Source organism: Chiloscyllium punctatum, chromosome 10 (assembly GCF_047496795.1).
Source record: "Chiloscyllium punctatum isolate Juve2018m chromosome 10, sChiPun1.3, whole genome shotgun sequence".
In the NCBI taxonomy this organism is placed as follows: Eukaryota; Metazoa; Chordata; class Chondrichthyes; order Orectolobiformes; family Hemiscylliidae; genus Chiloscyllium; species Chiloscyllium punctatum.
Window position 1 is genome coordinate 31,216,403 of NC_092748.1, and position 576,716 is coordinate 31,793,118.

The 576,716-nt window shown below is 40.8% G+C and overlaps 4 protein-coding genes across 31 annotated transcripts in view; 2 read left to right on the forward strand and 2 right to left on the reverse strand.

Moving 5' to 3' along the window:
* Window positions 1–16,030: 16,030 nt before the first annotated feature.
* Window positions 16,031–69,380, forward strand: LOC140481982 (calcium-responsive transcription factor-like). The gene is made up of 16 exons (XM_072578768.1): window positions 16,031–16,123; window positions 22,260–22,345; window positions 23,476–23,600; window positions 24,078–24,308; window positions 31,209–31,329; window positions 33,041–33,167; window positions 34,826–34,910; window positions 41,301–41,490; window positions 43,246–43,363; window positions 44,117–44,260; window positions 48,325–48,564; window positions 49,684–49,846; window positions 58,249–58,324; window positions 60,293–60,423; window positions 63,036–63,414; window positions 67,791–69,380. Exons 3-16 carry the CDS (start codon window positions 23,490–23,492, stop codon window positions 67,889–67,891), a joined length of 2,217 nt encoding a protein of 738 aa, XP_072434869.1. The 5' UTR covers window positions 16,031–16,123; window positions 22,260–22,345; window positions 23,476–23,489; the 3' UTR covers window positions 67,892–69,380.
* Window positions 69,381–72,296: 2,916 nt separating this feature from the next.
* Window positions 72,297–105,223, forward strand: wdr12 (WD repeat domain 12). The gene is made up of 13 exons (XM_072578777.1): window positions 72,297–72,409; window positions 78,917–79,011; window positions 79,622–79,716; window positions 79,893–79,999; window positions 81,063–81,178; window positions 82,516–82,670; window positions 89,861–89,906; window positions 90,617–90,702; window positions 94,388–94,528; window positions 95,420–95,525; window positions 98,681–98,813; window positions 99,993–100,065; window positions 103,807–105,223. The coding sequence occupies exons 1-13, from the start codon at window positions 72,369–72,371 to the stop codon at window positions 103,882–103,884; spliced, it is 1,272 nt and encodes a 423-aa protein (XP_072434878.1). The 5' UTR covers window positions 72,297–72,368; the 3' UTR covers window positions 103,885–105,223.
* Window positions 105,224–108,110: 2,887 nt separating this feature from the next.
* On the reverse strand, window positions 108,111–385,767 carry unc80 (unc-80 homolog (C. elegans)). Of its 7 annotated transcripts, XM_072578769.1 has the most exons (65): window positions 385,397–385,766; window positions 371,172–371,220; window positions 367,991–368,147; window positions 351,583–351,896; window positions 347,311–347,434; window positions 345,548–345,612; window positions 340,494–340,624; window positions 329,844–330,105; window positions 326,439–326,573; window positions 325,446–325,662; window positions 320,186–320,326; window positions 317,415–317,683; window positions 310,000–310,335; window positions 308,192–308,323; window positions 306,515–306,662; window positions 305,628–305,735; window positions 303,723–303,871; window positions 289,946–290,109; window positions 288,407–288,505; window positions 279,648–279,856; window positions 259,360–259,466; window positions 257,056–257,203; window positions 248,264–248,436; window positions 240,857–241,069; window positions 235,380–235,515; window positions 231,367–231,500; window positions 230,951–231,116; window positions 227,966–228,169; window positions 227,767–227,864; window positions 221,725–221,925; window positions 218,654–218,761; window positions 213,076–213,214; window positions 208,970–209,151; window positions 206,794–206,925; window positions 204,871–205,057; window positions 202,816–202,947; window positions 202,555–202,698; window positions 196,802–196,902; window positions 194,341–194,427; window positions 193,157–193,340; window positions 189,549–189,643; window positions 184,325–184,414; window positions 183,192–183,293; window positions 181,984–182,164; window positions 179,922–180,187; window positions 172,820–172,954; window positions 171,790–171,928; window positions 167,725–167,821; window positions 161,578–161,748; window positions 160,939–161,031; window positions 159,665–159,883; window positions 158,836–159,036; window positions 151,066–151,189; window positions 147,427–147,552; window positions 145,788–145,911; window positions 144,017–144,223; window positions 141,068–141,252; window positions 139,294–139,459; window positions 136,747–136,926; window positions 129,158–129,305; window positions 122,644–122,700; window positions 117,015–117,096; window positions 115,546–115,657; window positions 113,273–113,496; window positions 108,111–111,179 (listed from the first exon to the last, which is right to left on the reverse strand). In XM_072578769.1, the coding sequence occupies exons 1-65, from the start codon at window positions 385,486–385,488 to the stop codon at window positions 110,910–110,912; spliced, it is 10,071 nt and encodes a 3,356-aa protein (XP_072434870.1). In that variant the 5' UTR covers window positions 385,489–385,766; the 3' UTR covers window positions 108,111–110,909. The 7 variants fall into 7 exon arrangements, with proteins under 7 accessions (XP_072434870.1, XP_072434872.1, XP_072434873.1 ...); XM_072578771.1 differs by lacking the exon at window positions 305,628–305,735 and having other exon boundaries at window positions 385,397–385,767; XM_072578772.1 differs by lacking the exon at window positions 227,966–228,169 and having other exon boundaries at window positions 385,397–385,767.
* A 17,442-nt stretch (window positions 385,768–403,209) lies between these two features.
* map2 (microtubule-associated protein 2) overlaps window positions 403,210–576,716 on the reverse strand; it is a 258,873-nt gene continuing 85,366 nt past the window's right edge. For 6 of the 22 annotated variants that reach the window (XM_072578778.1, XM_072578780.1, XM_072578782.1 and 3 more), the window contains 19 exons: window positions 547,070–547,118; window positions 497,237–497,513; window positions 477,215–477,259; window positions 467,623–467,727; window positions 456,333–456,407; window positions 453,673–453,915; window positions 450,428–450,676; window positions 444,550–448,962; window positions 444,161–444,364; window positions 443,764–443,895; window positions 443,097–443,173; window positions 431,662–431,832; window positions 428,103–428,250; window positions 424,639–424,710; window positions 423,856–424,184; window positions 417,456–417,548; window positions 407,584–407,665; window positions 407,367–407,479; window positions 403,210–405,491 (listed from right to left, as the gene is read on the reverse strand). In XM_072578778.1, the coding sequence (XP_072434879.1) occupies window positions 405,276–405,491; window positions 407,367–407,479; window positions 407,584–407,665; window positions 417,456–417,548; window positions 423,856–424,184; window positions 424,639–424,710; window positions 428,103–428,250; window positions 431,662–431,832; window positions 443,097–443,173; window positions 443,764–443,895; window positions 444,161–444,364; window positions 444,550–448,962; window positions 450,428–450,676; window positions 453,673–453,915; window positions 456,333–456,407; window positions 467,623–467,727; window positions 477,215–477,259; window positions 497,237–497,492 (7,023 nt within the window). In that variant the 5' untranslated portion in view covers window positions 497,493–497,513; window positions 547,070–547,118 and the 3' untranslated portion in view covers window positions 403,210–405,275. Of the gene's footprint in view, window positions 405,492–407,366; window positions 407,480–407,583; window positions 407,666–417,455; window positions 417,549–423,855; window positions 424,185–424,638; window positions 424,711–428,102; window positions 428,251–431,661; window positions 431,833–443,096; window positions 443,174–443,763; window positions 443,896–444,160; window positions 444,365–444,549; window positions 448,963–450,427; window positions 450,677–453,672; window positions 453,916–456,332; window positions 456,408–467,622; window positions 467,728–477,214; window positions 477,260–492,643; window positions 492,772–497,236; window positions 497,514–547,036; window positions 547,119–552,258; window positions 552,362–576,716 lie in introns of those variants that run through there. The other 16 variants (XM_072578786.1, XM_072578785.1, XM_072578783.1 and 13 more) reach the window with 15 other exon arrangements.

Genomic DNA, 576,716 nt, shown 5'->3' on the forward strand with positions numbered 1-576,716 from the left:
GAATTGGCTCCTTCCTTTTCAAGCGCTTATTATCTCCCTATTTTTAAAAACAAAGGTGAGGAAATATCCTACCCCACCCCTGCTCCCACTCATCCTTGCAAACTGACACATTGTCTCTAGGTTCTGTTTCTTCAATGATCTTTTCACTTCCTAAATCTCTGAACATTTCTCTGACAACTCTGGATTGTTCCAATGAGATTTCCATATTTCTACTACTTCTCACTATAATCATAATTTTTTGTATTTGTAACTGGTATGTTAAAACCTTCTTTATCCTCTGCGGACTTTAACATGATTGGCCAAAACCAGGCAAAACTTTTCCAATCAAATAGATATCCCTCATTTTGTCTGCTGTTATCTGATAAATATCTGGTCATAACCACAGCATCTCTAGTAGTATCTTCTCTTTTGAATATCAAACTGTTACCTTTAGAGTTCACTAAGTATCCAACCTTGACTTCTCACTTACCTCTCTGCGTGCTGTCACTTTACACCGCTGTACCTTGTCATTTCTATATACAGACTCACACAATTAGCACTCTTCTTCTGTCTTATTTAACCACTTTGTTATTTCTATGCATTCTGACTGCCTGTCTGAGTTTGAGTCATAGATGAGCCCTTTTCCTCCAGTTAAATATTGATAAGATTAAGATCGTTGTATTTGGATTGTACTTCATACTCTCCTCAGTGAGTCAACTTTTGAACAATACATCTTATAAAAGGCATATCAGGTTCAGAGGGTGTAGATTTTTTTTCTTTCATGAGATGTGGGTATAGTTTACAAGTACAACATTTGTTGCTCATTCCTAATTGGCTTTTAGAAGGTGATGGTGAGCCAGCTTTTTGAATTGATGCACCCACAGTATGCTTCGGAAGGAAGTTCCAGAATTCTGATGCAGTGACAGTGAAGGAACCATAGTATGGCTCCAAGTCAAGTGGGGGCATGGCTTGGGAGGGCACTTGCAGGTGATAGAATGAGGAGATATGTTACTCTGTGCAGCATTCCCAGCCTCTGACCACAGTGTTTATATGGCTACTGCAGTTCAGTTTCATATGAATGGTAACCCCAAGAAACTTGCTGGTGGGGGATTCAGCAATAGTTATGCCTTTGAATGTCAATGGGCAATGGTTAGATTCTATTTCGTTGCAGATGGACATTGCTTGGCATTTCTGCAGAACAAATGACACTGGTTACTTATCAGACCAATTTACAATATAGTCCAGATCTTCCTGCACGTGGACAGTTTCAGTATCTGAGGAGATGTGAAAGATATTGAACAAAGTGAAAGGTACACAATCATTGGTGAACATCCCCACGTCTGATGGAGGAAAGGTGATTGATGAAGTAGTTGAAGATGGTTAGGCCCAGGACATTACCCTGAGGAATTTGTGAAGCAATGTTGTAGGACTGAGAAGATTGGCTTCCAGTAACTACAACCATTTTCCTTTGTGCCAAGTATGACTTCCAACAGCAGAAGTTTCTCCCAATTTCCATTAACCTCAGTTTTGCTCGGGCTCCTTGCAATCACATTTTGTCAAGTGCTGCTTTGATGTCAAGGACAGTTACTCTCACCTCTGGAGTTCAGGTCTTTTGTTTATGTTTGGATCAAGACTGTCATAAGCTCAGATGACGAGTGACCCTGTTAGATAAATTGAACAAATGTAAGTTTACCATTGATTTGGAGATGCTGGTGTTGGACTGGGGTGTACAAAGTTAAAAATCACACAACACCAGGTTATGGCCGAACAACATTATTTGGAAGCACTAGCTTTCAGGGTGCTGCTCCTTCATCAGGTTGGTCCACAGCCACCTGATTAAGGAGCAGCACTCAGAAAGCTAGTGCTTCCAAATAATCCTGTTGGACTATAACCTGGTGTTGTGTGATTTTAATCAAGATCACAATTGCAATGTAGATGCCATTTGATAGCACTATCAATGACATTTTCCATCATATTGCTGAAAATTGAGTGTGAACTGGATTTGCCATGCATTTTGTTAACATAGAGTTTTGCTGCACAAAAGGAGACCCTTTGCTCCATTATACCTATGCGTGTAATCAATCTTCTACCTATTCCATTACAATTTTCCAGCGCTTGGCCTATAGCCTTGTATACTATGCTGTTTCAAGTGCCCATCTAATAAGTCTTGAAGTCTTGAGGGTTTACAGCTCTACCACCATTTCAGGCAGTGATTTCCAGATACAAACTTCTGAGCGAAAAATACTCTTTTTAAATCCTCTCCAAACCACCTGCTCCTTACCTGAAAACTGTGCCCTTTGTTTATTGATTCCTGTACTAAGGGGAAAAACTGTGTGCTATCTACCATAACTATGTCCCTCAAACCTTTATACACCTCAATCAGATCCTCCTCAGCCTTCTTTGCTCCAAGGAAAACAGCCCCAGTATCTCTTCATGGCTGAATCACTCAAGTCCATGCAACCTCCTAGCAAATTCCTCTGCATCCTCTCTGGTGCAATCACGTCCTTCCTATACTGCACACAGCAGTGGACTAACATTATGTGCTGCTCCATCATAACATCCCTGCTATTGTATTCAATGCCTTGACATATGTCTCTAAACCACCTTATCTACTTGTCCTTTTACCTTCAAGTATCTATGGACAAGCACCTCAAGTTCACTCTGATCGTCTGTACGTTTCAGGGTTATATTATTCAACATGGACTCTTTCGTCTAGTTACTCCTCCCAACATGTATCATAATGGGGAGGTGATGGCCTAGTAGTATTATCACTCGCCTATTAATCCAGAAACCCTGAATAATGTTCTGGAGACCTGGGCTTGAATCCCGCCACAGCAGATGGTGGAATTTGAATTCAGTAAGAAATGTCTGGAATTAAGAGTCTTCTGACGACCGTGAAACTATTGCTAATTGTTAGAAAAACCCATCTGGTTCACTAAAGTCTTTTAGGGAAGGAAATCTGCCATCCTTACCTGGTCTGGCGTACATGTGACTCCAGAGCCACGGCAATGTCGTTGACTCTCAACTGCCCTCTGAAATGGCCTAGCAAGTCGCTCAGTTATATCAATCACGAGAAAGTCATGACAAAGAAACAAAGCTGGATGGATTACCTGGCATCGAAATTGGAATGGGAAAAAAGAATGGCAAAAACACATTCAGCCCTATCGACCATGCAAAGCTTCCTTCCCACCATCTGAAAGTGGGAGGGCTGTCTCACAGATTAGGCAAGCAACAGCGTAACCTAGTCATTCTTATGGAATGATACCTTACAGATAACACCCTAGACATCATCATCCCCAGATATGTCCTGTCCGACCAGCAGGGCAGACCCAGCAGAGGTGGCGGCACGGTGGTGTACAGTCAGAAGGGAGTTGCCCTGGGAGTCCTTGACATTGACTCCAGATCCCATGAAGTCTCATGGCTTCAGGTTAAACATGGGCAAGGAAACCTCTTACTGGTTACCACATACCGTCCACCTTCAGCTGATGAATCAGTACTCTTCATGTTGAACAACAGTTGGAGGAAGCACCGAGGGTGGCCAGGGCACAAAATGTACTCTGGGTAGGGATTTCAACGTCCATCACCAAGAGTGGCTCAGCAGCAGCATTACTGATTGAGCTAGGTGAGTCCTGAAGGATATAACTGCTAGACTGGATCTGCAGCAGGTGGTGAAGGAAGCAGCAAGAGGAAAAACATACTTCACCTCATTCTTACTAATTTGCCAGTTGCAGAAGCATCTGTCCATGACAGTATTGGTAAAAGTGACCATCGCACAGTCCTTGTAGAGATGAAGTTCTGCCTTCACATTGAGAATAACCTCCATCATGCTGTGTGGCGCTATCACTGTGCTAAATGGGACAGACTTTGAACCAAGCTAGCAGCTCAAGACTGGGTGCTGTGGGCCATCAACAGCAGCAGAATTGTACCCCAGCACAATCTGGAACCTCAAGGTGTGGCATATCCCCCACTCGACTATTACCATCAAGCCAGGGGATCAACCCTAGTTCAATGGAGAGTGCAGGAGGACATGCCAGGAGCAGCATCAGGTATACCCAAAAACCAGGTGTTAACCTGGTGAAGCTACCAAACAGGACTACTTGCATGCCGAACAATATAAACAACAAGTGATAGACAGAGCTAAGCAATTCCACAACAATCGGATCAGATCTGAGCTCTGCAGTCCTTCCACATCCAGTTGTGAATGGTGGTGGACCATTAAACAACTCACTGGAGGAGGAGGAGGCACCACAAATATCCCCATCATCAATGACGGAGGAGCCCACACATCAGTACAAAAGATAAGGTTGCTGCATTTGCAACAATCTTCCATCAGAAATGCCAAGTGGATGACCCTTCTTGGCTCCTCCAGTGGTCCCTAGCATCATAGATACCAGTCTCCAATTTGATTCACTCCATGATATATCAAGAAATGGCTAGAGACACCTGATACTGCAAAGGCAATGTGCCCTGATAACATTCCGGCAATAGTACGGAAGATGTGTGCTCCAGAACTTGCCATTCCCCTAGCCAATCTCTTCCAGTACAGATATAACATTGGTTCTGGATTAGTGGTGCTGGAAGAGCACAGCAGTTCAGGCAGCATCCAAGTAGCTTCAAAATCGACGTTTCGGGCAAAAGCCCTTCGTCAGGAATAAAGCCTGATGAAGGGCTTTTGCCCGAAATGTTGATTTCGAAGCTCCTTGGATGCTGCCTGAACTGCTGTGCTCTTCCAGCACCACTAATCCAGAATCTGGTTTCCAGCATCTGCAGTCATTGTTTTTACCTAGTTATAACATTGGTGTCTACCCGACAATGTGGAGAAGTGCCCAGGTATGTCCTGTACACAAAAAAAAGACAAATCCAACCCGGCCAATTACTACCCAATCAGTCTACTCTCCATCATCAGTAAAGTGATAGAAGGTATCATCGACAGTGCTATCAAGCAGCACCTGCTCAGCAACAACCTGCTTAGTGACACCCAGTTTGGGTTCCGCCAGGGTCACTCAGTTCCTGACCACATTACAGCCTTGGTTCAAACATGGGCAAAAGAGCTGAATTCCAGAGGTGAAGTGATAGTGACAGCCCTTGACATCAAGGCCACATTTGACCGAATATGGCATCAAGGAGTCCTGGTAAAACTGGAATCAATGGATATTAGGAGGCAAACACTCCGCTGGTTAGAGTCATACCTGCCACAAAGGAAGATTTTTGTGGTTGTGGAGGGTCAGTCATCTCAGGTTCAGTACATTTCTGCAGGAGTCCCTCAGGATAGTGTCCTAGACCCAAAAATCTTCAGCTGCTTCTTCAAAAGATCTTCCTTCTGTCATAAGGTCAGAAGTGGGGATGTTCACCAATGATTGCACAGTATTCATCATCATCCACAAGTTCTCAGATAATGAAGCAGTCCATGCTCAAATGCAACAGATCTGGACAATATCGAGGCTCGGGCCGACAAGTGGCAAGTAACATTCGCGCCACACAAGTGCCAGACAATGACCATCACCAATAAGAGACACTCTAATCACCACCCCTTGACATTCAACAATATTACCATCACTCAATCCCCCGCTGTCAACATCCTTGGGGTTACCAGAAACTTAACTGGACTCACTACATAAACACAGTGGCTACAAGTGCAGGTTAGAGACTAGGGATACTGCAGCAAGTAACTTACCTCCTGACACCCCAAAGTCTACCCACCATCTACAAGGCACAAGTCAGGAATGTGATGGAATACTCCCCACTTGCCTAGGTGGGTGCAGCTCCTACAACACTCAAGAAGCTGGACATGATCCAGGACAAAGCAACCGTCTTGATTGGCACCACATCTACAAACATTCAATCCTTTCACCACCAGCTCTCAGTAGCAGCAGTGTGTGCTATCCACAAGATGTACTGCAGAAATTCACCAAAGATTCTCAGACAGCATCTTCCAAACCCACAACCACTTCCATCTTGAAGGGACCAGGGTAGAAGGTACTTGGGAACACCACCATCTGCAAGTTCCCCTCTAAGCCACTCACCATCCTGACTTGGAAATATATCGCCGTTCCTTCACAGTGGTTTGGTCAAAAACCTGGAATTCCCTCCCTCCCGGCATTGTGGATCAGGCCACAGCAAGTGAACTGAGCGATTCAAGAAAGCAGCTCACCACCACCTTCTCAAGGGCAAATAGGGATGGGCTATCAATGTTGGCCAGCCAGCAATGCCTAAGTCCCACAAATGAATTTAAAAAAACATACTTTTCAGGATTAAATTCCATTTGTCCTTGTTCAGCCTAACTAACCAGGCTCTTTGTATTATCCTGCTGTCCAAGGCTGTCCTCCTTACTATTTACTGCATCCCTAATTTTCACATCATCTGTGAACTTACTGATCACACCACTGTTTTCTGTGCTTTCTACACTTCACCAATTAATGTATTAAAAACACTTTACCCGGCATTTGTTGATGAAGTCAGAGTCATAAAGTCTTAGAGATGTATGGCATGGAAACAAACCCTTCAGTCCAACTTGTCCATGTCAACCAGGTATCCAAAATAAAACTAGTCCCATTTGCCAGCATTTGGTCTATATCCCTCTCAACCCTTCCTAAGCATATACCCATTCAGGTGCCTTTTAAATGTTGTAATTCCTTTAGCAGCTCATTCCATACGTGCACCATGCCCCTCATGATCTTATAAAACTCTATAAGGTCACCCATCAGCCTTCGATGCTCCAGGAATAATAGCCCCAGTCTGTTCAACCTCTCCCTATAGCTCAAACCCTCCAACCCTGGCAACATTCTTGTAATTTTTTTTCTAAACCCTTTCAAGTTTCACAACATCCTTCCTATAGCAGGGAAACCAGAATTGTGTGCAGTATTCCAATAGTGGTCTAATCAATATCCTGTACAGCCGCAACATGACCTCCCAAAACCTATACTCAATGCACTGACAATAAAGGTAAGCATACCAAATGCCTTCTTCACTATCATATCTACCTGCAGCTCCATTTTCAAGGAACAATGAACCTGCACTCCAAGGTCTCTTTGTTCAGCAACACCCCCCAGAATCTTACTATTAAGTACATAAATCCTCCCCTGATTTGCCTTTCCAAAATGCAGCACCTCATATTTATCTAAAATAAACTCCATCTGTCACTCCTTGATCAATCTGATCAAGATCACATTATCGTCTGAGGTAATCTTCTTCACTGTCCATTGCACCTCCAATTTTGGTGTCATCTGCAAACTGACTAACAATAACCTAACCACATAAATAATTAAAAGCAGTGGACCCAGCACCTATCCTTGTGGCACACCACTGGTCACAGGCCTTCAGTCTGAAAAGCAACACTGCACCACCACCCTCTGTCTTCTACCTTCAAGCCAGTTCTATATCCAAGTAGCTAGTATTCCTTATATTCCATGTGATCTAACTCTGTTAACCAGTCTACTATGAGGAACCTTGTCAAAAGCATTACTAAAAATCCACATAAATCACATTCACTACTCTGCCCTCATCAATCATTTTTGTTCCTTCTTCAAAAACCTTAATTAAGTGAATGAAGGGACACAGAATTTGGTTTGTGGTTCAACTCAATTTTATTAACAAAATATTCTTAATTCAAACACTGTGTGAGCATTTTCCAAATTCCCATAATACTTACTCTGTATGTAAACTAACAGAGCATACCAGACGATTCCCAAATGATTGGCTAAATTTCAATTTCGTAGTAGTACTGGAATAATTTGTGCCGGAGCTAATTCTCAAGCCTGTGTTCAATACTTCAATGTAGGTAACTGTCAGATGAAGAGTTAAATTATGAGAACAGGTTGAATAGGTCTGCAATAACTGCAATATATTGGAAATTAAAAATTAAATTGTTGCCTGATGCAGATGTTTACATATAAACTTAGGATTGATAGATATTATTTTTAAGAACAAGGAAGCACAATTTTAAAATTGGTCTAAAGTCATTCCGGAGTAAAATTAGTCAGCACTTTTCCGAAATGGCAGTGAGTAAAAGGCTGTGTCACACTCGCCCATGTATTGGGTGACCTCCACTGGTACTCTTTACTTACCAAATTATAATGATTAGTCCTTGTGTTCAGTCTCATCCCTCCTTTCACTGAATTAGAAGCTGTCCTTAGGCCATCAAAATCCATTGCTACGAAATTCCTTCTACATCACTCTGTTTTGTCCATCTCCATAAAACAGACCTTTGACAGATCTTAAAGCCACCCCAATAGTTTCTTTGTGAAGTAACTTGAGATTTAATTATACATTAAAGCAATTTATGTGCAAGTTGTTGTTATTGTAAATGTGGTGATTTGTTTTGTCTTTAATCAGTGCTGCATGAATGTTTCTTTTCAATTGAGTCTGAAGCCTTGTTGGCTGGATTGTGTCTCAAAATGGATTAGCAGTTGTTTAAATGATTGGCTGATGTACTTCTTCTGATCTTCATTTGTACTAGCAATTGATTATTAAATTGTACAGCTATTGTAATGACATACACACTTATGATAATCTATTTACTTACTCTGACTTAAGTTCACTTACAACATTGACTGCAGTGAATTCTCAGTCAGCACAAGGGAAAGTTTAGTGATGGAAATGCAACTTTTGGAATCAAGTGGCATCCATATACTTCTCCCAATAGGAATGATGTATTTTGTTTTGCTTATTAAGTTATTCTACATTGTCACATTGTTAAGCTGAGTCAACGTGGGAAGCAATCTACTATTAATGACTGTCCATTTGTCAAGTTGGAACTCAACCATTCTATCAATTATGTTATCAATGTTAAGTTTGAATGATACTTGCCACAAAGCCATAAAAATGGGAAAAATGTTGTTTTGTTTTTTTCAAATGTGCCAGTAACATGATGGTTTTGAAAGGAAGTGTTTCTGGGTTAGTTTATTTTCAATTTGGGCAAAGCATCTCCATTCTCATAATAAGTTAAAAATCACACAACACCAGGTTATAGTCCAACAGGTTTAATTGGAAGCACACTAGCTTTCGGAGCACCGCTCCTTCATCAGGTGATAATGGAGGGCTCAATCCTAACACAGAATTTATAGCAAGAAATTACAGTGTGATGTAACTGAAATTATACACTGAAAAATTGATTGCCTGTTTTTCAATGTATAATTTCAGTTACATCACACTGTAAATTCTTGCTATAAATTCTGTGTTAGGATTGAGCCCTCCATTATCACCTGATGAAGGAGCAGTGCTCCGAAAGCTAGTGTGCTTCCAATTAAACCTGTTGGACTATAACCTGGTGTTGTGTGATTTTTAACTTTGTACACCATAGTCCAACACCGGCATCTCCAAATCGTTCTCATAATAGTGTGCATTTGAAAGTGGAGATAACCTTAGTTCTATTGCACACCTGTTTTTTTTCTCTCTTGATCACGTAAGTCACATATCGCTCAAATGGTTATGTTCAAGCTTCTATGTACCAAAATCCAATTCAGAATGCAGTTGTGTCGCCTTGGAGACAGGGCTATAAATCTAGCTCAGGCTGTCATGGAGGACTACTGTACCCTTTCTAACATCTAGTGTCTTAATTGAATGTGTTTACAACACAACAGCTAGACAGGCAAGGAAAGGCACGAAAGAACAGGAATTATCTATTCAACTATACAAAATAAAATGTTCTTTTCAGATTCTCCAGAGAATGTTACCAAATTGTAATGTGACATTGAAATTCGCTGCTCAAAGTGATTTGATAAGATCACAAGTGGCAATTTAGCATTATAAATTGAAAAGTAAAAATAAGCACTACCGCACTTAGGAGGTAGTGTGGGGGTTAAAAAAAAAGAAAGAGAGAGAAAAAAAAAATAAAAGAAAAAAAGAGAAGAAAAAAAAGAAAAAAAATTGAAAAGTTTCCACAGGACCAAGTATGCAGAACATTTTCCTGGTAAAATGCTGAGTGCTTTGACTGAAAGGATCAATATCGGGGTTGCAAACTCAGGGAAGATGCCATGACCTCCCTGGGCAGGTTGTCAGGCTGTAAATTCTCAGTGCTAAGTCATGTTCTCCCAGTGTTCTGAACCAACCTTCCTCTTTCAATCAGCAACACCACTACAGATTAATTGATCATTTATCCAGGATATTTTTAAAATTTTTCTCACTCTTCCACACAGTAACCCTAATATCACTCTTGCTTTTCCCAGTGTTTTCCTCTCGCAATTTCTTTCTCCTTTGCCAATTTCTCTGTTTTTCTACTTCCTCAATCATTTCACTCTACTCATTGGAACTCCTACAAAAACAAAGCCCAATTTTTTTTTTACCCACACGATTCTCTTGTAAACATTTCAAATTAAAGCTGGCTTTCTATTCAGAGCAACTTTAGCTCTAAATTTGAAATATTTTCACAACTCAATCAGGAAGAGTGCATCAATAATCATGTTCCACTCTTCCACCAGTGAGGACAAATGGCTTAAAGTCCAAATTTGATCACCATAGTGACCAAATTATCTGACTGAATGCTAATCAGGCCAAAAATAATTCACATCAGATTTCATTATTAACAGAAAATAACTATTTATTGTAGCACACCTAATTTTAACAAATGATAGAGAAAAGACTAACGGCTATTATGTGACTTAAACTTTACTCCTTTTAAAATCCGAAATATACACATATTCACAATTAAAACAGATTTAAGACAGACAGTTTGATAGAGATTGAGGGTGCAAATTTTTAAAAAGATTTTAAAGTTTGCTTTCACCGTTGGGGCAAATTATCTCTCATGATTCCTTTTCATTTTAGCATTGATGACCTATTATGGTCTGTAAAGCGCTGGTTGTTCTTCAATTCAAGAGTTACCCTTTCATAGTTTTCCTGTCTTTTATCCCGTTAGGAGGCTGTACATTTCTCTGGCTGCCTTGTACTTACAGCTTTGTAACAAACTGCACCTCAGCCAATCAAAGGGCTACTGTAAGGTAGATTTTTCTTAACTCAGTGCCACTTGCCTCCAAGTTTCCCCATTAAGTTAGTCTGTCCAAGCAACATTGTCTTACACTGATAAAAATGTGCAAGATTTAATTTATCCACGTTGATAAATTTCCTGATATTTCAACTATATAGCAGTCTGACTTCCATTTCATTTTATGGTTCTACAAAGGAAAATGTGTTATATCATTTATTGTATCCGTTGCTCCCAATGTGGTCTCCTCTACATTGGGGAGACTGGGCGCCTCCTAGCAGAGCGCTTTAGGGAATATCTCCAGGACACCAGCACCAATCCACCACACTGCCCCGTGGCCCAATATTTCAACTCCCCCTCCCACTCTGCCAAGGACATGGAGGTCCTGGGCCTCCTTCACCGCCACTCCCTCACCACCAGACGCCTGGAGGAAGAACGCCTCATCTTCTGCCTCGGAACACTTCAACCCCAGGGCATCAATGTGGACTTCACCAGTTTCCTCATTTCCCCTTCCCCCACCTCACCCTAGTTCTAAACTTCCAGCTCAGTAACTGTCCCCATAACTTGTCCGGACTTGTCCTACCTGCCTATCTTCTTTTCCACCTATCCACTCCACCCTCTCCTCCTTGACCTATCACCTTCATCCCCTCCCCCACTCACCCATTGTACTCTATGCTACTTTCTCCCCACCCCCACCCTCCTCTAGCTTATCTCTCCACGCTTCAGGCTCACTGCCTTTATTCCTGATGAAGGGCTTTTGCCCGAAACGTCGATTTCAAAGCTACTTGGATGCTGCCTGAACTGCTGTGCTCTCCCAGCACCACTAATCCAGAATATGTTATAATTTAGTTCAGTGAAAGGCGATATCTCTTTAATCAAATGAATGCATCAATACAAAACTCAGTACAGTGATGGCATTTAAACTGAGGGCCTCTCTGACCAATTGGAAGCTTTCTGATCAAATGACCAGTTTGGACACTAGAAAGCAAACTAATCAGAGTAGCAAAGGAGCTACTCATTGCCAAAGTGACCATCACTAAATACTACACATGCATACGCAAAATTGGAGCACCACTTACCAATGACCTGAAAACATTATTAATGTCTTCATATTATTTCCGCATAGTAATAGTACACATGCATCATCCAATTACCTCAGTCCTTTTCCCCTTGAACAACACTGATGAGGAAGAGAAAAACGGATGTGTCAATATCAGTCTAGCCCTTGGGTGTTCAGCAGTCACTAGCTGTTCATAGTTTGGTCGTTCAGAGTATGAGATAACTGATGGTACCAAATTGGCTGCTAGATTTTAATTTTCCATTTAGAAATTAGATTACTTACAGTGTAGAAACAGTCCCTTCGGCCCAACAAGTCCACACCGACCCGCCGAAACGCAACCCACCCAGACCCATTTTTCCCTTCACCTAACACTATGGGCAATTTAGCATGGCCAATTCACCTGACCTGCACATTTTTGGACTGTGGGAGGAAACCGGAGCACCCGGTAGAAAACCCACGCAGACACGGGGAGAATGTGCAAACTCCGCACAGACAGTCGGCTGAGGCAGGGAATGAACCCGGATCTCTGGCGCTGTGAGGCAGCAGTGCTAACCACTGCCACCGTGCCGCGCGTGTACTTTAAAGCTTCACTAAATGTATTTTTTGAGCAATAAGAACCGCCTCTCTTCACAACACTCAAGACCTTGTATAATAAAAGTATTGCCAGTGCTGGAAATCTAAAATACAAGCATAATGTGCTGGTGAAACATAGCAGACGTGACAGCATCCATAGCGAGAGGAACTGAGTCCAATAAGATCCTTCTTCATGACTGAATAGGGCTGGAATAGTGTTAGTTTTAAGCTTTTGAAAAAGGGGGATGAGGAGCAAATTGACAGTAAAGGTGCCCATAGCAAAAGTGAGTGCTAAAATAATGAATTAATAGATGATTTATTGTCACATATGTTTAGGGAGTTAAAAACACCAGGTTATAGTCCAACAGGTTTAATTGGAAGCACACTAGCTTTCGAAGCGACGCTCCTTCATCAGGTGATAGTGGAGGGCTCGATCGTAACGCAGAATTTATAGCAAAAATTTGCAGTGTGATGTAACTGAAATTATACATTGAAAAATTGATTGTCTGTTAAGCCTTTCATCTGTTAGAATACAGTGATAGTTTCACTTCTTTCATGTGTAAATCACAAAACCCTTTTTTTTTAAAGTTGCATTCTCGGGTTAGCTGTTAACAACGGTGATAGCTAGACAATATGTTGAAGGTGTTAGCCCCCTGTGTTCTCTGTCTATGACCTGATGTTTAGATTGATTCTAATCTAAAAAGTGAGATAACAGAGTTTTACATAAATTCGTGCAGTTTTTGAGCTCAGAGTTCTACATGAATGTATCCAGTTATCAATGAGGACAAGCACCTCACCAAGACCTTCCCCACACCTCCGCCTTTAAACAACCGCCAAACCTCAAACAGATCATTGTTTGTAGCAAACTGCCTGGCTTTCAGGACAACTCCATACAACCCTGTCACGGTGGATGCTGCAAGACATGTCAGATTGTGGACATAAATACCACTATTACACTGGGAACACCTCCCACCTTGTATATGGCAGGTACTCATGTGACTCAGCCAATGTTGTCTATCTTATACGTTGCAGGCAAGGATGCCTAGAGGCATGGTACATTGGGGAAACCGAGCAAAGGCTACGACAATGGATGAATGGGCACCATACAACAATCAACAGACGGGAGGGTTTCCTCCCAGTTGGGGAACACTTCAGTGGTCCAGGACATTAAGCCTCGGACCTTCGGGTGACCATCCTCCAAGGTGGACTTCGGGACAGGTAGCAGAGGAAAATGGCCGAACAGAGGCTGATAGCTAAGTTCGGTACCCATAGGGAGGGCCTCAACCGGGACCTTGGGTTCATATCACATTACAGGTGATCACCATTGCACTACACACACAGATATTCCTACGCACGCACACTCTCACATACACATGGACACAGGTACACACACACACTCCCACACTCCCACATGCACACCCTCACAGACTTAAGACACTCTGCACTCACTACACACACACACTTTCTCACACTCACAACCCCCACCCCAGACAGACACACACACACAAAGACTCACATGCACACATATTTTGTGTGGTGAATTTGTACTTGCAGAGTTACATTGCACTTTGCTCAAAAACTGCATACAATCATGTAGAACTCTGAGCTCAAAAACTGCATGAATTTATGTAAAACTCTGTTATCTCACTTTTTAGATTAGAATCAATCTAAACATCAGGTCATAGACAGAGAACACAGGGGCTAACACCTTCAACATATTGTCTAGCTATCATCATTGTTAACAGCTAACCCGAGAATGCAACTTTTAAAAAAAGGTTTTGTGATTTACACATGAAAGAAGTGAAACTATCACTGTATTCTAACAGATGAAAGGCTTAACAGACAATCATTTTTTCACTGTATAATTTCAGTTACATCACACTGCAAATTTTTGCTATAAATTCTGTGTTACAATCGAGCCCTCCACTATCACCTGATGAAGGAGCGTCACTCCGAAAGCTAGTGTGTCTCCAATTAAACCTGTTGGACTATAACCTGGTGTTGTGTGATTTTTAACTTTGTACACCCCAGTCCAACACCGGCATCTCCAAATTATGTTTAGGGAGATACAGCAAAAAGTGTTCTGTTGCTACAATCTGGTGCCATTTAGAGGTACAAGAGAATAAAAAGAAAGCAGTTAAATAGGGTTAGATTAGATTAGATTAGATTAGATTAGATTAGATTAGATTACTTACAGTGTGGAAACAGGCCCTTTGGCCCAACAAGTCCACACCGCCCCGCCGAAGCGTAACCCACCCATACCCCTACATCTACATCTACCCCTTACCTAACACTACGGGCAATTTAGCATGGCCAATTCACCTAACCTGCACATCTTTGGACTGTGGGAGGAAACCAGAGCACCCGGAGGAAACCCACGCAGACACGGGGAGAACGTGCAAACTCCACACAGTCAGTCGCCTGAGGCGGGAATTGAACCCGGGTCTTTGGCGCTGTGAGGCAGCAGTGCTAACCACTGTGCCACCGTGCTGCCCAGGATTGGCCAGGATCTTCATTGGCCAGGATCCCAAACATGGCTTCAGGACTTCTGCAAGGTCCCCCGTTCCAGGTCTACCACAGCTGGTCCTCCTCGCTCTGTCATCCCTCTAGCCGATGTCCAACTGTAACCACCAAGAAAGAACCCACGCAGCATGCCTACACGCCTGGAATCATTGCCAACATTGCTCTGACTTTCTGCAGGAATTGTGAGCTTGAATACTTTGCTGAAGTAGACTTGATTTCCCCTCCAAAGGCTGAGGACCATGGAAATAGAACCAGTATGACTCAGGATTGGGATACAAACACACTCTGATCTCACACCTTTATGGAGTCATAGAGATGTACAGTATGGAAACAAATGCATTGTCTGAGCTGAGCTGTCACCTTTTGCTATAAAACCTTAAGTTATCTCGAGGAGGTGACTTAAAAGAAGTTCTGGGATTTACATTTTAATGAACCGAAACCTGCAACCCATTCTAAAGGATGAAAGACTTTACAATCCAGGTTTGTTCATTATATCATTTCAGTTGCATGACACTGTAACCTTTTGCTATAAATTATGTCTAATGCTCTTATACTCCACAGCCACCTGATGAAAGAGCAGCACTTCAGAAACTAGTGCTTCTAAATAAACCTGGTGCTATGTGAAATGTACACCCCAATCCAACACTACCACTTCCACATCAGTGCTGGGGTAGCCAGCAGAGCTGCGCACGCGCAGTAACGTCAGGCGCTTTTCTCTCTCTCACACGCACTCACTCACTCACTCACTCTCTCGCTGTCTCCTCGCACGCACTTGCGCAGAGCAGGCAGCCTTTTCAACCCCACCTCCCCACACGAGCGCTGGCGGTATCCGTCGGAGCTGCGCACGCGCACTGCCCTCTGGTGGTATCCATCGGAGCTGCGCACGCGCACTGCCCTTTGGCGCTTCTCCCTACACACTCCTTCCGCACGCACCTGCGCAGAGCCGGCAGCTTTTTCTCCCCACCCCCCCCCGCCCTCCGCAATCCGAGGATCTGAGCATGCGCGGTGACGACGGTCCGGCCTCTTCCCCCCCTCCCCCTCTATGGCGGATGTGTTGGAGTGAAGACGAGGTTGAGTAGTCTCGTTCCGGTGTTTTCGCCGCTGTCTGTCTGTCCGTCCGGCTGTGGCCTCGGTCCCGCGCACTCGCTGCCTCTCAGCTTCTGGGAGCTGCTGCCGCCACCGCTGGCCGCGCCCGGGATGAATGATTGTGGGGGTGGGCAGGAGTTGGAAAGAGGGGGCGGGGGGGAAAGAGAGAGACAGGATGGGAAGGCGAGCGCAGCCCCCACCAGGCGCTTTTTAAGTGAAAGTTGCAGCGCAACAAAATGGCGAGAGTTTCCTGCACACTGTCATTAGGGGGTGGGGGCTGTACGGCTGGGCCTCTACCAACCCACCCCTTCCCCAGTGCGCACAATATCATCGTTGCATGTTAAAAGAAAGAGGCATTTTAAGAATATCGATGACAATAAATTAATATTTAAATCAGTGACCGTGCAAAGCAAAATGTTGCCACCTCCCTTTCTCCAGCAGGTGGTGTGGATTTTCACTGCGGGATGGTGCAGTTCGGTTGATCCTTCTGAAAGGCTTAGGCCACGTTTCATCTTTATGAATGTCAGCAGTCGAATGCTGCAGAATAGGGTGCTGAAGTTGTAAATCCTAAAATTTACCAGATGACTTATTTCAGTCCCTCTGAAGCAAAACTTTGACACGCAAATATTCCTTTGACACAAACACATGCAGAGTTGGTAAAATGCAAATCTTGAAACATTGGTTAAAAGTTTAACTCCCATGATTAAAAGCATTAAAATTGGAATTATTTCCACACTCAACCAGTTGCGTTGCCTGTTCTTAAAACCTACTGGAAGTCTTCCAGTAATGATATTTTATTAAAATGTTTCAATCATTTAGCCAAATAACTTAGATGAAAGAATTTAATATGATAGGGATTAACAGAAGAGAAACCTCTCAAATGATTACAGATATGAGGAGGAGGGGTTTGTAAAAATCTACCAAACTATATCGTAGGCAGGTTTTTTCTGATAAATACCTTATTTACCAAAAATATTTAATGCATTGCTAATTGTATGGCTGTTATAGTTGTGTGATTATGCATTTGTGCAGCTGTTTGTTTATACATGTGCAAATCGTTTAGTTTTTTCCATAAAATTTAATGGTGCTGTAAGTAAGTGACATTGCACAAATGCTTTCAAGCTGAAATGTTTAGTTGTTGAGTAGGGTCATTTTAGGTTTACTTGATTTACTCTTTGGTGAGATGTAATTAAACAGGGCAACTCTCTTGATTTGCTCTTTGTAGAAATGCCTAGTTTTCACTAACCACAACGTCGTGGCTGAACTTAGAGACTCGCCATTTGAAGAATCATACGTCTGTATCAGGTCGTGTATTTGTGCATGTGTCCTAACCACTCAGTGGCACAGCTGGCTGAGAATTTCTCTAGGATTTTTGGTGTTGGGCTGCTAAAAGTGACAGTCAAAAATAAACTTAAGTGAGATCAAGTTATGCCTGTCTACTTGGGATCAAATGTCTTTGCTCTGGAAATGGCTTTGTGAAATTCTGATGTACTTGAGATTCTGGTATGGAAAGCAACACTGAAATCAAGATAAATTTTTTAAAAAGGTGATAATGAGCCCAAATTACTGTATCAAACTTTTGTTTCTGGGTGTTATGTTCCTACAATCTTTTCACTGTTAATTTTATTCCAAAGAGGAGCCAGCAGCCTCTTTTGGATATATATAGCTTGATAGTTAATTCATATTTCTCACATCTTCAACTCCCATGTGGGGAAGAGGGTGTTCCAAAAGGATGTGGCTGAGTTTTGGACCTCTTGGTGAAATTGTGACCTGATCTTGAGTAAGCTTGGCAGTTTTTGTAGCTATTCCATTTAGCGTTTGTCCCACCAAATAACCCAGTTGTTCAGACCACAGTATTTTAAATGCCAGTGGAGTGTCCCTGAAACATTTTGGAATGGAAATGTATGAAATGTTATCACCTTGATTAAATGTTCTTGTTTATAAACTATTAAACTGTAATAAAAGTTTATTTAAAAAACAAATTAAGAGTAAGCTATCGTGAACATGGTTCTTGACTTTTTTTTGTGATATACATTTTTATTTGGAACTGGGAGTATTGTTAACAATATGAGAACTGGTTGATGCAAGTTACTTGGGTGCTACCAGGGAACTGAACTAATATGAGTAGAGATGCAGTATGTTGTCTAGGAGAAGATGTAAAGCCATAAGGGTAGGGGCTAATGTGACATTAAGAAATAGTTATTAACCTTGGACATTCACTTCCAACTGTGTGTTAACTTATTTTACAACATGAAACTTTGTAACAGTAAACTAGTTACCATGATGCTCACTTGGAAATCTTTGCTTTACCAAATCCTTGGTAATCACTCTGAAAAAATTCTTGTGTATGGTGCTATAATATTTATTTAAGTCATTTCAGAACTTTCAAATTACAAGTTTTTTGCTTGAAGGAATTGCTGCGTATGGGAATATATCTCTTTAGTTGTATTTATGTTATACTATCAGAAGTTCCAATTAATGCAAAGGTTTCCTTATAGCTGAAAATCCAAAAGAATGTGTTTTGTGTAACTCATGGAACATATTTGAACATAAAATATTTGTGCCTCCCGTCATTGTTCTTGATAAGGTTTTGCTTGAGGGTATGATAGTTTATCATGACTCTCTAAAGCAAAACTTTGATGCACAATTATTCCTTTGACACAAAAAAAGCATAGTTGGTAGAATGTAAATCTTGAAACGCTGGTTAAAAATGTATCGTGTCTATCTTTGTTTCCTAAGATTCCTAGGGAGTGAGTTCAGAGGCAGCATGCTATCCTTATGCATTTGTTAGTGTAGATAAAGAGACAGTGTATAAAGAAAAAGACTGATTGTTCTTATCCACTTTTCAGTGACTAGTGTCAGTGCGTTATTTGGTATTACCTAGGATTATGTTGGCTACAATCTGTCCCCACCAACCCCCGCCCCAGAGCGCCAGGCGCAAGGACCGTTCCCTTCGCCAATCCTTGGTTCGTGCCACTCTCTCCACCAAACCCCCAGATACCTTCCCCTGCAACCTGAAAAGATGCAAAGCCAGCTGGCACACCACATCTCTCACCTCCATCTGGGTTCCCAAATAGTCCTTCCAGGACTGCACAACCTGCCTCTCCTAGTTTACGGTATCTGGTGCTCCCAGTGTGGTCTTCTCTACATCGGGGAGACCTAAAGTAAACTAAGGGAAAGTTTCACCAAGCATCTCAGCCTGGCACAGCTACCGTCCATTTTAATTCCCCTTCCCACTCCCTTTCTGACATGACCATCTTTGGCCTTCTCTATTGCCACAACGAAATCAAACCCCAAACTAGAGGAATAAAACCTCATCTTCTGCTTGGGCAACATACAGCCCAGAGAACTCAATGTTGAGTTCTCCAATTTCATATAACCTCCCTCCCCTGACTCCCTTCCTAGCCCCTCCCCATCCCTTCCACTTCTCCCAGCCACGACCCAGATTAATTCCTCCTATTGACCAACCACGTCGCACCCTCTACCTGTCTTCACCTATCCCCATTTCACCACCCTGTCCCCACACCCCCCCTTTGTCTGCAGCTCCTCTTACACCCACCCCCACTCCTGAAGAATGGTCATACCCAAAATATTGACTTCTCCACCTGATGCTGCCTGGCTTGCTGTGTTCTTCCAGCCTGCTGCAAGTTTTTTGTCTCCATAATGGGACACAACGACCAAAAAATGAAGAAGATGAATTACTAAAACTCCTGTTGTAATTTTTGCTTCTGGTTGCAAAATAATTTCCTCAGCTTAACCAGAGCAAGTTCTGCTGAGATCCAACATGACAGACTTGTATTAAAAGAGTACGTACTGGAGTAGCTAATGATGCTATACTTGAATTGTATGTTTTTAGAGGAACTGAAATTAAAACTGTACGTGACAAGTTGAGCATTAGAGTTGAGGAATTTTTAAGAATAACCTCCCGCAGTAACTTTAATGAAAAATTGGCAGTTCTTTTTATTATAATGTTCTTCAGTCCATTATTGGCAATATGATATAATTGAGAACAGAATGATAGCTTAATACTGTATAATAATTTTTTCAACCAGCCCCATGTTTGCTCCTGTTGGCTGCTTCTGTCCTTTTGAATATTGTCATTCATGCTAATGATCATTTCATTTGGAATAAAACAGTAAGCAATCAGGTTTGTGAGCATCAATTGAGAGAGAAATAAAGTTAATGTTTCAGGTTATTGGCTTTCACCACAGATGCCAGCTGTTTCCTTGTAATCTTTCCACATGGCAATTCTTCATGAATAAATCAGAGCATTAAAGCTATACAACTAAAATATCACAGTTAATGTTGGCCCTGTTTTCATCTAGAAAGCACTCGTGAATTTTCTGGGATATTCTTCAGAAAGGAAGTTTGAGCATTTTGAACACCATCTCCTTTCCTCCACCTCCACCCCCACTACCACCCAGAAAAAGCATTGCATCAAGCACTACACTATCATGGTACTTTGCTGGTGGTAAATGCTTTGAGACATCTGGTTGCGAAAAGCATAATACCCCTTTTACTGATGTAAACAATTCAAAAGGTCATGCTTTGCATCCAGGACCACATTCTCAAGTTAGAGGTGCTGTTTTTAAAATAAACTGAGGAAAGATAACAGAATATTTTTTTCTAAAACACAAACAAATTCAATTTCAGCCAGAGTAAAACATCTTGTGGCTATTTAATGTAAGCAGAAAATAGTGTATAATATTGCATTTAGAATTTTTACTTGACAAAGACACAAATCATGAATACATTTTTAAAAAACTGTTCAGTGAGATTTCACTGTGTTGTATTAATTCCAAATAGTGTGTGTAATTTTTATTTAATAAATAACTGAATGGATTTGTCTTGATGTTAAAACTTGGGCTGCTTTGGGGGAGTTGACATGTTGGTCATTAATTAGTTGGCATTTGGATGCCAAGGATGAAGTGGCTTCATCCATTAATGAGCAAATTATTAGGAAGGGAATGCTGTGATGGAAGGTGGATACTAATTATAGGAAGAGAATGTAGTACAGTTGTATTGGTATTTTCTACTTAGTAGTCCACTGGTGGAAGGGCCTAGTTGTTTTGTATTGTTTAGGCTCTGTCTGTGAGTTTGAAGTGGATGTCTACATTTTCTTAACCTTTTTTTTGTGTTGATATTCCAAACTGCAATTGCAATAGAAATCAGAATGAGTATGAGTTTAAAATTTTAAGCGAACTTATCAGAAATGCTTCTTGTTAGTTTCCTCCAAATTCTGTCCAATGTGCAGTAAATAAATTTGTATCATGCTCTAGTTTTGAGTTACACTTTGTCAGTTATATTTGAAAGAGAGCATATAAATATAGGGTAGTATAAATAATTGGTCTGGCTTGTTGCACTGTACTTTCTAATACAAGTGTGATCTGCAATGTGCTTCTTGGAAGAAAGCTCTGTATATTGACCTTGTATGCAATCTCCAAACTCACCAGAGGTTTAGCTTTGCACCATCTAAAGTTCATTAATCCAATAAAATTTCTGAGACCTTTTCGAACCAGTTTGGTACAGCAATTGTTGTTTTTGCTATTAGCAAAGTTAAACCCAAATGGTATAAAATTGTCTCCCTGGAAAATGATTTACTCCATTGCATGAGTAATCCAGAGATCTAGGCTAATGCTGTGGGGACAGGAGTTCAAATTTCACTATGGCAGCAGATAGAAGTTGTATTCTATTAATAAATCTTGAATATAAAACTAATTTATGAGTAATGGTGATCATAAAGCTACCATCTGGTCTGGCCAATGGATGACTCTTACCAGTCCTTTGAAATGCCCAGGCAAGCTGCTTTTAGGGCAGCAAATGTTGCCCTTGCCATTGATGCCCACATATCAGGAAAATAAATTTTAAAAATTGTTTAGTAATGACACAAAGATAATTGGTCCAAATGTGCAATCAATGAATGTAACTGAACAGCAAGTCTTCATAGGGAGCATTATCTTGTAAACTTCCAAGTTTTTGAGTCCTTCACTGTTTGAATGAGGTAACTGAATTGAATATTAGACAAATAGAGAGCAAAATCTGACAAATGCCTGCATTTTAATCATGTTATTGAGAGAGATGATATTTCTTTATACAATATAATTTTTTTTGTAATGTCAGGTAACCAGTACAGAGAAGATTCAAGAGATTGCGAGGGATTTGGACAATTAAGTGGATCAGCTAACGAATAGTGAATGGATTTTAGCGTAAGTGAATGATAAGAAAATGAATAAGTACAGGAAGCATGAAACTCTTTCAAGTGTTCTTGATGACACACAGACATGAACAAATGATTTTCAGTTAATCACATTCATTCCCTTCAAGCATTGTGTATCTTCAATTCAATCTGTTGGGAAGTGTCCTGTAAACTTGTCTGTTCTTATTACGGTTTACTTAGCACTCAGAAGACCAATTCTCTTTCTCTCTCACCTTCATTTATACTGATTTTACATTTCTTCAGCATTAACAACCCTTAATCATTTGCACTAGGCCAGCTCCTCCGGCAAAAGCCTATAATAATGAATATTTCCCTACACCTTTTCAGTCTGAAGAAGTCACACCAGACTGTCTTTCTCTCTGCAGATGCTGCCTGGCCCGCTGAGTTTTTCTAGCTGTCTGTGTTCAATATTCAGTGATCCAGTTTAGATTTTTTAAAATCTTGTATTCTTACCGTAATTGTTCTGGTCTGTGGCAACTCTGTTTAAACTAATACATTGAGCCATTTGGATTAAATAATTTTGAATGCAGATGACAGAGCAGACTTGAAACAATCTCTGAATTGAATAGAAAAGACCCAGAAAAAAAGCTCTAAATAAGAATTTTTCCAATTTGATTATTATCATATAATTTTAAAAGATACATTTCTTGTCCACATAACCATTGATATGTGAACCTTAATGGATGTCAAAAATCGATTCCAGTGAGGGGACCTTGCAGCTAATTCCAAACCAAACTTCATCCAACTTTTTACCTTGCATCTTTAATCCACTGGCTTTCAAGAGGGAGCTCTTTTCAATCAAGGGAAGGCTCATCAACTGTTGTGTATATTGAGATTTTGCTGGCTTTCTGTTTGCCAGAAAGTCAAGCTAGACAATTCCTAATCTGTGCTTTGTTCCGGAGTGAATGTAAACTGAAGTTAACTTCCCTATTATCTGTATCTAAAAAGCTAAAAATGCTTTCAATTTTTATTACCTTTAACAGCATATTTTGTGTTTTGAGATTATCTGCCTCTGACTTCTGAATGCATTCCAGTGTACATTCAAACATTTCCACTTAGCTATGATCATGTTGATTTCCTTATTCAGCCAGTTAGTGTCATTTTATCTTTTTATTTCAGTGGTTACTTCTGAGATGGCAGAAGATGTCAGTGAGGATGAGATTGGCATTGAGAGAAATACTACATTATTGGGACCAAATGCTGATATAACTGAGGATTCTGAAGCAGAACATCAAGTTTTCCAGGTATGGTTATGAACTAGACAAGAAAAAAGTTTGGTCAAAGTAGATGCTGATGGAAACAAGCAGAGGTGAATCAACCTATGCAGAGGGAACAGACTTTAATATTTTGGGGGCAGACCTTTCTTTGCAAAATTTGAATACTCAGTTTCAGTAATACAAACATGATTGTATATTTCAATACTGTTGTACAAATGATTACTTTGATATTTGTGTGCATGGTTAGTCCTTATATTTTCTGTCAAACCCCCTGGGAAGTTCCTCAGATCTCCACTTAATAGCTACCACCCCATGATTCAGCTGAGATTGAGGTCTCATCATGTAGGTACTGTGTCCTCAGTTAAGTTAACTATCCAGCCAGATTACAAGTTTTTAATCAGACTTCGAGATTATCATCCTGATGTTGTTGAACTACCTCTGCTTGCTGTTGCTTAAATACTAAGCCAATTAAACTCCGCTTTTGTATTTTCTTAACCTTCAAAGCAATTAGCCTGGATAGATGATGGAGAATCTGCGTTTGGAAGAAATGATCCAATCACTGTCATTCCTATCACAGTTCACATTACCGATGATTCTACTACTACCCAGAATCCGACAGTACAGGTGTCTCAGCAAGCACCGACTCTGTCTTCTGCGCCTTTCCAGCTGATGGATCAGAATGGACAGCCGATCCAGTATGAACTTCAATCACTGGGGGATACAAATGCACGTATGGTTAGTAACAGCACTATATACAAATTATAGAAATTGTGTATGTTTCTCCTTACCTTGTGCAATAATCCTGTTTATTGCTGGAGTCAAACAATGTTGTGGCTGCCATACGGTGATGATATAAGCACAGAATGTGATATCATTATTCTCAGTTTAAAATCTACAAAGAAATTTAACTGGTAGCAAATTGAAGAACTGACAATTCAGTACACTAAACTCTTAAGTTTTCAGAAGGATCAAGTAATCCTTACAGAGCTGGTGGATGAAGGTTCATCCTCTGAGTTGATTCTTTGAGTTGCGTTCTCCTCAGTTAGAGACTTATCCTCATCATTAGATGGAGGAAGTAAAACAATCTGGTTACCCAAGCCAAACCTTCTCACAACTTTCTGTCCAAAAGTTTGATCATAGATTTGAATAAGAGGATTGTAGTGAATGTGACTGTTTAGACTTGTACATACTAATGCTCTGGGAAGTAAATGCATAAATAATTTAGTTGACAACAGGAATTTGTCTTAAATTGTCTTAAATATGCAAGATACAGTTTAGACCATATGCTGTCAACAATAATTGAATTTGCAGTTATGTGTAAATTGTAGATTTGCACACTTGTAAATTTTCGAGCCACTGTTTAAAAATACTTGTTTATTTTAATCAGTCTTCACAATTAAGAGATTTAAACCTTGAGGAGAACTTAAAAGCATAGTTTCTTTAACAAAACTGATGCATTGCAAAGTCATCAGTTCACCTTCAAAGTGATCACCTTCCTTTCTACTATATTCCACCAATGTGAGGTAAACCTTGCTGATTTTAATCAGTGTTTGATGTGTTTTTTTAAATTCCTTCAGGAGTTGCTTGGCATGACTGGCCAGGCCCAGCATTTATTTTCCATCCCTAATCGCCCAAAGGGCAGTTATGTGTCAACCACATTGTTGTTCCTCTGGAATCACATGTAGAATGGCAGTTTCCATCCCTAAAGGCTGTTTGTGAACCAGATGGGTTTTTCACTGATAGTCTGCAACAGTTTCATGGTCATCATTAATTCCAGATATTTATTGAATTCAACTTCCACCACATGTGGTGGCAGGATTTAAACCTGGGTCCCCAGAACATCAGCTAAGTTTCTAGATTGGTAGTCTAGCAATGATACCTGTAGACCATCACCTTCCTGTTGATTTACCAAACATACTTTAATTGTCTCCTTTTCATTTTGGTTTTAGGACTTTAAGTTCTCCTTTCTAGAATTATTGTGGTGTATTTTTTTAAAAAAGATTTCCACAAGTTTTTAAAATTCTTTTAAATCTTCAGTTTTGGCTGGCACATTTGTAGCCATTTAATTTATACTGTCTTGCATTATGGCTTGTGCAGACATGCCTTCATCAGGTTAGTTTTAATCATCATCTCATGCAGAAGGTGCAACATCTGCCAATTTACCTCTTCCCATACTATCTAGAGTCCCAAACACCGATTTTTGGTGGATAAAGGGATTTGCCTGAACTGCTTTCAAAACAGCACATTGTTCTTTTTCTGCTCATGCTGTCCATTTTGTATTGGCATAGCCGAACATAGATTGAATGACTACTTTTGGAGAACGCCTTTAGTCTGCAAGCATGTCATCTATCATTGGATGGGGTTGGTTATCGCAGTTAGTTGGATGGCTGGTTTGTGAAGTAGAGTGGTGCCGGTAGCATTGCTTCAATTCCTGCAGTGGCTGAGGGTTATCATGAAGGACTGTGGTTCTCAACCTCTCCATTTGACTGAGATACAGTGACCCTCAGGTTAAACCATCACTTGTCATCTCCCTCTGACTGGTAAGAGGGAAGTGACTAGTGGTGGTTTAACCTGATCTATGGTCTGGTAAGAGTATGGTGACCTTTACCTTTTTGGTTTACATATACCTTCTGTTGTTTTAATTTTCTGCCCCACACTGACACATCTGTCCGTGGCCACTGTCCCAATGAACCTTTATGTAAGCTTAAGGAGGACCACCGCCTATTTCAGTTAGACGCTTCACAATGTCCAAACTCTTGAGCTCACAATTTTCTATCAAAACCTTTTGTCTTTTTTTTGGTTTACAACTATTGTTAATAGTTGTTTTTCCATTTTGAATTCTTCTAGATCTATCTTTTTTTACCTTGTCCAATCATCCTTTTGTGCTTTCCTGCCTTTAACCCAATCTCAGATCTTCCCTTTTCTTCTTCCATGGTCAAGTTTTATAGTCTCTCTACTAGAACCAATTAACCTAAAACTTTTTGAAATTTGATATATTGTCAACAACTCTTTCTACAAATGCTGCCAGAAGGCTGAGTATTTCTATTCTTAAGACTTCCAGCAGTATTTTGCTTTTATGTCAGAGTAATTGACTTAAATGTTTTTTGGAACTTTGATCTTAAAAGTAATGAATTCATCTCTAAGCAATGAGATCTTGGGATTCATCTTGGTAAAATATACCTAAAGACCCAGAATGGGCAAAAATTGAGTGTGGTTGGAATTATGTATAGGATGCACTGGCAAAATTTATAATTTGCCTTACTTACCTGGTAAGGTCAGATAGAAAGGAGGAGGATGCCACCTAATGGTGGTCGTGCATAAGACCTGTGTTTTTTTTTAAAAAGAGTTATGCATATAAAATAGTACTGATCCTTTTTCTGTGAACATTTATGCCAGATCATATTACTGTCATTTGACTTCCAAAAGGTCCTGGGCTGGTGGTCACCCCATTTTTTTCCCTTAACCCTCCTCGTTTTATAAGGCCCAGCTCTTTATTTTTGCTTAAACTTGTATTTCTGTCAATTTAGGTAATTTTTACATATTTGCACGTTATTGACCACTTAAACTGGATGAAAGAATAATATTCTTAATTGTTTGCAGCCTTTGGACAAATAATTAAAGGATAGCAAAGATCTTCTAATAAATCAGGCGCATTGATTTACTTAAGAAGTTATGCAGGCCTCTCCAATGTATTTCTGGCTACTGAACTGAATATAATTCATCGTTTTGAAACTTACGACTTGTTTGTAATCATTTTAAATGGTTAAAAAGCGCACAACACCAGGTTATAGTCCAACAGGTTTTTTTGGAAGCACTAGCTTTCAGAGGGCTGCTCCTTCATCAGGCAACCACCTGATGAAGGAGCAGCGCTCCGAAAGCTAGTGCTTCCAAATAAACCTGTTGGACTATAACCTGGTGTTGTGTAGTTTTTATTTTGTACACCTTAGTCCAACACCGGCATCTCCAAATCATTTTAAATGGTCGCCTTTAAGTTCTACTCTGCTGTTCCTAATGAACAGTAAATTATCACCATTCTGGTTTCTGCCAATTTCTCCCATATGGATTATGAGCAGAAATAGGCCATTCGGCCCTTTAATCTGCTTTGCCATTCAATAAGATCGTAGCTGATCTGTTTGTGTTTTGAATTCCGCGTTCCTCTCTCCATCAATAAATTTGATTTCCTTTTCAATCAAGAATATGTCTGCCCCAGCCTTGGGAATATTCAATGACCCTGTCCTACCTCACTTCTGAGGCAGAGTTCCAAATTCATATAATCTTTTTCGATGTAAAATTATTTCTTATCCCTCATAAAAGGGAACCCCTAATTTTCAAAAGAGTATCCGTAAGTTTTGATTCACCTACACGGAATCCACCTTTTTAAGATCTAGCCATTTGGATACAGAACTGACTCTGAGGTAGAAGGCAGCGGGTGATGGTGGAGGGTTGTTTTTCAGAGTGGAGGCCTGTGACCAGTGGAATGCCACAAGGGTCAGTGCTGGGTCCACTACGTTTCGTCATTTATATAAATGATTTGGATGTAAGCATAGGTATAGTTACTAAGTTTGCAGATGACACCAAAATTGGAGGTGTAGTGGACAGCGAAGAGGGTTACCTCAGATTACAGTAGGATCTTGACCAGATGGACCAATGGGCTGAGGAGTGGCAGATGGAGTTTAATTTAGACAAATGTGAGGTGCTGCATTTTGGGAAGGCAAATCTTATCTGGACTTACACACTTAACGGTAAGGTCTGGAGCTTTACTAAACAAAGAGACCGTGGAGTGCAGGTTCATAGCTCCTTGAAAGTAGAGTCACAGGTAGATAGGATAGTGAAGAAGGCATTTGGTATGCTTTCCTTTATTGGTCATAGCATTGAATACGGGAGTTGGGAGGTCATGTTGCGGCTGTACAGGACGTTGGTTAGGCCACTTTTGGAATATTGCGTGCAATTCTGGTCTCCTTCCTATCAGAAGGATGTTGTGAAAGGGTTCAGCAAAGGTTTACAAGAATGTTGCCAGGTTTGGAGGATTTGAGCTATAGGGAGAGGCTGAATAGGTTGGGGCTATTTTCCCTGGAGCCTCCAAGGCTGAGGGCTGACCTTATAGAGGTTTATAAAATCATGAGTGGTATGGATAGGATAAATAGACAAGGTCTTTTCCCTGGAGTGGTGGAGTCCAGAGCTAGGGTGAGAGGAGAAAGATATAAAAGAGATCTAAGGGGCAGCGTTTTCCACGCAGAGGGTGTTGTGTGTATGGAATAAGCTGCCAGAGGAAGTAGTGGAGGCTGGTACGATTACAGCATTTAAAATGCATCTGGATGGGTATATGAATAGGAAGGGTTTGGAAGGATATGGGCTGGGTGGTGGCAAATGGGACTAGATTAGGTTGGGATATCTGGTCGGCGTGGGCAATTTGGACCAAAGGGTCTGTTTCCGCACTGAAAATCTGTCTGACTAGATCAAATCAGTGTGTCATGTCCTCTACTTTCAGCTCCTATTTTACACAATTTTTGTAACACCTTGTCAAATGCCTTCTGGAAATTCAAGTACGGTACTTGAATAGGCACCCATTATCCACAGTACAAGTATACGTTGCAGTTACTCCTTTGACAAGTTTCAACAAATTAGTTAGACCCAATTTCTCTTTCACAAAAGGGTGGCTGACTCCTGATTACCTTGAGCTTCTCTAACTACTCGGTTGCAGTGTCAATTATTCTAATCCCCACCCCCCCCATCACCAAGCTTATGTCAGATGTCATGCAATAATTGGCATAAGGTCTCCTGTATTCTGCCTCTCTGCCTTCTTGAATGAAAGAACTGTATTTGCCGACTTTCTGGTCTGGCAGAACCTTTGTAGAATCTAGGAAATTTTGAAAGATAAACAACTAATGCAGTATCTACCTGACGAGCCGTCTCTTTTTAAAAAAAACTGAAATTCATCAGAGACTTGTCAACCTATCAGTTTGCTCAGTGTTTTTCGAAGAATTATAATTTCACCAAGTTCCCCTCTTCCTTTAAATGCCTGACAAACTTCTATTATTGGGATGTTTTTGTGTCCTTTGTATGAAGATGCACAAAATATTTAATCAATATATCTGCTTTTCTTAAAAATCTACAGTTGACTTCTCCTTCTCTGAAGGACCAACATTTGCTCCTGTTTTTCTTTTTCGATACCTATAGAAACTTTTGCTATCTTTGTATGCATTTTTGGCTAGCTTGCTTTCATGCTTTAACCTCTTAATCAGCCTGCCATTTTTTGTATTCTGGCTATTCATTAGATTTGATACTTAACTTGGCACAGTTGTATTATTTTTCCTTACATTTGCTGCTTTTCCTCTGTGGTTAACTGTGCATGGTGGGCCTCCCTTTGGAATTTTTCTTTATAGTAGGAAAGTACTTACTATGAAAGATCCCTTTAAATATTGGCCACAGAATTCCTGCTAATGTATCGCCTCGTCTGATATCCTAGTTCACTTCAGTTTGCTCAACGTTCATGCCTACATAAGTTGCCCTTAATTAAGTTTAAAATACTAGTCCTGAACCCAATCTTCTCATGTTACATTGGATGTAAAATTCAAACATGTTGTGATTGGTGCTTATAAAGGTGTCATTACTCGGAGGTCATTAATCTGGTCACATAACACAATACCAAGTCTAGTATGGCCTGCTTTGTGATTAGTCTCAGAACATACTGCTTTAAGAAACTATCTCAAAAGAATTCCGTGAACTTCTCATCAAGACCAATTTATGTGTAGATTGAAATCACCTGTGATTATTGCCATTCTTTTATCTCTTGCACCCAATATTTCTTGTATACACTTACCTATATTATGGTTCCTGTTTGGAGGCCTGTATAGCACTCCCATTAGTGACTACTTTCCACTACCAATTCTAAATTTTATCAAAATTCTACATCCTTATCTCCTGGCATCAGATCATTTGTAACTATTGCACCAATTCAGTTTTTGATTAGGATTGCTACTCCTCTGCTATTACTGAGCTTTCTAATATTCTCAAATGTCATGCACCACTCAATATTCAGAGCTACTCATTGTCATCCTGCAGCCATGTCTCCTTAATGGTTATCAGACCATATTTAGTTACTTCAGTGTGTGCTATCAAATCATTTATTTTATTAATGCTGCACATTTAGATAGAGCTTTTATCTTAATAGCATACTGTCTTGATTGCTGCTATAAGTTTTTTTTTCTCTCTGCTTTTCTGCCATTCTCTGACCTGATGCTGGTATTTTGTTTTCCTGCCTTTTCTATATCCCTTGTCTCAGCTTGATCCCTTGTTTAGTTTATGGGCTCTCTATTTCCCTAGTTATGCTGGGTTGTGAGAACACCAATCCCAACATGGTTGTGGCTGTCCAAATAGTGCCTAGCCAACTTTCTCCAGCATTGGTATCAATGCTCTACTAACCGGAACCCACTTCTCCCACACTAGTTATTCACTTCTCTAAGTTTATGCCGGTTTACATGTGACTCGGGTAATAATGTAGTTCTTCTCTTGCTATTTTCTAAAGATGATCAAGAAATAGTATAAATTGACTCATCATCTGCTTTTTCATTGTCATGACATCTCGCCAACATGCTAATCTCATGAGATCTGTCCCATGTTAATGATTCCTTCCAGATGATTGTTACCAGTCAGTCAGAGAATGGCCAGGTGCTGCATGTGATTCCTTCCAACCCACCTGGCGTTACGCAGGTGCTGATACCACAGGGACAGATTCTGGATGTTACAGATTCACATGGTAAGAAAGCTTGCTACATATACTCTCTATCATCACATTATCACTGTGCCAGTTATGTACGTAAAAACAATGGACCACTGGAACCTAGGCACTCCATTCTCCATCCTTTGGGTAGGTAATTGTCCACCAAATTGTACCATATGGTGAAAAGAATTGGAAAAAGAATGGAATTAACGTGCAACCCAACTAATTTCATAAACAGTTGCAGGTTCACACAGTGAAATTATTTTTAATTTTAATGTAAATGATATCATTATTGTCACAATAAAGCAGGAGGAAAAAAAGTGCAGCATGAATTTAGATCGCTTCAACTAATGTTTGGTCCAAAAGTTATCGTGTTGGTGAATAACTATCAAGCAAAAGTTCTTTGATGACAAGTCATCTTTGAAGCAAAGAAGGAGAGCACTGTTATTGTAGTTGAGAAAAAAACATATCACAGCTTTTGGAATGAAGCTGTGCTAAATGGGGACTAAAGGCCAAATTTAAAAGGATAAGAAGGTTTATTAATCGTACTTCAATTTTCCTCAGCACTGTTTGATCTTTTAATAAAAATGGAAATAACTATAATGTCATATCAACCAAATGCTGAAATAGCACACCCGATTTTTGTGATGCCAATGTAACTTGTTTTAGCAGTATGAAGTAGGGGAATTGAATTGATAGAATCCCTACAGTGGAGAAAAAGGCCCTTCGAGCCTGCACCGACTCTCCAAAGGATATCCCACATAGGGTCTTCATCATTGCTAATCCACCTAACCTGCACACATTTGGACTGTGGGAAGAAACTGGAGCACCTAGACGAAACCCATGCAGACACAGGGAGAATGTGTAAGCTCTACATAGACAGTTGCCCAAAGCTGGAATTGAAGACCAGTCCCTGATGCTGTGAGGCAGCAGTGCTAAGTTGTTATATTTTTAAAAACAATCCCTCAATTTTAAGGATGGGTATTCCACTGTGTTTTGATGTATTTGAATATAGAAATAGGTGTAGGCCATTCAGTTCTCATCCTATTCATCCGTTTTAATGAGGTCATGGGTGATCTGTAGCCATCTCCATATATCTCCCTTTGGCCCATATCCCTAATACCTTCACTTCACAAAAATCTATCTAACTCAGATTTAAAACTAACAACAGATCTAGCATCATCTGCCATTTGCGGAAGAGAGTTCCTAACCTCTACCACCTGTAGTGTGTAGAAGTGCTTGCTAACATCGCTTCTGAATGATCTGGCCCTAATTTTTAGACAATGCCTCCTAGTTCTAGAGTCTCCAACCCAAAGGACATAATTTATCTTTGTCTAGCCTCTTTTTTTCCTGTTAATATCTTGAAGACTTCGATCAGATCATCCTTTTAACTTTCTAAATGCAAGAGAAAACAGGCCGAATTTGTATAATCTCTTCTCATAACTTTAACCCCTGAAATTCAAGTATTATTCTTGTAAACATACATTGTACTCCTTCCAAGGCCAAAATATCTGCCGTAAGGTGTGGCGCCCAGGTTTACTTAGTACTCCCAAGTCTAAACAGGGTTCTGTACAGCTGCAGCAGAACTTCTGCATCCTTATATTTCTGCTCTCTCGAATATCAAGGCCAGAATTCCATTAGTCATCTTGATTACTTTCTGCACTTGTTCACAACATTTTAAAGGTTGATTCACCTAAGGATGTGCTGTTTGATTTAATTTTTGAAAAGTAAACATATTTTTTGCCAGATGCAGCTGATGATAAACCGATAAGTGATGAACTTCAGACAGTGACTGTAGCGGCAATAGCAGACAACAGTGGCTATGTTTTGCACCCCACCTCTTCGTTAACTTTGCCCAAAAAGACCTCACTCAGGTATGTATGAACCAAAATTTGACTGGAAAAGTTAACAGAAAGTTGGATAGCCCTTAAGACCGTGATGTTTTAGTTAGAGGTTAGATATGGTTCAACAAAAGGGAAACGCAGAAAAACAAAAGCCCTTTGAATAATGAGTGTGTTGGAGAGCTTAATGGCGCAGAAAGAGGCTTTTTGATGATTGTTAGATGGATTCTTCAAATAAGAATCAAGTCAAATTCAGCAAGTTCTAAAAGGATGAGAACAATAACGCAGTCAAATGGAATACAAGGAATACAAATGGAATATCATAAAAGGAAATCCTGTAAAAAGTCTGAAAGTTACGCGTACTTAGCAAGTGCAAAGAGGATAGTGACAGAGAAGTGGTCGATATGAAGTGGTGGGAAAAATGGATGGAATAAAAATGATGGGCAAAGATGTCTGCATTGAGACTGGAAAAAGTTGCCTGCTTCAAATTCTTTTTGTCTGAGGTCATTAAAGAAGTGAGAATGGAGACAATAGAAGTTCTTGTCATAATCTTCCAATTCTTCCTCGATGGGGACAGTGGCAGAGAATTGGAAAGTTATAAATGTGACATCCATATTCAAGAAAAGCTGTGAAGAAATACCTTTTTTTTTTGGCCAATCAATTTAACATCACACGTGACTAAGTTTTAAAAATCAGTGGTCAGAAAAAAGATATTTGGACTTGATGTTAATTGTCTCAATACCAGAACGTCAAAGAAAACTTTAAAAAGGAAGCTAAGGCCAAATCCTTTTTTTTTCAGACTGATGAAATAACCTTTAAGATTGAGAGTTTATCATAACCTTAGACTATTAACTACTCTAGTTGAAACCATAGATGGTTAATCCTGGCGATCTTGATTCTAATTTTACTATTTTAAAAGAAAACTTCAGCAATTTTACTCTGAAGCATTATCTCAGAAGTTAAAAATATAATGCTGGATGTGCTAATAAGCTGAATAACCACCTGCCAGGAATTGTGGTGGAGGCACATGTATTGATGATTTGAATATTGACAATGTTCATTGTTACAGAGAGCAAAGGCAGGAAAACTAAGTTATAATGCTCTTTTGGGGAAATGGTACAGACGTGATGAGCCAAATGGCCATCACCTGCCATGTAACAACAGTCTTCCTTTATTCTTCCATGGGATGTTGCTGTCATTCGCATGCATTTGTTTTCCATCTCGACATGCCCTTGAATTGATTGGCTTAGAGAGGGTAGTTAAGGTTCTAGTTCATGCAGGTATAATTACATTTTTGTGAAACTTGAGCAATGGAAGTATTAACAGTGGTGAATAAAGCATCTTTATTTTTTACAACCAAAGAAAGGTTACAACAGCTCTAAATCAGGTGTAAAGATTCGGTAAGTGTATACCTTTCTTAAAGGTTATATATACACACAAAAGGTTTAAGAGCATTTCATTGATTGATTGAGCCTACTCTTCCATTTAATTTGATCACAGCTAATCTGTTGGTAAACTCATCTACCCCTCCCTATCTTCACTCCTTTCTTACCAACAAATGATCAACAATATTCAAGGGCTCTGCTTTCTCAGAGGAACATTTGAGGAAGTACTCCAAAGACTACTCCAGTGCTACTCAAAGCATTCATGTAGCTAAGTGCTTGAAATGTAATCCTTTTTTTGTGTTTCAGAATGGTTGAAGATAATTTTCCTGTCCCACTACAACCACTGCCACACAACACCCCTGCCTGGGCTCGACGACTCCGAAGCTGTGAGGTTGATTAGTACTTGTATATTTGTATCATTAATGGATATTGCTATAAATTGATTTTTATTTCAGTAATATTTACTTTCAAGTCCTTTTTGTTATGGTCAATATATACTCTTGAGGGGATTAAATCTACATTTCATTACAAGATCAAACCTGGAATTGCATTTAAAAATATAAGTACTACTCAGGAGAGCACAGATTTGTATTAACAGCTCTGAACCACAAGTAAAGCAAACTGCAATATTAATGTAAGAGCATGAGTCTGTGAAGTACATAGAATACACATTTATGCTCCAAAAATAAATTTAAAAAGTGGAAAAATTCTGAGAAAAGCTAGTGTTTTAGGAGAGACATATCATTATTTTTCCTTTCTAGAATTTTGTGTTTTTAATAAAGATTGACAAGAATCGTTTAACGTTTCTACACTTCCTATCCCAAGGGAGAAGAGTACTCTCTGCTGTTCTTTCTTCAAAATTTGTAATGATTGTTGATGGATTTGGATGCCCTGCACTATCTGTATTTGGCCTAAAGTGCAGTTCAGAACCCCTGTTGTGAGATGAGCAGCAATGAGGCAATGTTATCATTTTCCCTATCCCTCATTCAAAAGCAATCTGACACTTTCTGCTATTATATATAGGTGCTACACAACTAGTAGTGAATAATTAAATATGTGCTGTACAGTGGTTTCACCACAAGTAGACATTTCAATGCAAACCAGAAACATAGTATCTTATAAAATTGATGCTCGCTGGGTTGTCAACATGATTGCAGTAATCTGTAGTTTTTGGTTTTGTAGCTTATCTTTCCAAACAATCCCCGCAAGAGCATAGGGGTTAAACTACTGTCACTCAAGCCAGGCAAATGGAGTATTTCATGGCAGGCACAAGAATACGATCTCCCCCGCACAAAACCATATTGCCTATCACTGATAAGCCCATTCTTTTCTAAATATAAATAGATCCTATCCCTCAGTACCTTTTCCAGCAACTTTGCCATCACCAACGTCAGACTCACTGATCTGTAGTTACCCGGAATATCCCTACTACCCTTTTTGTACAGGGGGGACAACATGAGCAACATTCCAGTCCTCCAGCACCTCACCTGTATTTAAGGATGCCACAAACATACCTGCCAGTGCCCCAGCTATTTCCTCTCTCTCCTCCCTCAGCACCCTGGGATAGATCCCATCCGGTCCTAGGGATTTGTCCACCTTAATAATCTCTAGCCTACTTAACCCATCTTCCCTACTTAAGCCAACGTGATCCAGACTAATCAAACTTCTATCTCTGATCTCAAAATTCATTATGCTCCTCTCCTCAATGAACCCTGATGCAAAGTAATCATTCAGGATCTCCCCCATTCTCTCAGGTTCAACATTATCCTTCCTTCCTTCATTATCCTTTATTGGACCAATCCTTTCTCTAGTTACCTGCTTGTTTCTTATATAAGAACAAAATGCTTTGGGATTCTGCTTGCTAAAGCTATTTCATGACCCCTTTTAGCCCGCTTGATTCCTCGTTTAAGATTTGTCCTACTCTTCCGACATTTCTTCCAGGGACTGTTCTGTTCTTAGCTGCCTAGACCTTATGTACGTTTCCCTTTTCCTCTTTGCTGGGCGTACAAGTTTTTCCTGTCATCCATGGTTCACGAATCTTGCCCGTCCTATCCTTTGCCTTCAATGGGACATGCCTATCCTGCACTATCTTTTAACCTATCTTTGAAAGCCTGCCACATCTCAAATGTGGACTTCCCTTCAAATAACTGTGTCCAATCCACATTTCTGAGCTCTTGCCTAATTTTGATATAATTGGCCTTGGCCCAGTTTAGTACTCTTCCCTTAGTACAACACTCATCTTTATCTACGAGTATTCTAAAACTTATAGAATTGTGGTCACTGTTCCCAAAGAAATCCCCCACTGCAACTTCTACCACCTGTCCTGGCTCATTCCCCAACACCAGGTCCAATATGGCCCCTTCCCTCGTTGGACTATTGACATACTGCTCTGGAAACCTTTCCTGGATGCTTCTTACAAATTCTATCCCACCCAGACCTTTGACGCTAAGTGTATCCCAGTCAATGTTGGGAAAAAATTAAAATCTCCCATCACCACTATTCTATTGCCTCTACATCTTTCCATAGTCTGTTTACTATTTGTTCTTCTACCTCACGCTCACTGTTGGGAGGCCTATAATACAGTCCCAACAATGTGACTGCACCCTTCTTATTTCTCAGCTCCACCCATAATGCCTCACTATCCACGACCTCCATAATGTCCTCCTTTAGCACAGCCATGATATCATCCCTGACCAGCAATGCAACTCCACCCCCCCCTTTACTTCCCTCCCTGTCCTGTATGAAGCATCTATATCCTGGAATGTTTAGTTGCCAATCATCATGCCCTTCCTTCAACCAAGTCTCTATGATTGCTATAACGTCATACTCCCAGGCACCAATTCAAGCCCTAAGTTCATCTGCCTTACCCACTATCTTCCTTGCATTAAAGTAGATGCATTTCAGGCCACCAGTTCTTTTGCGCTTATCCACTTTCTGCCTACTCTTCTCTTTATTAATGTTATCTTCATGATTCTTACAGTCTCCACCTTGCTGCCTAATTGTTTTCTCTTCTGGTTCCCAGTCCCTGGCACGTTAGTTTAAAACCTCCCCAACAGCAGTAGCAAAAAACTCCCCCATGGACATTGGTTCTGGTCTGGTTCAGATGTAGATCATCCATTTTATAATAGTCCCACCTTCCCCAGAACCGGTCCCAATGTCCAACAAATCTGAACCCCTCCATCCTACACCATTTCTTAAGCCACGTGTTCATCCTGGCAAAAGTGAGGACTGCAGATGCTTAAACCAGAGTATAGATCAGAGTGGTGCTGGAAAAGCACAGCAGGTCAGGCAGCATCCAAGGAGCAGGAAAAATTGACGTTTCTAGCAAAAGCCCTTCATCAGGAATAGAGGCAGGGAGCTTCCAGGGTGGAGAGATCAAATGTATCCTGCCTATTTTTTCATTTCTACACTGGCTAGCATGTGGCACTGGTAGTAATCCCGAGATCACTACCTTTGACGTCCTCCTCTTTAACTTCTCTCCTAGCTCCCTGAATTCTTCTTTCAGGACATCATCTCGTTTTCTACATTTATTGTTGGTGCCTATATGCAGCAAGACAACTGGCTGTTCACCCTCCCTTTTTAGAATGCTCTGAAGCCGATCGGTGACATCCCTGACCCGAGCACCTGGGAGGCAACATACCACCTGGAACTCCCGTTTTCAGCCACAGAACTACCTATCTACTCCCCTCACAATAGAATCCCCATGAGTCTTTTTCCTGCCCTTCTGAACAGCAGTGCCCACCATGGTGCCATGATCATGACAACTGCTGCCCTGTCCTGGTGAGCCATTTCCCCCAACAGTATCCAAAATGGTATACCTGTTTTGGAGGGAGTTGACCGCAGAGGACACCTGCACTGCCTTCCTACTCTTTTCTGTCTTTTGGTCACCATTCTCTGTCTCCCTCAGCAATTCTAACCTGCGGTGTGACCAGTTCACTAAACATGCTATCCACGACCTCCTCAGCTTCGCAGATGCTCCACAGTGAGTCCATCGCAGCTCCAGAGCCGTCATGCGGTCAAACAAGAGCTGCAGCTGGACACACTTCTTGCAGGTGTAGAGTCAAGAACGTCAGACATGTTTCTAAGCTCCCACATCAAGCAACAGGCACATGCCACGGGTCTGAGGTCCCCTGTTATTGTAAGCCTAGCTTTATATGAATTAATTAAAATCAAACAATGCACTTAAATATATGAAAAATAACGATAAGAAAGAAATAAAAGCCTTACCTTACAGAATCTTTTTCTTCCGGTTGGGGGGTGAGGGGAGATACTACAGGTGTACTACAGGTCTGCCGGCAAGGTAAGGGCTTAATTTATATTTGGCCAGTGGCTAAACCAGAGATACTACAGGTGTAGTATCTCTGGTTTAGCCACTGGCCAAATATAAATTAAGCCCTTACCTTGCCGGCAGACCTCACTTCGCCTCACCTTCTCTTCTCGTCGCTCTGTCAAAATGGAGAGAAAGACTACAGACCAGTAAACCTGATGTCGGTAGTGGGAAAGTTGCTGGAGAGGGTATGAGGGATAGGATCTATTTATATTTAGAATATCATTGATAGGCAATATCATAAATAGAATATCATATTTATATCATTGATAGGCAACGTGGTTTTTGGGGGAGATCATGCCTTACCAACTTAATAGAGTTCTTCGAGGAAGTGACCACGTTGATAGATGAAGGAAGGACTGTTGATGTCATATACATGGACTTTAGTAAGGCATTTGATAAGGTTCCCCATGGTAGACTAATGGAGAAAGTGAAGTCACATGGTGTGCAGGGTGTTCTAGCTAGGTGGATAAAGAACAGGAGACAGAGAGTAGTAGTTGAAGGGAGTTTCTCGAAATAGAGAAAGGTGATCAGTGATGTTCCACAGGGGTCAGTGTTGAGGCCACTGTTGTTTGTAATATATATAAATGATCTGGAAGAGGGCACTGTTGGTATGATCAGCAAGTTTGCAGATGACACAAAGATTGGTGGAGTAGCAGAAAGTATAAGGAACTGTCAAAGAATACAGGAGGATATAGACTGGAGAGTTGGGCAGAAAAGTGGCAGATGGATTTCAATCCAGACAAATGTGAGGTGGTGCATTTACGCAAGACTAATTCTAGAGCGAATTATACAATGAACGGAAGAGCCTTGGGGAAAAATTGATGGGCAGAGAGATCTGGGAGTGCAGGTCCATTGTACCCTGAAGGTTGCTGCACAAGTGGATAGAGTGGTCAAGAAGGCATGTAGTATGCTTGCCTTCATTGGACGGGGTATTGAGTGTAAGAGCTGGCAAGTCACGTTAAAATCGTACAGGATGTTGGTTCGGCCACATTTGGAATGCTGTCTACAGTTCTGGGCACCCCATTACCAAAAGGATGTGGACGCTTTGGAGAGGGTGCAGAGAAGGTTTACGAAGATGTTGCCTGGTATGGAAGGTGCTAGCTATGAAGTGAGGTTGAGTAGGTTAGGTTTATTTTTATTAGAAAAAAGGAGATTGAGGGGGGACCTGATTGAGGTTTACAAAATTATGAAGGGTATAGACGGGATGAATAGAGACAAGCCTTTTCTCAGGGTGAACGATTCTAAAACAAGAGGTCACGTTTTCAAGGTGAGAGGTGGAAAGTATAAGGGGGAAACACGTGGCAAGTACTTCACACAGAGGGGTGGTGGGCGTCTGGAACGTGTTGCCAGCAGACGTGGTCAAGGCAGGCACGGTAGATTCATTTATGATGCTTCTGGACAGATGTATGAGTAGGTGGGGAGCAGAGGGATACAGATGCTTAGGAATTGACCAACCGGTTTAGACAGTACATTTGGATCGGTTCAGGCTTCGAGGGCCAAAGGGCCTGTTCCTGGGCTGTAAGTTTTCTTTGTTCTTTGTAATACAGTTGAGGCTGGATATTTTGTCCGTCTGTGTTATTTGTTCATAATATCTGCTCTCTTTTGTGATGGCATTTTCCCATTTCATGAGACTCGAGATTGGTTGCCTCCCCACAATTATGTATTATGTTGTTTGAGAAGAGCTTTTTTTTTAATACCAGTCCTTAACTTGCCTTTACCTGTTTGGACTAGAATTATTCTGTCCTGTGGGTTCAGTTTAAATCAAAGTAATGCTAAATGTTAATCTTGTCTACTCTATTTAGCATTGTGTATAACTGTAAGGAGCTGTCCCATCATTTAATTACAGAACAGTGTTTACATTATTCTACCAGGCAAAATTTCAAAATTTGCAGATCACATAACACGTGAAGATTGTTGGCAAAAGAATTGAAGATGAGATGGGGAAACAATTTTTTATTCAGCAAATGATTAAGACCTGGATTGTACTGCTTGAGAGTTTAGGGGAGGCAGATTCAGTCATGGTCTTTGAAAGCCAATTTGCTGAATATATGAAGACAAAAAGAAAATTGTAGGGCAATGGGAGAACAAGGACAGGATAGTGGGCCAGCAAAGTTGATGTTGCAAGATCAGGTCTCCACACAGGATGCAAAATTGTTTCCTCCTCTGTCTTCTGTGGTTATTGTGACTCAGTGCTTAGAACAGAATACAGAATGTGGAAGTGTAAGTTGGGTAAAACATCTCACTGCCTAATATCATCAAGCTGCAGTTAGTGATGATGAAAAGAGCAGAGGCCAACAAGAAGAAAGCATAAAGCATACATAGACTCAAAATTTTAACACTCTCTCTCTCTCTTTCTGTAGATGCTGCCAGACTTGCTGAGATTCTCCAGCATTCTCTACATTTGTTTTATGGAATTGTCTTAATTGCTGACTAATGTGTTTATTATTACAGAAAATTGGAGACTCCTATCGTGGGTATTGTGAGAGTGAAACTGAATTGGAAAATGTATTAACAGTTCACAAGCAGCAAACACAAAGTGTCTGGGGAACACGACAGTCTCCAAGCCCTGCTAAACCTGCCACTCGGCTGATGTGGAAGTCTCAATATGTACCATATGATGGAATTCCATTTGTTAATGCAGGTCAGGGTTGGCTGCTTGTTTGGAACATAGTTGCTTTCCACTGGAGATTTTGTTGACAGCTATTACCAAACTGAATATACGTAGAATTTATTTTAATCCTCCTGGCACATTTCATATATTTTTGCTCTATATATTGGAGTTCTTCCTGTTCCGAAACACAATCTAAATTTCTTTTAGTTTTAGCATTGCTCTTTGCATTTGCACATAAGTACCTATTTTTCAAATGTGTATTTTAAAAAAATATCTTTGCTACTGTCCATTAAAAATGTCTGTCTGGGTCCCTGAATGTCTTTGCTACTTTATCCTGTAGAAGTTGCCATTTTATTGAATTTCTTATAATTTTACTGAATTCCAAAACACATCATCGTACTTTTCTCAAAATTAAATATCATCTGACGTTTGACTGCTCAGTTTACTGTACTCGCTATGTCCTCTTTTGAGTTGCTCAGAGATAACCTCACTCCTTAGTTAAACCACATATATGGGAGCTTGAGACTTCCAGAAAATCAAACGTGCATGGTTTATTGCTGTTTGGTCACATATATCTTGACTTTTGTAAACAACTGTCCTTACTTAACATAATGTCTTTCCAAGTAAGTATTTCATTTACATTATGGCTGATATTAGACTGACTAATCTGCATTTCTTCTTGAATGCAATTGTTAAGTTCTAGTCTTCCAGCAGAATTCCTATATTAGTTAATGTTTTAAAAAAAAATTGATGCCAGAGCCACTGTTGCTTTCATTCTGATTTTTTTCATTCTAAGATGTGAGACAGTTTTTTTTAAATGTCATGTTCCCACTTGAAATCTGGACATGCTTTTGAATTTTGGTTGCTGATACTATTGTTCCTTGGCCTACAGATGAGACTGACGCTGCAATAACTTGCAAAATTTGAAGTGTTTTCTTCTGGAACAGCATTTGAAAACTTTCTTCATTCAATCTGTCTAGAATTTAATAAAACTGAATTTGTAAAATATTAGTGTGCAATTTTTTGTGACTGTATTTTGCACTTTGCTAAATGTCTACAGTTAATGCTAAAGGCAGCATGTATTATTAGAATTAGAGCACAATTGTTGTAGTTATGATTTTTAGCTGTAGCCCAATGGTTCAAATCTCAACAAGACGAGTTGTAAAATTAAATTTAGCAAACTAGAAAAAATGATCATAGAATTTACTGGAGTTTGATTAAAGACCGGAATGCTTTTTAAGGAGAAGCTGGATAAGTACTTGTGGGGGGAAAAAGGAATAGAAGGAATGAAAAAGGAAAATGTTGGAAATGTTCAGGTCTGGCAGATTCTGTGTAGAGGACAGCAGTTAATGTTCTAGGTCTGTGATATTTCATATGAGCACCTAGACTTAAACACACACTCTATAGGTGTTTCTGAAACTTTTGTTTTTATTTCAGGTTTCCAGCCTTTGTAATCCTTTGAAGGATTAGAAGGATATATTAATGCAATCAAATGTAGTGTGACTGGTTAGGAATCTCCTATGGAGTGTCAACATTGGCATAGATAAGTTGATCCAAAATGACCTGTGTCCGTGCTTAGTCTTATTCTTCCCTAAGGCTTTAAACGTGCAGTCAGTCCTTTCTGTAACCATTGGGGGCAGTATTTTTTATGATAAAGCTTTGACAGCTATTGCACCTTCATGTTTGTGTTTTCTGACAGCACTAATTTTAAGTCAGCTATTGTTTAGAGTTTACAGATTTCAAGAGAGTGTAACTTGGCTCATCATGTACATATGCTCCTTACAGGAAGTAGGGCTATTGTCATGGAGTGCCAATTTGGACCAAGGCGCAAAGGAGTTCAACCTAAGAAAATAGAACAAGAGAGCATCTCAAATCAGTATTATAAGGCAACTTGTGCTGCACGGTAAGAATCCCATTTGAATGATAGAAACAATTTTTTTAATGCTGTCTGAAACAGTAACTTTTGTGGACTTCTGAAATCCACTTAAATGCAATGTAGCACAAAGACTGGAAGCAACTCGCTACACTCTCTGCTCTTTTTGAGTATGTCAAATTGAACACGACTCCAATGTCGCTAAATTATCGCTTCTGATCTAATGTCCAGTGCTGGTTGAGCAGAAATTTTCTCCAATTAAATCTTGGAAGACTAAAGATATTGCCTGCAGTCCTAGCTCCCAACTCTATTGCCTAGGTAGCAGCTCCATTCTTCTCCCCTCTCTCTCTCACTTGTGCTGTCCGTCCATATCTAAAATCTAAAAATTGAAACTTAATCTAATGCAGCAATAAGACTGTCCTTCCACTGAAGCCACAATTTACAGCACAAGATGAAAACTCATATGTCACTTGAACCTTTGCACAGCACCAGAAGGATGCATGTATGCTTTCTTGATTTCAAAAATATTTGACAGACTTTGTCCTCCATTAATTTTGTTCATAACCCAAGCTAACTGTATTGTGCAATGGTAGTATCCCTATCCTGGACCAGGAGGCTCAAGTGCAAGTCATATCTGCTCCAGAGCAGTCTAACAACATGTCTAAAGAGGTTCATTAGAAAAATAGGTTAGTTTTTCTTTTAGAAGTTAAAAATTCAAGTTTTGAAGAACTTTGTTACTATTTCAGAATGCAACTTGTCTGAAATATGTTTATTCTGCTCCAGAATCTACATTAAAAAAGTGCGGAAGTTTCCAGAATACAGGGTTCCCACAGATCCTAAGATCGATAAGAAGATTATTCGACAAGAACAGGAAAAGGCCTTCAACATGTTGAAGAAAAATGGATTTGATGTAGGAGGAGTTGTTAGGTAGGAATTTTACATGTGGTCCATGATTAGGTTGCTGGAACTTTCTTTCATAGCAATCTGTGACTCCATTTGGCTCATCATTTCTACTGTTAAACTCATGATTCTTATTTAAAATCTTCTCCTATCATTGAATAATTTGTATGTGTATGTGGGCTTTAGGTACTAAAAAAAAAATGTGTTTAAGGGAAGATGGATTTAATTTTCAATTGCAATTTTCTAATATGATGGGCAGGATTTTACTGTGGACTTCTGAACCATGCTGTCAGGCTCAAATGAGGGACAAAAGCCTGTGCGTTATGCTTTTCTCTGATATAACCATCAAGTGACCAGAAAGCAGGCTTGCTGTTCAATTAAAGATGGCTGGAGGGTCCTTTAAGCTGGGGGACTAAACTGGAGCCTTCCAACTTGAAAGCAGAAACAGGATGCTATGGTGAATACGTGAGCGAGAGTATGCCACAAAATGCAGCTGCCCTTTCTGCAACTTTTCCCACATTTAAAATAAATAGCCTTTGCTACTCGGCCAGCACTATGGTAGTTAGTCTGTCCTCGGTGTGGCCATGGCTGCTGTTGCACCTAAGCAGACAAACCACCTCTAGGCCTGTCTGATGCACCAGCTTGAAAATCCTGGTCAGTCTCAATTTGTAGGTCTCTGTCAACCTTCAGTGGCTTAATAGACTACAAGCTGCTTGCTGGCAAGTAGCTCTGTTGCCTGCAAGAGAGTGGCCTGCGGTGCTGTGGGTCCCAAGAGCTAATGGTGCAAAGTTCTTCATACTGTTTTTCTCCTTCAGTACTGCCCACACCACCACCATTAACAATTTGGGCCAAAAGTAAAGTTTTTATCCCGCGTGTATTTTTCATTGGGAACTGTATTTAAGGAGTTATGTCACTGGATTATTAATCTGTAGGTGCAGGTCAATGTTCTGGGGACAAGTGTTCAAATCACACCATTGTCATGAGCTTCAATTCAATTAACAAACTTGAGTTGAAAGCTAGACTCAGTTTCGTGATCTCGAAACTATCAGTTTGTCCAAAACTACCCTTTAGATTTGTTAATGTCCTTTAGGAAATGTAATATGTCCCTTTTGGCCTTAATGTGACTCCAGGAATATGTTTGATTAACTGGCCTCTGAATTAGGCCAGTAAATTACACTGTTCAGGAGCAATTGGGAATAGACAATGACTGTTGGCTTTGCTTGTGCTGCCCATGTCCCATCAATTTCTTTTTAAAATGACTTTGATTAATGACTGAGATGTGCCATGATGTGGAACATTTACCATTAAAACCATACAAGAGCTCCAATCCTACTGTTGTGACGTGGAAATTTAAATTCATACTAATTATATCAAATGAAATAATGGTTACCTGTAAAATACTGGAAACTGACAAACTGTTGTGAAAACCCTTCAAATTGCTAATGTCCTTTAATGAAAGAAAGCAGCCTTCCAAATGCAATCTGACTGCAAAGGCAAAGCAAAATGATTTGACTTCAACAATAATGATCCAGGGAAAAATAAATTATTATTCCAGTATTTGAACCTAAGGTTCTTTAGATTTGGCCATATAAGGTCCTAGATGCAATGAAACAAAAAATCCCTTTTCAGTAACTTATCAGACAACTTCTAGATCAAGTTTTTATGCCCCTGGGCATTTTTTGTTCGGTTGGCTTATAAAACTTTTTTTACATTTTTGCCTAATTGTCTGGAGTTTTTAAACGCATTTAACTGTCCTCTGATCTTGACCAGTTATATTAATCTATTTTGATTGCTGGTGCTGCATCTGTTGAAAACTGTCTCCAATCTGATTAGTCACGTATCTTTCCTTGTGTGTTCTAATGGTATATGTTCCACATTATGGGAATTCTAGTGACATTTTATATTTTCCATTTTTAAATCGATGAGTGTAAATCTACTCTTAGTGATATTGAAGAAAGTGTACGTATGCATTTGAGCATTTGTTAGCATATTTGAAAAAGATACAGATAGAAAACAATATTCTATATCACCAGTTACAGCTGATCATTTATTTTTATCATACTTACAATTTTTTCACCTTCTTTGCTGTACACATTCCTCTAACCTCAAGTCCTAATTTTTTTCAACAATTTGACTGTACTTTATGAATTGCTGCTGTGCTTCACTTGTCAAAGCCAAAACCGCACGGGTTATCCTGGCAGGCACAGACAGTTTAATCTCTCTCTTTCCACTCTCTCATTCATTCCCTCTAATTTCCTCAAGCAGACATGGCAAATGGTTCAGATCAGATACTAAAACCAGTTCTGTAGCTGTCTTTATTGGCTCATCCTCTTTTTTTTTCTAGCTCCTGTTGTACACCTTCGGCGTTTTATTCTTGAACTGCTTCAAATTTTTAAAACTCCTTAGAACATTTTTTTTCTGTTCAGGGTCTGTTCTGCCATCCCTAATTTCTCTTCTGACTGGGGCTACCTTTTTCTTACATTTATTTCCACTTGTCTTGATTGCCTTTATTATCTTTATGTAAACATTTGTGTAAGTAATTTGCTCAAAATAATGCTTTATTGTCAGAAACCTTTCTGACAAGTCTCATCGAAAGATAGATTTTGTTGTTGATTTGTATTTACGTCCAGCCTCTTTAATTTTTGTTTCTTCCAAAAAGTTTGACTTGTTTATCATCTAGGGATCTCTGGCTTCAGTTGCCCTCCCTTCTCACCTAGACTGGTTGAACAAGCTGTTTTAAAAGCACATGTTGCATTTCTGTCTACCTGTTTGTTATTTAGATTTACTTAGGCTAGTTTTCTCTTTTTTCTGGAATTAGGTTTCCTCAATTTAGAGATTTATATTCTAGATTTCTCATTGTTCTCCTTCATCCTTAAACCTTATGATCATTATTTTCAAGATCCTTTCTGGTGATGATGTGCTCCACTTGATTCCCAAGGCCTAGTCCCAGCGTAGCCTCCTTCCTCATTGAACAAGAACATACTGATCCAAGATAATTCTCCTGAATACACTTCAGAGGTTCGTCTCCCTTTTTGCCCTCAAACATACACTATGCCATTCAATAACAGTTGGTTAAAGTCATGCATTAACACTTTTTATTGAAAAGTGCATGATCTACGCAGATGTTTTTGCAAATGTGCTCCTCCAACTCATTTGTCCCAGTTTGATGAGCTGTGAAATACACCAAGTAATATTGTAATTCTCACACTGTTTATTAATTTCAGCCAGCAAGATCCTGCATTTGATGCCACAAGAGGGTTTCTTTCTAGCACTGTAATACAATTTAACAGACTTTCCTAATCCCTTCTTTCCTATATCCCTTGTGCCAAGGACTACTGAACATCCAATTCTCCCTCTTGAGTCAGGTCTCATTTATCATCAGTCCATTATATTTCCAAATGGCGGTTTGTACCTGCAGCTCATTGAGCCATATTTGTGCATTTACCCAAATGCATACTAATGTCACCTTGAAGTTCTTCATAGTTACTATGATCTCTCCTGAATGTTCTTTTTTTTTAACTATTTACTATTATACTTGGTTTCTACTTGTTATACTACATGATGATGTCCAATTCCTGATTGAACTAGTTTAAATTTTCCACAGTAGTACTAATTAACTTGTCCAAAAAGATATCGACCCCAGTTCTGTATTTGTGCAACCAGTCATTCTTGAACACACACTCATTCCAATATTTCAGGAATCTGAATCCCACCTGCCTGTGCTATGGCTATAACAACACGTTGACATTTTCTGATGCATATTCTGCATGGAATGTTTTTTCCAGTGTAATCCAATAACTGTTACTTTTTAAATATGTTCAGAATTGCTTCCTGGAGTTTTAGAAATCTTTGTATAGGTTAGGGATGGGAACGATTACATTTGAAACATATCTGAGTCCACATCTTTATCACAAGGTTCATATTCTGTTTAGAATTTGAGAATGTCATAATTGTTGATATCTTTCAGTATGTAGGTGACCTGATAGACTCTAACATGGGACCATTCACACTGACTGGTGTTTCCAGAATTCGGTTCTGACCACTGACAGGTTTTACCCACAGTGTTATTGAGCATGTTCATGTTGCCACAGGTGGTATGTGCAGTTACCCACACCACAGGCTCATCAGTACCATGATCAAGACGGCTCCTATTTACCATCACCTCCACCACCACCTCCGCCATCATTTGTTTCTGTTGAAGAGGACGATGTTGGAATGATGGATGAAAATGGGATATTACCTTCTCGTCTGCACCCGCGTGTCACTGAGAAGATTAGAGAACTGGTTGCTCAGGGAATTGACCAGGTGTACATGGTCCGGAAGCAGTTAAGGTTTGTTTTTGGTACACACAGTTTGCTTCATATAGAAAATATCTTTGTAGAGTAATGCAGTAATGCAAAGTTTTATGTCACCATGTTACATTAAGAATTCCACGGTAGTAACTATTCTGATTTATATAGAAGACTTGTATTAGTAAATGGAAGTTGCAGCTTATTTTTCATAGTCTCAATACAAAAGGTTTCTGAACTAGTTTTAAAAGTTTTAGATAAATGATTTGTGAATTTTCTTTTGCTTTTTTTAAATCATTTTTTTATATTTTATCTTCAGTAGAAATCTGGAATTCCTATACATGCTTAGCAATTGAATTTATATTTTATGTTGTTCAGATTTTATTGTCAGCAAGATTTAATTTTAAAGGCATGGAATTGTGATTCAAAATGTCTACTTTTTTACCTGATGATTTTTCAGTTACATAGAGTTCTGATACCATTTGAATGGTAGATGAAGTGATTAAAAGGAAATACTGTTCCTTGCATTGTGAGAAATATAGAGAAAAGTCATGCACTTGATTTTTTTTTATTTATCCATGGGATGTTAGCATCTCTGCAAGACCAATGTTTATTGCCCATTTCTAATTGTTCTCAGAAGTGGTGCTGAGCCATCACCATTAAATCTCTGGTGTCCATGTATTATATGCAATTCAGGAGGGAATTCTAGGAATATGACTCTGACAAGTAACTTCAGGAGAAGCAAAATCAGAGTTAATGATTATTGGTTACTCTGAAATGAACTGTTTCCTTACAATAGTTTTTGGCTTCCATTAACGGTACTAAAATCAAAATGGGAGAATTTGCAATCAGTCAAGTGCATGCACGTCTAACAAGTTATTCTATTTGTTGGTTGTTTCCACTTTAAATGTTGTTCATTTTTAGTTAGCCATAGGCAGCCTGTTGAACCTTAGTGTTCTATTTGATCATAAGAATACGTGTTGGGTTAAGATGAGCTGTGTCTTTCACTTTAGGCCTTGTCGATTTGTTATTTGTTATTTGTTACTACTGTGGCACAGACTGTGTAATGTTGTTTCATTATCTGATGTTAGAAGACTGCACTGTGTCCTATTGCATTCAATAATCTTCACTGTCATTGATAATTTGTTTTTCTTTGTGCAGAAAGTTTGTGGAAAGGGAATTATTTAAACCTGATGATGTTCCTGAAAGACACAATCTCTCCTTCTTTCCAACTGTCAATGATATCAAAAACCACATCCACGAAGCACAATTAGCACTACAGAGAGGCGAGCTGGAATACATATCTGGCTCAATGACTGCAGCGGTAAGATATGTTTGTTTTGGTAAGTTTATATATTTGACCTGAAGCAGGGGGCTGAGTGGGTGTGACGGACTTCGCCATCCCATATATGTCAACGACAGCAGGCTTTTACTTTTGCGTCCCAGACCAGAGAAAATTTTATCATTGGATATAGGTCTTTTTGGCGAATTAATACTTTTTATCCCTCATTTAATTTATTGACTTGTTTTGTTTGATTCTCACGTTTTTCACTTGAGCAAAATATTATTTGAAACTGTCTTATGATTGTTGTGCAGGTGTACAGTTGTAGCTATAATTTGCATTTAGATGGTTAAACCATATAATTGCTTTAGTTTCCAAGCTGTATTGCTGCAATGTTTATGAATTGGTGTTTGAGTTGTTATTACCTTCCATGGTCAGTTCTGGATGTCCACTGGAGAGTTTTGAATTTTCTATTTGAGGATAATATGTTCATGCCATTGTTTGATTTAGAGTTGCCCATGACATTCACGAGAGAGCAAAATCAGGGATCTTTGGTTTTGAGTCTTACGTAAAATGTTTGTTTGAGACTCTTCTCCAATAAGCTGTTCTTAGTGGAGGATGGCAGCATCATGGCACATAGATGAGGGAAAAAATAGCACTGGCATCCAAAGTATTGGGTTTGACTTGAGGATTCTAGTGATATTCCAAATCCATGTTCAGAGATATCAAGCAAGAATACAAGCAGTTTCTACTTATACACGTAAGTAGGAATGAAATAGCTCTTGAAGTGTCTTGTAGGAAGGACTGCCTTCAAGGAAGAAGAGAGGTGCAGTTGGAATTCCAGAGGAGAATGGCCAGTGTTAGAGTAATTAAACTTGAGAATGCCCAAGAGGTCAGAATGAGATGAGTGGCGATACTTCAAAGGATTGAGAGGCTGGAAGGGGTAGTAGAGATGGGGAGTGGCAAGACATGGAGAGACCTAAAAATAGGAAAATTTAAAATCAAGGCTTGTCAAGGTACCAGTCAGGAGCACGAGCAAAATTTTAGTGTTGTCAAGTTTATTTCAGTTGTTTGAATGTGGTAATCCAGCCCTGAGTATATTGGAACAAGTCTAGAAATAATAAAGGTAGAGTTTTTGTGGTACAATGATAGTGTCTGTATCTCTGAGCCAGGGGAACTGGGTTTGAGTACCACCTGCTCCCGAGATGTATAATTACATCTCTGAACAGGTTGATTAGAAAGTATCTAGAAGTAACAAAGGCAAGAATTAGGGTTGTAACAGAGTAAGAGTTGAGATGGAGGTGAATTGGACACTGTTACAGAAGTGTACTTATCTATTCTATAACTAGAAATTTCTATGTGGTCAGGAACTCTATCTTGGAATGAAATTATCGCCAAGGTTTCAAACAGTCTGTTTAAGCCACAGATAGTTATCAGGGAGAGGGAAAGAATTTGAATTAAGTACATAGTATTTAGAGTACATATACTGAAGTAAATGACTTTAGTCTTGTCACTATTTAATTGGATGAAATGTCTCCTTATTCAGGACTGAATGTCTGATAAGTTTTCAACAGCAGTGGAGTCATGAATGTTGAGAGACAGCTGGGTATAGTCTGTTTACTTGTAAAAGCTAAGATTATTTTTAGAGGATGTCGTTGAGATGAAAGTAAATGCGAAATAGGGGGATAAGCAGGGATTGATCTTGGGCTATCCCAGATATAATAGAATTTATGTGCTAATAGTGTTACAAATAATGCAGTGGCTGCAATTTGATGGATAAATTTTGAAGCTAATGTTTGCACATGAGTGGACATTGGAGGAGGATAGCATGGTTAGCTGTGTTAAAAGCTGCAGAGAAGCCAGAAAGGTTGAGGATGGTTAGTTTGGTTGAGAATGGTGCAGCGGCAGGTCTAGGAAAGGTGATTGTGGAGGATTAGCATATTCAATGTTTTTGGAGAAGGCAAGCAACTTGGTAATTCCAATGATCATGTTTTTTATTTAATTTGGAAGGAGTAGTTACAGATTTAAAGACTAGGGTGACAGCACTTGAGAACTGTTAACAGTATTGGCCAGGCAGCAAAGTTGGGTGGTTACATTACAGGGGTAGTATTGAGGGAGGAGGTGCACCTCATGGACAAAATGACGACAGAAGGTCATGAGAAATTGTAATGAAAGATGAAAGTTCAGGGCTAACTGAGAGAGTTTTAGAGGATATTTAGATTAACTTCTCTAGCAAGTCCACACCGACCCTCTCTCGGGTAACCCATCCAGTCCCATTTCCCTCTGACTATTGCGCCTAACACTATGGACAATTTAGCATGGCCAATTCACCTGACCTGCACATCTTTGGGCTGTGGGAGGAAACCGGAGCACCTGGAGAAAACCCACCCAGACATGGGGAGAATGTGCAAACTCCACACAGACAGTCACCCGAGGCTGGAATCGAACCTGGGACCTTGGTGCTGTGAGGCAGCAGTGCTAACCACTGAGCCACCGTGCTGCCCATATGCTAACTACTGAGCTGGTCTAGTAGACTAGTGGAAGGGGAGGAACTAGCAATGCCAAATTATTGTATTGTCTCTATTTCAGTGACAGTTAACTGTGGCCTGTTCATGCAGATTGTTGGAGGCTGAGGAGAAGGCAGAAGGGATTTAAAGAAGCTTGTTTTCAGTGGGGGGATACAAGAAGCCAAAAATTATCTTTACTTTCATTTATTTCATAATCATCCTGAAAAGTAATGTTAGCCAATGAAAGCCATACCTGCTAATGTTTCAACTGATTCAGCCAAATCTAAGAGTGAATGGTGAACCAAGTTGTCACTCATCAAATCAAGGGAATGGTTTACCTCAGTTGGCTGGATCATTGGTTTACAGAGCAGTGTGTTGGCAACAGCATGGGTTCAATTCCCATCACCATGAAGGATTCTTCTTAACCTTTTCCCTCGCCTGAGGTTTGGTGGCCCTCAGGTTAAGTCACCACCAGTCGCTTCTCTCTAATGAGAGAGCAGCCCCTATGGTCTGGTTAGACTATGGCGACATAACAACATCAAATCAAGCTTTCTACCTCGTGCCAATTCCAATCTAATGGAGTACTTAGGGATATTGCTGATATCCAAAGCACAGGTGATGATACTTGCCAGCTTGTGCTGGTCAGTTTCTGGACCTGGTTGACCTTCATTGGAGTGGCTCGCTTTTTCACATGGTTCAAGAATGTTATTGGTGTTGTCCATAATCTGAAATAGTTCTGAATGGGGATGCTGTACACTATTGCAATTGAAGGTCAGTTTCATTATGTACTTAGTGCTCCTCCTATCAAGGTGGAATGCAATACTGTGTTTTTGAGGGCATTGAAATGTCCAGGATAGAGTTATTTATCTGTGCAAATTTCTGCGAAGTTCTTCCTATTATAGCTCTCAAAGGTACTGAAGATCATCTGTGCAGTTACTGAAGATCATCTGTGCAATTACTGAGCCTTATGGCAGTTTGGTCTTCAGGAACCATGGTGACCTGATTTTCAAATGACCACAACCACCTATCCAGTGTTGTCTGTAGCTGGCATAGTATTTTGAGGTAGAATCCCAATGAGCTTGAGTTTTTAAGCAAGATAAGTTGTAGCCTGATGGTTGGTTTATAGGTGCTACAATCTTTTTCTGGAATCTGGCTTCAGTACCAAAGTTTCAGAGCAGAACCTTGAGTGATGTCCACATAGATCATCAAAACTCCTCAAATCAATCTCACCATGAATAGTTTCAATCTGTGTTACAAGTAGTTGGCTGAACAATCTGCAGTAATTGCTCAGGTGATTCTGAATTTAAGAAAACCACAATATTTGTCTGTCCTTGTCATTTTCCAAACTTGCTACCTTACACTCTAAATGATCTCAATAATAAAAAGGGAATGATGTCCTCTAGAATATTATCAAGGTGTAGATCCTTGGTAAGATTACATTTTCGAGTGCTATGTACTATGCTGATTACCTGGCAATGGACAGGGTACAAGAGAGATTTGAAATGATAATGAGAGAAATATAGGTTACCTCTATAAACAGAGGATAAACATTTGTGACCTCTTTTCTAGTGAGGGGTGACCTGTTAGAGATATTCAAAATTCTGAAAAGTTCCACTCTTTTCAACAGTTTCCATCTATGACAGGAACAAAATTAGGAGCTACCAATTACAAAATAACTGTTAAGAGTCAATTAGGAAATTCAGGATAATTTCTCTCCAAAGTGTGGTAGGAATTGTTTCTCCTGGGAATGGTTGAATAGAATATTATAGACAAGATTGAGGGAAGGGAGGATTATGCTGAAACAGTCAGTTCAGGATAAATAGGTGGAGGCTCAACTGGATCATAATTGCAAATCTGAACTAGGCCAATGTGCTATATATGCTATATATTGCCATGAATACATTTTGCACAAAGACTTCAGGATCTGGTTTAGTGAAGCACCTCTGTACTGTTAAGCAAGATAGAGAATCAGACACAAGTAGGAAACATTTTCAAGGTTTTGTCCTCTTGCAGATTAATCCAGTAGTTGCTGGTATAATGCTCGCTGTTTTTCAATTCTTGTTTGTCTGATTCTCTAAAAATAAAAATCAGACTGCATCATATCAATCTACAGCTGAGAGTTGCTGAAACCCTGATGGTGACCAGGAAACAATGTTTAATTTTTAACCATTGGAAATATCCAAAGCACTCTGGAAGATGTCAGTATGACTTTCTATCCATACTGTCTTCGATGAACTCTGGAGTAGGGTAATGCAATTGATTTCAGTGATATTGAGCTTGGGAGGATGAAACTAAGTAGAGTTCCTGTCTAATAATTAGTTTATTAATCTGTGTTGAAAATACATGTAAAGACTTGGGTGAGCACATAATCATCTGCATTTCTCTTAGTAGTCAAATTGCCATAGAGCCGTAGAGATGTACAGCACAGAAATAGACCTTTTGGTCCAACTTGTCCATGTCATCCAGATATCCTAACCCAATCTAGTCCCACCTGCCAGCACCCAGCCCGTATCCCTCCAAACCTTTCCTATTTGTATCCCCAAACAGATGCCTTTTAAATGTTGCAATTGTACCAGCCTCCACCACTTCCACTGACAGCTCATTCCATACACGCACCACCCTCCGTGTGAAAAAGTTGCCCCTTAGGTATATTTTATATCTTTCCTCTCTCACCCTAAACCTATGCCCTCTAGTTCTGGACTCCCCGACCCCAGGGAAAAGACTTTGTCTATTAATCCTATCCATGCCTCTTGTGATTTTGTAAATCTCTATAAGGTCACCCCTTAGCCTCTGACACTCCAAGGAAAACAACCTGTTCAGCCTATCCCTTTAGCTCAAACCCTGGAGACATCCTTGTAAATATTTTCTGAACCCTTTCAAGTTTCACAACATCTTTCCAATAGGAAGAAGAGCAGAATTGCACACAACGTTCCAACAGTGGCCTACCCAATGTCCTGTACAGCCACAACGTGACCACCCAACTCTTGTACTCAATACTCTGACCAATAAAGGAAAACATACCAAACGCTGCCTTCACAATCCTATCTACCTGCGAATGCACTTTCAAGGAACTATGAACCTGCACTCCAAGGTCTCTTTGTTAAGCAACACTCCCCAGGACCTTACCATTAAGTGTATAAGTCCTGCTAAGATTTGCTTTCCCAAAATGCAGCACCTCGCATTTCTCTAAATTAAACTCCATTTTCCACTCCTCAGCCCATTGGCCCATCTGGTCTACTGCAAACTAATGCAGTGTTTCTCACATGCAGGATGTCAATTTGACCAACATATTGCTGGTCTGTAGCCACCATGGAAATATATACTAGCAATGAGTTTAGTATTTTTAGAAGGAGGGAGAAATTTAGGAAAAACAAATGAGCATCTGAGGAATGCATTTTAACAAGGTCCATTAAGTATTCTTTCAACTTTATATTCTCAACTATCAAGGCTTTATTTGTGTACATGGTTACAACTGGTAATCTGTTTGATGAAATCTTTGTCAGTTTTAGTAGCAGTCAGCATTAATCATTGGAAGTCACGAAGGGCAGCTGCCTTTTTACCCAAATAAGTAAGATAACATTCTCTTCTGTTATAGGCAAGAGGCAGAGAAGTAGGATATGAAAATGGGGAGCAGTTGCCATTCCAGTAAATTCCTCAGGCCTCGATGTGAGGGTTCAGATCGACTGCTGACTTGATTATATACATTTTGATGAGCAGAGTACAAGGGTTACAGCTAGGGATCCAGCCTGTAACACGGATGAGCAAGGATCCCATATTGGACCTAGTGGATATGTCTACCAAAACTTTGTCCATCCCACATAAGATGCAACAATGATAACCTAGGAGAGCATGATTCAGGTAATGGCTTATAGCATTACACATAGCCATATCTTGTTCTCCAGATTTTCAAAAATGTCTTGTTACTCTTCGTAGGCAACCAACCTGATAGTCACCCAGCAGATGAAATAGTAACTTACATTTATAAAACACCTTTAACATAGTGAAACACCCAGTGAGATTCACAGGCATTATCGGACTAAACATGACATTGAGCGATATTTTTAAAAATGGCCAAAGCTTGGTCGAAGAAGTACATTTTGTAAATTTCGAGTACTTTTAAAGGATTTTTGAGAAGTGGGGAAGTTAGGGGACTAATTCCAAAGTTTAGGTGGAAGCTGCAGGTAGTATCTTGCCTTCCTGAATGCCACTAGTTTAGTAAGAGGAGACTTAAGAGTCATTGATAATGCTATGCATTTGAGGTCTCATATATTGCCAAAGCAACTGAGACTTCTTTTTTCTTGAAAGGACTCTGACAATCTGATCGAATTATGGCCACTATTTCTGATGTATTATATTCCAGGTTCTGTTTGTTTAATTGAATATGAATTCTTCAGGCACTGTCGTGAAATTTGAACTCAAATGTCCCTATCATTAGTCCAGGCCTCAAGGTTAGATAGTTCAATAATAACCACTGTGCTATCCCACGATTTGAACAGAGATGAGATTTTAAAATTGATGCATTACTCGATCCAAGTGTGTTTGGTGTGAATTTGAGTATGGGTCTCAAAAGAGCTAAACTTTGTAGTCGATGTTACTTGAGAAGTTGCCTCGGAGTGTATTTGAGGTGCAGGCAAAAATATATATAGTTCCTTTGTTTAGCTTTCTTTGGGAGCATTAGATGCAGATTTATCGAATTTAAAAAAAAATCATTCATAGGCTGTGAGCATCTCTTGTATGCCCAGCATTTCTTGCCTATTCCTAACTGCCATTCAGTAGGTGTGATTCATGTGGTAGAGGTACTCCCCCAGTACTGTTGAAAAGGAGTTCTAGTAGTTTGGCCAACTGATATTGGCCAATTAGTAATGTTACAGTCTGAGGCCTTGACTTTTTGCACTTTGTCTCGCTAACAGTTTCCTACTTTCTGGCTAATTTCTAGAAGTGATTCCCTTTCTTAGACATGAACTTTCAAGCATATGAAAAGAGTAATGATCAATGCCCATAGAATATCCCAAATAGTTTTGTTGCAGTTGAAAACAAGAAGCACTTATGTTTCTTACTAATATCCAAGTAATCTCCTAGGACAGGTACATGGGAGATGCTTCTCTAATCCCCAAAAACAAACATAACAAGTTTCATGAGGCACAGAATCCAATACTCTTAATAGCATTGAGAATATGCTGACAGTTTGCTACTAGAAGCAACCTGGATAAGAACAACACCCAATCAGATCACCTTATTGTAAAGAGTACATTTGTGAATATACATTATTTTTACTAGTATAATACCAAGTTATTTACCAAGCTATTGAATAGCTGCATGAGGAAAAGAAGGCAAGGAAACAGAATTGTGGTGACCACTGATATTTTTAAAACCTTACTGCACAGAAGTGCATGAGATTTACATAACTTCATTCATTCTTGGATCTTTTGTGTGCTTTTCCCTCCTCCTTTCTTCATTGAAATGATGCTTGATGTAATGCCTTTGGATTACTGTTTGGCTTAACAAAATAACAGGATTAACAGTAGTATCGATAATAATTGTTGGCACTCCAAGTTTTGAGAAGATCTTCTTTAACAAATTCTGGTGAATCATACAGCTATGATCTGATGGTTTTGGTGGTTCAGATGGATTGTAAATATCCGCCATTATTTGAACATTCTTGCACACAAACAAATAGCCTGCCAATTTATGTTTGTAGAGTCTTTCTATGTGTGACTATCACATTTGACTTTAACTATTTGATCATTCTAATTAATTGCAAAGTAATTGCATGTCACAGACAAACCTCTTTGTCTCTAGAAGCAAAATTAAGATATAAGACAGTTAGCCAACTTGCGCACTCATGGTGACCTGTGCAGGTGCAGCAATGGCTGAGTCAGTAACTTCTGTTCTGCTTCCTATCTACTTCTGTTTAACTTGCAAAGATTATTTTTCCAGCTGCAATGGACAGCTTCCAATGGGGGTCTTCAGACGGAGACAGTCACAGTCACACTTGCATCCACACAAGGAGATGGTAAGTGGTGGGACAAATTTTATATCGCATTATAGTCTCAGACTTTTTGTTGAATAAAACTTAACCATGACCACCATGACCTTGATTTAAAATGCTAGAAGGAAAGAGCTTTTATCATTGAGATTACTTTCAATGTCTCCATTGAGATTAGTAGCACACTTTCTCTTAAGTAAAAATGTTGAAATTTAAATGAAAAGAAATCCCACTCTAGAAGTTTGAACACCTAATCCTTAGTCCTAATTTCATGCAGTACTGTTTTGAGATTCCCTTCTGCCCTTTGTAAATTTCAAAGTACTGTTCAAAGACTAGTAAGGAAATTTTCCCTAATATCCTGTCTAATAGTCATTCTCTTCACTACTACCAATAAATAATATTTATTATTCATATTATTCATATAATATTCATTATCTCTTTGTTTTGGAACCTCATTACATACAATTGACTGTTGCAATCCTGACATTAGAATAATAATCACAAAGTGCTTTGTGTATTGAAATCACAAGGACAATATATAAAGCACTTTTTTCTTTTTCCAAATTATTATGGTGCTGCAAATTCTCTGACAAAGTGGATAGATGGAAAAGTATAACTCTGAATACTGTAAAAATTAATTGTATGTTTAAAGAAACTATAAGTTGGTTTACAATGCAAGTTGATGTCGTGCAGAATCCTGTGAAGTCCTGAAGTAACATTTCAATTAGGAAGTGATTTGAATTATTCTGATGTCATCTTTAAAAGCGTGAATAAATTTCTGATGCAATTAACTTGCACATCCATTTAATTATTTTTAACTAAGAAAATAATATTTACCTTACAAATGTAGTCTAAACTGTCCTCTTATATGGTCGTTCTATCCTAATACAAATGAACTCTTCAAACTTTGGTGGAAAAGTTGATATCTGAAATCAAATTTTATACATAACCTATATCCTCCACAAAAACAAAGGAACTTTAAAAACTAACTGAGCTGAAACTTAAATTCACAATGTTGTTTGCACAGATCAGATGGAAAATAAATGTATTTGCTCTTAATTGAGTAGTTGTGCAGGACATTGGTTAGGCCACTGTTGGAATATTGCGTGCAATTCTTATCTCTTTCCTATCGGAAAGATGTTGTGAAACTTGAAAGGGTTCAGAAAAGATTTACAAGGATGTTGCCAGGGTTGGAGGATTTGAGCTTTAGGGAGAGGCTGAACAGGCGGGGGCTGTTTTCCCTCGAGTGTCAGAGGCTGAGGGGTGACCTTATAGAGGTTTACAAAATTATGAGGGGCGTGAATAGAGTAAATAGGCAAAGTCTTTTCCCTGGGGTTGTGGAGTCCAGAACTAGAGGGCATAGGTTTAGGGTAAGAGGGGAAAGATATAAAAGAGACCAACGGGGCAACATTTTCACACAGGGTGGTACGAGTATGGAATGAGCTGCCAGAGGAAGTGGTGGAGGCTGGTACAATTGCAACATTTAAGAGGCATTTGGATGTGTGTATGAATAGGAAGGGTTTGGAGGGATATGGGCCGGGTGCTGGCAGGTGGGACTAATCTAGTTGGGTTATAGGGTTGGGCTATCTAGTCGACACGGACGAGTTGGACTGAAGGGTCTGTTTCCATGCTGTACATCTCTATGACTCTATGACAGTATGTGCAAAATGTATTTCCTTCCATCTCATTTTTATTAGAGCTTATTGAGATTTTACGCAGCGATGTTACTGCAGAAAGCTCACCAGAGAATGCAAACCATTTTAATCAGCTATCCTAAAGTACTACTTGGACTTGAATAGCTATGTCACAGATTGTTTCACTGTATCTTGTGGATGATGAGAGGCAGTTGCTCTCATGGACTTTCGGTGTGCATTTGGTGAGACCTTTATAGCGATAGTTGCAGACTAGAAGCCAGCCAGTTTGGGAAAAAAAAACATTTTTATATTTGAATTGTTAAAAGGAGTATGCATTTTCTCATGTGTTGTCAATCCACAGATAATACTACAGCTGATTCAATCATCACAAAGGTGGACGCAACCCAGATGGTGAATACACTATCTCCAGAGACAACCCAACTTTCATCTTCACTTTCTTCATTGCAACCAAAGCTTTTTGCACAATTACAGGTCAGACCAATTGATTGTTCTTCTAAAATAAACATAGGTTTCCACTTTTCCTGGCCTGATTTTCATTTCTTCAATAACCTTCCTTTTTCACAAGTTCAACCTTTCAAGCTTATTTTGAGAACCATTGCTTGCATTCTAATTCTTGAAACTATTTATTGCTGAAATCTTCCATTATTGCTTTGGTTACATTCAAATTGTACTATTTCATTGTTCTCCTGGTTTACAATTCCATCTGCCTTTAGCATGAAGTTATCCAGAACTCTACTGCCCATGTATCTTGCCCAAGTCATGGTCGTCCATCACACTGCACTCGGTGACCTGTATTGGTTCCAAGTCCACTGAAGCCTCAAACTTCAAATACTGAACCTTGTATTCAGAAGTCTCTGAGACATTGCTCCTTCCATTTAATTTCCATTTTTTAAAATTTCTTCTATCTTTAGAACCTTTTGATAACTCTGTTCTTTCATCTCCAAATTCTTATGCATTCTCCTCTTCCTTTAACACACCATTGAAGAACTTTTTAACTTTATGGACCTTAAGTTCAGGAATTCCCACCCTAAATAGCTGTTTTTCTCTCTTATCCTTAAAGACACTACTGAAAATACAAATTTAGTCATTTATAACTTTTCCTCCTTTGACTCAGTGTTTGTTTTTTTCAGAACCACTGAGGGTGTTTGGCTTTGTTGAATACACTACATAAGTGCAAATTGTTGTTTTTGTATGGGTACTTAAAAATGTCAGTAGTTTTATATATATTATTGTTCGACATCTGTACAGTTACCATTTTTCCTCTTCATCATTAAACCTTCATCTTGGGGTTGCCATCATCCTAGGAAAGAAAATTAAAGATGAGTCACTTATCATGGTTATGTATTGCAAATCAACAACAATACATCATATAAATATTAAAATGTGTTTATTAAAAATATTATTAAATGTATTTGTAGCTTTCAATCAAACTTTCCATATCCCTTGGTGACAGAGCCTTTGAAGCCTTTCTCCAACCACCATTCAACTTTCAAAACAATACTGTCTGTAACTAGTTCCTCTCCACAATTTTCCTTTCCCCTTCCACCATATGCACCCATCATTCGCACTAATCAGCCCCTTTTCTACCACTACTGCCCCCCTGCTCCTACTCACAGCCTTTTCTTCACCTCTACCTTACCCTCCACGCCATAATCTGCCCGTTTGTTGCCTCTCCCAAACAAAACAGCCACAAACAGTGATTAGTGCCTTGTTCATTACTTTATACCCATGATTTTGCCACTGCTGCAAACTCCAATTTTGGAATTTACGTGCCAGTGCCTGTGAAGCAGAGTTGCCAGCCCAAGGTAAGGGGCCTGCACACAGAAAAATTTGAAGCTGCCATTCACTTTCATGGCTCAGCTACATAAACCCAGATTTTTCTGCACTCAATCAGTAATTGAATTGCTCTTACCAACCTTTGTCTGTGCCATGCTGGTGCTCAGACATCCAAGGTCTGCTCAGCACTTGCTGCTCGAAATTCTTCGTAAGGTAATGGGTACTTTAGAATTGTAAAATCCACCCCTTTGTTGTTTGGTGGCATCATTGCAGTGGGTTTGGAGCTGTCTCTCCAGAGTCTGTTATCTACCATCACTGTAGATACCTTGCAGGGAGGGGAACCTGCAACCCCAAGTATTGTTTCTGCAGGTTGCTTCTGAAGTTTGGACTCAACTGCTCTAAGCTATTGAAGCAACTTGCATCCCGGTAATAGCATTTATAGTATATTTTTGTTCAGGTGATTTTCCTCTGTTCTACTAAATATTATCCTTGATATTCTTTTCTCCTATTATAAAGAAGATTTCTAACCAATTTGGATCTGTACAGGAAAAGTTCTGTTTTACTTTAAGTTAACAGGTATTGGCTCACCATTTCAGTCACTGTTCATATAAAAAGGAATATTTTTCAAAGCTTTTGAATTTTGATATTTCTGCTTCAGGTTAATTTGAAAGCATAGCACAAGGAATAGGAGAAGGAGTAGACTGTTCAATCCACGAGCCTGCTCCGCCATTCTATACAATCATGATTGATCTGCCTCAACTCCACCTGCCTGTTCACTGCCTGTACCCAATGAGCAACCAGAGGTCCAGCCACCCTAACTATACTGGACAATGGAGCATCCATAACCAATTGTGGTACAGAGTTCGGAAAATTCACAACCGAAAAAAATGGTTCTCCACATCTCAGTCTGAAATGATTGACCCCTTATTCCTGGTACTCTGTCCCTATATCCTAGGTTTCCTGGCAGGAAAACAGCCATTATGTCTCCTGTGTCATATCCCTTCAGAATCTTGTATGTTTCAGTGAGATTGTTTCTCATTCACCTAAATTCCAGAGATTATAAGCCCAATTCGTTAGCCCTGTCATTATAGGGTGAAACTCTTATACCATGAATCTAATGAATCTTAATTGTGTCTCAGCCAACCCTAGCCAGAGTAAGAATCTTTCTAACTGTGAATGTGATTATGTCCTGGTAACCTCCTTTCTCTTTTTTGATTTCTTTATTACAGTCTTGATTTTCTTCCATAGCATTGGTTATTTTCTGTGATTCATGCTGTTTGCAAATTGTTTTCTTTCTTTCTCTCAAGGGATTACAATTACAGCCAGCCTTTGCTTCTTCTGATGCAGCCCAAGCAGTTGTTACGTTGAATTCCCATCAACCAGGCATCAGCAGTCCTTCTGCAGTGCCAGAAACAAGCAGCCCTACTGCACAGCAGCAGCAGGTTTTCAGTCAAGCACACTTTCTGCAACTCAGCAGCTCACTGTCGGAATGTGACTCTGCAGCTTCCACCTTGGTTGGTGTGTCAGTATCTGAACAGAATATGGTCAGTATGGGACAGCTGGTAACAGTAGGAACATCTGTTGGTGGAGACACAGGCCTTGATGGAGGAGTTCATCAGATATTGCTTGGATCAGGACAAACCATCCCTGTACAGATCATGGAAGCTTCATCACCTTCCACAGTTGGTAAGTTCATTTGTTTTGCTTGTTAGTGAAATTTGGTGTTCAAATTTTAATACAAAAACAAAACTCTGGATCTTAACTGAAAATAGAAAATAAAGTCAGTTCTGCTATGACACTTGATTCTTCAACGGATATTGACTTTAACATGATTGAAGAATTTAGACAGTTATTTGTAGAATGCGAATTTTTCTTACATGTATTGGCTATAATGTGATTCCAGCCCCGTTAGTTTAAATGGTGCAGCTATTGCAGGATTTTCCTATAAAGCAAGAATGTACGGGAATTGAACTATTGCATTATATCAGAACTGACTGTAATGGAAATACACAGCAGGTCAGACACTTCTGTGGACAGAACAGCAAGGTTTTGTTTAAACTTGATAACCTTTCGCAGCAACTAGGAAAAATGAAGAATCTGTGATTTTAACGAGCAGCTGCCATAATGCCATTCCCCCTCTCTCTACCCTCACTCCCCATACCCCATGCAATAGTTTTGCCAAACTCTGACTTCTGGATTTGGTGTGGTCAGTGTGATTGTTTAGATTATTGAGTGCTGTGAGCAGATGAAGCAAAGCCAATCAGAACAGCAATTGCAGATGAGATAAGGTCAGAGATGCTTTAACATTTCAGATTTGCTTGGATGATCCAGTGGAGAAAATATACCAGGACTGAGCCAATACGGAGTACATGAGGTTATCATCAGCATCCAAAAGAACGCAGACTTGATAAATTAATCTTATAAAGAATAATGTTCAGTCAATAATAAAAACTTAACAGTTACAATATAGTTGCCAAAAGAGAGTTTTCTATTTTCATCTATTCATTTCTGTGACAGCCAGTAATTGCTGTGGTACAGTTCACATTTTCAATGCTTTTGTTTATGACTTGATAGCATTGGAAATGTAAAATCAACTAATTTTCAATTCTTAATTAAATAGTTTCAATTAATATGTTTGGGTTTTAAAACATCTCTGTAATGCATAAAGTTAGTGACAATGCATATTGCAGGCAAGTTTACTCTCTCAAGTATATAATCCTAAACATCACAATACTGAATTGCCTGCTACCTTATGTTAATATGCTCTCAACTGCAGTCCTTTGAAATCCACCATACTAAGTATCTGAACTGAAGAATGTCTTATAATTCCACAACACCAATGTGTGCAACAATACGTTACGGGAGTTTTCTTGAGACAGAGAAAGAACAAATGGTTACTTAAATCCTCGCCATTCAAAGATTTTCTTTTGAGGTGTTCAGATTTTATGTAAATTTTTTATTATTAATCTCAGTTTGTTGAACTTTCTGCGACTATGTCAACCTTCAATAATATAACAATACCAGTACATTTTAAAAATTCATTAATGGAATATGGGCATTGTTGGCTAGTCCATCGCTAATTTCCCTTGAGGTGATGGAAAACTACCTTCTTGAAACAATACTGAGGGGTAAATACGTTCATTATGCTAATAGGAGGGAAGTTCCAGGGTCTTAACTCAGTGACAGTGAAGGAATGCTGCGATAATTCCAATTCAGGATGGTGTATGATTTGAAGGGGAACTTGTAGGCAGGTGAAGTTCCATCTTCTGTTTTGACAGCTTTAGTGCTGCAAAATTGAAAATTCAGCTGACCATCTCTTCACTAAAAAAGCAAGAGTGAAAAAGTAAACCAGGACAAGCTACCCTCCTGACTCCTTCCTTAGTTAACTCAGACTTTGGCTCAACTATGCTTCAAAGCTCCAGCTCATTGCAACCTTCCTTTAATTGTGTTATCTAATGAGTATATTCATAACTGCCATAATTAGGCACAAATTGGAATGAATTAAAATGTTTGACACAGTCTTGTATATATGGTGGAGTATATTTGGGGGATTTAGCTGCCACCCCAAGACTCTCTGAAACCAATATGAAGAATCTGTGAATACCTGCTCTCAGCAACTCTAGCTGAATCAAGTATGCTGTACCAGATCCTCCTGATATTTGAACAATCATAGAATCACCACAGTGTGGAAGCAGGCATTTGGCCTATCAGGTTTACATTGACCACCGAAAAGCATGCCACCGCCACCGCACTCCAACCCTGTATTCCCCATGGCTGATCCACCTCGCCTACACATCCTTGGAAACTATGGGTAATTTAGCATTGTCAGTCCACCTAACCTGCACATCTTTTGATTGTGAAAGAAAACCAGAGCACCCAGAGGAAACCCATGCAGACACTGAGAGAATGTACAAACTCCACATAGACAGTTGCTCGAGGCTGGAATTGAACTCCCATACTTGGTGCTGTGAAGCAGCAGTGCTAACCACTGAGCCACCATGCCAATCCTAATCAACCTACCAGTTCATCTGAGGGAGAGGGAGTGCAGTCTGGTAACTGGCTGGCAATTTGTCCTAAATCCATGTAAATAAAAACAAAATGCTGAGCATATCTAGCAGCTTGTATGGAGCCAGAAACAGTTAAGTCTTGAGTCATGACCTTTCATTGAAACTGGGAAAGGCTCTTCAGGGATGAGAAATAGAGGAGAGTGGAACAAAATGGAAGATCCGGATTAAGGCAGACGACTGGAGACATTAAATGATAAACATGGTGGTGGAGCAGAACTAATGGTGATGATGGGACAAGTACAGAGACAAACAATGGCATCAGCGGAGGTTGAAATGGAAGAAAAATGAGCAACCACCATCTGAAAGCAAATACAAAATAGAATAAATTAAGACTGACATGCAAAAAAAAGGGAAAAAAAAAACAGTTGAGGCAGATTACGTCTTAAAATGACTGAAGTCGTTGAGTCAAGCAGCTGTAAAATGCCTAATCGAAAGCCGAAGTGCTGTTCCTCAAGCTGACTGGAGCATTGCTGTATGCTGAGGACAGGGATATGTCAGCATGAGTGCAAGGTGTAAAATAAAAATTACAGCACATGTCATACTTGTGGACCGGAGGTGTTCTGTAAAGTGGTCTCAATGACTGGAGGCAACATTGTGCAGTGAATACAGTCTACTAAATTAAAGAAATAGTTGTAAATTACTGCTTTACCTAGAAAGAGTATTTTGGGTATTTGGATGATGAGACTGGGTAAATGAGTAGAAACTATGTGCTTGCATGGAGAGGTGCTGTGGGAAGAGGTTGAGATGATAGAGAATTAGGCGAGGGTGTTGCAGAGGAAACAGTACTTCAGACTGCTGAAAGGAAATATGATGGTGTGTTTGGTGATGGCAGAGGATGAGGGAGGGGAAGGAATGGAGAACAGAAGTACAAAAAGTGAGTCAGATGTGATAGGAGGCCCAGTCAACAACGGTGGCGAGGGATCCTTCATTGAGGATAAAAGAAGACAAATCAGGCTTTGTTTAAAAAAGAAAGGCTGCATCATTTGGACAAATGAAATGGGGAAACTGAGGAAAATGGATTAAATCTTTACAGGGTACAGTGTCAAGCAGTATATACTTTTACTATTGGGACTGGAGGGTTTCATGTAATACCTCAGGATTAAAACTGATGGTGCTCAGTACCAGTACAGAGTGCCTCTGTTCAAGTTTGCATTAAACACTTTGTTTTGACGAAGTGACTGGCAGCAATATCAATCCTGCTAACCCAAATAAGTTTTCACAGTAGTCAATCACTGCATTTGGGATATAGCATCACATTCTGCATTCTTAAGTTGATTGGAAGTATAGAGGTTTAGAGTTTTGATGAAAAGAAAGGCATTCTGTCAAAGTTTGTGTGTTCCAACCAATCAGAGAGCACTTGCCAATCAATCAACAGCCTGTTTCTGATGTAGTATTAAATTGTTGTTCCTTTTGATTCTGTCCTGTGGGTATAAGATGAAGAACTTCAACAACTTGTTTTGATTTTTTTCAACAATTTTCTGCATTCTTCATTGCTACTGCTTGTTTCAAAAATGTGTTCTGCTTTTTCTGGGCAAACTATACTAAATTGCCTCCACCCCAAAAAAAACAGGACCAGTAAACCGTATAACAGGTGAGAATTACTCCAGGTCTACATTTTATAAAGGAATGATAGGATAGTCCGATTCAGACATTGTCTGAATTGTCCATGTAGAAATTAAGCATCATTGAAAGAATTTCAAAAACCATGTCTTTGGCAATATGGATTGATATGACCTTGTTTGAATTTGAATTCAAACGCAAGATTGGAAAAGTGAAAAGAAGCTGTTTTAATTGCATTGTCAAGCATTCCTAGCAATGTTAGGCAGAAGGTTATTCTCCTTTTTTTGACTGAATTCAAACAATTTCCTCATATAGCACTCTAGAAAGTTCCCCTTCTATTGATATTTATTTTGAGGATATTAATGAGCATCTTCTGTTATTTGAATCCATGTTAATTCTTTTTGCTTTACTTTTTTCCCCACAATGTTATTGTAGTCCAGGAGAGTTGTATCAGCCAAATCAAAGAGGAATCTGAAGATGGGAGTCTAGCTGCAGCTAGGACCTGCATGTCTGAGATAGCTGGACCAGGAGATTGAAGATCTTCAAACACTTCATGTATGCAACCGAAAGAAACTGGTGGTTCCCAGTGATTAAGCATCCTGGTGTGGGGAGATTCCTGAGCTATCATGGAACATATGGGAGGTCCTAGTAGCAGACAATGACCAGGTTGAAGTTTACACTCCCATAATGGAAATACGTTTGTCCATTTGTAAAGGAGAGAACCTTTTTATTCTTGCCAGATGCATGAACCTTCTGCTCAGCCTGCTTTGTAAGAATGAACATTGAGGGCATTTGAACGTATTAACAATTAACTGCCCAGAGCTGCTTAATGAAATATTCTCAGTTTTGATGGTCTACCTTGTATGTATCCTTGAAAAACACATTGCCAGCTGGTATTGGAGCCACGCCAGCAACATCAGGATCATCATAAGTATACATTTTGCTACAAGGCTGCTGCCCCTTCGTATTATCTATAGATTTTTCTGGTGCTGGTACCAGATCTGATGAAAATACATGAATTAAAAGCATGCTGGATCTGATCAGACTAAATATTTATTCACAAACATATGGAAACACAGTGGAAACATGTGGACTGATTTGTACTGGTTTTGGTGCCAGAAATGAAGCCAGGTTTGAGGTCTCATGTTAGCTTCAAAACTGCAAAGAAGCCACTCAGGATTTTCCAGACATATAGCATGCAGACCTTGAAAATGCAATTAGGTTTGAATTCTGAGCCGATAGCCTTTGGAAGTTCAGTACCACAAAGTATTCTTCTGAAACCTGACGTATAAGTGGACATTTGTCACTGATGTTTTTGCTGGGTTCCGAGCAGCAGCAGTCACTACTATGTATTGGAATGTTTGCTCATTACTTAAAGTAGCAAGAACCCAGAGATGCAAAATTCCAATTAAAAATGATATTTGTTTCTTTTAATTCTTACTCAAAAGGATTTACATTGTATTTGAAGATTAACTCTCACTCTTGGACTGCTGGGAGAGGAAAGACAGTTCTGGGAGAATTGTACTGCTCTTACCAAGTAAGCCAGTGGAATTGAGATTTGTGATTTTTTTTTAATGGACACTGAGATATGGAGTTTATCTGTAACCAGACCTTATGATTGTGAGGGCATTATTCCATGTCTTATACACAAGCCTTTAATTAGCGATGAACAATGCAAGTGCAACCATGGCAGAACTATCATTAAACTTCTTCAATATTTATGGGGGTGTGGGTCTCTTTAATGGTAATGGGGAGGGAATTAGTATTCCAATACTATTCACATTTTGACTTTGAAACTTTTACCTTTATCTGATTAACTACGAAATTAAGCAGATATCTGAATGTAAAGATACATTGTGTATTTTATCTTTAAATATGATTGCCTGTGGCATCTTAAATTTAGTTTAAAACAAGAAGTTTTCCTTTTCTTTGGGAAGCTTTAAAGACGGGGAGAAAGTGAGGACTGCAGATGCTGGAGATCAGAGCTGAAAATGTGTTGCTGGAAAAGCGCAGCAGGTCAGGCAGCATCCAAGGAACAGGAGAATCAACGTTTCGGGCATAAGCCCTTCTTCAGCAAAACCCTTTCCTGAAGAAGGGCTTATGCCCGAAACGTTGATTCTCCTGTTCCTTGGATGCTACCTGACCTGCGCTTTTCCAGCAACACATTTTCAGCTCTGAAGCTTTAAAGACCTCCAGAACCCATGTAGTTTAGAAAAATCTTAAAGGAAATGCACCTCATGAGGAATTGTTAAACCAGCAGAGCATCTTTAGTACTGAAATTGTTTACTTCAGTAATGTGAAACAAATGAGTGAACGTATTTCAACAATAAGTTTAAACTCCTTGGTTATTCTGTCTGTTCTGAAAGCAAGCTAACAGAACTGCCAGTACGTTTGACCCCGATTCTATATCCAGTGCATATGTTGTGCTTTTCTGATTACACAGGTCTACCTGACATGAGCCTTTAAACAGAGTACATTTGCTTCAGTGAAGTTTCATTACAGATGATGTCTAATACATCAGTGTTTGCAAAAGATTGCATTGTTTTATGCAAGTTACCAACAAAAGTGAAATCATTCAAATAAAGCCACTTTGAATCGTAAGTTGCCTCTGGTTCAATATTTTCATTCAGAGACATTGAAAAAAAGTTGCTGTGCTTTGAGTACATTTGATACGATTGTTCTTTATCTTAACATCGTGATTGTAATTTCAACAATTAAGAACTTTGTCAGCTTAGTTTTTCTGATTTGAGAACAACACGCTGGGTCCAAATCTACCTTCAGTGATATGCTTGTAGACATGTGGCAGTTGTTTTTGTTTCAGCTGGGAATTTAAGATAAGACAATTGATTACTATCAGCCATTTAAGGTTTTATTGGTATATGCAGGGGCACTGATAGAAACACGAAATAAATTGTCTAAGCATGCCTCAGTCACAAATCTTATTTTGATATTGCAGATACATTTGACATGAATTGATGTTCATTAATGAAAGTATGTGTTCAGAACAGCAGTTTATCAGAATTGTCATGAGCAACTAACTTCTCCTTAAGCAAAATCTTTCGAAAATTCTTAACACTGTCAAAGGTGACGTTATAATATTCTTAACTAAGAATGATGAGTGAAAATCTGAAATAGAAATAAAACTCTGGAATTACATAGTACTTGGTGGCCTCATTCAGATCCTAACTCATGTGCATTTTGTAGTTTGAATTAGACTTTCAAGATTGTCCCATTCTAGAATGGTTGGGGTTATTGAAAATAAACTAGCTTACTTCAAAGTTACATTTTGTAATCATATTATTTTGATCCACAAATAGGGTTTTCCTGATCTCAGATGAGAGATTTTCTCATTGTGTTAACATGCCATTTTTCAGATTAATCATTCAGTTGAGGCCCTATCTGTATGAGAGCATACAACAAACTTTGCCTCTTTTTGGAGATAAACGGGGTGATTTTCCTCAGAAACCTGGCCAAATATTTGTTTGGTTAATCCCAACAAAACTAACTAGTCAGAAGCAAAGGTATTTTGGTGCTATTAGGAACAGGAGTAGGCAATTCAGCCCTTCAAACCCGCTCTATCATTTAACATGATCGTGGCTGATCTTATCCTGGTCTCAACACCAGTTTCCTGCCTGCTGTCCATAGGTTCTTTATCCTGCTTTTCATCGGAAACATGCCTATTTCTTTCTTGAAGTTGTTGATTGATTCTGCCTTCATTGCACTCTGGGACAGTGAGTTCCACAAGGTTTCAGGTTCAAATCCAATTCAGGGACTTGAGTATAGAAATCAAAGTTGACCCTTAAGTGCGGGCAAAAGAGAAAATGCTGGAAAATCTCAGCAGGTCTGGCAGCATCTGTAAGGAGAGAAAAGAGCTAACGTTTCAAGTCCAACTGACCCTTTGTCAAAGCTAGATCCAGCATGCCTTTAATTCATGTATTTCCATCAGCTAGGGTCCTAGCTTTGACAAAGGGTCAGTTAGACTCGAAACGTCAGCTCTTTTCTCTCCTTACAGATGCTGCTAGATCTGCTGAGATTTTCCAGCATTTTCTCTTTTGGTTTCAAATTCCAGCATCCGCAGTAATTTGCTTTTATCCCTTGAGTGTAGTACAATTCCAATGCGCTGTTGACTCTGCTGGCTCTTGGGTAAGACACTAAATTGAAGTGCTGGCTGTTTGGATGGTCTCATGGCAGTATTTAAAAGAACAACAGTGCAGTTATTCCTGGTATCCTGCCCAATGTTTGTACCCCAGTCAGGAAGGCAATACGGATTGCCTGGTCATTGTACTCTGCTGACGCAGGAAAACAAAACTTCCTCAACTGCCATCGCCAAGTTTTGACATGGTGATAAATGGGGTCTGAAAGGGATACAATTGTATGTTGGCGTATGTTTCCAGTAACGAAAGCAGATCTTTGCTTTTGAAAAAGCTTACAGCTTGAAAATTGGAGGCTGTGTTTCCCTACGTTTTAACAGTGTTTGAAACTTTTAATTCCTTTGGGGCATCCTGACGCTAGTTAAGGCGCTGCAGGGTTCTCTTTGTTCTTGGGTGGTGAATCCTCCTTTTTGAGAAGTTTCAATATAAAACAGATGATGTTGGAAGCACTGGAGATTTAAAAAAAACTTGCTGGTTGTAAATTTTGATTAACTCCTGTTTTTAAAAAAAAAAATCCATCAAGCAATGACAAATTCACGGCAGGGGCCACATTACGTTTTTTTGTTGATTAACTTTTGAAGTAGCGGGAACCGTCCTCTGACTTTTGGGAAGGAAAGCTGTGTTACATGTAGAAATGTTCAAAGTGAAAGAGCAGTGTCCGTGAGGTGGAGTGCGCCTTTAACAGCCCCGGCCAATAGATAGCAGAAGGCGTGATCAGGGTGTTTGGGGGGTGGAGGGGGTCTATCGGCGATCGGCCGTCGCGCCTGCGGTGGTCACGTGGTGTGGGAGCACTGTGACAGCGCGGAGGGCGGCAGGCGGTGCGCAGGCGCAGTGACGGCTCCTCCCTCCCCACCTTCCCAAGATGGCGCAGGTGCAGGCACGCTTTTACACCGAGGACAGGAGGTAAGATCCGATCCGATCCCGGCCTCCCTGGGGACCGAGTCCAATTCACGGTGCGGCCCGCACGGGAGTGGGAAACACCCCTCGGTCTCTCAGTTTAGTAAAAATCTCCTCTTCCGCATGTTGTTGGGGAGGGGGAGGTGGGCTGAGGTGGTGAATGGGGGCGCTCAGCCGGACTGGCCGCATCTGGTGGGGAGAGAAAGCAGGGTTCACGGGACCAGCGACCCAACGCTCAGCCCGGTCTCAGTCCCAGCTGTGAGACAAGGTTGGCTGACCTCCGCACGGGAAGGACTCAAGTTCTTTTGGAATAACTCTGTTTTTAATGAGCAAACGCCATATATGCTCAGGCCCCCGTTCGGGTCTTTCTCCCCATCGATGCTGCCAGAACAGACCCATGTCTCTTTTTATCAAGAGCAAGAGTCCCCATATGGTGGAGAAGAGCAGTTCTTGTCTCTCCTCTTTGTCTGTATTGTACTGAACATCTGTCCCTGTGGAAATCACAGAGCAATGCAATCCCAGCGTATTTTGTACTGAACAGCATTCTCCGTGTACCCGTATATGAAATAGACAGTAGTCCCTATGTAGACTATGGATAATAGCAGTTCCTGTGCATTGTACAGACAACAGCTGTCCCCTCCACATTTCATTTACTTAATTAGGGTCTCCCCTGCTAGACAACACGCTATCATCTGTGATTCATTCCTGGGTCCCCCCACCAAAAAACCCAAGTATTTGGTAATCTCTTGAGGGCACGTCATTTCATCATAGATCATAGAATCCCTACAGTGTGGAAACAGGCCATTAGGCCTAACAGTTACCTCAGATTACAACAGGATCTGGGCCATTGGGCTGAGAAGTGGCAGATAGAGTTTAATTCAGAGAAATGCGAGCTGCTGCATTTTGGGAAAGCAAATCTTAGCAGGACTTATACATTTAATGGTAAGGTCCTAGAGAGTGTTGCTGAACAAAGAGACCTTGGAGTGCAGGTTCATAGCTCCTTGAAAGTGGAGTCGCAGGTAGATAGGATAGTGAAGAAGGCATTTGGTATGCTTTCCTTTATTGGTCAGAGTATTAAGTACAGGAGTTGGGAGGTCATGTTGTGGCTGTACAGGACATTGGTTAGGCCACTGTTGGAATATTGCGTGCATTTCTGGTCTCCTTCCTATCGGAAAGATGTTGTGAAACTTGAAAGGATTCAGAAAAGATTTACAAGGATGTTACCGGGGTTGGAGGATCTGAGCTACAGGGAGAGACTGAACAGGCTGGGGCTGTTAACCCTGGAGTGTCGGAGGCTGAGGGGTGACCTTATAGAGGTTTACAAAATTGAGGGGCATAGATAGGATAAATAGACAAAGTCTTTTGCCTGGCGTCAGGGAGTCCAGAACTAGAGGGCTTAGGTTTAGGGTAAGAGGGGAAAGATATAAAAGAGACCTAAGGGGCAACTTTTTTATGCAGAGGGTGGTACATATATGGAATGAGTTGCCAGACAATGTGGTGGAGTCTGGTAAAATTGCAATATTTAAGAGGCATTTGGATGGGTATATGAATAGGAAGGGTTTGGAAGGATATGGGCTGGGTGCTGGCAGGTGGGACTAGATTGGGATATCTGGACGGGTTGGACCGAAGGGTCTGTTTCCATGCTGTACATCCAACTCGACCCATCCCTCTACCCTATTACTCTACACTTATCCCTGACTAATGTGTCTAATTCACACATCACTGACCACTATGAGCAATTTAGCACAGCCAGTTCACCGAACCTGCACGTCTTCGGATTGTGGGAGGAAACTGGAGCACCTGGTGGAAACCCCCGCAGACACCGGGAGAGCATGCAAACTGCACGCAGACAGTCGCCCGAATCAAACCTGGATCCCTGGCACTCTGAGGCAATGGTGCTAATCACTGAGCATCTGTGCCACCCATTTATATTGGGTTTACTCTCTACGTGATGTCTGTAATCCATGTAGTCTTTTACTACCGAATAAAAGTTATTACCCACATTCCTCTTGATGAACTCTGCCTTAAAATTCTGGGAAGGTATCAGTTGGAAGTTGAGCACTATGATGTGGGGTAGGATGAAGTGGCAATTAAAGTGCTAGAGAGAAAAGAACAGAACTAATTAGTTGTGTGTCAATATTAATTTAACTGCTCTTCCGTTACTAACATTTTCATGTTAACTTTATTATTTTAATAGCCACGAACATATTTTCTCCCTACAGCCTCTTCTCTCATTTTTGGTGTTTGCTGTCCACAGCTTCACCTTTAAGTATCTTCTAAGTTCATTAGATTGTTGAAAATTGCTGCTGTTCAATTCAAGGATTATTTCTGATGTGCATTAGTGGAAGTAAAGGCTGTTGAGAGTTAAGGCAATTCCTGCCTCCCCAGCGCCAGAATAAATAGAATAATTTCAGTGCTGCCGTGTGAAAATTCCATAGTGGGGAGCACTGAGACGTTGTGAACAAGTCAGAATCCCTACAGTGTGGAAGCAGGCCATTCAACCCTTTGAGTCCTCACTGACCCGCCGAAGAGCATCCTACCAGACCATTCATTAACCTTGTAATTCCCCTGGCTAATCCACCAAGCCTACACATTGCTGGACACTATGGGGCAATTTAGCAGAGCCAATGCACCCAACCCGTACATCTTTGGACTGTCGGAGGAAACCCATACAGACCTGGGGAGATGGTGCAAACTCCACATAGACAGATTCTAGAGATTGGAATCAAACCTCTGGCACTGTGAAGCAGAAATGCTAACCACAGAGCCACCATGCAGCCCCTAAGTCCATGTTCTAATCTAAAGTACTTCACAATACATGGTATTACTGGACAGTGTGATCAGCATCATGGATTCTGCCCAGTTTCATCACCTCTGTCCATGGCCCTTATGAGCTGAGATCATTTATCAATTAACGCATTTATAATGCAGTCACAAAACTAAGAGGGTTTATAGTGTGATTGCTTCATTCTATGTCACCATACCAGAAATCTTTCTGCAGTAATGATCTTGGAAGTGTGACGATTGAAACTTTTGAGAAAATAAGAACTAGGAGCAGGAGTAGACCATATGCATCACCCAGCCTGCTTGATCATTCAGTACAATTATAGCTGACCTAACGCTTCAATGCCACTCCACCCACTGCACTGCATATCTAGACTTGGTTCCTAAAACTGGGAATCTGTCACCATCTCAAGCTAAACCGTATACAACAACGGAGCATTCACAACCTTTTGAATAAAGACTTTCAATGATTTATAACCTTTTGAGTGAAGGACCTTCTCCTTATCTCAGATCTCAATGATTGACCTGTATGCTAACACTGTGCTCCCATGTTCTAAATTCCCCAGCCACAGGAAACAGCCTCTGTCTAACATATTGTTTAGGAGCTGTAGTAGTTCACATGAGCCTCCTCCACTAATCACTAAGGCCATGGTTAATCGGATTATCCCACAATCCTGCCTTTTCCGATAACCTGTCAGTCTTGCTTAACAGAACCTATCTTTGATCATTGACCTGAGTGTTTCCAGAAACCCCTTCAGAATCTTGCATGTCTCAATGTGATCACCTCACATTCTCCTAAACTCCAGAGATTATCGACCCGATTTAGTGCCTGTATTCGCAGAAACCAATCAAGTGAAGCTTTGCTCTAGTTTCCTTCAGCATGAACTACAAAACTTTACAGTGCTTCATGTGTGAACCTCAAACGCATTATACAATGCAGCAATATACCTTTGTTCTTCTTCTCCTATCCCCTTGCAATAAAAGCCTTTTAAAGTGTCTTTGGGTTTTTTTTGTTTTCACAACCCAAGTGAACAAACTCAAGCATTCCCACTTTATACTTCATTTGGCATCTGGTTTCCCATTAACTTAATCTGACCATATCTCTTTGCAACCTGTTACTACTTTTCAAGGGTTACAATTCCACTCAGCTCTGTATTGAAAGCACTGTTACTTTTAGTCTCTTTGTTTCATATTACAAATATAGGTTGTAATTGGTTGATGCCCCAGCACTGATCTATGCTACATTTGACTGGTCACCACTGGCAAACTGAATGTGTCCCATTTATCTTTACACTTTGTATTCTGAATGTTATCCAAATTCTATACATTCTAATATCTCCCCAAACCCATAAACTCTCTTTTTGCAGATTAACCTGTTGTGTAGCACCATTTCAGACTGGAGGCCTGTGACCAGTGCAATGCCACAGGGATCAGTGCTGGGTCCACTTCTTTTCATCATGTATATAAATGATTTGGATGTGAGCATAAGAGGTACAGTTAGTAAGTTTTCAGATGACACCAAAATTGGAGGTGTAGTAGACAGCGAAGAAGGTTACCTCAGATTACAACGGGATCTTGATCAGATGGGCCAATGGGCCGAGAAGTGGCAAATGGAGTTTAATTCACATAAATGCGAGGTGCTGCATTTTGGGAAAGCAAATCTTAGCAGGACTTATACACTTAATGGTAAGGTCCTAGGGAGTGTTGTTAAACAAAGAGACCTTGGAGTGCAGGTTCATAGCTCCTTGAAAGTGGAGTCGCAGGTAGATAGGATAGTGAAGAAGGCGTTTGGTGTGCTTTCCTTTATTGGTTAGATATTGAGTACAGGAGTTGGGAGGTCATGTTGTGGCTGTACAGGACATTGATTAGGTCACTGTTGGAATATTGTGAGCAATTCTGGTCTCCTTCTTGTTGAAAGATGTGAAACTTGAAAGGGTTCAGAAAAGATTTACAAGGATGTTGCCAGGGTTGGAGGATTTGAACAATAGGGAGAGGCTGAATAGGCTGGGACTGTTTTCCCTGGTGCGTCAGAGGCTGAGGGGTAAACCTTATAGAGGTTTACAAAATCATGACGGGCACGGATAGGATAAATAGACAAAGTCTTTTCCCTGGGGTCAGGGAGTCCAGAACTAGAGGGCATAGGTTTAAGATGAGATGGGAAAGATATAACAGAGACCTAAGGGGCAAACTTTTCATGCAGAGGGTGGTACATGTATGGAATGAGCTGCCAGAGGAAGTGGTGGAGGCTGGTACAATTGCAATATTTAAAAGACATTTGGATGGGTGTATGAATAGGAAGGGTTGTGTGGGATATGGGCTGGGTGCTGGCAGGTGGGAGTAGATTGAGTTTGGATATCTGGTCGGCATGGAGGGGTTGGACCGAAGGGTCTGTTTCCATGCTGTACACCTTTATGACTCTGAATATATCAGATGTTCATTAGAATTTCAAATATAGAACATAGAACAGTACTGCACAGAAATGGGCCTTTTAGCCCATCATGTCTCTGCCATCCATTCTAAACTAAACCCATCTGCCTGCTTATGGTTCATCTGCGTATTTACTGTCTGTTCGTGCCTCTCTCTAAATGTCTCTTAAATGTTGCTATCATATCTGCTTCTACCACCTACCCAGGCACATTCCAGACACTTTCCCCGAGGACCAGTTTCATATCTTAACAGTCTTAAAACTTACATAATTATGATCACTATTCTCAAAATACTTAACCATCGAAACTTCAATCACCTGGGCAGACTGATTTCCCAATACAAGGTCTAGTATGGCCTCTTCCCTAGTCGAACTGTCTGTGTATTGTTACAAGAAAGCCTCCTGGATATATCTAACACATTCTGCTTATCTCAGCTCCTGGTACTAAGGTAGTCCCAGTGAATATTGACAAATTTAAAATCACCCACTATAGTAACCCTGTTCTTAAATCTTTCCATGATCTGCTTACATATCTGTTTCCTCTATTTCCCTAATGTTCTGCTTGATCCTGTTCTGAAGAAGGGTCAGTGCACATGCTGACCTATTGCTCAGGTTCCCAACCCTCCCGCCGCAATAGTTTAATCTCTCCCAAGTGACAACAGCAAACCTCTCTGCAAGAATATTGATGTTCAGCTGATGTCCAGTTTGGGTGCAACCTGTCCTCCTCATAGAGGTCCTTCTACCTCGAGAGAGATATGAATGATCCACATAGATGAAGAACGCTCACTCCACTCCCTACCCCAGCTCTTTAGCCATACATTCAACTGGTCTCACTTACATGACTGAAATGATTCTTAAGGCTAAAATTGAAAGCCAAATATTTGGTTTTAGACTGTTTAAAAGTCACTACTGACTGTAACCAAAGATATCATTTTGCATTGATGCTAGAGTGTGTCTTTTAAGTTCAATGGAGTGAAAAGGATCCAAGGTTTTGATTGTAGAGTCAGAGGAATGTATCAAAGTGGATGCTGTTTGCAATTGTCAGTGTAGACCAAATGGCCTCCTGTACTGTGCTGTTTAATATTCTGTAAAATGGCTTCTTATGGAGAAAGAGGAAGGCAACGTAGACAATGACGTATTCCTTCTGCTTCTAGTTTCTGATTCATAAAAGACATGTTTACAAACAGACATTTTGTCTTGGCTGCGGTTTGTATGTGATACTGGGGCATGAAATAACACAAAGCTTTCAATAATATTGAAACAAGTTGTCTTTATAATATCAAAAAATGTATTTCTATATATAGGTATGAAGTAGATGATACATCATTCTCTGTTCCTGCTGCAGCCGAAGTTAATGACCTCAGTAAAGTCATCAATAAACTACTAGAAGCAAAACATGGTGAGTTAATGCCATTGTGAGTTTGAGACTACCAGACAGTTGATCCAGTGGATATTTGCCAACTGGTACTTGTTGCAATCAGCCGGGTTGTGATACAAAATCTTTCTGTTTCATGAAATAAATCTTTTGGAGCTCGGTTCTTTACAGGTTCAAGCCTAACCCAAGTCTGTCATTTATGGATTCTCATGATGAAATTCTTGGACCTGGGTCCACAGCCCTATCGGTATAATGGCAGTCTCTGCAGTGCTGAAACCTGAAAGATTGACATTGATTCAGTAGCTAGTCTCTAATGTTAGCACTGTGTGCAGGAAACTTGATGCTGTATTTTGCATCATCAGAACTAACTGATTTGCTGATTTTTCAAGAGCAGTATGTAGAAACTGTTCATATTTCCATCACATTGTGTCTGGTCTTCAGTCCTCAAGCATCAATACAGTGTGCTTGACCCCAGTTTCAGAGCTAGGAAGCAAATGTAATTTATGAGCAGTAATCTGAATGTTCCGTGATTTATTTAGGCTAGGGGAGGAGGGTGCACAGTCTATGTCTTTTTTAGTGTGCTCTATACAGCGAAATGATTGAGAGATTGACATGTTCTTTTTTGTTCTTGTAGCTAATCACAAACATGCAGACTTTGACTTCCTCATTAAGGGCCAGTTTTTACGACTGGCACTGGGTAAACATATGGAACTGGAAAACATTTCAACGGTAAGCCACCTTTGTTGGAAATGTAAGCATCACACACAATCTCTTGGGCTGGGAGAATACAATGTTGTTTTAAGTTCACGAGTGAGGTTTTTTTAATGAAAAAAGCAGAAAAACTGTAGTTGGTTAGTGTCCAATTTGAAGAAAACCGTTGATGTTTTTGTTTTGTCCCACATTAGGAAGAAGTGGTTGAGATTGAATATATAGAACGGTACAATGCCCCTCAACCAGAAGAGTGCTTGTTTCATGATGATTGGGTCAGTGCAGTAGAGGCACAGGGAGAATGGTAAGAAGAGTATTGATCATTTTACATTAAGACCCTTGAAAATTGAAACTTGGGCTGGGAAATGTGCTGCTGAATATTTAAATAGCATTGTTGTAAACGTTGAGATCCCATGATTGCTCATTTGTCACCGGGGTTTAAAACTTTGTGGAACAGCTTGGTTAATAGTCATTCTATTTTTCAAACCTTTTAATGTTTCTACTGAGGTTCAGTGTGGTTCGAACAATGGTCTTTGATATAATTGATTCATCAGTCCTAAGACAATAGACTTATGAATCAGCTACAATAGAGAAACTCACCTTTTATAATAGTACCAGAAGACTGTACCATTTAGTTTAAATCCTATTGGTTGGAAGTTATCCAGAATTGAAATAATGTCCTTTGTTAATGATTCCCCACCTTTTGCTTGCCCCTTTTTCCATTGCTGCATTCTAGAAACTCCTAGACTCTGTTCCTTAAAAGGATGCCATGTATGTGAGTGTTTGAGATGAGGGGCGTAACCTGTTTTGTTTGTTTTTAGCATGACCAACTATAATGCCATGATGCATGTCAACACTATTCAATATTTCATTATATGCTTACAGGCCACTGCATTTATCAGGCCAGAAAAAAACAGAAAATGTTGTAAATACTGGCAGGTTTGACAGCATGTGTGGAGAGAGAAGCTGAGATATTAACTCTTTTTCTCTTTCCATAGATACTGTCAGATCTGGGCATTTTCAACATTTTCTGTTTTATTTCAGATGTCAGAATCTGCAGTACTTTACTGTTATACATTTGTCAGGCACACCTGCTTGAAAATAGTGTCCTTTAGAATACTGTCAAAGTCTATGGGGGCCAAGTCACAGAATATGTTCAAGAAAGAGAGAAATTTTAAAGGCGTTAAGGAGTATGGGGAGAAAACACAAATATGGCACTGAGATAGAGTATCAGCCTTGATCATATAGAATAGCGGAGCAGACTTGGGGCTAAATAGTTTACTGTTCTTAGCTTCTTTCATCAGCTCTGTTCAGTTTTGAGTTATATAGTAACACTCAAAAATTGATGTTTATTTTATACTTTTTAGGATTCTCACAGGATCATATGATAAAGTTGCTCACATTTGGACCTTAGATGGTCAACCACTCGTGGCCCTTCCTGGACACACAGAAGTAGTCAAAGATGTAGCATGGATCAAGAAAGGTGAGTGCTTAGACCTCAGTCAAAATAGCCACAGCCACACTTTGGCCACAAGGTGTATTTTTAAGGATTCCAGATCTGCAACTTGTGAAGTTTACTGTATTTTCTGAAATTCTGCAGTCTTATGTTTGTGTGCTGAGAGTCTTGTGTGGCAGTAATGAATATTGAGACGCAGATGAAAAGGTGTTTTTGTTTGACTGGACTACAGGTTGTTGGCTAATGATCATTTTGTCAATTCTGCCTGATTTGGCAATTTTTTTTTGTTTAACAGACTATAATCTTGCAGTTAAACACTTGATTGTATTTATCTGTCATTCATGCATAATCTTGGGTGATATTTGATATAATTTATCAAATGTATTATCACCTTTGTATTGGAATTTGATTTGTGCTTATAATTATACTAAAATAGCTACTTTAACTGCCTTGTAAAATTGACAACAATCTCTGCATCCACTTGAGATTAAATGTGTGAATTCAGAAGTTGCTGTCAGTGATTCCTGGCTGTACTTGGTGTGTTGTGAAAGGAAATTGGTTAGAAACCATTGAATTGATGTGATCTTTAATTTTAATTCTGCTATTTTTGTTGAATAAACACAAAGTTACGTCTTGTTAAGTCATATGTAACTCTACTTCACAGCACGCTAAGTAATTACATGGAATAATGACTTGTATTTAAACTAATTTTGTATTTGTTCAAAGTAACATTTCTCAATTCAGTGATAAAAATTCCATACCTTTTTCCAATTTTAAATTGATATTTCAGGTTTCAACATAATCTCCATTAATGTATCAATCTTTATTTTTAAATTCCTGTAAAGTTATAAAACAGGAATGATAGAATGTACTTATTACTTTCTGATTTGTCGTCTGTGAGTATGCTTCATATTAATCGATTATTTAGCTTGCTTAATGGCAGTTAATGATTAAAGTTTTAACTTCCTTTGAGGTCAGCAGCGAGCTTTGTTGAAGACCATAAATAAGCAATTATGAAGCACATAACTGTATATCAAGAAATGGTCATGTTAGAGTAAAAAAGATCAACAGGAATCTTTGTTTTAATTGTTTAAGTTTGAATGTAATTTAAAATACAGTTAAAGCAAAGCATTCTGAGGTTAGGAAAAAATATAAATTATCTATTTCCTCTCCACATTAGTGTGTGGCTGATAATTTAGTTGAATTACATTATTTTTAGGCACAGTAATATTCTTTCTCTCGTTGCTTAGTTTTACCTTCATGTTCACTCAAGCCTTGATAAAATATGTTTGTGCTTTCATAATCAGTGTATTTGGTCAATAAATGTAATGTCTGGCTTAACTAAATTCTGTTTTTTTTATTAGTTGTTCCCTGCAACTTGCTGCTTAGTGCCTCTCAAGACCAGACTATTATCTTGTGGGAATGGAACTCAGAAAAGAATAAAGTCAGAGCGTTACACTCCTGTCGAGGACATGCTGCAAGTGTAGAGTCAATTGCTGTGGACAATACGAAAACTAAAGTGAGTTCCATAATTGTGAGATCTTAGTTGTTTGCATAAATGACTTTAGTACTTTATCTCAATTTGTGAGCAGCATTTTTATCTGACAGTAGTTTATATAATTCTACTCAGTTACCATCAAAACCCAGCAGATAGGAAGCAGCAAATAAGTCAGAAAAGGATGTGTACATTGTAAATTTTGAAGCTGCAAATCTGACATATAGGAGAAAAGAAATTTAGCTGTTCCTGCTGTGGTGAGTGCTTGCTCCTGTGACTGGATATTAGGTGCACCACTACTAAAATCCTTCCCATAACGAGCACAATATCACCAACAAAAAAGCAGAAGCATAATTGGAAAAAGTAATCATACTCTGATGAACAAGTAAAGCATCAGTTTTCTATATTTAAGTTAAAACAAGGGAATTTCCTGTGAATGTTCATTGATGAATAATATAATTGGAATTGCAATATTATATAATTCCTGACTACTAAAGGACGAGATCATCCTTGGGCCACCATTACTGTGCAGTAATTTGATTATGCTAACTGGATAACTATCACTGTATATCTGACTTAGCATTATCAAAAGTGCTTTAATAGGTAGTAGTAGAGAACACATTATCACTTCCCAAACACTCATCTGTCTTTTCTACCTTACTTGAATCGTTCCAAGGAGTTTGCAGTCCTGAAACAGCTTTTTTTTAAAAAAGTCAAAAATGATGCCTTCTGTGACAATGGTTTGGACATGCCGGTGTTAGACTGGGGTGTACAAAGTTATAAATCACACAGCACCAGGTTATAGTCCAGGTTTATGTGGAAGCACTAGCTTTTGGAGAACTGCTCCTTCATCAGACAGCCACCTGATGAAGGAGCAGCACACTGAAAGCTAATCCTTCCATATAAACCTGTTGGACTATAACCTGGTGTTGTGTGATTGTTAATTCTGTGATGATGACAGTATGTCCTTACTCCTACTCCTTCACCAGTCTGTAACCCTTGATAATCGGGATAGTTCAGCACAGAGGGGACCTGCATGGCCTTTTCATGTCTGCTCTTCCTGAAAACAATCCATCTTCCTCACTCACCACTTTTGTTCTTATCTCCCGGTAATTATGTTTTATTATCTATTTATCCAACTTCCTTTTGAGTATGCATCGATCAGTTTATCAAGGTAGTGCATTAAAAATCCTCTCCACTTATTGTGTGAGTCATTTTTTTAAATGTCGTATCTGTTTCTTTTACCAGTTATCTTAAATCTATAATCTCTTGTTAGCACACTTTTAAACCACTGAAAATCATTTATTATTATTTACACTCTTTAGATCCTTAAGACTGAAATGAGAAATTTCATCATTGTGAAATACTGATAATACCCAGAGCACTGTGGATACTTTGTCTTCGCTTATTTTCAAGACTTGAATTTGATCGTAAGAGGTCCTATGATGCAGTGAGATCCCTGCCTTTAGCTAGAAGCTTCAAATTTGAGTTCCACTCTAGCACTTGATAGCCAGATAGATTGAGTGTAAGATTGTAGATCCTTCCAACGTAGATCAATGGCTCTTCATCAGCCATCTGCAGAAGGCAATAAAACCATTGCAGCGCCTTGCAGATGAAGATTGGACAAACACAGAAATTCATGTTGCCAACTCGCTTTCAGGACATGGTACCTGAAGAGAGAGAAGGGTGGGCCTTTAGAAAGTAGAGGAATAGGTGGAAATGTGAAGATAAGACAGAGATCAGATGTGATTTTTTTTAAATGAGGGAACAGTCTCAAGTGGTATTATGACTTCCTTCTGTTTCCATTTTCTTTATTTTTGTTAAAATATCTGGTACAGGGCAATCAACTCAGTTTAACAAGTAATGAAAATTTGCCAATGGCAACATGGATTTAATCTTGAAAAGATGGACATACTAACAGTCACTATAATAAACACAATTAAAGAATACAAGAAAACTGAGACCAAACACTTTTTTTGTAAATTGTTACAAGCTATACCATGGTAATAGTACAGCTAATTACATAGATGATTGATTATTACATACAGTCAGAGCTGGGGAAAAAAGAAGAGGAAGAAATTTGTACACCGGTGAGGTTTGTTTAGTGGGAATAGCGATTTTGATTGTAAAGCATTGATGCCAACAGTTAATAGTGTTAAACAAAAGCAGTCTATTGTCAGATCTTTAACCATTTTCAAACAAGTTCCAAGGAAATACTTTAATATAGAAATGAAATTTATTTCTGTATCCAATATATATTAGCACTTAAACATCTTTTATAGATTAAAAGTGCTGAAGTACTTCTCCCCATAAAGCAGCCCTAATGTACGTAAATTGACAACTTGGTACCATTAAAAGATGCGAGGAGCGCATGTTGTAAGATTCACAATTTTTACAACATTTTTACATCAGATAATTAGACAAAGTCATGAAAAGGTTTATATTACATATCTGCTTATACCTTTTGTTGAGCTTGTCAAACTTTGCCTTGGTTTTAACCAGCTTGATAGGCTTTTACCCAGTCTCTGGGCCTGGCATCCAGTAGCTCTTGAGGGTCTACCATCTGGTAGATGGACAACTCATGGTTATCAGTCCTTTCTGTATAACTGATCTTGAGCTGCCATCCCCTATCCTCACATTCCAGACAGCACACCTTGCTGATGTAGACAGACAAGATATTCTTTTGTTTATTCTTGAATCTGTGTGATCTGGGTGTGGTTCAGAGGTGCTTGGGTAACAAGAACTGAAACAGTTCACATGCTGTGACAATACTTAGGTCCCTTGCTTTTCTTGATATGTCTGTTAAAGATTTAGGCTTGGGTGTATAGGGCACAATTATTTTTTAAAAAAATTGTAAATAACTTATAAGTATTCTAAGTTGTGAGTTAGTGATTGACTTCATGAGAAGTATGAAATGATACATTTTGTGAGGGAGGAGAGGCAATAAAATCTAAAGAGAATGAAAGAACAGGGGACTTGGTCTTGGTATAATAGATTTGCACAGAGATATTTGAGAATGGTTGCGTGGGCAGCACGGTGGGACAGTGGTTAGCACTGCTGCCTCACAGCGCCAGAGACCCAGGTTCATTTCTCACCTCAGGCAACTCTCTGTGGAGTTTGCACATTCTCCCCGTGACTGCATGGGTTTCCTCCGGGTGCTCTGGTTTCCTCCCACAATCCAAAAATGTGCAGGTTGGGTGGATTGGCCATGCTTAATTGCCCCTAGTGTTAGGTGAAGGGGTAAATGTCAGGGAATAGGTCTGGGTGGGTTGCGCTTCGGTGGGTCGGTGTGGACTTGTTGGACCAAAGGGCCTGTTGGGGATTAATGTTTGTAATATCCTAGTTAAGCTTAATTCTTGGCGCCACAATTTAAAAAAGGATGTGAAAGCATAACCAAGAAGGTGAAGAAAAGGTTGAGTGTTGTTTCAGAGATGATGGATTTCAGTCAAGTGGATAGTTTGGAGAAGCTGGGATTTTTGTCTTCACCTAAAGGAAGGTTGAATGAAGATTTGATAGTGGTGTTCAAAATCATTAGTTGGCTTGTGAGAGCAAATGGAAGATATCTCTTTCCATTGGTGGGAGGATTGAGAACCTGAGAGAACAGTTTTAAGGAAATGCGGTATGTGATCAGTTTTAGGAGTTGAAATGCATTGTCTGGTAAAAGCAAATTCAGTTATGCTTTTTAAAAGGGAATTAGATAAGAAGGATAGGTGGAAATGCTGAGTTAGAGTAAGAGCCATTGTAGAAACAGTGGCTTCCTTCTGTAACCATTCTAGGCTTTCCCCTTCAAATAGTTGGTAATTACCTTGTTAATTAATCCATCCCTTTTTCCAACATTGATCACACCATACTTTTCTACTGCTGGTGCCCTTCAGATTGACCTGATGTTCTTAGAATTTCCATTGCTTCATGTCCTGTACTGTCACCTCCAGGTGTAACTTCTCTTCCTCATCTGCATCTATGCGATAATGAAACCCAACTTTACGTCTCCCATGTCTGTTGAATCCTCTATTGCTTATTTGCAAATCTTTGAAAGATAATATGAATTAATTCACGTACCTTTCCATGTTATCACTATCCAGTCAATCAAGTCATATTCGAATACAGCCAATGTGGTAGGAGGTTCAGTTTTTAAATAGAATTTAATGTCATGTCATGTCCTAATAATTCAGCCAAAACTCCAAACCTGGTAAGAAGTGAATACCTGTCCAATTTGAGCAGAGTGATGACTTGTATAAAAGCTCTGACTTCTCAGTGCTCAGGTATCCTGGGCAGTTTGAATTCCCAAAGGAGAGTTTGACTGGAGCTTTGCCTTCAAGTTCTAGTCCACTGTCTTCTGTTCTGAGCTTCCAGCTCTTTCTTACAGCTTACAAGCCAGTGCTTCCCAAACCAGATGAAAGGTTATGACCTGAAATGTCGACTTCCTGATGGTCTGGGCCGCTTGACCTGCTGGATTTCTTCCAGCTCCACTCTTTATCCACTCTGACTCTCCGGCATTTGCAGTCTTCACTATCTCCAACTTCCCAAACCCTTTGCCTAGCATGACTTGTGTAACCCCACAGTGAGAATTATGGAGGTTCAGTGCTGAATGTAAAATAACTTATCAGAATTCATTTCTTATATTTTTGTGGAAACACTGTTTATTAAAATAATTTTCCTGCTACATATCGAGCAGTATTTCACATACTTTATTTTAGTTTACTTCAAAAACTATTGCCCCATTTAACTGAATAATGACACCTGTTTATGTTCTGTTCCTCTCATAATAAAGGCTAGCGTTCCATTAACTGCTTTAATTAGTTGCTGTACCTGCAAGCTAATACTCTCAGATTTACATGCTAGATCATCCAGATTTTATTGCATTGCATTTATTAATTTGAACAAAGTTGTTTGGATCAATAAATCATGAGGCTCTATGGATTCTGCTTCAGAGATTTAGATGTCCAAGAAATCTGATTACATTTATGCATTTGTTTCATGATAATATGACTGCAACTCTTCTGAGAGATTTGAAATAGAGGCCTTAGAAATCTGGATCCTCGTCAAGTAAAGCTGAGTATTAGCCTTTGTACTATTTACAACCTATTTATCAGTTGCTACTCACCTCACCAAGTATCAGTTGCCTTCTGGTGTCAGTATTAAGCACAGTCTAGATGGAAAACCCTGTAACCGTAATGCCAAAACTAAAATTACTATCATAGATATACATGATCAACAGTTTGGGGAGAACTGAAATGTCATTGTCCAATCTGTAGCAGGTTTGCAAACTGCTTGCAATCTTTTTAATTCAGCCCATTCTCAAAAGTTAACCAAACAAAATTCATACCTTCACACCTGAGATATTCCTGGATGCATGCTCACTCCTCATTGGGTAAACTCACTTCTGTGATCATTGTAATTAACTTAGTGTAAGTTAGTTTGCTTGCTGGGAGCTGAGATTTTAGCTTCCAAATAATTTATTTTTAAATTCACTCTGTACAGACATGTTAATCAGTAAGATCTACATTAAACAGAAGTTTCTAATTTTTTCCTCTTGGGACAACTTGTCAGAAAGTAATTTTTTTAAAATGTGTTTTTTTACAAAATTGGGACTTGTAAGGGGGGGGGAAATTAACTTTTTTTTAATAGACTGAAAGTAATAAACAGTTAATTTTCAAGTTGGCAGGTCTAAATAGGGGAGTGCCACAAGGATCAGTACTTAGACCATAGCTATTTACAGTCTAACATTAGTGACGTGGAGGAAGCATTATATGTTCAAGCTTGCTGATGATACAAGACTAAAGGGGAAAGGGAGAATTATCCTCTTAGCAAGAATAAAAATGCAGAATATAAATCACGATTTTTTTCAAAAGTTGACATTCAATCAAGATTGTCAGTCATAATGAATGTCTCAGAAGATTTGAAAGCCTTATGGCCTACTGATTTATTTCACACATTTTTCCACAGAATCAGGTTAGTGTTGGTCATTGGCAGTGATATTTCATCAGTTCCATAAATCTGAAACAAAAACAGAAATTGCTGGAGAAAGGCAGCAGATCGAGCAGCATCTGTGAAAGGAAAGCAATCTCCATGTTTTGGGTCACTGCTCAAGTTTCTCTGGCAATTTCTGTTTTTGTTTCAGATTTACAGCATCTGCAGTTATTGATTTTATTTCTGTATAAATCACTGTTTATACCTCAGCTGGAGTATTGTTGGCCATTTTGGGCAGCACATTTAGGAAGAGTCAATAAGTGTAGTACTGGAAAAGCACAGCACTTCAGACAGCATTTGAGGAGCAGGAGAGTCGATGTTTTGGGCATAAGCCCTTCATCAGGAGTGTGTGTGTTTGGTTGGGGGGGGGGGGGGGGGGGGAGGTGTGGCGGTGAGGAAAAGGGGCTAAGGGATAAATAAGATGGGTGTGAGAGATAAATAGGGTGGGGGTGGAATTGTGGGAAGGCGATAAGTGGATGTAGGATGGGGGGTAACTGTGATAGGTCGATGGTAAGGGTGGAGCGGATAGGTGGGAAGGAAGATGGACAGGTTGGCCAATTCAAGAGGGCAGTGCCAAGTTGGAGGATTGTATCTGGGATGCGGTGAAGGGAGGGGAAATTTGGGAACTAGTGAAATCGGCGTTGATGCAGTGTGGTTGGATGTTCTCAAGGCGTTCTTTCTCCAGTCGTCGGGTACTTTTGATTTGGCGGGGGAGGCAGCCCAGGACTTGGAAGTCCTTGGTGGACTTGAAGTGGTCAGGCACAGGGCCGTGGGATTGTTGGATGCATATATCCCAGAGATGTTCCCTGAAACGTTCCGAGTTGATGTTCAGAACCCTGGAGATAATGGAATGAAGGCTTATTGCAATGATAACCAAAGACGAAGGAATTCAGTTATCTGGAGAGTTGAAGAAGCTGGGATTATTTCTTTGGAGTAGAGAAACTTGAGAGGAAATTTGAAAGAGGTATTTGTATTACAAGGGTTTTTGATAGAGGAACCATTTCCTCTGAGAAATTAGTTGGTCACCAAAGATTGTAGATTTAAAATAATTGGCAAAAGAGGTAAAGAAGATATGGAAAATTTCTTCGTACACTATTCTTTTAGGGAAAAAAACACTCCTTATGGGCTGAATGGCCTCCTTGTAATATTATGGTTAGCTGAAAATGTTTGAACTTGTCATGTTTATTTTGAAAACGTAGATATTTTGAAAATCTACATGTATAACCGACATATTTTCTGCTTAGTTTTGCAGTGGTTCATGGGACAAGATGATAAAGATATGGTCAGCAGGTAATGTAAAATATTGTCACAAAATCTTATATCCAAAATCGAGCTTCTGAACTGCCATTTATTTTATTTTGTTCATTCACCCTTGATTACTTGCAAATTCCAAATTGTCATCAACAGTTTATCTTAAAACTCTCAGCTTCCATTATTAGCCAGGGTCAAATGTCAGGTTTGCTTCAATGTTTTTGTTGTGGAATTTATATTTATAATCTCATTATTTGTCTCCATAATTAATTTTAGGCACCGTAAGTGCCAGACAGTTGTGCAATTTCAATACAATTGCATCCATCTGATTCGTTAGACTCAAGATGTTCTGGCAGTATGTAGATTTACCACTTGCATGTTGCCATAATGTTGAGATGCAGTTTCATACACTCTACAATGAGTTTACTGACATCATGATCGGCGCATCTCAGAAATTAGCATCATTATTTCTAATTTTGTTTCCTACCTTCCACCTTGAGGGACCCTGTGGTAATTAATGAAGGATTTGATTGTGTATCATTGCCTGTGTCACTCAGACTTGTGATCCTAAATCCCATGGTGATTTTTTTTCATTTGGTCTCTGTTATTTTAATTTGCTTTAGCACCTAAGGTTAAGAGTTTACCATGAGGGAGAGTTGCACATATAAGTTACTATTCTGCCACTGGACTGTGCTATCCTTTATTTTCTCAGCTGCCTAGGGTTTTGAGCTACCTTTATATTTTATTAGTTCCCAATGAGGATGAAGAAATGATGGATGAGTCTGAATCCAGGCCAAGAAAGAAACAGAAGACTGAACAACTAGGATTAACAAGAGTAAGCAGCTATGTTCTTATTATAACTTCTCGAATGGGGAAGGAAAGGAAAAGGAGATTATCTAGGATTTAAAAGTATTATTTAGTCTGACACGGAAGGTGAAACATTCCAGTAAGGGCTTGTATCTGGAGTTCCTTGTTTTAGCCATGTTGCTACGAGGAATTGGCAGATATTGGACAAGGTTTCCACGGCAGTTTAAAGGCTTATATTGTCACAACTGGCAGTGGATTTTCTTATATTTTTCACAGTAGTTCCGACGTTTTCAAATTGTATGGTATAACGAATGGTTTATGTTCATTATGAAAGGGTTAAAATTTGGAAATCACTAGCAAATGAGTTGCAGTTTCTGTCCCATTTGCACAAAGCATGACTTCTTAAGTTCCATAGGTTAATCAGCTCAATGGTTATATAGCATGAGCTATAATCGTTGATTGAAAAGCAATGCAGTTGGGAAAAATTCTAATCTTTTTAAATATGTATATGGAAACGCTAATTATTTTTAAGGATTTGGTTGAGTTTTAATTTTCTTGGCTCTCATCATGTAATGACAGTTTACCTGGAAGTTGTACCAGTAGGAATTAACCGATGAAAGCAGACACGGGGAATTGCAGAGGGGGAAGCTGAGAAAACGTATTTGCAAGGAGCCTTTGTGTAAAAGAACTCTGAAGACAGAGTTTGACCACGGATTGTCAATCAGACCTGTTTACTTTTACTTCAATTATGACAGAGCTGGCCAGATCATTTGTGTTTGTTAAAGCGATAGGATAACGTATGTGAATGTAAATCAGGAGGTTGTGCAAGAGTGGAGTGTTTGCATGATGACTGCCTCCAGCCTCCTAAATTGGAGGACAGAATCTGAATTGTTACAACACGGAAGGAGGCCTTTTGATGCATCAAGCCTGCTGGTGAATGCATATTGAGGGTTGATTCAATAGGGTGGGCAGCACAGTGGCTAGCACTGCTGCCTCACAATGTCAGGGATCTGAGTTTGACTCCGCCTTTGGCAATTGTGTGGAGTTTGCACGTTGTATCCAGATCTGTGTGGGTTTCTTCCCACAGTCCAAAGATGTGCAGATAATCTGGATTAGCCATGGGGAATGCAGGATTACAGGGATAGGGTCAGGTTGGGATGGTCAGGGGTTGGAAGAGTCAGCATGCACTTGATGGGCCAAATGGCCAGCTTCCACACTGTAGAGATTTTATGATTTCCTCTGTAGCAGAGGTCAAGTTGGACAACTTTGGAACTACATATGATATTGTTACATCTGCAGAAATCTGCAGAAGATAGTGACACTTGCACCCCAAAAAAATCGTTTTCACGTTGTTCCAGGTGACTAAAAGCCAGTATTGAAGTAGATTAAGTTGGTGATTTTTAACCTGCCAATTTCAGTTTTTGTCCTAATTTTAATCATGGGGTGAAATTCCTCACTTTATATTACGCTGATAAGCACTAAGTTTAAACACAAGTCTTCAAGATTTTGTTTAATTTTATACTTCCTTGTCATTTCATCTTGATGTATTAAGAAACAATGTTTTTTCTAATTCATTGACACTTCTAATTTTAATCTTACAGTCATAGAATCATAGAGACATACAGCATGGAAACAGACCCTTCGGTCCAACTCGTCCATGCCGACCAGATATCCTAATCCAATCTAGTCCCACCTGCCAGCACCCGGCCCATATCCCTCCAAACCCTTCCTATTCATGTACCTATCCAAATGCCTTTTAAATGTTGCAATTGTACCAGCCTCCACCACTTCCTCTGGCAGCTCATTCCATACACGTACCACCCTTTGCGTGAAATGGTTGTCCCTTAGGTCTCTTTCATACCTTTCCCCTCTCCCCCTAAACCTATGCCCTCTAGTTCTGAGCTCCCCCACCCCAGGGAAAAGACTTTGTCTATTTACCCTATCCATGCCACACCACTCATAATTTTATAAACCTCCATATGGTCATCGCTCAGCCTCTGACTCTCTAGGGAAAACAGCCCCAGCCTGTTCAGCCCCTCCCTGTAGCTCAAATCCTCCAACCCTGGCAACATCCTTGTAAATGTTTCTGAACCCTTTCAAGTTTCACAACATCTTTCTGATAGAAAAGAGACAAGAATTGCATGCAGTATTCCAACAGTGGCCGAACTAATGTCCTGTACAGCCGCAACATAATCTCCCAACTCTTGTATGCAATACTCTGACCAATAGAGGAAAGCGTACCAAACGCCTTCACTATCCTATCCACCTGCAACTCCACTTTCAAGGAGCTATGAACGTGCACTCCAAGGTCTCTTTGTTCAGCAACACTCCCTAGGACCTTACCATTAAGTGTCTAGGTCCTGCTAAGATTTGCTTTCCCAAAATGCAGCACCTCACATTTATCGAAATTAAACTCCATCTGCCACTCCTCAGCCCATTGGCCCATCTGATCAAGATCCTGTTGTAATCTGAGGTAACCTTCTTTGCTGTCCACTACACCTCCAATTTTGGTGTAATCTGCAAACTTACTAACTGTACCTCTTATGCTCACATCCAAATCATTTGTATAAATGACAAAAATTAGTGGACCCTGCATCGATCCCTGTGGCACTCCACTGATCACAGGCCTCCAATCTGAAAAACAACCCTCCACCACCACTCTGTCTTCTACCTTTGAGCCAGTTCTGTGTCCAAGTGGCAAGTTCTCCCTGTATTCCATGAGATCTAACCTTGCTAACCAGTCTCCCATGGGGAACTTTGTCGATTGCCTTACTGAAGTCCATATAGATCACATCTACCACTCTGCCCTCATCAATCCTTTGTTACTTCAAAAAACTCAATAAGGTTTGTGAGACATGTTGACTGTCCCTAATCAGTCCTTGTCTTTCCAAATACATGTACATCCTGTCCCTTCAGATTTCCCTCCAACAACTTGCCCACCATCAACGTCAGGCTCACCGGTCTGTAGTTCCCTGACTTGTCCTTACCATCTTTCTTAAACAGTGGCACCACATTAGACAGCCTCCAGTCTTCCGGCACCTCACTTGTGAGTATTGATGGTACAAATATCTTAGTAAGAGGCCCAGCAATCACTTCTCTAGCTTCCCACAGTATTCTAGGGTACATCTGATCAGGTCAAGGGGATTTATCCACTTTCATGCGTTTCCACACATCCAGCACTTCCTCCACAGTAATATGGACATTTTTCAAGATGTCACCATCTATTTCCCTACAGTCTGTATCTTCCGTGTCCTTTTTGACAGTAAATACTTAATCACGCTTTCAAAGTGGAGATTTTTTGCTCATCTTACACTGAAGATAGTCATCATCTTTGGTTTACTGTCAACAAGCTTTCTTGCATCCAGTATGCACGCATGCTGTCGATTTTCTATAAAGCAGGAGAGCAGAAGCTGTGTTGACTTAAAGTAGTTACTAGATGAATCAGCTGGTAACTTTCTTTATTTTGAGGTAAATGAGAAAAGGCCGAATTGGCACTTTAAGCTCACTTCCGATTGAAATGAACTGTTAGGAACATGACCCAAGCTGGAGTGACCTTTTAGATTTCCTTAGAACATGGGGCAGTATCCTTTTTGAAGTTTGTGTTTTTGTTTGCATTTTTGTAAAAATTCAATACTTGATCATTTAAGTGGAACTGGTTACCCAGTGATATCATTAGGAGTAACCACTGTTAACTTTGCTATCCTTTCCCACAGACCCCTATAATGACACTGTCTGGGCATAATGAAGCGGTTTCCTCAGTCTTGTGGTCTGATACAGAGGAACTCTGTAGTGCTTCCTGGGATCATACCCTTAAGATTTGGGATGCTGAAACTGGAGCCCAGAAATGTACCTTGGTGAGTTGGTAGTGTTGCACAGCAGCTTACATTTAGAATCAAATTTTCACGAAATATCCTTGGAATAAACACACTCATTATTCCCACAACTAACTGTGTGAGGGACCTAGATAACTGGGTTGGATGGGCTGCAGCTGCTGGTCTTGTACATTAAAATCTGTGGATGGATTGTGTGTTATATATTTCCACCCTATCCAGATAAAAAGAATTCCACTTTCTGTTTTCGTTTGTTATTTGAAGTTTGCCTATACTGTTATCCAAAGAGCCATTCTTTTGTTGTGAATTATGATGATGTGTGTTGCTGTGAATTTTTTTTTGTATCAAAGTTTTGTTCTAAATAATGCATGGTATTGACTCTTTGTAACACCACTCTTTTTTTTGTATTTTAAGTCAGTATCTAGAATGGTGTTTATAGCTTAACTTTTAATGTTTTGGGCAGGTGTTTCACATGTATCCCTCTTTGTTCTGTGCTTTTTAAAAAAATCTCTTCCAAAAGCTGTTTTAGATTATCTCATTTGTCATAATACAGTCTCACTGCCTCAGAGCCAGGAGACCTGCGTCCATCTCTCATCTACTTTTATAGATGTGTAACAACACTGAAAAGAACAAACAAAAAAATCAAAGTTAAAACACACTTGTGTGGGTCTGTGGTGCAGCAGTAATGCCCCTATTTCTGAACTAGGAGACCCACCTACAAGTCGCACCCGGTCTAGATAATTTCTCTGAACATATTGATTAAAAAGTAAATATTTATACAGCTGTCTCATCACATTTTATATTTGAAGCTAAATGTTTCCTTGATGTGACTTGAATTGTTTCTGTGCTTTCTGAAACCAGGTTTGTATTTTTTACTTCCTAACTGTCTTTTTTTCTCACCATCTCCTCCAAAAGAATGGGAACAAGGTGTTTAATTGCATCTCTTATTCCCCATTGTGCAAAAGGCTAGCATCAGGTAGCACTGACAGACACATCAGGCTGTGGGATCCACGTTCAAAAGGTAATTTCAAAATATTTTGTGCATTTTCCTACAAGATCATGACAGTTGTGTGTTCCTTGTGTAAGGTGAAAAGTGTAATTGAGTGTGTTAAGTTGTGGCATCGTGTGTAGATATAACGCAATTTTAGGATTGATTTCTGTGTACATCCTCCAATGCCAGTATATCATTTCTTTGAGAATGGAGACTGCAAAGAATATTCCAGATGTGCTTCTGTATACTCTAATCTCCTTGCAACAAAGGCCAAATTTGCATGCTAACTTTTGTGGCCCTTTTACAAGCATACGGAGTCTTCCTGAATATCACCATTTACAAGTTGCACATCTTTTTAAAATAAAAAGCTTGTGCTTTTCTATTCTTTTGGCCAATGTGGACAAATTATTTTTCCCGCATTCTATTCTGACTCTCACTTCCTCTGTTTCATCAGCATTCATCTGAGTCGTTAATATCTGTTGTACGTATATGAGGCCCCAGCACTGATCCTTTTGATGCTCCATTAGTCACAGTCTGTCGTCTTGAAAATTGATTGTTTATACATACTGTTTCCATTTTTGTCCATTAAAACAATCACCTATCCATGCTTATCCGCACTCCTGAACCCTTTTCTTGCCTATTAACCTTTTGTATGCACCTTATTGACTGTTTTGGAAAGCTTGATATACTGGATCTGCTGTTTCCCCTTTACTCAGTAGTAGGTTCAATAACCAGAGGGCACAGTTTTAAGGTAAGGAGCAGGAGGATTCGAGGACATTTGAGGAAAACTCATTTCAACTTTGGGTAGGTTTGTTAAGAAGGCATTTTGCTTGGAGTTTTGAGTTGGGGTATTATGTTGAGGTTGTATGGAATGTTGGTGAGGCCTCTTCGGGTGTACTGTGTCCAGTTCTGGTCTCCCTGTTATAGGAACGGATTCTCAGAAGAGATTTACCAGGATGTTGCTGGGAATGGAGGGTTTGAGTTATAAGGAGAGGCTCAGACCTTTTTCACTGGAACACAGGAGGTTGAGAGATGACCTTATAAAATCATGAGGGGTATGGCTAGGGTGAATGGCATGAGTCAGATTTCAAGACGGGGGGCATGGTTTTATGGTGAGAGGAACTTTTTTTTTAACCAAGTTCTTGTGTGGAATGAGCTTCCGCAGGAAGTGACAGATGCAGGTACAGTTACAGTTACAACATTTAAAGACATTTAGGTAACTGCAGAAATGTTTAGAGGGATGTGGGTCAGGCGCAGGCAGGGGGTATAGTTTAATTTTGGATTATAGTCGGCATGGACCAATTGGACCAGAGTGTCTTGTTTCTGTGTTGTTTGACTCTACACGTGGAAGGTTTTGGGTACCTAGAACTCACTGCCTAAAGAGGTAATATAGGCAGGGACTCTCAAGATGTTGAAGAACTAATGAGATGAATGCTTGAAAAGTTGCATACAAGACTCCAGGCCAAGTGCTGGAAAATGAATTAGAAGAGATGGAAATTTGATGGCTGAGGGGGCTCTTTTTGTGCAGTAAAACTTAGACTCTAATAAATTCTAGAGTGCTTATTGGACTACATTTTGTTGAAAACTTTTAATATTTTCCACTGTTAATTTGTTGCCATATGTTTTTAGCCAATTCTCCCTCAAACCTGTGTAATTGGCTTTGAGTAAGTAACTTAAGATTCTTGATTCTGATTGGGAAAATTTAAAAGAGACATTGACCAGTGATGATTATACTGTCACCTCTGCCTCATTACACTATACTGTATCTAAAATCGCTTTCACCCTAGTTCGTTCTACAGTGTACCTGTTTTCATAATTCCTATGAAAAGCTTCTACAAACTCATCTTCCAGAATAACCATACCAATTTGTTTGTCCCAAATTGAAGATCAATGTTACCCAGGATTATTACATTGTCTTTGTTACAAGCTCCACTAACTACTTGTTTAATGCTTTATCCATCTATGTAACTACAGTTATGGACCTGTAAACTAACCCCAACAGTATTTTCTGACTCTTAGAAATCATCTGGATCCTTTTTGTCTTCCTAAAATATAGTGCATCCTAGAATATTTGTTTCTGTCATGGTACTTAAATAGAAATCATTTAATTCTCCTTGTGCCACCTAGTCATCTGTTCTACTACAAACGTTTTGTCCATTCATGTAAAGTGTCTTTGATTTTTTTTAAAGCAGTTATTCTCTGAATGAAACTTAACTTGCTGATGCCCAATAAACTATCCACTCTCATATTTATTCAGATCACTACACTGTTCCTTTACTTTGACTTAGGATTTTAAAATTTCCCTTCATCTGAATCCCTGTTGGTTTAATGTCTTGTTGCAGCCTGGTTTAAGTTAATGCCATCCAATGGAATAGGTCCTTCTGCTGCTAGTGGCCCATCATTCAAAATCTCTCTCTCTTTCACAGATCTGCTTGATGTTGTGCCAATTGACACATTATTCAGATAATAATCCAGACACGATTGCCATTTCAACGTTATATCTTCAAGCTCTCTCTGGAAAGCATCGTTCTTGATTCTAACTGTGTTGTTGATTTCTAATTGCACCCCTCGTTTCCAACCCTGAGGAGATGTCTTTCAGTGGTACTAGGCAGGAAACAGTATCTATTCCCTGACTATACGGTCCCCTATAAATACTACATTCCTTTTTTCTCCTCCCTTCCAAGGATGAAACTACACTCAAGGATGAAAGTTTGCTCAAACAAGTTACAGGGACCTGCCAGAGAATTGCAATGAGAAGTTCTTTGTTTCATTTACCACCGAATGTGGATTTGTTGCCAACCACTATGCTGTACATTTCAAACTTTGCAATATCTCGACCATTTCTGAGTTTAATGGCATCACAAAAATTATATTGGTCGAGGACAACTCTGCTGTCTTTAGGTTTCTTTTTTGTCTGGTTGCAGAAGACCTGATTCTGATAGTGTCTCTGAATATGGAGACTGACAACAAAAACAAAAGCCTAATTAAGAAATCTCTTTCTAGATCAGACAGGCTGTGGTATAAATCCAGGATTGTCAGCAGACAATCCATATTATTCTTTCCAAGCTACAGATATCAACTAATTTTCTATAGATTATACAGAAAGTGTTTTTTGTGAGTTTTGAGCAAAATAAACCAAAAGGGTTTAATGGAACCTATTTACTTTCTCCTCTTTATTTCTACAGATGGATCTCTGGTGCTGCTCTCCCTAACTTCACACACAGGCTGGGTAACTGCAGTCAAATGGTCGCCCACACATGAGAATCAGTTGATTTCAGGCTCTTTCGACAAATTGGTCAAGCTCTGGGATGTACGAAGGTATTTTGAGAATTAACTGTGTGGTCAGGTAGGGATCCACAGGAAGTGGATTCAAATCTCATAAGTTATTACTGCTAAACCAAAATGCTGTCATTTCTTTAACTACTTCCACTAGTAAAACAACGTTAAACTATATATGCTTTGTAAAAGTGAGGATTATTTTACAGTGGCAGGAAAAAAAACGTCTTCAGAAGTTCGCCTAGGTTATCATACATCTTGATTCCTTTATAGTGATTACAACAAGCTTCTTGAGTGAACATGAGTGAATGGCCTCGATTAAAAATGATTTACCAAAGTGTTTTTTGCCCAGTTAGCTATTCCCAGTTGGATGCATTTCCATCCCCATTCTTCATGTGTATGGCCTGGATGGCATGTGTTCAGCTATTGAACTGACCTTGTCCCTAATGCCCACATAAAAGCTCCTGACAGCCATCAGTCCATATCAATCCACTGTGCACTCAACCTCCCTTGCTCTATCCCGGTTGCAATGTTCCAGACTAATGAATAGCTTTAGTATAGAACAGTTAGATTGTTTGTTCCTACATCCTGTTCTAAAGGTGCCATGCTAATGTGCTAAAGCAAGAATTGACCAGTCAAATGGTCTGTGCAAAACCAAAATATGTGGACTAGTTCAGAATTTTCAAGAATGAGATATTAGTCAGGGCTTTCTTTTTAGAAAATTCTGATGCAGAAGTTTGGAGAAGGAGAGAACCATTAGAGATTTATAAGTGAACTAATGCAAAAGATAGATCTGAATTTAGAAGCATACATCTTGAGGGCAGTTAAGGCCTTTTTGGGACCAGAGAATGAAATATTCAAACTGTAACAGTTGAAAACGTGATGCTATTATAGAAAAGTGAGGAGAAATATCCAAAAAATCCTTCCTGTTAAAAGATATTTTTCCTAAACTCCAAATCAGCAGTCAATGCACTTTAGATTCTTTCTTCTTGGGAGAATACTCGGCAGACCACTTCTAGCAGCCATTAATGTTAAAGCGTCTGATTCAGTAAACACTGGGGGCAGGTTTACTTAAACCAACTTTGATATAGTCACCAAACTTAAATGAGGGAAGAAGGCTGACCTGAGTCAAATCGGTAGTGTTTTGAATCCCCACTTTGGCCTACTGTTTGCTTAGTTACTAAGATGTACAGATTGCTTCATCTAATTTTTCTGTTTTAGTTGCAAGGCTCCACTATATGATTTGAATGCCCATGAAGACAGAGTACTCTGTGTAGACTGGACAGAGAATGGGGTAAGCATCTAGTTGGTTAATATGTTATTTCTTCACTTATTGTGCAGTACAGCTGGTGAGAGGGAATCAGGGGTCAGTATAAAACTTGACTGTCTAACTTAATAAAATACCTTGCCTTAAGGTGCTAGATATGAGAATAAAAATTCAATCTATTTTGCATGTGCTGGTAAGTTATCCCTATTTCCGGAAGTGTGATTTGTACAATGTGTGTTAAAAGCAATTGTTACAAACCCATATTTTCTGTTGATTGCTTGAAAGTTTTCACAATAAGAGAGAAATTGTTGCATTCTGTCAAACTGACAGGATGACAGTTTTCAGGGAATAAAAGTAAATATTTGTTTTAGATGGGTTCGGTTTCTTGCCTAGCTGATGCACTCAGTCACCATAAGAATGACTGTGGGATCATCAAATGTGCAAAAATGTGCACAATTCTTTATTATTTCTCTCCAATAAGTCACTTAGTCTGAAAATCATAATACTATAGCAATTTATTTGTGTGTTTTTTTAAGCCATTTTAGTATTGTAGTGGAATGGAAACCTAACTAGTGTGTTAAAGAAAAAATATGGGCGTGAGATTGGTAAATAATTTGCAAGTAACTCTTTTTATAATCTTCGAGAGATTCAGGACGGCTTTGAAATTGATGTGGATGAAGAATCGTTTGATAGAGCTGATGTCATACAGCATGGAACAGATCCATCTGTCTTGCTTGTCCATGCCAACCAAGTTTACCAACCTAAATTACTCCATATACCCCTAAATCTTCCCTATTCATGTACCTGTCCAAATGTCTTTTAACCATTGTAACGATACCTGCATCTATCTCTTCCTCTGGCAGTTCATTCCACTCTGTGGAAACCACCTCTGCTATTCACCTTCACAATGCTCATCATATGGTAGTGTTCTAGACTCTGAACCAGGAGACCTGAGTTCAAGATGTGTGCAATAATATCTGGACAAGTTGATCAGAAAATATCTAGAAGCAGGAGGAAGCCATTCAGCTTACAACACATAAGGAAACTTTTTTTAACCTCAAGGATGTGTGTATTTGGATTTGAAATCCTCAGTTCATTTAAAGGGAACCTCAAACTGCACATGAAGTGCTGTAACTGGCAACAGGCTGTGGGTCAGAAATAAGAAAGTAGGAGTAGAAGGGACAGCTAGTTTATTCAACTGGTACAGACAGTATAGGCTTAATGGCTTCCTTCTGTGCTGTATTTATACTTCAGTTCTATGGATCTGGATATCTTTTCCGACCTACATCTGTGAACCAATCATGCCCACCATATCTTCAACAACTTCCAGTTCCCCAACCCACAGTGCTTTCTTTTCGCTATAGATGTGCAGTCCTTATACACATCCATATCCCACAAAGATGGCCTCCAGGCCCTCCGCTTCCTCCTCGCCAACAGACCCATCCAGTCCCCCTTCACCAATACCCTACTCCTCAATAACATTTCCTTCAAATCAAGGGGATGGCCATGGAACTCCTAGTTATATATGTTTTTTTATATAAACAGCCAGCACAGAATCAGTGCCCTAAACTGAGATGACTTCAAAACTCCCGGCTATATCGAACAAACAGGCACTGTACCCCGACACTTCCACTGTTACATTGGTGATTGCATCGGTGCAGCGTCCTGCATCCGGGCTGAACTGGAGCAGTTCATAGACTTCGCCCATGACTTCCACCTCCGGCAACAGTCTCCAGACTGACGTCTATGACAAACACACAGACTCCCATAACTACCTGGACTATACTTCCTCTCACCCATATCCTGTAAAAACTCCATCCCATTCTCCCAATTCCTCTGCATCTGCTCCAATGAGGAGACATTCCAATCCCGAGTATCCCAGACATCCATCTATTTTGAGGAACGCGCTGTCCCTCCCTCTATCATCCAGACAGCCCTCCACTGCACCAGCTCCATTCCCCCCCAGTGCAATGAGGACAGAGTCTCCCTTGTCTTCACCAGCCACCCCACCAGTTTCCGCATCCAATGCATCATCCTCGAACACTTCTGCCAACTCAAAATAGATCCCACCACCAAGAACATCTTCCCCTCCCCATCCTCTCTGCCTTCCACAAGGACCGTTCCCTCTGACAGTCCTTGGTTCACACCACCCCTGCCACCGTACCCCAGGTACCTTTTCCTGCAACCAGGAGACCTGGGTTCGAGGTGTGTGATAATGTCTGGCAAAACCTGCCAGTACACCACTCTCTCTCACCTCCATCCAGGGCCATAAGCAGTCCTTCAGGTGGGACTCAGGTTCACCTGCCTCTCTTTGTGTTTACTGCATTAGGTGCTTCTGATGTAGTCTTCTCTACACTGGGGAGAAAGTACATAAAATTAGGGGCCGGGTCCGCAGAGGCCAACCGGACCACCCAACTACTGCCTTAACTGACATGACTATCCTTGGCCGCCTCCATTACCAAAACAAACCACAGCACCTTATCTTCCACCTGGATGCACTACAGCCCGGAGGACTCAACATTGAGTTCTCCAGTTTGAAATAACCTCCCTCCCACTGCTTCATGCCACCAACTGGATCCATTCCTCCCATTGACCAACCAGGTTGTATCCTCTACCTATCTTCACCTATCCCCACCTCACCACCCTCTTTTATCTGCAGCTTCTCCCTCCTCCCCCCCGCCCCCCCACCCACCTCCCAGCCCTAAAGAAGGGTTACACCCAAAATGTCAACTTCTCCACCTCCTGATGCTGCCTGGCTTGCTGTGGTCTTTCAGCCTCCTGCCTGTCTACTTTGGATTCCAGCATCTGCAGTATATTTTTCTTTCTCTTCAGTGAAGGAACCATACCATCCTTAGTGAGCTTGGCTTTTGATGTTTCCTAAGCAAAGTATGTTTCTATGAAATGGCCCAGCAAACCTTTCAGTTGACAGAATAGCCAATAAATGCCAACCTTGGTCGTGACACCCAACCCGTTGGAAAGTAATTTAAAGAAAATTGATCTAGTTTTGGACTCTGGGGAAATGAGCGACTATTCATCCTATCCATCCCCCTTATGATTTTATAAACTTCTGGCAGGTCATCCCAAGTTTCACAATATCCTTCTTATAGCAAGGAGACCAGAATTGAATGCAGAGTTCCAAAAGTGGCCGACTACTGTCCTGTGCAGCTGCAACATGACTTCCAACCCCTATACTCAATGCACTGACCAATAAAGGCAAGCCCACTACATGCTGCCTTCACTAAGCTGTCTACCTGTGGTTGCACTCCAAGGTCTTTGTTCAGAATACTTTCCAGGACCTTACCATAAGTCCTGCCCTGGTTTGCCTATCCAAATTAAACTCCATCTGCCACTCCTTGTACTCTAAGGTCACCTTCTTGGTTGTCCATTACACCACCATTTTTTGTGACAGCTGAAAACTTATAAACCATTCCTCCTATATTCACATCCAAATCATTTATATAAATGATAAAAAGCAGTAGACCCAGCACCAGTCCTTGTGGCACACTGCTGGTCACAGGCCTCCAGTCTGAAAACTTACCCTCTGTCTTCTACCTTCGAGCCAGTTCCGTATCCGAATGTGACATTTGAAGGACATAAGGAATTCCAAGGGTATTCGCACCTAAAATTGCTTGCATTAATTGAAAGAATATCTTACTAGGACACAATTTGGGTAGCTGCACAGGGACGATTTTGCAGGGTAGAAATATAACTTACATCAGGATATTTAGGGTGAGTAGATCCAGTAATCTTTCTCTTTGTTCTTTTCAGCTGCTGTTAAGCGGTGGAGCAGACAACAAATTATTCTCGTTCAGATATTTGGCTCCTACATCTGGGGATGGTGCTTGAGTGACAATACTGAATGATGAAGGGCCCACACACCATCAGATTCATTTTAAATATTTCATCTCACACTCTTGTCTTCACTGTTGTTCTTATAACACCTTGAATAAGATCTGTTTGCCTGCCCTGACTGTTAAGTTCTGATCTCATTCTGTCAACATAATAATGCCTGATGGTTCTTATATTAAGATTATTGACACTGGGATTTAAACTTGGAAAGGTGGTGCACTGATTACCTCAGCTAGGGTGACAAAGTTACTGCTGCTGTTACTATTTTCAGGCATTTGTAATAATATTGCACCTAATTTTTTTTTAAAATCCTGGGTTTTGTACTTTAAATGTCAGAAGTTCAACATGTGTGTGTATCTACAATTGACATCACAGTGCAGGCTGCTGTAACGGGATTGTCACCCTTAAGGTCCAACAACTCAATATTATTCTCTAAACTCTTGTTAAATCTCCTATTGTGATTGGTGTAAGACAGGAGCTGAGTGCAGACTTGGATTAGTTTGTATAATTTACAACTCATTGTTCATAAAGTGGTCAGGATTTTCTGACATGAATGAGTGTCCTTTTATAGTAATGTGTTTATTTTCCTAAGATTTCTTATCATTGTTAATTAAACCAACCTGATTTTTTTTCCTTTAACTGCAAACAAACAGAATCTCTAAATAGAGCAAGTTTTTTTTCTCATATTTCAAACAAAATTAATCTTTATGATTAATTTGCAGAAAATGCTGCTAAGCAAATTCAAAAGACCTGATCCTAAACCAGACTGCTTTCAAGTTTTAAACTGTTATAAAACCATAGAGATGTGCAGCACGGAAACAGACCCTTCAGTCTAACCTGTCCATGCCGACCAGATATCCCAACCCAATCTAGTCCCACCTGCGTTCACCTAATCTGTGACAAAACTTAATGTAGAATATATATCAGTTGGAATTTATGCATCATTTCAAGCTTTCTCTTCCTCATCTTTAGTTATTTCCATGATTCCATTTGAAAACAACTTCTACATTCTTACCATTTCAAGGGCAATTAAGACATGTCATAAATGCTGGCTGTGCTAAAATGCCTATATAATTGAACAAATAAAGGACATTTCTCAAGTTCCCTATGATGACTATCTTGTTATCAAAACTATTCATAATTTTAAAAGATCTATTAGGTCCTTCCTCAGTGTTTGTCTCAAGAGGAGACCCCAACCTGTTCAAAATATTCTTTGCAGGAGGAACTTCTGCATTGTAATTTTTGTAAAAACCTTGTCTGTGATCTAAAGAAACAGCCGCTCTATCAAAACTTGTAAAGAGAAAATCTTAATGAATGTGGAGATTTTGCTGATCAATTGGGATTCTGTGTGGTTTTCTTCTCGGAGCAGATTGGTGAAAATCCGAGAATGCTACTGGCATTACTGTGAGTTTGTGATGGGGGTGGGGGGGGGGGAGGGAGAAGAAGAGAGAAACATTGGTGAAAGGCTATTTACTTCCATTTTTATTCAACAACTCAGTGATCAAGTCCTGAGGTTTGGTTTAAATAGGGCTTGTTGCAAGGAGGAAGAGGAAAAAGGGCTTTTAAAGTTCCAGGCTCCCCAGAGATAAATAAAGTTTTAGTGATTGATTGTTTCTCTATCAAAATACTGATGCACCATATCCTCTACTTGAAGTACTGAAAAATCTTCAAAGCAGAGAAAAAAATAATCAAACAATACACAACCACGATTCTTCGTTTGAAAGGAATATTGAAATTTTCAGCAGGGAGGTAGAGGTTAGGGTGGCAGAACAAGAGGTTATTAAGTGATGAGGTATTAAGAATCTGTGACCATTGGTGACAGCTATAATTACAGGGTAATTCATTGTGTTATTAGAAAGTAATTAAAAATTTAATAGTGCTATATTACAGAGATTTAAACTTTAAACTCTGAAATCTTCTTAGGGAATCCCCAACCAGTGAGCAGTATAATTTCTGTCCATCTTCATTGAATGATTTTTGGATGCAGGATAGGAGGGGTTGGAAGAAGTCTAAAGTACAACAGTTGAGTTTTCTTTTCAAATTAAACATAGAAATAGTTTACAAAACATTGAACATTAGGACCCTAGTGTGAATTAGATTATTGTTGTAATCCCAACAGAAAATTTCTCCTACAAATTTGAAGAATAGCAACAAGTTGCACACTATAAAGGTTAGTTTTATCTTCATTAAGCAGCAGCAATAAGACAATACAGGCCAAAAAGACTACAACAGTAACAAATTTTCGTAAAATTAACTAGCTCTCCTGGTTATATGTCACTGTTTGGTAAGAGTATAAAATGTAACATCACCAATAAATCTGTATTGCAGAAGTACCTGTTCAGAAATTCCTTTCAGCAGACTCCACAACACACACATGCCACTGAGGGAGCTGCAACTGAATTATAAACGAGTTACAACTGATGGAAGGGGAAAAAAATACAGCGAATCAGTATAGAACATTAAAACAGTGTGGCTGCTGGAAATCTGAAGTTGCTAAAGAAACTCATTAGCTCTGGCAGCAATTGGGAGAGAAAATAAGAGTTAATGTTTTCAGTTCAATGACCCTTCTTTCAAACTCAACATTATTCTATTTTTCACAACCTGATCTGGCTGATATTTCTCATTCCATGTTTTCAACTTCTTTTCTGAAGAAGGGTCACTGCACCCAAAACATGTACTCTGCTGCTGCTGCTTCTGTGTTGTGGAGATCTACCAGCTTTGATACTGCCCATAATCGTTGTTTGAACAACAAGTCAGTTAATTCAGGGAAACTGCTAGGAAATTCATCCCAACATATTACAGGGTCGTGATGCATTGTTTCACTTTGAGGTCAATGTTTTAACCCAAAATCATGCCTACAGACCTCAGTACTTAGTCAGATTTAGGAAGACTCTTAACTGATCAGCAAGTTCTTTACGTTTAGAGTTATACTAAGTTGGAACAACTTCCTTCAGTTAATACGGAAAACAATCTGCAAATGTTCACTAAACAAACACTGCTTTATAATAATTAATTATATCTTGCTGTAACTCCAATGGCATCAGGAAATAATTATTGGTTATATTTCAAACAAAGTTTTTGGTTCATTTTTGTTTTTCTATTTATAAAGTGAAGTAATGCAAAAGTACCTTTATTATTTGGACTGACAAAGAAATGGAGATTTGAAGGAGAACATACTTTAAGAAACTGCTGGATTGATGTACATGTTTCAATAAAATTACATTACCCACATTGTTATTTCCACACTTAAAAACATGTATATCAACCTTATCCTAAATGAATCATGTAATGATGGCTGTATTATATATTTAAAATAAACTATTGAAAGGCAGATGAAGTCATCACAGCACCTAATAAATTCAAATGTTCCAACTTCTGTTTTGGAAAATTACAGACAAAATCTGTTATTTTGATTTATCTTCCTGTCTAGAATATCAACCAATTTTAGATGAAATTGCAAGTGCATCAATCACATTAAATTCAGGTACCAATCACGTAGCACTTAAGAGTGCAATGTTATGTACACCATTTTGTTTCTTCCCTTCCTACCTCCCATCCTTGAATCTCGCGTGAAGTCAGCACAGACTCCCTGCCTCGACGTGAAGATGATGTGGACTGGAGGTGAGACGAGATGGTGAAAATTTGGTTGGAAGGACTGTTATTCTGAACTTTTAATTTTTTCTTCTAATTTGTATTTAAGAATCTATACCAAGGTACCTTTGTACCTAAGATGGTGGCATAAGTGAGAACCTGTAAACTTATCACTGTACTCATGAGTACAGTAATAATTCTGATTTTCACGTGCATCTGTTCTATTTGTTCCCACCATCCTTGCATCATGACTTACAATGGATGTTCCTGAAGTTTGACATTAAGTAAAGCATGTAGCAATTGTTTCAAGATGTAAAATAACAGACACATTCATTATTCGTTACTAGGTGAAGAGACATCAACAATATCTTTGAAAAACTTAGTGATTTTTATTGCTGCAGTGTGGGGTTTTCTTGACCAGGAAAACTTGATTCTTCCAAGAACCTTGCTTAGTAAGTTAGTGCTTTCAGCTTCACCGATGTGAGCAACTACCTAGAGAAACTGAGAAGGTAAGTTTAGTCCCAACAGCTTTCAGCAGTAGTAAAATCAGATGGCAGCAAGTATATTAGGAAGAATAGCAACTAAGAGCAGAAATAAAATATCGAAAATGTAACATGTACAGCAGAAACCCTTATGTGCTGTTTTAATGTATATTAATTAAGTATAAATTCAGTGCTTAAAGTATTGCTGAACAATCCAGCTCATTCTCTGTAATTTGAAAGTTGTCATAAATTATCTTTGGGCCGACGAATCTTAATAAACGCAGTGAGCAACTGCAACTTGGCATCTCTCCATAGGCAGCGTGCTGTACGTCTAGGAACAATTTTGGTTAGCCTCTCGGCAAAGCTTAGGAGAAGAGGTGAGTAAAATAGCTCAATTGAGGAAGAAGTCTTTGTAGCAAGTGTCTACAATCTGGAGTGCACTGCCTCAGATGCAATTGAGGCATTCAAAAAGGAATTTGATTATCTTAAAAGCACCATAACAAGGGATGCACCACATGACTTTCTCATTTGGAGACTTGGTGCAGACACAATACAGTGTCTTTGCTCTGTGTTAAAACAAGCTGGTTGAGAGGGCTTTAGTAAGTCTGTGTGGAGAGTGCACTGAAATCAAGAAGCCTATATAAATGATAACAGCTTTGTAATTGCAAGCTACCTTTCAAAAAATGAGTTGTATTATAAAGAGAAAACCCACATTATGAAATCTTAATAAATCACAGCCCTGGTGTCAATCACCAGAATCTCACATGCTCTCCATTTCTCCACACAATGTCCTTTATTTTAATTCATAAGAAGTTCATCCTGCTATAAAATCAAGCTGAAATTTTCATGGAATGCTTCACACAGTTTTTTTTTAATGAGCCTTACAGATGAATTCCAAAATGACCACTAACAAAACTATTACATTTTATTTTTCAAAAGAAGAGTTAACATTGCCATGAATTGGTCACCAACCCATCAGATCAGACCTTGGTTCTGGTATATGCAATTCCTGTGTTATACTTGAAAAATAAACAGAACACTGATTTGTCCCAAGCCACAGATTATGATGCAGATTTGCCACCACAGTTAATTCAGAATGGGTGTAAAGGTTTTATCTATTTAGCATAGCACTTTCTAGTGAAACACAGTAATTTTGTCAGTACAGACATATATTACAATAGCTCACCAGCCACAAAACAGTGTGGCTCAAATTTGATAACGTACAACAATGGGTATGAAATGATCATCCTGCTGAATACTATCTTTTTGTGTGTGTAGGACTGCCCTAAATTTATGGGGCCACCACCAGAATAAATTAGGCAATTAAGGGGCATTGGGCTGTGTGGTCCAGCAACAGCCCACAACATTAATGTGGAGGTACTCCAGCTCCATCAGTATTAAGGTAAACGTTTAAAAAAATTAGCCATTGTCAGCCACCTCTAGCTTTCTTTTTAAAGACTGCTGTACATCAAGATGACTGGTCAAACCTGGCACGGCCTAAGAATACCCATATGTTTAAATCTGTTCCATTGGATCGAAGACTGCATCCTCCTCCTATTCAAATCTTTATTCAGCCACCTTAGGGTTTCCTTGTGGATTTGGGTGAAAGATTATGTTTCTATACAGGGGAGACCAAAAAAGTTTAGGAATTGTAGCCCTCATGATAAAGAGGGCCTGAGGGTGTGTACTTTTTCTCATCTCCTGGTTTTATAACTCCTGCCAGGAAGTCAAAACTGAGCCCCTACTCTCTTGTTTTGGGACTCACTTACAAAAGATGGCTCAATCAATTGGTGGATTAACTTATAAGCATCACTTAATATGACTGGTTTGGACTTTGGTGACTGTCCATTTTCCTGGCCAAAGGGAATGAGAGACCTATCAAGAGTAGGGAAAACGAATGGGAGGAAAATAGAAAAAGCATTGTCTTCAAAAATAACTTACAATGAAAAACTAACTATTGTCCCACTTTCCCCCCCCCCCCAAAAAAAATTGAAATAAACTGCACAGAGGCAGGTCCTTATAGAATCAAAAATATTTTTTTCCAACCAGCTCAGGTTATGTCTACTTCAGTTGTGTGACCTGAAGATGGCCGTCACATTAAAATACATTACAACAGAACTGGTATTATCTGCTATAATAGAGCACAACCTTTTCCTTGCCAATAATTTAAAACTTTCACATTTTGATGCTGCATACTGTAAGATGGAAAGAAAGCAAGTACTATTGAAAAAAAATCTGAAGTACAATCTTTAAGCATTGACATTACACTGACACAACATCACATTGCAAGGCTTTGCTCTGCAATAATTCTGAGAAGGAAGGCAGATAATTTAGGCTCAATTGTATGTTAAATGCATTCAATATTTTGTCATAAGCTGACTTTTGACATCAAACTGGTTCATTTGCATTTACATCAAACTATCGTATAATACATTTAAAGGCATATGTAGTTATGAAAGTTTCCACTTTAAAATGGCATAATGCTGAAACGAACATGAGACACACGTGAAATCACTGCAACATTACATTTGTGGTTTATAATTGAATAACCAGCTTTTGTGTTTCAATGACGAGTACTCAATACGATGGCACATTATTATTTGGTTACTACTGAATCAACAAATTCTTTTAACATAAGGTTTTTTCAATGCGCATATACTTTTAACAGATCATGAGAGTGAAACTTAATGGCAACTAACATTTCAGCTAAAGTGTTTACTTTATAAAAATACTGGATATCTTGAAACATCAAGAATAAATTAATATCCTTGGATCATTAGCAGATTTAGGAAATAAATGTGCTGATAAACACACAAAACTAATTAAGTAAACACAAATGACAGGCAAACAAGGTACGTTATTACTTATTAAAGAAGACAGGAATCAAAGCATTTGAACCACAGTAATAATGTAGGACAATGGATGGGCTAGTTCAAGAAAAGAATGGCCTCAGGTGTGGGAATCATCCAGACTTTTGTCAATCTTACCAGCTTCCATATGCAACAAATTGAATTGATCAGAAAGAAGAGGGTTTTCTGGAACATTCTCTTCACTGATATGCAGGACAGTGTCTGTATGTTCAAGTAAGCTGCTTGCTTCAAGCCCTGTAAGATCATCACTGGCAGAGACAGGGGCCTGATGTACAGATTCTGTTTGTATTGTCAGCATTGTATCTATCTTAAAATCTTTGTTTTCAGAGCCTGAATATGTTGATTTCATCTGAGAAAAGCAAAAGCATTTCTTTAGAACAGAACAAAGAAGGACTGACACATTTTAACTGTCTTCCAATCCTACAGTACTCTGCAGTAATTTCCAGCTCCGAGACATATTGTGCTCCAGATATGGAAATTCCTAAAAGATCCACTCGCCGTAATATTGACCCTCCCACTGTGGAATGAAAGGGCCTTCCTCAACATCACCTTGTCAGGAAAACGGGCAGCTGGGAACTGACTCTGTGATCATAAGTCATTCTCACTCCACAAATTTCCATCCTTTCATTTTAATGCACAGAAAGTCAGCAATTGGCAGTGCACAATTTTGTAAGATGCACTTGTGTGTTCCACAAACAGCTCAGCAGCTTCATGTGTTATTGAGCATTATTGATTTCAACATGTAACTTTGGGAGATGTTCTCAAAAGATATTAATGCTTTACTCCTGGGCTCTCTCAACATTTTTTCTCAATATCTTACTGGAGTTCGCTCTACTTTAACTTGGGTTTTCTCTTCATTCTCCTGGGTAACACACTAGTCTTCAGCCGAATGAGGTCAAAAAAGCTACTCCCACGGTTTTTAAAAGAGTAAACTCGAGTGAGTTGCACATTGATGTATTTTATCCTCACCTGTGGACAAACTTAAAAAGAAACTGTCGCAGCACTACAAATCATTTCATCTGCCTTTTTTTCCCAAATGTATACTTTTTCAGTTTTAGCTTCTGCCTTTTCTGTGGTTTTACCCCTATTAGTGTCTTCTCCTGGGCAGCAGAGCAGATATTCTGCTGAAATCCAACCCACCTGAATGTCAGCATAGGTGAGTACACCTTCACAACATTGTCAGGAACCACAACCACCCTATTGAGTAAAATCAAGATTACGCAGACTAATTGAACATTCAAAAGAGACTCCTTATCATGACAAGCAAATTGGACAGTATTCTAGCATTCTGGTGAAAATTTCAAAGTTTCACACCCTGACAATGGTGCTGAAGTTCCTTTTCACTCCATTTCTACTAATGTAGCTTTAGATGGTCTACGGCTGGCAGGTTGAAGTGCCTGAGTTAGGCACGAGTGACTTCTTTTTAATAAGGAAATTAAGATCCAAAGTCACACTTTGAACTCTTACTACCATTTTTGCCAGACAGAAAATATGGTATGCACACACAAAGGGTAAAGTTTCGAAAATCCTTTCTATTTGGAGAATTGTTTTGAATTTTTAGAATAATTAATTTTAAATGTTTTCTCAGATTTTGGAGGAGGATGCAAAAATAACACAAAAGTAACAGGGGAAACTTCCTCTGATGGCTCCTCACTATGCATCTTCCTGGTTCTTATGCATTTCTTTAAATTAAGACCCTAACAGCTTCCTCAGATGGATCTAGAAGATCCCAAGTCATATCTGAAGGACATTTGAGTTTTCCTGGTGTTCTGGTATCCATGAACTTAATAAACGAGAACAGGTTAACTGCTCAATTCTAAGCAGTTTTCTTTTTCAATCGCTCACTGAATGGGACGTTGATGGCTAGCCCAGCATTTATTCCCCATCCCAGAAGGCAGTTATGAGTCAACTACATTAATGTGGGTCTAGAGTCATATGTCAGCCCAGACCAGGTAAGGATGGCAGTTTCCTTCCCAAAAGGACATTAGTGAGCCAGATGTTTTTTTTTCTGTCAATTGGCGATGGATTCATGATCATTATACTCTTAATTCCAGATTTATATTTAATTTAAATTGCACCATCTGCCATGGTGGGATTCAAACTCGCATCCCCTGAACATTATCAGCGTCTCTGGATTAACAGCCCAGCAATAATACTACTATGCTATCACCTCCCTTAGTTTTATTCATGGTACCTTGCCTTGTGAATTTGGCTGCTAGTTTTCTCTACATAATAGTGAACACCTTCAAAAGGAATTCAATGAGAAATACCTTGGGACATCTTGGGGCCATGAAATATTCTATTTAAAACCGAGTCTGCTCTTTCAATGTACATGTACATCCAATGACATTTTGCAATGCAGCAACCAGCATGTGATTAGAAAGCAGATTTGTAATCATCTCTTGCAGGAGTTAACCTTGGCTGCCTGTGAAGGACATTTACCTGGCTGCGGCTGTGGTCTCGATTGCTTGGATCCTGAATTAAAGGGGATCTAGGCGGTGCTGCTGAAACTGGTGAGGTGGCAGGCGCTGATGCCCCAGCTGATTCTGATTTGCTGTCCTCGGCCTGCTCTGCAGCGTTTTCCTTCCCCTCGGCGATTGTTGCTTGTTGCTGAGGAGCCAGGGTTTCCTGTTGCATTTCAGTGAAGGTTACTGACCTCTTTTGCTCTGTCAGAATCAAAAGATCAAGTAAAAATATATCACCTCAACTTAGAATATTTCTATTATTTACATGTTAAAAGAGCATGATTAAGCCGACGGATGCAGGTTATAGTGTATATTTGAACAATACAACAAATAACTTTATAATATAACTGAAAAACCAGTTTGGTAGTTTCTCATGCCACAGTATGAATTATTATCCCTTACATTATTCTCCTTTTTTGTTGTGTTGTTTTCTTATGCACTTTATTCCACTCTCTATTTGTATCATAGAAACGTATATCACAGACAGGGACTGCAGTGACTGTGCCTACTCCATGTGGGAACAAATGTGTTAATTTCCACATTTTTGTCCCTTTAAATTCTTCATGATGGAAACGTGGCTTAACTCCCTTTAACAATCAGTGAGAGGAAAACTCTCACTCCCAAAACTCTCTGATTCTGCCATTTCAAGAAGATTTTGTTGAGTATCTCCTAACAGTCCAGACGAACATTTATTGCATTACCTTGAACAGCCTTCCTTATTACCTCTTCCCCATTAGAAGGGCTGAATTAGTTATTTGGACATCACTTTTCTTTAGTTGATCCACTGAAAAGACATAACCATTGGCAACCTGTTTCCAGGTCACAATAATAAGAGGATAAATGTAACGAATTTGAATTTGCTTTATTGTCACATTTACTCACATGAGTTTAGATCAGAGTGGTGCCGGAAAAGCACAGCAGGTCAGGCAGCATCCAAGGAGCAGGAAAATTGACATTTCGGGCAAAAGCCCTTAATCAGGAAAATGTACTCACATGAGTACAGTGAAAAGTTTACATGTCGCCACTTACGGCACCATCTTAGATACATAACTAACTAGGTATAGATTCTTGAGTACAAATTCTAAGGAAAAAGCTTTCAAAAAGTAAAGAAATAAAAAAAAGTCCAGCATTACAGACCTTCAAAAGTACAAGCTTATAATAATAAATTACATAAATGAAGAAATAATGACAGAGGAGAATAAATAAAACAGACTAGGAAAGATCTGAGGTCGACAAGCAGGAGGCTGGAAGAACACAGCAAGCCAGATAGCATCAGGAGGTGGAGAACTTGCTGTGTTCTTCCAGCCTCCTTCCAGCCTCCTGCTTGTCGACCTTGGAGTCCAGCATCTGCAGTTTTCTTTGTCTCTAGGAAAGACCTGAGGCTGTAGTGAAATGTGTACCATATGACTACTGACCTTTGTGAAGGCATCATAATAAATTCATTAAACAAACAAAAAGAAGAACTGAAGATGGTAGGAATCAGAAACAAACAGAAATTGCTGGAAAAACTCAGCAAGTCTGGCAGCATCTGTGCTGAGAAAGCACAGCTGATATTTCGGGTCCAGTGACCCTTCTTTAGAATAATAAATGCACAACTGGAATCATAAAAATAATGCGATCCTCAGTGAATTCAGTTGCAATTTTTAGATTGGCCTGGTTCAATATCCAACTTATCTGCAAATTTGAAGAAAATTAAATGAGGTAAGGACAATGTAGAAAAAGACAGCAGAATATAACATGTGCCAGGCTGAAAAGTTTACAGATCAATTCCTTTGACTGTGATCATGATTATTATTAAGAGATTGTGAAGCTCGATGCCCACAAGGCATTCAAACCAAAATCATATCACAATCTTTTGTAATACACTGAAAATATTACAAACTCTTCACTGCCAATTTTCACTGCAACGCCAGCTACGATTCTCCAAAGAATTGTAGCTAAAATGCGATCTAACATTTGTGCCTTCAGTCTGACTGTCACATATTCCCATAGAAGATCCGTTAAAGAAGGTAGACATCGTAATGGGCATGGCAGAATCATCTTTCCATTGCATAGCACGTATTATGCTGTGAAAATCCTGTGCCTTTAGGATTTAACTGGTTTGTCATTTTTAGTTGTTGCTTTTACACTTTGAAATATTGCTTTCATTACATGGTATATGAAGCAGCTAGAATGCTCTGAATAAGTCTGGTTTCCAACTCCATTCACTTCTCAGGTAACAACTGAATAAAACAAAATTATGGATCTTACCCAGTGATTTGGCTTTTGGCTGAACGCTGCGTCTTGTTGTGGACAACCGGGCACCCTGCCGTCCTCTTACTTCAGCTTGTAACTTTGGACGAGAGAGCAGAGCACGGCGTGGCTAACAAAATATCATAATAAACATGAATACTTCCCAAATTTATTCCACCGCTTTCATGAATTGTTTGGAATTAGGTTGCAAAATGAAAGAAATCAATATTGAGATAGAGGATATTTTCTATTTTTTAAATCTCAAGTTACCATCAGATGTGTCCAAATGCAATGTAAAGCTCTCTCTAACCTGTTCCAATGATGGACTGTAATCCAATTTTACATAAATAACCGTTGCCTAGATCCGCATCATCTCTCTTGAAGGCAGCATTTCAACATGATACTTGCAGTATAACTCTCAACACATGTCTCAGACATGAATCCCTCCCGGGAATACTTTTGCACTTTGCTCAGACAGCATCACACGAGATTTAATTTGAGCAAAGATAAGCATGCTTGCATCAAGCTCCCTTATGGCAAGGGCAAGAGAGTTTACTCGCAGACAGCTTAGCAAAACGTATCACCTATATTTTGCTTTACATAGTGAGTGATCTGGTTTGCAACAAATTAAGAAAGAAAATGGCATTTTAGCTACAATAGGAACAGAGTACAAGAAAAAGAAGTCTTGCCACAATCATACAGGGCTTGATGCATAAACTTGTGTGAGATTTTGGTCTCAGTACTTAAGGAAGAATTTGCTTGCATTGGATGCAATATAGTGAAGACTTGCCAGATTGATCCCCGGGATAAAGTGTTCTCTGGAATTTAGAAGAGATGATCTCATTGAAACATTTAAGATACTAAAGGGGCTGTTTCACTTATCTGAGATATCTAGAATAAAGACCACACAGTCTCAACATATGGGACCACTCAGTTAGGACTTGGATGGGAAGAAATTTGTTCACTCAAAAGGGTTGCAAATATGTGGAACTCTCTATCCCAGAGGTTTCAGATCCTGCATTGTTTAATATATTTTGGGTGAGAGGGACAGATTTTGGTCTCAGGAAACCACAAGATCTGTGCAATAGATGGGAAAGTAGTACGGAAGTTTAAGATTAGCTATGATCATATTCAAAAATGGAGCAGGCTGAATGCTATACGGTCCTCTATTTCTTAATTTCTTGTGTTTTGCTCACTGTCCTATGAATTATGCTTTGTCCACTTTACTGTGTCAGATGTTTTGAGTTGTTCTTGCACAGAAATATATTACTGTTGCCATGAGTGATTACTGTATTGTAATTCTATACAGTTCTTATTCACGGCACCGTTAGTGATTTTTATTGAAGCAAACCAGAGTTTCAGGATGTTAATAGCAACCTTTTGCAATGACTAACATCTCCCCTTCCAATCCTAAAAACAAACCATACGTTATGTTTAGTTTCTGTTTTTCTCAGCATTGCTGTAAAGATCAGAATTCAGTTTCTCACCTGCCGGAGACCTCTCTTTCTGCCCAATGGTTGTTGTATAAGCAGATTTTGCTGCCCAGGTTCACTTTGAACGCTTGCTACCCTGTTAAGCATATTCAATGTTAATCAGATTATAAATAGTTAACTAATTCTTAATTTCTTCTTTCATTGTTGTTTTTGTAGTGCTTGTTTTATGTTTCAGAAACTTGCTATTACTAACTTAATTTAAGCAAATAAATCATCTTACTTTCAATTTATTGTGTATTATTTTAAAGCACCCACCTCAAACTGCATTAACTCTCATTTCTTTGGTACATTCATAGCATCATTAACTTGGTTCAGATTAATGATTTGTCAGTTTTACTGAAACTGAAATTTGAATAAATATTCATACAAGCAAAATGCTGGTAAAATATTTGTATCGCATTTCACCCCAAATACATCTCCTTTAACGTGTGAAAACTCATGGAACACTGTCAAAAGGAAGATAATGTTGCAATAGTGCACAGATCTAAAACAAAAACAAACACTACTGTTGTTTTTTTTAAAGTGGCAATGGTGGAGGTGTAAACAACTTATTTCTTATAGTGTGTAATAGTCAAGAATGTAGGGCTGTTAAATGTCAATGATTCATCACATTGCACAACTTTCAATAAACTGTTCTACCAAAAATGATGCTACAAAATGTATCCAAGTTCAATCTATCTTATATGTAGCTGGTTCTACAGATGTAATCTTACCAGGGGACAAAACAAATCACAGACTGAGCTCTAGTACTCACCAAAATATTCACAGCAGAGAATCCCAACTACCATGTACACTGAAATTACAGTATTCAGTCCTGGTTTTCTCCTCAGGATTTCTTCTGAGCATATATTTTTTCCTCTGAAAGACAACTGGGATAGAAATTTGTTTATGTGGCAGCCTGCCACCAATTGAGGGGAGTGTGCTGTGGTGCTGGCTTCTCGTCTGTATGCTGCTGCTGATTGATCTTGGATACTTGATTCGCTGGGGGTCACACAGCTGCCCCGGTATTGTGATGCACTCATGGACGGTCTTGTGTGTCCCTCCATGTAGCTCATATAACTTCAAGATGGGATCTCAGCCTGTTCACATTACAAGTGAAAGGAGGCAATTTTCATTTAGGTTTGACTGGGCATGGTTAATGGAAACAACGTAGCTGGGTCCTTGGAGGTTTTATTTTCAGTTTCTGAACACAACCAAGGAGAGAGGAGAACCTGGCCAAGTGTGGAAGTACTCTTCCTTTGTGCTGACTTCACTGGCAAAGCCAGCATTTGTTTCCTGTCCTTAACTGCCCTCGAACGGATTGTTTTTCTAGGCCATTGGAAAGGGCAGTTAAAAATCAACCATACATTGTTGTGAGCCTGGAGTGAGATGCCGGTCAGGCCAGGTAAGGATAGCAGACATCCTTCCTTCAGGGACACGAGAGAAGGAGGTGAGTTTTTACATCAATCGATGACAGCAATAATCCAACGTCATTGATCTCCATCTCCAGGAGGCCTTTGTCTTACTCCTCTGCAAAGGAGGCAATGCCACCCTCTGGAGGTCCTAGACCTTAGCCTGACTATGGCTCACTGGTGCCCCGTGACCTCCCACATACATTCCTGACTAGCTTTTGCTGGCTTCCATGTGGCAAGTCTTAGGTATCTGAAACAACAGACGTGAGAGTTTCAAATAATGGAAGAGGTGGCAGGGAGCTTCTTAGTTACACCATCTGAAGCTTTCAGTTGATATCAAATCTCAATGTTAGGAGTGGGATGCGGGGGTGACTGGCAGGTTCGAAAGGCACAAGGCAGATTGTACCCTCCTCTCAAACAGCCTCTTGGGTACTAGGTACCATAGGCTACGTCATCTCCTGTCCCACAATCTCAATTATTTCCTCCTGGAGTTCAGCAGATGGCATCTTGGAAATCATCCATCCTCCCTGTGTTTCCTGTGTTGTGTTTGTTGTTTTTGCCTTGGGGTGGGGGGGGGTGGAATGTGTGTATGTGTGTGAGAGAAAGCAGACTGACAGTCTGATTGTGCAGAGTTGTCCTTTGCTGATGTGTATAACAGACGAAGGTATGCGCTGCAAGAGATAGGTGTGATTCTGCCAGATTTGGAAAGGCATTTGTTCATAAGGTGCATGCTAGGTGAGAGTTTGTACTGAGAAGTTGATGATGTACTGGGCATGAGACATAATGCACATCTACTTTCAGTCACCTTGATCACAGGTCCACATCATTGCATTTTTTCAGTATTACTGTCACACCCTGCGGATGAGACTCTGAGCACTAGCCCCTCTCTCTTATTAATCTGGTACAAGAGGACATCCTGCCACACGCAAAAACATGACCTCCATCCTAGAATCCACCTTGCTCACGTGAGCGTCTAAGGCAACACTGCTGAAACATGATTGGAATGAGTGTGAGCCAGATCACATGTCTCAACTCATCCACAAACAAATCTAATTTCTAGTCCCTCATGCATTCCCACCACTTACTGTTCAAAGCGCACACTACTTTCTTCACAACAGAACAGTACTTTAGCCAGAACTTTGGACAGCATGGTGGCTTAGTGATTAGCACTGCAGGTTTGATTCCAGCCTTGGGTGACTGTCTGTATGCAGTTTACACGTTCTCCTGTATCTGTGTGGGTTTCTTCCAGTGCTCTGGTTTCCTCCCACAGTCCAAAGATGTGCTGGGTAGGTGGATTGGCCTTGCAAAATTGCCCTGCAATGTCCAGGGATGTGTAGGCCAGGTGGGTTAGCCATGGGAAATACAGGGTTACAGGGATAGGATGGAGACTGTACGTCTGGGTGGAATGATCTTCGGAAGGTCAGTGCACACTTGAAAGGCTGAATGACCTCTTTTGCTCTATGATCCAATAAACCTTTCAAAGCTATTGTTTTTCTCTTGTTACTTTTCTAGATTGCTTCCTAACCAGTCTTGCAGCATCAAACATGCTACAAATCCCTTCTGCATGATGCTCTCTATTTCTTTTCAAGGTTTATCATTAGAAGCAACTCAGGCCACAGCAATCAATCTCATAACTCTGGGTACGTTATGCATTATTTGCTTTTAGATATTGGGTAAAGGTTTCCCCACTTGATCTGTGGTCCAATGGCAGGACTTGCAATAGCAGAAAAGGTTTGCAAAATCTTAGCCACAGTATTCTCATCCTACCTTTAGTTTAATTGACCAGTCATGGAGGGTTACGGGGATGAAGGAAGGATCTCTACTTAAAAGGGACCATGAAGTGCAACAGAATGGTAGCCCAACTCTTGGAGTGTTTGAGAAGGCAGGAACTGCAGGAATGGTGAGGAGTCCAGGAAATGCAGTCCCTGAATTTCTCACTCCAACTGGAGTTCTGTTGTCCACTACTAAGGATGGCAGTGAGCAGAGCTTGCCCAAACAGGCTATGGCCAGAGGAATCAGTAGTCCTTGCAACTTGGAATTGGCTGACCAAGTGGATCCAGAACTTTGGAGCATAAGATGGATAAGTAGTGTAACACCTTCAAGTGCCACATTCTAGCGTCTGACTTCCCCACTTCTGCATCATCCTCCTGAATAGCATTGCTTAGGCAAACATACTTGCAGCTCCACTTGCTTACATCTTCACGTGAGTGGCATACACTCACATTCATCCTGAACGTACTGCCATCTCATTTCCATACCCAATGCCCACCTTTCAAAGAATTTGGCCTTACCAGCCTGTAAATAATGTTCATAACTCCTGTAGAAGAAAGCACACAGTGTCAGATTAATGCAGACGCATGAGTGGTTATGGATAGCTTTCCAGTCATAGTACCTTGATAACTATTGGCATTGCCCAGTTAGACTTTTGCAAAGGAATCTAAAATATACAACATGCAACTGATGTTGTTCTTCTTGATTATCATGTCAGCTGTTAGATAGAACTGCAAAAGTACGCTTTGACCGTAGTTAAGTGCAGTTGTAGGTGAGTTATTTCCAAGAAGTTACATATCGAGAAATGTAACCTCTCCTTGAGAGAAGAAGTGCTTTGACCAGCAGCCTCTCACCCGGCCATGCCTGAAGCTCTTCAGTTGCACTGACCAAAGTTTCTCAGTTTATCAATTTCACTGAGGAAGCTCTTTGCATTGTGCACTCGCCTTGTGAATTGCTGGCAGCTAAAGAAATAGGTGCTGCCCTGGCTGATAAATTCAGAGTTAAAAGTTAAAATGGAAATTAATATCCTGTTTGAATAGTTCATACCAGTCAGCTGCATGGGGATGTTTCCCTTGCCTTCAACTCTGCCAACAGAGAAGAGGCCAGGATGACGTCAAGATCCTATCCCAATATCGTATTTAGGGATTTAACTTCTAACACGTGCACATGATGGAGCTGAAGATTCTTTGTTGCCTTTGTAATTAAAGTCATATTCAAATTAAAACTGGAGCCTAGAGGCATCCCTCCACTCAGCTGCATTTCTATTAAGTAACTTCAAAGGAAAGAAGAGATAAAAGCAAAGGCTGTTTAGTATGGTCAACAAGAGCATTCGAGGAATCAAGAGCTTCTACAATGATTATTCTGTGAAGCCCAAAATATCGATGTGGGTTAAAACAGAGTTGGGCACTGCATGTATGCACATAATTGTCTGTCCTGCATAATGCTAGCTAGCACATTATTAATGACAATATACTGAGCAGTAGAACATCAAACATGTTCATTAATTAAGAGAGATAACTGACTTTGCTCTTAACTTCTGATTGTAAGAGAGTCAACAGGAGTGAAAGTTAATTTAGAGCCCACTACCCTGGATTTTTGTTTATTTTCAATATCTCCTATTTTCTACAGCCACATTCAATTGTATATTTAGAAGCATGCATGCAAATAGGGGCTTATATTTAAGTGAAATGATAAAGTAACATTAACCCCCCTATTTTTCATTATTATAGCTTTACCATTTTCTTATCACAGTGTATAAACAAAAACAATGATTCTTGTACTCTCAAACCCGAGGGCTTCTTGAAAGTTCTAAATATGAAGTTTTACGTTATTTTGATTTCAAACATCTGATTCATTCATATTTGAAAAAGTTAAAAACAATAGAAATGTAAACAGCCTGAAACGTCAAAAGATTTCATTTATTTAAAGAACATGAATGTATGATAGCAAGTAATATATTAGCATCTTGAAATTTCAGTCAATTGCGTTGATATTCCTGGAGCATCTCAGATTTCTCTTTATCAAAAGATAGCTTTGATAAGACATGGAAAATGTATTCAGAATGAACAGAGATTGGTCTTTAAAAGGACTGACGTTTTATTGTCTCTTCCCGTTTGATACTGTTGTCTTACACATTACACCTCCACCTTTACCACCGAGTTTCCATCATAGACTCAATCATTTAAAAAGCTGGGGGATGTGTGCACGAATGAACTATATGAGAACATGGGTTGATAACATCCGTGTGATGGAACACTTTCATGACATTTCTGATTTTCAATTAAATCACAGGTTCCACAGAGAGAAAAGAAAAGTGAGATTAAAGACATGTGAATGACAATATGGTTTTTGTTTGGAAAAATCAAATGACAACTCAATAGCAAGACTTATTAAATGAGAGACAAAAGTGTTATCAGGATTCCCAGCATGTAGATTGACATAAATGCAACATTACACTGTACCTAGAAAGGTTAATCTCAGCAGCCAGCCCCTGGGATTCATCGAGGACATTAGGTTCACTGCAGGGCAGGGAGATGAGTATTTAGGGAAATGAAGCATGCCTTGTCTACAAACAGGGCAATTCACAAGGTGACATGCTGTTAAACAGCATACACTTACTATACATTGCAAAAAAACCCAATAGACTTAAACAGATTTAGGGACCAGAAATTCAAATCAAGTATAACACTTAAAATACATGAAAACCAAAACAAATTCTACATCATTTTCAACCAGGAAGAAAATCTCAGTTATTAAACAAAGAATTAATAGAAAATAGGATCAATATTAAGACTGAAACCTGTTTTGCTAAATAACAGAACTTCATTTTCCATTGGGGTTTAAGAGAGAAATTACTTGTGAATGTCTTTAAATTTAACACAAAAAATGAACATTCTTTAGTATAAATGCTGCAAAATTAAGTCAAATATTTGAATGCTACTTTTGCAAATGTACGCAATAAAATTGTATGATGTAGGTTTGCACCTACAAACAACTGAACGCAGGTAAATGTGAAAAATCAGAAGGTAAGACAACTCAGGCCAGCCTTTTAGCACTGAACCACAGAGAAATATTGGCAAAGATTGACAGTGGTCACCTGGCCAGAGAATATATGTTAGCATAGAAGTTAGCACTTTACAAAAGAAGGTAAAATGTCACTAACATTGTTCTCAGAACCTCGTTGCTTTAGTCTTCAAAGTAGAGTACATTTAGTAATTGAGATCTTTACAAGAAACAATACAACAGCTCAAGCAAAAACAGTCTTAAATACTGAACCTGCTGACAGTATATATTCTTCCTCACACATGGGATGTGGATATCACTGACTGGGCCAGCATTTATTCCCTGTTCTTTCTAATACCCCATCATCTGACAGGAAATCAAATGTATTCAATTCTAACATTAATACTACTATCAACCATTGTCACAGGAACAACTGACTTTCATTAATCTCTAAGCATTTGGACGTCATTACTGGTCATCATTTTGATTGTGAATTTGTTAACCACACTCTTTGATTAACAATTAGAAAATGAGTACAATAATTAAATTTCTCTTATGATTAAACTGACGATCTCCCATTTCAATGAGGATGAAAAGAATCGTTTTTCCTCTCAGATGGTCCTTAGCCTATTAAATTATTTTCCCCCATAGAGCAGTGGAGGATCATTATTATTATAGCTGCATTAAATTAATCACAATAATAAATCAAAAGGACAAAAAAGATTTTCACCCAAACTCTATACAAATGTTGATAGATGAGTATTTCCAAACTAATCTATGTTGGCTTTTGTTTTTGAAGTTCTCAATTGTGTTATTTCTAATGTTATTTCTTGGCCTAATGCAATACCCAACTTATCCCAAGTCATCGTCAACATCATTTCAATTCTGGACAGTTGGCTTTGTTTCTTCGAATTTGTGAATTCTTGATAGGATGTCACATTAATAGGTATACCCACTGCTGATTAAACAGAGCATGACTGTGGGACACACAAGATCCAGAAGGAGTGGGTAGATCATGTCGCAGCTGTACAGGACATTGGTTCGGCTACTTTTGGAATATTGCGTGCAATTCTGGTCCCTCCTATCAGACGGGTGTTGTGAAACTTGAAAGGGTTCAGAAAGGATTTACAAGGATGTTGCCAGGGTTGGAGGATTTGAGCTATAGGGAGAGGCTGAACAGGCTGGGGCTGTTTTCCCTGGAGCGTCAGAGGCTGAGGGGTGACCTTATAGAGGTTTATAAAATCATGAGGGGCATGGATAGGATAAATAGACAAGGTCTTTTCCCTGGGTTGGGGGAGTCAGCAATAGAGGGCATAGGTTTAGGGTGTGAGCGGAAAGATTTCAAAGGGACCTAAGGGGCAACGTTTTCACACAAAGGGAGGTGCGTGTATGGAATGAGCTGCCAGATGAAGTGGTGGAGGCTGATACAATTGCAACATTTAAAAGGCATCTGGATGGGTATATGAAGAGGAAGGATTTAGAGGGTAATAGGCCAAGTGCTGGCAAATGGAACTAGATTACTTTAGGGTATCTGATCAGCGTGGATGAGTTGGACCAATGGATTGGTTTCCGTGCTGTATGTCTCTGACTCAAGAGGATTGATACTAAAAGGATGTTTTTCTTAATGGGACAGAGTAGAATGAAGATGAGGAGGTTCCCATTTCAGATGGGGATGAAGATTTTTTTTCCTCTAAGGGCCATTTGCATGTGAAATTATTTATCTTCCATAGAGCAGTGGTGGATCACTGATTATTGTTATAGCTAAGTTAAATAGATTCTTGCTTGACAAGAAAGCCAAAGTACATTGGCATTAGATAGGAAAGCGAAAGCTGCAATCAGTTCAGATATGATCTTATCAAATGGAGAAAGCAGGTTGGAGGGACTAAATGACCTTCTTCTGCACATAATTACAGTGTTAAATGAACTGTGGGATAACATGGGAAACTTTGCATTCACATTTGCAGCCATTTGGATTCTTCATTAATATAAATAAAGATAACTACTTACCTTGAGCAATAGACAGGACTAAATTAATTAAAAAAGAAACAGTCATAACTTCAAAGCTACTTTAGTTGCTTTCCAAGTAAAAGCACATGATGCTCCAATAAAATCTATATAAAAGTGAATTCAATGATTATTTTTTAAAAAATGACAAGGTATTCTTACAATCTAAGGGAGTTGGTATAGAAAATTCCACAATCCAAATGTTTGCTTACTTTGTTGTATGGATTAAGAATTTCTAAGTCTGCCTAACCAGGATGTTGCCAGTAATAGAAGGTTTGAGTTATAGAGAGAGGCTGGATAGGCTGGGACTTTTTCAACTGGAGTGTGGGAGGTTGAGGGGTGACCTTGTAGAGGTTTTTAAAATCATCAGGGGTATAGATAAGATGAATGGCAGGCATCTTTTCCCTATGGTGGGGGATTTCATTCGAGAAGGCATATTTTTACAGAAAGAGGCGAAAGATTTAAAAAGGACAAGAGAGGCAACTTTTTTTACACAGAGAAGGATTCACATGTGGAATGAACGTCCTGAGAAAGTGGTGGATGTGAGTACAGTTACAATGTTTAAAAGATATTTGGACAGGTGTCGGAAAACTGGAGATTGGCTAACGTGGTGCTACTGTTTAAGAAGGTTGGTAAGGACAAGCCAGGGAACTATAGACCAGTGAGTCTGATGTCGGTGGGAAGTTGTTGGAGGGAATCCTGAGAGACAGGATGTACATGTATTTGGAAAGGCAAGGACTGATTCGGGATAGTCAACATGGCTTTGTGCATGGGAAAGCATGTCTCACAAACTTGATTGAGTTTTTTGACGAAGTAATGAAGAGGATTGATGAGGGCAGAGCAGTGGACATGATCTATATGAACTTCAATAAGGCATTTGACAAGGTTCCCCATGGGAGACTGATTAGCAAGGTTAGATCGCATGGAATACAGGGAGAACTAGCCATTTGGATACAGAACTGGCTCAAAGGTAGAAGACAGGGGGTGGTGATGGAGGGTTGTTTTTCAGACTGGAGGCCTGTGACCAATGGAGTGCCACAAGGATTGGTGCTCGGTCCATTACTTTTCATCATTTATATAAATGATTTGGATGCAAGCATAAGGGGCAAAGTTAGTAAGTTTGCTAATGTCACCAAAATTGGACGTGCAGTAGACAGCGAAGAAGGTTATCTCAGATTACAACGGGATCTTGATCAGGTGGGCCAATGGGCTGAGAAGTGACAGATGGAGTTTAATTTAGATAAATGCGAGGTGCTGCATTTTGGGAAAGCAAATCTTAGCAGGACTTCTACACTTAATGGTAAGGTCCGAGGGAGTGTGGCTGAACAAAGAAACCTTGGAGTGCATGTTCATAGCTCCTTGACATGGAGTCACAGGTAGATAGGATAGTGAAGAAGGACCTTCATGCTTTCCTTTATTAGTCAGACTATTGAGTACAGGAGTTGGGAGGTCATGTTGCGGCTGTACAGGACATTGATTCGGCAACTGTTGGAATATTGCATGCAATTCTGGTCTCCTTCCTATTGGAAAGATGTTGTGAAACTTGAAAGGGTTCAGAAACAATTTACAAGGATGTTACCGGGGTTGGAAGATTTGAGCTATAGGTAGAGACTGAACAGGCTGGGGCTGTTTTCCCTGGAGCATCGGAGGCTGAGGGGTGACATCACAGAGATTTATAAATACATAAGGGGTATGGATAGGATAAATAGACAATGTCTCATCCCTGGGGTGGGGAAAAGATATAAAAGAGACCTCGGGGCAACCTTTTCACGCAGAAGGTGGTATGTGTACGGAATGAGCTGCCAGAGGAAGTGGTGGAGGATAGTACAATTGCAACATTTAAAAGGCATCTGAATGGGTATATGGATAGGAAGGGTTTGGAGGGATATAGGCTGGGTACTGGCAGGTTGGACTAGATTGGGTTGGGATATTTGGTCGGCATGGACAAGTTAGACCAAAGGATCTGTTTCTGTGCTGTACATCTCTATGACTCTGAGTATATGAATGAGAAAGGTTTGGAGGGATATGGGACAGGAGCAGGCAGATGGAACTAATTTAGTTTGGCATTTTAATTGACTGGTTGGACCAAAGGGTCTGTCTCCGTGCTGATTGACTCTACGACACAAGAGAATTCCAGGTACATTTGAAATCCAGCCATCCATGAGAAACATCCAGCCATCCATGAGAAACTTGCACCACCATACTTTTCAACTTTCACGATAGTTCAAACTCTTGATGAACAGAAAGTGACCTTTAGGAATGATTTGGAGATGCCGGTGTTGGACTGGGATGCACGAAGCTAAAAATCAGACAACACCAGATTATAGTCCAATTAGTTAATTTGGAAGCACTAGCTTTCACAACCACCTGATGAAGGAGCAGCGCTCCAAAATCTAGTGCTTCCAAATAAACCTGTTAGACTATAACCTGGTATTGTGTGATTTTTAGCCTTTAGAAGTGATTTTTGCAGCAAGCAAATGTTACTCTGCTTTTGTATTCACTCGTTCTCAAAGTTTGGAATGATGCTTTTCAGAGGTCCCCTGCTTCAGTTACTCAATGAAGATCTCATTGAAAAATGTATTTTCACTATACTAAAGGATTCCCACTGGCTTATAAAGGCATTGGAATCTCTTTCGTGTGACTGTAGTGTGTTTATTAATGATCGTGGTGGAGAAATGGGTTTCAATGGGAAGCATCACAATCATGGCCACAAAACTAGGCAGTCATCTGAATGACCCCATGCCCACTTGGTAAATTAGCTTAATGGTTATGTCAATAGTCAAAAGATTCAAATATATGAGCTGAGATAATTAAATTCAATGAACAAATTAATCTGGGAACAAAAAAACCCAATATCTGTAATAATGACCACGTAACTAGCATTGGTTGTAAAAATTCAAATACGTAATGTCCTCGTCTATCCTTACCAAAATATAGAAATATGGTAGATACTTAATTGCGCTCTGAAATGGTCAAGCAAGCTACTCAAATCATTTAAAAGGCAATTAGGGATGGATTATAAATATTGACATTGCCAGTGACATCATGGTTGAATAAGTTAAGAATGTGAATAGAAATCCAAGTATAAAAGTATCTGTTATTAGTAAAAGAAACGGTGAAATAATTACAACCAAAAGCAGAGTGTGCTGAATAAACACGGCATGTCTGCCACCATCTGTAGAAGGAAAACAGAGCTAATGTCTTGAATTCAATGACCCTTCTTTAGAATGATGACAATCACTCTCCAACAATGAACACGGGAACAGGGCACCAGTTAGCCTTGACTTTGCTCCAGTATCCAATGAAATCAGCCATACTTCTATCCTTGCCCCATTTCTCCTAATACCTTTGCTTATTAAATATCTCCTTTAAAAATTATCTTTGGTCCAACATCACCTGGAACTTGCAGAAGATAATTTCAAACATCTTGCAGCTATTTTGGGTATGGAGGTACATTCTAAATTCATTCATGGAAGTCTGAGACACAGAATTTATAGCAAAAGATTATAGTGTCATGCAACTGAAACTATATCACTTCAGCTGCATGACACTAATCTTTTGCTATTAATTCTGCAGCTTATGATCCTGCTCCACAGTCACCTGAAGGAGCAGCGCTCTGAAAGATAGTGCTTCCAAATAAACTTGATGGACTACAGCCTGATGTTGTGTGATTTTTAACTTTGTCCACCCCAGTCCAACACCAGCACCTCCACATCATTTAAAAGAAGAACAGTGAAACTGGCTTTGAGCAACTCGGAGGAAAACCGATGAATCAATTGAATGAAGATGTTCCACTGTATGAACCAGTCAGATCATTGATGCAACTGGAACTTTTCAGCCTATGTTTAAACAAACTGGATCATACACTCACAGACTCTACTATTATTCTCCACATTTAACATGCTTAAATGGAAACAGTAATTTATATAACATCTAAATCAAAGTCATAGAAATTGTTGGCCTCGTTACCTGTTACTGGGCAAAATTCTGAGGCCCGAGTCTGGCTGAGGAGCAGATATGCTCGAGACATGACTTGAAAATCGACGACGCCCTCTACTACTGCTAGCCAAATATGCTTCCTGTTCACTAACAACGCTAGGCATGCTTACGGTGTCATCTGCAGGGTAGAAAGGAAAACCCATTTAGATAGCTTTCTTTTCCTAATCAAATAGCAATGCTGTGATCCACACATGAATGACAACATTAAAAAGTACTAAAGCTGGCATGAAACATGCTGGAACCCCCATTAATAGCAGGTTAAGCAATACTTCTGTGCTGAGGCTATAGAAGTTGTAAAACTAGTTTTTACAATTCTTGCATTTTAAAAGTATGAAAGCTTAAATTGCCTTTGTGTGCACTTGGCTTGTGTCAATCTGGTGACAAAATAAGTTGACAACTGTCATAAGTGGGTACTTTTGTGCAAAATATTCATTTTTCAGTTACGGACAGTGCAGATCATAAAAGTCAATGAGCTTTTAGTCCTCCAATCAAAAGGGAAGGTCACTCATTCAAGATGGGGATCAGAGAAAAAATTCTGTCCCCAGAAGCAATTTTAGCTCGGAATCTATAGGAACTTTTCAGTTGTACCCAAATAAGGAGCTCCCACTAGAAGCTTTTTCCATTCTTAAATTCAGTCCGTCCTCCCCACACAGATTACCCAGAACACACCATTTCCTGTTTAACACAAACCTTTGTTAATGCAACTCTGTATTCAGCTACAATAAGTTACGCAAACATGACATCCAATGTTGTTACCAACCTTCTTATGGAATGCAGATGCTGTTATTTCAATATTTGCACTATGTCGCAATATTGTCTCAAGACAAAATGTAATGAAAGCTGAAATGCAAATTTGGTACTTGTAGCACTGCTTTACTGAACAATAAATAAACACCATTACCACATACACCAACACCATGTATTATCTACTATAACCTTGACAAAAGAAAGAAAAACACATGTAGTTCACAGAAAAACTTCTAGCAGAAATTACTGACCAATGATCAACAGTAGATACTTCATATTCTCCCACTAACTCCAAGTTGCTAAAAATAAGTCTCACCATGGCCCCAAAGTCACATAATCTTTTAGCCATTGGGTAAAACCCCCCCCAAAAAAGCTATATCTTTAGTTATCTACTTGGTAGAATGAGATTAAAATAGAGAATGAGTAGAGAGAAAACTGGAAAAGCAGAATACTGCTCACTGCACCGTCCCATATGACTACATCAATATGGTCCAGCAGAAAGCTTACCTGCCACAAAGTTCGATGTCTTTTTGCCACGTTATCGAGTGAATCAGTGGGTAGATTTGGAAAGCAGTATTGACATAATGGCCAATATCTATTGCTGAAACCAATAGTACTAGAAAATCTTAATTATCGGTTATCTTGTTATAGAACCTATGTGTATATTGGCTGGTGTGTTTCCCACATTACAACAGTGATTACAGTTCCAATGTAATTTGTTCACTGTAAAACATGTTTGTATGTCCTGATGTCATGAACCAGACAATATCACACATATGACCTCAAGTCTTTCTTTATAGACAGTATCAGCTATGACCGAGATCTATGTATTAAGTCAATTTGTACTCTATGGTCCATGACTGGATGAATAGAAAAGAACTTGCCTCTAAATGTATTGGTGCTAAACAAATAGAAAACTGATTATACTCTTTAGTAAACAGTGCCCCCCCCTGCCCCCAATTTACCATGAGTCAGAAGTATTAAAACATTAAAGTAAGAGTCTAATGCTTGTTGTATGAGTGTTTTGTAAAAGTGGACAGGTCCAGAATCGATTTGCTCTGTGATACACTTGTAACTCACAATGATAATAGACAGAATGAACGAGTGTAAATTAAAGGATGCACTTGTATGTATTGGATTAGGTTTTGGCTGACCTTTTACACTGCTGAATAAATGCTGGAGCTTCACCTAATTTATCACTTCTGAAATTGACCTCTGACCTCTCAAAACATTTCATTGATGAACTTATCCTCACCAAATAGCATCATTAGCAGAAATCCATGCCTCGGTCATTCACTTTCCAGCTACTGGGGGAGAGAGTCACCTTGTGTAGTTGTGCAACAAATGTCACATTTCACCTGTCACTTGTTATGGCCACCATACATTCAATTCCAATACAGTCAAGGTTATAGGTTAGCTCAACAGAGTGACAGCAACACTGGGGGCTCAATTCCCACACTGGTTGAGGTTATTATTATGAAGGTCGCACCTTGTCAACCTCTCATGTCATCTGAGGGGTGGTGACCCTCAGGTTAAACCACCATTGGTTGTCTCTAATAAGAGAGCAGCCCTATGGCCCCATAGGACCAATATGATTTTACCTTCTGGTCAATACAGAGCACAATGGGAACAATTGACTCATTGAAACTACCCATTTTATGTGTCTGCTCAAGATTTACACCAAGGACTATATATATTAAGGGCAAACATGGTGGGATGATTTCCTGACTTGGCAATTCCCCCCTCAGTTTAAATCCACCACTCCTCCCTTTGGTGACATAGAGTTTTCAGTCCTCACTGTGAGGGAGGAACATTAGGAGAAATGGTATGAGGCTGTAGGCTCGAGTCAGGCCAATCTACTCTGAGAGCAAGTCACAGTGGGAGAAAAGCTGCTTGGCCCTCCGGGACGTTTTCCCAGTTGCAATATTACTAGGTATTCTTCCTCTCCCCTCACACCCTTATCTATTCATGCCCTTTCCATGCCAGTTGATGTTCCCACACAGCTACTCATACTGTCCTGTACCACTGAATGTGAACTCATTCAGCGTCTACCATGGGTAGACCTCAGTAGCCAAGGGGAGATGAAATAAACTAACAATTAAAGAAAGTTTCCACACTATACACCTGATGGGGACAAAGCTCCCATTCACAAAGCCCAATCAAACCATTTAAATCTCAGGTGATCAATTTCTCAAAATATAAACTTCCATTTCAGCCCAATTATGAATTCAGAACCTCCTGCTGAGATAATTGTCGGTTTTGAAACTTAGACAAGCTGTTTAATGACATGAGGATACAAGACTTGGTGGGGCAGTAGGCAGTGAGCAGGATACAGGTAGATTACAGGTAGATATAGACAGACTAGTCAGATAGACTGCTAAATGACAAATGGATTTCAATTCAGATAAATATGAGGAGACATATTTGGCAGGAGGGACAAGGCATGGGAGTACATTAAAAACAGTAAAACCCTGGGAACCACTGAGGATCAGAGGGACCTTGGTGTACATGTACACCAGTCCAAGAGAAAGGACTTCAGATGCTGGAGATCAGAGTCAAAGAGTGCTGGACAAGCATAGCAGGTCAGGCAGCATCCAAAGAGCAGGAGAATCGACATTCTGGACATAAGCCCTTCACCAGGAAAATCAACATTTCAGGCATAAGCCCTTCATCAGGACTGTACATCACTCTCTCAAATTAGCAGATCAGATAGATAAAGTGTTTAAGGAAACATATGGGATTATTGCCTTTACTAGCTAAGGCAGAGAATTTAAGATCAGGGAGGCAATGCAAGAACTGTGTAAAACATTCATTAGTGCGCAGGTAGAGTATTGTGTACAGTTCTGGAATCCACATTAAGGGCTGGAGAGTTTTAGGTACGAAGAGAGATGGGACAGACTGGTATTGTTTTCCATAGAGCAGAGGACATTGAGACGGGACATGATTAAGATATATAAAATTATTAGTGCAATAGACAGGCAGAAACATTTTTACTTTGACACAGGGATCAACAGTCAGGGACATGGATTTAAGTTAAGGGACTGGAGGTTTCGAGACACTGTGAGGAAAAACTTTTTCATCCAGAATGTGGTGAGAATCTGGACGGTGGTGAGAATCTAAGTGTAGTAGATGCAGAAATCCTCATAACATACAAGAAGTATTTAGATGTGCACTTGCAATGCCCAGGCATGCAAGGCTATGGGTCAAGTGCTGGAAAACAGGATTAGAATAGTTAGGGGTTGTTTTTACCTGTGACAAACTCGATGGGTCAAAGGGTCTTTTTCTGTGCTGTAGACCTTTATGACTTTATGACACAATACTAGCCTTTTGTGAAATCAAACACTGCATTAACAGATGCCTGTCAATGTAAGCAATCCAGCAGAGGATTTTTTTAAAACAATCACTGACAACATCAGCTAGTACTTTTCTACAACCTAAAAAAGAGACAAAAAGAACTTGAGATCATGATTTTAGCAGACTTTATCTCCCTTTCAAGAGTGTTTGTGTCTCCATAAATTTGTGACTTCCACACTGCATTTTAGCACCCAACACTGAGTACAACATAGTCTTGTTAAGATCAGGAATCCCCCTGTGTTATTCATGCACCATTTCATTTCTTCTACTGGCAAAAATAGGGCGTCAAAAATAGGGGCAGGACTTCCACAAACTGAGACACTTAGCATTTTTAAAAATCAGCAGATTCTTCTCAACCCTCTGAAAATCCAGTCCTAATTCTCACAACAAGCAATGAGCAACATTTTAGGTCAATTACCACAACATGTCAGACATCACACCTCAGACTAACCTGCACATTACGTCTCGAGACTTTATATGGACACGTAGAATGTTACAGCGCAGTATAGGGCCTTTGGCCCTCGATATTGCATCGGCCCTGTGAAATTAATCTGATGCCCATCTAACCTACACCATTATTATTCATATGTATGTCCAGTACCCATTTAAATGCCCTTAATGTTGGCAACTATTACTGTTGCAGGCAGGCTGTTCCATGCCCCTACTATGCTGAGTAAAGAAACTAAGCCTGATATCTGTCTGAAATCTATTACCCCTTAATTTAAAGCTAATTCCCCTCGTGTTAGACTTCACCATCTGGGGAAGAAGGCTCTCACTGTCCACCCTATCTAACCCTCTGATTATCTTATACGTCTCGATTAAGTCACCTGTCAACCTTGTCTCCAACGAAAACAGCCTCAGTCCCTCAACCTTTCCTTGTAAGATCTTCCTTCCATACGAGGCAACATCTTATTAAATCTCCTCTGAACCCTTTCCAAAGCTTCCACATCCTTCCTATAATGCGGTGACCAGAACTGCACGCAATACTCCAGGTGCGGCCTTACCAGTGTCTTGTACAGCTGAAGCATGACCTCATGGCTCCAAAACTCAATCTCCCTACCAATGAATGCCAAAACACCTTCTTACAACCCTGTCAACCTGGGTGGCAATTTTCAGGGATTTATGCACTTGGACACTGAAATCTCTGTTCATCTGCACTACCAAGAATTTTATCATTAGCCCAGTACTCTGCATTCCTGTTATTTCTTCTAAAGTGAACTACCTCACACTTTCCCGTATTAAACTCCATTTGCCACTTCTCAGCCCAGCTTTGCATCTTATCTATGTCCCTCTGTAACCCACAACATCCTTCAGCACTATCCACAACTCTGCCAAATTTACTAACACATCCTTCGACGCCCACCTCCAGATCATTTATGAAAATGACAAACAGCAGTGGCCCCAAAAGAGATCCTTGTGTCACACCACTGGTAACTCAGCTCCAGGATCAACATTTCCCATCAACCACCACCCTCTGTCTTCTTTCAGCTAGCCAATTTCTGACCCAAACCGCTAAATCACCTTCAATCCCGAAACTTCTTATTTTGTGCAATAGCCTATTGTGTAGAACCTTATCAAATGCCTTACTGAAGTCCATATACACTTTCAACCAACTGTTTTGTCACCTTCTCGAAGAACTCAATATGGATTGTGAGGCACGACCTACCCTTCACAAAACGGTGTTGACGATCCTTTATCAAATTATTCCTTTCCAGATGATTATAAATTCTATCTCTTATAACCTTTTCCAACACCTTACCCACAACCAAAGGAAGGCTCACTGGCCTATAATTACCAGGGTTGTCCCGATTCCACTTCTGAAACAGGGGAACAACATTTGCTACCCTCTAGTCTTCTGGCGCTACTCGTATCGACAATGATGACAAACATCGAAGCCAAAGGCTCTGCAATCTCCTCCCTGGCTTCCCAGAGAATCCGAGGATAAATCCCATCCAGCACCCGGGTCTTTTGTATTTTCAGATCTTCCAAAATTGCTAAACCTCCTCTTTGTCAGCCTCAATCCCATCTAATCTTGTACCTGTATCTCCGTATTCTCACTAACATTGCCCTTTTCCAGTGTGAATACTGATGAAAAATATGAATTAAGCACTTCCCCTGTGTCCACAGATTCTACACACAACTTTCCACTACTATCTTTGATTGGCCCTAATCTTATTGGCCCCTGCAACCGCAAGAAATGCAAAACTTGTACCCACACCTCCCCCCTTACATCCCTCCAAGGCCCCAAGGGATCCTTCCATATCCGCCACAAATTCAGCTGCACCTCCACACACATCATTTATTGCATCCGCTGCACCCGATGTGACCTCCTCTATATCGGGGAGACAGGCCGCCTACTTGCGGAACGTTTCAGAGAACACCTCTGGGACACCCGGCCCAATCAACCCAACCACCCCGTGGCTCAACACTTCAACTCCCCCTACCACTCCACCAAGGACATGCAGGTCCTTGGACTCCTCCATCGCCAGACCATGGCAACACGATGGTTGGAGGAAGAGCGCCTCATCTTCCAATCCTCCAACCACAAGGGATGAACTCAGATTTCTCTAGTTTCCTCATTTCCCCTCCCCCCACCTTGTCTCAGTCAAATCCTAGAACTCAGCACCGCCTTCCTAACCTGCAATCTTCTTCCTGACCTCTCCGCCCCCACCGCCACTCCAGCCTATCACCCTCACCTTGACCTCCTTCCACCTATAGCATTTCCAACGCCCCTCCCCCAAGTCCCTCCTCCCTACCTTTTATCTTAGCCTGCTGGACACACTTTCCTCATTTCTGAAGAAGGGCTCATGCCCGAAACGTCGATTCTCCTGCTCCTTGGATGCTGCCTGATCTGCTGCGCTTTTTCAGCAACACATTTTCAGCCCTAATCTTAGTCTAGTCACTCTTTAGGGTTTTTCTTGATCCTATCGGCCAACAACTTCTCATGTCTCCTACTGGCTCTTCTTCTTTATTTGCACTGGTTTAGATTTCTGATTTATATGCAAACAGGTTTTTTTTTAACAATACACATTGCTGACTGAATTTTTTGTCTAGAATTTTCAAGTAAAGAACAGCTTGCTCCAAATCAAATTTGTAGCTTTTAGTGTTAGTCGTCATGCTCCTTATGTGCAAGGTTGGACGGAAATTTTAATCAGGTTTGGTTGAAATTCTGAAAGTTGTTGAAAAGAATTACACGGGCAAAGAATTTATTGATTGGAAATATTGCAGAATACAGAGGTGCATTCAACCTTCTAACAGGCACCATTTGAAGACAATTTAACTTAGACCTCATGTTGCATTAAATACAGAAACAGCATCTCATGCTATTTTTCATAGCCGAAAGGGATCGCGATTGTTGAAATGAAAGAAGTGCAAATGATGATCAGACTGTCATGTTCAATCTAATAAAAGCAAATATCATGCAAATTGAATTGAAGCAGTTAATGACAAATGCTCACTTTCACCATCCTCCTCATCAGTCCTGCTTAGTGTGTCCTGAGAGGCCTGATGAGAAGGTTGGCTGTCCTGCTCCCACACAGTGCCTGTCCCCGTGTTTGAACGAGACATGGTGGCCAGACTCAAGCGGTAAGCTGATGTGGAGGTTCCCACAGTGCTGATGGAAGGTTTGCCTTGGTATGCTGCAAAGATATAATGAACAAGTTATGTGAGACAAATATGGCAATGCAAGATTCTGATTAGAGTCTTAGTACTTTCATCAACTGCAAGGCAGTAACAGGAGTATTGTACAAAATAAAAGATCAGAAAATAGTAGCAAATTTCATGGGAGAACTCTCGACCATTTCTATTCTCACTATATAGATGAGCGAGTTGACAATGGGAAATGTCTACAGTTTGTATCGAGGGATGATGGGGGACTTCTAGCTAGAAAGAAATCCCAGTAGCACAAAAATGATTTTAGTCTAAACATTAGCTTTTGTTGATACTTGTTTCATGTGGGCAGGTTTATTCGGTCCCGTGATAAGAAATAGATACATGCTGTGACAGCTCATCTTGCTTACTTCCTAATCAGAAAGCATTCTAATAGCAAAAGTGCAGAAATCAATGGCTTGAACTGTGCTACTCAATGGAGAGAGGAGACAATTCATAGGGTGACAAAATTTAATGACACGCTGAGGGAAAAGGACGTGTACTTAAATGCAAAACTCGATATATTGGTGATACTCCTCGGTGCCTTCACGTTAATGCTTGAAAGTTTAGAATATTCTTCTTGTCTAACCAGAAATGTATTCATTGAAATTATTTATCATTTAACAACTGTCATTTCGAAATTTAAGTTATGCTATTGTTATTTTATATTTGTGTACAGAGTATCAAACATTCATACATTGATTTTTCTATTTTTGTAAACTTTTAAGGGGTACTAATCTTTTTTAGACTTTCATTGGAAAATTCATCTACAATAACACAGATCAATGCAAACTAGACATATGGGGTCAATTCTGCAGTCTTGTTACAGTGCTGAGAACACTACTCTCTGCCTATCATGTGCTTTACATGTCCAAATTTTTAAAGTCAAGCCAAATAAATTATTGTGAAACCCTGTGCGTGTTTGTGTGTTCTATTCCTATCCTATTGACCAATGTTGGAAGTTGGATTTTTCGAATAATTGAAAGGTTGATGGGAAAAGTTAATGGGATGTAGGCACTTAAAGGCAAGTGATTGCATGGGATTGGGTGGGTTGGGTGGGTGGGTGGGGGTGGGGGGGAAGGTTGGTGGTCAGGGGGTAACAGAGCAAAAAGACATGCCAGCCAAGCTTAATGCTGTGCATGATATCTGCATGATCTAGAAACAGATGAAATAGACAATGGCTTATCTTATGGAATTAGCAAAGCATGATTCCCCGCAGAACCAGTATCACATACATGCCCCTATATTCCATGCCACAAATGTTATCCACCAACCAGTTCCACATTGAGTGCTCAGCTATGTTAAGCCTTCACTCAACCTTACAGATCTTTCATTGCATTCAGACATTCTCACACTTCAGCTCAGTATATACTCTCAAACTGAAACTTACAATTGAAAAGACTTTACAGCATACCCATCTTCCAACAACTTAGCACATTAAGCTTTGTAACATAGACATGATAATTCAGGATAGGACTTTAGTCTGTTAATACTGAATTTAGCAGTGGCTTTTGGTCTTTGAGAACTATTATAGTAGAGTGATATTAGGCAATGCTCTTACATTATGTCTGAGAGCAGGTCACAGTGACAGGCTATGGTGACTGACACATCAATCAATTGCTTGATACAGACATAAGCAGCACATTCATTAATATTATGGTGGTGGATGGACACGGGCTTTACGGTTGAGAACCAACCACTGATCTAGCTGTCCAAGTGTTATAAGCTGGTTACAGCTGGCAGAGCTCAGCAACTGGCTCTTTGCTGGTTTTCTACAATCTGAGGCAGTCATTAACAGTCACTAGCAGGTAAGTTTGCTAAGGTCTACGGATACACTGGTGTCTGCTGACCATTCTGCCATGCTTTCTACCTTTCAACCATGTTGGCGAAGCACTCTACAATGCAGTTTTATCTTATGCAACAAATAGTAATCATCAAACTGACGAGCCTTTGATGAAGCTAAGGTAAGTAAATTTCAAGACTCCAAGTTTAGCAGATCATTAAATTACAATACATTAGAACACAAATACTAGGCCAATTCATCCAATTCCAAGACCGTCCGGTGCCCATGTTGCAACTACTCTGCTAACACGTTACCGCAGAATTGGCCCCAGTGTACACATGTGGAAAAATGCATCCTTCAAAAAGGCATTCTCTGATTAATTCAACCTAAGGAGACAAACACGGTTACATTACCACAGTGTTGCTAAATATCCTCAGTCTTAGGCAGCCCAACCAGAGATTGATTTAAGTGACAAATTTAGGATGCATGTACACTGTGATTGTACTGTGAGAACATATTTTCTTTGTGTGGTAATCTACAGTGAAAGAAACTTACTTGCTTAGACTACCATTACCTGATCCACTGTGCACAGCCTCCTTCAGGATTTTTAATTCACTGTGAAACTCAGCAACTAGTGAGCTCTTGCAGAGTGGTCTCGGAATGAACCGGCGCTCGAGCTGGTCCACAATGTGATGTCTTGCAGTCATTTCTTCATGATTTTCTGCTGGTTGACTTAACAGCTGGAAGGATTCCACAGAGGAAGAAAAATATAAACATCTTTGCTGAGGAACTTCTAGGAGTCTTTCCTAGTTAAGTGTTACATTTCTAACCTTTCTGCAGCTCTTGTTGAAGAATAGCTATTCTCAATTCAGGTGCAAGCAGATGATTTTAAACTCTGACAAAGTTCCTGCAATTTGCCACAGACTTGTACAAGCTCACTGAGCTTTCAGTTATTTCTCTTTACCTCGAAAGAATGCTGTAGTTTGAATTTAAAATCCTGGATGTAAAACCCTAGAAAGAAGGGTGCATTACAGTTTCCTCAGCTGCTGATTTCATAAGAAGGGCCACAAACAAACTTATTTGACTCACTAAACATCGAAATTTAGCTCTTGGCAAAGCCAACATTTGCACCGAGAGCTTGCGATTTTGCAGGTAAAAAGGTACCGACAGCTAAAGATTTTAGCACCATCTAGCTGCATTTCTAACCTTGCAGTGGTTGAGGGAGCACATTTGTTCAATCATATGTAAAGATGTGATAACGGAAGCAGTCCAAGGAGGAGCAGAGAGCTGAGGCAAAGGATATCAGATACTAAAGGATTGAACAGATCCTGTTTGAGCAGATTCAGCTTCAAATGACTGCAATATTGGGAACACGTAGGCATCACAGAATTACAGGGCAAAATACCAGCCAACAGGTAGCAAGAGGTCAGGTCTGAAACAATCACCATACAATAATCCGGTCAAGGGTCACCTTGGTTTGACTGGAGTTTCTATTTATTTTATTCATCTTGGTACATTTTGATTGAAATCAATGCAACTGCTACTAAGGTCATAAAATTTTAAACATATTTTACATTCAGCAAAACTGAACCTTCCAGAACTACAGCAACATATTAAGAATATTGGGTTGGAAATCAGGCCCATGCACAAAATTAAGTCTCTCTTCCAGCCATGAATTAATCATAGTTGGCAGTTTTGTTAACTGCACTTATATGCAGACCTACAAGTAGCTATACAAATTAAACTGGCTCTTTAGCTTAAATTAACTTAAAAATATACATAGAAAATTTAAATTATGGCTTTTGCTTTTAGTGATAAATAAACAGACTAATGTTTCTCAATACAATTGATTAGTTTTATACATATTTACTTTACATGCAAATTTTAATAATTTAAAATCATGTTATTCAGAAGTGGAAAATCTACACTTTTTGCAAAAAGTGCATTTTTATGATAAACCAATTTTCAACAGTTTTCTTTAAATTCTAGCAATTTTTGAAGATAGATGGAAACTTCTTTCAGCAAATCTTTTAAACAATGAATCATGATTTTAAATACTGCACAATTTGCATTGGATTGTGGCAAGGTTTGTACTCACCAAAATGCAAATAAGTTTGTGATACTCAGAGGAAAAAAATACCTTTCAAAATGGATACAAATTTTGCAGCAATGTACAACTCGGTCTAAAGTTGAAATTCATTTGCCTCTGTGTATGTTTATAACAATAATGATTGAAAACTTTGCAGAACATCCACAAATTAAATGGATTCTGTAGCTAACAAGCTGAGGCAAATTTAAGACTTCTTTTTCGCAAAATGGATTTTTAAATGTTCCAAACTTTTCTTTACCTTACATTGGATAAAAGGGCGCAGAAGAATGAAGATAGGGATTCTTGTTCTCACGATAAAGTCAATGAAATCCCACATCGCCAGACCCCCAACTTTCCGCAGTGCCATTTCTTTAACTTGCAAACTAAGTTTGTACCATTGACTACCCAAATGACGCTCAAAGCAGACAAGGATCACCTTTAATGCTAAAAGGCAAAGGAAGATTGCAAGTAGAGAGAAAAATAGCAAGTAAATAATATGGTTATTACAGATTTAATTTTGTCTAACATACTTTGACACTAAATTAAATAAATAAACAGAAACAACTACTTCACTTACGAAAAGCAGCTAGAAAAGTGACAAAATTCAGAAACATCAACCTTTTTCCCTACATCAGAACTCCTGTGACAATGCTTAGACTATGTGGTAATGCACCTAACAATGGCCAAGTGAGTACTTTTATGTTGGCCTCTCTAAATTCTAAACAGATCCATTTTCTTGAATACAACTAAGTGCTTTATACACAACAACTCAGTATTATTTACACTACAGAAATGGGGGATTAAATTGGATATTTCCAAAATCTGGAGTAATAATTACTCAATGAATGACAAGACACCAGGAAATTCAGAGGAACAGAGGGATCTTGGGGTACTTGTCCATAGATCCCTGAAGTAGCAGGATAGGTTAACAGGGTAGCTGATAAGGCATATGGGAAAGTGGCTGTTATCAGTTGTGACATAGATTATACAAGTAGGGAGGTTATGTTGCAGTTATACAGAACTTTGGTTAAACCACAGTGTGCAGTTATGGTCATCACACTATAGGAAGGATGTGATTGAACTGGAGGAGGGGCAGAAGAGATTTCAGCAGGATGTTGCCTGGGATGGAGAATTTCAGCTATGAAGAGATGTTGGATAAGTTTGGGTTGTTTTCTTTGGAGCAGAAAAGGTTGGGGGTCGGGGGTGGCACGTGATAGATGTGTAAAGGATTATGAGGGAGCATAGAACAAAGAACAATACAGCACAGGAACAGGCTCTTCAGCCCACATTTTCTGTGCTGATCACGACACCATTCTAAACTAATCCCATTTACTTATACATAGTCCATTTCCCTCTATTCCCCACCTGGTTCTGGTACGTTGTCAATGTTAAATACCAACAATCTATCATATACTTCCTATTTATCAATTTGGAATCCTTATAGTAACAGAGTTACCCTCTTTGTGACCATGGTCTGTGTGTCATTCACCTTTTCGGTAAAGACAAATGTAAAAAATTTAATTTTGTACCTCAGCTATATCCCTTTGTCTCTATGACCAATTATACCTTTTGGTTCCAAATCAGCCCTATTCCTCCTTTTAGCATCTTTTTTTACTATTTATATGACAATGACTTTGGAATTCCCCATTTTGTTAGCCATCAGTCTTTTCTGACAATTCCTCTTTGCTTCTCTAATATGCTTTTCCTCCACCCTCTGAACCTTCAGCATTCTTCTTGCTTCTTTGTATCTTTGTATATTTGTGACCTAGCCTCTGGTAAAACACACATTTTCTTCTTTAATTTCTAACTTCTTGTTCTGCCAGGGATTCTATATTTGTTTGTCCTTACTTTCCCCTTTAAAGCAGTACTGTTTGACTGTGCCTGAACCATTACATTTTTAAATGTAGCACTTTACGCATCTTTGTTGCCTGCCAAGCTTTGGTCCCAGCCTCTTTGGCCCAGCTCCATCTTCCACCACTGAAGATTGCTCTTCCCCAGTTAATAATTCTTATTCTGGATTGCCTATTGCCCCTTTCCATCAGCATCTTAAATCTTCTGATACAATGATCACTGTCTCCTAAATAATCCCCCATTGTCATTTGATCTTCTTGATTCACCTCATTTTCAAAAACCAGATCCAATAATGCATTGTTTCCAGTGAGACTGGACACATCTTCCATCCTACAGTATGTTAACAGGCCTTTTGGCCCAACAAGTCCACGCCGACCCTCCAAAGAATAACCCGCCCTATATTTACCGCTAACAATGCAACTAACACTATGGGCAATTTATCACAGCCAATTCACCTGACCTGTACATCTTCTGGATTGTGGGAGGAAACTGGAGCAAATGGAGAAAACCCATGCAGACACTGGGAGAATGTGCAAACTCCACACAGACCATCACCCGAGGCTGGAATCAAACCCGGGTCCCTGCCGCTGTGAGGCAGCAGTGCTAGTCACTGAGCCACAATGCCACCACAACACTGTGCTGTTGGAACTTTTCCTGAACACATTCCAGGAACACTTGCCCCCTCTCAGCCATTGTTCAGTCCATACAAAGTCAAACAAAGTCCCCATTCTATAATATTTGCATTTCTTTACAATTTCCCTGCAGATTTGTTCTTCTACATCCTTCCCACTAATTGCCCACCTATAGTTTAGACCAAGCATTTTTGTTCCTTAGCTGTAGCCAAATTTGCATTACAGCGTCCTTTTTCACCAGCACTGTAATGGTTTCACCAATACCAATACTGGTATTCACTCTACCTTTCCAATTTTCATGAAACCTTGGACTCAGGAATTTTACCACCCAGTCTACCCTCCCTTGGATCATAACCCATCACCACAACATATTTCCACAAGGTAATTTGGGCCCTTAACTTCCCATTCAGATACTGTACAAGCAAAAACTTCATGTCTGAATTCATTCATCCTCAGCCTCTGGTATCTCCCAGTACCTTTGTATTTTATTAAATCTTCCACCAGTATTCATCTACTGAATCTCCCTTAAACTCCACATGTGCAATCCAACATGCTTTTCCTCCACAATGGATCCTCCGTGTTAAAATGGCAATCAATCCCACATTCTCCTTTTGGAATATCCTAACTTTAGTCATAAGTGTCAATCCCTTTCATTTGTTTCAAGCTTGTGCAAAAACTCACATTTTGCAACCTACTGCTAATGATAAAACGCTCTCCAACATTACCTAAGTAAGCTGCCTGACTCGTGGATTCCGCCAACCCTTCCCGGCGAAGATCCTTCCCAGCATCCCCTGGGGTGGAGCAGTGGGCTGGAGAGTTTTCCAGCATGAAGTTCTTGCTGCGGGAAGTGCTGATTATTCGTGGTGGGAGGAGGATATTGATTACAGTCTGTAATAGCAGATAAACCTCAGGCTGCTCCAAATTCGGACTGTCTGGATCACAGAGGAAGAATGTTATCATAGGAAAACAATACTTTACAGCAATCTGACGGCTTCTTGGACAGCGAGAGAAGATTAATTGACCATTCACACTACCAATATCATTCCAACTCAGAAAGCTACCAGCACGGCTTTGACTTAGCTGTCAAACTTTGAGTCGAAACATTTCATAAGAGAATGGTTCCCCATATCTTCAATATCATTTTGCTTTGTATTCAATTCTTCAGGCTGATCTCCTACAGTTTGGAGGATGGTTGACTTGAACCTCCCAACCTTGGCACAACCTCAGTTGATATCAACAAACAGGAACTATGACCTGTTGGAGTTGGAGAGACTTTGAGCAGGGGTGAAAATCGAGACCAGGGTTCAATTCACACATTCCAGTCCCCAATTGCCAGAGTTTCAGATTTTCCCCTGAACATTTTCAGGTTGTGGATTGGTTTGGGTTACTAGCCCATCCCTGCACTCCCAACATGGTCAGCTTCATTGCAGATGTTGGCATGTCCAAGTCCTCCGGAATATTCACGGAGTAGGACCAGCTTTTTAGTTATGGCACCCCAAGAGATGTCATGGACTGTAAGCTGCAGAAGACAACGTTTTGAAAGCTAGGTTCAAAAGTTTTATCCACGTCGAAGTATGGCTCCCTTACCCTTCACAGCTCCTCATTCAAACATGCCAAAATATGGCCTGCACTCATCTTCCCATGGCCTTCAGGCCCCATATCCCAAGGTGCATCATTTACCTGACCTTGGTATGTCTCCCCCCTTTGGCCTGTGCTCATTCACCCACTGCACACTGACAAAGAAGCAATGAACCCTATAGTAACAATGGGACATATTAAAAAATCTTAAAGGTAGTAATTTATTGAAAAGATTCTTAAAAATTTCTAATTTTCACTGCAGACTGATAAATGAGTCAATCGTCCAGATACCAAGTGCAAAAACTGGGATCATCTGGAAACTTCTATCCTGTGCACATAAACATTATGCAATTGACAGAGGAGATCAGGAATCTGGAGATATCAAACAAGCAATGTTTTCTCTAGGGTTCAGCTGTTTCAACAGTCTATTGAACTCTCTGCCAATCTTCATTATACATTCTTAGCTAGAAATTCAGTCATCCATTGAAGTGAAAGTTGCTAAACCTACCTACCAAAAGCAGGAAAGCCTGAAAAGGTTTAATATCCCTTAACTTGAATTCTAATGCTCTCTGTCTGCGGGGACTGGGATGGTGTTGATGTATTAAATAACACTTTCTACAATTACAAGACACCTTTTTTGAAGTGTTACTTTGGATTTTATTTTGTTTTACCTTCTGCGTATTAAAAATGTTAATATATCCAATATGTTTATGATGTTTATTGTGGAAACAGAGGATATGTTTTAAGAAAACAAAGCCAGCCAAACAGCACAACTTTGTGTTATTAGCAATTCCTGGAGGTTTGTTGATGGAAATTTGAGCAACTCCCAGCAAAATTCCTTTCTCTTTTCCATTTACAACCTGAATAGGAGCCAGACGTGCAAAAATAACTATTCTTCTTTTATATAAAGTAACAAACCTTTGCTTCCCGTTCCAACTGTTAGCACAAATGGTATCAGAAGATTCAGGAGCATGCCTTCCCTTCTTTCTTGATTAGTAAACGGGGAAATCACATGACTTAATGGGAAGTCTTCTTTCAAAGCCTTGCATGAGGAAAAAGAAAAGTTAATTTTAAAAGATCCTAAATTCAAACAGCTCTACAGCATACTGGACAGTTCTAAAGGAGTCACATTGGACTCGAAATGTTAACTGTGTTTTGCTCTCCACAGATGCTGCCAGCAATTTGTTTCTATTTCAGATTTCCACAAAACACAGCATTTTGCTTAAGAGTATAAAAAAAGGGAGCAGGATGACTCTTTTAGTGCAGTGGTAGTGATGGCACCTCTGGGTTAGGAGGCCCAGTGTAAGTCCTGCCTGCTCCATAGGTGTGTCATAACACATCTGAACAGGGTGATTAGAAAATACCTAAAAAGGGGCAGTGCCATGGTTGGAACCATTTCGTAATCTAGCAAGAAACCCAGTGTTTAGTTGAATTTAACTTAAATGCTTACCAACTAAACAGCAATATTTGAGATAGCCAGACTCTGGTTTTCTCTCACTCTTCATTGGGATCAAAGGAAGAAATAATAATGTAACTGATGCAATGTGAAATTGATAGACTGGACCATTTTACATACTATTTTTAAAAAAAGAAAGATGCTGGAAATCTGAAACAAAAACAGAGTGCTGGAAAATCTTCGCAGGTCTGGCAGCTTCTGTGGAGAGAAATCAGAGTTAACGTTTCAGGTCTATTGTCTCCCCTTCAGAAATGGGTCCAATTCTGAAGAAGGGTCACTGGACCCAAAATGTTAACTCTGACTCCTCTCTACAGATGCTGCCAGACATGCTGAGATTTTCCAGCAATTGTTTTTGCTTTCTATTGACTTCAGTGGAAAGCAAAATTAGGCAGAGTATAAAATAGGCCATTTTTTCAAGGATAAATTAATCAAGAGTTGTTTGCCCACTGAAACTTGTTTAAAAAAATAATAACTTGCATCTATGACAGAGTCTTTTAACATTTGATATCTTCCAAGATTACCAACTGGCTGAGTAAATGGTTTTATTTCTGGTTTACCACATGCATAGTACTTTTTAAAAGAATATTAGATGGATATTTGTGCTCTAGTTAATTCTCTACTTCTCAAGAGTTCTCACAGAAGTCACCATTAGCTCAATATTTTTGGACTCAAAATTAAATAAAATCTTTAATCAAAACAAACATTTCATTTGTTCAACTGATTTCTCCATTTCAAGGTGTATGGATATTTACTTCTGTTGAAAAGTCTCTAACCATTGAATTGAAATATCCAAGGAACTCTTCTGACAATGTGCGCTTGTTAAAACAACTTGTTGTTTCAACTGTCCAATAATTTTGTTCCTGTCTGTACTGAATACTACTGGGGAATTAAATTTAAATTAGGTTCTTCCAATCTCCCAAAATAAACTTGGTGGAAACTTAGGGAAAGTGACGAAATCTGCATTCATGCCATATCTCCAAAAGTTCCTGGGAAATTGAGACATTGGGAGACTTTTCTCCACTGCTTTCCTAAACCCCATCTTCCCTTCCAGCAACCAGGAAGTTTCCCCTTCATGACCTTAAGCAACAAAACAAAAAATACCTGAATCTGTAATGCGACGAGCCTAACAACAGCTGTGCTGAAAGGTAGCGGTGGAGAAAGATATGGACTCAAGTGCAGAAGAGGCAGACCATCGGCAACACTAGAAGGTCCAACCACACCCATTACCTGTAAGTAAGAAATGAAAGAACTTAGTCCTCCCTGTAATGATTCAGATAGGCTACTCTTCCTTAAGCCTCCTGCTATTTTTGTTTAATCTTTTTCTCTAAAAATCAGAGCATGTATTCTTCATTTGTTTATTTCCATCAATGTATTTGGAAAGCAAGCAAATTCTTGCTATTTCTTGTTTGGGCTTAATGCATGAAATTATTTAACTCACTTCTAAACATACTGAAATTTCCTTTTTGCAGTCTATTGTCAACATTTTTATCATAAATCAGGCTCAGCTACAGGATTAGCTGGGCCAGAAAAATCACCTAAGGCCCAGAACTAATTCCTCATGCTGAGGACACTATAATTTGTCTCAGTAATCTGATATTAAGGAGCGGGGATTTCCTGCTCTTGTTCATTAACCAGTAACTCCAGTTGTAAATGATTAGAAGTTAGATGAGTCAATGCATTGTACAAACAGGAAGCAAAATTATGGAAGTAATGGAGGGAAGAGAAATGCAAAAAAATATCAAATGTACCCAAGAGGAAATGAGGTACAACCACGGTAGTACCATCATTATGAATTTTCTCCCTTTTCCCTCATTTAGATTATGACTCTGATTGGATTTGGATTCTGTGGCAGTCAATTAGCTTACTTTTAAGATGTTCACCTACTGCTGCCTGGAAAGCTAGTGGCAATGATGCTGAGGTCCTCACTGGGAGGTGGACCAGGCTATCTGCGGCATGCCTTTGTGGCTCCTCAGTGTGGCTAAGGGTATTTCCCACTTCTGAGAGGTGATGACAAATCAGAACTGATCAACTCTTCAGAACCAGCAGTGCCACTTGGAGCAGTCCTGGCACTTCAGTAGACATTGAGAGGAGGATCATTGGAGAGCCCCGGGATGGAGCCAAGTGAGGCGGGCCCAATCATAAAGGCCCTGGCAGAGGTGAGTCAATGTAAAAATAAGGAGGGTGCCTTTACGGAGGGTCAGCCATGAGGCCAGTGGGTCCTTCAGATTGACACAGGGTGCCCAAGAAAGGGAGTCCAACCCCTTATGCCACAGTCATATCTGCCATGATGCTCCATGTGCTTGTTTGCAGGGTGCCATACCCACACGCCACTGGAGTTAAGACAGAAGCTATGACTGAAGTCCATGAGTAGCCCATATGTGGCCGTTTAAAGCCCTTAACTGGCCCTCAGGTGGGAAATTTATTCTCGATTCTAATTACCTGGAGCTTAGTGGGGAGAGGTCAGGAAAGGGATGTGCTTTCAAACCTAAGTCCTACACCTCATTATACAGTACCCCTGACGCGGAGCTGAATGTCAAATTGCACCCCTGTTTCACCTGATATCTCACCACACCTAGATTTCCAGCAAGAATTCTGCAATGACATTCAGGAGAATTGAGCATGGGTGAATTCTTCCTTCCCTTTCTAGATTGAAACCAATCATAATGTTATAGTATTGACTGGGACATGAATCTGAGACTTCAGTCTGAATTTTTGCAGTGATGGAGAGGGTCTCCAGCCTAGACAAAATGGTGCCAGGGATCTGATCTGAGAAGCCCACCTTGGAACACGATGCCCATGATTTCCAACTGGGACTGGATGGGGATTGAAGCAAAGGTGCATTATATTTGCACAACTGTATGGGTTGAGGACTGCAAACGTTAAAGTACAAACTCACTCAAAACTGATCAAAGTTTTGCAAATGGAATGTCCAAACATGGCTTGTTGGCTTTAGACCTTTCAGGAAACAGTCTAAAGATGCTGGAGTTCTTTGAAGGATATTATTTCAAAAAATTGGGAGAGATCAAGTGCCCTTTGAGATTACTAAAAATAATTAAACAATTGTGAATAAAAAGAAGGTAAATCAACTCATTATAACTATCAAGCTGATTTGCGCTGTATGAATGGTTCCTAACCCATCATTACAGTAGGGTTTCTGTCTATTTTTGGTATAAGCATCGATTTACTTATAAAGTCATCCAAGTGAGCATTTTGCATAGGATTTCTTGCATTAATTAGAAATTAAATAGTTGAAGGTAATTAAATGTAGTGGATTAGTTTTAACCAGTGGGAAGGTGTTTTCTCCCCCCCAGGTGGTTCACTGATAGATGCTTAAGAATATTACATATTCTTCTTCATCTCAGCACTGGTTCTGAGGTTCTCTGTTGTTGGATCCTGGGTTTTACTAACATGGAAGATGTATGGGCAGAGAGAATTTTGTGGGGTCAAGAATCAGTATGAGTTGGGAATAAGTTGGTTGAATGGCTATAGAGGTGGGTACAGGGGCACAATTTGACATGGGGGGAACGAGCAGTAGATGGCAGGTGACAGCATGGATGACAAGTCGAGTGTGTGGGAGTGGCACTGAGATATATTGGTAATGATATTAATGGTCTAATAATCAAGAGGCTCTAGTGAATGTTCTGGTGACATAGGTACAAAACCCAGGGCGCATTGCATTAAAGTTACATGAAACTAATAACAGATGGAATTAGTCTCATTATAGTAACCATGCCAACTATTAAATTTTTTTGTGATGACAGTATAGCTTTAAGAGGTGTATTTTGTCCCGGTTTGTTTTTCATGAAAGTTATGACAGAGGTGGTGAATGGTCTGCTCCAAAACAAATAAACAGAATGTGAGGCCTTGGGCTTTGTTTTAAAGTTAGAGGGCTTTTAAAGGGTCAAGCTCCTACAGAACCAGTTTTATTTTGTTTTAGCCTTCAGTAGCAGTTGCTGGGGTCTTGAAGCTGGATGTGGAAACTTTTATTCCTCTCCCTGTTACAGCTAAAAGCTGGGGTTCTCTTCCTGCTGCTAGGACTGCATGTGAAACAATCTATTTTACCGACTTTGCCTTTGCCATGGGTGTGTTTACGGGATGTTACTATATTGGAACATTTAATTAGTAGTAGTTAATATATATTATCTTGCTAAGCATTTCGATAGTTACAGTTCAACCAATTATTTTATTTTTATTGTGTCTGTATTTTAATTATAGTGTATGAATAAAGTGCTTTGATTTCAAGTCTGGTGGTTTGATCAATCAAATTGCATCTGGAATACAAAGCCTTACACTTCCCTTTAAAATGAGAAAAAGTTAGGGTCTAGCTGTCATCTTAACAAAGTTTGAGGTGCTTGGTCTGGTGCATAACATGTTGTTAAAAACAATGTTGGTTCAATGTTGTCTATCTGGTCCACTAACGTGGTTGCCTCTTAACAGTCCTCTGCGCTCGCTGAGCAAGTGATTCAGTTCAAGAGCGATTGTGAGATAAGTAACAAATAGTGATCTCTCCAATGATTGTTTGTCTCCTTGATATGATACTGTACGGAACCAAACTGTGTTTGCGACTAGATATCTTTTATGAATAAAGTATATTTTTGAAATAAAATTAATGCTAGCCTTTCTGGTGATTCTCATATTCCATGAAGGGGTAACGACACTTGAACAGCTCCTTTGACATTGAATGAAAATATTGAAGTTGGACAGGGATTGATTCAATTTTAATGTTTCCCAGCTACTCACCAAATTGACACAAACATTAATCAATGACCTGAGATGTGGCAGGAATGAAATGATTGGCTGCCTTTGGAGGGTGATACAAATGCCTTCAATTAAACTGCTTGCGGCTTCCCACTCCACCTGGCGCCTGTAGAAACATTAGAAATCAACCAGCATCTGACAACAATATTCCAGTGTTTATGTTAAATTATTCCATGTACAACTATAACCATAAATTTTACAAGTCTTATATCTTAACAAATCTGTCACTTTTCATAGTTACAAAATGTATGTAAATTGTTGCCTCCAACTGGCTACAATATCATTTTCTAACAAAAGCAAATCAGAATGCATTAATCAGCTGAAGAAAATATAAGAACTAGAAAGTTATTTCCTGCTGGTTTTTCCTGCCTTGACATCCCAGCCTTTCAAATTGAAAACTGATCTGCAGACAAATCTTCACTGAGCAACAGCAGTTAATAGAATGAGTGGACTTCAAACTCTTCCCACAGAAAATGCATTTTGTACTCTTGCAGACTCCTTGAAGAATTGTTCAAGATATAAGCTAACTTGTTGCTCTTTAAAACATCAGAGCACATGTTAACATAAAACCTACTTACACTCAGCAGAATTTTGTTGGGGGAAGGCATGCTGTTGAGCTGTGGGTAAAGGAGGCATGCAGAGTAAAGGGCGACCTGCCACACGTGTACATAGGACGGTATTTTACTGTCAATGGAAAAAAACCACACATGATGACAGGCATGATAATGATGAGACTCTAGTAAAGGAGCTCTAGTTTAGATCTGGTATCGCTGTTTTTAGTTAGCTTCGTGTTTATAAATAGTTGTTCAAAAATATCTAAAAATCTAGCTATATCTTTACCTTGGAATAAGATCACACACACATTGTCTAGAATCCAACCCAATGATATTAGATAATGGCACTGGGGAACAGGGTTGGAACAGCCCAATGGCCAAGTCAGCACCAAAGTTAGTGCCACAGGTAAAATCTTGTGATCTTCTAACAAACACATGGTATAGACAGATGCTCAGAAAGAGAAGCAAGTCAGCAATGAGTAGACTAAGAAATGGCAGATTTGGAGAAACAGATTGGTAAGCATGGGTTGAAAGGTTATCTGAACGTGCAGTAAATATGGATTTGAGGTTATAATCAGATCAGCTATGAACTTATTGAATGGTGGAATGAGGTTTATGAAGTCAAAGGCCTATTTGGGCTCCTAACTCATGTGTTCACATGTAGCTTAGTATTTATATGTATCTTAAATGAGGACCAATCTTAAATGAGGAATCAAGCCAGCTAAAAGGGGTCATGAAATAACTTTAGTGAGCAGAATTAAGGAGAATCCAGAGACCTTTTATTCTTACATAAGAAGCAAGAGGGTAACCAGAGAAAGGGTTGGTCCACTAAAGGATAAGGACGGAAGGTTGTGTGTCGAGCCTGAGAAAATGGGTGAGATTCTCAATGATTACTTTGCATCGGTGTTCACTGAGGAACTGGAGGTGATGAATGCTGAAAGTAGATATAAAAGTTTGTTACTCTGGATCACATTGACATAAGGAGGGAAGATGTTGGTTAGGCTAAAGGATATTAAGGTGGACAAATCCCCAGGGCTGGATGGGATCTATCCCAGGTTGCTGACGGAGGCGAGAGAGGAAATAGTTGGGGCCCTGACAGATATGTTTGTAGAATCCTTAAATACAGGTGAGGTGCCGGAGGACTGGAGAGTTGCTCATGTTGTCCCGCTGTACAAGAAGGGTAGTAGGGATATTCCAGGTAACTACAGACCAGTGAGCCTGATGTCAGTGGTGGGAAAGTTACTGGAGAAGGTACTGAGGGATAAAATCTAATTATATTTGGAAAAGAATGGGCTTATCAGTGATAGGCAAAATGGATTTTTGTGGGGTAGATCATGCCTTACCAACTTAATAGAGTTCTTTGAGAAAGTGAACAAGTTGATGGATGAAGGAAGGGCTGTAGATGTCATATACATAGACTTCAGTAAGGCATTTGATAAGGTTCACCGTGGTAAACTAATGGAGAAAGCGAAGTCAAATGGCGTGCAGGGTGTTCCAGCTAGCTGGCTAAAGAACTGGTTGAGCAACAGGAGACACAGAGTAGTAGTTGAAGGGAGTTTCTCAAAATGGAGAAAGGTGACCAGTGCTGTTCCGCTGGGGCCACTATTGTTTGTAATATACATAAGTGATCTGGAAGAGGGTATTATTGGTATGATCAGTAAGTTTGCAGATGACATGAAGATTGGTGGAGTAGCAGAAAACATAGGAGACTGTTAAAGGATACAGGAGGATATAGATGGACTGGAGAGTTGGGCGGAAAGTGGCAGATGAATTTCAATCCAGGCAAATGTGAGGTGATGCATTTTGGGAAGTCTAACTCTAGAGTGAACTATACTGTAAATGGAAGGACCTTGGGAAAAATTGATGAGCAGAGAGATGGTCAAGAAGGCATATGGTATGCTTGCCTTCATCGGACAGGGTATTGAGTATAAGAGCTGGCAGGTCATGTTAAAATTGGACAAGACTTTGGTTTGGCCGCATTTAGAACACTGTGTACAGTTCTGTTTGCCACATTAACAAAAGGATGTGGACACTTTGGAGAGGGTGAAGAAAAGGTTTACGAGGATGTTGCCTGCTATGAAGAGAGGTTAAGTAGGTTAGGATTGTTTTCATTAGCAAAAAGGAGATTGGGGCGGACCTGATTGAGGTTTACAAAATCATGAAGGGTATAGACAGGGTGGACTGAGATAAGCTTTTTCCTAGGGTGATGGATTCAATAACGAGAGGTTATGCATTCAAGGTGAGAGGTGAAAAGTTTAAGGGAGATGTACGTAGCAAGTACTTTACAAAGAGAGTGGTAGGTGCCAGGAATGGGTTATGAGCAGAGGTAATAGAGGCAGGCATGGTAGATTCATTCAAGGTGTTTCTGGGCAGATGCATGAGTAGATAGGGAGCAGAGGGATACAGATGCTTAGGAATTGGGCGATAGGTTTAGACAGCGGATTTGGATCATCTCAGAATTGGAGGGGTGAAGGGCCTGTTCCTGAGCTGTAAATTTTCTTTGTTCTTTGTTGTTTGTATGAAATGCGAAAGTACAACTCGATCAGAAGGGGAGTAGTGGTTTGGCTTGAGATGCAACTCTCTTAAGTTTCATATAATCTCAGGCTGAATTTAACATTGATTAAAACAATGCATTAGGCTAGACAGACTGAAGCTGAAAAACAGAACTAAGTCTTCATTAGAGGTGAGAGAGGAATCCCATAGAGGAAGCATTTGAATCTATGAGATGCAAGAATAAAAGCACATCATGTCAGCAGCCAGAGAAGTATGAAGAAAGAATGGCAGATCCCGTCTTATTGTTCCCACAATGGCTTAGACAGAAGGCCCACAGGCCTGACTGCATGTCTGCAGGAAAATCAGTCATTTCAAATCTGTATGTCATTTCGATAAACTTTTAATCTCAAAGTAAAAGATAAAAGTCTTTAAAGAAGAGACCGTGCAAGAAATCAAAGAATAGAAAATTAATATCATCTTTCTTGGAGAAATTGAGGAACAAAAATGTAAGTACTGGAATACTACAACAGAATTCAATTGACATTATTAATTTTGAAAAGCACTCTGTGCATGCAGGTGAGACAGATTTGGTCAAACAAGTGTCATTGTTGACCATCGTTGCAACCATCATCATTAGATCACAAGATCAATGAGTGATCAAAATGGAGATCAAAGGCTAGCTAACAATAAGGATGAAGTACAAAGATAGGAAAATGTTCGAGACACTATTATGTATATAATAGCAGAAAATGGGCAAATTGAAAACATTATACCACATCACCTTCAGAGCAGATATAAAATCCATGGTTCTGTTTACACCAAGAAAAGACATACCCCACATACTCCTGTATCAAGTCAGAAGTGAAATTGAGGCGATTCTTCAGCAAGGAGATCTTTAGTCAGTTAACAGACCTACACATTGGTGTTCTCATAATTCAAATGATTAGATTCCCTACAGTGTGGAAATAGGCCCTTCAGTCCAAACTAACCCTCCAAAGATTAACCCACTCAGACCCATTTCCCTCTGACTAATGCACCTAGCACTATGGGCAATTGATCATGGCCAATTCACCTGACTGGCACATTGTTGGACTATGGAGGAAACCAGACCAAACCCAGGGAGGATGTGCAAACTCCACACAGATAGTCACCCAAGGCTGGAATTGAACCTGGGACACCCTGGTGCTGTGAGGCAGCAGTGCTAACCACTGAGCTACCATGCCACCCCAAATGGATCTATCAGAATTTGTGTTGACATTATTCAATTGAATGTGGACATGGAACACAATTGTTTGAGAATATAAATGAAATATCAATATCTTTTAAGGTCTTAAATCATCATGATTTGAGAGCAGTGGCATCCCAGACAGAAAAATCACACCAGAAGATCAGTCATGGTCTCTGACGAAAATTACTGAAGATATACTGTGATAGAAAAATAAAGCTTTGCAGCCAGTAACATGTGAGAATTTCTTGGATTACAGTTCAAGATTGAAACTGATCGAGAGCCAATTTTACTCTGTGCATGCAGGTGAGCTAGAATTGGTCAAACAAGTAATATTGCAACCATTGTCATTAGATGACAAGGTCAATGAGGGATCAAACTGGAGATCAAAGGCTAGCCAACAGTAAAGGATGAAAGACAAAGATAGAGAAATGTTAAGGACAAAGGAAATCACTACAGTTCTGCTGATGTAGAGGGATGTAGAGGTTCAAGTCTATAGCTCCTTGAAAGTGGCTGTACAAGTAGGTAGGGTGGTAAAGAAGGCGTATGGCATGCTTGCCTTTTTTAGCTGGGGAACTGAGTACAAGAGTCAGGCTGTCATGTTGTAGCTTAATAAGACTTTAGTTAGGCCACACCTAGAGTATTGCATTCAATTCTGGTCACCACATTACAGGAAGCATGAGGGCTTTGGAGAGGGTACAGAAGAGGTTTACCATGATGCTGCCTGGACTAGAGGGTATGAGCTAAAAGGAGAAGTTGGCAAAATATAGTTGTTTTCCTTGGAGTAGTGGAGGCTGAGGGGAGACTTGATAGAACTCTATAAAATTATGAGATGCGTAGATAGGATTGACAGTCAGAATCTTTTTTTCTAGAGGTGAAAGCATCTCATAGTAGGGGGCATGCATTTAAGACGAGAGGAGGAAAGTTAAAAGGAGATGTGAGAGGCAAGTTTTTTTGGACAGATAATGGAGTCTGATGTTGAAGGCAAAATATGATAAGGATGTTTAAGCGACTTTTAAATAAGCACATGAATATGCTAGGAATGGAGGGATTTGGACCAAAGGCAGGCAGAAGGGATTAGCTTAATCTGGCACCATGGCACAGCATTGTGGGCCAAAGGACCTGTTCCTGTGCTGTACTATTCTATGTTCTATGCTTAGGAGCCAATGATTCTGCTGGACGATGTGATGATACCATCCTGAAGATATTCAGTGGAAATATCCAGCTCCTGCTGATACATTATTGACAATACTGACTGATGCCCAAGCAAGGATGGCATTCATCAAGGAAACTGAAGTTTTTAATTACCTAACCACTGAACACCTGTTCATGATAGCATGTTGATTTAATCAGAAACTCGCCATTCAGATAAACTTAAGACATTAAGTAGGGTGGCACAGTAGTTAGCACTGCTGCCTCACAGCACCAGGGTCCCAGGTTCGATTCCAGCCTTGGGCAACTGTCTGGGTGGAGTTTGCACATTGTCTGTGTGGGTTTCCTCCCACAGTCCAAAGATGTGCAGGTCAGGTGAATTGGTCATGCTAAATTGCCCATTGTGTTAGGTACAGCAGTCAGAGGGAAATGGGTTTGGGTGGGTTACTCTTTGGAGGGTCAGTGTGGACTTGTTGGGCTGAAGGGCCTGTTCCCACACTGTAGGGAATCTAATCTAATCAAGTCCTCCTTTCTCAGAAGGCGCATCAATCGTCTCACCACCAGGCGGCGACGTCCTAAAATGCATAGATTTGCATTGAGTCATTTATACAATTGGCTGGAATAACTTTGCTTTCTTACTTAACTTCTGCTCAAACTGAGACACTCGACTGTAGATGGCAAGTGCACACTTGGCAACGTGGTGCCCAGTCACCAGAATGGACAAGGTGCCTTTTCTTTTCACCTCTGGTGAAATGCTGGAAACCTTCATTATCTTTAATTTTAATGATTTGGAGATGCCGGTGTTGGACGGGGGTGTACAAAGTTAAAAATCAACAATAGCAGGTTACAGTCCAACAGATTTAATTGGAAACACTAGCACTTGCCTGACGAAGGAGCAACGCTCTGAAAGCTAGCGCTTCCAATTAAATCTGTTGGACTATAACCTGGTGTTGTGTGATATTTAACTTTAATTTTATTGTTAGCTCTGCAACTATTTTAGGGACCATGGCAGAATGTGTCCCAGTGCCACCATAAAACTCAACTGCATTGCGTAGCACTTAATTCAAAATAATTTATGTCTGTTTCAATTAAGAAAAACTGGGCTCACAGCAGAATGAATTTCTGGCCCCTTTGGGTGGAGTTTCCTATTTGAACACAATTGACAAATTGGGCATAAGTTGCAGACAAAAATTTCATTCTTGATGCTGATAAATAAAAGCAAAATTTTTCTTCAAGCCGTGCTCTTGGACATTACTGCTTTCCCTATATTAAAAATACTCTTTGAAGCATTTAAGAGTCATTAACTGGTCCAGTTTTATGAATAAAGCTGAAATATACTCTGCCTCACTAAACAAGCTTTATCCTCCATGTTGCAGCTACTACCTCTGAGTAACTATTTTTAAATTACTTTAAGTGGGACCGTACAGCACCACTTACTAGTTGAATTCGTACGCACAAGTCAGTTTCTTGGCAAGTTAAATATTTAATACTTTAAAAAATTCACTGTTGACACTCAGTACCTAAATTTGAAGTGATGTTGAGGGAGTCTCATCCTCTCACACATCCTCAGCTATGACCAAGGACAGAAGCCATAGGCCCTACTCCAGACCTAGGCTCCTGGTCTTCAACCTAGTCACTGTGGTTCCAATCCTACAACCAGAGCACCAGAGGCCTCCTCATGCCTTGGACTCGGTTATTGGGCCCTAATAAACCTCCTGTTCAAGTTTCAGGTAAAAAAGGACTCGCTTATGGAACTGATCGCCTCACTTTTCCTCTCCTCTTTTGTTTTCTCAAAGCATAAAACTCATCTCTTTTCCAGCCTCCTCTGGTTCTGAAGGGTCATACTGGACTCAAAATATTAATACTTTTCACAGTTGCAGCCAGATTTGCTTAGCTTCTCTTGCACTTTGCTTTTACTTCAGATTTCCAGTATTTGCAGTATTTTGTTTTTCTTCTATAAGATTAACATGGATCTCTGCATTAATGGCAACTTTACAGATGAAAGACAAGTGCTTTGGAAACTGCATCCAAAATCTTTCTTGCCTCTATTAACTTCACTCATCTAACACTGAATTCAACTTTGTCCTTTGCAGTTGTGCTGCTAATTTCACAATCCTATCTTCTCATTGGTTAAGGACACTTTTGCTTGTCCGATTTACTCAGATCTCAGACGCACCATTTCCCTCACTGTTGTAGCTGTCAGCTCGCACATTCAACAAGTTGTCATGAAAACAATATTAAAATCTGATGTTCCAATTAACAGATGTTATTCGATCACTTGCAACACCATAAATCTCCTCAATGTTTAGTAGATTTAACATAAATTACCTTAAGGTTGGCATCTTATGAATCTTATTAAACATCCGATCTAATCTCTTTAAGATTAGAATGAGAGCTGGCCGCACAGCTTCTGCAGTCCAGTCGGTGATTGGAAGCATTTCCATGATGTATCTCCGAAGCCCATGGCTCTCCATTGTTTGGGTGTCATATGGTGCAAGCTTTAGAAGGGAATGTGCAATTTCGGCCAACCTAAGGTACAATTAACACTCAACTTATTCCAGAAGGACAAAATACAATAACTACAAATTCTGAAAGGAACTAGCTATTTCCATAAAAAGCAACCAATTTCATTTTTAGTCCTCAAACTTCAGGGTAATCGTTCAGATCATCAAAGACATTTGTAGACACCATCAGAACCCAGAACTATTCAGTCATTTCCTATTTAATGACTGATCAAGGAATGATCTGTCTCAGAGTGTGTACTATACTGAAGGTTGTGAAACAGAAGAGATCCCTGGTGCTGCCCACCATGCCAATGTTGATGCTCCTAATTTCGCCTGTCATTGACCTACACGCCACGGAGACACTAGCCAATATTTAGTCTTACAAGTCGCATTTGCAAGCCATTATTGAAATGGAACTTTGGGCATTGTACTAGCCTTTTGGCTCCAACTACTTCATTATACATGAAATCCTTCAGTAGATATCTGTCTTCCATCATTACAGAGAATGTACTCAGACCAGTGAAGCTCCCTTTTCTTGAATCGAGAGTGTCGCCAGAATTATGATTTTGTCCTCCCATAAAATGCTCAGGACAAACAATGCGAAGAAATCCGAAGGTGACAAGCTTAGAATAGGTGGAACACACATCGTATACCTCATATGTGACTTCACATCAAGTAATTCAAGAGTGGTAACCCTTGGTTCTCCAGCCATATTCTGAAGAATTTTCAACCTAGGGCCGCAGTGCTTGAAGAATTCAGTGCAAATGTTTAGTACAGACTCCCGAGGCCTGCGAAATTCCTCTCTTGCTATACGCTCATCCAGTTCTTCAGTTGGCAGACTCTGGCCCTCTTCTAACAAATGAAGGTTATCTCTGCGGAAAGGTAAAAATATTCTTTAATTACAAAATAAAGTGAGAAATTTCAAGATTGTCTGTAATCACCAACAATTTTCACCCAACCAGCTGGCAGCTTTGAAGTCAAATTCTTGCAATTTTCCACCCAGTATCTTTATGAGAAAATAATCACAACAAGGGTATGTACCTTCAACGTAGCTTACCAACTTCTTGGGACAAGTCACGGTGGACAATGACTTGATAGGATTTGCCACCATGTTCCCAGAACCTGAGCCTGTGGGTTGCTAATCCAGTGACATGACACTCGGTCACTATTTTCTCCAAATAGGTCTAAAATTTGTGCTCACCACGTGTCAGGGTGGGTAGAAAGAGATTGGACATGAATCAGCCATGATGCCTTTGAATGGAACAGCAGGACTGAATGACCTGCTCCCATTCAAATCTTCCTACGATCCAAACATGCTCAGAATCAATGTTCCAATGACAATTAATAAACCCAAATATTCGGGTTTCTGGTGCCAGGCAGGTCAGGGTGAGGCATTTTATATTTCAGGCGATAACCAACACTGGTTTTCACTGTAATGTAAATGGATCTGCAAGATTAGAATTCACATTTTACATCTCAAGGATCACATTCTTCTGACTAATCCTTTGAAACAAGGAATTGATGGTTGTGAGCGATTGAAAATAAAAAAAGATAGACAACCTAATAGAATGATTAGATTAGATGACTTACAGTGTGGAAACAGGCCCTTCGGCCCAACAAGACCCTGTGAAGAGCAACCTACCCAGACCCATTCCCCTACATTTACCCCTTCGCCTAACACTACGGGCAATTTAGTGTGGCCAATCCACCTAACCAGAGCACCCGGAGGAAACCTACGCAGACACGGGGAGAATGTGCAAACTCCACACAGATAGTTGCCTGAGGTGGGAATTGAACCCAGGTCTCTGGCGTGTGAGGCAGCAGTGCTAACCACGGTGCCACCGTGCTGCCCATATGATTGAAATAACTATTTGGTCCATTGTGCCTGTAAAAGGAGCATGCAAGAGTTATCACGATTTTTCCTGACCTTGTATTGGCCCCTCCAGACATGGCGTGGTTGGCTGTCGGAGCTCCCCTATGGCCTTGGTCGGACCTGCTCATTTGAGGAGCTGTCATTGGTCTGCACCACAGTTCATGAAGAAATAAACATACAATTTTTAAATAAAATGTCCTGTTTAACAAATATTGCTTGATCAAAGCAACTACAAAGATTAAAACAGAGGCTCAGTTTAGACAAATTGTTGTACTAATGTCCTTCAATCAGTTTCATGCGTTACATTATACAGGCTGACCGCTGTATCCGCGGGTCCACTTTCTGCAGTTTCAGTTACCTGCCATTTACCACGGCCCAAGCATATTACAGGAACGTTCCAGAACCAGGGACCAAGGGGATGCTGGGAAGGAAAATTTCCCATTTAAATGAACAAGTTTGCGACTATCTACGGTTTCGGGCCCTAGCAGTAGGTCTTGGAACATATCCCCCGCAGGTACAGGCATGGGACTACTGTACTGAATAAGGGACAGAGCAGTCCACTAAAAACAGTGGAACAAAATGTATTGCTGAAATTTTAAGCTAAAAATCCACCTCTGTAACCATTAAAATTTACTTTGGTAGGACAGTGACATTGAATGACAAAGCAGCCCAAGAGAAGGATTAATAAATTACCTGGTGAGAGATTCAACACTATATAATAGGGCTTGTAAGGATGTGGCTAGTGAAGCAATAGCCGTGATTTCATCCCGTGCTGCGGATGATGACTCCAGTTGAATGGTTTGCTTCTTCAGTTTCTGCAAGTAGCAGGGAACCAGTGCCTCTAGCACCATCAGCATTTGAAGACTATGGCATAAATAAGAAGCATTAGAACAGACAAAGCACTACCGGGCAATAGCAAAGAAAATCCAATTCTACTGTGACAAACCATTTTTAAAAAAAATTGAACAAACATAAAAGGGCTAAACATTTGATCTTAGTCATGCAAAGTCAGGATTGCTCCTCTGGGCAACCTTAGGTGGTGAGGCCACAGCTGGTGTATTATGTGCAGTCGTGGTCACCACGTTACAGGAAGGACATAATTGCGCTGAAGTGAGTGCAGAGAAGACTTACTCGTATGTTGCCAGGGCTGGAGAACTATAACTACATGGAAAGATTGGAGAGGTCAGGGTTGTTTTCCTTTGGAACAGAGAAGACTGAGGGGTGACATGATTGAGTTCTACAAAATTGTGAGGTGGAGAAAGAGGAGGAACTTGTTTCCCTTGGCAGAAAGTTTAAAAACTAGGAGTCATAGATTCAAGCTAAGTAGCAGAAGGATTGAAAGAGACATGCCTCTTTACGCAGAGGGCAGTGGGTGCCTGGAATTCACTGCCTGAGTTGGTGGTGGGTACCGAGATCCTAAACTCATAAAAAGCATCTGAATCTGTACCTTAAGTAAGGTACAGAGTAATGCTGTAAGCTGCAGAGTTATGGGTCATGTACAAGTAGATGGGATTAGAAAGGGCTTCTTGGACAAGAGAAGCTGAGTGGTTCCCATCTGTCCTGTTTCATTTTTAATGGTTTCTAGGTCTATGTCCACAAATGAAATACCCTTACCACATAACACAAAATTAGACTGAATTAAAATTTCTCTCAAAAACGTATTGATAAAGTAGGGAATAGAGAAAAAGTGGCAAAATTCTACATGAACATGAAGTAGCACCTATTAATAATTAAAACAGATAATGATTCTACCTTAACGGCTGTGAGATATCAAAGAGCAGATTAACTGAATGAGAAACACCCCAGTGATATGAAAGACCAGCTTGATTTCAGGCCCACAAGATGAAAAAAAAAGCACCTCAAGTAGATAAGATATTTAAACAGATTTAAGATTTAAATGGATTTAAATCAGCTTCTTTCCCACTGTTATCAGAATTTTGAACAGACCTCTAATTCATTAGAGTTGATTTTTCTCTGTACATTCTGTGTAGTTGTAACACTGTATTTTGCATTCTGTTCTATTACCCTGATGTGCTTAAGTAAGGTATGATTTATATGGTTAGCATGCAAAACAATACATTTCACTGTATCTCGGTAAATGTGATACTAATAAATCAAATACTAGAAAGGCTTGGAGTAACAAGAACTACAGAATATAAAATTTATGAAATAGTGAGTCTATTAATTCTACTCATCCTTAATAGGAAAGTTGTGAGACAATATTGAAAATACAGCATAGATCAACACCAATAATTCTTGCTGGGAGAAAATAGAGGAAGTCTTGAAAAATTCAGTTCCTTTCCTTTAAAAGTACATCATGATGACTGACAGAGCTTGGACAGGATGGGATATATAGCTGACTATTTACAATCAGTAAGGGTTTAGAACAAGAGGTCATGAGCATCAGATGAATCATGAGTTTCATGTTGAGAACAGGTAAAGCATTTACATGGAGGTTTTTGGGATTAGGTAAGTGGTTGAAGGAAAGAAATATGGGAAAAGGGTTAGGACATGGGTTCAGTGAGGTTCACCTGTTGTACACACTTTTATACATTTTATGCAGAAAGCAAATGTACAAGAGAAAAAATAAATAAAAGAAACCCATCAGTTAGGTTTTAAACCTATTGTCTGGACAACGGAGCTGGGCAGATTTTACAATGGGTGGCTAATCTGTCATGCTAGTGTTATACCAAATTGAAAATCTATCAGAATCCCATTACATCCTATCTGGAAGGAAAAGGGGCAACAGTAGAGACATAAAATCAGAGTGCAAAATTGACAACAGTCATTAAAAATGGAAAAGGAGACAAGTACGGGATGGCTCCCAGCTATCCAAGAGTGATTACCACCTGATTCATACTGAATATTAATGAAAAAATCTAAGTGCTCATCACGTTATTAACATTGCATTTCCATACCCCCTACTGATAAACAGCTGCTGTTTGCTGGAATTAGCAATGGTAAATTGAACAGGCACAAAAGTGAGCAGGGGTCCAATGCAAGCAATGTTACTTCTGCAACCTTCCATAATTAGAGCTTCAAAACCAGGGAACACCTGCAAAAGTTCTCAGCAATTTAACTGGCCACTATTCTGGTTGGCTCTCTGTGTCTGTATACATTGCTCATCACTTTAAATTCTGATCACTCAGTTCTTGAAATACTGTACTTGGAAAGTCTTTTGTAATCCATTTGAACAAAACATGCTGCCCAGAAGATCTATGTTTTTATTAGCATTACTTCAATTCTCTTTGATTTAACATAATTTAATACTTTACATTTAATAACACTACACTTGTGTTGAGTATGAAATAATAAAATTAACCTGAACCTTATCAATGCCTTTGTCAGTGTGGCAATGGCATGGTCTTTCATATGAAATTTCTTTCTCATTACTAACAAAATTACATGTTTGCCAGGTTGAAATTCATTAAAGCATTCAACTTAATATTGTTGAATGACAGGAATTATTTAAGGCAAGGGTCAAGGTTTTACTGCAATCGACATCTTGTAGCCACCTTCTGTCTTATTCCAGTTTTAAGGTGTACACTTTAAGGTTTTAAGGTGGTTTGGCAAGTAAAGTGCTGAAAGTGGAAGCTGAAAGTAACAGTGAGTGTGGCAGGGTATCTGGGTGTTTGGTGAGCAATGAGATAAACAGTGAATCTCAATGAAATTCATGCATGGTGAAATAAAGACAGGAAAGCTGGAAAATCTCAAATCTTTCTGTCAGAGTGAAATTGGTGAAAATCACAAATTTGGAAGTCCCACCCCAGAAAGAGTCATTTCTGATTTTTGTGGGACAAGTTTGGTGACAGGTTAGCTTATATCACTACGTGGCTTGTGGAGACAGCTAACCATTTAAGTAATCAGCTGCCCCCCCATCTAAGTTCTGTTTTGTAATCCACACTGTCTGGAACCTAGAGAATAAGGAGCAGACCAAGTCAGAACATCTGTTATATAGTGAATTTATTTTGGATAGTCATAGTGGCCTAACCAATGACCTGTACAGCCACAACATGACCTCCCAACTCCTGTACTCAATACTCTGACCAATAAAGAAAACATACCAAACACCTTCTTCACTATCCTATCTGTACAAGATGATTAGGGGTTTAGATAGGGTTGACAGTGAGAACCTTTTTCCGCTAATGAAGTCAGCTGTTACTCGGGGACACAGCTTTAAATTAAGGGGTGGTAGGTATAGGACAGATGTTAGGGGTAGATTTTTTTACTCAGCGGGTTGTGAGTTCATGGAATGCCCTGCCAGTAGCAGTGGTGGACTCTCCCTCTTTATGGTCATTTAAGCGGGCATTGGACAAGCATATGGAGGTTATTGGGCTAGTGTAGGTTAGGTAGGCTTCGGTCGGCGCAACATCGAGGGCTGAAGGGCCTGTACTGCGCTGTATTTTTCTATGTTCTATGTTCTATATCTACCTGCGACTCCACTTTCAAGGAGCTATGAACCTGCACTCCAAAGTCTCTTTGTTCAGCAACACTCCCTAGGACCTTACCATTAAGTGTATAAGTCCTGCTACGATTTGCTTTCTCAAAATGCAACACCTCACATTTATCTGAATTAAACTCTATCTGCCAATTCTCAGCCCATTAGCCCATCTGATCAAGATCCTGTTGTAATCTGAGGTAACCTTTTTTGCTGTCCACTACACCTCCAATTTTGGTGTCAGCTGCAAACTTACTAACTATACCTCTTATGCTCACATCCAAATCATTTATATAAAATAGTGGACTGAGCACTGATCCTTGTGGCACTCCACTGGTCACAGGCCTCCAGTCTGAAAAACACCACTCCACCAACACCCTCTGTCTATCTTTGAGCCCGTTCTGTATCCAAATGGTGAGTTCTCCCTGTATTCCATGAGATCTAACCTTGCTAACCAGTCTCCCATGGGGAACTTTGACAAATGCCTTACTGAAGTCCATATAGTTCACTTCTACCACTCTGCCCTCATCAATCCTCTTTGTTACTTCATCAAAAAACTCAATCAAGATTAGTGCAAGAGGGGAAAGATATAAAAGAGACCCAAGAGGCAACTTTTTCACTCAGAGGGTGGTATGTGTATGGGATGAGCTGCCAGAGTACAATTGCAACATTTAAAAGGCATCTCAATGGGTATATGAACAGGTTTGGAGGGATATGGGCCAGGTGCTGGCAGATGGGACTAGATTGGGCTGGGATATCTGGTCGGCATGGACTGGTTGGACCTAAGTGTCTGTTTCCATGCTGTACATCTCTATGACCCTATGACCTCTGCAGAAATGGTCCTGGAACACATTGCTGACAGAATGAAGGTTCCAGTAGGTTTTGGCATTGTTAAAAGTATTCATTACTTCGTCTCAAAAAAATAGATAAATCTGTAAAGTTGTCAAGAACATAAAGCACAAAGTTTTGATTTCATTAGAGATTGATTGAAGCATTTTCAATGTATTGAATTATTTCACATCAATGAATGAATCATTTAAATAGTGACATCACTGGTAGACAAATAAACTTATTTTATATCAGCATAATTCCTGAAACACGTGCTAAGTGGATTTTAGGCGAGTTGGCAAGGAAGTGTGATGGAAGAGAGTGGCTGGGGGAAACAGCATGGGTTGCCCTGAGTTGGTAAGATGGGAGATTGGTAGAGGAGCATAGGGCTTATAAGGGACAAATTGGTTGCTGGACCGAAGTCACAGTGTGGACGAGAAGGTAGGAAGGACTGTGGATGGTTGGTTAAGGGGCGTGGAGGTCGGAGAGGACATAGGGAGATGTAAACAAGCATAGGGTGGTTTAGAGGTTATGAGGTAGCTTCGATCACCGTGGATAGGCATGAATGTGTGAAAGAGGTGAGGTGACCTCAGGAATCTTGGTTCTATTCATTTTACGCAACATAATGCCAGTACACGGGCAGGAACCAGAAGCCTCTCTGTTATTTTTCTGGGATCATCCAGCCCACCTCCTCTGGTGTCCCATCACCCCAGTATGAATATCCAAACTTTCCAGGCGAGGTTTTCCCATGCCAAGTTCACATGGCTGGACAATGTCCCGTCTCCATGGTCTTGACCTGGCACTGAAAATTATGGCGTCAGGGGGAGGATGGATTAGGGTGGGTGAATTAAACATTAAACACCATTAGTACAGAAGGAGAAATTATCTAACCCTCACTATCACTCTGTTTGACTGAGAAAGAAAAATGGGACAGGAAGGAGATTGGCAATTTTAAAAATCTCCCAGAATAAATCAGAACCTAAAGGAATGGAAGTCTTATAATTGCTCACCTTCTGGGTAAATCAGCGTATTTGGCAATGCATAGGCAGATAGTTACTAGATTCAGGTTTCTGCTGCATGTTTCAAAGGTCATTAATGTGCAGATGCAGCAACTTCAGAATGGGTCTCAGGAACGTGAAGTGAGAGTATTTAGCATATGGTTGAGCAATGCAAATTGGCCAGTTCATGAGGTGTCATGCCCTCACCATAACCGCAGGCAGATTTGTGTATGAATAATGACAGATTATCAGATATCAGGATATTTTCCCGCATAATCCATGCCACAGTTTACTGAACACTTAATTTTGTTTTGTTTTATTGCACGAAATAATGAGTTCACAATTCATCACTAATCCTACACATCTGTGTAATTTTTCCTTTTCTGCTCAGTCTGACAAGTGTATAACTTACTTGAGTGTTATATGCTTCAATTTCAATTTCATATTTCTTCAATTTTTAGGACGAGCTTTGCTTTCTGGTGATATAATTCTGCACCAAACCCAAGCACATAATGTGAAGATATTTATGAAAGAAACATTATTTCCAAAGTTATGTCTGAAGTAACATTCCTGTACCTTCTAAGTGATTCCGGTGCATATGCAACTACAGTAACGCAGAGCTTTATAGCTTCACTAATAGAGAAGGCAAGATCTTCATTTCCATAGCAGAAATCTAGAAGAACATAAAAAAAATTGTTTAAGTCAAGTTTGCTACACTGGTGCTCATTTTACATGATTTAATTGTCATTTAAGTAAGATGGAAACTTATAATTTTATTAATTTTGCTCAGCAATATTTTAATTGACTAGAGATTTGAAAATGATTTAAAAAACTCCTGTTTTATTCAGAACAATCACTAATTACCAGAAATTAAAATGAAAAAATGTCCTTATAAATGTCAAAGTAGGTCAGTAACTCTGTGGTGATTAACTCACTCCAATTGCTCAGATCCTGTCCACCATTTACAAGGCACATGTCAGAGATCTGATGGACTACTTGGCTCAACACCATCCAGGACAAAGCAGCATGCTTGATTGGCAACCCACTTACCACCCCAAAAATCTACTTCTCCACCAGCAGTACACATTGTCAACAGTGTGCACCATTGACACAATGCACTTCATCTGCTTGCAAAGAATCCTGCATCTTTGAATCACCTGACCTATACTTACAAGAACAAGGGTAGCAGACATATGGGATCGCTACATTTTGGCAGGATGTAAACGGTAATTTGTGATTGCATGCATTTCTTGACTTGAAGGTTATTAACAGTTGGACTCTGCAAGGCTCAGTACTTTGTCCCTTGCTTTTAGTAGTCTACATTAATGCTTTAGACCCTAATGTAGAACAGATGATAAAGAAGTTTGCAGATATGAAAATTGGCTGTGTGGTTGATAGTCAGAATGAAAACTTTAGATGTAAGGGTCTATGCAGTTGGCCCAGGCAATGCATTTCCGAGAGTGCAGCAGCAAAGGATAAAAAAAAGACAAAAAACAGAAGGTTGCAGAGTACTATAGAACAATATTGGGACCTTGGAACGTATGTCCATACAAAGGTAACAGGACAGGTCAATAAGGTGGTTAAGAAAGTGTACGTGTGTTTTATTAGCTGAGACATTGTCTCATTAGTTGTTTCATAAAAGCATAAAAGGCCACTGATATACACTGCAAACCCACAGAACCTCACTGTTACCTTGACCTTACATCCTCACACCTTGCTTCCTGTAAGGACTCCATCACACTCTCTCAGTTTCTCCATCTTCATCGCATCGGTTATCTCAATGCCACATTCTACAAGGGCCCTCAGAAATGTCCAGCTTTTTACCTCAACTGAGGATTCCCTGCTGCCGTGGTTAACAGGGCTCTTAGAGGTCATAGAGATGTACAGCATGGAAACAGAGCCTTCAGTCCAACCTGTCCATGTCAACCAGATGTCCCAAACCAATCTAGTCCCACCTGCCAGCACGCAGCCCATATCCCTCCAAACCCTTCCTATTCACATACCCATCCAAATGCCTTTTAAATGTTGCAACTGTACTAGCCTCCACCACTTCCTCTGGCAGCTCACTCCATACACGTATCACCCTCTGTGTCAAAAAGTTGCCCCTTAGGTCCCTTTGATATCTTTCCCCTCTCACCCTAAACCTATGCCCTTTAGTTCTGGACTCCCCCACCCCAGGCAAAAGACTTTGTCTATTTATCCGATCGATGCCCATCATAATTTAGTAAACCTTTCTAAGGTCACCCCTCAGCCTCCGACACTCCAGGGAAAACAGCCCCAGCCTGTTCAGCCTCTCCCTGTAGCTCAAATCCTCCAACCCTGGCAACACCCTTGTAAATCTTTTCTGAACCCTTTCAAGTGTCACAACATCTTTCCGATAGGAAGGAGACCAGAATTGCACACAATATTCCAACAGTGGCCTAACAAATGTCCTGTACAGCCGCAACATAACCTCTCAACTCCTGTACTCAATACTCTGACCAGTAAAGGAAAGCATACCAAACGCCTTCTTCACTATCCTATCGACCTGCGACTCCACTTTCAAGGAACTATGAACCTGCACTCCAAGGCCTCTTTGTTCAGCAACACTCTCTAGGACCTTACCATAAAGTGTATAAGTCCTGCTAAGATTTGCTTTCCAAAATGCAGCACCTCGCATTTATCTAAATTAAACTCCATCTGCCACTTCTCAGCCAATTGGCCCACCTGATCGAGATCATGTTGTAATCTGAGGTAACCTTCTTTGCTGTCCACTACACCTCCAATTTTGGTGTCATCTGCAAACTTACTAACCATACCTCTTATGCCCGCATCCAAATGAGGACCCAGCACCGATCTATTTCATTACTTTCTATATCTTCCATATCCTTTTCCACAGTAAATACTGATGCAAAATACTCATTTAGCATCGCCCCCATTTTCCGCGGCTCCACACAAAGGCCGCCTTGCTAATCTTTAGTTATCCAGCATTCCCTATACCTACCAGCCTTCCTTTCACCCTAACAGGAATATACTGTCTCTGGATTCTCATTATCTCATTTCTGAAGGCTTCCCATTTTCCAGCCGTCCCTTTATCTGTGAACATTTGCCCCCAATCAGCTTTTGAATGTTCTTGCCTTATACCATCAAAATTGGCCTTTCTCCAATTTAAACCTTCAACTTTTAGATCTGGTCTATCTTTTCCCATTACTATTTAAAATCTAATAGAATTATGGTCGCTGGCCCCAAAGTGTTACCCCACTGACACCTCAGTCACCTGCTCTGCCTTATTTCTCAAGAGTAGGTCAAGTTTTGCACCTTCTCTAGTAGTTACATCCACATACCGAATCAGAAAATTTTCTTGTACACACTTAACAAATTCCTCTACACCTAACCCCTTAACACTGTGGCAGTCCCAGTCTATGTTCGGAAAGTTAAAATCCCCTCCCATAACCACCCTATTATTCTTACAGATAGCTGAGATCTCCTTACAAGTTTGTTTCTCAATTTCCCTCTGACTATTAGGGAGTCTCTAATACAATCCCAATAAGGTGATTATCCCTTTCTTATTTCTCAGTTCCACCCAAATAACTTCCCTGGATGTAGTTCTGGGAATATCCTCCTTCAGCACAGCTGTAATGCTATCCCTTATCAAAAATGCACCCCCCTTCCTCTCTTGCCTCCCTTTCCATCCTTCCTATAGCATTTGTATCCTGGAATATTAAGCTGCCTGCCCTGCCAATCCTTGAGCCATGTTTCTGTAATTGCTATGATATCCCAGTCCCATGCCCCTAACCATGCTCTGAGTTCATCTGCCTTCCCTGTTAGGCACCTTGCATTGAAATATATGTAGTTTAATTTATTAGTCGTACCTTGTCTCTGCCTGCCCTGACTGTTTGACTCGCTTCTGTCGTCAACCCATCTCCCGTACCTTGGCCTTCATCCCTTCCCTCCCCTCCCACAAGAACAATAGGGTCCCTCTGGCCCTCACTTACCTCCCCATCAGTCTCCTCATCCAATGGATTGTAACACACCATTTCCATTACCTTCAATGGGATGCCACGACCTGACACATATTCCCCACCCCTCACTTTGTGTATGAAAAATCATTGGGTAAATAGTTTGCCAGTTTTGAAGCATCAAGCATCAAACTTTGTATCAATTTGAAGTAATAGACCTGCACAGAAACTACTTTTCAGGATATCAAGCAGGAATTGCCTGACTGCAATTAAATCTTTGCTTTTGGAGTTAAAATGTAGTAAGTACAGTTTTAGCAGCTAATGAGAAGCTAAGGAACAGAGAATCAAGAAAGTAACAATACTTAGTGAAAGGGGAATCTGAGAATAAATGCTGGCAATAAGTAAAATCAATTAAATAAAGTTAATCTAAGAGTTTGTTACACTGTAATAATCTGAATGCATTGTTAGTTTGCATGATATCACAATTAATTTTAATGCTGATGAGAAAAGTACTTGGATCAGATTTGTTTTTTGGGTATATACTTTCCCTTCAGAAAAAAGGGATTGCAATATATTAAATTCTTATAAACACCACAGTTCATTAAATGGAATTATTCTCAATACTAATCATATAAAGTCACTGTGCACTACAACATATCTCCACTACATAAAACATTATTGTAATAAATTTCAGTAAGGTTACCAAGAGATTTGAGTGGTTTCTCAGCTTTCACTAATTCTAGTACGTCCAACGTATCTTGTGTATCACCCTCCAAAGACACCAAAAGGTCAAACAGACATTGAGAAGACACACCTTTGGCCGATCCACTCGTTGTAACATCCTAAGTACAAAAACCAAATGCTAGTTTTCTTTGATACAATTTTTCCTTCCATCACTAATTCTCTTTTATTAACTTATGTTTTTAATCAACTTGTTCTTATACACTCTGGAACAAGTGGGATTTGAACCCATGCCTTCAGGTTCCCCGGTTAGGGACACTACCATTGTGCCACAAGAGGGCCCATCTCATCAGTTTTAAAAAAATGTTAACCTATTTTTCCCTAATGTACCTGTTTAGAGATGTTACAGAGGAACCTCGATTATCTTAAGGTCACGGCGGGGAGTATTTCATTCAGTTAATTGAATGCTGGTTAGCCAAGCATCGGGACCTTGCAATCTTTCTGGATAATCCGAAATTTGGATAATCGATTGCCGGATAACCGAGGTTCCTCCGCACATAGCATTAGAGCAGGTGGGACTTGAACCCAGAACTCCCATGCAGGGGTAGGGACACTACCACTGTGCCACAAGAGGTTGCCACTCCATGGAAAATCTGGCCCATTGTATTTTAGCATCAAAATTATACATTAGCTGGATAGAATACTTTGATGACAAATGATCTGGATTATATTGTTAGATATCCCTTCCTCAAAAGGCGGCAGATGCTGTATCATTAAATATTTTTAAGGCAAGAGATAGATACTTGATTACCAAGGGGATGTAAGATTGTCAGGGGTATGCAGGAATATAGAGTTGAGGTTAGAATCAGATCAGCCTTGACCTTATTGAGTGGGGGAGCAGGTTTTGAAGGGCCTGGTGGCCTACTCTTATTCCTTACTGTCATCCAAAAGCCTTGCCAACTATAACTGTGCAATACTTAAAAACAAATTTGAATTAATATCTGGAGCCAATTGGAGAGAGATGGAACACAAGGTGAATCTTATCTACTTACTGAGAACTCCAGTAAGGGTGCTGCACTCGCAAACAACTGGAGAATAAAAGGCTTTCGATGCAAAATATAAAACTGTCGACAAGAAAACTCAATTGCTTGGCGTAGCAATGGATTGCTTTCATAATCAGCATAGACCTGTGGGAGGGAATATTTTAAAACAATGTGAATACAAGCAAAAAGCACATACTTTATATAGCCCATGATGAACATATATAGTATATGTATAGTATAGTATTGTAAGATTCAATTTGCATGCATGATTTCAGCTGGGAAGTTATACTCTTGACATTGTTTCTCTCTAAGGAGAGAAATGTATTTGTGTACTGCATTGCATGACCTCAAGATACTCCAAAGAATGTTTGAGTTATGACACTCATTAAATTTGTAGTCACTCTTGCAGTAAGGAAAAGCAGCAGTCAATCTGTACACTGCAACCTTCCACAACAGCAATGAAATACTGGCAATTTAATCATTTTTAAGTGATGTTGACTGAGGGATAAATATTGACTGCAGAACTCGGATTATACCTCTGCTCCTCTTCAGGGGAGTAATAGGATCATTTATATCCAATCACCTGAGTTGAATGCCTACTGATTTTTTTTTGCCTAATATTGTTACTTGAAGCATACATTTACTGTTGTCCATTCGTGGGTTGTCTTGCTAGAATGAGAGCTTACAAAGAGAATTAATGAGTGTACAACCATTTCACTTAGAGCAATGTCAAAACAGGGGTTTGTTTGGAAACAAAATGTGGAATGTTTGACAAATGTATGCATTAACTTCACATGAAAGCACAAAAAGGGTCTTGGGTTAATATGACTTCTGAATGAGAATATCTCTAAAAGCAGCACTGGATTAACGATATAAATCCTTGTGCTCAAATCTCTGGAGTAGGACTTGAACTCATGACTATATAGTTAATGCTTCCAACTGAGCCATTGATGACATTAGAGTACCGACGTTATTGTCTTTGTAAGAAATGACCATGTCATTAATTATTAGTATCTTATGTACCTCGGACACAGCACACAGCCTGAAACCAAAGAACAAGAAGAAAATAAATTCTGTCATTATTTAGTCTTGGGAGCAAACTGATGAGTTTTTGTTGAATATACTGTGCTGATTGTGTCAAGCAAATTGAAGTGAGTACAGCTGAAAGGCAATGAAATGTTAGTGTTACTTCAGCCCACGCCTGAAAACTGGCCATATCTTGCTGCATGCTGGGGCAGGACTCCTTCATTTACTCAAGAATTGCAAATGGCACTGAACATTGTGCCATGATCAGCAATCTTATGATGAAAATAAGGATTTTGTGGTTGAAACAGCTGAAGGTGACTGGGCCTAGTTCTACAGGTATCAACAAAGAACATAAAGACCGAAGGAATAGTTTGGCAAAATGCTTTATTTGCTTATTATAATTTAGCATTAATATTGCATTCCCAATGTTATTCCCAAAGTTTGCATAGTCTTCTGTTTTATTCAATGTCTGCTACAAAGAATGGCTCAGCAGCAGCACTACTGTTCGAGCTGATTGGGTCCTGAAGGACATCGCAGCCAGACTGAGTCTTCAGCGGGTGGTGAGGGAATTAACAAGAGGGAAATGCATACATGACCTCCTCCTCAACAATCTGTTGGCTGTAGATACTTCCGTCCATGACAATATCAGTAAGAGTGACTACTGCACAGTCCTTGTGGAGACAAAATCACATTGGGAGTATCATCTATTGTGTTGTCACACTCCATAGGCCAAATGGGACAGATTCAAACAGATCTAGCAACTCAAGTCTGTCTCAAAAAAAGATTTCACAGGGTATTTTGAGTTTCATTTGAAGTACGTGTTAGCCATAAGTAGATTAGCCATTTGAGGTTCATTCTACTACAGTTGCATAATTTCTATTGTTATAATTGCCTAATTTATCTCAGTTCTTAATGTTCTGAGTTATGATTCTCCTTTTGTATTGACATCTTCAGACTATGTCTGGATGGTCTCACATTAGGAGAAAGTGAGGACTGCAGATGCTGGAGATCAGAGCTGAAAAATGTGTTGCTGGAAAAGCGCAGCAGGTCAGGCAGCATCAAAGGAGCAGGAGAATCGACGTTTCGGGCATAAGCCCTTCTTCGGGAATGAGGAGGGTGTGCCAAGCAGGCCAGGAGGGTTCCTAGGCGGAAGAGCTCTTCCTCTAGGCATCGTGTTGTCATGAGTCTGGCGATGGAGGAGGCCAAGGACCAAGGACCCCTCCCACTCCGCTAAGGACATGCATGTCCTTGGCCTCCTCCATCGCCAGACCATGGCAACACAATGCCTGGAGGAAGAGCGCCTCATCTTCCGCCTAGGAACCCTCTAACCACAAGGGATGAATGCAGATTTCTACAGCTTCCTCATTTCCCCTCCCCCCATCTTTTCTCAGTCCCAACCCTGGGACTCAGCACCGCCTTCTTGACCTGCAATCTTCTTCCTGACCTCTCCGCCCCCACCCCCTCTCCGGCCTATCACCCTCACCCTTAACCTTCTTCCACCTATCGCATTCCCAATGCCCCTCCCCCAAGTCCCTCCTCCCTACCTTTTATCTTAACCTGCTGGACACACTTTCCTCATTCCTGAAGAAGGACTTGTGCCCGAAACGTCAATTCTCCTGCTCCTTTGATGCTGCCTGACCTACTGCGCTTGTCTCACATCAGCACTGCCATTGACTCCTGCATTCTTTGTGTAACTATTGGACACACGTTTGGAGCCAAGAAATTTGCTGGGAGTGAATGTTTCGTAGACTGTTTTGTTTAGGCTTTGGGAATTTTTTTCAGAGTGTGCTACTTTCTGTCAATCTAACTCCAGCTAGATTGGAATCTTTCCATGTTCAACACTTTACATGTAATCACTGAGATCAGGATTTAAAAATAAGATTTTTTAAGATTGATTATAGTCTATTAAATTCTGTTTTATATTCTTCTATAGAATCTTTGGTAGCTTTCTAAGTTTATCAAAGTATGAGCATGCCTTGTGTGCATTTAACAGATTTTCTTAGCAACTGTGACCATGAATGTTAGTGGATTATCCAAACATTACTCCTTGTTAAATTCCTGAGCCTCCAAGCTCTGAAAATACTTTACACCTGATCTTGCTTCAGGCAGGAAGCAAAAGTGCCAAGACCATACCTTATTTCCCTTTCCTGAGGTTGTAACCCATTTTTATATATATCCTTCATTTTGCCTTTGACCAAAAGGCTCAGCTTCATAGCACATCAGTGGGAAATAACAGACTTGTTTCAATGGCTTGTTTCAGCCATTGCTCTTAAAAATAACTCAAATTCCAACATCCTATCTTAAAGAAAATCCCTTACTTTCTGAGCTTTGCCTTTGCAGTCATAGGCAATGTCAACATAGACCCAAGCTTGATGGTGAAATAGAACTTAAGACACATTTCCTTGTGGTTAGAGTTTATAAACAATTTGGTAATCCAGCTTCTACCGGCATAAGCCACCACCTGTGCCACCTTTATATTTACTCAGTCATTTAGTTAATCAATTCAACACAGTCAGCAACATTAATTCCTTTTTGTTGACACTAATCTCTATCATATAATACTGCTTGCATTCAGATGTGTATTTTGCCTATTTATTTATAGCAAATTCTTCTTAAGCCTGATTTGTTCTTATGCACAGAAACCTGGTCCACGTTTTCCATTAATTTGAGTCTGAAAAGTGGATAAACTGGGGAAAAAAATACTTAAACTTTGATAATGGGGCTTGATCTCTGGTGTGTAACGCAGTGAGGAATAACACTAGTAAATCCAACATTTGCTGCCCATCCTTAATTGCTCGAGTGGGGGGCTCACAGTGCCATTTCAAACAGAAGTCCGGGGTCAACCATGTTGTTGTGGGTCTGAAATCACATGTTGGTCAGACCAGACAGTGACCCAAAGGAAATTAATAAACCATTAGGATTTTTTTACAACAATTGATAGTTTCATGGCCACGATTCTTGAGACTCATTTCACCAGTTGCCATGGTGGGATTTTTATACATATGACTAGACCAATAGTTTGGATCTCTGGATCACTAGTCCAGTGACATTACCAGTTCCCAATTTCCCTTTTGCTTTTCTCTTGGCCCATCTCCAGCATTTTTGGGTTCAGCATTTTGAAGAATTTAAATTCAATTAGCTGAAAGCTACAATTAAAGTTAGATTTAGCAATAAAAATGACCATATTGGTCGGTCTACATGTGCCTGCAAAAAACAACATGGTTGACTCTGAAATGACTGAGCAAGCCACTGGAACAAGTTGCTGTAAGGTGAGAAAGGAATTAAACCAGACACATCACCCACTATCAGCCGAGAACTGGAAATGACAAAGGCACTTCTGACTGGCTGAACTTGCATCCTGCTAACATCGTGTGCCCGAAGCTAAAATTAGGAGAGTTATCACACAGATTAATAAGGCAACAGTCTAATACAATTGCACTCACTGAATTATACCACACAGACAATCTCCTAGACCCAGACTAGGTGTGATGCCCACATCCTGTGAGAGTATAAATCGGGCACCCATAATGACCTCAAGTTCTACTTAGTACCCAATATCCTGTCGATGACAAAAACAACTTCCTTCAGTCTTCAGAATATTGCTGCATTACTACCTTATCACTTCCCCACCAACATTCCCTGAAGCACATGCTCAATTTTTTTTAACCACCTCCAGACAGAACTATTCCAACATTTACTTGGTTAATCATTTCCAATCTGTCCTCTGAACTCTTGATCATACGAAACTCTCTGCACAGATCCTTACCCACATCAACTCCCTCTTATGCATCAGCTTTTCCTTGCGAACCAACATAAGCTCCTGTTCACAAGGATTTCACATTTAACATTCTTACCTTTGTGTTTAAATATTTTCATGCCCTTGAATTAATTTGAGATCTGTATTCATCTTTAGTGGGAAATGGAAGTGTTATGGTAATGTTGCTGGACTAGTGATCCAGAGATCCAAACTATTGGTCTAGTGATATGTACGACAATTCTACCATGGCAACTTGTGGAATTCAAATTAGATTAATAAACCTGGAATTGAAAGCTAGTCTCAAGAATGATGGCCATGAAACTATCAATTGTTATAAAAACCCATCTGGTTTATTAATGTCCTTTAGGTCACTGCCTGGTCTGGCCTACGTGTGACTTCAGACCCACAGCAACATGGTTGACTCTAAACTGCTGTTTGAAATAGCACTGTGAGCTACCCCATCAAGAGTAATTAGGGATGGCAGCAAATGTTGCACTTACTGGTGTTATTCCTCACTGCACTACACACAGATCAAACCCCATTATCAAAGTTTAAGTTTTTTTCCTCAATTTACCTGCCTCTCAGACTCAAATTAATAGAGGTTAAAAATCACACAACACCAGGTTATAGTTCAACAGATTTATTTGGAAGCACTAGCTTTTGGATCGCTATTCCTTCATCAGGTAGATGTCACAAAGTGCTCTGAAAGCTAGTGCTTCCAAATAAACCTGTTGGACTACAACTGGGTGTTGTGTGATTTTTAACTTTGTCCACCTCAGTCCAACACTGGCTCCTCCAAAACAAATTAATAGAAAGTATGGATCAAATATCTGTACTTAAAACCAAACCAAGGGACACGAAGAGCTTGTTAAAAATAAATTCTAACCACAGGTAAACAACGGAGAATGTACAACTCCACTATTAAAAGTCTCAACCCTATAAAACGTTTCTACACATACACACACACAAAAAGTATTGGTGATAATGGCAAAGGAGAAGAATAACTGGGAAAGCAGTTCAATGACCCCACTGCACACGGCTGGTTTCACTTGCCCACAGGAGGCAGTGCATGACAGGCACATTGACTGCAAAGTCTCTTGATTACTGGGCAAAAGCCACAGGTTACAGCAAGTGATGACAGTCAATAAATTAGCTTTCTTCAAGCTTTAGGTAATTTGTTGGACAGAAAGGTACACCACATTCCTATTTCCAAAGGCTACTGCCAGTATCACTTGCAATCCTAGTGGTTCCACGGTAGCTGAATAATTCAGTTAGTTGTTGTCAGGCTGATCTCATCCACAACTTGTCACAACTCCACAAACCCAACTGCCAGCTGAATCTCACTTTGGAAATAAGCCCATCTACAAACAGACTTCCTCTACTGCTTAAACAAAGCAACAGTGCAAACATAACATATAAGGAGTTTCAGATCAAAAGGATTTTTAATATCTTCATCAGTAAAATTTCTTCGCACCCTAACTTTTTATGTAAGTCACTTCCTTCTCCCTTTCACCGGCACACCTCATATCATCTAGGCCGTGTGCTCTGGAAAAACTCTGTAATCTGCTCTGCCCCTTACTCTGTACATCCTGCTTAAACCTCTCTTCTTTCACAAAGTTTTTGTTTACTTCACTCTAATCCTAAAGTCTTCTACATTGACTGGATGCTCTTTTTATTGCACTTTAAGATGTTTTTGTATGTTAAATACACTAAATAAAAGTAAGTGATTGTTGATGTCTCCAGCCTCTTGTTAAATCCACTGGAGGATCAGTGGGAGGGATGAAATAATATGGAGTGAGTATTCAGTTTGCAGCCCAAGTGTAAAACTAGCATTGTGAACCCACTGACTGTTTATAAAAAAAAATTCCAGGATATTCAATGGAAATGACAGGCAGGCAGCTTCCTCAACAGGCAGGTGTTCCACATGTGTTTTAAGCCAGCTGACAACCCTGCTGAATTGAAATATGATTAAAGTTCCACACTGCTGCAACAAATGCGAAGAGCAAAACTGATCAATCCCACATCATTTTTCCACCATGTTTAAACTGTTGGATGGCCAGAGAAAAAGTATTGGGGATCTGGATCCACAACAATACCAAATGTAAACATCTAAACTCAGAGCTTAAGTCTCATCGGGTTAGACTGGACTTGCAAATGAAATCTGGATCTCAAACCACAAGTGAAAGATTGGAAGCATTTTTAAGAAAGGAACGCGACATGGCTGTGAAGACATTTTACTTCCACGGCATATTTTCAACCACAAGTAAATTAATTGCAAATAACTATTGACTTTAGTAAGCCACTTAGTACTTGTTGAAATAAACTTACCTGAAGCATGGAAGGAAGGATCCACTGATAGCCACTCAGAGAAAAAAGATGGTTGAAGTGCACTGCAGTATTGATAGCTGTAGCAGCATATTGACGAAGCAACGCACTGTCTTCGGGATGAAGGATTAAAGCCCCATTAAAGACATTCAGGAAGAGCATAATCTCATCTCCCCAGGGAAATTCGCTGGGCATACCCAAAAACATCTCCTCCAATAGTTTGATCCACATACTCTTGTGAAGGGTATCCAGTCCAAATAGTTCTTTACCTGACAAAATGATAAAATATTTCGCCTTAATGTCTGGCACCTCATCCTGAAGATAATTTTATCTTAACCTTCTGAAATATTGATAAACAAAAGCATTGAGTGCACAAATGGCAACTAGTACAAATAGCTGTGGGCTCTTATGGTGGTGTCCCTACCTCTGAACCAAAGGTCCATATATAATTTCTCCAGAGATATATAATAACACATTTGAACAGGTTGGTTAAACATATCAGACAATACCGTAAAAAGCATTAAGCCCTACAATGAGATCAGGACCATCCCTAGCTGATGCAGGGTGACTATTTTGTGTCTTGCAATTTTGCGGGTCCCACACTGGGATTATAGACACGCGAGAGGGAGCGAAAGCCAGGGCTGGAATCACAGAGTCAGATTTGGTCCAGGGGGGTCCCACACCCTCATCCTCTGAATGAGATAAAATGAGAATGAATCTTAAACTTTAAAATAACAGGGATCTTTGAGGATGCAAGAAAGGGAGGTGCTTAAACATGGGACACCCTTTGATGAGAAAGTAAAAATCTGAAATTCACAAAGATGATAGGCTGGATCATAGAAGACAATCCCTCCATTGATGTCTATCAGCTACAGCACACAAAAGCACTGTTAGTTGTGAAGTAGAATGGAGTACTGATCTCTCACCCACTGTCTACTGCTTCCATCCCCTGGATGTGCTTTGCTCCCAGATTTGGGGATCAGCAAAATATCTGCTCAGTTCTCCTGAGTGGCGGTAATAGGCTACATAATTGGGCATTAGACCACCTACTACTCACTCCCCCTCCCATTCCGCACAGACCCAAAAACAGCTTTGTGACATGAATGTGTTGGCATCATGACTGCTACTCCCCCAATTTCCAGGCTTTCCATCTCTGCGCACCCCCCCACCTTCTGAGTGGAGTCCAAAATTCTGCCCCAACTGTGCAAAGGATTGCACTTCTTTCTTTCTAATGTAATGTTTGGGCGCTGCAAATATAAACCATCATTTCCTCTTACTTGTAAAAGCCAAACCTCTGAAGAGATGTCAATTCTTGCCTGGGAAAAAGATGATGGACTGAAAAATCAAGATATGCTCCACATTAACACAACATAATCCATATGGTACAAACATACTTTGGGAGTATGCAGCATTAACATGGGAGCCTGAGATATGCAAATATAGTGCTGTGGACTTGCATCACCCTCTGGTACAACTGTGCCAATTTTCACTTTCATCACCAGGGTAAATCACTTCAAAATGGGGGCTTAGTGCCTTCCTGCTTTAACATCAAGAGGGCAGTATATTTTGAAAGCATTTTGTTGTCTGAAGGAGTTGCCAATTTCCTTTAAAATACAAGCTGGGTCATGGGGCTCTGATTCCAATTTTAACCACATTGTGTGTTCTTACAGAAATAACCTTGGCCACTGGTATCCTTAGATTTCCACAGACTGTGATCACAACCCTCATTGGGTGGTTGATGGTATCTGCTGAAGGTCAATACTGGGTGAGCCCCACACTGAGACTGGTGACCCAAAATCATACCACAGGCATGGGTGTCTAACCAACATATTTCAACAAGCACTATCAGTTTGGGTAAACTCATTGAGATTGATGTAATTTGGTTAAGTAATAATTTCCCCAGCAACTGTTGAGTGTTTTCAGGCCAAATGTGAGAAAACTTTCAGAGGCTGGTTTAGGATAAGGCGCAGTGCCCATATCCAATCCTATACAAATTCACTCTGTTACGTGTTTGCTTGAAAGCATTCAGTTAAAAGTTTCAGCATCTCGTGAAAAGTTACGTTACCTTGAGGATCAGCGAACAGTGAAAATTCTGCATCAACTGCATTTCGAGGAAATGACGGAAGCCTGAGAAGATCCTCTTGCAACAAGGATACATGGGATTGCTTATGTACGGAAGGTATGTGCTGCGTAAGTGACATCAGAAACATTACCCGACCGAGCTCCTCCAGTTTCCGAGTAAAGACCTATATTAGAAAATAAGTTTATGATCTTGAGAGATTAATATGCACTTTCAGAATCCAGCTTGGTAAAACCATTATTCTTCGAATGTCGTGTGGATCACCGAATCACAGAAAAACTACCAAAAAGAGAACCATTAGGACCATACTGGCTCCACATTCCTTGTAAATGTGCCTGATTTGGCTTCAGTAGCCATGTGTGTGAGACATACTATGTTTTAATTTATTACAAGAACCAGTAACTGGAAAGGCCACTCGGGTGGATTTAGAGTTCTCAAAACATTGAAAGACCACGCTCAAGAGAAGCTGATAATGCTGTTTCTCTGTCAGCTAGTTTGTGAAGACACAGAGCTGCCAGAAATCTTCAGTTTCAAGTACACAGAATTGTGCAGTAAATGGCAATTAAAAGGCTTTTAAATAATTGACTGCACTGTGATGGAACAGCAGTAACAGTGCAGTGTCAGAAGATGCTTAGGCAGCAGGGATTTTAAAAGGTTCTTTCTGATTTGCCTGCATTTTCTTCTGACCTTCCTGCGGAATGATGTGCAGAGAGGGGTGCTAACAGATGTCCCAAATGAAAAATCACTTCCCTAAAAGGAGCCTTTACAGTGGCATTACCTCAAAAGTGAACCACTGACTATTAAATTCTTCAGAATTAATCAATTGCAATCTTTATTGTACTACAAGAGAGAAAGTAAACTAGAATAATCACGAAACATTAATGGCCATTTGGTTGCACAGATCAAGAGGACATTCAACCACTTCTTCCATCCAACCACTCCCTTCTCCAATAGTAATTTGTCAGTGAAGAGGAAGGTGTAAGCAGGATCATTTGCAGCAAGAAAACCTTGCTGACATGTCCTAGTTGTTTGTACTAAGGGGTATCACAGACAACAGCCCTCTTCATATGGGGCTCCTAAAAGACTTCAACAGCTGTAAATAAATAAATAGCACATTCTTTGCACAAATATACTTTAACATGACAAACTGTGCAAAGAATTGCAAGTTAAATCTCAAATGTCTTTTTCCTTACCTGTTTCTGGATCAGTTCTTGCCCTTTTGCAGGAAGCATATGGACAAGGTTTAACTGTGGTGAGACTGATCGCCGAAATGGATAAATATCTCGTACGTACGTCTGTAAAAAGAGTTGAGCCACAATGTACAGAACATCTTCATATACTGTGACTATATATACAGTGTATGTTGAAGACTTTAGCCATTTACTCAGAGAATATCCCATATTTACGCGAGTTATCTTAGCACAGCATTCTCCAAGGTAATGCCTCTACTAATCAATGTACACATTTAAATATTCATTCAGGGAATGTGAGCCTCACTGGTTCGGCCAGCAATTTTTGCCCATCTCCAATTGCCTTTCAGAAGGGCATGGTATACAAATGTTTTGAACTGCTGCAGTCCATTTCATGTACTGCACAATGCTGTTAGGGAGGGAATTCCAGGATTTTAATCCATTATCATTCAAAGAATGGTGCTATCTTTCCAAGTCAGGATGGTCAGTGACTTGGAGGGGAAAGTGGTGGTATCCCCTTATATCTGCTGCCCTTGTCCTCTAGATAGTGACAGTCATGGGTTTGGACAGTTTAAGGGTTCTTATTGAATTTCTGCGATGTATACACAGCTGCTACTGAGCACAAGTGTTGGAGGGAGTGAACAATATGGATGTGGTGCCAATCAGGTGGGTTGCTGTGTCCTGGAAGGTGTCATGTTTTGGAGTGTTGTTGCAGCTGCACTGCACCCTCTTTACTTTTTATCGCTTAGACAGGCTAAAGAGAGTCAGAAGTCACTTGTTGCAGGGTCCCTAGCTGCTGAACTGGTCCTATAGCCACAGTATTTAGCTGGTTGGTCTAGTCCAGTTTCTGACCAATGTTGATAGCCAACCAATCAGTCTTTTTTCCCTGGGCAGCATAAATATTATGTTTCCTTTATGTTGGCATTTCTTGAAAATTGTCCTGATGAGTGCAAAGCAAAAAAGCTGTGATAAAATATAGTTACTCAAATTTGTCTTTGTTATCTCAAAATCGACTTTGTATCCCATGTAGTTCGGTTTTCAGATGTAGTTTCCCATGTAGTTTCTCTTTTCAATGTCTTTCCTCAAGCAGAATTTGTTATCTAACATTTTTGATACACAATATGTCAGTGTCTTACTTTTGCATAATGTATCAGGTTCCAACGCTTATCCATCAAAAAGTAGTGGTTTGACTGAGCTTCAGGAATATTAAAAAATTCCAAGCACTCCTAAAAAGAAATAACGCAACAAATTCAGGAAGGGGAACCTATACAAACCATAGGCAAAGACAATACAGTGAATCCTTTCTAAGTTCAGAATGCGTTATCTTGTTAATTTGTCTGATTTATGTGACAAACATACAACAGCACAGAAGTGTATCGAATATACTGCAATACAAAGGCAATGGCCAAAGAATAGATTTTAGCACTAGCAATATACTACTCTTTCCAAAATAGATAACGATATAGTTTATCTGATTAAGCAATTAAGTTGCACAAAAATGGTAACAGATTCTGTTATGCCAAGGATCAGTATCAATGAAGATAACGAATGAATGCTCTGAGAAATGACAGTGAATTAACATTTCAAAAACCTTTTAAAAATTGTCATTTTTTTTAATGCCAGAATTTTTTTGATTGAATGACAAGTTGGCTAAAATGTTTTGCTGCTGTAGAATTGGGTCATTTCATGGCAAGGTAGGATCCCTGCTTATAATAATGATGTATTCTGAGCCTCAGCTGAAATTTTGGCTCAGAGTTAAATAATTTTATCAGCTGCCCTGGTCTCTCCTGGTGAAGGGGTTGCGGGGTGGGGACGGACAGAGTATGGAGGCAAGGAAGGATCTGAGACATTTCGCTTCATAGTGCGGCCACTTCAACTAAACATATTGCTTCAATGTTGTTTCAACATTGGCACTTTTGTTCACATGATTAAATGCAGAAAGATTCATTCAGGGAATCTGTTCTTCCTTCAAAATTGACTTGTTGGGACAGATTTCTAAGATTCACCAAGATTCCAGCAGCCTTTAAAAATGGGAAGTGGGACTGTGATCCTCACCCCATTTCTGATGGGTCCTAATTTTGCTGGGCATGGGGTAGAGTTTGACAGGCAAAAGAAATAGGGGCCAGAAGGGACACCCACATACGGGAAATTCAATCTCAACAAGGCTACCTGAACTCAGTGCTGAGTCTACACACAAAAGAGTGCAGCCTTATCCCAGTGGAACTTACAAATCATAGAAGGGTCTTATATGTTTTTGAAGGTAGATATGGTCAGTTAAATTGTCAAATAATTTGAATGTCTCCTCCTTGTAAAAATTCAAAATAAAAACTGGCAGCCTGTGTCTGGATAAAAAAAAATCTGATGTCAATATTTCAAAAGCTGTTTTCAGATATAACCTGAAGTTTTAGTAATATTTGGTTGTTTTCCACAACTGAACATTATCACTGATTGGTTAGGTTGTGTTGTCAATTCACAGTTTGATTGTCAGCTCAAACAGATAATTAAAGGATTACTTGTCTTTGATGTGAGGTCTTGCATCCAACTGTTTGTTTTGATAAGGGATTAAGTTAAAAATCACACAACACCAGGTTATAGTCCAACAGGTTTAATTGGAAGCACACTAGCTTTCGGAGCACCGCTCCTTCATCAGGCACTCCGAAAGCTAGTGTGCTTCCAATTAAACCTGTTGGACTATAACCCGGTGTTGTGTGATTTTTAATTTTGTACACCCCAGTCCAACCCTGGCATCTCCAAATCATGATATTTTAATGTATTGCATGGGCTTTTGTGAATGAGTGCTTTTGTATAGTGAATTGTGTATTTAGATGCTTAAAGTTTTATTTTGTTTCATCTCAGGCCATAATGAATACTGGGTGAATTAGCATGGAAAATGTCAGGGCAGGACATGATGAGTTAGGACACGTGTTGGCATTAACTTGCCATAAGTGCTGGTAGGAGAATAGCTGGTGAAGGTCATGAATTGGAATGTGTTCCCATGAGTGGGTAGAAGTGGGAGCAGGGAGCTAATGTCTGACAAAACAATTGGATGAAGTCCCAGTAAATGCAGTGTCCCAGTTAGCCTAAGGCCCTTTTAGACAGTCCCGAGTGGCACATGCCAGTCATTGCTTTTCATGAATATCATGAAATCGTGGTAATTTTTCAAACTTGAGCTACCTGCCTCAGTAGCAAAAAAAAATCAGCCTGTTCTTTGATTGGTGAAGTAAGAGTCAATGAGAGAAAATGCTTTGTGCGATGAATGGTTATGATTACGATACATTGCCTGATAAGTGTTGGATACAAAATAGACACAAATACACATAGCAACCTTCTAAAAGGAATTAGATAATATGTTTCGGGTAGCTACAAATACAGAGACATGAGGGAAACACAACGTGGGTTCTGCTGAATTTCTTTGCAAAGGGCAATATTTTCACACAGGGTGGTTTGTATGAGAAATAAATTTGCCAGAAGAAGTGTTAGATGCAGGTACAATTACAACATGTAAATAACACCTGGATAGGTTCATGAATGGGAAAGATGGATGTGGGCCAAATGCAGGCAAGTGGGATTAGTTTAGTTTGGGAAACTTGGTCAGCACGGCGTAGTTTGACTGATGGGTCTGTTTCCATGTTGTATGACTCTTAAAGAGCCAGGATAGACCAAGTAGCTTCTGCTGTTTAGATTAGATTAGATTTCCTACAGTGTGGAAACAGGCCCTTCGGCCCAACTTACCTTCCGAAGAGTAACCCACTCAGACCCATTTCCCTCTGACTAATGCACCTAACACTATGGGCAGTTTAGCATGGCCAATTCACTTGACCTGCACATCTTTGGACGATGGGAGGAAAACCAGAGCACCCGGAGGAAACCCACGCAGACATGGGGAGAAAGTACAAACTCCACACAGACAGTTATCCGAGGCTGGAATCAAACCAGAGTCCCTGGCGTTGTGAGGCAGCAGTGCTAACCACTGAGCCACCGTGCTGCTATTCAATAATTCTACAAGATGCCACAGACAATGAGTATTTCTGGCATCCAACATAGTTATGTTATGAATAACAAAAAATATATTGGAGAGGTATTCTTATCTTCTGGATACTCACTTACATGTTTTTAAACTTCAAAAGGTTAGTTAAATGGTTGAAGAAATAGCAGTAAATTTAATGAGTTTAATTATTATTGAATCTCTACAGTGTGGAAGCAGGCCATTCAACCCATCGAGTCAACATCAACCCTCCATACCCCATCTCACCTAGACCCACCTTATCCCAGCAACCCTGCATTTCTCATGGCTAATCCACCATGGCACATCCCTGGAGACTGCGCATTTCAGCATGGCTAATCCACCTCACCTGCAGGAGAAACCCAGGCAGAAATAGGGAGAATGTGCAAACTCCACACAGACACGTTGCCCGAGGATGGAATCAAGCCCATGTCCCTGGTGCTGTGAGGCAATATGCTAAGTACTGAGCCAACATACCTAGTTATTCAGTTTGATAGGAAGATCATGAGGAGCCAAAGCAAAATAAAGGATACTACTCTAAAGCAGATACAGGAGTAGAGGGGCCTGGGTGTAAATGTGCACCAATCATTAAATGCAACAGTACATGTTCAGAAAGCAGTTATTTAAAAATGCAATACCTTAAACTTTGTTAGCAAAAGCATAGCAAGGACATTATAAATAAAACACTGGTTTGGCTTAATTAGCATATTGTATCCATTTCTGGGCACTACATATCAGGAATAATACAAAGAAAGCATGCAGAAAAGATTCTGAAATTGAATTATTATCCGAAAAGGCAAAATTGCAGGGCTATAGGTAAGACAGGGAGTAATTCAAGGAGTTAGTGTGGTGGTAATATTGCCGGATTGATAATTCAGCTTTGCGAATACAGCAGCTGGGCAGATTTATATTTAATCAATGAAATGTGGAATTATATAGCAAGCTACAGTAATGTTGACCATGACAATTACTGATGTAAAGACTCATGGTTCACAATGATCCTTTTGTTAAACTGTCCTTCCTTACCTGGTCTGCCCTACATGTGATTCCCAAACCAAAGAGATATAATTGATTCTTAACTGTCTGCTGAAATAGCTCAGCAACTCTGTTCATAGGCAATTAGGGATGGGAGAAAACTGCTGGGAATGTCAGTGATGCACACATCCCATGGAAGAATAAATACAGTACTTTTGCAAAAAGGCCAGCACAGGTGTGATGGGCAAATGCCTCCTTCTGTGCTGTGATATCTTTATCATAATGGCATACTACACACAATTAAAATTTTAGCTGGCAAATGTTGTTTTAGAATGCTCAAAGCTGTTAATTAAAAACACGCATGCATTCTGTAAATTCCAGGTGACATGCAATAATTAATATTTTAGAGAGAGAATTGGATAAATTATTAGCATTTCATACTGTTGACAGAAAGCCTTGACGATTGATAGAGCAGTGGTCAATAGCCACTATTTTCCTTTATTATTGGACCTATAATCTGTTCAACATTTGTCTTGTCTTCCTTTCATTCTTATTCCAAGAACTGAACACACCATGAACAATCGTCCTTCACTGATTCTATTCTCCAATGCCTGTCTGGTAGAGAGGCCAGAGCACAATTTAACATTTCATGCCCATGTCATCTTGGATCTTTCCTGTGCGTGTTTTCCAGGTGTCATGCCAGGAATAATCTCCAAACACTCCCTTCCTGTTTGCATCAAATTATATAATTTTCCTAGTATCATTGCCATAAGAAAGTTCCTCTTAACATCACTCTCCCAAAAGCCCAATTGTTTGTCCTCTTGGTTATCTGTGACACATGTAACGTTGGACTGACTGCTTTCATTTCAAATGTGCTTGGTCAAGCCTCATTATCTCTTGGGGGCTCAGCATTCACAGCCATACATCGTATTTGGCCACACAATGGCTTTCAGAAGGGCTCTTAACATTCACAAGAGGTGGAAATTGTGATTTAAAAAAAAATATGATTATGACCGATATAAATCACAGAAACATAAATTAAAAACAGAAGATGCTCTTAAACATCTGACAGAGTAGAATTGAATGACTAATAAATTTTGGCATAAATACATGTCTGTAAGAAGTAAATGATTATAGAGTTAGAAACAACACATAAAAGACATATTATGCTGATGAAGTAAACATATTAACAAACATGCTTTCAACAATATATCATAGCAACAGGCGTGCCCTTATAAAAGTCAAACACACACAGCAGATGTTCGTTATATTGTATATACATATTAAGAACCTTACATTTATGTGATATAAACACAATAATATTAAAATATTAAGTCACCAGAAAAAAATAAATTACTCAAAAATAAGCGTGGTCTTTTTACCTTGAGAACAGCTTCAAACTGTGTATCCTCATGAACAGGAAGTTGCGTTGGAATATCACATTCATTTTGTCCATGGACAACTAAAGTCTTTGTGCCTGGAGCGACAATGAGGTCCTACATTTAAACAGTTCTCTAAACTGATTATGTCAACATTTTCTAATCAGCCACCAAATCAAAAAGACAAATCAAACTCATTAGCATTTTCGTACAGTACATTTAACTCTCATGTGACCTGATGCCCACAAACCCACAGTGATTTGTACCTTGATAAAATTTTATGTCTTGTTTTTAATTGACACAGTGCTAACTCTTTCACATCCCAGTTCTAACAGAGATGCTGCCAGTCCCCATTTAGCACAACAATCAGACTTCCAGAAAACGAATCAGGAAGTGTAGGCCATTCAGTCCATCATGCTTTCTCCACCATTTCTTAAGATCATGACAGATTCAATTGAGGTGTCAACTCTGCGTTCCTGCCTATATCCAAATATATTTGTTCACAAAGAATCTTATTCTTCCTCCACTGCTCTCTGGACAAGAGTGTTCAGCAGATTCACCATACTATACAGAAAGAACTCATCAGCATCTCATTTTCCTTATTTTTAAATTTCTTCTCCCAGGTCTAGTCTCTCCCATGAAGAGAAGTATCCTTTCAGCATCAATTCTGTCAAGCCCCTCAGGATCTTCTATGTTTCAATAAAATCAGCATGCATTCTACTGAACTCCAGTGGTTGTCAGCCCTACCTGTTCAATCTTTCCTCAAAAGGTAATCCACATCTCAGTCAGAGTATTGTGTCGAACAAATACTTTAGGAGTGACATTTCAATTCTTCTAAATCTGTCAAGGATCACCATTGATGCAGGGAAGGCCTATGCAAGAGTTTCAGTATCTGCAGATTCTCTCTGCACTCCAACATCATGACTTCAACATGAAGGAGAGCTATGTGTGGCAGACAGGGATGTTGTTGTCAGGTTAGGAAATTCAAATTACTGCAGAATTTAACTGCGGTGCTCCATTATTTTTGTCTTCTCTCTGTGATGCCCTCAGCCACAGACTGGAGACGTCTAGAGTTAAAGAAACCAGGAACAAGAGGAGGTCTTTTGGCTCTTCAATCCTGTACTGCCAATCAATGTGATCACGGCTGAGGCTCTACCTCAATGCCATATTCTTGACATACACTTGATGCCTTTAGAATCCAAAAATGCATCTATTCCACAATTTCATCTGCTTCACAATACCATAGGCTACCAGGTTAGGAAGGGAGAAGGATGGTGGTGATGAGATCCATATTGCAGTGCAGCACAATAACGATCCGATGGTGGTGGGCTGAGAGCGGAAGGTTGGTGAGGAAGGCAAATAGTAGTTTAATGTTGGGGGGAGGATTTGTGGAGGTGGGCAGTGGAGTGGGGGAGGTTTTATGGTCAGATTATTGGACTTGGAGAAAAGACTCCTGATAAATACATAATGCTATAAAAGACATTTTTCATAGGGAGTCAGTCTTACTCTTTTTTTCTTTCAGCTTTTGTGTACTCCAATATCTTGCAAATTGGCTAGCTGTAAAAAAAAAGTGACTACCAAAATGAAAACAGATGGTTTTAGTGTGTGGAATTGCCTTCCCTAAACAGCAATGGAGTTTGAGTCATTGAATTGTTACAATAATAGCAAACATGGACTATCAATATTTAATTCTCTTCTTCTTTGTTTAATACCGAAGAATTTAAAAGGGGACTAATACTGGCCTAGAATGGTTGCTGTGATCACCTGATCACAGTTTAAGTTAGCCCCAGAGAACCCAGTCAGAATACAGTGTGTTGAAATTGCCATCTCATATACAGACATTGAAACCAGACAACTAAATCAGAGTTAAGAAATTTGCACCACCTGTTTAACTCGCACTTGATTGATAAGTTTGCATATTCAGAGATGACAGATTACCTGCAGAATTTCAGCATGGAAAAACAGTGGAGCTAGACTCAGGAATATTCAAATAAACCATAGTAGTGTGCTGGGCAGAGCAGAGAAAGAAGAATGTGGATTCATAACATCAGAAATTGTAAATCTTGTTGTCTGTCTGTTTCTCTTGTTTTCTGAGGTCAGTGATCAGTGAAAAAGCAACTTAAGAAAGTAACTACATGCACAGAATTCCATGGTTTTTACAAGTTTCATTATTGCTGATGAAACAAGATAACTGCTAAACAGTTACAGAATCCGGTTGCATTCTCATAACATCTGAACTCCATGAAATTTAAACTAAATCACTACTTATCTTCCTGCTTCTATGAGATACACGATGTGCAGGTGCCGTTGTTGGCTGGGGTGGTAACAGTCAGAAGTCACACGACACCTGGTTATAGGCCAACAGGTTTATTTGAAATCACAAGCTTTCGGAGCTTCACCTGTTGAAGTAGCCATGCTCTGAAAGCTTGTGATTTTAAGTAAACCCATTGGACTATAATCTAGTGCCATGTGGCTTCTGACTCATAGGAGATACAGTCACCTCTTCTTTTTAAAATGGATTCCTCTGTTTAACTGTGCTTGATGCCATGCTTTATTATTTCTTTTTTCTCAATTAGCATGTGATAAGTTTCCTCTTTCTTTCATGTAAGACAGCCTTGGAATTGGCTCCTTCACTTTGATTTAATAAATTTTATTTGAATTGTCATAGCTGTGTGCTTAAAAAAAATTAAAACATTGTTCCAACCAACCTAGAAGCATTAAAAAGAAAGTTGATTCAAGCCAAATGAACAGGCCTACAGTTTCCTGTCCAAATTTCAACTTGAATAAAGACAAGTAAATAAACTGAAAGTTGCTTCAAGTATAATAAATCTGCTATAATACTTTATTTCTGATCAATCTTAACCATTTCATTTGCCACAAAGTTTTATGCAGTTCATTTTTTGATGTAGATATTGGTTCAGCATTTCAGAAGTGATAGTGATGTACAGACGAAATAGCAACAAGTTCAATATGTTATCAACATTTCACACTCTAGGGTTAAATCACAGCTTGCACTTAAAACAGGCACTTTCTTATAACTTCAATGGATTCACATCAAGGATGAAACATCATTGATCATAGTTGGAAATAAGTAGGAATGTGGATCCAAAATTCATCAATGCTTAGTGCAGCCCTTGGTTGCCATAAAAAATAGGAACAGAAATAGATTGTCCAGCCCCTCAAGCCTGCTCCAGCATTCAACAGGACTATGGTTCATCCGACATTCCTCACGTCCACTTTCCTGCATTTTCCCCACAACCCTCAATTCCCTAAATGATCAAGAGTCTAACTGTCTATCTATCTCAGCCTCAAACATACACAAAGACTTTGCCCCCATAGCAAGACGTTGCAAAGACTGAACACAGAGAGAAGAAATTCCTCCTCAGCTCAGTCGTAAATTGGCACCCCTTACTCAGATACACTCTCCTATGAGAGGAAATATCCCCTTAACATTTATCCTGACAAGCTACTTAAGAATCCTATATGTTTCAATCAAATCACCTCTCATTCTTCTAAATTGAGTCGCAACATGTTTAGCCTTGCTCATAAGATGATCCCTCCATATTGGGAATCATTGTAGTGAACGTTTTCTGAGCCAGTTGTGCCCTTACCTGGCATAGAGGCTGTAACCAGCAGTTTGACTTCACACTGTTCCTTTTTCATTGTCTGTTTGAGGTCTTTGAAGAAAAGTCCTTCGACATAACCAACAACCTCCCACAGGAAGGTGACAGTGGCTGAGATTGCATCCATGCCCCATTCACAAGGAGTGCGGACAAAATACATGATCAGACCAACCTGCAATGCAACAGAAAAATGCCGCAGACAAACAGTATATTTCAGTTTTGGTTTGTAATACAAATCTGCATAATCAAAATTAGAAAGTGCCCAACATATGTTCAGGCTCCTACCTAGGCCCCTTCCCACACTCAAAGCTGTGTTAGTGCTTTTTACAAGCAATGGGTAAAAACAATTTAAAGCAAATTAAAACCATGACCCATGATGGATGGTATTTCTTGTTTTGCCCCCAGGAGGTTCAGAGATGGGGAGAGAATTTATTTAGATGGGATTGTGGCAAATGGGGATCATGCAAACTTTCTATTTCCACCCAATTAATTCTGGATGGCCTTCCTACCCCATTACCAACTGATGCCCAAATAAGTACCCAAACCACGATCACTGGGATTAAGTGCAATGTACAGGCCTGTTGCTGTACAGCGAGCATGGACAAACCTGTGCACGTTGCTTGTGATGTCACAGGGAGGAAGGGTCCACTTGGGCAAGACAGATCCCACACTGGGAAGCAGGAGGAAGGTAAGATTGGAAGAGTGGTGGAAAGAATGCTGCTGAGAGTCACTCTTGCCTTTGTGGCTGAACACCATCTAACTCACCCCCACCATCTCTGCCCACTCCTTCTCTGCACAAACGTTGCCAACCCATGACCCATGGCCAGGAAAACACTAGTGACCTAGTTCCAGGGCTCCAGTGAAGATCTAGGCCTCAGCTGGATGTCTCTTTTGCAGCAACCATCCTGTCCTCAATGGAGTTGCTGTGCTAAAGTAGCCTATGGTTGGCTACTGGCTCTCAGTGTGCAATATTTCTGCCAGTCCAGGATTCTTGATCCCACTGCTGACCTCTGACCTCGTGACTGACATGTAATACGGGAAGCCTTCCAAGGGGATGTAACACTGGTCTATCGTTGTCTCTCCAGACTCCTGTTTCCATAAACCTCCCGCACCCTATCCTCCCCCACCCACACCCCAAATGTAATGTGACACGAGGCAGGAGTAATGCTCACCAGGTAGTTGAAGAGAATGTGGGAGGTTTGAGCTGGCATATCTCCAATATTTAACAACAGTTTTCGCAGCATGTAAATCAGTTCATCCTAGGAATAATAAGTAACATTTCACAAAAAGTGAAAACCTACTTAATTTCTTAACTTAATGATAATTTCAAATTACTTATTAAAATAGACAAAATAATCCAAAATTCTGTCTCGAGACTTTATTTGAATATGTGCATTATCAGCAGTAATAGAAGTCTATCCATTAGAATTAGAATGCTATCCCAATGTGTTTTATGGACTTATTAGTCACCAAATTCCATACTATTGGAACATAAAAGGCTGCCTAACAAAATTGAAGCTTATGTTATAAATGGGTCAGCATCACTTGGATAAAAATATTGGTCTTAGAGTAGAAAGCTGCCAGCTGTGATAAATTGCTATTTTTCAGACTGGGATGGTAGACAATGATATTCCCCAAAAGTTGACTTTATTTTATTTATTATTGTCACATGTACTCAGGTACAGTGATAAGTTTTGTTTTATATACAGTACAGGCAGATCATACCATACAAAGTGCGTTAGGGCAATAAAACATAGTGAGGAATACAATGTTACAGCTGCAGAGAAGGTATATAAAGAATGAGGTCAACATTAAATTTAAAATTTGAGGGGTCCATTCAGAAGTCTAGTGACAGTGGGGAAGAATCTGTCCTTGAATCTGTTGCTACGTGTATTTCAGCTTTTGCATCATCTTCCCAACAGAAGAGGCTGGAAAATATTAATCCCACGTGGGAGGGATCGTTGATTCTGTTGGCTGCCTTTCCAAGGAGCCAGAACTATAGTTAGAGTCAGTGCTTGAACTAATTATTTTAATAAAAGTACTTATTGGATATCAGATTACAAAGTGAAGTTTCAAAATTTGCTAATGATACTAACTTAGAGGTGTGGCAGACAATAAAGTGGACATCACTGGACTACATCAGGACAGAATGGGTAAACAAATCACAGGTACATCCAATACAAAGTATGAGCTTTAACTTTTGTCAGAAGGAATAGTGAGAGGCAATGAAGATATAATGGCACTCTGCTAAAGAACATGCAGGGACCCGGGATTCAAGTCAACAGACTTGAAAAGGGAAGGATATTAGTAGTTAGTAAAGCATACATTATCATCAGCTTCAGCGTTGGAGTTATTGAGCACAAAAACATTGAAGTGATGCTGAACCATAAAAAAAGCTCAGTAGTTCTATCACATTTAAAGTATTACATCCAGTTATGATGATGTGAAGATCCTTGAGAAGGTGCAGAGAAAAGTTAATGGAACTGTTCAAGGGGCAAGTAATTTGAGCTACTAAATTAATTTGGTAATCTGGGATTATTCTTCTTGAAACAAATAAAATTGAGGGGAAATCTCTTACAGATGTATGAGGTTACAATGGATTTAAATTTGGCAGACAAAGAAAAGCTTTGTTCATTAGATGATGGTAAAAAGGCTAAAGGAACACAGATTTAAAGTTCTGGAAAGGGTTACAGAGGGATTTGAGGAATCATTTTTTATGCATTTGAGTGACAAAGATTTGGACCTTGCTGTCCCTGGGCACAATGGAAGTGGAGGAGAAAGTGAGGACTGCAGATGCTGGAGATCAGAGCAGAAAATGTGTTGCTGGAAAAGTGCAGCAGGTCAGGCAGCATCCAAGGAACAGGAGAATCGACCTTACGGGCATCAGTCCTTCTTCAGGAAGTGGAGATTATCAATGATTTTAAAAGGTATTGTAATTGGCCCTTGAGAGAAATACACTTTCAGGGCTTGCAGACACGGTGGAGGAATTGAGCTGATTGGATCTATATTTATTTGAAAATGAGATCTATTGGTCTCAAGGAGAGGCAAGATATTAAAAAGTAGCAAAGTTACTATTCTCACATCGGCAAAATATGAATTGATAACATTATTCAAGTATGCAACAAGGGAGATGCAGTATTCTAAGTATTTGCTGGCAACACACAACCTTGATCAATTCAGCAAACCATGGACATGTTCTTCATAAAAATTAATGGATGAAAAATCAAGAGATATCTGCCCACCATTTTCTAATTCCTAGGTTATGTTACTTATTGCCACTGTGGGCTCAAACTTTATCTTATAGTCTAAATTCTGCACCCGTACTTTTGTACAACATAATTTTTAAACATGTTTAAAAATCAATCTATTTTAATTATTGTATATATTATTTAATATTAACATGCCATAATGTTGGTTTAGCACTTAATATTTAGTGTGGTATTTGAACTAAATTACCTGCTCCTTCCAACCCCATAGTTTTCAAACAGACTAGCCTGGGATTTAAAGCCTTGGTTCTCTGGTCTTCCAATTGGGACTGGAAATATGGTTATGGAATGAATTCTATACAGTAAACATAGAATGTAAAATAAGTGACCATGTTTGTTTTGATATTTTTGAAGTAAATCCTGTTACCTGCCGATTGCTAATAGTGAGCTTCTCCAGAAAATGGCGCAGGACGAGGGCGGGGTCTTCAATCAAACAGTTCCACAGCACTTGTTGTGCTACAGCACTCACTAGAAATGAGAATGAGACAAGGACTCAATGATGAACAGAGAGCTGTCATGTCATCCATTAATACACCACAGAAAGGAGGACATTGGCCCAGCCCAGTTGTGCAGGCTGGTGACCTCTACTGCTCATTGGGCTGGAATACAGTATATTGTCAGTATGAAGTCAAACAACTTGCCTACAGTCAGTTGGCATAGGAACCTCCAGGTCTCCACTCCTAACAGCTTCACTTGCAAGGATATTGCCAGAGTTGGAGGCTTTGAGCTTTAGGGAGAGGCTGAATAGGCTAGGGCTATTTTCTGAAGAGTGTTGGAGGCTGAGTGGTGACCTTATAGAGGTTTATAAAATCATGAGGGGCATGTTTAAGGTAAACAGACAAGGATTTTTCCCTGGAGTGGAGGAGTCCACAACTAGAGGGCATAGGCTTAGGGTGAGAGGGACAACATTTTCATGCAGAAGGTGGTACGTGTATGGAGTGAGCTGCCAGAGGAAATGGTGGAGGCTGGTACAATTTCAACATATAAAAGGCCTTTATATGGGTATATGAATAGAATAGGCTGAGGGGGATATGGGCCAAGTGCTGGCAAATGGGACTAGATTAGGATATCTGGTCGGCATGGACGAGTTGGACCAAAGCGTCTGTTTCTGTGCTGTACATCCCTAAGACTCTAAATCTTTACGACTTTTAAGAAGCAGAGGAGGTGGTGTGTCTTAGGAATTTCTAAAATAAGCCAGGCCAGTTTTCTAGTTCTTTTATTGTGCTGGTGTGATGGTGGACATGCAAAATGAAGTATTACAATCCTGGGTCAAATTGTAAACATTTCAGTCATGATTTAACTAGGGACCAATAACATTTATTTTAAGATGAGCTGGTGCAATATCCAGCAGACCTGCTAAGAGAATAAAGCCACAGTTTGAACAAACAACAATAAACCTTATTACACCAATATGAGGACAACAACCTATTACATGTACAACGTATTTCAAACACTTGACATTAACTTGGGGGATAGACTCTGCTGACATGTTGCCACCTTCAGCTTTTCCTGTTAACTTATGGTAAAGTGGTGACTATATGTCAACAATGGTGAGAAAGCACTTACATCAAATAAAGGGTCGATTTTATACACTTCACATATCATTGATACTCTCCATCTTTGACGTGAATGGAGCCCCTAGATGGAATAGTGGGAACCTCCCAGTGGCTGGCCAATGGGATCAGATGTACATGTCACATAGCATTTACTCACTGAGCTGCAAGGACTAGACACAATAAGAGGCTAGTATGTGACAATTGTAGCAGCGAAGGCTCTGGTAGCATAACTTGGACAGTTTATAAGTCTTCAAATGGTGTCTCTATCGTGAGGTGTCATCATGGTTTCCCACCTACTTTGGCAGTGCCCAGAAACTCAGTGGTCCTCCTGGCTGTAACATGCAACTGCTAATGAATTGGATGGCCTGCACAGAGACTCCTTCTTCAACTGCTGAAAATTGACTCCAAGGTCTCATTTGTCACCACTTTAGAGATCCTATCCAGAAATGAGGCTGGCCTGTGGTTTGTACACTGGAAATAAAGTTTGGCTCTCTGTTTCTGTATCAAGCCAGGATCTAGCCAATTTACTGAAACTATCTCACTGGCATGAATGGAAAGTCAGTAGAAAGTCACACTTTAAAAGGGGATGCAGTGTCAAGGCAAACATCAATGCTACTGACCAGTTTTCACCGGACTCTCCACTGTGCATTGTGTATGACAAATAACACAAACCTCCAGAAATTTCTCCCCCCATTCCAAACCACTACCACTCTCCCCATCCCTAACCATGTGCCTACAGGCATTTTTCTGTGTTAAAGTTACTGTGTTTTCATTTCTCTGATTTAACCACCCCACCACTCAATGCCCTCTTAAAGTTCAACCATCCATGACATCCACTTTCAGGTCTCATGACTTCATTCTGCTGAGTTCCCAATTTCACTTCCTATTCACTCAGGTACAAGCAGCCTCCTTTCAAAGCTATCTTCACCCCTTCCTCAAAGCAACAGCTCTTGGCCTCGTACACTTGCATTCTACTAAAATGTCTCCTGCCTTCCTTTCTTTTCAAAGTTCCTGTAGGTGTTGTTACTTTCCAAACTCACATCCATCTTTTTTGTAATTTCACATTTGAATCTTTCCAATCAACACTCTTTCATACATTGAGAATCCTAATTAAAGCAAAAAGTCCTTTATCATTGTGTACTATCCACCATTTTCTTTGTCAACTTCTCTGCAGATTTTGTTTTACAGCATTTTATACTCCATCGTCTAATTCAATGAGGCAGCCCTCACTTGATTGCACTCCTGTCTCTTCAACCAAAGCATTGCCAGCAAATTTTTATCGTCCTTTCTCACTGTAGTTCCCCAAGGATTTTCTTTCTTATCTAAGCATTGCTGTTTGGTTACATCATCAAACGTTATGTCATATTCCACACATAATGACACTCAACTCTAGCTCTCTATCACTTCCCTTGACATCTACTGTCTATGTGTTGTTCAGCAGCTGGACGCCCAGTGATGGATGTGAGACAACCTTCTCCAGTTAAAAATTGGGATGGTTGATGTCACAATTCCCAGATCATGCTATAAACCATAGCCTCAACACTCATTCAATCTTCTTTCCTGATAACTGTTGCAAAATTAACCAGGCTTGGTCTGTTAAATAGTTCTGAGCCGAGTTAACAATTTCTCCACCTTCTCTGTCAAAAAAAGGCCATTTCCATAACACTGCATATCTTCATTTTTGTTTCAGTTTATTTACTCATCAATTATGATTTTATCAGCTTCAGATTCAACTGTGGCAATCCAAATCTGCCAGACTCCTGGCCTTGAAGTAAACTTTAACATAACCAAAATGCCTTACTGTAATCCATGGTGAGTTTTATTTACCTCTCCTGTAGACCCCCAGGACCACAACAACTCCAAAGTAAAATCCCCATCCAAGAGGTCAAACGTTTCCATGGCCTTGACACTCACTACTTATAATCTTCTCTGGCTTCTCCTGGACTGGAAGGTTTGAGTTGTAAGGAGACATTGAATAGGATGGGACTTTAAGGAGATATGGAATAGGCTGAAGAGTAAAGGACTGAGGCATGACCTTTTGGAGGTCTATAAAATCATGAGAGGCATAGATAAGGTAGATAGTCGACAGCTTTTCCCCATGGTAGGGGAGTCAAAAGCTAGAAAGCATAGAGGGGTAATTTTTTCACACAGAGGGTGGTGAGTGTCTGAAATGGGCTGCCAAAGGTAGTGGTGGAAGGGAGGAAAAGTTGTCATTGAAGAAACATTTAGACAGCAACATGGATGGGTAGGTATGGAGGGATACAGACCAAATGCAGACCAAATGGAACTAGCTTAAATTGTGAAAACTGGGCAGCATGAGCAAGTTGGGCCAAAGGGCCTGTTTCAATGCTGGAAACCTCTAGGACTCTACAATACTTCAAAAATTCTATGTTCCTCCAAGTCTTGCTCTTCTGCATCCCAAAATCATTTTGTCTTATCATTGGCAGTGGTGTCATCCATGGTGTAGGTTCTAATCTCTTAATCAGCCTTTCTCTTCTCCTTAAAGCAATCATCTTCAACCCAGCTTTTAGTTGTCCTGCTAATGTCTCCTTCATTGACTCGGTATTGATTTTTGTCCAATTATGTTTCTCTGAAGAGCCTATAGACACTTTTCTATGTTAAAATTTGCAATAGAACTGCATACTGCTGTTGATTATCAGGTAGACTTGGCAGTAGATGAGACTACTAACATTTTCAATATACAAGCTGGATAATGTAACTGTTCTGAAAGGGCTAATGTTGGAGACTGCAGCAGGCTGTACACTATATAGTGATGGGATAATGTGGAGCACCTTTTAGGATTTTAAGGAAAACAGGCATGTTATCTCAGGTCCCCTCATAGTCTTTGCAATAATAGGCTAAATATTACTGAAATAATCATGATGTCAGCTCTGCTAGCTTTCAGTGCCTGTTTCTCTCCATGAGACCTAGCAAGATTTCTCATGCCAGCTTCTTAAACTCACCTCATTCCTAATGTGCCACACATCTATGATACCCTGCTCATTGTACTCTCCCTCTTGGAATAGGTGGAAGTACCTGCCTCTGTTAGGGTTAAGGATTATCAGAGTAGCCATGCCCCTATGGAATGGCAGAGAAGGCTAAATGGGCTGAATGGTCTAATTCTGCCCTATGTCTTAAGGTCCAGTCTTGTCTCACCATGTAACATTTGGTTAAAACATGTTTGTTCCTCACATTGCGAATCTACACAGGGCTGATCTCCCATAATTCATCCAAATTTCTCGCCAATGCCCACATTGTTCACAGCCTGGTAAGTTTCTGCCCAAGGTCAACCTTTCTGATGTAACTTGCAGGTGAATGTTTTCATGCAATAAACTACAATTCCTTAAAAGGACAAAGCCTATTCTCATTTAAGGTCAAGCTCTTTCCTGAAACGTCAGTTCTCCTGCTACTTGGATGCTGCCTGACCTGCTGTTCCAGCACTGCACTCTCGACTCTAATCTCCAGCATCTGCAGTCCTCAATTTCGCCTGTTTTCATTGAGACTCACTTGGAAAGAAGTAGTGGGAAAAATGTTTATTTTCCAGGGGGATTGTAGGAATCTGGAATTCACTGCCTGTAAGGGTGATAGATGCAGAAACCGTCATAACATTTAAAAAGTATTTAGACATATAATTGTTACACCAAGGCATGCAATGGGCCAAGTGCTGGAACCTGGGATCAGAATACTTAGGCGGTTGTTTTTGAACAGAGTTGACTTGATGCGTCTCAGGGCCTTTTCCTATGCTATAGACCTCTATGGCTTGTGGTTTTTTTTCTCCCACTGTGTACCAATTAGGCCCTTAGACCCAGTCAAGTTAAGGGGGAAGTGGCAGCAAACTACTTTAGCCCCATACTGGTGGTGATGATATTGCAGCAGGCTTGGTTAGCTTGGATGGTTGGCTTGTGATGCAGAGTAATGCCATGAGCATGGGTTCTATTTCTTAATGGCTGAGATCACCAGGAAGGCTCTACCTTCTTAGCCTCACACCTGACCTGAGGCACGGCAACCCTCAATTTAAACTCACCACCAGTTGTGTCCCTAATGAGAAAGCAGCCTATGGTGGTCTAGGACTATAGCAACTTTCAATGTGCAACAATAAATTGATATTTACTCTTTAATATCACACCATGAGTATTTTCTGAATCTATGTAGTCAACTGTTCCCCCATCAATATAGATTAATCAAATGATCTTATTATAGGTGAGGTAGTTGACTGTTAAAAATCAATGAATTTACTCTACCTTTTTAAGTCAAACATTTCAACCTTTTAAAACTAAAACTGAAACCTTTTAACATAACTACACTGGGAATCTTTTCTGAATTGATCTTTAGAAATGACAAAAATAAAATAAAGCAGAGATTGACATAAACTGAGTGACTATAAGATTCCTATTTTCCACTATCATGTTCTGTGGATTCTGGTGATCATCTGGAATAGTTACCATATGGTAACTATTCAATTATGTTGAATGTGCAGCTTAGCATCTAATCGTTATTTATAACCTTGTTTTCTCCAAAATTCAATGCACAGCTAATTAAGATAGAGTTTTTTAAAAACAGATACCTGCCACTCCATCTTCTCGTACCTCTCCATCCTCCATGAGATGAACAATTGGCAGCACAGTAGCACATATGCATGCAGGAAATACAGCCTGGGGAGGTTGTATTACATGATGTGTTGGAGTATTCTCTGTGGCGTCTTCTTCATCTGCTCAGAAAACATAGATATTAGTTTCATACATTATGTTTTTGAGATCCTTATATGTGAAGGAACAGAACAACCTAGCTGCCTCCCAGTCCTTTATGAATGATGGTCACTGCTTACCTTCAGCGCTGACTGCTGACCGTACTGACCATACCGAGCCTCGACGGAATGAGTAATTTCTATGGGATGTACTAGACGTGCAGGATGGACTGACAGACAGTCGGCGGGAAGCTAAATTAGCCGCATCTTCAACTGGCAAATGAGATAAAAATCAGACTGCTTGGTCAGTGAATTAAATAAACATTAATTCACAGTTTAAAGATACAATTAAATTAGATACTTCTGGTTACACTCCTTTAGTATTTATTGACCTTGGAAGAAAATTTGCGCTTTGACATGTTGTCCACCATATTAGTTGAGGATAGTTATCCTGACAAAATTCGTTCAGCAGTTTACCTCAATTCAGTTTTCTCTGATTTTGCTTAAAACTAAGTTTTGAACTGAATCCACTGACTCGCCAAAAAGGGAACGCTTTGTAAAGTCATGGAGAAAGTTATGCATGTCATTTTTTCAGATACCATCAGTATTCTGGTTTGGGTAGCTTGCGCCCCCAACCCTGTTTTTTTTTGTGTTGAGTTTAGGGCCAGTCTAATTATAACTGGCAGAGAATAAACTACTATACAGAAGACCCACCTGTCTCTTCAACAAGGTAACTTATTACATGAGAGCAATTGGTAGAATTTACATTCCTAGTCTGTCATTATTATGAAGGACTCTCAGGAGCAATGCTGATTGCTTCTGCTTCCTTCCTGTAGAACTCAACTGCTTCCACTCAGAGTCATTGTGTCATGCCGCACTGAAACAGATCCTTCAGTCCAACCAATCCCTGCCAGCCATAATTCCAAACTAATCCAGTCCCACCTTCCTGCACTTGGCCCATATCCCTCCAAATATTTCCAAGTAATGTACCTATCCAAATATATTTTAAATGTTGTAACTGTACCCATATCCACAAATTCCTCTGGCAATTCATTCCACACATCAACTACATTCTGTATTTAAAAATTTCCCCTTGTGCCTTTTAAAAATCTTTCTCTTCTCACCTTAAAAATATGTCCCCTAATCTTGTAATTTCTCCACCCTATGGAAAAGACACCTGCCATTCATCTTATCCATACTTTTCATTATTTTATCAACCTCTTCAAGGTCAATGCTCCAGCGAAAAAAAGGTCCCAGCCTATCCAGCCTCTCCTTATAGCTCAAATCTTCCATACTCGGCAATGTCTTGGTAAATCTCTTCTAAATCCTCTTCAGCTTAATAATATCCTTCCCATAACAGGGTGATCAGAACTGGACACAGTATTCCAGAAAAATCACTGAAGATAGCAGGACAAGACAGAACAATTAAAAAACATATAGTATCCTGGGCTTGAATAATAATGGCATGGAAGTCAAGAAGAAATGGGAATGTTGAACTTATATAAGACACTTCAACTGGAGTAGGGAACAGTTCTGATGTGGATGGAATGAGCTGCCAGAGGAAGTGGTGGAGGCTAGTACAATTGCAACATTTAAAAGGTATCTGGAGGAGTATATGAATAGGAAGGGTTTGGAGGGATATGGGCCGGGTGCTGGCAGGTGGGACTAGATTGGGTTGGGATATCTGGTTGGAATGGACTAGTTGGACCAAAGGGTGTTTCTGTGCTGTACATCTCTAAGACTCTATGACTTTAGAGTGCATTTATAAAAACAGCAAGTTGTGCCGTGTGTGTGTGTGTGTGTGCGCGCGCGCGCGCGCGTATGTGTTTGGAATTAAGCCATCCTGCGGAGTATCTTAGTTGATAATCAGTTTAATTACCTATTTGAAGTATGTTTCTCATAAAGGAGTTTTTAAAAAATTTATGGCAGAAACCTGATGAAAATCTCTATTGTTTTAGATAACAGTAATAAAGAGAAACAAACAGACTATTTCTGTGACTGAATAAGACATTTTCACTACAGGCACAACTTGTGGAGTTGTGGGTCTTGATTTCCATCATACTCCCCTCATCAACGTGACACCAACTCAGAATTCAAAGATGAAGGCTGATCAATATTTCTTGAGGGAAAAATGTGAAGATGTGTTTTTGAAAACATTGTTGAGGGTACCGGGCAATGCTTCGTATGAAGACCTACCTTCATCCTCTAGTTCGGGTGGTGGCGTGTTGCTCGGTTCATAGCAGGCCTCTTGTGTGACAGGAATGGCTGTGATCAGGCTGGCCTCACGACCAAGTCGCTTCTTCTCCTCTTCCTGCTGCAAGTTCTTCAAAATATGCTCAGCTCGCTGGTGGGACCGGGAAACCGCACGAGCGGAAAACGATTTCTGTAACAGGTTGTACATTGAGATCATCAAAATAGAATCTGTAACAGGTTGTACATTGAGATCATCAAAATAGAATCTTTTTGCACTTCTGCAGCAGATCAATTACATTAAATATTTTTAAAAGAGGATTGTTACTTTGTTGTCATTTCATTGCGTACGCAATGCGAAAATATGATACGATATGTGAAAACGAGAACAGTAACATGCCTTGGGCCAGAACTTTCCATGTGGGGCTTGGAACCTTGTTGCCAAATTCTAACGGGGGTCAGAAGTCAGCAGACTGTAGGAAACAGTCACTTGGCATGAAATTCATAGCCAGAGGGTGGGCTCATTGTCCAAATATGGCTTGCCGCTGGACTTTGAAAGTTGGTGGGCCAGTCGGAATACAGGTTGTACAAGCACAAGGCTGGAAGAGCACAGCAAACCAGGAGGTGGAGTAGTCCAACGTTTCGGGTATAACCAAGGAGTGGCAAAGGGAACGGTCCTTGTGGAAGGCAGAGAGGGGTGGGGAGGGGAAGATGTTCTTGGTGGTGGGTCTAGTTGGAATTGGCAGAAGTGTTTAAGAATGATGCATTGGATCCAGAGACTTTTGGGATGGCAGGTGAGGACAAGGGCGACACTTTCTTTATTGTGTTTGGGGGCAGGAGTTTTATAGCAGTGGAGGGGGGAATACGTGGTGCAGTGGAGGGTTGTATGAATGTCAGAGGGGGAAAAAGCACGTTGTTCAAAACAGGGGGACATTTGGGATGCTTGGGAGTGGAACGTCTCCTCAGCGGAGCAGATGTTCACTTATTTTAAACAACGTGCTTTTCCATGCAAAACCTGTCGGCACACCACCCTTGTCATCTCCATCCAGGGCCCCAAACAGGTGAGAGGGGAAAGATTTGTAAGGCATCTGAGGGACGATTATTTCACACAGAAAGAGAGTGAGAGGATGGCTGCTGGCATGGAGTGGGTTCAAACAATGGAAGAAAGATGAATAATGGGGAGGCTGCAGGGGTGAAGTCAGAAGAGAGAGGTAGATGGAGATTCCAGGAGGGGCTAAAGACAGGGATTGAAAGGTTTGTGGAAGGAGGAGATGGAAATGGGGGTGGGTGGAAGAGAGAAGCAGCAAAAGGCAAGAGAGAAGGTAGCTACAAGAGTGTAAAAGGCTGTGGGAGAGAGAGAGCAAGGTGGAGGGAAAAACAACTGGAGTCTGCAAGGAGTAAAGTGAGGAGCAGGAAGCTGTGAGAGGATGGAGACACGAGAGGATGCAATGGAGGGGGAAGAGAGGGAGAAGCTGAAAGAGAGTCCAGAGAAAGAGAGGATAGGCTGCAACTGAGGAACAGAGGGGGTTGCTACAATGGAGGAATAGAGATCTTGAGTCCCAATCATTCTGCATATTTCTTCTAATGAATGCTTTATTCTTAAAATATGGCATTTTAGACTTTATAGCTTCAGTTCAAGTTTAAAAATTATCGGCCGAACCTACCAGAGGCTCTGATATGCACTCTTAAAAAGCAAGACACCACCCTAAGAGAATAAACTGATAAAGTTATCCTTCCTCCCGCAAGTGATACAAGGTATTTAGAAACAAACAGTTGGTCATCACACATGTGACATTTTCAGACATGTAAGATCTTTATTGCTTCATGGAATAGGCTGATTTTACTGTTTCATAATAATGACTGGAAAGTGTAATAACAAATGAAGCGGAGACTTTACTTTCAAAAGCTGTTGGCCCAGCTAATACTTACAGACTGATCTTCACTGATTGGATCCTGCACACGGCCAGTGCTCTGGGGAACCCAAGGTGGATCAAACATCGGTACAGATGGCATACCCAAAATTGGAGAAGGTAAGGTGAAGTTTATACTTGGTGGTGGAATCTTAAAAAAGATAAACCAACAAATCATTGGGTAAAATGGATGATAGAAAGAGTACATTTAATAATGTATATATTTGCTAAGTAAAACAGTAATTTTGACTGATTTATTACATTGCATCTCTAACGATTCACAGGCATTGAAGAAGCACATCTAGAAACGTGAACATTCAAAGAAGTATGACCACTTTTCTGGAAATACACGTACCTATGTCCTTGAGGATCATCAAAGATAATAAATATCAGAAGGGGTGCAAAGATACCGTGACAAGTAAAGAAATAAAAGATGGATCAAGAGAAAATCTCAATGACAAGAGTAAAATCATACCAACAGTTAGAACATAGAATTGTACAGCATAGCAATGGACCCTTCGGCCCACGATGTTGTGCTGAACAGGATGTCAAATTAAACTAATCCATTCTGTCTGCCCTTGGTCCAGTTCCTGTCTGAAAATGTAGCAGCAATATTTATGACCTGAAATTAACAAATTCAGAACTGACTCTGGAGACTTGCAAAGAGCTTAATTTAAAGATGAGGTGATATTTCTTCAGCTGAACTTCATTGGAACAGTGAAGGTGCTGGTGTTGGACTGGTTGTTTAAAGTCAGAAGTCACATGACACCAGGTTACAGTCCAACAGGTTTATTTGAAGTCACAAGCTTTTGGAGAGCTGCTTCTTCATCAGATGAAGGAGCCTGACGAAGGGGCAGCAGTCCGAAAGCTCGTGATCTCAAATCAACCTGCTGGACTATAACCTGGTGTCATGTGACTCCTGACCTTGCACACCCCAGTCCAACACCGGCACTTCCACATCATAGGAGACTGAGGACAGAGAACTCAGAGTAGGAAGTGGTTGGGACCTCAGGGTCACACAAACAGATTGAATGCAAGCAATCTCCCCATGCAGAAGAGATATCACGGCGAGCAGTTAACACAGAATCTAAACTGAAAGGAATACAAGTAAGTTGCTGTTTCACCTGGAAAGAATGTTTGGGACTATTACTGGGGTAAAGGAGAGAGATTTAAAGGGAAGGTGTATTTTTCAATGCTTTTGTATGAAAACATCATTGGCATTTTGGATGGCAGTTGAGGGAAGTGGCCTGAAGTACCAACAAGAAAGCAGTCCCTTTGGAATTTGAAAGGAAAGATAGGGAAAATGTGTTTGTTGGTGGTATCACTTTGAAGTTGGTGCAGAGTGGAAGATGATCTTTTGAAACAAGTGGCTGGTGGTTTGGAAGCTCAGCACAAGGGAAACCTCATCATAGCTTTATGAAGAAGGATGAGTGAAAAACTATGGAAAACTGAACATAAACATTCAAGGGCATTGTCAACCACAATGGAAGGGAATAATCTGTTCAGGAAAATTGTTCAGGAATACTATAAAATTAGGTTGATTTGTAGTGGCTTAAATTTTGCTTCATTGCAGAGCACCACTTTAATCTCAGTGTCAATGTGGAACAGGCTTTCCTTTGTCTTTACAGACATAAAACCACTGAAGGCCTATACCTGGGACTGCACATCTTCCACAAAAGCTCTACTTTACAGCCTCATTTGCTGAAGTTATTCTTCTTAAGTTGTGGGTATGGAAGTGTGCACATCGGAACCGATGCAATGTAGATAGAAAAAACTGGAGAAAGAAAGAGAGTCCTTACAGCAAGTTGGGTGAGAGGAAGCAAGTTAAATGGAACTGTGGGAATCATGGGTTTACAGTAAATAATGGCAACAGCCAAATCCCATTGCAGACGATAAAGAAAGTGAGGTAGGGAAGGGAAGATTTGGTGATGGATCAAAAAGATAAAGGAAGGATAGACATTCAAAGGCAAGTTGGTGATAATTTGGGTAAAAACAGGAGATGGCACTCATCAAAATATTACAGAAAAACTGTGTGTGGATGTAGATCCCAAGTAGGACTGCAACATAAAATGCTCCACATAGCCTAAGATATGACAGGCAGAGCTAGGAATTGTATGGGTTCTCATTGCAATAGTTTCTGTTTGCAGGCAGTGAATGAAGTTAAAGGGGAAGGTACTGAAACCTGTGAAGCCTACCTTAAAGATCTGCTGAGCACCTTCTTCCATACGTGGCCAAACCTGGTACCTGAATCTCCAGAGTGTATTAAATTTCACAATGGCATTGATGCGTTGTACTGCTTCTGGGTGGTGAAATTCAGACATCATCATATCTGATACAGCATCAGGTACTTTAACTGCACACAATAGGAACATGGCCGCTGTAGGTAGAAAGAAGAAATGTTTTACATTTATTTAACATTTTTCATAACATCAGCATAGTCTAAAGTGCTTTCCAAATAATGAAATACGTTTTGAAATATAATCACTGCAAAGTGTCTACATGGCAACGAATTTATGTACAATATGATTTCATAACAATTAAAGAGATAAGTGAGATAATTTGTGAGGTGAATGCTGGTCAGCGCACCACAGAGAATCCTTCTTCAACATAATGCCTTCTGGTCGGATCTTTTAGAATACATAGTGACTTAGTTTAACAGTCCATATGAAAGACAAGATTTCCCACAATGTAATACTCCCTTACTAAATGCCGGGCTATAATATGCATCCACCTTTTTGAAGGAGGACTTGAACAAGCAGCCTTCTGACTCAGAGTGGTGAATATAAGCTGATGCTGATACCTTACATTACTTACTAATAATTAAGTCAACGTAAGTGTTCAGTGGTTAGCACTGCTGCTTCACAGCGCCAGGGACCTAGGTTCAATGCCAGCTTCGAGCGACTGTCTGTGTGGAGTTTGCACATTCTCCCTTTGTCTGCATGGGTTTCTTCCAGGTGCACTGGTTTCCTCTCACAGTCCAAAGATGGGCATGTTAGGTGGAATGGCCATGCTAAATTGCCCATACTGTCTGGGGATGTGTAGGCTAGTTGGATTAGCCATGAAGAATGCAGGACCACATGGGATAGGGTAGGGGGATGAGTCTGGTTGGGTCACTCTTCAGAGAGTCAGTGTGGACTTGTTGGGCCAAATGGCCTGTTTCCTCACTCTAGGGATTGTATGTTTCTACGATAAACAACATAGAGTGAATAAATCCTTCAGAGCTTATTCTCATGAGAGAACAAATTATGGCATGCAGACCAGAGATAAATGTTAGTACAGTCAAAAATTGAATAACTTCATTGCTGGTCCAGCTGGACTCTCAAGTAAAATCTCTCATGAATATGTCCACCTTCAGGTTCAATTTAAGAGAAAATATGTATATGGATCAATAAGATATGTTTTAGTAATGACTTTGCAATGTCGCTGTCTTTTCCTTAGCCCTCTAAAGCAGTCACTAGATGGTGCACCAACAATGCTTTCTCTCCTTCCCTTTTAGGATCATGTGATGCCTTGAAAGAATTGAAAAACTTATTCATTCTTCAAACACAACACGTCATCATCTTCCAGTCACCTGTTTCCTGAACAGATTCTTTAATGTGCTTCTTTTCCAAAAATTCAAATTATTAGTTTTATAAATAATTTATGGACATTGCTCCAATTCTGAATATCAACCCCCCCCCCCCCCCCCCCCCCCCCCCCCCCCGGCCCCCGCCACGTAAAAAATCATTTTCTAATCTCACTTTTATACTTTCCCTGATCATTGTAAAGTTACAATAAGTTCTGGTGTCAACTAACAACTACAGCAAATTTTCCGACTTGCTAGCCTTTCAGGAGCTTCACGACTCTATCAGGTCACGTTTTAATATTTCCCAGCTCCAATAGAGGGAAAAAAAATCGCCACAAATGCTGTTCTACTGGTAAGTCTTCAAGCAGTGGTTCCTCTCTCTAATCAGGAAGCCCGAATGGATTGTATGACTCAGAGAAAGTGAGGACTGCAGATGCTGGAGATCAGAGCTGAAAAATGTGTTGCTGGAAAAGCGCAGCAGGTCAGGCAGCATCCAAGGAACAGGAGAATCGACGTTTCTCAGGAAGGGTCACTGGACTTGAAATACTAACTGTATTTGTTCGCCATCCTGCCAAACCTACTGAATGTCTCCAGCTATTTCTGATTTTTGTGTATTTCCAATTGTATGACTGTTGGACTGTTAATTGGCAAAGGCAGCACTTAAGCCTGTGACTGGAAGAAAGTGTTTCCTCTGAACGCTTTTGATCAGTTTGTTCTATAAGGGCCTTTATTGATAAATATTTTTTATTAATCTCAGTTCTTCCCTGTCAATTTGAATCAACTTAATTAAAACAATTGCTGAGAAAAACAAAATGAGTCACATCTTTAGAATAATCACCACATTAATTTAAAATAAACTACCATGTAGAAAATAATGTCATAGTGACGGATTGGAACCCAAAACTATTATGGATATTTTTCATTCCAATAGGGTTTGTTTCTGAAAAGAGAATTGCTCTAGACAAAAAAAAAAGACTTTGTGCTTTTTAGGAAAATCCTGCATGGAATCAATAGAATGTCCCATCTGTAGAGTGCAGGGAAACCTCAAACAGAAAGAATGGCGTAACAAGGAGGCTGCCTATCACTCACTCCCTTCAGCAGAAAAGCATCTCTTGCAGATTTTTTTTTTGTGTTTCCATTTACAGGAATATAAATGTACGACAAAAAGATTAAAAACTAACTGCAGCCCTGTTCTGTGCGGGCCGGTGGACTAATGTTTATGTGTACAAGGCAAATTTCTTGGGAAGCTGGGTATGGCGATAGTGGAAAGACTGGCATAATCTTCTAATCTTCCCTAAGTATAGGGGATATGCTAAGTTTTGAAGAGTGGCAAATGTGACATCATTTTTTAAACAAGTGTGTAAGGATCTTCCCACTATCAACTGGCCTGTTGTTAGTGGGAATATCCTTCACCTTTGTTTTAAAAAATTGTAAAGATATTCTGACTAACAACGATTTTAGAAACAATTATCAAAGAGAAATGTAACTAACACTTGAAAAGATTTGAGTTTATTGGGGAGAACCAGCATAGATCTGTAAAATATAGATTGTGCCTGACTAATCTAATTGATTCTTTGATGAAATAACAGCGAAGTTGATGCAGGGAATGCAGTGGTGAATTTTAAGGAAATGTTTGACAAATTACCACAAAAATTGTCTGGTTAACAAAACTGAAATTATAAATAGGAGAGTTAGTGCCAACTTGGTAAGTATATAATACACTTTCTTGAATGAAGGCATCATATTTGCAACTTCCCGATTTTCTAGATCCTCCAATTTTATCGAGGGACTATATGTTGATGATGGCAATCCCTTCAACCATCTCCACCCCAATTTGGCATTTGATTACGGACAGTCTTTTGACCACATTTTCCCTTTCAATTTTCATTCCACATATTACCTCAACCATCTCCCGTGTGAGGTGATCAGTTTTGGCAAAAACAATGAAAAATATCAATTTTGGCTGAATGACCAGATCAAATGAGTGTGCGGGAACATTGGGTCCTCATGGTTTCTGTGAAATAATCGTTGAAAAAGGAAGGCACTATGGGGGGAGTAGTTACCAAATTATGAGAGATTTTGGACTTCATCAATAGAAGTATTTTGTACATAGAAAAATTATATTGAACTTTAATAATGGCTAGTTAGACCTCAAACATTGCTTCTAGCTCTGATCAATACACATTACAAAGGATATAGTGTCCTTGAGAGGATGCAGATTGGTTCTACCAAAATGAAAGAAGAATTTCAGCTACAACATTAGTTTTGAGAAGTTAAATTTGATCTCTTTGGAGCAAAGATGGTAGGAATGTTTGACTGAGATGTAGAAGATTATGATGGATTAGACAACTCAGACATAATGCTGGTACCATTAGCTGACAACACAAGAACAGATTTGGGATTCTGTATAAAAGAAGCAAGGTGGTCACTGGGAAGAATGTTTTTACACTGTGAGTGATAATGACCCGGAAAAGTGGAGACAAGAGATGATTTCAAAAGGAAAGTAGACTATCTATTGGTAGTGCTAGAGTGCAGGGATTGACCAGGATACTCTACAAATGGCAACCATTGACTCAATGGTCAATTTGACTCCTTCTGTGCCAAATGATTCTACGCTGCAATAGGATCACCAACCAAACATCTGGTTCTTTAAAATAATAGAAGGCATCTCCTTGAAGCACTTAACTAGGTGCAGGAGTAGTACAGTAATTTTCCTCACGCTTAAATGTACATTACCAGCTGCAGCAGCCATGTGTTCATCCACACTGAGGAGAAGTTCCCATGCTGCAGGCTGTACATCACTGTACATGTCTTCAGTCAGTATAGGAGCTGCTTTGATCAACAGAGACAGTGGGGCTGGAGACAGACTCATCACCTATATTAAAAAAAACACCATATTTAAATATTTTATGTCACAATTATATTGGGGGCAATTTTGACCATACAAGATAAATGGGTGGGGATCAAGGGTGATGTTGAAATGTTATAAATTTCAAACCAAATTTTAATGGTGACAGAATGTAGGTGATTTGATTTATTTATTGTCATGTGTAGCTAAGTACAGTGAAAAGCTTTGTTTATGAGCAGTACAGGCAGATCATCATAAGCAAGGACATATAGATCATAGGGTGAAAAAACTTGGACAGAGGCATACAGGGTGAGAGAACCATCATTAATTTTTATGTTGAGGACATTCCAAGTTGCAACCGGAGACATCAATATTTTCATAAATCAAAATTCAGAGAGATGCCAACAGCACAAGAACAATTCCTTCACCAGCTGAGGTTACCATGAAGGACTCTTCTTCTCAACCTTCCCCCTCACCTGAGGTATGGTAAACCATCACTAGTCATCTCTGTCCCTCTCTGATGGGAAAGCAGTTCTATGGTACAGTGGGACTATGGTAACTTTACCTTTATTTTGATCTGCTTCCACAGGTTCAACAGAGAGCACTGTTCAAGTTAACAGTAGCAGGATTTCCTACAGTCTAAGATTACATGACTGCACACCCATACCTAGTATTGTAATTAAACATAATTAGCAATCATTTGTAATAGTCAAATTTTACTAATCATTCAACCTAATGTTGAGTCTGTTTAATTTTACTCAGTGTCAGAAACTGCTCTCATGTGGCTGCATCTTTGAAGATGTAGATACATTTTTATCTGACAATTGAAGCATATTACATAACCTAGGACAATGTACAAAGCTGCAATTTGAGGGTTAATTACAGAGTTATTGCTGTGAAGACAATACATTTCAAATGGTATGTTATCTGCAGCTATCTTCAGACTCACTAACCTCCTCGGTCGTAAAAAACATATATGTGTGAAGGAAAGTTAATGATGGAAGCTTTAACCTAGAGTTGTGTGCCTTATATTAAATAGTACTTTTAATATGACATTAACTTGTTAATTGTACAATTATGCCTAAAAGGAGCCAATCTATTTCAAATTATATAACAGTCCAATGAATCAATTAGTTTTGTTGTTACATAACCTTTCTTTCTTTCTCTCTTGTTACTTATGAGCATGCGAATGGAGTGCAATTTGTTGCATTTTGTGTTATCATGCCATATTATCCTGCTGCCACACTGTGTGTTAAGTTGTGTACAGCAAGAAAAAGAGATATCTAAATCCAAATTGACAGAGAGAGAGAGGAGACCCACCCAAGATTTAATCAGGAGGCAAGACTCACACTGGTTCAATAAGTTAGTAAAACTTCCCAACTTTTGATAAGCATTACTTTTTTACTTAATTCATGTTTCACGATCTTTGTCTTGGACATATGTAATGATTAGTGGAAGAGGATACTCCATTATAGATTATCTACAGAATAGACATTGTTCTTAAATAACTAAGTTTCTTGCTTGTAAGTAATAGTTACAACTGCATTTGATCAGATATAAATACCAGGACCTTAAGGTGCTAATACAGATACATCTGTTCCTTTGGAAAGCTAGAGGAGAACTCTTTTTTTTCCACTCTCTGAGTGTGTTCAACATCAGCAGAATGAATGGAACCAATGTAACATCAACAGCAGCAGAGCCACTGCTTCATACAACAGTTATAAAACCCAGCATATTACTTAAAAAGGAGCCAATACAGAAAAGCAGAGCACCTGAGATATTGGTGAATGGCACTTGCAGAATTTTAAATGGCTTAAAATTGATGGAGAGGCAGAATCATTGAAATACAATTTCAGTGGTAGATTAGCTGATGCACAGGTCAGGTTGGGTGGTGTTACAAAGGTGGAAATAGGTAGCCTTAGAAGTCAGGTAGATATGGTTAGAAGTTCAACTTGGGATCAAGCATGACATCAAAGCGATAAGTAGTCTGGTTCTGCCTCAGTCAGTTGCAAAGGAGGGAGTTACTGTCAATGGCGAAGGAACAGAGTCTGTGGTGTGTATGGAAGCCAATCTGGCTGTGATCATTATCCCATGTATTTCTGTGCTATCGGAGCTGGCATTTGTTGAATACTAACATTGAGATGACAGAAAATTCCAAGGGTTTCTACATCTGAGTGCCACAGCTGATTGCTACATATGACTGCTCCACAAGGACAGGGTTTGCTGACACTGACAGTTGTGGGAAACTATGCATGGGTGCTCATTGCGGATTGCAGGGTTCCAAACAGTGACATCACCACATAGACTTACTTGAGACAAAATGTGCAAATGCATTACTGCGCATGCGTGGGAAGTGTGCACCATTTTAAACTGGACTTCAATGGTAGTGAGACAGTGTGAGGACAGAGGGCAACCCTGAAGGGAGAAGCGAAGACAGCCGAGGAATCATGGGGTATGGGAAGGGGCAACAATAGGAGCCCAGGAGCCAGGAGGACCTCTCCCAGTCTCTCTTCCTTCCATATCCCACTCCCACTGAGCCCCCACCCCTGCCTGGCACATTCCCCTACCCTTCCTCCCCAGATCCTGATCTCCGTCCTACATTCCCGGATCCTCAGAATCTGTCCCTCTCCATTCTGGTCCCAACCTCTCTCGCCTCTCCCCTGCTCAATCTCTTAACCCCTAATCCATTATCACCATGGTCCCTGAAATCTGCAGACACATGATTTGAAGCAGTGCATGCATCAGTTTCAGCAACATTAGTTGTGGTTGTATTGGCCTCGATACAAGGGTAGGGGCTATTGTAAGATTTTCAGTCAGCTGCTCAAACCTGCTCGGGGTCACTCGAAGAGTAGTTCTGGACAATAGTTAGTTAAAGAAGAGCATAGACTGAGTCATGAGCAAGTTGCATTCAGGAAAGCTGAAAGGTCAATTAAACTGCACTGAATCTGTGAAGTTCGCATCTCTGTGAGAAGTCAAACCGGTCTGTTTCTGGAACTTGGGGAGAGGTTCCTGGAGTTAGTCAGCAGCTAGGCAGTTACAGTCAGGGTTTCAAAGCACTCCAAGGAGCTATGGAGAGCACAGGAGAAACCGTGCGCCATTAATAGTTCAGCGCAACTATGTGGCAATCTGAAGGAAACCACACAATTACTTGTTTTGTGCAACTCCGTGAGGTTAGAACTGAGGAAGGAAAGCCCCATGGGCTTGGTGAAGCTTTCTGTGAAAAACTGGAGTTGAGCCTGTGAATTAAGTGATGGTAGTTTGACAGAGTTTGCAGTTTGCAGCCTTGGAAAAAGAAGCTGAATCACCAGAATGTGAGCAGTCATTGAGACCCTCCATAACAGAGCAGCTTCAGAGGGAGTTTCTAGACTGGGTCATCAAAAGTGAGGAATGACAATCCCTTAGATTTAGATTTTATTATCACATGCACTCAAGTACAGGAGTACAGTAAAAAGTGTACAAAGTCACCACTCTTATAACATTTTAATTAGATTTGATGAGCCACAATGTCACTAACATCTAGGAGTGATTGTTGAGAAATCCACGGTACCCACCTTAATTGTATTTGTTATTTGATATCTTCTAAGGGGTGTTCGACCACAACGTGTTTGTTGCCCATAATAGCCTCATGTTAAGTTTGATATCCAAGTTAAACCTATCTTTGCACATCTAAATGCTTTTTGTTAATATTCTTTGCATGTTGGTTAACTTCTATTTGTATTAAAATTTTATTTGAAAGAATCCCTACAGTGTAGAAACAGACCCTTCAGCCCAACAAGCCCACACCGAAGTGTGTCCCACCCAAACCCATTCCCCCACCCTGTTATTCTACATTTACCCCTGACTAATGCACCTAACCTACACATCCCTGAACACTACAATTTAGCGAGGCCAATTCACCTAACCTAAACATCTTTAGATTGTGGGAGGAAACCGGAGCACCCGGTGGAAGCTCATGCAGACATGGGGAGAATGTGCAAATTCCACATAGACAGTCACCCAAGGCTAGAGTCAAACCTAGATCCCTGGTGCTATGAGGCAGCAGTGCTAACCACTGAGCCACTGCGCTGTCCCATTTGTTTTAAATTTGTGATTCTTTAACTAAAGAAACATAGCTGAATTATTTCTAATACTGAACAAGATACAATTGAAAATGCATATAATTGTCCATATTTGAACTCTGGTTAAATTTCCAATTTATTATGAGCAGTGAGGGGTGGGATGGAAACGAATCAGTACACCACTCAAAACTCAATCACAACAGAGGGTATTCTCCAGCTGGTGATTTAAGGGAAATAAACAGGGTAGATAAGAAGAACTCTATCCACTTATGAGAAAGTCTAGGGAAAAGGTGATTGACATAATAGTTACGGCCAGGCTTTTCACAAGTGAAATGATAAAATAGTCTTACACAGTAGAGTGAGACAAATAGTGTCAGTCATAGGAGTGGGATTCTCCAAACATTAATTGCTGCGGGATAAAGAATTAACTTTAAATGTGAGATTATTAGATTTTTGTTAACCAAAAGAATTAATGGTATTTAGGGACAAAGATGTATGACTCTATGAGGTGTTCAAAGAGCAGTTATGATCATAGAATGGCAAAATAGACTTATGGGCTATGCTAGGAGGAACAACCATGGTGAAAGAGAGTGAGTAATGCTTTTAATGGGGTCTGGGCATTGAAGTTTGAGAGGGTGTGGTTGTACAGATCAAAAACAGCAGAAAGGTGAGAGGCCCTCAGGATAGACTAGGGATCTTGAATGCCTTGTTGTAAACAAATTGGGCGGGATATTTTCCAGAGGGAGACACAAAAAGGAGTGATGCGAGGGGGTAGGGGGTTATAGGTGGAGAACCATACAATAAAGTGACCAGCAATGTTCTCATATGTGATTTATATCACAGGAGTAGTAAGGTCATGCTAGGTCAAGTGTCCTGAATATAAATTAGATTAGATTCCCTACAGTGTGGAAACAAGTCCTTCGGAACAATAAGTCCACACCAACCCTCCGAAGAGAAACCCAGCCAGACCCATTCCCTGACATTCACCCTGAATGATGCACCTAACACTATGGGCAATTTAGCATGGCCAATTCACCTAACCTGTGCATCTTTGGACTGTGGGAGGAAACAGGAGCACCCGGAGGAAACGTGCAATATCCACACAGTCACCCAAGGCTGGGATTGCTTGGGAGAGAATGGGAGTGGGATACTGTGACCTGGAGGTAACAACAGAAATAGGAGTGTGGTGAAGCTAGATCCTTGAAAGCATTAAAATATGGGGAAGGAAGTATAAATTTAATGTACCAAAGGATCACAGCGATGGTTACTGTTGGGGCTTTTGTGAGAGCAATGAAAGGGGACAAATTATTACACCTTGACTGAACAACCATTGATAAAATTATAAACATGCAGATTTTAGTCCCAGAATAGCAAAGAAAAAGAGCAGCACATACATTTATAAACATACCTGAGTCCTGATATATTTCAACATTCCAGAATCCTTTTTTCCTTCCAAACTTGTAACAGGTATTCGTTTTTTTAAAGAAGGTGTACGTAAACATGATTTCTCAGAGCACTGGAGGGGAAGAGATAATCAATAAATATTTAATTGCGCTTTAAAGTTAGTTATTGAATTTGGTTGACAAAGTCACACAACACCAGGCTATAGTCCAACAGGTTTATCTGGAAGCACTAGCTTTCGGAACGCTGCTCCTTCATCAGGTAGTTATGGAGAATAAGATCATGCTCACAGAATTTATAGCCAAAGGAGTCCTGTGTCATGGAGATGTGATACAGTAAACAATCTTAGATTAAAACTTTAATCTTTTATAATGGGATATGCTGGTTTCTGTTCTTTCATATGTAAATCCCACAACTTCTTCTAAATTACATTCTCAAGTTAGCTCAGCTTTTTAAACAATTGATGTGAAGTCTGTCTGTGTCCCAATGATTAGATTAGATTAGATTACTTACAGTGTGGAAACAGGCCCTTCGGCCCAACAAGTCCACACCGCCCCACCGAAGCGTAACCCACCCATACCCCTACATCTACATCTACCCCTTACCTAACACTACAGGCAATTTAGCATGGCCAATTCACCTGACCTGCACATCTTTGGACTGTGGGAGGAAACCGGAGCACCCGGAGGAAACCCACGCAGACACGGGGAGAACGTGCAAACTCCACACAGTCAGTTGCCCGAGGCGGGAATTGAACCTGGGTCTCTGGCGCTGTGAGGCAGCAGTGCTAGCCACTGTGCCACCGTGCCGCCCAAACGTCAGACTGACAAACGCTCTGTAAATCCAGAATTTTACATGGATTCATGCAGTTTTGGAGCAAAATAAAATGTAATGTAATTCTGCAAAAACAGATTCACCCCATAAGCTTACATGTGTGCGCATGTCGGAGCAACAGATTGAGTGAGTGGTTGGGTCTGGGTGTGAGTGTATGCGATAGAGTTTGTGTGTGAGTGTAATGGGGTATGTGTGAGAGGGTGCATTGTCTGTGTAGGGGTGTGTGCAGGGGGTGTATGTGTGTGCATATGAAAAAGAGCTTGTGTATGAAGGAGGGTCTGTGTGGGTGTGTGAGTATGTAAGAGTGTGTGTGTTATTTACTGTATCACATCTCCATCACACTGGACTCCTCTGGCTGTAAATTCTATGAGCATGATCTTAACCTCAATAACCATCTGATGAAGGAGCAGTGCTCCAAAAGCTAGTGCTTCCAAATAAACCTGTTGCAGTATAACCTGGTATTGTGTGATTTTTAACCTTGTCCACCCCAGACCAACACTGGCATCTCCAAATTATTGAATTTGATGACCTTTGAGAGAAAATAAAGACAAGAACTGAGGATGCTGGAAATCTGAAACAAAAACAGAAATAGCTGCATCTGCAGAGAGAAAGCAGAATCAATGTTTCAGGTTCAGCGACCCTTCTTCAGAACTGATTGTAACTCGGAAAATGTTGGTATGGATACTGAAGATTTTGATGGTGTGGTTTGGAGGGGTGGTGGGGTGTGAGATCAGTAAATGATGGGTGGAGTTGGGAAGACAAATGAATGGATAATGGGCGTGAGCCTGGGAAAAGAAAAGGGGACCATTAGTGGATGAAAATGGGTTGGCTGTGATTAAAGCAGCCAATAGCCTTGGGGTGTCAGTATGAGGGAAGCACAGGGAAGATGGAGTTTAGGCTTTAAAATTATTGAACTCGATATTGAGTCTCGAAAGATGTAATGCCCCGAGTGGGAAACGAGCTGCTGTTCTTCCAGCTTGCACTGCAGCAAGCCTGAGGCAGAGATGTTGGCCAGGGAGCATGGTGGTGAAAGAATGTAGGCGCTCCACAAAGCAGTCACCCATTCTGCACTTCATCTCCCCAATGCAGGAGAGACCACACATCCTGAACAGAGAATACAATAAACTAGACTGAGTGAAGTGCAAGTAAATTGCTACTTCACCTGGAAGGTGTGCCTCAAGCCTTGGATAGTGGGAAGAGTCAAAGTAAGCTTCTTTTTTTACCTTCTAATTGAAAGAGACAATTTCACATTTTTTCACATTTACTCCATTTGCATTCCTTTGTCCATTAAGTTTAACTATGCATATCTCTTTGTAGCTTCCTCTGCACAGCTTACTTTCCTACTTATCCTTAGCAAATTTGGCATGACCGTAAGAAATAGGCCTGTTTGTCCCTTGAGCCGGCTGTCATTCAATAGGATTATGCCTGATCCAACATTCCTCATATTTACTTTCCTGTGTTTTCCCCACAACCCTAGATTCCTTGACTGATCAAGAATTTATCCATCTCAACAACCATACCTTTTGTCCCTTCATCTAATTCATTTATATAAATTGTAAATATTTGAGCTCCCTCCACCGATCCCTTCAGCAGCTACTTGCCAGTTTGAAAAGGAAAATGAATCCATTCTAAATCTCTGAACTTAGCATAGTAGAGAGTTTCTTCAAAGTGAAGACACACTGTGCAGCTTTGTATCCATAAGTATTGTACATTCTCATTCACAACTATACTGTCTTGGACTAATGCTTCTATGAAGTTACATTAGTAAGGATAGGGTCAAAGAAGCTTCCTTGTCCATGATTGACTTGCTACCAGATTTGAAGTCATATCTCCAGAGCTTTAGTCCAGGCCTCAGGGAACTTGTTGAGGACCACACTAAGTTTACCATTATTTTGTAGATTAAGACCACGTAAACTATATTGGGATGAGTGACCTGTTCATTTGTCTTTGATTGGATTTCTGAAGGAAAAATCTCAGCCAACGACCAAGAAAGCTCCTCATTTTTCTTCAAAAACTGCTACAGAATCAGAACAAGAAAAAAATGACACATCCAAAAATGAACCACAGCTTCAAATGACATGTAGGTTAAAAACTGAAACATTAAGCCAAGCATGATGCTTACTATTGTGTTGAGTTCAAATGTCAAACAAGCACCACTAAAAACTTAATGAAGCTAGCAGTAAGAACACAGATAAACAGAGCCTTTGCATCTAAAAGATGATAGAGTTGAAGAATTATGAATACCTCTTTTGATTTCTTGGCCCTCAAGCCTATTTTGTTTGTAGTGTCATCATCTCGGACTGAATCCACAGTGTCTCCATACAGGAGCTTGATTGCCCGCACAAGCCGAGCGCAAGATCGGCTGTGATGCTGATAACAGCGAGGGTGGCAGTAATCGATATGGCAGCAGATGAAGCTTTGTTGGCTGCACAGCAAAATCATAACCTGAAGAAAAGGACGCTAGTGTTAGTAGAAGATCCAGAAAAATAGCTTCATATGAGTAACAGTCAAAATGAAGAAGTCTGACAACACAATGCTAAACATTTTCACCACATAGTTTTGCAGCATGTTACAGCACATAAAAGCAATGATTCAGCCCATTGAGTATACTTTGAAGAACAGTCCAATTCATCCCACTCCTCAGATCTAAGCCCATTGCTAGCAATTTTCACAACTGAAAAGATTTATTCAATTCACATGTGAAAGCTACTATTGCAGGGCCCTCTTGTGATGTAGTGGTGGTATCCCTAACCCTGGACTGGGACGTGAGGTGTGTATGAACATTCCTGAACAGGTTGTTGAGAAAAATAGGTTGAAATCCACAATTGAATCTGTTTCAGAAGAGGCTGGAAATACACAGCAGGTCTAGCAGCAGCTGTGCACAAAAATAGAGAATTAATCTTTCAGGTTGATTACTGTCCATGCCAAAGTGAGAGTACTTTTCCATTTTCTGTTTCATGTCAGATTTCCAGCATTCACAATATTTAATCTTTTTATGAAACCTGCTTTTAACTTATCATGTGCTGTGAAGCTTTTCTCTACATAGCATCTCTGGTTCATAGGATCCCTGCAGTGCAGAGAGAGGTTACTTGGCCCACTGGAGAGCATCCTACCCAGACCCACTCCCCTAATTTATCCCTGTAACCCTAATCCACCTAGCCTATGCATTCCTGGACATCACGGGGTAACTTAGCATGACCAATCCATCTAACCCGCAAATCTTTCGACCGTGGGAGGAAACCAGTGCACCCAGAGAAAACCCTCAGAAGAGGCAGAAGAGCTAACCGCTGTGCCACAAGATTGCCATTGTGCTCACCTGATAATGGCACCCTGATGCCACCTTTTGCCAAACATCTTAAACTGTATCAAGTTTAACTGGTTTTCCAACCACAGAAACCATTTACTTTTATTTTTTACTCCATCAAAACGCTTCATGATTTTAAACATATCATTGATGTTAATCAGCTCCAAGCAAATTAGCAAGATGTTCTTTCTTGTTGGAGAGAGCACCTCAGAAATGTCTTAAATTACAGCTCATAGTATGCAATGATACCACTGTCACCTCCATAGTACTGCATTGTCGAAGAACCTGCTTGTGACCCTGCTCAAGCATAGAGTCATGGAGATGTATAGCATGGAAACAGACCCTTCGGTCCAACCCGTCCATGCCGACTAGATATCCCAACCCAATCTAGTCCCACCTGCCAGCACCTGGCCCATATCCCTCCAAACCCTTCCTATTCATATACCCATCCAAATGCCTTTTGAATGTTGCAATTGTACCAGCCTCCACCACTTCCTCTGGCAGCTCATTCCAAGTATGTACCACCCTCTGTGTGAAAAAATTGCCCCTTAGGTCTCTTTTATATCTTTCCCCTCTCACCCTAAACCTATGTCCTCTAGTTCTGGACTCCCCAATCCCAGGGAAAATACTTTGCCTATTTATCCTATCCATGCCGCTCATAATTTTATAAACCCCTATAAGGCCACCTCTCAGCCTCCGACGCTCCAGGGAAAACAGCCCCAGCTTGTTCAGCCTCTCCTTATAGCTCAAATCCTCCAACCCTGGTAACATCCTTGTAAATCTTTTCTGAACCCTTTCAAGTTTCACAACATCTTTCCGATAGGAAGGAGATCAGAATTGCATGCAGTATTCCAACAGTGGCCGAACCAACATCCTGTACAGCCGCAACATGACCTCCCAACTCCGTACTCAATACTCTGACCAATAAAGGAAAGCATACCAAACTCCTTCTTCACTATCTTATCTACCTGTGAGTCCACTTTCAAGGAGCTATGAACCTGTACTCCATGGTCTCTTTGTTCAGCAACACTCCCTAGGACCTTACCATTAAGTGTATAAGTCCTGCTAAGATTTGCTTTCCCAAAATGCAGCACCTCACATTTATCTGAATTAAACTCCATCTGTCACTTCTCAGCTCTTTGGCCCATCTGATCAAGATCCTGTTGTAATCTGAGGTAACCTTCTTCACTGTCCACCACACCTCCAATTTTGGTGTCATCTGCAAACTTACTAACTGTACCTCATGCTCGCATCCAAATCATTTATGTAAATGACTAAAAGTAGAGGACCCAGCACCGAGCCTTGTGGCACTCCACTGGTCACAGGCCTCCAGTCTGAAAAACAACCCTCCACACCACCCTCTCTCCTCTTCCTTTGAGCCAGTTCTGGATCCAAATGGCTAGTTCTCCCTATATTCCGTGGGATCTAACCTTGCTAATCAGTCTCCCATGAGGAACCTTGTCGACCGCCTTACTGAAGTCCATATAAATCACATCTACCACTCTGCCCTCATCAATCCTCTTTGTTACTTCTTCAAAAAACTCAATCAAGCTTGTGAGACATGATTTCCCATGCACAAAGCCTAATCAGTCCCTAATCAGTCCTTGCCTTTCCAAATACATGTGCATGAAGTCACAAAAGCCACAAAACAGCTTTCTTTGGGTAAGCTGATGGGAACTGATGATATCCCACCTGAAATTTTCATATTCAAGGGACAGTCATGGTTAAGAAACTCACTAGGCCCCAGTGTGCTGTGTCCTGACACCTCAAGAATGCATGTATTTTACAAAGAGAAATGACGCAAACCCCTACCTGGCAATCAATGTGGAATATCACTTCTTTTGATACCAGGATCTTGCAAGGGTCATGAGGTTGTCACTCACCTCATTGAGGTTCAGGATATACAGAGCCAATGCTGCTTCTGTTGACGTGGGGAAGAGTATACATAATCTTTACAGCAACTCAAATTCAGGCAAAGTCTTGTGAACAGAACAAAGATTTCCATATTTTGCGTGTTGACCTAGTCAAGGCTTTGAACACAGTAAATTGGAAAGGCTTGTTTAAGGTTCTGTATAAATATAGTTGCTCTGAATAGATGATCAATGTAATTCACTCATTTCATTGTGACATGGTGATCAGTATGATGAAACTGATTTGTTATTTGATGCCAAACAGCACCAAATGTATTTGCTCTGATTACTGTATACTTCCCAGCCATGCCCTAACACACATTTAATGTTCTTGACATAAGAGTGTACATTCATTTCAGGACAGATAGTAGCTTGACTTGCAAAGGCTCAAGGCTTGCACAAAGATTATAGAGCAGCTATTGAATAAACTCTTGATCATGAATGATTCGACTTCACCTAATCTGGAAGTCATTCAGCTTCTTTTGATCACTTTACTGTAGCCTCTGAATACAATGGCTTGTCAATAAATTTGAAAGAGACAGTGATCTTATGTCATCCTGCCTCATGCCCCATGGCACAATAGTTACTATCAGCAACACACATTTCTGTCAGGACAGAGGTCTTGTTACCTTGGGACTATCAATTCCAACAACACTATGACAAAATCAACTACTGCCTGGTGAAAGCAAGCTCAGCCTCAAGTAATTTCAGCCCCACTGTCAGACTCTGGAAAGAGCATGGAGTTTGTCTCATAAATTCAACCAAGCTGTGGGAAATCATTCTTTTTGCAAGTGTTACTTGTTCAACACACACTGGCATCACATAAGCAGAAACAGTGCAATTTAACTATGTGAAATATATTTATAAGATCAGATGACATGGCAAAACTCTCATGCTTGCTAAGTGCTACTTACACTGCATTGGGGGCATGCTTACCACAACACAGCGTCACTGTGTAGGTCATGTAGTTCACATGCAGGATTCTCACATAGTAAAAAGACAGTGCTCCACAGCCAGCAGTGTAAGGGAGCTCACTGTGCAGAACCTCCCAAGCTTAGATTATAAAGCAATCGTAAAATATTGGAACTTGCAAGTTGACTGGGTGAAAAAAAACACCTTGGTCAAGCCCAAATAGAGATTTCTCTTTCTTCAAGCAGAGAATAGTCAAGTGGCAACAGAGCAGGTAAGGACAGCACAAAATCAGTGCCTCCAAATGTAACATCAAATGCAACATTTACAACTAGGTGTGCATTTAAAACTTCATCGAACATTATAAATGCGAGTGCGGTGCTGGAAAAACACAGCAGATCAGGCAGCATCTGAGGACCTCTTTAGGAGATTCAACATTTCTGGTAGCACCCTCCCCCAAGGACATGCAAGTCCTGGGCCTCCTCCACCGCTAAATCAAAGCCACCTGACAACTGGAGGAAGAACACCTCATCTTCTGCCTTGGGTCTGTTCAACCACACAGCATCAACATCGACTTCACTAGTTTCCAAATCTCCTCTCACCTCACTTCATCCCAGATCCAATCCTCCAACTCGGCACCCCCCCTCTTGACCTGTCCTACCTGTCTTTATTTTTTTTCCCACCTATCCACTCCACCAACCCATCTGACCAATCACAATCACTCCTCACCTGCATCCACGTATTGTCTATCCAAACCTACCCCACTCCCCTATTTATCTCTCAGCCCCCTTCCCCCTCCACATTCCTGATGAAGGGCTATGACCCAAAATGTCGATTCTCCTGCTCCTCAGATGCTGCCTGACCTGTTGTGCTTTTCCAGTGCCACCCTTTTCAACTCCGACCTCCAGCACCTACAGTCCTCACTTTCTCCTATAAACCAATCTTGTTAATGCTCATGTATTGAATTGACAGAAGAATTCATTAATCTCAGTAAGAACAAGAAAAAGGCATGCAATTAATTTAGATTATAATATTGCTCAGTCATCACTCCTCTAACTTGATTCTAGATTCTGAGTTGTTTCATCATTCACCTCACAAATAAATTACAAACTTTATTATATTCTGTATTTCTCACTCTTGCTCAGTTGCATTCCAATCGCATTTCTAAACTATGACTATCAGGAACATTCATGCTATCCAAACAAAGTACATATATTTGCTTATCTCATTGCTGAATGTGAAATCTTAGCCAGAATCTTTCCCAGAATTGTGTGTTTGTATCCATATAATCAGGACTCTGCTGCTGCCAGAGTACCGACAGAACTCTCATCAAGGTTATTAATGACATCTCCACAAAGATAAATGAACCCTACCCTTTACAATTTTTGATATACTTGGTAACACGATCATCCTCCAACGCCATTCCTATTGTCCATTTGTGTGGCGCTACGTCATCCTGGATTCATTCAATATAAACTGCAGTGAGAAAAAAATGTGCAATGGTTTCCCTTCTGGCTCGTGCACAATTTTCTCTGGTGCCCTCTCCTTTCTCATCTATATGCTGCTTCTAGGAGGCATCAACCCAAGGCAGATTAGTTTCCACAGGCACGGACATCCACTTGACACTCAGCACAACTTTAGCACTACTAGGGTCTCTCAACTTCTCTATTATCTCCAAATTATGAGACTATTTGTCAGACATTCAGCAAGAGATGACCAGAAGTTTTTTCCACTTAAACCATGGGAACACTAAGACCATCCTTATCAGACCCCTCCAAAATCCTGCACCTTAATTACTGATACCGACCCGTTCCTTGGTCCAAAGCTGAAATAGGCTCCTGGTCTTCTGCACAAATATTTCTTATGAAGTGTCATATTTTGTTTTATAACGTCTCTGTAAAGCCCTTTGGAATATTTAAATGCATTCAAAGCACTGTATATACACAAATTGTTGCTTTTGTTGTAGAAAGCAATAGCCATAATGTATACTCAATGGAGCGTCAGTGCAAGCAAAATAAATAATAATTCAAACATATGAGTTAGCTATTAATGCATCACTCCTTCTTTTCACATTACTGTGATCCTTGGCTCAGTACAAGTGATGAACTTCAAGCTTGACACTCCTGAAATAGATGCAAGTAAATGAAAATCCTTTAAACATACTGGCAACCATGTCATGTTTCTATGGTAATTTTCTTCTGTTCCAACTGTGCTCAGTCCTTCTGGTTCAATACTAGGTTCACTTGTACTCCAGGGGCTGCCTGTCAAAACAGGGAGAAAAATCAAAGTACAGTACAATCTTTTTACACTAAATATAACCAGCATTTAACTGCTCAAAGATAGACATATCTTGAGAAAATACCAATGTCAGTAACTGTGTCATGGCTTTGAGATAATAGAACTTCTTCATTTTCAGACTCAGAGTCCTGCCGTGAAAGCTTTGTGCTCTTCAAGCTTCCAGCTCGGCGTATGCTTGATAAGGAACCACCCTTCTTTACTCGAAAACTTCGTGCCCCCTTTATCTGAAGTAGACGTGAGCCTCCTGGTCTTACTTTTCTGCTTGCTCCTAAGATAATGATACAACATATTGCAAATTGCAGTGCTACTGACACCATGTCTCACACAAAATGCAGGCAAACCATCAATTATTTACCAGTTTTGATAAGTGAATGAGAATGATCGGACTACACAACTGATTGGAGTGCGAAGTTATTTTGTCAGAAATTTTCTAAACTCTGCGTTAAAAACAAAAGGGACTTCAAATTCTACCACCATATCTCATTTGAAGAAGAAGCCATATTTAATACCATTCAAAATAAAATCAACCATTCAAATAACTCTGTTAATATGGTATTACATTTACTTAAATAAAGGTTTATATAAAAAGGGTCTCTTTAAATTCACTTCACATTCTATAATTGACCAGGAAGTATAAGAGTGCTCTATATTTTTCCCTTTTTACTGAGAGAACAAAATTAATGTAAAAAGACAATAGCTAAACACTTCTATTTGTGTTAGAGAAAGCACAATCAGCATATTTACAGAAAATCCTTTCACTGAACCAACATTTAGATGATACAATTAAAGTAGACATTTATCCCAAGGTGATGAACCAAAGCATAAACAGACAAAAACGTCAACCAAGTTAAAGGCAGAAGAGTAAATCAGACGAAAGTTTTTGGACCACAGGTGCTTTTTAATGGAGCAGGTGAGAATGTTGTTTAAAGGCCGATTAGCAGAGTGTAAAAAAGGGGAATGAAACACACAGCATCAACTTCCTGCTTCAGATATGCAAATCGCTTTGCAAAAGATTAGAACAGTGACACAGTTGGCATGAATCCAAACTTTGCCTTGTGTGAAAAACATACCTGTATTTGATTTCACAGATGTGCCAAACTAGTTCCTCTCTCAGTTGGTCCTAAGGAGAACCCACTGTCAGGCAATGGGTTTTCACACAGTTTCAATATTCAATGTGGAACTTTCTTGCTTTGCTCCAAGTTTTCAAAATGTTTTCAATGGCTTCTGTTTGCAAGCTCAACATTATTTTGTCCATTATCAGTACCTTACTGGATGTTTAAAGCGTTTGGATGGATGCAGTTTAACTGAACTAACTAGTATGTTGAGATAAGTAATTTACTTATTTTGATTGCATGAAACTATACAAACATCAGAAATGAAAAATAAAAAGTCTTGTCCTAGTTGCAGGTCGCTGTGAGATATTTGTATGACTTTATGGGACTTGTATGGGACAGCACAGTGGCTCAGTGGTTAGCACTGCTGTCTCACAGCACCAGGGACCCAGGTTTAATTCCAGCCCCAGGTGACTGTCTGTGTGGAGTTTGCACATTCTTTCTGTGTCTGTGTGAGTTTCCTCTCTCAATCCAAAGATGTGTAGGGCAGGTGAATTGGCCATGGTAAATTTCCCACAGTGTTAGGTGTGTTAGTCAGGTGTAAGTGTGGGGGAATGGGTCTGGGTGTGTTACTCTTCAGAGGGTCGGTGTGGACTTGTTGGGCTGAATGGCCTGTTTCCATACAGTAGGGAATCTAATCTAAACTTTATACACCATCATATGTTGCCTGAAGTTTATTTTTAATTCACTCACGGGATGAGGGCATCGCTGGCTAGGGCCAGCATTTATTGCCCATTCCTAAGTGCCCAGAGGGTGGTTAAGAGTCAACCACATTGCTATGGGACTGGAGTCACATGTAGGCCAGACCAGGTAAGGATGGCAGTTTCCTTCCCTAAGGGCATGAGTGAACCAGATGGGTGGATATTAAGTAAATATTATGAACAGTGTTTTCTAAACATTTTGGAAAAAATACATGGTCTTAACTTATCACTGTTTCCCCTGATGTTAATAAATTCATCACTGTTTCTTGCTACATTTGAGTGCTTGCCAGTTGCATTGATCTTTATGTGAATTCTGGAGCTCCTTTCTTGCTTCTCTTGAAATATATGTATCTTTTGCAGTTGATGTGCATCAAATTTACCAACTCCACTCCATATTTAGAAGGTACCTCTCTGAAGTAGAAATTTAAATCAGTGTAGCCCAAAATCAGACTTTTTATTTGTGCTATTTCAATATTTTCAGCAATTTATACTCTATGCAATAGGATTGTCTTGTTTTCCGATTCAATTCTATTCCTGCTTCTAATACCGGCATGTGGCATACATAAACTAAAATATTAAGGGGAGACTATGTAATGTTTGATTGAGTGTTTTATCTTGCCACTGGCAGTAAATTGAGCTACTGCGTTTTGAAAACTGTAGCAACTCCCAAGTAGCAGTAACTGAAGAATTAGGATTGGGCAAGAGCCTCAAGTGTCTTATACACCTTGTTTATTTGTAAGGTTTGTCAGATTCCTGAAGAAGGGCTTATGCCCGAAACGTCGATTCTCCTGTTCCTTGGATGCTGCCTGACCTGCTGCGCTTTTCCAGCAACACATTTTTCAGCAAAGTTAAAAATCACACAACCCCAGGCTATGGTCCAACAGGTTTATTTGGAAGTACAAGCTTTCGGAGCGCTGCATCTTCATCACTAGCTACCTGACGAAGGAGCGGCACTCCGAAAGCTAGTGCTTCCAAATAAACCTGTTGGACTATAAACCTGTGTGGTGGGATTTTTGACTTTGTCCACCTGAATCCATCAGCGGCACCTCCACAGCATTTGTAAGGTAGACAGTTTTAGTGGAAAGTTAAAGTAACTACAATTGCTGATGCCTTCATGAAGAGCAAGAACTTGCTTATACTTAGATCTTAATAAGACAATACTTATAATTAGGTTGTAGTTATTCTTTATTGAATGTACCATTTCCAAATCACTTGGAAAAAACCTTCCTTTCTGACCTTTTTTCTCTTCACAGGCTGTATCCGATTTGAGGGTATGACTGCTGCTATGTGGCGAATCCTTTGAATCTTGATCATCATCAATAATTCCAGCAAAACTGATTTTCCGTTCATATCTGTGCCGATCTAGTTCAGGATCCAGATGGAGTCGGCAGCTTTCCAAATCCTGTTGTATGGACATAGACTCAATTGAGATAAACATGGAAAGCACTATTTCTAATCGGCAGAACTGAGTGGAAGGTTCTCATGTTTTTGAAATGTAGTGTTTATTTTTATTGTGATTTAAGTAGAAACTACATGACATTGTGTTTGTTTTCCTGGCTTCTGGACTTTATTTTAAAGTAGGGTGGTTTGGTCATATTTTCTTTGGCATGGTGCTTTTCTGACAATACTAAACAGATACTAAAAGTACTCACAACCAGAGGCTCCGTACGTGGTCGAGGCAAACAGGGAAAGGTTTCCCGAAGGAATGTTGTTATCTCTAGAAGAAGTTGGCATGCCGCCATCTTTAATGCAAATGGACAGCCACATTTGGTGGGGTTAACAGTATCTGTCAAAACATTGAAATGATGAGAGGTCAGGAAATATTGGTTTGGAACAAAGTTGTTTAAGAGGGTTCTAATTACCACAGAATCAGTGAATGTGTTTTCACTTCCCTATCAGATATAGCATTTCAAATCCATATACTGAATGTCATAAAATTGTTTCTTATTAGCAAGTTTGGAGAAAGTTTGTAGCTCTGGTTGAGGTTCTGGAAGTAGGTTTGCTCGCTGAGCTGGAAAGTTCATTTTCAGACATTTCGTACTTCTAAAAGAAACTAAATAAGATAGGCATTTATAAAAGCAAGAGGCCAAATAGCTTTTTATATTCATAATTAAAAAATACAGCAGACCACCTATTTGAGCTAGAGGTTTCAGTCCAAATTATGCCTTTTGAAGAGTTTAACTGAAACAAGACATTGCCACAAAGTGAGTTTTGTAACATTGTGGATGTAGTGAAGAGTACCGTGCACAGGTTATTTGTAAGAAAATGCAACAATGGGTGTATTTCTGTTAGGTGCTGGGATGACAATGTACAAATGAACATGTAAGAGTTGACCCTTAGGCTTCATCTGGAGGCTCACAGATGTTACCTAGTACGGTGACGAAACATCTGAAAACAAACCTTCCAACTCACCAAGCAAACCTACATCAATTGTTCCTTGAAAGTGGAGTCGTTAGGTTGATAGGATTGTGAATGTGGTGTTTGGTATGCTTTCCTTTATTGGTCAGAGCCTTGAGTATAGCAATTGGGAGGTCATGTTGCAGCTATACAGGACATTAGTTACGCCACTGTTGGAATATTGCATGCAGTTCTGGTCTCCTTCCTTTTGGTAGGATGTTGTGAACCTTGAAAGGGTTCAGAAAGGGTTTACAAGGATGTTGCCAGGGTTGGAGGATTTGAGCTATAGGGAGAAATGAATAGACTGGGGCTTTTTGTCTGGACCGTCGGAGACTGAGGGGTGACCTTATTGAGGTTTATAAAATTATGAGAGCATGAATAGGATAAACAGAAAAGTAATTTCCCTGGGCTGGGGGAGTCCAGAAATAGATGGCATAGGTTTAGGTGAAAGGGTAAAGATTTAAAAGGAACCTAAGGGGCAACATTTTCACATAGAGTGTAGTGCATGTATGGATTGACATGCCGGAGGAAGTGGAGGAGACTGGTACAATTACAGCATTTAAAAGGCATCTGGGTGGGTCTATGAATAGAAAGGATTTACAGGAATATGGGACTAACAAGTGCTAACAAATGGGACTACATTAGGTTAGGATACCTGGTCGGCATGGAGGTGTTAGACCGAAGGGTCTGTTTCCGTGCTGTATATTTCTATGACTCGAAGTAACTTCTCATTAAAGCACAGAGTGCCTAAAGGCAGATTTCCCTTATGTCAGGTCTGTCAAATGACAATTGCTTTTCCCAGTACAACTCAGTAATTGTAAGCAATGAGTTTCAGAGCCAAGTTGAGCAGCCTGATCCCAAGAGAGAACAGAACAGTCTAGAAAATTTGCCCATGCCCAGAATCCTCTGCGCCAAAATCCAAAAATACTCATCAGTGAGCATAAGAATCATGGCACTCGATTAACCACTGTCATTTGAAAATATTGCAGGCAGTAAGTGTCACCTTCTCATTTCCATGATAGTTGGCTGTACTCTCAGGATGGGTCAAATTCATGTGAGGTGAGCATTAACTGAAGCTCATCACCAGTTCTAAAGCCAGCATATCAAAAGGGAGGAACACTCTTGCTCCTGGCGATCATTAAACTGATTGGAAAACACTGGTAGTGCATGAACAATCGGAGTAATACTGCAAAAGGTCCTTGCTCATCTGATGAATTGATGGATATCTCAAGCAAGCGATTGAAGAAAATAGATATATACTCTATTTCCAGGGGCCAAGACTCTAGAAGACGATTGAAAGTTCATAGGAGCAGATAATGCCTGAACTATAGCCTTAGGAGCTGGAGACAGTGTTGGGAGGAGTTCAACTAACTGAACTAAGTGGCTAGGGTCAGTGAACTCCTCCCTAATTTGTATAGCCCACCAGCACCAACATCATATACTGCTTAATGCCTCATGCCATCACCACTGACAATTTTTTATTTAAGCAATATAGACTCGTACCTAACTTTCATGCACTGTATTTGAATTTCACATACTGCTGCAATCCTCACCCCCAAATTTCTCAGCTTTCATTTACACCTAAATATTCAGCAATGATACCCAACACACTAACTAATATACTTCATGCTCTTTTGCTGGATGAAATGGTTCATTTTAGAAGGTAACAATACTGAAACAACAGCAGAGACCCTCACCTTCACCCATTGAAGTGCACAGTGCTGTACAATATTAGCATGGCCATCAGAGAGACTATACCACTTAATATGAGTTATTTTCCTGCCTTATGCACCTTCTGCAATCCATTTCACGTTCACTCCAGAACCTAGTATGTGATGTTGCCCATCAGCCTGCCAGTCCAGATCGCTGATGCCCATGTCAGGGTATAGCCTGAGGCTGGGCCCTTGAGTCCCAGAGCTGCTGAAGGATGCCATCTGTAGTGTCCCTGGGGAATGTGAGAAGCTGATCTGGCTTGCTGCCATGGGTTAGTATTGTGCAGAAACTCTAGGCGAGGTAAAGGGATCCACAAAGCAAGCACAAGGGTGAACAGTTGAGTATTTTATGTAATACAGTTGTGTTATTGAATAAATTTAATACAGAGCATTAGCTCTGTGGTGTCTGTTATTTCAGGACTTTGGCAATTACAAAGAGATGGTAAGGTGAAGATGTGGAACATCAGTGACCTGGTAACTTTCATGGAAATGACTTTGGTGTTAATGGACAGCCTGTCTAAAAAGATCATTGGCTGGATGCTTCCTCCCTTCATCCACTTTTTCCTCCTCCTCCTCATCCTCCTCCTCATCCTCCTGAGGTGATTGCCAAACCTCTGGTGATGAGGGCCGCACTCTCACCAAGGCCAGCTTGTGGGGGGTGCAGGAGGTGACCAAGAATTGAGAGATAAATTTCAGCAAGGTCTGGTGGGATCCGGGGATGCCAAGAGGGGTCTAGATGCAACATCTTTGTCTTCCAAATGTCTATTCTATTGACTTGTTTCAGTGAACCAGTATAGGAGGCTGAGGACAGAAAGATCAGAGTGGGAGAATTCAGATAAGAGTCAAATGGAATGCAGGAACAACACTTGACTTGCAATTAGGGACTTTACAGACTTATGGAATCACCAACACTGAATTCAACCAGTGCAGATCATAACTTCTGAGCCAATTACATTTGTTTTGGATAGAAGCTGTTGAAGATATTCTGCTTTTCCTATTTATACATATTCTGGTCCCAGCTGTTGTTTCTTTACTTGTCCATTCCCAACCCTCTTGCCTTGTATGATCATCCCTCTTGTCATTCAGTTCTTCCTGTGTACCACGTAAAATAGTCCTTCCCTTTTGAGCTCCCACCACCATTTCACACTGCTCCCCTTGACTCTGCCCTGCTTTTGTACTTGCTTAAAAACTGTCCAATCTATAGCTTTTCCAGCTCTGATGATAGGTTATCAATCTGAAACAATTACAGGAGGTTCTGATATAACTCAATAGTTCTGATCTCGCACTATACGAACATTGTGCAAGAACAGCACCATTTAAATTAATCATATTATAGCCAGTACAGGTGAGGAAAGTTTGCATTCTACAAATAATGTTCTAAATTCTTCAATTGCATTAAAGACAATTTATGTTGAAGAAACAGCCATTATTGCGACTGTAATTCTTTTCCTCTTTGCAGAGATGTTGCCTGATATGTTGAGCACTTAAAGCATTTTGCTTCCATTTCAGATTTCCAGCAATTTTGCTACTATTAAAATAAAAGAACTCAGACATACTGTCGTCAAGGTAGTCTTCTTCTTCATCTTCTTTCCTCAATCTTCGTTTAGTCTCTTCATCATAAATGAAACTCAGTATGTTTGCTGGGCTTTCACTCTCTGTATGGCACAGTTCATTCAGCCTGTTCCCAATAGCCTGTCACGAATCAAGAACCAAAAGCTTCAGAAGAGCAATTTAAAAGCAGTAAACTTAATACAGAAACTGATTTCTGTTTGAGTAGCAACATACTGTGGTACACAGTCAGATTATAAGCATTGTTAACCATTCACTTCACTGTTTATCCTCTTCCTCTCTGTGTAGTATCATGCACAATATTATCCACACTGTACAGGTAGTTCTCCTATAATGCGGTAGTTGCGTCCCCGTGCAACACTGTGTTACAGAAAATCGCACAATATAAATAATGGGGCCTATGGGAAAAATAGGGTTAGGAGCAAATCACCAAAAATATCAGTAAAAATCGAAACAAAAATAGTAGTTAGTCTAACACAAATGATAGCACAATCTAGGTAAATCTTTAAATCATACATTTTAATGAAATAATGCAGTAAATTTAACACTTTAACACTAAAATCACTGACCGCAGCACTGTACCTTTCATAAGACCCTTCAACAGAAAGCGTGCAAGCTGACTGACCACGTGATGCCAACACTGAAGTCCAGTCCTCCTCAAGATTCTCCCCAAGTTTGAAGTAAAATTCCTTCTAAATGTAGACTACAATTCCCAGTTTCAAGCTAAGCTTCAAGGCTTGTAGAGCTGACTACATTCCTGTTTTAGCTGAACACACTGAATTTGCAATTTGCAGACAGAGGATCCTGAGGCTGGGGTTTGCTCTTCTGCTCATGCCGGAGATGGACTCACCTAACAGCGGACGGGGGTTTGCTTTATAAAAAAAAGTCTGCAATTCACTAATTGCGTTACAGCCAAATCATGTTTAATAAACATACATTGTAGGAGAACCACCTGAAAAAGGTAAAGTTGCTATAGTCTCAGAGGACCACACGGCTGTTCTCTCTGTGAGAGAGTGAGAGAGAGAAAGAGAGAGAGAGACAACTGCCAGTGGTTCAACCAGAGATCACTACATGTTGGGTTAGGGGAGAAGGGCGAGGTAGAGAAGATAGGACCTGCAAGGTGGATCCACACAGTAGGATCCTGTCTTCACCTGGGAGAAACTGTGTGAAATGAAAGAAAACTGAATGACACAATTCAATGGGAAGTGGAAAAACAGAATCTGCACATCCAGAAACTAGGGGCATGTAATCTCTGATCTTCCAGTGACTCATTTTCATTCACAAAGTGTTCTCCCAATGAGTTGATGTTACCATCTACTGCTACCTTGGACAAGGTTGTAATTTTAGTCAGGTATTTTATTGTAACACCATCTTCATCCTTGAGGTCTGAACAGAACAACTACAATCTAATACATTTCGGGAACATGGAAAATTAGGTACAGCAAACATTTTATTAATGGGCACCTGTGGGACCAGGAATGTGCCAGTTGAGCAAATATTCTGGATATTCAAAAGGTAGACATAACATCAGTAAACCCTGACCAAGCAAAGTTTCAAGACATCAATATCCCTCAAAAAATCTATGTAAAACATCAACACATCTGCTAAAATCATTGTAAAAACACACAGTAAGTAATAAAAACATAATTCAGGGGATTTTTGCATCACTGTTAATCCTTATTTATAGCATAACTAATCAGACATCGCAGTAGATTACAGTATTTGAGAGATACAAAGGTATGCAGAAAGTGAGGACTGCAGATGCTGGAGACCAGAGTCAAAAATGTGGTGCTGGAAAAACACAGTCGGTCAGGCAGCATCCAAGAAGCAGGAGATCAATGTTTTGAGCAGAAACCCCTCATCAGGAATGTGACATTCCAGATGAAGAGCTTATGCTCGAAATGTTGACTCTCCTACTGTTTGGATGCTTCCTGACCAGCTTGTACTTTTCTAGATACAAAAGATGCCGGTTTATCAAGAAAGCTTATTGATAAGGTGCCAGTGAAAACAAAGTTTGCTGTAGTACCATAAAATCCCTTTAGAAATGGTCATTAAGACAAAGCAACATGTAGGAGAACATAGGATCATCTTAAAATGTTAATTGCACACCCTCCCATTTGGAAAAGCTTTTCTATTTAGTGTGTATTGGCTTAGTTAGTAAAGGCTGTTATAGTGATTTCACAGAGAACAAAATGTTTAAAGATGTATTTGTACTAGCATTGTAGTACATGGGATGGCATTTTTGTACATAGTTTAGTGGGGTTTCATTTCCATCCAAAGCTTGGACAAGGGCATCCCTCTGGAAATTACTGAAGGTAATTTCATACCATGAAAAAGAAATTCCTCTTTAACATTGGTTTCAAAGAGATGGATTACAATTGTATAACTTTAGTTACATTAAATGGCATAACATCCCCTTTGTTTGACTGTGTTGAAGATATAGATGTCTGCTTTTCCATTGCTTTTTGGAATGGTCTTGCAAACTCTGAAAATTACATGCCACCCGTCGCCCCTGTGTTAGCTGGCCTCCACTGGGCGAACATGAGGACTGCAGGTGCTGGAGATCAGAGTTGAGAGTGTGATGCTGGAAAAGCACAGCAGGTCGGGCAGCCTCTGAGAAGCAGAAGAATCAACATTTCAAGCATAAGTCCTTCATCAGGAATGAAGAATGCCTGAAACGTCGATTCTCCTGCTCCTTGGATGCTGCCTGAACCTGCTGTGCTTTTCCAGCACCACAGTCTTGACCTCCACTGGGTCCCAATTAAGCAGCACCTTGGTTTAAAAATTCTTATCATTAGTTTAGAATCCTTCCTTGACCTGACCTCTCCTGCAGCTCCACAAAACTCTGAGCTCTGTGTTCCTCCAGTTCCACATTTTAGAACTCTCAATATTAATTGTTCCATCAGTAGTGACTGTGTCTACAGTTACCAAGACCTTAAGGTCTGGAATTCAAACTTTCACATCTCTGCCTTGTTTCAAGATAACTTGTATAAACCTATATCTTTCTGACCAAGATTTTTGCTCATCTGTCTTAATATCGCTTTAGGTGATATGGTGTCAAATTTTGCTTTATAATGTTCCTGCGATTTGCCATATTGTGTTTCGTTGCATTTAGGACAATATAGAAATACAATATTGCTCTTGAAATGGCAAACCATTACATTCAAGACATAGGTTAATGAATAAAAGATAGGAATGCGTAATGTTGTGACTATAGAATCTTCAGGAATATCTTCCCAACTAACCTTGGAGCAGCATGAAGGAAGGTACACAAGTCTAAGAATCCAAGAAGAGAGGAGCAGGGAGGATGAATGTGGAAACATTTGCACGAGCACATGCTGTGTTCTGTGATTTAAAGGCCTTCAAAACATGGACAGCTACGAAGGGAAGATATGCCCATACGGTGGAGATAGAGTGCCAGGTGAATGAGGCGATAGGTTAAGAGAATAGGGTGGTAAATGGGTGTAATGGGTGTAAGGTAGCAGTTGGGTGAAGGGAATTCGGGGCATCAAGTGAAGGTTGGGTAATGTTGGATCTGGTTTGTATTGGTGAAGGGGTGACAGGTTGGTGGGGTGGGGGTTGGGGAAGAAGGAGAGAAGTGCGAAGTTGGGTCTGGGTGAGTGAGGAGATCTCAGCTTAGAAGTTGGGGAGGAATTGTACTAACTTCCAGGAATGTCAAGGCTTGGAGAGAGTGTGGTTGTGGTGGCAGGGTGGTCTCAGATTCCAACTCATTAGGGGATATTTTTAAGATTTAACAAGTTGGGCAATTGGTATCGGATAGTTTAACTTTGCAGGCAATTCCTGCAGAGTCAACTGTATCAGGACTTCTGTATTGTACAGATGTGCAACTCAAGACTATCCTGCTGCAAATGATTACTGGATTTGAATTTGAATTTGAATTTGAATTGAATTGAATTTATTGTCACGTGTACCGAGGCACAGTTAAAAGTTTGTCTTACGAGCAAAACAGGCAGATCACAGAGTTAAGTAACATAGATAGTAAATAATAGGTAACCAGCAGCAACAACAAAAACACAGGTACAAGTGAATGTTAAGAGTTTGTGAGTCCATTCAGTATTCTAACAAAAGTAGGTTAGAAACTGTTACGAAATCGGCTGGCGCATGTGTTCGGGCTTCTGTACCTTCTCCCCGATGGTAGAGGTTGTAGAAAAACATTAGGATGGAACTTTAAGAATGCTGGCGGCCTTTCCTTGACAGCGGGCCTGGTAGATGGAATCTATAGACGGGAGGTTGGCCTTTGTGATTGTCCGGGCTGAGATCACCACTCTCTGTAACCGTCTCCGATCTTGAATGGTACAGTTGCCATCCCAGCTAGTGGTACATCCAGACAGAATGCTCTTGATGGCACACCTATAAAAGTTGACAAGGGTATTCGCCGTCATGCCAAATTTCCTCAGCTGCCTGAGGAAGAAGAGACGTTGTTGGGCCTTTGTAACCAGTGCATCCAAATGAAGAGTCCAAGAAAGCTTGCTGTGGATGACCACTCCCAGGAATTTGACACTCTCCACTCATTCCACCTCTGTGCTGTTAATGTATAGGGGGGCATGAGTAACATTACCTTCCTACTGGGGGATATGGGCCTTAGAGTATAGCATTAGGAAGAGTGAGATAGTCCTTGAGAGAGCACTTACCAGAATAACTCTCGCAATGAGTGACATCACTTACAAGTTTAGGTTAGAGAAACTGCTGCTCTCCTTAGAGCAAAAGAGAATGAGGGCAGATCAAATAGAAGTGTAGAATATTACAGCATGTTTAGTTAAAGGAAAAGTTGCTCCCATTAGTTGTTGATACAAAACAAGGGATCAGACATTTACAATTTGGGGTAAGAAATACAGAGAGCGACAAAAGGAAGAGCTTTTTTTTTATGCAGTGAGTGATAATAACCTGGAACTTACTGCCTATGTGAATAGTGGAAGTGGAAATATTTGGAAGGAAGTTGAATAGAGCTTGACAGAAATGAACTTGCTTGTTAGGAGATAGATCAAGCATTAACACTAACATTAATTCAATCGAGAGTTGGTATTGACTCCAAATAGCCTCCTATGCTGCTATAATAACTTCTCAACCCTATTTTAATATATTGCATGTTTATCTTAAAATAAATTAATTGTATTTTCAATTTATTTACCAGTGCAAATAATCTATGCTTACTCTGTTTTGGTTTGGTTTAGGTCCCTCCCTTAAATTCTAATATTAAGCTTTGCAGCAGCAGACAGTACAGGATTAGTTGCTTATAACTCAAAATCTTTCCTCTTGTGGTTTTTTTTTCAGTTAGATTTGCATGGACTGTTCTTTTGGTATCATGTATTGCTGCAATAAACAAAATTTTAAAACTGCACACATTATTTGAGACTCTTTTTAGCTATGAAGACTATAATACAGACATACGTCAACACATATTTTTTAAAAATGTTATTTATTACGCTAAATCTTTGTTTCTTACCTCACCCCACTGGCAGAAGAGTTTTGCTGCTTTCCACTGTAATTTCTGATTACGCTTATTTCCAACCACAGGAGATCTTCCTCGGGATAAACCCTTTTTAGCGATATTAACATGATGTCCCTTCATCCATTCTGGCCAGTTTCCACGATTGCAACGGTGTACAAACCGAGCACACTCCAGGAATAGTGCTGCCCTTGCTACCACGGGTGCTTCCTGGAACATATTTGAGTTTGAGCTTGATTTACAGTTGTCACATGTACCGAGATACGGCGAAAAGTGTTGTCTTGCATGCTACCTGGTTCTACAAAAGTATTTACAAAAGTGTTCAAAGGAAGATGTGCAAGTCAAAAACATTAATAAAATCAGTAAAATACATTCAACCCTTCAACTGAAATGCCAAGCAGTTATTAAGAAAATGTCTGTCATGGCTTGCCATGCCCTATGGGGAAAAGCAATGATGCTTATTACCTTTTCACTGGCACTTACAACGAACTCTAGCGGCCAATACAACACGACTGTCAACTTATCAGGTTACATAGGAGAAAGTGAGGACTGCAGTTGCTGGAGACCAGAGTTGAAAAATGTGGTACTGGATAAACACAGCAGGCCAGGCAGCACCCGAGGAGCAGGAGAATTGACGTTTCGGGCATAAGCCCTTCTTCAGGAATGAGGCTGGTGTGCCAAGCGGGCTGAGATAAAAGGTAGGTGAGGGTGAGGGTGATAGGCCAGAGAGGGGGTGGGGGCAGAGAGGTCGGGAAGAAGATTGCAGGCCAAGAGGGCGGTGCTCAATCTGGGGGTTGGGACTGAGATAAGGTGGGGGGAGGGGAAATGAGGAAGCTGGAGAAATCTACATTCATCCTGTGTGGTTGGAGGGTTCCTAGGTGGAAGATGAGGTGCTCTTCCTCCAGGCATCGTGTGGTCAGGTTCTGGCGATGGAGGAGGCCAAGGACCTGCATGTCCTTGGCGGAGTGGGAGGGGGAGCTAAAGTGTTCAGCCACAGGGCGGTTGGGTTGGTTGGTGCCGGTGAATTTGCGACGGGACCTCCACACACATCATTTACTGTAACCGCTGCACCCGATGTGGTCTCCTCTACATTAGGGAGACAGGGCGCCTACTTGCGGAACGTTTCAGGGAACACCTCTGGATTTCTCCAGCACCGCCCTCTTGACCTGCAGTCTTCTTCCCGACCACTCCGCCCCACCCCCTCTCTGGCCTATCACCCTCACCTCCTTCCACCTATCGTATTCCCAGCGCCGCTCCTCCAAATTCCCTTCCCCCTACCTTTTATCTCAGTCTGCTTGGCACACCAGCCTCATTCCTGAAGAAGGGCCTATGCCTGACTCCTCGGATGCTGCCTGGCCTGCTGTGTTTTTCCAGCACCACATTTTTCAACTCTTATCGGGTTACATGTTCAAATTTTTAATGCATCAAATTGATCACGATTGCAAAGATCTTTGGACAACCAGATTGCTTTCTGAAGTACACATCGGTAATAAATAAAATTTGGAAACGCAATCCACAAATAGGTCAAGACATCTGAATGTGTCTAAACCTCCAAAATAAGTAATTGAATTATTTCCATTTTGAGGAACTTATAATGTTAAAAATTGCATTTTAAAAGACCACTCAAATTATAGTCAACATTCAAAATTTCTCACGTATCATGAATTTCCTTTCCAGTTTATAGTTATGGGCATTCAACAGGCCAAATTGAATATTTCTAGACCCTCTTTTTCAATGGCCTGAGCAGCAGAATGTTGATTACGTCATCATCTACTTGCCAGTTTCAGATGGAAGTGTAAATGAGATAGGAACAGGAAGTTGCAAAAGAACAAAAACAGATTAAGTCTGCGGGGACAAGGTGTTCAACATTTGGAAGTGGAAGGTCATCCAATTTGGGTCAGAAAAACAAAGATTGGGATAGCCTCTTGATGAGAAACTGAGAATTGAGGAGAAGCAGGGGGAGTTTAGTGTTTGTGAAGCTTAACACAAATTACCTGCCAGAATGAAGTGTCACAGGTTCAGGTGGTAGCTACCTCGAAGGGTTTATAGAAACAGGCTCACGCAGCTAGACATGAGAAAAAGAGACAATGCAGGAGCAAGCTACACCACTTCACAGAGTTTGTGCCGAAGCTGTGTATCCATCTGCATGAAGATCTGCAGCCAAAATCAATCCAAACGCATTCACAGCCAGGAGTATTGAAGCTCACCACAGCTCTTCACATCTTCATGACCTGCTCGAAGGCTCCACTAACAACATGTGAGCGAGTGGGTGGTCAGAGGGGGCCCACTGCATCTTTAGATTAGATTACTTACAGTGTGGAAACAGGGCCTTCGGCCCAACAAGTCCACATCGACCTGTCGAAGTGCAACCCACCCAGACCCATTCCCCTACATTTACTCCTTCACCTAACACTGCGGGCAATTTAGCAAGGCCAATTCACCTAACCTGCACATTTTTGGACTGTGGGAGGAAACCGGAGCACCCGGAAGAAACCCACACAGACACAGGGAGAATGTGCAAACTCCACACAATCAGTTGCCTGAGGCAGGAATTGAACCTGGGTCTCTGGCGCTGTGAGGCAGCAGTGCTAGCCACTGCTCTTATGACATTGACGTAAGCTGGTGAGCGAGACAGGGTTGGCCTCTTGCAGTTTGTTTTCCAGAGGCGCTGGGTGTGATTGACTGCACACACGTTGCAATAAGGACTGTCATGCAGTGTGGAGACCAGATGTAATCTAAAAGGGCATAATAATACGGCTGCCTAGCAACCATCATGCCTGCGCTTGTTACCTTGGTAAATGTCATGACTCATTTATTTATCATGAATCAAGGCTGCCATGAATGTTCACACAAACTCCACAGACAGATACTCAGGCATAAAGGGCATTCTTTAAAGTAGTGGCTACTCGCAGCCTGTGGCAGCTGAAAGCAAACACCCAGAGAACATATAATGAAAGGTACCTTCATATGATTTCTCTCTGAGTAGGCCCAGACCCAGTAGGCTTGGACACAAACTCTCTGAAGTGGTGTTGCCTGCTCCTGTTTCTTTTTCTCATGTCTAGGTGAGTGAGCCTGTTTCTATATGCCCTTCGAGGTAGATCCCACATGAACATGTGATACTTCATTCTGACAGGCACTTGGTGTTAAGCTTGGCCTGCTCACGTTGCTATTCAGACATCTTAACCTTTTACGTGGGGGTCTGCAATGTGGACCACTTAGGGTATGCTGCATGCTGTACAGTGTTATGACACTGAGCCAGTGGAATGTGAGGAAGAAGTGGTTTGGGTTCTAGGAAAAAGGAGGCACAAGAACACAGGAAGGGTCTGAGAGACAAAGCACATGGCACAAGGAGGCTTAGGATTCCCTGCAAGATGCCATTATGGTCTGATTATCTAACACCACTCAACAAGATGCCTGTCTTGGAAGAGTGCGAGCATTGACCAGGAAGAGGAATGAAGGGTTCTGTGATAGTGATGTCACAGCATTGTATCTGTTTGATTGCCTGTGACCCATAACTAAGGTTTACTGGACACTGTGCTCAGTTTCTACAGAGAAAATGACAACCTCTGATCAACTAATACTTACATCATCTTGTATACATTACACAATTTATATTTTTTAGACTTCTCTTTATTTTATTCATGTATAATCTAGTGCTGGATAATACCTAACGTATAGTAACATTACTGTGGCACAATTATTGTTCGAGCCAACATGGTGTCTTCCATTATTGACAATGTCATGCAGCTGACTTGCTGCCTCAGAGAAGGTGGGGGCAGGCTGTTCACTGACCTGACCACATGGGTCAGTCAGGATTGTGTCAACTGTGAGCAACTGCAACACCTTCACCTCTGTGATGACACCTGCTCTTGCTTGGTCCCAGGTATCAAATTGTGCTCCTGGGCAAAGACTGAAGAATCAAAGGAAGCTGAAATTCCCTCAAAGGAACACAAAATGTACCCTGGCCAACATCTCTGTGTTGGGCTTGCTGCAGTGCTCCAATGAAGCTCAGCATAAGCTGGAAGAATAGCGCCTCATTTCCCTCTTGGGAACATTATAGCCTTCTAGACTTGACATCAAATTCAACACTTTTAGGTCTTCAGCATTTTTCCCCATGCTTTAACCCATCCCCATCACCAGGCCTTATCATCACATGGGCTGCTGTCAATGACTAAGAGTCCCACTAGCAGCTATACATTCCCCCAGACTGACCTTTAACCACTCCTTTGTTTATCCAACTGTTCTTCTCTCTCGTTACGCTCTATCTTCACTTATCATTTACTCCTATCCTCTTCTGTACAAAAACTATCCTTTTCCTAGCTACCATCAGTTCTGAAGGTGGGACACTGGACCTAAAATGTTAACTCTGCTTTCTCTTTCCTAATGCAGCCAGACCTGCTGAGTTTTTCCAGCAATTTCTGTTTTTGTTTCAGATTTCCATATCCGGAGTTCAATTTTTTTTTGTTGTGTATGAAATTCCCTCAAAATGCCTAGCTCCTTCACCCTCCTATACAGATTGTTCATCCCTACAGGTGGTGTCCTGATAGCTGGGTCAGGTGGACTGCAGGAACACAGCTAACATCCCCGACAGCCACCGAGCTGACAGAAGTTGTAACCAAAGCAAACAAGGTGCAATTCCTTTAAATTTGCAATTATGTTTCTGCAAAGTGAAACTTTAATGGTCATGTCTTTAAGCAAATCAGGTCTTCCCATGCCAATCAATGTAAAAATTTGTAGTTAGATATTTCCTGTCAGAAAAATAAACATCATACAATGCAAGTTGAATGATTGCATATGGCTCAGTGGCTAGCACTGCTGCGTCTCAGCGCCTGGGTTTGATTCAAGCCTTGGACGACTATCTGTGTGGAGTTTGCACATTCTCCCCGTGTCTGTGTGGGTTTCCTCCAAGTGCTGTGGTTTCCTTCCAAAGTCCAAAGATGGGCAGGTCAGGTGAATTGGCCAAGCTAAATTGCCCATGGTGTTCAGGGATGAGTAGATTAGATGCATTAGTCAGAGGTAAATGTAGAGTAATGGGTAAGAGATTGGGTCTGGGTGGCTTACTCTTCAGTGGGCTTGTTAGGCGTAATGGCCTGTTTCTATACTGTAGGGATTCTATGATTCCATACATTAATTCATTCAATAACTTTTTAAAAATAATCGATTTAAACATGTCAACAAAATCAGCGAACTCTTTCCATATACATCTTGCTCGCTGACTCTACCACAGGCCATGTTAATCCTCTCTCTCTCGCCAACCCTATCTCACTTGCTACTTCCTTGCTCATCTTTCCCATTTACCATTTCATTACCCGACTCTCCTGCTCACCAATTTCTACCTGACTGCCTTACCTATCGCTTCCTTGAGTCTCCTGCTTGCTGTTTCCTCTCATTGCAGTGAACAAGAGCTCAGGAGCAGAGCAACAGGATGGAAGAAGTGAGCAATAGGAGCTGCAAATGAAAGAGTCAGGTCGGGAAGAGACAAGTGAAAGAGTCAGGGAGATAAGCGGAGAATGGCAGGGAAACAGAGAACAGGTGGGTTGGAGAGTGTAAGTGAGTCTTAGTGAGTATGAAACAGACTCAATGAGCGTGAGAGGCCGATCCAATGTAACACAAGTTGTATCAGATATACTTTGTCAGTCCTGTCACAAAACAGTAATGTGAAATGCCTGATGCTATTACACCTGTGACACTACAGCTGAATAAGATAACCGAATATGGGAGCTTACTATACTTAGCTACACTAATATTTGGCAAAGAATAAATCACACTGTCTTATTATTGTACAAAATACCAGTCAGACTCAATTTCAATTAAAAAATGTGGGTGATTTAGAAGCTTTGGAAAAATTGCCAAGCGGGCCTATGAGGACGAACTCCCTACTGAAAGTTCTATTCAGAGCCAACCACCATAGATTCATACCATGCAGAAAATTCCTTCAGCCCACTGAGTCTCCAACAATACAATTACCACCATCCTGAGTTGGAACTATGTCATTCTTTCAATGTCACTGGGTCAAAGGTCTGAACTCCCTTCCTAACAGTAATGTTTGTTTCTCTCAATACCAAAGGCTGTAATTTCAGGAAAGCACTACCTTCTTCAGAACAATTATTCATAGAGAATAGATTCATGTCTAGCCAGAAGCACTCAAATCCCATATATGAATAAAAATTTGATTATTCAGAAAGGGTTACATGACTAGTTCTTTCCCATTTGTAAATGTGTGGACTTCTGAGTGTTTTGATGAAGGATAGAGAATTTTTAAGAGTCACATTGTGTTTCCTGTATTCCCTGAAGAAGTCATTTCAAATAAAAAATTGGGGAAAAATTAGATCAGTGCCGAGATAACTAGTGGAATGGCTACATCAGATGTAAATCTAAGATCTAAAGTGGTGATCTCATTGACCTATATTGAATTTCATCTGTCACCATTTTAGTCATTGATTTAATTCATCAATGTTCCTTTGTGATGTTCTGCACCAATCCACAGAGCTCACAGTGTCATTTAAATTGGTATTAACAGGAGGCTTAGATGTCAATCTCTCTGGTCTTTCATCCAAATGATGTAAAAATACATTAAAAATTTAGTGGCATACAGGTGCTTAAAGGACACATCCTCCTGAAAACTTGAGCATATGGCCATTGGCTCTGTTTCCTACACTCAAATGAGTTCCTGAAGTCAACAGGTTACCTCCAGTGGCATGACAAACACTTTTGTTAAGATTCATACGTGAAATCTTTGTGCATACCTTTTGTGTGCCCATAAAGATAAGTTGCATAAACACCTCCCTTCTCTCCTACATTAGTTACCACCTAAAATTTAATTAAATTAGATTTGGTAACCTTTACAAATCCATGCGGAATTGGAAAGATCACATTCTACAAACAAACATGTCAATTTGGTCAAAATAGTCTCCTGGACTAATTTTAATTGGAGCAGACTTTCCCCTAACTTTGTTTCCCTGACTGTCTCCCCAAGGGGATGGTAAGACTGATGGTGAGCAGGTGGACATGTATGCTGGCCAGAATGGATAATCTAATCATGAAACTCCATGCACTGTCATTCTGTAGGGCAGGCTTGTTCATCCCCCTGGTCTTTTATTGTTTGTAAGAACTCTATGGCTCACAAGATTTAATGAGATTATAAAGTGAAATTATAAAACCAAAATACACTCACAATTATGATTTTTTAAACAGTTAACAAAGTTGTATAGAAACTACAGGACATAAAGATCATTTGACTGAGCAGATCCACATTGGTGTTTATGCTTTGCGCAAGCCTTGTCTTGCCTTACCAGTGTATCCTTTAATTCCTTTCTTCCTCATATATTTATTTAACTAATAATCTGCATTACCAGATTGCTTAACACAGAAACTGATAAACAAATTACAAAGCTTTTCATTTACCAGGTCAAGAGCTGCAGCAAGGATGGAAGCATCAGGAATTGTGCCAGGTTCACAGCAGTTTAAAAGGAACTGGAACCGTTTCATGCCCTGTCTAATCGCTCCAAGATTCACAATGTTTTTGTTTTTACTTCCTTCTTGACTGGCTGCAAGGTGTTCTTCAAAGCTACGACAGCCTGCAAAAGTATAAAATAAAGCTCAAAGTTTGTGAGAAGATTTGTAGCTCGGGTGCTCGTTGTTGTGGTTCTGTTGGCCGAGCTGGGAATTTGTGTTGCAGATGTTTCGTCCCCTGTCTAGGTGACATCCTCAGTACTTGGGAGCCTCCTGTGAAGCGCTTCTGTGCTGTTTCCTCCGGCATTTGTAGCAGTTTGAATCTGCCGCTTCCGGTTGTCAGTTCCAGCTGTGGTCGCTATATTGGGTCCAGGTCGATGTGCTTATTGATTGAATCTGTGGATGAATGCCATGCCTCTAGGAATTCCCTGGTTGTTCTCTGTTTGGCTTGTCCTATAATAGTAGTGTTCTTCCAGTCGAATTCATGTTGCTTGTCATCTGCGTGTGTGGCTACTAAGGATAGCTGGTCGTGTCGTTTCGTGGCTAGTTGGTGTTCATGGATGCGGACCATTAGCTGTCTTCCTGTTTGTCCAATGTAGTGTTTTGTGCAGTCCTTGCATGGGATTTTGTACACTACATTGGTTTTGCTCATGCTGGGTATTGGGTCCTTCGTTCTGGTGAGTTGTTGTCTGAGAGTGGCTGTTGGTTTGTGTGCTGTTATGAGTCCTAGTGGTCGCAATAGTCTGGCTGTCAGTTCGGAAATGCTCTTGATGTATGGTAGTATGGATGTATGGACAAGCCAAACAGAAAACAGCCAGGGAATTCCTAGAGGCATGGCACTCATCCACAGATTCAATCAATAAGCACATCGTCCTGGACCCAATATACCAAACACTGCAACAGACAGCTGGAACTGACAAACGGAAGCAGCAGATTCAAACCACTATAAATGCCAGAGGAAACATCACAGAAAGTGCTTCACAGGAGGCTCCCAAGCACTGAGGATGTCACCTAGACAGGGGACGAAATGTCTAAAATAAAGCATCAAATTTCATAATTAAAACACAAATATATATTTATGTACAGTGGTAAAGCTTAGAACAAAAGTTAAATTTAAAGTTAAGTGCTAATATGGAAACTTGGCAACTCTTAATGTGGAGGTGCCGGTGTTGGATTGGGGTGGACAAAGGCAGAAGTCACATGATACCAGGTTATAGTCCAACAGGTTTATTTGAAATCACGAGCTTTTAGAACGCTGACCCTTCATCAGGTGACTCTAGGTGAAGTGGAGGGAAGAACACAGCCACAGAATTATAGGTGTAGAGATCATTGCAAGATTATTCCTGGTAATTAGGAGTTTCAAAAGATAGTACAACTGGTGCGAGTAGAATGTCGACAGGCTGAATAACAGGCCTTTGCAGGTGATCAAAACTGCCAGACGGTATCAGTAAAGTGTCAACAGCTGAATAGCAAGTGAAGAGATGATCTATCATTCAATTAATTAAGGCAGAGAGATAATTACAAAAAAATCAAAAATAAGATGGTGCTGGAGATAAACCAAATGGTTGAAATAACATGATGGGTATAAGAGTTGCATGACAAGGGTCTAAATGAGTAACACGTAATCCAAAACTGTACAAACTAATTAAGGTAGAGAGATCATAACACATTTATCAAGATGATGGTGTCAAAATAGGACATTATGGAAGATGTTACAAACACAGAACACTATGGTCGGGTTACATGTAGCACGACATGAAACCAAGATCACAGTTCAGGTTGTCTTCATGGGTACGGAACTTGGCTATCAGTTTCTGCTCAGCGATTAAGCGTTGTATATCTTGAAGGCCGCCCTGTAGGATGCTTACCTGAAGATCAGAGGCTGAATGTCCTTGACCACTGAAGCCCTCCCTGACTGGCAGGGAATACACCTGCCTGGCAATTGCTGTGCAGTCTTCATTTATCCGTTGCCTTAGAGTATGCATGATATACCATGCCTTGGGATACCCTTGCCTGCAGCGTAAGAGGTAGACAATATTGGCCGAGTCACGAATACCTACCGTGTACGTGGTTGGTGGTGTTCCCCCCATGTGATGGTAGTATCCAATCGCAAGGCAGGAACATTCCCTCCCAGTCAGGGAACACTTCAGTGATCAAGGATATTCAATCTCCGATCCTCAAGTAAACGTCCTCTAAGTCGGCCTTTGAGATACACAACAATGCAGAATAATCGAGCAGAAACTGATAGCCAAGTTCCGTATTCATGAAGACAGCCTCAACCGTGATCTTGGGTTCATGTCGTGCTACATGTAAACCCATCACACTGTTCTGCATCTGTAAAATCTTCCTTACTGTCTTGTTTTGACATCATCACCTGGATAACTTGTTACAATCTCTGTACCTTCATTAGTTTGTACAGTTTGGATTACCTGTTACTTTGGTTAGCCCTTGTCAAGCAACTCTTCTACCTATCATGTTATTTCAGACATTTGGTTTGTCTCCATCAACATCTTAGTTTTGATTTTTTGTAATTATCTCTCCGTCTTAATTAATTGGATTATAGGTCAGCCCTTCACTTGTTATTTAGCTGTTGACATATTACTCACACCAGCTGACAGTTTTGATCACCTGCAAAGCCTTGTTATTCAGCAATTGACATCCCACTCACACCATTTGTGCTAGCTTTTGACAATCTTAATAACCTAGAATTGTCTTGCAATGATCTCTCTCTTATAAATTCTGTGCCTGTGCTCTTCCCTCCACTTTACCTGACAAAGGAGCAGCACTCCAAAAGCTTGTGATTTCAAATAAACCTGTTAGACTGTGACCTGGGGTCATGTGACTTCTGACTTTGATGATTCTTAGACCAATAACAGACACAGGACTATAAAAAGAGGAACCTTGATTATCTGAAGGACACAGGCAGGAAGCATTTTTTTTTGGTTATTCGAAAGCTGGATAAATTGAAGTTCCTCTGTACTTTGCTTTCTGCCATGAGTAGTAATTTGACAAATTTTTTTGACTCATCATAGCATCTAATTTTGATCAATCAACCTACAATGGAACCAGTAGCATCAGGGGATGTGATGATAGCATGTGACGATAGCATGTGGGCAGCACAGTGGCACAGTGGTTAGCACTGCTGCCTCACAGCGCCAGAGGCCAAGGTTCAATTCCCGCCTCAGACGACTGACTGTGTGGAGTTTGCACGTTCTCCCCGTGTCTGCGAGGGTTTCCTCCAGGTACTGCGGTTTCCTCCCATAGTCCAAAGATGTGCAGGTCAGGTGAATTGGCCATGCTAAATTGCCCGTAGTGTTAGGTAAGGGGTAAATGTAGGGGTATGGGTGGGTTACGCTTCGGCAGGTCGGTGTGGACTCGTTGGACCGAAGGGCCTGTTTCCACACTGTAATGTAATCTAAATCTAGATACTATGACTTTAAGAGGTGCATTTTGTTATTTTTTTGTGAAGGGAGGTTGAGATAGAAGTGACGAGTGGGCTGTTCCAGGCCAAAAAACGTAAGCATCTTGTGAGGCCTTGGTGTTTAAAAACAAAAGTTGGAACAATAGAAATAGCATGAAAGGGTGAGGTCAAACTCTCACAGAACCAGGATTTTAATTTAACTTTCAGTAGCTGTTGAGGATTTGGAAGCTGCTTTATATCTCGCCCTGCTACAGCAAAACGCCTGTGGTCTCTCTTTCTCACAGGGTGTTCTCTTGATATATATTCCTCCTGGACTGGAGAATTGCAAGTGAGACAATCTATTTTTCTGATTTTGTCATTGACAAGGGTGTGCTTATGGGATATTACTATATTGGAACAGTTGCTAGTTAACTAATCTATTATTCTGTTAATTTTTCAAAAACAGTTTAAGTTAGACCAATTCTACTTTCTTTTGTTTGTATTTTCAGAATCAATAAGCCTGGCAGTTCGACCAATCAAGTTCTATTGGAACGCAACACCTTACACTTCCCTTTAGAAATATAAGAAACAGTTGGGGTCTAGGTTATCTTCTTAATATATGTTTGAGGTAGTTTGGTCTGGTGCTTAACAAGCATGACAATTTGGCTTTGAGGTAATGATCAGTTAAGATCTGAACGACAGGTCAGGATTGAGGGGCAGAATGGCAGATTCCCTTCTCCTATGTTCCTATCACAGTAGCAATGAGTGCTGGGTAATCACACATCATAATCCTTCTGCCCATTTTTGGAGCCTGTGCAATTATGTTGTCTTTAATTCTTCTGTGAACTTGAACATTTCCTGTGGATTCTAGAAGGAAGGTTATTCAGTGTTTGTTGATAACCAATGTCTTCCCACATCTACTGGGCCTTTCCTCATCTGTTATAAAAATCTGTTCAAAAACAAGGCATTGGTGAGACCATACCTGGAGTATTGTGCACAGTTTTGGTCCCCTTATTTGAGGAAAGATATAGCGGCATTGGAGGTAGTTCAGAGGAGGTTCGCTAGATTGATCCCTGAGATGAGAGGCTTTTTGTATGAAGGGAGATTGAACAGTTTAGACCTTTACTCTCTGGCATTTAGAAGAATGGGGAGCGATCCAATTGAGGTATTAAAGATGATAAAAGGTGTGGATAAAATAGTATGGAGTGGGTGCTAGGATGAGAGGTCATAGTCTTGGGATAAGGGGCAGCAAATTTAAAACAGAGTTTGGGAGAAACTATTTCTTCCAAAGGGTTGTGAATCTGTGGAATTTACTACTCCAAAGTGCAGTTGATGCTGGGACAGTGAGTAAATTTAAGGAGGCGATAGATCAATTTTTAATTGGTAATGGGTTGAAGTGTTATGGAGAGAAGGCAGGAAAATGAGGGCGAGGAGCATATCAACCACAATTGAATGGCAGAGCAGACTCGATAGGCTGAATGGCCTACTTCCACTCCTATATGTTATGAACTTACGAACATTGGCTAACATTTTAGTCAGCCATGTCCAGGTGTAGCTGTATGACACAAGACCATGAATAGCATTCTCAATGATAGAACTATTAAAGACATTTTCTCCAATGAAGTTAGAATCATGCTTTCAAACAACGTTAGTAAGTAAAACCTAATGAGGAATAGATTTACTTCTAATTAACAATTTTAATATAATTTATTATGGATTAATTAATATTCATTAATTTATAATTTCCAAGTTTTGTACACTCATTGGAACTTATTTTTACATTTAGAACCAAGTCAATATTTCTATCCATACAAAAACACTCTTCCTAAAGACTTTCCCTTAACTGCTTCCCCTAAACATTAAGAATGTGCTCCTGGTCCTTGTGATAGCGGCTGATGTGAAAACAAGATAAACAGAGCATACAGACTTGCACTGAACCTCAGTGAGGAAAGGTTTTGGAAACAAAATCTGAGGGATAGGATACATCTTCACTTAGAAGGACACAGTTTAATCAGAGTTGAAACGTGTGGTGTTGTAAAAGCCTAGCAGGTCAGGCAGCATCCGAGGAGTAGGAGAATTGACATTTCAAGCATAAGACCTTCATCAGAACATTCCTGATGAAGGTCTTATGCTCAAAACATCAATTCTCCTGCGCTTGGATGCTGCCTGACCTGCTGTGCTTTTCCAGTGCCACACTTTTTGACTCGGATTCTCCAGCATCTGCAATCCTCACTTTCTCACAGTTTAATCAGAGATAATTATTTGTTCAGGGAAAGTTGTGGCTGACTAAAATGGTTAAACCTTTTCAGGAGGTGACAATGAAGGCAATACACTTGATATAGTCGATATGGTTTTGGAAAGGCTTTTGATAAAGCCCATGGGGCAGTGTAGGCACATGTAAAACACCATGGGATCCAAGAAAAGGGGACAAGTTGAATTCAGAATTAGCTGAGGCGGAGGAAACAAATTTTAATGGTCAAAGGGTGCTTTAGTGACTGGAATCGGGGTTCAGCTAGGTTCAGAATTGGGTACATTGCTTTTTGTGGTACATATCAATGATTTCGACTTGAATCTAAATGGTATGATAAAAAGGTTGGTTGAGAATTGGGGTGGCGCAGTGGTTAGCACTGCTGCCTCACAGCACCAGGGACTCGGGCGTGATTCCCACCTCAGGCGACTATCTGTGTGGAGTTTGCACATTCTCCCCGTGTTTGCATGGGTTTTTTTGGGTGCTCCAGTTTCCTCCCTTACCAAAGATGCGCAGGTTACGTGGACTGGCCATGCTAAAATGCCCATAGTGTCCAGGGATGCACAGGCTGACCAGATTAGCCATATGGAGGTATGGGGATAGGGTGGAACGCTCTTTGGAGGGTCGGTGTTGACTGGATGGGCCAAATAGGCTGCTTCCACACTGTAGGGATTCTATGAGAATTATGTGGATGATAATGAAGGAGGAAACCATACTCTACAGGAGGTTATCAATGGACAAGTAAGCTATGGGAAACAATGGCAAATGGATTTCTGTCTAGACAAATGTGAGGTAATGCACCCAGGGAAGGCTGACAAAGAAAACAAAATGTATGATAAGTGATGGAATACTGAGAATTGTTGAGGAACAGAGAAGCATTGGGGTTGAAACCCATTAATCCCTGATGGGGATTGGATAGCCTGTCCTTATTAACTGAGGTGAGAAATATAAGAGTGGGACGATATTCTGGAACTATATAAAACAAGCATTAGGTTATGTCTGGAGCAGCACTTACAGTCAATGCATTGTGGAAAGATATGATTGCAGTCAAGAGGGTACAGTCGAAATTGGCGAAGATATTATCTAGTCTGAATAATTTTAACTAATAGGAAAGATTTGATACTTAGGGCTGCTTTCTAACTAGTATAAATAAGATTATGAAAGTTGTAGAGAGAGTGAATTGGAAGATCCTAGTCCTAGATTGAAGGGTCTCCTTGTGTGCCTTACATTTTTATGATTTATATGATGAATTAGTAACAGGCAATGCGTGCTAGTATCACTGTCAATGAATGAAAGCAAAGGCTTCAATGTAAAGGAGCAGTTGTTACAATATTGACTCCTGATAAACCTTATTTTATATTTTCACCCAGTCTGAAAAACAACCACTTGCTGTTACTATCTACCTTCTGTTCCTTAGCTCACCTTTAATCCATGGTGTCACTGTAATCTCATGGTTTTCATCTTACAAACACATCTTTATTACGGTACTTCATCTAAAGCCAGTTGAAAGTCTGTGTACACATGAACTGCATTATACACATTGACTCTTTCTGTCTTTTTTGCAGGCTACTCAAGTACAATTTGCCAGAAAGTACATTCAGAAACACCAAATGATTTTTATCAAGGTTTTCTCACCACCAACATTTGCAAACTTCCATTGGTCTATTATCACCTCCATATCCAAGGAGGATTAGAATATGGTGGCCAGAGGCTCTGCAACCCTCAATAACTTATGATTTGGAGATGCCGGTGTTGGACCACCTGATGAAGGAGCAGCGCTCCGAAAACTAGTGTGCTTCCAATTAAACCTGTTGGACTATAACCTGGTGTTGTGTGATTTTTAACTCAATAACCTAGGATGCATCCCATCTGCACTGAATGTTTCTACTTTGTGGATTACCAACCTCGTCGACACAAATAATATGCATAAACCTCACTGGGAATGACATTGAAATGGGGAAAGGAACTCCATTTGAAGTGAACTTGGTCTGTTTAATATTTACTGGAATTTCATGTTGGTATGAAAAGGCTGATATGAAAACACTCTTGGCCTGCACAAATCAGCATTCTGACTTGCCACTGGAAGAAGTGGAATAAAGTAATATGTTACATTTCGAGCATGTAACAGGTTGGAGAGAACTGTTAGTTATTGTGGCAGAATGGCCAAGATAAAATCATTACACATCGTGCACAATAAGTTACCTAACCTAAACCATGGTTATACTTCATGTATCATTCAAAAGTAATAACAAAAACCTACAACAGCAAAAGGGTTAAAGATTGGACTATACGATCTGAGCTTTCTGTTTGAAAAATCAATTTGTTACCCTGTTATTAAACCCACTCTCAACTCCCACGTCCCAGCTGCAATTTGTGAGAATGCCAAAGAAATGGCAACTGACTCATAACCTTATGTATCATGCTGCTTATGCTGGTGATTTTCTCCTACTCAGTTCATATATATTTTTAGATGGTTTACTTTCCAAGCAAATACAATAAGCTTCCCTATGAAGGTAACTTTGAAGATGACATGCCAGTCACTACTATGACTGACGAGTGCTAAGAAGAAAAAGGAAAGCATGAAGCAAAACACATCTTAATTATGGTGTTAATGTTAATAACACTGGGTTGAAAATTAGTTATCTGATTTTTTTTTGCCCATTTGCACTTATTGCCCATCGAGCCAGTTAACAATCAACCACATTTGCTGTGGGCCTGGAGTCACATGCAGGCCCGACCAGGAAGTTTCATTCCCCAAATGACATCAGTGAACCAGATAGTTTCTTTCCTGATGATTGGCAATGGGTTCATGGTCTTCATTAAACTCTTATTTCCAGATATTTATTGAATTCAAATTCTACCATCTGCCATAGTGAGATTCAAACCCGGGTCCCCAGAGTGTTATCTAAGCATCTGGGTGAATAGTTCAGTGATAATTCCACTAGGCTATCACCTCCCCAGTGACAATGAGTTGTAACCAAGGAGGAAGAGATAAAGATCCCTAAATTGTGAAAAAAATACCGCCAATATAACCAAAAACTGAATTACACAAACAAGGTCAAACACAATTTTGGGATCAGGTGCTATGGTAAATACCATCTTTTTCTTCTGCGTGATGAAGCTTAGATGGATTCCTTCGCCCAGAGCGCCATTTACCAAGACGCTTGAAGAAGTTCTCCTCTTCATCTCGTCCATCCTCCAAGCCCTCAGCTTCTGAGAGCTTAACTGCACTGTTAAACTTAACCTGGGGACAGTTACATTATAAAGCAATTAGTACATATTTGTTTTCTTAGTAAACCAACAGGAGTCAATTTTTAACATCTATAACAGAAAGACATCCATAATTCTGTTTGCTCACAGGATTTTACCCTCCATCAGATAAATACATGCGAGTCCCATCCTCATGACATCTACAGAAACAAGTTATATTTTGGAATGGCATATGAAAGAGACAAATATTTAAAGCAAGATACATTGAAATAACTTACATTTATCTAGCATCTCGAAGCCTTAGGACGCTATTAAGCATTTCAGATCCAATTAAGTATTCTTGGAATATCATCAATTGTTGCAGCATAGAAAAGTGTTTACACATGGCAAGGCACTAAAATGAGCAATGCTACCATGATTGGATACTCTATTCTTTGAGAGAGAAATAGTGGAACAATTCTCCTGGTCTTTTCCAAAAAGCATTTTTACATCCACCCAAGAGAGAAAACAAGGGGTCAGTTTAGCAACTCTTCTGCATAAACATTCTTCTGACAATGCAGTACTCCCTCTGTACTCTTTAGATTATATGTTGAAATCTCTGAAATGGAAATTGAATCAGATTGTTCTGATTTAGAGACCAAAGCGATGCCAGAGACAAAGCTAATACCTGATATTGAAATAAAAGGGTCATTAATTCTAATAAACGTAATAATGGAACAGAAATGTGAGTGGCAAGACTTCTGCTCAACATTTCTGCACGTGCATTTTTAGCGCAACTTCCAATTCTGCCAATTTACATATTTAGAGACTTCCTAGTCATAATCTGGGTGGGGTTTAGGATTTGACATTGCAGTTATTTAAAGGTCTGCATTGTGTTTTGAAGTAGGGATGAACCCAGAGTCTATCCTTGTACCTTGTTCTCTGATTCAGCAACCCTCATTGCAATTCTGCTCCAGAGAGAAGTGTTTGTCCAGATCTTTGGCTAAGTGAAAGCTTCAATGCTGCAAACCAACCATCTTGAATTAGTTCCTTCAACCATATCCAGAGTCCAGAGTGCATTTCTTGTAGATGTTGGCAGATAGCCAAAGCAGGAATCTGTGATAATCTGTTCCTCTCCAAAGCCCAAACATTCGACATCAAGTATAGAATACATATTACTGAGTGGTTGGACTGACTTAGCACAAGCCAAACATCGACCTTCCTAACCAGTGTGTCTCAGCATTCAGTGTATTTACGTTGGAACCAAAAAGCTAGTTAAACTCAAACCATTTTAATTTACATTCAAAATGAACAAAGGGGATACAAGTTTAAACTAATTGTTTTAGTTTTATTTAATAGCTTTCTGTGGTGACATGGCAAATTTGAGAAAGATGTCACACATAACCAAGGTAATCATACTCCATGTACAGAATATACAGTGGAGCATTTGGTTGCATTTTGCATCTGCAATTCTTTAATTGCCAAATCTCTCACAATGCCCACTTTAGTCAACCATTACTGTTGCATTGAATAATAGCCACCATGGGCTAAGTTACAAAATTCTAGAGCGTTCAGAAACAACACAAGTTAAATGGATTCTAATCATACAGATATCTCCTCCTTTGTTGGATAACTCAATCCTGGTTCCTCCATAAGTCCTGCTATTCATATGCACAACTGACAAGCTCATAAATCACAGCAAGTGAAAAATGTTTATAACTTGAAAAGATCATGATAACTCCATTATGATAAGGCTATTCATCTGACAGAACACTATGGCATGTGTTTCAATGAATTTCAATTTATCTTAAGCTGGCAGCCCACGTTTAAAGGCAGTACCACTTAATTTAAATTTATTCATTATTTTTATAATACTGCAACAATAAACTGAGAAATATCTTTTTATATATGTATTCCAAAGCCATCAGTCAACTTGGATATTTTAACAGAAGCAAAACTGCAAGCACATTCTGCTGTTGGTTTATGATAGTATGAAATTAACTTCTAAGTAATCCATGGGAAATATTTAAGACATCAGTTGATATGAAATACAAATGTATGTTCCTGGATAAGCAATAATTGTAGAGCACATTGTTATGTGGTAAAGTACTATAGAAAGGCAAGCTCTTTATCTTCCTGACATGCATTAGAAATAAAGGTCAATTAAAACAACACTGGCTTCATTAGAAGTAAAAACAAAAGAGTCTGCACCTTTGAACTCTGCCGTATAAATGACAGTCTGTCTACAGAGCTTATGTCCAGGAGGTCTTCAACACCATCAGTTAACCCTGACAACGAAGAACGTTTCAGCCAGTTTCCTATAATGACAAATATAAAAGCAAAATACTATGCTTGCTAGAGATCTGAAATTAAAGGAGAAAACAGAAAGTGCTAGAGAAACTTAGTAGCTCTGGTAGCATCTGTGGAGAGAAAAACAGAATTAACACTTTGAGTCTGTTGCGACTCTTCTCCAGTTAGTGTTATATCCGACTCAAAATGTTAACCTTCTCTCTTTCCACAGAAGCTGTCAGACCTGTGGAGTTTCTCCAGCATTTCCTGTCATTTCATTTTTCCCAAAGGTCATTTCTAAAATTGGAGCCATTGAGTCTTTTCTCTTAACCTTACAGATCCAGTCAATATCATAAATTAGAATCCGTGACAGATGAACTCTCAAGACTATCCATTAAATTCCTGCCATTAAGTGTCCAGTTTTGTTAGCAGCTGCCAATTTTTCAGCTGGGGCAGCTGATGGTCACAAAGATTTCTCAGCAGAAGCCATCCATAGTGTTCTATGCATGCTGGAATCTGAAATGATAAAAGAAAACAAAAAGTGCCGGAGAAACTCAATAGCCAGCAAACAGTGGCCCAATGTGGGAACAGGGGCAGCGGCCTGGTGTTGGAACGGAGGCAGGGGCCCGGTGTGGGAATGAGAGCAGGGGCCCTGTGTGGGAACGGGGGCAGGGGCCCAGGTGTGGGAACGGGAGCAGGGGTCCGGTGTGGGAACGGGAGCAGGGGCCCAGGTGTGGGAATGGGGGCAGGGGCCCAGGTGTGGGAACGGGGGCAGGGGCCCAGGTGTGGGAACGGGGGCAGGGGCCCAGGTGTGGGAATGGGGGCAGGGGCCCGGTGTGGGAACAGGGACAGGGTCCCGTTGTGGGAACGGGGACAGGGCCCTAGTGTGGGAATGGGGGTAGTGGCCCTGTGTGGGAATGGGAGCAGGGGCCTAGTGTGGGGACATAGGCAGTGGACTGATGTGAGAATGGGGGCAGGGGCCCAGTGTGGGAATGGGGAGTTGGGCCTGGAATGGGAATAGGGGCAGGGGACCAGTGTGGGAACAGGGGCAGGAGACCAGTGTGGGAACAGGGCTAGTGGCCTGGTGTGGGAACAGGGGCAGGGTCCCGTTGTGGGAACGGGGACAGGGTCCCAGTGTGGGAATTGGGTTAGGGCCCCTGTGTGGGAATATGGGCAGCAGCCTAGTGTGGGAATGGGGGCAGGGGCCCAGGTATGGGAGTGGGCGACAAGTGCCACAATGTTGGAACAGGGGCAGGGGTACAGTTGGGAATGGGAGCAGGGGCCTAGTGTGGGGACACAGGCAGTGGACTGGTGTGAGAATGGCACCAGGGGCCCAGTTTGGGAATGGAGGCAGAGGCCCAGAATGGGAATAGGGGCAGGGGCCCAAGTGTGGGAACGGGGCTAGTGGCCTGGTGTGGGATCAAGGGCAGCAGCCCAGTGTGGGAACAGGGCCAGGGTCCCGTTGTGGGAACGGGGACAGGGTCCCAGTGTGGGAATGGGGGTAGTGGCCCTGTGTGGGAATGGGAGCAGGGGCCTAGTGTGGGAACACAGGCAGTGGACTGTTATGAGAATACCACCAGGGGCCCAGTGTGGGAATGGGGCCAGGGGCCTGGAATGGGAATAGGGGCAGGGTCCCAGTATTGGAACAGGGGCAGGGGCCCGGTGTGGGAATGGGAGCAGGGGCCCAGTGTGGGATCAGGGCTAGTGGCCTGGTGTGGGATCAAGGGCAGCAACCTGGTGTGGGAACAGGGGCAGGGTCCCGTTGTGGGAACGGGGACAGGGTCCCAATGTGGGAATGGGGGTAGGGGCCCTGTGTGGGAATATGGGCAGCAGCCTAGTGTGGGAATGCGGGGCGGGGAAACGGTGTGGGAATGGGGGACAAGTGCCATGGTGTTGGAACAGGGACAGGGGCCCGGTGTGGGAATGGGAGCAGGGGCCTAGTGTGGGAACACAGTCAGTGGACTGGTGTGGGAATGGGTGCAGGAGCCCATTGTGGGAATGGGGGCAGGGATCCGGTGTGGGAATAGGGGCAGGGGCCCGATGTGGGAATAGGGGCAGGGGCCCAGTGTGGGAATGGGGGGCAGGGGACCAGTGTGGGAACGGGGGGCAGGGGACCAGTGTGGGAACAGGGGGCAGGGGAACAGTGTGGGAACGGGGGGCAGGGGACCAGTGTGGGAACGGGGGCAGGGGACTAGTGTGGGAACGGGGGCAGGGGCCAGGTGCGGGAATAGGGGCAGGGGCCCCAGTGTGGGAACAGGGGCACGGTGTGGGAACAGGGGCAGGGGATCAGTGTGGGAACGGGACAGGCGCACGGTGTGGGAACAGGGCCACGGTGTGGGAACAGGGGCAGGGGCCAGGTGTGGGAACACGGGCAAGGGCCAGGTGTGGGAATGGGAGCAGGGCCATAGTGTGGGAACAGGGGCATGGTGTGGGAACAGAGGCAGGGGACTAATGTGGGAACAGGGGTAGGGGTCCAGTGTGGGAACAGGGGCATGGTATGGGAACAGGGGCAGGGGACCAGTGTGGGAACAGGGGCAGGAACCCAGTGTGGGAACGGGGACACGGTCTGGGAACAGGGGCAGGGGACCAGTGTGGGAACAGTGGCAGGGGCCCGGTGTGGGAACAGGGGCAGGAGCCCGGTGTGGGAACAGGGGCTGGGGACCAGTGTGGGAACAGGGGCAGGGGCCCGGTGTGCGAACAGGGGCAGGGGCCCGGTGTGCGAACAGGGGCAGGGGCCCGGTGTGCGAACAGGGGCAGGGGCCCGGTGTGGGAACAGGGGCAGATGCCCAGTGTGGGAACAGGGGCATGGGCCCAGTGTGGGAACAGAGGCAGAGGCCTGGTGTGGGAACAGGGATAGTGGTCCGTGTGGGAATGGGGAGAGGGACCCAGTGTGGGAACGGGGAGAGGGGACGGGGTATGATCGGGGACAGGGGCCCGGTGTGGGAACGGGGACAGCGGCCCGCTGTGGGAAAGGGGACAGCAGCCCGGTGTGGGAACAGGGACAGGGGCCCGGTGTGGGAACGGGGTCAGGGGCCCAGTGTGGGAACAGGGGCAGGGCCCCAGTGTGGGAACGGGGGAAGGGGACCAGTGTGGGAACAGGGACAGTGGTCTATGTGGGAATGGGGGCAGGGGCGCAGGTGTGGGAATGGGAGCAGGGACCTAGTGTGGTAAGACAGGCAGTGGACTGGGAATGGGGGCAGAGGCCCAGTGTGTGAATGGGGGCAGGGAACTGGTGTGTGAATAGGGCCAGGGTCCCGGTGTGGAAACGGGTGCAGGGGCCCAGTGTTGGAACAGGGGGCAGGGGCCCAGTGTAGGAATGGGGGCAGGGGCCCAGTGTTGAAACAGGGCAGGGGCCAGGTGTGGAACAGGGGCAGGGGCCCGGTGTAGGAACAGGGGCAGGAGATGAGAGTGGGAACTGGGGCAGGGGCCTGGTGTGGGAACGGGGGCAGGGGACCAGTGACAGGGGCCTGGTGTGGGAACGGGAACAGGGGCCTAGTGTGGGAACAGGGACAGTGGTCCGGTATGGGAATGGGGGCAGGGGCCTGAGGTGGAATAAGGGACAGGGGCCCAGAGTGGGAACGGGGGCAGGGGCCCAGTGTGGGAACAGGGGCAGGGGCCCGGAGTGAGACCAGAGGCACCGTGTGGGAACAGGGGCAGGGGACCATTGTGGGAACAGGGGCAGGGTCCCAGTGTGGAAACAGGGGCAGGGTCCAAGTGTGGGAATGGGGTCAGGGACCCGGCGTGGGAACGGGGAAAGGGGTCGGGTGTGGGAATGGGGATAGGGGCCAGGTGTGGGAACGGGTCAGGGCCTGGTGTGGGAACGGGGACAGGGGTCTGGTGTGGGAACGGGGACAGGGGTCTGGTGTGGGAACAGGGATGGGGGCCAGGTGTGGGAACGGAGGCAGGGGCCCGGTGTGGGAATGGGGGCAGGGGCCCGGTGTGGGGACGGGGGCAGGGGCCCGGTGTGGAAATGAGAGCTGGGGCCCAGTGTGGGAACGGGGATAGAGGCCCAGTGTGGGAACAGGGTCAGGGGCCCGGTGTGGGAACGGGGACAGGGGCCCAGTGTGGGAACGAGGCTAGTGGCCTGGTGTGGGATCAAGGGCAGCAGCCTGGTGTGGGAACAGGAGCAGGGTCCCATTGTGGGAACGAGGACAGGGTCCCAATGTGGGAATGGGGGTAGAGGCCCTGTGTGGGAATATGGGCAGCAGCCTAGTGTGGGAATGGGGGGGTGGGGAAACGGTGTGGGAATGGGGGACAAGTGCCACGGTGTTGGAACAGGGGCAGGGGCCCGGTGTGGGAATGGGAGCAGGGCCTAGTGTGGGAACACAGTCAGTGGACTGGTGTGGGAATGGGTGCAGGAGCCCAGTGTGGGAATGGGGGCAGGGATCCGGTGTGGGAATAGGGGCAGGGGCCCGATGTGGGAACAGGGGCAGGGACCCATTGTGGGATCGGGGGCAGGGGACCAGTGTGGGAACAAGGACAGGGACCTAGTGTGGGAACAGGGGCAGGGGCCCGGTGTGGGAACGGGGGCAGGGGCCTGGTGTGGGAACGGGGGCAGGGGCCCGGTGTGGGAACGGGGGCAGGGGCCCGGAGTTCAAATGGGAGCTGGGGCCCAGTGTGCGAACAGGTTCAGGGGCCTGGTGTGGGAACGGGGTCAGGGGCCCGGTGTGGAAACGGGGACAGGGGCCCAGTAAGGGAACGAGGCTAGTGGCCTGGTGTGGGAACAGGAGCAGGGTCCCATTGTGGGAACGGGGACAGGGTCCCAATGTGGGAATGGGAGTAGGGGCCCTGTGTGGGAATATGGGCAGCAGCCTAGTGTGGGAATGGGGGACAAGTGCCACGGGGGACAAAGTGCCTTTGTGGGATCGGGGGCAGGGGACCAGTGTGGGAACAAGGGCAGGGGCCCGGTGTGGGAATGAGAGCAGGGGCCTAGTGTGGGAACACAGGCAGTGGACTGGTGTGGGAATCGGTGTAGGAGCCCAGTGTGGGAATGGGGGCAGGGACCCAGGTTTGGGAACCGGGGGCAGGGGCCCGGTGTGGGAACAGGGACAGGGGCCCAGTGTGGGAACAGGGACAGGGGCCCAGTGTGGGAAAGGGGGCAGGGGCCCAGTGTGGGAATGGGGAGTGGGGCCCGGAATGGGAATAGGGGCAGGGGCCCCAGTGTAGGAATGGGGGCTGGGGTCCGGTGTAGGAACGGGGCAGGGGACCCGTTTGGGAACAGGGGCAGGGGCTCAGCGTGGGAACAGGGCTAGTGACCTGGTGTGGAATCAAGGGCAGCAGCCTGGTGTGGGAACAGGGGCAGGGTCCCGTTGTGGGAACGGGGACAGAGTCCCAGTGTGGGAATGGGGGGTAGGGGTCCTATGTGGGAATATGGGCAGCAGCCTAGTGTGGGAATGGGTGCGGGGGCCCGGTGTGGGAATGGGGGAGAAGTGCAGCGGTGTTGGAACAGGGGCAGGGGCCCAGTGTGGGAACGGGGGCAGGGGCACCAGTGCGGGAACTGGGCTAGTGGCCTCGTGTGGGATCAAGGGCAACAGCATGGTGTGGGAACAAGGGCAGGAGCCCAGTGTGGGAACGGGGACAAGGGCCCAGTGTGGGAACAGGGACAGGGGCTCAGCATGGGAATGAGGACAGGGGCTCAGTGTGGGAATGGGACAGAGGCCCAGTGTGGAAATGGGGGCAGGGGACTGGTGTGGGAACAGGGGCAGGGGCCCGGTGTGTGAACATGGACAGGGACCCATTGTGGGATCGGGGGCAGGGGACCAGTGTAGGAACAAGGGCAGGGGCCTGGTGTGGGAAAGGGGGCAGAGGACCGGTGTGGGAACAGGGGCAGCGGCCCAGTGTGGGAATGGAGGCAGCGGCCCAGTGTGGGAACGGGGGCAGGAGCTCAGTGTGGGAATGACGGCAGGGGCCCAGTGTGGGAACAGGGGCAGGAGCCAGGTGTGGGAACAGGGGCAGGGGCCTGGTGTGGGAAAGGGGGCAGGGGACCAGTGTGGGAACAGGGGCAGCGGCCCAGTGTGGGAACGGGGGCAGTGGGCCAGTGTGGGAACGGGGGCAGTGGGCCAGTGTGGGAACGGGGGCAGTGGGCCAGTGTGGGAATGGGGGCAGTGGGCCAGTGTGGGAACGGGGGCAGCGGGCCAGTGTGGGAACGGGGGCAGTGGGCCAGTGTGGGAATGGGAGCAGGGGCCTAGTGTGTGAACACAGGCAGTGGACTGGTGTGGGAATGGGGGCAGGGGCCAGGTATGGGAACAGGTGCAGGGACCAGGTGTGGGAATGGGAGCAGGGGCCTAGTGTGTGAACACAGGCAGTGGACTGGTGTGGGAATGGGGGCAGGGGCCCAGCGTGGGAATGGGGGCAGGGGCCAGATGTGAGAATAGGGGCACGGGCCCCAGTGTGGGAACAGGGGCACGGTGTGGGAACAGGGGCAGTAGACCAGTGTGGGAAAAGGGGTAGGGGTCCAGTGTGGGAACAGGGGCAGGGGACCGGCGTGGGGACAGGGGCGGGGGCCCGGCGTTGGAACAGGGGCAGCGGGCCAGGGTGGGAACAGGCGCAGCGGCCCGGTGTGGGGATGAGGACAGCGGACCAGTGTGGGAACAGGGTCAGGGGACAGGTGTGGGAACAGGGGGAGGGGCCAGGTGTGGGAACAGGGGCAGGGGACTGGTGTGGGAACAAGGGCACAGTGTGGGAACAGGGGCACGATGTGGGAACGGGGGCAGGGGCCGGTGTGGGAACGGGGGCAGGGGCCTGGTGTGGGAATGGGGGCAGGGGCCCGGTGTGGGAACGAGGGCAGGGGCCCGGTGTGGAAATGGGAGCTGGGGCCCAGTGTGCGAACAGGTTCAGGGGCCTGGTGTGGGAACGGGGTCAGGGGCCCGGTGTGGGAACGAAGGCAGGGGCCCGGTGTGGAAATGGGAGCTGGGGCCCAGTGTGCGAACAGGTTCAGGGGCCCGGTGTGGGAACGGGGTCAGGGGCCCGGTGTGGAAACGGGGACAGGGGCCCAGTATGGGAACGAGGCTAGTGGCCTGGTGTGGGAACAGGAGCAGGGTCCCATTGTGGGAACGGGCACAGGGTCCCAATGTGGGAATGGGGGTAGGGGCCCTGTGTGGGAATATGGGCAGCAGCCTAGTGTGGGAATGGGGGAGGGGCGGGGAAACGGTGTGGGAATGGGGGACAAGTGCCACGGGGGACAAAGTGCCATTGTGGGATCGGGGGCAGGGGACCAGTGTGGGAACAAGGGCAGGGGCCCGGTGTGGGAATGAGAGCGGGGCCTAGTGTGGGAACACAGGCAGTGGACTGGTGTGGGAATTGGTGTAGGAGCCCAGTGTGGGAATGGGGGCAGCGGCCCAGTGTGGGAACGGGGGCAGTGGGCCAGGTATGGGAACAGGTGCAGGGACCAGGTGTGGGAATGGGAGCAGGGGCCTAGTGTGTGAACACAGGCAGTGGACTGGTGTGGGAATGGGGGCAGGGGCCCAGCGTGGGAATGGGGGCAGGGGCCAGATGTGGGAACAGGGGCACGGTGTGGGAACAGGGGCAGTAGACCAGTGTGGGAAAAGGTGTAGGGGTCCAGTGTGGGAACAGGGGCAGGGGATCGGCGTGGGGACAGGGGCTGCGGGCCAGGGTGGGAACAGGCGCAGCGGCCCGGTGTGGGGATGAGGACAGCGGACCAGTGTGGGAACAGGGTCAGGGGACAGGTGTGGGAACAGGGGGAGGGGCCAGGTGTGGGAACGGTGACAGGGGCCCAGTATAGGAATGGGGACAGGGGCCCAGTGTAGGAATGGGGATAGGGGACCTGTCTGGGAACGGGGGCAGGGGACCAGTGTGGGAATGGGGGCAGGGGCGCCAGTGTGGGAACGGAGGGCAGGGGACCAGTGTGGGAACAGTGGCAGCAGCCGATTGTGGGAATGGCAGCAGGCGCCCTGTATGGAATGGGGGCAGGGGACTGGTGTGGGAACAGGGGCAGGGGCCCGGTGTGGGAACATGCGCAGGGACCCATTGTGGGATCGGGGGCAGGGGACCAGTGTGGGAACAAGGGCAGGGACCTAGTGTGGGAACGGGGGCAGGGGCCTGGTGTGGGAACGGGGGCAGTGGGCCAGGTATGGGAACAGGTGCAGGGACCAGGTGTGGGAATGGGAGCAGGGGCCTAGTGTGTGAACACAGGCAGTGGACTGGTGTGGGAATGGGGGCAGGGGCCCAGCGTGGGAATGGGGGCAGGGGCCAGATGTGAGAATAGGGGCACGGGCCCCAGTGTGGGAACAGGGGCACGGTGTGGGAACAGGGGCAGTAGACCAGTGTGGGAAAAGGTGTAGGGGTCCAGTGTGGGAACAGGGGCAGGGGATCGGCGTGGGGACAGGGGCTGCGGGCCAGGGTGGGAACAGGCGCAGCGGCCCGGTGTGGGGATGAGGACAGCGGACCAGTGTGGGAACAGGGTCAGGGGACAGGTGTGGGAACAGGGGGAGGGGCCAGGTGTGGGAACGGTGACAGGGGCCCAGTATAGGAATGGGGACAGGGGCCCAGTGTAGGAATGGGGATAGGGGACCTGTCTGGGAACGGGGGCAGGGGACCAGTGTGGGAATGGGGGCAGGGGTGCCAGTGTGGGAACGGAGGGCAGGGGACCAGTGTGGGAACAGTGGCAGCAGCCGATTGTGGGAATGGCAGCAGGCGCCCTGTATGGAATGGGGGCAGGGGACTGGTGTGGGAACAGGGGCAGGGGCCCGGTGTGGGAACATGCGCAGGGACCCATTGTGGGATCGGGGGCAGGGGACCAGTGTGGGAACAAGGGCAGGGACCTAGTGTGGGAACGGGGGCAGGGGCCTGGTGTGGGAACGGGGGCAGGGGCCTGGTGTGGGAACGGGGGCAGGGGCCCGGTGTGGGAACGGGGGCAGGGGCCCGGTGTGGGAACAGGGGCAGGGGACTGGTGTGGGAACAAGGGCACAGTGTGGGAACAGGGGCACGATGTGGGAACGGGGGCAGGGGCCGGTGTGGGAACGGGGGCAGGGGCCTGGTGTGGGAATGGGAGCAGGGGCCCGGTGTGGGAACGGGGTCAGGGGCCCGGTGTGGGAACAGGGGCAGGGGCCCGGTGTGGGAACATGCGCAGGGACCCATTGTGGGATCGGGGGCAGGGGACCAGTGTGGGAACAAGGGCAGGGACCTAGTGTGGAAACGGGGGCAGGGGCCTGGTGTGGGAACGGGGGCAGGGGCCTGGTGTGGGACCAGGGGCAGGGGACTGGTGTGGGAACAAGGGCACAGTGTGGGAACAGGGGCACGATGTGGGAACAAGGGCAGGGGACCAGTGTGGGAACAGGGGCAGGGGCCGGTGTGGGAACAGGGGCAGGGCCCCAGTGTGGGAACGGGGGAAGGGGACCAGTGTGGGAACAGGGACAGTGGTCTATGTGGGAACGGGGGCAGGGGCGCAGGTGTGGGAATGGGAGCAGGGACCTAGTGTGGTAAGACAGGCAGTGGACTGGGAATGGGGGCAGAGGCCCAGTGTGTGAATGGGGGCAGGGGACTGGTGTGTGAATAGGGCCAGGGTCCCGGTGTGGAAACGGGTGCAGGGGCCCAGTGTTGGAACAGGGGGCAGGGGCCCAGTGTAGGAATGGGGGCAGGGGCCCAGTGTTGAAACAGGGCAGGGGCCAGGTGTGGAACAGGGGCAGGGGCCCGGTGTAGGAACAGGGGCAGGAGATGAGAGTGGGAACTGGGGCAGGGGCCTGGTGTGGGAACGGGGGCAGGGGACCAGTGACAGGGGCCTGGTGTGGGAACGGGAACAGGGGCCTAGTGTGGGAACAGGGACAGTGGTCCGGTATGGGAATGGGGGCAGGGGCCTGAGGTGGAAAAAGGGACAGGGGCCCAGAGTGGGAATGGGGGCAGGGGCCCGGTGTGGGAACGGGGGCAGGGGCCCGGTGTGGGGACGGGGGCAGGGGCCCGGTGTGGAAATGAGAGCTGGGGCCCAGTGTGGGAACGGGGATAGAGGCCCAGTGTGGGAACAGGGTCAGGGGCCCGGTGTGGGAACGGGGACAGGGGCCCAGTGTGGGAACGAGGCTAGTGGCCTGGTGTGGGATCAAGGGCAGCAGCCTGGTGTGGGAACAGGAGCAGGGTCCCATTGTGGGAACGAGGACAGGGTCCCAATGTGGGAATGGGGGTAGAGGCCCTGTGTGGGAATATGGGCAGCAGCCTAGTGTGGGAATGGGGGGGGCGGGGAAACGGTGTGGGAATGGGGGACAAGTGACACGGTGTTGGAACAGGGGCAGGGCCCCGGTGTGGGAATGGGAGCAGGGCCTAGTGTGGGAACACAGTCAGTGGACTGGTGTGGGAATGGGTGCAGGAGCCCAGTGTGGGAATGGGGGCAGGGATCCGGTGTGGGAATAGGGGCAGGGGCCCGATGTGGGAACAGGGGCAGGGGCCCGGTGTGGCAACGGGGGCAGGGGCGCCAGTGCGGGAACTGGGCTAGTGGCCTGGTGTAGGATCAAGGGCAACAGCCTGGTGCAGGATCAGGGGCAGCAGCCTGGTGTAGGAATAGGGGCAGGGGCCCGATGTGGGTACGGGGGCAGGGGCCCGGTGTGGAAATGGGAGCTGGGGCCCAGTGTGGGAACGGGGATAGAGGCCTAGTGTGGGAACAGGGTCAGGGGCCCGGTGTGGGAACGGGGACAGCGGCCCAGTGTGGGAACGAGGCTAGTGGCCTGGTGTGGGATCAAGGGCAGCAGCCTGGTGTGGGAACAGGAGCAGGGTCCCATTGTGGGAACGGGGAAATGGTCCCAATGTGGGAATATGGGCAGCAGTCTAGTGTGGGAATGGGGGGGCGGGAAAACGGTGTGGGAATGGGGGACAAGTGCCATGGTGTTGGAATAGGGGCAGGGGGCCAGTGTGGAAATGGGGGCAGGGGTCTGGTGTTGGAACAGGGGCAGGGGCCCAGTGTGGGAACGGGGGCAGGGGCGCCAGTGCGGGAACTGGACTAGTGGCCTGGTGTGGGATCAAGGGCAACAGCATGGTGTGGGAACGGGGACAAGGGCCCAGCATGGGAACGGGGACAGGGGCCCAGCATGGGAATGGGGACAGGGGTCCAGTGTGGGAATGGGGGCAGGGGCCCGGTGTGGGAACGGGGACATGGGCCCGGTGTGGAAATGGGAGCTGGGGCCCAGTGTGGGAACGGGGATAGAGGCCCAGTGTGGGAACGGGGATAGAGGCCCAGTGTGGGAACAGGGTCAGGGGCCCGGTGTGGGAACGGGGACAGGGGCCCGGTGTGGGAACGAGGCTAGTGGCCTGGTTTGGGATCAAGGGCAGCAGCCTGGTGTGGGAACAGGAGCAGGGGCCCGGTGTGGGAACAGGGACAGGGGCCCAGCATGGGAATGGGGACAGGGACCCAGTGTGGGAATGGGGACAGGGGCCCGGTGTGGGATCAGGGGCAGGGACCCATTGTGGGATCGGGGGCAGGGGACCAGTGTGGGAACAAAGACAGGGACCTAGTGTGGGAACAGGGGCAGGGGCCCGGTGTGGGAACGGGGGCAGGGGCCCGGTGTGGGAACGGGGGCAGGGGCCCGGTGTGGGAACGGGGGCAGGGGCCCGGTGTGGGAACGGGGGCAGGGGCCGGTGTGGGAACGGGGGCAGGGGCCCGGTGTGGGAACGGGGGCAGGGGCCGGTGTGGGAACGGGGGCAGGGGCCCGGTGTGGGAACGAGGGCAGGGGCCTGGTGTGGAAATGGGAGCTGGGGCCCAGTGTGCGAACAGGTTCAGGGGCCCGGTGTGGGAACGGGGTCAGGGGCCCGGTGTGGAAACGGGGACAGGGGCCCAGTATGAGAACGAGGCTAGTGGCCTGGTGTGGGAACAGGAGCAGGGTCCCATTGTGGGAACGGGGACAGGGTCCCAATGTGGGAATGGGGGTAGGGGCCCTGTGTGGGAATATGGGCAGCAGCCTAGTGTGTGAATGGGGGGGGGGGGCGGGGAAACGGTGTGGGAATGGGGGACAAGTGCCACAGGGGACAAAGTGCCATTGTGGGATCGGGGGCAGGGGACCAGTGTGGGAACAAGGGCAGGGGCCCGGAGTGGGAATGAGAGCAGGGGCCTAGTGTGGGAACACAGGCAGTGGACTGGTATGGGAATCGGTGTAGGAGCCCAGTGTGGGAATGGGGGCAGGGATCCGGTGTGGGAACGGGCCAGGGGCCCGATGTGGGAACGGGGGCAGGGACCCAGGTTTGGGACCGGGGGCAGGGGCCCGGTGTGGGAACAGGGACAGGGGCCCAGTGTGGGAACAGGGACAGGGGCCCAGTGTGGGAACGGGGGCAGGGGCCCAGTGTGGGAATGGGGAGTGGGGCCCGGAATGGGAATAGGGGCAGGGGCCCCAGTGTAGGAATGGGGGCTGGGGTCCGGTGTAGGAACAGGGGCAGGGGACCCGTTTGGGAACAGGGGCAGGGGCTCAGCGTGGGAACAGGGCTAGTGACCTGGTGTGGAATCAAGGGCAGCAGCCTGGTGTGGGAACAGGGGCAGGGTCCCGTTGTGGGAACGGGGACAGAGTCCCAGTGTGGGAATGGGGGGTAGGGGTCCTATGTGGGAATATGGGCAGCAGCCTAGTGTGGGAATGGGTGCGGGGGCCCGTTGTGGGAATGGGGGAGAAGTGCCACGGTGTTGGAACAGGGGCAGGGGCCCAGTGTGGGAACGGGGGCAGGGGCACCAGTGCGGGAACTGGGCTAGTGGCCTCGTGTGGGATCAAGGGCAACAGCATGGTGTGGGAACAAGGGCAGGATCCCAGTGTGGGAACGGGGACAAGGGCCCAGTGTGGGAACAGGGACAGGGGCTCAGCACGGGAATGGGGACAGGGGCTCAGTGTGGGAATGGGACAGAGGCCCAGTGTGGAAACATGGGCAGGGGCCCGGTGTGGGAACGGGGCAGGGGCCCAGTTTGGGAACAGGGGCAGGGGCCCGGTGTGGGAACAGGGGCAGGGGACCAGTGTGGGAACAGGGGCAGGGGCCCGGCGTGGGAACAGGGGCGGGGGCCCGGCGTGAGAACAGGGGCAGTGGGCCAGTGTGGGAACAGGGGCAGCGGGCCAGTGTGGGAACAGGGGCAGCGAGCCAGTGTGGGAATGACGGCAGGGGCCCAGTGTGGGAACAGGGTCAGGGGACAGGTGTGGGAACAGGGGGAGGGGCCAGGTGTGGGAACGGTGACAGGGGCCCAGTATAGGAATGGGGACAGGGGCCCAGTGTAGGAACGGGGATAGGGGACCTGTCTGGGAACGGGGGCAGGGGACCAGTGTGGGAACAGGGGCAGGGGACCAGTGTGGGAACAGGGGCATGGGCGCCAGTGCGGGAACTGGGCTAGTGGCCTGGTGTGGGATCAAGGGCAACAGCCTGGTGTGGGAACAAGGGCAGGATCCCAGTGTTGGAACGGGGACAGGGGCCCAGTGTGGGAACAGGGATAGGGGCCCAGCATGGGAATGAGGACAACGGCCCATTGTGGGCACGATGTGCGAACAGGGGCAGTGGACCAGTGTGGGAAAAGTGGTAGGGGTACGGTGTGGGAACAGGGGCATGGTGTGGGAACAGGGGCACGGTGTGGGAACAGTGGCACGATGTGGGAACAGGGGCAAGGGACCAGTATGGGAACATGGGCAGGGACCCGGAGTGGGAACAGTGGCAGGAGCCCGGTGTGGGAATGAGGACAATGGCCCAGTGTGGGAATGACGGCAGGAGCCCAGTGTGGTAACAGTGACAGTGGCCCGGTGTGGGAACAGGGGGAGGGGCCCAGTGTGGGAACGGGACAGGGGACCAGTGTGGGAACGGGGGCAGGAGCCCGGTGTGGGAATGACGGCAGGGGCCTGGTGTGGGAACAGGGGCAGGGGACCGGTGTGGGAACAAGGGCAGGGGCCTGGTGTGGGAACGGGGGCAGGGGCCTGGTGTGGGAAAGGGGGCAGGGGACCGGTGTGGGAATGACGGCAAGGGCCCAGTGTGGGAACAGGGGCAGGGGCCAGGTGTAGGAACAGGGGCAGGGGCCAGGTGTAGTAACAGGGGCAGGGGACCAGTGTGGGAACAAGGGCAGGGGCCTGGTGTGGGAAAGGGGGCAGGGGACCGGTGTGGGAACAGGGGCAATGGGCCAGTGTGGGAATGGGGGCAGCGGCCCGGTGTGGGAATGGGGGCAGTGGCCCAGTGTGGGAATGACGGCAGGGGCCCAGTATGGGAACCGGGGCAGGGGCCAGGTTTGGGAACAGGTGCAGGGGCCAGGTGTGCGAATGGGAGCAGAGTCCGAGTGTGAGAACACAGGCAGTGGACTGGTGTGGGAATGGGGGCAGGGGCCCAGTGTGGGAATGGGGGCAGGGGTCAGGTGTGGGAATAGGGGCAGGGGCCCCAGTGTGGGAACATGGGCATGGTGTGGGAACAGGGGCAGTGGACCAGTGTGGGAAAAGGGGTAGGGGTCCGGTGTGGAAACATGGGCAGGGGCCCAGTGTGGGAACAGGGGCAGGGGCCCAGTTTGGGAACAGGGGCAGGGAACCAGTGTGGGAACAGTGGCAGTGGCGCGGTGTGGGAACAGGGGCAGGGGCCCGGTGTGGGAACAGGGGCAGGGGACCAGTGTGGGAACAGGGGCATGGGCCCAGCGTGGGAACAGGGGCGGGGGCCCGGCGTGAGAACAGGGGCAGCGGGCCAGTGTGGGAATGAGGACAGCAGCCCAGTGTGGGAATGACGGCAGGGGCCCAGTGTGGGAACAGGGTCAGGGGACAGGTGTGGGAACAGGGGGAGGGGCCAGGTGTGGGAACAGGGTCAGGGGACAGGTGTGGGAACAGGGGCAGCGGGCCAGGGTGGGAACAGGCGCAGCGGCCCGGTGTGGGGATGAGGACAGCGGACCAGTGTGGGAACAGGGTCAGGGGACAGGTGTGGGAACAGGGGGAGGGGCCAGGTGTGGGAACGGTGACAGGGGCCCAGTCTAGGAATGGGGACAGGGGCCCAGTGTAGGAATGGGGATAGGGGACCTGTCTGGGAACGGGGGCAGGGGACCAGTGTGGGAATGGGGGCAGGGGCGCCAGTGCGGGAACTGGGCTAGTGGCCTGGTGTGGGATCAAGGGCAACAGCCTGGTGTGGGAACAAGGGCAGGATCCCAGTGTTGGAACGGGGACAGGGGCCCAGTGTGGGAACAGGGATAGGGGCCCAGCATGGGAATGAGGACAACGGTCCATTGTGGGCACGATGTGGGAACAGGGGCAGTGGACCAGTGTGGGAAAAGGGGTAGGGGTACGGTGTGGGAACAGGGGCATGGTGTGGGAACAGGGGCACGATGTGGGAACAGGGGCAAGGGACCAGTATGGGAACATGGGCAGGGACCCGGAGTGGGAACAGTGGCAGGAGCCCGGTGTGGGAATGAGGACAATGGCCCAGTGTGGGAATGACGGCAGGAGCCCAGTGTGGGAACAGTGACAGGGGCTCGGTGTGGGAACAGGGGGAGGGGCCCAGTGTGGGAACGGGACAGGGGACCAGTGTGGGAACAGGGGCAGGGGACCAGTGTGGGAACGGGGGCAGTGGCCCAGTGTGGGAATGACGGCAAGGGCCCAGTGTGGGAACGGGGGCAGGGGCCAGGTGTAGGAACAGGGGCAGGGGCCAGGTGTAGTAACAGGGGCAGGGGACCAGTGTGGGAACAAGGGCAGGGGCCTGGTGTGGGAAAGGGGGCAGGGGACCGGTGTGGGAACAGGGGCAATGGGCCAGTGTGGGAATGGGGGCAGCGGCCCGGTGTGGGAACGGGGGCAGCGGCCCAGTGTGGGAATGACGGCAGGGGCCCAGTATGGGAACCGGGGCAGGGGCCAGGTATGGGAACAGGTGCAGGGGCCAGGTGTGGGAATGGGAGCAGAGTCCGAGTGTGAGAACACAGGCAGTGGACTGGTGTGGGAATGGGGGCAGGGGCCCAGTGTGGGAATGGGGGCAGGGGTCAGGTGTGGGAATAGGGGCAGGGGCCCCAGTGTGGGAACATGGGCATGGTGTGGGAACAGGGGCAGTGGACCAGTGTGGGAAAAGGGGTAGGGGTCCGGTGTGGGAATAGGGGCAGGGGACCGGCGTGGGGACAGGGGCAGGGACACGGTGTGGGAACAGGGGCAGGGGCCCAGTGTGGGAACAGGGGCAGGGGCCCAGTGTGGGAACAGGGGCAGGGGCCCAGTGTGGGAACAGGGGCAAGGGCCAGGTGTGGGAATGGGCGCAGGGGCCTAGTGTGGGAACAGGGGGACAGTGTGGGAACAGGGGCAGTGGACCAGTGTGGGAACAGAGGCAGGGGTCCGTTGTGGGAACAGGGGCATGGTGCGGGAACAGTGGCACAGTGTGGGAACAGGGGCATGGTGTGGGAACAGGGGCACGGTGTGGGAACAGGGGCACGGTGTGGGAACAGGGGCAAGGGACCAGTGTGGGAACATGGGCAGGGACCCGGAGTGGGAACAGTGGCAGGGGCCTGGTGTGGGAACAGGGGCAGGGGACCGGTGTGGGAACAGTGGCAGGGGCCCGGTGTGGAAATGAGGACAATGGCCCAGTGTGGGAATGACGGCAGGAGCCCAGTGTGGGAACAGTGGCAGGGGCCCGGTGTGGGAACAGGGGCAGGGGCCCAGTGTGGGAACAGGGGCAGGGGCCCAGTGTGGGAACAGGGGCAGGGACCAGGTGTGGGAATGGGCGCAGGGGCCTAGTGTGGGAACAGGGGCATGATGTGGGAACAGGGGCAAGGGACCAGTATGGGAACATGGGCAGGGACCCGGAGTGGGAACAGTGGCAGGAGCCCGGTGTGGGAATGAGGACAATGGCCCAGTGTGGGAATGACGGCAGGAGCCCAGTGTGGGAACAGTGACAGGGGCCCGGTGTGGGAACAGGGGCAGGGGACCAGTGTGGGAACGGGGGCAGGAGCCCGGTGTGGGAATGACGGCAGGGGCCTGGTGTGGGAACAGGGGCAGGGACCAGGTGTGGGAACAGGGGCAGCGGCCCAGTGTGGGAATGACGGCAGGGGCCTAGTGTGGGAACAGGGGCAGGGACCAGGTGTGGGAACAGGGGCAGCGGCCCAGTGTGGGAATGACGGCAGGGGCCTAGTGTGGGAACAGGGGCAGTGGACCAGTGTGGGAACAGAGGCACGGTGCGGGAACAGGGGCACGGTGTGGGAACAAGGGCAGGGGATCAGTGTGGGAACAGGGGCAGGGGCCAGTATGGGAACAGGGGCAGGGGCCCGGTGTGGGAACGGGGCAGGGGCCCGGTTTGGGAACAGGGGCAGGGAACCAGTGTGGGAATAGTGGCCGGGGCCCGGTGTGGGAACAGGGGCAGCGGGCCAGTGTGGGAACAGAGGCACGGTGCGGGAACAGGGGCACGGTGTGGGAACAAGGGCAGGGGATCAGTGTGGGAACAGGGGCAGGGGCCAGTATGGGAACAGGGGCAGGGGCCCGGTGTGGGAACATGGGCAGGGGCCCGGTGTGGGAACGGGGCAGGGGCCCGGTTTGGGAACGGGGCAGGGAACCAGTGTGGGAATAGTGGCAGGGGCCCGGTGTGGGAACAGGGGCAGGGGCTCGGTGTGGGAACGGGGGCAGGGGCTCAGTGTGGGAACAGGCGCAGGGGCCCGGTGTGCGAACGGGGGCAGGGGCCCAGTGTGGGAATGGGGGCAGGGGCCCAGTGTGGGAACGGGGGCAGGATCTCACGCGGGAACAGGGGCAGGGGCCCGGTGTGCGAATGGGGCAGTGGCTCAGTGTGGGAACAGGGGCTGGGGTCTGGTGCAGGAACAGGGGCAGTGGCCCGGTGTGTGAACGGGGCAGGGGCCTGGTGTTGGAACAGGGACAGGGGTCTGATATGCGAACAGGGGCAGTAGCCTAGTGTGGACCCTGATGGCAGCCAGTGGACAACCACATGGAGAACCCCAGCGCTAGTTTGCTGTAGATTGACTTGGAGATTGACTGCGATGTTTGTCTTTTTAACTTTGCTTCTTGCTTTTCTGACCTATGATTATACTGTGTATGGCTGTAATGCAATTTTGTTTTCCACTTCTCCACTCTGTAACTAAGAATTGCACCTAGGTACTCTGGACCTGAGATGGCGCCATGTGTTGGTAACATTGTTACACTGTAACTCATCTTATAACAAGAGAAGCTGTACCAAGGTACCTTTGTACCTAAGATGGCGCGGTTAGTGGTGACGTATAAACTTTTCACTTTACCCACTTGAGTATATGTGACAATAAAGCAAATTATATTCTATTCCACAGTTATCCTAAGCAAGATGGAGATGATGGAATATTAATAACATCACCGGACTAGTAATTCAGATTACTCTGGGAATTAGGGTTCAAATCCCACCCTGACACCCAAGGGGACTTTAATTTGATTAACAAATGTGGAGTTATACAGCTCATCTCATCTCGTAATGGCAAGCATGACAACGGTCATCAATTTTTGTAAAGATGCCTTGCATAGACAGATATCCATCAGGAGTTTGATCCATATTTGACTTGATTAAAAACAGAAATGATGTCAGCACAGAGTAATTAGCTGATTAGCAGGTAGTGGGTAATTTGTTTTGTTCGCTTTAAGGCTGTAGTAAAGATAGGTAAGAATTCCAGCTACTCCTCTTTTTTAACAAAGGAACCTTAAAAACGTAATTAATTTTCTACTCTGTGCAAGTTTAGGGTAAGACTATTTTGACTAAAGTTATGGCAGGGGAGCTCAGTCCTGTGCGTCACACAGCCTGCAGTAAGTGGGATTTCTAAGATATTTGTGCTAGTCTGGATGATCACATCAGCAAGAAATACCATCAACCTGACCAGCTTCAGTGCTGGGTTTTGGAAGTTGAGTGTTGGTTGTTGATATAGCAGTGCATCTATAAGGCTGAGAATTATGTGGGATAACACATTTCCAGATACATGTGATCACAGTGCACAGCTTAAGAAAGTGCAATCAGAGAAGAATGGGTGATGACTACAAGAAGGGTGGTAGGCAAGTCAGAAAAATAGAGGCCTATATTCTAAATGAGGAAAGAGTTTTGAAATCTGAGGCACAAGGGACTTGGGAGATTTAATTCAGGATTTTCTGAAGTTTAACATGCAGGTTCAGTAGGACATTAGGACAACAAATGCTATGTTAGCGTTCGTTTGAAGAAGGCTAGAATACAACAGCAGAGATGTATTGCTGAGGCTGTATAAGGCTCTAGTCAGACTGCACATGGAATATCGTGAGCAGTGTCTGGCCCGTATCTAAAGAAAGATATGATGGTCTTGGAGGGGGTCCAGAAGAGGTTTACAAGAATGATTCTGGAAATGAAGGGCCTGTCATGTGAGGAGCAATTGAGAACTCTGGGTCTATACTTGCTGGAATTTAGAAGGATTAGAAGGAAGCTCATTGAAACTTGCAGCATACCAAGAGGTCCGGATAGAGTAGATGTGAGGAAGATCCACTAGTAGGAGAGACTGGGAACTGAGGTTACAGCCTCAGAGGGAAAGGTTGACCCTTTAGAACTGAGATGAAGAGAAATTTCTTTAGCCAGAGGGTGAGTAAGCTGTGAAACACATTGTTACAGAAGGCTGTGGAAGCCAAGTCATTTAGTGTGTTTAAGACAGAGATAGGTTCAATCTTGAGTAGTAAGGGGATCAAAAATTACAGGGAGAAGGCAGGAGAATGGGTTTGAGAAACATGTCAGCCATGATCGAATGGTGGAACAGACTCTATCGGAGGCATGTCCTAATTCTGCTGCTATATTTTGTGGTCCCAGCACTGACCCCTGCAGAACTCCACTAATCATCAGCAGCCATCCTGAAAAAGCCTCCCTTATCACCACACTCTGCCTTTTGCCAGTCAGACAATCCTCGATCCAAGTCAGTATGCTTCCTCGAACACCATGGACTCTTATCTTATTTAGCAGCCAGGGCCTTCTGCAATTTCAAATCAATCATGTCCACTGGCTCTCCTTTGTCTAGCGGCTCATTACCTCCTCAAAGAATCAGAACAGGTGTTGTCAGGCATGACCTCCCCTTGCTGACTCTGCCTTATTTTACCATGCACTCTCAAATATTCTGCAATCTCATCCTTACCATTCTGTGATTCTGTAATACATTTAATGCACAGGAACGGTGTTTGCTTTGTTTGAAACTGGTCTTTTATTACAAACTTTCGTATGGCTGAATTTTAATATCATGAACTATTTTTCTCCCAACCAATATTGATGACTTATGCTTTATACACTTAGAGCAATATGAGCCTTGTCCCATTGTATACCTGTCACCATGTGTCTGAGAGCCACTGAGAACTTACCTAAGGGAAGTTTGAGTTTTTTTCTCAGAGAAATTCTTCTAGACCGTGACCGTGAGCGTCTGTCTGTGGTGGTTCCAGAATGAGCGGTTGTGCATTCAGAGGTGTCTTGCTCAGATTGGCTGCTTGTGTCGCTCGCAGCACTTTGAGATTTAAACATTTTGCGCCAAAAGTCTTTTCGACCCAAAAGAGCTCCTGGAATTTGTTCTTCACTGCATTAATTTTTTAAAAAAAGCATAGACAATAGTCTATTAGCAAATGATCCATCAACATCACTACATTTAATATCATGCAAGAGGTCAGTCCATTTAAATGGTAGAACCTTTTGCTTCACCAAAGTGCATTGCATGCAAACAACTCAATCATGGAAAATACTTTGATTTATGATAGCTCAAGGACTTAGTTTGATCGACCTCAGAATTGATCACAGAGATACAGGCTGAATGTGCTGCTAAGTGATTACTCTCTTCAAGAGTTAGACCAGGGTGGCATGGTGTCTCAGTGGTTAGCACTGCTGCCTCACAGCATCAGGGACCCAGGTTTGATTCCAGCCTCAGGTGACTGTGTGGAGTTTGCACATTCTCCCCATGTCTGCGTGGGTTTCTTCCGGGTGCTCCAGTTTCCTCCCACAGTCCAAAGATGTGCAGGCCAGTTGAATTGGCCATGATAAATTGCCCATGGTGTTATGTGTATTAATTAGAGGGAAATAGGTCTGGGTGGGTTACTCTTTGGAGGGTCGGTGTGGACTTGTTGGGCTGAAGGGCCTGTTTCCACACTGTAGGGAACCCAATCTCACTTAAGTTAGCTGGGACTACTTAAAAGAAGCAAATGCTTTAGCTCCTGTTGGAATGTTTTAAAGAGAACCCAAAAAGCAGGAAAAACCATGGAAAATCTGGAGTCACTACTCAGTCACATTGCCTAATATTTCTTCTCATGACTCTACCATTTCTCCAAGCACCTTAAGAGTTAGCTTTAAAACATTAGTAACATTTATTCTTAATGCTATTCTTTGAAATCTTTTATGCTCATACCAAAAGTTACAATGAACAAGATGCTGAAATATGAGATTATGATGCTACAAAGAAATGAGATATTTTAAGAACCATTGGAAGTTAGATAGTGGAAATAAATTTCAGGTGAGTGAGGGTTGGTAGACTCTGAAAAAATAACTGACCAGGAAAGACAGGAGGAAAAATAGAAAGAGCTTTATTTTCTGAAAGAGCATGTATCTGCTGCAGAAAAGGAAGATACTGGTCATCAAGATAGACAAACAATTTTCATGCAGCTTTGATCCAAAGCTGGTTCTTCACCTTTGTGTTAGGCTTCCAAAGCAGCAAGTGTAAAAGGATAATTCAAATTTGAAGAGAAATTTAACAGATCAAATGCTTTCAGCACTTTTTGTTGGTTATTGGGGGAGGCAGGGATGTGAAGTTAAGACCACAATCTGATTAGCCATGGTCTGCAGGGGCTGAATGGCCTTCTCTTGCTTATAATTCATGATTTCTGACTTAATTTTACAGAGCAACGTTGTCTGAAGTTCAGTGGGAGCCAAAAAATGAATTATTTGTTATTAACAAATGAGTTGTTATGCTTGTTTTTTTAAAAAATTCATCTGGTTGGGAGAGCATTAATGATTAGTTATTTGATGTAATACAATATATGAATTTAATTAGATATTTATTCTTCATGTGAAGGTGAACATCTAGGAAACTGTGATCATTGCATTGTTAGATTTAAGCTTGGTGTGGTAAATAATGCCACTGATCACTTAAGTTAGTATCTTATTTGTATGTATGAAAGAACATGGGGAATGCATGTTGATGTATACTATAATGCAATAGTAACAATAAAAAAGAAAGTTACATTTCTTTATATCAATAATCAAGGAGGTCTTCAATTTGTCTAAGACATAATGGAGGATTCAAACTAATAGACTAAACAAGGGGTTTGCAGAGGAATTGATCTAAAAATAAATATTTTGCTAATTATAATAGATACAAGTATAGCTGAGGAATGAGTGAGTTCAACATAAAACAATTGTAATAGTAACAGCAACATTATTGTTTAGTTATGGCAAAGATCAACAAATAAAATTTGCATTGTTTCTTTAACTTTTTAACCACGTTTTTAGGTATGAACATAAAAATATGAGCTGTATAGGTGCATTCCATCAGTTTTCTTTCCTAATGTATCTCATTCGATTCCTTAAATTACATACCAGCTGTATTCAGAGTCATAGAGTCATAGTCATAGTCATACAGCAAGGAAACAGACCTTTTAGACCAACCAGTCCATGCTGAACATAATTCCAACCTAGTCCCACCTCCTGGCCCATATCCCTCCAAAACATTCCTAATCATACACTTGTCCAAATATCTTTTAAATGTTGTAATTATACCCACATCCACCACTTCTTTGGGATGTTCATTCCACACATGAACCATCCTCAGAGTAATTTGTTCTATAACAATGTATTACAGGTAGAAGGCATGGCTTCAGACCTCCAGGTGAAGTCTACAGACTTTACAGTACCTGTCATAGACAGGTTGCTGGCAAAGTGTACTTCAACAGTTATAGTCATATTTAAATAGTTATTAGAGTCGTGGACTCATATACAACATAGAAATAGGCCTTTTGGCCCACCATATTGACACCAACCAACAAACAGCAAACACACTAATCCCATTTACCTGCACTTAGTTCATAGCCTGACATTTTAAGTGTTCATCCAGATGCTTCTTAAATGCTGTGAGGCTACCATCCTCTGCCATCCTCTCAGGCAGCACATTCCCATGTATCTACCACCCATTGGGTAAAATGATATTTTCTCAGATCTTTTCTAAACCATGGTCCCCTCACCTTAACCTTGTGCCCTCTGGTCGTAGACAAGCATGCCATGGGAAGAGATTCTCACGATCTACTCTGTCTATGCCTTTCATAACTTTGTCCACCTCAATCAGATACCCCCTCAACCTCCTCTGCCCTAAGGAAAACAAACCCAGACCATGCACTCTCTCCTAATTACGGAGACTTCTCAAGCCAGGCAACATCCTTCTGACAGTGTGGCAAACAGAACAGCACTCAGTATTTCATCAGTTGCCGAACCAGTGTTTCATAAATTTGTAACAAGATATCCTTGCTTCTGTATTCCATATACCTGCTAACGAAAACAAACATCCCAAAAGCCATCTTCACTATCCTGTCTACCTGTGCTGACACTTTCAGGGATCTACAGACTCGTACAGCAAAGTCCTTTTGTTCCTCAGTACACTGCTCACTGTGCCAATCCTTCCCTTATTAGACCTCTCAAAATGCATCATCTCACACTTATCAGGATTACGTTTCATCTGCCCTTGCTATACCAAATTTACCAGCTGATCGATATTAGGCTGTAATCTGACACCATCCTCCTCACTATCAGCAACACCCCAATTTTCACATATTATTAAGTCAAACCAAACATTATTACATGAGTGATCATTTACCTCAACAACCATGCTTTTTAAGCCAAATGCAAATATAAAAATAAAGCAAAACTTTTATTCAGATACAGTGCAGCATACATCTTGTACAAATCTCACTCCTGCAGATGTTATTGATATGGATATCACTAAACTAGAAAGAGTGGAAAAAAGATTTACTAGGATGCTACCTGGACTGAAAGGATTTTATTGAGCTATGTCTCTTGATTAAACTTAAAATATAAGCCATAAGTATTAATTTAACCTGGAGCAGTGTTTTGTAGAGGAAATTTTCTGTGTCTTAGATTGAAAGAAGCAAAAATGGCCTTTAGTGGAGTGATATGCTCTTCATGTCTGGTGCGGGGGTTCAGGGAGAGTTTACGAATTACTGAGGATTATATCTGCAATAAATGCCATTGGTTGCAAATCCTATCAGACCGAATGGATCGGTTGGAGAGGCAGTTAGAGGCAATGAAGAATTAACAAGACCAATGGGGTGTAATGGATGGCAGTTATAGGAAGGGGGAAAATCTCAGATACAGTCACATAGATGGTTTAACTCCCAGGAAAGGTAAGAGAGGCAGGCAGATAGTGCATGAGTCTTCTGTGGCTATCCCCATTTCAAATAAGTGTGCTATTTTGGAAAATGTAGGGGTTGATGGATTCTCAGGGGAATGTAGCATTAACAGTCAAGTTTCTGGTATTGAGACTGGCTCTAATGTAATGAGAGGTACATCGGGTTCCAAGCAATCAATTATGTGAGGGGACTCTCTAACCCAAGGTACAGACAGACATTTCTGTGGCCAGCAGTGAAAAATCAGAATGGTGTGTTGCTTCCCAGGTGCCAGGATAAAGGATGTCTCAGAGCGGGTGCAGAATGTTCTCAAGCGGGAGAAAGGCCAGCAGGAGGTCATTGTACACATTAAAACCAACGATATAGGAAGGGAAAAGTTTGAGATTCTGAAGGGAGATTACAGACAGTTAGGTAGGAATTTAAAAAGAAGGTCCTCAAGAATAGTAATATCTGGATTACTCCCAGTGCTACGAGCTAGTGAGGGCAGGAATAGGAGGATAGAGCAGATGAATGCATGGCTGAGGAGCTGGTGTATGGGAGAAGGATTCACATTTTTGGATCATTTGAATCTCTTTTTGGGTAGAAGTGACCTATACAAGAAGGACAGATTGTACCTAAATTGGAAGGGAAATAATATACTGGCAGGGAGATTTGCTAGAGCTGCTTGGGAAGATCTAAACCAGTAAGTTTGTGGGGAACCCATGGAGATAGTGAGGAAAGATTTCAATCTGAGACTGGTACAGTTGAGAGCAAAGGTGAGTCAAACAGTTAGGGTAGGCAGGGACAAAGCAGAGTACAAGGTCAGACTGATAAACTGCCTTTATTTCAATGCAAGAGGCCTAACAGGGAAGGCAGATGAACTCAGGGCATGGTTAGGAACATGGGACTGGGATATCATAGCAATTACAGAAACATGGCTCAGGGATGGCCAGGACTGGCAGCTTAATGTTCCAGGATACAAATGCTATAGGAAGGATAGAAAGGGAGGGAAGACAAGAGGGGGAGTGATGTTTTTGATAAGGGATAGCATTATAACTGTACTGAGGGAGGATATGTCTGGGAATATCTCTCTACCCTGAAGGCTCCCTGCCTCATTCTTTATGAAGAGCTTTTGCCCGAAATGTTGATCTTCCTGCTCCTCAGATGCTGCCTGACCTGTTGTGCTTTTCCAGCACCACTCTAACCATGCTTGGAAATATGTCCAGGGAAGTTATTTGGGTGGAACTGAGAAATAAGAAAGGGATAATCACCTTATTGGGATTGTATTATAGACCCCCTAATAGTCAGAGGGAAATTCAGAAAGAAATTTGTAAGGGGATTTCAAATATCTGTAGGAATAATAGGGTGGTTATGGTAGGGGATTTTAACTTTCCAAACATAGACTGGGACTGCCATAGTGTTAATGGTTTAGATGGAGAGGAATTTGTTAAATGTGTACAAGAAAATATTTTGATTCAATATGTGGATGTACCTACCTAGAGTAGGTGCAAAACTTGACCTATTCTTGGGAAATAAGGCAGGGCAGGTGACTGAGGTGTCAATGGGGAAGCACTTTGGGGGCAGCGACCATAATTCTATTAGGTTTAAAATAGTGATGGAAAAGGCTGGACCAGATCTAAAAGTTGAAGTTCTAAATTGGAGAAAGGCCAATTTTGACAGTATTAGGCAAGAACTTTTAGGCAGCACGGTGGCACAGTGGTTAGCACTGCTGCCTCACAGCACCAGAGACCCGGGTTCACTTCCCGCCTCAGGTGACTGACTGTGTGGAGTTTGCACCTTCTCCCCGTGTCTGCGTGGGTTTCCTCCGACAGTCCAAAGATGTGCAGGTCAGGTGAATTGGCCACGCTAAATTGCCCGTAGTGTTAGGTAAGGGGTAAATGTAGGGGTATGGGTGGGTTGCGCTTCGGCGGGTCGGTGTGGACTTGTTGGGCCAAAGGGCCTGTTTCCACACTGTAATGTAATCTAATCTAAAAAAAAGCTGATTGGATGCAGATGTTCGCAGGTAAAGGGACAGCTAGAAAATGGGAAGCCTTCAGAAATGAGATAATGAAAGTCCAGAGAAAGTATATTCCTGTTAGGGTGAAAGGAAAGGCTGGTAGGTATAGGGAATGCTGAATAACTAAAGAAATTGAGGTTTTGGTTAGAAGGAAGTATATGTCTGGTATAGACAGGATAGATCGAGTGAATCCTTAGAAGAGTATAAAGGAAGTTGGAGTATACTTAAGAAGGAAATCAGGAGGCAAAAAGGGGACATGAGATAGCTTTGGCAAATAGAGTTAAGGAGAATCCAAAGGGTTTTTACAAATACATAAGGACAAAAGGGTAACTAGGGAGAGAATAGGGCCCCTCAAAGATCAACAAGAAGGCCTGTGTGTGGAGCCGCAGGAGATGGGGGAGATACTAAATGAGTATTTTGCATCAGTATTTACTGTGGAAAACGACATGGCAGATATAGAACGTAGGGAAATAGTTGGTGACATCCTGAAAAATGTCCATATTATAGAGGAGGAAGTGCTGGATGTCTTGAAATGGCTAAAGGTGGATGAATCCCCAGGACCTGATAGGTGTACCCTAGAACTTTGTGGCAAGCTAGGGAAGTGATTGCTGGACTCCTTGCTGGGACATTTGCATTATCGATAGTCACAGGTGAGGTGCCGGAAGACTGGAGGTTGGCTAATGTGGTGCCACTATTTAAGAAAAGAGGTAAGGACAAACTAGGGAAGAATAGACGAGTGAGTTTGACATGGTGGGCAAGTTGTTGGAGGGAATCCTGAGGGTCAGGATGTACATTTATTTGGAAATGCAAGGACTGATCAGGGAGAGTCAACATGGCTTTGTGCGTGGGAAATCATGTCTCACAACATGATTGAGTTTTTTGAAGAAGTAACAAAGAGGCTTGATGAGGGCAGAGTGGTAGATGTGATCTATATGGACTTTAGTAAGGCGTTTGACAAGGTTCCCCATGGGAGACTGCTTAGCAAGGTTAGATCTCATGGAATACAGGAAGAACTAGCCATTTGGATACAGAACTGGATCAAAGGTAGAAGACAGAGGGTGGTGGTGGAGGGTTGTTTTCAGACTGGAGACCTGTGACCAGTGGAGTGCCACAAGGATCGGTGCTGGGTCCAATACTTTTCATCATTTGTATAAATGATTTGGATGTGAGCATAAGAGGTATAGTTAGTAAGTTTGCAGAGGAACACAAAATTGGAGGTGTAATGGACAGCGAGAAAGGTTAATTCAGATTACAACAGGATATTGATGAGATGGGCCAATAAACTGAGAAGTGGCAGATAGAGTTTAATTTAGATAAATGCAAGGTGCTGCATTTTGGGAAAGCAAACCAGAGCAGGACTTATACACTTAATGGTAAGGTCCTCGGGAGTGTTGCTGAACAAAGAGACCTTGGAGTAAAGGTTCATAGCTCCTTGAAAGTCGAGTCACAGGTAGATAGGATAGTGAGGAAGGCATTTTGTTTGCTTTCCTTTATCGGTCAAAGTATTGAGTACAGGAGTTGGGAGGTCATGTTGTGGCTGTACAGGACATTGGTTAGGCCACTGTTGGAGTATTGCATGCAATTCTGGTCTCCTTCCTATCGGAAAGATGTTGTGAAACTTGAAAGGGTTCAGAAAAAAATTTACAAGGATGTTGCCAGGGTTGGAGGATTTGAGCTATCAGGAGAACTTGAATAGGCTGGGGCTGTTTTCCCTGGAGCGTCGGAGGCTGAGGGATGACCTTATTGAGGTTTATAAAATCATGAGGGGCATGAATAGGATAAATAGTTAATGTTTTTTCCCTGAGGTGGGAGAGTCCAGAACGAGAGGGCATAGGTTTAGGGTGAGAGGGGAAAGATATAAAAGAAACCTAAGGGGCAACTTTTTCACTCAGAGGATGGTACGTGTATGGGATGAGCTGCCAGAGGAAGTGGTGGAGGCTAGTACAATTGCAACATTTAAAAGGTATCTGGAGGAGTATATGAATAGGAAGGGTTTGGAGGGATATGGGCCGTTTACTGGCAGGTGGGACTAGATTGTGTTGGGATATCTGGTTGGCATGGACGAGTTGGACCGAAGGGTCTGTTTCTGTGCTGTACATCTCTGTGACTTTATGACTCTGTAATTGAGTTATAAGGAGAGAGTGGATAGGCTGGGACATTTTTCTCTGGAGTGTAGGAGACTGAGGGGTGACCTTATAGAACTCTATATAATCAAGAGAGGCAAACATAAGTTAGAGAGCCAGCAGCTTTTCACCATTATAGGGAGCCTAAAACTAGAAGACATAGATTTAACGTAAGAGAGGAGAGACACAAGAGGGCCCAGAGGACCATTTTATTTCACACAGAAGGTGGTGAGTGTCTAGAATGGACTGCCAGAGGTAGTGGTGGAGGTGAGTATAATTTTGTCATGTAAGAAATATTTGGACAGGTACATGGATGGGATAAGTATGGAGCGATATGGACCAAATGCAGGCCAATGGAACTAGTTTAATTGTGAAAACTTGGTGGCATGAGCAAGTTGGGTCAAAGAGTCTGTCTCTATGCTGTTCACCTCGATGACCCGAGAGAAAATATGTGAAATAATAATGTTCTTTCACATGAAAAGAACAAAATTGGATATGAGCAAGCAATAAAGCATTAGAAATACCTGAAAGGAACATTCTACCTTTGGGATACTGCTCTGGTGTACGAAGTATAAGGAAAGAAATGTAAGCAAGTCAATATCACTCACTGCTCTGGAGTCTGAGGAGGACGACTGGAGACAAGACTTCGGCATTCATCTGGTGCCGCTGAGGCCTGAGCTTTATCAGTGCTTAATCCTCCTTCAACTCTGCAAATCGACCAAACTCAAAATTACCACACACAAATACAAACTGAGGGCATGATGTATTCGGACATTCAAAACCTATTCAGCACAATGTCACACAAAAGGTTACAACACAAAATCAGGGCCCATGGGGCTGGAAGCAATATATCAGCATGGATCACAGATCGATGGATACCTTACAGATACACGTGCCACGAGCACATTACTAGGTTGAAATCGTGGGGTACCACAAGGATCTCTGCTTGAGAAATTTATTGAGTTTTGTTTTGAGGTTGCCAGTAACAGTTCAGTAAGGAGGAACCAATGAATGTCATAGAAATAACTAATTTTGTTTGATTTATTATTTCACTGTACTTAGGTACATGTGAAAACGTTTTGTTTTGTGTGTTGTACAGGCAGATCATACCATACAAAGACACAAAGATTAAACAGAGTGAGGAACACAAAGTTACGGCTGCAAGGAAGGTGTAGAAAAAGCGAGATCAACATTAGATTTGAAATTTGAAATGTCCATTCAGAACTCTGATGGCAGTGGGGAAGAACCTGTTGATTTATGTGTTTAAGCTTTTGTATCTTCTGAGAAGGTGCTAATCAAGAGGTTAGACAAATATTAGGGGTCATGGAATTGAAGGTAATATGTTAGCACTAATTGAGGTTTGGTTAAGTTAGAACAAATCGATAATACTTGGATGGCAAGTTTTAGTTAGGACCCAGAAGAATTAGTGCTTGTGTTTCAAGCCATTGACAATCTTTGTCAATGAATTTAATAAGAAAATTGAACCAGAGTTTCTGCTGAGTTGCATAATACAACTTGTGAATGGACTCAAATGCACAATTCTGTGAGCAGCCAAGGGACACCAAGAGGAGAATAGGTAAAGGCTGCTTCTTATCTAATATCTAATATGCAATTACATTATTATGATGCCAATAATCAAGCACAAAGTAAAATTTGTAAAGTAATGGGTAATATTCTAATATTCTACTTCACTAATACTTATGATAATAAGACCAGAAGACATAGGAGCAGAAATTAGGCCATTCAGCCCATTGAGTCTCCTCCACCATTCAGGTGGCTGATGAAGGTGCAGTGCTCTGAAAGTTAGTGCTTCCAAATAAATCTGTTGGACTATAGCCTGGTGTTGTGTGATTTTTAACTTTGTACACCCCAGCCCAACACCAGCTACTCCACATGCTGATTTTAATGGGGCAGAGTAGCAGCAGAAAAAGTCTCTGGGAATTATGAAGTGCAATGATAATGTAACTCAGTTATACATGCAATGTCACTGTACTGATGCACAGCACCTCCTCTGCTTCTCTCTCACAAAAACAAGATGTTGTAAGAATTTGTTTCATTTTCCTCTTTAAAATATAATTGCATGATTAGTTAAAGAAGCACACAGTCATAAGAATATCAATCAAACTGAAGCCGTAACTATCACATACCTTTTGCTGACTGACACTTTTTTTTCTTCAGTTTCTTCAGGTTTCTTGCCTGGTGTTACCTTGTCTGCACTATCAAGGAGAGCACTTAGTGCCACCCTTCTAAAAACATTCCCATGGGCCTCTTTGATGAATTGAACAAGTTGACGAATGTCACAATATAGCCCCTGATAAACAAAAATAATCATATAACTGCTGTTTGTATCAGTGTATTAAAGATTAATAAATGCTAAGATGAGTTGATTGCACTTATTCTTTTGCCTTTTAAGTGCACTCTTGAAATTAAAGTCACTAAACCCCTGCAACGATCTCCCAAAGCTGAGCTGTTTTAACTATACTTGCATTTTGCCTCATGTTCTAATGACGATAGTTAGCAATTCCCTTCTGCAGGAAATAATTCTTCATCTAACATGCAGCATTATTGCGTTCTATGGACAACAAATAAAAAGCAAATAGTAGATGCTAAAAGTGAGGCATAAAATTGTGAGTTAAGTAGTAAGTGGCAATGACTGGACCCTAAATGATAATAGTACATGCTGCTGTTCTGATGGTAGATACAGCTGCTAAAGAGTGGCAATGGTAGAGAAAATGCATATTTGTGGTTATGATGAGAATCAAACTTTGTCTTACATGATGTCAAACTCCTCGAGATTTGTTGCAGCTGAACTAATTCTAGCAAGTGGAGAGTATTCCATCACATAGAGCATAGAACAATACAGTGCAGAACAGGCCCTTCAGTTCTCAATGTTGCACCGACCTGTGAGCTATTCTCAGCTCGTCCTCCTACGCTATCCCATCATCATCCATGTGCTTATCCAAGGATTGTTTAAATCTCCCTAATGTGGCTGAGTTAACTACATTGGCAGGCAGGGCATTCCACATCCTTACCACTCTCTGAGTAAAGAACCTGCCTCTGACATCTGTCTAAAATCTATCACCCCTCAATTTGTAGCTATGCCCCCTCGTACAAGCTGACATCATCATCCACTGTCTACCCTATCTAACCCTCTGATCATCTTGTATGTTTCTATCAAATCCCCTCTTAGCCTTCTTCTTTCCAATGAGAACAGACCCAAGTCTCTCAACTTTACCTCGTAAGACCTTCATTCCAGACCAGGCAACATCCTGGTAAATCTCCTCTGTACCTTTTCCAATGCTTCCACATCCTTCCCGAAATATGGCGACTAGAACTGAACACAATACTCCAAGTGTGGCTGCACTATGGTGTATAGTTGCACCATAATATTGTGGCTCCAGAACTCAATCCCTCTACCAATGAAACCTAACACATCGTATGCCTTCTTAACAGCATTATCAACTTAGGTGGCAACTTTCTATGAACATGGACTCCAAGACCCCTCTGCACTTCTTGAACAAGGCACAATATTGGTAATCTTCCAGTCCTCTGGTACTAAACCTGTAGACAATGATGACTCAAATATCAAAGCTAAAGGCTCTGCCATCTCCTCCTTAGCTTCCCAGAGAATCCTCAGATAAATCCCATCCAGCCCAGGGGACTTGAATTCTTTCACTCCTTCTAGAATTGATAACCCTGTTCATAACTAACCTCGATCCTTTCTAGTCTAATATCTCATAACTCATTCTTCTCCTCTAAAATATTCTCCTTTTCCTGAGTGAAAACCGATGAGAAATGCTCGTTTAGCACCTCTCCGATCTCTACAGGATCCACATTCAACTTCCCACTTCTGCCTTTTACTGGCCCAATTCCTACCCTAATCATCCTCTTATTCCTCACATACCTACAGAAAGCTTTAGGGTTCTCCTTTATTCTATTTGCTAAAGACTGCTCGTTTCCTCTCTTTGCTCTTCTTAACTCTCTCTTTAAATCCTTCCTAGCTGATCTGTAACTCTCCATCGCCTCATCTGAACCATCTTGCCTCATCAACACGTAAGCATCCTTCTTCTGCTTAACAAGAGATGCAATTTCTGTAGTAAACCATGGTTCCCTTACCTTATCACTTCCTCCCTGCCTGACAGGGACATGCCTATCAAGGACATGCAATATCTGTTCCTTAGACCAGCTCCACATTTCCATTGTCTGCATCCCCTGCATTTTGTTGCCCCATTCTATGCATCCTAATTCTTGCCGAATCGCATTATAATTGCCCTTTCCCCATTGATTACTCTTGACCTGTGGCATGTACTTATCCCTTTTCATCTGAATTTATGGTCACTCTCTCCAAAATGCTCACTCACAACTAAATCAAACACCTGGCCTGGTTCATTATGAAGCACCAGACCCAGTGTGGCCTCCCCTCTTGTTGGCTCTTCGACATACTGTGTCAGGAAGCCCTCCTGTACTCATTGGACAAAAACTCGTCCATCCGACGTACTAGAGTTATAGCATTTCCAGTCAATGTTGGGGAAGTTAAAGTCCCCCATAATGACCATCCTGTTCCTTTCGCTTCTACCCAGAATAATTTTGCCAATCCTCTCCTCCACCTCCCTAGAACTCTGCGGAGGCCTATGAAAAACTCCCAGCAGTGTGACCTCTCCTCTCCTGTTTCTAACCTCAGCCCACACTGCCTTAGTCAAAAAGTTCTCGTCAAAAGTTCTTTCAGTCACCATTATACTATCCTTGACTAACAAGGCCACGCCTCCCCCTCTTTTACCACCTTGCCTGTTCTTAATGAAAGATCTAAACCCTGGAACCTGCAACATCCATTCCTCACCCTGCTCTATCCATGTCTCTGAAATGGCCACAACATCGAAGTCCCACGTACCTACCAATGCTGCGAGCTCACCTACCTTATTTCGGATACTTCTGACATTGAAGTAGACACACTTCAAAGCAGCTTGCTGTCGGCCAGCATATTCCTGTGACCTGAATCCTGTCCCTGTCCTCCCTACTCTCATCCTCCTGTGCTCTGCAACTTTACCTCAGGTTCTCATGCCCCTGCAGAGCTAGTTTAAACCCACCCAAATAGCGCCAGCAAATTTCCCACCCAGGATATTAGTACCCCTCTGGTTAAAATGAAGACTGTCCTGTTTGTACAGGTCCCACCTTCCCAAGAATGAGCCCCAATTATCCAAGTACCTGAAACCCTCCCTCCTGCACCATCCTTGCAGCCAGGTATTCAGCTGATATCTCTCCCTATTCCTTGCCTCGCTATCACGTGGCCCGGGCAACGAACCAGAGATAACAACTCTGTTTGTTCTAGCTCTCAGCTTCCACCCTAGCTCCCTGAAATCCTGCCTTACATTCCTATCCCTTTTTCTATCTATGTTATTGGTAGCTACATGGACCACGACTTGGGGCTGGTCACCCTCTCCCTTCAGGACCTCAAAGATACGATCTGAGACACTACAGACCCTGGCACCTGGGAGGCAACACACCAACCGTGAGTCTGGTTCGTCCCCAACAAAAGTCACATTCCTGACTTTTGTCTTGCTCATTATCTGTAAAATTTAGAGAGTCAGGAAGTGCATTAAATACTGCCAGATTCCTAACCTCTGATGTGGCTAGTCTAGTTTCGTTTCTGATTAATGGTAATCCCAAAACATTGATAGTGGAGGAGTCAGTGATGGCAAGGTGTAGTGGATAAATACTTTTCTCTTGGGGATGGCCATCATGTGGCACAAATGTTGCTTGCCACTTGTCAGCTCAAATATGGATATTATCCAGGTCATACTGCATTTAAACATTGTGACTGCTTCAGTATCTGAGGAGGTGGAAATAGTATTGAACATTGTACAATCTTCAGTGAACATGCCCATTTATGAATTTGAGGTAAGTTCAGTGATGAAGCAGTTGAAGATGATTGGGCCTGGGACACTACCTTGAAGGACTGCTCCAGAGGTGTCTTAGAGTTGAAATGACTGATTTCCAACAATTATGACCATCTTTCTATGTGCCAGTTATAATCTGAGCCTACTGAGAACTTTCTATTGATTCCAATTGATACTAGTTTTTATGAGGCTCATTGAATCCGTACCTGATCAATTGTGAAACTGATGTCAAGGGTAGTCACTCTCGCCTCATCTCTGGAATTTAGCTCCTTTGTTCATTGTTGAACCAATACTCAGCAAAGATGTCAGGAGCTGAGAGTATTAACTTGCCAGGTGGATCTGTCCTGCTTTTCATGTATAGGACATATTTGGGTAATTCTCTACATAGTCTGGTAGATGCCAACTTGGCTAAAGGTGGAGTCAGGTCTGGAGTACATGCCTTCAGCACTTTTGTTACAATACTGTCAGGGCTCAGAGCCTTGGCAGTATCTAGTACTTTCAGCTGCTTCTTGGAGTGAATCAAATGGGCTGAAAATTGAAATCTGTGATGCTGAGGACATCCAGAGAGGGACCTGTTATGGATCATCTGCTTGGAACTTCTCGCTGAAGACCTATCTTTTGCACAGAAATGTTGGGAACCACGTCATTGAGGAGTGGCATAATTGTGTAGTCTCCACCTCCACTGAGTTGTTAATTGTCCATCACTATTTATGGCTGGATGTGGCCAGACTACAGAGAGCTTAGTTCTTGTGGAGTGGCATTGGCACAGTGATAATGCCCTTGTACTACTATTCCAGAATCCCAGACTAATGTGTTAGGGACATGGTTTCGAATCCCATCTTGCCAGATGGTGAAATTCATGTTCAGTGACAATCTGGTATTATGATCATGAAACCATTGTTGGACATTGTAAACAAAATACCAATGGGTTCACTAATAACCTATATGGAAGGAAATCCTTACCTGACCTAACATATATGGAAGAAAATCCTCATCTGATCTAACCTATATGTGACTCCAGGCGCACAACAAATTGGCTTATACCGAACTGCCAATTACGGTTGGACAATAAATGCTGACCTAACAATGCCTGCAATCCATGAATTTCCCAAGAATTCTGATCTGGTTGTGGAATGGCTTTATCCTGCCTTTCAGTAGCTGGACATGCTGCCTGGCACATAATAATCCTGTGCTGTAGCTTCACCATCCAGATACTTGATGTTTAGATATATCTGGTATTGTTCCTTACATGCAATCTGGCACTTTTCAAAGAACCAGAGTTAATCCAAGATTTAATGGTAATGGTAATGGATGTCCTGGGACATGATTTTGCAGTATGATACTACTGCTGTTGATGGTTTATAGCATCTCATAGATGTCTAGTTTTGAGTTGCTAGATCTTTTCTTTATTCTGTAACAGGATGAGGGTGTCTCTGGCTAGGCAGCATTTATTGCCCATTCCTAATTTGCCCAGAGGGCAGTTGAGAGTCAACCACATTGCTGTGGGTCTGGAGTCAAAATTAGGCCAGTCCAGGTAAGGATGGCAGACTTCCTTACCTAACGGACAATAGTGAACCAGATGATTTTTTTCCAACAATTGGCAATGGATTTACAGTGGCCACTTGATTCTTAATTCCAGATATTTATTGAATTCAAATTCCATCATTTGTCATGGTGGGATTTGAACCCAGGTCCTCAGAACATTACCTGGATCTCTGGATTAACGGTCCAGTGATAATACCACTAGGCCATTGCCTCCCCATGCTCAGTGATAGTGTCGTGCAACACAATGGAAGGTATGCTCAATGTGAAATAAACAGGCAGGAGGCTGGAAGAACACAGCAGGCCAGGCAGCGTCAGGAGGTGGAGAGTAGGCATTTTGTTGTAACCCTTCTTCAGGACTCCTGAAACCCTGAAGAATGGTTACATCCGAAGCGTTGACATTTCTGCCTCCTGATGCTGCCTGACCTGCTGCGTTCTTCCAGCCACCTGCCTGTCTATTTTGGATTCCAGCATCTGCAGTGTTTTTTTGTGTCTAACTATGCTCAAATTGAAGACAGGACTTTGACTTCACAGGGATTGTACAATGATTACGCATACTGTACTGTCAAGCTCAGTTTAATGCAGCTTGGTGAGAATGAGGGTAACCATGTTTTCCCTTTCATTGGTTCCCTCACCACCTTTGTTCTTCGGGACTGAACCTGCTCAAAACTTGGTCAATCATGGTGACACTTTTAGTGAAGGACTTTGAATCCTCTCACCCAAAGTATCACCCTTGATATTTCCTCCAAGTGGTGCTCAACACGGAAGAGCACGGATTCATCATTCGAGTAGGAGGCAGTATGTAGTATTCAGCCTTGGTCATGATCAACCTGATGCCATGAGGCTTCATGGCACATGTTAGCTGTTTGAAAAGGACAATAACTTTCCTTCTCTAAAGTTCTCTAGTTAACCAGATGAGTTTTTACAACAATGTATTCATTGGACTTTTAATTCCAAATTTTTATTGAATTTAAATTCCATTCAAACCCAGGTCCCCAGAACATTTCCTGGGTCTCTGGATTACAAGTCCATCACCAATGCCATTTCACCAAGGCCTCCCCCAAATTATTTATAACACCACAATGTCTGACCACACAGAAACTTACATTAGAAATGAACAGTTCTAACATATGTTAACAGTAATTTCCCAATCATAGACATTTTCAACACAAAATCAGAATTAATATTTTCATTGTTTAAGTGCTACAAGGACTTTATGGGCTAGGCTGGCATTTGCAGTGAATCTGCCCAGGTGGCATTTTGTTGGGCCCATTGGCCCGCATGCAGTAAAGGTCTGCTGCAAGTATAGAGAGATGGAGAGCAGTCATATCATAATGCCAATCAGCATTTGCCAGCAGTTTCATTTGGACCATTCGGTAACGTCTTCACAACTTTACACAGTTGAACATATGTTGAGCAGCATGATATTCCAACTCCTGCAGTGCGTTAAAAACACCAATGTTATTTACAAAAGATAACTAACTGCTTCTTGTTTAGTTGTTGGAGGCTTTCTTCTAGCTCTTGCTTTGCTTCTATAAGTGCCTGGGACTTCTTGCAGTTGCTTAAAGTTACATGTGTCAACCAGGGTGGTGCGATAAGTGTTAAAGTTTTCTTTAAATTTATTTACCAAGAGTCATTTACGTGACCTAATTGCTTCAGGACGTGGATTCCCTACCAGTGATTGTATTTGGAAAAGAGCATGCCTTAGAATGTGAATGGCAACAGATTAGGGGCAAGCCACATACTACATTTTGTGAACTGCCCTAGCATCCTATCATCTTTACATTTGCTGGAGGGTAACCAACAAATCCCATTACACATGCAAAAGAGATAGAATCTATGAAGGAAAGGTAGGATGCAATCATCCTCAATGGTTACAGTTCTGCTTCTAGCCATGGTGAAAACATACAGGCTACTACATCCTTCTTCAATTAAATCCTGTACATCAGGTTGTGTGGCGTAAAGAGTTAACTGCACTTCTACTCTAATAATTGCTCCTGAGTATGTGTACAATGACATCAATCACATGGAACTGTATCCCTAATGTGTTATACAAGTGTCAGTTCTATACAGTAATTCCCTATTAATGGTTAAAACAGTTGACTTTATCTCTATTTCATTATCATGAACAAAAAGTGACAATATACTCAGTCATCATCATGATTTTCAGTTTAAAGCTGTTTGCTACAAAAACTTGTGTATTCTACCTGAACTAAAGGACCTTTCTCCATGCTCTTCTCCCACACTCAATGCCTCAGTTTTCTGAAGTTTTGTCCCTGCCCTCAATGCATTTTCTATCTCCCATGACTCGCTTCCATATTCCTGTCCTCTGTTCTACACTTTATAGCCTCTGGTGCCCACTTCCATTCTGGCTCCCATTCTGAACCTGTACTGCAGACCTTATTGGAATTGTATTATAGACCCCCTAATAGTCAGAGGGAAATTGAGAAACAAATTTGTAAGGAGATCTCAGTCATCTGTAAGAATAATAGGGTGGTTATGGTAGGGAATTTTAACTTTTCAAACATAGACTGGGACTGCTAAAGTGTTAAGGGTTTAGATGGAGAAGAATTTGTTAAGTGTGTACAAGAAATTTTTCTGATTAAGTATGTGAATGTACCTATTAGAGAAGGCACAAAACCTGACCTACTCTTGGGAAATAAGGCAGGGCAGGTGACTGAGGTGTCAGTGAGGGAGCATTTCGGGTCCAACGACCATAATTCAATTAGTTTTAAAATAGTGATGGAAAAGGACAGATCAGATTTAAAAGTTGAAGTTCTAAACTGAAGGCTAATTTTGACAGTATTAGGCAAGAACTTTCAAAAGCTGATTGGGGGCAGATGTTCGCGGGTAAAGTATATTCCTGTTAGGGTGAAAGGAAAGGCTGGTAGGAATAGGGAATGCTGGATAACTAGAGATGTTGAGGGTTTGGTTAAGAAAAAGAAGGAAGCATATATCAGGTATTATAGACAGAATAGATCAACCGAATCCTCAGTAGGAGTATACTTAAGAGGGAAATCTGGAGGGCAAAAATGAGACATGAGATAGCTTTAGCAAATAGGGTTAAGGAGAATCCAAAGGATTTTTATAAATACATTAAGGAGAAAAGGGTAACTAGGGAGAGAATAGGGCCCCTCAAAGATCAGCAAGGCAGCCTTTGTGTGGAGCCACAGGAGATGGGGCAGATACTAAATAAGTATTTTGCATCAGTATTTACTGTGGAGAAGGACATGGCAGATATAGAATGTAGGGAAACAGATAATGACATCTTGCAAAGTGGCCATATTACAGAGGAGGAAGTGCTGGATGCCTTGAAACGCATAAAAGTGGATAAATCCCCAGAACCTGATTAGGTGTGCCGTGGAACTCTGTGGGAAGTGATTGCTGGGCTCTTTGCTGAGATATTTGTATTATCGATAGTCACAGGTGAAGTGCCGGAAGACTGGAGGTTTAAGAAAGGTGGTAAGGACAAGCCAGGGAACTATAGACTGGGGAGCCTGACATCAGTGGTGGGCAAGTTGTTCGAGGAAATCCTGAGAGACAGGGTGTAAATGTATTTGGAAAGGCAAGGACTGATTAGGGATAGTCAACATGTGGGAAATCATGTCTCACAAACCTGATTGAGTTTTTTGAAGAAGTAACAAAGAGGATTGATGAGGGATGAGCAGTAGACATGATCTATATGAACTTCAGTAAGGCGTTTGACAAAATTCCCCATGGGAGACTGGTTAGCAAGGTTAGATCTCATGGAATACAAGGAAAACTAGCTATTTGGATACAGAACTGGGTCAAAGGTAGAAGACAGAGAGTGGTGGCAGAGGGTTGTTTTTCAGACTAGAGGCCTGTGACCAGTGGAGTGCCACAAGGATCGGTGCTGGGTTCAATGCTTTTCATCATTTATAAAAATGATTTGGATGTGAGCATAAGAGATATAGTTAGTAAGTTTGCAGATGACACCAAAATTGGAGGTGTAGTGGACAGCGAAGAAGGTTACCTCAGATCTTGATCAGATGGGTCAATGGGCTGAAGAGTGGCAGGTGGAGTTTAATTTAGATAAATGTGAGGTGCTGCATTTTGGGAAAGCAAGTCTTAGCTGGACTTATACACTTAATGGCAAGGTCCTAGGGAGTGTTGCTGAACAAAGAGACCTTGGAGTACAGGTTCATAGCTCCTTGAAAGTGGAGTCACAGGTAGATAGGATAGTGAAGAAGGTGTTTGGTATGCTTTCTTTTATTGGTCAGAGTATTGAGTACAGGAGTTGGGAGGTCATATTGCGGCTGTACAGGATGTTGATTCGGTCACTTTTGGAATATTGCATGCAATTCTGGTCTCCTTCCTATCGGAAGGATATTGTGAAACTTGCAAGGGTTCAGAAAATATTTACAAGGATGTTGCTAGGCTTGGAGGATTTGAGCTATAAGGAGAAGTTAAATAGGCTGGGGCTGTTTCCCCTGGAGTGTCGGAGGCTGAGGGGTGACCTTGTAGAGGTTTATAAAATCATGAGGGACATGGATAGGATAAATAGACAAAGTATTTTCCCTAGGGTGGTGGAGTCCAGAACCAGAGGGCATAGGTTTAGGATGAAAGGGGAAACATATGAGAGAGACCTAATGGGCAAATTTTTCACGTTTAGGGTGATGCATGTATGGAATGAGCTGTCAGAGGAAGTGGTGGAGGCTGGTACAATTGCAACATTTAAAAGGAATTTGGATTGGTATATGAATAGGAAGGGTTTGGAGGGATAGGAGCTGGGTGCTCGCAAGTGGGACTAGATTGGGTTGGAATATCTGGTCAGCATGGATGAGTTGGACTGAAGGGTCTGCTTCCGTGCTGTACATCTCTATGACCTGGGCTCAACCCACTGGCAGATGTTGATTATTGCAGTCAGTTCTGACCTCACTGATCAACTTCTGCCACTAGATGGAGTCTGCTCAATTAAAATTACATGAGGTAAATTTGATATGAATGTTATTTTATCGCAGTAACATATTTATTTAATTTTTTAAATTGACTTTGCTTTAAAGGTTATTTTAGTGATAAATGTAGGCATTTAGGAATGTACAGCTTAATATTTTCATGATTTGGAGGTGCTGGTGTTGGACAGGGGCGTACACAGTTAAAAATCACACAACAGCAGGTTATAGTCCAACAGGTTTGTTTGGAAGCACTAGCTTTCGGAGCACCGCTCCTTCATCAGGTGGTTGTGGAGTATAAGATCGTAAGACAAAGAATTTATAGCAAAAGTTTGCAGTGTGATGTAACTGAAATTATATATATTGAAAAAAAACCTGGACTGTTTGTTAAGTCTCATCTTTTAGAATGACTGTTTTGGTTTCAATTCTTTCCTATGTAAATCCCAGAACATTTAAAAAATTTACATTCTGAAGTGAATTTTAACGATAGGTGCCATGTCAGCTTAGATAATGCATTGAAGGTGTGAAGTTAAAGTCTGTCTGTGCCCCAGTGTTCAGACTGATTCTATCTGTAAATCCTTTTGTTTAGAAATAGGATCAGTCTGAACATTGGGGCACAGACAGACAGACTTTAACCTCACACCTTCAATGCATTATCTGAGCTGACATGACACTTCAGAATGTAAATTTTTAAAATGTTCTGGGATTTACATAGGAAAGAATTGAAACCAAAACGGTCATTCTAAAAGATGAGACTTAACAAACAATCCAGGTTTTTTTTACACTGTATTATTTCAGTTGCATCACACTGTAAACTTTTGCTATAAATTCTTTGTCTTACGATCTTATACTCCACAACCTGATGAAGGAGCAGCGCTCCGAAAGCTAGTGTTTCCAAATAAACCTGATGGACTATAATCTGGTTTTGTGTGATTTTTAACTTAATATTTGTGCTTCTTTTATACTTAGCAATTTACCTTTCATTTTTCCCAAGCAAGAAATGTCCATGGGAACCTAGCTCTGTCATGACTTCATTTAAATTCATGATTTTCAAGAACACAACAAAACTGTTCTGATGAAGGGTCGTGGACCTGTCAAGTATTCATTCTGCTTTCTGCCATATCTGTTGGGTTTCTCCAGCAATTTCTGTTTTGTTTCAGATTTCCAGCATCCGAATTTCTGGGTTTTAATTGAGGATTTGCTGTACTTAATAAAGGCTATTGATATTCACTGGCATTTGTGTGGGCCACCTTCTGTCAACAACCCAGACAAGGTTTTACCATGGGTTGTACGCCACTTGTCATTGGAACATAGGAAGAGCTGTCGGCTGTTCAGTCCCTTGAGCCTGTTCCACCTTAAGAACTTAGAATCCCTACAGTGTGGAAATAGGCCTTCGGCTCAGCAAGTCCACACCGACCCTCCAAAGGGTTACCCAGCCAGACCCATTCCCTTATTTTTCAACATTTCCCCTGACTAGTGCACCTAACACTACGGGCAATTTAGCATGGCCAATCCACCTAACCTGCACATCTTTGGATTGTGGGAGGAAACCAGAGCACCCTGAGGAAACACACACACACACACACACACACATACGCACACGCACACGCACATGCACACACACACGTACACACGTGGAGAATGTGCAAACCCAGAGAGAGACTGGAATTGAACTAGGTCCCGAGCACTGTGAAGCTGCAGTGCTAACCACTGAGCCACCATGCCGCCTCTTTCAAAGAGATCACAGCTGACTGTGATCAGCTTACTCCATATGACTGCCTCTGGCCCATATCCTTTAATATCTTTGTTTATCTATCTCAAATTTAAAACTAACAATTGACCTAGCATCCACAACTGCTTGTGGAAGAGAGTTCCAAATGTGAACTACCCTTTCTGTGTAGTAGTGCTTCCTCTCATCTCTCCTGAATGGTTTGACCTTAATTCTCAGAAAATGGCCCCTAGTTCTAGAATCCTCAACCAGTGGAAATCGTTTAGCTTTATCCACCCTGTATTTTCTGTTAATATCTTTACGACTTTGATCAGAACTCCCTTTTACTGTCTAACTTCTAGTAAAAAACAGGTTTATTTTGAATGATCTCTCCTCATAACTTAACCCCTGATATCCAGTTATCATTCTTTTGAATGTATATTGTAATCCCTCCAAGGCCAATAGATCATTCCTAAGATGTGGTGCCCAGGTCTACTCAAAGTACTCTGAATAGGGTCTAACTAGCGTTTTGTATAGCTGTGCATCATAACTTCTGCATCCTTGTACTCCAATCTTCTAGATATAAAGGACAACATTCCATTAGCTTTCTTCATTATTTTCTGCACACATTTGTGACATTTTAAATATGCCAATGCCCTGCAAACTCGAGGGAAGAGTTAGAGTGCTGTGCAATCATTTGTGTGATGTGTCGGTCATGGTTGAATAATTCAGTTTGTATAATCTTAGAGATGTAGGTATGGAGTTAGCTGCAATGCTAACTGTCTGGGAGTAACGTGAATGTCATGCGTGAGTCCTGATTAATGGAGGGAGTGATAGGAGTGTGGTAATTTGAACAGTAGTTGAGGCAGTTGGTGAATTAAGGGATTAGAAGATGCATGCACAGATCTCTTGACTCCTGAGACCAGTGAACATCTTCCTGCCACTGCCTTCAGATCCTTGGGGTTCCACTCCTGGTGTTGATCTTCACGGAATCTGCTAGCATTGTGGCTCGATGAATGTACTAAAAAAATTCCAACACTTTTCACCTCCCTCACCTAGAACCACAGCACAAAGTCAAAAGGCCATGGAGCTCACACTCTCACATGTTGTGCCATTGTGGGGTCCTTCCCAGGTCAGACTCACTTCATTTCCAGGTCAAATTGCCTGCATCTGCTCCAGCTACACAGCACATCACCAATCTTTAGAGGGCATTGACTAACTGGGAAGAGGGGCACACCAGTTTTAAGTGACGTTTGCAGCTCTCAATATTGGCCCCCTTCTCAGGCAGTTGTAAGTGATTGGATGTGAAAATCATTTGAAGCAGTAGCCTAAATGAAGTTGATATATATCCTGCTCTGCAGTCAACAGGCATGGCTAATTGTGCCTTGTGATCCGCAAGTCTATTTTCAGGGGGTGGCTGAATTTAGACTCTTTGATTCCAGATAAACCATGGAAACGTTGAAAGTCAGTAATTTATTTAGTTTCTAACCAGACGTTTCCCATAGAAACAGATTAGCATGACTGCCTCATAGCACCAGGGTCCGGGGGCTGATTTCAAACTCAGCTGACTGTCTATGTAGAGTTGCACATTCTCCCCATGTCTACATGGGTTTCCTCTGGGTGCTCCAGTTTCCTCCTACAGTCCAAAGTTGGGCAGGTTCGGTGGGTTTGCCTTGGTAAGAGCCCCATTGGGTTTACAAGGATTGGGTGAGGTGTGGGTCTGGGTGGGATACTCTTCACAGGGCCTGTGCAGACTCAATGGGCCAAATGGCCTCTTTCTGTACTGCAGGGATTCTAGGATTATAAAAGGACATACCATGAAGACATTATTAAATTCAACTAAATGGCATCCAGAAAAGATTCTTACCAGATTCTCAGCACTGTGCAATTCATGTGTAGTGGATGCACATCGTGTGATCAGAGGCTTGAACATGCAGCTCACAATTATTGCTTCCATACTTCGTGCAGCTGATTTACTATCCCCAGTGGTAAAATTATTTCCAAATCCAGCCTTGTCTAAATATATGGAAAATATAAATCAATATTATACTTACTAAGGTGCATGTTCACATCCATGTGTTCTTTTTAACCAATTCTTTGTTCAGATACCTTTAGCCCTCATAGATTGCTCTCATTCATTTTCACTGCTCTGCAAATTGCTTATATATTTTGAGCCTACACATTAACTCATATGATATTTTGCAAGTAATAGTTGCTACTTGCATGAAGTTCCTACTATGTGTGTATAGTCAACCTTTAAATGTAATTTTTACATAACCGTTGTTGAATTGCATTTGCTACTAATTGAAACTATATCTTAACCATTGAAGTTTCACTTCCATCTTTTTAACACATACTTAATTTTTAACAAATAAAAATTAGGATGAGGAGCACAGTAGTGGTTTGGGTAATATCAAGTACAGCATTTCAGGAAGGAGCAGCAGGAAATAAAACAGTAAACAAAAAGGTAAGTTTAAAGAAATGATATCTGAATGCATTCACAACATTATTTTAGGTCAGGGACGCAGAATCAGAGTTAAAAAAAGTCATGACCTTGTACTGTGTGGCAAACAGTGAGAGAAAGGAGGGCCTTTACAAACAGAGAGAGAGAGAGAGACAGAGACAGAGACAGAGAGACAGATAGGAGGGAAGGCACTTCCAACTTGAGACACACTATAACCAACTATGGAAACTTTACAAGAATACTTTTTTAGAACAATATTTCGAGGCAGAAGGTAGGAAAAAAGCTATTTTAGAACTAGTGTTATATAATGACAGAGGTAATAATGAATCTTGAAGGAAAGAATCCTCTGTGCAAAAGTAATCATAATATTATGAATCTAATTCTAATGTGCATATGGCTCAAGTGTGAAACTACAGTCTTAAGTTTAAAAAAAATAATTTTGCAGAAAGAAATGAGCTGCCTGTGGGAGATTAGATCAGGAGCTTAGATTAAAAGATTTAAGCAGATAAGAAGTGCAAACAATTTAATGAAAGTATTTATAATTCTCAATAGACATGCTAGACATGCATTATTTCTGAAGGAATAAACCTCCACAAGAAATGTGATCCAACTGGGGCTAACCACAGTATCAGATTCCAGCATTGCCAAAACGGTTAGAAAACCCAAGGATTGGAAGGACTTTTGAAAATAGCAAGTAATGGCCAATACATTAGCAGAAAGGGAGAAAATAGAATGAGAGTAGACTAGCAAAAATATAAAAATAATATAAGATATTTTAAGAACTTCTGCAAGTCTGTAAGAAGAATTTCTTGCTCCATCATTCAATATGACCATAGCTGAGTTTTGACATCAGCACCACTTTCTTGTCCTATCCCTTAGTCCCTTAGTCTCCCGAAGTCTAATGATTTTGGTTTTAAATCCATCCAATGGCTGAATATCCACAAAATTTTTGTTCTCAATTGAAACTGGTAGCAATATCTGCAGTTCCCTGACAGATAAAGCCCCTTTTTAACAGCTTTTTAGAATAAAGTGGACACCTCGTATTTTGAATGGAAAAACGTAAACTAGGAAAATCATTTTTGAAAAACAAGACGCCTTAAATTTCAATTTTCCCAATGCAAACAGCTAAATAAACCACATTCATTGAATTCAACTTCAAGAAGTTCTTAAAGCCAAAACAACTTCGAACAACTTCAACACAGCATCTCTGAACAAGGCTTTGCAATCATCAGCCAACCCATGCAACTTTTTTTGTGTTACGTTCACCTCCTTTACGCATGAAGAAAGGAATAAGTAAGATGTACTTACCTGTGGTAGGCCTCCCGATTGGAGCCACCAATTTTCCTGTTTCAAAGAGGCTGGGGCGCCTAAAGTGGACGTTGCAACCCCCAGCTGATCGGATCTGAATACCTAGTGCTATTAAAGATAAATTTTTGGAAAATAAATGGCTGTTAAAGAAACTAAAAAATGAACATGAGGAGAGGACATCCACATCTTGGGGATTTCTCAAAAAATATTCCAGTGAGATTTTTAACAACAGACAGGAAGCTTTAGATCCTTCATGCAAACTGTTGAGTTTATGGAAGGTTAGGACCACTTGGTTTGGCATTACATGTGAGTTAACGCTCTCTTTAACAGGAAAAATGGTAGCTGCAATTTTTAGGAAGAAAACATTATTTAATCAGTCTTTCGGATATAGAGATTGATTTAAAATTCAGCGGGAAGGGGTGCAGAAAAATTGTGGTTTCAAGTGTCAATCTCCAAGTTTACAGAATCCTCACATTTCTCTTTTAGTCTTCCAAAATGCAGTGGGTTAGTGACATACTGGGTGTTTTTGTTTTGTGAATCCTCACACAATGACTTTCCCATGTCAACGATGCTAACAGGTAAAAATACATGGAAAGCTGGGTACTTTTCAATTTTCGAGGGGTGAATTAATGGACAACTCACCCTATACTACTCATATGGATGTGCTACTAATCAAGTATAGAGCATGGAGAACTTGGAGAGGAAAAAAAAACAATGAAATGGGAAAGAAGTACTGATTTTACTGTGTTGTAATACAATCCAACTGAAAGTCAGATAGATACAAGTAGCTATCTTGTAAATATTTGTATATAATCAAGATCTACTGATTATATACTTGATGACTGCCAGATAAGAAACATTCAATAGGAAAAAGTTGCTGTACTTACTGTCAGTAACTGGTTCCATGCAAAACCCTAGCAACGCATGTAAGAAGTCCACTACATTGTTCAAGGAATCCTTATTCACATACTCCCGCAGAGTTTGACGAAACTGTACTTTGCTAAGTTTGTACAATTTAGTAAGACAGTTCTGTGCCTAAAATAATCAATACATTTTAAAAATAAACAATGCTTAGTATTAACTAATAGTATTGTTGAACAAATTGTATAAAATTGTTGCTAGCATCAGTTATGTTTCAGTGAAAAATTAACAAAGCAACAATATTTCAGTCAGGTCGGTCCAAAGAGAGAAACAGAGACAATGCTTTAGGTCAATGGCCTTCCATCAGTTCTGATGAAGGGGATTGACCGGAATCATTGGGCAGAATCTCATTGGAGTGTTTGGGATCTCAGTTGCCAGCTGGAGAACCAGAGAGAGACTTGCGTTGTCACTTACAGGGAATATCAGCCAAAGCACATGCCAACCAGACACTAGTAAAACCAGAAATGGACCTTTTAGTCTTCCAAAATGCAGTGGGTTAGTGACATACTGGGTGTTTTTGTTTTGTGAATCCTCACACAATGACTTTCCCATCAAGAGCTCACTCATGGGAAATCTCACCCATCAAGAGCTGCTGGCCAATCAGAGGCTGGACATTATAGCACTAAGTGGAGCCAGCAAGGCTGCCTAGTAAAAGCCCTGTAGACCCAGGGCTGGAGAGGACACAGCACAAAGTGATGTCAGGGAGAGCTTCTCAGGTTGGAGGTTGTATGGGCCAGAGCTGTGGCTCCCAAGAGGCAACCCCTACCTGGTGTCCAGTTTCTCAATTAAGCACTAACTGTGTTTGATTGAGATTCGCACCCCCACCTCAGGGTGATAGGCTATCCGTAGAGCAGCAGGCAAGCATCCCACATGTAGCTTGTAGCTAGGTAAATCTTATGACAATGTGGTGAGGCCCTGAAGTGGATCTCAACTGGCAGCAGGACAGGACAGTTGACCATGGCACTTCATTCTGGCAGAGGGGAGACAGGTGGCGACATTCAGACATGGTTATTGCCAGTTTAATTGGTTAATCTAGGTTAATTCAATACCGTTCCTGCCTCCAGTAGTCCCATCTCCAGGAGTAGAAGATTCTGAGCATTAATTCTGTCTCTCACCGTGGATGCTACCCGACCTGCTGAGCTTTGCCAGCAATTTTTGCTCCAATTTCAAATTTTCAGCATCTGTGTCATTTTGCCCTTCTATATCATACTTTGGTTTGGTTAAGTCAACCGATTGTAAGGCAAAACACTTGGTACAGTACAGCCACCAGATTGTAATTTTATACCATTCAAGATGCATTGTCTTAATTTTCAGTTCAATCTTGGCAGTGGATCACCTTTCATTAGGATCAGTGATGCTTAAGACATGGTAGGCCCTTTAAGAAGCTAATTATTTGAACTAAAAAATCTCCAATTTAGAGAGGCCAGAATATGACTGAATTCTAACTTAGTGAGAATGGGGAAATGTAGCCTGTACCATGGGACGTTTATCCTGGGGCAAATTGAACAATTAGCAGTCATAAAAAAAGATTAAGACGTCTTTGCTCACTGAAGGTGTCTCAGCACTTCCTGCATGTCATTTCGTTTTCACCTTTACAACATTTCTAATGATCATGTCCCTCTTAATGACTGGAAGCCACTTACTTGAAGGCGGAGGCGATCTCCTGACAGCCCACGGTGGCCCTCACCACAACCATATGCGCATCCCAGTGACTTCACTATTTTGATCAGCATTGTTAAAGTAAGTTTATGAATGTTGCCTGCGGTATCTTCATCCTGTTGAATCATAAATGCATTTTAAATATAAAGACAAGAGACCGGTTGTAAAGGTTCGCAAAAAAACAAGGCGGGACAGAGGAATGGCCTTCTCCTCATTGCTACCTTTTACATCTGGGAAGGGAAAGCACAGGGGCCACACAGTAACAGAAATTTTGTAATCTCGGACAAAAATTTGCCCATCCCCAGCGGAGGCGGCTCTGGAGAGAAAATCTATCCCGTTAGCAAGCAAGTACTGGGAGAGATGGTCCACGGGTGTTATTTTCAACTGGCCATCAATTCAAGCTCCTTCGGTCGTCATTTAATAGGCTCTTAAGGGCCTCAACCCTTACAAGTTGGTCCCTGCCTCATCACTGTATGAAGATCCAAAGATTCGGGCAACTTTCTTCTGAGGTGACAGCAAGACTTCAATTCCTATGTAGGTTGTAAGAATAAGTACTACCCTTGAAAATCAAAAGTTCCTGTGAGCCATGGTTCTTGTACTGCTAGATGTGTGGACACATCATTTCTATGAAGAAGGCAACAAGTCTAAAATATTGAATGCACGGTATTTTACATAAGGGAAAAGATGAAATTTTGAGGCACTTTTTCTTGAGAAGTACAATATGGAGCAGATTGTAGATGCATTATGAAAAGAATGTATTTATGAATCACTGTGGCTCAATGGTTAGCACTGCTGCCTCACAGCACTGGGGACCCGGATTCTATTCCAGCCTTAGGCGACTGTCAGAGTGGAATTTGCCTATTCTCCCAGTATCTGTGTAGGTTTCCTCCGGGTGCTCTGGTTTCCTCCCACAGTACAAAGATGTGCAGGTCAGGTGAATTGACCATGCTAAATTGCCCATAGTGTTAGGTGCATTTGTCAGAGGGAAATGGGTCTGGGTGGGTTACTCTTCGGAGGGTTGATGAGGACTTGTTGGGCCGAAGGACCTGTTTCCACATTGCGGAGGAATCTAATCTAAACAGGTAAATGTTATTAGATGCCCTCATGTTTTTGAAGTTGCTTAGTGAGAGCAAGAAAGAGAGAGAGAGACTTGTAACATCTCCTTCAAGTTGCTTAAACTCAAATTGTTCACTCAATTGATACTTGTCATTATCAATATTCTGAATTACAAGAAGGGCAATCTTTATAGCATAGAAAAGAAGACTTGACTTTTTTCTGTGACAAGCTGACATATTTTGGTTTGCTTAATCATAGTTTTTGTTTAATTCTGGTTTTAATAAATAGTCAGTCATTTGATCCCAAATTTATAAGAAAAATTATGTAAGCGCCCTTGCATGTAAACACAGCACAGGAATTTTACCAGTGTTTGAGAAATTAACTTGATGGTGCTGCTTTAATTAACCTACACATTGAACAGTCTCATTTCTGTAAAATAAGCTCTGTAAACAGAAATAATGTTCTGAACAACATATTTTATTCTTCACTTTGCATATACCCCCTCCGTGTGCAAACATACCTGCAAACCAAACTAAGACACTCTCTAATTTTATTGCAAGTCCAAAACAATGATACTGCAATCCCCAGTTGCCATTCTTTTTTTTTAGAAAAGAAATGTAACTACAAACTTGACAATTAAAAGTACCTAATCCTGGGCTGATTTGCTGAAAAAACTGCATTATATTCCAGATATTTTGCAACCTTTGTAAGCTAATTGTGGAAAGCCACAACAAACCTCCTCCTGGTTTTTGCTCTTTTTGTCTCCATCATCTCCACCACCACCTCCCCCTCCTCCGCCACTGTCTCCGCCTCCACTTGCACTTCCATTTCCATCCTCTGGTGGCGCTCCAAATGCCCCGGATGATCCTGCTGGTGCTGCTCGCTGGCTGACTGCTTCTTTCCGCCATTTCTCATCGGCGTTATTCTCCTTATTTTCTTCAGTTTTGTAAGTTTTATCTACTGAAGGAACCACTTCCAGCTGCAGTAGGCAGTCAATGATATTCAGCCCCACATCACATATACGAGAACTGATATCGTGGTTAAGTACCACAAACAACGCTTTAAGAATGACCTGAAATGTAAAAAAAAAGGTCACTTAGCAATGCAATAATTAGCACTGTCACAATACACTGGGTTAAGCAAATTTCATTTTTCAAAAATAAAATGCTCAACAGAGCTGTTGATCATAATCCTTTGACCAAGCTAAATAAATATATTTGAACCCATCAAGGAAAACAACACAGCAAAGCAGAAATTTTATCTTTTGGATGCTTCTATTAATTGTACACCTAGATGCCCAAGGAATCAGTCCAAACCAGTGCAGAAAATCAAGAAATTTAAAACATAAGTGGCATTTAAAATCACCTGTGTTTGTGTTTTCGCTGGGTTACGTTTCAGTTTGCCTGGATCTGACAAAGCTCACAAAACTCATCACTTCTGCAATTTGGGAATTAGGAGACTATATTCAGCTCAAAATGTTCTTCAAATTATACTCATTATTTTGGGCACAGAGGCATAAGTAGACACATTTCAAAAAGCTTTGCACACCAATAATTATTATCTGGGATTTTGCAGTCAAGGTTGAAGCGAGGAAATTCATCACTGAGCTCAAACTGAGACACTAACCAATCTCTATGACGACAACTTTAACTTTTGTAATGTATAATTGCTTGAAACATAGTTTAAAAGGGTTTCTATTGTGAATCTTCAGTGGTGACATTTAAACTCTGCAAGCTGCCAATCGTATTCAGGGATGGGATCCACAGTGTAATCCATGACAGGGTAGTGAAGGACAGATTGGAAAATCCAGAATTTCTTGCACAGAATCCTGAAGAGTGGTCACATTCAGAGGGATGAAGATGGGAATGGTGACAGATTGCTACCAAATAAGGCCCTACAAATTCTAGGCCCTCACACCTACTGAGAAACTGATTACTTACCATACATCAATGCAGTAAAAGTAAGGGTTGAGAAACTTATCAACCATAATTGAATGGCAGGGAGAGATTAAAAAAAAACTGCAGATGCTGGAATCCAAGTTAGTAAAGCAGGAGGCTGGGAGAACACAGCAAGCCAGGCACTATCAGAAGGTGGAGAAATCGACACTTCCGGTGGACCCCTTCTTCAGGACTAGGTCCCAGCCTCCTGCTTTTCATGATTGAATGGTGGAGCAGACTCAATGGGCTGAATAGCCTAACTTCTGCTCCTATGTCATATGGTCTAACATTTTCATGGTCCAGAGTAGGTTTTTTTAATCTAAAAGTCATTTTCTGTGACTTCAAATCAGTTTAGTAACAAGTTAAGGAACCCACTTTCAAACCAAATTCAACCACCTTGAAGGCCTGCCTACAATCAGGCATATCTCCTGCCGGACTGTAGTCTGTTCCCTATGAGGAGTAACACTGGAGGCCATTGGAAAGCAAAGTGAGCATCTTAATTAGGATGGTCAGCTGTTAAACCCTATAAAGCACAGGGTCGGTGAGAAACTGAAGACAGGGAAAGGGAAGAGAGAAGGTGGCGAGCTCAGTCAGGAGGGTGAGGGGGTTCCACATGAGTCAAAGAAGTCACAGAATCCCTACAGTATGGAAACAGGCCATTCAGCCCAACAACTCCATAATGACCTGCTGAAGAGTGATCCACTCAGACCCATCCCCCTACCCTATATTTACCCCTAGTTAATGCACCTAACCTACACATCCTTGAATATTATGGGCAATAAAAATGGCAAATTCACCTGACCTGCACATCTTTAGATTGTGGGAGGAGACCAGAGCACCTGGAGGAAACCCACACAGACATGGGGAGAATATGCAAACTCCACACAGACGGTCACCTGAGGCTGGAATCAAACCCGGGTCCCTGGTGCTGTGAGGCAGCAGTGCTAACCACTGAGTCACTGCACCACCTCCAAGGGATTTCTATGTCCTCCCAAGGGAGAGAAGGCAGCCTGATACTTAAAATCCAGCACAATACACCTGTTTTTGATGAAGCATGTAGACCATTTTGTCAGAGTTCAAATCTGTCTGATACATATGCATTAAAGCATTTAATGATCTAAACTACAATTTTTAAAATTTTATATGTAACTACAAAGCCAGCAGTCTGGGTGCAGTGATTGTAATGAGTCCATCCAAATGGGCCTCAGAATATGGGTTCCCCGATTGGGGTTGTTAATCTGGTCCAATCATGGAGCCCTGGCTGACAGAGAAGTGTCAGACATCCTGTTCAATCTGACAGCTGGCTCTGAGGGAGCTGGATCAGTCTCAAAGACTTTCCATGTGTAACTAAAGGGTGATTTGGTAAGCTGATACTGGCCTCTGTGGAGTTATTTCAGTGGCGATGAGCATAAAGCATGCTCTTGAAGAAATTTGCTTGCAACGCTTTGAGTGGGTAAAGTTAAAAATCATACAATATCAGGTTATAGTCCAACAGGTTTATTTGGAATCACTCACTTTCGAAGCGCTGCTTCTTCATCAGGTGGCTGTGACACAAGACCAAAAGATACAGAATTTATAGCAAATGATTACAGTTATACAATGACACATTGAACAAACTTAGATTGTTAAGTCTTTCGTCTTTTAGAATGAATTTGCTAGTTTTGGGTTCTTTAATATGTAAATCCCAGAACTTTTTTTAAGTCACATTCTCAAGATAATTTAAGATTTTATAATAAAAGGTGACATCTCAGCTCAGCCAATGCCTTAAAAGTATGAATCAGACCAATCTTGAGTCAGACTGGTTCTATTTCCAATGAAATAAAATTTTCTATTTTGCTCAAAAAATGCAGAAACTGCAAGCAGTCAATACAGACAGTGAATCCATATAATATTTGTAAAATCCATTATGGAAATAGAACCAGTCTGACTAAGATTGGATTGACTCATACCTTTAAGGCATTGCCTGAGCTGAGATGTCACCTTTTATTATAAAACTTTAGATTATCTTGAGAATGTGACTTAAAAGGAGTTCTGGGATTTACATATTAAAGAACCGAAACTAGCAAATCCATTCTAAAAGATGAAAGACTTAACAATCTCGCTTTATTCAATGTATCATTGTATCACTGTAATCATTTGCTATAAATTCTGTGTCTAATGCTCTTGCTTCACAACTGCCTGATGAAGAAGCAGAGCTTTGAAAGCTAGTGCTTCCAAATAGACTTATTGGACTATAACCTGGTGTTGTGTGCTTTTTAGCTTTGACCACCCCAGTCCAACACCAGCTCCTCCATATTTTGATTAGGGTAAGCATTTCTGGCATCATGCCTTTATTTGGGAAGCTTGATTCGTTTGATCCTGCCGTCAAAGACTGGGCCCAGTATGTGGAAAGAATGCAATATTTCTTCCAGGCAAATAAATTGGGCGGCACGGTGGCACAGTGGTTAGCACTACTGCCTCACAGTGCCAGAGACCTGGGTTCAATTCCTGCCTCAGGCGACTGACTGTGTGGAGTTTGCACATTCTCTCCATGTCTGCATGGGTTTCCTCCGGGTGCTCCAGTTTCCTCCCCCAGTCCAAATATGTGCAGGTTAGGTGGATTGGCTGTGCTGAAGGGGTAAATGTAGGGGAATGGGTCTGGGTGGGTTACTCTTCGGAGGGTTGGTGTGGACTTGTTGGGCCAAAGGGCCTGTTTCCACACTGTAAGTAATCTAATCTAAAAGTTATTCAACAACCAGTGGGATTCTTATCAGGATTTTTGATTTGTTTCAGATGACTGGCAGAAGGATTTGGCTTTGGTTTAATCCTTAATGAGATGCTGACAGACTGTTTGGTACATGGTGTAACCAAGCAAAAGTGCCTCATAGCTGAGGCCCAACTGGACTTCAAACAGGCACTACAACTGACTTTTATCATTGGAAAATGCAGCAAGTGGAACATATAAGTTACAGGATATTCCGATGGAAGTGGACACTTTCGGCAGTCCAGCTGAGCTTGGGAACACCACTTGAGTTCAGGCAATTGCACAGCCTCACTCAGAACGTATCCTGAACAGAGGGACTCTCGGGAAGCTGACAACGATACCCCAAAACAAAGGCAAGCCTCGGCCAAACGGTTAACATCTCCTGCAGGATTTGGCCCAGCAAACCATCGTAGTTGTTGCCGGTAAGCAGACTTGAGACAGCAAAAGCATTCCATTAGACCTAAGTTGAGTAAGAAAAGTCATTGTTCGGCATCCAGGGCCATATGCTGGTCAGAGACTAGGGAGTGGATTTTCATGTTCGAGGTTGGGGGTTAGTAGCTGGGACTATTTCCAGCATTGCAATCCTATCTTTGCCACCAGACTCATGGGAGACAGATCTTCTAGGCTGTGAAGATGCTTGTAGCCAGGTTACGAAGAGAGGGCATTTTAATAATCTCAGTTCCCAAAAGCCTTGGCTTGGAGCTTCTAATTCACTAGCAACTTACCTACATACTTTTAAAATTCCAGATCACTTTAAACACACTTTTCAAGCAGCACTCCCATTCTCATGCCCTTCATTCTCCATTCCCTCAAACGTTCATGTTACCATCAGCCCTCTCACCTTACCCATTATCCATCTTATGAACAGAATTCACTAGCTCTATTTTAATACTTGGAAGTCATGGAATAGACCGTAAAACCCTTCAAGTAAACAACAGCCTCATCAGAGCAGCTGTGAAAAGGTAAAGGTAAAGCCACCACAGTCCTACGGGATATAACAGGACTGCTCTCTTATTAGAGGAAGGCAATGGGTGGTGGTTTAACCTGAGGGTCACCACATCACAGGTGATCGGAGAGGTTAAGAAGAACAATCCTCATGGTGGCCTTAGCCAGTGCAGGAATTGAACCCACATTGTTGGTGTCACTCTGCATTGAAAAACCAGCCGTCCACCCAACTGAACTATGTATAATCAACACATCAACACATTTGAAGGGGGAGTAATTGGATGGAGACTAGACAGTTGCAGAAAAAAATCTTCATAAACCACTCAAACTAAACCAACAGACCTCAAAACTGATATCTAAACTGAATACTTAAAAGCAATGGGAAAAGAAAGCAAAGCATTTGGCTCTCTTCCAATAGTATGAATTGTGCCATGTATCTTCTAGATACACCTTTTAACTCTCCTTTGACTTTTGCACAGAGGCTATATGGCAGATATAACAAGCCGTCAAGTAGATTGCATAAGAAATGGTTACATCTTCCAATCACAGAACACTTAGACTTGCCTTAGTGAATAGATACAACCCAGAATTTTACAGCATTTTATGTTGAAATGTGAAGGAAACTTTAAACCTTAAACGTTCTTTCCACCTCCAAACCAAGGATCAGGCCTCTGTGTAGCTGCTGTAACAGTTCTCAGGCATTTAAGTCAAGCTTGCTACATGAAAATTAAAATAATCTTACCATGGGCCAGGCTATCAATGAGCCTACAGCACTGTCAATTTCAATCTTCATAAAAACAAATTATTTCTAGGGGCCTTTATTTTTACCTGCCTTTGTGAAAATGTTCATGGATTCAGGGGGAGGAATGGAAGCAGGACCTTTTTTCATTCCACTTGACAGTCATTTTTCTTGGTGCCATTTCTATTTGGTCTAAACTGGGACCATGAAAGTCTGTCCTTGGGCATTCTACATCAAATGATTAATCTCCCAACTCCCAAGAGCCTTTGCACCATCTACAAGGCACAAGCCAGAGGTATGAGGCTCCACTTGCTTGCATGGGTGCAGCAGTACTCAAGAAACCTGATACATCCATGATAAAACATGATTAGCACCCAACTGGCTACATTAGTCATTAATTCCCTGTGCCATATGTGCTGTATGGCTGCAGTGTTTATGACTGAAGAGGGATATTGAGACATTCCTTCAACAGCATCTGCCAAGTCCTCGACCTAACCTACAGAGAAGAAAAAGTGAAGCAGATATTTGGGATACCACCAGGACTGGGCTATCTTACAAGCCATATACCATTCCTGCATTGTTGCTGGAATAAGTTCTTAGAATCTTTTACCTAATCACAATACAGGAGTACCTTTAATGCACCCACATCAACAGTTAAGTAGGGAACTCAACAGCAAATTCCTGAGGTACATTTGGAGATGGGCAACAAATAGTAGCCATTTCACTGTTGCCTATATCCTGTGGATTAATAATTACGTGAAAAAATCTGAAGCATAATTTAAATCACACCTAGTGTAACAATTGACCACATGCAGCTACATAGTAATTAAAGGAAATCTTTTGGTCTGGTTTAGTGTTAGCAGTAGGTTTTTGTGTATATTACCCAGGTCTCACTGCACTTTCACTGATTGCAATCATGATTCCACTGTAGCATGATTGATCGGTGGCTCAGTGGTTAGCATTGCTGTCTCACAGCACCAGGGTCCCAAGTTTGATTCCAGCCTTGGGCAGCTGTCTGTGTGGAGATTGCACATTCTCCCGTGTCTGTGTGGGTTTCCTCACACAGTCCAAAGATGTGCGGGTTAGGTGAATTGGTCATGCCATATTGCCCATAGTGTTAGGTGCATTTGTCAGAGGGAAATGGGTTGGTGTGGACTGGTTGGGCTGAAGGGCCTGTTTCCACACTGTAGGGAATCTAGTCACTGTTTCACCACAGAATGCTCATCTTTCTGCAAAGGTGCTGACTGGAATAGTCTAGTGAGTTAATATAACATATTCCATAATCTACAATCCATGTTTAAAATTAACCATACACATGCAACAACTTTTTGTAATGTATAAACTATTGAGAATATAATTGTATAAACAATTTTTTTTAAAAAATCTGTTAAGTACATGCATAGAAGAAACAAACATTTGCCTAGATAATAGAAGTACTTTTCGCCTCTCATATTTTCTGTTGCGTACTTTAGCTCTGGTTCTTAATTTACCTTATGTGCAATGACCACAACTGGCTGATTGTCTGTGATAAAATACAATTTAGAATGCAGTTGCAGTCTCCTTCTGTTAATTTTTAAAAATGCAATTATACAGCAGTTCACACTTTTGCTAAAAGGGCATTTCTGTGCTATAGCAATTCAAATCAATTGAGAATTTGAAGTAAGCAACTTTGAATTAGGATTGGACTACAGGTATAGATAATTAGAAACTGGATATCCATTTTTAAACATCAGTGTGGTCTTTCTGCATTAATGAAAAGTTATCTTTCATGATTAAAAAAGAATTACCCCAAGATCAAGCATTCCATTTTTCTTGACAAAATAGTTAGTGCCTTCCATGTTTTCTGTTTCCTCAAGGCTGCTGTAGTTGATACAGGAATCAGTCAGACTTCGAGGCAGGTTGGCACATGCCAGTGGCTCATGGGGCAGTTCAGGTATAGCCACTTGGTTACACAACTTTCGCATGTGTTCACTGAAGAAATCAGAATATCCCACATTGAAGGAAGCGACTGTGGTGTTGAAAGTGGCTACAGTAATTGTGGAAATTTGTGACCTCACTGCAAAATATAAAATCAGTTTAAGATTTCACTTCACAACCTTGAACTCAATTGTCAACACTCCGATCTTAAAAACAGAGGACAACAACCCAGATCTTCCTGGAACAAGCAAATAGCTAAGTAACCCGCTCCTCGTGCCAACCTGTGTCCCAGTCTTTTCATTGACATTTGATCCAAAGTTTCAGGTTCATTTTCTAGGCAGGGTTTTCAACAAGAATGGCAAATCAGAAACCACAGGAACAGAACAGCACAACCTATAGTTACCTCTTCTGCATGAACAGATCAATATTGGCATGTCGTAGAGACATAGAGATGTACAGCACAGAAATAGACCCTTCAGTCCAACTCATCCTTGCCGACCAGATATCCTAACTTAATCTAATCCCATTTGCCATCACTTGGCCTATATCTCTCTAAAAACCCTTCCTATTCATATGTCCACCCAGATGCCTTTTAAATGCTGCAATTGTACCAGCCTACACCACTTCCTCACGCATCACTATACACCTCATTCTATACACACACCACTCTCTGCATGAAAAAATTGCCCTTTAGGTCTCTTTTATATCATTCTCCTCTCAACCTAAACCTATGCTCTCTTGTTATGGTCTCCTTCACCTCAGGGAAAAGACTTTGTCTATTTATCCTATCCATGTCCCTCATGATTTTATAAACCTCTATAAGGTCACCCCTCAGCCTCTGATGCTCTCGGGAAAACAGCCCCAGCCTATTCAGCTTCTCCCTATAAGGTCTATTGAAGAGGTGTATTTTATTCTGGTTTCTTTTAAGAGAGAGATTAAATGAGAGGCACCAAGCAGTCTGTGGTAATGTAACAGCTTGAGGGGCCCTGGGAATTTTTTAAAAAGTTGGAATAATAGAAGCAGCGTGGATGGGTGTGGCCAGTTCCCACAGACCAAGGTTTCCAGTTTTTAAAAGCAAAAATAGCTTTTAGATTCAGCAGATGCTGCTGGAATTTTGAAAAATATAGAAGCTGTTTACCCCCTCTCTTGGTTACAGCTAGAAGTTGGGTTTTCTCTTCCTACTGTGAGCATTGCATGTGAGAAAATTGGATTTCTGAATTTGCCTTTTTTTTGCCAAGGTGTATGCTTATGAGATGTTACTGTATTGGAACAGTTAATAATTACTGTATCTATTATTCTGTTAAGTTTACCAACAGAGTCAAGTTATTCAAAGCACTTCTTTCTATTGTTTAATTTTAACGGTAGTTTTTGAATAAATTGTGTTTTGCTTAACATGGTATAGCTTGACTAGTTGAATTGCATCTGGAACACAGCACTTTATATTTAGCTTTAAAATAAGAAAAAGTTAGGGTCTAAAATATTTTGAGGGGATCTGATCATACACCAACAGGTGTAAGGGAGCCCTTTAACAATATTAAGAGGTGGACTGCTGTTGAAGAACTGAGGTGGGACTTCTAACCAGCCCTCCTCTATACCTACATTCCACACGCATTCTGTCACAGCTCACAAAATGCATTGAACCAAACCCTGTGACAAAGACAAAGGTCTTAGGCAAAATCACAAATCACGAGTTGGGTATGCATTTTGCAAGCCCTGAATGTACACAAGTCAGATTTTCCAAAGCCCAGATGAAAATAGGGCATGTGAATCCAAAATTCATTCTCTATCTTCGTTCTTTTTCTGAACTTAAGTTGGAGCAGAGAGACCACGTACTTTTAACAAAGAGGTAGCTTGTCATATAGGTTCATGAAATTGGACACTTTGAATCTTGTTTCATTCAATTTGACTTTTTCAATCCAATTCTTATCTTAAAAGGATGTTGTTCTAAGATGATATGTCAATATCTTTCCTTCTGGAACTATTTTGCAACTGTAATTTATAGAAAATGGGATTGGAGTTTTCACTTGGATTCATGCAAAAGATTGTAGAATGTCAAGCACAAACATCTTTAGTGTAAACAATATCTCAATTATGCTTTTCACTGGTTTAAAACATTGCATTAGGAGCCATCAGCTCATTTTGCAAAATTGTTCACAACTTCCTGATGAATTTGTGATGATTGAGAGAATCTGCAAATAACGCTGTGCAGGAGTTCCAGGGTGCAATTCAAAACAAAGAGTTGGTTCTCTTGCGCATAAAAATGCCAACAGGCAGATAGATTTAAATACATACAAAATCTTTTTAAGAAAGCAGCTATAGTACACTAATATAACTAGCAAATGGTTCTGTAAATATTCAAAAAGCTGTTTTTATATTTGTGAAGGAAAACAAAAAATGCTGGAAATACTCAGTCAATCTGGCAGCATCGGCAGGAAGGAAATGGAATTAACATTTCAGGACAATGAGCTTTTATTGAGCCATTTAAAATTGGATTACACACAACTGATGCCGTGATGAAATGTGCTTATGTTTTCTGAACTAAGTTCAGCTGTGTTAACCACAAGCTACTACTTATCATCTGCCCCCAAAATGGAAACTCCTACCAAAGGATGGCTGCAGCTTTACTGAATGTACAACTTACCTTCTTTAACTGTGTTGTCTCCATGACTGTTGGAGTGATCAGGTATATCACTCAGCAAGGTATGATGGGAATGGGAATGCTTAGCACTCATGCCTTCCATTTCTGTTGCTGTATCTGAACTCCCTCGGCGTGTGAATTTCCCTGTAAATGCAGAGTTCTTTTCTTAGAAATGCTAACAAAATATATAAAACAACAAGCAAGAGTGTTTTAGTAAAGATGAATTTTAAGGCCATCTGCCAGAATATTTGCTTTCTACACAGTTGCTCGTGTAACATATACCTCGGAGACTGGGCTATTTTTGAGTCAGATATCTTGAAACTTATTTACAACACTACAATATTACAGACTAGTAATAACTCAGTGTCTGAGTTTGTGTTTCCTGATACATTGCAGATGTATAACTGACCGGCTGCACTGATTCAATTATGCAGAAAGAGTGACTGAAGGTGAGGCAGATAACTTCATATCAGGTCTTGATATGTTGTAATGCCATGCAGCTCTCACAAAAGTGCAGACTTATCTGGTCTGGAATTTAGGCCTCAGTACAACATGAAGGAGAATCATAAAATGAAATTGATGACTTGTCAATTACCTGGGGTGCAAAGACAATATCATCAGACTAGTAATTTTGAGACCTAGGTTGATGATGTGGGGTTATGGGTTCAAATCCCACCATGGCAGATGGTGAAAATTGAATTCAATAAAAATCTGGAAATAGTGCAACCATCATCAATTGTCATAACAAAAAATAACTGGTTCACAAATGCCCTTTAGGGAAGTAAATCTGTATTCTTACCTGCTCTGGGCTACGGATGACTCCATGCCCACGGTAATATGTTTGATTCTTAGCTGCTCTCTGACATGGCCCAGGAAAGCCAATCAATTGAAGAGGCAGTAAATGTGAGGCAATATATAGGTCCACCCCGTAATGTCTACATCCCGTGAACAAATAATTAAAAAATCCCTCACCTCCTCCTGACTTGTCTCCCATCAGGCAAGACAGGAGGATGGGGAAGGCAGGTTCGCTATGTTGAACTGCTGCCAAGTAGGAAGGTTACCTCATTTGGCTAGGGAGGATCCCCTGCGTCCATTAACATCACATACCCTCTACAAAGACTATGCCATTAGCTCTTTCTCTCCCACACTTGACTCAATGAAGGTTATCCCCAGCATGTTACAATTGCATGGCAACTGGGTTCCTGGTCAATGTGGTGGTGATGTTCGTTTTGGTCAAAAGAGTAGGTAATCCATCCACCCACTATCCCCTACCCCTGTAACATCTGCCCAACTGGATTCAATATTGTAATTTGACACCTACTGCATCCCTAACAGAGTTAAGTCTTGTAAGCACCATACAAAGATCACTAGGTGGAAACAAAATTACTTTGTAATAAGTTAATCACTTTGTTATTAACTTGAAAAAAGTTAAAAGACTTGGTAGTTGACATACTATGCAATGCAACCTCTTTCACAAATAAAGGGAATTTATTTGTTAAGTAGTGCAATTTTCAAAGCGTTTGAACACCAGGGGAAGATGCCAAACTCATCAAAAGGACTTCCTTGTGGAAGGATTTGCTGAGAAACAGGAAGGAGAGACATTCGCTAATGTTTCTATGCACCACCTTATGTTGCCTGAAGACCAACAAAGAAGAAATACTTAAATGTTAATTAGTGGCAAAAAGCAAGTAAGGTAACTCAAATATCATTAAATTCTTCAACTAAGACCAAGGCTAATTACAATAAGCTGACATGGGGAGTAAAAACAAAATGAAAATGGCTCACAGAAAATAAGAATAGTTAACAGTTGATAAAACTGTTGTCAGCATGCAACTAGTAGGCAGTAAGAGAGGGAGTGGGGCGTTTTAGAGATAAGGAAGATGATACGTGCTTGGAAGAGCAGGGTAAGGTTAAAGTGAGTACTTTTTAAAAATCAGCATTTACTCAAGATGAAGGTGCTCATAAAATATTAGTAGATGTGGAGGTATAGAATAGCATGAACATTGATTTTCAGGATGTGCCGGAAAGCCTGCTTATGCTGAGAGTGGATACGGAACCTGGTCCAGATAGCTCATGTCCCCAGTTGCTAAGGGAAATGCAAATGCAGAAAGCTGAAGGGTGAGCCTTAATTGTCACTGGAGGTGCCAGAAGTCTGGGGAGTGTCAAATGTAATATTTGTTCAAGAAAGAGTGTAAAAGACAATCTGAATAACTACAGTCTGGGTCAGTTTAACGTAATGGGCTGGGTCAGGGTTCAGAAGCAATAATTAGAGAAAACATTTACAGGCATTTGAAGAGGTTTGAGTACAAAGAACAGCAAGTTTGAATAAATTAATTAAATTTTGATTTTGTAATGGAGAACATTGAAGGGAATGCACTAGACATTGTCCATTATAGGTTTTTAGAAGTCATTTGTTCAATTTTCACACAGAAGGCAAGTTAACAAAATTGAAGCTTATGAAATTGACAGTTCAAAATAGGAAGGCTTCATAAAATAAAGAATACTATGGTAAATGGTTGCTTTCAGACCAGAGGATGGTAGACCGTGGCGTTGTCCAAGGATCAGCACTGCTTTTCAATCATTTTGTCATTGGAATACAGAGAAAAATCTCCAAGTTTTCCGATGATATCAAATTGGAGCTGGCAAAAACGTTGGGCCAATATCACCTTTTACGGACTGAAGGACAATCAGAATGGAGAAAACAATGGCAGATGGAATTTGATTTGCATTTAGAAAGAAAACACGAGGAGAGAGAATGAAGCCTAAATAGCACATTCTTAAAGAGAATGGCAAGACGAGAGACCTGTGTGGCCATGTGCAAAGATCATTGAAGATGGTGGGGCACAATGAAATAGTATCTTGGACTTCACAAATGCTCACATGAGTGCAAAGTTGAATCGGCGGGGGAAGGGGTTGTGAGTTAAGATGCACTTTGTCAAAGTTTGGCACAATAAGTAAGTGTTCGTGACTTGGATTTCAACATCTATGACGTTAGTAGAAGTAAAAGTAATCAATGAGTTCAGAAGGAAATTAGATAATATTAGACTTTAGAAGAATGAAAGGCGGCCTTATTTTAATGTATAAGATTCTTAGGTGGCTTGACAGGGTAGATGCAGGAAAGTTGTTTCTTCTTGAGGGAATGTGCAGGTCCAGAGGGCATAGTCTAACAGTAATACTCAGAATAAGATCATACTAGGCTTGAAATGTTCATCCTGTTTCTCTCTCCACAGATACTTCACAGGACTCAGCAACTTCCAGGTGTCCAGAGCAGTTGAGACGGCGTTTCTTCCAGCCAGCGCAGGGAGAGCAAACACAATGTGGAGGAGATGGAGCCCAGAATGACAGCGAGAGAGGTACGCCGGTACCTGCAATGGCAGTGAAAGCAGGCAGCCTAAGGTCTCCCAGAAGGTCTGGCAGTGGTGAGTGTGGGGACAGTTGAGCCAGTGCTGGGAGAGAATGTGAGTTCCAACATGGCTAAGCACTTACGAAGGACTGTAATGTTGAACCTTTAACTTTATTTCTTTATTTTTCTACAGATTTTGTACCTGGGTTCCTTTGTACCTAAGATGACATCGGAAATGGCGACTTTGAACTCTTTTCCATATTACTCCCATATCCCTGTACTTGACTACACATGACAATAAAATCTATTTCTAAAGAATGGACAGAGATGAGGAGGAATTTCTTCTCTCACAGGGTACTGAATACTTCATTGTGCTGTCAGGGTGAGTGGTTAAATGCATCCAAGACTGAGATAGACAGGGTTTTAATTAGTGAGGGAAACAAGGATGATGGGGAAATTGGAGTTGAGGATTAACAGATCAGGCATGATCTCATTGAAAGATTGGACACACTCGATGGGCTGAATTGTTCACTTCTGCCCCTGTAGCTTATGGTCTTATAACCAACTGACAGAAATAAAGTCGCAGGGCAACAGAAACATGGGTCAGAGTATTTTTTTTTCAGAGGACTCCAGCACAGATTGGTGAAAAACATTCCTTTTCTTCCTAAATGACTCTGCTGACTGGATTGTATGGCTGGAAATCGGGTGAGCCAACCTCCACACTCATGTCAAGTATGACATCAAACTGACATTGTCCTACCTCTTTCTGTCAATACAGAAAGTGAAGTGGCTGTCGAAATTGTCCTTTGAGGAAAGAAATACAACCAACTCTTGAGCTCGTCGAAAAGCCACTCGGCTGGAATTTGTCATCGTGCACTGTATTTCTCGATAGGGTCATTGGAAAAGTATTGAATCATTTCAGGTATGAGTAGGCAGCAGCAAAAAGAGGTGGATGGAAAGGCTTCCAAATGGGACCACGGCTGCAAGAAGCAGGCTGCTGCTCTACGTGGCAGTGTGGAGGAGACTTTGCTCAGGTTTTATTGGCTGGCAAAACAATTGAGTTGAGGTGTCCAGTTCTGAGGAAGGGTCACTGGGTCTGAAAAGTTAACTCTGATTTCTCTTCACAGATGCTGCCAGACCTGCTGAGCTTTTCCAGCACCTTCTGTTTTTGTGTCTGATTTACAGCAACCACAGTTCTTTTGGTTTTTATTTTGTGTTTAACTCACTGCCACAAACTTTGAGGGCGTGCCTACTTAGAAGAAGTTCTGCTCCTCTCTCCAACAGGATTTCTATTCCAATCCTTCTGCTCGTCCACCGACATTAATTTCACTGTCGCTCCTCGTGTTTGATCAGGTATTTGCTAAAACATGTTTCCACAGCCACATTACATTGCTTGGTGATTGCCTCTGGCTCAACGGTTCTGAGGAAGGGTCACCAGACCTGAAAAGTTAACTTTGATTTCTCTTCACAGATGCTGCCAGACATGCTGAGCTTTTCCAGCAGTTTCTGGTTTTGTTTTTACATTGACAGGGTAGGGGACCTTGAAGGCACAATCCAACCTTTGAAGTGATTCAACACTTCATACCCTTCCACCAGATGTCCCATGCTGGTGTTCAGTAGGACCTGGAGGGCCGTCTTTCTAAGGCTAATTGGTCAGCAGATCCCCACCAGACTGCTGGTAATTGGCTGCCTGAAGGTTGAGTGGACAGACTGAAAAGAGGAGCTGGACATAGAGGATCACATTCCTGTTCCACCTGCCCTCATCCTGCCAGGAACCACGAAATCCAGACCTATGACCTTAGGCCCCAAAATGATCATTTAAAGAGTACTTTTTCAAAGAAACTGAAATGCACAGCAACTAGACATATGACAACAACATTAAGTAACCATAAGCATCTGGTTTTATCATTTGTGGCTCACCCAGTATTGTAGCTTGCCACCCGCCCCTTTCCAAACCACGTCTTTCTTCTCCAGCTCCAGAAAAGCTTCCAAATGAAAACGTACTTCGGGTTGGTGACACATCTAAATGATCCTCATGAAGGAGGAATGGCATCCCCATTCGTCGCTGCCGCTTTTTACCCGGGTGATGGAAGGGGATCGAGCCTTTCCGCTCACGCTCCTCTTTCCGAGTCTTGAACTTGTACACACATAAGGTAGACACATAGGGTAGACAGTGAAATACTTTTTCCTAGGATGATGACGTCAGCTTGTACAAGAGGGCATAACTACAAATTGAGGGGTGATAGATTTAAGACAGATGTCAGAGGAAAGTTCTTTACGCAGAGAGTGGTAAGGGTGTGGAATGCCCTACCTGCCAATATATAGTCAACTCAGCCACATTAGGGAGATTTAAACAATACTTAGATAAACACATGGATGATTTTGGGATAGTGCAGGGGGACGAGCTGAGAATAGTTCACAGGTCGGCGCAACATCGAGGGCCGAAGGGCCTGTTCTGCGCTGTATTGTTCTATGTTCTATGAGGTAACAGGTTTTATTGTTCAGTAATACATCTGAAGTGAGTAAAAAACTAATTTTTCACATTTAACACTTTAACTTCTGGATTACCGTCAAGATTTGCTGACTAATGTTACTCTGGCACATGCAATCCCCAATTTATTTAGTTTAGTTAAAATAGCTTTGAGAAAATCTAGGTTCACAATGTCAATACATTAAACCAATAAAAATATCTAATATGCCAATAGTTTAAATTAATGCTGATTTTATATAGCTATTAGCATTTAGCAGTACTGGCAATCATCTTTCGTATACCGACGATCTTGTTTTGAACATTGTGGGAATATTAAAAATAAATTCCAAGCGTAAGAATAGAATATTGATGAGAAGCTATAGCACTGATTTTCCAATTCATTTTTATTTGCCCCAATAAATATCTGTGCAAGATTTCTTTACCTTTTTAAAGATATTCATTCCAAGGTCACTAGAAAGGTCTGGAACAGCTTGTCGTCTCAAGTTTGTCACAGACACCTTAGAAAATGTTTCAGAACTGAGGGATTTTTCCTCTTCATTGCACTTCATAGTAAGATCCTTGAAAAAAAGTATAAACTATAAATGAGGCAAAAGCATTTTTGTGAAAATCTTCATCTTTTTACTTAGTCTCACACACACGCAGGGTAAATATAGCACAGAGTTAGTAATTGTGAATGAACAATCCAATTTAAAACTCCATTTACTTGATTTTATAAGCCACTGATTTTACCCATCATTCAACAAGCTGAAGGGCATGAAGATAATATTACAGTGCACACCAATACCACTATTTATGTCTACCTGTTGGTGTGATATTAACTCTAAAAGTCATCAGTCAGTGATCAAGTAAATAACCATACTGTGTAAACATTAATCAGATTATGCGAGTTACTCAGAAAGAAAAGTCTCCAAACTTTGAAAAATGATGTTAAATCTTCAGCCATGTATTGCAAGATAGATGAATGTGTAAAGTAGTGTTTCAGGTTTCAGAAGAAGCTAAGTTTTTTGCTGCAAGCATCGCCTAACACTGTCTGAGGAGTTTGAATTCAAGGACACAGGTCATTCAGTGGACAGGAAAGTTCTGAAAAGGCACAGTGAAGAGCACTAATCAACAAGGGACTTTGATTGCATAGCCAGAAAATAAAGTATACATAAATTATCTTTTAAAAATCATATTTTACACCCTCTACTGTTTTTTCAGTTTCATAATTCCTCCTATAACGAGCATGTAAATTGGAGGTACAAGAGTTTGGAAGAAAATTAAATTGATTTCTAGTTGAATATTTTATTCACATTTTACTTAAAGTTATAAAAAGGAAAATAGAAGTCCAAGCCAAAAATGCATGTTCTAGGTTTGGCCCAGAAGGTTGCCAAGTCAGCTTGGAAAGAAGCAGTTATATTTAAGGCATTTAGGTAGTGCCTAAGAGAAGCAGTTATATAATCAATTGTACCTTCAGGTTAGATGCAAGGTGAAAAAATTAACATCAGCCAATGCTTCCACTCCCGATTACTCTTCAGGAGCCTCTATTAATAATATCAATTATGGATCTTTCCGTGAATCCATTCAGCTGTGCTGCATCACATTCATATAGCCTTTTGGTACAATGTAGGATAGAACACTCCACTGAAGGTACATATGATCAACAATGTAACTCAAAACAAAAATAAATGGACAGTTATTCCAGATCATCGGGGTCAATACTTCTGTCCAGTACTGGAGGATTGCAACAATGTTGGAGATGCTTTCAAAAGATGGGAACCTTGTCTTTGGACACAAGAGATCCCAGGCAGTGTTCAAAGAAGAAAAGAGTACTCCTCCCTAGTTTCTGGATCATATTTTTTGCTCCCTTCCACAAACAATATCACAAAAGAAAATGGGCAATCTGAGAATGACTTCAAAAGACTATTGACGTCGAGGCACTTTGTGATCACTGTGGATTGTGAAAAGCGCAGTATAAATGCAAGTTATTTCTTTCATATTTGCACGCTAGAAATAGAAGGTATTAGGAATACCTGCACATAGAGACTCACAGGAATTTGAATTGGCTGAACACAGCTGAATTTCATGCAGAATACAACCTCTCGGTCCTGAGTTTTTAAAAAATTTTAAACAAAATTTAAAATCTCCCCTCACAGCAGCAGCTTGTCTCCTTATGCTGTGGAAAGTGCCTGGGGATGGGTCTCTCACCCACGCACTTTGTAATCAACATGGTCATTACTGTCATCCCAAATATTGGTTGCAGTCTAGGTTGGGTCACTAGGGTGACTGGAACTTCTAACTATGCAGGAAATACCAGACTTAGAATTGTAAAGTGTACTGTCTGGATAGAGGTTGGAGAAACTGTCCGGAAAGCGGATAGGGAATAATGTCCAGGTAGAGCTCAGGGCACACTGGCCGGATGGAGCTCAGGGAGAACTGACCGGATAGAGCTCGGGGGGAGTGACCGGATAGAGCTCAGGGGGGAACTGACCGGATAGAGCTCGGGGGGAATTGTCCGGATAGAGCTCGGGGGGAACTGACCGGATAGAGCTCGGGGGGAATTGTCCGGATAGAGCTCGGGGGGAACTGACCGGATAGAGCTCGGGGGGGAACTGACCGGATAGAGCTCGGGGGGAACCGTCCGGATAAAGTTCGGTCCTGTTGTCCAGAAGGAGTTCAGAGCTCTCTGTCCAGGCAGAGGTCAGGACGTACTGTCAGGTTCGCTCTCTGTGGAGCTATAATGATAGCGATCAAAGTGAGCCATTAAAACATTAAAGGTTTTTGATCCTTGAATATTTGTGAAAACTTTACTGTTAAATATGAACAGTGCCTACTATTTAACTCTGTCAGAAGCCTGATGGCCATCCTGACAAGATTACTGCTACAACACTTCATGACTACAGCAGGGTGTTCCCCAATTCAGAGACTGAATGACAGCTCCAAATGCTTTTTAATTCACGAAGTTGGGCTGTGAAATTTTGTGTTTATTTTCCTATTGGATTAAAGAAAATTATATATATTGAACACATTTTCTCGATAGTGTCTTGTTAAATAGCGATTTCATTAATAGCCTGTTGAAGGCAGGGACAGGATACTGATTGTAGGTGATCAGCCATGATCATAGCGAATGGTGGTGCTAGCTCAAAGGGCCGAATGGCCTACTCCTGCACCTGTTGTCGATTGAATGCTTTCTATAACCTCAGCAAGAATCCTGAGGTCTGTCCATGGTGGGTTCTGGATAATTTGGCATGGTTAATGCAAGAGCAAAGAGTAGTTGGCATGTGCTGACACTACTATAAGTTGGCAGAAGAGCTATAAAGAACCAAAGTTTGAGCAGAGGGCAATAGAGTTCCACAGAGAGAATAAAAAGAGAAGGATACTAAGAGAGCGACATGAGGTGAAACCCATTTGCATAGATGGAGCAGGAATGAATGCTGTTTTTTGTTTAATGCTCTTTAAATTGTCAGCAAAGTGCTCAATCACTGAGGCCACTGATGTGCCCTCATGGCTCCACACCTCGACAACCTCCAAACTCCCTCTGGGGCCATAATTCCCATTTTTATATCCCTGCCCAACCTCTAGTCAAGAATGAAAATTGGAACACCCGGAATACTTTTTTTCTCAGTCCAACTCTCAGATCCTGACTGTACGCTCCCGATTTGAAAAAAATCAGGCCCCAGGATTTCACCGAAACAGCAAGTTCTGAAAGTAATGTGTAAACTTAAACAGGAAATGAGTTGAAGAGATTGATAGGTTACTCGCACTATAAGGTTCTGAGTTGGAACATTCAAAGCAATCTCAGTGTAGAAGTGTATTATTAAAGAGCAAAAGTCTGAGTTTAATCGTACCTGTGTTTTATGGGTATTAACCAGCGAAGGAGCTGCAGCTACCATGGAACTACTGCGTGGTCTGGGTAAGTGAGTTATTTCAGGCTCAGAGGGTCTATCTGGCTTCTCCTCTAGAATCTGTCGAAGCCTTTGTAAGGAATACATCAGTGCCCAGTGAATACCTTCTTCAGACCAATGGGGCTGCAGCAGACAGCGCAATACAGCAACATCAAAATAGGTGGCATACCGAGATTTCTGACTTAGTGGTATGGTCATTGAAGTTCTGTAACAGAGATCATTTACTTTTCTTAATGAAAACAGTAAGTTGGTCAGAATCATGTGCAAAATAATTATCACATTAATACATGAATGTGTTGAATTTTTTACTTGGACTCGAACAATTATTTCATAATTCCAGCTGACTCTTCCCCCTTCATTTTACATATTGGGCACAAGGAGGGGTCAGACGTTTGTGGGTTTCAAGTCCCCCTCCTGGACCTGAGCACAAAATCTAGGCTGACATTCCCATGCAGTATTGTGGAAATTCTGCACTGTGGGAGATGCCTTCTTTCAGATGAGACATTACACCAAGATCTTGTCTGCACACTTCAGTCCATGGAAAATATCCCATGACATAACATACAGGAAAAAGAGCAGGTGGGCTATATCTGACCAATATTTATCACAAAGAGAGATCACCTTGTCATGAAGACACTGCAGCTGGGTGGGAAAAAGCTGGATGCACTTTGGCTCCTGAAGTTGATACTTTGCAACATTGGCGATATATCAAAAAAGTACTTCCATAGGCTTGAAATTAAATATTCTACATCGTGGCCAATTAATGTAATCTCAAATGCCTTGCACTATCCACACTGGTATTTTACCTACAGCAGACAGAGGTTCATGCCAAGTGAGTAGCCTGGCAGCATTAGCTACACGGTTAATGAAGGGCAAAATGGGATACCTTCTTCAGAATCCCCTGTTGCTCTTTGCCCCAGTCTCATTGCTATATTCCCCTCTAGTTCTTCTGAGCCAGGTCTCTCAAATCAAGTCCCTCAACCTCTCCAAAAGTCTCTCACCTACCTTCAGACAAACTGAGTGGCAGATCTCAAAGATGGGATTTCCACCCAAATGGGGGCAGAGGTCTGCCTTTAGCCAATTAACACCCCACCAAATGCTAGATGGTTGTGTGACAGCCAGTACTGAAGGGCTCATGTTCCCACCAATACTTCATGTTATTCATTTATGGGGATGTGGGCTTCAGGGACTATGCTAATGTTTACTGTCCATCCCTGATTGGCCTAAAAAATAAGGTGGTGAGCTGTCTTCTTAAATCTTTGTAGCCCATTTTAAGTACACTCACAATGTTGTGAAGGAGGGAGTTCCAGAATTTTGATCCTTCTCTAGTAAAGGAATAATGGCATAATTCCAAATCAGGATGTTGATAGGTTGGACAGGAAATTGCAGGTGACAGTGCTCCTGTGCACCTTCTGCCCTTGTCCTTCTGGATGGCAGTGATCATGTTTTTCAAAGGTGATGTCTATGGAGCCCTGGTGAATTTTCACAGTGCACCTTCTAGATGGCACACTCTGCTGCAACTGATCCTGAGGGATGGAGAGAGTGAATGCTGCCAATCATATGGGCAGTATTGTCCTAAATAGGGTCAAGCTTCTTGAGTGCTGTTTAGGGTACACTCATCCAGGAGAGTGGAACGTAGTTTATCAAGTGGTAACGGTTAAATTCTCTCTTGTTGGCAATGGTCATTGCCTGGCATTTTTCTGGTGTAAATATTACTTGCCACTTGCCTAGCCATGTGTGAAAGCAAACATCACAACTCACTGTTTTCTGGCCTAATGCCAATTCTTTTATCTGTGCTACTATAGACCCTGCTTTTCATTGAAAATCAATTTTGTTCACCAATCTTTTATGTGGTACTTTGTCACTAATTTTTTTGAAATCCATATTGGCAATATACATTGCATATAATTGATGGATCTTCCTGATAGTCCATCAAAAAAAATATTTAGCTCAGTCAAACTAGAACTGCCTTTGAACAAATCCATGCTGACTTTCCTTTATTAACACAAATCTCTGAAAGGGATTTCCCCTCCACCTCCCCTCCCCGCTTGTCACTTCTAAAGCCTTCCCACCAACAATGTTAAACTGAATAAAAACTGACCAGTTGGAATGGTAACATACTGTGTCTTTCCCTTTTTTGCATTTTTAATTAAGTGAAATGGGAAAAGAACTGTTTAAAAATCAAGGATACTGGAGGATTGCTGCATATTTTGAGCAAGTAAACTGCCAAATCATTGTAAACACTGTTTACACAGGTGTGGGTTCCAGTACTAGTTGGAGTGTAGTTTGCAGTTGAGTTGGGGGTCAAACAGTTGTGTATAAATGGAGTTTTGCTTAGCAGCAAGAAGCTGATTGGTCTGTGCACTAGGGTCTAGCTATCAAAGGCAAAGGCCTTCTGCCAGTCACCCACTATACAATTAGGTGTCAGGGAGCTGAACAGCTTGGGAACTTGAACTGTACTGTGAGAATCCTTTGGGTCTGCATTATTACTCAAGAGCTCTCTCTGTTCTCTGCAGTAAAAGTCACTTTAAGGCAGAATAAAACCAGTTGATGTTTATTTTAGTTTATATTTCTTACTATAAGCTGTGATTTTTAACTAACAAGTCCAAGGACTTTCTACAAGCGGTCCCATGTGCCCCCTGCAAACTAGTGAATGTCTCTGGAGATGGAAGACCAAATAGTGTTCTGACCATAGAGTCATAATGATGTACAGCACAGAAACAGAGCCTTTGGTCCAATTCGTCCATTCTGTCCAGAGATCCTAAATTAATCTGGTTAATCCATTAATCCATTAAAAATTAATAATAAGTTAATCCATTTAACCATAAGACCATGAGACATAGGAGCAGACATTAGGCCATTCAGCCCAATGAGTCTGTTCTGCCATTTAGTCAAGGCTGATAAGTTTATCAACCCCATTCACCCAGTTTCTCCCCATAACACTTGATCTCCTTGATTTTCAAGAACGTATCTATCTTAGTCTTAAATATACTCTATGACCTGGCCTCAGATGAATTCGACAGATTCATCACCCTCTGGCTGAAGATGTTTTTAATTATCTCTGCTCTAAAATATCTTCCCTTTATTTTAAGGCTGTGCCCTTGGGTTCTAATCTCTCCTACCAATGGAAACATCGTCCCAACATTTACTCTATTTAGTATTCTGTATGTTTCAATTAGACCTCTCCTCATCCTTCTAAATTCCATCATGTATAGACCCGGAGTCCTCAAATGTTTCTTATTTGCCAGTATAATTGGCCCATATCCCTCTAAACTCTTTCTATTCTTGTGCCCATCCAGATGCCTTTTAAATGTTGTAATTGTACAGCCTCCACCACTTCCTTTGGCAGCTTATTCCATACATGTGAAAATGTTGCCCCTTTGGTCCCTTTTAAATCTTTCCCCTATCACCATAACCTATGCACTCTATTTCTGGACTCCCCCACCCCAGGGAAAAGATCTCCATAAGAATCATTTCAGAAATCCAGTGAACAGAAACTACTGAACTGCTTTCCCAGGCTTTCCTTCCATCCGTAACACCTATGTTTCTTTGACTGTAGACATTTGTATGTAAGCAAAATGCTTGAAGCTCATACAATACCGTAACACTGTAAATTAAATTTGAAGTTTGCTCATAGTATGTATATCAGGGGGAGTTTATAAAGTGATTACAGATTTAATTTGTAGCTATATGATAATGGTTCGGAATTGTTTACCTGGAGCTAGATTCTAATTGTTTGTAATAAATAGTTATTAAGCTTTTGTCAACTACAGAAACCTTGCTATAGTTTCTGCCAACTGCAGTCAAAGAGATAGATAAATGGAAGAATATGCACCCTTCAAAAATGATTTCAGGAATAGTGGGGCATGATGTTTTGTTTGCTACTCCAGTGAGGCATGGCGGAGCACATTTCCTGATAGTAAGCTACAATTGAATTCAGTAATAGCATTTGGGAATTGGTTAAATACATGAAGTAAGATGGGGAAAGACCAGGGAGTTGAATATAACTTGTTTGTTCTTTGAAAGAGCCTTCGTACACACCATGGGTCAAAAAGTTTGAAATTACTTTGCTTTACCTGCAGAGAACCTGGTAGAAACATTAGTGTTTACATTTACTTATAGTTTATCTTGATAGAGTAGGTATACTTGGAAATTTATAACCATGTATCAAACTGCTGATTTGATTTTTAAAAATCTCAAAATAGCAATGACCTACTTTCATTGATGTATTTACTTCTGGTCTTGATGAAAATGCCGTCAGGACTGGTAAATATCACCAAAGATTTTATCGACTATTTTATGCAGCAAAGATCTCTCAAGCATAAGCAAAATGCTTGAAGAACATGCAATACTGTAATACTGTAAATTAAATTTGAAGTTTGCTCATAGTATCCATATTTCCACTGAATAATTAATCATAGTGAATTGTGCTGAGGTATTCTAACTTCTGAGAGTTGGCTTTGAGACAACCAAAATAATTTCTCTTGTGGGTAGCAGGAAACCTAGATTTTCTTCCCTTCTATGTGGCACTTTCTTTTAAGTCTGAAAGGTGAAGCTGTTTAATTCTGTATTTCTTACATTTTTATGTAACTTTAACTCTACTGGAAAACTTAGCAGGATAATGCATTCTTTAACTACTAAGCAGCAAATATTCCAATACAGTAACATCTCATAAACACACCCTTGGCAAAGGCAAAATTCAGTAAAATATATTTTCTGTTATGCGAGTCCTATAGCAGGGACAGAGAGATAGCTTCCACAGCCAACTTCTAAACCTTAGAATCCACTGAAATTTAACCTGAAATCCTGGTTCTTTGGGATTCTGATGCTACCCATTCATGCTGTTTCTATTCTTCAAAACAAATCCTCATATGCTGTTTACTTCATTGCCTTGGAATAAACCGCTCAGTACCTCTGTCTCAAACTCTGTTCTAACAAAAAAGGACAAAGTACACTTCCTAAATCACATTATTAACAACATATTATGACCTACGTTGCTCAATCATGAATATTTGTATTCTACAAAAACAATATTCCACTGATTCAGCAAGAATACTTCATCATTATCTCTGTATTTATATCTGTAACCTTCAATAATATGAAAATTACTCAAAAGATCAAATATCTATGTTTTAATAACATTTCATACTCTTGCATTCTGTATCAAAAGGTAAATGTTGAGAGTGTGGTGCTGGAAAAGCACAGCAGGTCAGGCAGCAACTGAGAAGCAGGAAAATCAACATTTCAGGCAAAAGCCCTTCAAATGCTACCTGACCTGCTGTGCTTTTCCAGCACCACACTCTCAACTCTAATCACCAGCATCTGCAGTCCTCACTTTCGCCTATCAAAAGCTTGGATGTCACTGTTACTGCTGCTGTAACTTTACTTTCATGACTGTTTATCAATATGATATTTTCCACGGTGGTTGACACTATAGCAGGCATTGATGGTTTTGTTCAGTTCAAGAGAAAAATGCATTTTGCATTATATTACATTTACACTATCATTCTAATAAAATAAGAGGTCTATTTTTACCTTACTTCATAAATTAGAAAAATTACTGAGTTAAAAGTTCACTGTCTGCCTTAAAATTTTATTTTGTTTCCTCTGTTATGGTTGCCAGAGAAATGAAGAATCTATTTGCTATGAAATCCCAGGCTTTGCTACTTGGTATTTTTAAAGCGAACAATCAAGGAGCAGACTGTCTAAAAACAACACAGGAACCATGGCAACTAAAGATATGGCAACAACCATGGCGAGACAGGCATGCCAATAATCACAGATCTCAGTTTCAGTTGCTGTACCTCGTTAAATATTAAACTCTCATAATTTTTACCTCTATTATTATTAAATAATAATCATTATGAACTCTCAATTATTTCGGTTATCATAATTATCAGCTCTTTATTGGAAACAATTTTCTTCCTTACACATAACATTGATTTTATGTAATCTCTAGTTTTGTGTTTTTATTTTATGCATAGATTTTTTTTTTTAATTTCAAAAATGTACTTTATTCATAGAAAATAAATCTTTGGTACATGGACAGTTAATGAACTCATTCAGAGCTATCCTCTTTTTACCTACAGACGACAAATTAAGTCTTTGATATCCACCATACCCTATATTTACAGATGGCTACAGAGGTGATAGCAGGGTCCAGTTACTGAATGCCCCCACCCCACCCCTTATTCTTTAGCAGAAGGACCTTACATGGTGGTCTTTCCCCACCGCATCTTGGCAGCAGCTGCCCCAAGCTTCAGCGCGTCCCTCAGGACATAGTCCTGAACCTTGGAATGTGCCAGTCTGCAGCCCTGTCGGGATTAACTCCTTCAACTGGAAGACCAACAAGTTTCGGGCAGACCAAAGTGCGTTTTTTATCGAGTTGATGATCCTCCAGGTGCAGTTGATGTTCATCTTGATGTGCGACCCAGTAAACAGACCTGGGCAGAGCACGGAGTCCCACATCATGGAGCTGCTCAGACAAACCTCGACAGACACCAGTGCATTCTTCGCCAGACTTCCTTTGTGTAGCCACATTCCAGGAGGTGTGTGACAGTTTTGTACCATCCACAGCCACTTCGAGGACAGTGTGTGGTGGCATAGAGAATCCAGCCCTCTTCACCAGCCAAGTGATGTCTTGGTGCTTGTTTGAAAGTTCTGGCGATGAGGATTTCAGCCAAATGACTTTGACAGTCTGCCTAGGGAACTGCTTAACAGGATCCGCCCTCTCCTTTTCCCAAAGGGTCTCAAGGACACGATGCGTTGACCACTTCCTGATGGACTTGTGGTCAAAGGCATTTGCCTTCACAAATTTCACTATGAAGGACAGGTGATACGGAACGGTCCAACTACATGGAGTGTGCAACGGCAGCGAGGCCACGCCCATCCTTCACAACACCGGGGATAGATAGAACCTCAGTATGTAATCACAGTTTGGTACTTGCGTACCAGGAATCCACTGTCAGCTTGATGCAGCCACACCTGAAGGTGGACATTAGGGTGAGGGTAGTATTGGGTGTGTTTTTCCCCTTTTCTTCTGATCTTTATACATGGTGTCTCTTTGGACATGGTCCATCTTTGATCTCCACATGAAGTGGAAGATGGCCCGGGTGAATGCAGTTGTTACTAGCTAGGCTATTAATAATTGCTCATTCCTAACTGCCGTCAAGAAAGTGGTGGTGAACTGCCTTCTTAACCCATCATAGTCCAGGTGGTCTAGGTACATTTGTTGTGGTACTATGGAGGGAATATTTGATCCAGCTAAATTATTCTAAGTATTTGCTTCATTCAGATCAATAATACCTTATGATACCATTAAAATCAAACTTAATGTGGAGTTTAATAGGCAGTTAAAGTACAGCTGAGATTATTCCCAGCCAAATTAAGTGAAAGAGGAGGACAGACTCAAATCCATATTAGAGCAGGGTGGAGTCTGAGACGGGGTTAGCTTAGTAAAACAAGAATGCAACTGGATGGATAATATAAGCACAATGAAAAGAAATGGGTTTTTTTTGCACTGTTGGGGTGAAGATGAGAACAAGTGTTTGGGGATCTAATTCATAGTGGACTGAAAAAATGCCAATGTTTCCTCTGCACTCCAGGTTGATTCAGAAGTATTGAATAGAATCAATTAGTCCCTGTAATTCTTTAGGTGATCTCATTAGGTCTGGTGATCAATGGCTAAATCAATTATACGTCAGATGCAGTCAAGTCTTTTTTCTTTGGTCTTGAGACTTAAGGGAGCAAATTAATGCAGATAATTAGTTTTCACTAGATTTGTAGCAATAGATAAATGATTGTTCATGGCCAGTGGCTGAGCTTGATAAGAAGAAAATGATGTACATGAAATAATGGGCACCAGTGGAAATGAGCAAAGGTAATCACATTGAGCTGGATTTCAGAAATGTCTGGAAGATTATAATCATCCATGGTTGCAGTCATTGTGGAAATCAATTAGAAATACTTATTTCTAATGTCTGAGGGACAAATTTTAATTTATTTCAAAAAGCCATGTTGAATGTTGACGGAACGGCCATCTTTACTCCAGATTTGGAATCATAAAAAGAAAGAAATAGAAAATTAAAATGGTAAGAAAGAAAGAGGGAAAAGTTGAAAGTGAAGGTAGAGAAAAAGTAAGTTGGCTTCACTGTATTGTTAGAAATTGGCAGTCTCAGAAGCCAGAGGCTGGAATTTCTCGATATGACTTGGGACAAAGTCAAAATGAGCAGGTTTTAAAACTGGTAGGTGGGGCCCAATTCCAAGACTTGTCCAACAATCAGCAATCTTCAATAACAGTGTAAACTGTAAAACCACATCCAACAATCCTGATGACACCAGTTCCATTGCAGGGATGTATTTCAGATCCACTACAAAGAGTCCATTTTCTGAAAGTTTTGCAATTTAAGTCAATTCTGTTGTACTGTGAAACATAAGGCAATGCTATTCTGGAATCAAGGACCTGTGCACAAGTAAGTTCAAAAGGTATGGCAAACTGGACATCTCAATGGAATGCTCTACGAGAAGATATACACATTTTTAATACAATGATTGATTTTAGGGACTGTAATCTTAAAAGCATACTGTCCATTAAATAGACCAGTTCCATTAAAGTGGAAATGTCTGCAGATACATTTCAGTGCATGATCCACAGAATAAATGGTCTTTTGCACTGAACAATAGTGAAATTCAGATTTGACTGTATCTGTGGTCCTTTGTGCTTTAATCTTTCCATTGACTGACTGTTCAGATAGCTGGTGCCTTGTTACAAAGTCTGAACATTTGTTTGAACTCTTTGGCTGACAGCTCAGCAACCTGTTTCAATGCTTTAAAGCTTGAACACTTGGCTGAGCTCTTTACCTGAGTTCAAAAGGACCTAATGTATTCAATCATGAAGGTCTTGTTGATAGTTTGAGCAATGCAAATTCGTTACAAATGTTTGGCTGAGCCACAAATCCTCAAATGGTTTAGCTCAGCAAGATCATTGGCGTTCGAGAAACAGTTTATTGTGTTGAGACTTTTATGGTCATTAAATAGGATTATTTTTTTAAATTATTTTTATAGATGGCTGGTTGTTTATTTTGACAGGCGTTTGGATATTTCAAAATCTTATAGGGATCGTGAGTTCTGTATGGCGTGGAAACTTAATGATTGTGCAAGGCAGGTGAATGGGAGAAAGTGAGGACTGCAGATAAGAGTTGAAATATGTGGTGCTGGAAAAGCACAGCCAGTCAGGCAGCATCCAAGGAGCAGGAGAGTCGATGTTGAACATAAGTCTTTATCAGGTGAATGAGATACTAGAGGTATGGAGGGGGATGGACAACGAAAGGGTGTGAAGGTATATAGCAGGGAGTGTGTCGGGGAAAGGGGAGCAATATGGATCTACGGGAAGCATATGGGTTATAGAATGGGTGAGGTGAACGTTTTATGCAATCCTACACTCATTTACCAAACTGGGGAAAAATCCCAATGAATGGACACAGGCTTTTAAACCTGCCTGCCCTGCAAACCACTCAACTCCCTTTCCATCTCTGCCCAGCATGAAGATGATGGGCAGGCCCAGAAGGTGGGGTCATGACATTAAGCAGAGATCCAACTTATAATTCCAATCGTAGAAGGGGAAAATGGAAAGAGAAATGACAAACCCACAACCAAGAAAAGAAACTATCATTCCAGCTCCAGATTTTCTAGCAGATTCTGCAGTCACCATGGATACAAGCCAGTTGAGTGACCAGAGGAGGAGGCAAGCACATCTAAGGAGTAGCTAAGTACCACTAAGTGTACATCCACCAAAAGAGCCCAGGCAGGACTTTTGGACAATCTGACAGTAACAGATCTAGAATACAGTAATGTGACATTTTTCAAAACAAAGTATGGTCCTTAACATTATAACCCAATTTTCCAATTAACATCAAATAGATACCAAAAATACCAGACCTTGTCACTTGATAGTGTGATTATGCGAAATCTTTCCAACATTGGAAATATTCTTCCACTGCAGCCAAAAACACATTCCTTCCTCAATGGTCTGTCAATCCTTCCTGAAATTGTGATCATCCCAGAAGTGACTGATTAAGAGTCCCATACAACTAAAAATGACAGGCCAGTGCATGGGGCTGTGGGAGCTAATTTGAAGCTATGCAACTTTGGAAAGATGGCAGTCCCACTGGAAGAGGTAGGTACTGGAGAGTGGCATGTTGCCTTAAAAATGGAGGCATGTTTTAAAGTTACAATCGGCGAGTGCCAAAACCAGTGGGTGTCTGGTGGCATGCATTTAGCTCCGTCTGTCTGTCACTCACTCGAGGTTGCCCAGAGACAGGAAAACACCAGCCCATTGGCTCAAAGTCCCCATGTCCAAAATTGCTCCCTGCCCTGACTTCAAACACATTTCAGCAGGACTGGAAACATTCCACCCACTGTGAGCCAATGACGGATATGAATCACCAAAAAATAAAGGCAATAAAAGCTGCTTAAAATCTCCATACTAAATTTCTACGGTTTGTTGTGGCTAGTAATGCCACAGAACATTGACTCATTTTCACAAAGAAGGATGATATAATTATTAACTAATATTAAATAGGAAAGCAGTCGTACCTGGAGTTTGAGGTTCCTTTGTCCTGAGAGGCTTCTGCTGTTTCAAATGAATTTCTTTGATGGCAGCTTTGCTTCCTGGTCTCTGGAGGTACAGAGTCAAGCTGAACAGTCTCACAAACCACTTGGAAATCCTTTGAATCATTTGAGAGCATTAATTAATTTTTGCATGATTATGTTGCCATGTTCACACCTAATACAAATTATATAGTATTCCTATTTTCAAGACACATCACAATAACACAAAGGAAGTCTTGTAGCTTAATGGGTAATATTCCTGTCTGTAAGTTCCAAGTCCTGGGTTCACGTTCCACACCAAGACTTGCTGGCCATAAAAGACACACATACTCATGATGTGGTTTAAGCAGTTGATGATCAGTCTATTAACACATCCTCATTAGAGAAGAAATAAACAACAACCATAAGCAACAATGAATCATTTACAGTTATGTCATTAGCCAGTTTACAGCATTATTAAAAGTTAGAAGTGACATTTATATAGTTTTTCATACAAATCATTGAACCAAAGAAACACACTATGGTGCATAGATTCAAAACTCCTGCACATTTAAAGGCGCAGTGTATATCAAGTTCTTGAACTGAGCTCTAATATCAAGGGTATGCTGAGGGTATTCAAAGTTAAGTATTTGAATGCATGTGGTTTTCCCTTCCATAAAGGCTTTATTTGCAGAACTACACCAATCAATAAACATTACCTCTCCTGCCACTGATTCAGCTTGCTTTTTTTTTTGCCCCTGAAGGAATCCTGTTTAATGTAACCAGTTTAATCTCTATTTTAAGCAAGTTGTTAGAATACTAATTTGGATCAAAATTACCAGTCAGTTTCAACAAAGAAAAACCAGCACGGATTTGAGTTTTTTTTGGGAAGATAACAGAAAGGTTTGGTGAGCGTAATGTGGCTGCTTTGATGTACTTGAATCACCAAAAGGCATGAGAGAAAGTAGCAAATAAAAGGCTTATCATCAAAGTTAGGGCTCATGGAATAAAATGGTACCTGAAGTATGAAGACAAAAATGACTAAAAGATAAAAGAAAAATTTACAAAAATGTCTAAAAGATTGTCATGATGGTTGTTATCTTTTTGGACTGGAGGAAGGCACACATTAGAGTCTACCAGAGTTTGGTGTTATTATCTTTGATTTTCTTCATTTATATTAATTATATAAATCCGTATATACAGAAAACAATCTCAAATTTGTGGATAAGCCAAAACTCAAAAAATGATAATGGGTTGTGAGGAGGACAGTGGCATGGAATTTATTAATTTTGGTCAATGAGGCATGTTTAATGGATAAATAGGACAAAGATTCCCGACGAAGTAGTGATCGTAACATGATAGAATTTAATATTCTGTTCAAGATTGAGAAACTTGGGTCACAAACAACTATGGTTAACTTAAATAAAGAAAATTACAATAAAATGAGGATAGAGTTATCTAAAGTGAACTGGACAGATAGATTAGCAGGAATGATAGTAAACAAGCAGTGGCAGATATTTAAGGAGGTAATTCATGACTCTTAGCAAAAAATACACTCCAACAAGAAGGGAAGACTCAAAGACAGGGATCAGCTGACAATGGCTAACCAAGGAAGTTAAGGAGGCGGAGGTGGGTATTGCAGATGCTGGAGATTAGAGTCAAATTAGAGTGGTGCTGGCAAAACGCAGCAGGTCAGGCAGCATCAAAGGGACAGGAAAATCAACATTTCGGGCAAAAACCCTTCATCAGGAATCAAAGGAAGTTAAGGAGAATATTAAGTTGAAAAAATAGGGATAGTAGGAGGCTAAAGTCAGTGGTAGCCCTGAAGACTGGGATAAATTCAGAATCCAGCAAAGGAAGACCAAAAAGATAATGAAGACAGAGAAAATAAATTATGAGGGCAAACTGGTGAGAAGCTTAGAATTCCTACAGTGCGGAAACAGGCCATTCATATAAAAACCGACATTTAAGTATTTAAATAGGAAGAGAAGTGTCTAACTAACTGTAAGTCCTTAGGATGAATCTGGGGAGATTATTATTGGGAATAAGGAATGGGAGAGAAGTTAAACAGATATTTTGCAACTCTTTATGGTAGAAGATACTTTGGACAACCCATTAATGTGGAAGAATAAGGGGAAGGAATTAAATATTAAGTAGTATTCAACAAACTAATGGGGTTTAAAAAGCAGAAGTACCCTGGCCCTGATGACTTGCACCCTAGAATCCTAAAAGAGATAGTTACAGAAATAGTGAATGCATTGGTTGTAATTTTTCAAAAATCCTTGCACTCTGGAGAAGTACCAAAGGATTGAAAACCTGTCAATGTAATACCCCTATTCAAAAAGGGAGGGAGGCAAAATGTGGGTAACTATAAGTGAATGAGTCTATTATTTATTGTTGGAAAAGTATGAGGATTGTTCATTATGGAAGTAACAGTAGAACATTTGGAAATCATAACCAGTAGATGTGTTATATTTGTACTTCCAAAAGGCATTCAACAAGGTAACTCACAAAAGGTTAAGACATAAATATGAGCCCACAGTGTTGGTGTCGTATATTAGCATGGTTAGAAAATGAGGTAATGTGCAGGAAACAGCAAGTGGGGATAAGGGATTCTTTTTCAGGTCGGTGACTGTAACTAGTGGGGTACCGCAAGGTTCAATGCTGGGACAGCAACTGTTTACAATATATGTCAATGATTTGGAGAAGGGAAGTGAATGTAAGGTAGTCACATTTGCAGGTGAGTCACAAATAGGTGGAAAAGCAGGTTGTCAGAGGAACAGAAACAGTTTACAGAAAGATATTGACAGTTTAAGTAAGTGGGTAAACAGTTGGCAAATGGAATATAATATGGGAAAATGCAAAGTTGTTCATTTTGGAAGGGAGAACAAAAGAACAGAATATTATTTAAATGGAAAAAAACTTGCAGAAAACTACAATGCAAAGGGATTGAAGATACTTTTGCATGAAGCAGAGAAGGCACCTATGCAGTAAGCAATCAGGAACCTAATGGAATGTTAGCCCATATTTCAATGTCATTAAAGTATAAAATTAGGGAAGTCTTACTGCAACTCTATAAGGTACTGATGAGACCACATCTGGTGTATTGTGTGCAGTTTTGATCTCCTTATTCAAGGAAAGATATCATTTCATTGGAGGCAGTTCAGAGACTGTTCACTAGGATGGTCCCTGGTATGGAGGGATTGTCTTATGAGCAAAGGCAAAACAGACTGGGACTCTATTCTCTGGAATTTAGAAGAACGAGGGGTGATCTCATTGAAACATATAAGATTCCTAAGGGGCTTGACAGGGCAAATGTTGACAGGACATAACCCCTCATGGGAAAGTCTAGAACCAGAAGATATAGTCTCACAATGATGGGGTGCCAATTTAAAGCTGAGATGAGGAGGAATGTCTTCTCTCAAAGTGAAAGTCTTCAGAACTCCTCACCACAGGGGGCAGAGTCCTGTGTGTAATTAAGGCTGAGATACAGATTGCTTATCAGTAGGGGAATCAAGTGAAGAAAGGGCAAGAAAGTAAATGTGAGGCGTGTTGGGTCAGCCATGATTGTATTGAATGGCAGAGATGGCTCAGAGAGCTGATGGCCTACTCTTGTTATTTCTTACGGTCTTATAGTCTAACACACTCCAACCTGTACACATTTTGAACTGTGACATTAGTGTTGCTACCATCACATTCTAACCATCTGAGTTAACCAGGTGCCTCTCAGGGCACCTTGGATAACAAGTGACAACATGAGCTTAAATCACTAAAGGTGGCAGGACAGATTGAGAAAGTGCTAACTACAGTAAATAATGAATCTGGGCTTTGTATTTAGAGGCAAAGAGTACAAAAACAAAGACGTTATGGCAAACCTCAAATAAAGCATTAATTGAACCTCAACTGGAAAACTGCACCCAATCCTGAGCACACTTTTTTCCAGAGGTGATGGCATTGGAAAGAGTGTGAAAAATATTCACATTGATTTCAAGGATGAGGAACTTCAGTTGCAAGGTTAGATTCGAGTGCTGGAATTGTTCTTCACGGAGACAACAAGACTGGCAAGAAATTTGACAGAAGGATTCAAAATAATGAAGGGGTCTAAACAGAGGTGATGGAGAAACTCTATTACTGTTGGTGGATTGAGAACCAGGGGTATAGATTTAGTGTGTTTGTAAATGACGTCATGGTGTGTCACGAAGGAAGCCTTTACAGCACAGCAAATGGTTAGGATCCAAAATGCAATGTCCTAGAGTATGTCAGAGGCAGATTCAATAAAAACTTGCAGCATAGAATTGGATAATTGCTTAGGTAGAAAAATATCCAGGGCAATGGGGAAAAAAGGCAGATAAGTGAACTTAGGTGAGTTACTCGTGTGGAAAGCAAACATAGGCATGGGCTAAATGGCTTCATCTGTTCTAATCATCCTATAATTTCCTTTATTCAAGTTGATGAGTCATCTATCAAGCCTTTATAATCTTTAAACATACCTAGTCAACTCTCAGTTCAACTGCAACACTAGGATAAATGAAAATCAGCCTGCAGTTCTTGGCACATTCTTCCTTTCCAGCATTGTGACTTGGGTAGTATGACAAAGTTACACCAGTGCCATGAAAAGAAACCCTGCAGAAATTCATCACTAACTTTTACTTTGTACTACTTATATTGTGACCAGTCTTTAAGCCTGGCGATACCTCCTCGCAAATATTAATAATGCTCAGAACGCCTATTCAAAGGTGAAATTGAGAGGTGTCAGACTTCCCAGAATGGATGCATCCATTGCTGAGAAATACCTCAGCTAATATCCTGGAGCACTCAAAGTTCAGAACATATCATCACTTCTGTTCAATTTAGCCAAGTTGTTGAATATGAAAAAAGCCACTAAGCGCTAACCGTAACCCAGGCAAATCACTTCTGCATTGTTTTGCTTTATAGCAAGTCTTATTTTAATGTGACAAATGTATAGGTAAGGAATAGACTCACGAGTGTAAATGGTTGATTCTTACTGCCATGTGATATAAACACCGTAAGCAGCAAATAATGTTAAGATAAACACTCACTGTTTTTCCAGCTTTATCAGAGTCACAAGATGTTCCTCTGTTGTTCAAGGGTGAAGTTCGTTTAGCTAGAAAAGAAAAGTCATAAATCACCAGTGGACAAGTGTTTGGATGTTCCACTATTGCCTGTCCATTTGGTCAGTGTAAATTAGGCAGATGGCACCAAATACTGGGTTGAAATTCTGACCTGTTTGAAATCTCGCTATTTTAGTCACTTGTTCGTGGGGGTGAGCATTAATCATAACTGCCACCTCAAACAGCCAAATACTATACTTAAGCAGCAATTTCAGTTCAAAAGCCTTCCTGTGCATCATTTCCAGATGTAGAAATATTCCTTTTATGTGAAGACCGAGCATTGCTGGGGAATCAGCTGCAGCAGTTATTAAGACACAGGCCACTGACGAACACATGGCACCTGCAATATTTCAGACATTTTAACCATTAGTGTGTATTGAAGAGGTTTTGCCCTTTAGTTCTGCTACCATTTAACTTTGCACTTCTGCCAGTTGCTCAGTTTTTATAAACTCCAGTTGTTCATTCTTTAAACAAAAAAAACTGAGGTTTGGCTCCACCTTTGTGCAATGTTGACAGCATTGTGCTTTATCACAAAAAGAGCGTACAGACAGTCCCCAGGCTGTGAACTTATCTATTCTGGAATCCATCTGCAAGTCAAATTGTACGCATGTTGGAACACAATGGAAAACAACTATTTGTAAGTAAAGGAAATGTTCATATGGTGGAGCTCTCAAATTATAACCATGTATGGGATCCGTTCATAAGTAGGAGCATTCATAAGCCAGAGGTTTGTAAATTGGGTACCCTCTGTAGCACCTTTCTCTCTTCATCTCTCTTCTGACAACAACTGACTTATTTTAGCAATAGCATCACCAATGGCTCCATTATCGACTCTGCAGCTGAATGCATGTTTACCTGAGCATGTTTACGATGGGGGAGTTACTGGAGCCGTGAGGTCAATATACTGATTGACATCAAATCACATTAAAAGTTGTCTGATATCCATTCTATTCACTCTCCACACTTCCATGCTGCACATGCCACACGTGCTATCAGCCTACACAAAATGGCAGTCAGTGCAGACCATGCTGCAAGTAGCTGTGAGTGGACTCCACATAAACCTTTTCAAATTAAATTCACAGCACTGAAAACACCAGCACTACAGAGTCAGGGTTTGTGGTCTAAAGCCCTTTATTAACTATTCAGTGCTGAAATATATCTGTAGCTCAAATTGATCCATTGGAGGTGTGAGAGGAATATCAAATTTTGTGACTGTATCATAAGATAGTAGATATATTCAACCTGTATTTTTAAAACACTTTGAAACTACACCATAAATATTATCACACAACTGCACTGTCCATTCCTATAAATATTAATTTTATACAAGGAATAATCCTTTTATTTTATATGGATAGCTCTAATGTCTGTGGACGAAGGTATTTTATACAATCAGTCCAAAGGTGTGGAGGCTGGGTGGATTGGCCATGCTAAATTGCTCCATAGTGTCCAGGATGTGCAGGCCAGGTTGGTTAGCCATGGCAACATGCAGAGTTACAGGAATAGGATAGGGGAGTGGATCTGGGTAGGATGCCCTTTGGAGGGTTGGTGTGGACTCGATTGCCGAATGGCCTGATTCCACACTGTAGGGATTCTATTCCATGTTCAGCCACACAGTTATATTTGAGTTATCTGTTTGTCAACATGAGCAGGTACTTTTAAACCATATCACATTGTCACCATTTTCTCACCTGTAACAATATTTCTGATTGGTTTTACCAAAGCAGTAAATGCTGGTGCTTCAGGATGCCTGTGCTCCCACATTGGCTGCCAAATCACAAGACCACTAGCCAGGCGAAAGGTAAGGTCTGATTCCTAAGAAAGAAACAATTTTAAAATAATACATCATTCATTTTGAAATGCTGAGAAAATTACTTTTATTTAATCAGAATTTTATCCAAAACATGTTAAATCACAATTATTCAAATTAATATATTCTAGTCAATTTTCTGCAATATTCGATATAAAAATAAAATAATTCCTAATGATTATTATCATTTAACTTCACTGATGAAAATCGTGAACTTGCTTGAGCATGACAAGATATATACTGAAATGCACCAGGCAACAATAATCAACAAATAACTTATGCATAGTTGATTAAAATCAACTGAGTATTGTGCCATTTACAAGATAACAATCAATGATTCCTCTTTGAGGATTACATCTGTTTCAATTTTCACATATTGGGTGGCACGGTGACTCAGTAGTTAGCACTGCTACTTCACAGCATCAGGGACCTGGGTTCAATTCGAGCCTTGGGTGACTGTCTGTGTGGAGTTTGCACATTCTCCCTGCATCTACATGGGTTTCCTCCGGGTCCTCTGATCTCTTCCAACAGTCCAAAGATATGCAGGTTAAGTGAACTGGCCACGCTAAATTGCCCATTTTGGTCAGGAACATATAAGTTAGGTGAATTGGCCCTGGGAAATGCAAGGTTACAGGGCTAGAGTAGGCAGGTGGATCTGCGGTGGGATGCCCTTTGAAGGATTGGTGCAGAGCCGATGGAATGAATCATCTTCTTTTGCACTCAGGGATTCAATGTCCTCTGTTAATTTTTCCTTTAGTTTAAGAGTAGCACTGAAGTGTGCATTCAGAGCTCAATAGTTGATTTCTAGGTTGAGTCCGTGATTAAGAAAGCAAATGTAATGTTGAGATTTATCTCAAGAGGTTTGGAATATAAAAGCAGCGATGTGCTTCTGAAACTTTATAAAACTCTAGTTAGGCCCCATTTAGAATACTTTGTCCAATTTTGGGCCCCACACCAAAGGAAGGACGTACTGGCACTGGAGCGTGTCCAGCGGAGATTCACACAGATGATCCCTGGAATGGTAAGCCTAACATATAATGATTGGCTGAAGATCCTGGGAGTGTATTCATTAGAGTTTAGAAGATTGAGGGGAAATCTAATAGAAACTTACAAAATAATGCATGGTTTAGAAAGGGGGGACGCTGGGAAGTTGCTTCCCTTGGCAGGGAGACTAGGACCTGTGGGCACAGACTTAAAAGTAGAGGGGGTCAATTTAGAACAGAAATGAGGAAACATTTCTTCAGCCAGAGAGTGGTGGGTCTGTGGAATTCATTGCCATGGACCGCAGTGGAAGCCAGGACATTGGGTGTCTTAAGGCAGAGATTCATAAATTCTTGATCCCGCAAGGGATCAAGGGCTATGGGGAGAGTGTGGGTAAGTGAAATTGAAACGCTCATCAGCCATGAATAAATGGCAGAGTGGACTCGATGGACCGAATGGCCTTGCTTCCACTCCTATGTCTTATGGTCTTATAATAGGAGAGAATGGACCTAATCGTAAAGTATTTAACCCCCTGTTCATATATTTTTTTGAAAAAACTGTTCATGCAACATCAGCGTCACTGACTAGTAAGTATTTATTGCCCAGGGGCAGTTAAGAGTTAACTACATTGTTGTGGGGCTGGAGTCACATGTCAGCCAGACCAGGTAAGAATGGCAGATTTCCTTCCCTAAATGACATTAGTGAATTAGATGAGTTTTTACGACAATTGACAAAGGTTACACGGTTACCTTTCAGTGAGCTTTTTATTCCAGATTTTTACTGAATTCAAACTTTGCTATTTTTCAACCTGCACCTCTAAGGCAGCCATGGTGGAATTTGAATGCATTTTCCTGTAAGATTAGCCTGGAGCTTTGGATTATTAACCCAGTGATATTACCACAATGCCACCACCAATAGCAACATCACACAATTCATTCTGAGTTGCTACGGCAGCACAAATTTGTTGGAAAACTGTTATAGTTTTGGAATCTCTTTATGAATTGGCTGCATAATGCTCCAGTTTTCCCAAAATTTGCTCAATGCTATTCTCAAGCCTCCTCACAAAGGTTGTGACTGTTTGTTTACATTGGAGCCCCACATCGCCAAACCAGATTAGACTGCTTACAAAAGTGAGTTTACTCCTTAATTGGCACGAATCAAATAATCCAGTTTGTTGTTTTTTACAAGATAAGCTGAATTTGTACTACCCATGTTTTTATAAAGAATCCATTCTTTCTCTGCAACTACAGGGAAAATATAATGTCCACTACAATGATTTTGAACAGCATTTAGTCAACTGCAGCTGGGCAACACAATTCATGCTAAATTTCTGCAAGTGCTGCTGGAAATTTGATGCAAAAGTCTTTATAAAGGATTTCTAAATCCAAATGATGGAGTCTAATATATGGTTCTAATACAGAGGTGGGGAACCTTTTCATGTTGGAAGGCTGCATTATGTTAGTTGTAATCTAATAAGACCGCATCCAAGAAACTTCAATTATATATTCTTCAAAATTCACATTATTTTGTAAAAATCTAACTAGAGTCGCTTTATAATTAAAACATGAGCATAGCAAGTGTCAAAATAGCCTTTATGACTTACTAATTTTTTAATTGTGGCAGTCAGTCTGTGACGATTATTTTGTTAAATTTTCTTTTATTCTCTGGTATTTTAAATACATTCATTTTAAGATTAAAATTAAAATAGCAAAGGACGCAAAAGAACATATTAATAAAAAATAAAAGATTTGTTCTGCAAAATTTGGATTCATTCAAAAGGCCACACACAATGGCCTAGAAGGCTGCATGCAGTCTTAAGGCCGCAGGTTCCCCACCCCTGGTCTAATGCAATATCTACAGGATGGCAACTGTTAAATTATAGAATCATAAAACATAGGAGAAGGGCACTTGATGAAGGGCTTTTGCCCGAAACATCGATTTTCCTGCCCCTTGGATACTGCCTGACCTGCTGTGCTTTTCTAGCACTACACTCTTGACTCTTAACTTTGCCCAGCATGTCTATGCCAACTCCTTGAAAAAACTTTGCAACTCATTCTACTCCCTTTGTTTTTTCCCATAGACTGTTGTCTATACACAAATCATTTTGAAGATTCTTATTCGATCTACTGCAAAACCCTTGTGGCAACATATTTCAGTCCTTAACTCATTGGGTCATGACACCCCAACTCTCCTCGATTTCTCTTACTAGTTGCCATATACCTGTTTCCTTTGGTCACCTTCTGATCTTTCAAATGGAAATTATTTCTCATTTTTAAATTTATCAACCCTATTCAAAACTTGGAAGTGCTATTGCATCTCCTCTTATCTTCTTCTACTTTCAGGATAGCAACATCAGTTTCTCTAGTCTCTCTACATCTGGCTTATTCTGTTGAATTTCTTCTACGCTGGCTTTGCCAATCTTGTGAGAGTGTGCTGCCCAGAATTAGGTGCAGTTCTCCAGCTGAAGCCTAACCAGTTATTTATTAAGGTTCAGCACAACAATATTGGAAGACTAAAACACAGACTGGAGTCAGATTGCACTGACACCATTAAATAAGTTATCTCAACTCAGCAATGGAGCAACACTCAGAATAATTAGCTTACTGAAATATGATTTTCAAATTGCTTTTCCAGATAAGTGCAGCTCCAACAATACTCAGGAAGCTTGACAACATCCAGAACACATAGCAGCTCACTTGATTGGCATCACATCCACAAGCATCGACTCCTTCCAACACTGATGCTTAGCAGCAACAGTGTGTACTATCCATAAGATGCACAGCAGAAATTCACCAAAGATCCTCAGAATCACCTCCCAAACCCACAACCACTTCCATCCACAAGGATAAGGGGAGCAAATACATGGGAACACCACCACCTTCAAGTTCCCCTCCAAAACACTCACCATGCGAACTTGGGAATATATCGCCATACCTTCACTGTCACTGGGTCAAAATCCTGGATTCCCTTCCTCATAGCTTTGTGGGTCAACCCACTACAGGTGGACTGCAGTGGTTCAACGAGGCAGCTTACCTTCTTAAAGGCAATGAGGGATGGGCCACAGACAGCGACACCCACATGCCACAAATGAATATTAAAAAAATGATTTTTAAATAACAAGTGGTACTGAGTTTCAATAATTTTATGAAAAGTATTTATTATCCAAACAAACCTTAATTCTATTGACAAGAGGTGCAAACAAGAAGACGAACAATTCGACAGTGGCCATCGAGTTTGTGAATAGCTTGGGTCTTGTGTGCTCCTCTTCCTCTGTGACACTTCCTTGTCCAGGCTGGCCTGGAGACCCACGATTCTCCACTTGGTGAACAAAAGCGCTGCTGCTTCCAGACCAGCTGGACCCTCCTCCTCGTGAAGTCCCAAAGGCAGTTGCAGTCTCATTGCTGCATTCAAAAGGAGCATCAAGGAGCATCCAATGCAGTGTGTGGAGAAGTTTTGTCTCTGCAACACCAAGTTTATCTTGATGGCCTGGGGTATTACACAAAACAATTTGTGTTAACAGCTCGGAATGAATATTTTAGAGCAAAGGTTCCCTGATGATCTGGGAGGACATTAAGGTTCAATAAATAGAATATCATTGTACTACAGCAGTTGAAGGGCTCACTTTCTTAAAGCAGATTTACATAATGCACATTTCCTGCAGCTAAATTGAACACAGGTGGGAAGGAACTAAAAAGAAATTACTAAAAGAAATTATTATTTCCTTGTGGCTTGTTGTTGACAATCTTGCCTTAGTTTAGCCACGTGCAATGCACCCACCAATCTCTCCTAACAAGTGTGTGTATCTTTAATTACACAATATCTGGATAGGGAAACACAGAAGTCAAAGAGGAAACCACTAATAAACATTACTCTGGGTTATTAGAACATACCCATATCTACCCATAGATCCCACCCCCTCCCCTCCCAACATGGTTTTTGGTAAGTAAACTGAATATATAATCCATGTCATCAGTGAACTCCGATGGTGTGGAAGCAAGTCATTTGGCCCATTGGGTCACACCGACCCTCCAAAGAGCATCCCACCCCATCCCTGTAACCTTGCATTTCCATGGCTAATGCACCTAACCTGCACATTTTTGGACATGTGGGAGGAAACTGGAGCATCCAGAGAAAACCCACATAAACACAGGGAGAATGTGCAAACTCCACGCAGACTGGCGCTCAAGGGTGGAATTGAACCCGGGACCCTGGTGCTGTGAGGTTGCATTCCTAACCACTGAGCCACTGTGCTGCCCCTTGGGTTGTGAATCAATTAATATTCTACAGAATATAATGGTACATTGCAAAATCTCAAGACAAGAAAGTTCCTTCTGCCTCAGTTATCCTTTTTTTAATATTCACAGGATGGGGGCATTGCTAGCTCAGCCAGCATTTATTGCCCATCCCTAATTGCCCAGAGGGCGGTTAAGAGTCAAACATGGTGGCTCAAGGGTTAGCACTGCTGCCTCACAGCACCAGGGTCCCAGGTTCGATTCCAGCCTTGGGTGACCGTCTGCGTGGAGTTTGCACATTCTCCCATGTCTGTGAGGGTTTCCTCCGGGTGCTCCGGTTTCCTCCCACAATCCAAAGATGTGCAGGTCAGGTGAATTGGCCATTCTAAATTGCCCGTAGTGTTAGGTGCATTAGTCAGAGGGAAATGGGCCTGGGTGGATTACTCTTCAGAGGGTCGGTGTGGACTTGATGGGCCGAAGGGCATGTTTCCACACTGTAGGGAATCTAATCTAATCAAACACATTGCTCTGGGCCTGGACACACACGTAGGCCACACCAGGTAAGGATGGCAGTTTCCGCCCCTAAAGGACATTAGTGAACCTATGTCTCTTAACATGTCCTGAACTAGCATTACATTTGTTGAGGCTGTGTCAGCGCAGATCAAATAGAACTGTGAGTAAAGCACAAACCAACAGTGGGCTGGTTCACTGAATTTTCCAGGATTGTTTTGACCTCTAAAAACATGCCTAAACAAAACAAAACAGAAGTTATTTGAAAAACAAAGCCATGCCAACACTCAGTATGTCAGAAAACATTGTGAAAATTTAATATTTTCATTTTGAGCCCATGTTTAGAACTGGAAGATGTTACAAAGGAAATTAAGATTAGATTACTTACAGTGTGGAAACAAGGCCCTTCGACCCAACAAGTCCACACCGACCTGCCGAAGCGCAACCCACCCAGGCTCACCTAACACGAACACTACGGGCAATTTAGCATGGCCAATTCACCTAACCTGCACATTTTTGGACTGTGGGAGGAAACCCACGCAGACACGGGGAGAATGTGCAAACTCCACACAGACAGTTGCCTGAGATGGGAATTGAACCCAGGTCTCTGGTGCTGTGAAGCAGCAGTGCTAATCACTGTGCCATAGAACATGTGGGAAGGAATGAAAAAACCACAATTCACTCTTTATATGATCCAATATTTTCCATTTGCTGCAAGTTAAGTGTGTACAGTGCATCACTTCCTGTTCATAATAAAGAGTATTATTTTAGTAAAATAGATCAGATGTCATTTTCTGTCACTTATATAAAATGTTTCAATATTGATGAGAACAATTAAACCATGTTTCCTTTTCTGACAAACTCTAAGAACTTACTTTCAGCCTGTGCCATACAGAAACTGTGAACAGAAATCAAATTTATCCAATGATAAACATTAAAGAAAGCAATTAAAAACTAAATATATGGTGCACCAAGACAATGGGCTTCATGAAGTACTTCAGAGGTTTTTGAAGCACTGTGTTAGCTCCACTAACCTGAAATTTGTACAAAGGATGCCGACAAACTTTTGAGCTGCAAGTGTAAGCTTGCAAATAGTGACACCACAACTCCTGAGCACTCCATTTGCTGTTCTTAGTCACAACATGTATTTTCGTTCTGTCTGCTTCTGAAATAAGGTCCAATTCTGCCAGGTTTCCATTATTGGATACATTACTGGAAGCACTCCTGTAGCATCTCAGGACCTTAAATAAGTTCTTTACACTGTCCCTGCTTTGGATTTGCTCCCATGTCACTATCTGATCTGATATTAGCATTTAAGGTTTTGAGTGACCAACAGACATATAGTGTATGTAAAATCAATACAGATTCTTTGTGCCTAATTGATGTCACATTTTAGGAAAATGCTCAGCTATTTAAGTTTATTGAAGACATTCTAACGTCTGTGTATAAAATTCTATTCCATTTTAATTTAGGCATTTGTCTTAATTTGTTAGTACAGCTCCATTTTTAGTTTTCAATACTACTCCCAACATTTGAATATATGACACTTTTTGACATTTTACTACTGTCTTGTGAAAAGTATCATCTTTCAGATCAAGCATTAAACTCAAGCTGTGTGTGCCTTATCATTTAGGTATAACATATCCCATGGTGCTATTTGAAGAGCAGATAAATTCTCCCTGTGCACCAGTCAATTTTATCTCCTCAAAGATAATCATCCATAAAACAGGCCATTTACTTAATACTTGCTTCTGGAAGCTGGGTACAAGCAAGTTGTCTCCAACAAATCCCTACAGCACAACACATTAAAAATAATCAATTAGCTTTAAAACACTTTGGAATGTGAGAAAGTGAATGATTGATTCTGTACAAATTGGCTCAGTGGTTAGCAGTGTTACCTCACAGCACCTGGGACCTGGGTTCGATCCCACCCTTGCGCGACTGTCTGTGTGGAGTTTGCACATTCCCCTCGTGTCTGCGAGGGTTTCTTCCGGATGCTACGGTTTCCTTCCACAATCCAAAGATGTGCAGACTAGGTAGATTGGCCATGGAAAATACAGGATAGGTGGGTGGGTCTAGGGTGGGATGCTCTTCAGAGACTCCATGTGGACTCGATGGGCCAAATGGCCTGCTTAGGGATTCCATGATATTCAATAACTTGGAGCAGGTGAACAAGATGAGCCCAGATAGTCTGGTTCAGATTTGTCCTCCCTCCCTTCCATAAAGCCCTTATTCTGTCCAAGTTCATTGCCGAACCCATTGTTACTGCAATGTTTATGAACAGAGTCAAGCTATGTTCTGAAAGCAGGTGTGCCAACAAAAGCAGAACATGATTACTATATTATTTTTGTGGAGAAACATTTAGTGAGCACTAAGAAATATAGAAAGTAACAGAGACACATGAATCACAGTAATAGAATACTGTATTTTTTGGAAATGCAGTGATTGAGGACTAAAAAAAAGAGAAAAACACTATTTCCATACTTAAGTCTGGCCTTAGGCACATCCTGTGCCTTACCTTAGAATGATATCAGCCTCTGAGTGCTGTGATCTCAATGCAGCACACTAAGAATAGAGGCAGCCATTGGATGAAATAAATTGATGCACTCTTTTTGGAAAAAAGGCACAGCATATTTATCAAAAGAATAAAAACCTCTGTAATTGGATAAAACATGTAACTACTATGAGGGAAATTGAGTAATTAATAGCAATGTTTACTCATGGATTTGGAGCTCTCTTTAACCAGTGATGTCAGCAATGAAACTGAAGAGTGGACCATTCTTTTTTTATTCACACATGGAACACAGGCATCACTTAATCCCTTACAGCATTTATTGGCCAGCCCTGTTTGTCAGAAGGCAATTGAGCATGGGTCTGGAGTCATATGTAGGCCAGACCAAGTAAGGATGGCAGTTTCCTTGTCAATCAACAATGTTTCCATGGTCATCATTAGACTTCCAATTCTGTTTTTTAAATATTGAATTCAAATTCCACCATGTATCATAGTAGGATTCAAACCCAGACCTCCAAATTTTCTGAATTTTTAGTCTAGAGATAATACCACCTGGCCATCACCGCCTGCTATATGTCCAACATAACTTATTCCAACACACTTGCAAAATTGCCACACATGCTCCCCTTTTGCTGAGTTGAGTGTTTGTATTTCTAGCGTCATAGAGTCATAGAGGTGTACAGCACAGAAACAGCCCTTCGTCCAACTTGTCCTTGCCAACCAGATATCCCAACCTAATCTAGTCCCATATGCCAGCACTTCGCCCATATCTCTCCAAACCCTTCCTATTCATATACCCATCCAGATGCCTTTTAAATAATCCAATTGTACCAGCCTCCACCATTTCCTCTGTCAGCTCATTCCATACATGCACCACCTTCTGCGTGAAAAACTTGTCCCTTAGGTTCCTTTAATATCTTTCCTCTCTCACACTAAACCTATGCCCTCTAGTGCTGGACTCTCCCACTCCAGGGAAAAGACCTTGTCTATTTATTCTATCCATGCCCCTCATGATTTTATAAACTTCTATGAGGTCACCCCTCAGCCTTCGATGCTCCAGGAAAAACAGCCCTAGCCTATTCAGCCTCTCCCTATAGCTCAAATCCTCCAACTCTAGCAAAATCCTTGTAAATCTTTTCTGAACCCTTTCAAGTTTTACAACATCCTGAGATGCTACAGGAGTGCTTCCAGTAATGTATCCAATAATGGAAACCTGGCAGAATTGGACCTTATTTCAGAAGCAGACAGAAAGAAAATACATGTTGTGACTAAGAACAGCAAATGGAGTGCAACATGATCTCCCAACTCCTATACCCAGTTCTCTGACCAATAAAGGAAAGCATACCAAACACTTTCTTCACTACCCTACCCACCTGTGACTCTACTTTCAAGAAACTATGAACCTGCACTCCAAGGTCTCTTTGTTCAATAACACTCCCTTGGACCTTACCATTAAGTGTATAACTCCTGCTAAGATTTGCTTTCCCAAAATGCAGTACCTCATATTTATCTAAATTAAACTCCAACTGCCACTCCTCAGCCCATTGGCCAATCTGATTCTCAGCATGATAACACGAATGAGCATGCTATTGTGAAGGTAAGGCATACATAAGAATGCATACATTTCCACTGGGCAGACAGTCAAAGAGTTATACAGCATAGAGACTGACCCTTTAAGCCAATCAATCCACACCGACCATGTTCCCAAACTAAATGAGTCACACATGCCTGTATTTGACCCATATCCCTTCAATTTTTTCTTATTCATGAACTTATCCAAATGTCTATTAAATATTGTAACTGTACCTGCATCCACCACCTTCTCTGGCAGTTCATTCCACACACGAACCACTCTGTATAAAAAAGTTGTCCGTCCTGTTTTTTTTAAATCAAAAATATGTCCCCTAGTTTTGAACCCCCCATCCCACCCCAGGGAAAGGAAAATAGACAATAGGTGCAGGAGTAGGCCATTCTGCCCTTCGAGCCTGCACCACCATTCATTATGATCATGACTGATCATCCTTAATCAGTATCCTGTTCCTGCCTTATCTCCATAACCCTTGATTCCACTATCCTTGAGAGCTCTATCCAATTCTTTCTTAAATGAATCCAGTGACTGGGCCTCCACTGCCCTCTGGGGCAGAGCATTCCACACACACACTACTCTCTGGGTGAAGAATTTTCTCCTCATCTCTGTCCTAAATGGCCTACCCCTTATTTTTAAGCTGTGTCCTCTGGTTCAGGACTCACCCATCAACGGAAACATGTTTCCTGCCTCCAGAGTGTCCAATCCTTTAATAATCTTATACGTCTCAATCAGATCCCCTCTCAGTCTTCTAAACTCAAGGGTGTACAAGCCAAGATAGTCCTACCATTCCAGGAATTGACCTCGTGAACCTACGCTATACTCCCTCAATAGCCAGAATGTCTTTCCTCAAATTTGGAGACCAGAACTGCACACAATATTCCAGGTGCAGTCTCACCTGTACAGCTGCAGAAAAACCTCTGCTTCTATACTCAATCCCTCTGGTTATGAAGGCCAGCTTGCTATTAGCTGTCTTCACTACCCTGCTGTATCTGCATGCTTGCCTTCATTGACTGGTGTACAAGAACACCCAGATCTCTCTGAACAGCCCCTTTACCTAACTTGACTCCATTTAGGTAGTAATCTGCCTTCCTGTTCTTACCATCAAAGTGGATAACCATACATTTATCCACATTAAACTGCATCTGCCATGCATCTGTCCACTCACCTAACCTGTCCATGTCACCCTGTAATCTCCTAACATCCTCCTCACATTTCACCCTGCCACCTAGCTTTGTATAATCAGCAAATTTGCTAATGTTGCTATTAATACCATCTTCTATATCATTAATATATATTGTAAAAAGCTGCGTTCCCAGCACGGATCCCTGCGGTACCCCACTGCCATTCCGAAAGGGAGCCATTTATCACTACTCTTTGTTTCCTGTCAGCCAACTAATTTTTAATCCAAGTCAGTACTTTGCCCCCAATACCATGCGCCCTAATTTTGCTCACTAACCTTCTATGTGGGACTTTATCAAAGGCTTTCTGAAAGTCCAGGTACACTATATCCACTGGATCTCCCTTGGCCATCTTCAGAGTTACATCCTCAAAAAATTCCAGAAGATTAGTCAAGCATGATTTCCCCTTCATAAATCCATGCTGACTCTGACCTATCCTGTTACTGCTATCTAGATGCGTCATAATTTCATCCTTTATAATAGACTCCAGCATCTTTCCCACCACTGAGGTCAGACTAACTGGTCTATAATTTCCTGCTTTCTCTCTCACTCCTTTCTTAAAAAGTGGTACAACATTAGCCACCCTCCAATCCACAGGAACTGATCCCAAATCTATTGAACTCTGGAAAATAATCACCAACACATCCACGATTTCTAGAGCCACCTCCTTCAGTACCCTGGGATGTAGACCATCAGGCCCCGGGGACTTATCAGCCTTCAGACCTAACAGTCTCTCAAACACCAATTCCTGGCAAATATAAATTCCCTTCAGTTCAGGTCCTTCAGCCACTGTTACCTCTGGGAGATTGCTTGTGTCTTCTCCAGTGAACACAGATCTGAAGTACCAATTCAACTCTTCTGCCATTTCTTTGTTCCCTGTAATATATCCCCCTGTTTCTGTCTTCAAGGGCCCAATTTTAGTCTTAACCATTTTTTTCCCTTTCACATACCTAAAAAAGCTTTTACTATCCTCCTTTATATTTTTGGCCAGTTTACCTTCGTACCTCATTTTTTCTCTGCGTATTTCCTTCTTAGTAATCCTCTGTTGTTCTTTAAAAGCTTCCCAGTCCTCCGTTTTCCCACTCATCTTTGCTATGTTATACTTTTTCTCTTGAGTTTATATGTTTCTTAACTTCCCTCATCAGCCACAGTCACCCCTGTCTCCTCATAGGATCTTTCGTCCTTTTTGGAATGAACTGATCCTGCATCTTCTGCATTATACCCAGAAATATTTGCCATTGTTCCTCCACTGTCATCCCTGCTAAGGTATTGCACCATTGAACTTTGGCCAGGTCCTCCCTCAGAGCTCCATAGTTCCCTTTATTCAACTGAAATATTGTCACTACTGATTGTACCCTTTCCCTTTCAAATTGCAGATTGAAGCTTATTGTATTATAGTCACTACCTCCTATTGGCTCCTTCACTTCGAGGTCCCTGATCAATTCTGGTTCGTTGCACAATACCAGATCCAGAATTGCCTTCTCCCTGGTTGGGTCCAGCACCAGCTGTTCTAAGAATCCATCTCTGAGGCACTCCACAAAGTCTCTTTCTTGAGGTCCAATACTATCCTGATTCTCCCAGTCTACCTGCATGTTGAAATCCCCCATAACAACTGTAGTAACATCTTTGCGACAGGTCAATTTCAGCTCCTTATTCAACTTACATCCTACATCTAGGCTGCTGTTTGGGGGCCTTTAGATAACTCCCAAGAGGGTCTTTTTACCCTTAGAAATTCTCAGCTCTATCCATACTGACTCTACATCCCCTGATTCTAGGTCCCCGCGGGCAAGGGACTGAATATCATCCTTTACCAACAGGGCCACCCCACCCCCTCTGCCCGTCAGTCTGTCCTTACGATAGCACGTATAGCCTTGAATATTCATTTCCCAGGCCCTGTCCACTTGAAGCCACATCTCAGTTATCCCCACAATATCGTAGTTGCCAATTTCCAAAAGAGCCTCTTATCCATCTTATTTCTAATACTTCGTGCATTCATATATAGTATTTTTAATTTGTTACTGCCCTCACCCTTCCTCTCAACCCCTATTTCACTCAACCTTACGGCATGATCCCTTTTTGAGTTTTTTGCTTCATTGATACCGTTGTCTTTCTTCACTTCCCTTGTTCTAACTTTCCCTTCAATTTCCTTCTTAAACTTCCTTCTTAAACTCCCCCCGGCTATTTAGTTTAAACGTAGCTGTGTTGCAGTAGCAAACCTGCCTGCCAGAATGCTGGTCCTCAACCTATTAAGGTGCAAACCGTCTCTTTTGTATAATTTATGCTTACCACAAAACATACCCCAGTGATCCAAGAATTTCAATCCTTGCTTCCTGCACCAGTTACCCAGCCACACGTTCAAGTCCATTATCTCCCTGTTCCTGGCCTCTCCAGCCCGAGGAACTGGAAGCAAACTGGAGATAACCACCCTGGACGTCCTGCTTTTCAGCCTTCTTCCTAGTTCTCCGAAGTCCCGCTGTAGTATGATCCTCCTCTTCTTCCCAACATTATTTGTGCCGACATGTACCACCACCTCTGGCTCTTCATCTTTGCCCTTGAGGATTTCCTCCACTCTGTCTGCGATGTCCTTAATCCTGGCACCAGGAAGGCAACACACCATCCTTAAATCCCGCCTGTTGCCACAGACACCCCGTTCAGCTCCTCTCACTATGGAGTCCCCTATCACCACGGCTCTGTGTGACGTCTGACTCCTTGGCTCTGCCTCCACGCTAACCTTTGATTGACAGACCTGGCCGCCTCACAGACTGGCAGTGTCATCTGTCTCAACTTGTTCCTGACAGGTACTTCCCCCACGGTCTCTTGCATCTGTCTCCTCTCTGCCTTTCTCATCATCTTCACTCTTCTGCTCTCTTCTGGTATGATCGGTGTAATAACCTCGCTCAAGGTCCTGTCCAGAAAGATTTCATTCTCTTGGATGAGCCTAAGGTCCTCGAGTTCTTTCTTCAGTGCTGCGATATGCTCTGTCAGTAGCTGAACCCTTGTCATTCACCTTAACTGTGCCCCTCATGATCTTATGAACTTCAGTAATGTCACTCCTCAACCTCCAACAGCCTTTCCAATCTACTTTTATATCTCAAAACCTCCAATCCCAGTAATATCCTGATAAATCTTTTCTGAATCCTCTCCAATTTAATAATATCCTTCCTATAACAGGATGACTAGAACTGCACACAGTACTCCAGAAGAGGCCTCATCAACATCCAGTACGACCGTAACATGACATCCTAACTCCAATACTCAAAAGTCTGAGCAATGAAGGCAAGCATGCTAAATGCATTCTTAACAACCCTGTCTACCTGAGAAGCCAATTTCAAAGAATTCCCTAGGTTTCTCTGTCCTACAAGCCATGGCCTGACCATTAATTGTATAAACCCTGTTTTTGCTTGTTTTACCAGAATGTAATACCTCACATTTATCCAAATTTAACTCCATCTGCCACTCCTCAGCCCATTACCCCAGTTGATCAAAATCTCTTTGTAATCTTAGATAACCTTCTTCACTGTCCACTATACCACCAAGTTTGGTGGTCAAGAGGACATTTGATAGGGGTTTTTGGCATTATGGATGATCTTTATAAAATGATAGTGTAAGGAAGGTCTTCAGATTAGGTGGCTGTGCCAATAAGATTTCAATTTCAAATCTTACAAAAAGATGTTAGGGAATATGCATTTCTACAATGATTTATTGGACTATGCAATACTTTTTTTATATTCCTTCATGCATTATGGGCAGCTGACATGGCCAGAATTTGTTGTCCATCCCTAATTGCCCTTGAACTGAGTGGCTTCCTTGGGCCATTACAGGGCAGCCAAGAGTCAACCATTTTGCTGTGGTCTACAGTCAGATATAAATCAGATCAGATAAGGATTGAGATTTTCTTCCCTAAAGGACATTAATGAGCTCGATGAGGTTTACTGATCTTTGATTGTTGCTGTCGTCATGGCCACCATTACTGAGACTAGCTTTTAATTCCAGATTTATTTGTTGAAATTACATTTCACTATCTGTCTGAGAGCGGAGATATTCATAAAGATGCTACTTTATTGAAAGAGATGCACAGAATTGAAAGCATTGTTTGACTGATAGCTTTACAAGGGTTTGTTTTCTGTGGTCTGTTATGTAACTGGCTCAATGTTTAAGTACATAAACTAAAGAGATGTCAATACTTAGATATTGATACTTCAAAAACTTGGTCAATTGGCATTTTCATATAGTGATGATGCATATTATGAATAATTGATTTTTTAAAAACAGTTTCACATATTATTGTTACTAAAGGAATCAGTTCTATGTAGAGTGCTTACTGAGTGAATGAACATGGAAATGGAATGAGTTAGTATCAAGGGTATGAAGGTTCATTAGAATGGGTGGATAGCATGAATAGGCATGTAGAATGATGTGGATGGGATGGTAGAGTTGGTGGGCGGCACGGTGGTACTGTGGTTAGCACTGCTGCCTCACAGCGTCAGAGACCCGGGTTCAATTCCCGCCTCAGGCGACTCTCTGTGTGGAGTTTGCACATTCTCCCCGTGTCTGCGTGGGTTTCCTCCGGGTGCTCCGGTTTCCTCCCACACTCCAAAGATGTGCAGGTCAGGTGAATTGGCCATGCTAAATTACCCATAGTGTTAGGTAAGAGGTAGATGTAGGGGTATGGGTGGGTTGCGCTTCGGCGGGGCGGTGTGGACTTGTTGGGCCGAAGGGCCTGTTTCCACACTGTAAGTAATCTAATCTAATCTAATCAAAGATACGGTCATTGTGGATTGGATGGGTTGGCACCAATGGGCCTTAAGGAGGGGAGGTGCTTTAGAGGGTTCAGGTCTCTTCAATCACATATTTAACAAAATAATAGGAAACTGTGGCAGACCTTACCAAGAGCTGCTGTACCATTTGACCAATGACCAACTCTGATCACTGTCCAGGGAAGTCAGGCTTGACGTCATCCTACACCTATTCCTTCAAAGTGAAAAGGTATACTATTTAGCACACTTCGATCTGATCAGGATGTGCCAATACAGGAATTACCCTGACTTGAGTAACCTGCCTCAGGAGCGAATAACAAATGCTATATTTAGGGGAGGGGGGGTATTCCTTCTACAAGGGGCAGTGTAGGAAATGTAAATCAGAGCCACAAGGGGAATAGTCATGACTTCATGAGGTCCCTGCATCCACCCTTTCAAAGGTCTGGAGATGAGTTGAAGGCCAGTTAGTGGTCATAGAGTAGGAATAGGGGCAGGACTGTACAAGATTTAAACAGATCATGGTGTTATTTTTCTGACTGCCATTTCAATGCATTACCCTGAGTTTATAAGGTTGAAGAATGTCTTCGAGGAGACAAGGATTTAGAACCCAGGGCAGGCAGTCCTCATTTTTGAACATAGACTTCAAAGTCATGTTCAATACCAAAAGGGAAAGGAAGGAGTTTCTCATTCCAAATGTTGACATGATGAGGAGACCTCCCTATCTAACCAGGTCTGGATGGACATAGATATCACAGTCAGCAGAAAGGGTGTGTTGTGCAGAAATTGGATCCGAAAAGGCTCAATGACAAGATTCACTCCAGCAAAGGGAATGTAGCCCCTAACCCTTCAGACATGCCTCTGGGATTTCAATTTTCAGTGGACACATTGAGGAGCTAGAGGATGCATGCTGCTCCTGAACGAAGGAGGACTGAGTGCGCATGGTATGTTCTAACCTGTTACTAAAGCTTAGATCCATTGTACTGCTGAAGTTCTGTCTGCACTGAAACACACAGCTTCTCATCAATTGTAGCAGCTTGCATTGGTGAAATAGAACAGTACTGTCTATCTCACTTTCCTTTATTCTTGGAGTGGCCCATTTATTAGAGTCAATGATAAAAAAAAGGTGAGTTCAAAGGCTTCTGGGTTCAATTTCAAGAAGACCTGACCAAAGATGAAAACGTAGTGTCTGCTAAAATGTGATCGTGTTGAGGAGTAGATGGAATTTTGTCTTGCCGTGTGTTTTCAGTCCTTTTTGTTTTTATATTTAAATAGCTCGGCTTGTTTTATTTTATGTTTACTTCTTTTGTGTAATAAGCTTTTGTTTTATTGTTAAAACCAAAGCTGCACTCTTGTATGCTTACAATTTAGTGAAAGACCATCACGTTAATAAAAAAATGTTAAAATCATATTTCATCCTGGGATCTGACTTGTACAATTGTAACATTAGCTAGGATCATATCAATGGCCAGAATAGTTTTGACCCTCTCGAACAGGTCAGTGTAAACTCTTCAGTAGCAATAGCACAGACCTCTGCAATGGCCTGCCTAGAGATTAACAGTATCCTTCAACACTAGCAGCTCCACCTTTAACGACAGAGCTCATGTAGAGGCTACAGTCTCTATATTTTTCCTAACCATGCCTTTCCTTTATTTTTCAAATGTTCCAGCCACTATCCTTCTTGTAGACAGTGTTGCTTCTCATCACCTTCAGAACCAAAATCTGACAGTCACACTCCCATTGCTAGCTATTGCCTCCCCCATGCTCAGGTGAACTTCCTCGATTGTATGTAGTAGCCTCAACTCCTGCTTCTATGGATCCCTGATAATAAGGGGATTGTGACTCCTTTGTGCTCCCTGAACCTTAATACAGGCTCCAAGTTGTGACATCTCTGATGATGCTGCTCCTATAGTAAGGTTATGCAATCCTTGGGTTTTTTCAGCGTGGTCATAAAGGCAGAGGTTCCAAGAGGTCTAACTTTGAAGGGTTTTAGGGCCAATCTGATTACAGCTAACAGATACTGTGTCAGGCAAAAGGCTTTGGTTCTCCCAGCTCAGTTTTTATCTGGTTTGGTTTGGTCTTAGCAGTCTGGCTGTTCAGGGCTGCTAGACCCAAAGAAGCAGGTCCATGCTGATCCTCCCTCTCCCTGATAGCTGTCCTGTAGGACCCTGTGTTTGATATTAACTTTTTTGCCAAGGGTGTTTACGGGGATTGTTGCAGGAATTTGGAACAGCATCATCAAGTTGGGTTAATCTATTGGGTTTTCAAATAGGTTAAGTTATTCAGTATTCTGTTCTCTTTTGTTTTTGTTTCATTCGGTAATCTTGCAAATAAATTCTGTTTTGCTTAAAACTAAATGATTGCTCCAGTTACATCTCCCCTGGAATATCCACTTTACACCTGTTTAAAACAACTAGCAAAGTTAGGGTCCGGGCTACTTTCTTGAAATGCTTTGAGGAAGTCTGGCCTTGTCCATAGCACACCATACACACTTCTGAGATCAGGGTTGCCATCGTGAAGCTGATAGGAAAATGGAACTCCCTCTCCCCACTACTGTTTTCATGCCAATTCTGGAAGGACAATAAAATCCATCTTGTTGGACAGTTCATGACCAATGGGTAGCCTGCTGAGGAGTCAGCTGCATTCTGTACAGCATTGCAGCATAGAGCTATTTTAATTACAATGAATTTTCCTAAGGATCTTTTGTAAAATAAAAAGTTGATCATTTCATCGGCCAGAATTACTTAAGTGTTAAGATGTACTGGAGTACATTTCCCAATTAAGCTATATATGTTTATACATATCCCAGTGCTATTATACATTCAATACTGAAGGAAACGCTGTTTGTGATCTCGAGTCTAATCCTACAAGATTTTAAATGCCCAGAGTTCTTTTAAATAGAAAAATATTCCTCAGCATATTTCACAGAAGAAAAGGAAGTAGCTGTCCACTCCTGCATGAGTGCTGAGTGAAATGAGAAAAAAGGTATTCTGGTTTTATTGATTCCATTCTTCATATTTCTTAGAATTTGTTCCTTCTGCTAGTTCCATTATGGTTCTGTTGCAAACACTGAACAACAAACTAACTTAGCAGGGGCATGTGTTCACCAAATGACTGGCAGTTTTATGAGTTTATTAAAGGACAGCTTGTCTTTATCTTTAGAATAGACCGACCATTTCAGAAGATGTACATTTTTAAAATGGCCTTTCCAAAAGTGTGTATTTTTTCCCAATATGAAATGTGTTTGAATAACTGATCTCAGAGATTGTTAGAAGCTTATTTCTTTAATGTCAATTTTAAAAGACATTGAGGTCCTTCATTATGGGTTTTGGATAGGTGGCTGTACAGGATACATGAGGAGCATGGAGGGCATGAGATGAATGGTGGGGGTTGAGGTTTTGGGGACATAAAAATGATGCTGGGAGCTCAACTGCTGGTCCTGAGAATAAAGGAAGGCCTCCTAAACAGCCTGGCTTCACAGTCACACCATTCCTATACTCACCACATACTTGTATCATGGCTCACAAAACCCAATCATTCTCTATCCATGTTGGTGAATCAAAACAATGATGGGAATGAGATTTAGAAGCACATTTTGCGCTTCAGCAACCAGAAAACACCACAATTCCAACTTCCCCATTCCCACATGGAAATCTGGCCATATAATCCCCATTTCAAAATGTACGTTCAACGGTTAAGAACAAATTTGAAAACTAAAATGCCATTACTTAGCGGTGACTGGATGTGACGTAATGACAGATTTTGTAGTTTAGACATGGAAACATGATCTCTGTGTATCATTCCAACAAGTTTCAGGTCAGAAAATTCCAACTGTTGAATAAGGAATTATATAAATGGGCTTATGTGGTGACAAATGTTTAATTTCTTAGCCTTGGGTACTCCTCATCTGATGACCTGAAAGCTCATTTACTCAACTGCATCATTTTTCTCAAATTATTTAAAATTTTATACTACCTCCTCAAAAGAAGTCAACAGCAACAATGAAAATAATTTTGTCAGCAATTACAACTTATAGATTATGAGCTTGGGGATAGTTAGTTTAGGATCACATTTTATTTGTTCCATCATCCTGACTATCAGTCACTAATCCCCAACAAAGCGCGTCAACATTTTCGGAAAAAAACATTATCCACCATACCTTCCTGTTTGGCTACAGAATACCTGTGTTTTCACAAACTTGAGATGTTTTTATAATTTGTTACTAATTACCACTTTTGGACTTAGTGTCATGGAATCCCTACAGCTTTGAAGCAGACCATTCGGCCCATCAAGTCCACACCAATCTTTCAAAGACCATCCCACCCAGACCCACCCCCGACCAAATCCCCTTAACCCAGAATTTCCCATGGATAATCCACCTAGCGTGCACCTCCCTGGACACTATGGGCAATTTAGCATGGCTAATTTACCCAGCCTGCATACCTGCATCTGGAGGAAACCCACACGTAAACATGGGGAGAGCATGCAAATTCCATGTAGATAGTTGCCCGTGGCTGGAATCAAACCCAGGTCTCTGGCGCTGTAAGACAGCAGTGCTAACCACTGAGCCACCTTGCCACCATTGTCTACATGGATTTATTAACAGAAAGATTCAATATTAACCAGCACCTTTTATTTCCGTCCTTGAGAAAATTACAGTTCTAGCTACTTTGCGATGCACACTTTTTAAAAAAAATCTGATTTTCTATGCAACAAATATCCAAAATGTAGCCTTATGTGGAATATACAAGCACGATCCTCCTTCCAAAAACAAAAGTAGGCATAGAGGAATGCATAAGGGCTCACCAAGTTTATTCCGGTTTGACAGTAGTGTAGCTGTACAGTGGAGTACATGTGGCAAAGCAGCCTGTATCAGTTCCCAACGTGTTATGCTCTGGATGGCCTCAGAGAGAGCAGGCGAGAGACCATGCAACTTGCTCTCCACCAAAACACGCTCAAAGGACTAGAAACCAATAAAACATAATTAAAAATTAATACTGGCTTGCAGTCGATAGAATGAATAACTTGTGAGCGCGCTGGTTTACAATTGCACATCAATAAATCATGCACTATAAAGATACATCCATCCAAGAATAGTGATTAAAAACATCAACAAGTGACCAAACAAATGCAAAACAAAGTAAAGAACTGCTGTCTAACAGCTTGAACATGTTTATACCAATCTAGAATAATACTAAGGAATTGGTATTTTTGTGAAAATTAAGTATTGAAATGCTACTAACATAGACAATTAGATGAATAATGGTGGGTATCCACCATCTTGGGATATGTTGTAGATCATTGGCTAGTTGAGCTTTGTGAAGAAATATTCTATCACAATTGTTCACTAATTATATGGATGCTTGTTGAAATGTTCTGGAATACCATAGCAACACAGGCAATGAGAGTAAGAGTAGGCCATTACACCCCTTGCATTTTTTTTCTGCCATTCAACCAGATTGTGGCTGATCACCTTATCTCAACATTATTTTCACTCTCTATTCATATAAAACCTTTAAATATTTAATATCTAGAAACCTATCAATCTCTGCCTTAAATATACTCAATGATTGCACCTCCACAGATCTCTGTGGTAGAGGTTTTAAAAGATTCATCATCCTCAGAGTGAAAAAAAATCCTCTTAGCACTTCACTGAGATGGTGACTGCTGGTTCTAGACAATCCACCCAGAGGAAACATCCTTCCTGCATCACCCTTACTGAATACTTCCCCAGTCTCTCATCATTTATGAAAATCCAAATTTCTGTTTTTACCTGCAAATACAGATAACTTCCCAATTTTCCACATCTACTGTCTTCTGGCCTAATTACAACCTATTTCAATTGCCTGAAGCCTCAACACCTTCCTCACATCTAATGATTCCAATTAGTTTTATGTCATCAGCAAACTTGAAAATATTACATTTGGTCCTCACTCCAAATCATTGATGTAATTTTTCAACGGTTAGGGCTGAAGAGCTGATCTTTGAGGTATCACACAGGGTCACAGCTTGCCAACCTGAGAACGAGACATGTAATGCTACAAGCAGGATAAAAAAAGTGTTCCAAAAAAAAATCACATCACAATTTATGTGATCTTCCAACACACAAATATTGCCACTCCAGAGGAAGGACAATAGCTACACTTTTAGCCACACACTGAAGGTTCAAGTTCCATCTAAAACAAAAAATCTGATAAATCTAACCTGGGTCAATTCAAATTAAGAATTAATTGAAGAAGATTTAATTAAGAATTGAATTCTCATCTCTTGAAGCATGCATCATAGATTTTTTTTACTATCAAAATAACAAAAATATATGGCATATTTCAGTCGTTCAATAAAGGGTGAATAATTCTCTTTCTTGATGTTAGGGAAAATGCTAATCATTAATAGCAAAGAAAAATAAACAATAAAGATTTTTAAAAATATATAAATGCAAAATGCTGCAGATGCTAGAAATCTGAAACAAACACAAAGAAATTGCTGAAGAAACTCAACAGCATTCATGGAGAGGGAAACATAGTTAACATTTCGAGTCCAGTATGACTTCATCAGGAGGATTTATTTTTGGTTCAAATCAGGATGAGTCTGATTCTGCAAGGCAACATTTATTGACTATCACTAACTATCTTAACAATGGTGATGATAGGGCCATTCTTGAAATGTTGCAGCTTGAGTGTTGATGGATATGGGCTAAGGCCTTTAGTGTGCACAGATACTGGCGGTTGGCAATTCTATAATTTTGGCTCAGACGCAATGAGGAAACAATGCTTCTTGTCCAAGTTTGGATACTACGTCTCTTCAATAGAACTTTAGATGATACAGTTTGAAAGCACTGTTGCTTTTTTGAAATTTTACACAAGGTTACAGTTCTGGGGGAATGTTATAAATGTAAGTTTGCAAAGTTTACTGCAATGCAACTTCTAAGCAGTAATAATTGAAGATACTGTGAACTGGTGGTGAAGATCATACTTTATGAGTTCAGTGGTAAGAATGCATTAAAAATAAAAGAATTAAAAGACTGTTGTGCTGTGGGCCAAAAGTGAAAGGCATCACATGATCTATTCAAAGTTGACTAACAACAGATCTCAGTAACTTGGCTTTTAATGATTAAAGGGAGGCCCAGGTTGTTTTGCTGGAACGAAAGTGTTTATGCTTGGAAACGAAGGTAGTAGAATTTGTACTTACAGTGGTTAGATTGGTATTCTTCAGTGTCCCAGGAAGGTATTGAAAAAGTTGGGTTGTAACTATCCATTTACTTCCAATCAGCATTTTCTATCAGATTTCAAGGGTCCATATTTTTCACATTGATTGGCATTGAGAAGGGATGGGTGTTGAAAGGAGATACCCTTGAAACTCAGGGACGAAGGCAGTCTGCCAGGATATGACACCATGAGAGAGCAGCTAAAGGCTAAAAATCCCTTCAATTCACAATGCAGGAAAGCTGCTGGAAGCCCATGTTTGAACTGCTAAGACCAAATTCATGAGAATTTGAAATGGGGCTGAAAGCACTTGGGGGAAGATCATTACGTGTACTCATCACCCTGGAAGACAGTGGTGGGGCTAAACATTACTCAGCTGGGCAAGAAAAGCAACAGAAGTAAGCCCAAAGGAGCGAAGAATTACTTTGGACTGGTTCTGGGAAAAAACAATGACTACTGAAGGGTCAGTGGAAAAATACGATGTGAAGTGCAAGTTCTATTTTGTAGTTTCTTGCCTACAAAAACAGCATTTAGTCAATTGTGCTTTTAATCCGTTGGTTTCATCAAAACCTTAAAACATGAAATTTTGTTGTGGTCGTTCTTACAGGTATTAACTGGAATTTTTAAAAAAGTTACGTTCGCAACAGGAATTGCAGCAGGTGCCACTCGTGAGGTAATGACAATTAATAGCACATTGTAGGTCAGATTTCTAAACTGAACAGAAATGCTATATAGTTACTTTAGCAACTGAAGTAAACATTCAATATCAAAATAAGGTAACTTACCACACAGGAAGCTTCATACTGTTTTCCCAGCTTTGGTCTTAGAAAAGCACTGCAAGACAACAAAAAAAGTACGGTTTAAACTGCAGTGCAAATGGCTTAGAACACGTTAAGGATTAAACACATTAACAGCTTAATACGAAATTCGATTTCCACTTATCACCTGTTTAGCTGCTCCAAAATTACAGTAAACATGAACAACTCAATAGGAAAAAGTGCCTTTATCAGTATGACATTAAATACAAATTCCAAAATTTAACATCCCTTTGTTTTCTTTATTTCTATTGTTCTGAAATATGCTGGTTTATGAAGAAACTCTTTTTAATTAAATGACCAAAAACACTGGTTTGCGTGAGTGATCGGATTAATGAGGAAGCTGACTTAATTAAAGCACACCTACTGAACAGTCTCAAAAGAACCACAAGCAAATGACTGCATTTCTGCAGATGGTAATTTAGTTCTCTCACAGCAACAGGATAAAGGACAGTTACTAGGCGGTTTTCTAATACTTTAAACAAAAAAATTCAACAGATCAGAAAAAAGGACAGGAAAAGAAAGACCTGAAAACATTACTCCTTACTTCTACAACTATTCAAAGACAGCGGTGCTCTTACAGAGTCACAAAAGAACAGGCCTGGTAGCAGCTGTTCCTTTTTTTAAATTAATTACTTTGCGACATGCCTTCTCTGCAGAAACACAGATGGTGAGTCAAACGAGCAAACAGATCAGCTGACAATTTCCTATGCTTATTTATCTGATTACACCCAGATTTCAACAAAGGACGAAAAATTAAGAGGGACAGAAAATAAAGAAACAGCAAAAACAAAAATAATTGGCAAAAGGAGAGAGTTGGGTGGGAGGAGGCAGTGACAGGGAGGGAAAACAGATCCTTCTTAATGGGAAGGAAAATGTTGAAAGGTTATAGCGAACATCTGATCTACAGCTTCAGTACCATCAAATCCAGCACAGGTATGGGAAATGGAACAGTGACTGTACAAAGACCAACCTTCGGGGAATGCACTCTGTCAGAGTGTTCCTTTATAGTAATAGCGCAGGCAATGCATCCAGCGAGTCACTAAGCATACTAGCAAACTTCTCCTGTATACTAACCTATCTCAGAGTTTTCATCTCAGTCTTCTGTCACAAAACTCGCCTGCAATCTCAACTAGAGATGAAGTAGAAAACAAGCCATCCTTTTCTCCTGACTTGGTTGTAGTCCACACCGTGGTGTTAAGGCCACAGTCAGCTCAACCGTGATACAATTGAACAGCAGAACAGGCTTGATGCACTGAATGCATACTTTACTCCTTTCATGTCTACATGACACACCATGTGCTGACCCCAACTCTATACTTACCTCAAAGGTCCATGCCCATCTCTGTCTGGAATTTGCCTTTTATGTCTGACAGTAGATGAGGGTGAGCCAAGAGCTGAGGAGCATAAAGCAGGAAGAACTATCATCTTCAATCTTCTCAATGACAATAGATACAATGGAACACATTGCAGCAGCCTCATGGTATAGAAAGCCAACCACCCCACCTCCTCTTTCAGGCTTAGGAGTGTAGGCATTCTTGTACTTTGTCAGTTGTAGTTTAATCCCTGCACTGCATTCTTCCAGGAGAGGGCAGGATATTAGTGATTGCGTGGCACTGTGTTTGGATGATGTTCGGGGGACAACTTGAAAGCTAGGCGCATGTGAAGGCAGCATGCGCAACAGGTTTTTAAGGCTTATGAGATTGTGGTGGAGTTTCTGGATTTTAGGCACAAGTCCTGGGTACCAGGTGAGTGCTGAGGTTGTGGTGCATTCAATAGAGCGAGGTGGTCATGTTGCAGTGAGTTGGAGATGCATTTGCTGCTTTTAAACAGCACTGAGACCATCAAACCTCTTGTGGGGCAGCTTCTGAGTCCTCGGGCATAAACACCAGGTGTTCATCTCCCTAGCCATCCATTCACACTCCTTTCTGAGGGTGGCCTCCTGACCGTATGCAAAAGCCCGTTTGTCTCCCTTTGCCCACCTCAGAGAGTGGGGTCTCCAATTCATCACACTGAAACCCTCTCTCTCTCTTTGCCCAGTGTTTGATTTAGCAAGTTTTTAATTCCATTAATTTTATTTGTGGCAGCTTCCATTAAAGGAAGACAAGCAAGTCGCTCTATCCTGAAAAAGCATAGGTTGACAGCACTATATGTAGCAGTAAATTGCTGATCAACAAAGTGTAATTTTGCCTGGTAAGAGTAGAGTCAACTAATAATATGAGGAAGCAGTCAGGGGTATTGAGGGGTTATCAGCCCCATGAGAGTGGATGATTGTCATTTTTGTCTGGGAGGGACCACCAATGAATGAATGAACAGCTCACTTGGATTCACTACATAAACACAGTGGCTACAAGAGTAGGTCAGACACTAGGAAAACTGTGGCAAGCAACTCACTTCCTAATTCCACAAAGCCTGTTGACCATCCATAAGGCACAAGTCAAGAGTGTGAAGGAATACTCCTTACTTGCTTGGATGAGTTCAACCCCTACGACACTCAAGAAGCTAAACACCATCTAGGACAAAGCAGCCTGCTTGATTGGAACTACATCCACAGGCATCCACTCCCTCCACCACTGATGTTCAGTAGTAGCAGTGCGTACTATATACAAGATGCACTGCAGAAGTTTGCCAAAGATCCTCAGACAGCACCTTCCAAACCCACAGCCACTTCCATCTAAAAGAACAAGAGCAGCAGATATATGGGAACACCACCACCTTCAAGTTCTCCTCCAAGCCACTCATTATCCTGACTTGGAAATATATCACTGTTCCTTCACTGTTGCAGGGTCAAAGTCCTGGAATTCCCTTCCTCATAGCATTGTGGGTCAACCCACAGCAGGTGGACTGCAGTAGTTCAAAGAGGCAGCTCACCATCACCTTCTCAAGGGCAACTAGGGACAGGCAATAAATGCTAGTCAGCCAGCGACGCCCACGTCCCACAAAATGGATATTTTCTTTAAAAACCTCATGTTACAATCATGGTAATAAGCTGAGAGCTCCAAATTTGTTTGCTGTCCACTTATGATCACAGTAAAAATGGAGTACTCATATTCCACTTGGTCATGTAATTTTATTGAGACCTTCATTTACTGAAGTGACTTTTAAAAAAAGGACAAATTCAGAGCGAAAATGGCTGTGATCACTGATTCTAGATTAGAGTCATGCTGGAAAAGCACAGCAATTCAGGCAGCATCCGAGGAGCAGGAAAATCGACGTTTCAGACAAAAACCCTTCATCAGGAATACCCTGTCGTGATCACTGAGCCAAAGATTGAGACAAGCTTTGTTAAACCCACCGTGAGTTTCCAAAATCCATCTGCCCTGAAATTATCATTTCAGCCAAAGTCAGTGAAACCAGGCAACTAGGTCAGGATCGATGAATTTGCATCCTGTCTAATTTGCAAGTGTATAGTAATTTCACAGATTGGGAGTCAAAAGGCCCATCTGCCCATTAACCTGATTGGAAAAGCAATGGGCAGACTCAGGAATACATAAATCGACCTATATAAATAGCTGTTTCTGGGCAACAGAAGCAGAGACAAAGAAAAATTGATTTGTAAGCAAGAACCGGAAGACATTCTCACTGCCTGCCTGTCTCACTCTCTCCCTCTTTCATAACATGCACATACACACAAATGCAACTGAATGTACAACCTGGAACAACAACCATTCGCTGAGAATTCAAGGTTACAAATCTTGCAACTGCTGAAGAGACAAGTAACAGCTAAACAGTCTGAGCTCAGGCTTAAAATTAATACACTGGATTTCGTAATTGGTCTGCTTCTGCACTGTAGAGCCTCTATGATTCCATGATGATGCTGAACTTGCACAAGATACTTTTCAGATTACTGCTTGTGTAAAGTTCCGGATGCCACGTTATAGGATGGATGTAAATGTATTGGAGTGCAGAAGCAGCTTACAAAAATGGTTCCAGTGATGAGGAACTTGGGGTGTGAGGATAGATTGAAGAACTTGGGACAGTTTATTTCGAGAGAAGAAGGAAATTTGATGGTGGCTTTCAAAATCATTTGTTGGCTGGATACAGTGCTGAGGGAGAAACTGTTCCTGCTTATAAAAGGTTCACGAAGAGGAGGGTGGAGATTAAAAGTGATTTGCAGAAGAAGCAAGAGCACAGTGAGGAACAAAAACTTCCTTCACTCAGCAAGTAGTTAGGGGATGGAATGTACTGCCTGGAGCTGTTATGGAGGCAGATTCAACTGAGGCATTCAAGAGGGCATTGAATATTTAGGTCAAAATCATGTGCAAGGGTAGGGGATAAAGCAGGAGATTGTCACTGAGTAATGATACTCCTTTAACGAGCCAGCGTAGGAAGTCTGAGTCAAATGCCCTCCTTCGGCTCTGTAACACTTCTGTGATTCTGTGACCTCAAAGACACAATCATCATTATAAAAGCCTTTTTCTACCCAATAGTCTATTTTAACATGCTTTAAATTCCATCAACTTTATTCAATGCAGATTCCCTTTAGAATGTTATACTGCAACTGGTTTTACCTTCCTGTCTGTACAGACACACCCCACTTCCTATTAAAGGTGGAGTAGCAGATAGTGAAGGGGACTGTCAGAGAATGCAGCAGAATACAGATAGATTGGAGATTTGGGCGGAGGACTGGCAGATGGAGTCCAATCCGGGCAAATGCAAAATGATGCATTTTGGAAGATCCAATTCAAGAGCGAACTATACAGTAAATGAAAAAGCCCTGGGGAAAATTGATGTACAGAGAGATCTGAGTGTTCAGGTTCATTGTACTCTGAATGTGGCAACACAGGTCGATAGAGTAGTCAAGAAGGCACATAGCATGCTTTCCTTCATCGGGCAGGATATTGAGTACAAGAGCTGGCAGGTCATGTTACTGTTATGTGGGACTCTGGTTCGGTCGCATTTGGAATACTGCATACAGTTCTGCTTGCCACATTACCAAAAGGATGTGGATGCTTTGGAAAAGGTGCAGAGGAGGTTCACCAGGATGTTGCATGGTATGAGCACTAGCTGTGAGGAGAGGTTAAGTAGATTCGGATTATTTTCATTAGAAAGACGAAGGTTGAGGGGGGACCTGGTTCAGGTCTACAAAATCATGAGAGGTATAGACAGGGTGGCTATCAAGAGATTTTTTTCCCCAGAGTAGGGGACTCAATTTCTAGGGGTCATGAATTCAAGGTGAGAGGGGTAAGTTTAAGGGAGATATGCATGAAAATTTCTTCATGCAGATGGTGGTGAGTGCCCAGAATGCGTTGCCAGCAGAGGTGGGCATGATAGCATCACTTAAGATGTACCTAGATAGATACATGAATAGGCAGATTTCACATTTTGATAAGTTTTCTCTCAGGGAAATCAAATGAGAGGAGTTTAAAGTTAACAAATGCCACCACCACCCCTGCCACCCCCACCCTCCCGCACCTAGTTGCTATGACCACCTCGAATGGAAATGGCACAGGCAAGTCATAAACACGTGGTCAAAAATGGGGCAGGTGAATTCTGAGGCAGACTGATTCTTGTCTTGTACTTTTGAGACCTAACAATGTTGTCAAAATCCAAGAGGACCATTGGGTTGTTATCTCATTCCATAGTGATGACTGGTCATCGTTTAACCTGAGGGTCAGCCTGCCTCAAGCAGGGGGAAGGTTGAGAAGGTGGGACCTTCACAGTGACTCTGCACTGTTGGCATCACTCAGGCAACTGTTGACTAACTGACTGCCCCTTCCTAGATTCATGCAAACATGTAATAGTCTAATTTTTAAATAGATCTAAATCAAAGGCAATGTCTTCTCAATTTACTTTTGACTCAACTAAAGGTTATTTTAATGCAGTGAAAGACTAAATTGGCAGGGAGAAGAGGCCAAACTAGAATTTTTTAAAAATGGGCTTCCAAAGTCTGAGAATTTACCACTATGGTTTAATCGAGTCATTGAGCTTTATAGCATGGAAACAGACCAACACATCCACGCCAACCAGATAACCTAAATTAATCTAGTCCCATTTACAGGCATTTGACCCATATTCCTTTAAACCCCTCCCAATCATATACACATTCAGTTTTCTTTTAGCTGTTATAATTGTAGTCATTTCAGCCTTTGTATCTTCAATTCAAACAGGTATGTTCCTCTGATAATGGATTGCTATCAGGAAATGTAGATAGAAAGATATAGGAAAGGGAGAAATTAACTATTGTCAAATTGATCATTCTTGCTTCCTATAATGAACCTGAGAATGGCATCAAAGAAAGCATAACAATGAACCATCCAGCAATTGCTCTGGATTCTTTAGGAAAACTAGAAAATGACAAAACATTTATTTCAATGATTTGGATGTGAACATAGGAGGCATAGTTATAAGTTGGCAGATGACAACGAATTGGAGGTGTAGTGGACAGCAAAGAAGGTAACTCAGAGTACAATGGGATCTTGATCAGATGGGCTAATGGGCTGAGGAGTGGCAGATGGAGTTTAACTTAGATATATGTGAGGTGGTGCATTTTGGGAAAGCAAATCAGAGGAGTACTTATACACTTACTGGTAAGATTCCGGGGGGTGTTGCTGAACAAAGAGACCTTGGAGTGCAGGTTCATAGCTCCTTGAAAGTTGAGTTGCAGGTAGATAGGATAGTGAAGAAGGCATTTGGTATGCTTTCCTGTATTGGTCAGTGCACTGAGTATAGGAGTTGCAAGGTCATGTTGCAGCTGTACAGGACACTGGTTAGGAACAGTGCGGAATAACACTTTTGGAATACTGTGCGCAATTCTGGTCTCCCTCCTTTAGGAAGCATGTTGTGAAATTTGAAAATATTCAGAAAACATTTACAAGGATGTTGCCAGGGTTGGAAGATTTGAGCTATCGGTAGCAGCTGAATAGGCTGGGTCTGTTTTCCCTGGAGTGTCTGAGGTTGAGGGGTAACGTTATAGAGGTTTATAAAATCATGAGGAGCATGGATAGGATAAATACACAAGGTATTTTCCCTGGAGTAGAGGAGTCAAGAACTAGACAGCATAGGTTTAGTGTGACAGGAGAAGATTTAAAAGGGACCTAAGGGGCAACTTTTTCACGCAGAGGGTGGTGCATGTATGGAATGAGCTGCCAGAGTAAGTGGTGGAGGTTGGTACAATTGCAGCATTTAAAAAGCATCTAGATGAGCATATGAATAGGAAGGGTTTAAAGGGATTTGGGACAAGTGATGGCAAATGGGTCCTAGATTAGGTTGGAATATCTGATTGGCATGGATGAGTCGGACCGAAGGCTCTGTTTTCATGCTGCACATCTCTATGTCGCTGTAAATGCCTGACTAAACCCAAACTCCCCCCAGCACAACCTAACCAACAAACAACTGGGGCAAGAACTTTTGTCGATTGGGAGAATATTTTAGCTTGAATTTAATTAGCAACTAAATATTACAAACAGTTCAAAATAAACAGAAACAGATTCAGCATCAGTAGGAATATCACATGCTGAGTAAGCATGGCAGGATTATATCCAACATGTTTTCAAGAAACACTGGCAACATAATTGCTTGTTCCTTCATAAATTTCAACACAAGTCATTCCCACTCAATAAGTAAGACTTTTTACTATCAAGAGGAAACAGAAGATACTAATCTGTTCTGGTTTTAACAACATGATTATCCAACAATCTACTTACAGTTTACCAATAATGCATCTCAATTTATAACTTAGTATCTCAGAATCTATGGCTTCATTATCATTAGACCATAAGACATAGGTGCAGAAGGAGGCAAGAGTGGAAAAATGTTGTGCTGGAAAAGCACAGCAGGTCAGGCAGCATCCAAAGAGCAGGAGAATGGACATTTCAGGCATAAGCCCTTCATCAGGAATGTCCTCATTCTCTGGCAGAAGTATGCTATTCAGCCCATCAAGTCTGCTATTCAATGATCTGATAATCCTCAATTCCATTTTCCTACTTTTCCCCCATAACCCTCAATCCCCTTACTGCTTAAAAATGTGCATATCTCAGCCTTCAATATTTTTACTGACCAAGTCTTGACAGCCCTCCGTTGTAATGAATTCCATACAAGCACTGCCATCTGAGAGAGGGATTTCCTCATCTCTCTTAAATGGCTGACATCTTGCACTCAGATTATGTCCTCTGGTCCTCGAATGTCTGACAAGGGATAACAATCTCTCCACATCCAATCTGTCAAGACCCCTAAGAATTTTTTATGCTTCCATAAGGTTGTCTCTCATTCTTCTAAACTCTGTTGTTTACAGCCCTGACATATTCAACTCCTCTTCACAAGAAAATGCTTCCATTCCCAGTGAACCTTCTCCTAGATGTCTCCAACACCAGTATTTTTCCTTAGATAGGGAGATCAAAGCTATTCACAATTTCTAGGACAAAACAGAAACTGTCAATGCAGGAAATCAGAAACAATAACAGAAATTGTTGGAGAAATATGCCAGGTCTAGTAGCATCTGTGGAGAGAAGACACAGTTCATGTTTCAGGTCCAATGACCCTTGTTCAGAACCAGAAACTAGCACCTTTATCCAAATTCTCTGTCTGGTATCAGATAGCCAATCTCCTATGCTAAAATACAAGCCTAATAGGATGGCTGTCAGTTTATTAAATCACTTTATGTACCTTTCTGAAAATCAGGTATATTATGTCTACTGGTTCCGGTTTGGGTATTCAGCTGGTCAGTTCCGCAAAAGAATTCTAATAATTTGCCAGGCATGTTTTCACTTGATGAAGCCAAGTTCACTCTGTTTGATTATGCTGTGTATTTCTAAATGCTTTGCTATTAGATCCGTTATAATACTCTAACACTTTCCAGATGACAAGCCTATAGTTATCTTTTATTTTGTCTCTTTTCCTTTTTGAACAAGATGTATTATATCAACAGTTTTTCCAAACTTCTGGGATATTTCTAAAATCTGAGATTTCTTGAAAGATTACTGCCAATACATCCACCACCCTTGTAGTCATGTCCTTTAATATGCTATGATGCTACTCATGTGACTTACCAGACTTTAGCACCATTAGTTTCTCTAGCATGTTTTTTCGTAGTGATATTTTTTGTATTTATTTCATACCTATCTCCTTTTGCCCTGATTATTTAGTACTTTTAGAATGCTATTATTGCCTTCTACCATGAAGACTGATGCAAAGTATTTATTCAATTTGCCGGCCATTTTCTGGTTCCCCATTATTACTTCCACAGTTTCATTTGCTATATTCACTTGGCCTCGTTCTTCTTTTTATATATTTGAAGAAGTTCTTACTTTCTGTTTTTATATTGCTTGCTGGTTTGCCCTGACAGTTTATTTTCACCCTCATTGGTTTTGGGTCATCTTTTGTTGGCTTTTAAATGTATATTTTTCCCAATCATCTGGTTTATCACTTTGGTCACATTGTACATTTTTTCTTTTCAATTTGATTCTATCAGTAACTCCCTTGGTTAACTACGATCAATTTTTCTCTTTTCTTGATTTTTTTTCTTTCTTACTGCTATACACTTTGTTGTGCATCATGAACTACCATTGTTCAAAGCCATCTTTTCTGCTAAATCCGTTTCATATTCAACTCTCATTCCTTTGTAATTACACTTACTTAAGTTTAGTACTGTTGCTTCTGACCCAAGCTTCCCACACTCAAACTGAGTCATGGTCACTAGGAAATGTTTTACTCCATTTATAGAAACTTTATGTAAAATAACCTGTGAATACTATGATTAAAACAACTAGCAGGCCCATTGTATTCATTAAGCATTAGGTGTGAATGCAAAAGTTGACCACATACATCTTTCAAGACTTATAAACTAATAGCAAAACATAAATTATTTTCCATCTTTTTTCATAACATTGCTCACACAATTTGTGCAACAATGTCCAAATGCCAATGGCTGTACTAGTGCATCTGTTTCCAGAAATATTTTCTTAATAGTTTGTAATTATTGTACATCAAGGATATAAGTAAATTGAAATGGTGAAGATAGTAGAATATTACAAGGAGAAATTGCTGGAAACATAATATGCAAATGAGCAAATAGCATCATTTTTAGTTATATTTTTGTGATATAAGCATGCTATATCAGAAACACAGCAAATTAATTCCAGAAAACAAATCCTTCAAAATAATTCTTTATCATTTTTTTCAATGCTTCAGGCCCAAAGTGATATGTTGCAGCAGTTTATATGTGCTTAGTTGATCATGTAAATATGTGTAAATATGTAAATATAGTTTATATGTGCCGAGTTTGCTCACATAAAATTTGCTCATTGTTTGCCAATTGTAATGCATTTACCTTAGCTGAATGTCTTAATATCGTCTGCTACTCCTGCCAACTCTGTTGTCATTGCATCTCATGCTCATCTAAATTGTGTCAAACTCAGCTATTCACTGAAGCTAGCCTGTAACCACTGTGTGATATCTGTCACGCAACCATGATCCCTTTTTCTGCTGCCTCTGGAAGAGATTTCTGTCACATTTGAGATCTAATCAAATGGTCAACATACTGATATTTTATTTTCTTGACTTTGTTTTGAAGAGTTCCTATTGTTCTTGGAATTTCAAGCAGCTTGTCACTTGCCTTCAGGTCTGTATATGGAAATTTAACCTTGTATATTTCAGAAACCCCTATTTTCTTCCACTGTTAGCACATTGTTCATCTTCACATAATTACTTCTAGCTATCTTATCCTTTTAATTTCTGTAAACATTTGTTATCTTTGCCATTTTCTGATTCTGCAACTGGTGCAATGCAGTCATCAAACCATAACTTTGCTATGTTCTTACCTCCAGTTTTTAACACCTGGATATACGTTGGATTTTCTGAATGTGATCTGTGTAAAATAACACTTAGCCAAAGTTTGGGAGAAGATTTGTAGCTCGGGTGCTCGTTGTTGTGGTTCTGTTCGCCGAGCTGGGAATTTGTGTTGCAGACATTTTGTCCCTTGTCTAGGTGACATCCTAGTGCTTGGGAGTCTCCTGTGAAGCGCTTCTGTGATGTTTCCTCCAGCATTTATAGTGATTTGTACCTGATGCTTCCGGTTGTCAGTTCCAGCTGTCCGCTGCAGTGGCTGGTATCTTGGATCCAGGTCGATGTGCTTATTGATTGAATCTGTGGATGAGTGCCATGCCTCTAGGAATTCCCTGGCTGTTCGGTCCAGGTCGATGTGCTTATTGATTGAATCTGTGGATGAGTGCCATGCCTCTAGGAATTCCCTGGCTGTTCTCAGCCAGGGAATTCCTAGAGGCATGGCACTCATCCACAGATTCAATCAATAAGCACATCGACCTGGACCCAATATACTGGCCACTGCAGCGGACTGCTGGGACTGACAACTGGAAGCGGCAGATACAAATCACTATAAATACCAGAGGAAACATCACAGAAGTGTTTCACAGGAGGCTCCCAAGCACTAGGATGTCACCTAGAGAGGGGACGAAACGTCTGCAACACAAATTCCCAGCTCGGCTAACAGAACCACAATAACACTTAGCCTTTGATGATATATTAAAAATTTTGTCTTACACTAAAAAGAAAGGATGATATGGTAGCACAGTGGTTAACACTGCAGCCTCACAGCACCAGGGACCAGAGTTCAATCCCAGCCATGATGACTGTCTTTGTGGAGTTTGCACATTCTCTCTGTGTGTGCGTGGGTTTCCTCTGGGTGCTCTGGTTTCTTCCCACAGTCCAAAGATGTGTAGGCCAGGTAAATTGGTTGTGCTAAATTGCCCATAGTGTTAGGTGCATTAGTCAAAGGGAAATGGTTCTGGGTGGGTTACTCTTCAGAGGGTCGGTGTGGACTTGTTGGACGAATCGGCCTGTTTCCACATTGTAGAGAATCGAATCAAACAAAATTCTCAAGTCAAAGAAAAAATGTAGAAGATTTACAAATAATGTTCAAGTTAGAATTCGGTCTGTAATTCTTTTACAGCATTAACTAGAATGAAAAGCAATGAGAATCTTTGATTCAACCAAAACATGTTTGTTGTAAATAACTTTGAAAGTTTTTGTGAGATTTTATGACATTTTGTAATACCAAGGAATTGATAACTACTGGTTAAACCAAAATCAAATCTAATTCAACTCTTTAACCTTTGTGCACAATTGCTGAACCAATCTTCAGGGAGCTGAGATTCAGTTTTCACATTGAAATACTTTTCTGTTCAAAAGATAATAACCCAGATTCAGTTGCAGTAATAACCAGAAGACTGGCAGTATTCTCTACTGTTGCTGAATATAACAAAGATCAACTTCTATGGTACATTAATGCACAATTAAATGTAAAAATTTGCAAGTTTCTATCAGAGGTACTCTGGTCCTGTAAAGGTTGAACTGTTGCAGTCATCATAGATGCAATCAACACCAAAATCATTGTTAAGACTTGAACTTATAATCAATAACCCTGTACATCTACATTGTCTCTCACAGAAGACCAGTGACAAACTCTTCATTCAGGAGGAGCTGAATCTTTAAACAATATCATAATTATTATTACTGTTGGAAATGCTATGTGGTTCTGAGAATTCATTTTGTATATGAGGTAGTAAGACTTGTAAATAAATATAACATTACACTTTAAGAAGTAATTAATTAATTACAAATATAAAGTTGTGTTTTGCTATTTAAATTTCACCCTTAATCCCATGCTTATTACTCAACCTTGCAATCATATGCAACCATTTAAATATAATTTGTATTTCTCACATTTTAGCCTCTTGCCTTCTGGTCTGTGAGGAATCTTCAATCTGGTTGATTGATCTGTCTTCCTATGAGTTAGCTTTTCTCAGACTGAACAGATCCACTCTAAGAAAAAGCTGAAATCAAACTGATGTTGGAGGAGAGGAAGGGTTCAATCTAGAGTCTAGTAAAGCATTATGAACAGATTTTCTTTACACGAATAGCAATTAACATCTTTTTTTGCAGATCACAATATTTGGACTATCAATACTGCGTATCCCATGCCTACATTAACTCTCTCTTACCCCAGTTTGTTACCTGCTCCACCTGCCTCAACTGCTCCAGCTTCTCTCCCTCCCTCTTTGTGTGTTGCTCTCTCATTCCGTCTTCCAATGTGAATTTCTCCCTCAGTCTCCCCGACTTTCCTTATTATTCACTTACCCACGTTATCCTGATATGTTCCACTTTCTCTCTCAGGACACGTTGTATATATCTCTCCCCAGTCTGTTTCTCCTTGTCGTTCCTCATCCCAGTGTATTTTGCGCTTTCTTTCTCCCACCCTCAGATTTCCTTACCCCGTGTGTTCCTCCCATCCCAGTATATCCTTCTCTGTCCCTGTCCATTTGTATTACTCCCCCATTTCCCTTCCTCCCCTTTTATATCTTCTACTCACCGTCCCTCCCCAGTTACTGATTCGCATTGCCTGCACCCACAAACGTGTGCATTTTCTCCCTCAGGTTGTGATGCTCTCCTTACCAGCGCTCTTTCCCGCTGTTTCTATAACTTAGTGTCTCTCACCTTCTCTCCAGTTTGTACATCTCTCTCCCATCCCCTCTGTTCCTCGCCCTTCCCCAATTTGTGTTGTCTTTTCTTTCCTTCTCTCCCTCATTTCGTTTCTCTGCCCGGACTCGGAGATTTCAGAGAGATTTTCATCTACAGAATCGATAACCAACCAACAAACTCTGAAAGTGGACGGACCAATACGGCTCAGACAACAGCGTTGCAAATATCCTAGTGAAGACGCTCGTCTATGAAAGCCTCACGATTATTCCCAATATGTACTGGGTTTGAACCTGCCACATCTAGTCAGCAAGGAAATTCATGTCAGTTAATGTTTATTCAATGATTCATCAATAGGCAAGGTTTTGACTCACTTAAAAACCATTGACATAGAGTTATAATCAGGCCCCATGATGGGTTTTTTATTTGATGCAAGGATCTGTTAGGAACCGGAATGCACTTCCTGATGAAAGAGTAGGTGCGTTTCATAATAATATTCAAAAACCATAGGTGTTTCCAGGTGCTAACCCAGATCCGATGGCCCGAACGGTCACCTTATAGCCCGTTATCACAGATGACAGGTATCAGATTGATAAAGACGTACTGTGAAATGTCTCTATTAACCATCAGCCCCTAATCCATCAAACCTGGGGGTCGCTCCGGCCTCCGCTGTTGGTTCAATCCTGGAGGTGCTGGTGGAGAATGGGCAGGCCCCAGCGGGCCACCCCGGGCTTTATTTACTCGCTAACCGCGGCTGTCCTCACCTGGTCTGCCTCCACAGGAAGGTTTGGATGGGCAGAGGGATGCCCCGGCCGCACTCTCGCTCTGCATCCTCGGAGCTCTTGCGCTTCACCATGCCGCTGTGCAGCCCGCCTTGCCTTCGCTTGAAGCTGGGCGGCTGGAGCAGGCTCGGCCCGCTCGCCTTCTGGAGCTTCAGCACCCGGGAAGGAGCGGACAGCGCCCGCCTGTCAATCAATCAGCCCGAGGGGGCTGGGCTGTTAAAGGTCACTCCAAATCCAGCAATCCACTGTGACCTGGCGAGAAAGCAAACTGCAACCTGCACAAATGCACTGAATGGTGTTCAGAGCAAACAAAAACAAACAAGAAAAAAAAAATCCGGCGCAAACTGTGGCACCATGCAATTAAAAAAAAGCCAGATACTTTACAAAATGACCATGCACGAATATCCTCCTCAAATGCGTCACTCAGTGAGATACGCAGCGCGCAGAGATAATAAATAACCATACAATGAGGTCACCACTTTGTAGACGATGACTTGATGGCAAATTATTTCTTTTGATGTTTAGTGACTTTTTTGTTGCAGTTTTTTCCCTTGAAGTTGGGGAAAGGCAGGGTTATGGGGATATGCAAGCCCAAAGAGGGAAAATAATTGAAAAGCATTGTTCTCCTCACAGGTAGTTAACCATTAAGCAGACGCCTATAAATACCACAACAATTCAAATCAGATCATTTGTTTTGTTTTTGCCCATATCTAAAATTGGTAGGGTGCTCCTACACATTTGGCTGTATTTGCGATGAAAGAGAGAACATAATGATCACTGAAGTACTTCAGGGGATAGGTCTCTCTCATTCCTTCAGAATATGATGCTACAAAATACTATAATATTAGACTGTGGTTCACATTTAGAGCAAAGATGAAATACATCACGTTAGATTTTGTGACATGGTGGTAATGTCCTTAATGGTGACCAGAAGTTCTGGATTCAAGTCTAATTTGCGCTAAAGATGTGTCATGATATGTATAAATTGTTTGCTTAAAATAACTAAAATATATCAGGTGAATCATGATGAAAATACTTTAATAGAGACTCATAAAAGACATTCAAACTTAAGTTCAAAAAAAAGTTCTGTCAGATGGTTGTTAAACTCATAATAAACAAATAGTCAGAAACTTCTTCTTTCAACCAGAGCAAATCTTTCAGTCCCCTTAACAACTATATCAACCGCCACTGTTGAGTTGATGATATTACTGGGGTTTGGAGCTCAGTTGAACATTCATAATCAAATTCCACTGCACAATTATGATAGCAATGATTCCAGAGCTAAATGCATTTGAGCCTTTGAAGCAGTGGGATAATTTACCAACTGTTGCATTTCTTCAAAGTCCAAGGAAAAACACTGACCTGCCAATCAATGTTAAGATCAAAGAAATGACACAGCAAAAGCTAAATGTTACCAATTCCCAATGCAAATGAACAACATTTTCATACTGTAACTCTTCCACTTTCACAATGTTGGTAAATATGATGGACAAAACCTTTTCTAAACAAAGTCTTATCAAAAATCATTGTATTAAGAATATATTAGATTGATTCTTCACCATTATATCATTAATATATGAATTGAGTTTGAATTTATCTATCCCTAGATTCCCAATTAGAAAGATTTTCCTTTTGGTTATTATGATAATGGTAATCAGATAGCATAATCAACAACTGTCAAAATAGTTTGACTCAATGAAAATTGTTGGGAAGTGGAGTAGGGGGACTCTAAAATGAAAGCTACTGCATTGAGATACATCTTTGCCCACATGGTTAAATCCTTCCATTCATGATGGAAATGGGACAGAAATTCAGGGATTAGTTTTCACCACCAACTTTAAAGCCTACCACCTCCTTAAACATGAAAGGCAGCATGAAAATGCAACCCAACCTTGTGTTCCAAACGTATGATTGGAAGTTAATTACATTTCGAAGTGTGCTTGAACATAACTTAAAAAAAATCCTTACACTACAGCTGCAAAGGCAGAGGGAAGAATTGATAATGACTCTTCATTGAAAATTTATCCATCATCCCTGGGGGAGAAAAGTAATTTTAAAAATACTGCAGATGCCAAAATGCTGAAATTATAAAAATACAAAAAGCTAAAATTAGTGAGCAGTTTAAGTAGCATCTCTTCAGAAATAGAAGTTGTTGTCATCTATATGGATCAGGAGGAAATCATAGATGAATAGCATTTTAAAAGGAACAGAACATGGAAAGAGAGAATGTAAGAAGCTATAATATCTTTGAATAGCAATATTGTTTACAAAGTTCTTTGAGATTTGCGAAGGCTATTCAACACAAAGGAGGGATGAAGTTAAGATAGAAGGCAAAGTGGTCTTAGCTTTAGTAAGTAGGCAGGCCTTTTAAAACATATGAATAAACAAGATCACTGAGCTGGAATAATGCCTTTGGGCCAGGGACTATTTGGCTCAGGTACCACTGAGTTCCTAAATATGCTTAAAATTAATTGTTAGCCATATTCCAAAGCTGTATTTTGCTTTGATAGAAGTTAAATACTTAGATAAATGTTATGTTTCAAGAATCTGATAAGAATTGAAAATGGACAGAGCCAATATGTCTATTCCAGGAGATTATTAAACTCTACCAGAGAGACTTATTTTACTTAATACCTGTAAAATTTCCATGGTGGCACCAACATAACACAAACTGACCTTGATTGTTGAGATGTCAGGACTTGTAGTCTTCTGATACACGATGTTGATTGGCTGGTACTTGGGCTGATTGGGAGAGGTGTCGACATGGCGAATGCGTCAATTAGACGAAGACTGACAGATAATTTCAAAATTTAATTTACATTTTAAACGGGGAAGGTCAACTCTGCTGGTCAAGGCATTGTCCTTAGAAATGAACCAGAGAATGGCAATTATCCATTTTATTAAACAGGAGCAAAATACGTTTCCCCATTCTGTCAGCAAAGCACAACAACTTCCTCAGTTTATTTGTTGTTTTCCTTTTGCATCGGTACTTCTTGTGAATTATGTTTATGAGTACAGAATGAAAACCTTCAGCACAATGTATCTTTTTCAAGCAATACTCAAGTTTTGCATCACCAAATAACTAACTATATTATAAGGCAAGAAAAATCAGCATGGAACATATCTAGAAAGGATCAATTCTATAGCTGAAACGATAGTTGAAACATTCGGAGATACGTTTGCACAATTGTAACTGAAGGCAGAGTCTGATAGGACGATATGACCTTGTCAACAAAACGTTTCCACTACCTTGGAAAGAATGGTATAACAATTGTTGTGAAGAATGCTAATAGCCTGCATTCCGGTCCGAACAGAACAGGGACCACCCAACCGTGTGAGCGCAAGTTTCACTTTTGGTAACACATTTGTGATTAATGTGTGCAGTATATTATACATGGGGGTACTTTTTAACTGGTATCAAACATACTCTACTCAAATACTTTAATGCTGTCTTATTCATTCTTATAAATCTTGTATTTGTAACTGTCAAAGTTAGAAGATTGTCTAACAGAGGGTTACTCACATGTAGACTGGGAGAGGTGCTCACGAGGCGGCTAAACAGCAAATGCTAAATTAAGAAAAAAAAAATATATGTATGAAATGCAGTGAGTGTGACTAGCTAAAGGACAATAAGTAGAAAGAGAAACACATTAAACCAGCAAGGTCGAGCACATACCAATGACCCTAGAGTCTGACGACTTAGAAAATAAAAAGCAGATTGAAACCAACTATTCCATCAAAATTGTTCTAACACCGACCTTCAATTTATCCACAGAAAAAAAGAGCGAACCTATCCATATTGCCAGCAACTCTTCCCAGAAGTGGTAGTTGATTCTGAAGTTGTGGTTAGGAACACTGGAATTTGCAAGTTACTAATCAAACTGACCTAGAGTGAGCATGACCAGTATGTAATCCCGGAGATTGGGTCTGAAATACAAAGAAAGATCAAACGTGCAAAAACAACACAGGGCTACTGTCCCAAACAAGACTAATAATTTGCACTTAATTATCATTTTTAATGCAATAAAACTCCTCAAGGTGCTTCACAAAAGCATTACCAAATAAAATTGATCAGAGTACACATAGGAATTATAAAGACAATTGATTTTCATGACCATTAAGCACAGTGAATATAGTTTGATTCACCCCTTTTTAATTTGAATTGTACAAGTAGATCAAATTCATAGTTCCATGACAGTGGGGTCATAGATAAATAGGATGGTGAAAAAGGTGTTTGGTATGCTTTCCTTAATTGGTCAGAGCACTGAGTATAGGAGTTGGGAGGTCATGTTGTGGCTGCACGGGACAATGGTTAGGTCACCTTTGGAATATTGTGGGAAATTCTGCTCTCCCTCTTATCAGAAGGAAACTTGAAGAGGTTCAGAAAATATTTACAAGAATATTGCCAGAGTTGGAGGGTTTGAGTTATAGGGAGAGGCTGAATTGACTGATGCTGTTTTCCCTAGAGCAGCAGAGGCAGAGGGGTGATCTTATAGAGGTTTATAAAATCATGAGGGGCATGGATATGCTCAATAGATGAGGTCTTTTCCCTAGGTTTAGGGAGTCCAGAATCAGGTAGTTCTGCAGAGTTTGTTACGTTTCTCCTGAACCAGTTTTATTGTACTGGCCTGCTCTATTGCCCTGTCTAACTTGATATGGCACTTTTTCCTGTCCTTTGCTTGCTTGACCAGAATTTCTGTAGTTACAGAGAAAGAAGGGGCTCCAGGACAATTTCCTGTGGCCTGATATTGCTTTCCATTAATCACCATTGAGAACTTCTTCTCATCTTGTCGGAGGCGTCTTGCTGTCTTTAGGGAGTGGGAACTCTGCTGGACTTTTGACTCTTTCAATCAATGAACAACCTAATTCAATGTCAATGAGACCAAAACACAGACATTGATTGAACTATTTAACCACACTAATGTAGGCAGAGTGGTAAAGACAGTGATATGACAATGATGTGGCTCACATGTTACCTATTTGTAGACACTTGGTTGGGGTTGGGGTTGGGGTTGGGAGTGGTTGCAGTACAAGAGTCCATTGGCCTTAACCACATACACACTGAGATATGAGACAACTTGCATCAGGCTATTACATTCAGAGCCACAACTACTGTAAATAAAACAATATTCTGAATTAAGTAACATGAAACATAGCTTCAATTTACTTGATAGCAAGTGCAATGATAAATTGCTAAGTCATATCCCAAAAGGAATTATCCTGCACTTTCATATTTCACTTATTTTGTTCAATATTTCATTGCTATCAGAGATCTTAATCAACTTAAAACATCATTTTATATTTCACTTATGTCAGGTTTTGATCACTATATTTTTTTATAATGCCACTGAATATCCTATAGAGTACTGAAATTAGTTTCTAGAATATACTGTTTGACTAATGCCTCAAAATACCAGACATCCAAATTAATCATTGCAAGTTGGAGTAATCTTTTATGCAATGATTTTACAACAAATAATGAAAAGACTCTATCCTTACGTTTCTTCTGGTATGCTCAATAATGGAAATTGTATCTATCATTTATAAAGCATCTATTTGATATTTCTCATAGAACATAGAACAGGCCCTTCGGCCCACGATGTTGTGCAAAACATTTGTCCTAGCTTAAGCACCTATCCATGTACCTATCCAATTGCCGCTTAAAGGTCACCAATGATTCTGATTCTGCCACTCCCACATGCAGTGCATTCCATGCCCCCACCTCTCTCTGGGTAAAGAACCTATACCTTCCACCCTTCACCTTAAATTTATGTCCCCTTGTAACACTCTGTTGTACCCGGGGAAAAAGTCTCTGACTGTCTACTCTATCTATTCCCCTGATCATCTTATAAACCTCTATCAAGTCACCCCTCATCCTTTGCCGTTCCAATGAGAAAAGGCCGAGAACTCTCAACCTATCCTCGTACGACCTATTCTCCATTCCAGGCAACATCCTGGTAAATCTCCTCTGCACTCTCTCCAAAGCTTCCACATCTTTCCTAAAGTGAGGCAACCAGAACTGCACACAGTACTCCAAATGTGGCCTTACCAAGGTTCTGTACAGCTGCAACATCACCTCACCACTCTTGAATTCAATCCCTCTGCTAATGAACGCTAATACACAATAGGCCTTCTTACAAGCTCTATCCACCTGAGTGGTAACTTTCAAAGAGCTATGAACATAGACTCCAAGATCCCTCTGCTCCTCCACCTTACTAAGAACCCTACCATTAACCCTGTATTCCGCATTCTTATTTGTCCTTCCAAAATGAACAACCTCACACTTGATAGGGTTGAACTCCATCTGCCACTCCTCAGCCCAGCTCTGCATCATATCTAAGTCCCTTTGCAAACGACAAATGCCCTCCTCACTGTCCACAACTCCACCTATCTTCTTATCATCTGCAAATTTACTGACTCACCCTTCAACCCCCTCTTCCAAGTCATTAATAAAAATTACAAACAGCAGAGGACCCAGAACTGATCCCTGCGGAACTCCACTTATAACTGGGCTCCAGGCTGAATATTTATCATCTACCACCACTCTCTGACTTCGACCGGTTAGCCAGTTCTCTATCCAACTGGCCAAATTTCCCACTATCCCATGCCCCCTGACTTTCCGCATAAGCCTACCATGGGGAAACTTATCAAATGCCTTGCTAAAATCCATGTACACTACATTCACTGTTCTACCCTCATCCACATGCTTGGTCACCTCCTCAAAGAATTCAATAAGACTTGTAAGGCAAGACCTACCCCTCACAAATCCGTGCTGGCTGTCCCTAATCAAGCAGTGTCTTTCCAGATACTCATAAATCCTATCCATCAGTACCCTTTCCATTACTTTGCCTACCACCGAAGTAAGACTAACTGGCCTGTAATTCCCGGGGTTATCCCTATTCCCTTTTTTGAACAGGGGCACAACATTCGCCACTCTCCAGTCCCCTGGTACTACCCCTGTTGACAGTGAAGACAAAAAGATCATTGCCAGCAGCTCTGCAATTTCCTCTCTTGCTTCCCACATAATCCTAGGATATATCCCGTCAGCCCCAGGGGACTTGTCTATCCTCAAGTTTTTCAAAATGCCCAACAGATCTTCCTTCCTAACAGGTATCTCTTCTAGCTTACCAGTCAGTTTCATACTCTCCTCTTCAACAATACGGTCCCTCTCATCTGTAAATACGGAAGAAAAGTACTCATTCAAGACCTCTCCTATCTCTTCCGACTCAATACACAGTCTCCCACCACTGTCCTTGATCGGACCTACCCTCATTCTCGTCATTCTCATGTTTCTTACATATGCATAAAAGGCCTTGGGGTTATCCTTGATCCTACCCCCAAAGATTTTTCATGCCCTTTCTTAGCTCTCCTAATCCCTTTCTTCAGCTCCCTCCAGGCTATCCTGTATCCCTCTAGCGTTCTGTCTGAACCTTGTTTCCTCAACCTTATGTAAGCCTCCTTCTTCCACTTTACTAGACATTCAACCTCCCTCGTCAACCAAGGTTCCCTCACACGACCATCTCTTTCCTGCCTGACAGGTACATACATATGAAGGACACGTCATATCTGTTCCTTGAAATGATCCCACATTTCAACGACATCCTTCCCTGACAGCCTATGCTCCCAACTTATGCTCCTCAGATCCTGTCTTGCAGCATCATATTTACCCTTCCCCCAATTGTAAAACGTACCCTGTTGCACGCACCTATCTCTCTCCATAACCAAGGTGAAAGTCACAGAATTGTGGTCACCATCACCAAAATGCTCACCCACTAACAAGCCCATCACTTGTCCTGGTTCCAATATGGCCTCCCCTCTGGTTGGACAATCTACATACTGAGTTAGAAAAACTTCCTGGACACACTGCACAAGCACCACCCCGTCCAATCTACTTGATCTAAAGAGCTTCCAATCAATATTTGGGAAGTTGAAATCGCCCATGACTACTACCCTGTGGCTTCTGCACCTTTCCAAAATCTGTTTCCAATCTGTTTCTCCACATCTCTGCTGCTATTGGGGGGCCTATAGTAAACACCCAACAAGGTGACTGCTCCTTTCCTATTTCTGACTTCAGCCCATACTACCTCCAAAGGCAGATCCCCCTCGAACTGCCTTTCTGCAGCCGTTATACCATTTCTAATTAGCAACACCACACCTCCTCCTTTTTTACCACCCTCCCTGATCTTACTGAAACATCTGTAATCAGGAACCTCCAACAACCATTCTTGTCCCTCTTCTATCCACGTTTCCATGATGGCCACAACATCGTAGTCCCAAGAACCAATCCATGCCTTAAGTTCACCCACCTTATTTCTGATACTCTTTGCGTTGAAGTATCACACTTGAGCCCATCTCTGTGTCTGCAAGTATTCCCTGTCAGTGCTACCTTCTCCACAGCCTCCCTACATTCTTGGACATCCTGAAAAACAGCTAACCTACTTGCTGGGCCCTGCCAAATTAGTTTAACCCCCCCCCAAAGAGTGCTAGCAAACCTACCTCCCAGGATATTGGTGCCCTTCTGGTTCAGGTGCAACCCATCCTGATTGTACAGGTCCCACCTTCCCCAGAATGCAGTCCAATTGTCCAAATACCTGAAGCCCTCCCTCCTACACCATCCTTGCAACCACGTGTTCAACTGCACTCTCTCCCTATTCCTTGCCTCACTGTCACATGGCATCGGCAACAACCCAGAGATGACGACTCTGTCCATCCTAGCTTTTAGCTTCCAGCCTAACTCCCTGAGCTCCTGAATGACCTCCCCTCCCCTCTTCCTACCTATGTCATTGGTGCTAAAGTGCACCCCTTAAGGATTCTGAAGACACGGTCCGAGACGTCTCGGACCCTGCCACCCGGGAGGCAGCAAACGAACCGAGAGTCTCGCACATGTCCACAGAACCGCCTGTCTGTCCCTCTAACTATAGAGTCTCCTATAACTAGCACTGTCCTCTTCTCCCCCTTTCCCTTCTGAACCTCAGAGCCGGACCTCGTGCCAGAGACCCGGTCACTGCAGCTTACCCCTGCTAGGCTGTCCCTCCCAACAGTATCCAAAGTGGTACACTTATTGTTGAGGGGAACGACCACAGGGAATCCCTGCACTGCCTGCTTCCTCCCCTTCCCACCTCTAAGGTTTACCCAGCTACCTCTGTTCTCTGGCGTAACTATGTCCCTGTAGCTTCTATCTATCACCCTCTCAGCCTCTCGAATAATTCTCAGTTCATCCAACTCCAACTCCAGCTCCAGTTCCCTAACGCGGTCTGTGAGGAGCTGGAGCTGGCTGCACTTATGCAGATGAAGTCGGCAGGAGCATCGGTGGTCACCCTTACCTCAAACATCCTGCAGGAGGAACAGTCCACTGCCTGCGCTGCCATAACTCTACACTTAGTCTACAAAACAAGAACACGAAGTAGCTTACCTGTTCAGCCGACTGAGTCCTTTTTTTTAAGTTAGAGGTCTCTTGTTCAGTGCTAGGAAAGATACTGAGGAACCCAAATAAAAAGTAAAAAGGTCACATGGCTAAGAGAGGAAGTGGTTTGAAAAGGTAAATACTTTTACATTAAGAAGATGATTTTGTGGTTCATTTGGATTTTCTATTTAAAATGATAGGAAGTTTAATCTGACTGTTCGTTCAGAATTGTTTTAAGTAATTTGCTGGTACTTTCCCATTGGCAATTGGCTCACCTAGCCTTTGATTTGTACATTCCATACTCATGCTGTTCTGAATTACTGCTGTTCTCTAAATAAGGCAACACTGTCATTGGCATCTTTTAAATGTAGAAACATTAAGAAAGACTCAAAAGCATGACATAGAATTTAAAGTTCACGGGCTGGGAATCTTTACCACTTGTGGAAGGCCTTTAACATATGATACAAACAAAATAGAAATTGCCAGAGCAACTCGACAAATCTGTCAGCACTTGTGGAGAGAAAACAGAATTTCCATTTCAAGTCCAGTGACCTTTTGCCAGAGCTTGAAGCAGCCTGGAAAAGGTGTAGTTAAGCTGATGATAGGGGTGGTGGCATTGGGTGGGGGGGTGGGGGGGGGGGGGAAGGGGAAGGGCAGCATGGGTAAATGCATAAGTAAAAGCAGAATCCAGAGAAAAGAAGAAGGGGTAGGGAGGCAAGTGGATTATTGTTAGTAACCAGCGAGGAAGCTCAACAGGTGATAATGGCAGCTGTGTTGAAAATAGGTTGGAAACCAAACCATTTTATTACAGGATCGGGGCTGTTGAGGTGGATAGCAAACATAGAGCAAAGTGTTCATGCTCTGAAATTGTCAAACTCAAAGTTGAATCCTGAAGGCTGCAAGGTGCTCAGATAGAAGGTGAAGCATTATTTGTCCAGTTTGTACTAAGCTTCACCAGAACACCGCACAAGCTTGAGACAAAAATGTGGGCCAGGGAACACAGCGGTGTATTGAAATTGAGGCGATAGGAAGCTCAGGGTCATTTTTGTGGACAGGATGTAAGTGTTCCGCAAAGTGGTCACCTAGTCTGCACTTTGTTTCCCCAATGAAGATACCGCATTGTGAGCAGCAAATACAGCAGACTAGATTGAGCAAAGTGTGGATAAAGCATTGCTTCAGCTGGAAGGTGTGTTTGGACCCTTGGATAGTGCAGTAGGAAGAAGCAAACGGACCTTCTGCAATTGCACTGGAAGGTGCTGAAAGGGCGTGGGAGGTGTTGGGAGTGGTGAGAGAGTGGACCAAAGTGTCCAAAAGGAATGGTCCCTGTGGAATGCTGACAAGGAAGCGGAGGAGAATGTGTGTCTGGTGGTGACATCCCACTGGAGGTGGCAGAAATGTCAGCTTATGATCCTTTTGATGCAGAGACTGGTAAGGGTGGAAAGTGAGGATGGGGTGTGGGGGGTGGAGGGGGGAAATTCTATTGTTTTATGGGATGGAAGGAAAGGGGTAAGGGCAGAAGTGCAGGAAATGGGTTGGACATGGATAAAGGGGAAAAAAGGTGGACATTTTGAGGTCACACTGGATTAGAACAGATGCAACAGATGGAGAAGCTGGGAAAATAGAATCAGGTTCTTACAGGAAGCAGGGTCTGAGGATATATTGTCAAGATAACTGGGAGTTGGTGGGTTTGGAATGGCTTTGGTGGCCAGCTTATCCCTAGAAATGGAAGCAGGTGAAACAGATGATCTTTCTGACTCCTCCTTGTACAGTACATTGTAAATGCAGTAGGTAGATCAAGCTGTAGGAAATGGTTACATCAATACTGTTTTTATTCCATTGCTTGCAAATCACCTGCACGTTCACAGTGACTTGCACTCTAAGGTGGGAATGGGACCCTTTGAGGCTTGTGTGAGTTCTGCATTTCAACATTGCAAGGATGCAGGAAAGAGGATATTTATTTCTTGTATGCCATCCAGGAATATGCAGATCTCGCCAGGTGTAGCAGTAGTCAGATCTTGAATAGAGTTAATAGAATTAACATTTATTCAGGAAGGCACATGTGATACAAAAGAGAAATGTGGTACCTTCAGCAAAACAGATTTGAGTGTACTTCTTGGTCTGTAAAGATAGTTAGACTGGAAGAACACAGCCATCCAGGCAGCATCAGTCCTGCAGCTTTAGTGCGACCAACCTGAGGTTCACAGGTATGAGTTGGTGCATTCTGAAAACATTTTTTTGCAGGCTGGGCCATGCTCTATTTGGTTGACCTCCCAGATCAGTCCCATTGAATATCTTGAATACTTTTTAATGGTCAGGAGGATTTTCAGGAGGTATTCCATGCAGTGCAGGGGCAAATTGGGTGGGTGCTCAAGTCTGGGGACTGTGGTTTATTACACTGTGTTGCTGGGGGGACTCAAGATGGTGAAAGAAGGAGATGGAAACTCAGAACATATAAAAGGACAAGATGCTTTAGGAGGGGGTATTCTCACAAGTCTCAATCTCCCTATTCTCAATATGAGGAGAATGAATATCCAACACGAGCTCGGCAATTTACAAAGGCATGGCCTCAGGGGTAAAGGGAGAACTTTAACCATTAAATAAAGGGGTTGAATGGAAATGGGGAGGGTGGATGGGGCTTCAAAAAGAAGTCATTGGGGATGCAGGGGCAGTCACACAAAAGGGATCATCAAAGATTGGGTGAATCATTGTTAGTCGCAGGCGTAGCCTACAACTCATCAGGAGGACACAACATTGCCATCTTCGCACCACACTCAACTGTGCAACAAGGAGACAAAGTGGCACCATATAGAGTGGATAGAGTAAATTACTGATTTTCTCTTCAAGGAAGAGTACAATTATTTGCATAATGAGGCCCAGCTAGGGGTAAATAATTAATTATGCATGCAATGATTCTGTAGTGCAGCCCACCTGCCATCAAGTTGCATTCAATTAGTTACACGTTTTGCGATCTTTTATGTTAGAAATAATGACCTCAATGACTTTACATACCTGACAGAGGAAGTTGTTTCAGAGATGCCACATTCTCACACCAAACTGTAAGAATGCAATAACGTCTGATACTTTAGGAAGGCATGCTATTATGGAGGAGAGATGGCTGCACTGTAGCCCAATGTTACATTGGCTCTGCAGTATACATCTATATAAGGTTACATAGCTCAGAGCTCCACTTCAAGGCATGATATTGATCTTCTTGTGAAGTTGAAGCCTCCATACCACACTTTTGTGAATCCATAAGTTCCTTCGTTTAGCTGGATGTAAAGAATCAGGAGTACTATTACTAAAATTCTGTATTATTTATGACACTCTCCACAGATTATCTGCTTGCTCATCTGAGATGGAACTGGCACTTGGGGAATTCTTTGAGGCCTTGGTGAACATGAGATGATAAGAATTACAATGCCATCACCAGGCCTGGCAAGAACAGAAGCATTCAGTAGCTGATACCCAGGGTCGAGAGGGGGAATCCACAGGTGAAGAGCCTCCAAGGTAGTGGACAAGGAAAATAACAAGATCTTGAATTTAATTGCCATGCTGTCATTATCTAAACTGTTAGAGAACTGGTACAGCTATAGACCAAGAGTGCCCCAAGCCATTATCAATGTGTCATCTGCTCAGAAGAAACTGGTGGCAATCCCAGTCTGAAGCTGGTCAAGAACACTTCTACCCTGAATTTTTATATCAGCAGCTCATTTCAAGGAACAACTGTGGCATCTTCCAACCCTTAGCCCACAAATGCAGCAATTTTCTGCAACGTAACACCAGTTCTCCCGCGTCCAGGCAAGTCATGCAGCTTGAACAGTGATTCGCTACCATCACTTGCTTCCTCCAGTTGCTAGCCTGTACCCACATTGCTTTGAGGGCATCTAATCACCAACCTGCAGAGGTCATTAACCAAAAAGGCTTCCACACCATCAACATCCAGCTCATCTGAGACTACTGATGCCAGATTCTGAAGGACTGCACAGTTATTTTGGGAGCTGCAATGTGTACGTATGTTGGAGAGCTCTCTCAATCCTGCATTCTTCCAAGTTTCTCTGACCAAATAGGTTGGCTTCTAGAAGACAAAGGTGAATTCCTCCAAACATGGCTGATGACACCTATGCAAAACCCTCAGACTGATGCAGAACAGAGGTAGAACACCACCCATACTTCTACCTGGACCAGAGTAGAACAAATCATAGGTCTCCTAAGCTGAGGTTTCAGTACCCAAACTGCTCTGGTAGAGTCTTGCAGTACAGTCCAAAAAAAGGTGCACACATCATTGTAGCATACTGCCCTTTTCACAGCTGGAATTGACTTTGTTGGCTGTTGTGTGCAGGGTGGGTGGCAATATTCTGGACAATCTTGAAATTAGGAAGGGCAATCCTCGAGAGACATCCCAGCGATCAAGATAGAGCAATACATTGTTGATTAGATTAGATTACTTACAGTGTGGAAACAGGCCCTTCAGCCCAACAAGTCCACACCGCCCCGCCGAAGCGTAACCCACCCATTCCCCTACATTTACCCCTTTACCTAACACTACGGACAATTTAGCATGGCCAACTCACCTGACCTACACATTTTTGGACTGTGGGAGGAAACCGGAGCACCCGGAGGAAACCCACGCAGACACAGGGAGAATGTGCAAACTCCACATAGTCAGTCACCTGAGACAGGAATCGAACCCGGGTCTCTGGCGCTGTGAGGCAGCAGTGCTAACCACTGTGCCACCGTGCCACCCCAAGAGTGCGTGTGAGAAGCCAAATTATTTCTTTAGAATACCTAATGTGGAAACAGACTCTCCAAAGAGTAGCCCACCCAGACCCATTCCTCTACATTTACCCCTGACTAATGCACCTAACATACATATCCCTGAACATAATGGACAATTTAGCATGGCCAATTCACCTGACCGGCACATGTTTGGATTGTGGGAGGAAACCAGAGCACCCAGAGGAAACCCAAGCAGACGCAGGGAGAATGTGCAAACTCCACACAGATAGTCATCCAAGGCTGGAATCAAACTCAGGTCCCTGGCGCTGTGTGCAATAGGTGGATGAAGGTGGGGGTAAAGGTGATAGGTCAGAGGTGAAGGTGGAGCAGATGGGTGGGAAGGAAGATTGACGGGTTCATGAGGGCAGTGCTGAGCTGGAAGGTTGGAACTGGGGTAAGGTGGGGGGAGGGGAAATGAAACTGGTGAAATCTACATTGATGCCATGAGGTTGGAGGGTCCTGAGGCAGAGATGTGGTGTTCTTCCTCCAGGTCTCAGGTGGCACGGTAGTGGCGATGGAGGAGGCCTAGGACTTGCATGTCCTCAGCGGAGTGGGAGGGGGAGTTGAAGTGTTTGGTCACAGGGTGGTGGGTTTGTTTATTGCAGGAGTCCCAGAGATGTTCTCTGAAGTGCTTCTCCTCCCACTCCACAGAGGACATGCAGCTCCTCGGCCTCCTCCATTCACCACTCCTTTACCACCTGACAGCTTGAGGAAGAACGCCTCATCTTCTGCCTCAGGACCCTCCAACCCCATGGCATCAATGCGGATTTCACCAGTATTTCCCCTCCCCACACCTTATCTCAATTCCAACCCAGCACTGCCCTTCTCTACAACATATTACCTTTACTCCCATCTCCATCCACCTATTGCGCTCTCAGCTGCCTTCCTCCCAACCCACCCCCCCTCCCATTTATCGCTCCACTCCCAAGGCTCCCAGCTTCATTCCTGATGAAGGGATTTTGCCCGAAACGTCAATTTCCCTGCTCCTCGGCTGCTGCCTGACTTGCCATGCTTTTCCAGCGTCACACTCTCAACTCGAACCTTCAGCATCTGCAGTCCTCACTTTTGCCTTCTGTTCTTTGTGCTGTGTAACTAGTTTGTTTTTACCCTGTGTAACTAGCCCCAATGTACACGTGAACCTGATTACTTCTACGCTCCTTGAGATATTCTGTTAATGAAAAATATGTTTTCTTCTTTGTCTATGTGGTTTCTTCAGCTGATTCCACCTTAAAGGGTCTGCACTTTACAAGTTCCCTTTACCATTTGAGAGTGAGGCAAGGTCATGTCGCGTGCAATGGTGCTGAGGTTAAGTGGCTTTTAAAGCTTCAACCAGTGTCATCACTCATGATGGACAACAGATTGGCCGGGATAGAGATGCACCTCCTTTACAGCCTTCCATTCACAGTTCACCTTCCTTCGACAGTTTGCATTTTGTTTAGATTGTTATCTTTCCCTGAGATACTTGACCATCCAGTGGGACAGCATTCAACATGACAGAGGCAGCACCTTGTGCACTCTCTCTCAGCAGGCACTAAGCTAGGAGTGCTGAAAGGATGAATTTACTGTAGCTGCAGATTCCACCCTCTCTCAGGGTAGATGTAAATGACAAGGATTTGTGCAGGGCAGGTCCTACCACAATCCCACATGTTAATGTGGAGGACACTGAGGCTGCAAGCAACGGGCAAATTCTTCTTCTGTAGAAGGATCCCTGATACCTGGATGCTATCCGCAGTCCAACAGTCAGTTGCTTGTGAGAGATGAGCAACACTCAATCTGCCTCTGCAATTCCTTTTATCCGTGATGTTGAAAAGGCTGCACATACATCAAATGTGTACAACTTCACCAGACCTGACAATTATAAAGAGACCAGATCAGACATTTTCAGGCATATAAGGGAATATAAAAATGTAGGAGTATTTACAGTGGAGTGTCACGCATGCCCCCTATGTTCTCTCAGTAGGTTTCTTCCTGCCTTTCCCTTATCTTGATGTGCAGTCCTGGTATTGGCACTAAGTTGGGGTAAAGGAGCCAACTCTGTATTTAGCCCTGTTGAGCTCGGGATGTGGAAGGCACAGGCGCATTGATTATCACTTGCCCAAACATAGGCTCACCTTTGGCAGCTTGGACTTTTGCAGGCCTTTGGGCAGGGATCAGGGCCTTTGATGCAGAATGCTGGTACAGTGATGGAGTACAGGTCTATGCACATATCTGACAGACAGTGTGAGCTGGCCCTCTGACTCCATGGCAGTCATGTGCATGTCAGAGCCAGCACAGAAAGACAATGGTGGTGGACTCCTCCATTCTGCAATCCAGTTTACTGGCTACCCCTGACCTGCCTCCTGTCCTGAAGCTTCTTTGTGCATTTTGACAAAGTCACCCATGACCAAGGCCATGCCATCACAGTCTGCAAGGGATTGAACAGGAGCCAAGTCTCCAGCAGTCCTTCAAATGCCAGCAAGCCATGGCATTTCTTCTTTGACCAGCTGCAGAAATGTGACAGTGACATGCTCACCCAGGTTATGTTCCCAAATGTAAGAGAAATTATTGAGGTTAAAATCTCAGCTGGAGGGGGTACTGAGGTAAGTCTTGCCAGTGTATCCTGAGGGATGAGTGATTTCCTCCTTATAGATGGAGATTGAATTGAGTGTGGGGAGGGTGCTGGGCTCTTCTTCATTGTAGTTCATTGGGTCTCTCCAGTACCTGCAGAGGAGAGGAAATTAATTGTGAGAAAGAGGTAAAGTTTGTTCAGAATGAGAATGAGCTCAGACTGACATCAATGCCCAAGCAGCATTGCCTAGCACAACAAAGCCAATGGAGGGCTCTCTGATTCCACAGTGAGCAGTCACCTTTTTGTCTAGCCAACTGTAGCAATTTCTCAGAAGGAATCAGATGGAATAGGTCAGGAGAGGTGGAGTAGGGTCCCCAGAAAGTGCAAAGGTCGGTAGTTTGGGAGGATGAGTGGGTGAATACCTTTGCATGCAATAGTAAGAATTGCAGTCTGTTTGCCTTGGTGAGAAGTGTTGCACTTGCAGCGTTAAGAATTAGTAATGCTGGGCTTGTGGGTGAGTTAGCAAAGAGAAAATGGTGGTGCCTACTTTTGCAGTGTACAGGTCATTAACCTTATTCCTGTACCATCCAGTATTGCATTTAACCCTGGACACCGCACAAACCCACACAGAAATCTCTGCCCAGGCTGGCTGAGTCTGGTGGTGTTGACTCCTTTGGCAGTCTGGAAGAAACAGCACTTCTCTTCTCTAGATTACCTGGTACTCCAGCACCTCCAGGTCCCTATCTGAAAAGCAAATGCCACTTTACCTTTCTAGGCTGTGCTCTATTATATATCCCATTATAATATTACCAATGTTCAAAGATAGATAAACTAAGTAATTTTGGATTATTTAATTGAACCTTTCATTCAATTATCCCTCAAAAGTAAATTTTGTGGAACATTGTGAAAGCAAACTGTAATGCCAGTCTTGTAATTTTTGTCTGGATGAGGTTTTTTTTTGAGACAGTATGAACTGCTGGATGATAGGTTTGAGCTCAATCTGCAAAGGGCTGCCTGATCTCACATAATATCTACAAATGCCCCAGTTTCAAAATAAGCCACACAGAATTTTATTTGTGTCAGATGATAAGCAATTTATTCTGGAATTACTCTACAGCAACAAACACAAGTGCAAATTTGACTGAAAACATGTACAAGCTAACACTAGCCAATCCCAAAATTTCATTCTGTTTTAACAGACTCCAGAATGACAGGACTCGAAACACCTTCTCTAAAGCACATTAAAATTCCACAGCATATACCGGGACGCAGTATCTTATTTTTGCCCCTTTTGTCCCCTCATCACTTGTAAAAAGTTGAAGTAAAATATTTTTTTCAAAACTTTGTTGGAGTATTGTGGCAGGAAATTAAAATCATTAAACCTCAGACCTTCATTTAATACCTGACTTTCACAAAGTTCCCACTAATTCCTGTTACACAGTATCCTGTATTGTTCAATAGAAGCTGTATTTTCAAAATGAAAAAATATGCATTTTTTCAACATATTCAGATAATCTTAAAATACATCATTGTTTTCTACAGCAAAAGATTAATTTACTTTCCAATGCATTTTACAGGCTCGTGAAAAAGATGGTCTAATTTGTTTAATATTTGTTAAAGACACTGTCCAGTTTGAGTACAATAATAAATATCTGCATGGACCCTTGGCAGCAGACTGCAGCATTTACAAGACATACTTTCAATTACAGTTTTATTAGCTCTGACATACCATCTATCCGGCTCTGTGAAACAAGGTACTACCTCTCAACACCATCTGAGATTGCATTCTAAGCTTTCATCAATCCTTCTTCAGTTAAAACTGACTTCTTAAGATGTTAATTTGAACTAAAAATTAAGAATAAAATCTATGGAGATGACTTATAAATTCAGGACTGTATGATTACAGTCATTCTGAATTGAAGTCAATAAATCCGAACAAAAAATACTCCAACTATATATATTATATATGTGATATAATATACATATTTTAAAAGCACCTTCTTTCATATGCCCCACTACTTAAATAGGCTTGCCAAATGAAGTAAACAAAAAACAGCGTACACCAAATGCTATTGTGACCCCTTCAGTACATCAAAACTCTACAAAGCGATTGTTTGAAATCTTTTTAACCTAGCAATACATCAACAAACTTGCATCTGGCACTAAAACAAGGTCATAGCTTTGGGTTGTTATAGTAAGCTCGTCATGCTAATTTTTATCAGAGATAAATCTAACAAGTATAACTGCTAACAGCTACCTTATTCTAAACAGTAACACCAAAAGGTGCAGAAACACAGATACTGTGAATAAAAGCATAACTTCAAGTATATAAGGGATAACACAACTCGCCACATAGGATATTATACTGTATCAAACAGCTGATCAAACAGAATATGAAAAGTAGGCATATATAGAAATCTAGCAATGAACTGACACATCCTAATCAGATACATATCCTCAGCATAGGAAATGCATCCTATTTAAAGTAGCTGCATGATAGTTTTGAGCAACTTCATTCCCATTTTTGTTACTTGTTTGTAAAAATGCCAAACACCATGACCTTGCGAACAGGCACAATAACCTGGTGTTCATGTCATGCTTTGACATTAATACTCCTGCTGCTTACCATACGAGACTGCTTTTCTTTCCTGAACTTAAAGTCCAGGGATTCTTTACATATCTTACTAGTTTCTCGACTTCAGCTCTTATTCCCAGGTAAAACACGTATGCAATAATTTATTTGTCTTGCAATAAATATTATCAATAGACATCTTCCCTTATCTATTGGAGAAAACTTGCTTAATATTGAATGAGTAACTAGGAATAAAGCATGTCAACTGCTTTCAGAATTCTGATCCATTTCAACTCTGCCTTTAGCCATTAAACATTGTAAATGCATTTCTCATCAGTCCATGCAAGTTGAGCTGAAAAATAACATTGCTATGTGTGATGTACAGCAGTTGTACCCATTTAAAGCCAGAAACCTGGCATAATGGAAACAAGATTTTGTTTTTATTCACTACAGTCTTAGGACATGATCAATATTTAATTCAAAGGAATAAACACAATCCCACTTTGAGCTTGTGAAGGCTCAAAGCACATGCTACAAACAATTTAAATTGTGGACAGCAAAATCACAATCCTTGCTTGGCTAATGCAGCAGTAACATCATCAGCAAGTGTGGCCAGTTGCGGTGATTCCATTAGATTGATGCTGCCAGAAGAGGAGACATTGCTCAGCCTATGAGGGGTTGTGGCACCAGATCGTCCTGGCGACTGAGTGATGATATCCGCTCCATGGTCCACACGTGCCTTGGCATTCTCACGAAAGCTAAGCTTATGACTTTCAATCTGTTAAGAAAATAAAGAGCACATGCAGATCACTGGTCGAAACAATAGGAGCCAGAAGGAAAGTTATAATGTGATTTTCCCTGTGATACCATATCAAGATTTCCATTTTAGTATATCACCGCAAGATAACATTGTTTTTCCACATTTCCCAGGTGTCGGGAATGCAGCCAAATTACCAATATACATGCAAAAGTGGAGGCATTAAAGAGTAAGATGGAATTTGAGTTCAAATATCAAAATACAGCATAGATTTGTTGAGGTGCTAAAAGAAATTCTAAATCAGTTAGAAACGTTAGATATTCATTTCTCAGCAGCAGCAGGAGAGGCAGAGAGGACCTGGCAGCTGCTGGGAAGTTACATTTCCCTTTTAAAGGGCTTAGCTTGAGCGTCAGTGACCTTCATTTCTTAGCAGCAATGTGAGATATATTTGGGCAATGGCTGAACCAGAGACACTACACGTGTAGTGTTTCCTACCTGCCCTCCTCCTCTACCTAAAAAAAAAGGACTCTGGTGTGTTGATAAGGTAAGACACTTCATCTCTGACCAGTTTGAGGGGGTATTGGAGAGGGAGGGGGAGGATCCAGTTGTTGTAGTCCACATTGGGATTAACAACATAGGCAAGGTGAGGAAGGAGGACCTGTTTGGAGATTATCAAGCACTAGGAACGAAATTAAGCAACAGGTCCTCAAGGGTCATAATCTCCAGTTTATTGCCTGAGCCATGTGAAAATTGACTTAGGGATAAGAAAAATAGGGAAGTAAACATGTGGCTGAGGGAATGGTGGGAAAGAGGGGCTCCATTGGCATCAGTTTTGGAACCAGGGGATCTATACCAATGGGACGGTCTCCACCTGAACCAACCTGGAACCAAAGTTCTAGTGAAAAGGATAAATAGGGTGGTCACTAGGACTTTAAACTTGAGAGTCGGAGGGAAGGGGAAGGGAAAATGACAGGAAGTATGATGGTAAATTAAAACGTAAGCAGCAAGTTAGCAGGAGGGTTTAGGTTCAAGTCAGGCTATGAAAGAAGCAAAAAGGAAGGATAACTCAGGAGATATTAGTAGAGATGCTGGAAATCATGAAGATAAGAAAGCTAACATAGGGGCATTTTACCTGAATGCTCATAGCATTCATAACAAGATTGAACAACACTTTAATGAAGCACTGAGGATGGCAAGGACACAATGTACTCTGAATGGAGGACTTCAGTGTCCACCACCAACAGTGGCTTGGCAGCACACTTTTTGACTGAGATAGCTGAGTCCTCATGGACATAGCTTCTAGACTGGGTCTGTGGTAGGTGGTGAGGGAACCAATGAGGAAAAAACATACTTGACTTCATCTTCATCCATCTGATGCCACATATGCATTGTTCACGATGGCACTGGTAAAAGTGATCACCATACAGTTTGCATTGAGACGAAGTCTCATCTGCGTATTGAAAATATCTTGTATCATGTTGTGTGGCACTATCGCTGTGCTGAATGAGACATTTCAAAAAGCTCTAGCAACTCAAGACTGGAAACCGATGGGATACGGAGGGCCATCTTCATCAGCAGAATTGTACCGCAACACAATCAGCAACCTCATGGCCTGGCATATACCTCACTATCATGACATATTATTGTGACATATCACTGATTATGTTAATGCGATTTGATGTTTTAACTTCTTTTATGAGAGACATATAGCCAGAGGTCAAACTGAGCACATCCTGATAAATATAGTTCAGAAGAATGAAACGAAAGAAAACATGAGATTGAACCTGACAGAATGAGGCTGAAGAAACTCAAGAGCGAAGAAATGTTACAAGGTATTAATTCCATCAAGTAATTATGCCATTAATCTTAACTTTTATTGCCCATTTCTGTCCCTACCTTTACATTTCCACCTCCTGGAGTATGACGCGTGTTATCAAGTGAGCCAACCTTAGATTGAGCTTTTTCCTTAAAATCAAGTTTCTGACTTTCAATTCTAACATGCCCTCCACCTACAGAAAGATAATGAATCATACTTTGAAATACATTGTAAATAAAGTGAATAGTAATGCTTGTGGCCAAGATCAGACAAAAAGTAATGAGTGACAGTCCATACCTGGCCGATAGTGAATGTTGCTGAAAGAGCCACACTTTGACGTGATGTGACTCACATCTATTTTCTTAGTAACAATTTGCACCTGAAGAACATGAGAAAAATGTTTATGTATCAATAGAAAGCTACTAATTAACCTTTGAGGACTGCAATCAAATGTTCAAGTATCAGGTTACCATCCTTTTGGTTTATTGATAAAGTAATATTTAACTATCCTGCAGTTACATGTATTCTGATTATACTTACAAACTGGTCAGTTTAACTTTGGAGTTGGGAAAACATCTAGAAACAATCTTTTGGGAAAACATCAATGGTCATGTGGAAGAGGGGTTCATTCTCCCACTCCCCAAGAGGTACAGAGAGCATTCATGAGGGCAAGGATGTTTATGTGATGGGTACCACACAAACATGTGTGGCATGTTATAAATCTTTGAATAAAAAGGATAACTAACCTGGATACAAAATTAGCTGAGTGATAGGAAACAGTGTTTGGCAAATGAGTATTTTTCAGGCTGGAAGGAGGTTTGTGGTGTTTTTCTCTAGGAGTCGGTATTGGGATCCTTTCTTTTCATGACATGTATTAATGATCTAGATGTTGCAGATGTCACAACTTCAAAAAAATGTAATGATAACAATGTAGAACTTCAAAAAGACATTGACAGGTTGAAGTAGTGGATAAGCAGGTGATAGATGAAGTTCAATGCAGAGAAATGAGATGTGATACACAAAATGAAGAGTACTAATCTGTGGTGTGCAAGAGCAGAGAGATCTGGATGTATAGATAAATAAATCATTAAAGGTGGCAGGACAGATAGAGGATGCTGTTAAAATAAAAACACAGCAATCTAGGCTTTAGTAATAGTGGTCTAAGGTACAAGAGATTGCACTATACCTATATTAAAAAATCTGGTTAGACGTCAGTTGAAGTATTGTATAGAGTTTTGCATGCCAGACTATAAAGATACTGCAAATGCATTGGAGTGCATGCAAAACAGGTTTGCAAGATTGGTTCCAGAGAAGAGAAACTTCAGGTACCGATGTTCACAAAATCATGATGGATCCAGACAGATTAGAGAATGATAAATTGCTCCTGTTGGTGGAAGGATTGACAACCAGATGGCACAATGTTGAAGTGTTTTGTGAAGAATTAAATGTGAAGCAAGAAAGAATTTTTTCACAATGTGAATGGTTTGGGTTTGGAATGAACTGCTTCAAAGTGTGATGGAGGCAAGTCTAATTGAGGTATTCAGCAGGGAATTGGATGATTATTTAAATACAAATAACATGCACAGCTGTGGGAAAAGGCAGGAGATTGGCATTAAGTCAAAATGTTCAGAGTGTCAATACAGACTAGATGGGCCATATGGCCTTCTTCGACATCTTAACAATTCCAAGATTCGACTTAGTAATTTATGTGGTTAGAAAATCTACATCATATTTTTAAAGGCACAAGGTTTTCAGCACTTAAAGGACTCATGTGTGATTAAAATATCTCTGTTGGCTTTAAGCAGCAAGCATTAAGAGAACATCTATGATATACTGTCATTTCCCAAAAATAAAAATAGTCCTAATTTGAAACTTTGTGGGAAAACACAGTTTAGGAATCCAGCACACTCCCTGGAGAGCTGCAATGCCAAACACTGAGGATGGGCAGTGTTCCGGTTTCTGGCAATGCTGGATGCAACATTGCTTTACTAAGAACATTTCTGTCATTAAGTCAAATCATACATTACACGCAGTCAACTTGCAGCTTCTCAATTCAGCTGAATTTAAGGGAATCATGTGCTAAAGTACCCAAATGTAATTATAAATATCATCTTTTTAGCAACCACTGATCAACAGTAGGGAATGGAGATTGCTATCTTCAATTAAACATTAGCTCAGCTAACCAAGTGGAAAGAACAGCAACAATCTGAGGAATTTATGTTATTTAGTCTCTATTAATACTTTAAATCAAAAATAACAATTTGTTATGATGCTACATGCAGTTAAAGGACAAGTTAAGTAGAGGTTAGAATTATATATTAGTTATGAAAATAACACAAGACAAAGCGAGTGGATTCATTATTTATCTTGTGTATGAGTGAGCAATGGTATGGTGAGAGGACGACGACAAAAAAGTGCATCTCATGTTCAAAACAGTTAAGACAGCTATAATTTAACAGTTCAAAGTAAATGTTATTTGAACCCATCTCGGAGATGAGATTCCAGAAAATTGCGATGTGTTTTTTAGTTCTTTATGGTGGAAAAAAACATTAAGATCAATATTTTTGTCAGTTGATTTAACTAAACATCAGCGTGCTTGATGCATTTCAGAAAGTTGTTTAGTATTTGACAAGTGTTCTGTCGGCTGATCCTGAGTTCTGGGAATTATTATGCAATTTTTTTCAAGACAGATAAATTATCACTGTCATAAATAAAACATAACTATTAATTGAAAGGCTTGTATTTTTGATGTATCGACTTTTTTTGTTGTTCTGACAGATATAACATTTGCAATAAAGCTTTTACATTGCTGAACAAACCCCGGATTTAGCAAAACTCATTAAATGACTACAAAATGTTTCAGTGACTAATTCAGTTAAGTAGCAAGTAAGGTCATTTGACAAGTCTTTCTAGATGGAAAATATAGCTGTGCAGTAATTTCATAAGTATGAGGATGACTGGAAGATTACTTGCTTAAACAAATAACTACCAGCATCTTCAAGAAAAAGGAGGCCTAGTGGTATTAAGGCTAGACTATTAATCCAGAGACCCGGGCAATATTCTGGGATCCAGGTTCAAATCCCATCATGGAATTCAAAACAAATAACCTGGATTTGAGAATCTAATGATATCTAATTGTTAACTGTCAGAAAAACAACCCTCTGATTCACTTATGTCCTTTCGGGAAAGAAATCTGCCACCCTTGTCTGGTCTGGAATTTATACAGTTCCAGATCCATAGCAATATGGTTGACTATTAGCCACCCACTCAATAATTAGGGGTGGACAATATATGCTGACTAGTGATGCCCACATCTCATGAATGAATTTAAAAAAGAGAGTTTGTTGCTCCTGCAAAGTATGTTTTCATTTGTCACTATGGTAAATGCAGTTAAACATGAGAAGGTAGTTCAAGATTAAACAGTAGAAACAGAAATACAGAACAGTAACACTGTAATTTAGCTGTTTAACACTGATGTATGCACTCAAAGTGCAGAAAATTAGAGACAACACATCATGCTTAAGTGGTTATTACTCCAATACAACAATTTACGTGATTGATATTCAACAATGTATTTTAGAAAGAAATTTTTTTTTGCAATATTGAAAATGAAGGGTAGATGGTGCTCTCAATGCTAGTGGTAATTAAACCATCTCTCTCACCTTGAGGATGGGAAATGCCTGAGATTAGGAATGAAGTATGTGGAAAATTGAGGCTACAAATCTTTGCCTTACCACTAGATATTACAGGATATAGCAGCAGGACTCATATTTTACTCCACTCATGAGAAAGGAGCTAGCTATTTGTTGAGTCTCTGGTAAGTGGTTAAGCTTTTTTAAAAAAATCTTAAATTTTAAGATGGTACACACATTGATCATAAAGCAAATATATAAACGTCAACACGAGAAAGGGAATAATACAAAGAAATATTTAAAATTCATTAAAGATGTCAATTCAGGTGATCTTTCAAGAGATTCAGCACATAGGAGCTGCAGACCATTGTGATCCAGAGCAAACACATCTGCAATGTCTGAAATTCAAGATGATTCCAGCATATGTGCTGACAGCTGAATGACAAATGCTGAAATGCTTCAGAGAGACAGATAAAGTTATCTGGAGTCTTTCTACTAGGAGGTAGTCGCACCACTTAGGATAGGTGTTCTGAATTATACAGGGGTCAGGGAAAGGAGGGTGTCCTGAAGAGAGTTTGGAGCATCAGCCTTTGCAATTTTCCAATGAGTTTGAGGTTCTTTCATTAAAAGCCAAAAGAACTGCGGATGCTGTAAATTAGAAACAAAAACAGAAATAAGCTGGAAGAGCTCAGCAGGTCTGGCAGCATCTGTGGAGAGAGATCAGAGTTAATGTTTCAGGTCCGGGAATGTTTTGAAATATTTTGAGGAAGCGTCACCGGACTTGAAACGTTAACGCGGATTTTTCTTCACAGATGCTGCTGCCAGATTTGCTGAGCTTTTCCAGCAATTTGTCTTTTTCTTGAGCTTCTCTTATCCGGTTTGGCGAAGAGCGGAGTTGGCAGGGTGGATTAACAAACTGACTACGGCATACCATACAGGAAGTCATTCAACAATGGAGGGGGAGGAACAAGAAAAATATTAGTAGAATTGGTAGAGGGCAAGAGATTCCATTCTCTGCAGCAAACAGCAAGAGTCCAGACAGCTCAGTGCCAGGGTTTAGGATATCTGCTCAGGAATGGAAAGCTACTTGCAGGGTGAGGAGATTCAGTGGTCAGAGTTCATACAGGGACCAATTATGTAGATGAAACTAGGAAGGTGGCAATACACGGAGTATAAGAAGATATGCACTAAACTTAAAACCAGTCCCTCATAAAATTATGATCTCTGGATTGTTGCCCGAGCCACATGCAAATCAGCATAAAAATGAGAGAGATAAATCAATGGTTCAAAGATTAGTGTGGGAGAAGTGCATTCTCATTCATGGGCCACTGGCATCACTGCTGGAAAAAGTGGGGCTTGTACCAGTGAGATAATCTACAGCTGAAGTGTGCTGGAGCCAGTGTTATTTGAAAGTAATGAAGGATCAAATGTGAAAAGATGTGATACAATAATGAATTGAAACAAGGTCAGAAGGGAAAACAGATATATAGGAAATTAAGATTAGTAAATGGTAAGAAGGGACAGAAAGAAGAAATGAAACTAGGAAGTTACCAACGACAACTGTGTAGTAATTAGAGATGACGTGTTTCAAGAGCTCAGGATTTTGGCTAGATGCAAAGAATAGTGGGGAAAGGAAGTCACTATTTGGAGATGTCTCCAGGTTCTCTAAATGGTAACCACAAGGTGGGACAAAGTATATACAAGGAAACACTAAAATGAAGCTAAGAATTGCAGATGCTGGAAATATGAAACAAAGCAGAAATTGCTGGAGAAACTCAGGAGGTCTGGCAGCATCTGTGGAGAGAAAGCAGAGTCAATATTTTGGGTGCAGTGATTGTTCTTCAGAACTGTTTGTTTTATATTTTATTCCCATCCATTTTCTCTGCTTTTTTTGTAATTTAGCTTTTCTCAGTGTTTTTCACAAAAGTTAATCTCTATTTCTGTAGCTTCTGATAGTACTAGTTTCCTTCATTCATCTGCACTTATTGTTCTTTAAAGCCAATCAGAGTCCAAGAGTGTGGTGCTGGAAAAGCACAGGTCAGGCAGCATCTGAGGAGCAGGAGAATCAATGTTTCGGGCATAAGCCCTTCATCAGGAATGAAACTTGTGGGCCAAGGGGACTGAGAGATAACTGGGAGAGGTGTGGATGGAGCTGGAGGGGTGGGGTGGAAAGAAGGTAGCTGGGAATGTGATAATTTGGTGAAGGTTGGGGTAAAGGTGAAAGGTCAGACAGGAAGGTGGAGCAGGCAGGTGGGAAGGAAGATGGACAGGTAGGACAAGTCAAGAGGGCAGTGCAGAGTTGGAAGGCTAGGACTGGGATAAGGTGGGGGGAGGGGAAATGGGAAAACTAGTGAAATCCACATTGATGCCATGTGGTTGAAGGGTCCCAAGGCAGAAGATGAGGCATTTTTCCTCCAAGTGGCGGGTGGTTCACGTTTGCTGATTGACCTTGGCAGAGTGGGGGGGAGGAGGAGTTAGAGTGTTCAGCCACAGGGTGGTGAGGTTGGTCAGTGTGAGTCTCCCAGAGATGTTCTCTGAGACAATCTGCAAGCTGACATTCTGTCTCCCCAAAGTAGAGACCACATTGGGTCCAATGGATGCAGTAGATAATGTGTGAGAAAGTACAGGTAAATTTCTGTCAGATGTGGAAGGATCATTTAGGGCCTTGGATGGAGGTGAGGGGGAGGTGTGGGCACTAGTTTTGCAATTCTTGCAATGGCCGAGAGGGGAGAGTGGGTTGGTGGGAGAGTGTGGACCTGACAAGGGAGTTGTGGAAGGAATGGTGTCTCCATTACCTGTACCTCCACACACATCATCTACTGCATCTGTTGCACCTGATGTAGTCTCCTCTACTTTGGGGAGACAGGACACAACTTCCGGATTGTTTCAGAGAACACCTCTGGGATATCTGCAATGACCAACCCCACTGTCCTGCAGCCAAACACTAACTCCTCCTCCCACTTCGCCAAGGATATGCAGATCCTGGGCCTCCTCCATTACCAAACCCTAACCGCCCAATGCCTGGAAGAAGAACGCCTAATCTTCCGCCTTGGGACCTTCCAACCAAACGGGATCAATGTGGATTTCACCAGTTTCCCCATTTCCCCTGCCCCCATCTTATCCCAGTCCCAACCTTCCAAATTGGCAATGCCCTCATGAATTGTCCTACCTGTCCATCTTCCTTCCTACCTACCTGTTCCACTACCCACCCCCCCGACCTATCACTTTCACCCCACCTTCATCTACCTATCACATTCCCAGCTAACTTCCCCCAGCCCCATCCCCTCCCATTTATCTCTCAGCCCCCTTGGCCCACAAGCCTCATTCCTGATGTAGGGCTTAAGCCTGAAACATCGATTCTCTTGCCGGATGCTGCCTGACCTGCTGTGCTTTTCCAACACCACACTCTGACTCTGATCTCCATCTGTAGCCCTCACATTGTTCTTTAAAGCTAGTCTATTTATCCTCTGTTCTTGTGTTACCCTTGAGCTGTTCTGTTTTCTGCCAGGGTCCACTACTTGGATACCAATTAGGATCAAACAGGGAAACCGCATGGGATCAACAAAGACCCAATTGCCATTTTCATCTTGCTGCTTTATCATTCAGACAGAGAACCTTTTGCACTGTGTATTTTTACATAGATTTAAATGTGGGGGTGCGTGTGCACATGTACCATAGATGGATTACAGCAATCAAACTAGCAGATTAGAAGCACTTACACTTTACCTTTGAGGGAACTGGTGTGTAAGTGGCACAATGTTACCAAACACTAGGTGACGGAAGTAGGATATCAAGTACATATATGAAGAATTATAGCGTTAGATCGGAAGGTGGTGCTGGCTCAAGTGTGCAGTTGCCTTCTTACTCCAAGCAAGGTGAATCAATTGCAAAGTCAGGGAGAGTTTATTTTCTTGTTTAATGATGGTGAAACAGTTATTGATGTCTGGGTGAAAATCTTTAGCATGGTCGAAGTTGTGATCATTTCCCTCATCTGTCTCTCAATATACCAAATGGCAAAAGTGAGACAGGTGACAACCTGTAATAAATATGGTCCTCATCATCAAGTGTAAAATTCCTTGGCAGAAAAGGAAGTAGCAGTATGTTTATATTTAAGAAGCTAATGTTAATGTGTAGGCTACACAAGGTGGTACCTTAAAGAGGATAGCAACTAAACGACAGCTCAGCAATCAGTAATGGCAGACTTCTTTACGAAAATTTTATCCCTATTGAATCTTGTATTATGAAAGGAAGTTTAAGTGATGAGTTCTCAAATTCACTTCTATTAAATAAACATTGTTGAATATGATTCAAGTGCTGATATTGGAAAATCCACATAGCACTGTTCACAAGTGTACTGGGCAAGAATAAGTTTGGAACAAAACACTTGCACCTCTTAAACTTCTGCATCGTATCCTTTTTTGGCACTAATTTGATATGGATCAGAGCTGGAACGTCATTAAACACTTATGCATGCACTCGATAAATCTGTGTGCAAATAAAACATCTCCTTTCTTACATATTTATCAGATGTCTGTGTGTGGATCATGCAGTCAATTTCTACTTGAGTTCTGAAACTTGAGCCCTTTCTTGCTCTTCCTTCAAAATTTTCTTCCATTCCCAATCCTTCTAACTCTCTAATTCAAACATTATCTTCATTTCTGCCCTCTTTACAGAGCATCATAGAGTAGTTGCAGAAAGGGAGGAGATGATTTGGCTCATTGAGTCTGCAGTTCCTCTTTTCTTGAGCTATTTCACTGTTCCCACTGGCCATTCTTTCACCCTGTAACTCTACAATTATCTTTTTGCTTAAAGGTGCTTGCATAATTCCCCTTTCAAACTTCTGATTGAATTGTCCTCCACCATCAAAGTCCCAATTATTTTATTTTCTCTTCACAGTGAATGAAATGCTGAACAAGAGTTTTAGTGATGAGTTGATTTAGTAACAATGATTTAAGAGTACAGAAGAGATTATATACTGTGACCTTGTGATTTCCATTTTTAACACTGAAGTGGATTCGGAATATATGCAATTTACTTAGAGCTGGAACTTGCAACAGATCACTGATGATTGCAAATCAGGCAATCAGGTGAATCACAAAGAATAAGATAGGGAGAGGAGGCATTAGGGTCTGCCAGAACTTAACATGCTACAAGGTGATTAAGGAAGAAAATTGAAACTACGAAAGAAAAATGTGCACAGTATCTAATAAAGTAAAATGAATTATTCTGCAAAGTGAAAGAAGACTTAATATTACAAACATGAGTGACACAAACATTAAAAGTCAGATGCAGCTAGCATTTGATTCCTTTTAGTGACTAGTAAATCTTCCACACTATTGCTCAATGGTAAATCAAAGAACATGCAGTCTAGAACAATAAGGACATCAACAAAATGTGATCGGATTTGTATGATTAAGCAAGATTTTGGGTAAATTCAGAATCCGAGTTGGTGGATATGTTTTTAAACAACCTCCGGTGTTTGTAGGGCATTGTAGGACACCACAGATTAAGAAAACTCCTTTTCAATGGATGCTTTGCAAATTAAGAGTTTTTCATAAAAAGCAGAATTGATTCATTTCTTATCAGTAAACATTCTTCCATCTGTATCTTCAATTTATTATTTTGAAAACTAACAGGAAAGATTTAAGATGAAGGCAGCAATTAATAAAAAAAATCATCCAAGAAGTATGCATACATGAAGGAGGTTTCAAATACAAGGAGGGATAAAGTATGTGTTTGGAGTTTAGCACAAAGTGGTGATCAGAGAAAACTCTAATTCATGGGAGATAGGTTTTTAAAAATACTGAATCAATTTTTTAAATGGGTTCAAGAAAAATACTTGCATTTCTATAACAAAGAGGAAGACAGTGATATAATGTGCAAATTTGTGGAAAAGAAACATTGCTTCCTATAATTCTTAAATATATTTGATTTCTACATTACCATTACTGGAAGAATTAATGAAGAAACTGGATCGAACAATATAGACAATAAAACTATATTTGACAGTGCGTAAAACATTCATTTTGTGTTCATTATACTTACTAAACTGTTCCATTGGAGATAACCAGATCATTAATATAGTTTGATGCACAATTTTAAAAATCATATGCATAAAAGCAAAATAATTCGCAATTATTCCTTATTTCATGGGTATGAGCAGACAGGTTAATAAAAAAAAATATTATTGCCAGAAGTAAATACTCATTCCCCAGTATTGGTTCTGTAAATACTGATTGCAGAATATATTGTTACTATCTCTAAACTAAAACAATCAGAACACGATTAGACATAACTCCATTTAATGTGGACAGCATAAAATGAGTGAGCACCTATCTATTGTTTTCAAAAGTCAAATAAACAGCCCACAACAACATCTCAATGTATGAAATGATGCAAAAAAAGCATTATTTTTGATCAAAAAGACAAGCAAGCAACATTGCATATGTTTTCTTGTTAAGCATTTTATACAATAGTTACAGAATTTTTTGTTTGTCAAGTAAATTGTCAGTTTTTAAAAGTAAGGAAGTGACTCACGTTTCCAACCAGGGGAGAATAACGTACGTTGTCCATCGAGCCACATTTTGGCTGAATATGGCTAAAATCAGGTTTTACATTTGCTATATGTACCTGGAAATGATAGGCACTTTACCAATCAGTATCTACACACTAGTCATTCAGTGAGAATTTGCCCACTGTATATATTAGATACATACTATTAAACATTATAAAAAATTGACTTCCAATTTTCTACTAAATGCTTTAATTTCAATTGTGCTAAGAAAATATTCGACTATATTAAAAGCCATTAACACTTGGCAAATGGCTTTGATTGATTATTCAGTCAAACAAACTTTTGTTGGAGAAAATTACCATTGCTCGAAGTGTTTTGACTTAAAATTTCCATTTAAAGATCGCTACATATAAAATTAATTTGTCACATGTATAATTCAATGAATTGTCTGACAAATAACATTCTAAACTAACAGCACAGATTAAAAAATAAATTACACCTTGCTTTAAATTACATTTTTCTGCAAATAATTGGTTTTAGCCATGAAACCTAAACAGCTTGTTTAATGATGTTGTAAAAATCAAATTAAATAAAAAGAAAATGCAGCATAAAAAGCTTCATGTGCAAATATATGACAGCAACTAAGCCATCAAATAGATATACATAAACATGCGTACACACACACACACACATACATCTATATACAGTTAATTGTGTCCTTAGACAACCAATACTTAACTGACATCAGAGCATAAGGTTTTATTTTGCACTAACAAATTAGAATCGAAGAGTTGACTGGTCTACAAATAATTCCTTTGTGCTTTGGAATTCTAATACAACAGTTGATTACATTAGGGCACAGACACTGATTCTACAATGCAATGTAATTTCCCATCTTCCCGTTCAATGTCATCCAATGATTGATCCAATATTGGACTTAGGTAAGAACACATAGCTCACCATTCTTCCCATCCTACCTCCTAGCAGCAACCTAAAATAATTGACAGATACATTTTCCGAGTGAAGCAGAAGTTATGCATTGCCAAATTTAATAATACATTGATTTTATTCACTTCATTTTTCTTTGTTTCTTTACAAATTCACAAACTGGCATAAATGAGTGAAACTGAAATGTTATTTCTCATTGCAGGAGCAATTCAGTTAACTGACAGAGAATCAACCAATAAAAGGTTTATCCCATTATGCATTATGCCATACTAACAACTATTTATATATGCAATCTTCAATACCACAAAATGTCCATTTAACGTCCTGCTTCCTTTTTTAGGATTCATTTAAGAATGAGTTACTTCAAAGATTAATTGTGACAAGCTAATTTCTTTCATAGAATGACTGATTGAAGAGTTAATTACATAATATATTGAGGAAGTTGAGGATCTACAATAAAGCAGAAAATACTGGAAACACACTGCATCGCTGGAGCACCTGCAGAGAGAGAAACTGAGTTAATGTATTAGCCTTGTAGCCTTTCAACAAGCTCAGGGGAAGTCAATTATAATAGTTTTTAAGCAAATGAAAGGTGAGGTTGAGGGTGGGGCCTTGTGAGGAATCGAAAATAAATTTGAAAAGAACAAGTAACTGGAAGTCCATGGTGACACTTGCCATTTCAATTCGCCACCGTACTTCCCATTTAACAACTCAGCCCTCAGCCTCCTGCAGTGTTCTCATTAATCTGCACTAATCTTTTGACTGGGCACTTGACAATATTTTGTAAGCAAATGTGGAGTGCAGTAATTTTAAGAGTGTAACCTCCATCCTCATCTGACTTAGTGTTTCCTTGTTCTTATGGGATATCTTTCTCTTACTTCTCATTTCTTTTCCTTTGCTTTGCCTCCACACAGCAGCTATTCAGGGTCTTGCCATTCACATCTCTTCTAAACAGACATTTTGATTCTTTACTTGCCCTATTACTACTCCCTTGGCTTTTCACTGTTAAACCAGTTGTTCAATCTCTCCTGTTCTCTACCCTATCAAAGCCTTTTCCATTGCTCCCACACTCTGTTTTCACTTGCTCAAAACCTATTACATTAGCTTTGTCATGAAATGTCCAAAGAACCTGAAAAAATGAACTCAATTTCTCTCTCCACAGATGCTGGAAAATTGACTGAATATCTGCAGCACTCAGTTTTTATTTCAAATCCCTTGCTCATAAAATAGGTTGCCGATACTTGCAAGTTTTTTTACATTTAAAATATTCAAGAAATTTCAGAACTATAACATCAAATAGACTCATTTTTATTTTTATTCAAAGGCTCAGAGTACCCTTTCTTTCCTAACAGTTAAAAGTTTGTGCTTAAGTACTTACAGGATCATTCCCAAACAGTTATACCTTTCGTGTTTATTTATTATTGTAGATTTATGGCATTAATACAACTTCCTATAGAAGTGACTAACTTGCGAGAACTATTACAATCTCACAATAATCTTCACTAAATTACACAGAAATTAAAAGACTTGGTTCCAACAGTTTTTTTAAAACAAGCTCATTTACAGATTAAACAGGTCCTCTTTGGCATGTCAGAGAAAGCAGATGTCACATTATCAATATGCTTAATAAACAAATAATTACATTGATGGCAAAACTAACAATTATTCAATTTTCCTTCCTCAGCAGTGGATATTAGGAAGAGTACAGATCAAAGTTGTAAAGGGTTTATTCCACTCATCCTGTTGAGTCTGCTTCACTAGTCCACATGATTGTGGCTGATTCTAGCTGTGTTCTTGATATCACTTTTCTGTCTGGCCCACCACTACCCATCTAGTAGCTCACTTTCTATCTATGAAAAATCTAATGTATTTTGCCTTAAATAAACAATTCCAATTATCTTCTGGGAAGGGAATTCTGCAAAGTTACAACCCATTGAAAGAAAGCAAGATTCTCCTCATCTTTATTTTCAAAGGTAATCCTCTTACAGGCAGTCACAGGGTTACGAAGGGATTCCATTCTGGAATTAGTTTACAAGTCGATTTGTATGCAAGTGGGAACAAAAACAGGACAATAAAAGCTGCTCGTTAAATGATCATGTGTCGTATCTTTAAAATTACACCAGAGATTGCGTTTATAAATATGCGCATTTGTAAGTCAGTTGTTCATAAATCAGGTACCCCTATACTCTTAAACAGAATCCTGTTGTTCAAGTTGGTTCCACAAAAGGAAACATCCTTCCCATATCCACCCTATCAAGTGTTAATAGAGTAATAATGTGTGGGTGCAAAGATTGGGGAAAGAGGAGCCAGTTTCAGGCCAGGTGGTCTGTTTTCATGCCAATTTGAGTGCCAAATAGTTTTTTATGGTGAAATAACAAGGAGGTACATTTTAGATGTTGTAGATGTGGATTTTCAAAAAGCAGTTGATTAAAATGCAAGAGCTTTATGACACAAAATTAGAGCTCATTGGATTGGGGTGCAATATATTAGCAGTTCAGGCAGCATCCAAGTAGCTTCGAAATCGACGTTTCGGGCAAAAGCCCTTCTTATTCCTGATGAAGGGCTTTTGCCCGAAACGTCGATTTCGAAGCTACTTGGATGCTGCCTGAACTGCTGTGCTCTTCCAGCACCACTAATCCAGAATCTGGTTTCCAGCATCTGCAGTCATTGTTTTTACCTCGTGCAATATATTAGCATGGGTTAAGGATTGATTAAAGGTCTCAAAAGAGATTAGGAAAAATGGTACATTTTCAAGTTGGTTGGATGCCTTCAGAATTAATGTTGCAACCTTGCTTATTCATGATTATAATCAATGATTTAAATGAGGTGATCAAGTGTCATGTATTTAAGTTTTCTGATGACACAAAGATAGTTGGAATTGCAATTTGAGAGGAGAACGCACATAAACTTCAAAAGGATACCTTGTGAGGATGAGAATTTGGCAATTAGAATATACTGTAGGAAATGTGAAATTATCTACCTTGATAGGAAAATAGAAAAGCAAACTATTTTTAAGTGGTGAGATATTGGAAAATGTTGTTACTCACAGTAGCCTGGGTGTCCTTATACTGAAAACAACAGTTATATGCAAGTACAGCAGGCATTTTGGAATGCTAACAGTATGTTAGACAATGCAAAGTAATTAGAGTACAAGAGTGGCCTTACTGTGACTGTATAGAACATCTGTGAAACATGGATTACTCTATAAAATATGTCAAAGAAAGAATAAGCTTGCTTTAGAGGGTATGTAACAGAGGTTCAGTTGACTGATTCTAGGGAGACTAGATTGCCATAAGAGTAAGGCATTTCATAGCATAGGTTTATATTCCCCAGATTTCAGAAGAATGAGGTGATTTCATCAGTTTATAGAAAATTCTCGAGGGCTTGACAAGGTAGATGATGGGATTAAGTTTCCCTATTTCAAGCTTCAAGTATTGTTAATCTTTTACAAAGCAATAGATGTTTCCCATTGAGTACATTCAAGTCATAGATTCATACCTGATGAGGTAATATGGGAATGAAATGACATGGGAAAATGTAGAGCTGAGATTGATAAAGCATAATCTTGATTATATTGAAGGGCAGAACAGGTTCTAATAGCTGGTTTGTTTACTCCTGCTCCAAACTTATGTCCTTAGGAAATCCATCTGCTACAATTTTGCCTGCTCGCTTAATCTATTAATGTCTTTGTAATTTAATGTTTACACCTACACTATGAATATTATCAACTTTGATGCCATCAGTAAATTTAGCTAAATATACTTTAATATGAGTTATCCAAGTCATCAATAAATGTAGTGAATAGTTTTGACTCCAACACAAATCCTGTGAAATGCCACCAGACACTACTTCCATTTTGACTACATATCTATCATATCTGCTCTCTTTTTCAGTCTAGCCAATCTCCTCACCAGATTCCATGAGCTTTAATTCTAGCTAACATTCTCTTATGCAAAAGTCTACTGAATACCTTCAGGAAGTTTTTATAAACTACATCCATCCATAGACCTTCTACTCTATACTACGTTAGTTACTTCTTCAATAAATCAACTATTCCTTAGCATAAGTATTCTCTCACTTTCTAAACAAATCAGCTTTGATACCATGGTTTGTAAGCTACAGTTTGAATAAGTGTTTTGAGCTACCTCAATACAGTTGTAAGGTTTGCAAGGGCTTACAGTGACCCAGTGCTTTAAAAAAAGTTAATTATCAATTAGTGTTATGTAACCTTGATACATGTTAATGTTGGTTCTTCTTAGTATTGTCTGACCTTTGGAATATGAGGAAACATTGCCCATAGGATTCTAGATCGTGCAAGATGAAGCCTGACTGGGATCTATTTCCAGAAATGGTTATCCTTTGGAGAAGGGACAACCACCTCTTTATACCCACCTCACAAACCTAGATATTCTACTCCAACAGTAAAAGAAAACTTTGGGAATTTTATACTTCTGCCACTCACCCACTGTTGTGTCTACATGTAGCTTGAATTTAAAGTTTATCCACTACTTTTTTTCATTCATAGTATCATAGAATCCCTACGGTGTGGAAACAGGCCATTTGACCCAACAAGTCCACACTGAATCTCCAGAGTATCCCACCGAGACCCATTCCCCAACCCTATTACTTTACATTTCCCTCGACGATTTCAACTAACCTACACATCCTTGAACATTATAGGCAATTTAGCACGGCCAATTCACCTGATCTACACAGCTTTGGACGGTAGGAGAAAACTGGAGCACCCGGAGAAAACCCACGCGGATACAGGGAGAATATGCAAACTCCACACAGACAGACAGTCGCCCAAGGCTGGAATTGATTTTGGGTCCCTGGCACTGTGAGACAGCATTGCTAACTACTGAGCCACTGTGCCATGCACTACTTTACTCTTTTTTTGTCCATACAGATTATAGAAAGGAAACAAATACATAGAAGCTATTTTGATTGCAGTTACTATATTTACCAGTTACAGATCTCAAAATATGTTGATGCTAATACTGATCGACTGCACAACTTCCATGTGTCACTCGTCTTCAGAAGAAGTCACAATTGTAAACCAACACATGACAACACTAGACTGAGCTACAGCAGGTTGTGAGGCCTCATTGTATTACTTATTACAAAGTTTTATAGGTACAAGTTCAACTTCAGAGCTTAAAAGTTCAATTTCAGTTAAACTACTACTTCTTGGACAAATGACAATACAACCTCAATCCCTTCAGCAAAAGACTTGTGAAAACTGGTATCACTGCCCCTTTAAATTAAACACTGCAAGTTTTTCTCTTACCAGATATATAACCTTGCACCCAGCATTAGTATTATAATGTACAATAACCTAAAATTAGGGCATAATTTTCAAGAACAAAAAGTGTTGTGTTGTCACTTTAAAGTTGAGTTTTGTTCCAAATAAATGTTCATGAGGATTTCTATCAAATCTCACAGCTCTATGGAAATAGTATTCTTATCACATACCTGCCCTCCTCTTGGTTGATGCTTTAGGTTGTCAATTGACCCAATCTTGGATTTGATATTTTTCAGATCTGGCATTGGTTGGTTGATCACTCTGAGTTGTTTTGGAGTAAGGGGAGATTTGGGAGGAGTGCGGATAATTGCCACTTTCCGTTCTGTGGGTACAAGGATAGGAGATTTGTGTGTACCAGGAGTACCAGGAGTGCGAGGGGTCCTGCTGCCAGGTGTGCGGGAGTAGCTAGGTGGTGTGCCAGGTGTGACTGCAGTTGATCCAGGAGTGGAGGGTGTGGCAGTACCACTTCTTGCTGACCTGGTGCGAGTTGGTTCAGACCCTGTTAAAAAAATATAAAAAGCATATATATTTTTACTTAAAGAAATAGCTTAGCCTTTATACATACCCCAATACATAACCATTATTCCAGAATATATAAAATATAGACAAGATACTAATGCATATTGTGCAACACAATTTATTTTGGAACACTGACCCTCATCAAGTAAGCATTTTTCAACCCCAATATATAGCCTGAAATCATTAAAATACTGGGAAATGCACACTCTCAAGACTGTCTTTGGACATTCGTTCTTGGTCTAAAAGATATTTATATGTTAAATTATGAAATGTCACCAAGTCTGTTCATGCTTGGGCAGATTTGAATTTTTATGATACATTGAGTCATGGTTCTCAATGTTACAGTTACGTTATATCAAGTGATTCATGCACAAAATAGTTGATGAGTTTTACAAAGAGTTTAGCAGGCTCAAAGCCACCACTGATTAGGCTACCTGCACTAGTATGAACTCGCGATCTGGTCACTCCTTGGCCCCTTTGATCGTTTCTCGGTTCAGTCCTTATAGCTATAATGAGGCAGAGGTGAAACACAATGGATCAGGACATTTGAGGGAGGTTAGTAAGAACAGAAAATTTACTTTAAAATTATTTCAAGAATTATTTCTATGCATGAAATATATAGATATACATGCTATTTGCCATTCATTTTTTCACATAAGGAATAAATAACCAAAAAACCTAGCGACTTGAGAAGATTTGTAGCTCAGGTTGAGGTTCTGGATGTAGGTTTGCTCACTGAGCTGGGAGGTTCATTTCCAGACGTTTCGTCACCCTGCGAGATAATATCTTCAGTGGGCCTCAGGTGAAGCAGCGCACATGATTCCTGCTTTCTATTTATATGTTTGGGTTGGTGATGTCATTTCCGGTGGTGATGTCATTTCTTGTTCTTTTTCTCAGGGGGTAGTAGATAGGGTCTAACCCGATGTGTTTGTTGATAGAGTTCCGATTGGAATGCCATGCTTCTAGGAATTCTCATGCGTGTCTCGAAATAACATCACCGACCCAAAGAAACCCTGAGGCCTAGTGAAGATGTTACCTAGCAGGGTGACGAAACATCTAGAAATGAACCTCCCAGTTCAGTGACCAAACCTACATCCAGAGCCAAAAAACCTGCAAAAATATGATTATTAATACTTTGTTAGTTATTTCAACTTAACTGTCGATGAGCTTTTGAAATTAGTACCATAGTATAAATAATAAATTTGAGGGTCAAGTTAAATCTTAATACACAGCAATAAAAATATATTGAATTAGGTCTAAAGTGTGTTATCTACTGTTTTGACCTGAATGAAATAACTAACTCTAATATCAATTAATTGTAAATTAGAGAAAATCAAAATAAGGTGCAGGAAAGACTAAATTGCCTTCAGTTTGGCATTGTTTTGCCCTTCTTTATCCTTATAATCCAAATAATTAAGCAAGATTAAGCAAACATCAATATTTTATAATTGAGTATTTGTTGCCATTGCTTGATTTGAATTAAAGATGCAGGGGCACAGCGAGCGAAACATCGTGTTTGTAATGATTCATAAATCACGTAAACAAATATCACTATTCTCAATTTCCCTTTGCACTAATTTTCTACATTAAGTTGTATTTAATATTGAGTATTTTCTTGTCCAGACTTTCAATATTGTTGAACGAGGTCTAAGCTGTGTACAGAGGAACCTCGATTATCTGAATATCAATTATCCAAACATTGGATTATCTGAAGGAGATCTCGAGGTCCCAATAGAAACATTACATCAAAGACGTGTTTCAACACTGTTCGCATTTTGTTTACAAAGATTGAACGTGAACTCAGCTTCCTGAAATGCTGCCGAGAACAGTCCTGGACATCAATGGGAACCCAGGTACCATCTCCAAATGACTGACCTCCCACACACACACACACACACACACACACACACTCACCCCACACACATACCCTGGTGTTCTACACAGGCATGTAATCCTAAACAACGCCCCCCCCCCCCCCCCACCCTTTCCCCAGATAACCTCTCCAGCATTGACCTGTATAGGGAAATGGTGGAACCTATCAAAAGGTTGCAGTAAAATTTGCGTACACGCTATTTGGAGATTCACCCCCGCACCCCCATGGCAGCAGCAGTCTTCTTCTTGGTGTCCATTCCAACTGCCACCAGATTTGGGGGGGGGGGGGGGTGCGGGGGGATGGTGTTGGACAGGATTGCGGTGGGGTGGGGGGACGGTGTTGGATGGCATTGGTAGGCAGTGTTGGACAGGGGCTCACACACTGTGTGCTGCTGAATGGGGAGCGGACTTAACAGCAAACTCCAAGCCTCACAGGAAAGACACTGAATCAACTAGCTGAACAATCAATTATCTGAATGAATACTTCAATCAACATGAACCTGGCCAAGGAAACACTGACTACACTATTAGAAGACCCAAAGACATATACACCAAACACTAACTTCATCAACAAGGAGAATATCATCAAGCAAATGGACTTATGCCTTACCACCCACTTCACCTTCAACAACAAAACCTTCAGACAAACCAATGGAACACCCATGGGATCTCCAATATCAGGGTTCTTAGCAGAGGCAGTAATGCAGAGACTTGAACAAACAGCTCTGCCAACCCAAACTCTGGGTCCACTACGTGCATGACACCTTTGTCATTAAACAAAACAAGTTAGAGGAAACCTTCAAGATCATCAATCGTAGCCTTACTGGCATAAAACTCACTAAAAAGAAAAATAAAACAACAACTAACTGCCATTCCTAGATGTCACAGTGGAGCGAACAGCCAATGGAGAAACTTCAAACCAGCATCAATAGAAAAACAACACATACAGACCAAATATTGAACTACAGAAGAAATCATCCCAACACCCACAAATGAAGCTGCATCAGAACATTATTTCAATGAGCCAACACACACTGCAGCACAGAGGAACTATGCAGAGCAGAGGAAAATCACCTATACTGTGTATTCAAAAAGAATGGATAACCAATGAACACAGTCCACAGATTTCTCAGCAACAGATCCAAACAAGCAGACAAAACACACCCAGAAACCCTAGCCACCCTCCCATACGTCAAAGACATCTCAGAAATGACTGCCAGACTACTCAGACCCCTTGGCATCATGATAGCCCACAAACCCACCAACACACTAAAACAGCAGTTAATGAACTTGAAAGACCCTGTACAAACAACAAGCAAAACTAATATCATTTACAAAATACTGTGCAAGGACTGTAACAACACTACATTGGAAAAAAACAGCCAGAAAACTAGCCACCAGGATACACAAACACCAAGTAGCCATGACATGAGCCTCTCACACTAGTATCCACACATATGGAGGAGGAAGGACACCACTTCAACTAGGTCAACACATCCATCCTAGGACAGGCCAAACAAAGACACGCACGAGAATTCCTAGAAGCATGACATTCCAACTGGAACTCTATAAGCAAACACATCGAGTTAGACCCCATCTACCACCCCCTGAGAAAAGGAACGGGAAGTGACTTCACCACAGGAAATAACATCACCAATCCAAAGAAACCCAAACATATAAATAGAAAGCAGGAATATTCAACATTGCTTCGCCTGAGGCCCACTGAAGATGTTACCTAGTAGGGTAATGAAACATTTGGAAATGAAACATCTGGAAATGAACCTTGCAGCTCATTGAGCAAGCCTACTTCAATAGCCTCAATCGGAGTTACAAATTTTCTCAAAATCCAAATTAAATAGTGCCTGCCCATCTCTTTGGATAATCAAGGTTCCTCTGTATACAGAAAAAGGAGCAACGCTTTATGGTTTTCCTTCATAATACTTACATCTCATACATTGCATATGCTATTACAGGGCACACTATAGTCTTAAATTAATTTTTAAGAAATAGACCGACGGGAACTAACTTGTTGGTCGTCTTGGTGCCGGATAAACCGGGCTTGTAGCAGGAACAAAATGTGCATCTTTTTCTTCAGGTGGAGCCCGGCGAGTGGATAGAATTGAAGAAGGTCTGGGTAAGGCAGATCGCTTCTCTGGACTCCTCATTGCAGCATCCTGCAGAGAACAAATTGCATTATTACTATCTAAGTCCTGTGTGTAATCTTCTTTCAATAGCAGTGACCTCAAACAGAGAAAAAAAATTCCATGTATTTGCAAATCAACTCTAGAACTACTCAAGTGAAGACAGATTGCTGATTCAACTTATTCTCCAAGAATAAATAATTCCTCAAATTGCAAATTCTCCTTCAAATCTTGCTTAAGATATATTGAGATTTCAATATATTCGCCCTTTCAGTTCCAGCTAGTTTCAAAACACATTAGTAATGAGGAACTAGTGAATTCAACAGTACAGTAAATTTCTGAAAGTTTACATATTTGCAAGGATCTGAAACAAAGAATTAAGAGGAACAGATTTCAGTTTAAAGTCATGCAGTGTTACCATATTTAAATAATTTTGTAGATAGTTTCCTTAGTTCAGCATAAAGTATAGATATTCGTATAAAATACATAAGACAACATTTTACTGTAGTTCTTGAAATACATTGAAAGCTTTACTTTAAAGAAAAAGCCTTCAGCAAAATTAAACAAAATTAGAACCATTATGCATATTTTAAAAAGAAAAAAGGTGCCTATTTTTGACAGAATTATTAGTTTCACGACACAATCAAAACCAATTCAGATGTCTCTGTCTTCTTCCTTGTCCAGAGATTTGCAAATAATATAGTTTCAAGCAACCGCTACAATGGCTACCAAACTATCTTTTGAAAAAATTCTCCTGCAAGGTAACCCTAGTTTCAGAATAACAGAAAACTTCATGGTGCAGAAGAGGCTATTTGGCCTGGCGTGCATAAGACAACTGAACAAGTTATTTGGCATAATCACATCTTCCAGCTTGATCTGGAGCCATTTAGGTTATACTAAACTTCATTGCATATTCAAGTTAAAAAAAATGTTATGAGGTTTTCTGCCTTTGCCACCCTTTCACGCAGTAGATTACAGATTCCTAACACTCTCTGGGATGGAATAAAGGATCAGTTCACATCTAACTCATCCACCAGTTAATTTCAAGTCTATGCCCCTCATTTATCTGTTTCTCTGCTAATTAAAATAGATAAGTCCTATCCACTTTACTTTGACCTCGCAAACATTTATTCATCAAGTGAATATCTTCTCAGCTTCCTATGTTCAAGTATAAACAGTGTATTTAAACTTTCTTCACAGCTAAAGTTCACTGTATCTGACAACACCCTTGTAAATTTTCTCTATACTTACTCTCTAATGCAACAGTACGCATTACTTTAATTGCAGTTAAACTGGTGCTCCATACTGGTTCAGCATAAATCTCATTATGCTAGACACTCCCTGCTCTTATACTTTAAAATATAAAGCTTCCTTTATTAGGCAAGATATAATTATTTCAGGCATTTAAAATCCAACACAGCTATCCCTTCATCATCATTCTACATCCACAAATATGTGCTCTTGCTATTACTAATGGCCAAACCCAAAGGAAATTAAGATATATGTTACATATATACACTTACAAACTCATACATAATGCATTGTAGAAGTCAATGCGTGTATAAATCAACCAGTTATTTTATAAATTTGTCCATCAGGTGATGACCATATTATTGGTACATGACAAAGGTGAATTTCTTTTCTGGTTTTTAGAGAAAAAAAAGTGTGGCTACTGAATGATTTTGTTTTTGGAAATCAATCATGTCAGATGGTATGTGGAAAATTAAGTGAAATGGATTCCAGGTAAATCTGCATTCCATCAGGAAATGAAATGTCTCTGCACTGCACTATACTGAAAAGCATGCTGATAAGGGAACATTTATCTAATCCAGTTATCAATTTTCCTCAAAATGTTTGTTAGAAAAGTGACATTACTGGTATCACTAAGATTATATATCATTTTGAAGGAAATTCAATGAAATTCTCTCAAAAACCTAGACCACAAAACCGTAAAATGGATTAGTTATTTTATTTGTACCTTGTATAGCACCACTAGTTACATTTCTCACAAAAATAAGTATTAAATTATCATTGCAGATATTCATGAAACAGAACTTAACAAATTCGTATTAGAGTGGTTGAAGTGGTTAAAACTCAAGAGGCCATTCAACTCATTATGTCTGAGCCAGTTCTCCATAGGTGCAGTTTATCTTAGTCCACTCCCCTTTCTTTGCCTCATACATCACTATTTAGAAACAATGAATATATAATGTCATTCCCTCGAGAATGTCTTGAATAAATCAGCCTTCACCACACTCAGGAACTGCATTCCAAATCCTAGACACTGAAAAGATTTTCTTTTCATGTTGTCATTGCTTTATTTGGCAATTACCTTGAACTTGATCTCAATTGTATCACGAACAGGAACGCTTTTTGTTTATCTATCTACATAATTCCTTGGCCTGCAGGTGATTCTCCTTGATTTTTTTGCAGGTTCTCTAATGCCTTCATATCATTTTGAAAGGATGATGCCAGAACTAGATGCAACAGTATAGACTGAATAAGTTTCTACAAAAGGTTTAGTATAATTTTCTTGGTTTTGTACTCAATGCGCCTCTTACCTAGAATGTTTGGTGCTTTACCATCTGCTCAGTCAATGTATTCTACCACCTTCAGCATATATGTGCATAAATCATTGAAGTCCCTAGCTCCTGTGCATCTTTCAAAATAGTTTATATTGGCTCTCCCATGCTCTTCCTTTCCAAATAGATCAATTCACACTTCCCTGCATTGAGTACGTTTGTTGTTTCAGATGATGTCCTTTGAAGTTCTATACTGTCTATTCACTGTTCACAATGGTTCCAAGTTTCAAATCATCCTCAAATTAAAGATCTTAACATGGGCGTTAACCATTTTTAATTAAGCTAAGTTGTATCTGCATTAAGTTAGGAACTTAATATTTCATTTGCTATCATCAATAACAAAACTTTAGATCAATTAAGATGCTTGTTAGATACCCTTTTATGACTGAATTAGAACACAGCACACATTTTTGAAGGCAGTAAAAGAATTTATTCACTGAACTTCTCCTGCCCATATTGCACCAGTTTTTTTTTAAATTATGCAATACCCGTGTACCTATCCATTGCTGTTCATTTAGTGTAAGTAACTCCCTTCATTAATTTACAAAATCTATGACAGCTAAGGAATCTGTCACATTAAATGTAAGCTTGAGTACAACTGTCACAAAAGATTCCAAAAGTATATTTGTTATACTTATGGAGTGGAAAATAGCAACATTATTTTTATTAAATGTTAAACCCATATACATAGATAAACCAGCTGGCTGAATACTGAAAATGTAACAATCTTAATACTTCAACAATTTTTACAGTGACAGGTAACAAAAATGAATTCAATTAGTATTATTGCATTTCCATTTTAAGTTGTAATACTCAAATTTTAGAAATAAGGCCACTGATATGGACCATTTCTTCATCTTACCTTTATGGGTTGTTCAGTCAATGAATCTCTAGGGCCAGCCGATGAGGGTTGTGTGGGATAATAATCTAGGTCAATAAAGGCTTTTCTAGCAGCAGAATAAGTAGAATTGGGTCTTTCAGGGAGGAGGGAAGATAATTTTGAGGTAGGAATCTTTGTTAGTGCAGATGAATTCTTTTCATGAGAAAATATAAAGTAAATTAAAAAAAAATGATAAGACAATGAACATAAAATGGAACAAAATACTACAGTACAATAAATTAAACTAACATGAAAATGCATGCCCTAAAAATTCTAATGAATTCATCTAGAAACTAAATATTACCAATGATAACCACACTAAAGTTGCTGTGATTATGTGTAATCTCAACTAATTTTTTTTATCATTGAAGAGCACAAATTGTTTTGTAGAATTTAATAAACTATACGGAAAATGAAAATTTTAATACCAATAACAGAGGTTTGAGAGATCCATTTTTATCAAGTGCTATAATAAAGATGACCATTTTTAAAGTTATCTTCAAAGCATTTTTGGGTTCTACATAATCTGCTCAAAAGATCAAAGCAACAACATTATGGCAGAGCACACACTGAGACTGTTTTATACTTTTTCATATTTATAAATTTCCTAATTTTAGGTGAATTAATAAATGTAAAGCGTTATAAAACACTTTTCTTTTGTATAATGCACTCATGCTGTTTGCAAGTTTTTGGTTTAATGCAGTAATGAATGGTGCTTTTGACTCTATTTTACAATAGCTATATATTTAGCACAACTTATTAATTTGAGATGCAAAGTGCTCCGATTTACTTTAAATGATGCACCATAATGTTGAGCTATTAATAACTATATGGTAATACCTCTATATCCTGCTACTAGCATTTTATCATGGTGAGCAAACTGTGTGAACTCAACAGATTGTTTTTATAGTGAGTCAACTTATGTTTGGAAAACATATTTTTTTGCACTAAAAATATGGATATTCAAAATCAAAATTGAAAAAGTAATACAATATAACATTAAAACTATGATGTCATTTTCTTCAGTTCCTTTACTGACAGGATAGAACTCAAGAATAAGTTCTTGAAAATCTTTCATATTTAAAATCTCAAAAAAAACCAATGCAACATCCCATCTCCAGAAGCTTACATTAAGATGACTCAAAAAGTTTTTGTTTTGCTTACTTTGTAGGTTATTATTCTGGATTTCATGAGGAATCATTTTCATGCATGATCAAATCAATTTGATCACTTGGTTTATCATGGGAGTCACAGCCAAAGGAGGTACCACTAACCTGTCTAACCTCACAGTATACAAGCTCACCAGTCTGAGTCTTCACTATTGGAAAACAAGTTCAAGAAACTTTAAATGAACAGCATGGTCAACATTATAATTCATCATCATAATATACAAGTGTACTACCATTGTTTTCCTGACCCCAGCATTCACATTTCCTTCAGATGATGATTCCATCATTTAAGGGTTTAGAAATTCAGCAGTTGATGGTTTTATATAGAACTCAAACATGACAGGCTTCAAGCCGTATATCCAGGTGAATTATCATATAAAACACAAGGTATCACCCCAAGCTCCAGAATTTGGCCATCAACAATGCAACACAATTCAGGATAGTGGATTGACAGTTATGCACGTGTCATTGTAACGTTAGAGCTTCCAGGCCCAAACTCAATTTTCAAGTATCGGTTTCATTCACCAATTCTGTCTGTACAATCCTGTGGTTAGGTCTTCAGTAGTAATGCATGTCTGCAATAGGACTAATTCTAGGCCGCGGTCCCCAGGTGACAAAACCAGCATTTCTTAAAATGTAAGAAACATAGCATTATAAAAAAAATTACGTAAGTTTCTGAAAGCCTTTTTCCATTGGTATTCAAACTGGAAACAAAAAAAAACACTGCTTAGGAACTCTAATGTAATAATTTGCAGTAATTTAAATTCCCAGATTTATTTTAACATCTTTCACTCAGTGTATACTTACTCCTGAAACAGTTTGATTGATAGGACATTTTTTTCAGTTTCAATAGTCACTATTTACATTTCTCAGGATTTGTTATTATAGCTGAATCCCTTATGAATGCTTGGCTGAGTTTCTAAAGCTCCAGAATCACTTACCTTAGAAGCAGGTCATGCATTCATTTTTGATTGATCATTTCAGAATTGATCATTAGTAAATGATTAGCTGCCATTGATGTGGCTCGTCAAACAGATCTTTAAGCAACAGGTTGATCACGAGGGAACATTTTGTTACATTTAGCCTAATGCATGTGAGGTTCTTTTCAGCACAAGATATTTCTGAGTCAGACCTCTACTAGATGTTAGAGGTTATTTACCATTAATTCAAAAACATAGCTTCTGATGTCTGCCCATAGTGAACGCTGACTGGAAAGAACACATTGGGATGAGGGCAGCAAGGGAATATGAGGCAACACTGAGGTGCTATGTGGTATATGAAAGAGATTGGTGAGGACAGCATTTCAGAGCTTGACAACCAATGTTAAAACTGTGCTAATGTCCCAGTAATTGGAGACATATTCTAGCCTTCTGGTCTAGCGATACATCAGTTTCCATTGCAACCTCAAGCCTGCCTGTGCTCCTACTTCCTCCTCTGTCATCACTAAGAATAGGGATACTCATGGACTCTCAAGTATCAAATTGGGCCATCAACCTGGACTGGAGGGGTCGTCATCATTAGGCAGAAATGCAGGGACATTTGCTCTGATCTGCTGGCTCTGGGATTGTTAAATTCTTTATACAGAATGCAGCTTCTGGTGTCTCATGCATTCAGTCCAATTTCGTGGATTCACCAGATTCAGATACACGAACTTAAGAAATGGAAGTGATAGACAATACAGGCCCTCAAAGCTGCTCCACTATTTCATATAATCATGACTGATTGCATCTCAGTTCCATTTTCACAGCTGCTCCCAACATGCCTTTGCCCTGAAAAAAATCAGTTGCCTGAACTTTAATCATATTCAATGATGGAGTTTCTACAACATTTATTGAAAATTCAATTGATACAACCCTGAGTGAAGAAATTCTTATAATCAATCCTATGTGATCACGCTCCCATCCTGAGTTTATGCCCCAGAATTCCCTGTCGGGGAAAGGACACACAAATTTCTACTTTTGTCAAGTTTCTTTAGAATCTTGCATTCTTTGCTGAAATCATCTCGCATTCTTCCAAATTCCAGAGAACATAGACACTAATTACTCAGCCTGCCATAATAGGACAATCCTTTCATTTCACTAATAAATTCATTGAACCTTCACAGTACCACCTTCAATACAAATATATCCTTCCTTAAATATGCACACTGTATTCCAGATGTGATCTCACCACATTTCTACATTATATTTGCCACATTCCTGTATAATGTGTCTGCATGCCAATTTTCTGTATTCCTTGCCAGTACACCCAAGCCTCTCTGAACATTAGCATTTAGTAGTTTTAGAAGTGTTTAGAAAGGTTATGTCTTGCAAAATGTTCTGCCTTTCTGATCTTACTGCTGAGACAAAGAACTTGATTTCCCATATCATGCCCAACATTAGTCACTGTGGCCCATTCACTACACTTCTTCATATTTCATGGCAGCTTTGTGTAGTTCTCTCAGCTTCCATACCTATTGAACTTCGCAAGGTCAGTAAACTTAGATCTGTTGTGTCAGTCTCATCTTTTAAATCATTAATATAGAATATAAGTAGCCGACGACCCAGCACTTACAAAACTCCATAGGTTGCAGCCTGTCAACCTGAAAATACTGTTTTTCCTACTCTTCATTTCCTGTCCCTTAAAGAATGCTTATTCAATGCTAAGGTGAGCAAGTGGTGAAATGGAGGAGTTTTGGGGTCATAGTTCATAGGTCAATGCATTTGAAAATATATGAGCCAAACATTTTTACAGAAGGGATGCAGAATATAAACTGAATGGCATTTTTCCAAAGTGTGTGTAAGGACAGATGGACCCTGGGATTCATCTGCATAGACCTTTGCAGATGGCGAGATCTTATGAGAAAGTAATTAATAAAGTAAATGGGGTCTTGGGCTTCACAAAGAGAGGTGTTTCATACAAGAAAATTGCATTTTCCTAAACCTGCAGCAAGCTTGGGATGGGCCACAACTCAAGTATTGCATCTGGTTCTGCTCATTACATTTTGGAAGAGTGCAAGAGCCCTCAAGAGAGATCAGAGGACATTTACTAGAATGCTTCCAGTTATGAGCAAAACTAGTTACAAAGTTAGGGTGGAGTAGTTGTGTTTGTTCTCCTTGGAGTAGTGAAGATAGAGAGGAGATTTGATTGAGGTGCACAAAACTACAGTAGGTTTAGATGAGATGGGGCACCCACTTGCACGATGAGATGATGAGTTTCGATGGATCAGAATTTTCTCAGCATTTGCAAGTTGGTGGGGTGGGACGGGGAGTGCAGGAAGCAGCAGTGCTACACCTTAAGAATTTCTCCAACGGACCTAGATAGGGCCAGTTAAGGCAGGATGCTCACCGACACTTCAGTAAACTACGCTGGTGAACCTGACGATCTGGGCATTTAGCCTGGGCCTCTCGTGCTGCCAGGTAAATGGTAGCAGTAGGATTATGTCTTTAAACTAGCAAGACATAGTGGTTACCCAAAGCTATCACCCACCACTAGTATAACTGCAGTGGAAAAATGCTGACAGGTCACCTGATAGATTAAACATGCCAACACAACTTCAAACCTTTGGTGGGCTGTACTAAACTCTGCTGAATGTGTCTGATCGATTACATCCAAATCTATGCATTCTTGTCTTGTGTATTAGCATTTTGTGCAGCTTTTTTTAAAAATACCTTTGGAAAATCCAGGTGAATTCCATTTCAGCTACCTCTTAGTTGCATACTCTCAAAACTCTAATATTTGAAACACTATTTCTCTTTCGTGAAACCATGTTGACTTTGTCTAATCAAAATATGACTTTTTATTTGTTAACAATATCTGGTTAACTAATTTGCAGTTATGGATTTTGTCTCTCCTCCATTCTTCAATAGTGGAGTTATATTTGCTAACTTTCAAATCACTGCAACCATTCTAGAATAGAAGGAACTTGGGAAATCACGACCAGTGCAACCATTATCATTGCAGCTACCTCTTTTAAAGCCTTAAGAATGAAAGCTGTCAAGTCTTGGTCATTTCGTAGCTGTTAGCTCCTTAGATTTCTTCAATGCATCTTTCTCTGTTGATGTGACTTAACTGAAGCGCTCTCTTACTAGTTCCTTTATACCCCAAGAAAACCACAAGTAAAACCAAAGGGAAAACATCATCTAAACAAGAGTAGTGCAAGAATTGAGTTGGCAAGTAGACTCTGATGTAATTAAGTGGTATATTCCCTTCAACTGCTCCCAACAAGACACTGACTATAGCTGAAAATGTGTTGCTGGAAAAGCGCAGCAGGTCAGGCAGCACCCAAGGAGCAGGAAAATCGACGTTTCGGGCATGAGCCCTTCTTCAGGAATGAGGAAAGCGTGCCAAGCAGGCTAAGATAAAAGGAAGAGAGGAGGGACTTGGGGGAGGGGCGTTGGAATTGCGATAGGTGGAAGGAGGTTAAGTGAGGGTGATAGGCCGGAGTGGGGGAGGAGAGGTCAGGAAGAAGATTGCAGGTTAGGAAGGTGGTGTTGAGTTCGAGGGTTGGGACTGAGTAAAGGTGGGGGAGGGGAAACAAGTAAACTGGAGAAATCTGAGTTCATCCCTTGTGGTTGGAGGGTTCCTAGGCGGAAGATGAGGCGCTCTTCCTCCAACCGTCGTGTTGCTATGGTCTGGCAATGGAGGAGTCCAAGGACCGGCATGTCCTTAGTGGAGTGGGAGGGGGGAGTTGAAGTGTTGAGCCACGGTGTGGTTGGATTGGTTGGTCCGGATGTCCCAGAGGTGTTCTCTGAAACATTCCGCAAGTAGGCAGCCTGTCTACCCAATATAGAGGAGGCCACATTGGGTGCAGTGGATGCAGTAAATGATGTGTGTGGAGGTGCAGGTGAATTTGTGACGGATATGGAAGGATCCCTTGGGGCCTTGGAGGGAAGTAAGGGAGAGGTGTGGGAGCAAGTTTTGCATTTCTTGCGGTTGCAGGGGAAGGTGCCAGGAGTGGAAGTTGGGTTGGTGGGGGGTGTGGACCTGACAAGGGAGTCACAGAGGGAGTGGTCTTTTCGGAACGCTGATAGGGGAGGGGAGGGAAATATATCCCTGGTGGTGGGGTCCGTTTGGCGGTGGCGGAAATGACGATGGATGTTGGTGGGGTGGTAGGTGAGGACCAGTGGTGTTCTGTCCTGGTGATGATTGGAGGAGCAGGGCTCAAGGGCAGAGGAGAGGGAAGTGGAGGAGATGCGGTGTAGAGCATCGTCGACCACGTCTGGGGGGAAATTGCGGTCTTTGAAGAAGGCCATCTGGGTTGTTCGGTATTGGAACTGGTCCTCCTAGGAGCAGATGCGGTGGAGACGAAGGAATTGGGATTATGGGATGGTGTTTTTAAAGGGGGCAGGGTGGGAGGAGGTGTAGTCTAGGTAGCTGTGGGAGTCGGTCAGTTTAAAGTAAATGTCTATGTTGATTCGGTCGCCCGAGACACAAACGGAAAGGTCTAGGAAGGGGAGGGAGGAGTCTGAGACTGTCCAGGTAAATTTGAGATCGGGGTGGAAGGTGCTGGTAAAGCGGATGAACTGTTCAACCTCCTCGTGGGAGCACGAGGTAGCGCCAATACAGTCAGCGATGTAGTGGAGGAAAAGGTGGGGGGCGGTGCCCGTGTAGCTACGGAAGATGGACTGTTCCACATATCCTACAAAGAGGCAGGCGTAGCTGGGGCCCTTGTGGGTGCCCATGGCTACTCCTTTGGTTTGGAGGAAGTGGGAGGATTGGAAAGAGAAGTTGTTCAGAGTGAGGATCAGTTCAGTCAGTCGAAGGAGGGTGTCAGTGGAAGGGTATTGGTTGTTATGGTGGGAAAGGAAGAAGCGGAGGGCTTTGAGTCCTTCGTGCTGGGGGATGGAGGTGTACAGGGACTGGATGTCCATGGTAAAGATAAGGCGTTGGGGACTGGGGAAGCAAAAACCATGGAGGAGGTGGAGGGCCTGGGTGGTGTCCCAAACGTAGGTGGGGAGTTCTTGGACTAAGGGGGACAGGACCGTGTTGAGGTATGCAGAGATGAGTTCAGTGGGGCAGGAGAAGGCTGAGACAATGGGTCGGCCGGGGCAGTCAGGTTTGTGGATTATGGGCAGAAGGTAGAAATGGGCGGTGAGGGGTTGTGGGACTATGAGGTTGGAGGTGGTGGATGGGAGATCCCCTGAGATGATGAGGTTATGGATGGTCTGGGAGATGATGGTTTGGTGGTGGGAGGTGGGGTCATGGTCAAGGGGGCAGTAGGAGGAGATGTCCGCGAGCTGGCGTTTAGCCTCAGCTGTGTAAAGGTCAGTGCGCCAAACTACTACCGCGCCTCCCTTATCTGCTGGTTTGATAGTGAGATTGGGGTTGGAATGGAAGGAGTGGAGGGCTGCACGTTCTGAGGGTGAGAGGTTGGAGTGGGTGAGAGGGGTGGAGAGGTTGAGGCGGCAGTTGGCTATGAAGAGATTGAGGGCAGGTAAGAGGCCAGCACGGGGTGTCCAGGTGGATGGGGTGCGTTGGAGGCGGGAGAAGTGGTCGTCAGAGAGTGGGCGAGAATCCTGGTTGAAGAATTTACAATTCTTCTGCCGCCTTCGCCTCTGTGCCACGAGGAGGTTGAACAGTTCATCCGCTTTGCCAACACCTTCCACCCCGACCTCAAATTTACCTGGACCGTTTCAGACTCCTCCCTCCCCTTCCTAGACCTCTCCATTTCTGTCTCGGGCGACCGAATCAACACGGACATTTACTTTAAACCGACCGACTCCCACAGCTACCTAGACTACACCTCCTCCCACCCTGCCCCCTGTAAAAACGCCATCCCATATTCCCAATTCTTTCGTCTCTGCCGGATCTGATCCCAGGAGGACCAGTCCCAAAACCGAACAACCTAGATGGCCTTCTTCAAAGACCGCAATTTCCCCCCAGACGTGATCGACGATGCCCTCCACCGCATCTCCTCCACTTCTCATCTCCTCCGCCCTTGAGCCCCGCCCCTCCAATCACCACCAGGACAGAACATCACTGGTCCTCACCTACCACCCCACCAACCTCCATATACATCGTATCTTCCGTCGTCATTTCCGCCACCGCCAAACGGACCCCACCACCAGGGATATATTTTCCTCCCCTCCACACCCCTATCAGCATTCCAAAACGACCACTCCCTCAGTGACTCCCTCGTCAGGTCCACACCCCCCACCAACTCAACCTCCACTCTGGGCACCTTCCCCTGCAACCGCAAGAAATGCAAAACTTGCTCCCACACCTCTCCCTTACTTCCCTCCAAGGCCCCAAGGGATCCTTCCATATCCGTCACAAATTCACCTGCACCTCCACACACATCATTTACTGCATCCGCTGCACCCAATGTGGCCTCCTCTATATTGGGGAGACAGGCCGCCTACTTGCGGAATGTTTCAGAGAACACCTCTGGGACACCCGGACCAACCAACCCAACCACCCCGTGGCTCAACATTTCAACTCCCCCTCCCACTCCACCAAGGACATGCAGGTCCTTGGACCCCTCCACCGCCAGACCATAGCAACACGACAGCTGGAGGAAGAGCACCTCATCTTCCGCCTAGAAACCCTCCAACCACAAGGGATGAAATCAGATTTCTCCAGTTTCCTCGTTTCCCCTCCCCCCCCCTTGTCTCAGTCCCAACCCTCGAACTCAGCACCACCTTCCTAACCTGCAATCTTCTTCCTGACCTCTCCCCCCCCACCCCAGCCTATCACCCTCACCTTGACCTCCTTCCACCTATTGCATTTCCAACACTCCTCCCCCAAGTCCCTCCTCCTTACCTTTTATCTTGCCTGCTTGACACACTTTCCTCATTCCTGAAGAAGGGCTCATGCCCAAAACGTCGATTTTCCTGCTCCTTGGATGCTGCTTGACCTGCTGCGCTTTTCCAGCAACACATTTTCAACTCTGATCTCCAGCATCTGCAGTTCTCACTTTCTCCTGCAAGACACTGACTATACCCAACGAGAAAATGCTGGAAAATCCCAGCAGGTCTGGCAGCATCTGGAAGGAGAGAAAAGAGCTGATGGTTCAAGTCTAGCTGACCCTTTGTCAAAGCTAAAAAAGAGGGAGAAATAGGAAGGTATTTTACTAGGCTGAGAGAAGGTGAGTCATGGCTCCAGAAGTAAAGTTCAAAATTGACCAACATTAGATGTGCTTTCATGATTGGCCCTTATTTGGTAAATAATCTGCATGCGCAAATAATTATCCTGACAACTTAGGATATCTACTCAAAAGTACCTTTAACGTACAGAGGGTACTGTTCTTTGCAGACAAAGAACATCTGTATTCATTGCTCTTATTTCAACTCAGCGGGACTGGTGACAGTCATTCTGTGGTCAAGACATTGCCTTGAAAAATGATCCATATCAGTCAGTCTGCATAGTTTAAATTAGACAACACAAGACAGTTAAATTCAGTCACTATCTCCCATTCTCCATGGTAACACCTTTAAAACTTGGAGTCCACTTGGCAATGAATCAGCAGTCTCCTCTTAGAGCATTTGGAAAGCTGCATTTGCAAAGCTGCTTTTTATTGGTATTTCACATGAACTACCCTAATGTGTGCAAGATAAAAGCCTCAATAAAATGTATTTTTTAAAGCAACTTTCACATTTTATACTACCAAAACTATTGTGATAGTTATTGGAAAAAGGATCCAGATGAGATTACTAACTTGACCTGCTTTATTGCACAATACCAAATCTAAGGGAGCTTTATTCCTAACTTATTTCACAAGTTGTTTTCAGAAATGATCACAAATCCATTCAAAGAATTCATCTCTCAAATTAATTTGGCACAAGTTTCTAAGTCAATATACTATTTCCCTAAAACTATTTCATTGTATTTGCTGTTATGCTCCAAATAATTCTTGCTTAATTCACTCTAACAGTATGGATATTGGTTGGGGCCTGAAGTCTACATACATAGACTTTCTGATCCTTTTTTCTCACTAATCTCCACCCATTATGTTTCTACTTCCTAAGGTTCTGATGGTACTTGTATCATCCTCTACTGTGAGGGCCATTCCTCCTCCTGTCTTTTTGCAATGTTATGCACTCTGGAATATTTATTTCCAATTATGGTACTGTTCCCAAGGGGTAGAGAGCAGAAATAAAATTCAAAGACAAAAAAAAGTCTGTGAAATGGAGACGGACACGAGTGGGAGTAATAAATTCTGAATGGCAATATAGAGAAAACAAAAATGTTTGAGGATCATATAGAAAGAAAATAAGTGATAAAAATAAGGCAACTGGTGGAAAATAAACAAAAGCAATAAATAAGCATAAGATGAAGTCAAGACAATGGACAGGCAAAGAGAGGTTTCTTTTGATTTTTGAGAAACAAATCAGGTGATTAATCAACAATGTTTTCAGATTTTCAATGCTGAAATTCTAACAATCCATATTATAATGTCACAAGTGTAAATTTGAATCTGTAATGAAATAATTGGTTTATTATGTAGTGATTGGCAGAGTATGAATAGTTTTGTAAAATTTTTATGCACAATATATTGGGATATCCAGATTTCTCAAAATCCATACTTTTTTGGAAGCAAGTTTCTTTATACTGTATCTACTCTGTAAAAGTTTAGGAAAATGACCAACATTACCTAGTTCACAGAATTGGATGCAATATTCCTGAGTTAAACATTTAATTTTTCTTTTCTCTTTTACCCACCTTGCACTTCAGATGCAAAAACAAACTGGCAGAAAAACTCAGCAGGTCTGGCAGCATCTGTGGACAGAAAGCAGAGTTAATGTGTCGGGTCCAGTGATCTTTCCTCAGTGTTCTGACGAAGGATCACTGGACCGAAGCTGCACTTTCTTTCTACAGAAGCTGCCAGGCCTGCTGAGCTTTTTCAGCGATTTGTGTGTGTTTCGGATCTTCAACATCTACTGTTCTTTGTTTTTTTTTCCTGTATTTTATAAGATCCGATTGCTGATTTAATTGATAAAGATATTGTGATGCAACCTTCAGGGTCCTTCCAGTTGAGTGTATGAGCTTGATTCGATGCACAACCCTCCACACCTTAATACTGTGAACGAGAAAACTCTGGAAGCTAGATTAAAAGGTAGAGTGCATGCAGAAAATAATGTTATTTTCTGTAGATCTATCATATTTGAAGCTAACATTGAACAGTTTAAGAATTAGTTTGGCTTTGACAATATAAATCTTTCCACAAAAGTGATTTTCATTAAAATTAAAAGAATTAAAACTTCAAACGTTGCAGAAATTAGTGCACCATCCATACCATAGGATGCAGTTATCAGTTAATTTACTTACTGTCATTCTTTCCTTGGGTTGCTTAGCAACAGAGAATTTCTGGTCTATAACATAGGCACCTTCAACACTTCCAGAAGCTGGATAAAAAGAATGCTAAGTTTAGAATACAACATTAATTGCCACAAAAATGACAGTCAGATAGAAATCAAGATGCAAATGAAAGCAGAAGACTTAAAATCAGTGTTATCATAAGGGATGGGAAGCAACGGAGTGAAGTACAAATTACCTAAACTGACAAAAAAAAGCTCAGTGGGGAGGAAATCTTTGTAAATTTTTTAAAAATAAATTATTTCTTAAAAAAATACAAATGGAAAACATAATTGCATGTCAAGCAAGTTATTCCTGAATATCTTGAAACACGAGAAATTAATATGAATGGATATCATGATGCAGGTTGCAACACTTTCCCACCAGCACACAGCAATTTATGCAAACTTTCACAATAAGAATTATGCCACCACTTCAAGGTTAAGACCACAGTACTTGCAAGCTTGTGCACGACAAGCATGTGTGATCATGACTGCTGTAGAAAGGAAAAATGAAAAGCACTGAATACAGATAAACTTGCAAAAGCCCAATGGCTGAAAAATAAAAGAGTGCAAGGAAACAGCCAGTCGAGCAATGAAGTCCATGTTTGCCAGCCACATTGCAGGGTTCACACAGTCACCTGTCTGCTTCCGTTTAGAACAAGGAACGTGAGTTGGTCTATGATATCTTACAGCTGGTTTTAAAATGATTTTCCTGGAAGGAGATCGGGTCTGAATTTCTGATTTTTTAGTAAGTTCAGACTTCTTATAGGCTGTTAGAGGAAAAACAAAAGCAAATATGAGGACAGGAACAATGTGTTAGGTCAGGTGGAATGATCAATATCCACTTTTAATTTAAGAAATTAATCAGGAAGAATTTAGAAAATTAGATATTACTACTTCTTGTTATTGTTTATTGTTATCTAAAACTTCTACAGTCAAATTTCTCAGAGAACATAATATTATTACATAGGCACAGTACAACCACCTCACGTCACAAAAATGCAACAAAACATAAAATGCTTCTTTTGTATGAACCTTTTCTCCTTTTCTTGTCTTCTTTGGAGACTGTACTGATATCTTTTTTAATTATTTTTCTCTCAGGTGTGGAAACTCTGTTTTTCCCAGTTTTTAACACCTTGCCTTTCCTAGGTTTGTCTGAAGACAGGCTGATGAATTCCTTCTCTGTCTTCTCCTGTTTAGTAACAGCAGCTGGTTGTGATAGTATGATACTCTCTTCATCTGCAGAATTAAAGTGCAAGAAATCACCAATAGCAACAGGGCTCAAATACAAATAAAAATCAAGTTTTTTTTAAAATTCAGTAATATTAAGTAATATATTATAATAAAGTACAATACTTATTTATTTTTTAATAGAGATTTTATAATTTAGTCATAGCTGATAGCTATTAAGGCTTTATAGGCACCTTGAGTATCCATCCATAGGCTGTCTGTGTCCATTACTGATTCATCAATACTTTCGTCTTCTTTCAAGTCTGTAGGAATTTCAATTTTCTCCGGGATAATTGCAATTTGGACAGCTTTTGCAGGCGATTCATAAGACTGTCCTTCGGTTGACCGGGTTTGTTCAGTAGGGGTAAAAATATCCTCAACATCATCATCAGGCATGGCAAATCTCACATTATGCCCTACATCCTTTCCTCCTTCTAGTGTAGTCTGAACAACTGTAATAATGTCATCTTCTACTGTAATGACAGACTCCACAATTCCCCTCTCCTCCTCTTCTACACGGGTATTTTCAGATGCTTCATAGTCACCCGGGTCCTCATGTAGAACAATTTCCGGCACAGGAACATCAAACAGCAAATTGGACTTAACTTCCTCTTTCATGGTTTGCTGAGCTTCAGCTGGCTCTTGCACTGAAACAACAAGGATTTGCTGATCACCAGATTCTGCTTCAGAAACTTTACCTGGTGCAGGTCCAGTTTTACATTCCATAGTTTGCTCAGTTGGGGCTATTACACATTCAGCAACATCGCTGGACAAACCGAGCATTACAACATCTTTCACTCCCTTCTCAGTTTGAATAATTTCTTGCGTGGGAGATGATTTCTCAATTACTTTGTGATCATAATGCACGATTTCTATATCATCGCTTGGTGCAATATCATTACTGGGAAGATGGGGCTTAGTGTCATCCTCCATGATATTGTTAAGCTGAATTGGTTCTGGAGCAGGGGCAACCTTTCCAGCTACCTGGTCAATTTGCTCCACTTCAAAACTTACTTCAGATACTGTAGCCTTGCCAGGCAAATTAGGCTCAGTTGAAGCTATCATCGTTTCTGAGAGTTGAGTGATTTCTTTTTCAGGAGTTTTCTTACTTAAGACTTTATCAGCAGTCTCCATTTTTATACCAGTTTCCAATATGTCAGCCTTAGTGAGTGGACTAGATTTAGCTTCCACAGTCTCTTGATGTTGTGGAAGCTCTTGAGCAGACACAGCTTTCTCAGATCCTTCCTGAGAAAGGGCTTCTGCCACAATCTCCTCAGCAGGCAATTTAGGCCTGGATTCATCTTCTGAGATATTCTTAAATTGAACTGAGTCTTGAATAGGAGGGGTCTGCTGGAAAATTGTGTGATCTATGCTATCTATTTCTATATCTACATCTAGCACATTATCCTGCCTGGGCAATGTGGGCCTTGGCTTATCTTCCAAGACTTTCTTGGGTCGAGTTTGTTCTTGAACCAAAACACTTCTCTCAGGTTGCTGACGATCGGTAGTTTTAAGTTTGAAACTTTCCACAGTAACGTCGCTGGGCAAGCTAGGCCCTGGTTTATCTACCAAGTTTGATTGAACATGTTCCTGGGGAGAAGTCTCTTTCTCAGACAGTTTGTAATCAACAAATTCAGCTTTCAAAGATGTTTGCAAAACTACGTTACTCTGTAAACCAAATAGATCATTAGATTCATTGACATTTTCAGTTTTATCATCTCGAAGCTTAATTGGAGAAACATCTTTTGGAACTTTCTGAGCATCAATGGTAATGGATTCATTTTGAGTGCTAGATTGTCTCAGGGCAGGGTCTTCAGGTAAATGGTCTGGTTCAGACTTGGCAATTTGGTTTGAAACACTTAACAAAACTGTTTCATCAGTCTTGACTTCTGACTGTGCTTCCAAAATAGTATCAATTTTTAACTCCCTGTCTTCTGATAAGGTACTAATTCTAAAATGGGAATCTTCTTTCTGCTTATTTACATCTATTTGCCGTCGAATACTTTCCTCATCTATAGGCTGAGAAGCAGCGCGAATTTGATGCAGGAAAATGCTGCCGTCCTCCAGTGGACTTTTAACTTCCTCAGGAGTTGGTAAGGGAGCAGAGTATTCAAAAACACAGTAGCCCATTTCCTCTGCTTGATTAACATTTTTAATAATCAATTTGATGCTTTCAGTTAAAGCCTCTGAGCCAGAAGCTATATTTTCGGTAGGAGATTCACAAGGCATGGATGCTCTTCGAACCACATCTGTTTCTGTACCTTCTGAGCTCAGTCTCGTTCTAGTAACTCCTAAATCCAACATTTCAGGCAAGTCAGGAACCACAACAGTGTCATTTTTGTAATCATCTTTCAAAGCATGGGGATAAGCAAACTGAGCATCTAATTTTAGGCTTTCTTCAGTTGATTTTTCTTTAGAAACAGATACAGTTTTATCTTTTTCCACTTCAACAGGAAAATAAACTTGTTTCTCCTCAGCAGGTGTAGTTACTGGAAAGAACTCTGCTGACTCCTCTAAACTCATTCCTCTGGTACAGGCAAGAATATCAGAGGCCAAGGGAGACAGAGATTCTGGGGGACCTTGGCTCTCAGTTTCCACCTCCAGTGCTATTGAATCTAAAGGTGCTGCAGGCAAATTCAGCACTAGCTTTTGCAGTTCTTTGTCAATATTTGCATCAGCACTAGAATTGGTTTGTTGAGATATTACTGTGGGGAGCTCCTCTTTGGCTAGATGGCTCCGCTGAATAGGTAAAGGAGTTTCAATTTCCACAGTGAATTTATCTTCAAGAGGCAGCGCTTTAGCCTGTACATCAGCAGGCAGCACTTTAGCCTGCACATCAACAGGAGGCACAGATGTCTGGGCAAGAGTGCTATAATGAATTCCTTCAGCTGATACATCATTTTCAACTTTGTGGGCATCCACTTCTGATTTTTCATGTAGGGTGTCAGAGAATTGTGGCACCACATGAGGAAACCTTGAATTCTTTTCATTTGTAATGGTCATTTCATAATAACCACCTTCAGGTGGTTTGGTACCATTTTCACCATCATCTTTTAGAACAAATGTTTCAAAATATTTTGATATTTCTGGTTGATTTTCCTCCACCTTCTCTTTCAAGCACACAGTAAAGGTGTCATATTGTTTGTTTTGGATTGTTGTACTAGTGAAGCTTCGGACAGTTTTATCAGAATAAACATTTGAATCTGATAATGGGCATATATTTTGAGGTTCTATTTCTTTCTCTTTAACTTTCTCTCGTTGAATATCTTTTTCTTCAGTTTTCGTAGGTGCATCATCAACTTTTTTGATAGTCGAATCCATACTACATGGCTCTTGTTTAACCCTCTCAAGCATAGATTCATGACTTAAAAGGGAATCACTTGTAATGGGATGCATACCATGTTGTACATCTAGTTTAGATTCTGCCACATATGACTGGACAGTCATAGCATCAGGCAACTGATAAACCTCTGATACTTCAACACTGGCTTTACCAATATCCTTAAAGGGAAGGTTAGTCGGTTGTTGATCAGACGCATGTTTAGAGTATTCAGTTTGTAATAAGTCTGTTGTACTGTACATTGTCTCTACTGTTGGTTTTCCATTCAAATGTTCAAAATGATGTTGTGCACTGTCTGTGGAGCTGTATTCAACAGATTCCAATCTGTCCTCTGGCATTGAAAATACATCAGCTATATGTTCAACCAGCTTTATTGTATCAGGCGTATTTTTCCTTTTATCACTTGAACTTTCTAAAGCTTGGTCTTCAATTGCGCTGTGCGCAATTACAGGTAATTTGTCTTTATGCAATTCCTCATGCACTTGTTGGTTTTCCTGGAGCACATTTTGCACTTTGCTTTCAATGACTGAAGTGGTGATTGCAACCAAATCTATTTTTTCCTCCAGAGGTGGTAATACATAATTATCGTTAGTAACTGTCATTCCTGTAGCCGACTGCTCTTTTTGTGAAACACCATCGCTATCATTCAATGAATCTTTTGCAGCAGCTATTTCAACATCTTGTGCACAGATATCTGTATCTGAAATCCCCGTACTGGACTGTTTTGATGAATCTGGAGTTTCAAAACTATCAAGAATTTTTTTACTATGATCTAAAACAGATTTTCCAGGCAATGCATCTTCAAGAGTATTTTGTGGTTTGAAGATTTCATCTGCTTTCTTCGCAGAATCTGGTTGCATTTGGATAGCTTTATTCTCTGCTGCCACCATGGAAATGCATTCATCTTCACAAACATTGCGTTGCAGTGAATTTGCATGATGGCTAGTAGTGGTTTCAACATTAGAAAGTGCTAAGTCTTCTAGAGGTTGTGCTTTCTTGAATGAAATAGGAACAGATTCTGTTTGCAAATCAGCTGCTGAAGTTAAATCCTGCTTCTTGGAAGCAGCTTCCTCTGCTGTTTGAATGCCATCGTCATTATATTTATTCAGTGTTGATAAAGGTGATAGGTCAGATTTTTGCTGTTCAGGAATATTCTTATCTTTGACTTCTGTCACTGGCACTTCTTGCAACGACGGTCTTTCCCCACAAGTAACAGAGGATTCTCCGCTTGTCGACAGCTTGTACATCTTCGTGGCTGAAAGCATATCTAAAGTAGGTTGTTGCATGCATAGAGTTAACTGTTATTAATACGGAAAACCATTCCATTTCAAATATTTTTGCCCCCAGTCAAAAGGGTGTGCATTGAATAAAAATGAAGTGTGCAAATTTGTTCAACTCTGCAGCATAACATTCAGCATTGGTGAAAATAGTCTAAATATAGCGTTGGGCCTAAACTGTTATGAAGCTGCTACTAGTTCTCAGACCTGCTTAGTTAAAAGAAATGTAAGTTAGCAGTACACTAATTCAGAGAAACAGGGCACAAACCAATCTCTAAACCTTCTAAAATTTAAAATTCTGTATTTGTTTTATTCTGTAAGATGAAAAAAAAAACTGTACTATATTAATTGACCTGTGATTTATCTCAAGAATAAAAAGCATGTTTGTTTCTCTATTTATATTTTCGGATGCATCTCTTTGCTTTCTTAGAAAATAGGTAAATTGCCTTTTCCTCATTCTTTCTTTTTAAAATGTGCATACTTGTGGCTGTCTTGTACTCTACATTGTTAATATTCCTATCGCTGACTGACTTTTTTTGTGTGAATGTCTCTTGGCCTCCATTTTTTTAAAAAATACCTTTTTATCCTCTCTACACCACTTAGAATTCTGTTTTAATTTTATAATTGGTTTCTCATCTCTTTTGGAGACGTAGATGCATTATGATTCTACTCAGAAGAATTCTTTGGTGTCTTCCTTGACACAGAAAGGATGTGGGTTGTGGAGTTCGAGGGCAGAGATGATGATATACCAGGTGTACTTTTACACCAGGATAAATACTCTTATCATCACGCTTGGCACAAAAGTCTTTATACGGCTAAACACATTGTTCTCACAACAATTTTGGCAAAATCCTATTTATGTCTTCAACTGTACACTTGATTTAAACAAAAGCTTCTCGCTAACGTCATTTTTGCTCTTACTCACTACCAGTCAATCATCTTAAAAACAGAAGTGATTAATTAATGGTAAGCAATTGCCATAGCCTGAATAAAATAATAAATGCAAGATGCCAGCACCAAAACACGAAACAAAACAATCTCTTTTCAAAATAATCCCAGAGGTAAGCTGAAAAATACAGAAATGCAACTTAAAAAAAAACTTTGATTCATGAGTAAGTCTACGAATTAGAAAGCAAGAGAATCAACTCTAAAATAATTAATACACACTAGCAATGTAGCTGGCAAACATTGAGGCAATGAAAAGCCTGTGCTTTTTTTAGAAATAAAATCAACTTGGCTGCAAAGCATGTGACATCATGGAAACAAAACAACTCAAAATGTTAGGAGGAGTGGTGGGAAATTATTGTTGCTTCTGTCACCAGCATCAGTCAGCTAAAAGCAATTTATGCACAACAATTAAATTATCCTTAAAGCAAAATATCTACCAGTAAACATTTGGAAGAGATAAGATTCTCAAAAGGCACTTATTTTGTGGAAGTCAACAGGAAGACACACCTTCTACAGAAGGTGGCAGTTCTTCCAAGGACTCAAATTCCCTAAGAATCACTCCCTTTCCATTGGGAATCTCAGCTGGCACACTGTCTTCAGTTGATGATGTGGCCTCCATACATTTGGAATCCTGAGCCTGGGCTCCAGCTTCTGCTTGCACTAAGTGCTCAGCAGACCACTGCTCTTGAACATGCTCTTGCTTAAGAGCTAGTGCTGGTTCCTCTTCATCAGATGCTGGACTCTCAACAACTTTTTCTACTCAAAGGAAGAAGTGGACATGTCAGGACAAGAGACAACACAGATGCTGTAACAAAACAGTTTTAATGGGACACTTTCAGCTCTGTTTTGAGAAAGTAACCATGTCATTTAAATACAAATGACAAAAGGGAATTTGATTAAGTAACACTACCTGAAAGAGAGGTGAAAGCATATTTAAGAGTAGCGCACAAGGTGGAGGTGGAGGGGGGAGGGGGGGGGGGGGGGGGGGGGGGTGGAGGTCGGGGGGGTGAGGAGGAGGTTGAACATAATGCCAAAGAAAGGTTTTTCAGGACTATGGAGGAAAAGAGTAGAATGACTATCGGACAACACTTTCAAAGTACTAACATAACATGATGAGTAAATAGTATCCTTTTCCTTGATTCCATGCCCACATTTTCAATTTAGTAAATATGAATTGAAACGGTTTATTTCTTCTGATCAAGTACAATCCATCTAGGAATCGGTTTTCATTTTTAATTTGTTTTGTTGGCAATTGCTATTGTCAATTTTCTTGGGAATTTAACATCTCTGAAAATGGCAGAAATTCATGATGACAGAGTCATGGCTCATAGCTGCCATACTTAATTTCCTTTTAATGTTTCATTACAAATTACTTAATAATGAGTAAGCTGATCCAGATTCAGATTTGTAAATGTATAGTTTTGGTGTGTTTTAAAGATTTATGGATATATCTACTTCTAGCATGATAAAATATTTGCAGGTCACTAACATTATATACAGTTGTAATCAGTTTTATATGTCACAAAATCACCTTCAGCTTTCTTTTAGCATCAATGATCAAATACACGATATAGACTCAAGGCAGAACTTTCACACACATCCTCCACATGGTGGACTTTCCACGGCTTTTGCTGGATATGCTGACAAGTGTACATACTGCTAAAAAGAACAACTATGTCTGAAACTAACTTTATTTGCATTGTAAAGAGGGCACTTTGTTAAATAATTAATTTTTTCATAGTTTAACTGTGCTATGAATCCAGTTTGGTATATTTTTAGCAGAATTCAGCTTAAAATTATTAAATCTAAATTGTCAGGGACATTGGGATTCTTTAGTAAGGAAGAATTTTAAGAACTCACTGATTTTTCATGTTTATGACCTGTAGAGCTGATTCTGCAGTCTTCTTCATTGTATTTCAAATTTAAAGCAACTTTCAGCACTTTAGTTTAGAAATACTTGTGGCTTATTTAATAATTTTACCATTTTAAAAGAACTTATGAAATTTGCAACAAAAAGCACAATATTTTAACAGCCATGCTTCATGTCATCAAACCACTGTGTACAAATGAAAACGATATTTGACTTGTAGTTTCTGATTTCATGGTGAATTCTTACATGAGCGGACACTTTCTCCTGAGATATAGTACAGTACTTTGCCAGCTCAACACTGCAAATAAATTAGTGTCACAGACCAAGAGCTGAAAGTGTTTCAGTGATTTACATCAATACTGGAATGAATATAATTTAGCATGCCAGAAATGAAAGCTACATGGAGCACTCACTTATTTAGTGCAGCATTAGGTGAAAAACATTGTGAATAAAATAACAGTTAAGTGCACTGAATTCATGATTCATGCACTGTTTTATCCAATGTAGGAAGTCCCCAGCTTAGTTCTGGTCACAGGTCGAATATTGTCAAAGCCAGAAAGCTTGTGTTGTAATCGTTTTAAGTATGCTTCTTTTGATATATCAAATATACGATATGAAGTTAAAATAATTTCTCAATTAGGTAGTCAATTATTGTGAATATTTTGCTTTTACTTTCTTGAATTGTTTTGGGGATTTTTGTGCTCAAATTGGGAGATGTCACTGAAAAACAATGGAACCTGTTTTAACTTCATTCTGCTGAATTTATCATCAAGCTAATTTGGATGCAGAGTGAAACTGCCTTCTACATTACTCTGGTACCTGTCTATACTTCAAGTTGATTTTCCACACCAAAAATTAATTTAGAGGCAGCTTCGTATCACCAGTTACTCTCGCTAAGAACTGGAGTGAGATTTTTTTCATGCAACGGATCATAAAGCTGACAGTGTTAGCAATTTTGATGCAAGAATATAGTAATACACTTAAGATCAGAAACCTCCAGCTTTCAAAAATTAACATTTCCCAAGAAGAAATTAGATGCTACAGTCCATGCGGATTACTTGTGGTACTCTCAGTAGACTGTTAGATACTTTTAATCTACTTTGGGTACTATTCCTAAAAATAATTAACTTATATGTGGACTTTGCAAAGTTTGCACATCTGAATGTCCCCATTGCATGAAAAAATATATTTTATGAAAGATATAAAAATACTTTGCAAAAAATTGCATCTTATAGCTAGTAAGATTAAAATCATTTAGATTCAATATTAGGGTATTTGGTAAAATACGATATTTTTGTCTACAGAATGGAGATATGCAGACTTGTCAAAATGAACTTTTTTTTAAAGTAAGCAAGAGGTAATTTCTACCTTGCTTTGATATGTTAGCTTCTTTTTTGGTTCTTACACTCACCAACTGGAGATGTTACATTAAAACTTGTGGGATGGAGAATAAAATTGTGGGCTGATCAATACAAAATTGGAAGACCATAAACTCGAACTCTTAAGTCTGTATGATCTAAGTTTCATTGTGAAATTCTTAATGGGTATTTACACATGAGAAATGCATTTATGTGTAAAATTATGTATTAGGTATCCCTAATACCAAAGCAAATCAACATTTAATCTAGATTCATAGGTATCTATAAAATAGCTGATGTGTCTGCATGGTATCTTTTTATGTAATAATTCAGAACTTTGCCAAATATGTTTAGAAAATTAGCCCTTTTTGAAGTGTTTTTGAGCAAGAGTGCAAGGGACTTCACTCCCATGTGGAACAAAACAATGGGACTGGTGAACTCATGCAAGACAAAAACAAAGGTGGAGGGGGGGTGGGGGGAAAGAGGTGGAGAATAATAAAAAAAAGGAACCATGCTTGGTTCACCTTTGTCCTGACTATACAACTCATCTGCCTGTTGAACTGTGGCACTGGGGAGTGTACTAGTGGCAGTCCATTGTGAACTGAATAAAGGATGCTCATAGTACTCCTCATCAGAATTGTAAGGCTCTTCGTCGTGTACAGAAACAGAAATGGAGGGGGCTAGGAGTTTGCGCTTCTCCTGAGTGGTGGCAGGCTGATAGCTTGAGCACCTTTGGAGAGGTTTTGCCTTAACCTCAATCCCTACATCTACAAATAGACACAGGGATAATTCGACAAACAGACACAGGTTCACAACAAATACATCAGCTAATTCAGTGTGATGAAACCAACCATGAAGCAAATACTCAAGTCCTCATAAATAGATCAGTGCTTGCCATACTATGTATTTAAAGATTCAAGGCCATAACAAGACTGAAACAAACACTGACAAAACAAAACTCCAAAAGTCACCTGATCCTTAAGCCTATGTTGCACACATTTGTTTGTGAAGAGCAGTGGTGAACTGTAGACACCAAACTTGGAAATTTTGTGAACTATGATGAGAGTAATGGTAGACAGAGGCAGGCTAGTGCTATGAACAGATGCATGGAGGGTGAAGTTCAGTGCAAAGAATCATGAAACGAATCACTGTGGTAGAAAGAATGAGAAGTAATATGATATAAAGAATACATTTCTGAAAGTAATTAAGCACAAGAGAGAGACCTGGAGTTTTAGGTGCAAAACCTTTGAAGGTAGCAGTGTAGCAAGAGAGTGATAATAAGGCACTTGGGATTCTAGGATATATAGATAGAGGGACTGGAAAGGATGTTACTGTAGGTTTTATGACCCCAAAGACATCCCAAATTCATATGTGCCAACAAGGGGACTGGCTCAGCAATTTCTTTCTTTCTGGAAGCATTCAGCAGGGATCACTGTTCAATTAAGGTAGTGAGCCCCTGAGAAGTAGGTTCGGCTGAGGCAGCTCAGGGACCAAGAGGGCACCCCAACATGGATGCATCTACAGACAGTAAATAAAAGGCAGCCTGCTCTGAATGCCTCCTTTGGATTGTGATGAATAGCATTCCTTGCCTGCAGCGAATTTTAGCTTGATATGGTGCCACCAGCTCAAATTGCCTCCTGCACAGCCACAGGGATGTGTCTAACTGTGCATTTAAGAAACTAATCTAACTGACTGCCCAACACTATTTGGTGCTTAGCCACTCCAAATGTGATTCGATTGTTAATACATTCAAGACTCGATAATAGTTCCAGAGTGAGAGATTTGAGTTATCGTGGATAGGTTAGCTGGGCCAATTGTACTTCAAGAACGCCAAGTTTGAGAGATGATGTAATAGCGATGCTCAAAATCATGAGAGCTTGAGTCAGGGGAGGAAAAGAGAATTTGTTCCCATGGGCAAAAATAGACAACAGTGATGTAAGGCATTTGGCAAAATAAAATGGTGACACAGGACAATTCTTCTCGCAGAGCAAATGTTTCAGATCAGGAATGTACAGTCTGAAAGTGCAGCAGAATCACAATTGCGATTTGCAAAGGGAGTTGGAAATTCGCTGAAGAAAACTGTAGGGCTACAGGGAAAGGGCAGGGGCGAGTGAACAGTTGAGTCACTGTTTTAGAAAGTCAGTAAAGAACCTTAAATCCTAAATGGTCTGCAACTAAGCTGTAACCAATTTATAATTCTGTGTTTCTAAACTGCAATGGATTATATTCTATGGCATCATTTAAATGTTATTAACCCCAAATATTTTATTTGCAGCATAACCTTATGTTCCTTCTACATATGAAACTTTAACTTCCCTCCACGAGTGCCAATTGTTTCCCCACTGTTTTCTGTTTTGGTTCCAAACTCCTATTCAACTGCGCACGGGAAGTACAAATTCTCAGAGAGATGTTATAATAGCTGCCCTTCTATTTTGAACAGTGAACAGATTTAATAGCAAGGGAGTCAAATTCAGAAATCAGAAACAGGTAGTCTGAAACACTACCTTTCACAGTTTAACTTTATTTAATCAAAACCCATTGATCTAACTGACTTTTTTTAAATCAGGGAAAACAAATCACAAAAGATAACTATATTAGATGGGAAGAAAATAAAAAGAAAAACATGACAACAGGATTTAAAAGAGCTTGCTTGGTCTTTCATTCCCTGACAAAGAACAAAATCTAACTAGCCCTCCTCACTCTTCAACCTTTTATTAAAATTAAACAAATCCCCAAGTTATATCTTGGAAGGTTCATAACTACATGTTCTGTTGATACATTACTCTCAATGGAAAGGAGGTACTTCAAATTGCTCATTAAACAAAAAACCGTATTTACTCAAGGAAATTTTGAATTGAAGTGATAGCACGGATAGATTATTGTTTTGCCTTGTACATCTTGGGTATTGTCGTTAAATAATTACTGCATGCCCAGTTTCATCCACTGATGTAGTTCAAATGCCAACATGTTAAGCCTTGCAAATCATCCAAATGCTTCAATGAAAACATGGAAGCATTGAATAATTCAGTGGTTTAAAAAAACATATTTTATTCTAAAATTGGATTAGAATTCCTTCTAATCAACAATTTATACACACACATGCACAAAAACAAAAACAGTTTTCAACAGTCAAACAGAGTTACTTATTTCAGTGCCCAGAGGTACAACCACACCATTCTCTTACCTTTCTCTGCTGGTCCAAAGTGCTCAGATGCTGGAGAAGGTGGTGGGGATGGTGGTAAGTTAGCAGAGTCTTCTACTGTTCCATTAAAAAGAACAAAAAAAACACAACTGTTTTAATAGGAAACCATTAATAATTTGAACATCACTATATACTTTTTTTTTAAATCACATGACAAAAATTCTTCATAAACCAAATGAGCTTGGTCAGAGCCAGCCTGTAGCGAGAGAGAAGTGAAATATTCGAGACGTTAGCAACCTGTATCACAAGGCTAAAGATTGTTGATGATGGTAAAGTCTCACCACTGATGAGGAAATCAGGACCAGATCCCACTTTGGCTGTTTGTAGGATGCATTGGTAGCACTGTACCTGGAATGGGGCTCTGTTAAGGATGACAGCTACCCTAAACAACTCCGCAGCACCATAGCCAGTTGCAGCCATTATGGAGGCTGCATCACTGATGTGGGGCTATCTCAATGGTAGGATGCCCTTGGTGACAGATTAGTGTGAATGAGGGAAGGAAGTGACCCAGAGGGGTTAGGGCATAGGGCTCAGTAGACCATGGAGGACCAGTGAAGGGCAGCACCCTCAGGAACCCACTGGGTCTTTCTTGGGATGTCTTCATGAGCACTTAAGAACTTTCAATTGAACACTTTAGAAGATTAGTTGACTGCCCAGTGGTCAGCTGAATCACTAGATTGCCCATTGACAATAAGGCTTAGTGGTGGTAAGACATTGGGCTTCCCTTCTGAAACCTCCTTCCACCTTCCAACTTGGCACCATTGAACAGAGAAAGCTCTGCCATAATGTGCTAACAAATGATCATCAATCCAGGACATGAACTTTGCTTCACTCTCTATGCATGCATCGCCAGTGCTTACTGATTTTATGAAGGGAAGTGGTAAGGAATCACGTTGACTAATATATTAAGAGGCAGACATGGGAATAACATTGGTACCTTGCTGTTCTGCTCATTTCCAGTACGTTAATAATTAACTGCTTTCCTTCTGTTATTTCAAGTTGGGAATACCACTACAGGAAATGAATGGACATGATTCCAGTCAACAAACATCTGGCTAGAAGTGGGAGGTTGGGTGTGAGGTGTAGAAGGGTTGGAAAATTATTTTGCCCATGTAAAGACACAGCAGAACTGTGAAGATTTTTAGCTCAGATTGAGGTTTAGGGTGTAACTTTGCTCGCTGGTTTGATATCCAGACGTTTCATTACCTGGCTAGGTAACATCATCAGCGGTGACCTCCAAGTGAAGTGAAGCTGTTGCCTCCTGCTTTCTATTTATAGGTTTGTCCTGGATGGGGTTCCTAGGGTTTGTGGTGATGTCATTTCCTGTTCGTTTTCTGAGGGGTTGATAGATGGTATCTAGATCTGTGTGTTTGTTTATGCTGTTGGGGTTGGAGTGCCAGACCTCTGGGAATTCTCTGGCATGTCTTTACTTAGCCTGTCCCAGGATAGATGTGTTGTCGCAGTCGAAATGGTGGTTTTTTTCATCCGTGTGTAGGGCTACGAGGGAGAGAGGGTCATGCCTTTTTGTGGCTAGCTGGTGTTCATGTATCCTGGTGGCTAACTTTCTTCCCGTTTGTCCTACGTAGTGTTTGTGGCAGTCCTTGCATAGAATTTTGTAGATGATGTTGGTTTTGTCCATGGGTTGTACTGGGTCTTCAGAAAACAGAGGAGAACCACCTATACAATGTATTCAAGAACGGATACTCAAAACATACAGTCCGCAGATTCCTCAAGAACAAACCACAACAAGCAGACCAAACACAGCCAGAAACCCTAATCACCTTACCATACATCAAAGAAGTTTCAGAAATGACAGCCAGACTACTAAGACCCTTCGGAATCCTAGTAGCACACAAACCCACCAACACTCTCAGACAAAAACTAACAAACTTAAAAGACCCAGTACAACTCATGGACAAAACCAACGTCATCTACAAAATTCTATGCAAGGACTGCCACAAACACTACATAGGACAAACAGGAAGAAAGTTAGCCACCAGAATACACGAACACCAGCGAGCCACAAAAAGACACGACCCTCTCTCTCCCTCGTAGCCCTACACACAGATGAAAAAAAACCACCAATTCGACTGGGACAACACATCTATCTTGGGACAGGCTAAGCAAAGACATATCAGAGAATTCCTAGAGGCGTGGCACTCCAACCACAATGCCATAAACAAACACACAGATCTAGATACCATCTATCAACCCCTCAGAAATCGAACAGGAAATGGCATCACCACAAACCCTAGGAACCCCATCCAGGAGAAAGATATAAATAGAAAGCAGGAGACAACATCTTCGCTTCACTTGGAGGTCGCCACTGATGATGTTACCTAGCCAGGTAATGAAATGTCTGGATATCAAACCTATAGCTCAGCGAGCAAAGCCACACCCTAAACACAGCAGAACACTTAGCTTGTAAAGAAATTGAACAGTATAATTGATATACTGATAACAGAAAATGGTTAAATGATCATGGTTTTGTTCCCACATAATTAGGCTGGTGCTTAATCAGCAAAATTAAATGATGGCAAATTTATCTACCTGCCCTGATTATGTAGCATGCTAAAAAGTGATACAATTGTTTAAAATTGCCTCAGAGGTCATTAGTAAAGAAGTCAGTTACACTAAATCATTCAAATTTATGATTTATTTGTTAATTAATTCATGTGTTTTATGCTGAAAATTGCAAAGAGTATGGGGTCACTCCCACAATAGAGAGAGAAGGGAGAATTTATATTTCTCTCAGAGAATCATAAATTTATGGAATCTTTATCTGTAGAGGCTGCATTATTGAGTATATTCAAGGCCAAAATAGACAGCGTATTAATCAGTTAAGGATTTGGGGAAATGGCAGGACAAGTGGAGCAAGAATTATCAGATTAGCCATGATTTTATTGAATGGCAGAACAGACTAGATGGGTGAATAGCCTACTTCAAATCCAACATTTTAAGGTCTAAACAGCTATACAACACAGTACAAAATAATTGCTATATTTCAGTTAAGAGGAAAGATATTTTTGGAAACAAAGTGACAGCATTAACATATTGGAGAAGAAGATAATTAATAGCAAAGAAACAGTATTGGAGATATTTACAGGACTAAGACTTAACAAATCCCAGCACGTGGACTCATTTAGGGTGAAGAAGGTAGCCACCATTAAGTATATCGAGTCCCTGCTATTCCCAGCAGATCAAAGTAGCGTGGCCCACTGCCCTACTTGATTCCCATAGCCCTGCAAGTTTATTTACTTCAAGTGCCTGTGAGCTCTTGCCTTTCGCTTTCTTTTCTCAGGTTTTCTGTACCCACCTTCTCCGATTGTCCTAATCTTGTCATCAGTGGAAGTCCCTAAATTCATTGATGATGTTTACTCAGGATAGGGATCTCTGGTTATGGGTATTCATGTGGCTAAACAGACCAATTCCTGACTTCCTTATCATTGGGCACATGTGTTGTACAGCTCGAGAGATAATGGGAACCAAAATGTAGGATTTGTTCCCTTTGCTTTTCTTCTTTGCCACTGTTCTGCCTCATCATAAAGATATTGTCAAACCATGGTTAACTAGAAAAGTTAAAGATAGTGTCAAACTAAAAGAAAAATCTTATAATTACACAGTCATAGGTTCCAGATCAGAAAACTGAACAGAATATACAAAGAAAGCAAAGAATGATTAAAAATTAATGGGGAGGTAAAGTCAGAGAACAAGTTAAAGCTAGCCAGTAATATAAAAACAAATGAGAGTTTTCATTAAAAAAAAAGAAAAAGAAAGTGCATCTTGAGAATTAATAATGGGAAATGAGGAGATGGCAACTGAGTTAAACATATTGTACAAGTCTTCTCTTTAGACGACATAGGTAACATCTGAGAAGCAGTGACAAATCAGAAAATGGAAGACAAAGATGAACTCAGATAAATTACAACCAGAGAAGTGGTACTGAGTAATTTCCGCAGCCGCAAACAAGTGCTAAGTCCTTATGGACTTCATCCTAACGTCTAAAAGAAGTGGCCAGAGTTCACTCATGTAATGATTTTCATTTTCCAAAATACTGAGTTTTGAATCAAGAGGAATGTAATTCCTTTTATCCAAAATGAACAGGAGACAAAGTGGGAAATTGCAAGCAAATTAGCTTAACGTTTGCCAAAGGGAAAATGCTAGAAACTGTTGTAGTGATAGCAAGGCACTAGAATCCATTCAACAGGGAGATCTGAATAACTCATATTTCATTAATCTATTAGAGTTCTTTGAGGTAGTAACGTGCTGTGGATAAGGGGAACAGATGAAAGGACTGTAGTTGATTTCCAAAGGGCATTTGACAAAATACCACTTCAAGCGTTACAGGAGAAAATAAAACTTCATGGTGTACAGAAAGCATACTGGTGTAGATGGAAGTTTAAATATCTAATGGGAAGCAGCAGAGGCAGATATGGATCTTTTTCATGTCAGCAAGATATAATGTTTGCTATGCAACAGAGACCAGTGTTGGTCCTTTACTATCTATGATTTATCCAAATGGCTTGAGATGAAGCTGCAGTTGCCAGGTTTGCAAATGACACAAATATAGTTAGGAAAGTAAGTGTGAAAAAGGCCCGAGATGACGACCAGAAATACAGATCAGTTCAGTGAGTGGACAAAAGCATGGAAAAGAGTATAGAGCAAAGTATGGAATTGTCCATTTTGTCAAGGATAATATAGCATTATCAAATTAGTGAGAGATTGCAAAGCTGTGATTCAGTGGAATCTGGGTATCCTCAAGCATTAACCACAGGCAGAGTAAATAAAAAGGAAAGCTAATAAAATATTAATGCTTATCACTATGTTTAGGTTCTGCTTTAGTTATACAGGACACTGGCAAGACCACATCTGGAGTATTGTACCAAACAGTGTCTTTCTGTTCTTTGTTCATATGTCATGAATGACATAGATGTTACCAGTCTTCATAATTCACAGAAAGCTTCTCCTAGTCATTAACTTCAATGCTGCAATGCTTCAAGGAGAACTTCAGTGTGCGCTTGAAACCTTTTCTCTCCCTGTCTCTGAAATAATGGCCATTTGAGAAGTTACAGAACATGTCATTCAGATAACAGCGCCCAGTTCGATTTTTCAAGCGAGTTGTCTGAATGCTTGTGGAACTGGCTTCACAAAGGATGCAGGCATTTATTCAACAGCCGCCCATCATTGAACCTGAAGCACATGGAAGATGTATTGCTGAAAACATTGTCCAGCTTTTTTATATGTCATGAATACACAATTCAAGTGTCCTTGCAGTACAGGAGTATAGTGACAGCAACTGCACTGTACTCTCAGTCTTTCTATGACTTGTACAAATCTTGCATGTCAAATACTCACTGCTGTAGTTTGAAGAGGTGTGAGCATAGCTGCTCCATTGTGAGATCATCATCATCAATGGTGGCTACCAAGGGAAGTGTTCAACATATTCGGGAGTCTGTCTTTCAACATTACAGAAAGTGAAATGTTCGGCTGACCAGGAGAGGGTTGACATGAGTTTTGATTTGGCACAATTCAAGGAACAGGCCATGTTTGTTGTGTGAAACATTTGAGAGATCAAGAGTGGCCTTCATACTGGGTACAGTGAGTAATGGCACTGCAGTTAGCTGCAGCACACTGCAAACCATATATATTTAACTTGGATAAATGAGCTTTAGCATGAAAACAAGTGAGGTCAAAATGTTTTCCACTGAGATGGTTTTAGTACTGGTGGTAATTTTAGTCAGGTAGATCATAAACATTGTTGGTGCTATCACACAGCTTTGCTTAACTCCAGCCCAGATTTTAAATGCATTTTGGATATCCTACTCAATCTTGTAAATCTTTAGCACAAGGAGACACGAATGGAGGACAATCCCAGCCTTTCTAATCTATCTGCAATATTCCATTACTGGATCTGTTCTGGTAAATTTCCTCTACACCCTCTGAAGGATATTCACATCCTTCTTGTGATGACCAAAACCGGATGCAAAACTTCAGTTGGGGGTCTAACCAGAGCATTATAAAAGTTGGGCATAATTTCTCTGCTTCTGTATTCAATGTCTCTGGTTATGAAGTCCAGGAGCCCTTGCGTTTTGCTAACCTCTCTCAGTATGTCCTGTCATCTTCAAAGGTCAATATGCCTAATCCAGCTTCTTCCCCTTGTGCATACTTTCGAACTATGTCATTAACTCTATATTGCCTTTGCCTATCCCTCCTGTCAAAAAGCATCACCTCACAATACTGTTCTCAATTTCTTGTCACTTGTCTGTTCATTCTGCTAGTCTATGTCCTGTTGCAGGCAATTCATGACATGCTCACTGTTGTCCATGTCATTAAATTTATTATTTGCAAAGATTAAAATTACCCATGCATTTAAATACCCAAGTTATTCCCATACTGCAATGTGGTGATAGTATAGCTTTAAGAGGTGTATTTTGTCCTTTTTTATATAATAAAGGTTGAGACAGAGATGCCAAGCAGTCTGCTCCAAAGCAAATAAAGAGCTTGTGATGCCTTGGACATTTTTTGTAAAATTTGGAACAATATAAACAGCCTGAATGAGTGGGGTCAAGCTCCCACAGAACAAGGATTTTTAGTTTTAGTCTTCAGTTGCAATTGCTGGGGTCTTGAAGCTGGATGTGGAAGCTGTTTTGCCTTTCTCTGTTATAGCTAAAAACTGGGGTTTTCTTTCGGTTGTTAGGATTGCATGTGAGACAATCTATTTTACTGAATTTGTCTTTGCCACGGGTGTGTTTATAGGATGTAATTATATTGGAATAGCCACTATTCTTGTTAACGGGGCGGCACGGTGGCTCAGTGGTTAGCACTGCTGCCTCGTAGCACCAGGGTCCCAGGTTCGATTTCAGCCTCAGGTGACTGTGAAGTTTGCACATTTTCCCCGTGTCTATGTGGGTTGCCTCCGGGTGCTCTGGTTTCCTCCCACAGTCCAAAGACATGCAGGTCAGGTGAATTGGCCATACTAAATTGCCCATAGTGTTAGGTGCATTAGTCAGAGGGAAATCGGTCTGGGTGAGTTACTCTTCAGAGGGTCAGTATGAACTGGGTGGGCCAAAGGGCCTGTTTCCAATTTAATTTAATCAAAAAAAAGTTTTCCATTAGAATTAAGTTATTCTAATTTTCTTTTGTATTTTAAATATAATATGAATAAAGTGTGTTCTGCTTCAAGACTGGTAGTTTGACCAATTAAATTTCATCTGGAACAGAGTGCCTGGCACCTACCTTTAAAATAAGAAAAAGTTGGAGTCCAGGCTATCATCTTAATATATTTTGAGGAGATCTGATCCATAATGGCAAAAAGGAAGCAGTGGCCCTAGCACTGCTCCTTGTGGAGCTCGACTAAGATTCAACTTGGTTATTCAGCCTTTTTTTTAAACTTTTGTTTTATCCTCATGTGCATTCTTCAGACCTCTCCAAGTATCTGTTAATCATCTTCCCCTCCAAAACTGTATCCCCCAGACATTAAACTAAACAGCCTAATATGGAAGTAAATCAAAGGAAATGCTGCATCATACTGACAGTGCTTTTCATTGCTCATCATTTACACTTAGTTTACCCCATTTCTTTAACAAAAAATAGCTTTCAATGTTTCTTTCGTTATGAATAAGGATACCAATGCTTTCACGATGTCCTTGAAACTTGCGACTGTCATTTTGGTTATTGCGATACTACTTCTGGCCAACTTACCATCTACGATCTCCTACTACATCATTTGATCACAATGTTTAGCTTAAACCTGGAGGAATCATAGCCTTGCAATCCACACCTCTAAAATTGCTTATGAGTCAAAGATCTCCGATGTGCAACTGAGACAGAGCGCTAAATGAAGCGGTTTAAAATCATGAGGGGGCAATATCTTCCACTTCCAGCCACTGCTCTCAGTGATGAAAGGTCAGTGAGAAAGAAGATTGATGAATTTCATCATTGTAGAATAGTTTTGTTAGAATTCAAAGATTTGAGCATGATCCATTTCAATGAAACCTGACTAACCTCAGAAGTTGCAAAACAATCCAATTTATATTGCCAGATTTGATCTATCACACCAGGGTAGGTCCATTACTGCTGAAAACACATACACACATGAACAAATGATGCCTCTGACATTTCCAGATTAAGAAACATTTTGCTCAATTTCTCAAACCTATATTCTCTCTTTTTCTATCTGTAAAATGAAGACTGAAATGTGCAATACTTGTAAAGGAGCTACTAATGGATCTATTTGGATCATAGTGTTGGAGCATTCTGATATTTCATAATTTTACATGCATTTATGACAATATTCATTTCCCACTTCCTGCATTTTTTATTTTCTTTCTACCTCTCTCTTTCTTCATCTCTCATATTACCTTTCTCCCTTATCTTTTCACTATTCCCTCGCGCCCATGGACAAATTTATGATATTACATTGTCCAGTCAGTTGATTTTGAATATACTGCATGCTTTCAATAGTTTAATTGAGAAAATCCTTTTATGGAATAACAAAATTGCGAAACAAGGGGTATATCTGATGACAATGCAGTGTACAATTGGAAATATATCAGATTTCTCAAATCTTCCTTTTATTTTTTTTTCTATCTACCTCTAGCACACTTTATTTCTTCCTTGTTTCTCCCACGGTTACCATTTCTATGCAACATGTTATTTTTTCTCCCTTGGGAGTGACATACCTTCTGAATTTTGGTCAGGTAATTAGGGTAAGTAGCGTCATGACTTAGGGAAAGTGGGCTTCACTTCTCGGGATCTTGGGAATTTTTACATAGTACCAGTTCATTTTATATGTTTTTTTAATAGCTTTCTTGCCTCATTGCAAAGTGCAAAGAATGATGTAAAGGATGGTAGGAGGATAGATTGGTTTGATTAATCCTGTATTCACCAGAGTTTACATGGATGACAGGTGATCTGATTTAAACAAAATTCTAAGTGGGCTGGACAGACGAGATGCATGGAAGATGTTTTCTGTGGTTAAGAACTCTAGAACGGAGGTGACAGTCTCAGGATATGGGTTAGGCCATTTCAGACTGAGATGAGGAAGCACTGCTTCACTCAGAGGGTGGTCAACCTGCAGAATATCTAACAGAAGTCTATGCAGGCCACGTCATTGAATATATTCAAAAAAGATTATCTTCTTTTAAGATTGTATAGGCTTCAAGGGGTATGGGGGAGAAAGTAGGGTATGGCATTGAGATAGCCATGATCATACTGAATGACAGAGCAGGCTCAAAAGAATCAAATGACCTGCACCTGATCCTAGCTTCTATGTTAAATACGCTGAAGTAGTTTTAACAGAGGCAGACTTTTGTGATGTAATTTTGCTTTTTCATTGTCGACTGTTCATTTTTTGAGATTTTAAATGAACTTAGAATCCAAGTGAGGAAGGAAGTCACAAGTCTACACCAACCCTCAGAAGAGCATCCCACCCAGACTCTGAACCCTACCCTATCCCCATTTACCATGGCTAATCCACTTAATGAATTGGACACCAGGGGTATGTCGGCTATGTCCAATTCACCTAACCTACACTTCTTTGGGCTGTGGAACACTTAGAGGAAACCCACACAGATGCAGGGTGAATGTGCAAACTCCACACCGTCACCCAAGGCTAGAATCAAATCTGGTCCCTGGTGCTGTGAGGCAACAGTGCATACCACTGAGCCACAGTGCTGCCCAAATTGCAATGAATTTCTGAATAGACAATGAAAAATTTGAACTGTTGCCAGGGCTTACTTACAATCTTGAGTGTGTGCGCAACATTCGCCTGATTGAGTTTTTCTAAGATGTACTGGATATACTGATTTTCACCATCTCTCAGATTCTACAATGGCCCCAAGAAATTGGAGTTTAGCGTATGTAACATTACAATTCAAAAAAGGAGGCGGGTGGATCAGAGAAATACTGTTCAGTAGTCTGACTCCTGTCATTGGGAAAATGCTAAAATTTATTACTAAAGAAAGGCTTAATGATTTGTTTCAAAACCCACAATTTTAATCAGGAAAGGTGATTCTGGCTTGACAAAAGGGAATCATCATTTGGCAAATTTATTAGGATTTTTATGAAAGTAACTAGTAAAATAAAACTAAAGGACAACCATCAGATGTGACATATTTAGATTTTCCAAAGAAATCTGATAAGGTACTGCAGAAGAGGCTAATTCACAAGATAAAGGTTCACAGAATTGGAATTACCCATGGTTATGGGATTAACTAACAGACAGGAAGCAGAAGTTATGGATGAATGCAGCATGTTTGAGTTGAAAAGCTTTAAGTGGTTGAGTGCAGCAAGAATCAGTGCTGTGGCCTCACACATTTACAGGTTATACTATTCTTAGATGGAGACCAAGAATAATCTACTTGAGGAAACTGACAATACAAAGTCAAGTAGAGATGAAAATTGTGAGGATGACAAAGGTAATACAACAATGGTTCATTAAATTGGTTGCTAGGATGAGAAAACTATCCTCGGATGAGTGATTGAATAAATTGGTCCCTTAAATCTCTAAACTGCAGCGAGTATGAGTGGTTATATCATTTAAGCATTGAAGATTCTGAAGGCGCTTGACAAAGTGGACACAGATTGTTTTTGCTGGTTTAGGAAACTAGAACTTAATCCCAATCTCAGGATAAGAAGCCTGAGCTAAGGAGATTTTTTTAATCTTCGAAAATTGTGCATCTTTGGCATTCTCTATTCCAGGGGGCTGAGGATGCCCCATCACGGAGTCTTTTTAAGAATGGGATAGATTTTTTGTCTCTCGGAGAATCAAACAAAAGCAGTAATATACTGGAAAGTGGAGTTGAGGTGGAAAACTAATTGTGATACTTGTGTGACAGAGCAGGCTAGAGGGTCCACATGGTTACTCCTGCTCCTATTTCCTAAGTTTCTGTATTCCTATGTAGCCTAGGGATTCCAGCTCAATCCTCAAACACATTATGTACCAACCAATTGCTTACCATGACGACTGATGTTCTTGCACTCACACCCAAAGCTCTTCCCAGTTTCAGCCAGAAACTAAATTAATCAATTTTAAACATATTTTCTGTTACATTGTAATAGCTGTCAAAGCAAGGTTCAACATCATCAATCTAAATCAGGACAAATCAAAAGTAAAAAGAGGAGACAATCTTTGCCCTTAGAATAATGGAAACTATAGCCATTGATTAAATGGTTTACAGCTTTAAGGTGCAGGGATACACTTCAAGCTCCTATTTAAAAAAGCAACATCACTGTCTCATTATAAACATTATCAAGAATATAGCTTCTATACCTGAAGTTTGCTCTCTTGGTAAAGTATCTTGCACTTGTTCTCCTTTCAGTACTGCCACTGCCTCCGCTGTGACCTCCTGTACAATCCTGGCAGAGATCACTTCTGCTGAACAGATATGAGTAAGGTTAGTCAGTTTGGGAATGTGATCAAATTTGTTTTGACACTTGAGCCTTCAAAATAAACATGAATACATACAAAGAAGTGTTGAAAAGTTATAAAGAAAACTCAATTCAATTAATCAAATAAGATCATAACAATTAGTGTATGAGAAGGGTGTTGAACTCATTAAGCCTACTCTGCCATTATGATAATCTGACATTGGTCAATTTCCTTTCAAGCCCTCCATCATCCTCTACTCCCTGGCAGATTTACAATCTGTATACCCTAGCCTTAAATACATTCAAAAGTCAGTCTCCACTGTGCTCCATGGAAGAGAACTCCAAAGGGTAATGACCGAGACAAGAAATTTCTGATCTCCATCCTGAATGGGAGAACACTTATTTTTGAACTATGCCCTTGAGTTCTAGATGTTTTATGGCTTAATACACAACAGGTGCCATATATGAAACTTTAATGTCCTAATACACAGATAGTGAGACAAATAATATTATTCTGCTTGCATTATTCCACTCATTTTAGTGAATTATATGCTGTCAATTGTGAATATGTAAAGTAGTGATATGAAATTGCTATAATGAACTGTGTTCAAATGTCATGTCACTTTTAATTTGCCAGTCAGGAACTAGCTGTGACAAAATGGGGTTAAAATGGAACATCATTTTGTTCAGTGGAAAATCATTTTTACGAATGCCAGGTTATCAATCAATGATGGGAAATATTTGTTTTCTGTTAGACTGACAGTTTGGCATTTATCAATTGTTTTCTTCATGAATTGTCAGTAGATACATGATCTATAATGACTAGATTATAAGATATCCTATAATAAATGTGAGGTGGTGGTAGAATTTGGCCATGTCACAAAACTAGTAATCCAGAGACACATCTAATGTTATAGGAACACGGTCAAATCCCACAATCGCAACTGGTAGAATTTAAATAAATTAATAAAATCTGGAATTGAAAATTAATCTCAGTAGTGGTAACAATGAAACTATCATTGATGGTCATACAATCCATTCTTGCTCACGAATGTTCTTAAGGGAAGGAAATCTGTTATCCTTACTCTGGTCTAACCGACACATCACTCCAAAGCCCCAATGTGGTCACTCTTAACTGCCCTCTGAAATGGCAGAGCAGGCCACTCTGTTCAATGGGCAAATAAATGCCACATTCCATAAAAGAAAGAAAAAGTAACCATATTGTTTACTCCATAGTAACTAAACATAGCGCTTTCTTCGACTTGCATTGGAATGAAAAGGAAAGATGATTGGATAAACTAGAAGGAATTGTTGACCAATAAGCTGGTGCACCGTAATAGAAACAGTCAAACAAGAGATAGTATGGATAAAAAGAGCCCCAGAAAATGTGAAGGTTGTATAGGAAATGTTGGATGACGAGAGAGTTTAAACTAAAATGAGACTTTTCAAAATTTGTACCTGGAATGGAGATGCAATTGATTAGGCCTACGTTAATTGCCTGCCCCTGCTTGCCCAGAGGGCAAGTAAGAGTCAAATCAAACATTGCTGTGGGTTTAGAATCACACATAGGCCAAACCAGGCAAGGAAGACAGACGTCCTTCCCCAATGGAATTAGTGAACCAGGTGGGTTTCTCCAGCAATCTGACAGTGGTTACATGGTTGCCATTACAACCTTTCCTAAAGAAGGGCTCATGCCCGAAACGTTGATTCTTCTGCTCCTTGGATGCTGCCTGACCTGATGCGCTTTTCCAGCAACACATTTTCAGCTCTGCCATTACAATAGCTTTTTATTCCATATTTTGTCTTTATTGAATTCATATTCGATTATCTGCCATAGGGATTTGAACCCAAGTCCTCAGAACATTAGGCTGATATTCCAGCTTAAGCGTGACCATCACTATCATCATCATCACCACCCCCCTACCCCTACCCCCACCCCAACACTGTTGCCCACCACTAACCTCCACCCCCATTTTAACCTAGGTTTGATAATACAAAGGAGAATCAAGTCTAAAACACAACATGTAGACTGCAAGCAAAGCAAAATTTAAAAAGTCATACAGGCTCTAAAGAGAGATCAGTGAGAAATATAAACAAAAAAGTGAAAGCTGTTAACATTAAAAAGTAAAATAATTACAATGGATGCTCGTGATAAGGCAGAGAAAGGAAATCTTGTAGATAATGAGGAAAGAATAATGTTGAATGTGAACACAGTGTCTGTTTTCATAGAAAAGTGCAGTTTATAGAAATAAAAGGATACAGAAAGATGTGGAAGAGGGAGTGGAGAAACTTAGCAGATCCATCAATAATATTTCTGCCTTACCTGTGAGATGATACTCTGGTTTTAAGAGGGTATTTTGTTCTTTTTTTTGAAAAGAGATTTTAGGACAGAGGTGAGGAGCTGCATACCAGAGCTTTGAGAGTAAACAGCTTGTGAGGTCTTCAATTTTTAAAAAAAATGTTGGAACAATAGAAGCAGCCTGAATGGCTGTGGTCAAGCTCCCACAGAACAAAGAAAAGCTTTTAGTTTTCAGCAGTTGGGATCTTCAAGAAGTAGTTTATTGGTCAGCACATTGCGTATAGGAGTTGAGAGGTCATGTTGTGGCTGTACAGGGCATTGGTTAGGCCCCTTTTGGAATACACTGCTCAATTCTGGTCTGTCTGCTATAGGAAGGACGTTGTGAAACTGGAAAGGGTTCAGAAAATATTTACAAGGATGTTGCCGTGATTGGAAGGTTTGGGCTATGTAGACTGAATAGGAGAGGTTGAATAGACTGGGACTATTTTCCCTGGAGCGGAGGCTAAGGGGTGACCCTATAGAGGTTTATAAAATCATGACCAGCATGGATAAGGTAAAGAGACAAGCACTTTTCCCCAGGATAGAGGAGTCCAAAACTAGAAGGCGTAAGTTTAAGGTGATCGGGAAAAGCTTTAAAACGAACCTCAGGGACAATTATGTTCACACAGAAGTGGTGGTGGAGGCTGGTACAATTACAACATTTGAAAGGCATCTGAATGGGAACATGAATATGAAGGGTTCGGAGGGATATTGACCAAATGGTGGAAAATGGGACTTGATTTAATTTAGGATATCAGGTCGGTATGAATGAATTGGACCAAAGGGTCTGTTTCCATGCTGTCAATCTCTATGACTAAGTGGAAGCTACTTCTCCCCCTCTCTCGGTTACAGACAAAAGTTGGGGGTAATCTGCCTGTTATGGGAGTTGCAATCTGTTTTCTGAATTTGCCTTTTGCCAAGGGTATGTTTATGCGATATTAATACATGGAAACAGTTAATTAGTAATAGTTACCATATCTATTATTCTGTTAGGTTTTCCAGTAAATTAAATTATTCCAATTCCTTCCTTCTGCTGCATTTTAGCTATAGTGGATGAATGAAGTGTACTTTGCTTTAAATCCAAAGGTTTGACCAATCAAATTGCATCCTTAACACAACACCTTACATTTATCTTTAAAATAAGAAAAGATTGAGTCTAGACTCAATGTTCTGAATATTTTTGAGGGGGGGGGGGGGGGGGGGCGGTTCTAGTCTGGCCCATAACACCTGTCTATTCATGTTCAAACATTTGACAAGAACAATTTGTGGAGCTTCCAGATGGTTTTAGCTAACTCGATGCAGCTATAAGGAGAGACAAGATAGGCTTGGATTGTTTTCTTTAGAGCAGAGACGACTGGGGGAGCGGGGCGGGGGGGTTGAATGAGTGAGGTGTATTCGATTATGAGGGGTATGGCCAGTGTAAATAGAGAGCAGCTGTTCTCCTTGGCCGACGGCTCAATCACAAAACGGCATAGTTTTGGGGTAAGGGGCAAGAGATCCAGAGTGGATTTGGGCAAAAAGCATATTCACTCAGCGGGTGGCGGAAATCTGAAATGCACTGTCTGAGAAGGTGCTATGGGCTGGAAACCTTACAACCTTGAAATTTAATAACAACTTCAAATATCGTAACATTCAAGGATGTTTGACAAGTACAGGAAATTAGGATTATTGTACTTTAGTGCGCTATTTTAGTCGTAGTTATGTCGGTTGTGGACTTGATGGGCCAAAGGGTCTTTTCTGAATTGTATGAATCTATGAAATACAAAAGTAAAGCCAGACCTGAGCACAAGAAAGCAAGTCTATTAGTAATTTCTGATAGCTGCATATTAAGAAATAAGTGCAAATTTTCAGAGCCTGTGAATTATTGGAATCACATTCTAATCACGTTTATTATGAGTTTACAGTTAATCCAGCTTTTCACAGCATAAAATAAATACATCAGACCAATTCTCTGCAAATTCCTGGATGATTTGCTCCTGTGTTCACCTTATCAGATCCAATTAAATACATTCTCTTTGAGACACTCTCTCTTTCAATTATCTGGATAACACAAAATTGCTGGACTTAGATTATTAATATAAATTATTCCCACGACAACCATTTGGGGCTGCTGCTTAACATATTGGAAACCCAGTTAGAGCGCACAAATTTTTAGGTCAATCTTGTCACCCACATTTTTGTTTGGCAATAATATTCAGAACTCAAAGATGTTTTGACGTCCAGAAATTATTTCCCTTGTTTCCATCTCTGCCACATGAATGTTTTCTTCCTGGAATTTATCTTTCTCTGGTTTAGGGGATAATCAATTGAGCCTGCTATTCACTTGGATACAGGTGCAATATTGACCTTAATGTTTTGTTATACTATTGACAGTCCAACAGTGTGAAGTGCAAGTAAATCTTATTACCCAATTAACATCACTTGCCATTGCAGCAATTTCATGCATTTTGTTTCTATCATCCGTACAATTCTGTAACCCATATCCTCAACTTGGAGCTAGGAAAATCTCCAAAATGTGGATGAAAAAGCCAGGATTCAAACAATGAATACAATGGATAGACAAGAAATTAGGCAAGAGAACAGAATAAAAAAAGCTCAAAAGAAGAAAATAGCTTGAAAGAATACTATCAATTACAACTGAACAAACTAACCCAGAAAGGATGGATACAATTTATATTAAAAATTGAAAGAGAGACAAGTACAAAACATATGAGGATAATTTTATTCATATTCAATTCTAACAACAAAAGCCAAAATATCTTATTGGGACTTCTAATGCTTTTGATATTATTATGAAACAAACTATGTCTAATTTTGGGCTGTAGCAAGGATTGCACTTCTTGATGGGTACCAGAAGTCCAGGCAAATGCTAACAGGGGCAGCATGAAAGACTTTGAATGCCTTATGCCATGAATTTTCTCCACGTCATCAGGGTAGCAATTGTGTAATTATGAAATTTACAAAGGGTGCCCATGGCAGCAGGACTGGTGTGAAAATCAGACCCATTTGATCCAGAACAGCCATCGAGGTCAGGGTAACTGACAGGATTATGAGTTACATGGTCAGCTGCAGGTAGAAGCAGTCCATCATTAAAAGGGTGCTGCTGCTGCAGACTCAGCAGGTAATATTCAGCAACACTTACTGACACATAGGATTCTTCCAACATGCTTTTGTTAAGACTTCAGAAAAGCCCTGGCAACCCAGAACAAAAAAGAACCAATAATAGTTTGCTGCAGCTGTGAATGAGAAAGAAGCTCACTTCTTGGTGCAGCCACAGGAGAAACCCAGGCATATTAGTGAAGTTAGCTACCTGTAGGAAAGTTAGAAATGTTCCCATGACTGGATGCTAGAAGGCAGTTTCCAGAATTTACAGGAACATAGTCCCAAGAAGGAAGAGTGAACCACCAAAATGTGAGTAGTCATTGAGGCAGTCCATGATGGATTGGCTTGAGGAATTCCAGAGCAGTTACCTCAACTGCTTGAACAGTTGACGTGGGATGCAGAATAACTTAAATAGTGCAGGGTTACTTCCCCCACTTGTTGAGGTCAACATAAAGTCGTTGTTTTCTCAACCTCATCCTTCACCTGAAGTATGGTAACTCTCATGTTAAATTCATAATCCTCTGCAATTATGATGACTTTCACTTCACTTCATCTATATTTATTCATGTTAATTCTGGATTTATATAGTAGCAGTCATGTATTTCATATTTGCTGTCCTAAATTTATACGTAAAGCTTATTACTGTTCACTCAGAACTGTATACTCTATTTTCTTAGCAACCACCTGGGATCATAAACTTGACTACTTCTAAAACCATTATAGCCTCTACCAGACTGTTACACAAATTGGGCAACCCGATCTAGAATCTTAACTGATCATAAATATTTATTTATTCTCTTCTATACTCTTAATAACTAAAAGTGAGCTTAAACGTAATCCAACCCTCTAACGGAATTCAACTCCACCTAATTGAAGGAGTATCTTCTCTTTTTGACACTACCACTGCTTCCTTATATAGGGCTTGTATGAAAATAAATGCTTGCTAGTTGAAACAAAGACATTTTACACTTAAGGCCATTTCTGATTTTTGCGATTTTGGCAACAGTTTAGGAAAACCCCAATGAACTCAGTCTGAATGTTGGAGACATGAATGTCCATTTGGACAACTTTCTGACCAACATTTCCTATCTCGCTCCTTCTGACAAGTATCTAGTTATTGTTCAGCATCTGTTTATACTAGTATAGTCAGGACTGCAAAGATGGTGCAGTGGAGAAACAGCAACTCTGTACTGGTGCGAAAATGAACATCAAATTGTTAGCAACATGCTGTATGTTTTACATATGGTCAACAGTTATGACAATTTGTTTTACAGAATGATGAATTACACTCTATCTTCTCTGGTGATATAAATTCAAACTTGCTGCTGGATGTTATTGTGAAACAGAAAGCATCGGATTGAACCAAGCAGTGAATTAAAAGCATTGTACACAGCCTTTTCTCCCCCATGGGGTTCAATCAAAGTTCAAGAGTGGAAAGGGATGAAGTCATGAGAACTAAGAACAGTCTAGAATGAAAAAGAGAAAAAGATCATTGTGAATGTTGCAGGCAAATCTGACATTTATTACCTATCCTCATAATGGAGTTATTTGTTAGATTATTTATGACGACAGTCAGTGGGGATTACTCACATGTAGATCAGACCAGTTAAGCAACACAAGTTCCGTCCTTTATGAACAACTTGTTTTCTAATGACATTTTGACAACTTCATAGTCATTTTTATGTGCTAGAAAAGTACTTCCGTGCATTAATTGGATTAGTGGTGCTGGAAGAGCACAGCAGTTCAGGCAGCATCCAACGAGCAGTGAAATCGACGTTTCGGGCAAAAGCCCTTCCGGAAGGGCTTTTGCCTGAAACGTCGATTTCACTGCTCGTTGGATGCTGCCTGAACTGCTGTGCTCTTCCAGCACCACTAATCCAGTATTTGGTTTTCAGCATCTGCAGTCATTGTTTTTACCTTCCGTGCATTAAGTCAATACCAGCTTTTTATTTGGAAATTTTTAATAATATACCCAATTAATAATAGGATTTGAACTCTGAGCCTGGATTACCAGCCCAGATATAGGACAGACTTTAATGCCCATTCTGAAAGGTAGTGTAGAGATGGGAGATGTGACATTTAATCACATGGGAAGGTACACCTTCTTGCCTCAACCAGTGATAGTCTGGAGCAGAGACGCTGATGTATGGTCTACAATGTATGATGACCTGAAGCCCTGAGGATAGCTACTGAAGTGGCTGGTGGTAATCTCTATTGAAGGTAATGTGGGGCTTCAGACATTGCAAGTATTCTGTCCAAAAATGTTACACTACCACACATATATGCTTATTAAAAGACTTCTGTCAGTTTCAGGGCAACCTGTATTTGCCTGTGTGCGGATTTTAAGAACATAAATTAAAATGCACAAATGACATCAGTAGATATCAGAATGGGACTTTTCATTCATCAACAGTGCTACACAAGTTTTAGTTTCCCCATTATAATCAGAAGTTAATTGTTAAAGTCTGGCAATATTAAATAAAGATGATTAGATATAAACGTGAGAAACAAATTTTGAATATACAACCAGGACTCATCAGGACAATATACAAGATAATGAAAAACATTATGTAAAAGTTAAAACAGTTGTAACAAATAACTTGTCTGCATGTCCCTACTAATCTTACAGATAGGTATAATAATGAGCCTGATCTTTCAGTCGATCTTCCATATACAAGCCATGGAAAACAGAAGCAAGATCACAGTCAGCACTTCTCTGCATTGTGAAACCATATTGCCCATTTGCAGTTTTATAGTTTTGACTACAGTAAATCAAATACACACCAGTTTATGATGTGCATGAGATCCTTAAGTTATAATTGCAAAACAGAAGTAACAATGATGCAGCACTGCAATGCAGCATCAACTAGAAATGGCCAAAGATCGGTCTTCATGGGTCACAATGACATACGCAATTGAGGGATTGGGTGTAAAGCTGAAATCCATGTTCCCAGTTGCTGACAATAATAGCCCTTGATATTTACTTTATTAGTGAATATGTTTAAAATGTTTAACATTCCACTCTGAACCATCACAAAATTCAAACAGGACAATAAACAAATAATTGCCTGGACTTTGAAGGGAAAAAGTCTATGTCTTATTCTTGGTATCATCAGCTTCACATCTTTATTTTTCTCATTTACAATGTTATGCCTTGGAGACATTCTTCACAGACAGGATTTAAAAAAAGGTTTCCATGGCCAGTTATCATGTAAGAAGATGGCTCTATTACCATCTCACTGTTGCAAGATTGCACATGAAACATCAAGCCATTAAGCCAGAACATCCTTCAATTGAACACAGAATCTGTTGATAATATTCTGCTTACTTTCAGCTAAATTATATACACCATTGACACAGATACTATCTTGAAGAAAGTGAGGACTGCAGAATCTGAAGATGAGAGTCGAAGAGTGTGGTGTTGGAAAAGCACAGCTGGTCATGCAGCATCCAAAAAGCAGGAGAGTCAACATTTCGAGCACAAGCTTATGCTCAAAACGTCAACTCTCCTGCTCTTTGGATGCTGCCTGACCAGCTGTGCTTTTCAAGCACCACACTCTTCAACATCAGATACTATCTTGGTTTCTCTCTAAAGCTGAATTAACTTATGTATACTCTCAGCATCTTAACTGGTCCCAAGTTGAACATCATATCTCATGTATCTTATCTACAGGAAATAATTTCTATTTCTGTCTTTGCAAAATCATTTGCCTTCATTTTTACTTCAACCTAACAGATCTAAAGGCACTTAAAATCTTTGAGTACTGCCTCTATGCTCAGTGTGTCTAACTTTCACCTTTAACTGCTGAAATTTATCCTTCAGAAATTCCATTCATGCAGCACTTACATTATCTTAAATGTATATTATGAACACCAAATCTATACATCTCTATACATACAAAGGAAAAACACACTGCTGTACTAAAGCCAAATAATACGTCAGTCAACAATTTGTGAATGTAATATGAAAAATGTGATCCTGAATTATTTTTAAAATTTGAGCAATGTATCAATTCTTTTCATCATGGACATAATGTAAACCATACAATCTTACCTTCTGGTGCAGGAATTGATTTAATGTCAAAATTTCTTCCAGATGCTGCAAGAAAAAAAAAATTAGAATAGGGTCAAAGCAAAAAGGTCAAGTTCAGGGAATATGTATATCACTTGATAAGATTAAATGCTGCAAATCCAATGTTATTTTGAAGAATTTTGATTTTTGTACAGTGAGGTGCAAGAGATCCATCCTGCAAAAAACGAAGAGGTTCTGGAGCATATTTTCCAATAACTTCTCTTTTCTTTGAGTGTATATTATTTTTCTACGTATTACAATCTTATTACCACTTATCATCGTATTAACACATACATGTATTACCAATCAAGTCAAGATGAAAAAAGCTAACCTTTTGTGTTTAGCATCATTTTTAACCCATTGCAAGCATTTCATGGAAGATTTCTTGGATCATAAGTGAAGATAAGCGAGCAGTGTCCTCGATTGTCACATTGTAACCAAATAAGTAATAGATACTATTATGTACATTTGTACCTCATTTCAATACATTTATCAGGTAACCTGAAGTACACTCTAAATGCCAAGTTAGTTACCATGTGATTTTAATATTAACTCATATCTTTTCATTCCTCAGTCTTTTCCTTCATGAGTGGCAGAAGTGTACAGCAGATGCTTGGTTCCTGATAACCACAGGCAAATATTCACTAGTTGCTGAAACAGAGTCATGATAAGTACAAGAAATGATCCTGAATGCAAGAATGATGATGGACAAAAGACCCTATGATACACCCACCCATTATTCCTTATATAACATTAAGATTTTCACTTAGATATTCAATAGGACAACTCATCAAGGAGGACAAGCATGTTTTTTGTATTCAAACCTCAATAACCACATTTGATTAGTTAGTTATAAAGACAAATTGTGGAGATTAGATTTAGAGTCAGAGAGTCATAGAGATGTACAGCATGGAAACAGACCCTTCGGTCCCAACTCGTCCATGCCAACCAGATATCCCAACCCAATCTAGTCCCACCTGCCAGCACCCACCCCATATCCCTCCAAACCCTTCCTATTCATATACCCATCCAAACGCCTCTTAAATGTTGCAATTGTACCAGCCTCCACCAAATCCTTTGGCAGCTCATTCCATACACGTGCCACTCTCTGCATGAAAAAGCTGCCCCTTAGGTCTGTCTTATATCTTTCCCCTCTCACCCTAAACCTATGCCCTCTAGTTCTGGACTCCCCCACTTCAGGGAAAAGACTTTCTCTATTTACCCTATCCATGCCCCTCATAATTTTGTAAACTTCTATAAGGTCACCTCTCAGCCTCCAACGCTCCAGGGAAAACAGCCACAGCCTGTACAGCCTCTCCCTGTAGCTCAGATCCTCCAACCCTGGCAACATCCTTGTAAATCTTTTCTGGACCCTTTCAAGTTTCACAACATCTTTCTGATAGAAAAGAGACCAGAATTGCATGCAATATTCCAACAGTGGCCTAACCAATGACCTGAACAGCTGTAACATGACCTCCCAACTCCTGTACTCAATACTCTGACCAATAAAAGAAAGCATACCAAATACCTTTTTCACTATTTTATCTACCTGCGACTCCACTTTCAAGGAGCTATGAACCTGCACTCCAAGGTCTCTGTTCAGCAACATTCCCTAGGACCTTACCATTAAGCGTATAAGTCCTGCTAAGATTTGCTTTCCCAAAATGCAGCACCTCACATTTATCTGAATTAAACTCCATCTGCCACGTCTCAGCCCATTGGCCCATCTGGTCCAGATCCTGTCGTAATCTGAGGTAACCCTCTTCGCTTTCCACTACACCTCCGATTTTAGTGTCATCTGCAAAGTTACTAACTGTACCTCTTATGCTCACATCCAAACCATTTATGTAAATGACAAAAAGTAGAGGGGCCAGCACCGATCCTTGTGGCACTCCACTGGTCACAGGCCTCCAGTCTGAAAAACAACCCTCCACCACCACCCTCTGTCTTCTACCTTTGAGCCAGTTCTGTATCCAAATGGCTAGTTCTCCCTGTATTCCATGAGATCTAACCTTGCTAATCAGTCTCCCAGGGAACCTTGTCGAAGTCCATATAGATCACATCTACTGCTCATCAATCTTCTTCGTTACTTCTTCAAAAAACTAAATCATGTTTGTGAGACATGATTTCCCATGCACAAATACTATCCCCAATCAGTCCTTGCCTTTCCAAGTACTTGTACAACCTGTCCCTCAGGATTCCCTCCAACAACTTGCCCACCACAAAGGTCAGGCTCACCGGTCTATAGTTCCCTGGCTTGTCTTTACTGCCCTTCTAAAACAGTGGCACCACGTTTGCCAACCTCCAGTCTTCCGGCACCTCACCTGTGAATATCGATGATACAAATATCTCAGCAAGAGGCCCAGCAATCACTTCTCTAGCTTCCCACAGAGTTCTCGGGTACACCTGATCAGGTCCTGGGGGTTTATCCACCTTTAACCATTTCAAGACATCCAGCACTTTTTCCTCTGTAATCTGGAAATTTTGCAAGATGTCACCATCTATTTCCCTATCTTCCATATATTTTCCATATCCTTTCCACAGTAAATACTTTGATGCAAAATATTCATTTAGTATCTCCCCCATTTTCTGTGGCTCCACACAAAGGCTGCATTGCTGATCTTTGAGGGGCCCTATTCTCTCCCTAGTTACCCTTTTGTCCTTAATATATTTGTAAAAACCATTTGGATTCTCCTTAATTCTATTTGCCAAAGCTATCTCATGTCCCCGTTTTGCCCTCCTGATTTCCCTATTAAGTATACTCCTTATACTCTTCTACGGATTCACTCGATATATCCTGTCTATACCTGACATATGCTTCCTTCTTTTTCTTAACCAAACCCTCAATTTCTTTAGTCATCCAGCATTACCTATACCTATCAGCCTTCCCTTTCACCCTAACAGGAATATACTTTCTCTGGATTCTTGTTATCTCATTTCTGAAGGCTTCCCATTTTCTAGTCGCCCCTTTACCTGCAAACATCTGCCTCCAATCAACTTTCGAAAGTGCTGTCAAAACTGGCCTTTCTCCAGTTTAGAACTTCAACTTTTAGATCTGGTCTATCCTTTTCCATCACTATTTTAAAACAAATAGAATTATGGTCGCTGGCCCCAAAGTGCTCCCCCACTGACACCTCAGTCACCTGCCCTGCCTTATTTCCCAAGAGTAGATCAGGTTTTGAAACTTCTCTAGTAGGTACATCCACATACTGAATCAGAAAATTGTCTTGTACACACTTAAGAAATTGCTCTCCATCTAAACCTTTAACACTTGTGGCAGTCCCAGTCGATGTTTGGAAAGTTAAAATCCCCTACCACAACTACCCTATTATTCTTACAGATAGCTGAGATCTCCTTACAAGTTTGTTTCTCAATTTCCCTCTGACTATTGGTGGGGTGTATAATACAATCCCAATAAGGTGATCATCCCTTTCTTATTTCTCTGTTCCACCCAAATAACTTCCCTGGATGTATTTCCAGGAATATCCTCCCTCAGCACAGCTGTAATGCTATCCCTCATCAAAAATGCCACTCCCCCTCCTCTCTTGCCTATAGCATTTGTATCATGGAACATTGAGCTGCCAGTTCTGCTCATCCCTGAGCCATGTTTCAATAATTGTTATGATATCCCAGTCCCACGTTTGTAACCATGCTGAGTTCATCTGCCTTCCCTGTTAGGCCCCTTGCATTGAAATAAATGCAGTTGAACTTACTAGTCTTACCTTGTCCCTGCCTGCCCTGACTGTTTGACTCACTTCTGTTCTCAGCTGTACCCATCTCAGATCGATCTCTTTCCTCACTATCTCCCTAGGTCCAACCCCACCACCTTACTAGTTTAAATCCTCCCAAGCAGTTCTAGCAAATTTCCCTGTCAGTATATTAGTCCCCTTCCAATTTAGGTGCAATCCGTCCTTCTTGTACACTTCTACCCCAAAAGAGATTCCAATGATCCAAAAACGTGAATCCTTCTCCCGTACACCAGCTCCTCAGCCATGCATTCATCTGCTCTATCCTCCTATTCCTGCCCTCACTAGCTCGTAGCACTGGGAGTAATCCAGATATTACTATCCTTGAGGACCTCCTTTTTAAATTTCTGCCTAACAACTCTAATCTCCCTTCAGATGTCGTTGGTTCCAATGTGGAGAATGACCTCCTGCTGGCCTCTGTCTCCCATGAGAACATTCTGCACCCTGAGACATCCTTGATCCTGGCATCAGGGAAACAACACACCATTCTGCTTTTACTCTGCTGGCCACAGTTGATAAAGTACAACAGCAAACATTAAAACTAACAATTATATCTTTTAAAAAGTTTCAGAATTTAAGCTAGTATACATTTAATGAGCAAGAATGTAAAGTCAACTAAAACTGAAGCTATTAAGGAGTTAGACAGGAATGATTTCTTATCCATTTTTGTTAATATTATCTCTCCTATTCATGTACTTACCTAAGTGTCTTTTAAAGGTAACTATGCCCACATCTACCACTTTCTCAGGAAGTTCATACCACCGTGAACCACATCTATGTAAAAATTTGTCCTTCATGTCTTCTCTAAATGTCTCTCCTCTCAGCTTAAAATTATGTTCCCTCGTCTTGAAATCCCCCAACCTAGGGAGAAGACATCTACCATTAAGCTTTCATGAAGGAATCATAACCTTTATGATTTTATAAACCTCTAATGTCATCTCTCAACCTCATATGCTCCAGTCAAAAAAGTCCCAGCCTAACTCTATAACTCAAACATTCCATACCTGTCAACATCCTGGTTGATCTCTTTTTAGATTAGATTAGATTACTTACAGTGTGGAAACAGGCCCTTTGGCCCAACAAGTCCACACTGCCCCGCCGAAGCGCAACCCACCCATACCCCTACATCTACCCCTACCTAACACTACGGGCAATTTAGCATGGCCAATTCACCTGACCTGCACATCTTTGGACTGTGGGAGGAAACCGGAGCACCCGGAGGAAACCCACGCAGACACGGGGAGAACGTGCAAACTCCACACAGTCTGGACCCTCTCCAGCTTAATAATATTCTTCCTATAACAGGATGACCAGAACTAGACAAAGTAGTCCAGAAGAGGCTTCAAAAATGTCCTGTATAAACTCAACATGACTTCCCAACTCCTATCCTCAAACAATGAAGGCAAGTGTACAAATAAATGCCTTTTAACCAGGATCTGACGCAAACTTCAAAAAATTATGTACCTGAACCACTAGGTTCTTCTGTTCTACAACACTATCCAAGGCTCTAACATTAATTGTATAAGTCATGCCCCTGTTTGATGTACTAAAATGCAAAACCTCGCATTTATCCAGATTGAATTCCATCTGCCATTTTTGAGTCCATTGACCGCTTTGCTCAAAATCCCTTTGAAATTTCAGAACATTTCGGAAGGCATGGTAGCTCAGTGGTTAGCACTGCTGCCAGGGACCTGGGTCCGATTCCATCCTCGGGCGACTATCTGTGTGGAGTTTGCACATTCTCCCAGTGTCTGCGTGGGTTTCTTCTGGCTTCCTCCCATCATCCAAAGATGTGCAGGTTAGGTGAATTGGTCATGTCAAGTTGCCCATAATGAAAGGTGCATTAGTCAGGGGTAAATGTAGACTAGGGGAGTGGTCTAGGTGGGTTGCTCTTCAGATGATTGGTGTGGACATGTTGGGCTGATAGGCCTATTTCCATACTGTAGGGAATCTAATCAAAAATCCTGCTTCACTGATTACTATGCCACCAATTTTGGTGTCGTCCATAAATGTACTAACCATGCCTTCCATATACACATCCAAATTATTTATATAAACAACAACAAAAAGCCTGAGGGTTACATACAAAGACAAGATTCAAAACTCTCTTTTTGGTTTAAAAACTACAGATTGGCTGAAGAATGGTTTTATAACCAAGACAAAACAATTCACATTCAAAGCATGCACCTGTCAAAAACAAAGAAGCTGCATCAAGCTGACTTAAACAGCAAAACCGATCTGATGTAACTTTGCATAAAAATGCATATCTTCCTTTTGCAGACATCGCCAATTATGCTGAAATTAAATAATATATTACACCTTAAAATAGTAATTTAGAGAAATTATGAAGTATCATCAGGCATTGATCTAATTGTCCATTCATCTGAAAATTAAGCCTGTGTGTTAATAAACAGCAAACTCTCAGGCCAGCTTATTAAGCTGCATCCCTTTACCTACTGTTGTAAAAATATCAGAGACTGGTGGTTGTATAATAAAGATACATCTTGTGTTGTATCCTTCACAGCAAAGAGATTTGCTTCTGCACATTCTGACATAAGATGTGTGATTTTAATATAATTTACTTTTCAGTTTGAATTTTTAATTAGTGACATGCACGTTTCCATCTGTGTGTGAGACGGGGTATAACGATTAACTTCTAGAGTCATTTTTAATAAAAAAACAACAAAAGGAGCAAGGGACTAACTGGAGTGCTAAATGAATTTGTTTGTATTGGGAAAGTTTTTAAAACCAGAATAAGCACCAAAGAGTATTTGCTTGTTTTAGGTTAGAAGAATCAGCAATTGTCATTTTATTTTGCTTAGGGGAAAACAACCATATCTTAGAAAGTTTTTTATTTCAGTTTGCAGATTTCCTGGCTCAAGTCTAATATTTGAAATACTTTCTCCTAGACAAAGATGTTATTTCAGACAAGTTGTGCAATAGGTTGCTCCAGTGTAACTGTTTTAGTTTAAAAGCTTCAGACCAAAGTGTTTGGTTAGAACCTGGAAGGTAATGTTCAAAGTTGGAAAAGTTTAAGCTCCGTTGTGGGAATATTCGAGAGTGTGTCTGTGAAGTTCTCAAGATAGGCAATTGAAAGCAACAGAGTCTAGATCGGAGTGGTGCTGGAAAAGCACAGCAAGTCAGGCAGCATCCCAGGAGCAGGAAAATCGATGTTTCGGGCAAAAACCCTTCATCAGGAATAGATTTGCCCGAAATGGCGATTTTCCTGCTCCTCTGATGCTGCCTGACCTGCTGTGCTTTTCCAGCACCACTCTGATCTAAATTCTGGTTTCCAGCATCTGCAGTCCTCACTTTCACCTAATTGAAAGTAACAGTTAAATCCAACCTATAGAAGTGATAAGAAAACTTACTCTGATGTCTGAGCTCTGTAAAGTGATGCTGTTGGGATAGATGGATGATCGTATTTTTAGTGCATTTTGAAACCTTTCAAATAGTGCTATGTAAGTGGCTTGGTTTATTCTAACTTGGCTTCTTGTGTGCAACAAACTTCTGTTTTATTGTTCGATGCAAGAATGATGTTGCAGCATTGCGAGCTTCAGCTTCATTAAAAGATCATCTTGTTAAATGAAAAAACAAGAAAATATGTTCTATCAAGCCAGATTTTAGTCTATGATCTGACTCATCCAGCATAGCATCAGTTGGAATCATAACATTCATTTTCATGGTATGAGAGCGCATGTGGGAGCATTGGCTTTCTCATAACCAACAGGCCTCATTCTAACTTTGGAGTTCCTAGGTCTTTTAAAAGAGGTTTCATATCGGAGGGTGAGACTCCTGACCCCAAGTGCTCAGGAGTCAGATCTATAACATGACTCTCAAGTCAAATCTAGCTCTCTCACTTACTGTGTGAGTGAAACAATTGTGCAATGTCGTGAAAGGCTATTGTTAAAAAAAGACTTTATAAACCACACTCCAGTTTTACCCTGTAGTTTAGTTTCAGTAATTTGGATGCATCATTAATTATGACTGATTTCGGAAATCAAGTCCCACTATTCCCAAAGTTGCCATAAAAGTTAGATTTTCTGCAAGGACGGAAAATGCTCCAATTTACCAGATTTTCAGAGCAGGCCGACATAAATCACAAACCAGTTTGTGCACTTAAGAATTACTACTCATTAAGTAATGTCTCCAGGAACAATAAATAATTATGAACCATTGGCATATTGATCTACTTGCTCAGGTTATTTGCTTTCAAAAACATGCAGGAATCAAAGCTTTAACAATCTGTGGTTTTTAAAGGAATTTTTAAATATTATTTCAGTCTACAATCAAAACAACAGGAAAATCAAGGGACATGGTCTTCACATTTTCATAGAAATAATTAATAAATATGTTACACATAACTATGTGTTTAATTTAAAATTAACTAGCATAGGTTTAAAGTTCTAACAGCCACACACCACTGCCATTAAGACAAAGATACAGTTATATAGCGATGACTCAGACACCGAAATGTGCTCCACAAAATTCAAGTCCATTACTAACAGATGGGTTATCAACCAGACGAGAAGTACTGTCAATCCAAAGGCAGCACGAAGAATAATGTTTTTGTTTCGTTGATGGCTAGGCCAGCGTTTATTATCAATTCCTAAACACAAGAATGAACCATGTGGGATGGAGTCAAAAGTAGGTTAGAATTGCAGTTGCTTTCCCTAAACAACATTAATGAGCCAGGTGGCTTTTTTTTTTGACAATTGACAATGGATTCATGAAGATTAGACTTTTAATTTCAAATTTTTTAACTGAAGTTCAGTTACCAGAACATTACCTGCATCTCTGGATTAATAGCCCGGCAATAATGCCACTGGGCCATCACCTCCCCACAAATGTTAATGCCTCTGTCTCTCTCTCTCTACCTTCTCTGCAGCCATAACATTGTGTTCTGCACTTTGTTCTGCTATCTGATGCACTTTGTATGGTACAATTTGCCTATAATGCACACAAAACAATACCTTTTACTGTATCTTGGTACATGTGACAATAGTAAGTCAAATCAAATTAATCAGCACATTAGGGAAGGAAAAATGGACAATGGTCAGAGGCCTAGATCAAAATGTATGACAAAAACATCTTATTCTGTTGTATTTGGAAAGGTAGTTCTAATTATTAGATTTATTGAAACATGTGTAGGTGAATAAAATGTTACCAGAAGTAACAACTTTAGATGGATTGATAAAATGCACACAATAAACCAAAAAATGGCCGACAGCGGGAGCTCCACAACACCACTAAATTATGAAAATTTACAGGTTCCACCCATGCTTTTCCAATTTTAAATCCACACAGCACCCCAAAATTCATATCTAAACTCTACACGGTTATGTTTTTTTCTTAATTTCAGTATATCTATGGCAATATAATAAGGCCAGGGGCTTGAACTGCACTTTGCTCAATTTTAAAAACAATCAATCAATAAAATGAAAAACACTCACCCCACACACACTCCTATGCCACAGTGTGCGTCGTATTATGCCTTCACACAGCCCTTGGCCCTACATATCAATCAATATTGATTCAACAATCTCCCTTAGTCCTTTACGGTCCCAATGCAACTTATGTCCAACATATGCCAATGTATGCTCTATTCCTTCTGCCTTCACAACTGCAATGACAATATCCAATGCCTACTATAGGTAAACTTCAGGAGCCAGGCTTAGATGCAATAAAGTTCTGAATTGCATTTGAAGAATCCACTATTAAAAATAAATTCACTCTGATAAAAACCCATTCACTACATTTAATTTCTCTCAATCCCTTGTAAAAAGAAAAGGAAGGACTAGAATGCATGTCCCACAAGAAAGTTGTAAACACTCAGAGCTGTTAAAAGCATGAAGCAATAGCTGGACATTGAATCATTTATGTGACTCTAGTCCAGTAATCATAGATTTAGGTTAGTAGTAAATTAAGACGCTTTAAACACTTCAGACAGTTCTTTCAAATGCTTAAAGGGCAGGAGCTTCAAATGTGTCAATAGCTCAGTTTGAAATTTGAGACAGGTCTATTAACACTTCCAATAAACTTGACATTTCTGAAGAGTTAATTAACTTTTTACACAGTTTTATCTATACCTTTAGCAATTCCAAAGCAATGCTACTAAGGGTCTGCACCTCCATCCATATACCAAGCAATAGTAATCCCATTCCCTAAACTAACAAACCAGCATCTGTTTAAATTCTAAGTGAGTTTCTCATTCACATGACACACATATTGGTGAATGCGGGTCTTTTTAAATGCTGGACCAAATACAAACTTCATAATAATCCCTATCAGAGATATATGGTGCAGCATGTGTGTGTTACAAATTCACAAAATGACTAATGCATACAAGGTGTGTATTAGAATTTGTGTGCCTTAGCATTTGCTATGCATCGTTTCAGTGAACAGTTACATGTAACAATTCTTTGACAAAGGTCATTAGGTGCAGCATTAATAGCTGCAAACATTTCTAAATGTCCAGCTAATGGCTCAACAGAAGGCCATAACTTTACAGATGTCTGTGGAAGTCGACATACGTCCCTGATGGAAAAGAGTGATTTGCAAAATGAAATTAGTTTTTAAATTAATGCTACATTTTTATAACATTTGAAATATATTATTGCTCTGGGTCACCTTTAGAAGAAAGTAAAGTTTTAAGCACAATTGCAGAACTGACTAAAATTAATATAAAGTATTTACCAATACCCAACTATTTTTGGTGCAAACAGATCATCGGTATGAACAATTTAACCAGCGTTTATTTGTAAAATTGTGATTATAATCATGTAAAATCATCTGTTGAAATTTTTTTTTCATAAAATGGCCACACAATTTAGTACCTAACGTTCCATCATTGTTTAGCAAATAGCGCATAACATATATTGTTAATTTGTATCTCCACTGAATGTGATAATTATATTGATTTGCATCACTGAATCTTTATCTACCTCATTTAAACCTAATTCTAAAGGAAATTGGTCAATTCTTTTTAACTGAAATTGAGGCAAAATCTTGGACACCGCAAATGGCTGTGACAAACTAATATTGCAGTGAGAGTTCCAAGGAGAAGATCCATAAAAGGGATAATAATTCTGCAAGAGGAGGCACTGCAACAGCAAACATTCAGGCTTCCTCACCCTGGACCACTGGTTAGTGGGCTGGAAAATTGCAAATGTTGAACCCTTGTTCACAAAAAGATATAAAGAAAAGCCCAGAAATGATTGACCAGTTAGTTGGGTGGGTGGGGGGTAGAGAAAAGAGGTGAGCACTTCTAGAAATAATAACTTGGGACAAAATTAATAGCCAGTAATGATGGGCTAATTAAAGAAAATAAGCTTGGAATTTTCAGGAACTATTATGTTTATCTGACTCACTGGACCTTCTAAAAAGATCTACAGCAAACATCTTAAACAAGGGTAATGCATTGATATGGCATATGTGGATTTCAAAATATTTGATGCAGTGTTACACAGACATATTATACCGACAAAAAAATGGGATGGTAACAACATAGGTATGGAGCAGACTGTAGTGCTTAATAAATTATTTTTTTGTAGTAGAGTTTGCCATGGGTCAGTGTCATGACAATGAGGTGAATCCCTCTGTTAACTAAACCAAACACCCAGAAAAGCTCACCTCACCTCGTAATTTGAGTCACCGAGAACTTCTAAATTCCATTATTTAAAGAAAACATCAATATTTTTTTTAAACTCAAAGTGAACATGAAGCAACTATTTTCATAACTCTAAGTTCCCCTTTCTCTTAATTGCTTACAATCTGCCACCAACTCTGTAACAATATACTGTTTCAATAAGACACTTTTTAAAAATCACATCAACTTAATTTCAAAACTACACAGCTGTCTTCTTCTGTGTCTTTCTTCTTCCGGCTCAGGATCTCCCTGGGTCGTCATCTTTCTTTTTACTGCGAATATGTTTCACATAAAAAAGGTATCTCTATTAGAGAGTGTTTCCTAATTTCTTGGGGAATAAGATGTTAGCTCTCCATGCATTTCTGCCTCAAAGGCACTAGCTGTCGAACCAACTTTTAAAATGTCCACATTTTACAGCCCCTCCCCCCCCACCCCACAACATTGGATCGTCTTATTGGTTTGATGCAAAACCCCACTGGCTTTTAGTATGTTGGGGCATACTTTAAAATGATTGGCTAAATTTGAATTGTTGTCAAAGCAACAACCAAAACTCAGGAATCCATATCACAGCCAAATGTTACATATTTTAGGGCAGCATGGTGGCTCAGTGGTTAGCACTGCTGTTTCACAGCACCAGGGTCCCAGGTTAGATTCCAGCCTTGGGTGACTGTCTGAGTGGAGTTTGCACATTCTCCCAGTGTCGGTGTGGGTTTCCTCCGGGTGCTCTGGTTTCCTCCCATAGTCCAAAGATGTGCAGGTCAGTTGAATTGGCCATGCTAAATTGTCCATAGTGTTAGGTGCATTTGTCAGAGGGAAATGGGTCTGGGGGGGTTACTCTTCGGAGGGTCGGTGTGGACTGGTTGGGCCGAAGGGCCTGTTTCCATACTGTAGGGAACCTAATCTCATCTAAAAAAATTTTCAATTTTCCAGTACACTCTGGAACTGCCATCTAGTCATATACACAGGTACTTGTAATCTCAGTTCAGAGTAGCATTCTGTCTCAAAGGTACGGTACATGCCTTCAACTTATTCATAGATTCCCTAAGGTTATTTGACCCAACTAGCTCACACCAACTTTGCAAAGAGTAATCCACCCAGACCCATTCCCTTACCAGGTTACTCTTCATTTTCCCTGACTAATGCACCTAACCTACACATCCCTGAATACTATGGGCAACTTAGCATGACCAATTTACCAACTGTTGTTCCTGATTTTAATGAGCTTGACATTGGTGTTCAGAGCATAATTTCAAGGGTTGTGAACTATACAACACTTGGAAGTAGGACATTGTAGAATTCGAAAAGGACAGGTGCAAGTTGGTGGAATGGATGAGCATGTGACACATGATAATGAATGTAGGGAAATGGGATTCATTTTGGTAGAAAAAACAGACATATAGCATAAACTAATGAGCATAATCCTAAAGGCCCACAGGATTAGGGAGAACTGGGCTTATATGCAAAGGTGATAGGACAGGTTTAGAGAGTGGATGATAAAGTGTACAGCATCCAAGGCTTCACCAACAGGGACAGGGAGCAAGGATATTATGTTGAACTTTCATAGGACATTAATCCAGCTTCAGCTGGAGTATTGCATCTGGCCCTGCATGATGCACTTCAGTGCGTATGAGAGGACGCAGAAAATATTCACAAAGACATTCCAGGGATGAGGAACTTGAGTTGTCAAGGTAGATTGGAGGAGTTAGGATTGCTTTCTTTGTAGAAGAGATGACAGAGGAGATTTTATTGTGGTATTCAAAAACTTTGGGGGTGGTAACTGGGGGGGGGGGGGGGGGGGGGGAAAGAGGGGATGGAGGGGGAATGGTCAAGACACAGTAGACAGCCTTTCCCTTTAAATGAATAGACAGAGGATGAGATGACACAGACATGAAGTCATTTGTAAAAGCAGCAAAAGCAATATGAGAACAAACATTTTCATGCAGCAAGTGGTTATGGTCTGGTTACACTGCATTGGGCGGCACAGTAGTTAGCACAGCTGCCTCACAGCGCCAGAGACCCGGGTTCAATTCCCGCCTCAGGCAACTCTCCGTGTCTGCGTGGGCTTCCTCCGGGTGCTCCGATTTCCTCCCACAGTCCAAAAAATGTGCAGGTTAGGTGAATTGGCCATGCTAAATTGCCCATTGTGTTAGGTGCAGGGGTAAATGTAGGGGAATGGGTCTGGGTGAGTGCGCTTCGGCAGGTCGGTGTGGACTTGTTGGGTCGAAGGGCCTGTTTCTGCACTGTAAGTAATCTAATCATAGGTCAATCGAAGCATTCAGACAGGAATTAGTCTATTTTAGAATCATAGGACCCTACAGTGTGGAAGCAGGTATTTGAGCCTATAGAGTTCATACCGACCCTCCAAACCACATCTCACTCTGACCTGTAACCCTGCATATCCCATGCCTAATCCACCGAGCCTGCACATTCCTGGATACTATGGACAATTTAGCACTGTTAATTTACCTAACCTGCACATTCTTTGGACTGTGAATGGAGACTGGAGCATCCAGAGGAAATCCACGCAGTTGCCCAATGGTTGAATCGAATCTGTGTCCCCAGCGCTGTGAGGCAGCAGTGCTAACCACTAAGCTGCCGTGCTGCCCTGTTATCTAAAAAGAATAAGCGTGTAGGGTTACAGGGACAAGGCAGCAAATGGCACTTAAATGAATTGCTCCACTGGAGAGCCAATGGGCTAAATGGACACCTTCTGTGTTGCAGCAATTCTGTAACTCCAGGGAAAACCCAAAGACAATTTCTTTACCAGCCTTGGTTTCTGTGCACAATTATTTTAGGATAGGAGACAGCTATCGTGCTTTTCATCCTGCTTTGAAATATTTAAAAATAGGTGACATTGAACTGCAACCATCTGAAATGTTTTAGGTTTGTGTTGTGCACTGCAACTTGTGGGAAATTTCTAGAATTTTGACAGTCTGAGCTTTCTTCAAAAACAGCTTGTTGCCTGGGAAAATATTAAATCTCATATTTAAATGTCATACGCCTATAGGCTAGTAGGATTCTAAATAAAGACTGATTCTGATGTAAATTTTAAAATGCTGTATTGAATGAGAAAACTCTAGCTGGGCAAAAACAAAAGATTTTGAAGGTGCCATCAGATTTTGTGACAAATATAATGCTTACCTGCATCTAATATATGAGATTTGTTTCTAACTTACAGTATCCTTCTGAGAATGCAAATTAATTTTGACCTATGCTATCAAATGTTACCAAGTACAATTTGAAATATTTCTGTACCAAAATTAATATTCAACACCTGGAATTTCAGCCTATTAGAAACAATGTTAATCAAGCTGCTCATTTCCCTATATTCATCTCAGTCTAGACTAAATGAGAAAACTGCGTCCTTTGTACTAACGCTGCATATATGTGACAAAACCAACTCTGGAAATGGTATGGACACTAACATGTATTTGGAATACAAGGCAATTCATTTAATTTTTCTATTGGCTATGTTTAGGCCTCTATTATTTGAGAGATAATTTTATTTATATTTTCCTTGTGAAAACATTTAATGGTTACAAGGGAAAAAAAAAGAGATGGCATTAGACAAGGTAGCTCAACTGTAGCTGGTACCATACAGCCATATTGAATCATATGGCCAGACCCATGCTGAAATGTCTGATTCATTTTCTTTGTCTTGACCAATTCTTCACTTCACTCCTGGCAAATCTTATTCACCGTACATTCACCTGAATCATTCCATTTTTTAAAAAATCATCATCAAAATATAGCTTTATTTTAAAAATGACTGCTGCACTTATCAGGACAAATAGACCATTCAAATTTGGAGTGAGTGAAGCGTTTTTCTTTCCTAAATAGACAGTATGTATTAGACTAAGCAACCTATGTCAAATCTGAATAATTATTTGCATGTAAACCATGAGTTTTTTTTAATATAAAAGTATATTATGCTGAAAAACCTTGTACCAATAATATCACTATAAAGCAACTGAGCAAACAGCTCTCGCACAAAATAGAAAATCATATTTTACTTACGTTTCAGAATATGGCTAAAATGCATGGAATGAAGAGAAATCAATAGCTATACAGGCAGATGTAGCAGCTGATGAAACTCACAAAGACACCACAGGAACGGAAGATCTTAAAAAAGGCAGAACCGGGGTTGCTTTCTACATACAATAACCTGAATATTAATGAGTCTATCCGAGTACGCTTTCTTTCTCTTCGCCCTACTGTAGCTGTGCCAAGAATCTGCAATACATGCAGTATGCTGTAGTCATGGAAACATTGAGACAGAACTGAAAATAATATTGCTGTATGAAGTAAGCCATGACTATAATCAAGTAGTTTACTTATTTCCAATTATCAAATTTTCGTTGTTGGAGCATATTATTAAAGACGTGATAACAGAGTATTTGGAAAGCATTAATGGGATTGGTCAAAGTCAGAAAGCATTTATGAAAGGCAAATCACACTCCATAAATCTTCTAGAGTTTCTTATGGAATCTACTAGTTCCATCCTCAAGGGAGAACCATTGGATTTTGAGAAGGCTTTTGATAAGGTCCCTCAGAAGATTGTCTTCATTGCTGAGACATTTGAATATAGGAGTTGGGACATTACGTTGAAGGTGCAAAAGCTGTTAGTGAGACCTCTTTTGGAGTACTGTGTACAGTTCTGGCCACTGCACAATTGGAAGGATGCTATTAAGCTGGAGGGATTTTGATGGTGGACAGGAAATTACAAGTCGGAATAAATGGGTCTTTTTCTCCAAGTGGCAGGCAATATCTAGTTGGGTACTGCAAGGATCAGTGCTTGGTGTCTTAACCATGCAATATATATAATGACCTAGGTAAGAAAATCAAAGGCAACATTTCCAAATTTGCTGATGACACAAAACTGGATGGAATTATGAGTTGTGAGGAGGATAGAAGGGGGCTTCAGTGTTTTAGTCAAGGTGAGGGCGTGGAAAAACACATGGCAGAGGCAGCAACAATAGGAAATTTTTTTATAGAGAAAGGTGTCTAAAAAAGTGTCCAATTCACAACTAAATGAGATCAGGTAGATTGCTTCCCACTTCCCTAGAAATTATGTTAGCAGGAAAATTTATTGAAATAAATTGGCTCAATTAGCAACTCAATCTCTCTTCTGGAGAAAGGTTTATAGACACATTACACAATGACAAGCTGTTTTGCAATAGCACTTGGACAAAATATTTTGTGGGCTTTTAGCAGCTTGCTGGCAAGAAATGTTTTTGTCCAGAGTCCCATGTTGGGTTTCCACCCATAATTCGAATGGGAGAAGTTGTTGTGCACTGATTTCAGATGACTGACTGACCCATTCATTTACAATATCTGACCTTTCGAAAGACAAATGCAAATTGATATTGATAAATTTTATTCCTAGTAATCTCTGAAGTGAAGCTGTTTAAATATCAACATAAACACCTGAAGTCAATCAGGAATGTAACCAACATGAAGTATTAGAAATATCTGGCCAAAGATAGACAATAGAGCAACTCTATATCTTTACATTTAACAGGAATTCCTCAGGTGTGATTGTGTACAGCTACATGCATATTCCTTATTGTTATAATGGTATGTATAGAGGGGGAAAGCTAGGTGGACCAAATGATCATTATATTTAGTGCACATTGTGCCCTTCATCATATCTAGTGTGCATTATCTTTTATCTTTAGGGCAGCTTAAAAACTAACTACTATTTTACCTCATTAAATTGGTCTAACTTCATGTGAACAAAAGGAGTACATGGATTTCAAACTAGGAAATCTGGCTCAAAGCTGCAGCACAAACTTCTGGATTGGATTCTACTACTACACTAGAAAATACATGCAACAAGGCTGAAACCACAACACTGAGCCAGAATATACAAGGGTTGCAGATTCAATTTGTAATAAGGAGCAGAAATACAAGATATGAATAAGCATTGAAGAGAAATAGGAGAGGGAGAGCATTTGCTCTGTTCCTAACACTTTTTTTTGTGCCCTCAACTAAGCCTGCAATCCGGAAGTATTGAGGCAGCCTTAGGCTCTTATACTAAGATATCACATAATTGTAACTTAAAACTTGAATTGGTTTCCACTTCTGGTGCACTGCAGTTCTCCAAACAAATATTGAAAGCATTTAGCAAATTAGTAAATTTACTGCAGTATCATCACTTTTTGCGCAACTCCTGAAAATAGTATGCATCTTAATAGAGGTTTTCAACCAGCAATTCCAAGGTTGCCCAAGAGCCAGTGGATACCTATTTCTAATGGATCCTGGATTAGGAGTTATGCCCATGCCAATTATAAACTGCTTGTTTTTTTTTGGTTCATACAGGTTGGCAATGTCAGACAAATGAAAGGAGTTGACGCAGCTATTCCAATAGAAGTCCTCAACAGCTTAGATTTTTAGTTCAAAAAATAATAAAACAATTAAAAAAGAACTCTTTTGTTTAACTCATTCATTGGAAGTAGATGTCAGTGGCTGGGCCATCACTTACTGCCCATCCCTAATTGGCCCTTGATCTGAATGCCTTCTTGGTGCCATTTCAGACAGCAGTTAAGAGTCGACCATTTTCTTTTTTGTGAATTAAAATTATGCTCTACTCAACATCTGCAGCCTTAGGTAAATGTGTTCCAGCGACTAACTACAAAATTAACCAATTACTGAATTAGAATTAGAATTAGAATTAGAATTAGAATTAGAATTAGAAACAGGCTCTTCATCCCAATAAGTCCACACTGACCATCCAAAGAGTAACCCATCCAAACACACTCCCCTACATTTCCCCCGATTAATTCACCTAACCTGCACATCTTTGGACTGTGGGAAGAAACCCACGCAGACATGGGGAGAACGTGCAAACTCCATGCAGCCAGTTATCTGAGGCTGGAATCAAACCCAGGGCTGTGAGACAGCAGTGCTAACCACTGAGCCACCATGCTGCCCCCAAAAAATAAATCTTTATTCTATCAGGTCAGGTTTAATTCTTGGATTTGACTTATCCAGTATTATCAGCTACCACATTACACAGATGTAACTGGAATAAAAATTGTCCTTAAAACAATGGCCTGGAATTTCCAGTATTGTTGAATATGCACAAGAGGACCCTGTGGAATCTCAATCAAAGTCTGCCAAAGCCAACACGTGGGACATTGAACTTCCTGCTGGGCAATTCCTCTCTGCTGGGAACTATCAAGTCTCCTATTTAAATAGGAATTTTCAGTGTTCTGAAGAGATTACGACAACTTATTACTTAGGATAAGTTGAACAAATAAAATACAGTATAACTCCCAAGTAACCATTTACCCACCCCACTCTTACCTCTCATACACAACCCTAAAGCTCCCATTACACACCTGAGATCACACACTGACCTAACAAGCCCCCCAAGTCTCCTCCACTGGTCCCCCTTTTACCAAAGTTAAGCCTGACCTGACATAACATAACATGCCTGACAATGGATGCATGACCAGCCCTCCACATGCTGAACCTGATCTGATGCTCTAAACCCGGGCAGCACGGTGGCTCAGTGGTTAGCACTGCTAGGTAAAAACAATGACTGCAGACGCTGGAAACCAGATTCTGGATTAGTGGTACTGGAAGAGCACAGCAGTTCAGGCAGCATCTGAGGAGCAGTAAAATTGATGTTTCGGGCAAAAGCCCTTCATCAGCACTGCTGCCTCAGCGCCAGGGACTCAGGTTCAATTCCAGCCTTGGGAGGCTATTTGCGTGGAGTTTACACATTCTCCCAGTGTCTGCGTGTGTTTCCTCCCAAAGATGTGCAGTTTAGATGGATTGGCCATGCTAAATTGCCCATAGTATTCAGGGTTAGGTAGGTTAGGTGCATTAGTTCGGGTAAATGTGGAGTAATGGGGAATGGGTCTGGGTGGGATACTCTGCGGAGGATTGGTGTGGACTTGTTGGGCCGAAAGGTCTGTTTCCATGCTGTAGGGATTCTAGGATACCCCATCCATTCGCCCCTCTCCCAACCCCTCACCCTCCTTCCCAAACATGGTCCCCTTGCCATCTAACACCCTTCCATATTGACACCGTACCCCCTTTCCATGGCATCCTACCCACTTACCTACCTGGCATCCTAACCCTGCATGGCAGTTGCTGGTTTTCTCGAACCTTACTTACCTGCACCTGAACCCTCCCAAGCTGTCACTCAACCTAGTGATGTTTGTTTCCAGTTGGTGACTTGAACAGTATGATAACACTCTTGCAGTTGCACAGTGGAAATCTCCAGTAAAGAACAATTCAATCAGTTACAATACAATTGCAGGGAGATACAGATCAAATTCTTGCCACAGAAATGGTAAGATCACTCAGCAAGGTATACTTTGAGGCCAGTGATGAACACCCCTTGCTTCACCATTGAACGAACATCCATGTCAATACTGTCTTATGGAGGTATACCCCAGTTATAAATCAATAACTTTCAACAGATTTCATACTCTAGTCATTGATTTGTAAGCATAATGATGGCTAGTTCATGTGTGTACTACCAATTGAGAACACTATACTTCGAAAAAAGTACAGTGCCTTGTTTCTGCAGTAATAATTGGATACTATTATCTATGACCTATTATGGAAGAAGAAAGGAACAGAAATTTGTTTTACCTGCTGTTGCTCCATCTCTAGCAGTCAATTTCCCATTGATCCCATTAGCTTGCGACACTGTGTACGCTGCCTGACCTCCAGCCTGTGCCTGTGTGAGGTTCTCTCTGAATGAGTAGCCATTCTCCGTTCTGGATATACATTCACCTGAAGCACTCTGCTCTTTAAAATCTGCAGCAAACTGATGCGATTGAGCCTCGAGGACAGTGTTCGAGGCCCACTGTGGTGCACTTCCCTCAGACTTCCCGTCTTCTGCCATTCTTCTTTGTTAAACTCTCAGCTGTAATTAAAATAATGGCATTGGTTATTGTAACTGACTGCTAGCCACACATCACACAAATGGCATGTTGGGATTTATTGCAAGGGGATTTGAGTACAAGAGTAAAGAAAGTCTTGCTACAACTGCATAGTATCTTGGTGAGACTGCACTTAAACTAGCATATGATTTTCATCTCCTTATCTAAGAAATGATTTTCAGGCATAGAGGGAGTGCAGCAAACATTCACCAGAGTGTTTTCTGTGATAGCAGAATTATCCTGCGAGAAGACATTCAGGAGACTGGCCTATACACTCTAAACTTTAGAAGAAAAAGAAGTGATCCATTTAAACTATACTCTTTTATCGAACTTTGAGTCAAAAAATAATTGCAGATACTGGAATCCAAAGTGATCAAGCAGGAGGCTGGAAGAACACAGCAAGCCAGGCAGCATCAGGTGGTGGTGAAGTCAACATTTTGGGTACAATCCGCCCTCAGGTCCTGGACAATTTTAGCAAGGCCAATCCACCTAACCTGAACATCTTTGGACTGTGGGAGGAAACCTACACAAACACAGGATGAAATGTACAAAATCCACACGGACAGGTCCCAGGTGTTGTGAGGCAGCAGTGCTAGACACTGAGCCACCATGCCACCCCAGTCACCAGTCCTGAAGGAGGGTTTGACCTGAAACATTGTCTTCTCCACCTCCTGATGCTGCCTGGCTGGCTGTGTTCTTCCAGCCTCCAGCTTGTTCACTTTTATGTAACTTGTCAGAGGTCGGTAGTGAAATGATTTCCTAGCTGGAGATCTTGAACCAGGGACACTATCTTCGAATCAGGAGTAAGCCATTTAGGACTAAGATGAGGAGGAATTTCTCCATCCAGAGGGTCACAAGTCACCAAGTTACAGTCCAACTGGTTTTTTTGAAATTACAAGCTTTCGGAGCGCTGCTCCTTTGTCAGTTGAAGACCTGACTTCACCTCATGAAGGACCAGCACTCGGAACGCTTATGATTTCAAATAAATCTGTCTGTTTACAACGTGGTGGTGTGTGACCTTTGACTTTGTCTATCCCAGTCCATCAGCAGTACCTCCACACCCAGAGGTAGGCAAGTCTTTGGAATTCTCTTCCCCACAGGGTTTTGGAAACTCAACAAACAGAAAGACAGATCAACAAAATTTCTAGACATTAAATATCACAGATCAGCCGTGATCTAGTTGAATGATGGAGTAGGCTTGAGGGGCCAAATTGCCTACTCCTCCTCCTATTTCCCTTGTTCCACAACAACCCTCATTCAATTTCACTTTCGGACAAATTTTAGTGATTGAGTATTAAATGATCAAAAAAGGGAAAACCTTATCTGACAACTTAGAATCACTGAATTTCGATAGTGTGGAAGCAGGCCAGTGAATCCATACTGCCCCTCTGAAGAGCACCCCACCCAGACCCACCTCATCCCTGTAACCCTGCATTTCCCATGGCTCATCCAATAGTTTGCCCATGCCTGGACACCACGGGGCAATTTTTGCATTGCCAATCCATCTAACCTGCATATCTTTGGACTGTGAGAGGAAACTGGAGTATCCAGAGGAAACCCATGCAGATGCAGGGAGAACATGCAAACTCCACAAAGACAGCCGCCCAAAGCTGGGATCAAACCAGATCTCTGGCACTGTGCGGCAGCAGTGCTAACCACAGAGACACTATGCTGCCCCAGCTTCACAGACTATTTTTTTCCCCACATTGGAAACACATGCTTTCTGCAAAGTCATTGTCAGATGTACACCATTATTTATAGCCCATACATTGTTGAAGTTATTTTTGCAAATTTTAAGTAGGGTATTGTCTACCTAAAACGTCCTTTTATTAGGAGATATCGAAATAAATATTGACCCATATAGACTTTTTTTCATAAAGGCAAGTCATCCAATTTTCCACACCCCATTGCTAGTACATAAGTGCATAGTTCTATTATTTTGATGTTCATATCCTTTGTAATGCTCTTAAAACAAGATGTGTTAAGCAAGTGAATGGCTGTTCAGTAAATATATGTTCCTCATTTGTCGTGTGTTTTCTTGTGGAAAGGAATTGGCTACATTGGAGATCTCCAGAGTCAGAACAATTCTTGCATGAATCAAAAGAAATCCAAAAATACTGAAAATAATCTGGCAAAGCTGCATTTGTTTTACTTCAGACTTCCAGCATCTACAATATTTTGCTTTTGTTTTAGTAGCATTCAGTCATTATATCGCTGGTTTGTCTGCAATAAATTGCAGGATGTTTTGAAGATTATTTGGTTGAATAATGCAATTATAAAAGTACAGTTATAGCATTCTCACGAGAATCCATCATTTGTTTTTAAACAAATGGCTTGAGAGGTCCCCCATGCATATGCCAAGGTTTATTTATTCCAACTAAATTCATAACGTTGTCTCTGAACTCCAGATCAGCTGACACTCAGTTCCTTCAGGGTATTTTAGGAAAACTAGGAACCCAGTTGTTGCTCTGCATTGCTTTTTTTTTGTAATTGAGGTACAGGAGAACCATACCCACCTTTGCTGTGAAGGATGTGCATAAAATTGTGAAAATCCTTATTACACTTTCACTCCACCACAAAAGGGTGCAGAGAAGCCAGACAGGATGTTGCTGTACAAATAGCTTTTGCTAGAACTGGGTGTGAACAATTGGCTGGAATTGAGAATGCAACAATTCATTTTAACATATTTTTCCACAAGGTTAATGGCAGTGCAAGATAATGGTACAGCAACAGCAACCAGGCATCTGGATCCTTGGTGAATGACAATTGGAATTTATGTAGCATCTATCAACATCACGAGTTGTCACGTGTTTTCTTGTGGAGACGAATTGGCGATCTCCAGAGTCAGAGCAATTGTTGCATGAATCAAAAATCCAAAAATACTGAAAATAATCTGGCAAGGCTGCAACATCAATGCCGTAAAAGAAAACATCTGGGAACATGATCAATTTTAAAATGAACTATTAAAAAAAAGAGTGAGGTAGAGAAAGGGGGAGGTTTATAGAGGATGCACCAGAGTTTGGTGCCTAGGCAGCTGAAAGCATGACCACCAAAGCCAGAGTGATTAAAATCTTGGATGCTCAAATAGTCAGAATTTGAGGAAAAAATATCGGAGGGTTGTTGGCAGGACGATGAAGAGGGACGAGGCCATACAGCAACTTAAGTAATATTGGTGTGGATTATTCAGAATAGGTTTTGCTTCACGAAAATCTGAGTACAATCTTTTAAGCGATGTATAATAGATCACCACCTGCTGGTGAAAAATACGACTGCAGCAATAGCCCAACACAATGATGGAAAATAGCAATGAAAGGTCAAGGAAAAAAAGCCAGATTTTAGCAACAAATAAACTGGCCCAAATTTAGTGGTCATGCCTTCAGTTGTCTAGGCACCAATCTTCCATTAACCTTCCCATCTCTCCCCCTCACTTTTCTTTTTCATAATTCTTTTTGAAATTGGTCATTTACCCAGATGTTTCCCTTCATGGAATTGATATTTTGTTTTAACTTTTAATGACACTGTCACTACTAAACTCCCAAAGTAGTACATAAAGTCTCCAAATTGATAGATACTGGAATAACAGAATTAAATTTAATTAAACAGATTTGTAGTAGGAAATTTTCAAATATATTGACAGATGGTGTGGTGCTAGAAAAGGCACAGCAGGTCAGGCAGCATCTGAGGAGCAGGAGAGTTGGCGGCACGGTGGTTAGCACTGCTGCCTCACAGCACCAGGGTCACAGGTTTGATTCCAGTCTCAGGCGGCTATCTGTGTGGAATTTAAACATTCTCCCATGTGGGTTTGCTCTGGGTGCTCCGGTTTCCTCCCACAGTCTAAAGATGTGCAGGTCAGGTGAATTGGCCGCTCTAAATTGCCCAAAGTGTTAGATATGTTAGTCAGAGGGAAATGGGTCTGGATGGGTTATTCTTCGGAGGGTCAGTGTGGACTTGTTGGACCGTAGGCCTGTTTCCGCACTGTAGGGAATCTAATCTAAACCCTCTTGCTCCTCGGATGCTGCCTGACCTACTGTCCCTTTTCCAGTGCCACACTTTATTGACTATGTCTCCAGCATCTGCAGTCCTCACTATCTCCTACCAAGTAGACATATCTCAATAAATCAAAATGGTACTTCAAAGAATAGGGCTGCTTTCTCATTAGACAGAAACAACTGGTGGTGGTTTAACCTGGGGGCCACCATGCCTCAGGTGAGGGGGAGAAGTTGAAAAGGAAAATCCTTCATGGTAACCTCAGCCAGTCCAGGAATTGAACCCACACATTGAGTTGGCACTACAAACCAACTGTCCAGCCAACAGAGTAAATTCAATGGATAAATAGGCAGACTCAAAAAGGCGGCACATGGTGAAATGCAGGTTAACAACACTAAAGAACATCTTTCAGAACACAGAACTTTTACTAAGTCCAAAAGCAGGTAAAATTGAATAGGAAGAACAAGTTTTTAAGTGCAAGTGTACAGCAAAAGTAATAGTTAAATACAATCGAAGATACAGAGCAAGTGTTAGATTACTGCAGAAAAATAACTGGTTGTTTAAAAGAACAGCATAACTCAAGATGAATGAGCCACCTGGCACCAACAGCAGGGATACTGTAATGTTGAAAGCAGACAGAGGTGGCAAAGGTCACCATTTTTCAAATCCCTTTAAATACATCAAATGTGTCAGTCTCCATGGGAACAGCCAATGTAACAGAATTTTTAAAAAGTGAGAGAAGGACAAACTGGGTACTGGCAGACCAGTTAATCAAAATGGGCACGATAGTTGCAACCAACTAATGGGATCAGCAACTGATTGAAACTTGAAAAGTTACAACTTCCATGCTTGTTTTGTCAGTAAGTTCAGCAAGTAGCAGGGGTTCTTTCCTTCCCTTGCTCCATTCCTTTTCAAATACAGCTCATCTATAATTATTTCAATTCTGATAGATGGCCTATAGCTCAAATGTTAAGTGTTCCAGGCATATAGATGTTGCTTGAATGATTGAGGTTTGACGGTGCACTACTGCAAGATTTAGTGCTGGGACACTTAGCACACTTTCAACATTAGCATTTGGTGAACCAGGAATCAAGTACAGAATCATTATATGAATTTTAAAAGCAAGTTATTTTATATTGTATTCCCTGAAGATTATGTTACTGTCATTATTGAACTCCCAATGAAGTGCGCAAGTCTCCAAATCGATGGATATTGGAGGAGCAGAATTATTCATATTTCAGGAATAACAAGTTATTCTATGTTAGTGTATGTTGTTTGTTGTACAGTTATTCATAGCATAATACACATGCCAAAACAACTAATGACTCTGCCTCTGTGATGTAACTTTCCTCAATTACTTGATGCACCAGCACCTTTATCCACACACACTACTCCACAGTTGGCTCAAAATTCTTAAGACTGATATTTACCCAAAATAAACATGCCACTAATTATCATGAAACCCAATGCACACAACATACCTAGTGAATGTTTGAGACTTTGGGGTTCAATTTTTAAAATTGATGTTTGGAATAAAAATCTGCCGACAATTGCAATTTAATGCAGGTCTGTTGCCCTGACTTGCCTTGTTACTGAACTGTAGTCAATTTTATCTGTTCCCATCATTCTCTCTAATTCATAAATAAATCTGATTTTTTTGCAAACTCTCAATACCTGTTGACAATTCCATTAAAATGCTGTAAAGTAAGAATATTTACTTTGTTTCAGAGCCTGCATACAGTAGCTACAAAATGTAGTTCAAAATATTGTGAATATTTTTATCACACACCAACAAACGTGCTATCGTACAGGTGGTTCAACCTCTGATGCTTAAATTAGACATCACACAAAGATACATGATCTGGCAATATAACGTATGCAGCTCCATTAATTTTGAATGAAAAACAACACTGTTGACAAGGAACCTTACCGTGTTACCCTGCTGATACATAAGAGGGGATAACGTGAAATTACTTATCTTGCACAAAGGGAGGGGAAAACATTCAAATCAGTTACTGTTTGCTTTCAAAATCAATGACCACTTTTTAAACAAGTTTTACAGGGATTAGTAGCTGCAAAAGTTTTAATGCATAAGTAAAACATCACAGATTAAGACCACATTTAAAACACTTCTATTTCAATTGCAATGACCTTGGGCTCAACACATCAACTAAAAAATGTCTCTTTAACGACATGATGTGCCTCAGATAAAGTTTTCATTTTAAACAGCCAGTCTCACGAGAATAGAGGTATTTAGGGAGAATTGGCATAAAAATTTTTTAAAATTACATGCAAAAATGACAAGCCAAGAACTGTTCAATCAATATACTGAACAATAGGCGTTAACATTTAGTGTAATTGACTCTGCACAGCTCCAAGATGCAATCGGCCTGTTCAATTTAATTGGATTGCAATAAAAGTTAAGCAGCTTCAATATCCATTATTCTGTACTCAAACATAAGTGAGAAATTAATGTTACTGAAGAGACCATTTTATACACAAGACTAAACACCAGATGAGAAGGGCCAATTGATTTACCTCAATTCTGAAAGACCATATATTTTCCCCATTAAGCTGATTGTTGTTCTAAGACCTCACAAACTGAGTTTTCACCAGATGCTCTACAATTAAATTCAGTGTATTGAAGATGTGAAACAGATTCTGTTAGATATTAGAATCACAAAGTGAAGAAACTCAACATGAAGCAGCATCAGTGGAGAGAGTAACAGAGGGATAGCTCAGAGTTTCACATGACTCTTCTTGCTGCTTTGTAAAAAAACATTAATGGTATATAGGTGTCACTGGCTGGATAAGTATTTATTGCACAATCCTAATTACCCTTGAACTGAGAAACTTGCTAGGCCACCACAGAGGAGAGTTAATCAACCACATTGCTGTAGGCCTACAGTTAAATGTAGGTCAGATCAGACAAGGAAAGCATATACCCTTCTGTAAATAACATTAGTGAACCAAATAGGTTTTTATGAAAATCCACAAAGGCTACCTGGCTACCAAGCCAATAGGTCAGATTTTCATCGAATTCAAAACTTTATCACAAAATGGTGGAACTTGAAACTAGACACACACGCCCCATGCCCCCATCACATCATGTCTGATTGGCTCGATTACTAGACCAGTGACAATACCACCAGACTGCTGCTTGGATACTCATCTCTGCTTGTTGGGTGAACAGCTCCCTCCCCACCCGACGCCTGGAAGAAGAACGCCTCATCTTCTTCCTCGCAACACTTCAACCACAGGGCATCAATGTGGACTTCACCAGTTTCCTCATTTCCCCTTCCCCCACCTTACCTCAGTTCCAACCTTTCAGCTCAGCACAGTCCTCATGGCCTGTCCTACCTGCCAAACTACCTTCCCACCTATCTGCACAACCCTCCCCTCTGACCTACCACCTCCATCCCCACCCCCATTCACCTATTGTACTCTTTGCTACCTTCTCCCCAGCCCCACACACCCTCCCACCGCCCCCATTTATCTTTCCACCCTGCCTCTATTCCTGATGAAGGGCTTTTGCCCCAAATGTCGATTTTCCTGCTCCTCGAATGCTGCCTGACCTGCTGTGCTTTTCCAGCACCACTCTGATCTAGACTCTGGTTTCCAGCATCTGCAGTCCTCACTTTTGCCTTGTTGGGTGAACAGTTAGCTACAGTTTGGAGCTGGGAGTGTTCTGATGCAGCAATGAGTCCAGTCAGTACATGTGCTGTTGTTAGCTGACCCAGACAGTTAGGACTCAGAAGTCATCTAAGGGAGTGGAGGCACCATACCGTGGCAAAAGTTAGGGTTAAGAAGCAGCATCTACACCCCCACCTCCTAGCCCTCTCCAACACCCAGAACTTTAGGCTGTTGCATGCTAAGAGTAGGATATAGTAAGCCTACAAGCTAGAGACGATAGACACTTGATAAACGCCAAAACTTGGATGTAATCTCAGAAATCCTGGGGACCTTCTGGTCTCAGGAGAAGAGATTAAATTACCAAGATGTGAGTACTGGTTGAGGCAGTCTCAGATCAAGAGGCACCCAAGTCTTGATCTTCAAAGAGAAAAATTGGAGCCTTTGAGAGGAAACGTTACAATGAGATTTGGCTTAATCATAGTGATTATTTGAAACGTAATCTGTATGGTGCCTGACCACAGTTTGTGTTCTCATATTTACCTCATGTTAGTCATGAGTGTTACAGTTTAAGTTGTATATAACAGTGTATGTGGTTTAGCTTCATTATCTTCCCTGTTCAGCATACCTCATCAGTCATTAGTTCAGGAGTTATTTTGTTCAATGTTATACTGCAAAGATACTTTTGGTGTTTCAATTTAATTATGAAAATTCTACTATTTGCCAACTTTTCATTTTTCCACACATTGTTCCAAAAATTATGGTCTTTCAAGTCAGATCGCAACAAACGATCCAGCTTATTCAACATTGTCATAACTAGGATCATAACATCTTGCCAAGATATTTTCACTGCTCTGCCCTAAGCTTCTGTCTTCTCATCCTTCGTGATTTCATGCTCCAATCAAAATCATGTCTCTCCTGTCTAAATTTCTCCTGCCACACCCAACCCATATATATATATATTCCTCCCTTGGATGTGCAATCTCAGTCTCTCCCCTCCCATTGTGTCAATCCAAAATAATGCCATCTTTAATCTTTTCTTTATACCGTACACTATCTCACATCCTTCTTCCACACCCTAATCCTCTCTCTTCTGTAAACTTATTTAAACCAGCACACCATGCTCTCAGACAATTCCATTCCAGATTCTAAACGCTAGTTGCATGAAAAAGTTTTCTTTCTGTTGTCATTACTTCTTTGCCAATTAATATAAATCTGTGTACTCATATTCTCAATTGTTCATAAGTGGGAACAAGGTCTCCCCATCTACACTGCTCAACCTCTTCATAATTTTGAATATGTCTACTAAATATGCTCTTTGAGACGAACAGTGCCAGTTTCTCTCAATCTACATAATTGAACTTCTTCATCCCTTGGAACTTGTTCATGCATCTTTTCTGCACTTGGATGCCCAAAATTAGGCACAATACAATTGAGACTAAACCTGTGTCTTACACAGGCTTTACATAACTTTCTTGCCCTTTTACTCTCTGCCTCAACTTAGAAAACTCAGGATCCTGAATGCTTTATTTACCATACCCTTAACTTGACCTGTCACTTTCACTGATTTATGTACAGATACATATAGGCCCTCTGATCCTATACACAATTTAGAGTTTTGCCTTTATTTTATATTGTCTTTCTGCATTGTTCCGAACAAATGAGTCACCATATTCTTCTCTGCATTAAATATAGTCATTTGTCTGTGCCGTCAGAATTCTACACTATCCCATTACACCTTGGAATGCCTCAAAGCTGTGTGTTTCTCAAAAGTAAAAAAGGTTCTAAGTGCTAAGATCAACATTTACCACTTATTCTCTCCTACCCTCCATATTATAGACCTTCATGAGCCCATCAGATTGAAAATACTGAGCAGCAAACATCATTCCTGCACGTCTCACACTAGTTTACTGTGGACTATTGTCAGAGAAAGTCTATTGAGAAACATCAATTGTATTATCGAGTGGTTAATGCATTACTAACCATTATAGTAGTGGCATCCTTGGTTCATCTCAGCAAAGAATGTGGTGAAATAGTCAGCCACCAGAACATATTTACATGCTTGGACAAGGAAAATATCAGTTGCAATCTTGTGTGGAAACTTCTGTGCGATTAAGGTTTTGATTATTGTTGTTGAAGAAGTTGACATGTTTCACATGGCTTGATCAGTTGATCCTTGCTCTTTATAAACGATGGGCTAATAGATGGATCATGTCAAATGCTTGTTTTTTTCCTGCACCGATGTGATTTATGTTTCTATAGTCAAGGATAGTTTGATGTACAGCTGTTGGAATAATCACTGGTTTGCCTGTATAAATTTCATTCCTAGAGAATCCTAGTTTGCTTTTGAACAACCAGAAAGAATGTTCTTCCAAAAGATATGCCATGTGTGTAACCAGGCCACCTACCAATGATCTTCTTGAGTTGTTGCAGTTGGGTATTATTGGTCATAACTTGCTGAATCTGCTGTGCTCTTTCACGACCAAAACAAACGAGATTAATGTGGAGACTATCACTTAACTGAAACTTGACAGTCTCCATCTGTAGGTTCAGAAGTATATTTTTATTCTTAGCAAGATTTGATAGCTGAACAAGAGCATTGAGAATGTTCATCAAGCAGTCTGGTTTGTATTTTACTTCAAAATTGAAGTGTTTAGTCTTCACAAGTTGGAGGTTGGGGCTATGGAGGTGCACTTGAGAGAGGTTTCAACTGATGATTTCTTAGTTTGCAGTGGGTATAAACAATTAAATCTTTGCTAAATATTTATACGTGAAATCTTTGTATTCCTAAAACAAGAGTTTCCCTAAGTTGGAGTAGTTGTTGAGCTGATGTGAGAACTTCAAAAACAAACACAATAGGTTTGTAATAGACATGGAGGAGAAAGTGAGGACTGCAGATGCTGGAGATCAGAGCTGAAAATGTGTTGCTGGAAAAGCGCAGGTCAGGCAGCATCAGGCAGGAGAATTGACGTTTTGGGCATAAGCCCTTCTTCAGGAACCTTCTTCAGCTTGTGATAGACATACTCCAACATCTTTCTGGGATATATCTATTTCCAGTGAGATAAGGTTGGAGGGATCATTATATGATGAATTGACTGACAAAGTGTTTTTGAGAGACTGAAAAATATGTTGTCGTCCTTCCTGCCATTGACTGGCTAACAGACTGGGCTACATGATTAACTGTAGAGAGAGCAACCTTTTACACTGAAGGGCATATTGTAATATAGTTCAAATGTCATCAAGGTACAGTGCCTTTTTGACATCCTGCACTAGTACACATAGGATATCTATGGAACTAGTCACCATTTTCAATGGCCAATGGAATATTGATCATTATCTCAAGTATGTTAGAATACAAGAGAGAATATTGCATTCAATTCTCAGCATCACACCAGAGGTAGGCTTTCATAAGGGATGCAATATCATCAGAATGATATTCGAAGCTAGAAGGGTTAAAATTACAAAGACAAATTGCAATGACTAAAATTGTATTCCCCTGAATACAGAAAATTCAGACATAATCTAAATTTAAGTAGTGAAAGTAATTAAAGGATTTGATAGCGAAGATGGAGAGAAGGGATTTCCTCTGGTGGAAATGTCCAGAGCAAGAGACGAGACCTGAAAATTAGGGCAAGGCCACTGAGGGTAATGTCAGAAAACACTTTCCCCACAGCCTGATATTAGTTCCCCAGTAAACTGCATAGGCCAGGTTAATTATAAATTTGAAAATTGAGATGGATTTTTTTTTTCCCCCACAATAAGGGTATTACAGGATATAGAACCAAAGCAGGCAATTGCAGTTAGGATGCAAAACTGAATGTTGGAACAGATGACAGGAGTTAAATGGCCAATTCTTTTTTAAATGTTCCCAGCATAATTATGATTAAATGCATGCTTAGAACCAACAAACTGGCTATAAATAGAGGAACTAGAAGATTCAAAGTGAAAACAGAAATTAGCATTTAGGAATTAGGAAAAATTACTCAGTTGGATGGTTATGGGAACTTACAGCAATCAGTTTGAAGGATATATCAGTTTGAAAAAACAGCTGCAGATGTATACCAGTGGAATCCTTTAAGGAATATATTCAGATGGAATGAAAAGTAAAGAAACTATGCTAAACCTAGACTAGAACACACTGAGTAATGTATTTTGTTTTAAAGGACAAAGAACAAAGAAGAACGAAGAAAATTTACAGCCCAGGAACAGGCCCTTCGGCCCTCCAAGCCTGAGCCGATCCAAATGTACTGTCTAAACCAGTCGGTCAATTCCTAAGCATCTGTATCCCTCTGTTCCTCACCTACTCATGCATCTGTCCAGACGCATCTTAAATGAATGTACTGTGCTTGCGTTTACCACCTATGCTGGCAAGGCGTTCCAAATGCCCACCACCCTGTGTGTCGAGGACTTGCCGCCTTAAACTTTCTACCTCTCACCTTGAAAGCGTGACCTCTTGTTATTGAATCCTTCACTCTGGGAAAAAGCTTGTCTCTATCCACCTTGTCTATACCCTTCATGATTTTATAAACATCACACAGGTCCCCCCTCAATCTCCTTTTTTCTAATGAAAATAAACCTAACCTACTCAACCTTTCTTCATACTAGCACCTTCCATACCAGGCAACATCTTCTTAAACATTCTCTGCACCCTCTCCAAAGCGTCCACATCCTTTTAGTAATGTGGCGACCAGAACTGTACACAGTATTCTAAATGTGGCTGAACCAATATTTGAAATATTGGCTGCAATATTTTGCAATGGACAGAGGCAATGGAAAAAGAGTGCAAAATAGATTTAAGAATGATACCATCAATGAAAGGGTATACCAGTCAAGAAAGGATGAACAGTCAGCCTTTTTACATTGGAAGAGAGGAGTCTGAGGGGTGACCTACGAAAGGTTTTTACAATTATGGAAGTTTGTTATGTAGATATCGAGGTTTACTGAACCTTTAAGAGAGTTTAAAAGCCAGCAAGGACTGACAAAGCACAGAGAGTCCTGAACAAAGTGAGAATGCAACACTTGGGAAATAAATAGCTGCAGCTGAGTTGCCATGAAACAAAAGAAAATTGGCCAGTTTAAATTATGCCCCAAAATACCAAAATCCAATCAAATATGAAGTATTTTGATAATATTAAAACCAATGAAATGATCCAATGTTTTGTGGTATAAAAGCAGACATTTTGAAGTTAGAAGAACAGCCAAGGACATCCACAAACATAGACTACTAGTTGAAGAGCTCTCTGAAAGGTACCAGTCTCTAAGAAGTTTGTGCAGCAGAACATCAAAACTGACCTAGAGAAAACCTGCAAAGGAGTTTCAACAAAGCTGACTGGTTTTTAAAATGTAATTTTTTATTGTAAATTTTAATCAGGAACTCTTATTTAAATTGGTCCAATATTGTAACATGGGAGGGAAAAGATAGATTTAAGAGAAGGGAATTGTAAACAATTGTCTTTAATATTCTTTGTTGGACTTAAATAATAAAATTGTTAATTTTTACTTTAAAGTGACCTCTGGGATAATTCTTTGCTTCTCAAATTTTAACAGATTACCGGCTTCAGGTGAACTTTTTGTGTGACTGCTTTAAGTTAGCATAAGGGTTTACCCCGTGTCATAACAAGTTGGATGATAATGTGTCCACTTGTGGAGGAAAATAAGAGAGTCACTAATATGTCACAGAGAATTTAGAAGAAATCTCTTTACCAAGAGAATTCTGACACTGTGGAGATTGCTACCACAGGCATTAGCTGCAATGACTTCTGGATGCATTTAAAAAGGGAAGCTAGATAGCATATATGGGAGAAAGCAAACTACTGGCTAGTTAGCTTAACACCTGATATTCGAAAAATGTTAAGAGTCCATCATGAGGGAAGAAACAGCAGGACATTTAGAAAACCTTAGCACTTTTCAGAGTTAAGAGTCAGCATAGTCCTGTGAAAGGGAAATCATGTCTGACAAGCTTACTGGAGTTCTTTTAGGATATAACAAGCTGAGCTGAAAAAGAAGAACCAGTAGATGTATTACATTTGGATTTCTAGAAGGCATTCAAGCAAGTGCCATGTAAAAGGTTATTGTATAAGAAAGGATCTCATGGCAATGGGGGTAATGTTTTAGCATAGATCGAGGATTTGTTTACACGAAGAAAGTCAGAATTAATGTCTTTCCAGCCTGAAAAAGGTCTAACTAATGGAATGCCACGAAGAGCTTTAGTTATTTACCATCCATATTAGTGACTTGGAGGAGGGGGGAAAATGTGATGTATACAAATTTGCTGATAATACAAAAATAGGTGGGACAGCATGCTGTGCTATGGACTTAAGGAATCTGCAGGGAACTGTAGATCAATGGAGTGAGTGGACAAAACCTGCCTGGAGTTTAATATAGGAAAGTGTGAAGTCTCTTTGGTAGGAACAATCATAAGACAGACTATTATTTAAATGGAGAAAGATTCAAACACAGCAGGGCAGAGGTATCTGGCTGCTCTTGTGCACAGAACAAAAAGCTAGCTTGCAGACGCAGCGACTAATTGAGTGCGCAAATGGAATTGCGGACTTTGTTGCTGGGGTTCAAGTTTAAAAATAGAGAAGTCTTATTACAACTGTGCAAGGTGTTGGAGAGATCACACCCAGAGTGTACAGTTTTACTCCCCACACAAAGGATATTCCAGACAGTTCAAAACAGATTCATTATGTTCATGTCTGGGTTGAAAGGATTGACTTATCAAGATCACCTGAACAGTTTAGGCTTTTATTCATTAGAGTTTATAAGAATCACAGATGATCTTCTTGAATCATTGAAGATATTGAGGGGCCTTGACATGTTTGACATTGAGATGATTCGACCATTGGGGCAATGCTGAACTTGAGGACAAAGTTACAGTATGAGGAGACATTCATTCAAAACTAAGAGGTAATGGCATTTCTTCTTTCAGAGGATAAGGAGTGCCTAGAATTCTCTACTCCAGTTGTAGACAAACTTATAGAATAGCAAAGAGTTGACAGCTATGAGAAGCTTGCACAAAAGAGGAGTTCAGGCCAAGCAGATTCGCCATGGTCTCAAAATGGTGGGGCAAGCTTAAAGGGATGAATTTCGTACTCCTGCTCCTCACGCAATACAGGATTATACAAAGAGCTAATTGACGGAGAATGGGAGAATGCTCAAGTGGAAGAAAGTGAGGACTGCAGATGCTGGAGATCAGAGTTTAGAGTGTGGAGCTGGAAAAGCACAGCCAGGCAGATGAATCAATATTTCGGGCAGAAGCCCTTCATCAGGAATGAGGCTTGTGGGCCAAAGGGGGCTGAGAGATAAATGGGACAGCTGGGTGGGAGGGGAGGGTGGGGCAGAGAGAAGGTAGCTGGAAATGGATTGGTAAATGCACTAGTGAAATAGTGCATGACTTAAAAGGGACCATGCAGGTGGTCACATTCTCAAGCATTTAGGACTTTTAGTTTTTCGAAGTTCATGGGCTCTGAAGGTACTGTCAGAGGTGTTCTGTTCGGTCGATTGGAGGGCTTATCTATGATAGGAGGGCTTATCTATGATAGAGTGATGCCAACAGTATGGCCTCAAATTCAACACCAGTCATCTCTCTCTAATGATGGGTAGGACTACAATAACTTTTTAAACACTGTACAATTGTTGCAGTGCTATACTGTGCTATGATGCACCTGTGGTAGGAAAGAGGGGAGTAAATGATTAATGTAGTGGATGAAGTACAAGCAAGTGTGCTATCTTGTTTAAGGGAACTTTAAGCCTGTTGAATATTGGAGCTGCACTTATCCAAACAATCAAATATTCTACTACACTCTTGAATTATGCCTTGTAGATGGTAGAAACACTTTGGTGAGCTCAGGAGTGAGATGCATGTTCTGAACTTCTTCTGAAGGGTCACTGGACCCAAAATATCAACTGCTTTTTCTCTCCATCGTTGCTGCTAGACCTGCTGAATTTTTCAAGCAATTTCTGATTTGGTTTGCTTTCCACATTCATAGTTTTATTTTATTTTTATCTATACATCTGATCCACTTATTTTTCCGATCAGTGGTTATACCAACGATGTTGTAGCAATAGACCTGAATGACTAGGCTCAACTGTGAGATTCTCTTTTATTGGATTTAAGCATCGTAAATCATTAGCATACTGTTAATGCTACTCAATACTTATTGAAATTAAACTAGAATACTATCCATTTCTGACTACGTGCAGACAAGGCTGCTCAAGTAATTGAGCAGTCACAAACAGAAATGAACACTAGCCCCACTTCTGACCTTATGACGGAGGAAAGGTCAATCACGAAGCAGCCGAAGACAGGTAGGCATAAGACATTACCCTGACGAACTCCAGGAGCTAGGACTGAAGTGTATTCCAACAGCCCCAACAATCTTCATTTCTATTAACTTTGACTCTAAATACTGGAGAATTTTCCCTTTGATTTTCCTTGACTTCAACTCTACTACTTGATTTCTGGGCTCCAACAGTTAATTGCTATGTTGATGTCAAGGACAGTCACTTTGATTTCACCTCTGTACACTTTGCGTCTGGTGCAATGTGTAAAATCTATCCGTTTACTTTGGCCCGAATAGGTGACTGCCTTATGTTAAATTACACTGGGTTCTCTTCACCATATTACGTTGATGTGTAATGAACTCAGTAAGCAGGTGAGTTCAATGTAAAATGTAAACAAGTGGTAACTGTGTTCTGATGAAAAGAGAACTACAACTCAGGAGCTGGAGGAGAACTCTTCTGAATTCAATAAATTCTATCAAGGTGAAACATAGGGCCACCATTTCTAATTCACCTACAAATTTGGTTCCAATTAATATGCTATATTTCTCAACTATCCACATAACACTGTGCAAGACACAGAAGATGCTTTGTTCTGAGTTGTGACTGATAAGAAAAATACTTGTCTAAAGTACAGATCACTCATGTTCCCTGAAGACAGGCAGTGACAGCTCACCTTCCCTTTGCCAACTAAAACTGTATTCTAAATTTGTCCTCAGTATTTTCTTGCATAAATTTGGTTTCATTTTCCATGTGCTTTCATGACATTAATTACTTCCATCACACTTTAATCCCCAAGTTTTCTGTACATTTACACCATTCAGCATTTGTCATTGATTCATATAACCCAGGAAATACACCATCTCTAACAATTCTGTATTAAATTGTTTGCGCCACCTATTTTTCTATTCAATGCCCTTGTCGTCCTGCAGTCCTCCATAATCAGCTCATTGTTTGTCAAAGCTTGCTTTTTATGCAGTTTCAGATTCTTAGTTTTGTACTCCATATATTCTAGTCCATATTATACAGTTGAAAGAATGGCTCACTCTTCGTATTCTTAAATTAAGGTAGTTCATTATAAAAGGCAGTACTTTTATCAAAAATGTATAATCTTTTGTTCATTGGATGTAGCATATATAAGCTTCATACCTCATTAGACAATACATGAAGAATCATTAGGTTCAGAAATTTTAAGTCTTCAGTGAAAAAGGCAATGGTGCCTCAAATCGCAGAAGAACAATAAAATTTTGTGATCAGTGATTAACACTGAGCAAACCTGAAAGCCTGCACCAATCATCTTTAAAGACATATTCAATCATAAGATGCTACTTAAAATATGCATGGATTTTAAGAAAAAAAACCAAGATTGAACACAGCAGTAATACTGAATGTTTAATTAGCTACCAAAATTCACTGTCTGTGAACAATAGACAATGGGCAACATATCAGATGTCTGATGCTCTCACAATAGCGAGAAGCATCAGTTTTCCCTAAGGAAGGCTAATCTATTCTTTGGCATCCAATAGTTCAATATTTTAGAAAAATTCTATCACATTCCAGTATCATAAAATCATATTAAGTTAGCTTTGGGAACGTTCCTCTCTTTGCAATCATCAAACCTTAATCAGCCTAAAATCACATTTAAATTACTATGGGCTCCTCCCCTCCTCCCAGTCTTCACAGACAACCTGGACTGTAATTTAAATTGACAGACAGGTTATCAGTTCAATATTATAACCATACTTCAGGTACATAAAATGGGACTAGGGATTAGCTAGTATTGTTCACAACAAAAAGTGCACCCAAACCACTAAATTATACTTAGTGTTTAATTACAGAGAGCTATTTCCGCTTAGAAAGTGGAAATGAATGTAATTTATTTTTAATAATAGACTTTGTACAAGTGTTGATAGAAAAACAATAGTGCTCTTTTGTAATGATTGAAGCTATTTGAATACATTAATCTGACAAGCATTCTGGAAAGCTTTTGCCTTCCACCTAAGTTACTGTTTGAAGTTTTGAAAGGATATTCATCAGATGTCATTATGCTTCCTTCACACAAGGGAAACGATTTGCTGGGACACTCAGCTCATCGGGATGAAAAAAAATTCAAAGTGTTTTTGAATAAGCAAAATTAACTAAACATTTTCAAAAATATGATGTCAGTTAAATAACATTTTGCCATAAAACAGAATTCCCTTTCAAAATGTCCAGAATATTTTTATATTTATAAGTATACCCAAAAAGTCTTATTCAGTTCTGTTGTAGATATAAGGGATTACCAATGATTTCCATGGGGCATATCAGGATCACTCTCAGCAAATTAATTAGGGATATTTTTGTGCCATTTCTCCACAGTTTCTGACATTCTGGGGGATCCACTTGGGAGTGATGCTAAACAACTCAAGAAGCTTACTAATAATATGTTCTTGCTACATTATGGCATGCCACTGATTGCAATAGCTCCACAGGCTGTTCATTCTGATCAGGATTATAAACAAACTGATAACTTCAGAAAAGCTTTGGGGCTTCTAGAGATCTATGTATTAAAGTAAAGGGACCATTACTGGGTCTGGTTCGGACAAGTCCCCCTAATTTTATTCACAAAAGCTACAGCTGCTTTGAATTGCTGTTCCTGCCACAGGATATTTCCAAACTCCTTCCACAAATTATACTAGCAAGTAGAGCACACAATATCCAGTTGTATTAATATAATAATCAAGGCAGATTATGATCTACATCTATTGCAAGATATGCACATCAATAAGACATAGTGCGAACACTGTCTGCTACACGTCCACAGTAAAAGGGTTGCATTTCCTGAAGAGAGACTGCATAGGATTGGCTTTCTCAAACGTTGATCCTTGAAATTTTACTAGAAATGGTTTGGGGAGTCTATAATTAGAGTTCAAAGTATTATAATGGCTTAACATTACATTTAGTTACAAACAATGTCGAATTTTAAACAGCTTACCCTACGGCGCCATGTTTTGACAACACCAACCTATTACATAATGCAAAATGTCTCCATGCCAATACATTGAATTTTTGAAAAACTATTATTCTTGTGCCATTTACTAAAATTACACTGCTCATAATGATAGATAATGAATGTGCTGTGATAAATATGAAGCATTTTTGTCTTACATTGCTTGGATTCATTCATGCTGAACACAACAGACAGATTCAAGATTAGTCACTGATTTGAATACATATTAAAGTCTGGCTAATTTTATACCTTAGAGACATGAATAGTTCAGCAAGGCATTTGTATGGTTTTGAATTATCTTTAAACTTGGATGGGGGCCCAAGAGTACTGCTGATATGTTTAATTGAACAAATCAGTTCATTCAAATATACCCAAGAATTTCTCCAGGGGATTGTCTGATAGATGACAACAGTAAGCCTACTATATCCTTTGTCAACATATTACTTATAGAGTGATGTATAGTAGATAGTTGCACAGATATTGATTTTACTCTCACATCAAACAGTGCATTCATTTCATAGAAAATGCAATTTATCCATTGGTCTCTGAGGTAAACTCACTAAAAACAAATATGTCCAAACATTAAACCTGCAATGTATAAAGATTGATTAAAATACAAAGACTTTTAGGTTAGGTGGATTGGCAATGCTAAATTGTCTGTAATGTCTCGGGCTATGTAGGTTAGGTGCATCAGCTACTGTAAACGCAGGGTTACAAGGATAGGGTGAGGGAGCTGGGTTTGTGTGGGGTGCTCTTCAGGTTGGGGGGGGGGGGTCGATGCAGACTCAATGGCCCCTTTCTGCACTGCAGGAATTCTCTAATTCTATAGAATGGCCAACTATGTGCATTAGCTCTTCCATGTTCTGAGAGATTTTCTCTAATAACCAATACATTCTGAGATCCATCAGGCATGCCTTCAGATTGGATGCTATTGGGTCAGTAATGCAATCCAGGTTCAGTGCCATCAGTATTTAATTCGTTAGGCACCATAACTTGCACAAGCTGCTCAACTTTCCATCAGATCACTATTAATCTGTCCTTCAACTTTATTTACTTGCCTTTAAAGGCAAGTTCTCTGTTTTGATGGCAATGGCAGAATGAAGCAGGCCATGAGGTTACAGGTTGTGGCTGGAAACTATTTTGCTGCTGCTAATGGCCCCCAGTGCTTCATGGATCTTGTCTTTGAATTGTTAGGTTAGTTCCGAATCTTTCCCATTTAGCATGACTGTGTCTATCCTTGCTGTGAAAAATGGGACTTAAATCTCCACAACAACACGTGAAAGAGACAATGGAATTTTGTCTCCACAATGATGATAGGGTGGTCACTCCTGTCACTGTCATGGACAGATGCATTTGTAACAGGAAACAATGATGACAACAAGTAGACATTTTCTCTCATCGGTTCTCACCCCTGTTTCAATCCCAATCTGGCAGGTGTCATTCAGAACTTAATCATATGGTCAGAAGTGGCCTTTTCAAACCACATTAAGTGATTGGCACTGAAATCCCTAACCCAGAGTGCATTCTATACCCTTCCCATTCTTACTTTCCAGAACAAGTAGTGTTCAGCATGGAGGAGGAGGGAGGAGGAGGAGATGGGGAAGTAGCAGCTGATAAACAGTTTGGAATTTCTTCGCCTGCCCTTGACCTGGTAGGAGTTGGCATGGGATCTGGAGTCAATGCTGAGGATTCGCAGGACAGCTCCTGTCCAATTGTATACCTACTCTACCATTTCCTTCTGGGGTGCTATCCTGATGATTGGACAGGAGGTGTCCAGAGATGGTGACGTAGGAATCGGATTCATTCGCTGTAAGGTTTGATTTGGTGAGTTCTGTCTTTGTTGTTTGAGTTTGTTGCTCAATGTATGGGACATTGCTCTCAATTTTCACAATTATTGCTAGAACGTCAGAGCAACAGACTCCAGAACATCCTGTACTTTACCCTTTCATCTTTAAGAATAATCTAAGACAGTTTTTTTTCAAAAAGACAACTTCTTTTCCTGAAGAATGCATTTGTGTGCGGCTGTATGTGCACATCTGTCTCTTTTGGGTCAGGAACCCAGGTTTGATTCCAGCCTGCGGTGACAGTTCATATGGATTTTGCACATTCCGTGTCTGTGTGGATCTTTGTCAGGTGCTCCAGCTTCCTCCTACAGTGCAAAAACATGCAGGTTAAGTGGATTGGCCATGGTACATGCAGGGTTATAGGGATAGGTTAAGGAGACTGGGACTGGATGGGAATGCTCTTTGAGGGGCGGTGCAGACTTGATGAGCTGAATAGCCTATTTCTGCACTGTAGGAATTTTAAGATTTCTTCCGAAAGCTAGATGCAAATTGATTTTAATTTTAAAAACTTTACTATGAAAATGAAGCAGTGATGCAAATTGGCAGTCTAAAATTTCCAACAATTGCAAGCTCCATGCATTCAAAACCGACATTACTAAATCCCTCTACAATGGCAGTTTGCCTCAGTCCAATGGCAAAATAAAAAAAAAAGTAACAAACAAGAAACTGTCAGAGGTTCTGAGCAAGTCTAGCTAATCTGTGGTGAAGGAAAGAGAACTAACATTCCAAGACTGTAGTTTTTCTTCAGAAAGTAACCAACTTTGAGCAAGTGAAAGAAAGGGGGTGTGAAATAGACTAAAGGGAGGGAATGTAAGAGGGTAGAGCACAAAAGAGATTAAATTGTCAAAAGTTTTCATGAGGAGTGGTCAAAGGAAGTTCAAATGGAACAATAAAAGAAACAAAAGATGTGATGATAGGATAAAAGCAAAATATTGCAGGTGCTGAAGAAGCTCAGTTGGATGCAAAAAACTTAACTTGGTTTCTCCCTCCACAGATGCTGCCAGATCTGCTGAGTTTTTGTTTTTGACTTAAACATTTTCCATTTTTAATTATGTGATAAGAAATGGTGTGAATGGCATGATCTAGCATAGCTGCCCATTTGAGTACAAATTAAAGAAAATGACTAAAATAAATGAACAAAACAAGAATTTTTTCTTTAAAAGTGCAGTAGTTTCAATTTCAAGTTGTAAATTCAATGCCGAGTCCTCAACAACATAACAGCCAGGTGAAAGATGACATGCTGTTCATCAAGCTTGAGTGTGGAAAATTAAAATGACAGCTGCCTGTATAGTTACGAATGAAAGCAGGTATTCCTCAAAGCAGTCATGCCGTGCAGAGATCGTGGTTGGTGAATACTGAAAGGAAACTGAATGAAAGTTCATTTTGGAAGAGTTTGTGGAGCCCTGGACAGTAAGAGGAACAGTGTTTCATTTCTGGTGCTTGCAAGAAAGGAGTCTTAGCAACGGGAGAAAACTATCATTGAGATGACAAGTTTACCAGAGAAGGGACAGTTCCTTCAGAATGCAGAAAGGGGAGAGGACCAGACAGGAAGATGTTTTGAATGTTCCAGAAGGCTAAGGTGTGGAATGTTCAGATTGTTGTCAACTTGATATTCGAGCACATATAAATAGGACATAAGATGTGAAAGTTGCCTCTGGAATCTTCACAGATAGAGCTTGCTCAGAAAACACAGTATTAAGATTACCAATTGCCCCTTAAGACAATAATCAGGTTTCATGCTGGATTCACAATAAGGATTCTACAGAAACAGCAGACATGAACTGAGTATCCTATACTTCAGTAGGCTTCCTTCAACTAAAACAAATCCTCCAACTTACTGACAAAAACTGTTTAAGCCTAACAGTCATAAAATCCAATCAGATGACCTCCAGTGATCATTCAAAACTGTGCAGTTTTCAAGAATATCTTCATTTTAAAAAAAAATTTAGTGTGCTTCATTAAATGATTTTTTAAAATCTGGGTATTTCCAGAAAACAAGAATGTATTTAATTTTTCCACAGTCATTCAAAATATAGGTCTTCAACTACGATGACCCATTTGTAACAGCACAGAACACATTCAATACTGTGTTTGTTTTCAAGCATTCACAGGGTCCAAGAGTCACTGGCTAGGCCAGCACTTGTGGCTTTTCCCTAATTGTGCAAGAGGTGGTGTTAGTAAGCTGCCTTCTTGAAATTCTGAAGGGTAGGTTACACCAATGGTGCTATTAGAAAGGAAGTTTCAGGATTTGACCAAGCGATACCAAAGGAATAGCAAAATCAAGATGACACCTGGTTTGGAGGGCAACATGCCGGTGGTGGTGGTGGTGATGTATCTGCTGCCCTTGTTCTTTTAGGTGACAGAGGCTATAGGATTGGAAGGTACTGTGATGATTTGCTGCAGTGTATTTTGAATATTGTACACACAGTTGCTATGTCTTTGACTTGTGCCTTATAGATGGTAAACAGTTTTAGAAATCATGGAGTTACTCACTGCAGAATTCCTTACCTCTGACTAGCACTTGAAGCTACAATAGTGGGGCCTGAGGCCATGACCTTTTAATTTGGCTACTGTTTCATGCTATTTGTGAAGAATGGTTCATTTATTTTGGGTTATAACCGAAACTGCACTTAAATGCTCAATTGATACAGGATTTACTGTATATACTTGAGTAATAGTTAATCTCATGTCAAAGCTGACCCCTATTTTTTGGCCAAATAGTCTTGAATTTTCCATATACCTCATGTAAAAGTCGATCCTAGTTCTTCACAGATAACAGATCAATGTTTATGAGTCAGTGTGCCAGCCATCATACCCCGCTCCAACTTTCCAGTCTGCCGGTTGTTCTGCTCCATTCCCGGTTTTCCAGTCTGCTGGCTGTTGTGTTCTGCTCTGGGTGTTCTGAATTACCATAATTCATTTCTTTTCCCTTCATTTGTTCAGAGATCAATTGGCCTTCTGCTAATGATACAGTATAAATTTTGACCAGCAAGAATTTCAGCCCCTCAAAAGTAGTATCCATGTAACAGTTGACCCCATAAATTTAACCTTAAAGAGTCGTCATAAGAATTTGACTATTATTCAAGTACATATGGTACCTTCAGTTGACTGCGAATATGTCTGTTTCAAGCCTTTTACATATTATAGGCTGAACTCCTCCTTCCTGCTAAAAGAAAAGACTTACACAAAACTAGGATGAATATTTAAGCATTGAGCTTGTAAATTAATAACATCCTTCCAGACTTTACAGTAAATTCAGGGAACTGCAAGTTAAGACAGTATCAACATGCACGTTGATGCTATATCTGTGAAAGCCTTGAGCAAGGATCTAGTGTTCAATTTTTCTGAAGTTATAAATAGACATTTCTTCAAAAGTGGATCTTCACAGCCACAAATAGACATTAATCATAATACAGCTAATCATTACGATCTTGTAAAGTGGCAGTGTTTTTAATATTCCTTGTCACTTCCCATTACTGCATAAATTTGCTGTGTCAGTTGAGGGGGTTATGCCTTGACAGCACTGGGTTGATTCCATATAAAATGCCCAGTTCCATTATCACTGTCTCCTAACATCTTCCTTCCTGGGTTTGTGAAAATAGAATATGGTGATGTATTTAATTATACATTGTCAATGCTTTAAAATTAATGACTAAATTGCCAGAAATTGGAGAACAAAGAGGATGTAAGGCTGTAACAGGACTCACGGTCAGCAGTTTGGATGAAAGGGAAGACACAAGGGCCAACCAACAGCATATGAGTTAATAGTGTTGGGTTGAAGATGGAAAAAAAGTCACAATTTTCAATGAGGCACTTTAGGAGGGGGCGGGGTCACTGGACCTGAAACATTAACTTTTCTCTCTATAAACACTGCCAGACCTGCCAGCACTCAAATATATTTTCCCTTTGACACTGCACATGAGCCCACTGACCTCCTGAATTATTTACTTTGCCACAATGTTTCACTGACTGAAGCTGCAGGGTGTGATGCTTTAAATAGTCGAATAACAAATTTCTACCACATACCTACCAATGTGATATAAAAATGCACTAGTTGGCATAATATCTAGCTATAGAAAATGAACACAATATTTTAATTAAAAACATTTTAAAAGCAGCACTTTAACAACATTGCTGTCATTTTTGTGATAAATTAGATAAATTCAATGGCACATTCCAACTTTACTCAACAAATACTATAATTTCAATATTAAATTTAGGATACACAGCTAATCTTTAATGGGGCTAAATAAACATTAATTTAATTACATCAGAAAAAAGGGGAACGCTGGACATACTTAACAGTTATGTTGCTGTATCCAAGGTGACGGCTGAAGATGCTGAACTTCAGAACTCCCTTCTCAGTCATGGCATCAGCAATTTTCCCGGGCAGGGGAGGGGGAAATAGAGTAGGAGTTCCAAATTACACTCCTACAGGCATTAATGTCTGTTTTATATTAACCAGGAATATGGACAGAATGTATGGAACTCAAGAAGGCCTAAACTTTACAGGATTGCTTGGATAGCTTGGTATCCTTTTGGATAAAGCTCCTGAATTCGTTGAAAAAGTCTCATTTTCTATGGGAGAAGTGAACTGCACTTTTGGGAGTGTTAAAAGTAGGTGTGAATGCATGCAAAAAAAAATGCACCAACATATTCAAGTTTTTAAAAGTAGCCAAAGTCAACCATCAAAATGTCAAGACATTTAAAACTTTTGCAATTTAAATATTTGAAGAAACCTGTGCAGAGTGTTGAAACTATCACTTTTTGTTATTTCACTCTGTTCAATGACAAAGTCTGAGTATCATCACTACAAGTTTAGTGCTGCACGAGTAATTTTACTGCTCTCCACTATCACAATCTTCCAGCTCCAAGCCTTTATCAACTTTTTGAAGTGGCACTACAAATTAAAATGTTTGTTTTTTTGAGGACTTCAAGAACGTTAAATATTGTGAATGTTTTTTTTAAAATCAATGAGTATATTTTCCTTGCATAGACACTCAACACAGTTATGAACATGATAAATACTGGGCGAGTTGGACAAATTAGAAAATGTTTTCAGAGATGGTCACACTACATGTATGCAATGTGCAGGCAGATAGTGCAGGAGTCCCTAAGACTATCTTGCTCACAAATCCATTTTCTGCTTTGGATAGTTGAGGATGAATGGCTACCTCAGAAGACTGCATTCAAAGTCAGTGACACTAGGGGCTTCTCAGCTGTATAGAAAGGGAGGAAAGAGAATGAAAGAGCAATGCTGATAGAGGATCCTTTAGTAAGGGGAACAGATAAACATTTCTGTATCTGCAAACAGAAAAACAGATTTCTGGTTAGTACGTTGCCTTCCTGTTGCAAGGGTTAAGGATGCCAGAGTATGGTTGTAGGTCACTCTTCTGAGAAAGGGTGCACAGCCAGAGATTATGGTTCATTTGGTACCATTGTTGAAAGGGAATGGAGGTCCTGAAAGCAGATTATAGGGTGCTGGGAACGAGATGGAAAACAAGACCTCCAAAGTAGTAATCTCAGTTTTACTCCCAATCCCTCAGGCTAATGAGCATAGAATCACGACAGCTGAGATATTGAAGGCATGGTTGGAAAACTAGTGCAGGTGGAAGATAATCTTCTGGGGTAGGTGAAAGCTATGAAAAATAGACAGCTCACACCTTGGCAGGGCCAGATCAACATCCTTGTAGGGAGACTTGCTTGTGCTGGTGAGGAGGTTTAAACTAGTTTGGCAGGAATAAGTGAATCTAAGAAGTGGTGCAGATTCAACAAAAGCATAACCAGTAAAAGGAAATAGAAAATATGAGTAAGCAAATCTAGAAAGACAAAGGGCTCAATTAAAGGCTGTCCCTGTGAATGCATGTCACATTCATTAAAGGGCTGACAATTTGAATGCATAAATTGAGGCAAACAGATATCACGTAATTGCTGTTACAGAGACTGGCAACAGGGTTACTAAGGCTAGAAATTAGATAGCCAAAAGATACTGTACATTTAGGAGGGACAAACAAAAAGGGAAAAGGAGATGCAGTAGCATTCCTAATAAGCGATGACATTAGCAATTAGTAAGATAGAATCTTCAATCAAAGAGATAGTACTGAAAAATTAGCTCGATTAAGGGCTAGCACATCTCCTGGACCAGTTTCATCACAAATGTTGAAAGAAATAGCTACTAAAACAATGGATGCGGTTATTACTATCTTTCTTTATTCTATAGATTCTGGAAACATTTCCATTGACTGTAAAGGCAGTAAATATAAACCCAATATTATGGAAGTAGGAAGAGGGAAAGAGGGGAACTATAGACCTGTTGTTTGATCGTAGGGAAAGTGTTAGAATCTATTTGGATTGAACATTTAGAAAATGGTAACATTGGGCAGAATCAATAAGAATTTATAAAAGGGAAACCATGTGTGATAAACTGGAGTGTTTTTAAAGATTCTTTTTGTAGCATTGAACGGAAAACTAGTGAATGTTGTGCAGAAGGTACTTGATAAGGTCCTGCACAGGTAAATATATAAAATTAGAGCAATTCAAGATGACTGAGAATTAGATAATTGATCGAAAGCAAATAATAGATTCTTTGCAATTATTCTCAGAATGGCAGGCCAAAAGGGGCAGTGCACCACACACAATTATTCAAAACATATATAAACAATTTGGATGTGGGGACATGGTTGTAATGTTACCAAATTTACTAACGGTGCCAGAGTGGAAATGCAACTCGTGCAGAGGACGCAAAGAGGTTTCAAGAAAAATTGGCCGGCAAAGTAAATGAGATGGAATATGATTGATGGAACGTAATCTAAATTAGTATGAAGTTATTCAAAAATGAAAAAAAAAGTTTTCACCTTGGTTAAAAATGGAGGAGTATTTCTTAACTGGAAGGATGTTGGAATGTGCAAGTGTCCTTGTCCATGAGTTATGAAGACCTAGCATTCAGGTACAGCAAGCAATTAAAAGGCAAACAGAATGCTGGCTTTCATTTCAAGGGGATTTGAATATAGAAATGAAGATGTCTTGCAGCAGTTTTCAGAATGTTGATGCTGCCACACCTGGAGTATTGTTTAAGCTTTGGTCTCATTATCTTGGGGATACCATAGAGGTCGTTCAACTGAAGTTCACCAGATTAATCCCTGGAGTAGGAGGATTATTTTAGAAGGACAGTTGAGGAAATTGGGTCTTAATGCTCAGAGGTTTTAAGAAATGAGGGGTGATCCCATTGAACCTTTTACAGGGTGTCTGCTATGATTGGTGTCTCTAGAACCAGGTTCCATGATCTCAGGATAATGGGTAGGCATTTAAAACTGAAATGAGGTGGTATTTCTTCAACCAGAAGGGGGTCAAATCATTGGAATTCTCTACCCCAAAGGGTGGTGGAAGCTCAATCATTGGGTATGGTCAAAGCAGAAATTGGTGTTTCTGGAAACTAATCATATTAAGGGATTTGGAGAGTGTGGAAAATTGGCAATGAGAATATGAAGAACCATGACCTAGCATGGTAGGATTGGCTTGATAGGCTGAATGGCCTATTCCTGGTCTTTTTTTTCCCTATTTCAATGTTGTGAAAGGAGAGCCAGTGAAAAAGAATAAATGCACAAATAATCTTTTGTAGCCTCAGTGATGGTTTCTGACATTACCCCAGTGGGATGTGGTACTGAAAATAGCTCTGTTGACACAGCGCTAAACATGTAGCAAAGTTAAGTTTTAACATCAAGCAGCAATAGTGGTTTCTCACCACAAGATTCAGTTAACCAAAGTTCAAGCCATTATTACATAGCATTATTTAACTGATAGGATCTTCAAATTCTTGTAAGCAGGACTTTAAAACAAGGGGGAAATGAGAGAAAAGAGATGGTAAAGTGGATGAGTGGAGTAAGTGGGGGTGGGGGACTAAGAGAGAGGGAGGGAAAGGGAAATAAATGGAAAGGGAAGGGTTGGTAGGAGGTAAGAAGAACTATTGAAAGGCTATTGATTTAAATCTGGAAAACAGGAGCAGGGATTTTCTTTCAGCTGGCAGTCCCTCACTCAGAGCTAACAAAACATCGCAAAATATTTTACTCCATCTATTCCAGGATTCTTTCTGACTAAATAGCAGAATCATAAGTGGACATTCTTGGGAAGCTGCAGCAGTTGAAGGAGCATACACAAGCATTAGACCTTACTTGCTTTCGTTTCGTGATGTGATTCCACTTTGATCATTTCCCATCTCTTCCTTCTAACTTAATGTTGTGAGTTCTGGGATTTGTAATTAGAAATTACAAAGTGCCACTACAGAAACATTTGAGAATGCAACTGAGCAGAATATGCAGTCTATGATTTGAAGTTTTTAGCTTTGATCAGCTCGAAGTCTTTTCAGGGCAACCTACCAGGGATCCTTTGGCTAGACCTTTCGACATGATACACATTGTGACATCAAGTACTCCGGTCTGTGCTTTCATCTTTGAATGCTGGGAGCTTGAACTAAATGGGGTCATTTCTGCAAACTTCAAATAAAGCTCCACAAATCAATTGCTTCAGTTTGTCGCCTTTGGGCAAGATTGCACATTTGAAGTGAACATAAATCTCAAAGTTAGTTGTTAGAATACTAAACAACATTTTCTTAAAAATCAGTTTACAGAATTCTTCAGTAGCAGCTAATGGAAGCATTTAACATGAGCGTGTAACAGGCCAGTACTTGAGTATTAAGGCTGGTTGGAAACTTCAGCAATATATGCTTTAAGGTGATGAAAAAAGCAACCAATTGTTACATTGCAAAATTGGTAATTAAGGATGATTCCCTAATAGCATAGTCGAACAAAAATCTGAAATTTTATACCAACCCCTTCCGTATTTAAATATATTGCTTGTGATTTCTTCCTGGTGGCTAATACTTGGTGTGTTTCTTTATTTTCCTTATTGTATGAGGAATACATGATCATAACCAGGAGATCTATAATTAAAATGAAACACAAAAATGATGCACTTTCAGGCTTCCTCTACTGGTTGCAATGGCTTTTGTTTTGTTAACCCTGCATTGCTCCTCATATTCCACAGTTTATTGAACAGTGGTTTAAAGAATGGCCATTTGGATTAGAAAAGCTGTTCCTTTCACAGTCTGACCTGTGACATACTGAACACAGCCTATTTAATGTTCCCCAGTCAGATTTTGCAAAGTTGGTCCCTTCCTCAAAAAGTATCTAAAACTTACATTTCACCCTTGACTGGTTATTTTTTCCTTATGCAATATTTGTGTCAGTTTGGAATCATCACATTGCATATCTGTTTAGAAATTGTAATTTCAAAGCACTCTCACAAATAGCAAACCTTTCTTCTTCAACTATTGTTGAAAGTGAAATTTTTAAAAAAGAAACTTGCTGGAAATGTCAGACTTCAGAAACACAAGTCTGATTAGCCTACTTCCTGGCTGTGAGCACAAATGTTCAGTGGTGCGCTGATTTCCAAGAATAACATTTAAAATGAGAACTTTAAAAGAAATGCATTGTGAGGAGTGTATGGGGACTTCCACCAAAATTTTAATTACCTAGATTTCCTGGACAGCGCTCAGCAGTTACCTGTAAACAGTGACTCGTTCGAGACTAAAATCACTGCTGTGCAAACTGTTATTTAAGCCAAGTGACTATCCTCATGGATCATAATTGAGAATTTCTCACTAGCATCTCTATGTGCTTACAGCCTCTTGAAATACAGTCCAACAAACCATGAGACACTATAATAATGACTACATCATTGCGAGAATATTCAGGTGCCCCTTGACACAGAATGTGGGCAGCAATAAAGGAATCAAAATGCTAATAAGCCTATCAAACAACATGGCTCCACTGAAAACAAAGCTGGCAATACACAGTTGGAGAGATGGTGAATCACTACTTTGAGAAGAACATCACCACTGAAAAATCTTGACAATGTAGTAAACTTGTCTGTTGGAACAGAGCTAAGTAATCGAACTCAGAGTGGAGAAGCTCAGAAGAGTTACCATGGGCCAAGTTCTTGGTGCTGATACTCTACCACCTTACGCTTTCAGGCTCAGGAAACTGGCACATCTATATCACCTACACAAGCTTCTCTGTCTCTGCTAGAGGGAGGGTGCAGTGTTATAGGGTGTGTATGATTAAGATTGCAACTTTCTACAAGATCAAGGGCAAACAGTGATTGCAGCAATTGAGGCATTGCCCTTCTGAGCACTGTAGGAAAAATATTGCCCACCTCGCTCTTGTCAGACTGCATCCATCCCAAATCCCAGTGTGAATTCAGATCAAGAGATCTGCAAGTGACATGACCTTCTCAGTCCAGTCGTCACAAGAGAATGGCCATAAACAAAGGAGGCCACTATACATTGACTTCATAGATTTCACCAAGACAGTGCACCATGAGCAGAAATAGTCTGCCTAAAAGGTGCTGGAGAAACGTGGCTACCATAATCAAACCAGAGTTGATAGAAAAGCTGTTCAGACTTGCTTGTCTGATATCCAAGAAAAAGATGTGTCAAATCTTCAACAATTTTACTGCACTGATACTGGCAACTTAGCATTTCATATTGAGGACAATCTATAGAGGAAATGGGATAGACTCTCACACGAGTGATTTGACCATCATCTCAGGAACAGAAATGCCATGGAATAAGTTGTCACCATTTTGTTTTAGCTCTGCAATATTTGCATTGCCCACATCACTGCATGCAAACATCGCTTTTTTTTGCAACGAAGTTTCAAAGCCTTTAAATAATTAACTTGTTCTTTTCTAGAAATATATTTAAATTTAAATAGGAGTTAACAAAATTACAAATCATCATATAGACTACTCGATTACATAATCACTATCCAATTCACTTTTACATTTTAGGGGTGGTCCATTGTCTAGCAGGCACAATGCACTCGATTGGCATGGTATCCTGTATATTATATTATAAAACTCGCACTTTTTCAATATGGAATGCCTGACTAGTACTGGATTATCAACATTATATAATATCAGGATTCTGGACTCCAATATTCACAATATTCTTTATCCATTTCTAGCAAGTAACTGCTGAACCCCTCAGATCTGAATCGTCAAACAGTTTTAATCAGAAATCTCAGCTAAGATCTCATTACAATTAAAGCCTTGAAGTGCACAGTAGACTGAGCATGTTACTTCTTGTTTTATGATGTTAAAACATCAGATGCCAAATCTTTAAAATTCTCAGTGTGATTTGGCTAATCTTAGCAGAAAAATAGTCTTGGATTTGGTCAAGCATAAATAAATGGCTACAGATTCAAATATCTATGGTTACAAGGAACAGTCACCTAACACAAAAGAATTATACTTTTGCCCTGAACATTTAAGCAGATACTGTGACTGACAATGGGTTACCACAAAATCCATTAAGAACATTATACTCCGTTCTTCAACAAATTCTTGCTCTATTCCCAGCGACCTCCCACTTCACGTTCTTACTCGAAACTCCCCATATAGTCATTCCAAAAGCTTTACACTGGCACTATGTATTAAAGCAAAAGATAGATGTAACGCAGGGTGTTATCACCACTATTAGAAATACTGCATATTCTTTGCTGCTGATTGAAGTTCCACAGAAAACATTAAATGGAAAAAATTGGTTCACTTACAAGTGTCCAGACTGACTAATTAAAGAACTAAAATTGTCGAGTCCCAAATTCAAATACATGTAAAAGAGATGTGTCACCTTGGGCTGTTGTGCAAACTTTCTGCATCAGTCACATGCAGAAGCTTAAATGGCATGGAGCATACCTGCTTACCTGGCTGGCAGAATTGTGCAGAGAGTCATGCATCTTTATAACTTAGAGGTTAGAAAAGAAATTAGAGGATTGTGATTCTCATACAAGAGTTGGTTTTAAACAATTCAAGAGGATAAAAACAGATGAGATATTAAAAGATTGAACAATGAAACCCTAGGCTTTTACAGACCTTCTTTACGACTGCAATTTTGTTTGCAAAGTTTTCGAAATTACACTGTAAAGTGTGCAGTACACTGATTTGTTACTCACTTGAAAACAGATTCACTACAAATGATAAGTGAATATAATACAGCATTGAAGGTAATGATTCAACTAACTGTTTAAAAGAAGTGATTCAAAACAATGCTGCGGCCTTCATTTCAAGCTCACTGACATTGCAATTGCACAGGTACTCAGTTTATATGAACATTTTTAAATGAACTTGAAACAAACTTGGTTGTATACAAATTTCAATTTATAAATTGTCTGTTGTGAGCTAGTATGCGAACATATTTCAAATTGAGAAACAAAAGATGGTACACATTAAGCCAAGACAAACAACTGCAGAAAGAAATGTCAACAACTTGCATCAACAAAGTACTTTCAATATTGAAACCAGTGTTTCATAAAGATAGAAGGAGAAAACAGAAAGAGTAACGAAATGCTTGATCAAAAAGTTGTGCTTTGTGCTGAGTTTAAATTAAGACGAAAGTAGTGGTGAACACAGCCATTTGCAATCAAAAATCCAGAACCGGGGCTTGTTTAGTGGACCATTTACACAAAATTAAAATCCCACTTATGTTCCCAGTCACTCTGGCACTCATTCAAACTTGTGCTGTATACACAAGCTAACAGTTTGGATTGAATCAAACTCTGATTTACCGTTGTTAAGGAGACGTAAACTTAAATTTTCAAATTATACTCGAAAGTCTCTTAGGATGCAAATGCAATTCTCAAATGTCGAGTAGTAACTGCTAAATTAAGTAAAAATATAAAATTCTAATTGGCTTTAATGAATTATTTTACACAAGCATGTGCAGGTAGGAACAGGAAGTTTAATTACACTTGATTATTGCAATATAGTATTGGCAGAGAAAATAGTTCAGTTAGCATTAAGGTTGCAATTTCACCTGCTAACCAATTGAACAGTCAAAACTGCAATGTTATTGTGTTGACATATAAAACCAAATGACCTTTTACTTTTACAGCTTTCTAATGGCAAACAAATACACAGTTTTAATTATTCTGTAGCATTTCCCTGAAGACTAATCAACTTTCCTAACACTTATACAAAAGGCATGTTCATATCAAAATGCCAAGGTGTGGAGGTGCCAGTGTTAGATTGGGGTCGACGAAGTCAGGAGTCACATGACACCAGGTTATAGTCAAACAGATTTATTTCAAATCACAAACTTTGAGCACTGCTTCTTCACTTCACTTGACGAAAGAGTAGGGCTCCAAAAGCTTGAGATTTCAAATAAATCTGCTCGATTATAACCCGGTGTAATGTGACTTCTGATTATATCAAAATGTGTTATGAACCTATTGGCTGAACATTGCTAAGTTTTAAAAGGACTAAATTAGCAGCCTGAAGATTGCCATTAATTCAGATGGCTTTTGTAATTTCTGCAGAGACTCAGAATTACATCAAACTTCCAAAATGTATGATCTAAATAGCCATGGTTGGAGTTCATTCACCACTCTCACCATTCTCTCCCCTCACTACTGATGCATAAGGGCAGTATGTATAAGTTGCTCTGCAACAACTCAGTAAGACTCCATCAAAAGTACCTTTGAAACTCAACCTCTACCACTTAGTTGGAGAAAGACTGTAAATGCATGGGAACATGTTGGAGTTCCTCTCCAAACTGCACATCATCCTGCAATCGGGTCTATTGAAAATATTGAGCCTTCTTTCAAAAATCTGTGCATACCCATCGAGTAAAAGCAGCATCTCTGGTATAATTTTACAGGGGTTTAAACTGCTCATTCCTGCAATGGAGCTGGCAAGCGAAGAGCTGCTGCAAAAAGACCTTAATGCACAAATGGCTGGAAGTAGGAATGGTGACAGGAATCCTGGAATTGGGTTCCACATGTCTTTGTTACAAGTCCGGACCAGCCTGAATGGGTGAAAATCTGGGCTTTCATCCCACATTAAGAAAACTGACTGCCCTCCACTCAATATTTTCACACAATAATACATTTAAGAATGACATAAAACAATGATGCTACTTCAACATCACTACTTTCTATACCACTTACAATCACAACAGACAGGTAACATAGAATCCCTGCAGGTGGAGGCCATTTGTCCCACTGAGACTCTGCCAATCCTTTGAAGGGCATTCCACCCCTCCCTCATCCTATACTCGTAACCCCACATTTCCCATGGCTAATCCACATAGCCTACAGATCTTTGGACTGTGGGAGGAAACCAACTGGTGGAAACCAAATCAGAATGTGCAATCTCCATAAAGACAGTCACCCAAAGCTGGAATTGCACCCGGGTCCCTCGTGCTGTGACGCAACAGTACTAAACGCTGTTTCCCCAAACAACTTGCTGTTGCTATTACTACCAATTAAAGGAACAAATATGCAGCATACAAACTAATCTGACTAGACCTCTTTCATAGTCTCATACAGTATTAAGCTACGGGTAAGTAGTACAGTACAGATGGAAATGCTAGCCCCAGTCGTGTAATGCTAAAAACAGTTTTGAAATCAACTGAATACGATGACTAAATCTTCAATTAGACTACAGGCCTGGATCTTCTGAGGTGTGGCAATCATTACTGGATAGCTACTCCACTTAAACTTTGCAGTCTCGAACCTGCACCACATTTCTTCACAGCCAGTTTCTCCAGAAATGTGGAGCACACTGTCAGCATTATAAAGTTGGGGGGGGGAAGACATTAGCTGCCACATGCCATGTTTAAAGGGTCAGTGTGAATACTGGTGAATGGGAGCTAGCGAATGGGTGAGTGGATAAATGGATGAATGAGTCGGGTCAGCAGGCTAAGTGGGTAGAGTAGGGGGAGTGTGGGGCATATGGGTCAGTACTAGGTAGCCAGGTTAAGACGGGAGGCGGGGCAACAGTTTGGATTGGATTTAGCTCATTACAATAGTTAGGGTTGTCTCTGAAGTGAACCTTAATCAGAAAAGATATTTTTGATGGTTTTGGTATTCTATCCACAAAACAGCTATTAGCTCACCTTTAAAGTGAAATTGCTACCCCCATGCAGTTTCCAACAAGCTTATTTCCTTTTCTGAACAAGGAAGTGGTGTTCATGCTGATTCCAACATTCCACATTGCGTGTTGACACCGTGATTTTCAAACGTGCTTGCTTTAGAATGATCCAGAAACATAGTGGACTAAAAGCTGACAAAGCCCTAATGCCGGATGGCCTACGTCCTACTGTTCAGAAGGAGCATGCAGTGGTTATGACTTTCAAACTTCTCTAGATTCCAGAACAGTCTCAGTTGATTTGAAGTTAGGAAATGTAACATCATTCAAGAAAGTGAGGAATGGAACTACTAGCGAGTTTGGTTGGCAGGTCAACAGGAAATCTATAATGAAAGAAGTCTTTGCAATATAGCTAGAAAATCACAGCAAGATCTGACAAACTTAATAGAAGGGGAGTCATGTTTGACAGATTTAATATAATTAATGGGTAAAAGGAGTGTCTGAAGTACTGTGGTCAGTTTTAGCCTCCATATCCAAGGGAGGAATTATTTGTCTTTGAGATGGACAAATTGGATTAGTTCCTGCGATGAGAGTTTGAGTAAATTGGGTTCTGTACTCTCTGGAGTTTAAAAGAATGAAAAGTGACATCATTGAAACATAGATTCTGAAGAGGCTTGACAGGATATGCACCAAAAGGTTGTTTCCCCGATTGAGGAATCAAGAACTCTGGGTCATGGAGGCAGGGTAGCAATTATTTGGGACTGGTAAGAATAGGTTTTTTTCATAGGAATTAAGTTGCCCACTGAAAAGGACTGTGCTTTTTTTCCCCATTTACAAATTATGGAATGAAAGGAGATGGGGAATTGGCAGCAAAATAGTTTGAGGCAGATCAATACAATCCTGTTGAATGGTACAGCAGTCTCAAAAGTACACTGTGGTTTTCTAGTTCTTATACTCATATTTGAGAGAGTAAAATAATTTGTAGGTAAGTGCATTTCAGAAGTATAGCATCACAATGCTATTTGTAATAAGCAGCTCTCCACAAAGTCACTTCAGTTTAGTGATCTTTAGAAGTCCATAAAACGGTATTTCTTTAATAGTTTACCTGCTAATACAATTAATAGTTGAGTCAAATGGACCAGCAAGATCCAAGGGTCAGTCCCATTTTACACCTAGTGCATTGATGGGCACTACCATTAGTCTGTGTCCTGGCATTAGGGAGCATACCATGAATCACAATTCCTCTACCCATTCGTATGTAGTAACCCTTGATTGAAGTCTTGTGTGTGTAAATATTAGTTTGGAAAGCTTGGTTTTGATACTCTCATTCACCAAAAAACCTCTATTGATAGCCTTCAGCTAACCTCCATGTTACTCCATTGAAGAGGTTTTCACTTCCAAAAGAGGCAGCTTCTCGTTTTTCAAATGGTAACAATTATATTGTGAAATATTCAAAATGCACATGAGTACAATTAATTTAATTCAGTTTTATGTGTATTTAAAGAACAAGTTGGAATGGTCACTTAGAGTCAGCTAGAAATTTCAGTTTTCACTGCTTATTCCAAGGACATTTGCATGAACTTGATTTGTCCATTGTGCACAGTAGCTAGGATAACTGAAAAATGTATACAGTTTAATAATTATAGTTTATGAACTTATAAAAGTACCCATGCAAATCTTAGGATTATTCAACCCAAAAACTCTTCTACTAAGTTGTTCCCAGGCCATGAGAACAGGACAAAGATTAAATCTAAATAACTTCATTTGAAAGGCAATTTATGAAATTCTCAGATTCTGACTTGTGGGAAAGATTCCATGGTTTTTGGATCAGTTTCTATTTGCATGGTGTTTTCCCTCTTTTTAACTATTGTACAATGAATTTATAATCCTTGCACACAGCTTCAGATGTCAAACCACAGGTATCTGGTGTTGAGCAGGGTCAGTGTAAACGTTCGGCAAGCTTTATTGTCGATAGACATTGCCATTCCTTAATGGGATTGTTGCCTGCCATACTTCTGAAATCTCCAACTAAATGCTGCTGAAACATTCAGCTTTGACATTAAAGCTACTCTGTGTTGCAGAAGATAAAGTAATTGAGAAAAACCCAAACCCATAATCTGGGATGTTTCAGTCCCATACTTCCAGATAGTTGACAGCCTGTGGTGGTGAGCGTTCAGTCAAAAATCTTCAGAAAGTGGTGCCCTTTCCTCCACAGTCAAAGAAAAACCTGAATTATAGATAGATCCAGTATTTCCCCTCATCAGGCACTGCAAGCTGTGGCTTTTAACTAATCAAGACTTTACAACTGTGAACCCATCACTCTGTGCCTACTGCAAACAAGTACAAGTACCTGGAGTAGCAAGATCAAGGAACAACAAATCTTGACAAGCTGAAAGGATCATCTCTACAAACACTGTGGAGAGGTATCACTGAACTGCTTTTCCACTCTTCCTCTCTGCCTATAACATTCAGTTTTTGAGACTATTCTATAAGGTAGTTACCATCTTGAGTTATAAACCAATTGTTCATAATTGCTAATCTGCAGCCAGAATTTATTTGTAATAAATAGTAATTCCTGTCAAGTTTAGAAATCAGGTCCGCTCTGTCAAGTGGGTCTAATCATCAGCTAAAATTGAGGAATCTTACCTAGTTTTATAAAATCTGTAATGTTTGTAGCGACAGTGGGGTTAGCAAGACTTGATTTTTAGTGCAATACCCAGCGAACGAATAATTTTGTTGTCATGTGTATTTTACAGTGAAATACTACAAAATACAGTGAAAAAGTTTTGTCTGTCACCATAATCTGGCACCATTTTGATAGTCTAAGTGAAAATGAAGAGATATAGTTTCGGGAGAAGTCCGTGTTCTGAGCCTCGCCACACCCAACTAATGACAGAGTCGCCAATCCTCAGGTGCCATCTTTTCACCACTGGGCTGATTCACCTTCACTACCGCCTGCGTGGGGCACAGCAAAGATGGAGACAATTACCACGGTCGATGCTACCATGGTGCCCTCCAGCCACCCATTTTACCGCCGTGACCACTGGACCCAACCAACAATCAAGCAGCCGATCCCCAGGCACCATCTTTCGCTGCCAGGCCTGCCTTGCTGACATTGCTTCAGGGCTCACTCTCCTCTCAGACTCTCAACACCACCATTGCTGGGAGTAGCCAACTCTGCTGCCACCCACCTGCTGAAGATGCTGAAAAAGGTTTAAAGAAAAAAAAACATTAAAAAAGAGCAAAAGTAAAAAGAAAAAAAACAGAAAGCAAGCGGAAGTGAACAAGCCCCAAACCAGGAGCCAAAGGCAGCGCTGCTACTCTGCCACGATCTTGACAACCGACCCCACACAATTAACACAAGGATGGTATAACCAACTCTTAAATTAGACAAATTTGTTTTCTAATTTCCAGAGAATGCTGCATACTGACCTGGAAATATTGCTGCCATATAGTGAATAAATATGAACCACAGTCTGCCACTCCCTGTTGAATCAGATGTAATTTCAGCTTATTACACGTTTAAAAAAATGAGGTGGCAAGGTTGGAAATCAACAAATGATAACTCCCAACATCCCCTCAGCAAGGCCTACAATTCAATAGAATGTTCTCCTAGATTTAGTCTACAGATCTGGAAATTGTCTTGAGATTTGTCTGCTCATTTTAACACAAGTGTGCAATAAATTAGACCCATTTTAAACAATTATCTCATCAGCATGTTTTAGAAACTTCATCATCAGGGTCTCTGAGTCTTTTTGTGTTGCACACAGCCATCTACTGTCTCTTGGATTAATTTTAGGCCCATCCTCAGACAAATTAAATGAAGAAAGGCATTATACTAAATGATAAAGGAAATGCATAAATATATGTTTAAGTTAGCCAGTGTTGAGTAATGCTGCTTTTATAGAGAAATTTACCATAACTATAGCTTTAATCATGGAAGGGAAATCATGTCCCTTAAATGAAGGGCTAATAAGTAGCTTGGGAGCTAAGTTCATGATAGAATTCTGCAAATGTTCAAGACAACCAATTTAAAAGACTAAGGTCCCTAAGTAACAATTAGACATAGGCCTAGCTTTTTTTAAAAAAAAAGATAGTTATGGCGAGCAAACTGTTGTCTAGGCAACCAGAGAATTCCCTTGTTTTTTTGAATAAGAAAATAAGACCTCTTAAGTCTATCTTAGAAGGGAAATACTGGTTTAAAGTTGCACCCACAAAATAATACTTCTAAGAGTACAGCTATCTTTCAGTACTGAAAATGTGTTGCGGGAAAAGCGCAGCAGGGCAGGCAGCAGGCAGCATCCAAGGAGCAGGAGAATCGACGTTTCGGGCATGAGCCCTTCTTCAGGACATAAAACAAAGCAGAAATAGGCCATTTGGCCCATCGAGTTTTCTCCACCATTCAAGAAAATCATGGCTGATCTGGTAACCAATGACTCCACTTTCTTGTATTTTCTCCATAACCATTCGTTCCTTTGATAATTAAAAAGCTAATTCAGCTTTTTAATTAATTAATATAATTACTGACATGCTTCTATAGCTTTCTGAGGTAAAGAATTCCATAAATTCACTGCTCAAGAAATTCCTCCTCTATGTCTTAAGTGGACAACCATGTTATGCCATTTTGTCCTCCTTCCTTAAGGGGAACAATCTTTCCACATCTATCCTGTCGAGCACCTTAAGAATCTTGTATGTTACAATGAGGTTTCCTCTCATTCTAAGTTCCAATGAGGACAGCCTTAAACTACTCAATATCTCCTCATAAGAAATTCCCTCCATACCCAGGATCAACCTAGTGAGCCTTCTGTAGACTCAATGCCAGTATCTCTCCTAGGTAAGGGGACCAAAGTTGTTCACAGTATTCCAAGTGTGGTATAACTAGTGCTTTGTATAGGTTAAGCAATTCCCTTTGAATTAAATGCCAACATTCCATTCGCTTTCCCTATTATTAACTGTTGAACTTGTATATTATTATTTTGTGATTTCATTACAAGGACTCCCAAACCCTGTTGTTCTGCAGTTTTTGACCTTTTAAATAAGATTTACCTCCTCTATTCATTCTATTCAAGAAGATCTTATATTTTCCCACATTATACTCCATTTGCCAATTTTTGAATAACATGTCGTTACCTTTCTGCAGACTCCATCATTCTCACCATTTGTACTCAGACCTATTCTTGAATCATTTGCAAACTTTAGTCAATTCGTCATGCACGACTTCCCCCTTGGAGCCATCTGCTTGATAACATTATGCATTTCAAAATGCTTTATTCCATCCTTTATGGCAGACACGAATATCTGTCATTAAGAAAACATTAACATAACTGACCTAGAGTTACTATTTTTGTGACTCCTTCCCTGTTTGAATTAGGATGCAACATCCCCAAGAGCTTTTCTAAAATCCAAGGATTTTTGGAAGGCTATTTAAAGTGCAATCACTTCCCTTAACATCTGACAAAGCAACCAACCAGGTCCAAAGGACTTGGGGCTTCAGCACAATAAATTTCTATAATGCTTTTTCTCAAGTGTTTGTTATTCCATTTACTTCCTCCCCACCTTTATTTTCATGATTTGGTATTCCTGAAATGGGATTAGTAACCTCAATCACAATGACTAATGGATAGTATTTAATCAACTTCATTTCCCAGTTTCCCACTTTTAATTTTATTTTTAATTCTACCTCTTGCTTCCTTTCTATATGTTTAAGGAAGCTCTTACTGAAGTTTTTATATTACTTACTAGTTTACACTCAGTTTATTTTCTCTCTTTTCATTTGGTCTTTTTTGGTGGTTCTTAAAAGTTTCCCAATCATCTGGTTTACCACTAATTTTTACCACATTATGTCATTTTTTCTATCCATCTGGTGCTGTTCTTAATTTCTTTGGTTTGCCATGGTTGCCTTATCCCCTTCGTAGGATCCTTCTCACTAGAATATATATTTGCTCTAAGGCAGAAATTATTTTATTAAATGTCCGCTATTGTTCAATCACCATTTTTATGCTAAACACATTTCCTAATCCACTCTTGTTAACACTCTCCTTATTTCTTGGTAATTACATTTACTTGAGTTTAGCACAGTTCTTTCCAAACAAGTTTTGTCTTTCAAAATAAATGCTAAATTCTGCCGAGTTATAGTTATAGTTTCCCTTGGGATCCTCTACTCTGACATCATTTATTAAACCTGCCATATGACCAGAACAAAAGTAGCCTGATCCCTGCTTGGATCCACAATATATTGTTCGAGGAAACTATCCCAAATGCACCCAATGACTTCTTCGTTGTGACTACCTTTCAATGTGGTTTTCCTAATCAACAAGGTGGTTAACTCATCCATGATTAATATACTTTTTTTAAATATGCCATTATGTCCTGATATATTCTGTTGTACAGTGTACCTATTGTTAGGGGACCTACAGATGACTCCAACTAGTGCCTTCCTCACCTTTTGATTTACGCCTACGAATATGAATTTCCCAAATTGCAATCAAAGATACTTTTGTGCTGTCATATTTTTCCCATCTTTTACTAACAAAGCTACCCTACCATTCTTCCCTTCCCACCTGCCCTTTTGAAAAGTCACAGAACATTGAGCCTTGAAGAAGTTTTCCTCCTCTCTCTTGCCTTGAAGTTTTCCTCCTCTCTGATGCTGCCTGAACTGCTGTGCTCTTCCAGCACCACTAATCCAGAATTGAGTATTTATTCCCAGTTTTATTCTCCTTGTATATCATACTTATTAACCTCTAATTCACACTGTATTTTGAATACTACGTGATTTAAAAGATGAGACACAGAATTATTGCTTCTTCTTCATTGTTTGCTTCCATTTACCACATTTGTTTTTTTTTCATGTTTGCACACTGTCCCTTCCTGCCCCATCCTCAATATCATTACTCTAATAACTGTCCTACAATGTTGCCATATCCTTTTGGTTTTTGGCAGTTTGCAACTCCTCCCCAGAACATTTTCCCCCTCTATATTAAGTTTAAATTCCTCTCTGTGACATTAGTTATGGGATGACAGAACACTAGATCCTGCATGTGCCAGCCTAAATTACACATTATACTAATTATACAAGATACTGAGGAAAGGGTGGTATCAAAGCTAAATCCTTCCACAGTCAAGGAAAAGATTTTCTCATGTCTCCTTTGCAAGAAATATCCTGAAGGCTGCACAATATAATTTACAGATTTTGTTATTATTTAAGCATAGAATATTAAGATTAAAGAAGATTGAAAGTATTGGTTGTAACCAGGAACCTAGGCAAGTATTTGAAAAAAAAGTGAAGTGGTTCTTAAAACGTAAATTTGATTGACGATTTACAGCAGGAGTTAGCTAACCTTGCAAATGATGGTTTACACTTGAAGTAACATCAATTAACTTTTGGACTAACTTTCTTTCTCAGCTCATTTCTACTCCTTAATCTGCAACCAAGGCTGGAATTTTCTAATCTGGATCACGATCTCTATTTTCAATCCACGTCAGATCAAATGTCACTTATAATGGCCTTTGGTGGAGTTGTTTTTAGTCCAAGTTTTCAGCCATGAGCTTTCCCCTGCATCTACAAACCCAAGAATCCATGAAGGAGGCAATGGAAAAGACTGGTGCTAAAACCAACCTCCCTTTTTCAGCAGTATATACTGTATTTTGTGGTTCAAAGGTCTGTAAGCCATTTTGGCAGCTAAATGCGTTAATTAAGTGAGGGCCATAAGCACTACCTGGATCAAGGAGGTGGGGGTATTGGGTCTGCAAGAGATTTAGGTGGGGGATAATTAGGAAAGAGTCAGGTTTGGGTCACATGGATCAGAAGACTTGGACTCATTTGTGATGTTAATAGTGACTCAGAGTTGGGAGGGGAGAGGGAGGGTTTCAGTTTTATTGTTAGCTAGGATTTAGAGCAGGTTTTGATTTCTCTAACTATTCAACTAAGTGAACCAGAAATCTCTGAAGTGTGTTGACTCTAGCTCAGATTTAGGGACTGTTCCTAAATGGTTCCAGATACTGGGTAATTATCCACTGGATGTTTCAAGTTCCCAGGCAATTCCCACAGAGTCAGTTGCATTGGAATTTCCACGTGATCCCAATATGTAACTCCAGTCTATGCAGCTCAAACAATTACCTTCTAGTCAGAAGATCTGGACCAAAAAATTCAACATAGTGGATATTTTGCTTTTGTTTACAAACAGGACTGTAGCAAAACTCATTCTAAACTACTTGGTTTTGTTTGCAGATTAATTCAGGCTTCTCATGTCTGCAGGGCATAAAAAGGATAATTCCTGACTGCATTACACATCTGTGGTACCTGTTGATGACCTCATCAGTAGGAAGTCAAAGGCAATTTCTTTATTTATTTTGCCCAAGTCAGATGCCAACCACTGGTACATCAGAACCACATTTCAGGTCACTTCCCACTAACAAGATTAAAAACCAATTTGTAGACTCTTGTTGGAGGTAGGGGCAGGTATATGCTGCCCTCTTCTGAGAGGAGTTTTAAGTGTCTCCTTAGCCTCTACTGAAAATGGATTGTTTTGAAAATTATTGAAGAAATGTGCACTGTTAAATATTCAGGGAACTGAGGTCATGATCCTAGCTTAGGCCCTTGTTGTTGCACCACACATTCAGTGCTCAAAGATGGTCACCAGATCTAACCAGGTACTTCTCTGTGGGCCACACCCAAATTCCCAAGGAGACTTAGGGAACAGGGACATCTCATTCAGAATGTTTCATCTCAGCCTTGTGCTCCCAGCCCATATTAGACATTTTTTTTCCCTTGATACCACCACAAAGCTGTATTCTTAAGTACATGGCCAGGACGCAGCATATAGATTCCCAAGAATTCAAATGCATTTTCTCAATAAACAAAAGTTCTGACTGAACCCAGTCAAGTACTCAACATTGGTCAAGTGGTAAAACATTACCAATCCAACAGGGTCTAATCAGCAAAGTCTACAAATTGTATTTAGCCCCACACTGGAAAAGACATCTTGCATTTCAACAGTCACTTCTTTTCAGTGATTTCATCAGTTCTCAAGAGTATTAAATCATTTGAGAGAGTAACAATGCAATTAATTTAGTATGATTTAGGCACAAAATGCATTTTAACGGACACATCATAATCTTTTCTCTGTATTGCATTTGAAAATTCATGAATAAACACCCTGAAAGCCATTTAATTTGAACAGCTTGTGCTAAATTTAGCCAGCCACTTTTGCCCCTGAAATGAATAATATAATAATTATGATAATTTGAAATGACAGTGTTATAAATCAGCTGTCAGAAGATGGGCAGTTTCATTGCAAGGACCTGGACATCCATCACGTTAAATTGCTGATGCAGCTCCACAGTGCATCATCACATATACTCTGGCACAACACACAATTGAATCATTAAAACAAGGGTGACAGAAAACAATTTCTTTGAAGAATAATACTCAATGCAAAATATTGCTTCCAGAGGGTCCAAAGATATCAGAGATGTAACCAAATGTGCATTTTAAATATAGATCACAGAAGATTTTTAAAAAGGTGAACTGCACAATAGTTCTGTCACCAAAGATATCATCTTAGTTCAGCACTGACTCTGACAAATCCAGTTCACCTCTTAGTTTTTGCAAGTTTAGTTCTTTTGAGCTCAAGCAGCAGTAGAATTACTATGAATAACGTTCCCAGTGGACTAAGGAGGGTTTACAATAAAGATCAATCAAATTTCCCATAACCATCTCCTGAAGTACAGGGAAGTGTAGATTTTGAAGTAAAAAGTTTAAAGTCCTTCCATCCCATAATGGAATACTTTGCAAACACACAAAGCCAACTCTTGGCTGTGGTACTAGAGGGCATTTCACATCCAAGGAATTGCATCCAAACTCATTTAGAAATAGCAAAGGGTAAAATAAAACTAACTCATTGTTAACAGGCTTACAATCCCAGAAAAAAAAAGGATGTGGAAGAAACATTTTAGATTCTTCCATAATTCACTGCTATACCAGTACTGAAATAAAAAGCACATTGTTGCTGAACACAAATGTGAAGCACTGATTATGACTTGCTCCATTAAATAGCCCTTCATATCAAGCACATCATAATTAAAAGTTACCATTGTCCTTGAACTGCAGAGAGGAATATGTATCCAATATCAGCAGACCACACATGTTGCAAATTTGATAGTATTCACATGTACAGAGACAAAGCAATGAATATGCAAATACAATGATGCACAGCTATTTATGGTTAAACTTCTGGTGAAATCAGTTCATGAAATCCTACTTGTGAACAATTTTTTTACAAGATTTTAAAAGTTAATGATGGGCTGGCCTTTGACTATATTCATTCTTGTAAGTACCTATTCATTGAAAGTGACTATGCTTCCTGTTGCCTGAAGTTTACTTTCAGCCAGATATCAACAAAACACCATCTAACATCAGAGTTCAAAGCAAGCAAGCAAGCAAGCACTACTGCACAGGAAGCCATTAAATTCAGTAATGCTGTTGGACATTTCCTGGATGAATCTATACAGTCAGATAAAAGTGGTGGCATGACAAATTACATCAACTTCTTACGGATCATCAAAACAGTGGGAAGAATGCAACTTATTGTAATATTACGAATATATCAGACAGCTACGTTTACAATTAAAACAGACTCAACATTCTTCAGTGCTTAACATGAAAAACATCATCCCAGATCAATGTTATAGAACTTCAATGGGACCAGATAAATGATATTGGTCAGCATTGTGCTCTGCTTTATAAGCCACTAATAAATCTTTAAAAATGAACTTATTGCTTAGTTGTAAAAGAGATGCACAGAGATTCACATTTCAATTTTAGTTTTGCTGTACTTAATTCATTTTCTTCTATGAAAATAAGTTACCTTCATAGAACTAAAGGATTTATTTCTGAAAATTTTCAGAGGTTAAAAATGGATCCTTGTCTTTTTTGTTTTAAAAATAGGTGCCAGAGCGCATATAGTTTTCTATGCTTTCTTTTGGCAAATTAACCTCCTAAAATGAAGGTCTGGATGTGCTGACTAAGGACTTGCAAGTGATCTAAAAATGGTGGCGGGTGAGTCTAATTTCCAGGGTTCCTGACCCCGTTCCTGTGTTTTCCAATTTCACCAAAGTCTATGAAGTCATAAGCTCTCACACTCTTTATGTTAGACAAGGCCAGCTCCATTGCAGCGATTGAAGTGGTCCACCCTGCCTCAAGTGGTGTGGAATCAGGCCTGATTTAAACAAACAGTCATGGCATCTCAGAGGTGCTGTCCCCCTTGGCCTGCATTACTGAGAGGCGGGGGGGTTCCTGGAAAGTAAATTCAAATGCTCTTCCTTGTGCGTCCACCACCACCACCCCACCCACTCCCCGTGCCAGGCAGTAACTCTTCAAACACCAACTATGTCTCACCACTTCCCTACTTACTCATGGCCCCTCATACTTCATTATGGCACTTCCATGACCATTCATCTATACGCTGTATTGAAGAAAATTCTACATAGTGCTATTTGCGTGCGCACAATAAAACATAGAAAGAATCATTCTTTAATAACTTGCCATTATGTTCAAAAGAAACCTTTAACTACAGTCCAGAAGTGTCAGTCATTCAAAGACATTGAGATTTCAATAACTGAAATTTCAAAAGCAGTAAACCTTCTGTAAATAACACTGAAACTGATAGCAGATGTCAGAGAGCTCAGAGCTGTACATCAAGCATGGGCTCAGGTGCTTCGAGAACAACGAATTTCTGGGCTCTTAGCCAAGGTTCATATGCATTCTTGACCCTGCCCATCACGGAGGGGAGGGAAGGAAGGAAGCACCAATGCACTAGTCTAGAACCATGCATCATTAGAACCGATCCAAGAATGAACAAATTGGGAATGGGGTCCTTTCACAACACAGGGTGTAAGGAAGTAAAGTTGAGATAGCTGTAGGACTCTAAGGGTTTATAGTGGACATTATTAGATAACCTCTTTCCAGAAATAGAGACAAAAACTGAGCAAGGGAAGGGACCATTATCGAAGTCACCAAAATACGTTGTTCATAATTCAGATAGTAACTTTGCCAGTGCTACCTTCTAATGTGCCAGACTGGAAGCTGAGGGAGGATACCAGAATAAGAGTGAAATAATAAATGTTTGACATATCCCACAAAACATATACTACTGGTACCCCTGCAGGTATTTTAGTTGGAAGAAGTGGAATTGAAGGAATTGTTGCTCAGAGTAGGGACAAGCACAGTCAAGTGGAGGAGGATGGTCGTGGATGAGGATTGATTGGGCCTATGCTCAAGGAAGAAGCAAAGTCCATCCTTGTGGGGGGGGCTTAGATATCAATAATGAAGAGGTGCGGGTTACTATCAAGAGACTGGAAAACTGTTGAAGTAACATAAGGCATCAGAAGAGACGTGAATGTTGAGAGGAAGAGTTTGTACTGGCGGAGAAATAAATGGAGTCAAGAGAAGAAGAAAAGTTCAGCAGGACAGACACAAGCTAAAACAATCCGTTAACCAAGGCCGATTTGATCATAGGTCTTGGGAAGGGGTTAGAAGCCGTACAGGAATTGGGAATTATGATATTGGATGCAGTGGAGGAAAGTTCTCAAGTAGTTATGAGCTATGTACCTTTACTGAATGCAATAATTTGATATTCAGTAGTGGGTCATGGCTTAGGAAAGGATTTTGCCTCTGATGGGTAGAGGTTTGTGTATCAGATATCAATAATGTGGCCCTTGACAATGGGTTTGATGGCAATCACTGTCTTTAGGCACTGTACTTCAATATCCTTTCGTATTCACCCTGTCACAGACCTTTTCCTTTGTTCTTCGAACCATTTCTACAGGACTGTTCTGAAGAAGGGTCACTGGACACAAAACATTAACTCTGAGGTCTTTCCACAGATGCTGCCAGACCTGCTGAGTTTATCCAGCAATTTCTGGTTTTGTTTAGGATTATGATTTCCAGCATCCACAGTTCTTTCAGGGTGTCATTTAGAGTAATAAAGATTTAAGTCTACAATTTAAATGCAGTTAAATCTATAATGAAAAATTCCATTTCTGCTTGCTAATTTTTTGCCCCTTGATGAAATGGTAGAGTTTCAAGAATTCCTTTTCTTCACAAATATTGTAATTTTCTAAATGAAAGTCTAGCCACTAAGTGCTGTCAGTGTCTGATTACGTCATAACGTAATTCTGCGCTCACAAACATGCAATGCTGCAGATCAGAGGCACTACTGCATTTGAAAAGTGAAAGAATGCTTTGAATGGGTGAAGGAAAGGATATCATAAGCCATACCGAAAACATTAGGGGATGAAATGGAAAAAAAATACACAACCGTCAGAATTTGGCACAAACCAAGATCAGAATTTATTTATAGAAATTACAGAAAAGAACTTTCAAGAGGCTTAACTGATGCATGGAAATTCATGGTATATAAAATATTGTGCATTTCTGCAAAACAAGACCTTTCTGACGCAAGCAATTTAATACAGTTAGTTAATGGTCTCATACCTCTCAGACAAACTATTGCATTTAATAAACTGAAAAAGTCCTATCACAATCTAATTTCTTCACTGAATTGTGGCGCTAACATTACAGTTTTAGAAGATGATGTTTGAAATGTTTGCATGGGGGAGAAATAGCACTTTACAATCTGCTCACAGTATTTAGTTAACTAGACAATATCCCATTTAGTTTTGCAGTGACAGCAAAAATGAAATTGCCAAATAATGTCAATCATTATTTGATTGCTTCTCAAAACTATAGACCGCCAGATTTGAAAATGCAATCAGACATATTCACCGTTAAATACAAAAGGAATAAACAAATAATACTTTAGGTTTAAATAGCAGTGAATGATATAGCAATTACTTTATTCTCATGATGCAGAAGTGAAGAGCATACCTCTGAAGGAGATCTTTCACGTTTTCTAATCTGAGAAATCAATCGAACTCTGAAAAACAAATAATTTCAGTCAATTACAACCCAAAATTACTTTATCATCATCATACATGGAACTGTTTCTCAAATTAATGTTCTAACCGATCTTTCTAATTCAAAAAGTCTCTTCAAAATAGTCTTAACTTGCTGATGCACTGAATTGCATAATTTCTATTCTTAAATGACTGCATGATGATTCTACTGTAGCCTGATTAAGGCCCTTCACACAAAAATAAACTCAATTGACGCCGTTAGATCAGAAACTACTGCCACTGAAAACTGTCTTGCAGGAGAGTTTAACAGTTCAGCAACCTTAGAAAACTCCAGCCTGGTGGGTGGTGAAAGAAATCAATAGTTAGACAGTTATGATAATTCAAAAGGATGCTGCTGCATTCTCATCTGTTTAAGGGCATGTTGGGAGTTGGCAACACATCCTCCCTGACGAGGATTTTAATTGCAACCAGTGAAGCATATCCCTTGGATCAAAGCCCAGGAAACCAAGGAACACAAGCTCAGCAAATTCAGGCTGACAAAGGCCTTACTGTCCCTTATTCTCAAATGATTTTTTTTTAAACTTGTACACTTTTATTAGAAGTATTATAATACAAAGTCTCAGACAAAAATCATATCTTCAGCTAGTGTTGAAGCAGTAAATTATTTCTCTACTTGCTGTGAAGGAATTGTGAACAGGGGAGCAGCTACTTGGCTACACATCTGGCACATTATTGAGAAATGACACAAATGGATGGTTTTGATTAAGCATCAAATATGGCAGAGGTCAATGAAGCACTTCTACCCAGAAAAGTAGGTCATGAATCTTCAGAGGTTTCAAATTACGAAAAGGATCCAGAACATTTTTTTTTACACATATGTAGGAGAATGAGCTATAGAACTGAACTAAATATCTCTACTGTTTATGCATCTATACTCTAAGTTCCTAGGAGTAGGAACTTGTCATATCTAGCAGATGTGTGGGAAGGGGAGTGTTGGGGAACTTTGGGAAGGAGGAAGTAGGGTCAGTCCCAACAAGGGGGGGGGGGGGGGGTAAACGAAGTGTCAGTTCTGAAGGGTGGAGGTGTAATTAGAGGTACATTTGCTAAATTGGGCAGTTAGTTTAATAATCATGCAGGAGTTAGATAAGGGTTTTAAACTCCTTTGAGATAAGTGGGTACTATTTTAGGATTCTAGGCACTGGGAAATTGCCCAACAGACTCTTCAATTCCCTCCGAGTCTGACACATCAGGGATTCCCAGGTTCTCATGTGCAATCCCCATCTTTGCATTGGAAACGAATACCTGGCCATCAGAAATTTCATGCCCATACTTCTCCCCGTTGGTGATTCCAATGAATGAAAGAAATTCAATTTGAAATGAGAAGAGCATTTCATTCTATCCCTCAGTTCTTGGAAACAGTGTTCAGAACATACGCAGTTTGAAACTATCACACAATGTGGATTTTTGTACTGTAACAGTGCCAGAATAGTTGAGCACAACATCCAGTGTCTTTCAGCACTGATTTACTATCTTGATACTGTCTGTGAAAGAACAAATGGTGTCCCCTGATTTGCTTTATTCTCCACAAAAAGCCTTCAATTATTTATGCACATTGAGAAAAGTTACATCTCTCTCAAGAGCAACTTTGACTTTCCTACTATCTTAGTAGGGTAGCGCCTTAAAATAACATGTGACAATTTGGTTTTTAAAAAAGCTCAGCTATGCCAAATGCATTTTTTGGCGCATAAAACGTTTAAGCAGTTGCCATTTTGGCTCTTCAAGCCTGCTCCATCAATTGATAAATTCTCTGATTATGGAGGTAGCTCCACTTTGCCTGTCTCCCACAGTTCTCAAGTCCATCAATCAAAAATCCATCGAAGTTAGCCTTGAATATATTCAAAGACCTCTCTCGGGTGAAGAGAATTGCACAGATCAATGATCCTCAGAAAAAGATTTCTTCGCTCTTCAGTCTTAAATGGGAAACCTCCCATTTTAAAACAGTGACTCCTAGCTTTAGACTCATCCATAAGGTCAAGCCCCCTCAAGATCTTGTATGCCTCAAAAATATTACTTCTTCCTTTTCTAAATATCAATGGATATAATTCAAATGTGAAATTTTCCTCATAAGATAACCCTTCATCCTTGAAAACACTCCAGGCAATATTCTCTGAACTGTTCCTAATACAATAATAATCTTGAGGCAGCCAGGACTGCATACAAGTCTCCAGATTCAGTCTCAAGGAGGCTCATACAGCAGCAACAATTAACACTCCCTTTCCTTTTAAATACTCTATTTCCCAAGCAAAAAATTCCAACATTCCATTTGCCCTCCTAATCACTTGCTGTATTTGTGCACCAATGGTTGTAAATTCATGTACCAGAACATCTAGATCCTTCTGTACAGTAGAGCTTTGCTCCCCCCATCTATTCGATTAACACTGTTCTATTCCTCCTGCCAAAATGGACAATTTCACATTTCCCACATCACATTCTGCCAAGTTCTCAAGTATTCACTTAACTTACATTTTTGCCTTTGTTGACTCTTCATCCCTATTCACAACATTTTCTTATCTTTGTGTCATCAGCAAATTTAGCCACCATATTATCTGCTCTTTCATCCAGTTTTCTGATATAATTGTAAATAATTAAAGGCCCCAACAATGGGCCCTATAATGCAGTTTTGTGTAGTAACCTATGTGACACCCTATAGAATACCTTCAGGCTCCCCTTAATCCACTGTGCATATTACTTTCTCATAATAACTGTAAAACATCAGTCAAAGATGATCTCCCTTTCACAAAACTTTGTTGACTCTGCCTGATCCCATCATCTGCTAAATGTCTTATTATTTAAATAATAAAATTTCCAGTAGCTTTCTATTACAGGTGATAAGATAACTGTAGTTTCCAGCTTCCTGTATTTCTCCTTCCCCAAAAAGAGGTGCTGCAATAGTGATTTTCCAATCCACTGAAACAAGATCATGACCAATGCACATACCACCTTCACCACCTCTCCGTTTTAAATCTCTGATGTAATCCACTATGTCCAGTGAAACTGACTTTGATTTTAAAGTTTTTCCAAAACCTTTTTCCTAGTGAATGTCTTAAGTACCCTTTCCTTTTTACCTGCATACCCTCTCACTCGTCTGTTCCTGCACATTTTGGTTACCATTAGCTACAGTGTTAGCTTGCTCTGCTGCCTTATCCCATCTCTTTAACTTACCTCATCTCCCCTCACACAAAACTTTACCCCCCAGTATTGTAGTTCATCGCCCTCTCTGCCAATTAAAATGAAGACTGTCCTAACAGCGCAGCTTCCACTTTCTCCTGTTGGTTTAAATGCCCCATGAAACAGAATCCATTTCTTTCACACTATTCTTTGATAAACACATACAATTCTGATCTCTTTTTACCCTATGCCAACTTGCTCAGGAACAGGTAGCAATAAATAAATTATTACTTCTAATGACCTGTTTTCTTAATTTAATCATCAGCTCCTCATAATTTGCAACCAGAGTCTGTTTCCTAGTCCTTTGGGTATCATTGGTACACATGTGGGGATACCAATGATAGCTGGATCTCCTAACCATTGCACTACAAGTTCTTTGCCTGCCCCTAGCAGATGTTCTCTAACCCTGGCTCCAGGAAAGCAACACAGCTGAACTTTCATTACAACTCCAAATCACTATCTCCGTCCCCTGACTAAACTACATGTCCCCTACATGTGCATTTACTTCCCTCCCTTAAATGGTTCCCTGCACTATGGTTTTTTTTGCTCATCATCTCAGCGGCCTTTGGGTAATCACAAAGCAAAAATTACTAACATAATATGAACTGTGACAAAATCACATTTGCGAATTCCAGTCTGAATTGAATGAATCTATATCAGATTCAGCTTTATAACCAGGCAGTTGCTGTCCAAAGACAGCTTGAAAAATTCTACTAATTCACAACTGTGGCATGAGAAATTTGGCTAAAACAGCTGATTTTAACAAATTTGTTACCTCAAATTTTGACTTTTCAATTAGAATTAAAACAAATAGTAGAATGAATCAGGAGCTAAACATCACGGTTGGTCAGCATGTGTTCAATTCATACACTTTGCTGGATAAGTGAAGCCAGAAACAGCCCACACAACTTCTTGCTGATAGAGGTCTGACAAAGATTGGTTAAATCTTATGGGAGGCAGATTGGCCCTTTGCTTTGGCTGTCCAACCTCTTGTTCACTGCCTGTCAATGAACTAAATGTTTTGATCACCCGCTACCAGCAAAACAACATTCCCCAAAACCTGGTACCAAGGTTCCCATTCCATTCCCTTTCCCTGTTTTCTTTTTAATTAGTGCCTGACTTGACACAGCTCAGCTTCAAATTTCACATTCAGATTGTTTGCCAAATATATTTACATCTATCTCCATTAAGCTGCATCACAAAACCTTCAAACATCTTTGACATCTCAAGGATTAGGCTCTTTTAAGTCTCCATTATTTCATTAGGGACAAGCATTAACTCATCCAGAATTCCACTACCCAAACCTTAAGCTTTTACTGTCTCCACTGCAAGCATCACCCTCAATATTACGGTCTCCCATTCCTTTGTTTTTAAGCCTTATGCTTTCTCACCTCACTCTGCCCCTCAAATCTTGTATCAGTACAAGATCAGCAATGGAGTACCATCCACTACAATTCCTGTATTCCTTCCAGCAGACCATTCTTTCAGCACACCTTTTAATTCTGAAATGGATTTCTCAACAAAATTCTGCATCACCATTGTCCCTTCATTTTCAAAATCTTCCTCAGAACGTATCCCTGCAACCACACATTTTTGGTCACCTCCCTGGTCTTCTTTTCAAACTCCCACTCAGTGTTTTGATCTGTCATACTTTTAGTACGAAATGCAAACTCAACGCTTAAAATTTGTCTGCTGTTGACAGTTCTGTACTTAATGCATTCATTTTTCCCCCTTCCTAAAACATCTTTGACCACAATGATTATGATAAAAAAGACCAAAAGCTGAATGACTCATGAACTGATGACACAAACTGTCAACATTTGTTCCAAATTAGAGAAATTTACATCATATGGGCCAAGCCACATCAGGTTTCAAGTCAACATTTAAGCAGCACAATATTAGGTCATAAATCTACCGTCGTCAGTATCTTACCCAGAAACATTCACTCTCCACTTCTCTGTCCTCACTACCATCATGCCACCTGCAGCTTTTCTCTCAAGATCCTTGAATGTGCTGTAATTTCCCAGATCCATACCTGACAAAACCACAATTTATTACTTAAATCCCCTCACACAGAACAAAAACAAACTTACATTTTTATGACAAAACCTCAGCAGTACTTTAACTGAAGTTAATCTGTAACACAGAACCTGCTTGCTTTTCTCGCATAGTGGCAACTGATGTCCTTGCCCCTCTCTTTGCAATTTTCACTGTGCTTATTGCACGCTTTCATTGTTTCCCCTGTGTGTATCTCTCTCTGCCAGTTGACAAGAAACCTTTTTTTTAAATGCAAGCACTGCTTAGGATTTGGAATGCCTGATAATGTTGTAAAAATAGACTCAGCTGGAGCTTTTAAAAGAAAATTGAATGAATACCCAGAAAGCTACAAGTTGCAGAGGCAAAGAGCAGGGGAGTGGGATTGATTGGAGCTACAAGTTGCAGAGGCAAAGAGCAGGGGAGTGGGATTGATTGGATTGCCCTTCAAAAGCGACAGTACAGGCTCGATGGGCCAAATAACTACTATGCATCTGCTTAGAATTTTGTTGCAGCTTATAGTGAATCTCACCGTCCTCCTTTAACACATCTGTTACCAGCAAAAGGACCACCTCATTTTGCTTGACAGGTGACCTTATAAAAGGTTTATAAAATTATGAGGGGTATGCATAGGATAAATAGACAAGGTCTTTTCCATGGGTGGGTGAGCCCAGAACTTGAGGGCATAGTTTTAGGGTGAGATGGTAAAAATTTAAAAGGGACCTAAGGGGCAACTTTTTCAATAAATATTTGCAATATTGTAATTGTACCCTTTGAACATAATGCATTTTATCAACACATTTAAATTCCATTTTGTTAACTTTGTTTTTGCAAATATGGCGCAGTGGTTAGCACTGCTGCCTCACAGCGCCAGAGACCCGGGTTCAATTCCCGCCTCAGGCGACTGTCTGTGTGGAGTTTGCACATTCTCCCCGTGTCTGCGTGGGTTTCCTCCGGGAGCTCCGGTTTCCTCCCACACGCAGAGGGTGGTGCACGTATGGAATGAGCTGCCAGAGGAAGTGGTGGAGGCTTGTGCAATTACAACATTTAAAAGGCATCTGAATGGGTACATGAATATGAAGGGTTCAGAGGGATATGGGCCAAGTGCTGGCAAATAGGACTAGATCAGATTAGGATATCTGGTTGGCATGGACTAGTTGGGCTGAAGGGTCTGTTTCCGTGCTGTACATCTTCATGACTCTGACATTCAACTGAGTTTTGCCAATGATTTCTTTTCTCATTCTTAATATATCAACAATATCATCTCCCAAAGGCCAATGACCTGAAAGGTCAACTTTGATTCTCCCTTTCCACAGCCTGGCATTAAGTATTTCCAGAACTTTCCGCTTTTGTTTTAGATTTTGAGCACTTGTAGGATTTTGCTTTTGACCTTGAGGTGATGTGGGATGAATAGGCTTGTCTCATGAATGCACTAAAATGAAATAACAGCAAAGTCATAACTAATACTTGGGCTTTCTCATTCATTAATGACAACTTCTTTTAGATTAGATTAGATTACTTACAGTGTGGAAACAGGCCCTTCGGCCCAACAAGTCCACACCACCCCGCCGAAGCACAACCCACCCATACCCCTACATCTACCCCTTACCTAACACTACAGGCAATTTAGCATGGCCAATTCACCTGGCCTGCACATCTTTGGAGTGTGGGAGGAAACCGGAGCACCCGGAGGAAACCCACGCAGACACGGGGAGAATGTGCAAACTCCACACAGACAGTCGCCTGAGGCGGGAATTGAACCCGGGTCTCTGGCGCTGTGAGGCAGCAGTGCTAACCACTGCGCCATATTTGCAAAAACAAAGTTAACAAAATGGAATTTAAATGTGTTGATAAAATGCATTATGTTCAAAGGGTACAATTACAATATTGCAAATATTTATTGAGGCTCCTTGGGGAGCATTCTAGTTTTGTTGGTTGAATAACCAATTAGCAGTGAAAGAAACTTTCAGATCCTGATGAGAGCCCTTTGTAAATGAATTGTGAAGGTATAATTAGCACCTATATCCTATATACACTGATCATGAAGGATTGGATGTAATTACCTCAGTAACTTGTTTTATGATTCCAACTATTTTACAAATATAAACTGTCTTTTCCCCCTCTCAGGAGCAACTGTGTTACAAATCTCTCTTTAGTTAAGTGAAAGGTGAAGTTGCCATAGTCTTAGCAGACAATAGGGTTGAAATCTCATTCAAGAGCCATAAATGGTGACTGTCTAAGCAAGAGTCACCACACTTCAGGCAAGGGGCAGGATTGAGAAGAACATCTTCCATGATAACTTCAGCCAGTGCAGGAATTGAATCCAAGTTCTTAGCATCACTCTGCATTGCAAACCAGCCATCTAGCCAACTGAGCTAAACCAAACCCCCTTCAGCTCAGAATGCTACAGAACTGCTCCAAACTCAAACCAAGACTGAGATTTATATCCACACTTTGGGTATTTATTTACTTCTAAGCTTAAAAGTAAATTCTAGAATATTCCAACACAAACCTTTACACTATGTACTTTGTTCATTCATGAACTCTTCCAATGTTAACAAAAACAGGTTAGCTCTGAGGTTCTCTCTCCTTCAAGCTGTTTTTAAAGAAATCACCATGGCTTCAGAAATACTTACAAGTTAATCACGAAATGCCTTCCAATACACAGAAAACCCCATATGCCCTGTATTTAAAATGCAAAAATCCAACTCCAAAATAAAATTGTATTAAAGTATCTATGAATTATACACTCGATAACGTTCTTAACAAAAGATAATAAAAGAATGTTAATATTTCATTCTTCCAACTTCTATTAGAGGTAAAGGATGCAGGCATATAGTTATAAATGCAACAGCTTATATAACCCCAATTTTGATGCACAGCAAGTTACTACTATATGGCTAGATACCAAGCTAATAATTTCAATTCCAAGAATTCAACATTGTTTCAAAACATCTCAAGCTGGGCAAAAATCTGCCAAAAAGCTGCCACATTGACATCGTTTGTGTCATGTCAATTTCACACCCCTTAGGAACTTCCTGTTTGGTATATCACCATGCAATCTAAAACTCCACATAGCTTTTAAGTTTCTACAAATAAAAACAGTCACCTTCATGTTCAACATTGATTAGGATGGCAACAAGAGATAAAACCAGTTTCTAAAAACACATTCTAGCAGTACGGAGGGAAGGGGTTAGCGGAGGTAAATTTTGGTTCCTTAGGATGAAAAATCTGGGATTTAATAATGGGAAGTAAGGAAAGTAGAGAACTCTGTCAAATATTTTCTGTTTGCAATGTCAAAGACAAAACATTCCAATAATAGGGAAAGAAATTTTAAACAATCACACATAAGTAACAAATTAGTCAGGCTGATGACTGACAAGCCCTGTTTGTTTGTATTCAAGGATCTTAGAGATAGAGACATCCTATTGTGTTGGAAGTCTGAAAACGTAATACCCTATTCAAGTAAGGAAGATGATCAAAAGCAAAAATCTAAAGGCCAGTTAGCCTAACATCTGTCACTGGCAAATTGCTGGAGTTCAGTATTGAGGAAATGATACACTTAGTAAAATCTCAAATATGCTTGATGGCTTCATGAAAGAGAAGTTATATTTGACAAAGTTATTTGAAGACAGAATAAGCAGAGATATAGAGGAACCAGTAGATTATTTGTTTTCCCAAAAGGCATTTGATAAGATGCTTTCAAAGTTTACCATGCAAGATAAGTCATGGTGTTGACAGTAGCATATTAGCATGGAGAGACAATTGGCTAACTTACAGCAAACAATCTGCGGCACTGGATCATTTTAAGGTTGGCAATTTGCAATTAGTCGACTGCCAAAAGGATCAGTACTAATTCCTCAGTTACGTACAAATCAATTGCAAAGAAGGGCCATCAACTGGAAACATCAACTCCTTATCTCCATAGATATTACCTGACATGCTGAGTATTTCGAGCATTTTCTGTTTGTATTTCAGATTTATAGCATCTGCAGCATTTTACTTTTAGAACATAGAACATAGAACAATACAGCGCAGTACAGGCCCTTCGGCCCTCGATGTTGCGCCGATCAAAGCCCACCTAACCTACACTAACCCACTATCCTCCATATACCTATCCAATGCCCGCTTAAATACCCATAAAGAGGGAGAGTCCACTACTGCTACTGGCAGGGCATTCCATGAACTTACGACTCGCTGAGTGAAGAACCTACCCCTAACATCAGTCCTATATCTACCCCCCCTTAATTTAAAGCTATGCCCCCTTGTAATAGCCGACTCCATACGTGGAAAAAGGTTCTCACTGTCAACCCTATCTAACCCCCTAATCATCTTGTACACCTCTATCAAATCACCCCTAAACCTTCTTTTCTCCAAAGAAAACAACCCCAAGTGCCTCAGCCTTTCCTCATAGGATCTTCCTACCATACCAGGCAACATCCTGGTAAACTTCCTCTGCACCCGTTCCAGTGCCTCCACATCCTTCCTATAGTATGGCGACCAAAACTGCACACAATATTCCAGATGCGGCCGCACCAGAGTCTTATACAACTGCAGCATGACCTCAGGACTCCGGAACTCAATTCCTCTACCAATAAAAGCCAGTACGCCATATGCCTTCTTCACTGCACTATTTACCTGGGTGGCAACTTTCAGAGATCTGTGTACATGGACACCAAGATCCCTCTGCTCTTCCACACTACCAAGTAGTCTACCATTAGCCCAGTAATCCATCTTTTTATTACTCTTACCAAAGTGAATCACTTCACACTTAGCTACATTGAACTCCATTTGCCACCTTTCTGCCCAGCTCTGCAGCTTCTCTATATCCCGCTGTAACCTGCCATATCCTTCCTCACTGTCTACAACTCCTCCGACTTTCGTATCATCCGCAAACTTGCTCACCCAACCTTCTAACCCTTCCTCCAGGTCATTTATAAAAATGACAAACAGCAATGGTCCCAAAACAGATCCTTGCGGAACACCACTAGTGACAGCACTCCAAGATGAACCTTTGCCATCAACTACTACCCTCTGTCTTCTTCCAGAGAGCCAATTCCTAATCCAAACCTCCAACTCACCCTCAATGCCATATCTCTGTATTTTCTGCAGTAGCCTACCATGGGGGACCTTATCAAACGCCTTACTAAAATCCATATATACCACATCTACCGCTTTCCCCTCATCTACCTCCTTCGTCACCTTCTCAAAGAATTCAATAAGGTTTGTGAGGCACGACCTGCCCTTCACAAAACCATGCTGACTATCCTTGATCACATCATTCTTATCCAGATGTGCATAAATCCTATCCCTTACAATTCTCTCTAAGACTTTGCCCACAACAGAAGTGAGACTCACTGGCCTATAGTTACTAGGATTATCCCTACTCCCCTTCTTGAACAAGGGAACCACGTTTGCTAGCCTCCAGTCCTCTGGCACTACTCCTGTAGACAAAGAGGACACAAAAATCAAGGCCAATGGCTCTGCAATCTCCTCCCTTGCTTCCCAGAGAATCCTAGGATAAATGCAATCAGGCCCAGGGGACTTATCTATTTTCACCCTTGCCAGAATTTCCAACACCTCTTCTCTACATATCTCAAAGCCATCCATTCTACTTATTCGTGCCTCAGTATTCATAACAACAACAATGTCCTGTTCCTGAGTGAATACTGACGAAAAGTATTCATTCAGCGCCTCCCCAATCTCTTCAGCCTCCACACGCAACTTCCCATTACTATCCTTGATTGGACCTATTCCTTCCCTAGTCATTCTTTTATTCCTAACATACCTATAGAAAGCCTTAGGGTTTTCCCTAATCCTACCAACTAAGGACCTTTCATGTCCCCTCCTTGCTGCTCTTAGCTCTCTCTTCAGGTCCTTCCGGGCTACCTTATAACTCTCAATCGCCCCTATTGAACCTTCACGCCTCATCTTTACAAAGGCCGCCCTCTTCCATTTAACAAGGGATTCCAACTCCTTATTAAACCACGGCTCCCTCACACGACCCTTTCCTCCCTGCCTGATAGGTACGTACTTATCAAGGACACTCAATAGTTGCTCCTTGAACAAGTTCCACATATCAATTACGCTCTTGCCTTGGAATCTACTTTTCCAATCCACACATCCTAAGTCATGCCTCAACGCATCATAATTTCCCTGCCCCCAGCTATAACTCTTGCCCTGTAGTACACACTTATCCCTCTCCATCACTAGACTAAAAATCACCGAATTGTGGTCACTGTCCCCAAAGTGCTCACCTACCTCTAGTTCTAATACCTGGCCTGGTTCGTTACCCAGAACCAAATCCAGTATGGCCTCACCTCTTGTTGGCTTATCTACATATTGTGTCAGGAAACTCTCCTGCACACATTGCACAAACACTGACCCATCTAACGAACTTGAGCTATAGCTTTCCCAATCAATATCAGGAAAGTTAAAGTCTCCCATAACAAGTCTGCTTTCTCGCTATTGGACCATTGCTGGTGATTAAAGAAGGTTGATGTAAGTTGAGAGATGAAACATGCCCAAGTAATTACTCAGCAATACAGCAATGGTGTAACGGTCTGCTCAAAAGAAGTGCATAATTTCCTTCAAGATTCAAGCACCAAGCCACAGAAAGCACTGGTTGTTCCTCAAATGGAACACTACGTGATCCCATTTGTCTCAGTAGAATTATTTCAATGGTTGTTCATGGGTAAACTCAAATAACTGTTCATAGATTTCTTAAGTCAATGACCTGCTGTTTCTTTTACTTCAGTGATTTTCTGTATGTAAACTATTCTGCTGTATCTGGTCTCCAATTAACCCAGTGAACTGTTCAGTGACAGATTCACATTGTAACCTCCAGGCAAGAAAGAAAGCATGATAAACTGTCCATGCAGAATTTCAGTTCCAGCTAAAATGTTAACGGGGGATAACGCTGAACTCAGAACATCAGGTGAAGGAGGAATGCTGGCCAACTTCAGTTGGGTGGAGGCAGATGTCAGGTTCAGTGAATGGAAATTAGGTCAGAGGCTGCTTTTCAGGCGTCTCAGAGAATAAGAGGTTTGATAAAGTGCGGTTAGGGGGTCTCAGTGCCAAGTCAGTTTAACAGCTGCTGAAGAGTGTCAGAGCATTTTTATAAATCCTCTCATTTTTCCTGAAACAACTCATTCAGAAATGCCCAAATTCATTGATTTTAATGGCATCTGAGCAATCCATATGCAGGGAATTGCCAACGAGAAAATTCAACCTCCTGGACAATTCTTATGGAGATTTGACAAAGTGCTAATGTGCAACCCAAGTATACACTGTTCAAACAGCTTTCTGGCCATCAGAATATCTGGGCCAATGACTCATAAAAGAGTTAATGCAATTACCAATGAGTCACATTTCCCTAAAATTGACAACAGCGATGTCAAACTGAAGGGCAATGACACGAATTCTCAGGGAGTGTCTCAGTTAAACTTTTATCGTCATGCAATAAGAATGATAGAAGCCACATTAGGATTGACGCGCTTTGCAACCCTTGAAGTAAGCTGTCTGAAGCCATTGCGCTCATTAGCCATCTTCGAAATGAGTAATTATATATCTTAAGTTAAACTGCAAAGGCACAATTTCCTTAAGATTTTGTTTTCTTATTTTAAAAAAGTTCATTCTGCATTTTTGTTTCAGGTGTGAAGGTCAGGTCTCTGCAAGTCTTGAAAACAGCATGTAGGACCCAGGGTATGAGCCCTCTCTCCACCCAAAGATCCAATTTTTGCTAGCAAGGGAAAGGATGTGATTCACACAGGAGGTAAACCCATGCTCAGCAGGGCCATTGGATTCAGTGATTTTAAACAAATCACATTACAGCAGTTACAACTGCCTTGGCCCACAGTGCACGGTAGATATAAACACTCAAAAGTCTGGTGAGGAGAAAATGAGAACTGCAGATGCTGGAGTTCAGAGTCAATTGTGTGTGGTGCTGGAAAAGCACAGCAGGTCAGGCAGCATCCGAGGAGGAGAATCGACAGTTCGGGCATAAGCCCTTCATCAGGAGTTCCAAACGTCTGATGACCCCTGTATAATTGCCATTATCTTTAAGTTCTTTTCAATTATCAGCTCTTCAAACATTTAAAACCAGCTGCAGCTGTTAATTAAGGTGTAAACTAGAACCTCTTCTGGAATGATTTGATTTACAGTCATAGGTTAGAAACCAAAAGTGGCACCTGTTCAACAGTTTCAATTGAGCTTTATGCTGACATGCCCCCCCCCCCCACCCCGAGATTATCATTAAGTCATTATGAACACTTGACTGAGTTTCAAAAAAAAATTCAAACATTCAGATATTCAAGTTCTCAGCAATTAGCCCAGATTTTATAGTTTGATTGACAGCTTAAAGAGCTATGAGAAACCTTTGATGTGATTTCTGAAAGGAAGTTCATTTTTATAAGAGATTAACCACTTCAGGTGTGTCAGAACATTTGAATAGATTTTATAAATGGGTTCGTTTTTTGCTATGGAGTAACATGAGATTATTTCAAGGTCAATTTTTTTTCCAAATCTACGATTCCTAAGATGTGGCCTTGAATAAAGGGTGGCTTGAATGGTCTGAGAAGCTGGGCTGGAAAAGGGTGCATGATTTGCAACTGAGCTCACACAGAGGTATGGGAGTACCATTTAGCATTGCATTAACATAGAGGCACAAGTGGTGTGAAAGACATTACTTAATTTGACTCATGGACGGAGAAGTTTAGACAAAATATATGGTGGTTGGTGGGCTCTATCAGGGACCAAATTAGTTTGCGTCCAGGAAACAATACTCTTAAATGAGTCTGTATAAGTAGAGCAAATTTGATAAAAATATTTAGGTAGTTCTAAGATGTTGCATAAATTGACTGCTGGGCTATTATTAATATTCCTTGAATGGATGATATTTTGTTTGGGTTGTACTTTTTCAAAAAAAAACCTCCTTACTTAACTGAGTTCAGTTCATGGTCACCTCTTGCTGCAGAGAAATGTGTCAATTCAATGGGAACTGATGTCTTATGATATTCAGTGCTGCACTTCGAGTGCCTTTAAGTAGGTCAGAAACTTGCGATGCACTTCTTGCATTATTTACTAATGCAAATAATTAATGGTATGTTTGAAAAGTAAAAGCACTGAAACAGAAACTAGTTTTTAGGGCTTTAACTGACCATTTATTTCAATAAATAAGACAGTGACAGAAAGAAACCACCCATTTGGAAGGGTTAAAGAGGGCACTTGGCATTGGGTCCATAAACTAAAATGGAACAATATTCTGTGCATCTTTATTGGTGTTATCGAAACACAATTCCTCTACCACAAGGTGAATTATCATATAATATACTGGCACAGAGATCAATGACAATATAGTTTCTGAGCTGCATGTCTAAGCAAATTCAATCTGAAGACTGGTTCAAATTTCAAACTACCTGTTCTCTGCACAGATCCTGAATGGCCTTTGCAATTGGCAAAACATGTTTTCCATTTTATGGACCGCAATCTAGGTTTGTTCAATATATCATTTCAGTTTCATGACACTGTAATCTTTTGCTATTAATTCGGTGTCTTATGATCCTGCTCCACAGCTACCCGATGAAGGAGCAGCGCTCCGAAAGCTAGTGCTTCCAAATAAACCTGTTGGACTATAACCCGGTGTTGTAAGATTTTTAACTTTGTACACCCCAGTCCAATACTGGCACCTCCATATCATGGTACGATTAAAGTATGCTATGCTTAAAGCCAAGCAGTATAAACAACTGAATTATATCTGGAACACAAAGCCTTACACTTGCCTTTAAATAAGAAAAAGTTAGGATCTAAGCTGTCTCCTTGATATATTTGAAGTGTGTTTGGTCTGGTCCATAATACTAGCAACAATACAATATTAGGTAGTTCATTTCCATTCTCCTTGCCTGTTTCTCTCACCATCTTGGAAGTCACCACCATTCAAACAGCAACTTAGAAAAACAACCATTACCTTAGACTTAACAACTAATCAGCTGTGACCTCAAGTTGCAAATCCAATACCTTCAAGCACTGTCTAACTGTGTAATCTATATTTTCCTCGATCAGCACCAGGCACTCTCCTTGTTAAACTTAATACCTGCATATGATGACGCATGTTTGTTATTTTCTTGGTGTTAGTAGATAATAAAATTGATCTATCTTTTACTCAAAAAACCCTTGGTAATTGGCTCCTTCATTTTTTAGCTAATGATGCTTGAAGTGTGATAGCTGCATGCTGAAAAGAAATAAAAAGAATTTATTGTGGCCAATGGAGAGGATGTTAAAACGGGAGCCAATTCAACACCTCATTCAGTCATAACACTCAGAGGCTCATTGGTACAGTTCAAAGAGACGAATAAAAGTACTAGAGTAGGGGAACTGCATTGTTCCTTCAGAAGCTTTTTCTTTTGGAAAATTGAAATTACAAACATGTTTACTTGAGTCGCTATAATTAAAAGTGCTGATATTACTGATTTTGTCGAGCAGGAATAAATATTATGAAAAACTAAAAACCTTGTCCTTAGAGGATTTAAAAAATGGCTAGGCATTTTAGAGTTCTTGTTTCACCTGAAAAAATGGGACAGTGAAATGTCTAAAGGTGAATCCTGAAGTTGGTGATGCTGAATAAATTATCTGGAATTCCAGCAATGGAGAAGATAGAAAGGAATGAGAACAGAGAGGGGGAAGTGAAAATAAATTCCCAGAAAGAGAAAACAAAAGAGACAGCTTGCACTGAAAAGAGAAAATAGCTCTAACTCAGACTTAAGGATTGAAGTTTTAATTTGCTCATTATTGTTTGAAGAAGAGATGGAGATTTTCTTTACCTCAGTACAATAATTCAAGTAGTCAGGCGAAAGTGAGGACTGCACATGCTGGAGATTCGAGTGGTGCTGGAAAACCACAGGTCAGGCAGCATCCAAGGAACCGGAAAATTGACGTTTCAGGCCAAAGTGCTTCATCAAATGGTCAGTCAAGTAGACCTTCCTTGCAGAAGATTCAGTGAGAGTATTACAAATGATAACCAAAACAGCAAAGCATATGAGCCTGTAGACCCAGGAGGTGGACGGCAAAGAATTGGCAGATGTAGGTGAGAAAAATGATTGTCAGAAGTATCATTATGATTTCTTCCAAATAGCAACTATTTCTGAAGCACTTAGTCCGACAGCAATATAATTTGGTTGCAGTGGGAACTTGGGAAAAAAAATCAGGATCATTTATAGGTAGAGATAAATCAAGGTTCTGGTTCAAAATGTAATCTGAATACATTATAGAACCTGATTATCACATTATAAAAACAGTTAAATTGGAAGGGTTTCACATTAGATACATTTCATTGTTTAGGTTGATGATTTTTTTTGCATATAACACCAATTGCAAAGGCAACATGGTTTTAAATTACTAGCTCTCAACATACTGTATATTTGGACAGGGATGGATAAAACAGGAACTTACCAAGCTGCTCAGGAGGTAAAAACTATTTGGTGATATTAGTTTTCATGGTAATGATACATGGCAATAATCCAAATAAACACAAAATATACTCTCAGACTCTTGCTATCTAAATCTACAAATAAAGGACAGCTACTTGTGTAAGGTATCTGAAGGAGTCCAGTGTCTATTGAACGGCCAGGAGTCAAGTGTTTCAGCAGAAAAGATAGATGGAAAAAAGTATGCTTTAAAAAAAAGGATGCAGACTCAAATTTCATCTGAATCACTGGACCTGGCTCTAACATTGCAGACTGATAGTTCAGTCAGTTCAGCCAGCAAGACCTGGGGACTGCCTCCAGCCATGGTGTGTGGAAAGCTTGCACACAGCCAATCACATCAGCTGGGCAGGACAAAATTGACAGATTGAATACAGATTTGGAAATGAACCATAAAAGGCTCAGCCTTCACATGGAAAAATAATTCTGTACAATGGAAAAAATACCATGCCTTTGCGCGCAAGCTAGATTTCTTTTGAAAACAACTGCAGATTATTTGAAGTATACAAATTTAAACAGTCTTTCACTGATCAAAGCTCATTTATATAATTCATGAAGCATTTAATGGGTGTTATTTTCAGATTCCATTCCTCTCTTCTGTCTACACACTGGCTACAGCAGGAATTACATTTGACTAGTCACATAATTGCTTTAGATAGGCATATCAAACTTTGCCCATTCAACCATCAATGCAAGCACAGACATAACATTGAGTGTTGATTGCCAACGTTTCCAATCACTTATCTCATTGTGGATTAACATGGGGCTCCAACTTTATCTCTGTCTCCCTAAGATCAAGGGTACCTGATTTAGCACAATGAATTGCAGCCAAAGACACCTGCTCATAGCTAGAAGAGACCCCCCTTAAATATGCAGCTCACACAAATATTGCCCTGCTCAATATGATTTTATACTAGAGGGTTGAGCAGCAAGCAGTAGCGTTTGCACCAGGTCAGACATACCAGGAACAAAAATAATGCCAAAAGGGCTCATTTGGGTAATTAAAAACAATATCTTTACAGGCAAATTGGGGCTTCCTAATCAGAATTTCTCACCGCTTGGTCTAGATTCTCCAAAGTAACATTCATCATATCAGGCACCACCCTCTATTAATTTCTGTCCACTTGCCATCAATGACTTGCAATGGCAGCATAGTTTCAACAGCTGGAAAACAGCTTCCTCTCAACTTCCTGTTCATTTTTGCCAGGAGCCCCAGTATTTGCGGACAGGTAGGAAAGGAAGATGGGCAAGGAAGAATTGACACCCAAGAACCCAGAAATACATGTTTTAATGGAAGAATTTACACAACCATTTTAACTAGACATTCCAGCTGCCAGGACAGAGGGGAAGAATGGGATTGAAAGGTTGCTATAGTGTGGTGGAAGCATCACAAGACTATTAACCAGAGCTTTAACAGAAATTTCAATTTAATCAAATCTAGAATTAAAAGCTAGCATTTGACAACCATGTACTCACTGTTGATCCATCTGGTTTATTAAAGCCCTTTAGGAAAGCAAAACTGCCAGCCTTACCCAGTCTCATCCACACGCATCTCCAGACCCACAGCAAGGTGGCTGACTCTTAATTGACCTCTAAACCGGCCTAAAGAGCCAATCTGTTCAAGAGCCATGAGGGATGAGCAACAAATGCCTGGTCAGCAATGCCCACATCCTATACAAAGATGTAGCAACTGGCAACCCTTGTGAACCCCAAAACTCGAGTGGGATATGGTTAGCTGAAGGCATCCTTGAGAGGCAGCAGGTGAGAGAGGCATCAAGATGCAGCTCTCACCTTACTATTTTCTCAACCCATGCAGTAGTCAAGAATTTTAAATCAGGCTTCCACTTGTATATGAGCCTGATTTAAATATGTTAATAAAGTGTCCCATCTATTCATCATGGGATACCAGGATATCCAGATAACCATCACCAAAGAGGGCTAGTGCAACAAGTTAACGCTGCTGATCTGCACTTCAATTGTTAACCACCCTGACATAGAGGCCTTGATCCTTTTCCAAGAAATGAAACAAACATTTTCTTCCAATTTACATATCAACTTTCCAATATTTCCACCGTCTCCGATGGCTCCTCTTTCTGAGCATAAAGCCTGAAAATCAAATCGAAGCTTATTGAACATAATTAATATTCTCTCACACAGATAACAGGGCAAGAAATTTCAATCTCCGCCCCGATACCCCAGCCGTAGAAAATATAGAGTCCCATACTACTTGGCATGGGTGTGGGTGGGGGTTTCATACCAAGAGTTACATTAAATGGTTATATCAAAGGGCCTACAGACCTCTCAGGGATCTGGGGTAGCTGTGGGAATTCCTCCACCGAGGCCCCTCAAGGCACTGTGCCTCATTAGAATTCAGCTGAATGGGATTTTGAATAACACTATTTTGTCACACATATTATACGTCTGCCCTCTTCTCCAGCACCACTCGTCTCCACTAGTAGGGCTGCTGTCTAGTCATTGCTAACAGCCTTCTACTAGGTATAATGCATCCCTGCTCCATCTGTCTGTCTTAATTGGAAGGAGCATCGAAGGCAACTTTAATTGGCCATTACCAGGAGGATTGCAATGGATGTTCCCCTCACAGGCTCCTGATTGAACATTGAGGCACATATCAGGACTGTGACCAAACTAGTAATTCAGCCCCAAAATGTTGACCCCAGATTTGGGGTCAGTGGTAGCAAAAGTAGTAAAAATTAAGGAACTTAATTAAGCTTAGCTCTGATCGGGCTAATTGGAAAATGTGCAATAGAGGTACTACGTAATATAAAGTATTACTGAAATTAAACTGAAAAACCTTCAAAATAGTTTAGGTCAGCTTTGTTATATTGTATAGATACTAGGGCAACAATGAGAAACGAGGAACAAGAAATGTGGTGTAACAACAAGATCAACCACCAACAAATCAAGGGTCAACTAAATTTATGGAAGCATTGAAGAAAGTTGCCAGTAAGAGACTGAAATGGTATAGTCTTCGATTACAGAGAAAGGGCAATGCAAGTGATGAAAATGGTACTGACAGGAAGAGAAGTAGGAAGGACTATGACCAGACAAGATGATATTGTGGTGAGAAACTTAAACACAGCAGGATTAGAAGAGTTATGACTGATGGACAGGAGGAGTGAAGGAAGGTGGTCTGCGAGTATCGAGTTAACCTCCAAGTAAAATCAGAGAAGCAAAAGTATAGAATGTAACTATCCATGGAAATACAAAGGTTGCACTAGTAAAAAAATACCTATTTAGCATCACTGATTTCAGTAGAATGGTATTTGTTACATTCTTCAAAATGGACTCAATTGGTACCAAGTCCAAAAGAGATGCCATTTCCATCTGTGTTAACTATTTTTTATTTCAAGATGCTATTAAACACACAACCTTATCAAACAACAATTAATTTTGAAGCGTATTGCTGCTTGTAAATAAAAATGAGAGACTAACTAGATCTCAGAATAATTGGAAGGAAAATATATTTGATGTACTGCATTGCAAAGTCAATAAAAATTCTCATTTCTGCCATATAAACCAATTTTTTTATGCAAGTCAATGACATAAAAAGATGTTCTACTTTACACAATGAGTATTTTCTGACTCATGAAAGCAAGCCACAAAATCTTTGATATTACTTTGTAGCTCTAGCTCAAATGTTAATTAAAGGCACGACTGAATTGTTTTAGTTTAAGTTTCAAATTGGGAAAAGGTGAAAGTAAAACATGTTTAGTCATATGTTAAATCATATTGCAAACACTAATATGTTGAGCACATTGGAGATGCATTCAAACGAATCTCAAAGTACAGCTGGCCTCCTTTTTGAAAATCTGGAAAGTATCTACTTTACATCAATTATGAGGAAATCTAAGTTCATTTTGATGGGATCTATTAACTAGAATGTCATGAAGATACTCCTTTTGAGGGCAACAGTACAGCCCTAGCCTTACCCCAGATAACATTTTGCGAATGCTGCATGAAAACCAACCAAGGAGCAAGCAACCAAGTGTCACCCTCCCAGGATAATGGTACTGTAAGAGGAGTGGTACCTTGTTGCCAAGAACCATTTCCCCACAAGAACAGGCAATGACGTCTTACACTGACAATCAGGTTGCATCTCGAAAAATAAAGAAATATTCCAACAAAATGGTCTTCAGGGAGAATGTACAATGGTTCACATTTAATCTGCTTGAGAAACGTGAACTTATTTTGCACGCTTTCACACGTGGTGGCGAGTTGTATGAGAAAAGGGTGCACTTATTTCCTGTTCACTTCTTGGACTATATCAATGAAAACTGCATTTTGGGATTGGTATTATTTATTTTTTTAAACAAAGAATTTGAGAGCAAAGAAAGAGCTGTGGCAATGAACGCTGACAAATGTAGACTGCATTCAACAAAGAGCTTATGATTGTTAAGTTTGAATTCTGAGTCACTGAGGAATTCTCTAATTGCAATGATTTACATGTACAATTCTACATCTTCCGTGACCAAGCCAGCACAAACTATTTCACACCTAGGTTACTGTTCTTACAGCTTTTAGTGGGCTCATAACTCATCCAGCCGAGGAAGATTTACTGAAAGCAATTGATGATTCTCAAATAGAAGCTTTCTCATACCCAATAAATCAGGACTATAAATATTGAATTTGCCAAAACTCTATAAAACTAACAGTACATTACAATGATGACCATACCTCTCGAAATGTTTCATTGGCAATAAAGATCTTTGGGACATCCTGTGAACATAATCAGGCAGAATCACTAAGAATGAATATATTGAGGCAACCTTCAGAAAAATGGTCATTACACACAAGAATTCTTTTTTGTAGCTACACATGCATAATCTTTACATTCAGCAGGTGGTACCCTTTCTATTAAAGAACATTGGTATAATTCCACTACTGGATTGGTGCAGAATCAAAAATTAGGATAACAAGTTAGGAAACCAGAATAGTTAAAGTAGCATGCACGGTAATAAGGCCTGCACAATTCTGAGTAAGGTGTCAAAACTAGATGGCCCCAACAAAGTGAAGCTTCTATTAGGCTGAATGTGATGAATTCTTTGGTCAACTTTTATAAAACATGTCTGTGACAAATACATACCCAGATGTTATGCAGAGAGATATTATGCAGATCCCTGAAATCTGCCAAAATTGACCTTGAAGTGGAAAAGCAGTGTGCAGACATCACTTTCACAGCCATAAGCAGGAGATGGCTGGTTAATAATCATGTAATTTTGGTGTAATAGACAGCACAATTGCTCTATAGGCAGGTTGATGAAGGACATCCTTCTCAGTCAGAGCAGCTCACCAGGATCTTCAAATGGGGATTGGAAATCTTCATACACAAAGGGTTATCTCATTCCCTTTCCTTCATCCAGTGCTGTTCTCTTCAAAACAAATTAATATCTTTTTTAAAATGATGCAATTGATTCTCAGCTATTCTTGTGGGGGCGTCTAGGAGCCCCCACAAGTACTTTGATAGGGAGACAGCAATCTGACTCATACTCAGAGCAATACACATGCATGGCAAAGAGGAAATGTTAAAATTCCTTTTCATGCACCTTGAAAGTATCCTTATTTTCTTTTAAATATTATTGAATACGAGTGCACTGACAAGACGGGCATTTTTTGCCTTCAAACTAGCTGGCTGGTTAGGCCATTTCAGAGAGCAGTTAAGAATCAACTACATTGCTGTCGAGTGCAGAGACATGCAGGCCAGACCAGGTAAGGGTGGCAGATTTCCTTCCATAAAAGAAAACAATGAACAGATGTGTATTTACAACAATTGACAATAATCATCAAGACCACTAGTGAAACAAGCTTCCAGTTCCAGAGTTTTTAAAATTGAATTTAAATTTAACTATCTGCTATGGTGGGATTTGAATCAATGTCAATGTTAACAGACCAGAGCCACCACCTCCCCTTTCCAAAGTGAAGGGCTCCTTCCAGTCTTTGACTTCTGCACTGGGCAGATAGTTCAGAGATTTTAGGGACCTTGGTGCCAGTCATTCACATTTACTTCTATGTAAATCAGCCTCCAGCAGTACCAGCACACTCAATTTCAACAGAACTTGGAGCACAGCTTTTCCAGAGCAGGAACTTTACTCACCCCAATTCATAGTCTTCAGAAATTAGAATTATTATGGTGCAGATGGACCTTAAGGGCTAATGCTTCTTAAAATGTAGCCACAACTCAATTTAAGTTGAAATAGCTGTTATAAACACTGACACCTATGGATATATTTAACTTTTAATTGAGAAGTGATTTTTGCTTTCATCAAGAGAAAATACAGGTTAAAAAATGACTGTGGGTTTAAATTCATTAAATGTCTGGAAAGGAATCCTAAAATATTCAAGGTATTAAGTTTCAAAGAGAGTAAATCACTCGAAACTAGACACTAATCCCCTGTATGTCAGATGTTGACCATAATGGGAGAAAGGATAGTAGTATGGGAAAAAGATATATTTGCATTTTCCACATTCGAAAATAAGTGAGGAGTGTTTCAACCCTGGTGTGGGCTGAGGAACTTGAATGCTGGCTTATATTCTAGCTTGGTTAGAGACAAAAAAAGCCTGCAAATGCTGGAATCCAAAAGTAGGCAGGCAGGAGGCTGGATGAACACAGCAAGGTTATACTCGAAACATTGACTTCTCCACCTCCTGATGCTGCCTGGCTTGTGGTGGTCTACCCGCCTCCTCCCAGTCTACTTTGCATTCAAACCCTAGCATGCAGTGAAAGTCACAGTCGAGAAACAATTCACTAGTTAACATTGTATTGCAGGTAAAGGATTTTCTTACTGAATGCTGGAAGCCAGTTCAAAAGATAACATTACTGAGAATTTCAGCTAACCTGAAAAGTCAAGAATATTCAAGTTGACTACTCAACTAATGTTCCAACTATCTATTCTTATGAACAACCCTGAAACTGATGCATATATCTTTCATCTTCAGTTTTTATTTCTCATCTGTGCACTTGTGTGTTGTACTATTACTTCTTTTATTTAGTAACTATTAAATTCTCACTCCTGTTAAGGCAAGACAATCTGGTTAAACTGGCTCCCTTTAAAAAATAAATTAATCTGGTTTGGGAGGAAGGTATCCACAAGATACTGGTTCATTTTAAAGACATGGAGATATACAGCAAGATAACAGACCCTTCAGTCCAACTCGTCAATGATAACTAAATATCCTAAATTAATCTAGTCCCATTGCTGGCATTTAGCCCATATCCCTCTAAACCCTTCCTGTTCATCTACCTATCCAGAAGCCTTTTGAATGTTGTAATTGTACCAGTCTCCACCACCACCTCTTGCAGCTAATTCCATACATGCAGCACCCTCTGCATGAAAATGTTGTCCCTTAGATCCATTTGGTATCTTTCCCTTCTCACCTGAAACATATGCCCTCTAGTTCTGGACTCTCGTACCCCAGGGAGAAGATCTTGACTATTCATCCTATTCATGCCCCTTATGATTTTATAAACGTCTCTAATGTCACCCCTCAGCTTCCAATGCTCCAGGGAAAACAACCCCAGCCTATTCAGCCTCTCCCTTCAGCTCAAACCCTCCAACCCTACCAACATCATTGTAAATCTTTTCTGAACCATTTCAAAATTCACAGCTTCTTTCTTATATCAGGAAGACCACAATTGTACGCAGTATTCCAAAACAGGCCTAACCAATGTCCTGTACAGCCACAACATGACCTCCCTACTCATACTCAAACTGACCAACTAACCTTGTTGTAACTAACCAGGTGGACAGTGAATTAAGGAGGACAGCCAGTTAATCCACCCTTATAACTTGGTGCACACCATCTGGAATTGTTATGAATTGAGAAATCTCGCCACAGAACAGTTATAACACAGCTCACTAGAGTTATGTTTTTAAAAAACACAATCGAAAGTATCAAAGCAGAAAACTGAAACCAAAGAGTTTAAGTGTGGCTTAAATCAATGTTTTGGCGATATTAGTCAGATTCTCAATTGCTTCCAAGGAGGTTTTCACTTCAAAACTATGAGTCAAACAAATGAGCCTACATAATCAAAATTAGCGTTCACAATTCACTTAATGGCACAATCATTTGAGAATATGCAAGTTCTAAGTGTCTACTATAAAATTTTTGATTAAAATATGCTTAAGGATATTTTACTTCACAAAACCACACTATTCAGCTGAACATTCAATTCAAATCCACTCCCGAAGGCCTCTCAAGATGAATTAATACAATGAACCCCCCATCAGCTGCGTACATTGCTCAGCGGTATAGAGATGTAAATGCAAACATTAACTGACAGCTTTCAGCATTCAACATTCATACAATTTTATGAATGTCCTTGAAGGATAAACCTTTCAATAACAGGCTGACGTGCTCAAGTCACATATTTTACAACAGATTATGAATAGACCAGACATACACTGGCAGACTTTTACAAACTGAAAAATGTGTTGCTGCAAAAGCGCAGCAGGTCAGGCAGCATCAAAGGAGCAGGAGAATCGACGAAGAGACAGGCATAACTGGGGCCCATGCGGGTGCCGATGGCTTCTCCTTTGGTTTGGAGGAAGTGGGAGGATTGGAAAGAGAAGTTGTTCAGAGGGAGGACCAGTTCAGTCAGTCGAAGGAGGGTGTCAGTGGAAGGGTACTGGTTGGTTCGGCGGGAAAGGAAGAAGCGGATGGCTTTGAGGCCTCAGTGATGGGGGATGGAGGTGTATAGGGACTGGATGTCCATGGTAAAGATAAGGTGTAGGGGGCCGGGGAAGCAAAAATCGTGGAGGTGGTGGAGGGTGTGGGTGGTGCTCCAAACATAGGTGGGGAGTTCTTGGACTAAGGGGAACAGGACTGTGTCAAGGTATGCAGAGATGAGTTCGGTGGGGCAGGAGCAGGCTGAGACAATGGGTCGGCCGGGTCAGTCAGGTTTGTGGATTTTGGGCAGGAGGTAGAAACAGGTGGTGCGGGGTTGTGGGACTATGAGGTTAGAGGCAGTGGATGGGAGATTCCCTGAGGTGATGAGGTTATGGATAGTCTAGGAGATGATGGTTTGGTGGTGGGAGGTGGGGTCATGGTCAAGGGGGCAGTAGGAGGTGGTGTCCGTGAGCTGGCATTTAGCCTCAGCAATGTAGAGATTGGTGCACCAAACTACCACCACGCCTCCCTTGTCTACCGGTTTGATAGTGAGGTTGGGGTAGGAACGGAGGGAGTGGAGGGCTGCACGTTGCGAGGGTGAGAGGTTGGAGTGGGTGAGAGGAGTGGACAGGTTGAGGCGGTCAATGTCGTGACGACAGTTGGCTATGCAGAGATTGATGGCGGGTAAGAGGCCAGCATGGGGTGTCCAGGTGGATGGGGTGTGTTGGAGGCGGGAGAAGGGGGTAGTCAGAGGGTGGACGGGAGTCCTGGTTGAAGAAGTAGGCGCGGAGGCTAAGGCGGCGGAAGAATTGTTCGATGTCGTGCTGTGTGTTGAACTCGTTAATCCGGGAGCGTATGGGGATAAAGGTGAGGCCTCTGCTGAGGACTGATCTTTCATCCTCAGAGAGGGGGAGGTCTGGCAGAGCTGGGAGCTAGGACCTGGTGTGGGGCTGGAGCTGGGAGTGGGGGTGGGGTTAGGCGTGGGGGCGGAGATCGGCGCGGGGGAAGGATTCGGCACGGTGGCAGGGTTCGCCGCGAATCATGATGTCACTTCCACCACCACCGACCATGTAGCCTCTGCGATCGCTGCCCAGACAACCGCCTCCACAATCTCCAGGAAGACCATCGCTGACCGATTCGCAGCCTCCGCGGAGTCCACAACCACCGGGAACAACACCGTTTCTGCATTCGCCACAGCCACTTATGCCCGTGGAGTTGCCGTCGCCGCATCTACTTCCACCCGCAGTGACTTCACTCGCCTGCACAACGATCACACCGCATGAGTCTCCACCCCCATGCCTAACCCCAGCCCCACACCAGGTCCTAGATCCCAACCCTGCCGTATTTTCACCATCCCTCCAGACCTCCCCCTCTCTGAGGATGAAAGATCAGTCCTCAGCAGAGGCCTCACCTTCATCCCCCTACGCTCCCGGATTAACGAGTTCAACACACGACACGACATCGAACAATTCTTCCGCCGCCTTCGCCTCTGTGCCTACTTCTTCAACCAGGACTCCCGCCCACCCTCTGACGACCCCTTCTCCCGCCTCCAACACACCCCATCCACCTGGACACCCCGCGCAGTCCTCTTACCCGCCCTCTATCTCTGCATAGCCAACTGCCGCCACGACATTGACTGCCTCAACCTATCCGCTCCTCTCACCCACTCCAACCTCTTACCCTCGCAACGTGCAGCCCTCCATTCCCTCCATTCCAACTCCAACCTCACTATCAAACTAACAGATCAGGGAGGCGCGGTGGTAGTTTGGCACACCAATCTCTACATTGCTGAGGCTAAACGCCAGCTCGCGGACACCTCCTCCTACTGCCCCCTTGACCATGACCCCACCTCCCACCACCAAACCATCATCTCCCAGACCATCCATAACCTCATCACCTCAGGGGATCTCACATCCACCGCCTCCAACCTCATAGTCCCACAACCCAGCACCGCCCGTTTCTACCTCCTGCCCAAAATTCACAAACGTGACTGACCCGGCCGACCCATTGTCTCAGCCTGCTCCTGCCCCACCAAACTCATCTCTGCATACCTTGACACAGTCCTGTCCCCCTTAGTCCAAGAACTCCCCACCTATGTTTGGAGCACCACCCACACCCTCCACCTCCTCCATGATTTTTGCTTCCCCGGCCCCCTACACCTTATCTTTACCATGGACATCCAGTCCCTATACACCTCCATCCCCCATCACTGAGGCCTCAAAGCCATCCGCTTCTTCCTTTCCCGCCGAACCAACCAGTACCCTTCCACTGACACCCTCCTTCGATTGACTGAACTGGTCCTCCCTCTGAACAACTTCTCTTTCCAATCCTCCCACTTCCTCCAAACCAAAAGGAGTAGCCATGGGCACCCGCAAGGGCCCCAGCTATGCCTGTCTCTTCGTCAATTCTCCTGCTCCTTTGATGCTGCCTGACCTGCTGCGCTTTTCCAGCAACACCTTCTTCAGCTCTGATCTCCAGCATCTGCTGTCGTCACTTTCTTCTAGTTGACTTTTACAAACTGTCCATAATGCCAATTCACTTCAACAAAGATGAAAATGATATTTTGGCTGCCATCTGAAAATTCCCTTTCAGACATTAAGAAATATCATATCAGGAAACCACCACGCAAAGTTAAGTATCGCCATCAAGATTAACACCACTATTAGAAATCGAGACATATCAAAATTCACCACAGTGTATTGCTAGGTTTAAAAAGAAATCACAAATCAACTATTGTAAAGAATCTCATTCTACATTAAAAGTTAATGAACGCTATTTAAACTCTTCACCACTGGTATGTTCCCACCAGAAAGAGCACTGTATATTTATAAGCTACTGATGTTCTCCAGGGATTACTGCTTACCTGCAAAGGGCTTGCGCAAAAGAAAGGGAGAGAGATGAAAAAATAATCTCTTTTTTAAATCCAGTTCCAGAGCTGGTCCCCTTCGTATTGAACTCAATTTTGAGCCAATATTACTGGGACAAGAACAAGGCATGGTGGATTTGCTAGTCTTCCAAAAATACAAAACAATAGAATGCTGCTGTTTGTCGTAAGAAAGCCACAGCAGAAGATTCAGCAAGGAATCCTAGAAGTGGAACAAGTCCCCACCTACCAGTCAACAGAACAGCACTGAAGTCCTGCTGATTTCAAGGCTCCAATTTCACTCGGCAACTGGATACTACACGGAGGCAGCTCTTTTTGGAGAGGTTTGAACTATAGGGAGAGGCAGAATAGACTGAGGTATTTTCCCTGGAGTACCAGAGGCTACCTTAGAGGTTTATAAAATTGAGGGGCGTAGATGAAGTAAATAGACAAAGTATTTTCCCCGGAGGTACGAGAGTCCAAAACCATAGGGCAAAGGTTAAAGGTGAGAAAGGAAAAATTTAAAAGGGACCGGGGCGGGTGAGAGCCGGCAGGGGGGTGGGGGGGGGGGTCAACCTTTTCACACGATGGGTTGTGTGTGCATGGAATGAGCTGCCATAAGAAGTAGTGGAGGCTGGCAGAATTACAACATTTAAGAGAGATCTGGATGGGTACATGAACAGGAAGGGTTGACAGGGATAAGGATCACGTTCTGGCAAACGGGACTAGATTTATTTAGGACATCTGATCGGTATAGATGATTGGTCCAAAGGGTCTGTTTCCATGCTGTGAGACTCCATGATTCTACCAGTTTTCTTGCTTCCTGGGACGCCACATTGCCTTTTCCCCATGGCCTCTCCAGAAAGTGGCACTAATGCTGGCACTGAGGATGAAAATACATTAAGGTACCAAACCCTTGCCCCTCCACACTGTTATTCAAATAAATCAATGGACAAGAAGTGGAACTGATGGATCAACAACAGAGGGAGGAAATCTTTGCACACCCTCTTTACAATTGCTACACACATCCTATTCAATTGTAGTGATATCAGATACAAAGATTAAAGGCATTATAAATTAAACCTTATTTGCTGAACATAAAATATAAGAATGTACAGGCTCCAGATAATTGTAAGTAAAAAGCACTTTGCAAAATGATTTGCAGCTATTTTCATTAAAACAACTATTCACTAGAGCTTAGATGAAGCAAACTACAGCCTACAGTAGGGTTGATTCTTGTTAATTTAAAGCTAACTTTATACTTCAAAAATTCAATTTGGTCTATTGCATTCATTGCTCCCAATGTGATCTCCTCTATATCGGAGACACAAAACGCCAACTGGGTGATCACTTTGCTGGTTCACCAAAGGGTGAACCTTTGGTCTGTATGC

Coding starts and splice junctions, on each gene's coding strand:
- LOC140481982 (XM_072578768.1), top strand. CDS start 23,490: ATGGCAGAAGATGTCAGTGAGGATGAGATTGGCATTGAGAGAAATACT. Junction 31,330..33,040: donor GGATGTTACAGATTCACATG/GTAAGAAAGCTT, acceptor ATTTTTTGCCAG/ATGCAGCTGATGATAAACCG. Junction 48,565..49,683: donor ATGGTCCGGAAGCAGTTAAG/GTTTGTTTTTGG, acceptor TTCTTTGTGCAG/AAAGTTTGTGGAAAGGGAAT.
- wdr12 (XM_072578777.1), top strand. CDS start 72,369: ATGGCGCAGGTGCAGGCACGCTTTTACACCGAGGACAGGAG. Junction 82,671..89,860: donor TGGACAATACGAAAACTAAA/GTGAGTTCCATA, acceptor TTTTCTGCTTAG/TTTTGCAGTGGTTCATGGGA. Junction 98,814..99,992: donor AAGCTCTGGGATGTACGAAG/GTATTTTGAGAA, acceptor TTTCTGTTTTAG/TTGCAAGGCTCCACTATATG.
- unc80 (XM_072578769.1), bottom strand. CDS start 385,488: ATGGTGAAGCGCAAGAGCTCCGAGGATGCAGAGCGAGAGTGCGGCCGG. Junction 193,341..194,340: donor ACATTCTCTTCAACTACCTG/GTGAGCATTACT, acceptor GTTGCATTGCAG/GTTGGTCTGATCATGTATTT. Junction 145,912..147,426: donor TCGTCGCATTACAGATTCAG/GTATTTTTTGTT, acceptor TCCTCATGCAAG/GCTTTGAAAGAAGACTTCCC.